Source organism: Zootoca vivipara, chromosome Z, assembly GCF_963506605.1.
Source record: "Zootoca vivipara chromosome Z, rZooViv1.1, whole genome shotgun sequence".
In the NCBI taxonomy this organism is placed as follows: domain Eukaryota; kingdom Metazoa; phylum Chordata; class Lepidosauria; order Squamata; family Lacertidae; genus Zootoca; species Zootoca vivipara.
This window is the reverse complement of record NC_083294.1, coordinates 30,057,634-30,634,349: the sequence shown is the minus strand read 5'-3', so window position 1 is coordinate 30,634,349 and position 576,716 is coordinate 30,057,634. Positions and strand designations below refer to the sequence as shown.

Genomic DNA, 576,716 nt, shown 5'->3' with positions numbered 1-576,716 from the left:
GCTTTAAACATAGGGTATGGATGTGACCTTTGGCTGCTTCCAGATTGTTGATATTCTGCAGGTGGGATTCAGTCACATGTGGGCAAATTTGGGCATCAAACTTGTTTCCCTTTACCATTATTATCACCATGCCAAACCCTGCAGCTTTTGGAGTCAGAAAAGTGATGGGAAGATGCATTGGAACATCGGTTGTTTGACTCAGCCTGCTGTAACCTCCCTGCACACACATCAAGGTGAATGCTCAATAAACAGGTCAGCTGGGGGAAAAAAACCTCAATTCCCAAACTGAAATGCTAGCTCCAGGAAGCCAGGCATCCCAATGGGGGGGAAGAAGAAACCCAACAGCAGCTTGAAATAATGTCCAAGGTGGTGGTCACTCATCCCCTCTGCCACACACCTAAGCGAAAGACCTCCCAGTCTCTGCAATGATATATGGGCAGTGAGGGGGGAATGGAGAACAATAGAGGTACCTTTGTTTGCAGAAGGGCTGGTGTCAGCAATGTTGGTAGCTGTCAAAACCTATGCCTCAGAGAAGGCACACTGCCTGTCTTAGGAGCCTCCTGGCCCTGCCATGGCTGGGCTGCCAGGAGTAATCTGAAGTGAGTCAGGAACCAAGAACATACAACATGGGAAGGCTCAGTACTGACCACATTGACTGGCTGTGGTTTGCAGCTGTTTCAGGCCGGGTCTCTCCCAGACCTAAGTAGAGATGTCAGGGATTGAACTTGGTTTTTTTTTTTTTGAATGCATAGTAGGTGCTCTTACTACTGGGCTACAGCTCTTCTATTTCACAGAACAAGCCAGAGAATGAACAAGGAGGCAGGGCCAAATATACAAGAACATGCCAGAGCTCAGAAAGACCATGCTATTCAAGCAAAGCTAATGTGGAACAGGAAGCCCTTTTATACTTTTTCCTGCTCAGGAAGATTGAATGGTCCACAGCTCACCACAGGGGGGCAGCTGCACACAGGTCCATGCAACTCTTGAACAGGATTTGAAAGGAGCAGGGACCTGGTGTCCAACCCCCTGCAGTGCATGGAATCTTGCCCCCTCCCCCCCACTGTCCCTGGGTAGGTTCGAACCAGCAACTTTCTGATCAACAGCCAGAGGCACTGGCCCATTGCACCACAGTACCTTAGGGCAATGTTGAGGAAGCTGTAGTTCTAGATTCCCTGAACGAAGCAGGGAAGTTGGACTAGATGGCATACACTAGCCTCCCCCAGCTCTGTGATTCTTTGTTGAAGAATATCATCACCTGGATTGCAATTGGGCAGTGGTTCTCTAAGGGTGTGGAGCACCACACTGGTGTGGCAGGTGTAGATTCAAGGACAATCAAAGAGACATTTAAACATTTCAGTGTAATACTGTGTGTGTGTGTGTGTGTGTGTGTGTGTGTGTGTGGAATGTGGATAGATATATTTTCAAAACGAGCAAGAGCACCAAGAATGTGGGGATGATTTGTGATCCTATGTATCTGCATTGCTTTATAGTTGCTGGATGTCCCATGATCCTGTTATAAGATAGTTGTGTTCTATGTTACATAACAAGAACTGCTAGGAGTTGTTTCCTTTTGTTTTCTGATCAGTGAAAAAATTGGTGTGCCTCAAGCAAATTTTTATTCTGAAAGTGTGGCCCAGATAAAAAAAAGTTTGAAAACCACTGCAATAGGGGGAGGGATGGGAATTTGTCAGACACAGAAAACCAGGCCTCCAAAATTCTTTTAAAATGCAGAAGCCAGGAGGTGGGAAGAAATCGTGTATTTGTGTGGCATAGCATTTGGATTTTCTGCCTCGGGCATCAACATTTCCTTGGCATCTCTGCAAACGTGCGCTCACAGAACTTAAAAAGCTGCCTTCTGAGTCAGGCCAGTGGTCTATTTAGCTCTGCATTGCTTACACCAGGGGTGAGGCCCCCGTTCTGTTGTTGGACTCCAGCTCTCATCAACCCTGACTATTGCCCAAAGTGCTGGGGCTGATGGGAGTTGGAGTCCAGCAACATCTGGAGGACCACAGGCTCACCACCCCCTGGGTTACACTGATTTCCAGGATGTCAGATATGGAGATGGAGAGAATTGAACCTGGGACATTTTGTATGCAAAGCACATGCTCCACCACTGAGCTACGATCCCTTCCCACCCAAACTGCAAGTTTTAATACAATGATTTCCATATACTGAAAAGCACTCATTGATTTTTTTACAGGTCTGTACAAATATTTCAAAAATAAGAACTCTAAAGAAGTTAAGACATGCACAGAGAGAGAGATCATAACTGAGTGTATTAATAAGTGGAACGGATGGTTCTAGGCTGGCAGACCTTTCTGCAGTTGCCTACATGCTTCTAAAAATGTATTTACTTGGGCTTCTCCATGGACTGAATTAATGTGGGCTTGGAGAGGAGAGGAATGCCTGTGATGCAGGACTTTCTTACGTCAAGAAATACTCCATATTCATTTTGCATTTTAAGAGCGTTCGTTAAAAATTGATTTTCTCCTTAGCCCATCCACAATTTACAATTTGCATTTCAAGCCATTTAAAATATTTAAATATATTATGAAATGGAGTTCAATTATTTATAAGATCATTAAAATGTGCATTAGAAATTATGTCAGGCCAGGCAAATGATCATGGTCCCTTCCAACGTCAAAAGCTTCTCCTCAAATTTAACTTGCACATTTACCTCTTTCACCTGGTTCCCAAATAGATGTGCATAAATGATTTCTAAGGACTCAGTGACTGAGGGCTTATCCACACTTAACTTTCCTCTGTGCTTTCCAGGCACAGTCTGCGCTTTAAAGCTCCATGTCTGAGTGTTCCCCCCCCTTTTTTTTTTTTTACTCTGGAGCTTTCCCCATGAAAACCTATTTCAAGCTGAAACAGAGCAAATATCAATCCTTGGAAAACCTGGTTTGTCATTCATAGTGCTTCAGCCTTAAAGAGAGGGTTTGGAGGAGTTGTGAGGTGATGGAGTTCAATATTCAACCACTCATTCACACATGCAAGATGCAGGAACTCATTAAACACACATGTGTGAACTGGCCAGTTTGCTGAGCTGGCAAGTACCGGTACCTATTGTGCTTCTGCAAATCTTGGGCAGTTGTCTTGGTTGCTTATCTATGTTGCTGGTTGAGAGCTACTTTGGAAATACATTAGTCCTTTTCTGAAGTTATTGCTCATAAGTCCAGTGTGGTCTGAGAGCATGTGATGCATCCACCTTACTCATAGCCCTTAGAAAGAAAACAATGCAGGCCTAGTGAGCACAGCAACTCTTTCCAGCAAGTCCAATGAGGCAGTTGCGAGGAATGAAGGTCTCCGCTCTCCTACAGCTCTCCAAGTCTCCTCCTTCTCTTCCGTGTCCTTTCCAAGCAACCTGATACTTCTCTGCCTTGTCTGTCTTTGCTCTGCCCTTTTCATACCTCTGTCTCTCCCTGCTCACTACACCCTGTTACCTCTTCAGCTTCTGACACCTCCTCCTCCCTCTGACCACTCATCATGTTCCCACCACCAACCCCCTGGCTCTTGGCAGTCTTCCTTTGGGGGCTCCCCTGCTGGTGCCTCTCACTCTGCATCCAGCTGGTCCACGACATAAACACATTTGCTTAGGATTTTTTTGGCAAGCAATTATGCCTTAATAGAATGCATTTGTGCACATTATTTTCATGAATATATGCATTTTATTAAAAAAAAAACATGTTTCACCTTAATGTATGCCTTTTTGTAAACACTGTTTGCTTGGACCACTGCATTCCAAAATGTGGGGGAGCATGAATTTTGAAGGATAGATGTGCTTCTGGTTCACATACTGTTTTGGAAACTGCAAACTTCACCTTTAAATTCATCTTTAGATGTGAACTGAATAGAATTTATCTGCCTTCCCTAACTCTGAGTAGGGAGGATACAACCCAAAGTAAATAAACATGTGCATGGAGATGCAATTCAGCCCCAACATGACGTATGCCTCAAAAATAAACCCAAAAAAGTTAGTTGTCTGCAGAACCTCTGACTAACCCTTAGGTCTACACCCAGCATGGAAATTTGGGCTACTAGCCTTTTAGCAGGTTAGCGGGAGCGGGGCGGCGGCACTTCTAATATGTTATATATTTGATGTTAGCCGCCCTGAGACCGACTTTGGCCGGGGAGGGCGGGATATAAATAAAAGTTTATTATTATTATTATTATTATTATTATTATTATTATTAAACTCCCCACCGGAGTAGAAATCATATATTGGAACAGATGGAAAGCTCTTCAATCTGAGCAGGCTGAAAGCAAAGAGTAAGGTTACCGTAACTTCCGTCATAGAGCTTCAGTATGCTGATGACAACATAGTATGCACACACTCTGAGGATGACCTCCAAACCATCCTAAATATCTTTGCAGAAGCTTACGAAAAGCTTGGCCTATCACTCAACATCCAAAAAACCAAAGTGCTTCACCAACAAGTACAAAATAACTCCTCTGCAGCGCCACAAATCCAACTCAATGGTGTAACGTTGGAAAATGTCAATCACTTCTCTACTTAGGCAGTTTCCTTTCCACAAGGGCCAACATTGATGCCGAAATCCAGCATCGCCTGAGCTCTGCGAGTGCAGCTTTCTCCCGATTGAAGTGCAGTGTTTGAGGACCGGGACATTTACAGGGAAACCAAAATGTTTTGTTTACAAAGCTATTGTACTACCAACCTTACTGTATGCTTGTGAAACATGGACGACTTATAAATGCCATCTCCAACTCCTCAAAAGATTCTATCAACTGTGTCTCCGAAAATTTTTACACATGACTTGGGAAGACAGGCAAACTAATATTGGTGTACTGGAAGAAGCAAAGATCACCAGTTTTGAAGCAATGATTCTTCAACATCAACTTTGTTGGATTGGTCATGTTGTGCGGATGCCTGATTATCATCTTCCTAAGCAACTACTCTATTCTGAACTTAAAAATGGAAAGTGTAATGCTGGTGGTCAACAAAAGTGGTTTAAAGACTGTCTCAAGGCAAATCTAAAAAAAAAAGTAATATAAACACTGACAACTGGGAAACACTGGCCTGCGAGTGCTCCAGTTGGAGAACAGCCTTTACCAAAGGTGTCATGGGCTTTGAAGACACTCGAACTCAGGACGCAAGGGAGAAACGTGCTAAGAGAAAGGCACATGTGGCAAATCCACACAGTGATCAACTCCCGCCCGGAAACTAATGTCCTCACTGTGGAAGGACATGTGGATCCAGAACTGGCTTCCACGGTCACTTATAGACTCATTGTTAAAACCATGTTTATGGAAGACAATCTTACTCGGCTACAAGTGATCGCCAAAGAAGAAGAAGATTCTACCAAGCAAAAAATGGCAGAGAGAGAGACAGAGTGATCTGTCTCCTCTTCCATTGGGGAATTCCTGGTCGCCCATGGCATAACACAAGGCTGGTCTGCACCTACTGCTGTATATGCTGAGGCTTCCATGTCACCTGAGACTCATCCCCAGCATCTCCAGGTAGGGATAGGAAAGACTCCTGCCTGAAACCCTGGACAGCTGCTGCCAATCAGTGTTGACAATACTGAGCTAGATGGTCTGACTCAGTAGAAGGCAGTTTCTTATACTGTATTCCTAATATTTGGCATTCTAGCCTTTTTCTTCCATCTCCTCTTGCTTAGTTTTGGATTTGGATTCTGTTAAATAAAGATACATTTCAAATAGTGGTTGTAGCAATGACCCAAATTTATCCAATAGCCTTACTGCAATGCATTAAACTGCACAGAACATATTTCCTCACTTTCAGAAGTTAAAATATAATCTCATCTATTTCTGATAGGCTTATTGCAAAGAAATTGAATTGGAACTCGTAAGTTTTCACCTACGCTGCAGTGATGAATAATAACAGACTTCACGGATTTCATTTTAAAGTCTTGCCTTGACATATATAGCAAAATGCTGATGGCTTCCTTTAGAATTTCCACTTGCCTTTGTGAATAAGGAAAGCTGTCCATTAATCAGAGGGTTTTTCCAAATTATTAGTCTGCCTCCCATTTCCATTGGCATGTTCTGGGTGGGAACAGCATGTAGTTTCACTCAGGGATATGCCTGAGCTATGTTAATCACATGATCCTTTTGAAAACTGTTGCTAGAGGCAGAGCCTTCATGGTGGTGGTGCCCTATTTCTAAGGTAGCCTCATTACAGCGGGGGCAGGGGGTGGGGCTTCCAGCCCTCACAATTAATTTAATGTGACCCTGTGAATACTGTCATGTGGGTTGCAAGGAGGGGGAAATGGAGAGAAAATGGGGATTAATGGGGTGGCAGAAAGAGAAAGAAAAGCAGCGTGAGAAAAGGGGGTGGCCCTTCCTATGTCTGACTCTGACTCCGCCCACCTTTGACTCTTCCTCTGCCCACCAGCAGTTGGCAGCCTCTACCTTGGATCCCGGACGCCTTGGTACTCGGATGTTTTGGCTCCTGAAAGCCACAAACCCAGAAGTGAGTGTTCCGGTTTGCGAACGTTCTTTGGAACCCAAACGTCTGATGGGGCTTCCATGGTTTCCAATTGGCTGCAGGAGCTTCCTGCAGCCCATCAGAAGCCACATTTTGGTTTCTGAACGTTTTGGAAGTCGAACGGACTTCCGGAACGGATTCTGTTCGACTTCCAAGGAAGACTGTAATGTGGGCCTTGGCTGAGAAAGATTCTCTTTATTTCAAATACAGTGGTACCTCGGTTTATGAACACAATTGGTTCCGGAAGTCTGTTCATAAACTGAAGCGTTCATAAACTGAAGCAAACTTTCCCATTGAAAGTAATGGAAAGTGGATTAATCCGTTCCAGGCGGGTCCGCGGAGTACTTAAACTGAAGCGTTCATGAACTGAAGCATGGGTGTAATTGGTTCCGGAAGTCTGTTCATAAACTGAAGCGTTCATAAACTGAAGCAAACTTTCCCATTGAAAGTAATGGAAAATGAATTAATCTGTTCCGGATGGGTCTGCGGCGTTCATAAACCGAAAATTCATAAACCGAGGTGTTCATAAACCGAGGTTCCACTGTACATCTCTTAAGGAGCCACGATGGGCTGCAGCTCCCATTCAAGTGACCGCTCAACAGCAAGCCCAGGTAATGTGCGAAGCAGTATTCATAATCTTGGATCACATACTGACACGAAATGTCCCGTTGGGATAGAGGGCAGGGAATTGTTTTGATCCTACTTTTGAAAAGCAGGAGCTCATCCAAAGCTGTGGAACTTAAAAAAAAAAAAAGCAAATCTATTATGTTTGTTATTCAATATATACTTACTTGAACATATAGATGTTCTGGGAAGGAGTAAGGCAGAGAAGAGTAAAGCAGCCTTTTAGTCTTTTCACCTTAACAGAATCGTCTCAGCACGTGCCCATCCTTCTGTCTGTTGCTCGTTGTCCCAGGGCTTAACAAAATTTAATCCTTTGTGTTTTGCTGATAAAGTTACAAGCAGAGACAACTGACACCTCCCCCTCTTCATGTTCAGTAGGTTACCAACATTTGTTAGGGGAAGGTAAGTCAATAGATTGACTGGGTCAATACCCTGTGTTGTCCAGCAGAACAAACATTTCGAAATGAACATATAGGGTGGCAGAAGAAACAAATAAAGTACGGTACATTTGCCAACCTGTGGCCCTCAAGGTGTCATTGGACACCAACTCTCACCAGCCCAAACTAGCGTGGCAAAGGGTGACGGTACTTGCCATTTTCTAACATGCTCTACTCATGCAGCAGAATCAAGGGGCAAAGCTTTTCTTGAATTGTATCACCACTGCCTGCTTCCATGTTGGATGGTGGGAATTTCTTGTTTTTTAAAAAATAAAATAAAAATGAATAAACAAGGGTAAGCTTAAGCTCTCACTCTGTTGAACTAATTGTCTATATGTCCCCCGGTCTTCATCAGGTGACTTGGGGTTCACAAGTGGGTCACAGCAGTGCTGCAGTGCTATTTTGTTTTCTGAAGAAAGGCATCTGTCTCCCACATTTTCCGTCTTTCCTACTTGAAAATTGAATACTGTTTCTCCTCCTCCTCCTCCTGGCCTGGAGGAGATTTAAGTAGACTTCATAGAAGTTTTCAGACTGGTGTTGACTCTTTATAGCAGAGGTGGAGAACCTCCAGACTGGAAGCCAAGTGTGGCCATCCAGATATCTCTTTCTGGCCCTTGAGACTCTTCCCAGGCAACTCCTCCATTACTCTGCTTGCCTTCCTTAAGTGTTTTTGCCTGGCTGGAATGTGCCTTTAAACAATAATATTGCCATTTGCTTCCTTGGACAGAGAACAGAGAAGGGTGTGTATATTTAAAACTAGCCTAACAGTACAAAAATAAATTTTTTAATAGTTCTGCTCACTTCTGTCTCTGGTCCCACTGATCATTGACATGTGGCCCCCAGAAGGGAATTTGGCCCTTAGTCTGTGAAACATTCCACAGCCCTGCATTGTAGGGAACTCTTAAATTAGGCATGTGGAATCTGTGATCCTCTGGATGTTGCTGGACTCCAGTTCTCCAGCTCTAATACCTGCAAAAACAAATCTCAGTTTCACATTACAAAATAGTTCATTTTCTAGGTGATAAGAGATTTCCACATCACAAGCACACAGTTATAAAAACCCTGTCTTCCATGGAAAGCCTGATTTTTCATGCTCGTGGATGTTTTGGCGTTTTGCTAGCTTCTGTTGTCACTTGTATGCTTTCAATCAGGTAGTTGAAAGGTGGGGGGAGTAGCAAGATAAGAATGAAAAGGAGGAAAATGTTCCATGCACCATTTCATGTGGCCTTCTCAAGCTATCCTGGGAGCTTGTTACAAATCAAAGAGTGTTCACAATATTGCTTATTGTTCCGAAGGAGAACCAGCATGGCTTCCACAAGAGTTACTCCTGCCTCACTAGCCTTTTAGAGTTCTTTGAGAGTGTCAACAAGCATACAGGTAGAGGTGATCAAGTTGACATTATGCACATTATGCACTTAACACTTTCAAAAAGATTTAAGTTGTTCACCGAAATAAGTCCAGCAGTCATGAAATAAGAGGACGGTCCTCTTATGGATCAGTGACTGGTTAAGAAACGTGAAGCAGTTAGGAATAAATGGACAGTCCTCCTAATAGAGAGATGTAGAGAGTGGAGTCCCCCGTCTCATAGTCATCTGGTTAGCTATTGTGAGAACGGGATGGAAGACTTAGATGAGCCATTGGTCTAATGCAGCAGGGCTCTACTTAAGTTCTTAACTGGTATTTTAGAATTAAGGGTTGTTGCTTTTAATTACAGTACTGTGTAATACTAATCTGCTTTCAACCACCCATAAATTTGCCACATTGTGGCTTGGATGTGGTCTGCCTTAACTCAGCCTTAACTTAGGGCAGCCAGTGATGTACAGTCATTATTTGTGAATGTGAGCAGAAGCAGAACGGTCCACTGCCTCCTAATTTTCTTTTCTAGATAATGGGATATTAAACTGGGCAATGGGCAGGCACTAGCTATAGAAATTCATCGGGTTGGAAGCAGCCTTGGAGGTAATCTGCCCCAGCCCTTTTCTTAATGCCTGATGTGCAGGATTCAACCCTTGGGGTAAGGACAGGGAGCACCAGGGAAAGATTTTCTCTCCTTCCTAGGACTTCTGCTTGATCAGCCAGTCAAAGAGTAGAGCTCTGAAAGGCTCTCAGTGCCAACTACTCACAATGGCGATGTTCTCCTTCTGCTCTCGGACGCAGTATCCCTCCAAATACCAGCTAATGGAAACTGCAAGAGGGGAGAGTGCTATTGCACTCAGATCTTGCTTGCGGGCTTCCCAGAGGCATCTGATTGGCTGCTATAATAACAGGATACCGTACCAGATGGGCCATTGGCCTGATCCAGCAGGCCTGCAATGAATGTTCATTCTTATGGAGGTGCCCTGTCTTGATTAGCTTTCCTTTTGTGTCTCTTGCCTCTATTTATATTTAAATATTGGGCAGGGGTGTATCCATTTAACGTGCACAAAGCACTTACAGTGCAACTCTGTGCCTGTTTACTCAGAAGACCGACATGCAAACTATACTCCATTCTTGCTGAGTGCTTTACAATATATTTGCTCAAGCAGGTATTTCCTGATCAGTAATGTAGAGAAGACATGGAACATTTTCATCTGCCCGAGCTGGAACAAAACATGTCTCTCCTGTATTGGTCTCTGCAGCCACAGCAGGCACTGAAACTCTCCAACGGTTTGACTTCAACCCCCCCCCCCCAGTGCACTCATCCATTGCCTTTCAAGACTGTTGGATGCCAACAATGCAGCCTGCGCACACTGCTGTCAGGTGAAATGGCATATGCATCACTATTTTATGGTATTATACTGATTCATTGTCTTTGTTCTTTTGCATAATGATTTGCTGTATACCAGTTCAGATTCCCCACCCCCACCCCAATAATAAGGACTGCTGCCCCTACTTGCCAGCGTTGCAATTCCCCTTTGTCCTTCCTTTGTACCTCTGAATAAATCCCCTCCTTTAAGCCTCACTCACCCCCTTGCCTATCCCACCACAGCCACCCCAAGCCCCTCCCCTCCTAAGTCCCTTAAAGGAGGGGGGGAGACACCTTATAGAGGAGCTTGCTAGTCGTCCCCCTTAAATCTTCCTGCATGCATGTTTAATAGAGGGTAGGTGCAGAGGGATTCTACATAGTGGCTGACTAAATTGCTATGGGAAGGGCCTCACCCGCCATTAAACTTTGTTGCAGGCCTGTTTATTTATTATTATTATTTTGGGGGGGGCACTTCACAACACCTCCTTATCTTGTTAAACAGTTCGCCTGGGCATAGCTGCCAAGTTTTCCCTTTTCTCACGAGGAAGCCTATTCAGCATAAGGGAATTTCCCTTTAAAAAAGGGATAACTTGGCAGCTATGCGCCTGGGCCTGCCTGCTGTTTCTCACGCTGTTGCTGGCACACAGCTTGATGGTGCCATATATTTTTATGCATGTAGGAAGAGAGAGCAGCATATAAATATTTTTAAATAAATAAATAAATAAATAAATAAAAACTCTCCAATGGGACTTGGTGCCCTAGCAAGAGTGTTTAGATTGGAAGCCAACAGAATGATCCTATAAATGTCTGCTCAGAAATCCATTGAGTAGAGAATTTCAGCCTTAGTTTAAGAACTGTACAAAATTTATGGCAACAACTGTCGATACTGGTCACTCTGGTTATCTCATATTCACTTTAGCCCATGGGCAGAAGTTGCAAACTATTTTGCCTTTTCCATTTCATGGTCTTTTGGCCCAATTGAAGGAGGTAATACTTTATTGGACCTGGTTAGCCGATGATGAGAATCAGTGTGCTGCAGTTGTTAGTATTGGACTTGTACCTGGGAGTCGGTGTTCAAACCCCCACTTGGCCAGGAAGCACACTGAGTGACTTTGGGGCAGTTGTAGGCTGCATAAATGCCATACAGTCGTACCTTGGAAGTCGAAGAAGTCCATTCGACTTCCAAAAATGTTTGGAAACCAAAGTACGGCTTCTGATTGGCTGCAGGAAGCTCCTGCAGCCAATTGGAAGCCACAGAAGCCCCGTCGTTCGCAAACTGGAACACTCACTTCCAAGTTTGCGGCGTTCAGGAGCCAAAACATCTGAGTACCAAGGTATTCGGGATCCAAGGTTATATTTAAACTACACGGCTTCACCCTGGGAACTAGTTAACCTTTCATAAAGCCACAATTCCCAGTCGACAGTTCCCAGGATTCTTAGGGGAAGTCATGTGCTTTAAATGTATGTCACAGCCAAAGTCTTTACCTCACAGGGCTGTTGTGAGAATAGAACGTAGAGAACTATGTAGGCCACCTTGAGCTGTTTGGAAGAAAGGTGGCACATCAATGCAAGAACAAACCCTTCCTGCTTCTTTGGACAGGACTCCCAATCTAGGAAAGGCTTATGCCACAATTAATCTGGCATAAGGCGGTGAATCTTGCTTGTCTCTAAAGGGTGCCACGAGACTGTGTAATTATGAAAGGGGGCCGCCTCCTTCGCCAGGTCTACTGACTATGTGACGTGAGTTTGATTTAGGATTTGGCATCGCCGCCTCCGCCGCGATGAAGGGCTCCTGGTCTGCTGATTCTCTTCCTCCTCCTCCTCCTCCTCCCTCCCTCTAGCGACGGCTGCCGTCCTCAGAGCCCCTCAGCCGGCTCCCCTGCTGCCATTGTCCGTCTGCCGGTGCGCGAGAGTTTTTTGTGCCCTAGGTGAGATCACCTTCTGCCCCCCCGCCAATCATATTTCAAACACAGATGTTTGAACACAGAATAAAAAGCATAGAGATTGAAATTGTTACCGGTAATTTATTTTTTAAAAAATGTGAAAACAAGTCATAAAACAATTTCTGATTTATTTTCTCAAACAGAACACAGTTTTAGCAGCATACATTCTAATTAATAGTAATAATGGCTTAAAATATAGGAATATGTAACTTGGAAATGTCTCCTGAGGGGAGGAAAAACTTCATTCAAATGTGTCCTGAATTGAAAGACAGTATGTCAGTTATGACTAATCATCATCATCATAGAATCATAGAATTGGAAGAGACCACAAGGGCCATCCAGTCCAACCCCCTGCCAAGCAGGAAACACCATCAAAGCATTCTTGACATATGCCTGTCAAGCCTCTGCTTAAAGACCTCCAAAGAAGACTTCACCACACTCCTCGGTAGCAAATTCCACTGCCGAACAGCTCTTACTGTCAGGAAGTACTTCCTAATGTTTAGGTGGAATCTTCTTTCTTGTAGTTTGAATCCATTGCTCCGTGTCCGCTTCTCTGGAGCAGCAGAAAACAACCTTTCACCCTCCTCTATATGACATCCTTTTATATATTTGAACATGGCTTTCATATCACCCCTTAACCTTCTCTTCTCCAGGCTAAACATACCCAGCTCCCTAAGCCGTTCCTCATAAGGCATCGTTTCCAGGCCTTTGACCATTTTGGTTGCCCTCTTCTGGACATGTTCCAGCTTGTCAGTATCCTTCTTGAACTGTGGTGCCCAGAACTGGACACAGTACTCCAGGTGAGGTCCGACCAGAGCAGAATACAGTGGTACTATTACTTCCCTAGATCTAGATGCTATACTCCTATTGATGCAGCTAATAAATTAATAATGGTGGCTAATAAATATAGTATATAAAATAGAAGCCTGTTTCCCCCTCTCATGAGATTAGCTTCCTTTAAATGTGCCCTAAATACACAGCATGTATGTGTCTGTTATAATTATTACTACAGATGCACACAACAACAGCTAATAAATAGGAATATATTAAATAGAAACCTATCTTCCCCCTCCTGAGGGGAGTAAAGCTTCCTTCAATCATGTATGGAACTGGGAGACAGCATGTATGTGTGTCTGCTGTGATTATTATTAGACACACACATTACTAATGATGTTAATATAGAAATATTTATACTTTGCTTTCCCCCAAGAGAAGCTTCCTTTAAATGCATCCTAAATAGGCAGGCAGTGTATATATAAAGAAAAGCTATTTTTTAAAAAAATCCTAAAATGCAATTATTTGTGAGGGGTGGCATTACATTCGTCGCATACTATGTACATATCTGTTGTTCTGAATAAAAATAGCGGGCACAAGGAAACCTGTGAAGGGGGTGGCTTTACATTCGCCACATACTTTATACATACCGTATATACGTGAGTATAAGCCGACCCGAATATAAACCGAGGCACCTAATTTTACCTCAAAAAACTGGGAAAACTTACTGACCTAAGTGCAGCTACTGGTACTGTCAGTGTCAACTTTGGGTATTTTCACACCTGAGGTTTTTCTTATTTTTAATTGTTTTATAGCCTTCAAAACAAGCTCCTCAATGTGAGAAACAAAAAAGTTAAGAACTACCGTACTTATATAAAAATAAATTACCGTAAAACAAAAATCATAAACAAATTTTTTTAGAGAAGTAAATCTATACATGCACTGGTAGTCGTTAAAGTACCACAAGACTGTGGCTTTCATGAACCATTTCATTAGCTGCATGGCAAGCTGTTATGAGATGAGAGGCAGATATTTGCTATTACAAATTCAGGTTGGAAAGACTAGCAATGCAAGATGTATGGTAAGTGTTATTTTGCAGGGCACAACTTCAATTCAAGATCCACATTTTTAAAGAAAGTTATCTGAGTGGGCTCTGAATTCCTGCATTGCAGGGGGTTGGACTAGATGTCTTCAGGGTCCCTTCCCAAGGGCGTACCCACCACGGGGCAAGTTAGGGCAGCTGCCCTACTCTAGAAGCAGGGCTGGTGGGCAGAGGCGGAGCACAGCCCGGCGGAGCGCGAGTTCGCCATTCCCGCCGCGCCGCGCTGCACCCTCCCTCCAGCTTCCCGGCGCGCCCTCAGGCAAGGCCAAGCGCGGCGGGGAACCAGGGAGCGCGGCGTGGTGGGCGGGAACGCTGAACTCGCGCTCCGCTGGGCTGGGCTCCGCCTCCGCCCACCAGCCCTGCTTCTAGGGAGGGGCACAGCCCGGCGGAGCACAAGTTCACTGTTCCCGCCCGCCGCGCTGCGCCCTCCCTCCAGCTCCCCGTCGCACCCTCTGGCAAGGCCAAGCGCGGCGGGGAACCAGAGAGCGCAGCGCGGCGGGCGGGAACGCTGAACTCGCGCTCCGCTGGGCTGGGCTCCGCCTCCGCCCACCAGCCCTGCTTCTAGGGAGGGGCACAGCCCGGCGGAGCGCGAGTTCGCCGTTCCCGCCCACTTTGTGGCCCCTCCCCTTCTGTGCCTTGGCCCCTCCCCTTGCCCCCCCCCTAGTTTTGATCCTGGGTACGCCCATGTCCCTTCCAACTCTATGATTCTTTAGTCGTGCCATCTATTGTGTCATTGACTGAACCTGGGACTTTCTGTGTACAAAGCATGTGTTCTACCACTGAGTTGTGAACCTCCCCCCTTTTATTTTTAAAATCCTGTTGCATTAATACTGTCACAGCTGTGTAAAGCAGCCTTTGTCAACCTGGTGCCCTCCAAGGGACTTTGAATCAGCACCAACCAGCAATAGATTTATTGTATTGAAGTATGTATTGAAGGGGGAGAGAGCTGATATTGCAGCTACAGAACAGAAGCAAGCAAAAGGGGGGGGGGTGAATGAAAGAACAGTGCTCAAGAATGTGAAGGGTAGGTTTATATTGTAGCAGAGCAGAAAGAAGAACTGATTCAAGCTCCAGTTCTGACATGCGAGGAAAGGGGGCAGGGGGACAAACAAACAAAGTCTCTCTCTCGCTCTCTCTCTCTCTCTGTGTGTGTGTGTCAAAGGGGGGCAGAGAGAAGAAGGATGCAATGAGGATGGGGGGGATAAAAGAAAAGGAGGACCAGTTTGAGAGGGAAACACCGTGAAGGGGGGGGGGAACTGAGGCAAAAACTGAAAACCCTAAAATGAATTTGGGGGGAGGAGTGTGGGGAAAGAGAGAGAGAGAAGTATGGGGAAAGAGGTGGAAAGAGAAAATAAAAGAGAAAAGTCACTACATTATCAGGTTTGGATTGGAAAACAGCCTTACATCCTGTGGAATACACTGGTAGATCTTGTTAAAGGAAACCACTTTTTATCATTCAAACAAAAGGTCAAAACATTTAATTGTTATTTCCTCCGTCCTGTCATCAAAAGGGGGCAGGAAAAAGGACCTTATACATTTTATGAATGAGTAACAGATGGGACTCTGAGACTGAGAAAACCCGTTTTCAGCTCCGGACCTCAAAGGCGCTATGCTAATCGGGGTTTACACTTTCAACTGATACTCTCAATTGGGAGAGATCAGATAAGACAATAGGTGTGCATTCCAAACCCACTGATGTTACAATGGACTGATCAACGAAAAGCAGCCAGCAAGGAGGCTTTACTTTAACAATTAATATAAAATTGAGATTTTAACCGATTCACAAAATTCCAGTGCCAGCTCCCCTCTGCTACACAGAACTCATAAATAAAGCGAACCAAGAGCACTCGACCACCCTCCTACCCTTCTTTCCTGGGGGGGAGAGACGAGCCCCCACCCCTTACACACCTCTCCCGCTCGTCTCTCCGAGCAGAAGAGGCGGCACCAGAAGCAGCAGCAGCAACACCATTTCGGCGGCTCCTCAGAAGCTGCCGTTTCTCGCAGCCGGGCCCGTCTCTCTCTTTCCCAGCAAGCGTGTCTCTTTAACCCCATCAGGGCTGGGCTGTCTGTGCCTCAGCCACCCAACTCTTCCAGCCTCGGCAAGTCCACCGTTTCGGAGCCGGCGAGTGGGAAGCCCCGATAGGGTTAAAGAGGCAAAAAGGAGCCGAGTCGCAGCAGCAGCCAGTGCGCGCTTGGAAGTGGACGGTCTGCGTCTCGCCTTCGCTCGGGGGGACGCTCCGGCCAAGAGGAGGGAACAGCGGGCAGGAGGAGGAGGAGTGCGCGGCTGTGGCTCCGGCTTCCTTCCTGCCCTCCCTTTCTCCTCCCCTCGGCCGGGCCAGCCTCGCCTCCCTCCCTCCCTCCTTCCCTCCCTCCCTATCTTCCAGCACACGCTCCCCGACCGGCAGCTCCGCGCTCTCCGCGCCGGCTCCTCCTCCTCCTCTCCGCGCTTCCAGCAAGATGACAGCCGGGCGGCAGCAGCGGCGGTGGCGCGGAGATTCCTCGCACCGGCTGGTAAGTAGAAAGGACGCCGCCGCCGAAGGAACGAGCCCTGGACGGGCGGGCGGTGGTTGCCGCCCCGAGGAGAGGGTTCGCGCAGCACGGCGCGAAGGAGGCGGCCTTTGCGCTCTGGCGATCGCCCCGAGAGAAGAGCGGAGGGCGTGCGGGGCAGTGTGGTGGGGAGTAGGCTGCGCGTCGCGGTCTGACGGGCCCTCTCCAGAGATGGGGGAGAGGTGTTGAACCTCTTGTGCAGGCAAGAAGGGGTTAACTGAGGGGGGCATAACCAAGAGGGAGGAAGTAGGTTTCCTCCAGGCGGGCGGGGAAAGGATCGGCTCCCACGGGTTGTGAGTAGCCTACTTGGATTTGGCTTGGGAGAAGCGGAGGGAAGGAAGGGGTTAACAACCGGTCTGCAGGAATGGCTAGTAGGGCGGCGCGGGGGGGGGGGTTGTCAGTTTCAGGTTGCACTGTTTGAAAGGTAGAGAAGTGCGTAATTTGGAGCGTGGATGTGCTGCTTTGTGATGTGTAAGGATGTGAGGGTGAAGTGGCCCTGCATACCTGCGCCCCTGCCTTTTGGCAGAGGGGCAACCCTCTCCCCGCCCCCCCGCCCCCGCTTCAGAATTTTCCTCAGTATTTTTTGGGAGTTGAGTTTTTTGCCAAAGAGCCGAGGTGGTGGTAAGGTGGCCCCTTCCTTTGCCACCACGCCAATCCCCTTTGGCACTGCAGACTTCGGAACACTTGTGCTTACGCACTTCTGACATGGTGGCAGGTGTGTCCCCAGCCATGGCCCTGCTGACCCTGAGCTCCCCTCTCCTGGCTGTGGTTCTACATCTGAATGCTTCTGGCTCTCTCCCAGCTGCATATCTGACTCCTGGGAGCTCGGCAATATTGTGGGTGGTTTGCCAGGGAGGGATTAATGGAGCTGCCAGCAGAGCCGAGCGGGAGGGCAGGTGCACCGCCAGGTAACACCAGTTGAAACAAGTTTTCTCTCCCAGGTGCTACCCTGAGACACTGAAGTTGGAAGGGGTGGTGGAGAAAAATAATTGCACGGCATCCACTGGTTGGTTTGCTTCATCTCTTGCCACCCTTAGCTAGCAGGCTTTCCCTGCAGAGGAAAGACAGCATCCGTGGGTTCTTTCTCTGCTTTTTCCATCCAGAGTAGAATATGTGGTTGCAGCATCCTTTCTCTGCCCTCCCCACTTCAGATCTAATCCTGTCCTCTTTCATTTGCAAGTTCCCAGTTGCGTCACTGAAGCAAGGTCCACGGGTGTCTAAGATTCTTGTTCTCCTGGTTTGGGTAGCAAACTGAACTTCAGCTTAACTAAATTCTGCAGTTTTCGGGCAATGTGAAATTTTCAGGCTGAAGTTTAGACAGCCGGTTCTGTTTTTGCTTTGGCACTGCATTTTCTGTCTGGACAGAGGAAAGCATGGTGGATGTGTGAGGCTGTCGTGGAGGACTTTGGAAGAATCAATTTCTGGGTCTGTGGCTTGATGACAATTGAGAAGATTTAAGCTGTTGCCTTCTAGGGATTTTGCTTGCACTAACGGTGCCAACGGCTTCGGCACATATCATGTTTTCTGTGGGCTTAAGACAAAAGCTTGATACGGTGCAGAATATTCAGGGTTTAACCTAAGAGCTGGAAATCTCCGAAGCTATCAGGTTTGCTTAGGCTTGAAACAAAATATTTACCTATGTGTTTCACTCCACATTTTATATTAGTATTTAGTGACAGACATCTCTGATATTGTTTGCAGCTCAGATGCTGTGGGCTGTTGGATTATTTAGATTCAGTAACCTTGGAGAAAGGTTTGCATGTTAGAGCTTCTTTCTGTCACTCAGTGGCCTTACCTGACCCCAGCAGGTAAGGAGAGGGAGTTTCAGTGACCTAAACAACAACAACAACAACCATGCCTCTTGCCTATGTATAATTTGTCATTGTCTTCCATGAACATATCTTTACATCAGCAACTTTGGAATTTGTAGTCTTCAGTGGATGGTGACTTAACTTGGACTTCACAGTCCAAAATAGCAGCTGCGGCTTGTAAGGAGCTGGATATGGTACAGATTTCTGCAAGCCTCAAACTGCTTTGCATTCCTCAAGAGTGCAGCATCCAGAGAGTTGCTGGTGCTGAGCATTTGAACTTTGGTCCAGGGCCTAACAAGAATCCTTTCATCATCATCATCATCTTAACTCCCCACCCACTGCAACATAGCTGATCCAAAAGCATTTTTTGAGTTGAGTCTTCACAAACTGCAGCATTTGCTAGGAGTCTTGTTGAAGCTCAAGGGTGATTTCACAATTATTTTGACTGATCGGAACCAGAATACAAACTGTGCTGTTGTGATGTACAAGTGATATAGGCTAGTGTGTGTCCAGTGCTTTGCTCTGTGGCTGCCTTTACATGGAGCCTTTGTGATGGCAGATGGAGTCTTAAAGTGGCATTGGGGAAGATGATGAACAACTTTAAAATGGTGTGTCTGTATGATTAGCCGCTGCCAACCTGGGTGTTCCAGATGTTTTGGACTGTAGCTCTCCACCAGCCCTTACCGTGGTGAATTGTAGACCAATGTATCTGGAGGACACCTGGTTGACAAAGGCTGTATTAGATTTACTGTTAGATTTTTCTTGTTGCCTTTTCTGATACCCGAACAGAACAGAGCTGGAGAAAGGTTGCCATTCTATCTGCTGCATATATTCCTAGGCATTCAAGGGGAGATTAGGAAGAAATCATTGTATGGAAATTAGCAAAGACCAGTGTACTTCCAGAGAATTATCTCTGTAACTCCGGCAGCAAGTAGAGTCACTCTTTTTCGTAGTGTATCTTGAGATGCTCCCTCTACTTTTCATGAAAGAGTCAGGTCTGTGGCAAAAGCAAGTCTCTCAGTAAGGGTTTCTGGGATAAGTTGTTTAGCAAACCTTTTTTAAAAATAAAAAAGTTGCTATTGATAAGTATTCTTAGGGACATAGGAAGCTGTCTTATACCAAGTCAGGTCATCGGTCTTTCCAGCTATTGTCTGAATTGACTGGCAGCAGCTGTATAGGTTTTCAGAATAGAGCTTTTTCCAGTCCTACCTGGACACACCAGAGATGGAACCAGGGACCTCCTAACTGCAAAGCAGGTCCTCTGCCACTGAGCTACAGCCTTTCATTTGCAACATCTCTCTTGGAACAATTCCCTTTGCCAAGTATGATGGAAACCCCCTTGCTTGGCTGACAGGGATGGGCGAGGTGACAGCTGGATGGGTCTTGTGTGCTGCTATTGCACGCCTGTGTCTTGGGATGGAGATGCGTGCTTTCTGAGCTCCTGTGGTTGACCCTTGGCTATTTAAAGACCTGGGACTGTCATGTCAACAGCAGATGGTGTAACACGCCTGTTCTGCCTTGGCAGTTATGTGCGCCCAGCTTGAGGCAGTTGATTTGCTCAATCAGGCAGGGTTGTAAAGAAATGCTTCTGGTCCCTAGCGGGGCTTTTGGTCAATTTTGATGGGGGAAGACTTGAATTATCCCAGGAAATAAAGTGGAACCTCATGCAGTACTGACAAGCCTGAGGCAAGATCTGCTGACAGTTCCCTCCAGGCTGTGGTTTTCAGGTCCTGGATTTTCCAGGAGAGACTAATGCTCTTGATTGTGAGTGCTTCTGGTTACACTTGAAAATAATAATAATGGTGTTTTCTGCTGATAGAATCTCACTATTTGCTGAACATCAAGCCCCAAATGAAGCTGTGGAGTGAATTCTGGTGGGAGTTCCCCAGAGCACTACTTTTTCTTTGGTGAAATATATTTAGATTTTCAGGCAAAGCCAAGCTTTTCTTCATTTTGGCTTCCCATAATGGCTCCACTCATGGTGCTAATGGCCTTGCATTTGTTGATCGGGGAATGGGGAACCTGTGGCCCTACAGCTGTTGTTGGACACCAGACCCTGCCACCATGGCTAGTAGTCTGGGATGGTGGGATTTGTAATCCCAAACTTGGGCCTCCAGCTGCTTGTAGACTACAATCCCCATCATCCCTGACGACTGGTCCTGCTAGCTAGGGATGATGGGAGTTGTAGTCCAAAAAACATGGAGACCCAAGTTTGGGAAACTGATCTAGATGACTACAGTTCCCCCATGCCTGCTGAAGATGAATCTGTATGGGAACCCAGAGCCATAATAGCAGCCTCTGGGGTAGGCTGGCTGTTTAAAACCTTCAAGCTTCTCCCCTTGATGCCTTCTTGGGTGTTAGATTCTGGGGATAGTCTTCTTATGGGGGCAGCAGAAGCAAAGAAGCCCACTAAGTTCAAGGTAGAATCGGATATGTTTCAGAATGATTTCAATGCAGATACTGCCTTTTTCTTTTCCTTCCCTGTCAGATTTTGGTTGGGGTCACCAAGGCTGGCAGAAGCTGTTGTGATGTAGTGGAGAGGAGGACTGAATTTGGACTGGAGGCACCTGGAATGAAATGCTCGCTCAGGATTGACGTGCTCACCTGTCAGTCACCTGGTTATGTCAGGTGCAAGGCACTGCTAAAATAGAGACATTTCCACCCCCTTCAGTTTAGCAGGGGTTTCCGTGCAAAACTCTTCCTGAATAAGTGGATTCTGATGCAAATTCTTTCCTGAGGTTAAACTTAAAGTTTTAACTGGAGATGCTCAGGATTACACCCGGGGCCTTCTGTATGCAAATCTTGTGCTCTACCACTGAGCTGTGGTAGCTTCTCAAAAGTCTTCTTGGAATTGCCTAGTTTAGTGTTGAATTATGGCAAAAAAAGGGCTCAGGCCATGCTCCCCAGCTGAGAAGATACTGTCTCCTATGCTGATTTTGAAGCCAGTAGACATTTGAGCCAGATGATCTTTCAAGCCCCTTGCAACTCCCTAAATGATAGAGAAGCTTGGGTGTGAACCACAGCCCTCCCCTCCCCAATTCCTTGATTTGTAAGCCTGGTTGCAGCATGAGTTAGTGTTTTGTTTTCTTAATTTTTTTCTCTCCCAGAGAGCACTCATACACTTCTGGCTTAATGAGGGCTCTGGCTTATTCTGTTTGAATGAACAGCTCCATTAAGTTGTGCTGATTAATGAGCAGAAAACCCAGTAGGGAAGGCAGAGGTTTGAGCTTCCCGTATGTGTCTTGTATGCACAGCACGAAAACATAGCTTGGGAACTTGAAGCCTGCAGATAGGTGGGTGGGAATAGATGCATGCCAATGTGGGGAAAGGAAATCTGGCACTGCAATCATCCATAGATGTCAGGGATAGGGTACACTCACCCAGATCTTTTGAAGGCCCTGTGATGGTTTCTGCCACAATCCTTTTGTGGCAGTAAGAAAAGATGTGGGAAAAAGCTGCCCCATGCTGAATTTCTGCACCTTCATTTCCTGGTGAGTGCACAGTGTACACATACCGTACTGCTGTGTGCTGGGAGAGGTGTTTGATGTGCAACTACTAGTCCTTTCTTAGTGTGACTTATAAGGGTGCACTGTGAGTTGTGCTTTGTGCAACAGTGAAGGCACGCAACTAGCTTGCTGCAGGCCGGAACCTCTGGGAGTCAGCATAGGTTAGCATTTTCTTTCTGGCTTCCAGGCTCACAGGTGCTTGTGAGAATAGGCTTTGTGGACAGTTGCACCCACACAGAAAGGCCAGCGTGGGTGCTACACACACCATCGCTCAGGCCTCTGCAATTGAACGTTGGCTTCTGTTTTTAAATGTGAGTGTTGCAGAGAAAGATTGCTTTATGACACAAGTTGCATCCCGGTGCCTGTCACAGATCTTCACTGGATCTGTGTGCAAAGACAATCAAACAGTAAGATTTTGCACCCAGAAAACGCAAATCCTCCAGTAAGAAAGATGACTCCTGAGCTCCATGTAAAGGTAAAGGGACCCCCGACCGTTAAGTCCAGTGGTCGATGACTCTGGGGTTGCAGTGCTCATCTCGCTTTACTGGCTGAGGGAGCTGGCGTTTGTCTGCAGACAGCTTCCGGGTCATGTGGCCAGCATGACAAAGCTGCTTCTGGCAAAACCAGAGCAGTTCACGGAAACGCCGTTTACCTTCCCGCCAGAGTGATACCTATTTATCTACTTGCACTGTGATGTGCTTTCGAACTGCTAGGTGGGCAGGAGCTGGGACCAAGCAACGGGAGCTCACCCCGTTGCGGGGATTTGAACCGCCGACCTTCTGATCGGTAAGCCCTAGGCTCTGTGTTTTAGACCACAGCGCCACCTGCATCCCGTGCTCCATGTAAACTATACAAATTGAGCAAATATGCATCATTCTGTATTTTGCACAATCCTGGCCATGCAAGAGCTCTGTGTGGCATTAGTGTTCCCTCCAAACTTATGGAGAATTTAGGATCAAACTATACATTGTGTGGAGCACCTGCTTACAACTGTCTACAGTGGTACCTCGGGTTAATAACTTACTGGTAATTCGTTCTGGGGGTCCGTTCTTAACCTGAAACTGTTCTTAACCTGAGATATCACTTTAGCTAATGGGGTCTCCCGCTGCCGCCATGCTGCTGGCATGTGATTTCTGTTCTCATCTTGAAGCAAAGTTCTTAACACGAGGTACTATTTCAGGGTTAGCAGAGTCTGTAAGCTGAAGCGTCTGTAGCCTGAAGCATCTATAACCTGAGGTACCACTGTTGTTGTTGTTTAGTCGTTTAGTCGTGTCTGACTCTTCGTGACCCCTGTATACCTTGCCTAAAAAGCTGCTGCCACATCCCACCACCACCCAGATTGGACTGTGGCACGGGGGAAGGAGTAAATAATGCTTTTCTTTCCATGCTGTTGAAAATTGCTTCCGATCTTGCTCTTTCCTGAACATTATGCACAGCTTGACCCTTGGTGAGCAATAAGCTCTGCAAATCTTTTTTCATATCAAGTTCCGGCAATCTGGTTCCGATTCTGTTCACACGGATCCTGTCCCTTTTGTATAGACTTGCATTGTCCTATAATGGCCGCTTACCCTGCTTGGGGGTGGGCAGCAGTTGTGACCTATCACAGGCTTCCCCTCCATTCCCAGGGGGTGAAATTCATCTTGGTGTGGCCAGCCATTGGACGGCTGGGTTGCCCACCAACGTCAATATTTGAACTGGCCAGTTGGGCAGGCTGGGAGGTAGAGCATAGATGGAAGACCAGAGTCAGGGAGTGTTCACGCTGGTCCACCTACGGGGAATGAACGCCGGCTGCACCAGCATCACTTAGTACAATTGGCCAAAGATCATAATTGTCCCTTAATGTTTCCTAGTATCTAGCAGATCTAAACCTGTTCTCCTGGCATCATTGTCTTGTCTGTGATTTGAGGCTTCTGAGTTCTGCCTGTCCTACTGGCCTTGCATGCAGAACAGGTATTATTTCTGACAATGCTAACATGGATCTTAATATCCTATCCAGCAACTTAATTATTTTCCATCCAAGAGCACGCCATTCATTTTTTACTGATGCCGAAGCTTAGATGGCTTCAAAATCTCCTGAATCCCCCTGTTACTTATTTTTATGTGCCTTTATTCTAATGCTTCATTGGTTTTAGGTTGCATTTTGGTCTTAATGATAGCAATCTTTTTTTTTTAATACGGTACACCGCTTAAGCGTATTAAGCAGTTTATAAATGCCTTATACTGTACATAGTTTAGTCTACACATAGCTTAGTTTAATTAAAAGCATTTATTAACATTTATGTATTTAATGACAGCAGCACGAATACTGTAATTCCCAAAGATGGAAAGGAGGAGAAGTCCCAACAAAGGAAGAATGGCTTTGAAAAATGTTGGAGTACGCGGAACTGGCACAATTATCAGCAAGGATTAGAGACCCAAATGATGAAAAATTCCCTGGGGACTAAGGGTCTTTTATTAAGCATTTCAAGTGTTGCTAAAGCAAGATTAAAACCTGAGCAGGACTTAAAATATGAGCGTTAATTTTTTAAGATAGGTTTAAATGGATGTATTGAATAGTGCAGGTGAAATACGCAGCATTCAAGGGTAAATATCATAGCTGCCAAGTACCCCATTTTCCCCGGGAAACCCCTGTTTTTTCATACCGTTTCCCGGTGGTCCCCTGTATCACTTCGTCTCCCGTTATTCTCCCTTATATTCTCCTGCCGGTGGCCATTCCCCCCCCCCCTGCTTTGCCCATCTATGGGCACAGAAAATGGCCGGTGCCAGCACCGGAAGTCGCATCTATGCATGTCTGGAAGCGCGTAGACGCGACTTCCGGTGTCGGTGGCCGCCATTTTTGGTGCCCATAGATGGGCAAAGCAACACCGGAAGTTGCGTCTACGCACTTCTGGACATGCGTAGACGCGACTTCCATTGCCGGCGCCAGCCATTTTTTGTGCCCATAGATGGGCAAAGCGACACCGCGTCTACGCAACTTCCGGTGTCATGCGGCTGCCGGTCCCGAATTCTGCAGTCCAGGACTTGGCAGGTATGCTAAATATGGAAAGCATGGAAGGGGAGGCCAGGAAGTCAATGGATAAAATAACTTACGGTTTATGCTAAAATGTGTGGAGCTTTTTCGTTTTTGTGAAAAATCAATAAATAAGATTTTTTTTAAAAAAATAATTAAAATAAAATAAAATAAATGAAAGGGAATCATAGACCAAGGATGAGTTTACCAGTAACAACAAGGCAAGATGGTTATTTGCCACCTGAATGGCCAGTTGCTGGGGGACCACAGAGGGAGAGGACTGTTGGCCTCATGTTCTTCTTGAGGGCCTCCCATCCAAAAACATTTTATTGCCTGCTGTGGGAAACAGGATATTTGACCAGAAGATGGTTTGGTTTGATTTGGCGGGGCTCTTACAATGCTGACTCCTCCCCTGGATGATGCAAAGATAGGCTGCAAGACTTTGCAACCTGAGGGCTGCTATCTTCTGTGGGGCAGCGGACTGCCCTGCTCAGCATCCTCCCAGTGTGGCTAGGAGAATATAAAGACTAAACCCACAGGCTTTTCTGAGTCGGCCATTTGGGTCTGTGGCCACTGGTAGTGGAGAGCTGTTTCTTAGCTTATCCTTGGAGCTTTGTAGGGTCTCTGTTGTCAGAACATAGGGAACTGCTTTGTGCATAGCCAGGTCAGTGGTCCATCTAGCTCAGTAAGGGTTAAGGGTAAAGGGACCCCTGACTGTTAAGTCCAGTCGCAGATGACTCTGGGGTTGCAGCGCTCATCTCGCTTTACTGGCTGAGGGAGCCAGCGTACAGCTTCCGGGTCATGTGGCCAGCATGACTAAGCCGCTTCTGGCGAACCAGAGCATGCGCACAGAAACACCATTTACCTTCCCACTGGAGCGGTACCTATTTATCTACTTGCACTTTGATGTGCTTTTGAACTGCTAGGGGTGCAGGAGCTGGCATCGAACAATGGGAGCTCACCCCGTCGTGGGGATTCGAACCATCGACCTTCTGATCAGTAAGCCCTAGGCTCTGTGGTTTAGACCACAGTGCCACCCGCGTCTACTGGAGTGCAAAACCCTTTTTCAGCTTCTGTGCAGCCTTCTGGGGGCCACCTGCCAGTGGTGAGATCAGAGTCAGAGGCAAAAGTGGCACAGCGAAAGACTTGAACTTTCAAGATAGCTGAAATAGTGACTCAACCCTTATATGCCCAATTTATCCCTGCACTCTGCAGGTGAGAGGACCTCCTATATATAACCATTCCTCATGGCGCCTGCCCTGAGGAAGTCCCTCTGCTTGAAGATTAGATAGGTACCATCTCTCCTGCCTTTCCTGCAACCTGCTGGTGGCCTTCCTCTTTCTCAACAAGCCTTTTAAGTGGAGATGTTCCCCAGTCTTCATCTGCATTGGAATTGTTTTAAAGATGCTTTGAAGTTGTTTCGTCACTTGTTTTTTTTCCCGCTAGCTTGGGCTGCTTTGGGATGGATTTAAGAAGTAAGTAAGTAAGTAAGTACCTGTAAATTAATTAATATTTTCAAGCTTTGTACAGTCAACTAGTTTCTGCATGCATTTGTGCACTCTCCTCTATCATCTGAGCAACCAAACAGCACCATCAGCATTCAAGGGCCAGATAGAAGAACTTGAGGGGCTGCATCCTGTGAGGTTCCCTTTTCTTTCTCTGCATGCTGACTGACAGTTGGCTTTCCAGGTTTCTGACTGAGGATATTCCTTGCCCAACCTGGAAATGCTGAGAGCTTCTGCAGATATTCTGCCTCTGAGCTGTGACTCTTCCCAATTACCGTAGCAGGTAGTTGCCCGTGCTCTGCAACAAAGCTTGCACCTGTTACTTAGAGCCAAACTGAGGCTTTCCAGGCAGCAACCCGAGGGGTGGCAATCTGTAGATGGTAAACAGAGATATGGGTGCCCTACCTCTCCTGCCCCCATGCATTTCTCTGGAGGACATTGAAAAGCTACCTGGGGCACTGAAGATAGATTCAGCTTGGCTTGTTATGAAGAACCCCCAAATAGTCATTCCAGAGATGGGAAAATCCCAACTGTTTAGTTGCTTCAGTATCACAAATCAGAATTGTTTGGTTGTTGTTTTTAGGATTCACTCTATTCTTTATGTGGTAGATCATAGAATCATAGAATAGAATCATAGAATCGTAGAGTTGGAAGAGACCACAAGGGCCATCCAGTCCAACCCCCTGCCAAGCAGGAAACACCATCAAAGCATTCTTGACATATGCCTGTCAAGCCTCTGCTTAAAGACCTCCAAAGAAGGAGACTCCACCACACTCCTTGGTAGCAAATTCCACTGCTGAACAGCTCTTACTTTCAGGAAATTCTTCCTAATGTTTAGGTGGAATCTTCTTTCTTGTAGTTTGAATCCATTGCTCCGTGTCCGCTTCTGTGGAGCAGCAGAAAACAACCTTTCTCCCTCCTCTATATGACATCCGTTTATATATTTGAACATGGCTATCATATCACCCCTTAACCTTCTCTTCTCCAGGCTAAACATACCCAGTTCCCTAAGCCGTTCCTCATAAGGCATCGTTTCCAGGCCTTTGACCATTTTGGTTGCCCTCCTCTGGACACGTTCCAGCTTGTCAGTATCCTTCTTGAACTGTGGTGCCCAGAACTGGACACAGTACTCCAGGCAAGGTCTGACCAGAGCAGCATACAGTGGTACTATTACTTCCCTTGATCTAGATGCTATACTCCTATTGATGCAGCCCAGAATTGCATTGGCTTTTTTAGCTGCTGCATCACACTGCTGACTCATGTCAAGTTTGTGGTCTACCAAGACTCCTAGATCCTTTTCACATGTACTGCTCTCAAGCCAGGTGTCACCCATCCTGTATTTGTGCCTTTCATTTTTTTTTTGCCCAAGTGTAGTACTTTACATTTCTCCCTGTTAAAATTCATCTTGTTTGCTTTGGCCCAGTTGTCTAATCTGTTAAGGTCATTTTGAAGTGTGATCCTGTCCCCTGGGGTACAGGATCATAGAACCATAGAATATGCAGTTGTCCCACATGGGGATGGAACCTGCAACCTTGGTGTTATCAGCCTAACTAACTGAGCTGTGTCATCCCATTTAACTGATTTTAGTGCTGTGTTGTTACATTGTTGTAACCTGTCCTGTGTTCTTAAGGTGAAGAGCAAGTAGGAAATCTTAACAAATAAATAGCCAATAAAGTTGGGTTTTTATTTTTTATTTCCCACCTGCCTACAGCCAAGGTCGTATTGGTATTGATATTGTAAAGGATTCTTTCTACTGAAAGATTCAGGCCCCGATTCTGTGTATTGCTGCGCGATTATTTATTTATTAACAATATTGTTTTATGCCACCTTATATGCATGACCAAAATATAAAGGCCTATTACAAAATCAAGCAACGAAATGGTTAACACACCAAACAGAAAGCTTTGGAAAATATAGAGAAAGCTGCATAAAAAAAGCATTTTCCAGAGGTGTTTTTAGAAGTAACTACTGTTGCAAGCAACTGCAACCTACTTTTTTTTTTACTATAAGAGAATGATTCGGTCAAGTCTAAATTAAGTGTGTGTCATGGGGGGGGGGGGGACGGGACCCTGCAGGCACCAGCTAAGGCCTCTATGGGCTCATATGTGCCTACAGGCACTACATTGGTGATCAAGATCATGGGTAAAACTGATCACAGATGTAGTGAAGCAGTAGAGGGATGCTCAAGGCAGTAACATTAATGAGTCATAGATTCGTGGAATTGTAGAGTTGGAAGGGACCCTGAGGGTAATCTTGTCCAACCCCCTGCAATGCAGGAATCTCAACTAAAGCATCCGTGACAGATGGCCATCCTTGATGGCTTGCCTTGATTTACAGAGCTCTCCCTGCAGACCTCAGGAAGGGTCGTAGATCAGTGGCTTTGCATGCAGAAGGTCCAGGTTCAATCCCTGGCACCTCTAGCTAAGGCTGGGGGAGACTTCTGCCCTGACACCCTGGAGAACTGCTGCTACTCAGTGCAGACAATACTGTGCTAGATGGGCCAGTGGTCTGACTCGGTGTGCAAGGCAGATGCCTGCGTTCCAGACCTGTTGCTCTGGACGGATGTTACATCTCTTTAGTAGGCATGTCTTTCCCCCTGGAAGTTCTTTTCTGTCCCCTCAGGCATCCTCAGCGATGCAGTCTTCACAGGAGATTGTCTGCACCTTATCTCCTTTCATTTCTGCAAAGGATTAAGCATACCTGTCTGCCTCTCATAGGCTTGTGAGCTGTTATAACGAACTGAAATCCATTTTTAATAGCAAAGTTAATCGCAGAGTCCACTCATTGATTCTCTATTTTGCAGCTGTATTAGCTAGGCTGTGCTGCTGCTAATGGTCTAGAAAATCGCCTTTTAATAAAGTCATGCAGAGGGTGTGTGTTTGGCGGGGTGCGGGGAGAGAGAGAGAGCTCTAACTGTAAAAGTACAAGCCAGGATGGCTAATATTGGAATGCTTTGGAATCAGCGGCATAAAAGGAGGCTGGCAACAGCCGTGCGTTGAAGCAAACAGAAGCCGTTCAAAGGCTGCTTTCTCACATGCAGGCTTATCACTGAATGACAGCAGTTTCCAGAGAGCTTTCTTTGATACCTTTTGCACTTGTAGCTTTTTATTTGCACTTTTGATGCAGAGAACAAGTTTGTACTACGTTGCCTAATTTGAGAGGATAGTGCTTTGTTTGCATCCTGATATTTGAGGAAGGAAGACAAATTAACTGAGGACTTTATCACGCTGTCTCTCTAGATTCAGGAAATATTGCATGTGATGATGATGGGGCTTCTGTGTTAAAATGCAGAGAGGTTCAAAACTTTGACTCTCAGGGTTGGGTGAATTGCCGTCTGTTATCCTCAAGCTATGTGTTGGTTTTCTGCGCAGGCCTTCCTTCCCTCTTTGTCCTATAACTACATTTCCCTGCTTCTGTTTAACGTGCTTTCGAAAGCTTTGCTGTAAATCTGGATCTCACACAAATAATCACATAACGGTTTCACCATGTGCACAAAGCAGAATTCAGCCCTCATCCATTCAAACCAAACTGCACAGCCATTTATAGGCAGCAAGAATTGTTTTTTTGCTTGCCCAGTGTGAGTGGAACAATGGTTATATTTTCGCAGTAAGAAGCTTGTGCTGATGAAAGCCAGCGTGGTGCTAAAAGCAAGAAAAGCCATTCTGGATTAAGCCAGTAAAGAGATACCACAAATACATATATTTGTGATAGGTTTTCGCTGTTTGTACAGTAATATTTCCCTGCGTAAACACTTCCCTGTATTTCACTAGGGATGTAAAACCCAACCATTTTATATAATCCCATTAGAACCAATTTAGTGCGGCTGGGGTTGCTTCTTGCACTTCACAGGTGAAATTCTGCTGAGGCTGGCAGGAAATGGTCACATTCCCTAGCTTTTAAACCTTATATTTGCTCCCATGGTGTGGAATGTAGCTACAGGATTGTGGTTAGCTAGCTAGGCTGCAGGACTTCAGATGGTAGCTGCATTTACACCTACGGGTACAACACACTTGCTGGCTTATCTTGCATAGGCTGCCAATCTCTCCCACTTTGTTCCTACCTTTATGCAAAGCGGATCAAGAAACTAATAAGTCTTTGCTCCAATTACTGTACGCCTTAACCAGGGTTGTGGTTTATCGTTCTCTAAGAAGACATGGTTGCTGGTCAACCAGAGGACATGGTTTATAGTTTATTTGTTTATTTGTTTATTTTTGTTACTTACTGCAGATAATGTTTCAGAGTAGACTCATGGGAAGGAAGGGAAGAGACTTTGTGGGCCATATGCAAAAATTGCCTCGGTGCTGTAGACTGTTTGACTATGGAGAAGGTCATTCAGGCGCTGATTCAAGTGTGGTACAGGTATCCGAAAATCAACAGTGAATGTTCGAAACTAGTAGACTCCATGCCAAACCGTGTTCAAATGCTGCTTAAAAATAGCGGAGGTCATATCCGTTACCAATGTACGTATATGTGAGTTTTGTACATGTATATGTGAGTTTTGTACAATAAACTACATTGTTTGTTTCAATTAATTTGCACAAGCGTGTAAATGGAATAAGGCAGTTCTTCAAGTAAGCTGTTGATGACTTTTATTGGCTTCCTGATCATGACTTCAGAGAGCAGCAAACCATGATCCTGGTTCAGATATAATTAATTAATATACCGTTTAATGCCAAAACAGCTTCTAAATGGCTTACAAAACATAAAAAAACAATTGCACAATGTTGTTCAAATATGGAATAATTACCGTAAATAATATACCAGTTCCATGGAACAATAAGCAACCCCATTAAACCATCTACAGTACAGTGTAAATATCCATGATTTTAAAATGCAATGAAACATTAAAACAGCACAGCAATTAAAACAGGAAACTTGGGTCAAGAGATCAAGGGAATGTCAGTGTAAACAGGCGCATCTTCAGAAACTGGTGGCATGCCAATGTAGATGGGGCACTTCATATTTCAATGGGCAGTTTATTCTGCAATACTGTTGTCACAGTACTGTCACAGTGCTTCTTGATTTGTTTATCCTGCTTGCAGAAGAGGAGCAAAGTAAGAGTGATCAAGAAGCCTGCATGGGTATGCTGTTTCTCCAGATAAATTATGGTAAGCTAGGCACTCTGGCTTATTGTGCGAATGCAGCAGCTTGTCACCACACTGAACTGTAATGGCTAGAACAACAGAAGGAATATTGCAGATGAAATCTGAACATTTTTGAGAACTGATTCAGTCCTATTATTTTCTGGATCTTTTAAATAATGTATCAGATGCTTAACCCTGAAAACTGGTTTTCTATTCTGCCAATAATATTTTGGTGACCAAGAGCAGATAATTAGACTGCTTTCACAGGCAACTGGAAAGGCTAATAATGGTCCTGAATATTTCTGCAATGGGTTATTCATGGGGCATACTTTACTGTCTGCGCTGCCCACGTTCCTCTTGCATACAGAAATAGATCTCCAGCTCTTTCACTACAAGTGATATGAGAGTTCTTCTCTCCTTGTTGTAGAGCTGTGGTGGGTTGACTTTAATCTCACAGTCTACTTTAAAAATAAATCCATGTGGTCTTCCAGTCTGCATTATTCACCGGGAGTGCATGTGCAGGATCAGTTAAGGGGTGACAAATCTGTTTTGCTGAAGAGCCTAAGAATTGCCTGGTTGGGTCATGGCCATGGTGAGGCTTGCTCAGCCTCTATCCTCAAGGGTTTCCAGTTCACCATAATGAGAACTGCTTCCTTTAGGGTGAACCGGAAGTAATTCTACTCTTTATGACAGAGCTTTCCAAACTTTTCATGTTGGTGACACACTTTTTGGACATGCATCATTTCACAACACAGTAATTCAGTTTTACTAGCAAACCGGAGGTTAAACTAACCCCTTCCCATTGCGTCACACCACTACACACTGCAGCCGACACACCAGCATGTCGCGACACAGTTCGGAAAGCCCTGCTTTATGGCATTGGGCATAATAAAAGTTATTGCTGGGAATGATGTGCTTATGACTCCCAAAGCTGTACTGCTTGAATGCTAGAAATATATGATCCTTGATGAAGATTTGGAGGTAGCCACGTCCTTATTTCAATCAAGACTGTTGCATCCTGCTGGAGAATCCTCAATACTGTCCTCTGGACATATTTGGGTGGTTTTTCTTGTGTTTTTGTTTACTATTAAGCTAGCAGATTAGAAAACCTGCGGTTCTCCAGATGTTGCTGGAGAACAGGCAAATCCACGTCATACATTTAAAGCAGTTTAAATGGGAACAGTAGTTTCATCCTCACTGAGCTGCAGTCTCCACCAATAAACTGTAGTTCCCAAGATTCTTTGGGAGGAAGTCATTAATGTGTTGAATCAGCTTTAAATGTCTGATGTGAGTGTCCCATACACCTCGCATCATTCCTGACAGCTGGCCATGCTCTCTGGGAAAGGGCCATAGGTTCTTCATCCTTTTTATAAAAGAGCCACAGATATTCAGGGGTGGGGAATATTTTCTTTTCTTTAGCCCAAACAGCTTATTCCCTTTTGGGGTCTTTGTGACAAAAATAGGTGGCGCCAGATGCAAAACTGGGCGGAGTAAGAGGTGCAACTCTTCATACTTTAGGCTGTATTCCAATTAAAGGTAAAGGGGCCCCTGACCATCAGGTCCAGTCGGGTCCGACTCTGGGGTTGTGGCGCTCATCTCGCTCTATAGGCCGAGGGAGCCGGCGTTTGTCCGCAGACAGCTTCTGGGTCAAGTGGCCAGCATGACAAAGCTGCTTCTGGTGAACCAGAGGAGCGCACAGAAACACCATTTACCTTCCCGCCGGCACGGTCCCTATTTATCTACTTGCACTTTGATGTGCTTTCGAACTGCTAGGTGGGCAGGAGCTCGGACCGAGCAACGGGAGCTCACGGGATTCGAACCGCTGACCTTCTGATCTGCAAGCCCTAGACTCTGTGGTTTAACCCACAGCGCCACCTGGGTCCCCGTATTCCAATTACGTACCCCCAAAATCAGAGGTTTCTGCATGCACTCAATCCACCACCTCTCTTCTTTCATCCAGACAAGCAAGAGGCATTATCCACAACTGTAGCCAGAGCTGTTGTAGAGGGTGCACCATTGAGGGGGGTAGGAAGCTTGGACTGAGACTGGTCATGACCTGGGAACAGTCCTGAGGGCCTGATGGAGGTTTGAGGTTCTCCTACCCATGATATTCAGTAACAAAATGAGTTTGTCAGCCATTACAGTGCAGAATTTCATGGCTGTGTATACTTTCTTTCTTTTTTCATGATTATTATAATGTTTGTCCTAATATGCAGTCTTAAATGCAGGAAGAGACCACAATTTGCCCTTTTCTCTGAGAAATACCAAAACTTTCCTTACATCTCGTTAAGTTCAGTGAGTCTGCTCTAAGTATGACGTAAGTCTGGCTCTTTCTTATGGACTTAAATTGAACTGCGTTTTCCACTCTGACTTCCAATGCAGAATACAGAGGGCTTTCAGTTACTACGGTATAGGGGCATCAGGTATACAGCAATGCCAGACTGCACCCTTAGAGAACCGTGGCCAATGGCAGCTTTCAATCTAAAATGAGAAATTCAGACTGAAACCCATTACAACAACCACAGCTGATTGAAAAAAAACTACGGTAATAAAAACACATCTATACTAATAAGAGACAGGTCTTACAGATTTTGCCCAAGTAAGAGAGGACGCAAGTACCCAAAACTCATTAAATTAAGGGCCCAAAGCCCTGGTAAAAGGCAATTTTAAATTATGTGTGGGTCTGCTCTGAGTAAAAATTAGTTGGATACAACCTGGGAATTCAAACAAATAAAAACAGGGTCTGATCTTGTGGACAAACTTTTACAAAACATTTGAAGCAAGTGAAGGTTGCTGCTTTAGCATATGATGAGAGGAAGGGGGTTCTATAGTACAGGGGCAATAGCAGAAAATGCCCATTTTTGGTTCACCACTCTACGATATTTTTTGGAGTTTGGTTTTGTGAGGGGAATTTCCACAAATGATTTAAGTGATCTCTGCAGGGTAAGGCCTCTGCAAGGGGCAGGTGATTTCATGTACAGTGGAGCCTCGACTTACGAATTTAATCTGTTCCGAAGGCACCTTCGTAGGCTGAAAAATTTGTAAGTCGAAAAGCGCCATTGGAAATGCGATTTCCCATAGGAATGCATTGGAAACAGAAAAATTCGTAAGTCGAAGCAACCTCATCTAAAAATTCGTAAATCGAAAAAACCCTATCTAAAACCGCCGTGGTTTTCGTTTGGATGTCGAGAAATTCGTAAGTGTGTGGCCATTTGCCCCATTCGTAAGTCGAAAAATTCGGTTGTCGAGTCGTTTGTAAGTCGAGGTACCGCTGTAACTTGGCTCCAAGTTGCATTCAGAACTTTGTATGCCAGCTGCCACACTTTGAACATGTGCCCCGGAAGTGGTAGCATGGTTCATGGCTGAGAAGGGCAGAGGAAGACCAAACTCTGAAGAAATCATTTCTATGCAGAAGATGAGCTGGAGGAATGTTAGGTGAACACAGACTGCTCTCTACACATCGCTTATGTTGGGCTTCCCAGAATGGGCCTGGAGTGACAGCAAGTGGCCCGTGTCGCTGTTGTAAGATGGAGATTAACACACTCTCTCGTATGCATGAGAGCATTTTGTTTATGCTCAGGCATCTGACAAGTACTTAAAGCTCCCACTTTAGAGTCTCTCAAATTCTTCTAAGGCAACACTCCCTGGATTAGGTTTGCTCACATTGTCTCGCTCCTAAACTTTATATGTAAACATTGAAAGCTCATTTAGTCGAAGGCTGTGAAGTGTCCCTCCCTTTTATTGGTTTGCCTGAGAGCTGGCTTATTTTGGTTCCCTTCTGTGAGAATCTGACAAACAGGCTAAATGCAAGCCTGGGTTTGCTTCCTCTGGAGCGGTGATGTTTGTGCCAGAACTTTAAAGGAAAAACCCTCAGTGGCTAGAAAGTGTGTGACACACTGCTCAGAAACTCTCCTTCTGCCTGTTGCTTCTAACATGCTGGGGCCTGCCCTGTACAAAAAAGGATAAGGGAACAAGCTGTGAGGAATTCCATTTGCCAAGCCAAGTTGGCTGCGGTGTGTCAGGGAGGGAGAGTCTGGCAAGCAGGTTTGGTTCTGCTGCTCACAAGGCCTGCTTGTTTTTCTTCAGGAAAATGTCTTCTGACTTCGTTTGGAGAGTTATACATTTCGATAATCTTACAGTCATTTTAACATTTCAAAACTTGACTTCCTTCCCCCTCTTTCTGCGTTTCCTTATTTTTTTTAAAAAATATTTCCCTGCATATCCAAATTAATTTGTTCATTAATTCATCTACTTTAAATATATACTCTTATGAAACTGCAGGTTACTACAATAATCCTGCCAGAGTTCTTATCTGTTTACAGTTTGTTTGTACATATTTAATAAACCTTTTCCATTCTTTTATAAAACATTTGTTATCTTGATTTCTTATTTTTCTGGTACGTTTCACCATTTCTGCATATTCCATATCCATTCTTCTTTTGCTGGGACTTCTTTTTAATAAATAAATGATATTGTTATTATTTTCTTTTTCCAGTTTTTTCTTCCTTGTGATTATTGTGTAGTCTTAGAAGCTAAGGGGATTGTCATGAATCGTCCCTGCACTTCAGGATTTACTACGCTTCCGGCATTGACCGATGAGTGACTTCCCTGCTTGGGGATAACATCTTTTTTTTGGGTCAGATCGAGGCCTTTGCATGTTGCCTGACTAGAAGTTCAGATTCTCAAACTTCCGTCTTAAACTTCATAACCTACCTCTGCTCCCGCGCTGGGTACTCGTGTCCTTGGTTGGGACAGCACAAGTTCAGGGGCAGAGTGAAGTGGAAGTACAGGATCTAGGATTTGTATTGGGGGGGGGAGGAGACAGGGTCTAGGGGAAGCAATTAATCAGTGGTGTCTCCCTCCCTGAGTGTGTCCACACATCCTCCTTGTGATTCTTGTGACTGTACATCTGCTTGCCTTTCCCTCTAGGCAAATCTGCACCACCTCGCAGAGGAACAAGTCAAGGTGTGTGCTAGGGATGATAGAAGGCATCACTTCTTCTTTTTTGTCCTGTATTCATTGTATGCAGCATCGCTTCCGTTCTGCTACAGTTCCTCTTTGTCTCATTGTCCACGGTAGTGAAATTACATAGTTTACGTAATTTCTGCGATCGATTACATCAATTAGGCAGATTACATTGCCGTCTTGTTATTCCACCCCATTAATTTCAGTGCAGAAGGAACACTATGAAAATTGGGGAGTGACATAATTATTATTATTTTACCCTGAAAGCAAAAACCATGAAGACTAATTATATTTGCTGGATTGATTTCTGTACCAGACGTGGAAGGAAGAAGCGAACATTGGCAGTTTCCACACCTGTTACTGTTTTCATTGTAATTCTGTAAATCCTTAGTGTGTGGAGATCGTTGCTCCTTTTTCTCGCAGCTCTCACTGCTTGCTCTAAGAGGGCAGGTAAATAGACCAGTGCTGTGCTAAAACCTGTCATCCAATTTCTCAAAAGCTTTCTTCCGCTGCGAAGGAGACATTTTTCTGCCTCATTCTCTCTGGGAAATTTTCAATTTTTCTTTAGCCTTCTGGTCAGTGCAGGGTTTTGAATGCGCTGTATTGTTGAAAGGTGACAGAGAGTGCTGTGTGTGCATGCACACTCTGGCTTTCTTTCCACTGAACATTTCTCTGGCACTCTGCAGCTTCCTCGGCTGCCCAGATCAGGTCCTGATCTGAAAAAAGCCCCATGGGAGGAGTTCCTGTCCACCCCTGGACTTTAATTGGAGTGTGAGACCGTTTGTAGAATGAAAGAAATGAGACTTGCTAACATCCCTTGGCTGCCTCAAAAGTATGGCAATCACAATAACCACATACCCCACACGAGAAATTCACCAAATTTCTCTCTCTGTGTGTGCGTTGATAATCTCCAAATGCATTTGCACCCCGACCCTCAATTCATTGAAGGAAGATGGTTGGGGAAAATGCAGGAGAATTTTTTTTTGACACAACACTAAAACAGATAGCAACTGCGAGGAGCACCAGCAGCGGGGCAGGGGGCTTCAGGATTTGGCATTGAGCCCCCTACTGGGTCATAGGTCTTGGCGGGCATCAAATGATGCTGACAAGGGGCTCTGATAAGCCATTGGTTGCTTGGATGGGTTCCACACAGATCATACAGGCTTGCCTTAATTATTTTTCAATTATTATTACTCATAATTATTCATAATGAAAAGTACTGATGAAATTTTCCAAAGATACAGTGAAATTAAAAGCTTTTTGAAATTCTTCTCCCCACCCAGTACTGGAGTGACCTTGTGCATTTTTGACAAACTACCAGTGCATAAAACTTGGAAATGGACATAGCATTCATCTCTCTCTCTCTCTCTCTCTCTCTCTCTCTCTCTCTCTCTCTCTCTCTCTCTCTCTCTCACACACACACACACACACACACACACACACTTGTGTATATTATTCCTCTCCCTTTCAGTTCTCATGCACACACCTTCACACATTTCTTTCATGCAAAATGAATCAAGAAAGCTCTTCAAAACAAGAACCCATTGACTATTTTTCCAGAAAAACAAATGATCTTGCTAAGAAATTCAGATTTTGAACTGTGTAGGCAGCTGAGCAGAAAACAGGAATTATAGGCTTGGAGAGGAAGAAGGGTCGATTTTTTTTTCCAGGCTGTGTTCTCTCCACAATTGATGGTAAAATCATTAATGGTGAGGTTACAGATTGGATGGCAACGCTAGTTGCCAAAGACATCACTTCCCCATGGATCAATGAAGTTATACACTGCTCTCTTGTAAGCATTATTGTAGAGATATATGGTGTCATTTTTTGAGAAAGAGTAACCATGGCCCCAATTGCATATTTTCTCCCTGTGTTTTGGGGGAGGGAGTTGTAGTGTGTGTGTGTGTGTGTGTGTGTGTGTGTGTGTATGTGAGCTCTCGTTGCTTGGTCCCAGCTCCTGCCAACCTAGCAGTTCGAAAGCACGTCAAAGTGCAAGTAGATAAATAGGGACCGCTACAGCGGGAAGGTAAACGGCGTTTTCATGTGCTGCTCTGGTTTGCCAGAAGTGGCTTTGTCATGCTGGCCACATGACCTGGAAGCTATAGACTGGCTCCCTCGGCCAATAATGCGAGATGAGCGCGCAACCCCAGAGTCGGTCACGACTGGACCTAATGGTCAGGGGTCCCGTTACCTTTACCTTTTAAAGGGGCCCCTGACCATCAGGTCCAGTTGTATCCGACTCTGGGACTCTCGCTCTATAGGCCGATGGAGCCAGCGTTTGTCCGCAGACAGCTTCCGGGTCATGTGGCCAGCATGACAAAGCTTCTGGCGAACCACAGCAGTGCACGGAAACACTCTTTACCTTCCCGCCAGAGCGGTCCCTATTTATATACTTGCACTTTGATGTGCTTTCGAACTGCTAGGTGGGCAGGAGCTGGGACCGAGCAACGGGAGCTCACCCCATTGCAGGGATTCGAACCGCCGACCTTCTGATCAGCAAGCCCTAGACTCTGTGGTTTAACCCACAGCGCCACCTGGGTCCCTATGTATATGTATATATAATTTATAAAATTTCTATACCTCCCTTCCTCCGAGGATCACAGGATGGATTACAATAAAAAAACACAAACATGCATACTAATAAAAAAATTCCTTCAGTAGCACCTTAAAGACCAACTAAGTTTATATTTTGGTATGAGCTTTCGTGTGCATGCACACTTATTCAGATACCATATCTGAAGAAGTGTGCATGCACACGAAAGCTCATACCAAAATATAAACTTAGTTGGTCTTTAAGGTGCTACTGAAGGAATTTTTTTATTTTGCTTCGACTCAGACCAACACGGCTACCTACATGCATACTAATGAAAAGAATGCCCCCATAGTTTAAAAGACCATAGGTTATTTAATTAGCCAGAGGCCTGGGAGAAAAGGAGTGTTTTTGCCTAACATATAAAGAGATGTAATGAAGGTGCCAGGTGAGTCTCCCTGGGGAGAGAATACCCCAAATGGGGAGCCACTGCCAAAAAGGCTCGTTCTCATGTTTGCCAACCACCATGGAGGGGGCACTTGAAGAAGGGCCTCAGATTATGGGCACAGGGTCTAGGTTGTTTCATATGGGGACGTATCCTTGAGGTATTGTGGTTCTGAACCATTAAAGCCTTTATATGTCAAAGCCAGCACTTTGAATAGGACCCAGAAACTAATTGGTAGCTAGTACAGTTGGGCCAGATTTGGTATAATACGCTCAAACCATCTTGCCCCAGTGAGCAACCTGGCTGCTGAATTATGCACCAGCTGAAGTTTCCAAACTGCCTTCAGATGCAGCTCCACGTATAACTCATTGCAGTAATCTAACCTACAGGTTACCAAAGCGTAGACCACAAATGTTAGGCTATACCTGTCCAAATAGAGACACAGCTTAGCAACCAGCCCAAGCTTGATAGAAGGCCACCTGAGCCTCAGGCTCCGTACCTGCTCCTTCAGAGGGAGTGTAACCCCATCAATACCAAAGTACTGTTTCTTCTGTGAGGTTTCTTCATTTTCCTTTATTGGGTTTGCAAAAGGTAGATTATTTTGTCATATTTTTATCCCCTCCTCCCCCCGAGAAGTTCATTTTTATATTTGTGTGGGCAGATTCAGAAGTGGTTACTTGCCTAAGCCCATCCAATAAAGAGTTGAGCGTGGATTTGAACCCATGTCTTCCTGGTTCAAGTGGAATGCTCTGTATCTCTGCTTAGCATAGACTTTTTAAAGCCTTTCCTACATATTTCCCCCTGAGACTCAGGATGGATGATAGTCAGTGTAAAATATAAAATCATAACATACAGAGATAAGAGAGAGAATCTCCTGTACTTTCCATCATAATGTGTGCTCTACTCTCGCTGTTCCTTGCAGAGAATAACCAGACTCTGACTTCAGTGACATCCAAAGCCAGATATTATCCACCAGGAAATGGGACTATGGGGAGAGCTATCACTGGGTAGATATAATTGAATTCTGTTTGACCAAGCTGCTGCTGTTCTCCATCCAAACTTAAATATGCAGGAAGCTGTCTTATACCAGATCAGTCTTTGTCTACCTAGGCTAATATTATTATTTACTAGCAGCAGCTTTTGGGAGTCTTGAGCAGAGACATCATCTGTTATCTCAGTGGTGCAGCAATAAAACTGCTAGCACACTGGCAAAGCTAAGTAGGGTCCGGTATGGTTTCAAGTTGGATGGGAAACCACATGTTGAGATTGCTGCATTGCAAGTTCAACTAGATGACCCTCAGGATCCCTTCCAACTCTACAGTTCTATGATTCATCCTGAAATTTATACACCACCCTGATGTTTTGTGAGAGGACAGTATATAGATACTTTTTTGATGTTGATGGAATTATGTGTGATGGGAGTAAGAGAAATGTTTTCCTCCTTCTCTCGTAATACTAGAACTTGTGAACATTCAATGAAGTTGAATGCTGGATGATTCATGAGAAAGAAAACAAGGTACTTCTCCACACAGTTAAACTCTGGAATTTGCTCCCACAAGATGTGGTGTTCACCACCAACTTGGATGGCTTTAAAAGAGATTTTGAAAAATTCTCAGAGGCCAGTAATCTCGATGGCTATGTTCTACCTCCACTGCTGAAAGTAGTATGCTTCTGAATGCCAGTTGCTAGAAACTGCATGAGGGGAGAGTGCTGTTGAGTACAGAACCACCTTGAGGGCTCCCCATAGGCATCTGATTGGTTACAGTGAAAATAGGATGCTGAACTACATGAGCCACTCACTGGTTCTATCCAGCAGGCTCCTGGGTTCTTATGTTCTTGGGAACCTTTTAAACTGGAGATGCTAGCATTTGAACCTGGGATCTGCTGCATGCATGGGGGCATACTTGCCCAGTTTTTGCTACTTACCTCTTATTTTCGCAGCATCAGCTGAAGGCAGCTTCGTTTCTTTGGTGGTGAACTGGAGTAACAAAATTCTCAGTCTCCATGCTGTGTGATGGGCAAGTTGAAATGTACACACCTCTCAACGCTATGACCTACACCAATAGACCAGGCCTGGGAAGCCTGTGGCCCTCCAGATATTGTTGGACTGCAACTCGCATCAGCCCCAGTCATCATGGCTACTACTTGTCAGGGATGATGGGAGTTGTTTGCCGGCCATGCAACTGACAGTGGGCTTGTCCACACTGGAGCAAAATGTGGATTTGTACCAGCCTATCTCCATATTACGGGACACGGGTGGCACCGTGGGTTAAACCACGGAGCCTAGGACTTGCTGATCAGAAGGTCAGCGGTTCGAATCCCTGCGACGGGGTGAGCTCCCATTGCTTGGTCCCAGCTCCTGCCAACCTAGCAGTTCAAAAGCACGTCAAAATGCAAGTAGATACAGTAAATAGGTACTGCTCCTGCAGGAAGGTAAACGGCGTTTCCGTGTGCTGCTCTAGTTCGTCAGAAGCGGCTTTGTCATGCTGGCCACATGACCTGGAAGCTGTATGCCAGCTCCCTCGGCCAATAAAGCGAGATGAGTGCCGCAACCCCAGAATCAGTCACGACTGGACCTAATGGTCAGGGGTCCCTTTACTCCTGTCTTCCACTGGCTCCCGCACTTTGGTCAAACTCATGTTAGTAGCTTCAAGAACACTGTCCAACCATCTCGTCCTCTGTCGTCCCCTTCTCCTTGTGCCCGCAATCTTTCCCAACATCAGAGTGTTTTCCAGGGAGTCTTCTCTTCCCATGAGGTGGCCAAAGTATTGGAGCCTCAGCTTCAGGATCTGTCCTTCCAGTGAGCACTCAGGGCTGATTTCTGAGGATATTGCAATGGAAAAAGCAGGAGATGGGGTAGGGTGGGGGTGGGACTCTGCTGCCCCCTCTCTCACCATCTGCCCTCTGGAGTTGTTTGGCAGCACGGCGGGTGTTTTTTCCGCTTCTTCTTTCCCATGCCATCATCATGACTGCCTGCAAATGATAATATTTTTATGATACTGCTTCTAATCCGTTTCTAGTTGCAGTGTCCTGACACACAGCTGGATGATTTACAGGCCTGTTTATAAGCCTCTCTCCCTTTTGGCAGAACGGTGTTTCGAGAAAGGCGATTTGTTTCTGCCGCTTTCCAATCCAGGAGACAAACGGGTGATGTAAAAGACAACGAGGAAAACAATGATAAAAGGTTGTGGTTCTTGGCCAGCTGGAAGCAACAAGATTCTCACAGCCGGGGCTAAGGAGTGCATACACCCAATAGGAGGACTTGCTTGCACTCTCCTTGATTCTGCAATTGCGTTGCTTCAGTGCAGGCATTTGGCAATGGGCCTAGGGCTTGGGGATAGATCATGTGTTACTGTACACGCATGACTGCTACCACATCGTATACCACCCCCTGACATTTACCCGATATCTCACGTGATGTGACATCATGTGTCCCAGTGTTTCCCACCTCCACTCTGCCAGATTTCTCTGTGTGTGAGTGAAGTGAGCAGAATGACATCATGTTACGCATCGTTTTTCAATTGTTTCGAGGGACTTGTGGGAAAAGATGTAGGTCTACAGTCGGCATGAGTTCTACATGTAGTTTAGTCCCACCCCCCTCTGAGTCTAGTCCTTAAGTTTGCAAAAGTAGCAAGGCCTAGTGAGTTACAGGTGTCAGAGGGTGGGTTAATGCCTGTCTTCAGAGGGGGTTATAGAATAGAATAGAATAGAATAGAATAGAATAGAATAGAATAGAATAGTAATTTATTCGCCAAGTACTTACATACTTGGAATTTGCTTTGGCTAATTTTACAATTATTCAACTAATACATATTCTATATTTAATGATCAATTGGTCATTTAATTCATGTGCTGCAGCTTAGTGAAGTGGAGCTGGTGGGAATATGAGAAAAGTTATCTTAGGTGCCAGGGTCCAGATAATAGAAGTCTGCCCTGAGAGTTTCATTTTGCCCTTTCACATATGGTATTTCACCTTTCTGTGTGAAGAAATGTTTGTTTGGGCAAGCATTGGGCACACCTGTTTGGATTGCCTTTAGTCCCCCTGCTCATAGAATCGTAGAGTTGGAAGGGATCCCAAGGGCCGTCTAGTCCAACCCCCTTGCAATACAGGAATCACAGCTAAAGCATCCATGACAGATGGCCATCCAACCTCTGCTTAGAAACCTCCAAGGAAGGAGAGGGCACCCCTTCTGAGGGAGACCGTTCCACTGTTGAACAGCTCTTGCTGTCAAAAAGTTTTTCCTGATGTTTTGTCAAAATCTCCTTTCTTATCATTTGAATCCATTGTTTTGGGTCCTGTAGAGCAGCAAAAGCAAGCTTGTTCCATCTTCCATGTGACATCCCTTCAGAGCATCGAAGTGGAAGATCATATAATCCAGGGGTTGGGGAGGTTTACCTCGCCTGGGCCAGTTCACTCCAGCGGAGATGTAATTTCCGGCACCTCCGGCACCGCGGAAACGATTCCCTGCGCTGCGCTGCACCGGTTTAGTGCAGTGTGCGGGGACTCGCTGAGCGGGCGGCTCAGTTTGTGGGTGGCTCGTGGGCAGCCCGTGGGCCACTTGTGGCCAACCTGTGATATAATCTCTCAGTCTTCTCTTCTTCAGGCTATACATCCCCAACTCCCTCAGCTGTTTCACATACCTGGCTTGGTTTCCAGACCCTTTATCATCTTGGTCACTCTACTCTGCAATATCCTTCTTTAAACTGTTGTGCCCAGAACTGGACACAGTTCTTCGGATGGGGTCTGACCCGGCAGTATAGGATGGGACCATTGTTTCCCTTTATCGAGTACTGTATATTCCTGCGTATAAGACTACTTTTTAACCCAGGAAAATCTTCTCAAGAGTCGGGGGTCGTCTTAGACACCGGGTCGTATTTCTTATACGGCGAGTATATCCCAAACTCTATATTTTAACTGGAAAAGTTGGGGCTCGTCTTATATGCCCAGTTGCCTTATACGCCGGAATATACGGCACTTCTGTTGATGTGGCCTAGAATTCCATTAGCAGTTGGGTGTGTTCTGTGAACTTTCTCTGCTGCTGTTTCGTTGTTGTTAGCATTTCATTTGTTTTGTTTTAAAAATATTGCACAATGGCTTGAGCGCTTCTGCTGAAGTGGAAAGCTAGGGTGTTTGGCAAACAAATAAGATTATTTCTTCAGACCACTTTATGGGGATAATGGATACAGCTCATGCGTGCTGAAAGCTGTTTGGTTAAAATAACTTCGATTGCACTTGTACAATTCAGCTTTCCTTGTTACAGGATCTGTGCGCAATTTTGAGTTTGTGTGGTTCCTTCTAAGTCATTGATGGCGAACCTATGACACGTGTGTCACCACTGACACGCATAGCCATTTTAGGTGACACGCGGCCACGTGCCGAGGTGAAACAGGTATAGGGCAAGTGAGAGCAACTTAAGGGCAGCACAGCTTCAGCCGCTGCCAGCGAGAATACTTGGCAGCTCTATGCCGCTTCTCTCTTTCCTCCCAGCACCGAGAAGGGCGGCGCGTGCCTTGGGCGTGTCAGCAACCTCGCCTAGCCAATCCCCCTCCACGTTTTTCAAGGCGGCGGCTGGATTGGTTGATGCGACCGCTTCGCATGGGCGCTGGGGATTGGCTGCCCAAGAGCAGGCTGCAGAAGGCGGCACCGTCAAGCGCTTCGTGGAGGGAGAGATCGGACTTTGGCGCGCGTGCCCCTGCTGCTGCTGGCTGCGCTGTGGGGCAGGGAAGTGCTCCCAGCTCAGGGGGTCCTGAGGCCGCCGCCACTCCCATCCTCGCCAGCAGTGCCGCCGCCACCATCCTCTGCCTCCACTGCACCCAGCGGTCACGACGCCACACCCGCCCTGGGCAGCAGTGGTTCCCCTGATGGCGAGGAGGCGCGGAGCAGCAATGCGAGTGGGGTGGGCAGCGTGGCCACCACCGTGCCCGCCCTGCCTGAGCGCAACCAGCTCATGACCCAGTGCGCCCTCTTGGTTCTGGTCCTGGCCAGTGCCGCGCTCATCGTCTCTATTTTGTCATAATTTACATTATCTGGCTTGTATTCCTTGTTAATGGACTAGCGTTGTTAGACTTAAGGGAAGGAGACGTGGGTTCAAGTGCCCACTCAGCTGCAAAGCTTTCCTTGCTGACCTTTAGGCAGCCCCTCTCTTTCAGTTTAGCCTACCTTACAGGGTCATTGTAAAGAGACACACACCCCGGTCTAATACTGTGGAGAGTCACTGGCACCCAGTATACACTATACTAGGCTAATTGAACCAATAGTCTGATTTGGTATTTAGTGATTGATTGGTTGATTCCATTTGTATCCCACCTCTTCCCCCTTTCATCCTGAGATATAGACACCAGGAATCACAAGACAGAGAAACCAGTAGGAGAACACTTCAATCTCCCAGGACATTCTATACAAGATCTCAAAGTAGCTGTCTTATTACAAAAGAATTTCAGAAATAGACTGGAAAGAGAAGTTGCTGAACTGCAACTTAAAACCATGGAGAGACCTGGTCTGAATAAAGACATTGGATTCTTATCTCATTATACATGATAAAGCTATCTTTAGCCATCTCACCCCCTGCTTTTTCCTGTAAGACCAATTACAGTCGTTAACAGTCATCAACAGGTTTACCACACCTATCAGTCAATTACCCATTCCCACCAGCCTCCTGAGTAATATCCCTCCCCACCCTCTCATTATATATAAGGGTCTGGTGACTTCTGTATCAGTGTGCATGCACATGAAAGCTCATACCAATGACAAACTTAATTGGTCTCTAAGGTGCTACTGGAAGGATTTTTTATTTATTTTGTTGGGCGGTCTTTATTACTGTTAGTTTGCCCTGAATGTTGCAATACAAAGATCTCTGAGTTAGCCCATGTCCTTAGGCCTCCCAAGAATGGAGTAACGGTCGGCACCTAGTTTTCGGGAGGGGCTCCCTTCTTGAGTGTGGCCAAGTTCCATAACTTGTTTCCAGGGACTACACCTACAGCATAAAGTCAGAACCCATTGGGTTCAATGGTAGGTGGGATTGCCGAAGTCATGTTTCTCAGAATACTGCCCCCTTTCCACTCCTTTTATTTTTTGCCACATGTGTAAAGTTGAATGCTTTATGTGCGTAAGTTTTGGGTTTACTCATATTTTGCTGTTGGCATCCATCTGTTTAGAGAGGCAATGGAGTGTGCCTCTGGGGGTGAAGTCAAACCAGTAACAATAATTTTCACAATAAAGTAATCTGTGGACAGGTCCTTTAACCACAGACATCAGTTCCTTCACTACTATTTACCCCCATGTTCTTTGGCAGAATTCAGAGTCTCCTGAATTGGTTATAATCATACCGTATTTGTAGCAGCTTTAGTTGCAGCAAATATACAGTAATAATAAATATAATTGAAATATGATAGCTGTATGTACTAAAGCAGGTGGTAGTGGATTTGTGGCTCTCCAGATGTTGTTGGCTTCCAACTCTTATTGGTCTCATCTGCCATGACAAAGGATGATGGGAGTTGTAGTCCTGCAGCATCTAGAAACCCACTGATTCCCCAGAGATCAGATGGCAAGCTGACCCAATGTTAGAGCACTGGTGGATCAGGCCAGTGGCACTTCTAATTCAGCACCCTGTTCTCCCAAGTAGTCAACCAGATGCCTATAGGAAGCCTGTAGTGTACAGGGAATCCAAGACAGGAATTTCCCATGAAGGTCGGGTTTGGCTCAGGGGCTGTCAGTTGCTGACCTCCAGTTTAGACTTGAGTAAAAGCTGCTGGTTTCTATTCAAGGGATCCTTCTGGGGATACCTCAGTAAAGTCTGTTGGGCAGGGAGTCCTCCTCCTGTGACCACTTGGCTTGCCCCTTAATGTCAACACCTAGCAATTTTTAGTGGGGCAGCTGTGCTCTCTGTTCCAGCAAAACCAGAAAATGTTCTTGTGGCATCTTAATGAGCCACTGTGGACAAGAGTCTGCTTTGTCAAATAGATGGTAGAATCCATAAGATTTCTGCAGTTAACAAGTTTCGTTCGCCTGGCTTTGGCAGTTGCAAGCATCTGAAGGTGGAAGGAGCCCATAATCTCCTTTCCTCATTCCCCATAAAACTTTCATGCACAGGTAACTGCTGTCAAGTACCATTCTGTTCCCTGTCTGTCTGAGAGCCGCCGATTGTGGATGTTGCTCCATTTTGACTTTTACAGCCTTTTCTTGAAATCCTAACAAATGTACCGTACTGTGAATCTTACCACCTCACGCCGTGCAAAAATAAAATAAAATAATGTGCTTTTTCGTGTGCGAGTGTGTGTTCTACGCTCCCACTGAACGTAGATGAGCATTGCTCTCTGGGTTTTCTAAGTGGCATGTCTTGTATCTGGAGTGGTGTGACCTACTTTTTTATTTTTTTAAAAAAGGTATTTGCTTCCTGGCAAGCGCTAATCCAATCAGACTAAGCAAACAGAACATTAAACATCACTGCTAAACATTAGCCGAAACATTTTATTGTTAGGAGCCCTGCCTCACAAGCATATTTGCCAAGTCAAAGAAGTGTTTGTTTTCATGCCATCAAGGGGAAGGTTTGATGTTGTCAGAACAAACAGCATAATCAACTTCCTTTTGGAACAAATTATAATTGGCTGCATCCGATCCTACTCAGAGTAGACCCATTTAAAATTAGTACACATGGCTTACTGAGGCCCACAAATTTCAGTGTGCATCTATTCTGAGTAGAAGTCAGTTGTGTACAACCATACAGTGGTATACCTCGGGTTTCAAACACTTTGGGTTACAAATGCTTCAGGTTACAGACTCTGCTAATCTGGAAGTAGTACCTCAGGTTAAGAACTTTACTTCAGGATGAGAACAGGAAATCGTGTGGTGGCGGCGCGGTGGCAGCGAGAGGCCCCATTAGCTAAAGTGGTACCTCGGGTTAAGAACAGTTTCAGGTTAAGAACGGACCTCCGGGACGAATTAAGTTCTTAACCAGAGGTACCTCTGTACTTGATCTTTACAGCATATATCCCAGTATATAATGCAGTATAATGTTTTCCTAAACAAATTATATGTTATCCTTTTGGAGCAAGAGGGGATGAAATGGATAAAAAGTTGGCCTGGCTGGTATTGTGAGCAAAAACGAGACTGATAAGCTTTCCAGTAATTGTGTGACCCCCTTGTGTGATGAGAGAGACTGTGTGTGACTGTGTGTGTTGGCAAATTGGGAATGTAAAAAACCTGCCTGGGGAACACTGAATGATCTGAGGACACCAGGTGCAGCAGCATTGCTAGGCTATGTGAGCCTGGATCTCATTATTTAAATGGCTTTATAATGGGGATGGGTTGGGTGTATTTCTAGGTCTGTGTCAGTTTCACATATGTTCAAAAAAAAAGTCTGTTCCATCTCATTTTCTGCATTGTTTTTAGTAACTCACACACACACACATACAGAGAGAGCATTTGAAGTGTGCGCATTCCCCCCAGTATACTTCCTAAAATACTCCCCTTAAAAAGTATGCATTTTTTAGTGCCAACAACTGTATTTCAAAATTCATAGAGATGAACACAGTCCATGGGATAACTGTGTTAATCTGGTAAGTGTGAATTAGGCTGGTTGGTTAAAAAAAGTGATCTGAGTGAACATCTCAGTAGTTTTGCATTTAAAGGGGAATAGAATAATTATGGTTGAATTATGGTGCTGGAGGAGGCTCTTGAGAGTCCCATGGACTGCAAGAAGATCAAACCTATCCATTCTTAAGGAAATCAGCCCTGAGTGCTCACTGGAAGGACAGCTCCTGAAGCTGAGGCTCCAATACTTTGGCCACTTGATGAGAAGAGAAGACTCCCTGAAAAAGAACCTGATGTTGGGAAAGATGGAGGGCACAAGGAGAAGGGGACGACAGAGGACGAGATGGTTGGACAGTGTTCTTGAAGCTACGGACATGAGTTTGACCAAACTGCGGGAGGCAGTGGAAGACAGGAGTGCCTGGCGTGCTCTGGTCCATGGGGTCACGAAGAGTCGGACACGACTAAACAACAACAAAAAGAATAATCCATGGAGGTGAGGTTTGTCAGTGGCTGTGATACCGACCTAAACGGAGTCTGGCCGTACTGAGGAAGAATACCAGTGAATATCAGATGCTGAGGATAAAAAACAAGGGAGGAGGAGGCTGGTTTACTTTACTTCATGCACTGCTTGTGGGTTTCTTAGAGCAGGGCTTCCAAAACTGTGGTCTGCAGCACTGGTGCACAAGTATCATTCAGGTGGTTTGCAATGTGCCAATGAAGAACAGTGGGAACAGCACTGTTAACGCCATGTACAATGCATTAACTATTCATATTGATTTTTAATTGTATTTTCTAGTGTGTCTTTTATCTCCTAATTTTATTGTATTATTTATTATGCATTTTATATTGTATCTAATGGGATTCAAATACAATCAAACACAATACTCCCCAAAAACAATAAAGCAATGAAAAGACAATTAAAAATCATATAGCACAACTGCTACAAGAGGGAGAAAAGTCATGATTTGGCCTGCATTTGAAATATGTCACTGCATGTTACCATAGCTATCAACTTCCGGATTGGAAAATAAGGGATCAGCAGCAGCACGGCACCAGAAATCGCTTCTGCGCATGCCCGGGCATGAGCAGAGGCGATTTTTGGCAGCACTCGGCAATCCTGGGGGATTTACGGTATATTTTTCAATTTGGGATAACAGCGGGAAACAGATTTAAAGATGGGGGTTTCCCGTGAAAAACGGAAGACTTGACAGCTATGCATGTTACAGGCTCAGAGTCCAGACAACAAGCCAAACCATTATTTCTTATGATTATGTACTAATTTTAGTTTCATTTTTTAAATGATGAGCTGTCTAGGGGATTTTCCGGTTCTGGAATAAAGTTCAAGCAGAATGAGTATAGCGGGTTGCATGTCTTGGGTGTAGCAACTCAGTACAGATTGAGAGGTGGTGTTGTGGCTGAGGTGTCAGGCTAGAACTGAGGAGACATGGGTTCAAATTCCCACTCAGCCATGAAGCTTGTTGGGTGAGCTTGGACTAATCACTTGTTCTCATCCTAACCTACTTTGCAGGTTTGTTGTGAAGATAACATTGGGGAGGGGAACTGTGTATATCTCCTTAATCCTTATTCTTATTAGAGGATTTGGGGGGGGGGTTAAAATAAAAATTATGGTACCAAAATCTGGATTCATTTATTTAATCAATCAAACAATCAATCAATCAATCAAAAACAAACAAAAACCAAAAACAAATGTGTAGTCTAAAAACAGTGTGCCGTCTAAAAACAGAGGAATATATCATTTAAAAGTACAACAGAATCTTGAAATGCAGTAAAGCAGTAATTTAAAATTCATTAACTGGTAAAAAAAATGTAGCTAGAGAACTCTTGTTTTGGCATATATATCTAGATACTTTTCCTTCATGGGAATGAAGTACGTTTCCGAGCACAATTCAAAGTGTTGGTGTTGACCTTTAAAGCCCTAAACGGCCTCGGTCCGGTATACCTGAAGGAGCGTCTCCACCCCCATCGTTCTGCCCGGACACTGAGGTCCAGCTCCGAGGGCCTTCTGGCGGTTCCCTCATTATGAGAAGCCAAGTTACAGGGAACCAGGCAGAGGGCCTTCTCGGTAGTGGCACCCACCCTGTGGAATGCCCTCCCACTAGAGGTCAAAGAGAACAATTACCAGACCTTTAGAAGGCATCTCAAGGCAGCCCTGTTTAGGGAAGCTTTTAATGTTTGATGATTTCTGTATTTTAGAATTTCTGTTTTTTTGGAAGCCGCCCAGAGTGGCTGGGGGAACCCGGCCAGATGGGCGGGGTATAAATAATAAATTATTATTATTATTATTATTATTATTATTATTATTATAACGAACCTAGAGTTTCACAATATATTTTAATGCCCCCCCTTTTGTTGTCCTACCCCCTTTGCAAGGGATGATTCTATTTTATTTTTATTTTAACTTAATAAAATGTATAGGCTGCTTTCAAAGTGGAATACAGTTATAATTAATGTGTGTTTTTAAAAAGAGCAAAATGATCAAGAAGGAAGGAAAAGGTGAGAACAATCAACAGTCAAGCCAAGTAAAAAGCTGGCTTTTTGTCAATGGGGTACCAAAATCAATCCAGACTGAAGGGCAATTTAAATAATGCAGTCTTTGCTAACTTTTGAAAGCATAGGCCGGGTGGGGGGGGGAGGGGAGATAAAGAACCTGCGACCCTCCAGGTGTTTCTAGACTCCAGCTCCTATCAGCCTTAGGATACCCCCTGCAGGTTTTCTGCAGTTAAAGTACCAGTAAGTTAAAGCAATGGACTTTACCTGTGGTCAGGAAAGTGATGGCGAAATGGCACCGGAAAGTGTGGGATGAATGAAGAACATTGCACAAGCAATTTGGAACGGATGTTCACTATTGTATAACCTCCCTGCAAACAAATCAGTACGAATGCTCAATAAAGCCCAGCCATAGTCTAACCTTTGTGTAAATTTAATGCAGGCAAATCGTGATGGATTAACAGATCTTCTAGCGGAGCTCTTAGCTGACATAGCCCATTGTCAGGGATGGTGGTACCGTAGTTAGAGCAGCATTTCCAGGGCTGTGAGTTTCCCAGTGCTGGGCTAGACAAGCAGATCTTTTTCTGCTGAGACTTATGATTGGAAAAAAATAAAGATTGACTGACTGAGTTACTGTCAGGTCTCTTGGGGTGGGGGTGGGGGAAGACTTCCTGAGCCTTTGTACCACAACTGCATAGGATTTGCCTCTTGCACTGACCAACTGAGACGGGGAGCAGAGCCTCCCTGGCATATCTCAAAGGGAGAGCAGGATCCTGCCTTCATAATATTGATGATTAGCATTTATATAGCACTTTACATTCATCAAAGCACTTTGCACCCATTATCTCAGGAGCCCTTGCAACAACCTTGTAAAATAGGTCAGTAATTCATATCCGTCTATTTCAGATGGGGGGGGGCGTGGATGATGGAGGCAGGGTGCTGAGGCTCGGTGAAGGTGGAATGCATAAGGCCATTTAGCGAGTTCACGGCAGAGGTAATTTGGTGCAGCAAAGGGGAAGTATTTTTTTTGCAGCTGGTAGACACAGGTAGGCATGATGATGTGTTTTTTTTGGGGGGGGATAATTCACCTATTCTGCAAAGGGATGCAAATGAGGAAAGAGGGAAAGGGAGCACACTTTTTAAAATAAAAAAAAATGTCTCTGATCAGCTGCTGATGCAGACTTCTGAAGAGTATGAGAGCTTATGACAGGTCCCTTGGGGACAGCTGAGACAAAGTGGAAAATCCGGAGTCAGCACACAGCCTTTGTAGCAGATGTGGTGTTGTCTGGCGATGTGCCCTGACATGCAGTCTCTGTTCTGTAACGGCAGCTATTGATAAACATTCATTATTTTGTGTGTATGTGTATCAGTAAAGGTATCGCTGAGCTGGTTCATTCGTTAGGGACAGACTACATATGAGAAAAACAAAAACACCCTGCCCTACTTTCCCATCAGAGAGGTTGGATTGCTGAGGTCATGGAAAAGGCCCCCCGGCAGCAAAAGGTTGGAAGCAAAATAGCCAGTGCGTGGGGAGTTGGGTTTGCAAGCTCTGTGAGTCAGAAATCAAGTAAGTTGGCTGTAGAAGTCCTCAGAATCGGGACAAGGTAACTGGTTGGGTAGCTTGCAGGTATCAAGATCCTGACATCTCTGATGAAAGGGGTCTCTGGTCTCAGATCTAGGAATGAGTTACTGCCTGAGCTTTTCAAAAACAGGTAAGTCACTGTCCATAATACTCAGTTAAATGGACCAGTGGTCTGATTCAATGTACAGCAATGACTTGCCTGCTGCTGGGTGGCTGCAGGCTATCAACATGGGTCGTACCTCAGTGGCAGAATGTGTCTCGGTGGAGGAGGTCCCGGGTCCCTATTATCTCCAGATTGGGTTGGGAATGCCCCCTGTTTGAAACTCTGGAGAGCCTCTGCCGGTCAGGGTGGATAATACTGAGCTAGATGAGCCAATGGTCTGAATCGGGATAGAACAGTCTCATCTAGAATCTGTGCACCCAGTAGGGGAGCCTTCCCAAAGTAATCCCACTTGAGTTAGACATGGGGGGCGGGGAATGTTGGTGCTTTTGTGACGATGTACATGGAATTCTGCTCATTGTCTCTCTGCTCCCCGAAATGTTCAGCTGCTGCTTTAAGAGGCTTTTTCCGACATGACTCTGTGCCGGGGCTATTGCCGGGGTTGATCTCTGGTGCGCAATGCGTCCTGCTGCCTTGTAAGCCTTGTTAATATTTTATCATTTTGATATACGGGGAATTAATTACTGTCAACAGAGCAGATTTTAATCTAATCAGCTATTCCATACACCGCATTGGGTTGCAGACATCAAAGCCAGCATCAAAGTGTTGGGAATGAAAGTGCTCTGTGAGCTTTCCAAGCAAGAAGCAGCTTAATGCGCGAGGGTGCCCTGCATGGATACTATCCTTGGGCGTGCCCTCCTCCTTCTGTATGTTCTTCCCCAGGTGGTGGATCTTTTGAGGCGTTACCAGTGCTAAAAGATACAATGGTGCCTGGAAGGGTTGGCAGTTTCCCAGGAAAAGAAATTGGCACAAGACATTAAATCAGTAAACAAGTACCAGTTTCAACATGACTTCATTTTTTTCTGAACTTGATTTTTAGCAGATTTAAAAACTTTTTTGCATGTATGCAACCATGCAAGAAGGAAACAAGCATGGCTGGGTCAAAGCCCTGGTGTTGGTTGTTTCAAAAAGTTGGGTGCAAGAAGATAGGCAATGCAGTAAATCCCAGCTGTTTCCACTGCCCACCCCTGAGACCTTCTGATAACACCAGCCGTTGACCATGCACATTGATCAATTTGGGGTTCTTGTCATAGGGACAGATGCCTTAGTTACAACTGGATTACTACAACATGGTTTATATGGGGCTGACTTTGAGGGGGAAATGTAGGGAGCATATTGTTGCACCCCACTTCAGTCGCCGAGATTCCAGGGGTTCCATCCAGGGTTTGGTTTCCTTGGAATGAGGGACATCCAAGACTGAGGTGTCTTTCTGATATAAGGTTTATTTATACATATATACAACCTGAGCCTACAATGGAGGGGCTCACGGCATTAATACCCCTAGAAGGTCTTGCTTCCCCCAGAGCCACAGCCTTGGATTCCAGCAGAAATCAAGCCTGGTTGTGCCTCACAGGATTCTTCCTGCAGCCAGCTTCTAGCTCTCTCACACATTTCAAATCTGACCCTTATCCTTCTCACTAATAGCAGGTGCCCCATGCTTAGAGGGCTATTAGCTCAACAAGGAGCTAACCTAGCTAATCCAACCATTGAATCCTTGCTGGATCCAGGAATTAAAAGGGACTCAGGCATACAGCCCAACCCCTTATCCCCACAACCCACAACACTAGGATTCTTGGGTTACGATAGCTAATACTGGCTGCCAGTCTGTTGGGCACAATTCTGAGTGCTGACTCACCATACTCATGCCTTCCCTCTGCACATGCCTTTTCAAAATGTGCAGGTAATAACAGCCACAACCCACACCTGCAGACATACACCTGGCAGTGTGGAGTTGAATATACTGATTTTGAGCAGAAATGAGTTGCTTAATTTCGGTGTATTTGTGGGCCAGTGCTTTCCCCCCTCTAAAAGGTGTGCATAAGAGTATCAAGGGACTTGCAGAGAAAATGAATTTAGATCACTGCTTGAGGTTTTGCTATGTTTTTATTATGTTGGAATCCGCCCAGAGACACTGGGAGTTGGATGGTGGGCAGCCCTCTAGGCTGTTCTGGGCTTCTCTTTTCTTCTCCTCCCCTCAGAGCCACTGAGTTTAGTGGAGCTTACAAGGATTGCAGCCATAGTACAGTAGTCTTAATCAATTGGTTAGTAAGCTATGCATGTACTGCTGCTTTTGGGGTGTGTGTGTGCGCGTATACTATATAATAACAGACTGACACAGCTACCTGCATTTTTGGACTCCCCTTTAGGGAGTGGATGCGAACTCTCCTTGGAGGTATCGGTAGGGTAGGGATGGACCAATCTGAATTTTGCTTCTCATTTTTTCTCATTCTTAAATTCAGTTCACCCCATTTCCACAGGTTTTTTTAAAAAAGAAATACCTCACAAAAATTTGTATGCATTTTCCACATGCATTCCTGCTAATATACACATTTTTGCAAGTAATTTTCCCTAATATGCATTCCTGGAAAAGGCTCTTTACAGTGGTCATTCCTTGCGTATGGAACTATCAATCTATTATAGTTTTAGGCGGTTAAATGTGTCCCTTTCAGTGGTAAGTTGGAGGAAGAAAGACCTGATTCCTACGACTCTTATTATTTGTAATTGTTATGTGACTTGTTCTGTGTGTTTAAAGGATTGTGCAATACAGTATTTTGTGGATTTTTTTAAAAACGTGTTTGCCTAGTAAACCACCCAGTGGCTTGTGCAGAGGTGTGTGGGTTTGTGCGTGCCCAGTTTGCACAAAATACTGTTTGATGCTTATCTTCTATAATACAATGCATTTTGTATCTTTTCACTAATATATCTGTACACATAAAAGGCATTTTGTATGTTATTTTTATTATTTACTATATTTGTTAGTGACTCCCCCCCGAATGACCCAGAGTGACTTACATTAAAACTAACTGAGAACAATCCATAGAAATCTAAAAACACAGCTAAATGTATAAAAGGCAAGACTTGCAGGTCCCATTTCAATGCCAAAAGTGCCAAAAAGCCCGGGCAAAGAGAAGAGTCTCTGGTGCCTAAAAACAGATAAAGATGGTGTCAGGAATCATGTGAAAAGTAGTTTCCCTCACATCCTTGAAATAAATTATGAGGGAGGGAAATCCTGTGGCTTCAGGGTTTGATGCTGTTCCATAGTCCCAGAGAAGGACCTGTAGGGAAGGTGGCAGGAATCTTTCTTGTTCATTCTTTTCTTTTCTTTTCTTTTTTAAGTCTCTTCCTAGTATCGGTGGAAGAAAGGCAGTCATATGGAGTACTTCTGACTGTACCTAGTTTACCTTGCTTAGCAACAGGGAACAGAGCAAAAAGGCCTGGTGGGATGAATTATTTGCGGCACTTACTTACTTTGGCAGCCAGTTTGTTTATTTGTGGTTTTCTGAGAAGATGGAGGAGGTGAGAATTTAATTAGCACTGGGCTCTTAAAAACAAAAGCCTCCTGTCCCAGTCAAATTGGGCTTTCCCATCAGTAAAGTGTGAAAAGCTGGAGCCAAGTGCAGTCACAACCAGCCTCAAAAAGGTACAGAGTGCCTGTTCATTTTTTTCGGTGGCCAGGTGTATGTGATTGCACATATATGTGCATCTTTGCAAGGAAGTGCATCAACCAGGCCTCTTTCATTAATGTATATATTTATATGCACCCTTTCTCTTTATACACTCTTTTTTGAGGGTGGGGGGTGTTGGAGAGCTGAGAAGTGTGGCTTTTGAAGGTTAGAGAAGAATAGAGAAGTGTGGCTTTTGAAGGTTAGCTGTCTTGGATCATTTATTGTTTTGGAAAATGCCAACCATTAAAATGAGAGTTGGATTTCTTCCCAACCCTTAATCCGAATCCACTTTTTGTCCATCCTATAGTAAAGAGTGATTTATTGACGTAAAATTGTGACATTTGAAACAGTCCTCATTCTTTTTATTTTTAACACATAAAATTCATTACGTATTTATTACAGATTATTTACATCTGTGGCCTATACCACCCCAAACATTCAGCCCTCTACGGTCTGTGCCTCTACTGGGATCTTTTGCATGAATGTCTTGTTGAAATGGGTGTTGGGTTGTTGTAGGATTCACTTTCTTGACTTCTATTATCTTAAAAACAAACATGCAAAGCAGTTATTTGCGATCATTATAGGTGCAAAGATGGGTTTAAAAACTGTGTGGTTAAATGTGCTTGTGGTGCAATTGGTTTCACTTTGGTTTGTGTTTGAAGGACTAGTCTCCTTTCATGTTTGCATACCGGAGGGAGAGATCCGTCTTGGCTGTGAACCAGAGCTAGATCAAACAGACAGGGCCTTTCCCCCTGTGCAGTTTGCTATGAGAGAAATGCAGAATGCTTGTTCTTCCAGGTAAGGGAAGTGAAATGTAACAGGTCTTCCAAGCAGAGCTTGTTTTTATGGGCTCGTTAACAGCTGAAAAAGATTTAAGTCTGTTCCTTGGTCGTATCACTTGAGAGTGCAAGTTTGGGACTCACATGATGCAGTGCTTCTCCATACAAAGATAAAATTTTAAAATCTCTGTGCATGAGGAAGTAGTGCAAGCATCCCCAAACTTCGGCCCTCCAGATGTTTTGGACTACAATTCCCATCATCCCTGACCACTGGTCCTGTTAGCTAGGGATCATGGGAGTTGTAGGCCAAAACATCTGGAGGGCCGAAGTTTTGGGGTGCCTGAAATAGTGTGTTGAGAAGGCCCAGGGTAGAATATTTTTTGGTATCATTTTTACGTGTGGGGATTTTGCTGCTGTTTTGTTTGGCCTGGGGAAGCAATCCATATATGAACTACCTGCCATCTATGAAGTGGTACAGTCCATAAACCACTTCACTGTCTGTGTCATAGATGTAAGTCTCACATTGGCCTTGGCCAACCTGGTGCCCTCCAGATGTTTCAGCCCCAGGCAGTTGGCTGTGGTTGATGGGAGCTGTAGTCCAAAACATCTAGAGGGGGCAGGTTGTCCAAGGCTGCGTTACGGCTTATGCCCCCTTCCTCCCACCAATAGAAGAAGATTTAAGTAAGCCTTTCCTCTCATTTTCCTTTCTTTTTTGAAGCTGCTTGAATAGGAAATTTGGAAATTATGGGGAAATGGCTGTAAGCTTGTTGGTTGAGCACGGCTTTGCATGCATGAGGCTTCAGGTTCAATCCCTGACATATCCAAGAAAGACTGGGGAAGACCTCATTTCTGAAACCCTGGGAAGCTGCTGCCAGCCTTATGGTCTTCCATCCACTCATAGCTGCCAAGTTTTCCCTTTTCTCACGAGGAAGCCTATTCAGCATAAGGGGATTTCCCTTAAAAAAGGGAGAACTTGGCAGCTACGCACCCACTGTCTTGTAATTGGAGCCACAAAAGGCAATTAGCCTGAAAAAAATTCTACTAGCCTGCTGAGACTGGCAGAGGAGGGACAGAGAGATCTGTCCCACTTGCAACAAACAGCCTGCTGTGTTTGTCATGGTTCCCTCTGAGCACCCTGATTCAGACAAGGAGTAGGAGGTACTTGAAGACAACAGCTTGGAATGGGAAGGAGGGGGAGGGGTTGAGACGGCACAGCAGAGACCTCTTAAGGAATCTCTCCCTCTATCCCTGGAAATGCATGGAAAGAAATCTTCAGTAATTTTTTTTTAAAGGGAGATGTGGGTAAGAGGGGGAAGGATCGTGAGGGTTCAGTGGTAGAACACACCCTTTGCAGTTCCACCACTGCAGTTCCAGTTTAAAACCCTGGCACCTTCAGGCTAGGCTGTGAGAGAGACCCCGGACTAAAATATCGGAGACCCATTGTCAGACAGTGTAGGCTGTACTGAACTAGGTCACTGAGCTTCAGTAGGTGGGTTGTGGACTCTATATTGTAGTGTTTCTCAGGCTTTGGTCCCTGGCTGATGTTGGACTACAACTCCCATCATCCCTAGCTAGCAGGACCAGTGGTCGGGGATGATGGGAGTTGTAGTCCAACAATAGCTGGAGACTCAGGTTTGAGAAACACTGTGGTTATAGTTGAATTCTAAGGTGGGTTGTTGCAGCAGCAGCATTTCCACCATACAAATATATGGTAAAAAACAAACCAGACTAGAAAGTTGTCCCCCAGTGCATGTTTGGGTTAAAGGGCGTGGCTGAAGACTGCTCAGCTCTATGGATTCATGGGAAGTAGAAGGCAGCTTCCTATGTTCCTGTATGGCCTTCCGTGCATATGTGACATGAGGAATGTCTACTTCCCAACAGTTACTTATTTTCTTGGTCGAGAAGAGTATCTGCACACGGCTGCAAAGTGGGACATGAGCATGGTGAGTCATTGACCCTCACCAGAGCAAGTGAATGAATCCCGGAAGCTTCCTGCACTGTTGGTTGTGCAATAGACCTGAAGGATGGGAAGTGGCTTCCGCAAAAACCAAAGCAGAGATGACAGGGTTATGAAACTAGTTGGAAGTGCAGGCTTCATCCCTGAGCCAGCTGGTTGCAGGTGTGGATCTGTCAAATTGGCACGCCTCTGCTTGGGAGTGCCCCAACACTGTACTTGTTGCAGTGTTGCCAAAGCTTAATGTTGCTGTTGGTGTATGTATGTATGTTCTGTATATGTGGGTTTGTGCAGCACTTTTTGTGATGGTGCTCTCAGTTATGGAGTACTGTGACCTTTTTTTACTGCCTGTGGCAGACATTTTGTGCTGGCACCCACGGCACATTTATCAAGATCCAAATACAGTACCTGGTCTATGTGTGTGTGTGTGTGTGTGTGTGTGTGTGTGTATGTGTGTTGTTGTTGTTGTTGTTGTTGTTGTTGTACCCCACCCATCTGGCCGGGTTTCCCCAGCCACTCTGGGTGGCTTCCAGTACATAAAAATTGTAAAACATTAGGCATTAAAAATTTCCTGATACAGATGTATTCTAAAAGCTCACTCAGCCACTTTGATCTGCAGAACAGTCACTGTTACAAGTACCACATAATGCTCATTCCCAGTGCTATTTTTCTAGAAAAAGAGGTGCTGGAACTCACCATGAACGGCTGCCTTGTTCAGGAGTGGCACCCACCTGGGAGGTGCCGGAATTGAGTTCCGGTGAGTTCCAGCTGGGGGGAAAAAGGGCTTGCTCACTCCACATTTGTAACAAGTTGATATTTTAGTGTGGTGGCACCCACACTTTGGAACTCCCTGCCTATTGACATCAGGCAGGTTACGTTCACTGTATTATTTTTGATGCCTGTTAAAAACATTTCTGTTTAGACAAGGCTACCCAGACGGGTAGAATGTCAACATGCATTGTAAACTTATAATTGATTTTAATTATTTTTGAATGCTTTGATTTTTTTGTAAACTGCTTTGAAGTTTTATTACAGTTAAGTGGTATATAAGTATTGGGAAATAAATTATCTCTCTTTCTCTCTCTCTATATATAAATAATTTATTTATTTCCCAATACTTACACACACACACACACACACACACACACAGTAGCCCTATAATGCATTTATGTTTTAAAATACATTGTAAATCATTTAGACACCTTTAGGCAGCAAGTGACTACCAAGTCAAATAGATAGTGTTCTGGGTTTGCAGGGGGGGCAAGGATTCTTTAAAATTCCTGAGTGCGAGGTTCTGCCCTTATTACCTGAAATTAGTAAATATGGGGTTTGAAATCAAGCCAGCTTCCTCGGGAGCTGGGCTTCTTTAGAGGGGAGATAGCAGAGTCATTATCTTGCCAAAAGGTGAGGCATTCAGCATCAGACAAGAAAGGGGGAGGCTGTCAGGATTACAGGGGGCAAGATGTCACCATAGTGAAAAAAAGGAAAGAAAGTGCTTTTTGCAAGAGGCTTTTGAAACGGAGGTTGCCAGGATGACAGAGGGGCTGCTGGAAGCGGAAGGGGAAGAGTTGTTTTCTGCAAAGGCTGCTGGGAAGAAGCAGCAGGAAGTTGGGCAGAACTCCATGGATGCTGACTGGGAGAGGCTGCCCTAAGAGGCTGGGGGCCGTGGCTGGCTGCTGTTTTGGACCCAAGCTGGTTGAAGCTACGAGAGGACCAGCAAGAGACACTCTTGAGGTGTGCCCCCTCCGTGGAAGGCTTTAGCTGTAAATGTGTGTGAACAAACCACATTTCTAAGACAAAGCAAACTCCACTGTGCCTTGATTTTGCAATGGAAACACAACCCTTGGTTAGCTTCTGGAATCCCTGGAATCTTGCTTCCATTTGACAGAGATTGGGGGTGGTGTGTAACAATAGCAACAACAAAACACAGTTTGCCAATTTGCACAGAATGTGTTGAATAATCTCTTTCCAAATCTCTCTCTTTATCCCCCCCCCCCCCCCCCGCGGTTCCATACTTCAAGAAAGATATCTGAGTAATTCTTGGGTGTTGTATTTGCAGAAATGGGAAATCATTCTCTTTTTTTGCTTCTATCCATATGGCTGGGGTTCTGTTTGAAAGCAAAAGTACCCCTGGTTGTCTGCTACCTCCTCTCGTATACCATCTTAAGTCTTTCAGCAAAAAAAGGTTATGTCTTGATAAACGGCAGCACACTTTCTCTCTCTCTCTCTCTCTCTCTCTCTCTCTCTCTCTCTCTCTCTCTCTCTCTCTCTCTCTCTCCCTCTCTCCTTCCCTCTAATGCCTTTTCAACATCTGATGAAGTGTTCCGGGGAACTCAAAAGCTTGCACTCTGTTTCGTAACATTATGATTGAGCTAATATGAATTAGAATTTTGTGGTTTTTTCTTGTAGGCCATCAATGGCCATCTCTAACTTACATAAATGTGTCATTTCGAAATATTCAGATCCTTTTAATTTGTGGAATATCCACATGGAAGTATTTAGCCACGCGCACTGATGTACAGTGAAGGTTAGGGACCATAGCTCAGAGGGGAATGAATTGCAACTCAGTAACTGAGCACATGCGTTTGTATGCAGAAGCTTCGACCCCTGGAATCTCTTTCCCAGCATACCCTCTTGAGTTTTAAGATCAGCAGAGAGGGCCCTCTTAAGAGTTGCACCACTCTCAGAAATTTGGGGGTGGCCCAGATGAGAGCATTCTCTGTTGCAGCCCCTAAGTTGTGAAATTCCCTCTCCCAGCTTCATGGTACAGTTTTTGTCATATGCTGAACATGCATTTTGTTACCCTGTTCTTCGACACTTGAAATAGATCTTTTATAGGGCATGTTCCAATTGTGATTTTAAGTTGTTTTAATTCTTTTTTTATGTTGCTCTAAGACAGGGACCCAGGTGGCGCTGTGGTTAAACCACTGAGCCTAGGGCTTGCTGATCAGAAGGTCGGCGGTTCGAATCCCTGTGACGGGGTGAGCTCCCGTTGCTTGGTCCCAGCTCCTGCCAACCTAGCAGTTCGAAAGCACGTCAAAATGCAAGTAGATAAATAGGAACCACTACAGCGGGAAGGTAAACGGTGTTTCCATGTGCTGCTCTGGTTTGCCAGAAGCGGCTTTGTCATGCTGGCCACATGACCTGGAAGCTATACGCCGGCTCCCTCGGCCAATAATGTGAGATGAGCGCGCAACCCCAGAGTCGGTCACGACTGGACCTAATGGTCAGGGGTCCCTTTACCTTTAACCAGTGAAGAGACCCCCTTCACCTCACAAAGGTATTACCGTATTTTATGGACCATAACACGCACCAGACCATACAACACACCTAGTTTTTAGAGGAGGAAAGCAAGGGGGGGGAAATTGCCCCTGGTTTTCCTCCTCTAAAAGGCTGGGAGGCGGCAGCAACAGCAGCAGCAGCAGCAGCATTTGGGCCGCTTCTCTCAACCCTCAGCTGCTGGCTGCCGCTGCTGGTTCTCCAGGGGCAAGCCCGTCTGCCCCCCACTCTTGGGAGAGCTGGCGGCAGCATCAGAGCCCCGAAAGGAGCGCACTGATGCTGCTGCCGACTCTCCAGGGGCAAGCCCGTCTGCCCCTCCTGCCACCGCCGCCCACTGCTTGCAAAAGCGGAGCGCGCAGGTGGCGATGGGGGAGAGAGGAACGAGCAGCTCTTCCTCCTCGGAAGCTGCTGCCAGCGCGCTCCACTTTTGCGAGCGGCGGGCAGCGGCTTCCGAGGAGGAAGAGCTGCATGTTCCTGTCCCCCATGCCGCTGCTAGCGCGCTCCGCTCGCAAAAGCTCCTACCCCACCGCCTTTGTCGAAAGCTGCTGCCTTCACTCCATAACACGCAGCGACTTTTTCCTTTCCGTTTTAGTGGGGAAGTGCGTGTTATGGTCCGAAAAATACGGTAACTGTTTAGATAGATATTTTATTGCATTCGGAGACCAGCATATAAAACACACTTAGGGGTACAATCCCAGAAGGAACACAAAAATTTAAAACATTGAACAACAGTAAATTTAAGATTTATAAATGCAATAAGCGTATAGACACTAAAAACTTTGAGATAAGCTACCGCAGAGACATATTAACTGTTAAACGATCATGAGATCTGTATCTGTGGGTGGAATAGGGGATCCCTAATATTCTCAGTACCCTTAACAAGCTATAGTTTCCAGGATCTTTTGTGGGGGAGGAAACTATGACTGCTTAAAGTATATGATCCTGCTTTAAATGTATAGTACAGATGTGAGTGCTCTCTCTCTCTCTCTCTCAGGGGTCATTGTGAGGCTAAAAATGCCATTCTGAGCTCCTTGGAGGGAGGGCGATAAATGAAAGTCTATAAATAATTCACTGTCCCCTCTTGCCCTTCTTTCTTTCCCAGGTGGCTAACCTGCCTCCTTCGTTTTTAGTGCTGAAGCCAGATTGTTTTAACTAAAGATGGAAACACTGGAGTCGGAACTGACTTGCCCAATTTGTTTGGAATTGTTTGAAGACCCCCTCCTTCTGCCGTGCGCTCATAGCCTCTGTTCCAGCTGTGCCCACCGCATCCTGGTCTCCAGCTGCTCCTCCGGAGAGCCTCTTGAGCCCATCACTGCCTTCCAGTGCCCCACCTGCCGCTATGTCATCTCCCTCAACCATCGGGGCCTGGAGGGCCTCAAGCGCAATGTGACCTTGCAGAACATCATCGACCGCTTCCAGAAGGCCTCCCTGAGTGGGCCGAATTCCCCCAGCGAGAACTGTCGTGAGCGGCCATACCGCCACAGCCCAACCATGTCGGCGGGCGACAGGATAGCCTGCCAGTTCTGTGAGCAGGACCCCCCGCGTGACGCTGTCAAGACCTGCATCACCTGCGAGGTGTCCTACTGCGACCGCTGCCTGCGGGCCACACACCCCAACAAGAAGCCGTTCACCAGCCACCGCTTGGTGGAGCCTGTGCCGGACGCCCACTTCCGTGGGCTGACTTGCCTTGAGCATGAGAACGAGAAAGTGAACATGTACTGTGTGGCTGATGACCAGCTCATCTGTGCCTTATGCAAACTGGTGGGGCGGCACCGGGATCACCAGGTGGCATCCCTGAGTGACCGGTTTGAGAAGCTCAAGGTAAGAAGGGGCGGGGTGGGATTTTGGGCACTGATTGAAGCAGCAGCAGCTGCTTGTGTTGTGTGGTTTGTGTCTGTTTTGCTCCTTCCTGTATGTTCATAAGTAAGGATTCATTGCAAATACCACACACCCCAAAGTGACATATGGAGAACGTGCTCTGAGCTGCTGTTTTACCGCAGTTGCATCCCTCACCCACTGTGTCATCTCTGAACTCACTTTTCAGTATCTTTTGCATCAAAACACTAGGAGGCTGTTGTAAACTGACTCAGGCTGTATATTCAACTAGCCCAGTAGTATCCATTGACTGGCAGTGGCTGGCTGACCAGGGTCTTGAGCAAAGATCGTTTCCATCATTTGCTACTGGGTGCTTCTAAAATACCGTAGGGATTCCCATAGTTCTGCCACAAAGCTATGGTTTCTTCCTATGAGCCACTCTCCCTCCACAACAGAAGAAGCACTCGAACTGGTTTTGTGGTGGAGCAATGAATACACACACAACTGTCCATTTTTCTTACCACACCAATCTGGTTGTGTGAATTGGCTTTGGTACTAACCGAGTAACTGGAGGCAAGGTTTCCCTGTGTGAAACGAAGCAGACTGTTTCAATAGGTGTTGGCTTCCATAATTAGGTGGCAGTGGCAGACGTTGCCTGAAGCTGCAGGGCCTGGATGGAGGCAGGCAGGCAAGTGGGATGGATGCATGGTTTGTCAGGGGCTTGTTTAACGGAGATGAATCTGTACTATTTGTGGGTGTGGGAATCTTGGTTAGCACTGCATGTTGGGTGTGTGAAAGGCCTTATTAAAGGTTTGAGATGGTATTCCCATAAGACTTCAGGGTTCTGAGCTTAGCCATCCCCCTTATGCTGATCTTCACACCCAGCCTTAAGCCCCTTTTTCTTTGTGAGATCAAACCTCAAAACACAAGAGTAAGCCTCCAGGCACTTAAAAGTCAGTGCGTGGTAGAGAATACAGGAGTGGGAAGCAGCAAAAATATTTGGGCTTTAGAAAGGGTAGAAGTGGGGCCTGCAACAAAATTCTGCAGCGGTGGAGTGCAGCTGTTCAGAGTTCCACCAGGCCAGCTATGCCTTTCTCTAGGATTTTGCATTTCACTCCCCTCTCCCCCTAGTTTTCTGGTGTTTTTTCTGCCCTCCAGCAGTTAGCCACCCATTTTGTGGGTGGTGAGGCTTGGATTGAGTTTTTTTTAAGTGTGTATGTGTGTGTTTGTACATCTGGAAACCTCAGTGTTCTCCACAGCCTGTAGCTACCCCCTTCTGTGTGTGGATAGATGACCAGCACTTAGGGATTTGAGTTCCCTATGAGTATACAGTGGTACCTCAGGTTAAGTACTTAATTGGTTCTGGAAGTCCGTACTTAACGTGAAGCGTACTTAACGTGAAGTGAACTTTCCCATTGAAAGTAATGGAAAGTGGATTAATCCGTTCCAGACAGGTCCGCGGAGTACTTAAATTGAAAGTAGTCAACCTGAAGTGTACTTAACCCGAGGTATGACTGTATAGCAGGTGTGAGTGTGAGGTATCTTTGGCCCTCTAGGTGTTGCTGCACTATAACTCCCATCATTCCTGGCCATTGGCCATGCTTGCTAGGGTTGATGGGGGTTGTAGTGCAGTAACACCTGAAGAGGTCACAGGTTCCTCACAATAGGTATATATGATGGTCTGCATGGGGAATGGTGGGTCAAGGTGAACCCAGTGTGAGAATGAGCCAGGGGGAGGGGTGGAGCTGTAAAGGGATGTAAGCAAATCCCCAGGGTTCCTTTGTTGTTGGTCTTTTTGTTTGAGGAATTCTCCACCCTGTCAGAACACTGGAATTTTAGTATTTTCAGAGCTGTTTATCCTGGTCCAGGATGAAGTGAGAGGAAGTGTCCCACTATGGAATACATAAGCTATGGAATAAGCTTTGATAGGGTGTTGTGGTGGTCACAGCCAAAGATAGATAGATAGATAGATAGATAAAATAGCAGTAGTAGATGTAGATGTAGATATATTTATACCCTGCCCGTCTGGCTGGGTTTCCCCAGACACTCTGGGCAGCTGTTCCCAACAGAATATTAAAATCACAACTAAATATCAAACATTAAAATTTTTCCTAAACAGTGCTGCCTTCAGATGTCTTCTAAAAGTTGGATAGTTGTTTATTTCCTTGACATTTGATGGGAGGGCATTCCACAGGGCGAGAGCCACTACCGAGAAGGCCCTGTGCCTGGTTCCCTGTAACCTCACTTCTTGCAGTGAGGGAACCGCCAGAAGGCTCTCGACGCTGGACCTGTGTCCGGGCTTAACGATGGGGGTGGAGACACTCCTTCAGGTATACTGGGCATTCTGTTGGTGTCTTTAAATCATGACATTAAAAGAAAGTTCAGAAAGAAGGGGTTCCCATGGGCATCTGGTGGGCCACTGTGAGAAGAGGATGATGGACTAGAAGAGTCATTGGACTGATCCAGTGGGACTCCTCGTGCTAATATCTCTTTATTATCAGATACTGAGGGGAAAGAACTGGAGATGGCAGTTGGCATCTTGGCTTTGATTGCAAGCTTTCCTTGGTCCATTGTATCTGTATCCTGGTTTGAATTGCCCACAAGTTCTTTGCTGGCCAGGACTTTGATGTTACCACCAGAAGTTCTTTGGCTGAGACTCCTGTTAGCCCCGGTCAGCTAGTTGGATGGCCAGGGATGTTGGGAGTTGTAGTCCTACAGCATCTGCAGGATCAGGGATCCCTTCCCTGCCTTATATCTTCAAGGTGAACATTCCCAGAGAGGCAGAGTAATTTTTTAGTTTTGGCGGGTGGGGGTAAATATTTTTTATTTCATTCCGTAATGTATATAAAACAGAGAGAACATTTATTTTCAAAAAGCAGATAAAAGTAAAGGATGAAAAACAAAACTATAAAGTAGGCACGTAGAATAAGTGCAGTAGTTGCATGTGGGTTAAAGTAACAAATTCCAAGTAATAAAGCAGTGAGAAGAAATGTTGTCTTCACATAAAGAATATTAGAGTTATCTGATTATCCTGTATAGAGAGGCAGAATTAACTAAGAAACTTCTGGTGCATGTTGCGAGAACATTATTTCTTCCTGGAGAGTATATACTGTATCTTCTGTTATGGGGTGAGTGTGGGTGAGAAAGGATTCTGTTCTCCCTTCACTCAAGCCAAGATTGTCAGTGCATATTGATGAACTACACTGAGCTTCTTGAGACAGAGGGATCAGACATCTCTGTGTGCTTCCTGGGCCCCTATTGGAATCTTTTCATGCTTGGCTTTTTACACACTTATGGAGGCTCTGCTGAATTGACAGGAATCAGAATGTCTGGTTCTTGACCCATATGAAAGGAGACATCTCTCTTTATCTCTTATGCATTGCACAGGGGGCTGGATCTTCAAAATAATGCTAGGTTTGGAAAAATCTGGCAGCACTCCCCAGCCATATCAGAGAAGGTGGTTTGATGGTCAGGTCTCTTGAGAAACCCAGGCTGTCCTATGACCTGAATTTTGTAAAAAATAGTAAGAAAGAACACATTGTGGAGACAGAGAGTCTACTCTGTAGGAGTCTTTGGAGCCAAACTGTCCTGGAAGAAGCATTTGGTTCAGACCAACTTTATATTAATATGCTGGAGTTGCACCATGAGACAACCTAGTATTATTTCAGCTCCTTGGGAATGTTTGCAAGTCAGATTTAAGCTACACAGCATAATAAGCATTTTAAGCCATCCGTGTCGAGGAAAGTTTATGCCTGATGCTTTCAAATTGTGAAGAGGCGGAGCTTTTCCAAACAGTTTCATGTTTTCAGGAAGCAGCTGGTTCACTGCTGACTGCATTAAAGGATCCTTGTAGATTCCTTTGGTTCAGTAATGTTTTTTGGTTTGCACCTGCTCATGGAGGGATCTACAATTCCCAGAGTTTAAGACACACCTCAGTTTAAAAGAGGAGTATTAAAACAACAGCATTATGAACAATAATTGGGAATGAGGCAGGCTCAAATGCACTTTTAAACAAAACAATGTGAACAGTCTTTCTGAAGGCTGGAAGGGAATGAACTAAACAAGGCTTTCTGGAGGAGGAGTTCAGAATCTTATGCAGTACCATGGAGAAGGCCTTGTTCCCTCAACTTCACTTTGGATGGTAGCAAGTCAGAGCCCAGAGTCTCCCAGAATATCTTAACAGGCAGGAAGAATCAAACAATCTTTGTGCAGGCAGGAAGTAGACCGTATGACGTAAGATGAGGCAGCTGCCTCAGATGGTGGAGGCCACAATGGGAGATGCACCTGACTCACATGGGATGATTCACTGGGAAGGTCTCCTTTGCAAGTTCTCCACAGAGATAGAGAACTGAACCGGAGAGACAGTAATTTGACCAAGGCAAGGACTGGTTTGGTGCACAATTGCATTATGCAAGCGTTTTTATTTTATTTTTTAATATAGAAAAGTCAAAATTGAAGTGAAACAGGTTTCTGGTTCTTAAGAAACTCATTGAGGCTTTGCAATCGTCTGGGCAGATGATGTTGAATTCTCACTATGCCGAGATGAAACTAAGCACAGTGCCCTGCATTGTGCTCTCTCTCTCCATCTCTCTCTCTCTCCATCTCTCTCTCTCTTTCCCTCTCTCCTTGCTGCTAACCAAAGCTAAATAAATTGTGCAAAATATGTGACCACAATTAAATTTCAGGGCTGCAGTGTTTTGACTGATCAGTCAGTAAATTGGCTTAAAAGCCTTTGCTCAGCTAACAATGTGGTGACAATCTAAATGAACTCATAATAACTATTTAGTACATGTACTTCCAAAGAACAGCAGGTGGCAAGTACAATCTTTACAGAGGCATCCCTCCTTTTTTCTCATACAGGAGAGAATGCTTCTTCTAAGATGATGCCCGCTGCGACGCACAGGTGCATGATCCAAAAGGATGGGCTTTGATCCAAAGCTACTGTTTGGACTTGCATGCAAGCGTAATCAATGAATCGATTCCTGGCACTCACACAGTTTAATCAGCTAAAATTTCTTCAGTTTGGTTGCAGCCCCATTAGGTTTGCATAATTTAGGCAGGTCTCAGAGTTCAGCTTTTCTAGGTGCAGATTTTTCATGAAATGCTGAGTGCATTTAATCACTGAGTACATTTAGTACTGCCCAAGATGATGGGAGTGAACCAATTGCTGGGCTAGGGCTTGATCCCAGGTCCCTCAGATGCAAGTCCAGTTCTCTATCTGTGATAGTTATCATTAAAAGTAATTAAAATCCTGCTGGATTGGTTTAACACTCACCCAGATAGCTCTTTGAGGGCAACAAACTTTGCAAGTACTTAACTTTTTTGGGGAGTACTGTATTTGTGTGCTTTCATTTCTTTTCCTTTCTCTTCTTGTTACCTTTCCCCCTTTTAATTTCCCCTGTCTGAAATACGTGAATAGCAACGAGCAATTTTAGGTTTATGATAAGTGCTTTCGAGATGTGCCAATCCATTAGGTAATATGGTATCCCCACTCCCATTTTCCACTCTTCAGCACGCAGTTGTGGCTTGTCCCAAACCGCTATGTTATCTTGCCAGATTCAAAGCAGGTTTTTGTGTCTGGGAACCTTTTGGGATACTCATGGGTATGTGAAGGGTTACCCAGTGCAAACCTTACCATGAGACACCAATTTGTGCAGTGTTCAGTGGGAATGTGCAACTGCACTTTGCACCTGCTCAGGGATGCTTTGCCTTTATCTGTTGGAAGCCATCCAGAATGGCTAGGGAAACCCAGTCAGATGGGTTGGGTACAAGTAAAAAATTATTATTATTATTACTACTACTACAATTATCTTTCCCTTGGAGGGAAAGGAATACTGTCCATGCTTGGAGGGGGATTCTTGGTTAGAGCTGCCAGACCTTGTTGTAAACGAGAGGGCAGCCCTAAAGTTGAGACAGCTTTTTATCATTAAGTGAAACAAATTGGTATCTTGCTCCTGAGATAAGAATTCTTCCTGGGTTTTATGATGCTAAAATACTGGTGGGAAAACAAGTTTCTTATTTGTCTTAGGAAAAAAACTTCATTGCACAGGAAAATATTGTCAGTAATAGACAACAACATTTGCCTAGGCAAGAAAATTCTTGAGTTACTGGATTTTCAAGCTCTAGAGAACCTACAGTTGGGTAGTGCATATTATTAGGAGGATTAATCAAAATGTCACAAACTTGTGGCATGCTTCTGAGTTTCTCAGAACCTTTCCTCAAACAGTATGTTCCATTCGGCCAGCAGTCTCCCATCTCACAACTGAGGCTGCATATGCACTACACATTTAAAACAATGTCGGGCCACTTTGAACAGTCATGGCTCCCCCTACAAAATCTTGTGAACTAGAGTTTATTAAGGATGCTGAGATTTTCAGGAGACACCTTTCCCCTCTTACAGAGCTACAGTTCCCAGAGTGCTTTAACAACCGGTGCTTCTTTGCAGGCAACTATGGGAATTGTAACTCTCTGAGGGGAATAGGGCCTTGTTGCCTAATAAACATTTTTGTACTTTTTAATTTATTGGTATGTTTCCTTTTCTCTCTCTGCCCCCCCCCCCCAGTGCTTTGTGCAACATCTCACCTAATGAAGAGTCCTGGAGAACATGGGAGTATGCCACAACTTTGTGATATTTTGGTTGGTCCTCCTAATGAATGTATTGCCCAATTTTGGATTCTGGAGTCTTTTTCTTTTGGCTCAACATGACTATATTTTGTTCATCCTTCTGCCCAAATGAAGTCGGGAAAGGCAGCCATGCTGGCTTGGGGCTGATGGAAGTTGGAGTCCAACAGCATCATGAAAGGAACAGCTTCCTCCCCCTCTGATCTAAGCAAACATAGGGCACATCCACATTTCTGGAAAACTGCTAGGACCTGTGCTTTCTAGGCATGGGGCAAGTAGACATGTGGATGAGCACATGGTTTCATCTCTTAAAATAGCAATACAAAATGCAGCAGCCAGATTACTGGCTGGGGTTCGCTTTTAGTCTCGTATAACTCCAGTTTTAAAATAAGTGCACTGATTGCCAGCTGGTTTCCAGGCCTAATTCAAGGTGCTCACATTAGTGTTTTAAAGCCCTAGAATGGGTCCAGGCCCCAAATACCTGAAATACCACTTCTTTCCCTCTTGGATGCTGAGATTGGCAGAGGGGAACTTCTTGATAGTTCCTCTAACCTCAGAAGCTTGCGGTAGTGGCAGACCAGGAGAGGACATTCTCTGTGGCAGACTCTAAGTTGTGGAACTCCCTTCGCACAGAGGTGTGTCTTCGTTATACAGGTTTTGGTGAATGCTGAAGGCACACCGCTTTACCCTGGCTTCTAACATACTGTATTCTTAGGAAACACTTTATTTCTGTGATTGTAAGTTGTTTTAAACTGTTTTTAAACTGGGAGTAAGCCTCATTGAATTCAGTGGGATTTAGTTCTGAGCAGACATGGTTGGGATTTTGCTGCAAGTTATCTTCTGGGACATAGGAGTACAGTTGCTTGGCTATTCTCTTTACCCCACCCCACCCCCCTGGCCCCAAATAAAGTTTTCCTATTGAAGCCTTGAGGTCTGGTTCACAAAGTATTTTGGGTTGTTTTCTGATTTATTATACCAGGATCAGGATGGTAGTAGGAGAGGATGCCTTGAACTTTATACTTTCAGGTAACATGGTACACTGTTTAGACAAGGAACCTATTCATGTGCTGAAGAGACACATCTCTACTCTGTCCTTTGACATGTGACAGAGACATATTTTAGGACCCACTCTAGTGGCGATTGCAATTTGTTTTAAACCAGCCAGGTGCCAATCGCTTTTTGCGACTGGATGGAGATACCCAGGAGCCGCTCTTGGCACCTGGCATCTCCACTTGCCTGGCTGCAGTGAGCTGGTCTGCCAGGCACAGTGGCAGTAAAAGACGTGTGTCTTTTTCTGCAGCACAACCCCCACCAGACACCTGATTTGCCCAGCAGTGTGGCACCAAAGGATACGTCTTTTTTCTTTTCTTTTTTGGCTGCCTCACTGCCGGTTGAATCAGGTTTTGGCAGGCTAGCAAAAGACGCCTTTCTTTGTGGCCACGCTACGCTGCAGACCCTTGGTTCACCTGGCAGCAGCAGCAACAAAAGTTTTAAAAACAGGTTTTCTTGCTGCTGCAAATCAGATGTTTGGCGGGGTAGAGTGTTAGCAAAAGATGCGTCTTTTGTGGCTATGCTAACATGCAGACCCCCTGATTCAGCCGGCAGAAATATATATATCTGTCCCTTTGCCCAGCGAATCAAGTATTTGGCAGGGTAGAGTGGTAGCAAAAGCTTCTTTTCCCTACTCTGCTACCCTGTGGACCACCTGATTCTCCAGGCAGCATCCCTCCCCCCCCGGTGGGCTGCCTGGTCTGGTAGCAGGGCAGGGGGAAAAGGGGGTGGGGAGAGGTACCTAGACATTTTGTTTGAGTGCCCACAACCTAGGTCCCAGGAGCCACATGGCTCCTAGCATTCCTATCCCAGTTTCTAACACTGTTTTAAACTGTTTTTAATGTTCTATATTATATTGCTGTAACCCATCCTGCTGTCTTCTGCTGAACAGTGGGCAATAAATGTAACAACCCCCCCCCTCCCGACTTCCCCTCATTACCCATTTCAAACAAGTTTCCAGTCACTACCAGTTTCAAATAATTTTTGTTCACCTTAAACTGGCAAAACACTCTGAAATATTCATGCTGGGTTTTACATTGACAGGCATGTCATTTCAATCATAAAAAGGACTTTATGTTATGGATTTTCTACTCAGATGCCAGGGGTGTGTGTGTGTGTGTGTGTGTGTGTGTGTGACAGAGAGAGAGAGAGAGAGAGAGAGAGAGAGCAAAGAACAAAACTCTCACTGGCTTTAGAGGGATTTGCTTTGTAAACTGGTTATACAAGTCTGGGTTGAGCTTCTTCTGCAAATTTACTTTGGTAGTATAAAATGGTGGGAGGAGGTTTGTTTCGGCAGAAGAGTTATGTGATGAATTGGGAGGATAAAACTGCAGGAGAGAATGGTCTGGATTAGAAGCCGCAATATGAGACAAGAAAAAAATGAGAGACATTGGATTCCATTTATCACTTAGATGAGTCAAAAATATAACATGAGCAATAATTCATATAAAACTTAATTGTTGCTGTCATGAAATATTATAAAAATAGCCATGCAGCTTGATGCCCTTCAGATGCTGCTGAATTCCCCTCACAGTTATCATTTCCAGAATAGTCGATCCCTCTTTCCACAGAGTACTGGGAATTGTAGCTGTCTGAGGGGAATTGGGGTTTCCCTTCCTAGTAGCTCTCAGCACCCTTAACAAACTACAGACCTCCAAGATTCTTTGAAGGAAGCCATGACTGTTTAAAGTGGTATGATAACTGCTATAAATGTATACTGCTGATGGGGCCTTAAAACAGGTATTTTTACTTGTCACTTCCCAGCTAAACAAGCTCTCAAGGTGGCATTATGTATATATATATCTCCTACCCAAAGAAAATTCGCATATTATAACAAGAATGGGGAACCCCTACTGATGCTGATGGACTTAACTCCCATCTGCCTCAGCTAGTGTGACTAATGGTGAGGAATGTTGAGAATTGCAATCAAACAGAGCATCTGATGGTCACACATGCGTTATTACAGGGTGGGGGGCACCTATGCATTATAACTTGTGTTAATTAACACAATAATACCTTTACTTACTGTTCACCAGCCCTGGGTGGAGTGGCTGGTGGGTGAATGTTCGAAGAGGCTCTGCTCTACCAGAAAGATGGTGGAACTGAGAGAAGGCACTTGCGATCTCTTCAGCATCCTCAGGAAGAATGGGTGATACTGTCCTGCCTCTCTTGGGAACTGGAATTCTGTGAAGGGTTTTTGGTCAAGGGTTCTCAGTTATTTCTCCCAAACTGAAATTCCCAAGATTCTTTGGGAACCCGACATAAGTTGTCATAGTATAGGTTTATGATGTGTGCCGTTCTTGAGCAAGTATAGTTGTCAGGACTGAGGATATTGAAAGTGAGGGTGACCTTGTGGTACTTTACTACGTTGGTCTTCAACTGATGGGTCGGGACCCATGACTAGGTCACTTCCTGATCCAAGGGCAAGTCACAACGGCAACACTGCCACCATGCAAATATATGGTGAGAAATTAAGAAACGGGTCCCCAAATGCATATCTGAGTTAAAGGTGCACCCTGGGTATGAAAAGGTCGAAGATGGTTATTGCTTTACAGGACAGCTGTCTCCAACGTGCAGCTGTTTTGTTTTACACACAAAAGGGCACACCAACACCATATATTTAAAGCACCTGACTTCCCCCAAAGAATTCTGGGAAGTGTAGTTTGTTAAAAGTTGTTGAGAGTTGTTAGGAGACCCCTATTCTTACAGAGCTACAGTTCTGAAAGTGGTTTAGGAACCAGTCTCTCTTCCCTTCAGACTCTGATAAATGTAGCTCTGTGAGGAGAATTGGGGCCTCCTTTCCTAACCATTCTTAGCAACCTTAACAAACTTCACTTTCCCAGAATTCTTTAGGGGAAGCTATACCTGTTAAAGTGACATAAAAGTGCTTTAAATCAATGTATGGTGTGCATGTGACCAAAATGAGGAGGTAGGTGGGTTGGTCCATTAGAAAAAAATTCAATATCCACATTAGGCCAACCAAAATGATACTAAATAATGTGCAAACTGATGAGCATGCTTTTGAGAACTTAAAAGTTTGCACAATGTTTTGCAATGCTTTCATCGGGCTATTAAAAGTATTGCCCTAATATGGATTTGGGAATCTTTTTTGTTTTTAACACTTACATCTCACCTTTTTGTGAAAAGCACACTCAAGCCACTTGTGGAATAAAAATATAAACCAGGAAATAAAATAAAGCTGCTGCACTAAAAAACAAAAAGAAAAAAAATGCACATATGCAGCAATAGCAGGATGATAACAAAAAATCCCCAACAAAATATTGCTATTGGCCCTAAATAAAAAAGAATGCCTGCCTAGATAAAACAAGCTTTAATAGCCAGCTAAAGAGTGGGCAGATTAATATCCTTTTCCAAGGGTCTGTGTAGCTCAGGGGTATTGACAGTACAGTCATGACTTATTCTTGGAGACTGTGTCTTGAGGGGGCAACACACACACACACACACAGAGAGAGAGAGAGAGAGAGAGAAAGAAAGAGAGAGAGAGAGCTTTGTCCTGCAGAGGGGATTTTTTTGTAACTTAGATCTTGCCAGCAGAGTCTCTTTTTGTAATCTAATTAGCAGCGTTTGCATTAACATGGGTTTTCTGCCTCTTTGTCCTTTGAGGAGGGAGCAGGCAAAACTGCCTGGGTAAACATCAGCTTAACAATGCAACTTGAATTTTTCCTTTGCTTCCTTTGAACATCTCAGCCTAAGGATGAATTCTATATGACTCAGCGGAGGTGTCTGTCAGCTCCTGCCCTCCGAGGGGATCGGTATGGCAACGTGATGTGTTAATTCATATTGATAACCAGCTGTATTTCTGATTTGGTAGAATTTTTTAAAAAGGTCACGATGAATCAAGTAGAATTATTGAAACTACTAAAAATATGCCCATGCAGTTCTGCGACAGAGCTCATCTAAGGCTCTATGAGTAAAAGTGTGTCTTGCATCACTTGTGAAAGCTGCCCGGATTTGAGCCAGATTCTGTGCATTCTCTGATTTCACAGTGGTAGTGCAGAAATTGGTACTGAGTGTAGAATTCATTGGGCTATATCCATTGTTAGTTCTTTTCGGACCAGACCCACTGAATTTAAAGGATATGACTAAGTTGGCATGATTGATGTGTATGGAATTGTGCATGGTGCTGAGAAAGTGGAGAGAGAAAGGTTTTTCTTCCTCTCAACAGTAGAACCCAGGGACATCTACTGAAACTGAATGTTGAAAGATTCAGGACAGACCAAAGAAAATACTTCTTAAAAATATGGAATTTGCTGCTACAAGAGGCAGTGATGGCCACTGATTTGGATGGCTTTTAAGAAAGGAAGAGGCAAATTTATGGATGTAAGAGTATCAATGATGGCAGTGGCATCGCCTGCATTGCCAGTGCGAGAGAGAGGAAGGGGGGAATAGGAAGAGAGAGTGCAAAAGAGTCTTAATCCATGCCTGGAAAAAGAAGTAAACAATCCAATACATTTGGGGAGGAGGTGCCAAACCATCATGCTAACTTCCTCCCGACTCTCAGTCTGTGTGTGTGTGTGTTTGTGTGTGTGTGTGGAGAGAGAGAAATGATGGCCAGTGCACAGCTGGTTGGTGGTGTTTTGGGAGATTATGGTTTCATTGGAGAAGTAGGGGGTCATAGGGGGCTGTGGGGCCCCCATCACAGAGCGCAGAAACATGGCCAAGGCATGCGGCACCAGGCCACATGGTGGGGAAGAGAGGAGAATGGCTGTCTTGAAGCCAAGGCAGGCGGGCAGGCAACTAACGCCCCCGTCTGAGCGAGTTGCTTGTGCTCTGGCGCTGGTGTGTCTCTGGAGTGCCTGCCCTCCTGCCCACAGGCCTGGCAGGTTACGCAGTGCACCATGCCAAGCTGGCTTCACCTTGCCTCTTGGCCAGCCGAGGGGTGGGGCACGTAAGGGTGTAACTTCGCTGGCCACAAGGGAGAGGGAGGCATCTCCACCACCCCAGCCCTGAAGGGTCAGCCTGGTCACACCTTGCCTCCCCGCAGCTCTGGAAGGTCAAAGGAGTTCAGCCATGGCGATATTGGCAGTTTTGTTTTAAAGTCCTCTTCTAAAGATGGCTTATGAAACTCAGAGGTGAGCCTGATTTCAGTTTTGAAAGCTTACAGGTTAAAACCCTCGACAAAGGTGGGGGGGGGTGTAGCATGAGAAAGGGTTGCTTCCAAAGGCACCAGCGGGGTGCCACCTGTTGTATTCAGAGCTGGCATGACGTTCCACAAAAGGAAGCAGCGGTGAGAGTTTCAAGTTCCCCAGCTGCTTTTTTGGCTTTTTCGCCAGCCTAGATTTTCCCCACCCCCACCCCTGCTGTGATTCCCCTGCATTTCTTTTATCTAGGTCAAGCTATTACTTTTACTCATAATCTACATTAATTTTTAATTTGATCTTTAGTCCTAATTCTTTAGCAACTCTGAACAGGAACCGGCTTTTCTTCCTTGCTACTGTGAGAGGGGTTGCTTTCAGTGCTAAGCTATTTGCTGAGCATGCAAAAAGAAAAGGAGGGGGGAAAAGGAGCCAGGCAAGGAAAGAAGAGAGACACATTGTTCTCCCCCCCCCCCACTCCCCTTAAAAAGACTAGCATGGACCAAATGAGAAGATGTGACCGGGCCAGTGTGGTGTAGTGCCTGCAATGTTAGTGCACTGGGAGATCAGTGTTTATATCCCCACTCAGTATTGACGCTCACTGAGTGCCTTGGGCCAGTCTCTCTCTCTCTCAGAGTGGGGAGTGGGAGAACCACCTTGGAGGGGGTGGGAAAGGTGAAATATAAGTGTAATAATATACAAACCATAGGACAAGGGAAGTTGCCTGGCAAGTGAGACCACTGGTCCATCTAGTTTTTCTCCTTGACTATCAACAGCTCAGTTATTTCTCCCTTTCCACTTTTCCTGACTCTCTTAATACTGGAAGAGAGTTGGGCAGAGGGGGAGATGTCTGGAGCGAACTAAAGGCCAAACAATGACTAACGGCAGTTTTTCAGTAGTCTTCAACGAAACTTGAATAGGAGAATTATTCCGCCTCATATGTCCCATGGCTCGTCTCAGGCTCTTCTCACTTCGAATGTTCTGCCTGAAGCAGCTTCCTCACATTGCCTTGTGGTTGGTCTGATTCAGGTGTGTGCCCATCTAGCGGAAAGCTGGAAATTCAGCAGCCTGTGCAGTCCCATGGTGCCAATCAGATTTGAAGGGAAAGTGCCTTCTGGGCTCCCGTTAATGGAGTAAATGGCAAGGGAACATTATTGGGCATGGTTTGTGCTACAAGATCCAGTGAGGACCAAGTGTCGAATGTCGCATCCTGTTTCAACTGTGGTGGTGGCAAATACTGAAATGCAGATACCTGGTTGTGTGCATTGCTGGTTGGCCACTGTGAGAACAGGATGCTGGACTGCATGGGCAGTGGGTGCATGACACATCTGCATGGAATATATTGGCGTTAATGGGATGTTGGGAAATAGGAAAGCTTCCCCCCTTTTCGAGTTAAATCTATGATAGCTCATTCACACATGCAGATCACCACTTGAGGAACATGTATGTATGAGCTAGTCCTGTCCTGGTGGAGACATAATGCTGGCAGTTAACAAATTAGAATACATGCCCTCTTTGCCAACCCATTTCCTTTTTGTGGGCTCTAACCATGATTCACTGTTATGTCTGCACTGATGGTAACCTGTGAAAAATTCTGACTAGATTTTGAAAAGCTGCTTCAGTCCTTGAATTCAAATTCTGGATAAAAGGGGAACCCGATTAATGTTACCGTGCTTAACACGAGTGTAAATGTATTAGGGAGCCATGTTCGTAGTTCTAAAGAAAGGAAAGGGGAATTCACACTAGAGGTGATGGAGAGAGTGTTCATTCCCGAGGTGGACTCCCCCGTCTACAAACCTTGGTTTGCAGGGAGCCAACTTTATATTGCACAGGAACCCATGAGAATTGCAGGTACTGTATAGGGAACTGTGAAACCACCAACTCTATGCACCATGAAAAGTGGAGTGGGAGAGCGAAAGAGAGTGATTGCATGCACAGCAATTATAGTACAATTCTGCAGCATGAGACTTCAGTGTGTCTTAAGCCTGAGCCTCTCTCCAGGCACTGCAATGATTTTGTGATTCTTTCATAGCTAGTGGGTTAATGTGGCAAAACGCCGCCTCCCAAAGTACATTCGAAAGCTGGCCTTTGAAGCTCTGACATTAAGCAACAAAAGCTGGAAAAGTTGTTGGCGAGGACACCCATCGGCTTTAATTTATTTAACATCGTGAGTCATATTCAAATTAGAATTTCGCTGGCCTAGATAGCTTGAAGGGGGCTTGGGATAGAAATAAATTTAGGACACGTCTTAATACGTCCCCAGCCTGTGAAAAATAAAGCTGTCACTGACTGTTGCTTGATTTTTAATTTCAGCCAATAGTTTGCAGGGCCTTAAGGCTTAGGAGCAGGTGGCGGGTGCTACCCTTGATGCCAGGGTCCCTTGCTTCCTTCGGACAAAGAGGCAGAGTTGCATTTCCACAATAGCAGTGGTCTTCAGAAATGCCAGGAAGGTCATCAATACGTGACCCATGTGAAGATGCTGCTTTGTCCAAAGGATGTGCGCAGAGCTAGGCTTGATGTCTGGGCCTGAAACCCAGCAGTTGCATATCATGAGATACAAGAAGGCAGCAATACCTGCTCTAACCTGTGCTTGTCATGATCAGCGCTATTTCTGTTCCACTGTAGTTTGGTTTCTGCCAAATACTATGTCTTGCTGTCCGCCATTTAGTGTGAGTTAGGTAAATCATGTAACTATTTACATAACTTACATTCCATGTAAAGGAAATGTCAAAACATGTAAACAAAAACAACCAGACAAACCAAACAAAAACAACTCTACTTCACTTTCAAATCAGAACCAGTAAAGGTGGTGAAGGTCCTGGAGGCGGTTGGAGGATGGATGGGGGCTAACAGATTGAGGTTGAATCCTGACAAGACAGAAGTACTGTTTGTGGGGGACAGGAGGCGGGCAGGTGTGGGGGACTCCCTGGTCCTGAATGGGGTAACTGTGCCCCTAAAGGACCAGGTGCGTAACCTGGGAGTCATTTTGGACTCACAGTTGTCCATGGAGGCGCAGGTCAATTCTGTGTCCAAGGCAGTTGTCTACCAGCTCCATCTGGTACGCAGGCTGAGACCCTACCTGCCTGCAGACTGTCTAGCAAGAGTGGTGCATGCTCAAGTTATGAATGCGGCAGCTAGACTGGTGACTGGGAGCGGCCGCCGAGAGCACATAACACCGGTCTTGAAAGACCTACATTGGCTCCCAGTACGTTTCCAAGCACAATTAAAAGTGTTGGTTCTGACCTTTAAAGCCCTAAACGGCCTCGGTCTAGTATACCTGAAGGAGCGTCTCCACCCCCATCTTTCTGCCTGGACACTGAGGTCCAGTGCTGAGGGCCTTCTGGTGGTTCCCTTGCTGTGAGAAGCCAAGTTATAGGGAACCAGGCAGAGGGCCTTCTCGGTAGTGGCACCCGCCCTGTGGAATGCCCTCTCACCAGATGTCAAAGAGAAAAACAACTACCAGACTTTTAGAAGACATCTGAAGGCAGCCCTGTTTAGGGAAGCTTTAAATGTTTAGTAGATTATTGAATTTTAATATCCTTCTGGAAGCCGCCCAGTGTGGCTGGGGAAACCCAGCCAGATGGGCGGGGTATAAATAATAAATTACTACTACTACTACTACTACTACTACTACCCTGTCATTACTTAAGTATCGTTTGGGGACTTTAAAACATCAACAACAATGTGAACAAAGACCTATCATACTCACTAGACTGATTTCTGTTCCAGATTACAGAAGAACATATGAACAGCAGCAATTTCCGCTTCCTTTTTCATTTCCACTGGAATTTTCTGACATCCCTATGCATAGTAGCTTTGAGTGACTTAAATTCCCACTTTAAGCATTCATTTTGAGTGTAGGCTGATAATCTACTTTCTTCTTCATTCTTACTCATTTTTATTGTAAGTATGCCAGTATGACAGCCACGCTGTAGTTTTATTTTCAGGGGTGTTGTGTGTGTGTTGCCCTCCTTTCTTGCAAAGGCAACTGAGGTCGTTGCCTCTTGCTTTGCTACAGGCTAGTGGTCTCTGTGTTTTTGTTTTTGCTTGCTTGCCCAGCTTGAACTTCTCACAAAGTTTTCAAAGTCAAAACACTGCCCCTGTAGTAGAAAAGAGCTGCGCCAAGCTGAATAGTGAGGTCAAAAGCTTTGAGGGAGAACAGCCAGCCATCCTGCTGGAGGGCACAAGCCTTGAGAAGCAGGAATAACTTGTTAGCTTGGAAGGGTGAATGGCAGATACCTTTTTGTCTCCAGGCCTTTTGTTCCTACTGGAGGCCTCAGGTGATTTCTGCTGCTATATGAGGACAAACCGGACCAATTGGACTGTAGGCTTTGGCACAGTTTGGGTGCACACAGATGGGGCAAAAACAATAATTATGATAAATATTTTCCCAGGGGCTGAGTCTTGGTTTCTTTTGCATCTGGAATGCCATTGACAGGTATTCAAACTGAAAAATTGAATAGTGTCTCTGTCAGTTCTCTCCCCCTACCCTTGCTTCAGGCAGGTTGCTTATTTTATTTTTAAAGTGCAATACATACATTCATTCAAATGAAAATATTCCTTGCCTTATTTAAAGCACATACCCATACAGTACATGCTTCTTTCAAAGTTGAGAAACTAGGGGAGGCAGCTTTGTGATGTCACAGGGAATCAGCCAATCAGTGCTGTGCACTTCCCACCAAGTTTCTCATCAATTTAACCCTTAAAAGAAAAAAGATATACAAAATCTAGTGAGTGGGCTTCTGCATTAGGATCTATGCTCAAATAATGTATATGTAGGCATGCCTTCAAGAACAAACCATGAGTGGGTTCAGTGGTCAAGAAGGCAGTTTCTCCATATGCCATGGAGAGAATTGAGGGGCAGGTGGGACTTGTCAACCTAGAAAGGTAGCCCATCTAGGAGAAGGAAAACTCTGATCCTAAACCTCTGCTGCCTTGCGGGATATCTTCAGAGAAGAAAAGGCTAAGGCATAAACCAGGTACCCCCAAACTTCGGCCCTCCAGATGTTTTGGACTTCAATTGCCATCTTCCCTGACCACTGGCCCCGTTAGCTAGGGATCATGGGAGTTGTAGGCCAAAACATCTGGAGGGCCGCAGTTTGGGGGTGCCTGGCATAAACCTTACACAAATCTGGAGTAGAGTTCCTAAGACGGTTGGATGGCACCTTGTATGGTTGGATGGCACCTTCAGGCAACTCCTGCAGCCAAGCTGGTGCCAAACATATTGCTCTGCTTTTGTTTGGGCCACATCAGCGAGGCTGAGAGAGTTGTCTTGTTGTCTGGGCAGCCCAGGAGTTCCATACACACTGCCCAGGCTAGCACCTTGGGAAGGTCACTTTGGTGCTCCAAATGCAGCTGTTTGACTTCCCTCTCGGAGGCACACTCCATTGTCTCTCAAAACACATGGATGCCAACAACAACTAAAAATCCAATACAGAAAAAGCTATCTCTATGTAACAATCATCAGAAACAGTTCTCATAAAGGAGAAGTAATTTTTTCCCCAAAAGTTATAACAGATCAATCAAAGCTGTACAAAAAAAGTCTATTGAAGCACAGGAAAACTCAACCCAGTATAAAATTCTTACAACCAGCAAGAATGAAGTGAAAAAGTCTTCCAGATAAGAGATAAGTTACAATACAAAAAAAGCCCAAACCCAGTTTGTGTGAAAAAGAGATGAAGCTTTAAGATACAGTCCAGTGAAGAAACTGATGCCCCCTGATTTGCAGGGATTTTTTCAGCCGGAACTCACAAGAACTCAGTTCTGGCACCACTCAGGTGAGCGCCATTGCCATTATAAGAGAACAAGTTTCCTGTTTAGGGAAGCTTTTAATCTTTAAGAAATTAGTGTATTCGAATATTTCTGTTGGAAGCCGCCCAGAGTGGCTGGGGAAACCCAGCCAGATGGGCGGGGTATAAATAATAAGTTGTTGTTGTTGTTGTTGTTGTTGTTGTTGTTGTTGTTGTTGTTGTTGTTGTTGTTGTTAGGGAGGCGTTCATGTTTGAGTTTCAGCACCTCTTTTTCTAAAAAAAAAACCCCACTGCATTTGTGTTATGTTTATCCCTCTCTTCACCCACAACCAAAATTTGATTGTGCATTGGTAAACAACATCCCAAGGGCCAGAAATCTGTAAAACGCATTTTCCATTGTTTTAGGGAATTGAAAAGTTCTTGAACCTTATCAGGAAACATCTGAGCCCATGATGTTCACTTAGAACTACTACCTGCTAGGCGTATCTTTTTCACACTGATGCATTGCCTTAGCTTGACAAAGGCACATTCTCAAATTCCATAGTTCAGAGATATATATATATATATATATTTCTGCTCTTAAGAAAGACATCCATACCTGCTTAGCCATAAGCCAGAGTTTCTTGACTGAAGTTTGTTTCCATTCTACACCATTTCTCTTTGGGGCTGTTATCACCTTTGCCACACACACCTAAATTTTTCCCAGGCATGGCCTGAGCAACATCAGGTCAGCATTTCTGAAAAAAGGGGCCTTAACCAGCACTGGAATAAACACAGGCCCAGAGCTTAGTCCACTGTGACCAGTAAAGGTCCCCAATTATCTTACTTGTGACTCTCAGTGCCTCAGACCTCAAGGCTGGGGAGGGATCATGCTGAAGGAGCCCTACACCAGTCACCAAACTTTCAGGTATAAATCCCAGAAATAGCAATAGGTTTAAATTTGTCTCCTAACCACACCTATGCTTACAACTCACAAACCTTCTAGTTGGCCTAAGGGCTCGACCACACTTTGCTTGTCCTGCACCTAGAAAGCATGTTTTTTGCTTGTCCCGTGCTTTCAAGGCACAGGCCCTGTTGCTTTCCCCCAGGGAAAACCCGCTCCTTACTGCTGAATTGGAGCAAACATCAATAGGGTTTCCCATGAGTTGACGTTTGCTCCAATTCAGCAGTAAGGAACGGGTTTTCCCAGGGGGGAAGCAGCGGTACCAGCTGAAGTGTGAATGGGCCCTAAATGTAGTGCAAGACCTGAAGCCAGAGTCCCACCAGAGTTGACCTTCCTGAGCCTGACACCTTCCAGATGTCTTAGAAAACAGCTCTCGTCATGCTTGCTGGGGCTGATGGAAGTTGGGAGTCTAAAACATTTAGAAGGCACTTTTAAGAACAGCCTTTGTAAATACAGTTACTGTACTAGCATTGAGAGAAGGTAGCCAATGCCATCTGTTTGGCTTCTTTTTTCTTCCCTGTCCAATTTCCCTTTTCTTGTAGAGACAGAACTTGTTCTGAATCGGAGTTTGCTTCCCTCATCTTCTCAGTCATCCTTCATAACCATGAGAACTTCTTCCCAAAGAATAAACATCAACATTTCTCAAGGGGGGGGGGCAGGGACTGTCTGAGGTTTAAAACAAAATTTCAGAAAAATGTATGAATGTCTGTTTATAAATGCCTTATCTGCTACAGAGAGTTTTCAGATAACAAATATGGCAGTGTCCTTTTAATCTGTATGTCTAACCTGAAGACTTGCTAAGCCTCAGGAGTTCAAAATAACAAAATAGATGAAAACTCCAGAAATTTCGGCTTGCAAACGTGGCAAACCTGGAAGTGTGTACTTCCAAGTTTTGCCGTGCGTGCATGCACAGAAGCGTTATGTGCACATGTGCAGAAGCGCTCTATCGTGCTGCGCATGTGCAGAAGTGGTGCACTAGTTACAGATTTTTTGGGGTGCGGATGGCACCCTGGAATGGATCGAGTCCGTAACTAAAGGTCCCACTGTATTTAACTTGAATTGCTTATGGCAAGGAAAACACTGTGGCAAAGAATGTACGGTAGTAACTCCTGAATATGGATTAAATATCAGTAGAAAGTGATGTCGTTAATTGCTAGCAGGTTATATACCAAGCTCCCCTGCCTCTCCTTTGTGACTAGCAGTCTCCAGAAGCTGTGTTGTGAGAAGTTTTGAGGGGTTTTGTTTGTTTTTTAGGCACCTAGTAATCGAATAATAAAACTGTAGGAATCTCAACCCCCGTGCAATACAGGAAGTCTTTATGACTTCGTCAAATATGAGCAGTGCCAGAAATTTTGAAGGAGTGGAGATAGACCAAGCACGCCAAGACATACGCAAAAGATACCCTTACAAGGAAACACTCTTCCTAACCTCTAATCCAGCATTTCTCAAACTTGGGTTGCCAGTTGTTTTTGGATTAACTCCCATCATACCTAGCTAGCAGTGCCAGTGGTCAGGGATGATGGGAGTTGTAGTCCAACAACAGCTGGGGCCTCAAGTTTGAGAAACACTGCTAATACTTTCCCTGTTGACTTTCTGCTGAAAATCTCCCCTAGGCTGCAGTTTACCCTTTCTCGGATTCTAAATGTACTGTACACTATGTCAGCCAAGCAGTTTGTCACCATTTCCCACTAAAAATTGCCGCTTTCTTAAGCTCCTTTTCATTTTAAAAAAATCATTGGGAATTCTAGATGTGTTTGTGTGTGACGTTTAGCTTCACCCTTTATAATGGATCCAGTATTTCTTGTGCCTCTAATGCATATATCAGGATGCATTTTCTGAAACTCAGACTTCATTTTAAAGCGATTGCCTTCTGCTTTCCGTCCTGAATTAGCATACTTTGCTTGACCACACGAACAGTGTATTGCACGTTCACGACAACTTGTGTCCATGATGCTTTCAGGGCGGTCACACATGATTCCTCTTTCAGGGCTGTTTGTGCTTGCAGAAGTTTGGAGGTGGGCGCCCTGCGTCATTTCCAATCAGTCCATACCCTTTAACTTCCTGCTAAAATCCTGTAACTTTTCATAACATTAGGGAAGCAACACAGAACAACTAATAAAGCAGAATAAATCCACCAGTAATACATTTTTATTGTGTCAAGAACATGATGCAATAAAACACCAATCTGGGGGGGGGGGGCAGGGGGCTGGTGTGTGCAGTTTCAAAAGTACTGCCCTTTAGAAAGACCTGAAAACCTATTTATTTCGAAAACCTAGATATCAGCATCATTTTCTGTAGTAACCAACTTGAAATATTTAGCACCCACGCCTGTACATTGCTGAAAATATATATCAAATTTGGAATTGCCTAACTCAGTTTTTCGGGATTCTGAGCAACCAGGAAGCTGGGTATATTTTCAGCCCTTACTTTCTGGCTAGGTACCAATAATGCCTTCCGCTGAGAAATGTTTGGGCAGCCGCTGGTGAATTTTTATAGGCTTTGACTGCAGCCAACTTGCTTTTTGTTATGCTGTTAATTTTCTATGGTGATAATAATGCTATTTCCTGTTATATTTTTCCAATCCCTTGTGGTGTTTGTGTAGTATAGTGTACCAACTTCTCCCTGATTGGGTATTATTGCGGGTCTGTTCCTATCCCACGCTTGCTCTGACGCTGGCGGCAGCTAAAGCCCTGCATCTCTGGGGAGGGGATTGTTTTGGGGTGGAATTTCAAGTCCTGATTTCCAGGTCAAGTTGGGGGCAAAGCCCCCTGGAGGGGTGTTGGCTGTGAGAGAAGACTGAGTCGATGCTTTCTTTTTTTGAACAGATGATGAGAGCAAGACCTCTCAGGAATGTGGGAGTCAGTAGTGAGGGTCAGGAGACAGGCAAAACAGCCAGGTTTTGGTTGGGTTAAATTTCCTGTTCTGGAAAATTTAGGGGAGGAAGTGAAGTGCAAGGGAGTTTTGATGCTAGCAGCTCCGTTTCCTAAGCAATTAGACTTCTGGCACAGTTTTTGCATCTTCTGATTACTGTGTCTTACTTATTGATTGATTGATTTTGGAAGTGCCTTGTGTGAAAATTGTCCCCCTTCCCTGACTCCTTCTATCTTTAAATCCATGTGGGTGGGGAACTTTTGACCCTCCAGATGCTTCTGAACCACCTCGGCCATCACCCCCAGACAACATAGGCAGTAGTCAAGCCTGCTGGGAGTTGCAGTCCAATAATATGCTTGAGAGCCAAACATTCCCCAACCCCAGCTTTTAATTCTTGGCAGACTTGAGGGAGATTAGGAAAACTCTCCTTGATGCTTTTTAGGAAGAGTGGGAACAGTAACCCAGGAGTAAAAAGAAGGTCCTCCTCTTCAGGTTTTATGGCAAAAAAGAGGATGTGGAGGAATATGCCATCTCTTGTACTATCTAGCCTAATGACCCAATGTGACTTTATTGCTGCTGTGATAACCTTCAGAACTCAATACTCTTGCATTGTTCATATCTTTCTAAGCCAGGTGAGTGGGAAGCACAGTTTTCCTCCATTTTATTACATGGTAATTTCACTTAGCTTGGCCTAGCCTATGGCCTTCCAGATGTTGCTAAACTAAAACATCCACCATCTCTCTGACTGTTGGCTATGCTGGGAGGGGCTGATGGGAGTTGTAGTTCAGAAATATATGGGGGGCCTCCCCAGGTTTAGAATGTGAGCTTTTCTTCTGAATTGTGAGATACAGAACTGCTTGGGAATAAATGTCCCTTGACTTTACAACCTGTGTGAAAAATGAAAGCTGTGGAGGTAGCCTGAAAACAACTTCTTTGCTGCTCCAATGCCACCCGTAGGTTTTGCTATCGTGGTGTGAAGGGTGCATGCATGCACATGCGCGTGCGTGCGTGCGTGCGTGCGTGTACGCATGTGCTCGAAGGGGGAAATGATACTGGAGTTTTTAGCATATTGGGGAAGAAAAGCTAGCTGAGGGCCTATTGGCTGGTGCCTACGGTGTCACATCGTGCTCTTCCCCCAAGTTCTGAAATAATTTTGCACTTGTTTCTAATGTTTACTGTTTGTTGTAATGCAGATTGTATACATATATGTATGTACAATGCATACGCTTCTTTCCGAAGTTATTTAGAAAAATCAACAAGACGGACCAGTTTGTCTGAAGTTCGAAGAGAAGGGGGCAAGAGTCAAGACTAGAGAGCTGATCCTGCATTGTATGTTTGTCAGATTGGTAACAGACGTCTGCTGAGCCCTAGAATAATAAATAGCAAAGCTGGGTTCACATTAAGGATGGATCAGTCTGTTTTCTGTTCCATGTCAGTTGTGTGTGAACTCAGTCATAAGTCTGTTCTGTTTTTGCTGATTCTCTTTTTTTATATATAAAAAAAGCTTGGTAGATTTGTGTGTGTCTCTCTCTCTGTGTGTATGCATATGTATGTGTGTGTGCTTTCCCTTAAAGTATGCTTAAAGTTTGCATTCAACCTTTCCCTAAAATACTGCTATCTTTGTAAGAAGCCGTTTTCTTTGTGCCTCATCAGAAGGATGTGTGGAGGCTGGCTACCAAAGAACAGGCGTAATCAGAGTTATCTCCCTGCCATATGTAAAAGAAGTTTTGCTGTCACCATCTTTATCAATTTGTAGGTGCTAGGCTAAGTTTTTTGTTTTTGTTTTTTACCCAGGCTTTTGGTAGGTTAAGTTACCTTCTGCTCCGGTGCCCAATTTTTTGAGAGGTTGGGAGGACTTGTCCTCGTTTTATTGTTGAAAGGTTTTGTATATAGAAGTTTTGTGTTGTACACTGCTTTCTTTTTGGATTTAATGTTTGCTTTGTATCTTATTATTAAGTAGCTTTGAGACCATTTTTGTTATGAATGCTAACAATAATAATACACACTTAATAAACTTTTCAAAGCATTTCCCCCTAAAAATCAGCATTTTTGTTAAAAAGAAAGAAAGAAAAGAAAACCACAAAACAGGCATTTTTGTGCACATAAACCACCCCCCTCTAAAATTAGGAAAACTGCATAATCTGATTTATGCGTTCAAATCCACACATTAAGTCGGGCTGGCAAATTAAATTGGTTTGCTTTCAAATGCAGACCAAACAAATTTCTTCTCCTACATCCCTAGTCCATATCTGCAAGGGTAAAAGAATCTGTAGTGACAGAAGAATGCAATGCAGGAAATTCGTTCTTGCTCTGCAGCAGGGCGGGGATTCCTAATCAGACCATGAGGGCACCAGGTGTTCCGGGCTGCCTTACCACCTTCAGCTTTTGATAAAGCATTTAATATTCCTGCCATAAATAGATGAGATTTAATATTCAAGATGCTTCTTCGCTGGCAATGATGAATATTCAGCATGCAAATTAGCATGCTGCAGTTCATTCTGCAATGGGTCGCAACTGGAGGCATTCCAAAAGCCACCACATTCCTGAGAATCTTCACCGAGGTACAGAGTTGCCCAGGACTGTTGTGCACTTGGAATGTGGAGGATCAGGAAGGGGGAAATCTCATCAATATGCAACCCCCACTTGTTAGTACAGCCTGGTTTTTCATGTTCAGGGCTTTGAATTGCTGGCAGGGGCTCTTATTGTGCCATTCCAGATTTGCAGGTGACATTGGGGGACTTGTCTAACAGTGACATGCATCTTTAAAAAGTGTAATTTGAATGTCATTTTGACAGATAAATTGACATGCTTTTAAAAGAATTTCTTGCACAGCACATGGGGAGGTAAAACCTCTGCTTCCCACTCCCCCCTCTCCCAATTTGGGTTTAGATATTGTAAATCCACAATTGATAAAGCTTCTGGAGACAGGATTGCATGAATTTGCACCTAGTACATTTTAATCCTCCCCCCAACCCCCCCCCTGTAACATATAGCTCAGGCCTCCTCACTTGAAATCATGACACACACGTAGTTCAGTTTGTTGCAATGATGTCAGGGAATGTGATGAAGAATCCTTGGAGATTACATTGGGAAAGGCGTGTTAAGACTAAATGTTCTTTTTGGCCCACTCCAGCAGTGAATTTGTGAAGGGTTCCCCCAAAGCTAGTATAGGACATGCATGCACACGTGCCAGAACCCATGGTGGCTGGTGTCAAAATTGGGCTATGGTTTGTGGGGGAGCAGGTTAAGATGATGCAGTGGTGAATCAAAGTAAGGGGTAGAGCCAGGTGAGTGGGAACCGAGCACTCAGTTTAGGCTAGGCTAGGCGTTTCCCCCTCTGCACTGAATAGGTACTGAATTTACTTAGCAAGGCTAGAAACGCTGTCATCAATGACTGCTCTCATAAATGCTCATTTTTCAACTAACGTTTTTACACCCACGGCTACTAGTCATGATGGCCACGTTCCACTTCCATTGTCAAAGGCAATGGATCAAAGACCCTGAATACCTAATGGGGAGAGTGCTGTTACATTCAGATCCTGCTTTTCGGCTTCCCACAGGCATCTCTTCTCAAAACTGGATGATAGGCTTGATGGGCCATGGGCCTGGTCCAGCAGAACTCTTCTTAGGTTCTTATCTTGCGAACATTTGAACAGAATTGTCGCAGCCTGTACCTCTTTCATTTCCAGGCCTTTTGGACTCACAATGTACATTCCCTCCACTTTCTATCTTTGTGTGTGTGTGAAAGAGGGAGAGAGAAAGAGAGAGAGAGAAGAAAGAAATAAAGGAAAGAGAAAGAGTGTGTGTGGAGACAGTCAGTTGAAACACCAGAGCTTCCACCTCCAATGAAGTGGGCTGTAGCCCACAAAAACTGATGCCGCAATAAATCTATTAAGCCTCTAAGGTGACACAATATTATTTTTATGAGTGTTAACTACATCCTGTGCTTCATTCTTCTTCTTTTTCCTTGGTGATATTTGGCCTTGTTTGTTCTGCTCCATTGATCTTGAGATATTGATCTGTATTACTTAGTAGACTTGCTTGTTTTGCTCTGTTTCGTATCTGTGATTGCCCAGAAGCTAAGAGCTGCATGAGGTTACTAGGAGATTTGATCTTGGAATGCATGAAAAAGGAAATAGATTCAAATACTGTTGATGGGCTCCTTCTACCAGGGCTGGGCATCCTTGAGTGTGATATGCACAGTAAGAGGGAAAAGGCTCATTGCTCCAGCACCTGCTTTGTATACAGTTGTTTGTTTGTTTTTTGTAGGGCTGAAACCTTGGAGAGCTACTTCTAATCAGTGTAAACGACACTGATCTCTCCCATAACTTTAGAACTTGGGGGCATCCAATTAAGCTGAAGGTTGGAAGATTCAGGGCAGAAGAAAGAAATTACTTCTTCAAGCAGTGAGCAGTCAAGCTGTGGGATTCGCTTACACAAGAAGTAGTGATGGCCACCAGCTGGGAAAGCTTCAAAAGAGGATTAGACAAATTCATGGAGGATGAAGATTTTGTTATACCTCCACCATCAGAGGCACCATTCCTCTGAGTGTCAGTTACTGGGAATCAGCAGTGTGGAAAGTGCTGTTGTGCTCAAGCTTGCTTTTGGGCTTCCCCATAGCATCTGATTGGCCACCATGAGAACATGATGCTAGATGAGCTGGGCCATTGGCCTGATCGAGAAGGCTCTTCTCATGGACAGTCTGATTTACTGTAAGACAGATTCCTAAGCTCCTATGGTAAAGCTTAATATTCAACATTGGTAAGAAGCTTTGCATGCTCAAAGCACTTCACATACATTGTCTAGTTGTAATTCTTGCAGAAGGTACAGGCAACCTATGATCCTACAGATGGTGTTAGACACCAACTCCCGTCACCCCCAGCCAGCATGAACAATGGATGATGGAAGTTGTGGTCCAACAAGAGCTGGTAAGCTTCAGATTCCCCACCCTGCCCTATAGCAACTCTATAAGGCAGAATAAAAAAATTCCTTCAGTAGCACCTTAAAGACCAACTAAGTTTATATTTTGGTATGAGCTTTCGTGTGCATGCACACTTCTTCAGATACACTAGAAACAGAAGTCTATAAGGCAGGTTAGTGTTATTATTTCCTTTACTACAGATGGTGGCAGAGGGTTGGGGAAGCCTAACACCACATAGTGAGCTTATGGCAGAGGCGAGATTTATATCGTGGAATTCCTGATTCACAGCTGAATCTCTAAGCCACTGTGCTATCAGTGTCAAAAGGTTGCTAAGAGAAGTTGCAAGTGCAAGGTCTGAGAAAAAGTCTCGAGAAAAGGATAAGAGGCAACTTGATTATGGTTCATAAGTACCTCTACAAGAAAGAGGAAACCAAACAGTAATAGGGTCATTAATCTATGAGAGAAACCAGCAGCTGGAACAATTTAAGGCTAGATAAAAATCTCATTCTTGAACCGCCAACCTTCAGATCGGCAAGCACTAGGCTCTGTGGTTTAGACCACAGCGCCACCCGCATCCCCCCTCCAGTATTGTTGCATAAGTGGCTACCCGACATTGTTAGAATGTGCAAGTCTAAGGAGTGGCAGATACAAGCAGGCCATTAGTCTGGAGATGTGCACTGCACAAAATCTCTGATTTCTGACTCTTTCCGCTGCACTGCACTGTCACATAACCTAAATGTACACGTACCGGTAGAATAGTTTTGTTAAAAGGTAAATTTCCACAAAGCAAGCATTTCACAAATAGTTTCCTACATGGAGACACCCTCAGCTAAAGTTACATTTGCAATGACATTTTATGTGTCTAATTTTTTTCTTGTGAATACCTCTGGTTTACAAAATAATTGTTCACATTCACTGGTCTCTGCCCACATTTTCAGACTTTTACACCAGGTGCATCTAAGATGGTTATTGGAGTCTCTGCGGTTAGGATGTGCATAGCTCCATCCAGCCTGGCAGACTGGAATTCCATGTGATTGAGCAGACCTTCAAAGGATCCCTCACCCTTCTTTTGCCAGAGTGATTTTTTTCCATGCTTGCCTCAGAGGAAATAAAGTTGCTTCCTCTGCAGCTAGCACAGAAATGCAGCAACCGACCTGGATGCAGTGCTCCATATCTCCTTTGCTAGTCCACCGATTTTTAATAGCTTGCTAAGAGGCTAGTAGCCTGCATTTCATAGCTGGCTGCTCCTCTGCAGCCAGTATGGAAGCAAAGGTTATGAGCCTCTTAGTAGGCTAGTAACTTTAGTTGGCTTTCTTACAAAGCTAGCTCCATCGATCATTCTTACAACACAGCCTGTAAATACTATTCTGTACAGTACAGATAACCTGGCATGGCTTACAACAGCTTCAAGCCCGGTTTATGGATGTTGGTTTCAAACATTCTTATTTCCCCTCTGACCCATATCATTGCTGGCAGGTAGGGCGGAATCTGTCAGTTGTACACAACAATTGAGAAAGGAGGTTTGAAAGAATGTTTGCAGAACAGCCATTAAACTGAGACAGGTGGTTTTGGGCTGAAGCCATATACAGTATATTTATGTTCTGGCACACTGCACTCTTTTCAGCCCATGGCTGATGTGGGGTTGGGCAGTGGTAGTGATGGGATAGGATAAGAATAGCAGATATGTATTTGGAAAGTGTTCCCTCTCCCCCCCCCCCTCTGTGTGCATGCATGTATGCATTGGGTGGTGGTCAAGGATTCTTCCATAATGGCAGAAGCACCAGATATGTGGAGTTTTTTTGCCTCCAGAGAGGATGACTGGGATAATTGGTTGTTCCATGCTGTGACTCTCCTTTCAAGTGGCGCAATTAGCAAGCGCCCTTGGGAGATGGTCTGTGCTCATGTGGAGAGTGGCATGGCTACAGAAGCCTTTCTGCAACTTGGTCAAGCTCTGTGGACATTAATTTATTGGTCTCTTGCTTACCTTCCTGGAATCTACAGGAGGGGAAGATAATTACTTGGGGGCAGGAGAGGGTAAAATCCAGACAAGGTCAGCTTAACGAAAGTATGAGTGTATGTATGTTTGTTAAAAATAATCTACCTGACTTGCCTATATACCAGCTTTAAAGGGGTGGGGGCTCACACTTCATCAGGGAGACTGCTGGGCAAGAGAGATGGTCTTTAAAGCAGCAGAATCCCTAATCTTTCTTGTAAACCCAGTGTAAGAAACACTCTACCATGTCTGTCCAACCATTTGATCGTGATCTACTGGTTGATCGCGTGGCGTCCCTGGTTGATCGTGGTTGATCATGTGGTCCTGATAGATCCCCCCCAAGAAGCTCAACAACTTTGGTGAAGCCTCCCCAAAAGAAGCTCAACAACTCTGATCAATCCTGCCCCAAAAAAGCTTAACACTGCCAGTTGTTGTTTCTTTATATAGTGGGAGTAGATTGCAGTCTCTTGGGAGCTGGACATGCCTGCTCTAGTCAAAGTGTTTTTCAGCCTTTAGTCCCTGGACATTGTTGAACTACTTCTATTGGCTAACCGTCTCAAGACAATGAGAGTTGTAGTCCAACACCTGGGGCCCCAAGGTTGATAAACATTGCTCTAGACCCTTCTTCTTCTTTGGCAATCACTCATAGATTGTCTTCTATGCACTAGACCAGTAGTTCCCAACCTTTTTTGGCCATGCCCCAGCTAAGCATCTTAAAATCCGGGTGCCCCCCCCCGTTACATATAATTCTTATTATTCAGAAAGTGAACTCCTGTTCACATGGAGGAAGCCTAAAAGGCCATTAACTTGGTCTAAACAAGCTTCCAAGTTGCCTCCCTTAAAAATCAAATTGCCCCCCTGTGGGAACCACGGCTCTAGACCTAGAATCACACTCAGCCAGACAGGGAATCTTGTGAGAAAGCGACCATTCCTATATCTTATAGGATTCCCCCCCCCTTGATGCTGTTGTAGAGGACTGCTTTTAAAGACCCGCTTTTTAGCTTTGCACATTAATTGGGCACCCTTAACTCAGTCTGCTTTGAGTTATGGCTATGACCAAGGTGCTGGCAGTATTTTAAAGCTTTTAGCCTTGATTAATATTATTTTCCATACTTCTTTTGAGATGTTAAAGGCTCACTCTTTCTCTTCTTGCCACTACTACTGCTTCTTCGCTTCCTGCAAGTTTAAAAAGAAAAGGAATGCTTTTATAGTAGAGAATTGTGTTACTGCTGCTACGGGGATATTTATTTATTTTAGTTAACAAGATTTATATACTGCTTGATTGGAACAAAACCTTGATAAGTGGTTTACAAGAAATATTAAAGTTATCACTAATTGCTTTACAAACAATTACAATCAGCATTAAATTGAAATAGATTAAAACATGTCAATATGTACGTGTCTGGATACGTTTCGCGGGGGGGGGGATGCTTTAATCAGGCGCTGAAAATAACACAATGGTGGCAGTTGCATGGTGTCAGTAGGCAAATTGTAGGTACTACCACACTGAAAGAATTATTTCTTACATGGGTGGAATGGGTCGTGTGTCACACCTGTAACAGAACCTGTTCCGCGGATCAAAGCTGTTGAGGTTTAACCTATGGGGTTAGGGGATCTTGCAAGTTCTCTTCTCCCAAGCTGTTGTTGTTGTTTAGTCGTTTAGTCGTGTCCGACTCTTCGTGACCCCATGGACCATAGCACGCCAGGCACTCCTGTCTTGCACTGCCTCCCGCAGTTTGGTCAAACTCATGTTCGTAGCTTCGAGAACACTGTCCAACCATCTCGTCCTCTGTCGTCCCCTTCTCCTTGTGCCCTCAATCTTTCCCAACATCAGGGTCTTTTCCAAGGATTCTTCTCTTCTCATGAGGTAGCCAAAGTATTGGAGCCTCAGCTTCACGACCTGTCCTTCCAGTGAGCACTCAGGGCTGATTTCCTTCAGAATGGATAGGTTTGATCTTCTTGCAGTCCATGGGACTCTCAAGAGTCTCCTCCAGCACCATAATTCAAAAGCATCAATTCTCCGGCGATCAGCCTTCTTTATGGTCCAGCTCTCACTTCCATGCATCACTACTGGGAAAACCATAGCTTTAACTATACGGACCTTTGTAGGCAAGGTGATGTCTCTGCTTTTTAAGATGCTGTCTAGGTTTGTCATTGCTTTTCTCCCAAGAAGCAGGCTGTTAAGGGCTCTATATTCTAATAGTGACACCTTGAACTTGGCCCTGTAGCAAATGGCAACAACCTGCACAGATCTTTGAGCTATTACATGCTGACAGGGTCTCACTCCTGCCAGCAAACACACTGCAGCATTCTGCACCAGATCAAACTCAAGGGAAGCTGCATGAAGAGTACACTGCAGTAATCCAATACTGAAGTCACCAGTGGCTGAACTATAATGGTCAAGCTCCCGCTGGTAAAAGGACACAGCTGGTAAAAGGTGCTTTTAGCCATTGGAGATACCTGGCCCTCCAGTGACAAAGCTGGATCTAGAAGCATCCCCCAGACTGCATACCTCCTCCTTCATGGGGAGTGAAACCCTGTCCAGAGTGGGCAGTTGACCAGCTTCTCAGACATGGGAATCACTCACCCACAGCATCTCCGTCTTTCCAGGATTCAAGCTCAACTTATTTTCCTCATCCGTCCCACCACTGTCTCCAGGCAGGGCCCACGTGGCCTCTCCTGATTCAGATGTTATGAAGAAACTAAGAGTTGAGTGTCAGCAGCATATTGATGGCAACCACCCCCAAAACTCCTAGTGACTGTTCCCAGTGACTTCATATAGATATTATATAGCATATGCTGCCCAGCGGCATCCCATAATGTAACCACTAAGGGACTGAAAAGCATTCTCCCAGTGCTTTCATCTGAACTTCATCCCATGGATAGGACTAGAACCTCTGTAACAACCGTGGCCCTAGTTCCCATGACATAGAGACGGCCCAGAAGGATAAAGTGGTCAAGGGTATTGAAACTCTCAGAGAGATCTAGAAGCAAAAGCAAGGTCTCACTTCCCTTGTCCTGCTCTCTGTAAAGGCAATCATGGGCAGCCTGAACAGAAGTTGGAAAGTATCTCAATAATCCATGTCATGCCGGGATGCTTGCAGCTGCTCTGCCGCTACCCTCTCCACCACCTTCCCCGCAAAAAGAGAGTGTTTGTGATTGGTTGGTAGTTATTCCAATCCAAGGGGTTCAGAGCCAGATTCACACTCCCCTGTCAAGTTTGTGTTGTTTTTTCCATTTACAACGGTCCACCTGTCTTTTATTTGAATGGCTTACAATAAATAATGCAATTTAAATGTTGCTGTAAATGAAACTCTGCATGATTTCCTGCTGATACTTGATGTATCTTCATTATTTGTCCTTTTCCCTGTGTTCCTTCCTTTAGGGATGCAGCTGCCAGCTCTTTTGCTGCTGATTGAGTGTTGTATGCAGCAATGTTTACCAGTAGCAGGGGTGAAGAACCTCAGGCCTAGGGGCCAAATGCAGCCCTCCATGCCTCTCTTTGTGGCCTTTGGGACTCTCCCCCACACCACAGCCCCTCCCACAGGCCACACCCTCCAGGAGTTCTTTGTCTGGCTGGAACGTGTCCTTGAGCAGCGATGATCACTTCTCCTTGCCTGGAAGGAGGGTGGTTGGTTGGATGGCTGGATGGATGTTCATGTGTGTAGAAACCTCTGACTTTTGCATATCTGTAAGGTGGTACACAGGTGGGGAACCTTTTTTTTTGCTCTAAGAGCCAAATCTGACCCCATCCCATGAGACAATCTTGTTAGTTGGGTGAGACAACCCACCAGTCCATCTTATGATGTCATGTGATTGACAGGTGGCTTTTGTCTTTCCCACCTGCCAAAATCCCTTTGGTAAGCCTCCTTGCATGCCTTGGCAAAAAGGCAATACATAAATGCAGTAAATAAATAAACATTGGTCCTCTAATTAACAGTTAGAACTTTTTTTTTTTAAAAAAAACACCTGTTCCCCCCCACTCACCCACTTAGAAATAATATTTCAGAAACACTGTGCTGCTTTACAAAAACTGTTAGTATGCAAACTAAATTCATTATTGGTTTAACCTTGGTCTGATGCCTTCATTTTCACCTGATTGCTTCACCACAGTCCTCAGGCTTGGCTGGGTCAGTAAGAAAGTTAGCAGAGGACAAATGCATTGTTTTAGTGAAGGCATCCAGGGAAGCTAAAGAGGGTTCTCTTGGTGGCGGCAGCAGCAAAAACCACAGGAGAGCTATGCTTCCTTCTCCATCTTACAGCTCATGCTGTAGCCTGTGAGCATAACAGCGGGTAATCTTAAAAGTTCGGCTAGTTGAAATTTGGGGCTGCCAGCTTCATGCAATTGGACGCAGCTATTTTTGTTTGGGCAGCTGCAAAGAAACATGAAATACACTTTTGATTCCCATATTGTACATTGTATTGATGATGTTTGTCACTGAGCATTGCTTGTTTTTGTGGTTGCTCTCTGGGGTTCCTTTGTATGTATTTCTTTTGCTTGCTGGCCAATCTGTTATTTTATTGTTTGGGTGCTCTGCTTTTATGCTTCGTCTGAGGCAAGCAAACAACTCAATATGAACTTTTGTATTTGTTCTTCCTGGGCTCTGCAATCTCTCAGCTGTGGAGAACCAACTAAGGAAGCTTATAATTAAATTTTAGGAAAGTTTCTATAAAGTTATATATCTGCTATATTTTCTCTACCTTAGTAGGACGAAATCTCACTCTAGTCTATCCCAGCTTTAGTAACTTGGGAAGCTTTGGTAGGTAATTATGATAACTGTTTAAATTTCAGAATGAGAAAGAAATAGGTGGTAATTTTTAACGTACACATTTCAGTGCTTTCAGTGCCGTTTTTGCTCATTGGTGCTATTTGTTTTACCGAATTTTATATATTAGGTGACTGGGGAAAAGCAAATTAAGTCTATGAGACTCAAAAGTTTGTACCGCTGGGAGATATTCGAAGGTCTCTCAGACCAAGTGGTAGAAGCTTTAAGGAAACCTTGACAGTGTAGCCCTGTCTAGGGAGCTATTTGAATTCAGCATGGCTATTGGCTCAGATTGGATTTTGAGAACTTCCATTGCAAGGCCAATCTTTTAACCACATGATTCATTTCCAATGAATATGCTCTCTTAGCTTGCAATCTCTCTTGCAATCTAGGTTTTGCACGGGAAGAGATCTTGAAGTTAGACAGCCATGGCATCTGAAGAATGCTTTGAACTGAAGACACAAAGGCAGGGTGAATGCCCAGAATTGACATTGCTGAACCCCAGAAATGAGACCTGAACCCCCAGCAGGGCCCCCACTGCTGACACCCACAACCCCGCAGGCAGTGATGTGGACTCTCCCCTCCTGCAGTTTCCAGCAACTGACATTCAGAAGCATACTGCCTCCAGCGGTTGAGAGAGAACATAGCCACCAATAGCCCTATCCATAGCTGTCAAGTTCTCCCTTTTTTAAAGGGAAATTCCCTTATGCTGAATAGGCGTCCTCGCGAGAAAAGGGAAAACTTGACAGCTATGCCTGTCCTCCATGAATTTGTCTAATCCTAAACCAGGCATGGCCAAACTTGACCCTCCAGCTTTTTTGGGACTACAGTTCCCATCATCCCTGACCGCTGGTTCTGTTAGCTAGGGATGATGGGAGTTGTAGTCCTAAAACAACTGGAGGGCCTACTCTGAGGGCAACTCATTTGGATACACTCCTAGTGGTTGGAGTGTTGGTCTAGAACCAGGGAGGCTTGGATTCAAATCCCTTGTCAGTCAAAATGCTCACAGCTTGATCTTAGACCAGTCACACAAACTTGGCAAACTGCCCTGTGATCTTTGGATGGATGGATGGATAGATGGATAGATGTCTCCCTCTAAAGAATTGTTGTGAGGATAAAAGGGGTGGGGGAGGAAAGAACTGCATGTACTGCCTTGACTTCCTTGGAATAAGGTTAGGCTATAAATAAACAAATCCTGTTTGGTGATTTCCTCTCTCAGGTCTGCCTATTTCACTCCCTTCTCAGATGCCTCCTCCACTTCCCTTTAGCTTTGTCAGTTCACTTTGCAAGTTCCACCTTTTTAATTTGCAGTTCCTGACCCTGTGTTTTGAGAGAGTCTGCCTTTAGTTTTCTGTAGCCAGTCTGAGCGCCAATGTTTTCCAATGTGTAGCTTCACTCCAGCTTTTTTTGTTCGGCATCCCACATTAGGCAAAAAGTGCATCCTTTGGGTTGGCTTGTTTGTTCTGTATGATCTGAGGGATGTTTAGCCCAAGGAGAATGTTGTTCTATTTAAGAGGGTTTGTGAGTTCCTTCCTTCTCTGGAGTTACGTTTTAATCCTCCAGTGCTCTTTTGTGGAGGGAATAATACTTTCGTCTGATTATGCAGGATCAAAATTATCCTGTCACTCACATTGATTCCCAACTTTGCCTCTCCTAATGTTATGACTTGCCTTTTTTGAATAGTTCATATTCTACATTACAAGAGTCCTCCTGATCGATGCAAATATTACCAGAGATGGACAGATGCCCAATTTCTTTGGATTTCCTGCCTGAGGACTTCTGTTTGCCTCTCACACACTCTCTGGGGCTGAGCAGCTCATCCTTCACCCCTGTTAACTAGATGACTTGCAATCTATTCTTTTAAAAAAAGCTCTAGTTAAAGCTCTCCTGGTTATTGTCTTGAGGAACTTTCAGTGTTACCAGTTTAGTATCTGTCTAGGTCTTCTTCCTCCTCCTCCTCCTCCTCCTCCTCCTCCTCCTCCTCCTCCTCCTCCTCCTCCTCTTCTTCTTCTTCTTCTTCTTCTTCTTCTTCTTCTTCTTCTTCTTCTTCTTCTTCTTCTTCTTCTTCTTCCTGGTTTGGCCAGCTCTGTATCGTGAGAAAGCCCATTTAAACATAATGGACATCAGTTGCTTCATGAACTAACAATTAGGCAAGTATTGCTGCAGGAATCTGATGAGACATAGAGGGTCTGCTGTCTACTGGGGGTGTATTTATATTGCATGCCTCTTACCTTCCATCTCTTAGTATATTTGTAAATAAACCAAACATTACAAGCAATTTTTAACATTTGCAATTTCTCTTTCACTTGCAAGGAACTTCTCATTCAGTACTCTTTGGAACCTCCTGCCGAGTTAATATTTGCCCCTTTGCTGTATTATTTTCTTACCTGCTGGGAGAAAAAATATTTAGGTAAAATACAGACAATTTTCATACGTATAGCTTTTTAAACAACAACAACCGTTTGCTTTTATCTATATTTTGATAAATTTTATGCATGCTTGTTTTCAAAGTTGACTTTATCTGTATTTTCTTCTGTAAATTTAATATTTTTAAGGTAAGCTGTTCAGAATATTTTTGTTTTGTTAAATGGTGTATAAATCTGATTAAATAAATATTACAGCAGTTTCATAAGTTGGCAGTGATCTCCTCTTCAAGAGGAGGCCAAACTTGCCCATGCTGTCCCTGGAATTTCTCATAGGCAAGGGTTGGGCTGGTGGATGCTTTACAAAAATTACATGGTGGTGGTACTGGGAATAAAATATCCAGGTATCCTCTTGCAGGATTCCTACCTTGGAATTTTTGGCATTATTTTTCTCACTTTTCCTTCTACCCCTTCCTCATGCCATCTTGAAATACACCGCCTTCAAGATTTCTCATCTCTCTCTTTTTGAAAAGTCTTATGCTATTCAAAGTTCCGTTATCCTTCAGCTGCATTCATTTTTAGAAACCAATCAGTTGTTCTATGGATTCTGAGCCAGCTGGGAAACGTAGGGTAAAAGTTCCCCAAAGACATGTGGAGCTTTGATCGGTGTTTGTGTGTTTGCATGCTGAGCAGTGGGGAAACAAGGGAGCCTGAGCGTGCGGGGTGCTTTGGCTCCCAACATCTAGCAGAGAACACCTGCCAAAGGAAATCACAGCACGGTGAAATTTAATCAAATATTTTTATTTTTCTCGCCTGCCTGTGATCTCTGCTCCAAAAGTAGGTAAATGAGAAGAATACATACATTTTTGTTAAGGCTTTAGTCTGCCAGCCAGTTGTGTTGCTGCTGTATAATCAATCTCGTTGTAGGCATATTACCTTTCAGCAAATGCAGAAAATCAGCCAAGTCTACCTTCTCATTCCCTGCCACGTGGCCACCGTGGACTACCTATCATTGCCATCTGCTCTGTTGCAGTTTTCATCAAAGCAGCTTTACTCTTGTGTAAAAAGGGGTCATGCCAAAAAAAGGTGAGCTACAGCAATAGTCTGGAAAAGCCCTAAGGACCTGGTTGCTCGAAATGTCACGCTGGTTCCTAAGGATGAGTACGCGCCCATCGCCTTGTTTTGGAAAGCATTTGGTTTTGCCAAACCTGCTCATTGAACCCTTTAACAAACGAACTTAGTTTTTGCAAAGTGGTGTTGGATTTGGCATGGGTATGGACTCTCTGAAACATAGGTAGGATTTTCATATCTCTTGCTTATTTGGAAAAGGTAACTCCTGGGTATACTCAGCAACATCAGATTCAGTTTCCTGTGCCTAATGAGTTCCCCCAGCCATGGTTTTCTTTGTGTTGGCAGTGTGGGAGCTTCTGCAACACGACACCTTTTCTCACCACTTGATTCTCCTGAGAAGAACTAGGCTATGTTGGGGAAGCCCATCTTTGGCTTCTGCCCTTGGTAGTCTTGGCTAGAGGGGCAATACTCCCATGGGAATGGTCTACAGCAGGCATCCCCAAATTTCGGCCCTCCAGATGTTTTGGACTACAATTCCCATCTTCCCCGACCACTGGACCATCTAGCTAGGGATCATGGGAATTGTAGGCCAAAACATCTGGAGGGCCGCAGTTTGGGGATGCCTGCTGTACAGTGTGGACTTCTCGCATGCGACGGGAGGCTTCTCACATTATCTGAAACAGCTGTGTAGCAGCCTGAAAATATACAAAGAGAACGTGTCCTAATGTAGTACAGTTATTGAGCATTTTAACCTTTGTGATGAGTTCTTAGTGTAGGCTGAGCCTTACTCAGTATTATGAAGGCTAAGAATGCTTGTGCCAATGAATTCTAAAATAGGTTTCTAGCCCTCCAGTGGAATAGTTACTCCTATGAAGTCCTTCTCGGGTAATGATATACATCTCAAGGCGATGTACACAGTATAACAAAAGCAACTAAAAACAGTTTAAAACAGCACACACAAAAACAGCAAACCAATTGGGAAAATAATAGAAGAAGAAGAGACCTATTCATTTCAGATGTTTTTGGACTCCCATCAGCCCCAGCTAGAGAGGTCAGTAGTCAGGGATGATGAGAATCGTAGTCCAACAATATCTGGATAGTTGCATAGGCTGTTTGTCTAAAACCCTTGATAGCAATGGTAGCATAATTTGTCCCATCTTTTCACTCTGTGCTAACGAATGACACAGTGTGTGTCCTTAAGGTTATACCCAAACAAACCTGCTTTGCCTGTTGACTTTCGACCTGCCTCTTGCTGTGTAGTTACAGATAGGTAGCCGTGTTGGTCTTGCTGTGTAGTCATTCTTCACTGTCTGGTAGGTGTTTGAAAAAGCAGCTTGCTGTTGTGGTTTAAAACATGTCCGTGTGGGCAACTTCAAAAAATGATTCCTTAAAGCCTTTAGTCTCAGAATTATTGGGACAGAAAATCGATACATCAAGTGCTCGGCTCGGCTCCTTTGTTTGGTGTGTTTTCCCCTCCCTTTCCCTCAGCCAGGTAAATAGAAAGATCAGCCCAAATTCCACTGACTTTAGTTCCAAAGTAGAAGTTGCAGAGAGGAGGGACACATGACAGCCGTTGAGGCTTTAAGACTGGTTATCGGCGCCCTGAGATGATGGAGGATGGAAATCCTCCATCATTTCAGTGCCATTTGAATCAAGGTGATATGCTTGGCAGTCTGAAAACCTCATGTGCAGAGCAGTGGTGTTTTTTCATTCACCTCTTTGAACCAGGGATGACAGGTCCCTCTTGGGACTGCTAGGGTTGGAAGCGAGCAGCCCCACATTAAGTGGAGCCAGAGTCAATGACGGGCAGAGCCAGTTCATTGTAGTTTTGCCCCCATCCTTCTCTCTCCTCAGTTCCACAAGAGCAAGGCTGAAGTTGATAAGCCAGTGACGCCCCTCAGCTGGTGGTATGTAAGAAGGCAGGCAAGTAGGGATTGGCCGAGGGCAGACGAAGGTTGGTGAGGCAGTGCCCCTATCTGCCCAAATGAACCAGCCTCCAGTGCTTTGAACTCTGCCAACCTGGTGTGGGTCCAGGTCAGATGAAATGCTGAATGGTGATGATTGGAGCACTACTCTGACTTCTTGTAAGTCAATGCTGGCAGTGTGCATTTCACAGTGATACAACACTTTGTTTTGTCAGGAGTGAAAAGTGCTCCTGTTCAGGATCCCAGCAAGCTAAGAGCAAGCTTGGTCTTCAATGGGTGTTTAGGATCCCCCCACCATCACTTTTAAAAAGTGTTGTTCTTGTACTTCTGCAAACCTTTGGTTTCCTATGAGACTACTGTTTTCTTTGTGGTGCAAGGTGTGCGTGTGGGTGAGCAAAGTGTTCCCATCATGCACAGAAGAATCGGTGGGCACTTTAGCTTCTGTTTCTTTTCTGTTTGCTACAGTGAGCCTGACTTGAGTGATTACTTAGGTGCAGAGAGCGTGTTTGTTGCATTCATATCTGTTGCTTCTCCCACATGCCTAGTAACAGTTGCCTGTGATGGGAACTGACAGCCCAGGGGCAACCGCTGCCCTCAAATGCACACATGCATCTCCCGGCACAGGCTATAGTCTGGAGGGCTAGTCTCACTCTACCAATGTGTTGCTCCTCTGATATTAGCACAGGGGGACGTTTGGCTGAGCAGGCAGGGCTGGTGAAAGCACTCTGCTGAAGAGAACTCCTCTGGGTGTGAACCTCGGGAGGCACAGAGGCCTGTTGCCTCTGGGATGGTAATATCAGTTTGCCAACACCTGTTGCACTTGCTATCTGGTGTGTTCTGGATGCTGGAATTAAGCAGGTCAGGTTGCAATTCCCTTGCTTGCATTGCTCAGCTGAAATTATTGCTAACATACGCACTTGAGCTTTCTTTGTCCACTACAGTGATCCTCTACTGCAGGTGTGCAGAACCTTTGTCCCACTAGATGCTGCTGAATTACAACTCTCATCAGCTCCAGAAAGCATGGTCAAGAGCATTTGGAGGGCCAAAAGTTTACCACACCTGTTCTAGCATTATGGCTCAGAGCAATGGTAAATGATGCACACAGTTACTGGGCATGTGCTAAGTTCCACCTGCACCAATCTTTTCAGTAACAACACCTGTTCTTCTTCCATTCAGGCAAGCCTTATCACAGCACTGTCACAGCTCAAGGAGACTGAAACACAAGGACACTGAAACTCAAGGACACAAAAGGCCTCAAGGAGGGCACAGAGCTGGGCAGTGAGGGGTGTGGCCTGGGGGATTGGATTCGGATAGTCTAGAGGGTTGCATATACTGTCTTTGGGCCGGAAGTTCCCTAATCTTGGTCCAGTTCCTTGCACATAGTGAGCTAGCATATCAGGAGGGAGGCTACATTGCTAGACCTTTCTCCTCAGCATCTTAGTTTTGCAAGTGCAGGATATATATATTTCCATTTGCTTGTTGTGAAATGAGACTATGTTTTACCTCCAGTGGAGGCAGCATGCCTGTGAATGACAATTGCTGGGAATCGCAAGTGGGGAGAGTGCTGTTGTGCTGAGGTCCATCTTTTGGGTTTCCTATAAGCCTCTGCATGGCCACTGGTAGGCCACTGGCATGATCCAGTAAGGTTCTTCTGGGGGAAGCAGTCAAGCATGCCATCTCTTCCCACTTGTGATTTGAAATGGTACAGTTTGGTAAGAGGCACACTGAGTAAATTTTCTTCATCATGTATTTCAGCTCTTAAAAGGGTACAGAGACATGGTGGGCTGTCTGTGGTTTGTGCATTGGCACTAGAAATGTGCATAAAATCAATGATTTCTCTGCTATGCTTGGTTCCTTCCTGGGAATAGCAAGGAGATTGTCCTCACAGAAGGATTGGCTGATTGGAGGTGAATCTCTGGGTTTCACTGGCCACCTTTTTGTTTTCATTCTATTTTGCCACCTTTTGGCAAGACTACAAGGATCTCTTCTTTCTCTTGGCATGGTGGTAGGAATGGAGCAGCCCTAGAAATTCAAGAGTGCAACAAAATGGGAACTGACTCTGGTGATGCCTATTTCTGTGAGCATGCTAGAAACAGCCCTTTGGATTTTACTTTGGGGAGCTGGCCCTTCTCTGCTCCGATTTTCTTTCTGTCCCCTTGCAACACTTTCCTCTGTCTTTCCATATCTTTCTGAGAAGTGTGGCTTTCCAAAGCATAGACTTGGTGAAGGCCCTGTGAATAGAAAACTGGAAATAGCAAACAGCTTCTCTCCAAGCACCTCTTTCCTCACCATCCAAATACAAGGAGTGGTTCCTTCAGGGGTTCACATTATAGCATGCACTGGTTAGCATCCGGCTTCTGTTTCTGCCATTTGAAGGCCAGAGCAGAAGCGTTAGATTTCACTGGGAAACACTAGATTCTACAAGCAGAATGACTTGGTTTTGCAATCAAAATAAACATGCTCACCAAGCAAATTAAAGTGCCTTAATTGATTTTTGTTTTTTTAATTGGAGTATGACCAGAGTGTCTGTGGTTTGATGAACTTTAAACAGATGATGTGTATGTAAAACGGGAGTTCTCCCAGTGCTCTCACTTAGCAGTTTTCCAGCTGTTGTTCATGTGCTTCAAGCTGCATCAGTATGCAAGCACTCAGTTCCCTTTGCTGTATTCCCAGCAACTGGAGCGGTTGAGGCCTTGTCTGAGGAATTCTGCTAACTCCTTGTCTCTCGAGGGTGAGTTACACATGCTAACTGTATCCTACATGACACATCTCCAGTCTGATTGTAATTAGAGCATATGAAGCTGCCTTGTGTTTAGCAGAGGCCGTTCCATCAGGCTGCAGAACGAATGGAGAAAAAAGAAGTAGGCTTGTTCCATTGGCTGTGCTGAGAGGCCAGCTGCTTTTGGCTCTCCTTCATCTGTCACCAAGTAGCAGCTATTCCATCAGGTTGCAGAGCAGAGGAAGGAAAAAGAACCAGGACTATTCCATCAGCTTTGCTGAAAGACTAGCTGCTTTCTACTCTCTCCCTCATCTGTCACTTAAGAGCATATTCTATCTGCCTTCCTTGAACAGTTTCCACCCCAGCTGGTTATTATAAGAATTGCAAGCCCAAGCTTGATTTTTTTCCTTCTCCTCTCACTTTGTGTTTTTTAGATCATGAAGCTGAATGCTGGGACAATATCGTTTTGGGTATAAGGCAGGCATAGGCAAACTCGGCTCTCCAGATGTTTTGGGACTACAATTCCCATCATCCCTGACCACTGGTCCTGTTAGCTAGGGATGATGGGAGTTATAGTCCCAAAACATCTGGAGGGCCGAGTTTGCCTATGCCTGGTGTAAGTCCTTCTGGGAGCCTTTGAGCTTAAAAAGTAGGGTTACAACACTTAAAAATTTAAAGTTTAACTAAATACATAAATTGTCCTGATCCAGATCATTCATCTGTCTAGACCAGGCACCCCCAAACTGTGGCCCTCCAGATGTTTTGGCCTACAACTCCCATGATCCCTAGCTAACAGGACCAGTGGTCGGGGAAGATGGGAATTGTAGTCCAAAACATCTGGAGGGCCGAAGTTTGGGGATGCCTGGTCCAGACTAGAATTGTAGAGTTGGAAGGGACCCAAGGGGTCATCTACTCCAACCCTCTGCAAAGTGACTTGCTTCATCTAGTCTGATGGTGAGTGGTCTTTTTAAGTTCTTTAACAGCCTTGTTATCTGAGATCTTTTTAAATGAAGATTGGATCCAGAACCATATGAAGAGACTTGCTGGGTACCCTTTGCATGGCAAACCATTGGCTTAGTACCTACCCCATGTAGCCTGCTTTGAATGAATGCCCCAGGCCTAATTGAACTTTTCTTTGCTGCTTGACCCGATTGCATGGAGAGTTTTGGGTGCTTGGGTGTTCGTGGGCACATCTGCCACTGATGTGGAAAATTGCCTGTGATTGGGATGACCCACATGCTGGTTGTTAACCAGCTGGGTATGGAAAGTCACCAGATAGAATCAGCTTTGTTCATAGATGAGGTCCCCTATGTCAGTGCTGCTTTGCTAAGGTGGAGAAATCAACTTTTCCCTATCTCAAGAGCAAGGCTTTTTTCAGCCAGAACTCACTGGAACTCAGTTTCGGCACCTCCCAGGTGGACACCATTGCCATTATAAGAGAACAAGGGAGGTCTTCATGCTGAGTTCCGGCACCTCTTTTTCTAGAAAAAGAGATAGGCTGAGATAATCCAACTGCTGTTCACTCATTCACACTCCTCTCAAGACGAACAAGGAGGGAAGGTCATTAGTGGTTTTTAGTACATGTGTCACATGCAAAATCTCCCAGGTTTAAACCCTGGTACTTCCAGGCTGAGAAAGACCTCTGTCTGAAATACCCAAGACTGTGGATTATTGAAGACAGTAGTACTGAGCTAGATGAACCGGGCAGCTTCCGACTTTCACTCACAGCTAATGTGGGTCAATCTTTTCATTTTAAGCAGCTGGAACCGCCTGTTCCCATTATAGCACATCAGAAACAGCCAAGCTGTGCTGCCTTCCCTTTGCCATTTCCATCATCTTTACAGCTATATTTGCATTTTATTTTCAAGAAGTCCTTTGCCGCGGTTTCATACATCAGGCTTGGCGCTTCTCTGCTGATAGGAGAGCCCTCTGTGAGGTGCTGCAGTCAAGCGCATCATTGGAATAAATTGACTCATAAATTATCGACGCAACCAGCATTCTTTCTTTCTTTCTTTCTTTCTTTCTTTCTTTCTTTCTTTCTTTCTTTCTTTCTTTCTTTCTTTCTTTCTTTCTTTCTTTCTTTCTTTCTTCCCTCCCTACCTTCTGTCTGCCAGACAAGCATCGGCAGAGCCAGGTGGCCAAAGCTGATGGAAGACTCCAAATGGGCATCTGGAAGGGTTAGTAAATTGACATGGATATTCTCCCTGCATGTAGAGAGAGCCAGGAGCCAAGAATCCTCCAATCAAGGGTTGAATTTGGACAGGGGATACCTGGGTTCAAAGCCATGAGATTTACTGGGTGACCTCTGTGATCCGGTTCACACGCCATGCTAAGCCAAGCCACAGCTTAGCACAAATGTGTATGCTCTGGGAGAGGAAATCAGAGCAGCTTTTTCTCTTCCCTGGTCATTCTGTTCCTCTGCTGTGCTAAAGCATTTTATGGCTTAGCATATTGGCCAATTCCAGGCTCATGGTTTAGTCCTTTCCTGCCTAACCATGAGCTTTAAGCAAAGTTTGCCCTATGGTTAAGAGCTCATCATTTGTCCTGGAATGATAAAGCCATGAGCCCAGGTTTTGACAGTTCCCTAAGCCAAACAATGGCTTAGCTCAAAGCTGCACAACAGCAGAATGACTGGGAAAGAGAAAAATCGCAGTGATTTCCTCTCCTGGAGCCTGCATACTGCCGTGTTCACACTATGACGTATGAACCAGGCCACTGTTTCTCAGCAGAGCCTACACCACTGTGAGGATAGTATGTGAGTTACATAAGGTCTTTTGAGGAAGGGGCTAAGACTATAATAAACAGGACCAGAGATTAACATTAATATGTTTTAAAGCAGGGGTGAGATACCTATAACCATCCAGATGTTGTTGAATTCCTGTTCTCATCAGCCCCAGCCAGCATTGACAACAGTCAGAGATGTCGTTCAACACATATGACTGGTTTGTTGAAGGACATCAGAACCATATAATCAACATACAACAATATTATATTCAGAAGCCAGATTTGACAAAGGAAAGTACTGTATATGGTGGTGTTCTGAAACCAAATTATTAACACACCAGCTAATTCGCCATGGTTGGCCAGAAACTGAGAATAAAGCTTGTTGAAGTGTATGGTACAGGCTGTTAAAACATGCATCTGTATAAGGTTTTCCTGTGGATACATATAAAGCAGTCATCTGTCTGTCTGTCAGTCTGTTTCTGATAGTGTAGGCAACCTTTCAGCTAATAGTTAACTGATTTGACAGGCAGCTTGGCTTGAGGTGTAATCAAGCAAAAAGATGGGCAATGTGTCTGTTCATGAGCACACTGAGGCACATTGCCTCCACTCAGAGCATGGCAGACTTCTCAACAGACTTGTGTCTCCTGCATTAAGCATTCTGAGCACCGCAAGTGATCTGCAGAATACAGGGGAATTAATTGATTGGCCCAAAATTCTTCTCACTGTATCCAAATTCAAGGATGTTAGTGGAAACGGTTCACTTGCTTGCTGGCAGCTCAGGGAGGAAAACGAGTTTTGTAAACGCAGTTTCTCCCCTCCTCCCCAAACACACTTTTCAACTTTGATCAAGAACATCAGGGAAGAGGCTGGAGAATGACTTATTTGAGCCTAGCAGTGGCCAAAGTGGATCCCCTCCAGCTTTTTTCTTTTATTTTAGTGTAGCAGAGGGGAAAAAACCCTTTCAAGAGTTTTTATCTGGAGCATACGTGGCAATACTAGGCGTTGTTGTTTAATTGGAAATCGATGTCAGTTGCAGAATTGGAAAGCAAGGAATTCCGGAAGAATGCTGGATCCATCTTATATGGTTAAATAAAAAAAAATATTTTTTGCATTTATATACCTCCATCAAAAGATCTCAGGGAAGTTCACAAGATAAAACAAGAGATAAAAGCACAAATAAATAGTTCAAACAGAAACAACAAAACAATATACCCCCCCCCAAAAAAACACATTTAAAAGGCTGTAGAATATTAATCAGCCCCAAATCACTCATGGTGCCTATTTTGGGATATATTTATTTTTTTGCAGTGGTAAGGTTCTTTTGTTCTTCTCTTTGTTTCAATTTGTTTAGTGGAGGTAGTAACTCTATGGATCTCTTTGCAGAGGTATAAACAGAAATACTGTAATATAATCTCTCTCTCTCTCTCTCTCTCTCTCTCTCTCTCTCTCTCTCTCTCTCTCTCTCTCTCTCTCACACACACACACACACACACACACACACACAAATGCCAACCATAGTGAGTGTGCCTGTCTGTTTATCTAAACAGGACAAACTTACTTGTGTAAACGGATTATTTAAAAATTCCAAAAGGAACCAAAGGGTTAACGCTGAATTTATGCTGGATCCGTGCTTGTGAGTTGCAGGCGCAGAATATAAACAGACCTGTGCATGAGGGAGATAGGAGCTCTTCAGCAGACATTGGACCATGCAGCACCTCTCCTTCCTTTCTTGCTCCGATCTTTTCTGTTTCTTTGTTCTTCCCTACTGTTGTTGTTACTGCTTTTTGTGTATTAGCAAGTGAAAATAAAAACACGTGGTTCCCCCCCCTCAAAAAAGGGGATCTGGCAGGGTTGAATTCTTGGACTAGAGGTTTGGCCGTCCTTGTTGTGGGTAGTCTGGAGAATGTTGTTTTTGGGACGGCAACAAAGGACTGCCTGTGCATTTCACAGCTAAGCAGGGAAGCGCAGTGCTCAAGGAAGAGAGCTATTTTAACTCTGCCTTCCCCATCCTGGTGCCTTCCAGATGTTTGGGACTACAGCGGCCATAAGATCCAGCCAGTATGGCCAGTGGTCAAGGGTGATGGGAGCTGTAGTCCAGCCACATCTGGAGGGCACCAGGTTAGAGGACACTGTTTCAACCTCAACATGTTCAATTTCCCTCATTTTCCAGCTGTTGGGCTTAGTTTTAGAGGGTGAAGGTGGATAATTTGCAGAGGATGCACTGCCCTGACAGTGCTATCATTTCCACTTTGCACAGAGTATTCAAGAAAGTAAATTTGCCCAAGTAAATTTTCACTTTCCATGCCCTCTTCCAGGTTACAGGTGGGGAATCACTGTAGATGCTGTGCCTGAGGGCTCCCTAAGTTTTGGAGCTAGCACAGAGCTCCCAAAAAATGAGGAAGGGCAGCAATTCAGTGATAGAGCTTGTGCTTCAATGCAGGTAGTCCCTTTGCTCAATCCCTGACATCTCCAGGGGGTACTGGGAACCCTGGAGAGCTGCTGCCAGTCAGTGTAGACAGTACTGAATTAGAAGGACCAATTGTCTGGCTCAGTAGAGGGCAGGGTTCTACGTTCTTATGTAAAACCAGCTCAGCAAACAGTTGTGCATTGCAAACTCACTTGCTTAGAAAGCATATACTCTTCTTTTCACTGCAAAGAGGCATTAGCTGATTACACCAGGCCATATTGGAAGTTTGAATTAGATTGTGCAAAAGAGGGGCTTCTTGCTTCTATACTAGAAAGTGAATTATGGGAACTGTAGTTTGTGGAGGGTGCTGAGAGTTATTAGAGACCCCTGTTTCTATCACAGAGCTACAATTCCCAGAGTGGCTTAACAATTCAACCCCTGTTCCTAGAGAACTCTGAGAGTTGTAGCTCTGTGAGGAAATAGCAGTCTTCTAACTTCTCAGCACCCTTAAACTACAGCTCCCAGGATTCTTCGGAGCAACTATGACTGCTTAAAGTGGTGTGATACTGCTTTAAGTTTGTAGTACAGATGGGGCCTCATTCATTTCTCCTTCTCTTCACCATCTCAAAAGTTAGGCTCAGAATCTCCAATTATGGACTATTCTTTTAGATTTGAATTCTGTTCTCCAAGCTGTGGGATTTGATGTGCTTGTGTGGGGGTGGGGGTGGTGGTGGTGGTGGTGTGTGTGTGTGTGTTGCATTACGTTTTCAGTGGTTCTTGGGTGGGAAAGATGTCTCTTTTTAACGAGGGATGGAGTCAATGAAAAGTCACAACCCTCTCTCTTTCTTAAGTTGCTTGTTCCTTTAAGCAGCTCTCGAGCAGCTTCCGCCTTCATAGATTCCTGGTTTTATTTTAATAAACAGCACTAAAGGGCAGCTCTGCAGGGTATACATATCTGGGAGGCCTTATACAACCATCATGAACATTTCAGCTGAGGAAGCTGCAGGAACTATTTTCCTACCTCCTTTAGAAGAAGACACAACCATAAAGCCAATTTGCATTTGTGGTGCAGATGTATCCCTAGTGCAAGAGGTGTACTGTATTCCATAGTGCTCTTACAAAAAAAAAGACCAAGTATTTCTCGAAGAAAGAAAGCTGACTTCTTGAACAAGGGACTTGCTTTGTAAAGCCTCACTAGGTTTTTATTCTTATTATTTCAACAAAAGACAGAGAATCGCAGGCCTGCTTGCCAATGTGCACATTAGTGTGCCGCCTGAGAAAACAAAACAAAAATCCCTGCTAGCAAAGATTAACTCCGAACAAATGAAGATTAGATTTTGTGTAGAGTAATTCTGTTGATCAATTTCCCTACTGAGAGGAAATCCACAGCAGCTTCTGCACTGAGAAACTGTACTGCTTAGTCGAGGAGAGTTACCTGGACTGGCTTCTTGCTGTCAGATTTCACTTTGCTGGTAGGGATGGTCAGTGTTGGTTTTCTCACTGTTTCTCATTTTCCCAGTCTTCAGTTCCATATTAAGCAATTTATTTAAAATCCCCATGGAAATTCATCAAATTTTTGTGCGCACATCTCTTCAACTGCATGCAATTTCATCTTAATACACATTTTTGTAAACCAGTTTTCTTTAATGTAATGCATATATGCATGCTATTTTCACAAATATATGTATTAATATGCACACTTAACCCCATTATATGTATTTTTGTATACTTAATTGGTTCAAGAACTGCACTGTAAAATTTGGAGAATTATGAATTTCAAAGGATGCCTTTGGTGTGGTTTGCATACTGTTTTAGAAGGTGCAAATTGGATTATGTTGCCTTTAAATGCCAACTGAATCAAATTTCTCATCCTTTCATATCTGCCAGTACATCCAATTAACCACAGCTTAGTGTGTCAAGCCAGATCTATAACCCATAGATTTAACTTTGCTTCTTTAGAATAAACCATAGTTAAGAGTAATCATATTTTGTCAGCTTTGGATGACATGACAAGTTGCAGGTAATCTGAGCTGGAACAGAAAGCTTCTGAACTTCTCTTTGCAGCTGCACTAGAAGAAGAAGGCAGCAGCATGAATGCCTCAGGTTCACTGCTCCTTGTTTTTATCATGCTAGCTAAACTATGGTTTAGAATGATGCCAGACATGGTCATGTCTCCCTGGTTGACAGCTCATCTTCTTAGACCAGGCATCCCCAAACTTCGGCCCTCCAGATGTTTTGGACTACAATTCCCATCTTCCCCGACCACTGGTCCTGTTAGCTAGGGATCATGGGAGTTGTAGGCCAAAACATCTGGAGGGCCGCAGTTTGGGGATGCCTGTCTTAGACCATTGTGCTACATTGCCTATTCTTGTTTTCTTTCTGAAGGAAGACAATCCAACCTGTTCTTTTTCTGCACTTAACGTGTTGTATTAATACAGTTTTGCTCTTGTTACAGGTAGGTAGCCATGTTGGTCTGGGTCGAAGTAAAATAAAAAAATTCATTCAGTAGCACCTTAAAGACCAACTAAGTTTTTATTTTGGTATGAGCTTTCGTGTGCATGCACACTTCTTCAGTTTTGCTCTTGTTTTTTTATTAGCATCTTGCTGTACCAGCCCACATAATATTGTTTTAACTTCTGGGATATTTAGGAAACGTCTCTTCCAAGAAGAGCTGGTGTCCCTTTCAGGGGATGAGGCCCATGGACTCCAGGGCTTGGCATCCTGGAAATCATTCTGGCACTCCTCTGGGCTATGCCTGGATGGTGGTGGGATGATGCAGTGGGAGCTGAACTTCCCTCCTCTGCTTGGCTCCTTCGCTGCATGCATCAGTGGGCCATTAAAGCAACATGGGTAATGGAAAGTGATGCTGCATGAATTAGAGGGCATCCTGCCTAATTGCTTTCCAGGAGACTTTGTCAAGATAAATGGTTGCAGGCCTGAGAGCTGTTGCCTAATAAACCATATTTGCCGCAGGCGTGCCCCTCACCCCCCTAGCAGGCTAGAAACTCATTTTCAGAGTTTCTCCCTGCATTATTTGAACATCATAAGGCCATTCCCACCTCAGGAGAGAAGGCTGTCCGGCTGTGTGAGGTCAACATCAAACTATACCTGCCACATTGAGATGTGAACAACTTCTTCTTTGTGGCCTCAGCTAGGAGGTTATTGTGCCATCACTCGTGGGGGTTGGTGGGGAGGAGCTGCAGGGCGTTATAGAACTTCTTTCTAGTGGTGGTGTACCTGGGGAGTAAATTAGGAGTGGGCAATGGCCTGCTTTCATGGGGATGGTAAGGAGGCAGGAAAGGGATTGCAGAAAGAGAGAGGAGAACGTGGGTGGTCTCATCTTCCTTGGATTTAGCACCACCCACTGCAGATGTTACCCCTTGATAGATTACCCCTGAGGGAATGTAGCTGTCAATAGAAGAAGGTATGTTCACCTCTGGACTAGATAGTTTTTGTTGCAGGGCACAATGCCTTAAAGGAGGAAGAAGGTGGCAGCAGCCTGGGTACAGACCTAGGTGACCAAGGGTCCCTGGTTTCAGGGAGTGCCAATGCCTTCTCTACACTTTGAATGGGTGTTTGCCAAGTGTGCTTCTGTAGCATATCTGCAAAGCAGGGTGGGGAGAGGCAAGGCTCTGCAGGAACGGCATGCAGCCTCGGGGCTCCTCTCCCTGCTCTTGATGCTCCTGTGCTGACAAGTCTCTTATGCAGCAGCAAAAGAACACTGTGAGCGTGCGCACGAGTGAGCAGGCACACTTGGTTTCATCCTAGGCTGGCGGCAAACCTGTCCACCTGCAGCCATCACTCCTGCAGTGCATGGGGATGGGAAGTGGCACTGGAGCTGGGCAGCCGTATTGCCCGGAAAGGTCTGGATTTCAAGGGTGGCTGCCCAGAAAATGACAAAACTGTGTTAAATTACACCAGCCAAGTTTGGCTGGCCTGTGCCTCCTGACTTCGCAAACTTTGCTGACTTTGCAGGGGGACAGTACATCCTTAGAGTTTGTTTCTGCCCGGTGCCTGATGCTAAAAGAGGGAAAGGAACAGTGGTCTCTTTCACACGTAATACTAAGCTAAACCATGACTTAGTGAGAACAAGCAAACCCATGGGTATTCAGAATGAAAATCATGACCACTTCCCTCTACTGCTGGACTGCACAGAGTTAAGCCATGGTTTGGCTTAGCATTACATGCAAACACGGGCTCCTGGTTTGTGCCCAGACACGACGAGGGATAAAGCAAGAAAAACCTGATTACAGTTCATTGTCTGTTGAGAGTGAGACAAACCACAAACTCAGCTTCATACCTAACCCATGAAAAGCACAGAAAAGCTTCCCTGCCTCTGGTATAAAGAAATCATATTTTTAAAAATTTGGCTGTGTATCAGGATAGAGATTTCAACAGAAGACTGTGCAAGAACAGCAAGACCAGATCTGATTGGTGCAGTCAGCACAACTGAATGTCTGCTGTTGCATTTAAGATGCCCAGATGCTCAGGGTTGAAGCATGCTGGGCTTTACCATTTGAAGATCTGCCAACAGCCTCCGTACCACCTACTACTGTAAGCAAGGGCCTTAAAAAGGTGCCACGAATCTGAACATAGCATCCTGCAACCCAGAAGGCCAGTTCATGCAACTTCATTTTGAGAAGCATAAATAATGCAAAAATAAGAGGATTTATTGAATCGGATTTGATCTAGTTGACATGTTGAAATTATTCTATTACTGAGGAAACTTTGTTTGGCATTAGCACGTATATGGACTTTATTACAGATCTGTAGTTGGAATCTCCTTAGAAGGAGATTCCAACTAAACATCAGGAGGAACTTTCTGACATTAAGAGTTGTTTGACAGTGGAATGGTGGTGGACTCTCCTTCCTTGGAGGTTTTAAAGCAGAGATTGGATGCTTATCTGCCATGTATGAACTAGTTGAGATTCCTGCATTGCCAAGGCTTGGACTTGATGACCCTCAGGGTCCCTTCCAACTCTACAATTCTATGATTCTATGAGGAGATGGCAGCGTAAGAGTTCTCATTGCTTCCTGTGGCCTCTTCACACATTACATTGTTTAAATATTCACCTGAAATGTGTAATGTGTGAATGCAGCAAGCAAATATATAATGCAAAAATGTAAGGGAGCGCCCCTCCTGATGCCCTTTTTATTGTACATCCGTCGTGATTTGTTGTCATGATGGTATTCGAGTGAGGATACGAAACCTCTTCCATTGCTGTTTGCACCTGAAAAAGGTCTGGTTCCAATCGGGGCATGTTGCGTCACTTCCTGCTGAAATCATTTTACATCACAAATATCCATGTTTATTTATTTTTTGTCCAGCATCTGTTGCTGTCCCTCCAGATTGAAATAATGCAATAACATTGGGGAGGCATCATACAACAGCTCACAAAGTGGAATGAGATGCATGGGATGCCCATCATTAATGCACTGCCCATTGCTAATCTGAATCTGCATGGTTACTTCATCAGTGACATGTTGCATAGTGTAGTGGTGGGAAAACAAAACAAAAAGCAACTCCAGTCTCTAGGGGGTCCTGTGAGTCACTGTCAAGAGCCCACTCCGTAGCAAGCCTAGGCTCCTTGTTGTGCAATATCTTAAACAACTTCATTGTGTGCAGACAAGGGATACTTGTCTGCACACAAATTAGGCTAATGTGGTGTTTTGCATCTGGGATGAACCAACAGTTCCCAGCACGTAGTAGGGTAGCCTTGCAGAGCCAAGAGCAGATTTGAAGCTGTGTTCCCAGGGGGGCTTCAATAGTTTAGGCATAATTGTTCCTCTTTGTCATAGTCTTATTTCTTGCAGGGCACTAATTAACTAACAGGAATCCATCTTCTTCTTAACTCATTCTTGGGGTTCTCCTGAGCCACTGTGTGTAGCAGGGAGGTTTTACTAAAAGGCACTCTTGTTTTTGGATTGGAGATCAGGCAGCAATAAACAACCTGGAAAGATCCAAATGAGGGTAGCAGAGTTGCCTCTGCAGCTAAAAGCCCCCATCTCCTTTTTTGCCAGGTCTAGCTGTGCACACCCCTCTTTAGTACAAATAAAGGAACATTCTAGTCTGAAACAAGCTGAGGAATGATTTACATTTTCCTCCTAACAAATGCAGTTTTGTTTGCTTATTGTTCATATTTCTATAAATTAAAGGGAGTGAGGGGGAGGACAACAGAAATTAAGTAGGGTACTGGAGCCCTGTCCCCTGATGACTTTTAGAAAGAAGCCTTACTTCTGAGATGCCTGCATTCATTTGACACCACCTTTGCCATCCTGCTCTTCTTAATTTTGGAATCCAGGATTCTCAGAGCGCCGAGTTTTGCCTTTTCATTACATAATGGTAGAGTATATAACAGTCCAAGCTGCAACCGTGTTTGGAGAGAACTGACCTTTTGTCTGCTTTCCATGGACTAGGGGCACCCAGTCTGAACTACTGCAGTGTGCTCTGCAATATGGGGCTGCCTTCAAAGATAGTTTGGAAACGTAACCTAGAACAAAATACAGCTGCCTGGCTGCTGGTTGGGGCTGGGCATTTGGAGCATAGTGCATTTACATTGTACTAGTAATTCTGGTTGCCAGTGCATGTGTGGGCTTGATTAAACTCCTGAATGGTTTGGAACCAGGGTACTTAAGAACTGCCTGCACTTATATCAGCCTGCCTGGACCCTCAGAGGCTCGGTCTAGGTTCCTGGGTGGCCACATGGAATAGAGCCTTCTTGGTAGTGGCCCTACAGTTGTGGAATTCAGTACCTTGTGTGGTCAGGCAAGCCCCAACCCTCAATACTTTTTAAATGGGCCTTGGAGACCATTTATTTGTCACAGCTAACTGTGAAGGGAGCTTTAGAAATTTTGTATGCTTAAGTCAGAGATCACCAACTCTTCCAAGTCCATGGACACATTTGGAAACCAGAGAAACTGTCATGATGCATGCCCTTCTGCAACCAAGAACACACCGCAGTTTGTTTTGTCAGCTACAATGAAAAGTCAGTTTCAGCTTGGGGAGGGGCCCGTTTTTAAAATTCTGAATTTAAATTACATTTAATTAGGCTTCTTTTGCTTTGGTCCTTTTTTTTTAAAGTGTCCGAGGAACATCTCTTGAAAAAGTGGGATATAAATTTGTTAAACAAAAAAAGGTGTCTCTGTTATTAGCTGCTATCATGAATCTTTCTGGCACTAGGTTAATACTTGCTTGCCCAGGCACTAAGGCATCAGCGAAGAACATAAATTGTGGAGTGGGTAAAAACAGGGTTGGGCTGTCTGATCTGCGGCATTTGCAAAACCCTGGTGATCAGCTGGTTGTTGGAGCTTGTCCCTGCGTGGCTTAATTTCAAACCACATTGGTGAAAACCTCTCCCCTGATGTCAATGTGATGCCAGGGGATTGGCAGGCAGGTGGCTCTGCCCACCTCTCATACTTGGCCCACTCTGTGTTTGGCAGCGGCAGCAGCAGGGGAGCTCCTGGCTCGTCAACTGGAGCCGATTTCACACCCCTACAATTGGGGTAACTTTTGTCTGCCTGCTTTTTAGCTTTAGCTGTTCATTTTCATTTCATTATTCCATCCATCGACCTCCTGGAATCTGTCTGGATGAAGGGTGGTTCAGAATTTTTTTAAATAAATAAACTGCAGTCACTACAGATAGCTGGTTTTGAGGTGAAGGATACAGTCACTCCTCTGCAAAAGCTGAGTTTGGTGCTTTTTCTCCTCTTCCCTCCTGATCCTTTTTTCCTTTTGTGTTGTCTATTTTAGATTGTAAGCCTGGTCGCTGCAGTTTTTATTGATTTATAAACTTGTCTATGTTCCTTTTTGGCAAGGCAAAAATGCTTTAAATAAGTAAATGAGAAAGAGCCCATCTCAGCCAACCATTTCCCCCCCTATATAAAGGCTGCTTATAGAAGTGAGGAGGAGGAGACCGCTTTGTGTTAACTTTCTCTACGCATTTGCTGATGTGCCCCCAGTCTGTGTGATTTTGTGTAGGGTGGCCACATATATATTGGGTGAATTTTGGGGAAGTAGGTTCTGTATGCAGTATACATCGCAGGGAGAATGTAGCCTGGAAGTGGGTGCCGAAATGCCCCCGCTGGATTTATCCAGCAATTCTAGGGAGCTAGCATTCTGTCTCAGCTCCACTGCACATCAGGCATAATTCCTTTTGCACATTAGCTAACTGCAGATCACATCAGGTCATTATCTACCTCATTACAGTTTCTGAGATTAGCAGAGTCTTGCAGGGCGGTGGGGTGGGGAGTCCCAGATAGGCCCAAGCTCTGTGGTTTTTCCTACGACTAGAATAAGTGATGATGTTGAGCTGCAGCAGCATGCGGGAGCCTGTATTGCCTGGAGGGCATCATCGCTGACACAGCCTGCGCTTGGCACAGTCAGTGCCTCTCTGGTGATCTCTGGTGCTCAAAGGAAAGCGTATGTCTCTATTCTTATGTAGCATGGAATGTCTCCACATAGAAGGGGAGGACTGAAGGTTAGAAGACTTTCCCCCTCCCTGCCCCCCCTTCCCTCCCCCTGGAAAACTGAGCCTGATGTTGCTATTTATATCTGCTTAATTAGCACTGCTAATAATCTGATCAAGGCGCCACAGTTGTAATTACACGTCTGCTTAGCATGTGCTCTCGCTCTCTGTGCTGTTTTAAAAACCGCCGTAATTTCGTTTGACATTATCCTTGCCACTATGCTTATTTGTTGCGTGCCCGGAAAGGACATGCTTGTCCTCCTAGATAGCTAGGCATTTAAGGGACACAGGAAGCTTATACCAAGTAAATCAGGTCATCTCTGGCCTGTCAATATTTTGCAGCATGGATTCAAGCACATATCAGGAAATGTACCGGTAGGTTTCTGCAATTAAACTGGATTAAAGCGCTCTGTTGTCCCTGTGCACAAATTCACATTTATTTATTTATTTATTTATTTATAGGGGGCTTTTTAGGGGTTAGAAAAGTGACGGGGAAGTTCACTGAACAGTGTGGAGTAGATGAAGGATTATAGTATGATAAATGTTTGTTGCTTGTAGCCATAGGCAGGTATGATGAAATACAGAAACACACACTCACTTGCCCAAACTAAAGATGCTTTGGATTGAATTTGGGGCCTCCTGTATGCATAGCATGTGCACTCAGATTGAACTGTGATTGCTGCCCATTTGAGCAAAGCCTCTCTCCTGATACAGATGCAAGAGGCCACCTAGCGGACAGGGGGACCCTCTCTGTGGACACTCTGAGCTTCTATTAAAACCCACCACTGTTCTTTCTGCCAGCGTGGGAAACATTGCTCAACTTCAGGCAAGTCAGCTCAGCACACCTGTTTCACTTGCAGCCTGGGGGGTGGGGGTGGCGCCCTACACCTCCACCTGTAGAATGTGCAGTCCCAATTGCAGCTGCTGTGTTTTCTTAAGATGCTGACATCTGCTGATGGGGGTACAGTTTGAGTATCTGCACCCCTGAAGGCACACTCTTCCATTGTCTCCTGAGACAGAGGGATGCCAACCACAGTAACAGCAGAGAAACGAGCAGAGACAGCAGTGATGGGCAGGAAGGAATTGAGGTTTGAAGGGTCGTTATAGGCACTTAAAAGCCTGGATGATGATGATGAAGAGTTTGGATTTGATATCCCGCTTTATCACTACCCAAAGGAGTCTCAAAGTGGCTAACATTCTCCTTTCCCTTCCTCCCCCACAACAAACCCTCTGTGAGGTGAGGGGGGCTGAGAGACTTCAGAGAAGTGTGACTAGCCCAAGTTCACCCAGCAGCTGCATGTGGAGGAGCGGAGATGCGAACCCGGTTCCCCAGATTACGAGTCTACCGCTCTTAACCACTACACCACACTGGCTCCAACCTACCCTCCTCCATGAATTTATCTAACCCCTGCCTTTAAAGTCTACCATCACCAAATCTTGTGGCTGTGAGTTCCATAAGTTGATGGTGCATTGTGAAAAGGAGGGCTTTCCTTTTGTGTGTCCTGAATCTCCTACAAATCAGATTCTTTTGATGACCTAGTTAGAGTGGGGAGAAAAAATCCACACTCTGGAAAGTGATGGTGGGAGGTGGACGGCCTCATGTTCACGATCAGGTGCTGAAGGTGGACCAGGAAAAACTGGTTCAAATGTGCTGGAGATTAATAACCTCAAAAGGGAGCTGTTGGCCTAGCAAAGATCTGGAGGAAACAGATTTATATAGCCACTGCTAATTCTGCTTCTGCCTAGTCTTCTGCTGTGTCATTGCATGGGTCTTCCTCCTCCTTCAGAGGATAGACCTGCCATCCCAAGTAGACCTGTGGCAACAAAGCTGTCTGGTTACTTCAGTAAATCTGGGTTTCAATAAGTTTTGGAGTGAATGGGTTGTAGCTCCGTGGAAGAGCATCTGCTTTGCATATAGAAGGTCCCAAGTTCAATCCCCGACATCTCCAGGTAGGTCATGAAATGTTCTGCAGGAAACCATGGACAGCCACTGCCAGTCAATGTAGACAATACCAAGCTAGGTTGGCAGGAGCTGGGACTGAGCAACAGGAGCTCACCCCGCCACAGGGATTCGAACCGCCGACCTTCTGATCAGCAAGCCCTAGGCTCAGTGGTTTAACCACAGCGCCACCTGGGTCCCTACTTACCCGTGATACTTGTACTCAAAAACCTATTAATAAACGTTTAAAAAAGAAAACAGTTTGCACAATAAGCTGCCTTATATGAATATTGGTCCATCTAGTTCATTGCTGTCTACACTGACTTGCTCACCAGACTCACCAGGGTTTCAAGCAGGAATGGGTTTTTACTTTTACTCTTTTCCCTGTGCCAATACCCCATTGCAAGCCCCGCAGTAATCTGCTATTAGCCAAATATGGACCATGCAACTGCTAATACCATGGCAAATAGCAGCTTGTGTGTGCATGGGGTAGTTTATTTCTGGGGAATTTGCGAAGAGGGAGGTCCACCCTTGATGCAATGCAGCCCCTCCCTGCAGCTGCTTTAAATAAGAGAGAAATAAGTATATTACAAGCCTCCATAGCTTGACCATTCTCTTGGCTTATGCAAACTCATTTTTCAGACGTTGCAGGGAATCCTGCTGGTTCTGAATTGCATGGGCACTATAACCTGTTTCCAGCTATGAAGCAGTCGTTTTTATTAGAAGAGGTGAGGCTGTGGCAGGCTTCTGTTCTTCCCCCCAGTCTGCAGTTAATGAGTAACATTAAGGAAGAGTAAGTCAGGAACTATCATGGTGCCATCAGTTGCTAATTAGTGTATGAAAGACTAATTCAATGTATGCCATGCTGAATCCAAGAAAGGTGAATTTTGGGGCACAGTCATAAGAGGAACCTTGGTTCCCCTGGCAAGGAAGCTTCCTTCAAAGCATCTGCAATCAGATCAGAGGCTGACCTTTTTTCTTTCTTTTTTTTGTCACTGTTCATTGACGCTCAACCCAATCTACTTAAAATGCATGAGTTTTACATCCCCTCCCCATGCTAAATTTGTGTATTTAATTCTGAGCGGCTTCCTATTGTTTATGAGAAGATTGTACTTTCTGAGTCATCTTCCAGGATTTTCTTTTCTTTTCTTCTTTCTTTTTTGGTTTTTGAAAAAGCACAGTGGGCACATCACATGTTGACAAGCAAATGTATAACATCAGAGCCCTTCATGAAATGCCTCTTCAGGGGGGGGGGGCTTTGATTCCTGCAGGCACTCATGGCTTTAGGAAAGGAGCACCATTTATTCAGCCGGCATGTTAGCTAACTGATACTGTTCACATCTGCCTGTCACAAGAGACAATGGAGTGTGCCTCTGGGGGTGAAGTCAAACCACTGCATTAGCAAGCCTGGGCAGTGTGCATGGAAGTCCTTACCTGCAAAGGTTTAGGATCAGAGTTTTCCTTCTCCTAGATGGGCTACCTTCCCAGGTTGATGAGCCCTGTCTGCCCCTCACTTCCCTCTATGGCATTTGCAGAAAGCACCTTCTTGATTGTTGGACCCACTATTGGTCTTGTCCACTCAAATCACCAGAGCCTGTCTTTGCATGGAGAAGTACCGGTAAGTCCCCATCACCTATCCCCACACCTAATGTCAGCTCCTGATGCCCCAGAGGATGTGAGCTGGATGGGGGCAGGGATAGTACAGTGGTACCTCGACTTACGAATAACTCTACTTACGAATAACTCTACTTACGGAGCTCCGTCCGCCATCTTGGATGCGGTTTAGATAGGATTTTTTCGACTTACGAATTTTTTAGATAGGGTTGCTTCGACTTAACGAATTTTTTCTCCCAATGCATTCCTATGGGATTTGACTTACACATTTTTTTTGACTTACGAATGTGCGTTCGGAACCCATTAAATTCATAAGTTGAGGTACCACTGTATGTGTAAGGGGTGAAGAACTCCTCCTTGACTCCTTGCTGTAGTGGAGTAGTAGTAGTAGTAGTAGTAGTAGTAGTAATAATAATAATTTATTATTTATACCCCACCCATCTGGCTGGGTTTCCAACAAGACATTAAAATATAATGATCTATTAAACATTAAAAGCTTCCCTAAACAGGGCCGCCTTCAGATGTCTCCTAAAAGTCTGGTAGTTGTTGTTCTCTTTCACATCTGGTAGGAGGGCATTCCATAGGGCGGGTGCCACTACTGAGAAGGCCCTCTGCCTAGTTCCCTGCAAATTGGCTTCTCACAGCAAGGGAATCGCCAGAAGGCCCTTGGCACTGGACCTCAATGTCCGGGCAGAATGATGGGGGTGGAGACCCTCCTTCAGGTATACTGGACCGAGGCTGTTTAGGGCTTTAAATGTCAGCACCAATACTTTTAATTGTGCTTGGAAAAGTACTGGGAACCAATGTAGGTCTTTCAAGACCGGTGTTATGTGGTCTCGGCGGCTGCCCCAGTCACTCAAAACTGCCCCCCCCCCTCCAAAAGCAAGCAAGCAAGCAAACAAGCAAACAAACAAACCCAGAACTACTTTTTGATTAAAGAAGAAGTTCCAATTCTGTTATTGGCTCAGTCTCTGTTCTGGAGTAGAGGCTGTTTGGTTCAGTTTATTAAAGGTGCAAGTCACAAGGCCATCATATTAAAATACCATAAAAAGAAAGAGATGCCAATTTATAAGCTGTAATGCATGAATTTTAAAAATCCAGTAAAACTAGAGAAGGCAGGGACAGTGCCAAAAATACCTAAGTAGTGACAGTCATGCTATAAAGCCATATTTAAAAACCAAACTGCAACACTAAAAATTGTCAGTTGACTGTCTAGCTAGCTCCAAATAGCCCAATCATTATTGATCTCCAGAATGTACCACCTTCCTTTACCACAAATGTCTCGCAAATTTCAAGAGTAGCAGCAGGAGCAAAATGAAATAAAATTTAAAATAACATAAAATTGATCCCCTGGACATCACTGCAGCTGGCATCTTGCCCATGACCACTGAAAAACTTTATACTTCTTGGGGCAGAATAATGTGTTACAGAGCACCTGATTGTAGTCTTTGCTTTGTAAGGCGAATGATGGGTGATGGATGAGGATTTGCAAGGGGGGGTGAGTGGGTCTGTCCACCCACCAATGCTCTCCTGCAAATCCCCATTTATTAGCCTTGCTAGCTTGCTGATTCACCCCTTCAAGTAATGTCCCTGCCCACAAGGTTGACTTTGAGTCTGGAAATAAGGCCAAATGAGAGAAAGGGGGCCACATTTTCAGGGGAGATTTGAATATGGGATTGGTTAATCATTTAAAGAGAAGTGATCTTGGCCACAGAAGGTTTGGGAAGGTAATGCTGTTGTACCTTAACAGTTACCTGTAAGCCCTCTTGCAAGCCTTGCACAACCTTGTTCTTTTAGCTTGTTTTTTATTGCGGCAAATGTGGTCTTAGGTTGTGCTTGCTGAGCTACCTTGTCAGATTTGTGTTTTGTAGAATCTGCCATGAATTCCACTATAGCTGTGAAATGGATTTGCATGTAACACAGACTCCCAAGTGTACTAATCAATGGGACTGTTTTTCCAAGTGAATCTTTCTTCCTGCTCAGAGTAGCTGCCGAATTGGTCTTCAGTTTACTTAGTAAAATTTCCAGGCTTCCCCTGGAGGAGGTGAACATCTTGAACTTGATGAGTTTCTGGCTGTAGAGGCTATTAATTTTCAAAGCAGCCTTTCTGTTCTAGATAGCATCCCTGGGTGTTTCCAGAGGTGGACAATTTATCAGTTTAGCAGGCACAGTTGAGCTTTAATCTGGAAGTGGAACAGCAACTTTTGCTTCTAGACTTTTGGAATCCAGATAACATTGCAGAGGTTGGACCAGATGACATGTAGTGTTCCTTCCAACTCTACAATTCTGTGATTCTATAATTCTATGATTCAACTGGTCATCTACATCTGGGGAGATTTTGCAGCTGTTCCATTGTGTTAAATCAAAAAAGTTTGATTTTCTGAGCTTGGGGGCATAGGGGAGGAAGGAAGCTGAATTGGGGGGGGAATAAGAGGCGGAGTGCTTTTTCACAGCTTCCTGTAATTGGCTTGTAAAAACTGAGTGAACTAAATATGGGTATGTCACAATAAATAGGCACGGTGGATGCAGCCTTGGTTTCTTTGTCACGTGCATGCAAATTCACATAGTCTTGACATCAACCCTTTAAATATTTCATTGACTTCACCTGCCAAGATGATTTTCACTTTCATTACCAAAACTTTTTCATCCTTGCCTGGTTCCTTCCAGCTGTCTTATTCGTATCTTTGATTCCATGCTCTCCAATTCATTGTGTGCATTTTAAACTACGCAAATGTGGTTTTGATCTCTTTTACAAAGTTTCGATTTTCTCCTCCTCCTGGTTTTGGAGTCTGCAAGCATTCTTCAGGCCTATCAACATTAAAAACAACACCCCACTGCAATGACCTTCAAGGCACCCACTACTAATTTTCCAGGATTTTTTTTAACAGAATCATTTCTCTACAGTTCCAACAGAGCAACTGCTATTTTTTTTTTTATAAAAAAATATACCGTAGAACTCTTATGGAGTTATTCTGTGACTTGCTGGTCTTTTTGCTCCAAGGCTAGCAGGACCTGCTTGATGTGTCAGGGAGAAAAGTATAGCTCCAAAGCCCTGGGAAAGTCTGGGACTTGCAAATGTCCTATTCATGAACAGGGCAAGCCAGGAATTGTGTGCTCAACTTTGCCCCATGTTGCTATGCCCATCACTCTACATAAGTTGGACTGCAAAGTCTGAAGCATGGAGCCTCCTCTGTCTGTGGAGGCACCCCACCTGATTTAGAACCCTACAAAATTGAGATCGGATATAATGTGGTTACAGGTAGGTAGCCGTGTTGGTCTGGATCGAAGTAAAATAAAAAAAATTCCTTCAGTAGCACCTTAAAGACAGAGAATCTCACCTAAGAGATCTACAGCAAACCTTTTTAGAACTAAAATATCCACCTGATGAAGTTAAACAACAGATCAACAGAGCCAGACAGATACCTAGAGAGAACCTGCTGCAAGACAGACCCAAAAAAGAAAATAACAGAACACCACTAGTCACCACATACAGCTCCCAAGCTAAAACAGTACAACGCATCATCAGAGATCTACAGCCTCTCCTGGACAATGACAGCTCCCTTTCTCAAGCTCCGGGAGGAAGACCTTTCATTGCCTACAGACAGCCACCCAATCTTAAACAACTCCTCACCCACAATAATACAACCACCAAACTTAACATGGACACTGGTACCAGAGCCTGCAATAAACCCAGATGCCAACTTTGCTGCCACATACACCCAGACAACACCATTACTGGCCCCAACAACATCCAACATACCATCTCAGGACTATTTAATTGCTCATCCTCTAACATTGTGTATGCCATCAAATGCCAACAGTGCCCTTCAGCTCTCTATATTGGACAAACAGGCCAAACCCTACGCCAAAGGATAAATGGACATAAATCTGACATCAGGAACCAGAAGACAGAAAAACCAGTAGGAGAACACTTCAATCTCCCAGGACATTCTATACAAGATCTCAAAGTAGCTGTCTTACTACAAAAGAATTTCAGAAATAGACTGGAAAGAGAAGTTGCTGAATTGCAACTTATCACCAAGCTCAAAACCATGGAGGGACCTGGTTTGAACAGAGATATCGGATTCTTATCTCATTATACATGATAAGCGATCTTCAGCCATCTCAACCCTTGCTTTTTCATGCAAAACCATTTGCAGTCGTTTGCGGTCATCAACAGCTATCAGTCAGTCAATCACCCATTTCCACCACCCTTCTGAGTGATCCCCCCTCCCCATCCCCACCCCTCCCCACCCCTTCTCTACATAAGTGCCTGGAAACTTCCATTTCACTGTATCTGAAGAAGTGTGCATGCACACGAAAGCTCATACCAAAATAAAAACTTAGTTGGATATAATGTGGGCAGCCTCCACCAACAGAGAGACTCTCTGCTTCAGGGTGTCAGCCAGTGCATTTGTTCTGTTAGCAGAAGGAGTTATGCTTGCACAACCCATACTCCCCCTTCCCATCCCTCTCTGCATATGCACCCTATGCCCTCCCCAGATCTACTCCAGAGGGAACCCCCAGAACAGATTTCAGGGGGTATGTGGGGGAAAACGCCTGCTGGAGAACAGGATAATGGGCCACTGGTTTGATCTGGCAGAGTTGTTTTTATGCGCTTATATTCAAATGGGATAGAACAGGGTCCCTAGAGGTGTGTTTGGAGTAGCCAAGCCAGGGGATTTATTTTCTAAGTAAATCTTGTAGCTGGCATCTCTTTTGGTCCTTCTGACAAAACTTGAGCACTTTCTCAAGTTCTCCAGAACCTCAGGAGATTTTGTGGTGGCAGCTGAATGTTCTGCTTATCGTTGCTCCACAGCCTATTGCTGAATTGGGTCTTGTTTTTCTCTCTCCTTATAATGATTTTTTTTAAAAAATAAATCCTGTGCATGCCCCCTCCCCAGCAAAAAGACACTCCAAAACATAAAGGAAAGAATAGCAACTGTTTGAGGAAGAAGGTTGGAGGTCCTTGCTATCCGAACTGCCACACTTTCGGTAATGAGATTCTGCTAAGCACCCCTTGGGCATCCCTATTCTTGAAGTGTCACCTAATAAACAAAAGTATGAACAGACTTTAAGAGGAACATAATTGGTCCCCTTGTGTTGCTGCCAGCCAACTCTCCCTCAAGCTGATTAATGAAGTGTTTCTTGCCCAGGACACACTGTTAACTGCCGAGGGTGTGTGGTTGGAAAGAACGCAAGGCTATAGCCCAGGTCTTCAGGCAAAAGTCCAGGGTAAACTCACAGCAGAAATGTTGCCTAAAGTGGGATTTAGCTTTCATTTTGTTGTTCAGTGTCCTGTACCTTTGTTTCTGGGTAGGCACTGCAGCTGCCTGGAATCTGGCTGTTGTTGTTAGCTTCATCGCTGTCTTTCGGCCAAGTTAATGTAAGCGGATCTCACAGTAGCCAAAAGGAGGAAACATGTGTTACTATTATTATGCAGCCAGGTTGTTGGTCTGCACATATTGCACCTGTGCTCTGGAAAATGTGCTGGCTGCAGATCAGCTACTGGGCCGTGTTCAAGGTCTTCTTGTTAACATATAAAACCCTTAACAACTTAGGACCAGGATACCCGAAAGACTGCTTGCACTTGCAGAAACCTGTAAGATCACTTAGGCCAGGGGTGTCAAACTCAAATTCATTGGGGGCCGCATCAGCAGTTTGGTCACCCTCAAAGGGCCGGTTGTATCTGTAGGACTATGTGTCCACTCTTTATTATCATAAATTATTGTCACTGCATTCAATTATTACTGTTTTTTGTAATAATGTAAGTAATAACTAGCTCTGAAAGAAGAAACATAGTCAGAATAATGGCAGGTAGATATTCAAATGTACAATTATTGTACAATTTATTGAAAAATGATTTTTGGTAACTGCACTGGGTGGTGGAGGCTCGCTAGGGTTTCATGCAGGACCTTTGCAGAGCTACTAGTACCTGGAGATGCTGGGATCCTTCTGCATGCAGGACAGATGTTCTGCCAGTGACCCACCAAAGTGACCCACCAAAGGGACTAGCTGAGGTTGACTCACTGAAGCTGCTCTCCTGGTTCCAGGGTTTAAGGGCCAGAAGTATAAAGCAGCATCCTATGTTTCTGAGGAGAGGGAGAGGGAGAGGGAGAGGGAGAGGGAGAGGGAGGGAGGAAGGGAGGAAGGGAGGAAGGAAGGAAGGAAGGAAGGAAGGAAGGAAGGAAGGAAGGAAGGAAAGAGGGAGTGGGAGGGAGAGAGGAAGGAAGGAAGGAAGGAAGGAAGGAAGGAAGGAAGGAAGGAAGGAAGGAAGGAAGGAAGGAAGGAAAGAAGGGAGAGAAAGAAGAGTAGGAAATAAGGAAGAGAATAAAGAAGGAAAGAAAAAGAAAGAGAGAAAGAAGGAAGGAAGTAGAGGGAAAGAAAGAATAAGAATGAGGGAGAGGAAGAAAGTTGGGAAGGACGGAAGGAAGAAAGGAAGAAAGGAAGGAAGGAAGGAAGGAAGGAAGGAAGAAAGAAAGAAAGAAAGAAAGAAAGAAAGAAAGAAAGAAAGAAAGAAAAGAGGGAGCAGGAGGGAGAGAGGAAGGAAAGAGGTGAGAGAAAGAAGAGTAGGAAAGATGGAATAAAGAAGGAAAGAAAAAGAAAGAGGGAGAGAAGACAGAGATAAAGAAGGAAGGAAGGAGAGGGAAAGAAAGAATAAGAACGAGAGAGAGGAAGAAAGGGAGGGGGGGTCGCCGCCTTGATTCAGCGCCAGAAAAGAGCGCGAAGTGACCCAGGGCCAAAAAGCATTTCCCCGGCCCCAGCTGTTTGTCGGCGCTTTGTTGGCGCGGCGCTTCAGCAGCAAGGTCCCACTGCTGGGTCCCGCTGGCTGGGGCGCTCGGCGGGCCACATGACGAGGTCTGGCGGGCCGGATTTGGCCCCCGGGCCTTGTGTTTGACACCCGTGACTTAGGCCATTGGGGGAAATGGTGGCCATAGCATTGCATCTTACAGAATATCATAGGGCAGTGACCTGGAATTGTACTATGGAATATCATCAGATCATTATCCATAGTTGGCCATGAGTCAAACCTTAACAAAAGATGGGGCTTCCAAAGAAATTTTAAGGACAGGATGCCATTTGTGGCTTTCTCCAGATCTGGCCTCTAAGGTGTAAATTTGCAGTTCAGCTTTGATAGGGAGAATATTTCTCTGCACAGAGCTTGACAGTGTTGTAGACCTGGCTGAACAACAACAAAAAAGGATGTGCTCTGAGTCTGAAGCGGCTTATTGCTTTAATGTGCTTGAGTACTGCCTTCATCTTCCAGAGTGCGGTCTTTGCAATCCTTGACATTATCCTCTTGGAACTGCCCGAAATCACAACAGGAGAAGCAGCCAGAGTCATGGTGTTTCCTGGAATGAATATGCATTTTCAGCTATTCTCATAGCAAAGTCTTTGTCTCAACAAATTAGTAGATGAAAGTGAGATGCAACTTGCTGACATGTTGTGTATGCGCATGGGAACTAGGGCATGGGGGCAGCATAAAGCAATCTGCTTTGTTTCAAAATCAGAGTCCCCTGTTTGGAAGCTGCCATCTACCAGATCAGACTATTTGTCCATCTAGGCCAGTTGTGTTTGCTCTGACTGTCAGTAGTTCGCCAGGATCTTGGACAGAGGTCTTTCCATTGCTTGCTACTTGGTCTCTTTACATGGAGATGCTGGAGATTGATCCTAGGACCTAAGGCATGCAAAGCATATGCTCTACTATTGACCTATGTTTCTCACCTTCTCCAGTGTTCATGACTGTGTATTCATTTCTGCACAAATGATTGAATCAAATAAGAGACTCTTTTGTGCTTAAGCCTTGGAGAACTGCCAGATTCTAGAGAGGTGATCAATCAACCATATTTCATGATGTGCAAAGATGGTCTAATATCTTTAACAGCTGATGTGCCAGCTCAGTAGCCCATTGATGAGATTGCTCATTGATGAAAGCATCCGCTCTGGCTCCAGAGTAGTTGCTGCTGCTGCTTACAGCTACTTTTCCCTCGCTTGTGCTTCCAGCCACAAGGATCCTTACTGAACCTTCTGCTATACAAAAGAAACCTGGAAGGGCCATTGATAACCCTGAATTCATTCTACAAGAATGGGAAGTACAGAAAGCAAGGCATCCTTATACAGGTGAAGCTCGGAAAATTAGAAGATTGTTGAAAAGTGCATTTATTTCAGTAATGCAACTTATTATTTTTAATTTTTCTTTTAATTTTTACAAATGCTTTCTTTTGGAAATTCCACAGTAATAAAACAAATAGTTACAATAATACAGAAATAAACAAAAATAAACATCACTATTACATTTCATTAATTGCATTCCATTTACAATTGACCCGCCTAACGACAAATAATTACAATTACAACAAATAAAGGCTTGACATATCTTCCTTTGCATGTCATGCATCTATCTCATATATTGGTTTCACCTTTTAAGTTGCATTACTGAAATAAATGCGCTTTTCGGTGATATTCTAATTTTCCGAGTTTCACCTGTATATATTGAATGCATGCAACCACATGGCCTTGGCACAGCAAATGCTTTGCATATATGAGGTTCAAGGCAAAAATTAGATATCACGTTTGAAATCCACGATCAGATCTCCTGTTTCTTTAAAACAGCTGTGGGCAGGTGGTAGGGAACAAGATTTGGACTGTACTGTTGTGGCTTTTTCCAAACACAAAACAAAGATGTTTCAAGATGTCAGAGCATCTTGACACTTCAGAATGAAATTTCGGCTTGTGAAAATTTTCATTATGAAATATGAAAGAAGTCCCAGTGCAGCCCAAGTACAGCTTCGCCAATTACAGGATAATAAAGATAAAGGGGCCCATGACCATCAGGTCTAGTCGTGTCCGACTCTGGGGTTGCGGCGCTTATCTCGCTCTATAGGCCGAGGGAGCCGGCGTTTGTCCACGGACAGCTTCCGGGTCATGTGGCCAGCATGACAAAGCTGCTTCTGGCGAACCAGAGCAGCGCACGGAAACGCCCTTTACCTTCCCGCCGGAGCGGTCCCTATTTATCTACTTGCACTTTGACATGCTTTTGAACTGCTGCGTGGGCAGGAGCTGGGACTGAGCAACGGGAGCTCACCCCGTCGCAGGGATTCGAACCGCCGACCTTCTGATCGGCAAGCCCTAGACTCTGTGGTTTAACCCACAGCGCCACCTTATTATCCCTTATTAACCCAGTAGATTGTTTCTGTCTGTTGGAGAGTTTCCTCTGCAAGTTCCAAAGATCTCCTGCAGTAACGCAGAGCAGGGCTTTATGTGTGACTGCCCCTGTTCTGTGGAATAGTATTGCTGTTGACATACGACAGGCGCCCACTCTCTGCACTTTCCGGAAACAGTTGAAAGCAGTTTCTTTCGACAGGCTTTCCCAGCTGGATAAATAGGTATTCACCATGAGTGTTTGATAGTGAGGCCTGGGGGGGGGGGCAGTAGTAGTGCATTAGCCATGGATTTATGTTGGACCATCCACACATCATTTTACTTTCTTAGTTGCTCTGTGATTCTTCTCCAATGTTACCCCATCATTGCCTTCTGGAAGGTCACTCCTGTACTATAGCAGGACAGAAGATAAACTGGAACATTTGTGGTATAAAAAGGGAACAGACATGAACTGACTGGAAACAGGCACATGTCCACACCTAAACCTTTGCAAGTGTAAATAAATTTTGAAAGCAGTGTCGTGTATAACTGCCCCGATACCATCGTGAGTGCAAACCATTGTGAATGCACAAAAAAGTGATGTCAGGAGGGACCCTTAATCTCTGACTGCATTTGGAGCTTTCCTCCAGTTTTGTAGTGTTTTGTTTTAATTCTGTATCCTGTAGGAGCCGGTCATGCAGAAAGGCAGCCAACTGTTGCTCAGTGTCGGGCTTTAACTGGAAAGGAAGCAAGATTATTGATGCCGTGGTTTATATCAGCATTTGGCTTTATTCCGAGTAACTGGGGAATCTGACTGTGGGGGGGGGGGATAAGCCTGCATCAAATTGACCCCTCAGTCTGTGAGACTTGGGTGGATCGATATGTCATTTTCTCTGCTGCTAATTTGGGTGGGTGGGTGGAGGGTGTGGGAGACTGCAAGGCACAACATTACAATGAAAAACGGGGCCAGGGTGGGCGGCAGGGGGGAGGAAAAGGGAAACTGTGCTCAGGAGAACTACTCAGTTTTGCTGCCACGTGAGGAGGAGATAAATCGGGTTTTGCACTTTGGGAACTGCTCCATCTGCCTTTCCCAACCCATCTGCTTTCATTGACACGGTTTGGGAGCTATGCAGTTAATTAGCCGGATGCCCCGATGGAATGCCCAAGAAGTTGCCACTTTGGAGGGTTGGGGTTGGAAAGGAGGGCTAACACTGCTCTGTTCTTCCTAGAGCAGCAGCAGCAGCAAATAAGGACAGTTGTTGACTTTATACCTGGCATTTACATAGCTCATTTCCAAATGCTACACATATGTTATCTCAATAATCCTTCCAACAATCTTGTAAAGTAGGCAGGAGATGAGGATCTATTTTATGAGTTATCCATTTCCAAGTACCTATAAGACGGCTTTTCACCATAGATGGTCACAGAGCAGGTCACACAGCAATCTAGAAAATAACCCATGAATCAGAAGAATATGATGTTGAAAGCAAACAAAAGCTGGCGGTAAAAACATAAATTCAATAAATAAGCACAGCTTATTAAAATGCATGTCGGGGTATTGGTGTTGCACTCAGACACTGGAGAACAGGAGGTTGGGCTAGGAGGGACCCCTGGCCTGATCAAGCCACTGGCTCGTAACGTTCTTATCAAGGGTGGGGAATATGTGACCCTCAAGATGTTGGACTGCAAGTGCTCGCCAGCCTCAGACAGTCTGGTCAGTGATCGGGGATGCTGGGAGTTGTAGTACAGCAATGTCTGAAGGGTCACGAGTTTCCTATTCCTGCTTTAGAGTCTGTTATCTCCCCACTTCCCCACCCAGACCCAGTATCAAGAAGGGCATGCATTTTCTGTCTTAAGCAGGATGAAGAATGGAACTGCTGGGTAGCTCTCTGGCAGAAATTGTATGGAAAGCACTAATGGGACAAAAATCCAATATGTGCTAATTAGTCAAAAGCTCAATGAGGCACCCTGTACAACATTGCCATTCTGTAGAACGCTTTGGCTTCTCACTCTTTGTCTCTCCTGTTTGCCCTGTTAAAATCAATTTCAATTCAAAGGCACTTCATTGACATGACAAGATACACAAGTGCCTCCAAAAATTATGGGGAAGTCTAATTCCTGCTTCATTCTGCATTCCAGTGAAGCTACATTGTACATATGGGTAAGCAGCCCTAAACGGAAAGCACCTTGACTGGCAAATGCTCCAGTGACATGAAGCACATACCGACAGCATCCCTTGCAATGCTTGTAAGAACATAGGAAGCTGCCTTATACTGCGCCAGACCATTAGTTCATCCAGCTCAGTTTTCTGCTCTGCACAGACCAGCAGCTCTCCGGGGTTTCAGGCTGGGAATCTCTTGCACCCATACCTGGAGGTGCTGGGGATTGAACCTGGGACCTTTTGCATGGGAAAAAAAGCATGTGCTGTTCCACCGAGCCACAGCCTTTGTCCTTCTACTTCACATGTGTACTGTAAACACAACTGCATTGGAGTGCAGATGGAGTTGCCTTTTCATTAAGAATTGTTTCCCATGTATAGTTGCTGCAGAAAACTTTGCCCTTGTTTGGTAGAGATTTTGGTTTCTCATTTTTCAGTTTGTCTTGTTGTTCAGCACTATTTCAGCATTTCTCTTAATACGCACATTTTTTTAGTTTCCCTAATGCATTTTTAATGTTATTTTCAGTAATATATGCATTTGTGTTGTATTGGGTTTGCAGGGGAGCAAGAATACCCGGAAATCCCTGGGTGCTGAGTTCTCTCCATAATTTCTGGAATTCGTAAAGGTGGTGTTTGATCAACAGATTTAGCAAGGCCTAAAAAATAAGTCAAGGCAGCTTCCCCAGGAGTTTGGCTTAGAGAGGTGTCATCAAAGAGCAAAGACAGGTGATGACAGAGTCACTACCCTGACAAAAGTTGAGACTTTCAGCATCAGACAATAGTAGTGTGTGGAGTTCCTCCCCCAGCTGCAGTGTTAGTTAGCAAAATCCAATAGTAGAGTTGGGAGGGGTCAGTTGCCAGGGTAACAGCGGGTGTGATGTCACCACAGGAAAAAATGTGCCCTTTTAAACAGAGATTTTTGAGCAAGGGTTTTTGGGAAGAAGGGGGGAGGGTCCAGAAATCTATTCAATGCTGTCTGGAAGAGGCTGAGTAGCGTAGGTGGCTTCCACTCTGGAACCAAGCCTGCTGAAGCTATGGGGGGAACAAGAGACACTCTTTGGGTGTAAAGTTCTCCACTCCGTCAGACGTAAATATGTATGAATAAACCATATTTCATAAAGACACAGCTGTATCTGCCATGCCTCATTCCAAAGAAACACAAACCCTGGTTAAGTGTCAAGACTGCTGGAATCTTGCTACCACTAGGTAGAGAGTGGGGTGGTTTGTAACAATCTTTACCCTAGGATATGCATTTTTGTACACGTTACTTGGCTGGAGAAGGTGCAAAATTCGGAGAAGGTGGCAGCAATTTGGTTCACATATTGTTTCAGGAAGTGCAAATATTGTTTCAGGAAGTGCAAATATTGTTTCAGGAAGTTCGCTTTTAATTGCAAAGTGAATTATTTTTCCCCTCCCTAATGTCAGGGAAATGGAGATAAACATTTGGCTTTAGTAGGAGGGTGGGGTATACCACTCTGGTTGGGATGTAGTCACTTTTTGAGCTGGCTGTCCTGGATCTGATTTCTTCTTGGGGTGTGTGTGTGTGTGTGTACTCTCTTTGCTTCCAGCATGTGCATTCAAGTGAGAAACAAACTAGGGAAAAGCTCTAAGTGGAGCAACTACTGGGGGAAAGAGCTTGTTACTGCCAAGCACTAAAGCAAAGCAATGAAAGGAGCTAGGTGTTGCTCAGGAAGCACCGAGCCCATAAGCCAGGCTTACATGTACTCTGTGATTGTACCACCCAAGTACAGAAAATGATAAGGGGAACCTAATTCAAAGTCCCGAGAAACTCACTTCTCATACTAATTTCTAGTCCCTAGGATTGAAGTGGTGTGAGCTGCTTCTGGCCACATGGTCTGAGAGCACATGTTAAAACTACCTTCGTGTAACTTAGCAGGCCTTGGTCTGGTCACTACCTGGATGAGAAACCACATAGGAACCCCCATGGATATTGTCTTGAAGTTCATGATGAAAGGTTGGAATATAGAGGCACTGTAAATGTCAGAAGCCAAATGGAGCCTGGGCAGGATTTTCAATGGACAGGAGGCAGAGAGCTATTTAAAATCCTGCAATAAAGAGGAAGAAGCAGAGTGGTGCAATGAGAGAGAACAAATCTATCCTTGGTTTGCTATGTCTTAATTCTACCCGTGGCAGAACTTGACCTGTATTGCGTTTGCACACAGCTTGGGTTTCCTCGGTGTAACTCCCCACCCCAGTGCCCCCCACCCCGGTTTATATGTTTAGAGCACAGAGTATAATGTGCACAGACTTGCCTCACAGCACACAAGGCATTTGGTCTCCCTCTTTTGTGCATTTAGCCTCTCCCAAAAGGGCTTTAGGAGAATGTACAAAAGCACTCTTCCCTTTCTTTAAATTACGAGGCAAGGATATTTTGGAGGCCTCTTCTTTCTGTTCCTGCAAAATTATTGGTCTTACTTACTGGAACATCCTCTGGCCATGTCTTTGCATTTATTAAAGCCATATTTTTCCTCCCAGACATTCTGCTGGAAAGGCTTGGCTGACAGTCCCCTCGGAGTCCTTCTCAGCTGTAGTCCTGGCACTTCTCTTTAACCTCCATTGCTTTAGACACTGGCAGTTTATTAATGTTGGTCCCTCCTGCCGGTCTCTCAACTTGGAAGTGTTCTATGTTGGCTACAACTCTCCTTTTCCAAACAGTCTGCTGTGATGTGCTAAATGTGTGCTTAACACCCAGCCGATGAGGTGCTCCTTTATTTATAAGTGACAAAGCTTGATGCAGGTTTTCATGGCATCCCTAAGTGTCTGTAGACTGTCAGGAATCACTTTTGGTGGGAAAAACCTATTCTGATTGCTGTGCCCTCAGAGCCCCTTCCTGCCCGTCAGCTGTTCAGTGGTCATCACCTGAGAAGGCGAAGGCCTTTGATGCTGTGCAAAGTGTTCAAATGTAGCTCCTTCCTCTGCAAGAAGATGTGATGTGAAAGTTCTTTTTAATTTTTTTTTAAAAAGAAAAGTCAATAGGGAAATGCCTCAGCAGAGACCTAGGTTCTTTGCAAATATGCAAAAATTGCCCATGCATTTTGCAATTCGATGCATGCAATTTTCAGGATACAATTGCATTTTGGAGTTTGCCTTCTTTTTGCCTCTTGCACAATTAATGCAAAAAAGGAGAGTTTTGTTTTTTTAAAGAAATAAACAAACCACATACTCTATAAAAAGCGTATGAAGAAAATGGAAGATGAAACTTGAGGGGAGATTATAATAATTAAACATGGACCTCTCTGTGCATCGGATATAATATATGTGTGTGATTGCTTGTGATTGTATGTGGGTGTGGAGTGGGACCTCCTGTAGATTAATGCAGCCTGATAATGGTTCCCCACCCCTGCTTTAGAGCATTCAAGGACAAAACACTTACAGAGGTGGTTCAGACATGAATGCCAAACCATGGTTATGTGAATTATTCTTTAAGGAACCCTAGGCTCACATGCTCTTGTAAGCCACAGTTCCCTGTCTCCCTTCCTGGTTTCTAAGAAAGCCAGAAAATGTAGTCTAATACAGCGGTACCTCTGTTTAAGAACAGCCCTGTTTACGAACTATTCGGTTTACGAACACTGCAAAACCGGAAGTAGTGTCCTGGTTAACGAACTGTACCTCGGCCTACAAACGGAATCCGAATGGTGGAAGGGCACCGGCAGTGGAAGGCCTCATTAGGGAAAGCGTGCCTTGGTTTAAGAACAGACTTCCGAAGCAGATTAAGTTCGTAAACCGAGGTACCACTATATTTCATTAAAACTGGCCAACTGATTCGATGCTTTCCCAGCATGCCAAAATTGGAATCTGCTATTTGTTTTGGGTTTATGTCTGAACCAGCCCATGGTGTCAGAAGGCAGGAAGTGAAGTAAAGCTGACAGGGCCTTCTCAGTGATGGCGCCCCAGCTTTAGAATCGCCATCCCATAGGGTTTCACTTGGTGTCATTGCTATGTTTTTGGCACCAGGCCAAGATAATTTTATTCACCCAAACTTTTCATGTAACCTATGTTTTTATAGTCTAGGCTTCTCTGTCTATTATTGCGTTCCCATTTTATTTCTTCCTTATGAGAAAGAACCGTTGTATGGTGTTTTGAAACGGTATTTTATTACTTTAATTTTCTTCGTGCCACCTAGAGAAAATACGTTATTGGATTGCTGTATTGTGAGCGGGCATATAAATATGGTATAATAAAATAAAATAAAAATAATTCTGACAGGAACCTGGATGTTCTACCAAACGTGCTTCAGACATAGGAGGGAAATGCAAGCGGAAGTTCACCAGCTGGTGTTAAGGGGGATCGGCATGTTCATAAGTGAAGAGGTGGTCTTTCAAGGTATCCTGGCCCCAAACTGTTCAGGGCTATAAAGTTGGAGCTTGGAAATAAATTGGTCGCCAGTCCAGTGGAGCTCTTTTCAATAATATTTAGGTGGCTCTTTATTTTTAAAAACCTGAGTACAGTCTCAAGGATTTGAATATATTTTCTTATCTCTTTGCCTTCCTCAGCATGCAGAGAAGTCTTTAGCGCTATCGCTCTTGAAAGCTCCAAACCCCCAAGGCAGACTCCCGCGCCCTGCCGCCCAAAATAATGAGATTTCAGAAACAGATATCAGTCTTCTTTTTACTTGCCTCTAGGTGTTACTGGAACAGTGCTTTTGAGTTTTTATATGCAATCAGGAGAACCTAGAGCCCTTTTTGAGAACTAAATGTTGATTCTCATTATTACAGTGTCTTTCCTTTTTTTGAGGAAGCACCTTGAAAGATGGCTGTGAGCATTAGAACGGCTTCGAGAATTCACATTGCAGCAAGCCTCTGGGGTGAAATGGGTCAAGTAGCATTGTCAGCTTTTAGAGTTCTGTTTATGAGGTGACTGTAGCCCTACACAGGCGTTACAATCCTAGTGCAAATAATCACAGTGGGGGTTACAGGTTGGTCTGAGTCGAAGCAAAATAAAAAAATTCCTTCAGTAGCACCTTAAAGACCAACTAAGTTTATATTTTGGTATGAGCTTTCGTGTGCATGCACACTTCTTCAGATACGAGGCATCACAGTGGGGATGTGAGTACTAGTTCTGCTCCCCCCTCCCCCCCCAATTGTTTCAAGTGCCTTCTATGAATTGGCGATAGTCTGCAGTGGGGAGTCTTCTGCCCCCATCACACCCTCTAGAATGTACAAAAATGGCCCGCACATATATGGCTGCACATTCTTTGAATGTGCACGAAACAGGAGTTGCCTGTACTGTACAACAAAAGCAACTGGAATGGGGGGGGTTAAAGTAAATAATGCACAATACATAAAATGTTTGCCCAGTGACATAAATAAGGACAAGTCCTGCCTGCTCCTCTAAAAGGTAAACACCACCAAAGAGGCAAAGAAAGCGTAGGGGAACAAAAAGAGCTTAGCCTGATGCCTGAAGACTGACAAGGATGGTGCCAGGTTCATCTCCTTCAGGAGAACAATTATGCATACAGGGGGGCACTACTGGAAAGGCCCCTTCTTATGTTGCCATGCTTCAAGCTTCCTTCATGTATGGCACATGGAGAAAGAGCCTCTGATGAAGACTGTAGAGGTCAGGCTGGTTCATATCATATGGGAAGACACAGTCCTCGAGGTATTACAATCCTGAGCTGTACAGGATTTCAAAGGTCAAAATTAGCACTTTGAATTGAACCAGATACTAATCAGTAGCGAGTGCCATCAGAACATAATTGGTGGAATATGTTCAGACCTTCTGGTCCCAGTCAACAATCTGGCCATATCTCACACTGAAATTATCTCAAATGCAGATGAGCTCTGTTCTATTTTACATCTGGTTCCCTAGATTTGTGATAGATGGTGACAGAATTCACACACCCCTCCTTGTGCTTGGGCAAGGAGAATTGTAGTATATGTGGAGCAATGAGACAAACTCCCAAAGAGAGATTTGTTGTTGTTTCTGATTTTGATGAGCCTCAAACAACTTGGAGGAATATGTTTTTCATTAAAACGGCTGTTAGCTTGCAGGGAATTGCTGTTCAGCATAAAACAGGCTGCTTTGCACTAAAGCATTCATGAAGAAAATCAGGTCCCTTGCAAATTTTTGTGTGCTTGCCTGGGTATGTTGCTTCTTGGAGAATGCTCCCCACGAATTTTGTTTCATTAGCTGTATTAGAACATTAAAGAATATCTGTCCCTGTTTCAAAGCTGAAACTTCTGAGCTGCCAAGCTGGCGATGAGAGAGATAATTAGCAAGTGAAATGTTCAGTGTTTTTAGTCAAATTATGCACTTAATAGCATTGAGCTGTAAGAAAACATGATTGCAAAGGACCATAACCAGCTGGCTTTAAAAAAAGGAAAGAAAGATCAATATTGGTTTGTTTAGAACAGCAGATTCGGCTCAGTGAAAACAGCAAACATTCTATGTACCCCTTTGATTGCGTGGGGCATGTTTAAATAAATACACTTGGTTAAACATTGTCAAAGAGTTGGCCAAGTCTTTAAATAATTCATATTAGAACAGGAACAAGGACCAGTGAGAATCCTGATAAATACATAAACGATGTATTGTCTTCTTTACCAACCTGTCCTAACTTGATGCCCTCCAGATGTTGAACTGCAGCTCCCATTATCTCTGACCATTCACTATACTGGCCTGACCTGATGAGTCCAAAACTTATGGAGGGGGCAACAGGATGGGGAAAGCTATTGTAGAGGGTTTCGGAGCCCAGTGTATTCATCTCTTCTCCCGCCCCACCTCTGAAGTTTGACACAACAGTTTGCCTAGTGACATGGAGACCTCACTTCTCTCTCCAGGGTGGTGACAGGTCATGACTCACACCTCCTGAATCTGGTGTAGACTTGACATTGGTATTTTGGGGCTGGCAGGATTTTGCTTGGAGTACCACAGTGTTCCCAAACCTACTAGCAGCATTTGAATTGGAGTGATGTCCCCCACCCAGTGGGCTACTTTCAATTGTTAGGTGTGCACATGCTGGAAGGGTCATAGGTTCATTGTGACTGGTGGGGTGGACGGCAGGGAGACTAGCAGTAGATGGAACCAGAGTTAATGGGAGGCAGTTTCACACTGCTCCCTGCATCATCATCATCATCATCATCATCATCTTTTATTATTTATATTCTGCCTATCTAATTGGGTTGCTCCAGCCACTCTGAGAGGCTTCCAACAAATTAAAACATTAAGCAAAGTAAAGCATCAAACATTATAAACTTCCCTAATCAGGGCTGCCTTCAATGTCTTCTTAAAAGTCAGATAGTTATTTATTTCCTTGACATATGATAGGAGGGCATTATCATATCACATTCCTTTCTGCAAACAGTCTGGGGGCGGGGAGAGAATGGTTTGTTGCACAAGAGCAGGGGTCAGCAAACCTTTTCAGCAGGGGGCCGGTCCACTGTCCCTCAGACCTTGTGGGGGGCCGGACTATATTTTTTTGGGGGGAAATATGAATGAATTCCCATGCCCCACAAATAACCCAGAGATGCATTTTAGATAAAAGGACACATTCTACTCATGTAAAAACATGCTGATTCCCAGACTGTCCGCAGGCCGGATTTAGAAGGCGATTGGGCCACATCAGGCCCCCGGGCCTTAGTCTGGGGACCCCTGCACAAGAGCACCACATCCACTTTAATTGTGCAACCTAAATTTGCTGGTATACGATTGAATACAGCAGGCATAGGCAAACTCAGCCCTCCAGATGTTTTGGGACTACAACTCCCATCATCCCTAGCTAACAGGACCAGTGGTCAGGGATGATGGGAGTTGTAGTCCCAAAACATCTGGAGAGCCGAGTTTGCCTATGCCTGGAATACAGCCTGCAAAACAGCAACTTTCTGGAGCAGTCCCAGATTAGTTTTTTTGTCTATCTCAGTCCTGTAAGCTCAGACTGACAGTGACTCTCCAGATCTTTTTCATTACCTTATTCTTTCATAATCAGATGTTATAAAACCCCAGGATTAAACCTGGGACCTTCTGTATGCATAGCATGTGCTCCGTCGCCAAGAATCCTAATTAAAGAGGCAGGAGAGCAGGCCTGTAGCTCTCCTACTTAATATAGCTGGAGATGCCAGGAATTGAAGCTACAGTCCACCTTGCTTTATGGAGTCTCCTTGCTAGGAGGCTGGGAGGCATGACTGAAGAGCCTCCATTCTATACAAACTTGAGTATATTAAAATAAAACTTGAGTATATTAAAATAAAAAACCTCCACAGGGAAATCCTCCTTTGCCTCTGGATGATGCAATATTAATGAGAGATCATTTTCATGACACATGGCACAACAGGTTGCGAGTGGTTTCTTATAAAATATATTTCCTCTCCCTCTCCCTCTCCCCCCTCTCTTGAGTGGAAAGTGTATTTTTTAAAAATGGAAATGTAATGTCACTTTAATTATTGATAGCTAGAAATACACGTCCACTGTTTGTCCGCAGATAGTTTAAATTGTTTCAAATGGGCTGTTCCCATGCTGGTCTGGGCTGCATTTTTGCTTCATTAATACTGCATAAAGGAGCACTCCACAGGAAAGATGGCAGCCGACCAGTGGTTCTCACAAAAGGCGCTAGAGAGAAGCGAGCCTGGAATCTGCCTTCCATCTCCAGAAGGTGGATGATCACCTGGACCTTTTATTGACAACAGATTGCTTTGTGCTTTTCCCCCAGGAGTTTATTATCATGCTTACAAGTTGGTTTCTCTTGATTTCTCATTTTCCCCAATCATAAATTCAGTTCTCCCCATTTCCACATCAGTTTGCAGATTTATTTTAAAATACCCCTCATGAAAATTTATCTGAATGTTACTATGAAATTCTCCTAATGCACACATTTTTGTATGACGTTTTCCCTAATACACATGTTTTTGCCAAGCAGCACCCCCCCCCCCAAATATAATGCATTTTTGTATAGCATGTTTGCTAATACATGCCTCTTTTGGTACACCAGACCATGGTATGTGTATGTTTGTGTATACCACTTGACTGTAGAACTGCATTAGAAAACCACAAAGTGCATATTTCATATGACAGCTATGTTTTCTTTTGTGTATTGTTTCAGGAAGTGCAAATTAGGTTGGTTTGCCTTTGAACGTGAACTGAATGTATATTCCCCCTCCCCCATCCTTACCTGAGACTGACTCTTTATTCTGATTAGTCACTCAGGACGGAAGGCTGGAACAAAACAGTGCAAGACTTACTTAGTGTTTTCTGCTTAAGCCACTTTGAGCCAGGAAGCGTATGAGTCACAAACATCTCATACCCCCAGGCTCCCTTTTTTTGTGGAGGTGCGTGTATGTGTGTGTCAGAGAAAGCGGGGGGGGGGGGAGAGAGAAAGTTGGAGTGTATGCCTTATGAAAGGATATGTGATACGTATCTTCAAATACATAAAGGGCTGTCGCATGGAAGATGAAGCAAGCTTGTTTACCCCTGCTCGGGGAGGGGGGGTAGGACCCAAACCAATGACTTCAAAATACAATAAAGGAGATTACAACTAAACCTCGGGAGGAACTTTCTGATGGTAAGAGCCGTTTGACAGTGGAATGGACTCCCTCAGAAGATGGTGGCCTCTCCTTCACTGGAGGAGAATCATATTATTCTATGATCCCCAGTGTGCCTGCGTGTAGTTATTAATTCTTTATTTGGTGCCATCAGTCAGCATGGTGCTTACAGCGTTCAGGAGGGCATGCTCCCTGTTCCCGAAGAGCTTTTAGTCTCAAATTCAATACAAGGGACATAACAGAGGAATGGAGGTGGAGGCAAGGGCAAACAATGAAGCTTGTTTCAGTTGCATGTGCTTAGACCAGGATGGACAACCTAAGGCCCATGGGCCACCTGCTCGGGGACCCCCACTGCCTGCTCGGCCGGCTCCTGTGTGCCGTGCTAAACCGGCGCGGAGCAGAGTGGGGACCACCTTCCGCGACGCTGGCCGGCTTCCCATTGGCTGCAGGAAGCTCCTGCAGCCAATGGGAAGCTGCACACACCTCCGCACCGGAAGGATCGCTGAAAATAGCGTTTCGCATGCATGTGCGCACACACACTGCGGCCCACTGCGGCATCTGCAGGACCGTGTACCGGCCCAAGCCACGAAAACTTTGCTGACCCCTGGCTTAGACTTAGTTACAGTCTGAGTTATAGTAAGGCATGAGATCTAAGAGGGCTGTGCCACAGGCTTCGGAGGAGGGATCTGTGGGGTAGTTCAAAGTATGTGGAGGAGAAAGGAAGAAAATGTCATTTGACAGAACAAGAGACCTTTGATGAATGGAAGGTGGTGAAGTTCAAGAGTGAAGATATAAAAGCAGGGAGGGATATATAAAAGCAGAGAAATAAGTGTGGTGAAAGCCATGTAGGGCCTTGAGTTGTTATAGAGACAAGGTTTGTGAGAAAGGCCAGGTAACGTGTAATCTGTCCTAAATTAATTTTTTTAGGGCTTTATGCTCTAGCTATAAAACCTTACATTTGGCCTGGTGGTGTGTAGGAAGCCAGTGCAATGCCCAGATTGTTGGTGGCAAGGGGAAAAATAGGTAAAAGGAGAATTCCTGGATGCCTAGATCCAAGTTTGGGGCAAGTACTTTTTGGTGATAGAGCACCAGCAGAGATTTAAAATAACAAAATATGCAGTAAAGTGAAGCATGGAAATATAGGTTGTTAGACTTATAAAATGGCCCAAAGTCCCCCTCTTCCCTTAGCACAGAAAAAAACTCCACACATTTAGTAAGTGAAAAATGATTTACTTATAAACTCCCCTGTGTGCATTTCCGTACAGCATTCAGAAAAAGCTTCATAGGCAATAAATCTTGGCTTAGTTACAATGTGGTGAAAGTTCCTAAATTATTGGTATAGGAACTCAATTGTGGCTTGTTAGAGCCATGTTGTCTGAGCTTGAAGCAACCAGCTCAAATCTGTTTACACAGACGCTTCTCAGGTAGAACTGAGGGCAGTGTTTTTTTCAGTGGGTACTCAATGGTATGCAGTACCAGCACCTCTTTTTTGTTGTTGTTGTTAAAAAGTGTGGCACTTGCTGTATCAACTTCACGGTGAGTACCGGCACCTATTTTTCTAGGGGGGGGGAAGCACTGAGTGAGGCATTGATTACCTTCCTCCCAAGGTGAGGGGGTGTGACCTAGTCAAGCCTTGAAAGGTATTAATCCCTTTGTGTGTTAATCAGACTTAAGCCTCTTGGTTATGTGAGACTGATTATCCCACAGACATTATGTACAAAAGGTGTGCTGCTGCATTCTGCAAACAAAACATAGTGCAATAATCCAGTCACATGCCTACCAATGCATGGGCCACTGTAGCTAAGCAAAGCTAGATAAAAAAGCAGGTTGTACCCAATTCTAAATCGTACTCAGAGTAGATCCATTGAAATTAATGGACATCATTAACTTAGGTCCATTCATTTCAATGGATCAACTCTAAGCAAAGCTTATTCAGGCTCACATTATCAAAAAAAAATGATTGCTTTTGTTTTTAAAACAACTTTATTTGGTCTTCATAAAACACAGGTACAACATAAGAAAATCTTGATTTGTATTTGCACCTGCTTGAATCTTAGCTTTCCAGTAATTAATGAAAAGTCACTAGTTTACAAAGAAAAAAATATTATAAATTTAGACGGGTGGGCAGGCTTGTTACTTGAAGAGCTACAAAGTGTGAATGCAAGAAAATGATGCACTACTTGTGTCAGAGCCTTAACAGCACTTCGTTAGAAAATACAGTCCTAGTAACATATTACATTAAAGTTGCTTTTTTTGAAGATATGATTCATCTCAGAAATAAAGAAGCTTCATAAATAATGAAACTGTTCCTTGAAATAAGGAACGAGGTTGGAAAGCCCAGATGTGGGGATCTGAGTAATTACACACACCCACTCACCAGCTAATTAGATTTAAGGATGGCAAAACCATATATTAGAATTGGGTTGGTGACAAGTTCCTACAAAACAGGTGGTGTGAGGCAAAATGTGTATGGGGAGGGTGCCTCTGCTTTTCACACCAAAATAGTCTCCCCCCCCTTTTTGAGAAAAATGTCTGTAGGGAAGCAGGGTTCAGCACCTCCTCCTGTCCATCCTTTCTTGCTTTAAATGGTTCCCTTGCATTCTCCATGTTGGTGTGACTTACATTCTACTGCACAGTTACATGTAGTTTATTTTGGGGGGAACCAGTGTACATTCAGTAAACTGGTTTCAAAAAGAGGGTGCAGGTAGCAAAGTGTTCACCTGTGTCAAATGCAAGCTCTAGAACATGAGTAGGCAAACTAAGGCCCAGGGGCCAGATCCCACCCAATCACCTTCTAATTTCTGGTCTGCAGACAGTCTGGGAATCAGTGTGTTTTTATATGAGTAGAATGTGTCCTTTTATTTAAAATGCATCTCTGAGTTCTTTGTGGGGCCTGCCTGGTGTTTTTACATGAGTAGAATGTATGCTTTTATTTAAAATGCATCTCTGGGTTATTTGTGGGGCATAGGAATTCATTGATTCCCCCCCCCAAAAAGTATAGCCTGGCCCCCCACAAGGTCTGAGGTACAGTGTACCAGCCTCCTGCTGAAAATGTTTGCTTGGGAACAAGCAAGCAAACAGACCAACTCCACCAAATGTTAACAGTATATGAAGTGGTGCCCAAAACCCAAACCGGAACATTTGTGGCAAGAAAAGTTGCAAGATTTCAGCAGGAAGTAGCAGTAGTAAATGCGCTGATAGGAATTAAGGCCATATGACCGCCCCAATTTTTTTGCAGACGCAAACAGTATCAAACATGCGTTCATGTCTAAGTACCTCAATACCATCATGAGCACAAATCATCACGAATGCACAACAAATGGAGGCCCCCTGTGAATATTTTATTTTATGGGTGTGCCCCTAAAAGTAGGCTGATATGTATTCATGTTTTCCATGGAAACATGAGTAAAGAATGGTCTGGCTAGGCAGGAAGACATCGGCAACAAGCCATATTGCTTGTTTGTACTTGAGTAAATGCACAGCTCCGTTTCCTTTGAATGACCACCACTTGCATGCGTCTGTTTTACCCCCTCGGTTGCTGGTCTGAATCTGTCCCAAAGCTGCTCCTTACTGGAGACACAACTCTATACTGAAAGTGGAAGGACATCAGGGAAGACAAGGCACCCAGAATGCACAGCTCTCATTGTCTCTACATGCCTGGCTTACTTGGACAGTGAGCTGCAATGTCATCTTCCTTTTGCTTCTTCCAGTGTTTAAATAACACTGAAATGTTTTTTTGTTATTCAAGTACAGTTTGTGTCATGGAGAGTTGGTTCCAGCCTTCCCTATCTTTTCTGACAGCAGTCATCTTATTGGTCCATGTTTTGGCTATTGGAGCCATCCTCAACTGGACATGCTTTATGTAAGAACCCTGCCTGATGAGGCCAAAGACCCATCTAAGTACTGCATCCTTGTTACCTTAGTGGCCAAATAGATGCCTTTGGGACACCCACAGACAAGACCTGAGTGCAGATGTGATTCCCAGCAGCTGGCATTCAGAAGCACACTTTGCCACACTTCAGCACCCCCATAGAAACTATACTTGGGGGTTCTTTGTACAGGCCAAATGCACACTCCCTTTCGCTGTTGTCAGAGGGCCTGATATGGCTACTCTAGAGTAACGACTCCAGCATGGTCTTTTAAGGCTTTTATTAAGTGCTGATTATTTACAGTGTTCAGAGCGGTAAAAATGCATCCTTAAGGTGAGGTGTCAGAACCTCCGAATGGCGATTGGCGCGTTTTCTTCCAGCACCAAAGCTTTGGCAGACCCAACCTCTTCCCCCTACGTTTGCGTCGCAATTCGGGAGTTGGGGGGATTGGCCTCCCCCCCGTGCGTCCAACTTCCTGTCCCACCTGAGGCATGGGCTCCACAACCTTGCCTGAGCCTCGGACACCACTTCCTGACTCTCCGCTGGAGGCAGAGCTCTCCTTACTCTCTCCAGCGCTTGGGGATGGGCTGGAACTTAAGATGGGAGGGACTTCCCTGTATCCCTTGTCCCTCACATCAACCCCCCTCCCAGGCTCCTCTCCCCCCCTCCCTAGGGGCTCTCTGCTTGCTGGGGACGAGTGAAACCCCAAGAAGTCTGTGGCATCCGAGCCTGTGGGTGTAAAAATTTTTCCCCAATCCTGCGATCTTTCCCCTTCCCCCTGAGAAGACGGGAATCCCAAGAAGTCAGTGGCGTCAGAGCTGGTGGGAGTAAAAATGTTCTGCCAGTCCTCTCCTGCCTCTGACGTAGTCGACCTCGGTGAAACCCACACCTCTTCTTCCGTATCCTCAAATTCCGCTTCCCATCTCCATGGAGAGCTGCTGCCTGCGATCCCTTCCTCCCGCCCCTCCCCCTCTCCCTCCCTTTCCATGTGCCAAGGCTTGGGCCTGTGGGGGAACAGGGCGTGGAACTCTTCCACTAAAAATTCCTCAGGTACTTCCGTGGCCGGTATCCACTCATTGTGGGACGGCGGAGTGTCCTCCCATGCTATCAGGTACTCCAGCCCTCTCACCCCTCTCCTTGAGTCTAAAATCTCAGTTGCCTCATTGAGCTGTCGGGCGTCTCCCGTCTCCCCCCCTCCCTCTGGAGGCTGATCGCTGTCCCTGAACCTGGTACTTTCTCTGTACGGCGACAGCAGCGATCTATGAAACACTGGGTGCACTCTCATGTCCTCAGGCAGTGCTAGCCTGAAGGCTACCGGGTTGACCTGTTGCGTGACCGTGAAGGGGCCCAGCCTCCTGGGTGCTAACTTCTTGCATCGCCCCCTGGTGGGAAGACCTTCCGAGGATAACCAAACCTTGTCCCCCACCCTGATGACCTCTCCCGGTCGCCTGTGGCGATCTGCCCCCTTCTTGTATGCTTCCTTGGCCCTCTCCAAGTGTTCTCTGAGCTGCTGGTGCACCGTCTCCAGGTCCTCTGCCCAATCCTCTGCCTGTCGGCCCTCTTCCTCCTCCTCCCCCTCCCTCTCCGGGAAAGATCTGAGGTCGCGCCCGTAGTTGGCCTTAAAGGGCGACACCCCTGTGGAGACGTGCACCGCATTGTTGTAGGCAAATTCTGCCAGTGGCAGGCGATCCACCCAGTCCGTTTGCCTCTGGCTGACGTAACATCTCAGGTACTGCTGCAGAATGGCGTTGACCCGCTCCGCCTGTCCATTGGTCTGCGGGTGCCGAGCCGTAGACAAACTGACCTCCACCTGCAGGAGGTTCATTAGCCGCCGCCAGAACCTGGAAACAAATTGGCGGCCACGATCCGAAATAACTCTTAAAGGCAATCCATGCAGTCTGAATACGTGGTCAACAAACAGTTTGGCCGTCTCTTCTGCCGAGACCGCCCTGGCACACGGTATAAAGTGGCACATTTTGGACATGAGGTCCACCACCACCAACACTGCGGTCTTGCCCCTGGACGACGGCAGGTCTGTGATGAAGTCCATGGACACTACTTCCCATGGCCTGTGCGGTGTGGCTAATGGCTCCAGCAAACCTGCTGGTGGCGCTCTGACCACCTTTGCTCGCTGGCAGGTGTCACATCCCCTTACATAATCCCGAACATCCTCCCGCACCCCTGGCCACCAGAAGTGTCTCATGACTAGGTGAGTGGTTTTGTCCCTTCCGAAATGACCCGCCGTTGGGTTGTCGTGCATCTGCTTGAGGACCTTACCTCTCAGCTGTTTGGTGGGCAGGTACAGGGCTCCCCTGTAAAAAAGCAAACCCCTCCTTTCCTCAAAGTCTTTAGCCTGCTCCCTCCCCCCTCGCAGCTCTCTGAAGATGCGGGAGGCGAACTCATCTGCTGCTGTCAGTGCTGTGAGTTCTGCCTCACTCACCACTGCTGCTCCGCAGGACCATGCTGATGGGGGGAAAATGTGCCTGGGCGCTGGTGGCAACTCCTGCTCCATGTACTCTGGTTTGCGGGAGAGGGCATCCGCCCTGACATTCTGCTCCCCCGGGATGTAGTGGATGGAGAAGTTGAAGTTCGAGAAGAACTCTGCCCACCGTATCTGTCGCTGGTTGAGCACCCTGGCCGTTCTCCAGAACTCCAGGTTCTTGTGGTCTGTGCACACCTGGATGGGGTGCTTGGCGCCCACCAGGAAGTGTCGCCAGTGCTGGAAAGCAGCGTGGATCGCAAGAAGTTCCCTATCAAACACCGTGTAGTTGCGTTCAGGCTGTGTCAGCTTCCTGGAGAAGAAGGCACAAGGTCTCCACTCTCTGTTGGCGTCCAGTTGCAACAGGATCGCTCCCAACGCCCGGTCTGAAGCGTCTGTCTCCACGCGTAGGGGCGCATCCTGCACCACATGGAACAGGTTCTGGTCGGACGCGAACACCCTCTTGAGGCTTTCGAACGCTGCTTGCGCCTCTGGCGTCCACCTGAACTTCTGCTTGCCTCTCAGGCAGTCCGTGATGGGAGCCGTAACCCGCGAGAAGTTCTTGATGAATTTCCTGTAGAAATTGGCGAATCCTAGGAGGCGTTGGGCATCTTTGCGCGTCCTGGGGCTGTGCCAGTCCAGGATGGCCTGCACCTTGTCCTTGTCCATCGCCAGTCCCTTGTCTGACAGTTTGTAGCCCAGGAAGTCCACTTCCCTGGTGTGAAACTTGCACTTCTCCAGCTTCACATACAGGTGGTTCTCCTTCAGGCGTTGCAATACCTCCCTGACATCCTTCACATGTTGCACTGGGTCAGCGGAATAGATAAGGATGTCATCCAGGAAGACTAAGCAGTTCTTGAAGGGAAGGGACCCCAGGACGTGGTGCATGAAGGCCTGGAAGCATGCTGAGCCCCCTTGCAACCCGAAGGGCATCACCAGATATTCAAAAGAGCCCAGAGGCGTGAACATCGTGGTTTTCCACTCATCGCCTTCCCGAATCCTGATCAAGTTGTACGCCCCCCTCAGGTCTAGCTTGGTGAAAATCTTGCCCCTGTGTGCCGCTGTCAGGAGATCGTCCACTCTGGGCATGGGGAAAGCCACTGGCTCTGTCACTGAATTGAGCCGTCTGAAATCCACCACAAGACGGCGCTGTTGCGTGTCTTTCTTGTCCACCCAGAAGACCGGGCTGCCCCCTGCTGCCTTGCTTTCTCTGATGAACCCCCGTTTGAGGTTCTTGTCTATGAACGCACGCAAATCCTCGAGTTCCTGATCTGACATGGCGTACAGCTTGGCTGGGGGTATCGTTGCCCCTGGCACCAGGTTGATCTGGCAGTCGAAAGACCTGTGTGGGGGTAGGTGGTCGGACTCCGCTTTGCTGAAGACCTCCTGCAGGTCCCAGTACTGCTTGGGTATCGCCTCACCCCCTTTGACATGCATGGTGGCCACCGTGGCTATTGGAGGCCCCTCCCCTGGTTGGTGCTGCATGCAATGTTCCAGACAAAAGTCCGACCCAAACGTGATGCATCTCTGGTGCCAACTTATGGAGGGGTCGTGGCGCGCCAGCCAGCTCATTCCCAAAACGATGGGGGGGTCTGAGATGGTTGTGACGTTGAAAGCCAGTGTCTCTGAGTGCCTTCCCACCGTCATTCTCATGGGGGGGGGGTTTGATGAGTGATGGCCCCTCCCAGCAACTCTCTGCCGTCAATAGTGGCTACGTGCAGGGGAAAATCCAGCTGCAGAAGCTGGATCTGGTGCTCTTCTACAAAGTTTCTCGAGAAGAAGTTGGCTGAGGCACCACTGTCAATTAAGGCGAGGACTGTCAGGGGATAGCCATTTGGGAGCGTTAGCGTGACTTCTAGAACCACTCCTGCTCTGGGAGGGGTGGGCTGGCTCTGCTCCTCTCTGTGCGGGTGGGCGGGCTGGGGCTGTTGTCTGCTGACTGTGCCTGGCTGCTGCCCCTTGTCTCCTGCAGCCAGGCTGTCTCGTTTCCCTGCTGTGGTGCTGCTTCAGTGGGGGAAGGTACAACCGTTCCCGCCTTTCCTTGCCACTCTCTGCGATGAGGGCAGTCTCTGACGCGATGCCGGGGGGAGTTGCAGAGAAAGCAATTCCCGCCTCTTCCCTCCTTGCGTCTTGGCGCCGCCGGGGTTTGAAAAGCCCACGCGCGCGCTCCACCGATCTCCATCGGTTCCGGCTCTGGGCTTGGTCTGGGCAGGTCTGGGGGCGGGCCCTGGGGTGGGGTTTGGTGATGTGGTCTGTCCTGGGAGCGTGGGAACCAAGGTTTTGCTGCGCGCGTCGCTTGTTTGTCATACCATCTGGATTCCTGTCTCACCCCCACCGCTAGCGCCGCTTTGCTTAACTCATCCATAGTCCGCGGTCTGGGACCTCTTGCCAGCTCATCCTTAACGTCTGCGTGCAAACCCAGGTAGAAGGCTGATTTCACTGGCTCACTTTGCACACACACACACACACACATTCATCCCCATCTGTTGATGCTGTTAGATTGATATAAAGGAAGTGCTGGATGGAACAGAAGACGAAGGACAGAATATGTAACACGCCGCTTCTCTAGACACACCACCCCTTGATGATTCTACTTTGGAGCTTTCATGTAGGCTGCTTTGGTCTTCCTCACCAGTCAGAGCTGAAATGACCCTGCTTTAGCCAGTCAGTCATTCTGCTCTTTCTTTTCTACCCATTCAAAATCATCTGTGATTGATTATTTAGGTTCTTGGGTGGTTCTGTATGTCTCATCTTCTCACACTGTTTTGTTTTATAGTTTATCAGCATGTTGCATCTACCCAGACCCAAATGCTTTGTTAGATTGACAATGTTTTCAGTAGTAACATCTCTTGAGCTAAAAGCAAAATAAATTTGGGGTGTGTGTCATCACCACCCCAACAACTGACTGGGCTGTCTGGGACTGATGGGTCGATGTTGCAGTTTAGCACTATCTACCTGGAGGGCTCCAAGATGGCTATCCCCGTTGTAATGAATATGAACAAGATGGCAGATCTATGTGATGCTGTCAGGCGTCAGGGAATCCGATCTCCCCACGATAGGCTGCCAGGAATAGATAGACAAAGAAAGTTCTTACCAAGGTCTTTTATTCAAAATTCACAGAGAGGCTTAGAAATGCAGCCTCTTGGAGTATAATGACAATGCTCTGAGTAATCACCACCACCTCTTCTCTCCTCAATTGTCAACAGCACCACCCACCTTACGGTGGCTACTTAGAGCCATTTGTCTCCAAGCCCTTTGCTCTCCTACTTTTATTGCTCGTCAGGTTCTGGAAGAAGGGGAGGGTCTGGAATGCTTTCTAGTGATAACATGTCAGCCAGCTGCTCCGGCTCTGTCTCCCCCTCCTCCTCTCCCATCTTTGCCCCTCATCTACCTCTGAGCTATGACCTCCTGCAAACCACTGTTGTATATCTATACTGTATTCCTCTTCTCTGGAAGGTTCAGGCTGCGGAGGCAGTCTCCACCATTCCTCCTCTGCCCAGTCCCTAACAGATGCTGGATTTCCTTCCATCTTTCTTCTTCTTTTCCACACATTAAATTAACTCTCTATGGAGATAGATGTGTGTACCTAAATGTATGAAAGGTTCAAAGTATCTTAACAGGGAGGAGCTTCTTTATGGAAGAAGATCAGAGCTGTAAAAGATGGGTGGAAAAACCTTACACATTTTCTTCTGATTGATGTGTTTGCGTTACAATTAATAATCTCAAAAATAAAAAAGGAGGAAGCTAGCTGGTTCATTGTAGTGTGAGGTTTCCTAGGTAATACTCTGCTTTATCAGATTTGTGATGTTGATTTGCGAAGGTTGATGGGTTATGGCTTTGTGGAAGAAAATAAAACAATTTAAAAAGGCGGAAACCAAAGGCTGTGTTGCCTTGGCGCAGAATTTATTTATTTTCTTTTTAGCGCACTGTGTATACATCCCTGACTGGAGATAACAGGAATGCAAAGACCACATTCTGGTAGCTGGGGGGCAAACAGGAATAAAATGCATAATCTGAATATTTACTGGTGCAACAAAGCATGAATGCTAAGCAATTTCTGCAGCAACAAATGGGAGGCAATTATATTTTATAGCACTAGAACCACACATAACCCCCTTTTTTAAACATAGGAATCACAGCCAGGTTTGCTAACAAACTCAAAAGTTCTTGTGTCTTAACTGGCTTCCAACCTTTTTGATGGTAACACAGGAGAAGGGAGGTGCCTAAAATCCATGAAATCTGTTTCTTTCCCCCATCCTCAAGTTTGATATGTTTCCCTTCTTTTACATATGTAAATGGAACATTTTCTGTGGAAAGAGTTAAAGAACTGGGGTGTGTGTGTTGATTTCCCACCCCCACCCCATGTCACTGTTTCCCTTCACACAAGTAAAACCAAACTCCTCATCCCCACCCACTCCAGAGTGATGATGAGAGGCAGGGGCCTACATGCCCCCACCCCTTTACACGTGGAATTTCTGCACCTAAAGAGGGCTTGGCTTGGGCTTTGTACATACTATGCACTCCCCCCTCCCAAGAATCCTGGGAACTGTAGTTTGTTAAAGATCCTGGAAATTGCAGCTCGAATAGGGCTAAACTACAGTTCCCAGGATTCAGGGGGGTGGGGCGGTATGCTTTTAACTGCACTTTCACTGTATGGTGTGTTTGCAGTCTTGGACTGAGATCAAAAACTAGATTCGCCTTTTATATCCCTTGGGTCCCTCTGATTCCTGTGGCTTCCTGACCCACAGGCATCAAAGCAGGGTTGACTCTAAATTTTGACTCTCAGTAAACTGCCCTCTCCTTTAACACAGAGCAATGGATTCAAACTACAAGAAAGAAGATTCCACCTAAACATTAGGAAGAACTTCCTGACAGTAAGAGCTGTTCGGCAGTGGAATTTGCTACCAAGGAGTGTGGTGGAGTCTCCTTCTTTGGAGGTCTTTAAGCAGAGGCTTGACAGGCATATGTCAAGAATGCTTTCATGGTGTTTCCTGCTCGGCAGGGGGTTGGACTGGATGGCCCTTGTGGTCTCTTCCAACTCTATGATTCTATGATTCTATGAATCCACTTCCTTCAATTAATTAGCTTGCACATCTTAACTTCTTCTTGGCTTTATTATCTCCCTGCCGACTTTCATAGATTCTTCACTGTCCTGCTAGATCAGGCCGGCATCCTGTTTCCAAAAGTAGCCAGCCAGATGCTTCTGGGAGCCTCCCAGGCAGGGCACGGAAACATATGTCAAGAATGCTTTCATGGTGTTTCCTGCTCGGCAGGGGGTTGGACTAGATTTCCCTTGTGGTCTCTTCCAACTCTATGATTCTATGATTCTAACTCTGTGTACATCGCGGCTCAGAAGTGGCAGGCAGCGGAAGGACCCTAATGGAGCAGACATGTCATAGCATCAAAGGGAATGTGGGAAAACTTAACTGGCAACTCCCAGACCCTCTTGAGGAGAAGCCTTGTCTGGGGCATTGTAGGAAATGAAAATGGTCGCTCCTTAACCCAGCTGCCCGGTATGTGGGGGTGGGGAAGAAGGTTGAAATGGGTACCCAATGCAGGTATCAGTGTTGGGCCTTGTAGGTTGTGGGGTACTCTTTCCTGTTTCTTGGCCAACTTGTGGGGGACCTGTGGCCCTCCTAATGTTGCTGAATTACAACTCCCTTCATTCCTGGTCATTGTCTATGCTTGGAATTGTAGGAAAGCAAGTTTTGGAGGGCCAAAGGTTCCGTTTCTGCTATTAGTTCTTTCGTGAAGTCTTTAAAAAAAAAGTCCAGACCACCTTTCTCCTTTGCCTGTCCATCCCTCTTTCCCTTAGTCTTACCAATTAAGCATACCTCAGATCCATTTATTATTACAGTATATTGTAGTTTTATGTCCTGTAATTTCAGAACATCTTTTGATCCAGGGAGAATCTGAAGTCTATAGGTCACAAGGGGGCTAAACAGGGTTGAAAAGAATATCTGCTGAGACTGACCATCAGAATAGACAGTCTGGGGCTACGTGGATCAGTCACCTTGACTACTTCTTTTTTGTAAGGAGTTCTTAAATTCTTCTCAAAGCTTTGTCTACTCTGTTTCCTTTCCTTGCTTCTGACATCCCTATCTCTCTGCTGTCCTCTTCCTGGACCATTTTTACATGGCTTCCTAGCACTCAGCCCACAGTTCATATGACATTGTGTTTTTGTTTCCCTCCTTTGCCAACTGACCCCTCACTTCCTTCCAGAACTGAAGTTGTTTAATGCTCTGCAACCTTTACTCTCAGGAGTTAGCAGATCCAATGAATATTCCATTACAGCAGCTTAGCCAATAGTGGGAGAAAGTGGAGCTTCTAGAAGACATTATATTTTTGTTGTATAAAACTGCCCACATTTCACTGCCCTGCACTTGAGTCGCCAGGGCCCATTGTTTCATTGATCTTGTTGCTTGTGGCTTATTGATGTTTATTCTTTGTTCTGTCCCCCCTCCCCCTTTGTCTCCCCTCTCCTTTCTGTGCCGCAGCAAACACTGGAGATGAACCTCACCAACCTCGTTAAACGCAACAGCGAACTAGAAAATCAGATGGCCAAACTGATACAGATCTGCCAGCAGGTGGAGGTATGTGTTGGTTGCAAATTCGCGATGGTGAGGGCATGTTGATGTGTCTTGTCTGTGTGTTGGGGATCAGGTGGGAGATCAGTTGCTGGTGGGGGATAAAACTACACTGTAGATCACTCACCAGACTTTCTGTGGTGTGATGCAAGAGTATGAAGCAGCACCCTTCCAAGCTGGTTCCACTACCATGGACAACTGTTGAACATATTCCAAGTAACCCAGGGTGTAAGGCCAGCACCTTTGCTGAAGCTTAGCAGGTCTGTTCAATGTCTGGATGGACCTGTTCCCCGCTTCAGGTTCCATTATGGAAGAGTAAGTAAATATATAAAATAAAACAACCCACATGCTACAAGTCCAGCTGCTGCGAATCAGCATGGTGTGTGTGTGTTCTCATCCAGGGATGATCCAAGGGCTTTCCTCTACTTGCAGGGAGAGCAGCAGCAAATGTAGAACAGGAAGAAAAGGTGAAAGTTTGCCTGCTCTACAGTTGTAGAGCTGCTGCTCCACAGTTGTAGAGCTGCTGCTCCACTCCTACCATTGCTGGCGGTCCCTATGTAAATATATTACGTTTATATCTCCTTAAACCACTGAGCCTAGGGCTTGCTGATCAGAAGGTCGGAGGTTCAAATCCCTGTGATGGGGTGAGCTCCCGTTGCTTGGTCCCAGCTCCTGCCAACCTAGCAGTTCGAAAGCACGTCAAAATGCAAGTAGATAAATAGGAACCACTACAGCTGGAAGGTAAACGGCGTTTCCTTGCACTGCTCTGGTTCGCCAGAAGCGACTTTGTCATACTGGCCACATGACCTGGAAGCTGTACGCCGGCTCCCTCGGCCAATAATGCGAGATGAGCGCGCAACCCCAGAGTCGGTCACGACTGGACCTAATGGTCAGGGGTCCCTTTACCTTTTTTTGCTCCAGGGAGCTCAAGGTAGAAGTTACGTTTCTCACAACAACCCTGCAGAGTACACTAGGGACCTTGGCATGCAAAGCATGAGTTGTGCTACCAACAGACGCGAGAAGCAGCACCTTCCCTTTTACATAGTGTGTAGGCTCAGATGGGAGTGGAAGTTGGTTAGACAGCAAGGCAAGAGGGAGGCAGTGGTATGTGAAGCAGGAAGGGAGGAAAGAGGAAGTTCTTACTCTTTATTAGATTTCTATCCCACCCTTCCTCCCAAAGGAGCCCAAGGCAGCAGACAGTAAAGCAGCAAAACAATGCAATTTAAAATAAAATGTGGACATGATAAGAACATCTTAATTTTTTTATTATTACAGTAAACTTGGAAATTGCACCGCTTTCACTTACACGATCTCAGGTTTATGGGGTGGGGGAACAAATACATAAATGGAGAGTGGGTACCATTGGCCTTGGGAAGGAGGTGTGAGGGCTCTGGAAGGCAGCCTCTGAAAGCCTTTATGTCTCAAAAGATGCCAATCAGGCACCTTTTGTTTGGTTTTCTAAGGGTGTCTTGTCTCCCTTACCACATGCCTTTTCTAGCTGCTCCCAGCCCCCTCATTACACCCTGTAAAAACCAGATGCCAACAGATTAATACTTCCCTGTAGCTATTAAGCGGCAAGAGCCATGACTTCATCAAAATGAACCCTCATCCAGTACATCTGAAGGCAAGAGAGCACTTTAATGCTGTACTGTTTCCAAAGGCATAACAATTAATAGTGAATTAGTTCGCTGCTTTGTTTACCAGGGCAGTACACTGGGAGAAGCCATAGCAATTAGTTTCTTCTTAATGGGCTATTGATTTTCAGTTACTAAATTAAGAAGCGGTTCCTTGAACAAGCTGCTGCTGCTGCTGCTGCTGCTGCTTCTTCTTCTTCTTCTTCTTCTTCTTCTTCTTCTTCTTCTTCTTCTTCTTCTTCTTCTTCTTCTTCTTCTTCTTCTTCTTCTTCTTCTTCTTCTTCTTCTTCTTCTTCTTCTTCTTCTTCTTCTTCTTCTTCTTCTTCTTCTTCTTCTTCTTCTTTATAATGGAAGTAGAGATACTGATCTATTGCAGTGGAATCCAATTTGATAACTGGTTATTTAGTTTACTTGACTTGGTTTCCTCTGGAGAAACCACCTTCCCCACCTCTGCATACACACCTACTGGTTATCTCCCTAACAAGGCCAGCCCAACCATTAAGCAGGGTGAGGCGGCTGCCTCAAGTGGCAGATACTTGGGTGTGGGATAGGTGGGAAGGAAGGTGCTAGAGAAAAAAGGGTGCTAGAGAAAAAAAGCAAGTAAGGTGACAAAATAGATGTTCATAAAAGCATACATAGCATCAAGAAAGTAGATAGAGAAATGTTTCTCTCTCCCATTAACACTAGAATTCTCCTTTCTTTCTTTCTATCTATATCTATCATCTACGGTATCTACTGTATATTCCTGCTTATAAGACTACTTTTTAACCCAGGAAAATCTTCTCAAAAGTTGGGGGTCGTCTTATACGCCCATTCGTCTTATACGCCGGAATATACAGGTATCTATATCTATCTATCAAATGAAGCTGGGCTGTGATCTTGCTTGTTGGCTTGTTCAGTGACTTTGGGTTGTGAAGCAGTTTATAAACCTGCAAACAAACAAACAAACGTAGCCTGCGGTCCAGTCAGCCACTGGTCAGTTTCCAGTAGGCTACCCAATGCGTGTTGGCTGCTGGGGCTGTGGTAAAAAATGCTCTTTGTCTGATCCTCCTTAGAAGGATGAAGAATCTGTTTCCCTCCAGATGTTACTGGACTCCAACTCCCATCATCCCTGACCATTGGGCCATGCTGCCTGGAGCTGATGGGAGTTGAGTCTGGAGGGCCCCACAGGTTCTATTCCAAGGGCATGTACACATGATCACTTTAACAGAGACCAATGATACCTTAACTGTCCAGAGCCTTCATTTTCACTTTGTAAATTTCAAAGAACAGTTGGCGGATAGTGGGCTGATGGACATGATTCCATATTTCTCTCTGCCCAGATCCTTCCTCAGAACACACCTTTCCCGAAAAGTCTTTGTCGTTACCTTCTTCCTTCTTCCCAACAGGAACTAAAACCACAATACATTCTAACCTAGTTTGATCCCATTCCTCCTTCTCCTTTGTTGTTGTTGTTTATTGTCAACATTTAAATTTTAAGGTCCTGCTGTTCCACTTCTAACCTACCCAATAACAGGGGTAGTAAGCATCCCTCTGGATGTTGTTGGACTACAGCTCCCGTTATCCCATATCATTGGCCATGCTGGCAGGGGTTGATGGGATTTGGAGTCCGAGCAGCAAAAACATTGTCTTCCCTTGCCCTATAAAGCTCAATGTGCAATGATAGCACTGTTAAAATAACACCTAAGGATTGTCACACAATTAAAGAAATCTTAAATCAGTTTGGTTGTAGGTATTTTGATGATTTACCTGCAGCAGGGCAAAACTGATAGTTCTGAAGATAGCATTCTTTTTAAACAATGCACATATTTGTTGCAGCCAAGATCCTATTAGCAGAGGCATTGCATGTTCTCTTTAGCACAGGACTGAACTCTCCTTAAAATGATACTTGTTCTACATGCAGCTTTATAAGTTTTATTAAGATTATATATATATAATATAAAGCTGCATGTAATGTATATATTAACCAGGATGCCTTTGTAGTTGGTTAAAAAAGCAAAAAGCTGTTAATTGGGAGTGAACCTCATTAAACATTGTTGGGCTTCTTTCTGGGTAAACATGTAAATAATGTAATCATTGCTGTCTATACTCTTTTTGCATTTACTTCTGACTTTGCTGTTTACAATTCCTCACTTATAGTGTGTACTATATCTGCAACTCAGGATAGCACTTCATGCATCTGATGAAATGGGCTGTAGTTCACAAAACCTTATGCCTCAATAAATGTGTTTGGCTGTGTACACATTCCTGCCTTAAAATGCAGTTAGGGAATTACTTTTCTGAATTTGGATTGAAGTTGGCTTGGGTGAACAGGCATCCAAATGCATCTGTATATTTCCCAAGAAACACCCAGGTAGAAGAGTCCCTTCAAGAAGTCCCATTCTTGAAGGGAAACACCCAGGCAATTGCAGGATGGATATGGATTGCAGCTCCCGTTGTTGTATGTACACTGCTTCCCAAATCAGTGCTGGGAGTGCACTGGGTGCAAAATAAATGGGAGTACCACAAGACTCTTTGATGTCAGTGCTATCTCTGCCACCACTACAGTTTTTACTGTCTTTGCCCACCACTGTCACTCCCTTGAGGAATGCTTTGTTCTTGTAAAGCAATGCTACTCCCCTCCTAGTAAAAATCTCCCAGTTTCTGCCACTCTGTCCTCTGGGAAAGGATTTAATATTTGCAGCAATTTCATTTTCAGACAACGCTCGTAGTGGAAGAGGTATAAGTCTCATTTCCCCTTCACCAACCCTCTCCACCTTCTCACCATAGAGTGGTCAAAATGTGTGTCCTGAGCCCCTTCGGCAGGCTGTAAAGCTAAATACAGTAAATGAAATAATTGTTAAGTGCCAGCCCAAAGCAGGAAGGAAGGACATGCAGTTTCAGATCTCACAAACGAATTTATTGGCCCCAAGAGGCTACTGACAGGAGGGCAGTTATGTTCCATTTAAGTGATGTGGTTTATAGAAATACAGTGGTGCCTCGCAAGACGAAAGTAATTCGTTCCGCAAGTCTTGTGGTGATTTCGTCTTGCGAAGCGTGGTCTGCTGCAGCAAACAAAAAACAACAACAACAGTCTTGCGAGTCACCAAAAACATCGCAAAATGCTTTCATCTTGCGAGTTTTTTGTTGTGCAAGGCATTCGTCTTGCGAAGTACCACTGTATAAGGAAATGCCTTATATTGAGCCAGCCTAGTTGCCTTTGGCCAGGGGACGCGGGTGGCGCTGTGGGTTAAACCACAGAGCCTAGGGCTTGCCGATCAGAAGGTCGCGGTTCGAATCCCCGTGACAGGGTGAGCTCCCGTTGCTCGGTCCCAGCTCCTGCCATCCTAGCAGTTCGAAAGCATGTCAAAGTGCAAGTAGATAAATAGGTACCACTCCTGCGGGGAGGTAAACAGCGTTTCCGTGTGCTGCTCTGGTTCGCCAGAAGCGGCTTTGTCATGCTGGCCACATGACCTGGAAGCTGTACGGCTCCCTTGGCCAATAACGCGAGATGAGCCTTGCAACCCCAGAGTCGGTCACGACTGGACCCAATGGTCAGGGGTCCCTTTACCTTTACCTTTAAAAGACTATGAGATAAATTCATGGAGGATAAGAATATTCTCCATGACAGCTGCAGCACCTGAGGGGTAAGCAAAATTGTGCCTTGCAAATGTTGTAGGCTACAACTCCCTTCAGTCCCAGCTAGCTAAGGCCAATGGTAAACATTTTGGGCCTCAGTTATTTGTTAAGCTGTCTGCACCTGTACGATCCTGTGCTCATCCCCTAGGTATGTAGAGTTGGTGGCCATGAGAAACAGGACATTTGGTGTCCTGGCCCCACAGTGTTGGAATTCCTTCCCTGTAGATTTGCAGTGAGTTGCTAGACTCCAGACATTTGGAAGGTCTCTTTCAGTTGGCTTACATTGAATAATTTTGTTTTCTCCCCTGGCTGGATTGCAGGTAGAATTGGTTATGGTATGTTTTACTGGCTAATGGGTTTTTAAATTTGGAATTGAATGGGTTTTATTATTTAGTATTTTTTGTAATTCTTACAAAAGGAGAGCAAGGAGAGAGGAAGACTTCAGAATCCAAGATAAAGGATCTGTAAGGTATAAGGATTAAGTCATAGGCTTAGGAATCCAGGAGCTGGAAACCAGGAGCCAAGAGTTGTGCTGGGGAGTCAAGAGTTGAGGGACCAATTCAGGAGTCAGAGCCAAGCCAGAGCCAAAGAGCACATCAAAACACCATCACATCTAGGAAGACCATTGTTTCTCAAGCAAAGTCCTATCCCAGACGGGAAGTCTTATTATAGCCCTTCCTGTCCAGAAAGGTTCAATAGCCAATCTGGGTGAAGGGGACAGATCCAGAGTCTGAAAATAATTCATTGCCTTAGCCTAGAAGATGCTTCAATCTGCGGTTCTGGGCATACTGGACAGGACAGTTGTTCACAGAGGTACAGTGGTTTCTTTAAAACAGCCTCCTCCAACTAGGTGTCAGTAGTGGCTGTTACGCAGAGGCAGGGAGGCAGCTGGTGTAACCAGAACCAAGGCAAGGCAACTAAACATTCAAGTTTCATCCCCATCCTCCTACACACTGCTAAGTCAACATTGGGACTATGGTGGAAGAAGCTAACAGGCAATGCCACCTCTTGGTCTGGTTGCAAGTAAGAAGCATGTGAGGACCAGCTGAGGGCAGACTGAGATTGGTGGGATGGTGCCCCATTCGTACTAATGGACCAATCCCCACTTCCAGTCCCCTCCAAATGTTGTGACCACAACTCCCCTCCAAATGTTGTGACCACAACTCCCATCAGCCCCAGACAACACTTTACTATATCCCAAAACACTTGGAGCAGAGGAAGTTGGCGGAAGGCTGTTTTAACACAAGGTATTGCTGTTGCACGCCACCCCCAATCTCTGCTGAGAGTCCAGGTGCTTACCCAAGACTGTGTTTTGTTAGAAAATCAAGGCACGGTGGTACAGCCTCTCCCAGCCAGCACACATTATGTTCTCGCTCCATTCGTCCTCTTCCCAAAAGCCCTTGCAAAACACAGCCCAAGCCCCATGCATAACAGCCACTCTTATTTTTCCTTCAGCCTATGTCATGCAAGATGGAATCCTAAACCCTTCTCTGCCCACTGTATCCCTGCAACTCACAGATTCTAGGGTCCTCCCTTGATGTGCTGGGCATCAAGATCATTGTATTTCTTAATGGCTTATGCCCAGGTGTTGCTCCAGCAGGAAAGGCCACCTTAGTCTGCATTTCTACATTGCTAAAGCCAACACCTGTCAGCTCACCTTAATTCTCAGAGCACTGATTAAGCCCCAGTGCCCAGGAGCCTAGAAGAGGTCAGGGTGCCCACAAACCCTTAAAAGTATGTTGCACCAGGCTAAGGAACATGGGCTCACCTCTGGCCTGGCAGCCGAGCAAGATTTCAACCCTGGCTACTGCCACCCAGATTTCAACATTCTTGCTACTAAAACTTGCTGGTTCCTTCCATCTGCGACTCCTTGTGTGTGTGTGTGTGTGCCTCCTACTCAGCTGCTTTCCAAGCCACCTGCGAGATTCATCTTCCTCCTGCTGAGGCATCATCTTCCAGTGGCTCTGAGTCCTGGCCCGTGAACTGCCATTGAAAGCGGTTGCCACACTTTGTGTTTCTGCTTACCCAGCAACTTGATCAAAAGTAAAGCAGATGAAAGGGATCCAAGCAGCCTTTTCCTCTCGTTAATCTTGCTGAGAGGGCAGCTTAGCCAAAGGGGAAACAGTTTCCCCTCTTAACTGCTTCTGGCTTTTAGCTGTGCTTCTGAAGCTGTTTTCATTCTGGTGACAGTGCTAGTAGCCCTTTGCTTTCCCGTGTCACTTGTGGCAGACAAAGAGAAGGGAAGGCTAGCAAGGTAGGATTGATTTGAGTTCAACTCTGGAATCAGCTTTTCAGCAACAAGGTTTGCCCTCCAGACCACAAAACACTGTAGCATCTATAGCAGGGGTGGGGAAACTTTTTCCCGTGCAGCCCCCTAGGGGCTGCATGCTAGTAATGGGTGGGGCCAGAGGCAAAAGTAGACAGAGCAAAGAACATACTTTTTCTCTTTGTGCAATAAGGTAGTTTTAACCCATTTTCACAGACCACTCTCTATCCTCCATCCAAGCAAGCAAGCAAGACCATTATCAGAGCTCAAAGACACATTCCAGCCAGGCAGAAACACTCAAAAGGGGTGCAAAACAGGACTGCTGAGGGGTGTGGCCTGTGGAGAATCCCAGGGGCCAGACAGAGAGGCCTGAGGGCCACCTTTGATTCCAGGAACTGAGACTCTCCATCCCTGGTCTAAACTGCAGGGATATGCAGCCTGAAGCCATCTGCCGAATTTCCTAGGATGCTAGGCCTAATTGCAAAAGCAGAGAGTATAGGAAGCTGCCATATAATAAGTCAGTCCATTGATCCATCTAGCTTAGCATTGCATACACAGACTAGTGGTGACTCTCCAGGGTTCTCTCCCAGTTCTACCTGGAAATGCCAGGTATTGAACCTCGCAGCTTGCAAAGGAGATGCTCTGCCACTGTGTTACTGTCCTTCCACACAGAGGTGATGGAGAGGCCCTTTCTGAGAAGATATAGGGCCCATGCTGCTCATCAAGCATCTCTTGAATATCTGGCTCTCCCTCAGCAAGTACTAGATAGCCAAAGCTCTCCTTAGTCCTTAACATGTCATACTTCTGTGCACGTACATTGTAAGAGAGCGCATGCATGCATGTTCCCCCGCTTCTTCCCATGCACCAGATGCTGCATGTTTCCTCAAGACCTATAAGGAGCACACCAAACAGGATTTGCTATTTTCTTTCAGTTGGGAAGTTTCAGAATCCCTCCCAACCCCGGGCTGCGTTTTTCCATTTCATTTAGAAGTTTTAAGCTCTGTCAATCACGCCTTCCAGCCTGTGCAGCCAAGGAAATGCACATTTTCCGTCTTAGTGAGCTTGTATCTTGCCAGTTGTCAGATGCAAAGGCCTGAAAGCCAGCAGAAAATGAGGCAGCAGGAAATATCTTCAAAGCTGGGGAGAAACCCCACTATCTGCTCCTGTGGTGGTTAAAACTAGGACATGAGAGACTTGGGTTCTAATCCACTAGATCAGCGTTTCTCAACCGCTGTTCCGCGGCACACTAGTGTGCCGCGAGACGCTGGCTGGTGTGCCGCGACGTGCGGCGACAAGAAGGGCGATTTGCATTGTCACGTGCCTGGTGGCCGCCAATATACCATGCTGCCCTGCCGGAAAGCAATATTTCTCCTCCTCTTTCCCAAAGCTCAGTGCAAACGAGCCTGGCGGCTGCCAATACGCAGCGCTGACCCGCCGGAAAGCAATATTTGGCAAGTGTTTCTTACAGTCATAATTATAATATAGGGCGGCACAGAGTTAAATTTTTTAACTTTTTTAATGGTGGTGTGCCTTGTGATTTTTTTCACGGAACAAGTGTGCCGTGGCCCAAAAAAGGTTGAGAAACACTGCACTAGATGGCCTTGGGTCGGTCAGATTCTGTCAGCCTAGCCTACCTCACAGAGTTGTTATCAGGGTAAAAAGAAGAGACCCGTATGTACCACACTGAGCCACTTGGAGGAAAGGTGCAATAACAGTTTAAAATAATTTAATTCTCTTCTTTCGCCTACTGCTTTTTACCCGACAACCACAACTGACTTTGGATTTAGGCTCCCTTTGCAGAGAAGGTGAAGCCTTAATGCCCAATCTGTTCCATTGCACAAAGCTATGCTATTATTTTTCTCCTGCCCCTTTTCTTGCTGCTTCCCCTCACCTGGTTTCCCTTTTTTGCTGCACCGTCTGTATTCCAGATTAGTATTGCCTTGGCATACAATTTTTTTGTCCACTGGTCAATTAAGCACAGCATATAATGAAAGGTCAATGTGGGTTTACTTCCTGATGCAAACAGAAGCTTCAAATGAGCAATTTTCATCAATACCACACTTAAGATTACTCCACCTCTCTGCCTGCTACAGTCCCGATAATTATCAGCATGTGAGTTCACACAGCGGGGGCATGTTAAATTCAAAGATGCTTTTATTGTCATGGCATCAGGTAGTATTTTTTATTTGTACTGTACGTTAAATCCTATTTGCCATTTTAAGGTTCATTCACTCCATTTGGACAGATCCTGTTGGAGCTCTTTACAATCCCACTTTACATTTACCAGCTTGAATAACTGGATGTCATCAGCAAACTTAGCCATGTTAATGCACACCTGCTGCCGGGGCGGATGGACTGTAGAGCATCTGCCTTATAAGCAGAAGGCTGTGGGTTCAATTCCCAGCATCTCAAGGCAGAGCTAGGAATGATCATTGCCTTCTGAAACCTTGCAGAATTGCAGCCCGTCAGTGTAGACACTACTGAGCTAATGGTCTCTCTTGGTTTAAGACAGCTTCCTGTTTTCCAGCAGCTAATTTGGCTCCAAATGTGATGTCAGGAGCCATCCATGCTTTACCCATGTAAGACTGTGGCTTCCTAGCTGCCACAGAAGCTAGAGCAGCAGCAGAGAACATGCAAAGCTGTTAATGGGCTGGGACAGGGAACTTCACATATTCAGATCTGAATGATCATTGTTGAGAAATTGGAAAAATAACCAGGAACATTAAGTCTGGGAAACGGGGTCAATTCAGTATAGTGGATGGAGTTTTGGACTTACTTCTGGGAGACCTGAGCAAACCATGAAGCTCACTGGGTGATCTCATGCCAGATGTTGTGTCTTGTATTTACCTACCCACAGGGCTGTTGGGAGGACAAAATGTAGGATAGAGACCAGGGATACCTCCTAAAAGGGATTGCTCCTAAAAATGTAATGAAGGAATGAAATTTTCAGCAGTCATGTAAGTGGGGTAGAAGAGGTTCAGACATGTTGCAGTACACCTGTGTAAGAGCCAGAACCCACAGTGTTCATTAAGAAAACCCTCTCTTCTCTCACATTTTGCAGAAATGACTACAAAACAACAACAACAAAAATAACCTCTTTTGTGTAACTGCCTTCTCATTTCCCCTCAGCACTCAACTTTTGACAAGAAGACCAATGAAAAGCTGGCTAAGAGGCAAACTAAACATTACATAGTAATGTGTCTAACAAAGCACAAATTGATTTTCAATGAAAAGCAGCCATGGGGGAGTGCAGTTTTGAGCAGATTGGCAGTGGGGGACAAGGGAGTGTTCCCAATGGCTCAAAATCTATTGCCCTGTGGGGGAAGATAGAAAGAACAGCCTAGAGAGTGGCCCTGTGTCTCACTTCTGCTGTTCGTACGGAAGGCCCCTGTAGAGGTCCATTTTATTGTGCATTCATGATATGTGGTGATGATGCTATTTGGGTCACACTATTTGTGCCTGCAAAAGTTATAGGGTAGTCACACTGCTTCATTTTCATTTAGTGCATATCCTGTAACTTTCTGTGACTTACCATACCACAAAAGTTCAGGGTGGTGGTGGTGCCCCACTTCTTCTTTTTTCTTCTTTTTTTTGCACTATTGCCCCTCCAGACACCAATAATATGGTAGCATTGGGGAAACCTTGAAGAACAAACTACCTGAAAAATCACACCTCCCTATACAAACCTTCCATGGTGCTAAGGTTCTTGGGCAAGCACCTTCTCTTAATCCCATCAACATCAGAATCACTGTTGGTGGTGACACAAGAGAGAGAGAGCCTTCTCTGTGGCTGCTCCCATATTGTGGAATTCCTTCCCAAGAGAGTTTAGATGGCCTCCCTCTTTGTTATCCTTTTGCCAGCAGGCTAAGACCTTCCTATTCAGACAGGCTTTTGAAAATGAAAGGTGCAGGTGATGCTGATCACTGGGTTGCTGTCAGGGCAAACTGTATTTTAATTTCTGGTTCTAAAATGTGTTCTGGTGTATTAATTATTGTTTTTATCTAGTTCATTTTTATTACTTTGCAATTTATAATGTCGTTTTTAAATGCTGTAAGCCGCCTTGAATCCCAGTTCCGGAGAAAGGAGGGATATATATATACATTAAATAAATAAACAAGCAAGCAAACTAAAACAGAAATAATCCACCACAAATGCACTATTATTGTGTCAAGAATTTGTCGCAGGATGCACCTACCAAAAAACGAGGGGCTCTTTGGTGGCCTCTGACTTTCCCAACTCTTGCCACAGGGCTACTCCAGAAGCACCTTGCCTCAAGGGGCAGAGAGAGCTCGGCTCTTTTCATTGTACCTCATCTTGCTGCTTTATTATACAGTTTTGATTGATGCTTTGAACATGTTTCTAAAAAAAAATTTTTTTTTATGTACACTAAAAATTGATATTAGGGTTGCCTGAGAAGCGGCTTATGAATACCTTAAATTTCATTTTTTTATTTGCCTAGCTAAATTTATATACCATTTTAGTCTTGTAAGACATCCTCAAAGTGGTTTACAAAAATGTTAAATAGAACATTTAAATTATTGATAAGAAACAGTTAAAATCAGGAATTCAAAAGATGATTAGAACCAACAGTAGTTAGAAAAAATGAAACACACGCAACTTCTGCATAGCTGGATAGACTTACTGTACTTAAATAAAGATGGATTTCAGCAGGTGCAGCAAAAAGTGCAGTTACTGCCACACTAAAAAACTGACTTCGTGTAAGCCAAATGAATGTTTTGTGGCACCTGTAACAGTGCCGAATAAACAAATAAAATTACTCTCACACATACTTCTGGAATATATACCACAGGGGTACCATTGCACAGCTTTGAGTGTGGAAAACAGCTAGAGAAAGAGTGAAGAATTCTCTCTCCCCCACCACTCCTCTGCTCAAAATAACCACCTCCTGAGCCTTATCTAGGGTGGTCATGAGTCCTGCTTTATTGAGGACAGTCCTCTGATTGAAGGGCAGTCTGCTCCAAATCTGGTTTAAAAATAAAGAGTCTTGAAGTTCTCGATCAACAGCACCTGGACAGCAAACTGAGCAAGCAAAACAGGTCACCTGGTCAAAATCTTCCCCAATATGGTGAGATATGTTGTATTTCTTTTTAAATTATAGTTCTTCTAAATTTGCATAAATACATTTAAAATAAATACATGCAAATATCATCCAAATGTACACACTCTTTTGTCCTATTGATATATTCCTCTTTTGTGGTGATGCGTCAGTGACAAGCCAATGCTTATGTAGGGTGTTTGTTTCCCTAGCTGTCTGTTTGCCCACCTATTCCAAAAAGTGGGAGGAGGAGATTTTATCCCATGTAGCACTAAGTAACTCATTCCATTGGCACAAGGATTTCTTGCCTTTTTTATTAATACGGTCATACCTCGGTTTAAGTACGCCTCGGTTTGAGTGTTTTCAGTTTTAAGTACTCCGCGGACCTGTCTGGAACGGATTAATCCACTTTCCATTACTTTCAATGGGAAAGTCCGCTTCAGGTTAAGTACGCTTCAGGTTAAGTACGGACTTCCAGAACCAATTACACTCATACTTCGGGTTAAGTACTCTTCAGGTTGAGTACTCCGCGGACCCATCTGCAACGGATCAATCCACTTTCCATTACTTTCAATGGGAAAGTTCGCTTCAGGTTAAGTACAGACTTCCGGAACCAATTGTGTTTGTAAACCGAGGTACCACTGTAGTTTTAAACAGAATTTTCCAAAAAGGAAAAAAAAATTGCAGTCAAACAATACAAACTGAATAAATCAAGACAATGTGTACTATGCATGCCAGTTAGGAGGAGAAGAGGGGAGTGGCTGGTGGCCCACCCCACCCCAGTACTCAGACATTCAAGCGAATAGCTTTGTATAAGAAGTCCATATATCCTCCCATTTTCTTGTGTTTACAGAAGGTCACCTCCTCATATGCTGCCAGCTGAGTCCTGTCCTCTGTCTGCTTCACAATCACAGCAGTAGGCTCTTTCTTGTTATCTTGAATGGTTAGATGTTAGACCATGAGTGCTCTTAGAAGCCAGTCCCTTAGAAGACAGGTTCCAAAGGACTGGTACGTAACTCAGTAGTGTAGTAACAACTGTAAGGACTTATGCCCAGTTACCTTCCCTCCACTCTTTCCAGGCACAACCTGCACTTTAAAGCTCCATGTCTGAGCAACCCCCCCTTTTTTTTTCTCTCTCCAGAGCTTTTGCCATGGAAACTCGCTCTTTAAATCTCAGTCAGTGCAAATGGCAATCCGCAGAAAACCCAAACTGACATTTGTTTCGATTGAGCGCTAAAGAACAGGTTTTTGCAGGGAGAGTTCCAGGGCAAAAAAGGAACAACACTCAGACACAGAGCTTTTAAGCATGGACATGTACCTGGAAGTAGCAGGGCAAAATGTAAGTGTGGATAAGCCCTAAATATCAAGGAGGTATCCAAATCCATATTTATGTTGCTGATGACCTCTAACCAAAAGACTGTGACTCTAGCAGAAGACCGAATCAACAAACAAAATCCTGTTCCATTCTTCCCATTTGGTTTGTTTTTTGGCTAGGTGAACACAGCCATGCATGAGGCCAAACTGATGGAGGAGTGCGACGAGCTAATGGAGATCATCCGTCAGCGCAAGCAAGTGATCGCTGTCAAGATCAAAGAGACAAAGGTAGGACCATGCTGCCTAATTTACTGTTGCCCCTCTGCACTCTGGCGTGACCTGTTACGTCACCCTTAATTCTGTGAACCATTTGCTTGTGTAATTAATTTCTTTATTTTTCAGTGGCTGTACATCTTTTGAAATTTTCCACTGAGATGGGAATATAAGGTTGTGTATTCATCATCCAGAATTGGCCCCCACAGTCATTTACGGACACATGATTAAGAATGTGTTCAGGGAAGACAATCTTACTCAGCCAAAGAAGAAGATACACCATACATGGCTTCCCCCAAAGAATCCTGGGGGTTATAGTTTACCAATAACAGAGCTATCATTTTATTTAAAAAAACCTACAGTTCCCAGGATTCTCTGTGTACATGTGCTATTAAGTATATGGTGTGTACACAGCATTTCAGACCCATATTTAGGGAACCAGATCTTTTCTATCAAACTTGCTTTTGATGGCCAGAGATAAGGGAGGGTTGAGGTAGCAAAGAATTAAGGAAAAAATGCATAATTTATCCAAGTTGCAGAATTCAGCTGGCATGGGGTGGGGGGCAGTGTTGGCACAGGATTTTTATGTTGTCTTTTAGCTGGAAATCCACACATCAACCTGGCCTTGGGTAAACGTAAAGGGACCCCTGACTGTTAAGTCCAGTCATGAACGACTCAGGGGTTGCGGCGCTCATCTCGCTTTACTGGCCAAGGGAGCTGGCGTTTGTCTGCAGACAGCTTCTGGGTCATGCGGTCAGCATGACAAAGCCGCTTCTGGCGAAACCAGAGCAGTACACGGAAACGCCGTTTACCTTCCCGCCGGAGTGGTATCTATTTACCTACTTGCACTTTGATGTGCTTTTGAACTGCTGCGTGGGCAGGAGCTGGGACCAAGCAACGGGAGCTCACCCCGTCATGGGGATTTGAACTGCCAGCCTTCTGATCAGCAAGCCCTAGGCTCAGTGAGATTGCTGATTGATCCTGAGTAGCATTTCATAGCAAAATAGCTCTGATATGCGAAGATGGTGCAAAGAAAGAAAGAGAGTGAGAGATCGGTTGGGGGATAATGTGCTTTGGCCTTGATTTGAATAGCAACTTGCTAAGTTAAGAAGCTGCCTTTTAGTGAGGAATCTGGACCTTGATTCTTAGAAGACTAAACTTTGCAATGTGCAACACTTAATCCTATGATGCTCCAGAAATGAGAAGACGAAAACTCTTGCTTCTGCCCCTTTCTTGCAGGGCCTTCCCTGCCCAGCAACCCAACTCTGAGGAGGAGGGAGAGCTGGGCACTTTGCCACTCACCTCCTTACCATGCCAGGTGTTTGCAGCCTCTCCTCTTTGGAAGCCCTCCTTTTCCCCTTCTTTCCTTCTGATCGCTTTCTTGATGAGTCTGGGCATAAACGAACCATCCATCAGCCCATTAAATCCCAGCAGGAGAGTCATTTCCTTGTGCAAACAACCATTTGAAGTTCTGGTCTGCCTGCTGCTAGCTGGAATGAGCGTCTCTCTCACTCCCTCTCCTCCTGCTTGGCATCGGCTTTGACATTTCCAGTAATGATGAATGAAGGTGAGCAGCGGAAGATTGGCAGGAGCAGAGCGTGGCAGCAAGGAGACGGGAAAGGCATTAATTGCACTTAGCTAGTTTGGGGTTTTTTCCTCCCTATCCCGTCATCCCAGTTAGGGGAGTTGCACCCCCCCCCCCAAAAAAAATCATTAGAACCCTATTGTAGTAGAGACAACATTCAGTAGTGGTTCCAGTGGTAATTGCTAATGCAAAGGTACCTTCAAGCTGGGATGGCTGCAGGATATAAAATAGGTCATATCCTAGGAAAGGAAAGCCTAAGCTCTTAAATACAGCCCTGCTCCCTGTAAATTCAATCTTCTCCTTATACCACATTAGACTATTTTGTCTATCCAGCCCAGGGTTGCCTACAATGACTGACAATAGCTGTCCAGCAGAGGTCCTCCCTATTACCTGCCTTCCGGTCCTTTTCTTCAAACTAGAGGTGCCAGGCATTGATATGGCAACTTCTTTCCTGCAAAGGAGTTGCTCTTCCAGGAAGAAAACCATCACTGCATGTGCTGTTGCTGAGCTGGAATGCATTGCTGTGGTGGTGGTGGAGGAGGATGTACAGTCCTGTGGCCGGCAAGCATTTTCTTGGGAGCCTGCCATTGTGCTGCTTCCTCCGTAACCCTCCAGGGGTGTTGCAGTACGCAGTTACGAATTCACAGCCCATTTGACACCAGCGTTCATTCCATCTCGGAGCTGGAACAAGACAGCTCTGACTTAACAGCCAGTGACTCTGCATGTATGAAATTCTTGCTAGTTGAGTTTGGCAGGGCTATTACTGGGCAGCAGTGTTACCCCAGGCCAAAGTAATGGCAGAAATATCAGTCATAAATCAAACTTGTCATCTGGTGTGAACACAGCTCGATCCCAGCGCACATCTGCTATCAGCAAAACCTGTGCCTGCTTCCATGCATCCTTCACTCTGAAAGAGAGGGATTCAGGCAGCGTGTGAGGCTTGCTTATTTATTTAGTCACATCTTAGAATTCACCGGCAGTATGGTCCCTGTTTTGAACTGGAAGTTGAATCTGTGGGATAAACCCATCCAGTAAAAACAAAGGGTTGGTCCCATTCATCATCATCAACATAGGCAAATCTATTTATTTAAAGAATTTATATCCCAGTTTTAACTACAACAGCTCTTAAGATATACTGGTCTGAGTCGTTCAGGATTTAGTACACTGCTACAAGAACCTTAAATGGAGCCCAGTAGCAGGTCTTTTAACAGAGGTGCCATGTCTTGGTGGTAGTTTATTCCTGGTTTGGATGTTTTGATGTTTGTGAGAAGAGAGAGTCAAACCACATGAGACCTTTGTTGTTGTTGTTTAGTCGTTTAGTCGTGTCCGACTTTTCGTGGCCCCATGGACCAGAACACGCCAGGCACTCCTGTCTTCCACTGCCTCCCGCAGTTTGGTCAAACTCGTGTTCGTAGCTTCGAGAACACTGTCCAACCATCTCGTCCTCTGTCGTCCCCTTCTCCTAGTGCCCTCAATCTTTCCCAACATCAGGGTCTTTTCCAGGGAGTCTTCTCTTCTCATGAGGTAGCCAAAGTATTGGAGCCTCAGCTTCACGATCTGTCCTTCCAGTGAGCACTCAGGGCTGATTTCCTTCAGAATGGAGAGGTTTGATCTTCTTGCAGTCCATGGGACTCTCAAGACCTTTACCAAACCTGAATGAGACCTTTACCAAACCTGAATTGTAATTTTGAAGTTTATCTATGTTGAACCCTTGACTTCAGGGCTATTTTGCCTAGAAGAAGTTCACAGCTTTGAGGTTTCCCCACTTAAATTCTACATCTCTGTCTTAGTTTATGTGTTGCCTGCACTATTTGGGTGTTAGTGATTTTAGTGTTTAATCAATTGTTTAATGTGCTCCTCCCCCCTTATATTTTTTATTCCTCTCCCTGTACTAAATGTTTCTTGACATTTCAGTGGTTGGTTTTCTAGCTCCCTGCCCCCCCCCACCCACTGGATTTATTGAGCCTCCAACCATGACTTGTGTGCCAACAGCTACCTCTGCATAAGCAATAGGCCCCAGCATAGCCAATAGTCAGGATGATGGGAATTGTATTCCTGCAGCATCTACAGGGCCACAAGTTCCCCCATCTCTGTTTTTAGAGCTAATCCAAAAGCAGCACTTGTTGGTTCTTTTTATCAGGGCCAAACAAGTCAGCAAGTTTTGAGTTCAGCAGCACTCTTTTTCAGGCTAGATATTAAACTGTCACAATGTGATGGTGGAATATTTGTGAATCCTAAAGTCCATTCACTGCTTTGTGACATAACTTATTCAGCCTAATAAATGTATTGTGCTACTGTTGCATTGGGGATTTCTTTCTCTGTAATTCAGGGGTGGGAAACCTTTTCTGTTCCGAGGGCTGTCTCCCCCCCCCCCGCCCCCATGACCATTGTCTGGAGCCAGCAGTAAAAGCAGGCAGGGCAACAGATGCGCTTCTTGCCTCTATATAGCAGACTACATTCCAGCCATGCAAAAGCCACGGGTTTCTATGCACACCCATACATACCTCTCAGACTTCCATCCAGGTAAGCATGAGGCATGATCAATGATCAAGGACACATTCCAGCCAGGCAAAAACACTCCTGGGGGGTCTAGAGTGAGGCTGTGTAAGGAGTGTGACCAGCAGAGAGCCCCAGGGGCTAGGTAGAGAGGCCTGGAGCACCACATTTGACCCTTGGGTCAGAGGTTCCCCACCCGCTGTAATAGGTAGACAGCATTTCTTGTTACAGGATGGGCCCCTTGAGGACTGGTGAGGAAGGATCGGATATAGCATGCTTTCTTGCCCTTTACTCTTCTGAAGTTGGAAATGTTGGTGGTTCATTCTTGCTTTTGCAAATCTTGGGTACCTGAATGTAAATTCCTGAACAGGAGAGTGCAAAAAAATAAAGTAGGAGAGAAAACTGGATCGGTGCAGCGGATGTGCATCCTTGGAATGGATTGCTGGTGATGAGGTTGGCATCAGGGTAGGGGTTAATTATACCCTTTCTTGATGGAAGTGACAGGCATCCAGAGAGATGGAGGGGGGAGGGGGAGGGAGGGGGAGATACTGCAGCATTTCTGCCCATCACCGGTGGGGCTCTGCCATCTTCCCTTCACTTGTCAGAGAAGGGCTTCAAACTGACAGGCTGCCCCAGGGCAGCTACTCCAGCTCTGATTTAGAAGCTGACAGAGAAGAGCACCGAGAGCTGCTGTCATTTGGGCTTGGTTGGGCTCTGCACAGCACACAGAAGTACCCAAATAATTCAGGGGAGGGAATCAGAACAAGCCATCTGTGTGGAGCAAGCAGTGCATCCCTTTTCAGCATTCAGACCGTCCAGCTGCTTCTGCAGTCTGAAAAATAGACAGCATTAGGTTGGATTTATTGAGAGAAGGGGACAAGATAAATAATTGAATGGGAAGGGGATATGCGTGTGTAAGAAAGGGAGGGTGTAGGGCAGTTCTTGTTCCTGCCCACCATTGATATGAGGACACTGGAAAAGTTTGCATAAGGAAATGCAGCCCATGGGCTGAAAAAGCTTCTCCGCCTGTTTTATATCCTGATTTTCCTTCAAGGAGCTGAAAGTGGCATACGCGATAGTAGTGACTGGCCCAAGGCCACCCAGGAATCTTCATGACCAAGGGGTGATTCTGAAGCTGTGTCTCCACTGTTCCAAGCCCAGCCCTCTAACCAATGTGCCACACTGGCTCTGCTGCATGAATGGGATAAGAGTTCTTTTGCGGCAGGAAGAGAATTCTCATGTTTGTCTCCCAGGGACATGACTGGGCAGCTCATGTCCAACCTTTGTCCCCTTTCTAGTAGCTACCTGCAAAAAACATGATGTGTCAGTACTTTAAAAAAACAAAACTTCAGTGTGCGTGCACCTGTAGCTATTTTCCAGCAGGTGTGTGTCCAGAACTTTTCTCTTTTTAAACCATATTTCCTTGAAATGGACTTCGTGTGCAGCTGCCTCTGGGCACATGTACATAATTAATTGAGCATAATGAATAATTAACACAGAAGACACAGCCTAAAAGGGAGAGACAAAACGACAGAGATCCAACTATGTTGCTTGAGTTCAAGGCAGCCAAGGAAGGATGAAACTTGAAGGTCAGTCAGTCTGAACAGGCTGGCTGGTGGAAGGCCAGACTAGGATGTGGCAGCATTCACACAATTAGCAGTCACTTGAACTGCTTTATTTTTTAATATAAATAGCAAGTGTGTGTGGGGGTTCTTAGGTGCATGAATAGTTCCGTGTCTTCTTTGGCCTTAAGGTCGGCATGAAATGGGCAAAGGAAACAAGTTTTATACAGCAACCATTTCAATTTGTTTCTTCTTGTTGATTTCCAGTGGTAGAGTAGCTGTGTCCTATACAATTTTGGTCCTGTTGACTTGCATTACCATTGAAGATGCTGGAGAGATGAACACTGAGCGAGCAGCAGGGGGCTGAGGTGGCCTATTCTGATTCCAAGCATATAGATGCAGATATCCTCAGAGCCTCTAAGAGCTGTTCTTTCCAGTAGGGCCTCCAAGGCCTAAATTCCTCACAAAGAAAGACCTTGCTTGGGGATGCCACAATGCTCCCCCTCTTTAGCAAAAAAAAAAGGGTTTTCTGGCTCCCCAAGGTAGTTCTTTTCATCTGCTTGTTCATTCTGCAACCTCCCTTGTGAGGTCACTTCTTTTCTCTCTCCCCACCCCATGGTTTTTACTTTTGATGTGCTTGCCAGTATTTCAGTGACATAACCCACTGCCTTTGAATATACCTGCCTGCTTCCCTGTGCACTAATGAGGCTTCAGTTGTTGCTTCAGCAAAACCTGTTGTTTTTCCCCGTCTGCCCATTTCTCCAAGGTGATGAAGCTAAGGAAGCTGGCCCAGCAGGTAGCCAATTGCCGGCAGTGCCTGGAGCGGTCGACTGTCCTCATCAACCAGGCTGACCACATCCTGAAGGAGAATGACCATGCACGGTTCCTGCAGACAGCTAAGAACGTGGCAGAGAGGTATGGCCTTTGACCGGGACAGCATGCCCACAAAATAATGCCCACATGCTCTACCAGTGAGCTTTGTCCCTCTTGTTGAACATAGAAATAGTCTTTACCTCAAGTCAGACCACTAATTTATCTAGCTCAGTACACAGTGCCTAGGGCAGGGATAACCAATGTATTTGGTCTGCAAATGTTATTGGAATACAGTTCCCATCAGCCCCAGCTGGCGAGGCTAGTATTGGGATCTTTGGATAAAGGGCAGTATATAAATCTAATAAATAAAATAAAAATCAAATATTGCCACAACTCTCATTAGTCTCAGCTGGCTTGGCCTATGACACTGGTCTTCCCCTGGTGGGTTAGGACCCACAAGTGGGTTGCGGCCTGATCCAAGGTGGGTCACAACAGGAGCACTAGCACCCTGCAGATATATGGCAAAGGATTAAGAAATGGGTCCCCAAGTGGACATTTCGGTTAAAAGTGGGTCTGAAAAGGTTGAAGATACTTAACCTGTGATCAGGCACCATGTTGGCTGCTCTTAGTCTAGAGTTTCAAGAAGGGGTCTTTCTCAGCACTACCTGAGTTGACCAAGGATCGAACTAGGGACCTTCTACATGAAAAATATGCACTCAAACTCTGAGCCTACAGCCCCTTTTTCTGTGGATGGAACCACCATAGATGGAGGGAGTGGAAGTGGCAGAATCTGGCAGGTATTTGCGAATCGGTTCAGGATTTAATGGTTGATTTAATGAGAATCCCATACTCCTGCTGTCTCCTCACCTTGACCCATTGCCTCAGAGAGAACGTCACAGGAATTAAAGCAACGCTCGAGATCCGTTAAAACGGAAAGCAGCTGTTTGGGTGACGGCGGCCTCGGTGTTTGTGTTTCATCTGCCTGCCCCAGGGCCTAAAGCTTTTCTTAGGGTTCAAAGCACAATGGTCTTGGGATGACAGCTGCAGGTGTTCTTTAGAGGGATTCAGAACCAGCATCAGCACGTGGCATCCTTGGGCAGATGCCAGGACTCACCGCTGGTTGCCTGCCCTGCCCCCCAATGGCCCAGAACTCAGCAGCATCAGGCAGCTACATCTAACCAACCTTTAAGTGTCCCACAAGACCCACCCAAGCCCAGTGACAGCAGAGGAGACCTACCTTGCCCAGGGGCCCTGGCGGATTTCATCTGTTTCCTAGAGAAATAAAGGACTGAATGTAAAGCAGGATGGGGAGGAAGCTGCATAGAGGGCAGGCACTAGTGTTAGTGATCTGTAGCAATAAGAGTTTTCTCCAGTGGCAGTAGCAGGCTCCTCTGGGCAGGTATGGCCCTTTGCACGAATGTCTGTACATGACCTTGAATCTTTGCAAGCACTTCAGTTTATTCTCAGTTCTTCTCCTTTCCCCCCCAGACTCTATCTCACAAGGGAAGGAGGAGTTTGGGGTTTTGTTGCTTTCAATTATTTACAGATTTAATGTGAACTTTCTTTAAGTACATGAGAGCGCCTCCAGCTCAGCCAAATTAACAGCTTGGAGTGGGAGCTGCTTTTGCAGCAGCGTCAAAACGCCAAAGAGATCAGAGAGAATGCAGAAGTGGGCCATCCCCCCATCAGGCCGGGGAAAGAGACCGCAAGCGCTAGTGCAAATATGCTAGGCTGATTACTGCCAAACAGGATCAGACTCTTCACTGTCATCCCATGAGCAAGCCACAGTAGTCGCTGGATACTATCTAAAAACAAAAAAAGGTGTAGTGGCTCAACACCTTCTGGGAGGCTGCTGGGAACAGGGAAACCCTGCCTTATACCCCTGGAACATAGGAGTGATTTTCAGTTATCCTATATTGTGAGAAGGTAAATGCTCTGAGTGTTCCTTTTCCTTCTAACTCCATATGTTCACAGATTTTGGGGTGGCTACTCTTGCTGTCCACTGGATTGGAGTTCTTCTTTGAAGCATGGGTTAGTTTGAGACATGGTTCGCTCTTGAATAAATCCCAGGCCCTGGATGTAAAATATGACCTCATCTGCACTATACTTTTAAAGCAGTATCAAACACTTTAAACAGTCATGGCTTCTTCCCCCACGAAAGAGTAAAAATAAATCTGGGAAATGTAGTCTGCTATGGAAGCAGGTAGGTAGCCGTGTTGGTCTGACGTAATCGAAACAAACAAATAAAAAAATTCCTTCCAGTAGCACCTTAGAGACCAACTAAATTCGTCATAGGTATGAGCTTTTGTGTGCATGCACACTTCTTCAGATACACTGAAGCAGACCTTTATGTATAGTCAGGGGGTGGGGAGGGGTATTACTCAGAAGGGTGGTGGGAATGGGTGATTGGCTGATAGGAGTGGTAAACAGGGTCTGGTGACTTCTGTTTCAGTGTATCTGAAGAAGTGTGCATGCACACGAAAGCTCATACCTATGACAAACTTAGTTGGTCTCTAAGGTGCTACTGGAAGGAATTTGTTTGTTTGTTTGTTTGTTTCTGCTATGGATGCTGAGAGTTGACAGGGGTCCCCTTGTTCCTCTCCCAGAGCTACAGTTCTCAAATAGTTAAACAATCAATCTCTCTTCCCAGGGAACTCTGGGAATTGTAGCTCTGGGATGGGGAATAGGGGGTCTCCTAGCAGTTTTCAGCACCCTTAACCAACAACAATTCCCAGGATACTTTGAAGGGAAGCCATGACTGTTTAAAATAGCACATGGAGCTTTAAATGTTCAGCACAGATGGAGCCTATGTGTGAAGCCCAGAGCACTGGTCCATCAAATCCAGCAATATCTATTCCAGCCTTCCCTAGCCTGGTACCCTCCAGAGGCTGTTGGACTCCAACTCCCGTCAGCTCAACCAGCATGACCAGTGCTCGGGAATGATGGGTATTGTAGTCCAAAATAAAAAACAACAACAGAGGATACCAAGTTGGAAAAAGTTATTCTACTCTAACTGGTGGTAGGTTCCTCTGCCTCCAGGCAGATGCTTTACCAGCACTTGGGGTCCTTTTTAACTGGCAATGCCAGGGGGATGAACCTAGGACATTCTGAACGCAAGGCAGGTGCCCCTCCCCCTGTATTCAATGGAGGAGGTAGGGTAAAAATATTAAAAGTGAAGTATTATAGGTTGAAGTTAAATGTGGGACCAGGATCTGAAAAGGTGATGGTTACTGATCTGGAGGATTTGAGCCTCCAAGGGCTTCTGATTTCTACCACCTCTCCAAGCAAATGGGATGCATATGGCTCATGTGGAGATCAAGGAAGGATTTGGGAATTGGGGAGGGGAGCTCATTACACAATCTTCCAGCTACCAGTCTCTTGCACGGGCAGTTGAGGCCCTGCATTTGAAGCCTGAGCGTCTCTCCTCCCCTCCTCTTCCTGATGGTGGTTATATCACTGCCAGGCTGTTTTCAGCTCTTTAATCAAAAATCAAAGTGCCGCCTGGGAGTTACAAACACCACCTAATGTATATTGATGCTCTCTTCTGTCTTTCAGGGTCGCCATGGCAACAGCATCCTCTCAAGTTTTGATACCCGATATCAATTTAAATGATGCCTTTGAAAACTTTGCTTTAGATTTTTCCAGAGAGAAGAAACTGCTGGAGGGGCTGGATTATCTAACAGGTTTGTGCCGATTCTGCAATCCCAGCTCACCCTCTGCACATCCCCTAACTTTTCCCCACTCCCAATTTGACCTGCTTTCTTTGTAAACCTCTGTCAGTGGAAATTGGGGGGGGGAGAGATGGCTTCCTTATCATTTGTTTCTTATGCTTTTTGGGTACCGTAATACCAATGTTACAGTTCAGTTGGCATTTCACAGGGGCTCTGATTCCACCAGTGCAGAACACAGTGTTATCTGACTCGTCTTCTGCTTGTTTTGAAATCCTGTGGAAGGGAGCAAGATTCCCTTCCACCAGATTCAAGCACAAATGGGGAGAGCAAGAGAGTCCCAGGGGCTGGCTAACAATGTCTTTTGACTCATCCTTAAGAGGAGACTCTGTTCTGCTTTCATGGTATCAGTAGTAGCAATAGGTTCCTGGTAAGCAAAGGAGGCTTGCTTACCTGTGGAGCAACTGATCTTCCCTGGTAGGCAAAAGCAGCTGCTGCCAGAGTAAGAAACATCAGCAGCTTCATAGCCACACACCTTTGCTATATTTGTTAGCCAAGAAATGGAGTAGGTGAGTGATGTTTCCTCCCAACAGCAGGTGCCACTTAAGTTCATTATCCAGGCCTGCAGGACCTGGTCCATGTATCCACTTGAGGTGATGGGTAGGCATGTGGTGTTTTTGAATGCTTCCCTACATATAATACTTCCTGCAAGTAGAAAATAAGCAAAGTCCACTTCTTGCTGTGCTGGGTTTTTACATAGGAGCATTTAAAAATGGGGCTTTCCTCACTTTCATCTTGAGATGGTAGAGTTGTTGTTGTTTAGTCGTTTAGTCGTGTCTGACTCTTCATGACCCCATGGACCATAGCACGCCAGGCACTCCTGCCTTGCACTGCCTCCCGCAGTTTGGTCAAATTCATGTTTGTAGCTTCGAGAACACTGTCCAACCATTTCATCCTCTGTCGTCCCCTTCTCCTAGTGCCCTCAATCTTTCCCAACATCAGGGTCTTTTCCTAGGATTCTTCTCTTCTCAAGTATTGGAGCCTCAGCTTCACGATCTGTCCTTCCAGTGAGCGCTCAGGGCCAACTAAAGGGGGACAAGAGGGTCATTTGTCCTAGGTTTCAAGCTCAAAGGGGTCCTCAAGTTTAGACACTTGTTAATCTGGGGGGGATTTAATAAGTTTGTAACTTGTTTTTATGCATATTGGGCTAAAATGTGTTCTCAGCTTAGAACTGTAAATATGAGCAAATGCTTTAAGCAAACATTTTAATTTGGTAAAAAACATAAATATTTTTTGTAAACTGATGTAGAATTTTTCGTATTAAAGAGCTAAAAATGTCTCTAAATTTTGATCTAAAAAGTCACTTCCAATGGCACAAGATTGTGAGGAGCATGTCTTCTCAGCCAGCTGATTATGTAAGCAAGCTGTTTTCTCTTTTTTTGGTGCCTTATTTTGTTTTCAAGTGCTGCCATTTTTAAAACAGCTTTTATTATGATCAGGGGCCTCCAAAACTATTAGTGGCCCCGAGTCTCTCTGGGCCTCTGAGGGGGCCTATGCTCAGTCTACCATATCATCTCATTCTGTAGGACATTGACCAAGGCCATAGCTCGCTGACAGAGCATCTGTTTGCATGCAGAATGTCGCACATTCAGTCAAAGATATCTCCTAGGGCTCATTGCCTGAAACACTGAAGAGCCACTGCCAGTCAGTGCAGCCTCTCCATGGCTCACTTAGAAGCATGCATCTTTTAGGAGAAATTCTACAGAAGTCCTTAGGCCTCTCAGTCTGTAAATTCAATTGCTTATTGCAGCAGGGCATGTAAAAATTGGCATAGTGCAGAGGAATGTGACTTGTTCCCAGGGTTCCAATTAAAAAATTCTGGGTTGTTTTTTTTAAATTCCTTTTATTAAAACACACACATTCACACACAGAGAGACATTCATACACAAGTTTTGACAGGACAGCTTGGCTTTAATTAGTTTATTAACCTGATTATGTCCAAATGTCTTGAGTCGGATTTCATTGTTTCAGCCTTAATATGTGATCTCTCTGTCTTTTGTGGACAGGAGGCCCTCCCAACCATCTGTCGCATTATGCAAGGGGCCACTGATTGATTCTGGTGAAATTTCCCAGTGGACTGAAGCTGCAGAGAGAGAGAAAATTAGGCAGTGTGTTAATATCTGGAGATAAATGCATACCTGGTAGTAGTAGTAGTAGATCCACCAAAGAGGGGTTGGGAAAGGAAGCAAGTGGCTAAGAGAGCTTGCATTGTCCAGGAAGAGCCAGAAAATAAAGCCTGCCTGATGACAGTAGGCAAGGAGTTACATTGTGTAGGTGCTGCCACGCTAAAATACTGATTGGAACAAGTATTATGTGGCACCTGTCACAATGCCCACCTCCACAGATCAAAGGGGTCAAGGTGGAATATATGGGATAAGGCGATCCAGCAAGTGATCTGGTCCCAAGCTATTAAGGACATATATATATATATATATATATATATATATATATATATATATATATGTAAAAGGGACATGTTTGTTGGTGTCCACTTTTCACCAAAACCGCTTGACCGATTGCGTTCAAATTTGGACACAAGGTCACATACAGATATGTGAGGGTTTGCTTACCATTTGCGTATATAGACACTTATGGCAGGAAAAGCAGGTAGAACCCACTGTTCCCGAACACAAAACTCAGACAGCTGGGGATGCTGGGAACACAGGAGAGGTTGCAAAACAGTGCCCTCTGGTACTGCAGCTAGGAAAGCTTCCCTCTCCACAGCATCTCGGCTCGCCTTTGCAGACTGGGCCAAGGGGTCGGGATAGGTCATGAGTCAGGACAGGGTGGGGCCAATCGCAGGGATGAGCCGGGGTGGGGGGAGGAGGGGGCGGGATAGGTCATGGGTCGGGACAGGGTGGGGGGAATCACAGGGATTACCCAGGGGTGGGGGGAGGAGGGGGCAGAATAGGTCATAGGTCGGGACAGAGTTGGGGGAGTCACAGGGATGAGCCACAGCAATGCGTGGCCAGGCCAGCTAGTATATATATATAGAGGGGGGTAAAGGACCCCATGGCGGTTAAGTCCAGTCAAAGGCGACTATGGAGTTGCGGCGCTCATCTCACTTTCAGGCCGAGAGAGCCGGCATTTGTCCACAGACAGATTTCCGGATCATGTGGCCAGCATGACTAAACCGCTTCCCGGGACATTGTGCCCTGTTTTTAACTAGTAGCACATACAGGATGCCATTAGGATTTCCCCCTTTGGTGTCTGAATGTCCTGTGTTATCCCTACATATCACAGGTAACAATGGCATAAGATAAGGTCTTTGGGGAAATGATATGTTTGGAAATCTGCCAGTTAAACAACTTTAAGCAAATTAGATGTCTAGCTTTAGAAGCTGAAGAGCCTGTCAATTAACTGATTAAAGGAGCATGTAATTACATAGAGCAGCATTGCTTAAATGAGTCTTTTTTATAATTGTGAATGAAAGTGACATCCTGTGAGAACTTAAAATTCCCAGCTACCTGCAGCCTTCTGAAGAATTGTTGAGAGGGCAGCCTCATTCTTCCCCCACCATCATGATGGTTCACCTCTCTGTTTTCCTCCCCACCTCTGTTTACTTCCTGTGGACGCTCCTTATATATATTTTTTAGTCCTTCATGTATTTTGTTAAATGTTTGTCCATCGTTTTATATTTTTTAAAAATGAAAAGTTATGTTAAAAGAGTTGCAGATCAGGAGGGGGAGGAGTTGCTATGGAATGGCTGCAAGCCAATCAGTGCTGTACCAAACTAGCTTCTGTTGCAGTCTGACAGAGCAAGTCTTCCCTGAACTCATTCTGCAAGAGTAAACTGCTCACCTGAATTTTGACTCATTGATTACAATTTCCACAGTGCTGGGCTGTTCAAATAAGATACTTGATCAAAGTGGATCACTTCTAACCTTTTTTCCATTTCTGGTGCTTTTTAGATTTTCTGGTGGATAACATGACTTCTTTAAGGCATTGCCAAATGACGTTTCTGAAGCTGCTAACTTTCTGCCTCTTATGTCAACCTTTGCCCCCACAGCACCCAACCCACCATCGGTTCGTGAAGAGCTTTGCACTGCCTCTCATGACACCATCACTGTCCACTGGATCTCAGATGATGAGTTCAGCGTCAGCTCGTATGAGCTCCAGTACACCATCTTCACTGGCCAGGCAAACTTCATCAGTAAGTAGCTGTTGGCTAGCCTCTACTTCCTGGACATGAAGTTCAACTCATTGTAGATGGACCTGCAGTATTTTCTCTTCTCTTTTATACTTTCACCTTTTCACACCTTTTGCAAATCCTCTGGATCCAGAGCAACCAAGGCTCTGGATCCAGTTCAGAAAACTGGGATAGGTCAGGACTGTTGTTGCTGAAGCAAACAGCTGTTGAAATGACAGAGGTCCAGTAAGAGATTCAGTAAGTGACTGGGGATTCCTAAGGAGGGAAAGAGTATATGGAGTATGTGTGACTCCATACAGTCACACATATACAGTATTCTGCAACATGCCATTGACTAATAGTAAATTAGGGATGGATTTATACTGGAATGTCCACATTTTTTCTTAAGTAACTTCTCAGTGTTGCCACATTATTGTAATCTTTAGGGATACTCTTGCACTGCAGTACAACAGAAACAACCCCGCCCCTCTCAAAACCCCAGGACATTTGTGGAATGAAGTGTGTCAGGATTTCAGCAGGAAACTATATGACATGCATCAGTTGGAAGTAATACTGTATGTGCACCACAAAAACGTTTGCAGGCTCAAACAGTATCGAACGTGGCATCATGTATAACTGACCCAATGCAACCATGAAAACAAATAATTATGAATGCACAATAAAAAGGACGTCCCAAGGGGTCTTAAGTAAGAAAGTGTTTCTCTCTCCCACCCCGAAGTAGTTCAAGTCCTGCTGCTCAGCCACACTTATCTTTGCTCTGCATTTCCTAGGCAAAGGTCCTGGCTTTCCAGGCCTGCGTTTGAGTAGTTAGAGCAGAAAAGCTGTGTTTTGCCACTGAATTGGAGCAATAGCAACCCACAGAAAAGCTGGTTTCCATTTGCTCTCATTCAGTGGTAAAACACAGGTTTTCCCAGAGAAAGTTCTGGGACCAAAACAACAGCAACAACAAACCACACCTCACTTAGATATGGACCTGGGAAACCCAGACCTGTGCCTAGAAATGCAGCATAAAAGGAAATGTGGGTGAACCTTTGGTGGTGGTGAAACACACCGAAAGGTTTGGAGTTCATAAACTCGGAGGAAGCCCTGGGTCAGGCTATAAGGGTGAGTGTTAGCAAGGCTACCAAGTAAATCTTTAGCCACAATGTCCCGATGACAGGATCTGCTTGAAAGTTATCTGCTCAACATGGTTGCCTACGGGAATCTTTACCATGGTTAAAATTGGCTTTGAGCCATGTCTCTCAGATATCAATTCTGAGCAAAGCCCGCAGAGCAACTGCATGACTAGAATAAATATCTGAAGCAAACCTAAAGTAAAAACTCAGGAGGTATTCTTTATTAAGCTGTCTATATATATTTTTTCTAAATACATTCTAAAGAAATATATGCTGTGTAAACCAGAGGAAATTCACCCAACAATATCGGCATGGTGAAAGTGAATTGAGGGGGGGGGTGCATGCAAAGTTTGACACGTGGAAAAGGGGTTTGTTGGAGGCTTGCTGTTTGATTTGGGCCTTCTGTACCATCACTGAGCTTCTGAAAACTTTGAGTGGTGCTGCAGTAAACACATTTCAGTTGGTACTTGGAGAAGCTGGCATCATTCAGTGGCTTCTGCACTCAACTCAAGACTCTCAGCACAGCAATTTGATTGTGAACCGGCCCCTTAGCAAGGCCAGAAAATTGCATGACTGTGATTACAGAGTGGAAAGAAGATGGTGTTGTTCGTAAGAATTTTAACTTAATATTGTAAAGGCAAATCCCTGAGTAGCTTGCTTTATTTCTGGTCTGTAATAGTTTGTCTCCAAGATAGCCCATCAAGAAAGTAATGGAGTTAAGCTGCCGGGCAGAGAAGTGTAATGGCCACAGGTTAACAGGATGTGATGGAGAGAGGGCAGGAATGCTTATTTCCCAAGACAGTTGTTGTTTATCGGTAATGAAACACATCCACAGAACAGCCAGCTTCAAACTCTATCATTGCATATCCCCTTCATCCCTCCCCTTCCTTGCCGGTCTCTCATCAGTTAAAAATCTTTTTAGTTAAGCAAACAAGCAAACTTTTCATTTGCTAGTTAAAAGTCAGTTTAGATAATGTGAAAAGACGTCATATTTTTCTTTGTTTGTTATACAAGAAAATCTTTAATAAAACTATTTTTTAAAAAAAGTCAGTTCAGATGTTCAGGAGGAACATAATATAGTGTCGCCCTCGTACGAATATATTGCTTTAGAATATAGGTAGAGTAAACCACATGGTTGAAGCCTCACCCCGATCAGCTACGTTCCTATATTCAGGGAGAGGTTCAACATGGAGAAGTGTTTGAACATGTGAATTCCTATCTGCATTCTGAAATGGCGCATTCTTGAAATGTCTGTACCGTTTTTCCTGAACACTTGTGTTCCATGGCTTGCTGGCTGAAACATTGACTAGGTATACATTGTGCACACACCAAAGAATCCCGCGATTCCCGACACCCTTTGCAAACTACAGTTTTTGGGATACCCTTTGGGGGTGGGGGTGGGAATGTGCTTTCATTGTATGGTGTGCATGTGGTCATTGTAGTGCAGACATAACATTGTGGAGCAGTACACCAGTTTAGTGCAAGGAAATAATGGTTACAATATTTGGGAACAGATCGTACTTGGGACTTGTGGGAATGAATAGAGCCTCTTCTATGCTTTCCTTGTCCTTTCTCTCTTTCCACCCAGCAGTGGGAAGATCACATAACTTCTGTTCTGTTGAGGATTGGCCGCTCCCAAGGCAACCTTAGCAGAGAGGGTGTGTTAGTGAGGGGAAGTGTGAATTTGGCAGAAGCTTCAATAAGGGTTCCAGGGAGCACAAATCCAGGCAGCCAAGGAAAAAAAGATTGAAGAAGAGGAGAGAGTCTGAAGTTCTGCTCTTCACTCTGCTTCTTGAAGGGTCGACAACCCAATTTAATTGTTGCATGCACAGTGGTGGGTGGTCCAGTTAATCACTCCATGTAATGAAACCTAGTCTCTGGAGACCAGCCATTCAGGGAGTTGTACTAGCAAGCATGCATCACAGCCCATTTAGAGGTGCGCTTACAGTCAGCTAATAATAATAGGATCGATTTACTTTTTCTCTCCAAATCACATCACAATTCTTATAGAAAATGTCTCTCTTGTCTAATTACTCCTGTGGAAACTTTGTTTGGCAGGGAAGGGATTAACAAGAGGTTGCAAGTGACACCTGCCAATGCCTCATCGCTTAACATTCTGTGTAGCCTGTGAGCAAGGAATTAGCACCTTATGGCTCCATGTATTGATCTCTGTACAGTCATACCTCGGCTTGCGAACGTGATCTGTGCGGGAGGCACGTTTGCACATGCACAGAACGCGATTCGGTGCTTCTGCGCATGTGCTGGACGTCAGTTTTTGTTTCTGCGCATGCACGAGCGCTGAAACCTGGAAGTAACCCGTTCCGGTACTGCATGGTGCGCAACCTGAAAACGCGCAACCCGCAGCATTCGCAACCCAAGGTATGACTGTATCCTATATTTGGGGAGGCAGAAAGGCAGGTATGCAAAAATTATGGCCAGTGGTTCCATTTACAGGACTGTTTCATCGGCTGACTTTGCTCTACTTCTGTAGCCCCAAATTTTGACCACAGTCACCTTCTACCTTGTCAGGCCAGGAAACCCATTTTCCTATCCTGAAGCTTGGGTCATATCCACATCATTGAAAGCACTCTCATACCTTTAACCATAATGGAGAATCCTGGGAATTGTAGTTTTTTTTTTTAAGGGTTCTGGCCACTGTAGCTTTTCTCAGCCTGGTACAGATATTGACCTGTAACTGACCCTTGGACATGGTGTCAGGGTTGATGGGAGTTGTAGTCCTAAACATCTGGAGGACACCAGGTTGAGGAAGACTGATGTAGAGCAGGGATGGGGAACTTGTGCCTCTCCAGAAGAAACAGAGCACTCCGTCTTTCTCTGCCACTCACCTGCGAGAAATTTCCCGTTGGGTCTCTTGAGCCCACAGCCTTGTAGAACAGGAATAGAGAACCTGTGAACTTCCAGATATTGTTGGATTACAACTCCCTTAGTGTGCATATCCTATGGCCAGGGATGGTGGGAAATGTAGTCAACAGCATCTGGAAACCCCCAGGTTTCAAATTCCTAGCCTAGAGCAAAATAAAAAAATAGTGGAACTATTGCATAACCCAACTTCACCCTCTGAGAAATCTCATGTCATATTGCAGCAGAACCCCAAGAGGACCTCAGCAGGGCTTGGTCAGAATTTTCAGAAAATATACACACAAACTCCATTGTTTCCCCAAGTTCTTTGTTTCCACTTAACGCCATGACTTGCCCTGCCAGTACTGTAGGAAAGGCAATGAATCTCTCCCCACCGCACCCCCTTTGTGAGCCACTAAGCTTACTCCAGGCACACTGGTGTGTACAATTATCAGTTTGTTAATTAGCTTGTCTAATTGACTTAAAAAAGCCGATCCCTTAACAGAATTCGACATCTGCCCCTTTATTTTGTTTTAATACTCGATCTTTGCAAGAGAGCCAGCAGCAAAGCTAGTTCAAACCCGATATATAACAAGGACTTCGGTGTCCTACCAGTTGGGTTAATCAATCTTTAAAAAACCTTGGAATGGCTGAAAAGGTGTTCCTGTTTAATCAAGTAGCAGATACTTTAAAAAAAGTTTTAAGCAAGTGCTTATAAAAACTGGAAGTACAATGGTACCTCTGTTTACAACCACAATTGGTTCCGGGGAGCCGGTCACTCCCCAAGCAGGTCGTAAATGGAGCACGTATTCTGCACGCATGCAAAGCGCCGATAGAGCACTTCTGTGCATGCGCAAGCTGCACAGATCGCTTCTGCACATCTGTGCGCTGCGGAACCCGGATGTAAGCACTTCCGGGTCCCCGGCGGTCGTAAACCAATCGATTGCAAACCGCAGCGATTGTAAACCAAGGTATGACTTTAGCTAGTGCAGTCTTTAGAGGCAGCCTCTCAGCTCTTGCAAGACAAGAGCAAATGCCTCCTCTAAAGCAACATGCACACCACCTGAAAACAAAGAAAACACTTCAGAAATATTGTTTCTATTAGCATGCAAAATTGTGCAATTTAATTGATAACTGATTTAATTGATATAACTGCTAACATTCCGATGATTGAGTTGCAGCTCCATTAACTTTTAATACCCATAGCATACATATAGATCACATTTCAAGCGCATCCCTCCTCAAAAAAACAATAAAACCATCCTAGGAACTGTAGTTTAAAACCTTGCAGAGCTACAGTTCCTAGGTGTGGGTAGACATTAGCAAACATCAAGCCTCTCTAGAAATACTTTCTTCTTTTATACAGAGCAATGCTGTGCTACACAAAAACAGCACTTTCCCATGTAGGCCTTTCTGCCACACAAGCACTGCTTCCCGGATAGGACATAACAGTTCTGGACCATGGCTACAGTGGGGAGTTTGCCAGTCTGCTTTGGAGCCCAGCATTGTGTTCTCTGGATACACAGCTTTGGACTACCTACCTTTGGGTTAAGGCTTGCCTCCTTGCCAAGGCTGAACTCTTCCAGCTTGTACACCCTCTCATTATTACCCCAGGGTATATTCGCAGCAACCTTTCAAACACCCTGCATGAGTGTTTATGCCTCCCTAACTTAAGGAATGGACGCAGGTGACACTGTGGTCTAAACCACAGAGCCTAGGGCTTGCCGATCAGTAGGTTGGTGGTTCGAATCCCCGCGACGGAGTGAGCTCCCGTTGCTCGGTCCCAGCTCCTGCCCACCTAGCAGTTCAAAAGCACGTCAAAGTGCAAGTAGATAAATAGTTACCACTCCGGTGGGAAGGTTAACGGCGTTTCCACGTGCTGCTCTGGTTTGCCATGCTGGCCACATGACCCGGAAGCTGTCTACAGACAAACGCTGGCTCCCTTAGCCTATAGAGCGAGATGAGCGCACAACCCCAGAGTTGTCCGCAACTGGACCTAATGGTTAGGGGTACCTTTACCTTTAACTTAAGGAATAAAAATACTTACGTACAGTTCCCGCAGCCATGTGTCTACCCCATATCCCTTTGCTTTGAGAAAGTATGAGCAGCAGCACTTCTACATAGGACGCTGCACTCATCCATTTGTGCCCAGGAGGACAGAGGGAGATACAGTGCAGCCCTCTGCATTATGTCTTCTGAGCCCCATTGAGGGCAGTGGGACTTAATCCTAGATAAATGGGAATGGAATTGAAGACTTACTCTCTTTTCAAGCTACCTACATCATTAGTATTTCAACCCTTGACGAGGAAATCAGTATTAAGCTACTATTGGATCTTTTGCTGCCTAACACTAAGATACTACTGATGCAGATGTTGCTTTTTTAAAAACAACAACAACAACAACAACAACAATAGGCTTTTAAAAATCGTATTGAAATTTCCATTTTGCAATTCAAAATCTTGCACATTTTTATGTCCTTTTTGTGTGTGTGTGTCTTAAAAACTCACCCAGATCTTGGATTCCTTTAGGTGCATACATTGCTTGATGGCTGTATCACCCTCTGGGTCTCACTGGGTTACATGATCCAGAGTTACAATGGGAAGGAAGAAGTTAGTATTGCTGAGTCTGCTGACCCAGGCAGTTAATAATACAGCTGTTATCTCCTGTTGCTGCACTTCTTCCAGGGCCCTTCAGTAAACATAGGTTGTAGGCAGAGCCAGATAATAAGCTAAAAAAGCCAATGCAATTCTGGGCTGCATCAATAGGAGAATAGCATCTAGAACAAGGGAAGTAATAGTACCACTGTATTCTGCTCTGGTCAGACCTCACCTGGAGTACTGTGTCCAGTTCTGGGCACCACAGTTCAAGAAGGATACTGACAAACTGGAACGTGTCCAGAGGAGGGCAACCAAAATGGTCAAAGGCCTGGAAACGATGCCTTATGAGGAACAGCTTAGGGAGCTGGGTATGTTTAGCCTGGAGAAGAGAAGGTTAAGGGGTGATATGATAGCCATGTTCAAATATATGAAAGGATGTCATATGGAGGAGGGAGAAAGATTGTTTTCTGCTGCTCCAGAGAAGCGGACACGGAGCAATGGATTCAAACTTCAAGAAAGAAGATTCCACCTAAACATTAGGAAGAACTTCCTGACAGTAAGAGCTGTTCGGCAGTGGAATTTGCTGCCAAGGAGTGTGGTAGAGTCTCCTTCTTTGGAGGTCTTTAAGCAGAGGCTTGACAGGCATATGTCAAGAATGCTTTGATGGTGTTTCCTGCTTGGCAGGGGGTTGGACTGGATGGCCCTTGTGGTCTCTTCCAACTCTATGATTCTATGATTCTATGAATCCACTTCCTTCAATTAATTAGCTTGCACATCTTAACTTATTCTTGGCTTTATTATCTCCCTGCCGACTTTCATAGATTCTTCACTGTCCTGCTAGATCAGGCCGGCATCCTGTTTCCAAAAGTAGCCAGCCAGATGCTTCTGGGAGCCTCCCAGGCAGGGCATGGAAACAACAGCCCTCCCTGAAATGTTTTTTGATCCATCTCCAGAACTCTTGCATGTTTTCTCCTCAAGCAAAAGTTACAACAACATGCTGCCAATGATGTGACCTCCAGCCCAGTTTGCCCACCAAGGGGCCCTCTTGGCTGGGCCAACTTGGCTTTAATGAGCTTAGTTCCCATGGCATAATGAAACGAGCCACTCTCCGCTGCTTCTTTTCTTCCACTCTCCCTCCTGCAGGCTCCTCTGAACCTGCCAGGCAAGAGATTAAATCAACTGAAAAGATGCACACTCCCAGCCTGTCTTGCACTTGCCTCCTCCATTACATTCTGTCTCTGTTACCAGATGTTAGACCACTCTCCGGATTAGGCAGATTTATGGGGGTGGGGGTGGGAGGTGCGGTAGGTTCCAGCAACAGGCAGTAGCTGTGATAGCTAACTAATGGATGCTGATAATGTAATTTGGTCCATGTTTTTAAGTGAACCAGCTTTAATCTACACTTCCCATACTGACAATACAGGCACTCTTCACATTTTGCAATGCAGGTATCAGGTATTTTAAACAACTAAACCAAAGTGTTCCAAAATGCATATCTTGCAGGCCAAATGTATCATCGAGGCAGAAATGTGTACAAAATGCACGTTTTGGGGGGAAACGTGTGCCATTTAAATGCTCGTTTTTGTGCAGGCTTAAAAGCAGGATGGGGATAGGTGGGAAACAGGATAGAAATAACTTAGCGGTTGAACACCTGCAAAGCTGACATGGTCTGGAAATTGGTTGATCTGTCCCTCTCTAACTAATTGGAACTTCTGTATCCTGAGGGAGGGTGCTTTGGAATTCCAGTTGCTGGGGGATGAGCACTGAGGGGCATCTGGTGCTTGCCTCCTTCCAAGAGCTACCTTGTCGCCCCTTGTGGGAGGCAGGATGCTAGTCTCAATGGGCCTTTTGCAGACCTTTTCTCATATTCTCTGTGCTCCCTCCTGCAGGCCTCTACAATTCTATGGACAGCTGGATGATTGTCCCCAACATCAAGCAGAATCACTACACAGTGCATGGGCTGCAGAGTGGCACGCGATATATCTTCCTCGTCAAGGCGATAAACCAGGCTGGCAGCCGGAACAGTGAACCCGCCAGGCTCAAGACAAACAGTACGTGTCTCCAGGCATGCCTTTCTTCCAAGCAGCAAATGAGGAGGGGAAGTCAGTGTGAATGGGTTGCATTCAAGGCTCCTTTGCAGATGTATGGTTTGCTCAGGGCTGTAGTCTTAGCTCAGGAAACCCCCCCCCCCCCCGGCAGTGTGTGTCACCTTTGGGGAAGCCTGTCCATCTTGGAAATTTTTACAAAGTGGCAAATTATTCAGAACTCATTCTGGATATTTGGCTGCTACTGAGGCTCAATGGACAGTGGGTCTCTGTGTGGGGGTGCTGGGCTCACTTAGTGTCTCGATTTAGGCTGCATTGGGCTCCTTCTGTTGGCAAGATTGTTGTGGCCCCAAACTGCTGGCTTGCTAGTTCTTTTATGGTAGACGAAAGCAAGGTGGGGACAAGGGCGAAGATACCCTGCTGGCTGCAAAAGGGGATGAGAAGGCAGTACATTATTGGGATGAAATGGCCAGAGTAACAGAGACACATGGTGACAACCAAGGGCCTGAAATACACTGGGCATGAGTAAATGGATGGTGAAAATAGTGCTGTTTCTCCATAAATTTCCACTTGGAACATTCTAGGTTCCAGATTCTGAGCCATTCAGTGGCAGTGTTGGCTTAGGCTAATAGGAGTTGTAGTCGAAAACATCCAGAGGTTTCCAAGTTGAGGAAGGCTGAGTTCAAGGGTCTCTGCATATAGCTAGATGGATGTAGTAATTGTGCCATTATTATGGCATTGACTTCCTCAAATTAGGGAAGTTCATGGGAGGAAAGTTTCCCATAGGGGTGTAGGAAGCTGCCTTACACTGAATTAGAACATTGACCCATATAGTTCAGTATTGACGTTCCCAGCCCTACCTGGAGATGTCAGGAATCGAACCTGGAACCTTCTACATGCAAAGCTCTACCACAGAGCTATGGCCCTTCCTCTTCTCCTTCCTTTCCAGGAATCCCCACACTCCCCATCTCACTTTACTCAATAGGGACCCCAGTTCCTCCACAGAGGCATTTGGGGTGTCACAGCTGGCTGCATAGGGGAAGAGGAGAAAGGAAGCTTTTCTTCTATGAATTTCTATAAGTTTACAAAGGATCCAAGTCACTAGACTTTTGACAGTAGTGTGAAGGTAGGCAATGCATGTAGGGAGAACAGAGGCGGGGATGGAAGGTGTCAAGTTGTACGGTGGTACCTCTACTTACAAATTTAATGTGTTCCAAACGCACATTTGTAAGTAGAAAAAAAATTGTAAGTCTAATCCCATAGGAATGCATTGGGAGAAAAAATTCGTAAGTAGAAAAAAATCCTATCTAAACCGCATCCAAGATGGCGGACGGAGCTCCATTCGTAAGTAGAAACATTCATAAGTAGAGTTATTCATAAGTAGAGGTACCACTGTATATAAGAAATCCTGGTGCGCCATGCTCTCTGTTATAATTTGGCGCAGCCTTGCACGGCCAGCAGAAGCTGAATTTTCTGTGGGATCCCACCCCCCGAAGCTCTGCCTCTCTCTGTTTTGCTTGATGTTTCAATCCTGCCCTACCTGCTGTACTTGACTGGGTGTTTTAAAATGATTTATTGCTTCCTACCACTCCCATCACTCCCTGAGGAGGCACATTGCGTGGATATAAAAACAAAATAAAACTTGCCCCGCATGTTGGAGAGAAATGGCTCAGCTTTGATGAAAAACCAAACCATAGACCTCACTCTCTTTTTATGATTTTAATCACTTGGATTTTTGTGTGGGCTCCAAAGAGGATTGAATTGTTAGCTTGACAGATAAGCTGAGTGCTAACAGACCACCTCCGTCGGAGGGGAGTAAACATGCGTCAATAAATTGCTGAGAATTAAGGATATGGGTAAGGTGGGGTGGCTAGGCCAGCCGCCTTTTCTGCCAGTCAGCTCAGAGATTAGGATGCAGCTAAGTGCTCTGCACAGAGAAACTCCATTTGCTAGATTAACTGAGCACCCAATCAAAGGCTTGGTTCATATTCTTTGCTGTGGATCTGTCAGCTTTTGGCTTCCTACGCTTGTCAAATAAGGAGCAAGAGATTTCAAGAACGTGCTGCTGAAATTCCAAGCCTAGCGATTATATTGCCAATTTGAAATAAAGAGTTTTGTTACAGAATCAGCACTCCTCACCCCCACCCCACCCTGCTGTCACGCCAAGAAGATTGCTTGGCCATTGAAACTGTGCTGGCATCTTCCAGCCCCCGAGGGGATGAGTAAAAGGGCATTCAAATGGAGAGATGCACAATCACTATTGTGGCTCTCTGATGTTACCCAGCCTCTTAATTAAAGTTGTTCCAAGGGGTCCTGCAGGACACATCTGCAAGAAAGAGTTCCACAATCCAGAAGGGTACTTTGCCAGGTGCCAGGATCTTGTGAAAGGTAGCTTGGCCATTTTCCTTTGGGATGATGTTCCTAGGTGGGCTGCAGATGCCTGCATTTGATTTTCTGTCGGGGTAACTGGATAGAAAGCAAAGAGTAGTTGTTCCATTGAGACCATTCTGAACTCAAGGAGCAAGATTTGCTCAACTGAGCCATTCATATCCAGCCCAAAGCTCGCCTGTGCCTTAATTTCAAGCACTCCTTCCCAGAAGGCAGGATTTGAATCATGCATGGGCAATTGGCAGGGCACTTTGAACTGTTCTCCTCATGCCACCTTGTGACTATTGCTGAACCACCACATCTTTCTTGTCATTGGTAATTGGGAGAGTGGGATACTACCATAATTATCATCATATTTAGAAGATATGTTTCCCCCTCCTTGAAATAAATCACTGCCATCCAATCCTGCCACATACCTCTTGTTTTTGTACTTGTGGCTTGCATTCATTTATGTGTTTAGTATTTTTCATCTTTTCCTAAAATATTGTCTTCCCTGCACTCCAGGGAAGAGTGCTCACAGGCACTCTTGCAATATCAAAAGTCTGTAAAAGCCATTGATAACAGGAAGAAAAAACACATAAAATAAACATTCAACAGCTTTAATGCTCAAAAGCCCCCCCCCCCCACCCTCAGTAGATGAGTCTGACAGCTCCCCACCCCCACAGAAAACCAACAGAGATATGCTCAGGTGGGCTTTGTCTGCACATCTGCTTCTGTTGAGCAATAGAAGAATTCTGTTACTGCCCCTCCAGAAAATGCACATGCACATACTCCTGTCATATAATTGTTCAGGAATTTGCAGAACTCAGCTACAACTGAAGTCAGTAACTCCACAAAGCTCAAGAACACCCTCGAGGGGGAGCTGGCATGCTGCAGTGCCAGCTGGGCTCAGAGACCTGCCTGTTATCATCAGCTGCATATTAACCAGGATAGGTTCTGAGGAACTCTGGAGAGGTGCAGCTGCAGATGGCCCAAACCGACAGGTGGGCGGGAGCCCCACCCTCCCCGTCGGAACAGCTCCGGTCTTGTCTGGTGGTGCTTTCCTCAGGTTGCATAGTCTTTCCCAATGTGATTGCAGTGGAGATGGTGGCTGCAATGAATCTTGTGAAGTGGGTGGAGAATTAGATCTGCCCAACAGCCCCACCCCCAATGACCAACGTCAGGTATGGAGCAGATAGAATTCTGATGGAAACAAGAGTTGGTATTTATGGTTGCTGCCTTCTGCCTCCAAACAATACATAATTGTGTCCTGTCCCGTCCCCCTCCCCCAAATTTTTTTGCATTGTGTTTCCTTTGCATTGAAATGAGTGTGGTGGAATAACATGATGGCAATGTAACTTAACAGAATTTCTATAATAAGTTGCATAGGTTAGGTAACTTTGCCACAGCAGGCAGCAAGATGAATAAAGTGGATTTTTATGGAGGACGAGCTGCAGAGGCATGGAAACTGCTGCATGCCATGAATACAGGACAGACCTGAGAATGATGCCATCTTACATCCTTAGGGGGCAGGTGGGCATAGTTTAGACTCGTGGGCTGGAGATTCCCTGCTGCTGTCATGAGAATTTCTTTTACTGGAGCTGACCAAAGTTCCAGCCAGTGTTGCATTCTGTCTCTTAATGGAAGGCTTTAAAAAGAGGGATAGAGAAATTCATGGAAGAATGTGGTCACCTGTCTACTAGACATGATGCCTACATTCTGCCTGCACTGTGGTAGGCAGTATGTCTCTGAAGGCCAGTTGCTGGTAATCACAAGTGAGGAGAACTGTGTTGATCTCGGGTCCTACTTGTAGACTTCCCATAGGTTGACCACTGCGGGAATAGGATGCTGGGCTTAGATGAGCCTTTGGCCTGATCCAGCCAAGCTGGTCTTATGAGTGAACTGGTAAGGGAATGTTCTGCAAGCGATGTGGTTCACCTGTTAGGAGCCTGGCTCTGAGTGCTGGAGAGTTTCAACTCCCAGTGGCTTGAGAGGAGGCAGGTACTTGGAAGTAGAAAGGGTGCTAGGCATACAGCAAAGGAACAACCTAGAAGCAGAGAGGCTGAGGAAGAGGGGTGGATTGTTAAGCCGCATTGAGAATTTTAACTCCATGAAGGGACTCTTTGCAGACTACATTTCCCAGGATTCTTTGGGGGAAGCCACAGCAGTTTAAAGTGGCATTATTCTGCTTTAAATGCAGATGGGGCCACTGTCTTAAGCAATGGAGTATCTCTCCCCTGCACAGGTTTGGAAAGTGTGCACTTTGATGGCTGAGAGCTGAGTCTTGCCACGGTCGCCTGGCAGAATCTACAAAAAAGCAAACAACCCCCCCCCTCATTTTCTGCCTTTGATTGGTTTCTGCAGCCTGAGCCTGCATGTGAGAAAAAGTCCCTTGAAGGCGAGACCTTCCATCGGTGGTGGAAAAATTAATGTGAAGCCGCGAAGGCGTGCTTTCCTGTAGGATGTAATAGCAGAGCGTCTGTTGTAGGGAGTGACTGTAGATGTGGGTGAGAACGACTAAATGATGCATTGATGGTCTCTGCCACTCTGTAAGACTATTACACCAGCACTTAAGGGGGCTGTGCTCTCCCTGCAATGTGCCTGAATAGCTCCCATTAATGCTAATAGAGAATAAAGCCCTTAAGGAATTCACTTAGATCTGACTTTCCTCTGCTTTGCTGGGTCTCCAGCTCCATTTCTGTCCCTTGCACAAATATCTCCCTGGCTGTCTGTTAGCAACCCCAGAGCTGTCTTTAAGATCTGCCTTTAAAAATGTGAGGAGGCTGTAGCTCAGTGGCAGAGCATCTGCTTTGCAATGCAAAAGGTCCCAGCTTCAATCCCCGGCATCTCCAGGTGGGGGGAGACTTCTGCCAGGAAGAAATAAAAGAAGCAATAGAAATACAATTGAAAATCAACATTAATGTTTAATACAATGGGCGTGTGCCATCTCCCTTCTTCAACTACAAATCAACAGACACATGTGGACCACCTGGATGAAGCTTAGACCACATGAAGGAGGAAGCAAGGACCACAGCTGGGGAATAAGACTAGACTTGATAGATATATTAGCCCTGTTGGATCTCTGGAATGGAGAAATGACCAGGGTGGTGGACATGATCGCTTCTGAGCATCCCCTCTCATGGAGCAAAACCAGCCTCCTGGTTCTCTAGGGAAGTGGTGGCAATGAATTGCGTGAGACAGCAACTAGAATGATGTTGGTGGAAAACTCAGAATGAGTCCAACTGAATGCAGGCTGGAGTCTCTTTGAAGACCTATTCTGCAGCAGTGTGGACTGTGAATAAACCTTTTCCCTCTATGCCTCCATTGCATCAGTGAGGAGCTGTCCAGCAGAGCCGTTTTCAGTGCTCAGGGATCTTTTACACTCTGGCCCACATAAGGAGAATTTAGACCACTCGAAGGCCTGCTGTGAACAATTTGCTCAGCACTTCTCTGACAAAATCACCCTTCTGACTTGGACACTATAGTTGATACAGGTTCAGCGGATGTAACTTTGGCCTCTGCTTGTCCAGTATTAATGATACATTCCAATTTGTACAGCCTGAGGATGTGGACAGGGTCCTTAGAAATGTGAGAACAAATGGAAACTTAATCCAAACAAGATGGGTGCTCTTGGTCAGCTGGAAGGCAGAGCAGGGAATAGGGATTAAGCCTAGGCTGGATGGGGTAACCCTCCCCCACAGGCTTGCAATTTGGGCATCCTCCAGGACTCAGCCCCGAGTACAGATAGGAGTCAGCCCTGAGTACGGATGCCTAGGTTTCTGTGGTGGCCAGGAATGCACCTGAACAGTTAAAGCTGATGTGCCAACTGCACTCGTTCCTTGAGATGCCTGATTTGGCCACATTGACACATATAATTGTAGAGTTGGAAGGGACCACGAGGATCATCTAGTCCAACCTGCTGCAGTGCAGGAATCTTTTGCCCAACATGGGGCTCGAACCCATGACCCTGAGATAAAGAGTGTCATGCTCTACTGACTTGAGGTATCCCAGCATACCTTAGTTACATCCCGTTGGTCTACTGTAACATGCTCTATGTGGAGCTGCCTTTGAAAAGTGCTCAGAAACGAGCCTTATATAGTCCTAAAGTGGGCACTTGCATTCCCTTCCTCAAAGCCAACCCAACAGGGACCATAGTTCTGACAGGAAGGAAGGAAGGAAGGAAGGAAGGAAGGAAGGAAGGAAGGAAGGAAGGAAGGAAGGAAGGAAGGAAGGAAGGAAGGAAGGAAGGAAGGAAGGAAGGAAGAAAGATGGAGTTTTAGAACTCCTTGACTTAGGAGGCTCATTGAACGCCTTCTCATCCAGACTCCATAAATACTGCTTTACCCATATTTATATTTGCCTTGCCCCCAGAGCATGTTTATGATTATTCGACCTTTAGTAAGCTATCTCTTAAATTGGTTATGTTGTATGTATGTATGTACGTATGTATGTATGTATGTATGTATGTATGTATGTTTAGAATATTTGTACCCCACTCTTCAGTCAAAAAGGCTCCCCCAGTAGCTTACAATCAATTAAAAGAAAACTTATCATTACAATTTTTACTATGATTGTAATCAGCTCTGGGTTCCTCCTTTGGGCTCTGAAAGTGGCAAATAAGCAAAGCAAGCAAGCTGCTTGGAGGGATGGGGGCCTCTGTACCTTTTTTAAGTTTCTCTTTGCCCTGTGTCACCTTCGTTCTCTTTCTGGTCCTCGTAGGCCAGCCCTTCAAACTGGACCCCAAAATGGCACACAAGAAGCTGAAGATCTCCAACGATGGGCTCCAAATGGAGAAGGATGAGAGCTCCCTGAAAAAAAGCCACACCCCTGAGAGGTTCAGCGGGACAGGATGCTATGGTGCCGCAGGCAACATTTTCATTGACAGCGGCTGCCATTACTGGGAGGTGACAGTCGGCTCCTCCACCTGGTAAGTGGCCCCGCTGTTGGTGCTGATCCGAACATAGAATAAGCAGGGGCATGGTGCCCGGGAGGAAGAAGGGGTGGGCCTGTCTCCCTTTCGTTTACTCGGAGAGCTGAGTCCCCAGGCTTATAGTCCAGGAATAGATTGCTGGTTTATTGTGCCCATCAGCAAGGAACCTGCTACTTCCCTATGGCCCTGCCAGCCAAGTCCCCTTTGCCACACCTGCACAGGGGCAGCAGAAGCTGTGGGGACCTGCTCTTGCTTGGAAAACGCATACCTCTAAGAATGCCATTTTCATCAAGTCTCTTTCGCTGAAGGGCTTCATTTAAAAGCACACATCGGCAGCGAGAGCAGCACAGGCTGTGTGTGTACTCTTCCAGGTACGTGAGCCTCGGCGCTGCTCACTCTGCACTGCAGGGAGGGAGGGCACGTATAATTGAGCCAGGGAACGGCTGCTGTGATTCAAAGCGAGCCTCGAGGCGTGTGTCACACAGAAATGCATTGATCAAAGGCACAGCAGGGAGGCAGGGGGTGGACTTGCATCTTCCAGCAGTTGCCACTGAAACATAGTCACACCCACCCACCCCAGTTTTCCAATTGAATTGCCCTCCTCTGAGCCAGCATCCATTCTTCTTTTGTCCCCACCCGCAACAAAAAGCGCTGGGTTCTACCTGGTTGGTCCGTGGCCAGAGAACCACTTCAAATTTTGTGCAAGCCCATTGTTTACACTTTGCTGTCTTAAGGGCTGGCTTCTCATTGCATGTCACTGAGCCTTAGCTGGGTGCTTAGTGGTAAGTTTGATCAATGGGCTTTGATTTGTAACCTGCCCACAAAGGCTTAGAATGGGAAAGGACTGCAGCTCAGCGGCAGAGCGTCTTCTTTCCATGGAGAAGTTCCCAGATTCACTTCCCGGTATCTCCAGGTAGGGCCAGGTGAGACGACAACAGTACAGTTGGATGAAAGCGAGCAGTTTGAGTTGCGCGATTGAGATGGTTCTCCATTTTTAAAAAGAGAGTGGAGATTTAGAATCTGGTCTTCCCTTGTTGAAGTCCAGCACCTGGGTTGCATGCACAGCATATATTTAAAGCACATAACTTCTCCCAAATAATCTTTGGAACTGTAGTTTGTTAAGGGTGCTGAGAATTATAGCTCTGTGAGGGGTAAACTGCAATCTCCAGAATTCTTCAGGGGAAATCATATGCTTTAAATGTATGGTGTAACTCACACAACACAAACCTAGATTACGAGTAGCAAGTATCAATTGTACAACAAGCATAACCGGCTGCTGTAATCAAACACGAATTTATAAACATATAATGCAGAATAACTTCAATCACTAATTTATAAACGTATAACGCAGAATAACTTAAAATAACACAACCATAAATGCCATATCACTCGTGATTCAATCCAACATCAGTTCAATGTATTCAGTCATATGCTGTAGTTCATATTGGGTATCCATATGACATATAAATTGGTTCAAAAGTACTTCCAAATGGGTGTGTAATACTTGAGATTTTTTTGTTGTTCACCGCTACCAGGAATATATATATAGTTTGGAATATACTGTGTCTGACGATGTCAGTTAGCGGTTATTCCACAGAATGGATTGTCCAAGCGCGGTGACAAGTATAGGTGGCAGCGGAGCATCCAGGTGAAGACGAGACGTATATATGAAGGTGGCAAGGGAGTATCCAAAAGCAAAAAGTATCCAAAAGCAAAAGACAAGGTTATGTGCCTTGTTATGTGCCTTGTTTTGCCAAAGTTGGCTTCTTCAGTGAGCGAATTGCTGCATGTTATGTTAAATGTATGGTGTGCAGACAGCCTTAGACTCTGCACCAGACTGATTGAATTAATTTAGACAGTAATACCCTGCTCACTTACCTGGAAGTAAACCAGGTAACTTGAATGGGCTTACTTCTGGGTAGACATGGTTAATTTTAAGATAGCACCACCAGCCCATGACTTCCAGTTCTTATTTCTTGTTTCAGCTAGTCTCTTGAATGCCACTGTTTGTTTGTTTTTCCTGCCTCTCCAGGTATGCAATTGGCATCGCCTATAAATCGGCCCCCAAGAATGAGTGGATTGGCAAGAACTCCTCCTCCTGGGTCTTCTCCCGCTGCAACAACAATTTTGTGGTGCGGCACAACAACAAGGAGATGCTGGTGGACGTTCACCCGCAGATGAAGCGCCTGGGCATCCTCCTGGACTATGACAACAATGTGCTGTCCTTCTATGACCCGGCCAACTCTCTCCACCTGCACACCTTCGAGATATCTTTCATCCTGCCGGTCTGCCCCACCTTCACGATTTGGAACAAATCTTTAATGGTCATATCGGGTCTGCCCGCTCCAGACTTCATAGACTACCCTGGGCAGCAAGAATGCAACTGCCGACCCCAAGAGTCCCCATACGTATCAGGGATGAAAACCTGCCATTGAGGAGTCAGAATGGCCCTTCCCTTCCAGCCCCATGCCTCAGGAACTTCTGTGCAACTAGGCTGGAAGGTGGGCTTCTGCTTCCTGTCGTGGTGAGCAGCACCTTGCCACACTGGGCTAGCTTATATCCTAAGGAAAACCCACCTCTGTGGCACACCCTCTTGGAGGAGTGTGGGTGGTGTTTCGTGGACTGGATTTTGTTTTTGTTTTTATTTGGTAGCACTACTGAATTTTCTCCGATGGGAGTTGGCATGCCTTGTTCATTTCTGGTGGGGAAAAGGGTGTCATGGCAGGGCTTTGGGTGGGTCGGTCCCTTCTTGGTTACCAGGAAGTTGAAAAGCAAGACACTTCCCCCCCCCTTTTTTTTTCTTTTTGCTTCTGTGTGGAAAGAGCGTTCTTGGAACACCTAGTAGTTCCCAGCCCGCCATTTTAAGAGGGTGCCAAACAGAATTGGAACCCAAGCTGTTACCTAGAAAAGACAAGACTGTCACACATATTTAGAATCACAGGTATCCGTCTTAGAGATGGGTCGTTTTGCCCACCTGCAGGTGTTGCCTCCATGCGTTTGGACTGTGTGGAGGAGGAAATGGGACCACAGCTGATATACCCACTCACAATACTATATACCTGAGCCTGGGAACTCAGCACATGGTCTGCAAAGGGGGAGCCTTCACGTGAATGGGCATAGGCCTTCTACGCCATTGGAGCTCTGATCACATGAGGACCTACACAAGTGTTGCTGTGTTGGCTCCTCTTCTCAGGCATTGCATTGAGCATGCATAGGGCAAGCAGCTCCCTGGGGTGCCCCATTTCAGGGCTGGAACCAACAAGCAAAGTCCTACATATAATCCTCCACACATCACCCAGTCATCTGAAAGAGCTCTGTACTGAGGATAAGAATCCTGTGGCTCTGCAGAAGTTGCTGGATGACAACTCACAACATCCCTCCCCATGGGCCATGCTGGCCGGGGCTGATGGGAGCTGGGATCCAACTACTTCTGCAAGGCCACAGTTTCCTCTTCACTGTGATAAAAGACATGGAGGCAACATCTGCGGAGGATTATTGTATAAACAGAATGCGTACATGCTGGAAAGTCTTGGCGAGTCGCAGCAATTCCATGCATGTTCACCCCGAGTTGGCTCTGGTGATCCCATGTGGCATTTTACTGGCAGATTTATTTTGTTCCCTGAGCAGAAGTGCCTTTCATGTAAGGGTTTTGTGAACGTATGAAACAGTCCATAGTATCACAAGGAATATGCTACGTTCAGAAAAGGGGTGGCACAGTCCACAAAGCCTGAAAGACCATGGCAACTGTGCCATATGTGGCTTCTGAGATGCAGTGGTGCCTCCCTTTGCTCCCTGGACAACAGGGACTATTTCAAGTCTCTGTCTGAGTTGGGTTTGGCAGGAGCTTCCTCACAGGGAAAGGGGATGGTTGTTTTAAAAAACCCAATCACATTTAAAACATAAGAAGGAAATTTTAGCGCACAATCTAGTCCAGCAGTTTACTTGTTAACATGGGATCCCAACTGGTAGAGGCCTAAAGCAACCATCCATTCTCTGTGTTTTTCGCTTTTGACTAATCTCTTGACTCAGGCCATTTAACCTGAGGTCTCTCCACAGAGAAAAACCTGTGGTGTTGTGGTTCCCTGGAAGAATGCAGGCTTGCTGCTTCTTTGTCCAGTGGCTCCTGCTTCTTTCAAGACCACATCCTGTGTGTAGCAAATGTCATCATTGGCTTTCAGTCTGCAAAGAGTATCCTTTGCAGGGAACAGAGGAGCTGAGAAGCCTTTAGAGCACAGCCAGGAGCCCCTCCTTGTTTCCAGAAACGTTGTGCCAGATGACACAGGAACCCAAAGAAGGGGCTTTGCGTGGGAATTCTAGGCAAAAGCACTGGATGGAGCAGAGTGAAAGGCATTCCCCCTTTGCCCAGCGTAAGTGGAGGGAAGATGGCACTGTTTGTGCTTTCTTTTTGGGAGTGGCTGGTGTTGGTTCTGTGGCCTGTAGCAGTAGAAGAAAGCTAACAAATCCTAGGAGTGGAGTGTATAGGCTCAACTCCTGTCAGTTTCAGACCCTGCGCCCAGCAAGTGAGTGGCATTCCTCTCTGTGAAATCGGTAACTGTAAGATGGTGGCAACAGCGCTTAGATGGCCTTAAAGTGGGCTTAGGTAAATTTAGTTTTTGTTGCCCCAAGGCTACTGGCAGGATCCCGAGGCACACTCTTGTGCTTGCTGCTGAATTTATCTGCCAGATTAACAAGGCATGGCTGCCTTCCAAGTCTTTCTTTGAATTTTTGAATTGTATTATTGATATGGGTCTCAGCTTTAAAAACAGAGGTGTGTTTTTTTGTTTTGTTTTTTGTTTTGCTTACGCCAGAAAGGAAACCTAGAGCATTGGTCTTCAGCTGGCGGGTTGAGATTCCCTTTTGTATCTGATCTAAGATGGGTCACAACAGCAGCACTACTACCATGAAAATAAATTACAGTATATATAGATATATATAGATTTTTATTTTTTAAATCCCCAAATGCATGTTTGGGTTAAGATGGGTCCTGGGTCTGGAAAAGTTGAAGACTACTTACCTAGGGAAGAAGTGAACCCAGAAAACACACACACACACACACCAAAAAAAGAAGAAAAGAATCCACATCCTCTTAATGATTTTGCATTTGGAAATCCAGGATCACCTTGATGCTAATATACAGCTCTCCTTTTATCTCCGTCAATTCCATGGTGCATGGTTTTGCATAGAATCCAATAATCGGGCTTGAATTTCTGAGTATCTCAGCTTTCTTTGAGAAAGGGGGATAAAAGGGTAACTAGCCACCAACTAGTAGTCACAGAAACATTTGAAAGCATGGGGGCGAAAAAAAATCTTACAGAGATTCCCACAATTTGAGAGGTAGAATACTGATTCTTGGCTTTCCTTTCTCTACCGTCTGTCCTCCAGTTGTGCTTCCGGACCACAACAGATCCTCATGTCTCCTTGCACTACCCACTTTCTGAGATCACCTCCCCACCCCGCCACACACACACACACACCAAAAAGAAATGAACACCTTCTGGAAATTCCCAGTGCTAGGATTGAGCTACTAAAGCTGGGACGTTATGCAAGATAAGGAAGCGCTCTGTTCAAACGTAATAATGCATTTGCATCAAGAAACAGCACAATCTAAAGTCAGAGTAAATTATGCAGAGTTTGCAGGGAGGGAGTTGGGTATCTTATCTGAACAGCAGCATACATGCTGGGGGGGGGGGGTATTCCACCCCTCTCCTTTTCATCCACCCCCTGAAAATTTTCTCTTTTTGAAGGGAAGAATTTGCTCTTTCCCTGCTTTGTACTGTGTGTTAAACACAATATAGCGTCCCTCCTTATCTCTTTCAGTTTGCTTTGGGCAGCTTTCCCCAGCCTGTTGCCCTCAATCTGTTTTGTACTACAACTCCCATCAGCACCAGCCAGCATGTCTTGAGGACACCAGGTTGGTGAAGGCTGGCATAGACATGCTGCATGGTCCTGCTGTGACATTCAACTCTTTCCTAGTTTTCCTCCCTTCTTTTGACTGTGCAGATGAGAGATGGCATGCTTATGAGCAGAAATAAGAACCAAGTCAGTCCCTTTGGATTTATGTTCAGTGTTGGCTGACCAGGGTGGGGCGTGTCCATGGCAGGCAGAGTCTGATGAAGGGTAAGGCCTTGCGTGGATTGTTGGTAACTGAAGCAAGAAAGGCCTCTTGTTTGATCCAAAAGACAAGTGCCCTTGGCACCCATTGTCTCCCAATTTAGGAGCTATGCAGAACTCTCTTCAGGATGCAGGCAACCTTTCCGCTTATTCAGCAGCATCTCTCACCCCATTTCCTCTGATTGGCTTGTTGAGTATTTTCCTGGTGTCTGGTCACCATCCCATGGCAGCTTCCCAGTTCCCCACCTCTATTCCCAGGGACAGAGAAACTAGCAGTCCAGATTCTGTTGGACAGCAGCAACCTCCCTCAGCTCCAGCCAGCATGCACATGGGTGAATGATGATGGCAGTTGTGGTCCAACAACATCTGGAGGGCCAAAGTTTCCCCATCCTTTATTTATACTGTCATATCATACAGGCACATGGCAGTCAGAAGACAAACAAGTGCCCCAAGACAACCCCAGGAAGCTAATCAGGAGTTGGGAATTTAAATGCTCTCCCGCGTTTAGGAATCAGGAAGTGGTCTTGGCAGGTGCTGCCTGAGCCAGCTAATTTCCAGGTGTGTGTCAGACATGGTGGGAGAAGTGAGTGTGGTGTTTGCCACCAGACCAAGGTGGAGGATTCAGGAGCGACCTCCAGCTCATCCATCCTTGGCTCCTAGGGGGAATGGATTAGTGACCATAGAATCATAGAATCATAGAGTTGGAAGAGACTACGAGGGCCATCCAGTCCAACCCGCTGCCAAGCAGGAAACACCATCAAAGCATTCTTGACATATGCCTGTCAAGCCTCTGCTTAAAGATCTCCAAAGAAGGAGACTCCACCACACTCCTTGGGAGCAAATTCCACCACACTAAGATAGGATTGCCATACACCCAGAATTTTGCAGGCAGACCTGGAATACTGCATTCAGAAGCTCAACAGCTTTGTCGGGGTGGGTGGGGAGCTCAACAGCAGATTTTCGCTTTTTGAAATATGGCAATCCTAACTAAGGCAGTACCACTTTGGAAGGTGAGTCCATGGACTAAATGCTCCTCCATACAAATTCCCTGGGTGTGCACACAAAAAATATATATGCCAGAACTTATTTGTCTCTCTAACATGCTTGTTTTGGTTTATTCTTTTGGTTTTGTTTCTTTTTTTTGTTGTTTTCTGTTTTGTTTTGTGGATTGCCTACCTGAGGCCCACAGTAGCGCAGCTCAGACAGCAGCCTGTCACTGCAGTGGGGAGAAGGAATTATCTGCTCAGTAAGATCAGATTAACAATAAAAGCATAATATGCTTCACCATTTATTTACTTTTTTTTTTTTTGAAAATATGATTAATCAGACCGACAGGTTTCCCGGGGGGGGGGGGGGAGGAGGAGGGTTTAGGGGAAGGGAGAGTCATTCTGAAGAAAGCCCCAGTCTGTCTTTTGCTTGGTTTTCGCAACCTGGATGAATGGTTCTTTGCACGGGGAGGGGGGGGGGGCGGATGCAGGACTCCAAACATTGGACTCCATCAACCTCAGCCAGCAGAGCCAATGTTCTGGGATGGTGTCAAGCAGCATTTGGAGAGCCACAGTCCCCTACCTAAACACTAGAGCTGCTTTAATGAGGGCTTAGGCTTACAAGAAAAGAGGCAGTGTAGGGGACTGCTGCTGTAGATAATGCATGCTCTGAAGTCAAGAGGCCACCAGTGATAGGGGTCCTGACATGACCTTTTGCGACCTGTCTGGACTGTTTTGCACTGCCAGTCTTCCCTCTGCCATCCAAGAGGCTCGATTCCAGATATCACAGGCACTTTTCTTTGGGACCCCATTTTTATCATTCTGTCCTCCTGCCTCCTTTGTCCATTGCAGCATCTCACAGCCCATGCAGCTGCTCTTGGGGTTTTGGCTGTGAATGCCTTTGAGCGCCTCCACAGGGGCCAAGAATCCAACCCAGGGCCTTGACTGATTCCAGCTCTCGGCAAGCGGGGGATGTTTTTCTGAAGCTGGCTGCTGTGGTTGCAGTGAGGGATGCTTTTTCATCAACTCTGAATTGCCTGTGCTAATGGCAGCAGGGTGATAATAGCTTCTCCTGGGAGCAGGAGATCAGAAAGAGCTGGAGCGCTTCCCTAGCACAGTGTTTTCTACATCTCTTAAAGAGTTTTTGAGGCTGGCTACTTTAATGAAAGCAGGAGAGCACACTGCAGCTGCAAGCAAATGACACCTCCCTTGTCATGTGTTGGGAAATCGTCTTTCTGTGTGCAAGCATCTTTGGGAAATAAACATCTGCTCAGAGCACTGGTGAGAAGGAACAGACTGGGCGTCTGAGAGCATCACAAGGCATTTGCACCCTGACTTCCTCCTTCCTTCTCCAGCCAAATGCAGTGAGAACAAATAAAAATAGTCACCTGGTGCTTCAAGTCTCTCTCTCTCTCTCTCTCTCTCTCTCTCTCTCTCTCTCTCTCTCTCTCTCTCTCTCTCTCTCTCTCTCTCTCTCTCTCTCTGCCTGGTCACAGCATACCAGCTCAACGTGTGGCTGGCTAAGGTTACAGTGAATGGGCGGGCTTGTTTTCTGATCACCCCAGCAGCACTGATGAGGACTACCAGAGAGGGCACATGGCCTCCATTGGGGCCTGAGCACAAGGACCATTTAGCATGACACTTGATCAGTTTTACACTGATTAAAGTGGTACTGGATAGAGCCAGCCCTCTGGCAGGCAGCGGAAGGGAAGAGGCAATGGGTGGTGATGCTTATGACTTTGGTCCAGCTAGTAGGAAATGTCTATTTCCTTTGCCTTTGTCTGCTAGGATCCAAGCTGCAGCTGTGTTTTGTACCAGCAAATATATGAGGGAAATGGAAAGGTACCTGCGTCTTCCTCCATCACTATTTTAGCAGTGTGCTCAGTGTGGGGAACTTCTCTAGCGACGCTTGGCTTTATAACTTCAGGCCAAATCTGCACCATGCATTTAAAGCATGTGGTTTCCCCTAAATAATCCTGGAAGCTCATGATTACCCCTCCTCACAGAGCTACAATTCTCAGCACCCTATAGCTCCCAGAATTCTTTGGGGGGAAAACCATGTTAAATGTGCTTTAAATGTGAATGCGACCTCAGTCCCTAGCAGCCAGCCTGCATGTTAATTGCTCCACACCTAACATGTAGCATCCTCTTGATGTGGAAACACCCAGTGGTGATTATGAGAGAGTCTGTGCCCATAACAGAAATCCCTGGGATTAGAGGGCCGTGTACTTTTGGTACTATTGCAGTCATAACATGGTGGCACTTCTGCATTCAACCCGTTTACTTCGGTGGGGTCAAAGAAGTGAAATAATTTGGAGCCCACTTAAGGAGCTTCTTTTCTCCCTGAAGACATCTGTTGGCTCTTCCCTGACCCCTGACCCTATGCTGCACTTGGCTATTTGTATCATATTAGCTGCACTGTAATCTAATTTTGGGGATGTGGTGAAATTTTGGTTACCGTGAAACCTGTCGGACTTTCTTTTCATATGTAACATAATCGGGGTTTTTTGCAGCTTCTTTGTTAATGTGTATATATAAAATATAAATATATATATATATATACATAAAAAATATAATATATATGTATATGTTCCAGGTGTGTCTTTGTGTGGAGCAGAACATTGGGCATTTGGGCTAAACTGTGTGGTTATAATTTGGGTGCAGAAATTTCATCCCCTGATGGCAAAAGCCATGCCCGAGATTAACCAGTGTTAAATGTGACTCTGTGTTCACACACACACACACACACACCCCTTCGCCAATTGGTTCTCAACACTTCCTGGGTTCTTTTGCCCACTCCATGTTGGTGGGATCAAAGAGGTAAATGGACAGCTCTGGGTTTAAAGCAGCTTCCTAAATATCCATAGCATCCTTCTGGTTCCAGACTCCCCACCCCCTGATCAGAGCAACCAACTTAGGAGTGTCTTCAAAGCACCAAATCCATCTTTTTCCTTCAAAGAGGTCTTCGTGAATCCTTAACTCTTAGTATAGGAGTATTGGGACTTTTCTCGTCATGGAGCTTTCCCTGGAGTACTGTGCAAATTTCCTTCTCCCTTCCCTCCTTCCCTCGATATTTCAACTACAGTGGTACCTCTACTTATGAATAACTCTACTTACGAATGGAGCTCTGTCCGCCATCTTGCATGCGGTTTAGATAGGATTTTTTCTACTTACGAATTTTTAGATAGGGTTGCTTCGACTTACGAATTTTTTCTCCCAATGCATTCCTATGGGATTCGACTTACAAATTTTTCCGACTTACAAATGTGCGTTCAGAACGCATTAAATTCGTAAGTAGAGGTACCACTGTATATGCTGCTGCTGTCCCCTCTCCAGCTTCCAAGGAGGAAGAGAGGGTCCCAGCCCAGCTACATCAAGCCTCTGCCAACCCCTAGCCACAATAAACATCTGATAGTATCCAAACGGGAGGAATGATTCAGAGGCCTCTCGTGTTGAAATCAACAACAGCTCTGGGTTTTTTTTCCTGCTGGCTCAATGTGACCTGTGGCAGCACAGCCTATTTTGAGCATGTCAAAAGGGGCTCCCATGTTTGGATTAATGCAGAGGAGCTGCTAAATACTTAAAGGGCACAATGCCCATGAGACAAATTCGCATGTACTATTTTATATGATAGATGTTTCTGGGGAAATAATAGGGTGAATGCCTGGGGCACTGCACTTCGCAGTATGTCCCAACTGCTCCATATGGCAGAGTAAAATACACACACATACACTTAAGTTTAAAAAGGGAGAAGGGGCAAGAGATTTAGGACCTGCTGGAAAAAGCTCCCTGAGCTGCCCTGTTTTGATGTAGACACATGTAGAATTCCTCTGCAGGAGAGGGCACCCACCTACTTCCCCGCTTTGTGCTGAGAAGCTCTACATTGGTACACACATGGAACTGCTCCTGACATGCTTTGGCTTGTAGAAGCACAGCAACCAAGGGTGAGGGTGCTGGGAGTAGCAGCTGGTGTGCAGGGGCGGCAGCACTTACATGACCTCCCATCACTGGAGCACTAGTCCTTTCTGTCAGAGGTGAGGTGGTAGGGATTTTGGCACAGTACTCCCTTTCACATGTTTGCACTATGCACTTCCCACCCCATCAATTCTCCCTCCTAGAACGGCGCAGTGATGCAGGTGATTGGACCTTTAAGTATGTGCCACTGCCCCTCCACACCAACCGCTACTGGGTGCAGGGCTAGCCCAAGCACACATCCTGCTCACATGCAGGGGTGTGGGGTTATCTGAATTCCCCTAGCATTGATACCTGAAGCTGTGTTCTCTGCCCACCTTAAGAGAGGCTTACAGAATTAGCTGGACTAGACCTATCTAGTCCAGCATCCCGTCTCACACAGTGACCAACCAGGTGCCCCAGGGAAGCCCATAGGTCAGGCTTCCTCAACCTCTGCCCTCCAGATGTTTTGAGACTACAATTCCCATCATCCCTGACCACTGGTCCTGCTAGCTAGGGATCATGGGAGTTGTGGGCCAAAAACATCTGGGGGGACGAGGTTGAGATAGCCTGCCATAGGTAAAAGTGTGAGGAGAGCTGCTGCACAAAATTAGCAACTCAGGGTTGCTCAAAGTGATCTCTTTCTGGGTGCTTTGGAACTTACAGGATGGGTGGCAGGGGCAGGGAAAGGATATGTCTCTCCTAAGAAATGTTTCTTTTAATGTGCTCTCCATAGCTGGATTGTTATTTCAGAAAAGCTCATATAAGAACAGAATGAGGGCATAGGAGTCGGTTTGGTGGTCTTTTTCGCAAAGCCCAGTGTACATTTTCACACATCAAGAGATGCATGCTCAAAAATCCCAACCACCAGTCTCATAGCCCTGTTCATGCACACATAGGAAGAGGAGAAGAGGGACTGGGTCTTGCCAGCAGAAGATGAGGCAGAAACAGCCTACATTCAGGCTTACCCGGAGACAGGAACAGGTGTAGGTTTGTTCCTATGGGAAGAGCTCTGGCTTTCCCTCTCTTCCCTCTTGTACTGACACATGTACAGCCTCAAGATCAAAAGATGTTACACACACACCATTTCATGTTCCAGGGGGTTATTTGCTATGATTGCTTTATTTCCATGCGCTGCTTATTTGCATCCATGTTTTTGTTTAGTGCTTTTTTTAAAGGGCTTTTCACAAGAGAGAGAGAGAGAGAGAGAGAGAGAGAGAGAGAGAGAGAGAGAGAGAGAGAGAGAGAGAGAGAGAGAGAGAGAAGGGAGGGAGGGAGGGAGGGAGGGAGGGAGGGAGGGAATAGCGTGCATGGGGTTTTGGTTACACTTTGACAACCTCTCGCAGAAGGAGGGGCATTTGGAACCATGACTGACAGAAGAGCCAGCCTATCAACAGGGTGCACAGCCCTAGCCAAAGGAAAAGAGTAGAAAGTTTCAGGACTGATGCAAGGGTTGGTCAGCTGTGCAAATCCATCTCGCTTGTAGCACAAAAACAGGTTCCACTTAAGCTTGATCCAGGGGAAAATATGATAGGTTTCATAGACATATTGCCTCCATCTCAGACTCACCACTGAAATGTACATTACTCCATGTATCCTTCCTTGATTTCCTGCTGGGATGAAGGTGACTAATGGGTGCCCAAAGATGGGTGGTGTCACTAAAAGCTTTTGGGCATTTCTGGCTCTGCAAGTGTCAAATCATACCTGGCCTCGCCACCCTCTGTAATAACAGCCACTGCACAAGAAAGTGGATGCATGATTTCACTTGTCTCTAATCCAAGAGAGGAATGGTGGGGAAATTTGTTTCACTTTGCATTTAAAGGCAAGCCTACCTGTTTCGCACTCTCTTAAACAATACAAGTATTGAAACACAGCCATCCTTCAAAATTTGTACCTCTCTGAATTTTGCTATGTTGTTCTCCAGCCTTGCAATGTGCACTTGCAAAATGCATTTACTAAGGTAAAATTTGCATTAAAATACCCATATTGGTGAAGGTAACATACAAAAGTGCATTATTTTAGGGGAAATGGCACTGGGGGGGAATGAGTATATCAGACAAAATTATGTACAAATGTGTATATTAGGACAAATCTGCATTAAAATACTGATGAATTTTCATGGCCTTTTTTTTTAAGCCTAAGGAGTAACTCTCCACTTTCACTATAAAATATCCTGTCAGGCTGTTCTGAGTAACAAGGAGACTTTTGCTTAATAAAGATTCTTGACCTGATTAACAGGTATCACAGGTATGCAGGTGTTTGGGGGTGCAGATGGTGCTGTTCCTGCCTGGGTCACATCCCTGCTCAGTCAAATATTCTTGGATGGCATTCCCAAACCATCCAAGGACTGTATGGGCTGTGGCTGCCATGCAAGCAATCAGTGAAAGGAACTTTGTCTTCCCTGGATGAGAAATTGACTGGCTGGCTGGCAGGGAAGGAGGGAGGGAGAAGTGGAGCGCCTGCTGTTTTGGGGAATGAGATGCTCTGATGCCACCTAAGCCTGGTTGAACATTAGTTTGTAAAATATTTATAAAGTTGGGAACATATGGTGCAAACCCACACAAAATATAAAACATTTTCTTCTTTATTCTTTGCTCAGGGCTTTCTCCCATGAAACATTAATGTCTGAGATGAGGCGAAGGATCAAATAGCAGCTGCTATTATTGGGATGAATCCACAGCATTTTCAAGGGCTGTTTGTAGGGCTGAGCTCAGAACAGCAGCAAATGAGGCTCCTGTGTTATGAAGAACCCAACTGCACATTTTGAATAGGGGTAGCAAGGTGATAGGGGTGACTTCAGACCCTTTCTCTGGTTGGGGGTGGGCAAAGAAGGATTAATATAGAAAAGGCCAGGTAACTTTGAGCCATCTCCAAACTTTCTTTCTAAAAATAAGAGGTGAACATAGGAATATAGGAAGCTGCCTTGTGAGACAGACCATTGGTTCAATGATCTCAGGAATGGATTATCTATACTGTCTGGCAATGGTTTTGCAGGGTTTCAGCTAGGGACAGCCCTATCAGGAAATGCTGGGGACTAAACTTGGTAAGTTCTGCATGCGAGACATTCTCTACCACTGAGCTGCAACCCTTCCCAAAGGCGGCAGAGGGATCTCTTCCCTTTGCCCATCTCTGCTTAAGCTTGAGGCCTGGAGGTTCTTCAGCAAAAGCGAAAAGCACTCTTAATAAGCTCTGGGGCACCCATTATTTCACGGGTTGCTGGCAAGAGGCCTGGCACTGACTACAAGGAAACTTTCAATTTTCACTCCTAAGATTATAAAACTGAGGTGTTTAAAGGAAAGTTGTCACCTCATGCCACTGCAGAGACCAGTGTCCTTGTTTGTATGTGCCACATAAGAATGTTCACACATTACATTTATTGAGTGTACAATTTGTGTAACTGCATACAAAAATAGTTATTCATATGTAGCATTCAACAAGTGTGCACAACAGTTGAACTATATACGTAAGTCCAAACTCTTTCACACAAATATTTGTACATGTGTAGAGACAGGTATTTATACACTGTGTTAAGTGTAATGTGTGAACAAGCCTATCATGTCAAGCTAAATAAAAATATGCTCTACTACTGAGCTACTGCTCCTCTTTTATTCCACAATGGAGCTCAAGGCAACATGCATGAAGTTTCTGTGGCTGGGTTTTCAGCATCTCCAGGCCCTGCAAAGTCAAAGTAGACAATACAGAGATAGAGGCAGCTATCCTGACTCAAGGCAGCTTCCTGCAATCTGTCTCTGCTCTAAGAGGGAGTGCTTGTTCTCATTCTTCTGACATTCTGAAGCAATGCATTTTTTGCAATTGGCTGCTGTTGCCTTGCAGAATAGGCCAAGCAAATCACAGTCCTCGAACAAAGCTATTGAGGGACATCAGAAAGCAGCCACCTTTTGTGTGCAAGTGGCAGCTTCTGTGTTTTGGACACAGGCCAAATGCTGGAGGACAGGCACAGCAAACAGCATGCTGCTCACTTAAGTGCCAGAGAACATGCTTTCCTTCTGAAAGGAAGGTCCAAGGCTCATTTGCTGGCATCTCTTCTGTAATGGATTTCAGGGACCACAACCAAGAACTGCATAGAACAATGACATCCCATCATTGTCTGTTTGGTCCTTAAGCTAGCTCCTAAGACTCCACCAGGAACTGCTCATACATTTTGAAGCCTATCTTCAGAAACTTAAATAAACAAACATCCTCAAGAGGTGACATGCAGCCCTACACCTCTGGCTCCTGTCTTAAACTGTCAGAATGGAAATCTCTAGTACAGGGGTCAGCAAGGTTTACCTTGCCTGGGCCTGTTCACTGCAGTGCACAACCGCGATTTCCGGCATCTGTGCGCAGACACAATTTCTGGTGTCTGTGCAGACGCAATTTTCAGCACCGTGAAAGCAAGTCCCCACGCCGTGCTGCGCCGGTTTAGCGCAGCACATGGCAACTCGCCGAGCAGTCAGCTCGGTTTGGGGGTTGCTTGGGGGCCGGTTAAACGACCCCCGTGGGCCGCTTGTGGTGCATGGGCCTTAGGTTGCCGACCCCTGCTCTAGTAACTCTTCTTACCTAGTACATACTCCTTACTTTCTCTCCCTGTTCAGTGGCGGGCCCAACAGAAATGTTGGAGTCCTCCGGTGACTCCATTTCCCCTTCACATATATACTATCTCAACAGTGCTTTTGACATGGGCTGAGCAGAGTTTCCTTGGTTTCATCTGCACACAGCATGGGTGCTTCCAGGCTGCCACTATTTCGGGGTGGGATTCCATCACTTGTCAGCAAGCTCACATTGTGCAATTAATGTTGCTTATGACAGCCTGGCACAACAGACCTGCTTCCCCCCAAAATGATAGGGAAATTCATTGGGGATGGCTGCATAACACTTGCTTTGATGCAACATCATGTAACCTCCCCAGAGACAAATAAGGATAAATAGCCAACATCATCTAATCTCCCTGCAAACACACACAAAAAGCACAATAAATAAGTCATCTGGAAGCACCCCATACCTGTTAACATAAGAATGTAAGAAGAGCACCTGCTGGATCAGGCCAAATGCCCATCTAGTCCAGCATCCTGTTCTCACATTAGCAGACCAAATGCCCCAAGGGGAAATCACAGCACTCTCCCCTTCTGTGATTTCCAGAAACTGGTATTCGGAAGCATTACTGTGTCCAACAATGGAGGCAGAACATAGCCACCATTGCTAGTTGCCATCAATAGGTTTCTCTTCCAGGAATTTGTTTAATTCGCTTGTGAAGCCTTCTAGGTTGGTGGCTATCACTCCCTCATGTGAGAGTGGGTTCCATAGTTTAACTTCTCACTGCATGAAGAAGTCCTTTCTTTCTTTTTGTCCTGAATCTTCCAGCATGCGACTTCGTTAGAAGTCCACAAGCTCTAGTGTTTTTTAGAGAAGGGGGGAGGGACTTTTCTCTATCCACTTTCTCTTTGCCATACGAATGTTTACACATTTCTACCCTGTCGCATCTTCCTCAATTTTCCCCTAAACTAAATACTGTAGACTGAGAAGCTGCAACCTTTCTTCACAGAGAAGTCACCCCCTCATTTGGGCTGACCTTTCCTGATCTTTCTGTTGGATGATCCATATAGCATTGAACATATGGCAGCTTTTTAATATAAAGCACAGCTCTGCAAGTGGAAAAACCCAGCCTCTTCTCTGTGTTGTGCCCATAATGGTTGTTAATTTGTCAAAACAAGTCCAGTTCCAAATCTGCCCACTGAACTTGGAGCGCACCTAGCTTGGAGGAGGAAGTGAAGAAGACTGTGTGGGTGATACAGTGAGGCTGATGTCAGATAAAAGCATCGCTCCTCTTCAATCCCTCCGCTGTCTTCCCTGTGGCTTCTTCACGTCCCCAGTTTTTAAATCTTCTCACACACTCTGACTGGCTTTCTGACAGATGCCCCCACTGGGCTTTTGCAATGGAATAGAAGGACTGGGCTGATGTTTGTTAGCAGCAGTTTTTGTCTGGGAAAAAAAAAACTTGCTGTGGCTTATTGCCCTGACAGGAGAAGGCTCTTTCTCCCAAACAGCCCCCCCATCTTTGATGGCAGCACCTTCAGGCTCAAGTGATAAACCCCATTGCTTGCTTCTGCAAATGTTCCAGCTGCAGTAAAAACAGGTTTGGAATTTGACCACCAAAAGGGTGGGGTGGGGTGAGAATAGATGATGGCAGGAAACAGCATTGCCCAGTTCTCCTAGAATAATAGGATTGAAGAATTTGAAAGGGGCATTGGAGGTCATCAAGTCCATGCAAGAATATGCAAATACAGCTCTCCTGTTGTATGGCTGTCCAACCTCTGCTTATACACCTCCAGTGAACTTGCACCTACCCAAAACAGAACCATAGAATTGTCGAGTTGGAAGGGACCCGGAGGAGGTTCATCTACCGTAGTCCACGGGTAGGCAACCTAAGGCCCAGGGGCCGGATCAGGCCCAATTGCCTTCTAAATCCAACCCACAGACGGTCTGGGAATCAGCGTGTTTTTACATGAGTAGAATGTGTGCTTTTATTTAAAATGCATCTCTGGGTTATTTGCGGGGCATAGGAATTCGTTCATTTTCTTTTTCTTCCAAAATAAACTCCAGCCCCCCACAACGTCTGAGGGACAGTGGACCACCCCCCTGCTGAAAAAGTTTGCTGACCCCTGATCTAGTCCAACCCCCTGCAGTGCAGGAATCTCAGCTAAAGCATCCATGGCAGATGGCCATCCAATCTCTGATTAAGAACCTCCAAGGAAGGAGGTTCCACAACCTCCCAAGGGAGTCTGTTCCACTGATGAACAACCCGGTCCCTTACCGTCAGAAAGTTATTCCCAACGTTTAGTCAGAATTCCTTCCTTGTATCTTGAAGGCATTGGCTTCAGTGTTAGTTTATTCCACTGTCAGAAAGCTTTCAGTGTTAGGAAATGTCTCCTCAACTTGACTTTCCCTGAAATTTTCAACCGGTGGTTCTTGTGGCATTGATCATAATGTGTTCCAAAAGCGACTGCTGCTTCCTAAAAACATAGGAGGTGTCCATTAGTAACCTTACCTGGCCTTAACTCATCGTTACATTACACCGCCTTCCAACTGGGTTGCTTTCAAGGACATTTCAGGATCCCTCCCCTTGTTCTTTAATTCACCCTTCTGGAGAAAGCCGCATTTCGACAGCCCTCCTTGATGTCTGAGCGCAGGAATCTTGATAGATCTAATCACCACCCCCAACCTAAGCTGCTGACCTAGCTTTCTGCAAGGAGGGGGTCCAGTGCTTCTCATTCACAGCTATTAGCCCTGCTGTCAGATAGGATTGTGCTCATGCAGGCCCACCCTAGCCATAGAGCAGGGCAGCCGAAAACAAAGGTAGTGATGGAATAGTAATTAAATTGCCATTAGATGGATAGCAGATTGTCTGGCAGCTGACAGTGAGTGAAAATGTTCCGTTCTGTCATGTTTTATCAGCATGGAAACCATTTGCAAGTTGCTCTAATTACAACCCTAATTGCCAATGTGATTAGGGGCCCTGCAGCTGTTCATTAAATGCATGTCACCCTCAGCCAGCGGGCTGTGAAGGGAGTATTTACTTAATGGAATTGAGCGCAAGGTGAGGGCAAGGAAGCCACGCCAAAGCAGTGAGTTGTTTAAGCTTCAGGATTCCAGTGTCAGGTTTGCCAGGAGAGCCTGCTGGCGGGGCTCAGAGTGCCTGGAAATGTTGTCGCTGTGCAATTCACACAACCTGGGGGCAGCACTATGGTGGAACTTGTGCAAGACGCTCTCAGGGTCTATCCACCTCCTTCTCTTCCCAGATGCACCCAGGAGCCCCTGTTCAGGATTCCACTCAGTCTGCTCAACCCCATTCCCCCTACATCTTAGTTTTCCTCCCCACTCCCACTGAGCACACTCAGTCCTTTATGAGCCGTTTTTGGTGTACCGGTATCACTTTGCCTGAAGTGTTAAAGCTTTCTTAAAGCTTTCTAGTACTTCTACAGACCTCGGTGTTCCCCAAAGCCTATTGATCCATGTGCTTTTTGGCTTTAAAAAAACCCCAACCAATGGCAGTTGTATCCTGGAAACTGGAAACAGAGGGAACAAGCCAGATCTGCAACAAAATGTTGCAGTTGTGGTATGCTTCTGCTAAGGATTCTCCATTCCATTTCCTCCTCCCTCCCTGTTCTTCACCATTTTACCATCACCAAAAGTCAGCATAAAGTTTCCACTGAGCAAGACCAGTCCCCACTGGTATGTTGCCCAACCCCCACATCCCCACAGTCTGTTTCTTACAGATTTCCTTTGTACTCTGACAAATCTTTGGGTTCTCCCCCAAACCTGCTTCTCTGTGGAATGTGCTATTTCAGCTACCTAAGGACTGGAACTCACATAATTCAGTTTCCTGTTGGTATACAGGGGGTGGTATTTCATGAGGATTCCACGACTAGCATTTCCTGTGCATTCCCCCCAAGCTGGGAGCAGAATCCAGCAGCACTTGCTCCCGGCCAGCAAGAATTTAAATGAAAAGATATACATGAGGGAGAGAAGCAATTCTAAAGAAAGGTAATTAAAGCTCAATGTTTGCCCGCCAGCAAACGAAGCAGGACTCTGCAATCAAGTGGCAGTTGCAAACATCTGATGTCCCACTAAGTTATTTTGCCCCATTTAGAACCATCTGTTCAAAAGTCTCAATGCCACGCTGTGCAGGGGGTTCCCCGGAAAGCACTCGCACTGTAATGGAGAGGTACAATCACTCTGCTACTGTAGACGGAGAGGGCAGCAATGTACACTTGCCCCAGGACTCAGGGGGCCAACCCATAACTAAAGCAGTTGGTTCATCATGGCCCACATCCCTTGTGCCCATGTGACCTCGTGGCTTGCCTCCCCCCCCAATCCCATTCAGGCCGCATTGGCCCTTCATCCTGCCCTTGGGGGCTTCTTTTGCTGGGTGAGTGGACTTCTTGGACAAAGCAATTTTTTAAAAAAAGAGCGCCAGAACTGCGCTCCAGGGCATTCCAGCAGTGGGGCAGGGGGGGGAGAGCCCTGGCCCTACAAATCCTGATGCTGCTGGCAGGGGTAGGCTGGAGAGGCAGCAGGGAATAAAAGAGCTGCTGGCAGTCTCATCATGGCCAAGCAAATGCACAGGCACAATGAAAGGGAAGCAGTTGCAACAATAAAATAGTGCAGTGAGAAACTCCCAAGGGGTGCCAGCTGGCTGTTGGGTGCTTGGGAATCTTCTGCACCCAAAACAAGGCAGGATTGACCTCCCCACATATTTGATAATGCATGGGGAGGTCAATTCAGCTTTCTGCAGGGTTTCAGTGTTCAAAGAAAAGTTCCCAACAGGAGATCTTTCTTGCCCGTTTGAACCAGGCACGGTTGCCTCCTGTGTGTGAAAATATGAGGAATGTTCATTCTGAGGAAAATCCTGCCCTTTGCCATTTTTATCGTAGGTAGGTAGGTGCTTGATTAACCAGGGGCACGTTTATCAATTATTAAGTTTTAACACTGATTAATCTGTTTCGACTGATTGACTAGCAGAGCAGAGTCACAATAATGTACTCAAAATCCCAAAATCTGTCACATAAATTATGTAGCAAAATGGATTTCCTTTGGATTTCCTGAGCCTAGGACCTGAATCCCAGGTTCAATGGACGAAAGGGGATTTTGGCTGAACATTAGGAAGACTTTCCGGATGGTAGGAGCTGTGGGACTGTGGAACAGACTGCCTCAAAAGGTTATGGATTCTTATTGGGGGTTTTTTAAGGGTTTTAATAAGAAAGTGCATGGCTGCCTATCAGGGATGTTGTAGGAGCAGGTTTTCTGCACCGGGAGAGGCTTGGCTGGATGACCTTTTAGGTCCTTCCAACTTCACTTATTCTCCATGGTTCCACTTTCAGGGGAACACTTTAAAATGTAGCTACATGTAGAGAGAAAAACTTTAAAATGGGGCTGACTGCTTTAGAAACAAAAGGTTCACGTGCTGGCTGTTTAATCTGGATTTATTAATTTGCTGTGCAGTTTTCATGCTAATGTTTGGATCCCTGGTTTTGTACATCAAACAGTTGTTTACAAGACATGAGCCATGAGGTGATTAAAGACTCTTGTAAATAAATCAAGACAGCGCTATTGTCTCAAGCCTTAAGCTGCTTCCACAGAGACACTTACAATCTGTTTTTAAATTTAACATGTCTATATTATGACATCACACTGATCCAGATTATGCACATCCCAATATTTCATGTTTATGTGCCCTTAGGAATGTCACATCCACCATTTTATAGGGTGAAAAGAAAAATGAAGATTAAAGTACATAAAAAGGAACGAGGACTATTGCAAGGAAGGCAGCTATTGAACGGACCGTTCTGAAGAGTAGTAAGAGAGGTAATTAAATGCTGCAGGGAGCCCCAATACACTCAACATGGAAGCAAGCATGAGAAGTTAATTAAGCCAAGTCAGGGAAAGGTGCTAATTACCCCCAATAACAAGCTGCAAACACACAGCTCTCTTAATTGGGAAAAGAATTACTCATAAGACAAAATGCATGACTCTGTTATTGCAGGACACTGAACTGTGTGCTAATGATGCTGGGCCCAGTATGGAAAGGAGAAGGTTAGATTTGTTCTGTTTTTCTTAAATGAGTGTTTGGGGAAGCGGGGTGGGGTGGGGTTGATGCCACACACAATGCTTAGATTCCTGAAGCACTGGTAACCATTTTACTAGATCGAAGATGGCTGCTGTCTGGGCATAGCTGCCAAGTTTTCCCTTTTCTCGCGAGGAAGCCTATTCAGCATAAGGAAAAATCCCTTTAAAAAAGGGATAACTTGGCAGCTATGTGTCTGGGGCAAGGAAGGGGAAACTGTCCTGAGGAGTTGACCTGGCACAAATGGTGTTGCCATCACTACATTTTACTGCGGTGGGGGAGTCCAGTGATCGCTCAGCTTACAATGAAACAAAATGTGGGTGGTTTTGTCGGAGGGGGTGTCACCTTTGTCACCAATGTTCGCAGTGGCAACACCAACCACTATCTACTGCGGAGCTTTCCAAACTGTGTTTTGCGACACATTAGTGTGTCAGCTGCAGTGTGTAGCTGCATCGTGCAAACACTCCCCACGCTCCTCCCGGGGCTGGAAAGGGGGTTTGTTTAACCTCCGATTTGCTAGTAAAACTGAATTACTGTGTCACAAAATGACGCATGTCTAAAAAGTGTCACCAATATGAAAAGTGTGGAAAGCGCTGATCTACACAGTGTGTGAAGGGGCTCCTTGTGTTTACTGATGCATGTGTGTACAACCTCACATCAGAGAACACTTACAGGTGGTGCATACCCTCCTAACATGTTGAATTCCAAAACTGGGACTCACATCTTTCTGTCCGTGCTCCTGCACGACTCACATGACCCATGTGAGATAATAGAGCCCAAAAGGCACACTTTGGGGGGGGGCATGCTCTCACATTGCCCAAAAACATTTGTTTTGGAGTGCTGCATTAGATTGCGGCTCCGAAAAGCACTTTTTTGGGGTGGGTGGGAAAGATCTCGGTGCAAAATCATGGTGTCCCAAATGGCTGCTTGCTCTCAAAGGATATCCTGCTTTTTCCAGGACACTTGCAGGCTATAGTGCTGGTATGAACATAGCTTTAAAATGCTAACCGAATGCTCAGACAGTGGGCAGCTATAGTCACAATGTGAATCGTATGTATTTGTGGTACTCCGAACCCTCAAATGTCTCAGAAACTTGGAAAGGAAGGTTGCTGGTTAGTGAGGCAAAACCAGGTTCCCCCAATCATGAGCTTATCTTGGCCAGGGGCTAGGAAACTGCCATTTAAATGGGGGGGGGTTAAACCCTGGTCTCCCAGACACTTAACACAGCACTCTAACCACTATGTCACACTGTTTTTTATACTGGATTATTAAAGCTGAAGGCAGCTTCCCAGTGTTGCAATGCCCAAATGATACAACCTGCTATCCGTAAACTTGTCCAAGTCTGGTGATCTCCAGAGGCTTTTTCCCTGGAAGGTCCATTCGCACAGGTGAAGCAAGTGGTGACTCGTTTTGAGCGTAATATTTTTTTCAGCTCTGATTTGTTCTCCTCAGAGAGGCTTGCATGGCACCAAATCTTATGTGGTGTAGCAATTAAGAGTGTTGAGCTGTGGCATGGGGAAACAATGCAAGTACAGTAATGGGCAGTGATGGGCAAGCTTTTGAGCTTGGTATGTCAAAATTCGCAAAAAAACAAACAAAAAAAACCTGAGCATAACTCGGGTGGTGTGTCACTTCAAGAAAAAAACCATAATTTTGCGATATTTATAGTTTAAATAACAAAAATGTATAATTGTAATATATAACTGTATTTAATAAACCAATTCTTTAACCTAACCAAACCAAAAAACCCTTATTTATCACAAAGTGCCCAGAGTTGTTGAGCTTTTTTGGGGGAGCTGTTGACCAAAGTTTTGGAGGGTTTTTTTGGGGGTGCAAAAGTTGCTTTGCCTTTGGGGGGGTGCCCCAAAGCTGCTGCACTTTTTTGGAGGGGGGGGAGAGAACAGGGGGGGAAATGACGAATAATACCTTCGCTGGAACTAACACGCAGCACCGACATAGTCTGCCAAAGTGCCAAAACAACCCAGCACAGAACGGGTTAAAAAATGAACGCTGTTACACCCAATCATCGTCTGCCAAAGCGCCAGAAAAAAGCAGCACAGAATGGGTTTAAAAACCAATCTCTGGCTACCAGAAACAACAACAACAACAACAACAACAACAACAACAACAACAACAACAACAAAAGGATCTGGGTTTTAACAGTGGAGACAAGGAGACAAGCGGGAGAACAAATGCGGGGGGAACAACAGCAATAGCGCAAATGGGCCAATGGGGCACGTGCCGGCAGTGAGGGCTCTGCGTGTCACATCTGACACGCATGTCATAGGTTCGCCACCACTGGTAATGGGCATCAACTGAGGACACGCTTACACTCCCCCACCCCCGGCAACACAAAAATGGAACTTGAAACACACAACGGAAAAGCAACCTCACTGTGTTTCAAGCCATATAATGTGCAGATAACCTAAAGACCGGGGAAACCCAAGCTCAAATTGCCACCAAGCTTTCTGAGTGACCAGTTACTCTCAACCTACTCTCCCTCAGAGGGTTGTTGTGAAGAAAAAACAGCAGGAAAAAAGAGCCATGCATGTCACCCTAATCTAACTGGAGACAAGATGAGGTAAACTCCAGAGCTGTTTAATGCTGTCAGATCATTTTACACGCAGGCAGGCAGGCACGCAAGCATACAAAACCATAAGGCAGACACTGCCGTTTTTCACCATTATTTTACTAGTGTTATATCCGTTTACTGTTTTAACAATGAGGTAGAGTAAGTCACCCTGGAAGTTTTCTTTTCGGGGTGTCAAGTATTTGAAACAAGCAAGCAAACAAAATCCTCCTGCGCGGTCAACGTGCCCTGAGGAGCCTCATCCGGGTTCCCATCTTGCCCTTGTGTGTTGCTCCCTATGGGGCGTCTTGCCTTCCCCAACTCCAACCCCCAAACAGCACACACACACACACACACACACACACACACACACACACACCAGAAAAGGTAGTCAGCTGTCCCTTGACTTTTTGGATGCTTGAACAGTCTCCCTCTCACTCTCTTGCACACCCTGCAAGCCACTTGCCCTCCAAAAATCTGCTGGGAAAAAGGAGGGAATCTTTAGTTAAAGGAGGAGGAGAAATGTGCTCCTGATTCCCCTTCACTGCCTTTGCTTGGTTGAGGCTAATGAGATAATTACTCACACATTGCCAGCTTGTCAGGCCCCAACAACGCCAAGTTCGCCAGTTATGAAAGCTGATGTCACACTATTTTAATTCTACCCCTCTTGCTTGGATGCCCTTACACACAAACACAAAACACACCAACTCCTTTTGTCATGCAGATGAGGCTATTTCTTTCCCACAATTGGGGCAGGGAAGCGGGGAGAGCATCTGAGGGAATAAATTAATGATCACTGGGTTGGGGCTAGTTATCGTTAATGTCTGGAGTTTTTCTCTGTGCCTTCCTTTCATGCTGGCCAGCTAACTGTGTGATTCAATTATAATATTCCCCCCATGAAAGGCGGCCTCCCCAGCTGACTTCCCACCCAGGATCAGAAAGGTTTGCTTCCGCGCCTGGGAATGCTGTGCCATTTTGTCATTTTCCTCACCTCCCCAATACACAGGTGAAGACAAAAGTCTTTGGTCCACATGAAGGAACTAGGGTTGCCAAGCCTCCAGGTCTGAAATGCATACCCTTCAACATTTCTGCAATGAAAATAGGGACATCCAATTCCATAAGGATAATTTTACTACCGTGTTTCTCCAAAAATAAGACACCGTCTTATATTTATTTTTCCTCCAAAAAAAACCCCTCACGGTGGCTTATTTTCAGGGGGTGTCTTATTTTTTAATTATATGTCTAGCCTAGCCCCTTCCTTGGTGCCCTCCAGAACTGCTCCTATCACTATGTCTTATTTTTGGCGTATGGCTTATATTGCGCAAATGCTTAGAAATTCCACTACGGCTTATTTTATGGGTATGTCTTATTTTAGGAGAAACAGGTTATTTATACCCCACACATCTTACTGGGTTTCGCCCAGCCACCGTATATAAAAACATAATAAAACATTAAACTTTTTTTGTAATAAAACTTCCCTATTAAAGTCTAAGAGTTCAAGAGAAGCAGAGAAGAGGGTGCTGGATACTGACCCCCCCCATGCCACTTCTGTTGGAAAAGGGACGTGGTTTAAGCAGCCTGGTCGCCCCACCCCTTCCATTGTGCCCTGCCCCTTTCCCTGCAAGGGTTCAGGTGAGTGCAAAACACCTTGGCCACAAACACCACTGCAAAACACCTTGGGGCACAGCAAGCTTGGGGGGGGGCTGGTGGAGGGTGCAATGCCAATGGGATGAAGGAGGAGGAGATAGCAGGCAGGGAAGCTGCTGGGCAGGTGGGGGGTGAGGGAGACCCCGCCCCCCAATGAAGGGAGGTGGGTGTGCACCTGAGGTCCCCCCCCCATTTCGAGTATTCTGAATATCAATGAAAATAGGGACGTCCTAAGCATAGCTGTCAACCCTCCCTTTTTTTGCAGGAAATTCCCTTATTCCAGCGCCGTTTCCCACCACTGCTATCCTGGATTGTTAGATATACCGTAGACTGTCCCCAGGACAGGTGAGGCTGCTGCTGATCCCTTATTTTCAAATCCGAAAGTTGACAGCTATGATCCTAAGGAAAAACGAGACATTCCGGGATCAAATCAGAAACAGGGACTGCTTCTCTAAATCAGGGACGTCCCTGGAAAATAGGGACAATTGGAGGTTCTGTAAATGAAGTCTTGAGGTCTGCTTGGCTACCTTCAGGTGGCAGGCGGAGGGCTTAAATCTCCAGGTAGGCAAGGGTGCCTTTAATAATGAAGATATAAGTAATTAAGAAAGCTGTATGGGTGCTGCTATGTCATCCAGAATATGGCTACTTATCATAATATCTCATGGTGGGCCACTATTGAACTCTGTAGGGTCCCAGCATAGCAAATGTTGTCTCACAAAGCTAGCACTTGACTGAATTAAAGTGAGGAGGGGCACCTTCTGCAACCCGCCCCTCTCCATTTGTTCAACTTCTCCTGCAACCCTACCCCCCCACACACACACAAAAAAATCTGAGTCAGGACCTAACTCAGAGCCAATCAAAATGTCACAAAATGCTAAGCAAGAAATCGAGTCCTCTACAAGACTTCATCAGAGCAAAGAGTAGAGGGAGGAGGCGGGGGAGGGAGAAAAAGCTGGCTTGATAACGAAGCTATGACGTCTGCCTTTAGCTGGCTTTAGAAAAGTCTGCATACACACTATACCTTTAAAGCACATTATTTCCCTCCAAAAAATCCTAGAAGGAAGAAAGAGCAAAGAGGCATGACGCACTGACGCAGCCTCTTTTCTCTGCCTTGACTCCAGCCCCCGGCAGCCTGTCCATTGTCCTTACCTGGCCGGGGGGCGTGCCGAAGGCCCACCTACGCAGGTGGGTAGCACCCACCCCAGGTAAGCCTCGCTCGGTGCCGCAAACCCCGCTCACCCAAGGGGACGGCGGAAATTATTTCCCTCCCAAAAAAAATCTGAGCACTGTTGTTTGTTAAGTGTTGTTAGGATTTGAAACTCTATGTAGGGAGAACTGCAGTGCCCAGGATTATTTGAGGGAAGAATCCATGTATTGCCCAGCTATGGATTTTTGCAGTGTCTTTTACCATCTTATGGTCCAACACAACTAACTTCTCCCCCCCCCCCAAGCTGCTCCCTGCTTCCCCTTCTTGTCCTTTATCTGAATTCTTCTTGTTTGCAGGAGGGGTTGTACTCTACAGTAATTGGTGTACTTATATGTTATAGTTACTGTTTGCTGCTAAATAGGTAAAGGTAAAGGGACCCCTGACCATTAGGTCCAGTCGTGACCAACTCTGGGGTTGCGGTGGCGGGGGGGTCATTACAGAAAGAAATTGGTGTGTGTGTGTTAAGGATTGGTGCTATTTTCCTGTTTTTGAGGGGAAGCTAAGACAGACGTCATAGGGTAAAGCAGCCGTCCCCAAACTAAGGCCCGGGGGCCAGACACAGCCCAATCACCTTCTAAATCCAGCCCGCGGACGGTCCGGGAATCCGCATGTTTTTACATGAGTAGAATGTGTCCTTTTATTTAAAATGCATCTCTGGGTTATTTGTGGGGCCTGCCTGGTGTTTTTATTTGAGTAGTTTTATATGAGTAGAATGTGTCCTTTTATTTAAAATGCATCTCTGGGTTATTTGTGGGGCATAGGAATTATTTCATATATATTTTTCAAAATATAGTTCGCCCCCCCCCAAAGGTCTGAGGGACAGTGGACCGGCCCCCTGCTGAAAATGTTTGCTGACCCCTGGGGTAAAGTCATGCTCCATAAACCCTCTCAGCAACCTTCTGTGGCTCACAAGGTTATATAATAACCTCAACCACCTGCCAGGGTGAAAACTCAAACTGTTCCTCAACCCATTGGAACTTGAAGGAAACCTCTGTTAACAATGACATGCAAACACATCTGTGAGATTTAACAAGACGCTAACAGATCAAGGGGAGATGATGGGCTGTCTGCCAGCATTAGCCTCACCAAGCGGATGCGAAAGTAATATTGTTTGGCAGGCTCTTCTCCAAATTGCTGTATGGAAAAGCTGTTGGAATTGTGTTTGTGGTGTCCTCTGTTGTGCAGGCCCCTCCGGAAGTTAAGGCCTTTGAGGGGACGACTGAGGTGGGCTGCATTGCCCACTTTTCCTTCTGGCAGCCTGACTAGAAAACCCCTGCCCCATGCCTGCCTAAACTATGTGAAGTTTCAGTTAATATTTTGACAGGTCAGCTTACTTGCAAGGGAAGAACAATGGGAATTTTATGGTGATATTCATATATCCTTTATATTAAAAGACTTGATATTTTCTCAACATTTCCTTACCTAATAATTTCGTTTTATAAGTTCTTTCATACAAACACTCCTGGAGGACTAGCTGAATCTAGCAGGAGGTTCAATGCTTATTTCTGTGTTACTTGCTCCCAGAAGAAACAAAAAAAGCATGCAAGCCCATTAACCCAGAAAATTGCGTGTATATATATATATATATATATATATATATATGCATTGTATTTTCACATGCTGAAATTTGGTACTGTATTCCAGCACGCAGTTCTTTCCCACAAATTAAAATTTAGTGTGATATGATGGCACAGTATATCAACTGAAAAGTCAAAGTTCCATCATTCAACAGGCATTACATTCTGGAAGGAAAGTTAGAATTTGGGATAGGAGCACTAGCAGTATATTCAGGGAAAGTATCACAATAATACTAGAATCATGGCGGGGGGGGGGGGAATGCCGATCCAAGTGGCAATTCCAGGACCGTCCGTGGGCCGGATCCAGAGGGCAATTGGGCCTGATCTGGCCCGTGGGCCTTAGTTTGCCGACCCATGCCACTACTCCTCTTCATCCAGCGCCGATCCCTGACATCTGGCTACCATGACACACTGGCAGCTGCTCTCCAAGGTCTCAGTCCTGCCTGGACATTTTGCATGCAAGGGAGGTGCTCTGCTACTGCACTACAACCCTTCCCTCATGTTTTGTCCTGAAAGTGGTGGGAGGTGGGGATTCAAACCAGCAACTCTAGAAGCATTCCAGTGTGTTTGTGCCTGCTTTAGCGGATGGCACCGCAGAATTCTCTGGAGGGGTGGGGGTTGAGTCTGCTTAATTGAACATGCTGTTTCTGGGTCCCAGGTTCTAGTTCCATCACTTAGACTTGAGAAAAATTAACTCCTTACTGTCACCTCCATAACATCCAGCAGCCTCTGAGCTGGCTTTGAGCAGCTATAAGCATCAGCAGGGAGGCGCAGCAAATCTACCGCAAATACAATTTTGTACCCAAGAGGAAGCTGCCAGGCACAGAACTGAAAACTAGGTCAGTTGAGTGTCCTCTGGCCTGTTGCTGCAAGGTTGGAGACCTGTATTTGATATCCTCCATTAACTTGAATCTTGGCCAATTTGCAACATGTTCATGTGAGGTTTTCCTTCCTGAAATGTCTAGGAACAAATTTGCCCTCTTTTCACTGAGCATCGACCAGCTGGAATCTATGGTTCAACTGCTGACTTTGGTGAAAGGAAAATTGGAAAGATTAACAAGCCACTATTTGCTGCTGTAAAACCTAATAGGGAGCAATGAATTTGCTTAGTCCCTGAACCAATTTCTGACAAAACTTTCAAAGAATAATTTTAATACACATGCATTACGATTTTTTTTAAAAAAATATTTATTTGATGCAAGTATAAAAACATAAAAAATGAAATCTTCCTTTGGAAGAGATAAACTGAAGTTTATCTTAACTATGGTTAATGAAAAGCAGAAAAGCTTTGCAAATTGTGATTTGAAATTGGCTTGTTTCTGCCAACCATCATTAAGATCAACCACATTTTGTCCAGCTTGTTTAAATTACATGGTAAGCTGAGGCGAATAAAAAGTGGAAGCAAAAGCTTCCGAACTTTGCGTAACGCTAAACTGTGGTATGTTTTAGGATAGGAATGTCAGAGATATTCATTAAGTTTACATTAGTGCACGAAGTTGTGGTTTTCCAGTTCCCTGAAGTCTGCCATGGAATGCTCTGACTTGCTCCACCATTTTCTAGGATGAATTATTATGTTTGGTTTCTGTTTTGTTTTGAACAAAGCAGCATGTGATCCTGCTAATGTCTCCATTGTTGCAACTTCCAACTGGCAGTGCATTCCAAGCACATATTTCTTGACAATGATGTCAGTGCAGTTGTCTTATAGCCCCTTCAATAGAAACCTAACCAATATGTTATCCTTTGATACAGCTCTGGTCACTAGTAGGGTCCTTTATTTCCTTTTCTTGCCTTCTTCCCCCCCCCAAATTTGTTCTATGCACCTGACTATACGAGTCCCCCATGAAGTCCTCAGACATACCGTAGTTCTTCTGGGCTGACTGGAAACGCAGCAGAATTATTGAGTGAGCAGTGACTTTACCTCTTTACCGTGCCGATAATAGGCCAATTTACAAAGCGGAAAACATCTGTTCCATTGATAATGGGATGTTTGCCCAGCTACATTACAGGTGCCTGACTGAAAATGTTGACTTTGCAGCTAATGGACATTTTTGCAAAGCATTTTGCATTTACATGTTGAGTTCCAGAGCTGGTTGTAGTGACCCAGAAATCCCCAGTCTTGATTAAACCTGCTGCCTCTTGTGTTGTCAGCAAGGGGATGAATTTTAATTCCCCCAGGGGTGCCATACCTTTAGAAGATGTTATGTGGGCTTCTTATTGAATTGAGGACACTGAGACAGGGGAAGGAGAAGCTGAGCATGCTTCATGGGGGCGGAAGGAATGAGCTTGTCGACAAAGAAATAGATAATTCTCTCGTGTAAGCATCTTGCAGTGAGAGTTGCTTTTGCACTATCGAAGGACGTCTGCAATGAGTGTATTTGTCAATCTCCTTATTTCTCTTGGAAGGAATATTGGCAGTTCTGTAGTGGAGGGGAAATGTGGGGGAGAGAACAACTTCAGGCCTTTATGATCTTCTTACTTCTTCTGCGTAATCACAAGGTTAACTGACAAAAACCACCTTGCTCTGGTAAATGAATAGCTTTCAAGTTTTACTATTATTTGTAAGATATTAGCATAGAGCATGGGTTGCCACGCCTTTTATGCCAGAGGACATATTTAGAATGGGTGCTGTGAGGGGCAAGGGATATCGCGAAGCCCCTCCCCTCCTGAGTTCCAGCCCAGCCCCGAGCGAGGCTGAAAAGAGGGAAAGCTCCAGCTCAAGTGGGGAAACAGGAAGTGGTGTCCAAGGCTCTGGCAAGGTAGAAGAGCCATCGTCCCAGGTGGGACAGGAAGGGGGAAGGAAGGGGGGCAGGCGAGTCCCCCCAACTCCGGAACTTCGCAGAAAGCGTCGGGGGAAGAGGATGGGTCTCCCCAAGTTGTTATGCTGGCGCAAGACGCGCCAAAAGCCACTTGGAGGTTCTGATTCAAGCTGAACAGATGTGTCTTTGTAAATAGCACTGCCATTAGCACTGTAAATTGTTGTTGTTTAGTCGTTTAGTCGTGTCCGACTCTTCGTGACCCCATGGACCATAGCACGCCAGGCACTCCTGTCTTGCACTGCCTCCCGCAGTTTGGTCAAACTCATGTTCGTAGCTTCGAGAACACTGTCCAACCATCTTGTCCTCTGTCGTCCCCTTCTCCTAGTGCCCTCAATCTTTCCCAACATCAGGGTCTTTTCCAAGGATTCTTCTCTTCTCATGAGGTGGCCAAAGTATTGGAGCCTCAGCTTCACGATCTGTCCTTCCAGGGAGCACTCAGGGCTGATTTCCTTAAGAATGGATAGGTTTGATCTTCTAGCAGTCCATGGGACTCTCAAGAGTCTCCTCCAGCACCATAATTCAAAAGCATCAATTCTTCGACGATCAGCCTTCTTTATGGTCCAGCTCTCACTTCCATACATCACTACTGGGAAAACCATAGCTTTAACTATACGGACCTTTGTCGGCAAAGTGATGTCTCTGCCTTTTAAGATGCTGTCTAGGTTTGTCATTGCTTTTCTCCCAAGAAGCAGGCGTCTTTTAATTTCGTGACTGCTGTCACCATCTGCAGTGATCAAGGAGCCCAAGAAAGTAAAATCTCTCACTGCCTCCATTTCTTCCCCTTCTATTTGCCAGGAGGTGATGGGACCAGTGGCCATGATCTTGGTTTTTTTGATGTTGAGCTTCAGACCATATTTTGCGCTCTCCTCTTTCACCCTCATTAAAAGGTTCTTTAATTCCTCCTCGCTTTCTGCCATCAAGGTTGTGTCATCTGCATATCTGAGGTTGTTGATATTTCTTCCGGCAATCTTAATTCCGGCTTGGGATTCATCTAGTCCAGCCTTTCGCATGATGAATTCTGCATATAAGTTAAATAAGCAGGGAGACAATATACAACCTTGTCGTACTCCTTTCCCAATTTTGAACCAATCAGTTGTTCCATATCCAGTTCTAACTGTAGCTTCTTGTCCCACATAGAGATTTCTCAGGAGACAGATGAGGTGATCAGGCACTCCCATTTCTTTAAGAACTTGCCATAGTTTGCTGTGGTCGACACAGTCAAAGGCTTTTGCATAGTCAATGAAGCAGAAGTAGACGTTTTTCTGGAACTTTCTAGCTTTCTCCATAATCCAGCGCATGTTTGCTATTTGGTCTCTGGTTCCTCTGCCCTTTCGAAATCCAGCTTGCACTTCTGGGAGTTCTCGGTCCACATACTGCCTAAGCCTGCCTTGTAGAATTTTAAGCATAACCTTGCTAGCGTGTGAAATGAGCGCAATTGTGCGGTAGTTAGAGCATTCTTTGGCACTGCCCTTCTTTGGAATTGGGATGTAGACTGATCTTTTCCAATCCTCTGGCCATTGCTGAGTTTTCAAAACTTGCTGGCATATTGGGTGTAGCACCTTAACAGCATCATCTTTTAAAATTTTAAATAGTTCAGCTGGAATATCATCACTTCCACTGGCCTTGTTATTAGCAATGCTTTCTAAGGCCCATTTGACTTCACTCTCCAAGATGTCTGGCTCAAGGTCAGCAACCACACTACCTGGGGTGTATGAGACCTCCATATCTTTCTGGTATAATTCCTCTGTGTATTTTTGCCACCTCTTCTTGATGTCTTCTGCTTCTGTTAGGTCCTTACCACTTTTGTCCTTGATTATGGTAATCTTTGTACGAAATGTTCCTTTCATATCTCCAATTTTCTTGAACAGATCTCTGGTTTTCCCCATTCTATTGTTTTCCTCTATTTCTTTGCATTGCTCATTTAAGAAGACCCTCTTGTCTCTCCTTGCTGTTTTTTGGAAATCTGCATTCAGTTTCCTGTATCTTTCCCTATCTCCCTTGCATTTTGCTTGCCTCCTCTCCTCCGCTATTTGTAAGGCCTCGTTGGATAGCCATTTTGCTTTCTTGCATTTCCTTTTCCTTGGGATGGTTTTCGTTGCTGCCTCCTGTATAATGTTACGAGCCTCCATCCATAGTTCTTCAGGCACTCTGTCCACCAAATCTAAATCCTTAAACCTGTTCCTCACTTCCACTGTGTATTCATAAGGGATTTGATTCAGATTGTATCTTACTGGCCCAGTGGTTTTTCCTACTTTCTTCAGTTTAAGCTGGAATTTTGCTATAAGAAGCTGATGATCTGAGTTACAGTCAGCTCCAGGTCTTGTTTTTGCTGACTGTATAGAGCTTCTCCATCTTTGGCTGCAGAGAATATAATCAATCTGATTTCGATGCTGCCCATTTGGTGATATCCATGTGTAGAGTCGTCTCTTGTGTTGTTGGAAGAGAGTGTTTGTGATGACCAGCTTGTTCTCTTGACAGAACTCTATTAGCCTTTGCCCTGCTTCATTTTGAACTCCAAGGCCAAACTTGCCAGTTGTTCCTTTTATCTCTTGATTCCCTACTTTAGCATTCCAATCCCCTGTAATGAGAAGAACATCCTTCTTTGGTGTCATTTCTAGAAGTTGTTGTAGGTCTTCATAGAATTGGTCAATTTCACTTTCTTCAGCACCGGTAGTTGGTGCATAAATACTCTGTAAATACTCAGCACCAATAAAAGACAAAATGCAGAGCTGTGTAGAGTCGTTACTCTGAAGTAGCCTTCTCCGGCCACCGTGACAGGTGCCATGCAGTGCTATTTTTCTAGAAAAAGCTGTGCCGGAACTCACCATGAACGCCTCCCTTGTTCTCTTACACTAGCAGTCTCCAGCATGTTTACAGCCAAAAAAGCCCTATGGCTATGTTTGTGTGTTCCCCTTATTTTGGATATTCCCCCCCCCCCATTATATATTTTGAGAAGAATTGTATATTTCTGCAGCCTTGTCCCACATCTTACGTGGGGAGGGTTAGCACTGATTAGCCAGCCTCATCCCCTCTTTGGTTTGCGAGGCTGAAGCAAGTACTTCCATGTCCTTTGAAGTTTTCTTCCGCTGTGTTTAAAAGAAGAAGCAAAAAAACTCATATTATCTGACAGCTGAGTTTCAGTCTGAAGGACAATCTTATCCAGCTTCTTTAGCCCTTTCTCAGTGGATTTAGCTTTGTAGATCCCTTATCATCTTCTTAGCATCCTTTTCAGTTTGTCAGCATCCTTCTTGAATTTGATGCTAAGGTGAGATCAGAGGAATTCAGGTACAGTTTTGGCTTTGGTGGGCATTCTTGAGTTCTTTCAGTCCCCATTCAAAAGGTTGCTGGGAAGGGTTTATGATCCAAACATCATACAGGACCCCATTCCTTCTTTCCATTTTGAAAACCGCTTCTCCCATCTTTCCTGGCTGTTATCTACTCCACCTTTGATCTCCTCTGTTTAGTTCTCCCTCTTTGTTCTCAAGGAGAAGGATGTAGGTGGGGTGTGGGGTGTGTGTGTGCTTTCCTTGCTAGCAAAGCAGTCACAAAACTGCAGTGTTAACAGAGCAGTTTTACAAACACAGAATATTGTTTGCACAATACCACAAGCACCACAAGTAGTGAGAAATTCCAGGAGTTGTCACTTGATGAAGTTAGGTTTCCTGTGGAAGGAGATCACTGGAGGTTTATTGTCTCTTTGTGATATTTGTGTATGTGCACAAATATACAGCTTAAGCTTTGATGGAGAGAGACACAGCTTGAAATTCCAACAGCCCACTGCTCCCACAGCAGGGGCCCTTCTAGACTTCTGTATTTCAATTGGTATATTCTGCAAAGTGTCACTGATGCAATAATAGTGCATCAGTGGTGGGTTTATTCTGGACTGTCCACATGTCGTTCTGCTTTATTAATTATTCTCCTATGTTTTTTGGCATTATTGCAGTTTGGAGAGGTACTTTTGCGCACCCCAGAACATTTGTGGCATAAAATGTTTCAGGATTTCAGCAGGAAGGTAGGGAATTTCTGCTGTATAACTTTCTTTCAGTGTCTCGTTTTTCCATTATTATTTTTTAAAAGTGTGAATTTTGGAAGGTTTATCATTAAATGGGAACTGAATCAAACTTTTCCTAACTCCCCACCAAGGATCTAATTAGCCCTGTCTACGTCTAGCCTCATTCTGCTCTACCTGCCAAATCTGGACCTGCTTTACCTGTTGGAAGTTCACCTGCCTGAATATGACTCTAATGCATCTGCTGCTAGGTCACTTAGTCAAGAGATGCTGAAAACGTAGCTCACTTTCCTAAAAGCTCAGAGCTAGCTGGGGCAGGAGAGGCCAACTAGGTTATACTACCTCGTCTTGTAGCCCTGTTGGAAGGTAACCATCCTTTTGTTCTTTAAGTGTGAGAGAGCAGGTTTAGATTTGGCCATTTGCCAAGGAAACCTGGGCTCAAATTCCTGCTCTGGCTTGAAGGCTGCTGGAAGGTCTTGAGCCAGCCATTATTTCTCAACCCGACCTACTTCTGCAGGATGGTGGGGTAGATTTATTACATTTAAATCCCACCTTTCTTCCATGGAACTCAAGGGTTTCCCAGGCAATCTCCCATCTGGACACCAACCAGATAAATTCAAGCCAGCCAGTTTAACACTCTCCACATCTAGTAATAAAGGCTGAATGAAGATCTTGGGGATTTTCAAGTATATACAGGAGATCTCAGAATTATGGAACAGCTGCAAGAGAATCCCAGAAGACCCCCAGGTCACACCTAGAAATGTCTGGCAGGAGCAAAATGCCCACCACACTCTTTAAAATTGTTTAATTCATTCACACCCTTCTTTCCTTCTACCAAGGAATTCATAATGGTGTTCATGGGTTTCCCATGTATTCTCCTACCCAGGCACTGAGCAGACCAAATCTGCTTAGCTTTGTCAAAGCAACTTGTATCGTATGTCTCCAAAGTGTACAGACCGTACTATGGGATGAAGTGGGTCAATGGCATGTATCTCTTCCTGTGTCCCTTGGCCAAATGGCAGGATACTAATGTGATAAATAGAGCAAATGCATTGTAAAATTGTTTATCTGAGGGTGGCTTAGAATTGGTCCAAGCCCAGCAGCAAAGTATGCCGAGCTTGAAAGGGCAATGCTCATAATTGGGGAAACAGTGCTCTTAGCTGCTGCAAGAAAGCTCAAAAATTGCATTTGTCAAGGGCTGGAAAAGCACTGAATAAACACACATTGGAGTTTATTAAAAAGCCAAGACTGTTCACTGCCGCTATCCACATGGTGACAAAAGCTGGGGGGGGGCACATTCTCCCTATGCCTAATGGAGATCAAGAGAGCTCAGGGCAGACAAAATGAAAGGAAGAATGGTCAAAATGTTGAAGCAGCACATACAGGAACCTGGCTGCGGAAATGTAATTACTTGTATGTGAAACTTATTTCTTTCAGTTTCTTTTTTTATATAAAATTGTATTGCTTTTTTATGTATAGATATAACAACAATACATCAACAAAAGGAATGAGAAATAGAACTCCCATTCCTGCCCACCTTCTTCAGCAACTGTTTGGACATTTCATGCTGTTTCTTCAGTCCACAGAGCAGCTCCATTAGTCCCACAAAATATCCAGTCATGTCAGGTCAACCCTGTATTGAAAGACTTATGGGTAGCTGGCAGCTTTCTGACACCAGCTTGTATTTTTATATAAACTAATAAAGCAAAACTGCATTTCGCCAAAACCAGCAGAACTGTCCTGATTTCGCAATGCTCGCTTCTTGCTTTCTGTTAAAGGTAAAGGTAAAGGTAAAGCGACCCCTGACCGTTAGGTCCAGTCGCGGACGACTCTGGGGTTGCGGCGCTCATCTTGCTTTATTGGGCGAGGGAGCCGGTGTACAGCTTCCAGATCATGTGGCCAGCATGACTAAGCCGCTTCTGGTGAACCAGAGCAGCACACGGAAACACCGTTTACCTTCCCGCTGGAGCGGTACCTGTTTATCTACTTGCACTTTGATATGCTTTCAAACTGCTAGGTTGGCAGGAGCCAGGACCGAGCAACGGGCGCTCACCCCGTTGCGGGGATTCAAACCGCCAACCTTCTGATCGGCAAGCCCTAGGCGCCGATCAGCGCCACCTGTGTTTTCCGTTACTCTATCATAATTCTAGGGAAGGTGGTGCCATCGCACAGTCATGTTTTGCCGTCACCATTCTTGCCATTACTAATAAGAAAAAGGGTTATTAAATCTGTCTTCACACACACCCTCCGACATTTCTCCGATGAAAATAGGGACGTCCCATTCCATAATGATAATTTTACTATTTATACCCCACACACCTTACTGGGTTGCCCCAGCCACTCTGGGCAGCTTCCAACATATATGTTGTTGTTGTTTAGTCGTTTCCGACTCTTCGTGACCCCATGGACCATAGCACACCAGGCACTCCTGTCTTGCACTGCCTCCCGCAGTTTGGTCAAACTCATGTTCGTAGCTTCGAGAACACTGTCTAACCATCTCGTCCTCTGTCGTCCACTTCTCCTAGTGCCCTCCATCTTTCCCAGCATCAGGGTCTTTTCCAGGGAGTCTTCTCTTCTCATGAGGTGGCCAAAGTATTGGAGCCTCAGCTTCAGGATCTGTCCTTCCAGTGAGGACTCAGGGCTGATTTCCTTAAGAATGGATAGGTTTGATCTTCTTGCAGTCCATGGGACTCTCAAGAGTCTCCTCCAGCACCATAATTCAAAAGCATAAATTCTTCGGCAATCAGCCTTCTTTATGGTCCAGCTCTCACTTCCATACATCACTACTGGGGGGGAAATAAAACGTTAAACATTTTAAAAAAACAACCCTTCCCTGTGTAGAGGATTGTCTTCAGATGGCTCAGGGGTTGGATAATTCCATACCCTCCAACATTTCTCCAATGAAAATAGGGATACTGTCCCTGGAAAATATGGAAACTTGGAGGGTCTTTCTCACTAACCTTCAGGTGAGGGAGGGGGCCATTCCAGCACAGAGCAGCTTTCTTTGTTATAGTAACAACCCATACTGTACATAGGCCATTAACTCACGAAGAAGCCAGTTCAACAATGGATAACTCCTTTAGGGTTTAACCCCTGTTGGGTCCCAGACCCCAAGAATTACAAAGGACTCAGGCATCATGTAGGCACCCCTCACCTCCCTCAAAAAACCCTCCTCACAATATAAATGCCCCAGATAACATTTCCAGATAAAAAGCACCCTTTGGAGGCTGCAAATTTTATTTTATTTGTTTATATGCAGATTGATCAAAAGAATATATCTCTCAGCAGTTCACTTACTGGTAAATCGTTTTAAAATGTTCATTTAGCAATAAAAATTGATATTAAAAATAGTAGACATATTATCAAAATATAGATATAAGTTGTGGCTGTTTTAAGGGCAAACGAGTAGAAATGGAGTGCATAATGTTTCTTATACACTTGTGGTCACTTATAAGAAAAGAAACATAACTTTATACTTTTACCAGTCTCTTAATTGCTGCTCAGTATCTGTAGCCGATAACCTTGGATCATACAGTTAATTTGAATTCCTATCATCTTCTGTTTAAATTCTTCATTGATTTCCTTAAAGGCACATTTCTAGTCTTTATTATTGTGCATTTTCTTGTTTCTTAAATAATATATTCAACTGATTTATCTAACAAAATTGAATATCTGGGTAGGCTCACCTAATCAAGAATTTTTTAAGCTGGTGGCATAGAGGAGTCATGGAGGGAGGATTAAGAGGTGATTAAGCATTTTTCTCCCTGTCACCTTTCTGCTCAAAATAAAACACAAGCTGCTCTCCTCAGATACAGGGCTAGGTAAAGGCTATTAGGTATCTAGTGCAATACTCAGGGGTGGGGGAAGGCAGCTGGAAGGCAGCTGGAAGCAGAAAACGGGTACTAGGGAAAGAGTTAAAACTGAAACTGAGCCAAATAGAATCATAGAATTGTAGAGCTAGAAGGGATCCCAAGAGTCATCTAGTCCAACCCCCTGTAATATGGGGGTGGGAGATCTCAGATAAAGTATCTGGGACCGATGGCCAGACAATCAGCTTTAGATAAAGGCAGCCATGCTTGCTCCTTCGTTCTCCTAGGATGGATCCAAAGTGACCTCTTATCTTGAGGTCTGAGAGAGAAGTGTGAGGAGGAGGAGGGGAGGGGAGTTGTAAGGAGGCTAAGAGGCTAAGAGTTGTAAGGAGGCTAAGAGGCACCAGTCTAACTTTAAAGATGCCTTTAAAGTCAGCAAAGAGGCCAAAGGTACAGGGATAGCCTGGGAATCTGGAGGTTCCTTGCTCTATCTCTTATAACCCCTCATGCAAACCCCTCTCCACAAGTTGTTTTAAATTGTTTTTAATATTGTTTTTAATGGTGGAACCCACCCCTGGACTTTAGGGTGAAGGGTATATAAAGAAGAAGAAGAAGAAGAAGAAGAAGAAGAAGAAGAAGAAGAAGAAGAAGAAGAAGAAGAAGAAGAAGAAGAAGAAGAAGAATTGTACCCAAACTTCCAACAGTTAAGCAACCGGTTAAGGAGGACAATTATTTTATGCTACCACTTCTTGCAATCCTGCTGAAAGGTAACAATCATTTAGTTTTTTAAGTGCAACGTAGATGTAGTTTTGGCAATGGACATAGGAAACTTGGGCTCAAATCCCTGCTCTGACTTGATGGTTGCTGGATGGTCTTGGGCCAGCCAACCTGCTTTCTTCATCCCCCCAAAAAAGAATAATTGCAGCCTTAGGGGGCTGATTTATATTTTAAACAAAATCTCTGGGCTTCTGCAATGCATTTTGCCTCACGTACGTGTGTGTGTGTGTGTGTGTGTGTGTGTGTGTGTGTGTTTAAGCATGAACAGAAACCCAGAGTTCTTATAAACAGGCAAGCAGTGAAAAGCTGTATTGGAAAAACAGGGCCATTTTTCACTTCTTGGCACTTCTCTTGTTCATAACCTTCTGAAAACAGTTTAATATAATTATCTGCTCCTGGAATCCCCTGAGAGTAGGGGGGCACCGTACTGTTTCGCTGCAATGCTCCACCATCTCCATATATTGATTTGATTAATTGCAGAGAGGGGGTAGGAGAACTAAAAAGCTAGAGTGCAAGAGAAAGTAAAAACAACAAACAACAACAACCATGAAACTGTCAGCTCACTTTTGCAAACAGGCACTGAGCTCCATATAAATGAACTACTGTACTGGCAGGCAAGAGTTAGTCTTCCAAGACCAGCAGTGGGGAAACCTTTTATCCTGTTGAGAGATGCATTCCCAGGTGTGCATACATGTGTGCAATTGGTGTTGGGGGGCGGGACAGATGCCCATATGCCAGTGGTGCGGAGGGCTAAAGTCAGAGACCAAGGTGGGGAGAGCCATCCCTCTCCCACCCCTCTTTCCCTCCATCCAGCAGGATGCCAGGTGAAAGACATGTGGCTTTTGCTAGACTGATTGCTTGAAAAGAACCAGTCAGACTGTAGGTTGCCCACCCATTCCCTAGACCAGGGATGGGGAACTTCAGGTATTGGGTGGTAGGGTAATTAATCCCTCTGTACCTCTCAGTCTGACCCTCAAGACTTTCCTCAGGTGACACACTCTCTCCCCAGGCCACACCCCTCAGTGGTCCCACTCCACAGCCTCCACCAGTTCTCTTGTCTGGGCAGGAATAAGTCTACCTGTTTGACCAAACAAGGAACAGTTCCTTGCAGTCCTGGTATGGCTTTAATTTCCTCACTGCAATGTGAACAGACCCTCCAAGTATCCCTATTTTCCAGGGACGTCCCTGATTTAGAGAAGCCGTCCCGGTTTCTGATTTGATCCTGGAAGGTCCCTCTTTTCCTTAGGGCATCCCTATTTTCACTGGGGAAACATTGGAGCTTGAGTGTATGTGAGGTGGCTAGAAGCAGGCAGAAGTCAGAGACACAAAGCCATGCATAGTTTCTGTTTGAATCCAAGGCTGTGGGTGTGGGAGAAGCAAGACCTTCTCTGGAGTGTTAATACTGTGAGCCCCTCCACTGTAGGCTCAGGCTGTATATATGTGTAAACAAACCATATATCATAAAGACACCACAGTCTCTGCTGTCTCTCATTCTGAGGAAATTGGAACCCCTGGAATCTCACACCACTCTAAGATTGGAGTGCCATGCAACAGAATGCGTTTCACACTTATCAGCTTTTGCACTTCCACAAAAATTGTGACTTCAACCATCGTCCTTGAAAACATCAACTTATTTAAATAAATAAAATAAAAAGTGCAGCCCTTGGAGACTATTTTTCATCTGGAAATGTTTAGGCATAGGAAAGCATGGTTTTCCCTTTTATTGATCTTTGCACTTCTGCAAAAACATTGCATGACTTCAATAATTGCCCGTGCAAGCACCAACTTGCTACTTTGGAAAGGTCATGGTGGTACAAGCCAGCAACAGCACCACACAGTGCCTTAAGTATGTTTGTAAGTATATTTGTTTACTTATAAGGGCGTGCTCTGCCCTAAGGACGTGCTCTACGGGGAGCTGGCTTCAGGCACCAGGTCCATTGCCAGGTGCTCTCTGCATTACAAAGATGTCTGCAAATGATAGACAGATAGGTTGTGCGTCCATGGAAGTGACTTAGAGAAGGAATAACAGCTGGGAAGAGCACAGAGAGAAGAAACGCTGTGCAGCAGCACAACCAGACAGACACCTTCATCTTCCACAAGACATGTCTCTCCTGTATCCCTCTTTACAGCCACAGCAGGCGCTGAAACCTTCCAACAGTTTGACTTCAGCCCCAAAGGTGTATTCCTCCATTGTCTCCCGAGACAGACAGATGCCAACAACCCGTAAAGGAGGAGGAAATCTTTTAGCCCATCTCACTGGGATGTCTAGCAGTATGCTACAGTTAGCTGAGAACCTACATTTCCCACGCACAAACATTGCAGATTTATTGCAAATTTCTTTTTCTTGTTTTAAAAAGTTCAATGTGCGTACTGCCTCAAGTTCCTTTGCAATCAATGGGGGGGGGGAGATACGTAAGCTCTAAGCTTGACAGTGCATCCCTATATATGTCTGCTCCATCAAAAGGAAGTCTTGTTAGTTCAATGGGGCTTGCTCCTAGGTGAGCAAATATAGGATTGCCATTTAAGAAGTGTTGGTTTCAGGGGGATTTTATTTGTTTATTTTTTTTTCAATGGCAAAGAGCAATATATTAACCAACATTTCATTACACACGTCAACATACACCAGAAAGGTGAACTATTTCCCCCAAGAAATCAGCCTTGAAATATGTATGCAAAGCAGCCCTAATTTGCATAAACATTGTGTCCATTTAAGCATTTCCCACACTTTCTCTTAAGAACACAGGCTAAACTTGGCAGGCTGTCATTATGAATAAACAGGCCTATGTTTAACCTGGATCCAACCCACAAATGCATGATAGAGTTTGTATAATGTCTGATTTAACAGATGCTTCTCCCATTTGCAGTCTTGCCAAAGTGCTTTCGCTGCTTAATCTGGCCAAAATAATCCATCTGGATACAGTTAAAGCATCTAAATCCTCTTCCCTGTGATCATCTTTGAGGGCTGGGAGATGTTCCCCCTCTTTGCAGAGACTTATTGGACAAATCACTTACTTCCCTTAAATCTGTCATTGATCAGACTGAGCCAATTTGGGTGCTTAAAGAACGACAAGACCAATTTCTCCTCCTGTGCCTGATCTCCAGAAACTGCTATCAGAAGATCCCTTCCTCTTGGTGTTGGAAAGTAACCCCCACTCCATGCTAGAGAGAATATTCAATGTTGACTGAGTAGTGGGTGCCAAGGTGGGGCAGAAAGTAGACTGCCCAACCATAGGTAGAGAGGCAGAACCCATCACAAACAGATCCATCCAACACTGGTCTTTCCCTATCGAGTCCTACAATGAGAGCACTGACACTGAAGAGGAGGAAACTGGCAGCCACCCCAACCCTTAAAAATAAGGAGGCCAGTGGGTGGGAGCTGGCTGAGGCTAGCTGAGTTGATGGGGCAGTACCCCATTGGTCCTAATGAACCAGCCACCATTGGCAATGCTTAATAATTAAAGGGTGGTTTAATCTTGCTCATATGGTGCAGCAAGAAAATTGCTGGCACATTTGCAAAGCTAAACAGGGTCCAGTATGGTTTCAAATTGGATGAGATACCATGGGTTGAGATTCCTGCATTGCAGGGGGTTGGACTAGATGACCCTTGGCATCCCTCCCAACTCCATGATTCTATGAACTCATATTCACATGCGTAAGATCCAATGGGTTTCAGCAAGAACACTGTATGTATGTAGTTTTAGTTAGTTATAACAAGTACAGTGGAATCTCTACTTACAAATTTAATCCGTTCCGAATGCACATTCGTAAGTAGAAACATTCGTAAGTTGAAACGAGGTTTCCCATAGGAATGCATTGGGAATGGATTAATTCGTTCCAGGGCCTAGAAAAAGGCACTTTAAAGGCCGGCGGTGGCGGTTGTGAGGGCCTGATCCGGCCCTATGGCCGGATCGGCAGCTGGGGGGGGGCGGCGGGAGGCCAGCGGCTAACCTGGAATCATCCAGATTTTGTGGACTAACTCCAGTTAGTCACAGCCAGCACAAATGTTGTTAGATATTAATCATTTCAGGTTAATAAATATCTTGTCCTTATCCTGGAACAAAACAAAACACCAATCTTTTCCTTTCCTTACTAGATCAGTTATGGGTTGGTTCCTCAAGTTCTTGATGATAAGACTCAGTTCCCTTTTCTGTACCGAATGGTCCCCAAAGAAGAAAGTCAATACTTGGGTATTATCAAGTTGCTCCTGCATTTCAGATAGACAAGGATTGGCCTCTTAGCTCCAGAGAATGATGACGCAGAAAGATTTATGAGTGGCTTGACACCTCCAATGATCAGCAATGGGATTTGCATTGCTCTATCAAAAAGAATTCCAGAAAAGAATCCGTATCAAATGTTCAGTTTGAATGAACCATTTGTCCTATGGAGACAACTGGGCGTATTTGTTTACTATGAAAATACTCGCATGGGGTGGGTTCCAATCATGGCGCTACAAGAAGCACTTGGGGGACAAATTGGGCCAAAAGTCTGGATCACAATAGGTTTAAAGGACATCAATGTGTTTTTATCTTATCCCCCTAATTTATTCCAGCACATCCACGGGTCTTTGTCCTTCATGATGAAGATGGGGGAAAGGACTAAGTGTGACTACTATAAGCCATCTTCCTATATTCTTCATCACTTCTGGCAGAAAGCATTTCATTGTTCATATTCGAAACATGTGATGTCTGTGAAATGTTGGAGAAGATGCACGCAGAACAAGAAACTGGAGACGCTGCCCCAGGAGGAGCTGGAGAGAGCCCTGTCTCAAGACAGCTACATCACTTACTTCAATGTCCAAGCTGTGGCACATGCCTTAAATGCTGCCTATTCAGCTACATCAAAGTGGATGTTGGTGGCTGGTGGAGGAGACAGGTTGGAACATCAAAGGCTACAGCCATGGCAGGTATTTTCTCTCCCTTTCTGCAAACGGCAGTACATTGCCCCAAATATGATATCAAATTTACAAATGAGACCCATTTCTGAGGCAAATCCAATTCGTGAGGCTCTTGGTAGAGGTAAATAATAATAATTGCTCATTATGCTTATATGAGAACTCTCTTCCCAGTGCAATGCTTCCTCCACCATGCCCAAGTAAATTTATATTTCAACATTTATATACAGCTATTTGTCAAAAGAGAACAAGATAGTTCTTAATACAGTAAAACAAGATAATAAAATACAGCTCAAATCAGTTTTGGAAACAAAACTACAGATAATATAATACAAAATACAAAAAGATCTAAATGCTAAATGTGTAAAGAACTTAACCGGGTAAAAAGATTTGTGATTTTATATGAAATGTGGTCTATAAATGGTTTTTTTAAAGTTAGTAAGTAAGTAAGTAAGTAAGTAAATAAATAAATAAATAAATAAATAAATAAATAAATAAATAGAATGCCTGAAAAAGGCATACAGTTTTAGTTGAGCTATCAGAGGCAGATTTGGGGCAATGTAACTGGTTTGCCCTGTGCTGGGCACTGAGCCAAGGAGTGTGCTACCGGTATAGGGCATCACAACTCTACTGCACATGCAGAATGGAAGGTGAGAAGTGAGGGGCACCAAATTTTGGGCTTGCACAGGGTGCTACTGAAATTGGGAAGCCCGAAGTCCACCCCTGGCCCCAATTCGTAACAGCTCAAAGTGAGCAATGCTGAGGTAGTCAGTATAGTTTTGTATTTCCTTAATGCTGCTACGGTATATCCTTTCCATTTCAGCTCCACCTTTTTTTAAGAGAAATCTTTCTGAATACTTCAATGGGCAGGCTATATTTGGATGAGAATGGAGAGCTGCCATGCAACTACAATATTGAGAACTGGATTATGTTTCCCAATAAGTCTTGTGTTAGAGGGAAAATTGGGACCATAGAGAGGGGAGCCTCCCCTGACCGAAACTTTATCATTAATGCAGAAGCCATTGTCTGGCCCCAACAGTTTAACAAGGTATGAGACTCCTTATGTCACATGACAAATATTAAAATCCAATTAGTACTTAGTACTTTATATGGACGCGGGAAGGGACACGGGTGGCGCTGTGGTCTAAACCACTGAGCCTAGGGCTTGCCAATCAGAAGGTCGGCGGTTCAAATCCCCACGACAGGTTGAGCTCCCGTTGCTCGGTCCCAGCTCCTGCCCACCTAGCAGTTCGAAAGTACGTCAAAGTGCAAGTAGATAAATAGGTACTGCTCCGGTGGGAAGGTAAACGGTGTTTCCGTGCGCTGCTCTGGTTTGCCAGAAGCGGCTTAGTCATGCTGGCCACATGACCCGGAAAAACTGTCTGCGGACAAACGTCAGCTCCCTCGGCCAGTAAAGCAAGATGAGCGCCGCAACCCCACAGTCATTCGCGACTGGACTTAACTGTCAGGGGTCCTTTACCTTTTACTTTATATGGAACTTCAACTAAAATCCTTTTCACAAATATTCCATTGAATTATGTGCTGTGCTGGGAACTGCTCTTCATAGTTTGTGATGCACCAGCATTTCTTAAGTTTATGTAGAAAACGTGTAAAGGTAAAGGGACCCCTGACCATTAGGTACAGTCGTGACCGACTCTGGGGTTGCGGCACTCATCTCGTGTTATTGGCCGAGAGAGCCAGCCTACAGCTTCCAGTGCTTTCAAACTGCTAGGTTGGCATGTTTATACTTGTCTTTAAATATTTTACGCTTTGAACTTAACTATATGGGCAAGGAATTTTCTTAACCATGCACTCTGAAAAAGGCTGACAACTGGAGAGCAAGCATACTCTGATGTTCTGCTGGAATATGCTGCTGGAGGTACAGGTAATCTGCTGACCACACTGGTTAAGGTGTGACATGCTATCAGGAACAGGTTGTGGACCCAGTATAACAGGTTATGGGCCCAGTAGCTCACAAGTATAATGTAGACTTTACTTGGGTTCTGACCTCTGATGCCAAAAATTGTGTAGGGGGTAGGACTTAGGAAATCATAGTTCAAATTCCTGCTCAGCCAAAACGAACCTCACTGGGTGACCTTGGGCTAATTACAGTATCTCTGCCTAGTATAGCACACAAGGTTGTTTTTAGGGGTGGATACAATACTTTTCTTTTTAGCTAATTGGTGGTGTTAATATTACTAGTAACAATAGTCACAGTATTAATACAGTGGTAGAAGAGAAGGGCTCTTTACCACAATGTAGTGGCACCCCATCTTCCCCTTCTTTCCCAGGACCCAGAACTCTTAGGAAAAAATGTAAATAATAATAACTCAGGAGACATTTTTTAAGTTAGCCTTGTCAGGTGATGGTCTATTTAATCACTGCTCTTTATCAGTGTGTTTCATTGCTGCATTTTGTTTTAGCTATTATTCTGCCATTGTTTTTGCGTATTCTATTTCTTTAGAAATGATAGGTATAAATGTTGAAACAAGCAAGCAGACACACCAAAGAGGTTTCCCTTCCATGCTATTTTGCATCAAAAGTGCTTCCCTGGAAAAAAGGCACATGGGCTCAGTGAGATACCCTTCAGTACTCCTTAGGCACAGATGCTCCTAACACTTCACCCTTGATGAACCTTCTTCTCTGCATGGTTAGCCTGTGCCTCTCTCCAGGAGTACCAAAAGCTGTCTGCCGGGATATACCAAGAAGGACAACCACAGTGCTGCTATACTTGTGCTCCATGTGCGGAAGGGGTGATCTCCACTGAGGAAGGTGAGTGAATCAAAGGATAGGAAATTCCTTAGGAGAATATAAATAGGGTGAAGAATCATTCAGGGAGACTTTCTGTGAAGATTCTAAAAACAGTTCTGAGCATTTATAAAGAATTTTGCCTCCTCTTCCCTAATAAACAGGTGCCATCTCCCCCATAAGAATCTTTGCGCCCCAAAAAAGTAATTGGTTTCTCTGTCTTGTTGTTCCTGATGTCAGATTTATGTCCATTTATCCTTTGGCACAGGATTAGGGCATAAATAAATGGACATAAATCTGACATCAGATGGTTGGTTTTCGGAACTGGGGCCATGATTAAGAGGGACGGCCGGGGGCATTCGTACTGTGCCGCTAGAGGTGAAATTCTTGGACTGGTGCAAGACGAACCAGAGTGAAAGCATTTGCCAAGAATATTTTCATTAATCAAGAACAAAGTTGGAGGTTCAAAGACGATCAGATACCGTCGTAGTTTCGACCATAAATGATGCCAACTAGCGATCCAGCGGTGTTATTCCCATGACACGCCGAGCAGCTTCCAGGAAACCAAAGTCTTTGGGTTCCAGGGGGACTATGGTTGCAAAGCTGAAACTTAAAGGAATTGATGGAAGGGCAGCCCCAGGAGTGGAGCCTGTGGCTCTGGTTCTTGTGCCGGTCCATGAATTTCACCTCTAGCAGCACAATACGAATGCCCCCGGCCTAGAAGTTGATTTCTCCCTTCCTTTTTTTAAAAAAAGTAATAATCCAATATGGTTAGGAATATAGCATTTTTACTCATTCTATAAAAGTAGGGAGACAGAAGCTGATGGTGTTAATCTGAATTAGTTGCCCTTACTTCTGCTTGTAACTAACAATAAGTTGGAATTAACTCAAGGCATGTTGCTATCTCCTCCAGAGGTTTATAAGCAATGAATTTTATTATTTCTGTGTATGAATGTTTGTTTGTGCATGTGCATTTATAGGTATACAATGGTACCTCTACTTACGAATTTAATGCGTTCCGAACGCACATTCGTAAGTCGAAAAAAATTGTAAGTCAAATTCCATAGGAATGCATTGGGAGAAAAAAATCGTAAGTCAAAGCAACCCTATCTAAAACTTCTAAGTAGAAAAAATCCTATCTAAACCGCATCCAAGATGGCAGACGGAGCTCCGTTCGTAAGTAGAAATATTCGTAAGCAGAGTTATTCGTAAGTACAGTGGTACCTCTGTTTATGAACACAATTGGTTCCGGAAGTCTGTTCATAAACTGAAGTGTTCATAAACTGAAGCAAACTTTCCCATTGAAAGTAATGGAAAGTGAATTAATCCGTTCCAGATGGGTCCGCGGCATTCGTAAACCGAAAATTCATAAACCGAGGTGTTCATAAACCGAGGTTCCATTGTAGAGGTACCACTGTACCTGATTATATTCCACCTTTCCACTGAAAGGTAACTACACGAACACACATTTAACAAAATGTATTACTCTGACCCCGACAATAATGCTTGAAGATAATGCTTTAATACACCTAGAAGTGACAAGGAAAAGGTGGGACACCCCTGGAACAAAGAAAGGAAATGCCTCATTACCAACTACAATCAGATTACCCAACTGCTTCAAAACAAAAGCGATGAATCTTGGCCCTCTTTCAATAGCTGCTTTGCAGGATCTGGCCCAGGGTCCCTGGAAGGGCACCATTCTTGTAGGAATTCCATGAAGTTGAGCAACAACGGTGCTCTAATTAAAGTGCTTTCCTCATTACAAGCATCTAAATATTTCTTTCCTCTTGATCTACGTATGCAAAATGAGTTGTGAAATCTGACCAAATCTTTCCCCACATTCCAAGCATATATATGGTTTATCCCATGTGAGTTCTTTTATGATAAGTAAGGCTAGATCCATGTGCAAATCTCTTTCCACACTCCAAACATTTATATGGTTTGTCCCGTGTGAATTATTTGATGTGAATTAAGGCTTGTGCTGCAAATGAAGCTCTTTCCACACTCAAAACATGCATACGGTTTGTCCCCTGTATGGATTCTGCAATGTCTAACAAGGTGTGTGTGGTTACTAAAGCTCTTTCCACATGTCACACATTTATATGGTTTTTTCCCTGTATGGATTCGCTTGTGCACAGTAAGGCTTGATCTTTGAGAAAAGCTCCTTCTGCACTGCAAACATTGATATGGCTTCTCCCCTGTGTGGATTCTCTTATGTTTTCTAAGGCTAGAATTGTGAGCAAAGCTCATTTCGCACTCCCAACATTTATATGGCTTCTCCCCTGTGTGGATTCTTCGATGAGATGTAAGGCTTGAGCGGTGACGGAAGGTCTTTCCACAGTCAAAACAGGTATACGGTTTCTCCCCTGTGTGAATTCTTAGATGTGCTGTAAGGCTTGATTTATAAGTGAAGCTCTCCCCACACTCAAAGCATTCATATGGCTTCTCACCAGTGTGAGTTTTCTTATGTGAACTAAGGTGTGAATTCTGGTTGAAGCTCTTTCCACATTCCAAGCATTTATATGGTTTCTCCCCTGTGTGGGCTCTATTATGTGAAGCAAAGCTACCATGGTGAGCAAAGCTCCTTCTGCACTGCAAACATTTATATGGCTTCTCCCCTGTGTGGATTCTTCGATGAGATGTAAGGTTACTATTCTGAGCAAAGCTCATTCCGCACTCCCAACATTTATATGGCTTCTCCCCTGCGTGGATTCTTTGATGAGATGTAAGGCTTGAGAGCTGACGGAAGGTCTTTCCACAGTCAAAACAGGTATACTGTTTCTCCCCTGTGTGAATTCGTTGATGCGATTTAAGGGTTGAGTGGCGATTGAAACCCTTTCCACATTCTAAGCATTTGTATGATTCCTGTCCTGTGTGAATTCTTTCATGTGATTTTAGGCCTGAACTGTCACTGAAGCTCTTTCCACACACCAAGCATTTACACAGTTTCTCCTGTTCACCACCTGCTAAAGTTAAGGGAATATGACAATTAAAAATGTAATGCAAATCATAATCCTAGTGAGACTTTCTGGAACTTCTAACAACTTCTAACAACAAGAACAACACCCTGCCCATCTGACTGGGATTCCGCAGTGTGGGAAAGAAGTGTGGGAAAGAAATAAGATGCTGTTAGAGGGTAAAACACCTTGGTGGATATCACCAGTAGAGGTAATAATGATTAAAAAGTTGAATATGGAGGGGAGGAGGGCCACTTATGAAGAAATGTTGATAAAATCTGATAGAGGTTGGAAACTAAAACCATTTGAAGAGATTCAGGAGGAATTGACAGGATGGTTACAATACCATCAGGTAAATGACATATTGACGAAAGATAAAAAATTAGGATTTGAAAGTAAAAAATCCAAATTTCAAACAGAATTGTTGGGAGGCAGTGTAAAGTTATTGTCAAAAATGTATAATTTGTTGCTTGAATGGTCTACAAAAGTTGAATTGACAAAAGAGGTCATGATAAGGTGGGCAAGAGATTTTGGGTATAATATTGAATATGAAGCGTGGTTGAAACTATGGAATGAAACATTGAAATTCACTGCATGCACTGCATTGAAAGAAAATGTTATGAAAATGATGTATAGATGGCACTTAACACCAGTTAAACTAGCAGAAATGTATAGAACAGGTAGCAAAAAGTGCTGGAAATGTCAAGTGAATGATGGTGAATTTTATCATGTGTGGTGGACATGCGAAAAGGTTAAAAAATATTGGGAACAAATATACAATGAGTTGAAAAAAATGTTTAGATACACTTTCCCCAAAAAACCAGAGGCTTTTTTATTGGGTATAATGGGTAGAGAAATAGCTAAAGAAGACCAGAGACTTTTAATGTATGCTACAACCGCAGCAAGAACTTTATTAGCCCAAAAATGGAAATTACAGGAGCTACCGACAGTCGAGGAGTGGAGGACGAAGATGATGGACTATGCAGAACTAGCTAAGCTGACCCACGGGATCCGTTACCAGGGGGGGGGGAGTTCCAAAAAGAGTGGTGTAAGTTTGTGGAATATATTGAGAAGAACTGTAGAAGTTTGAGGACACTTGCAGGACTAAAATAAATCCTGCGAATTGACTTTGAATAAGTAGGCTAAAGAAACTGCAGGACTAGAGCGTAAAAACAAATCTGAAAGACGGAGGGAGGGGAGTCTTTTCTTTTTTCTTTTTTTCTCTTTCTTTATTTTTGTTATCATTTTTTGTTAAATGTGAATGTAGGGGTTAGTGGATGTATTTGTTAAATGTTTGTTATTTGATGTGTTTATGTGTGGTTATGTGGAAAATTAATAAAAATTTCTTTGAAAAACAACAACGTTCCTTTCCTGGCTATATTTAATCTCTGCCAACTCAGACCTTTGGCCCTGCAGCCTTCCTTGTTTTCTTACAAGGGGAGCTTCCTCACTCCCAGCATCCCTCCATGTCCCCATCTCCATTCTCTGCAACTCACCAGATCTTTCCGAGGGTCCTGGGAGGAAACGTTCTAAGGTTCTGGGAGACAGCCTGACTAGGTCTACCGTCCATTTTCCTCCTAGGCTTTTCATCTGTGATCCTGTTTCCTCTTGGCCATGAAAGGTCTTTCCTTTGACTTCATGCTTGGTTCTTTCTGATGAGACCTGAGTACAATGACTGTCCTGTTCACCACCTGCTAAAGTTAAGGGAATATGACAATTAAAAATGTAATGCAAATCATAATCCTAGTGAGACTTTCTGGATCTTCTAACAACTTCTAACCACAAGAACAACACCCTGCCCATCTGACTGGGATTCCGCAGCTTACAGCATATATAAAACATTGTAAAACATCAAACATTAAAAACTTCCTGATACAGGGCTGCCTTCAGATGTCTTTCAAAAGTTACGTAGTTCTTTATCTCCTTGACATCTAAAGGGAGGGCATTCCACAGGGACAGTTCGATTACCGAGAAGTGACTTCGTTTCTTGCTGTGAGGAAACCAGCAGAAGACCCTCAGAGCTGGACCTCAGTGTCTGGGGTTCAGCGATGGGGGTGGAGATGCTCCTTCGGGTCTACAGGGCCGAGGCCATTTACCGCTTCAAAGGTCAGCACCAACACTTTGAATTGTGCTCAGAAACGTACTAGGAGCCAATGTATATCCTATAGGACCAGTGTTATATGGTCCTGGCAACTGCTCCCAGTCACCAGTTGAACTGCCGCATTCTGGATTAATTGTAGTTTCCGAGTCACCTCCAAAGGTAGCCCCAAGGAGAGCACAATGCAGTAGTCCAAGCAGGAAATAATCAGAGCATGTACCACAGTCTGTGTGCAGCAAGGGTCTCAGGCTGTGTACCAGATGGAGCTGGTAGACAGCAGCCCCCAAATCCTGACTCTCCCCATGTCACCATTAAAAACGTTCCTTGCCTGGCTATATTTAATCTCTGCCAACTCAGACCTTTGGCCCTGCAGCCTTCCTTGTTTTCTTACAAGGGGAGCTTCCTCACTCCCAGCATCCCTCCATGTCCCCATCTCCATTCTCTGCAACTCACCAGATCTTTCTGAGGGTCCTGGGAGGAAACGTTCTAAGGTTCTGGGAGACAGCCTGACTAGATCTACCGTCCATTTTCCTCCCTCCATTTGCTTTGATTGAAGAACTCAGATGCTGCAGGTTCCTGGGAGGGAGGAAGAAGCAAAGGGAGCCTGAGAGCTGGTGTCCAGCCTAGGTGTGGAGCTCCCACTTTCCTTGGTAAAAGAGGGGCGCCTTCCTCCTGAACACCACCATGCGAGGAAAGTGGAGTCATTCCTGAAAGAGGATCTTCCCACCACCATTAAAAACTTCCCTTATTTTTATTGTTTTTAATATTCGGTTGGAAGCCGCCCAGAGTGGCTGGGGAAACCCAGCCAGATGGGTGGGGTATAAATAATAAAATTTATTATTATTATTATTATTATTATTATTATTATTATATAATAAATTATATTATTATTATTATTATTATTATTGCCAGCTTAAAGCTGTGACAAAGCTGCCTCCCTGTTCCTTGTCGTCCTGCAAACCACCACCACCACCCCGCCTTTAGGGGAAGGGGCTGTAGTTTGAGGGCAGGGCATCTCCTCAGCAGACAGAAATCCCAAGATTCAGTCCCCAGGCAGGGCTGAGACTCCATGGCCAGAAATCCCCAGCAGAAATTGCCAGTCAGTGTCAACAATAGTAGCCCCGGTGGAGCAATGGTATGACTCTGTATAGGCAGCTGACTGTGCTTGAGACCCCCAGCACTTCTGCAGCAGTTGCTGGTGGTGAGAAACTAAGGCCATTTTAGGGCCAATGGTTTTCCTCTTCCCATCCTTAAAGTCTTCACTCCTTCATCTTTCCCAACACCTTGGTACCTTCCTAGGGCTGGTCTGCTATACAGAGAGACTGTGCCCTCCTTGGATGCCTTCCTCCTGAATCCCATACAGGGAAGGCATCAAAGAAGAAAAAATAACCCATGCCACTAGGGAGCCTTCTCCCTTTCAAAAAATCTCCCTCTTATTCCCACCTTCCAAAGAATCTCCCTCCCTCCCAGCTTTTCAAATTCAGGAGGGTGTGACAAGCCAAGGAGTCCTCTGTAATAATATGATTGCTGCCTTTAACCCTTGAAGAGCCAGTATCTCTCCCACCCCAACCCAAATTGTATGGTGCTAAGGATATTGCGGGTTCTGCCCATAGGGACCCAACTAAGCCCCCCCCCCCCCCCGCTCCTTGCCAGAGTCCCTTGGAGTAATCTGACCACACCCAAAAGCAACACGTGGCTAATAATGTATTACCAATAATTTGATCAAGCCATAATATTTACAAATCATAAACATCAACCTATGATACAGGCATAGTTATGCAAAAGTTCATAGGAAAGAAATAACAGGCGTAACCAATCGCTATCAGGGAACACCACAATGGAGGCAAGTTGCCTTTCAATAGTCAAAATCCAGCAATATTGCAGAGATAGGTGCTCCAAACGTAGGAATAATGTATTCAAAGTGCTATAGAACGCAGCAGCAAGCAGAACAGAACAGTTTTTCTAGGACAGGTGAACTGTTTCAAGGATAATAAAAAAATTCCTTCAGTAGCACCTTAAAGACCAACTAAGTTTATATTTTGGTATGAGCTTTCGTGTGCATGCACACTTCTTCAGATACAAGGATAATTCTTCATCAGCTGACAATGAAATTGAATACAGAACATTAAATTGTAAAACAGAAATTGAAATGACCAACTTGCATAACAAACATAAATAAACGAATGACAAATACATACCCAATAAATTGTCCTCTCAGGTAAAAATAAAGACTATGGATCAGTTCTCACTAGCAAGTGTAGTACACTGATACTGATAGCAGAACTCTATTGGAATTATAAAGGCTACCCACAGGTGTATCAAATCACAGGCAATTTCAGGAAATTTAAAGATACAGTATTCAAAATCTAGCATAACAAACTTGTAAAATTCTTACCATAAATAAAGCAGTTGAAATCTGATTCTGTATTCAAACCCCTCGGCTGTAGGAATTAAAAAAAATATCAGTCTAGTTTCTTGTTGATGTAATAACCTAATGTAATCTTTCCTTTCTCTGATTGACCCAAAGGACAGTGTACAGTAAGTTTGTATCTGATCGATGTTTTTTTACAAAGTGCGTGACTAAGGGTGCCTCCATGACTTGATTCCTCATGCGGGATCGATGTTCTCCTATACGGACACCGCCCGCCCGTGTGGTCGATCCAATGTAGAAGAAGAAGAGGAGTTTGGATTTGATATCCCGCTTTATCACTACCCGAAGGAGTCTCAAAGCAGCTAACATTCTCCTTTCCCTTCCTCCCCTACAACAAACACTATGTGAGGTGAGTGGGGCTGAGAGACTTCAGATAAGTGTGACTAGCCCAAGGTCACCCAGCAGCTGCATGTGGAGGAGCGGAGACGCGAACCCGGGTCACCAGATTACGAGTCTACCGTTCTTAACCACTACACCACACTGGCTCTCAGAGTAAATTGCAAAGGCATCTTAGGTATTCAAGGTCTTTGGTCTGACACGTGCTGAAGTGACGGATGGTGAACCTAAAGTTAGAGTGTTCATCATAGATCTCTTTCGTCTGTAAAGCATAGGATACACATCTACCACATTTATGATGACCCATCCGGTAGACCTAATGGGAGGACGTGTCAAAGAAAGGTCCGAGTGGACCAGCAAAATGGGTGGGGTATAAATATTATTATTATTATTATTATTATTATTATTATTATTATTATTATTATTACTGCTCCCTTTCCCTTATGGGATACCCAAGAACCTATATTTTTAGGTTCTCCTTTGGTAGGAGAAAATAAGAGAGGCAAACCAGAAAATATTGAGAAGCAAAGCAGCTAGTAAGCCTGATCTTTATTAAAGCTGTTGCAACTGGGTTGCACCCCACACACAGAGGAGGGAGGGGAGGGACCATAGCTGTCAAGTTTTCCCTTTTCTCGCGAGAAAGCCTATTCAGCATAATGGAATTTCCCTTTAAAAAAGGGAGAACTTGACAGCTATAGGAGGGACCCTGTGCAAAAGAGCTTTTAAACTCTCTGCCTTCCTTCCCTGCAAGTCAATTGTATATATTTTTACTTCTTCGGTGTTTCCCCCCCTGTACAATATCAGGACTGTGCAATTTTGCAGTTAAGCGATCGTGATGGAGCAGGGTGAGCTTGACACTACAGTAGTTTTCTTTCGCTTAAATGATATATTTGCACCTCCCGCTTCTTGCTGGCTTCTCTTCTCGCCTGTTACCTTTTTAACAACAACCCTGCGAGGTGGGTTAAGCTGTGACCAAAACTGCACATCCTTATAGGGTTTGTCTGTGCCCTGCCCCCACCCCTTTATCTTCTATGTAACCTTGCAAGGTGGGCATGGCTATGGGGTGGTTTTTCCAGCACTATAGTTTTGAAATTGCAGAAAACAGCCTTAGAACGTCTGGGATGGGGTGCTTATTTTTCTTTACCAGGGATGAGAAAGAATTCTTTTGCATTCTGCTGTAACATTTCAGGGCTATGAAATGCCCCACCTTAATATCAAGAGAGGCACTCTAACGCCAGCAATGTGCCCAATCCAGCCCTATGGCTGGATCGGCAGCTGGGGGGGGGCGGCGGGAGGCCGACGGCAATGTGCCCAATCCAGCCCTATGGCTGGATCGGCAGCTGGGGGGGGCTATGGGAGGCCGGCGGCAGCGGCGATGGGCCCGATCTTGCGTGGGTGGCTGTGAGGAAGCCCAGCCCCCTTCCTCCATAGGGTGGGAAGAAGCCAAGGAAGAGGGAGGGAGGAGACACCACCGCGGTTTGGGTGAGGGAGGGGGGAAATCGCAAAAAAGGGCGACCGGATCGGCAAGTCGGGAGGCTGTCGGGAGGCCGTCGGTGGCAGTGGCGAGGGCCCGATTCGGCCTTCGGATGTAAAAAAAAATCATAAGCGCGCGCCAGGTTTTTTTATTTGTAAGTCGAATTTTTCGTAAGTAGAGTTATTCGTAAGTCGAGGTACCACTGTACAAAATTCGTTTTGTGCAGCCAAACTACCAAAGTTATTGCTTTAAAAGTGTGTGCCTGGCAAGCTAATTGGTGGCAACTTAATCCATGCCCTATCATAACTGTGCTGCTCTGCTGTGCAAAGCAAAGCAAAGCAATGGTCATCTTGCTAGGCTTTGGCAGAGCTTGATAGCTGGAGATGCTTGCCTGATGGGCAGTGCTGGCCAATTTATCTTCCTAGAACCTGGAATGCAGATCATAGCCTACCTTTCAAGCTGCTGGGACTGAACTGTTCTTCTTGTTTATGTATACCCCAGACTAGGTAAAGGTAAAGGACCCCTGACAATTAAGTCCAGTCGTGAACGACTGGGTTTGTGGTACTCATCTCGCTTTACCGGCCGAGGGAGTCGACGTTTGTCCGCAGACAGTTTTTCTGGGTCATGTGGCCAGCATGACTAAGCCGCTTCTGGCGAACCAGAGAAGCACACGGAAATGCAGTTTACCTTCCTGCTGGAGTCATACCTATCTATCTACTTGCTTTCGAACTGCTAGGTTGGCAGGAGCTGGGACCGAGCAACGGGAGCTCACCCCGTCGTAGGGATTTGAACCACCGACCTTCCGATTGGCAAGCCCTAGGCTCAGTAGTTTAGACCACAGTGCCACCCGTGTCCCTACCCCAGAATTAGAGGCAACATTAAATGCATATTTGCATATAACATAATTTTCTAAATTAACTGGGATCGCAGCAGACCGGGGGGGGGGGGGGGGAGTTTAAACGTTGCTTCTGTTGGTTTGGTCCTGTTGCAAATTCCTCTCCAGAAACTCTCATTTGCATTAGGATGATCAACATGAAATAGCAGCTGTGGAGGTTCATCAGAACCACAGCAAAGGAGGCCAGGGTTAATTTTGTAGGTACTACATTCTTGGGTCCAGTAATAGTTAGAATTTAATTAGGGCTTGCGTGTTAATGTGTGTCAGACTACCAGGTGTCAGAACGTTAACTAGACCCATGTGTATTACTGTGTATTAAGTGGTGTGTTTGGACCCACTCCTAAGCCTCTGGAATTATCATGTGTGGAGGGCTTATGAAGCTGGACAAACTTCCTGAGCTGTTTATTAGACACCTCTTTAATCCTAGGGAATCAACATGAGTTAAGTGTTAACTGAGTCAGACTAATTTACCTTGAGGTAATAGCCTGCGATAAGGATCCATTAGAACCATAAAGGATTAAAGGAGTGGGGCCTCTCCCTATGTTAGAAAAGATTAGAGCTTAGGCTCAGCAAAATTAGAGTAAACTGCACATAATGTAACCTAGGAAGGCAAGCTACTGAGCAGGGATTCTTCTGTGTCTATGGGAGAAGCTAGAACCTCTTGGAATGTGAGTGCTGTGAGCCCCTGCATCGTAGGCTCATATATGTGTGAATAAACAATATATCATAAAGTCTCTGGTGTCCCTCATTGTCCAACAGGAAACGCAAACCCCAGACAAGCACCTGGAACTTTCTAGAATCTTTTTTCTTCTTCCAAATAATTTTTTATTATTATCATTTTTCTAATTCTTTAACCTCATACAACACATATTCAACAGCTATACAACAAGCGGCTTTGCTAAGCCCTGACTCCCCCCCCCCAAAAGGAGGTAAATTATTTCATTCCACTCACGCATTTCCTTAATTATACTTAATATCAAAGTTGTAAGGTTTATACCAATCCCGCTAATGTCTTCATATCTTTATAGTTGTCTTTAACATGTTCTACAAATTTACTCCACTTTTCGAAATCTCGTATCATCCTGGTCTCGGATTCTATAGGTCAGTTTGGCCATTTCCATATAATCTACCATTTTCGTCCGCCACTCCGTTATCAAAGGTAATTCTTGCGACTTCCACTTTTGGGCTATTAATGTTCTTGCTGCCACAGTGGCATACATAAACAACCTTTGGTCCTGCTTTAAAATTTCTTTACCCATCAGCCCCAACAAAAAGGCTTCATGTTTTTTAGGGAAAGTATATCTAAATATTTTTTTTTTAGTTCATTACAAATCAATTCCCAAAATATTTTAATCTTATCACACGTCGGAACTTCCCAGAATCTTGCACTGCTGTGGATATTGGGGTGGCATGTAACAATATAATACACACATTAAATGCAAGGAGACAATGCCTTATCTAGTTTGTAATCAAATAAATACATAAAATGTTTCCTGTGCTCATGTGGGAGAGGTACGTGGGTGTGGATGTGGATCTGCAGGACAAAACGAGAAGTGGGAGCTCCAAAATCCATTTGGTGAAGGATCCACTGCACAATATCTGGATATAAGAGCTGAGGTTATGTGTGCATTTTAAAAAACCCAAAAAGCAAAACCCCACCGATCAGCTTTCTTTTCATTTTGCTGTCCCCTTTCCTTCTTTCACCCCCTGCACTGCTGACACCGGCCTGGCTCTACTCCTCATCCATCTTTCTATGTTGCATTTCGTGGAAAAGGATCAAACCATGACAAGAGCATGGTTTAGACACCGCGGTAAAGGACTGATCTCCTTCCTGACAGCTAATGCCATCAGGGACTGTCAAACAGAGTCTTCTATGAAAAGTGCTTCTCCTTTTCTTTCTTTTTTAAGTCGTAAGGAAAGGAAAGTTCTTAAAAACGAATGTCTCCTGACATCCAGTTATTTTAATGCTTTGTCTGATTTGTCCTCCCGTTAAATATTCATTTAGCTATGTTTCTTACACAGTTGTCATTGTTACTCATATTCTGCATTAGGTTGAATATTATATTATGCATTTGTATTCTGCCGCGTTGCTGTGCCATGCCTCCCTCAAAAGGTTAAAAGCAGTTTTTGAAGGTGTGGTGATTTATTAGTCTTGACAGGGGTAAAAGGGTTAAACATCCCTTCCCCTTTTGCATAGCTGCCAAGTTTTCCCTTTTCTCACGAGGAAGCCTATTCAGCATAAGGGAATTTCCCTTAAAAAAGGGGATAACTTGGCAGCTATGCTTTTGTCACGGCTTGAACCCCTCTGGATGCTTTAAATAAATAAAAGGAGATTAAAAGGTCAGATCATCTCACATGTTATGCTTGATTTGACCCTAAGCCTGGAGACCAACGTCCTTTCAGATGGAGAAATGAACTAATGTAGAGTTGGGTATAGCGGCAGCAGTCTCTGTCACCAAACCTTGCACAGGTTCCATTGGTGGCCAGTGCCTAATGGTAGGCTGAGAGGAGAGGCTGACCAGTAGTAGGCAGAGGCAGAGCCAACAGCAAATGGGGTCGACTAATTCTCCTTTTGCCTACATCAGTGATGGGCAACCTTTTGAGCTTGGTGTGTCAAAATTAACCAAAAAACCAAGCATAACTTGGGTGGTGTGTCACTTCGAGAAAAAACCATAATTTTGTGATATTTATAGTTTAAATAACAAAAATGTATAATTGTAATATATAACGGTATTTAATAAACCAAAAACTAATTATTTAACCAAACCAAAAACCCCTTATTTATCACAAAGTGCCCAGAGTTGTTGAGCTTTTTGGGGGGAGCTGCTGACCAAAGTTTTGGAGGTTTTTTTTGGGGGGGTGCAAAAGTTGCTTTGCTTTTTTGGGGCCGGGTGCCCCAAAGCTGCTGTGCTTTTGCAGGGGGAAAGGGAACAGAAATAAATAACTAATAATTCCTTCGCTGGAACTAACACACAGCACTGACATAGTCTGCCAAAGCACCAAAAGAACCCAGCACAGAACGGGTTAAAAACCGAACGCTGTTACACCAAATCATCGTCTGCCAGACGAGGTCATGTTTTAAGCTGTCTCTGCACTGTAAATACTTTGCACAATAAAAGTCTTTAAAGACAAACTGGATTCAAGCGGAGTTACTCTAGAGTAGCCACGACAACCCTCTGACAGGTCCCTTGGAAGAAAGGCGGTATATGAATATAATAAATAAATAAAAGTTTATCCCAGCCCCAGAATATATGGCATCCCTGATGCTATGTGCGGCTAATCTGTGTGCAGGATCCTGGGTGCAAATGGTTTGAAAATGTAACTTTCAGGGGGTCTCTTATGTTTGTTTGGGGCCTGGCATACTTTTGGCGAAACCTATTTGCTTTGCATTCAGTGCTGTGCAGAGCTCATTAAACCTGCTAAACGATCAGCGCTGGGAAGATAATTAGCACCCAATAATGGAATAAGAATAGATTACAGAAACAATAACATTTTGCAGTTCATCTACCGGAAAAGAGAAAAAGGGGGAGGAAATGAAAATTGCAGTTTTTCTGTTAGGTAAGTTGAGAGCTTGTATAATCTCTCATTACTGAACATTAATGAGGATTGACGGAGTCCTATTCAATTCCAGAGATAACCATCAAATGCTTCTATATTGGGAGGACGGCTCTGCTCCCGCCCCTTCCCCCACCCCCAAGAAAGATCAGGCAGCATTAATAGTGACTGAAAAGAGAGAAGGGAGGAAGATAATACATTTCATTTCTCCAGTTGTCATTGTCGTCAGAGTTGCCTTATGCTTCGCCATCCTCCCTCCACCAGCGAAACAGAAAACGTTCTGGCAAAGGCATAGAACATACATTTCTTCAGGGTGAGCCAGCCAAGAGACATTACCAAGATTTATTTCCCCCTTCCTTTCATCTCAAGATAATCTGTCTGCAACAAGCTATCATGGAGAACACTCCATGATCCAGGGGTACAGACGTTTTAGCTGAGGGACCAAATGCACACCTCTAGGAGGGATCGGCAAATGTGTCATTTTGGATTTCTATCCCTTTCTTGCACCAGAAACCCCCACCCCACCCATAAAAAGGTGGGCTTTTTGCAATAAGGAAAATGGTAAGAGAAATGCCCTGGGAAATAGGGGATAGCAGCTGCCAGGTGCAGTGTTGTGTAACCTCTCTGCAAACAAATCATAATGAATGCTCAATGGACAGGTGATCTGGAAGCAGAGTGTGGTCATTTTACTGACTCCAGCACCTACCAGAAAGATGCCAGGAATTGAACGTGAGACCTTCTGCATGTAAAATACGTGCCATACCACTAAACTACTATGATGAGTTTAAGCAAACATATGAAAGTGTGCTATACTGAGCCAGATCACTTATGCCAATAGTGTCTACTCTGGATAGCAGGAATCTATTCCAGTCCTACCTGAAGACACTGAAGTAAAGCTAGGGTTGGAAGAATCTGTCAGTTTCAGTTTCTCTTAGTTTCTCCTTTTTCCAGTTCTGTTCTCCATATCAGTTTGCATATATGTTTTTTTAAAAGCCCTCATGAAAATTCATCAGCATTTAGTGACATTTTCCTACTATACAGTTTTATATAGAATTTTGACTACACGTGTTTTTTTTTTGCAAAGCAATCTTCTCTAATATAATACATTTTTATATATTGTTTTCAATATACCTGAAGGAGCGTCTCCACCTCAATCGTTCTGCCCGGACACTGAGGTCCAGCACTGAGGGCCTTCTGGCGGTTCCCTCATTGCGAGAAGCCAAGTTGCAGGGAACCAGGCAGAGGGCCTTCTCGGTAGTGGCGCCCGCCCTGTGGAACGCCCTCCCATCAGATGTCAAAGAGAAAAACAACTACCAGACTTTTAGAAGACATCTGAAGGCAGCCCTGTTTAGGGAGGCTTTTAATGTTTAATAGATCACTGTGTTTTATTTTTCTGTTGGAAGCCACCCAGAGTGGCTGGGGAAACCCAGCCAGATGGGTGGGGTATAAATAATAAATTATTATTATTATTATTATTATTATTATTATTATTATTATTCATGAATATATGCATTTATATGCACACTTTACTCTAGCACATGCATTATTATTTTTTTACACTTTCCTTGGCTGGAGAACTGCATTGCAAAATTCGAGGGGCAGGGAGCATTTTGAAAACTAGCTGCGTATTGGTTCAGTTATTGTTTCAGAAAATGCAGGTGCGTAAGCTCACCTTTAAATGCAAACTGAATCAAATTTCTTGCCCATCCCTACCCTGCAGGCATCTCTAATCTAAGAGTGGGGAAGTGGCAGTGCTCTATCTGATGAAAGGAATGGATTCTAACCTGCTTAGGAGTCAATATGTTTTGGGACCAAGTCACACTTTACATGGTTCAGGCTGTTTGATACATGTTGATATTTGTATGTCAGGAACCAGCCAGCAGTAAATCACATGGTGTAGGAGACGTATAACTCTTTATTAGGAAAAAAAACCAGGATGTGCTCAGCAAATCTTCCAAGTAGATCTTGCCTCCTATGAGGCAAAGTCCTCCCATTACTGCCTAAGTCTCTTCCTCTCCAGGGATTTCTCTGAGCAATCAGAAACTGTGCCTGCTCACCGCCAATCTCTCCTCCGCCCATTTCATGCCTCGTCTAGTTCTGGGAGATCGGGGGGGGGGGAGGGAGCTTGTTGTAGCAGGAGGGGGAAACACCTGTGACTCTTCACCAGCCTGACTTCTCTTGGCCTCTTGGCCTCCCTCCTCTGACTCTGGACTGCTCTCTGGCACAGGCTCTCCCTGCTCACTTAGCCCTGTTACTTCTTCAGCTTCTGACACCTCCTCTTCCCAATCTTCTCCTTCTGATCACACATGGTTGTCCCACCACCAGTCCCCATGCTCTGACCCTTCTTCCCTTGGGGTTCCCCAGCTGGATCCTCCCATCATTCCTCTGAGTTCAACCAGCTCATGACATCGTAGCAGTAAATCCTGTAAATAAAGTGTGACGCTCCAATGCATTCTATTGATGGAAGATAAGGCTATCAGCTATGCTCTGCCTCTATTTTCAGAGGCAGTGTGCTTTTGAATACCGGTTGCTGGAACTGAGAGTGTGCAGAGAGTGGCTGCTGTGCTCAGGTGCTGATTGAGGGCTCCCAACCAGAAGAGGCATCTAGTTAGCAACTGTGAGAACAGAGCATTGGGTTAGATCTAGAACCTCTGGCCTGATTTAGCAGGGCTGTTCTTATGATGACAAAGGAGAAGGGAATGCAGTTCTCAGTATGTGCTTAATTCGCCCACCAAAACAAAACAGGGCTTAATGAATATGTGTTATTTTGATGGGATCATGTTCTTACATTTCAACTGTTTTAAAACTGGATTTTCTTTTCTTTCTTTTTTTTTAACAAAACAAAAATTTCATGCATCAGATGTCGGTTCAAACCCTGAATGAAGTTCTGCCCAATTTTGCACTGTTTGCAAAAATTTCATTCGAAATCTCAAGAGCAGGAATGGTTGCCTATTAAATATTTGAAAAACATACCCAACACCGTCCAGAATACACATCTCAAGCTTCAAATCAATATAAAACACTTTGCATTTAAGTGCAATTCAAGATACATTGTGGCCAAAATAATTTGAATGTTTGATTCTCCCCACCTTAAAAAAATTTACAAAAATGTTTGAGCATTGCCATTTTTTCCCACAGAGTGGTTTTGTGCACTGCACTACAGGTCTGAATAAAACTCATAGGACATGCTTTTGTCACTGTTTTGAGGTATAAAACATGGCCGGAGGTTATAAATAGAATTATTATTATTACCATTGGGACCCAGGTGGCGCTGTGGGTTAAACCACAGAGTCTAGGGCTTGCTGATCAGAAGGTCGGCGGTTCGAATCCCTGCAATGGGGTGAGCTCCTGTTGCTTGGTCCCAGCTCCTGCCCACCTAGCAGTTCGAAAGCACATCAAAGTGCAAGTAGATAAATAGGGACCGCTACAGTGGGAAGGTAAACGGCGTTTCCGTGTGCTGCTCTGGTTCGCCAGAAGCGGCTTTGTCATGCTGGCCACATGACCCGGAAGCTGTCTGCGGACAAACGCTGGCTCCCTCGGCCTATAGAGCAAGATGAGCACTGCAACCCCAGAGTCGGACACGACTGGACCTGATGGTCAGGGGCCCCTTTACCTTTACCTATTATTACCATTAAGAGTGGTATAGCTGCTGTTCCCCCCCCCCAGGTTTTATTTCTGGTACGCTGTCTCATGACATCATATTTATTAATATAATAATCTGGAATAATGTGCTTTAAAAAAACCAGCTTTTTCTTCTAGCCTAGCACCAAAAAATCCAAATTTTGTAAAAGATCTGGAACGGATCCTCAGCACTTTCATTTGCGTGGCATGTATACAAACTCTGCCCTGGTTGGTTTTTTGTTTTGCTTTTGGATTGGTGGGTGTGTTTTGGGAACATCTGTTTCATGCCACTTCCCTCTCACTGGTGTGGGCTGTCAGTTTGCGAGCTCAGTTCAGAGGAGAGACGTGGCAGACAGAGGCGACGGTACTAGATCAAAGTACTGCTCACGATAGCAAGCATTATCTGCAGACAAAATTGCATCACAATAACCAGGTTTGCCATAGCTCGGACAAACACGCTGTTCCTCTTAGAGCAGTGGGCATTAAATACAAACAGGGAAAGATATGAAAAGGCTATCCTTGTGTGCATACTTAAAATGCTGACGTTTACTGGCTGGAGGAATACCTGGGTATCTGAGGGGTGTGCCTACAGCCGCATAACTTTTCTCAGTTCAGACACAAGCAACCAGTCGTGTAGGAGTCAAAACTCAACTCTCTAATAGCCGCTATGTGTGACCCACAGGTAAAGAGCTACAAATTCGCTCCATAAAATGTTGGCTCAAACGGCAACTAGATATGGTAAATCGGGGAAAGCCCTTAATATCTCTCCACAAAAACCTGTTTGTGAAATGCACAAGGTGATTTCGTGAATAGATGACCAGCACCACCTACTGGCCGGTACACCCTCTTGAGACCCATATAGTTGTGCCAATCTTCCAAAAAAAGGGTTACTCGGGGCTTTGTCTGTTTTTTGTCATTGCTGTTCAAAAGAGGTTTTGCTGGACAGTGATTGTGGGGGGCAGAAGCTGGCAGGGAGGAGGGTGGTCATGATCTCCCCAATCTCCCTGTTTGATTATTCCCCCTATACTGATTCCTGTATTGGATGGCATATGTCTGCAGTGGAGAGTCTGCTGTATTTATTGAGGTTCCCTGCATGAATTAGAACAGTGCACCAAAGAGGGCAGAACTAGTCAGCACATCCCTGTTCTTCCCCTTGCCATGGGAGAAGCAAGACCTGAAGAGGACATAATTTTAACTTCAAAGGCTAGTAAACCTTTGAAACTGAAATATAAGTTTTCTGAGGGAAAAAAAACCTGCAGCAAAATTATAACGTGAAAGTTTAGGGAAACTGATCAGTGGTGCAGTATAGGAAGATGCAGGGTTTTTTTCCCTTCTAATTGTGGCATAAGAAGTGCAATGCTCTGTGAGTCTCCACCTCCAGGCATTTCCTTGCTGATGTGATTAGATTCCTTTCATAACCAGTTATATGCATGGATGAGCTGGCTGCAGTTACTTCTGCATAGGCACTCAGTCTGATGCTACCCTTACAGATGGTGGAAAGAAGAACAAAGGAAGCTGCCTTGTACTGAGTCAGAGAAGATCAGTATTGTGTACACTGACTGGCAGCAGCTTCCCAAGGCTTCAGGTCCTACTAGAGATGTCAGGGATTGAACCAAGGACCTTCCGCATGCAAAGCAGGTGCTCTGCCAATAGTCAGGTGCCAATCATTTAGACTGGGGGTTGGTGACTGCAAGCCAACTTTGACAACCTGTCCTCTGTGCAGCATTTCACAAGCAACCGGCAACCGTTAAATGTTGGGTGCTTGGGAACTACAGTGCAGCCTGTGGACCAGAGGGATTAGCTGTGCAATGGGTTTCCTCAAGAGGAAATTTGGTTTTACGGCCGATCTAGCAGGCTTGAAGTCACTGCCCATCAACTGTTGATCAGTGGCTTGAACTCACCCCCCTCACCCCAACTTTCCGTTGCATCTCTGCCGTCACATATGATATCAGTTGTGGGGAAGGTGGGTCGTTGTTTGGAGGAAAGCACCTCACGAGCCAAATCGGGACCCATACCAGGCCAAATCTGGCCCATGGGCCAAAGGCTCCTCACCCCTGATTTAAGCTTTTAACAAATCAAAACCAGCTCTCTCACTGGTGCCTGTCTGGAAGCTGTTGAGAGGCTAATGCAAATGTTGGCCCATCAGCGTAATATGCTCCTGTGGTCTCGTTGCAGTTAGCAGCTAAGCTTCTGCATTGTGCATCAGCCGAAGCGTGTCAGCATTCCTCAAGGGGAGCCCCACGTGGCACACCATATAGTGCTCCAACCTCTAAATGCGCTCGTCGTGCTTAGAAAAGAAAAAAGCCTGTGGGACCCAGGTGCTCACTTGACTTGCATTCAATCACCATAAGCAGAACTGACACTGATTGATCACCATTGAGTGACACTTCTCTCCCTTCCACATGCTAATGAGAGAAAATCAAAGTAGTGCTCAAAGCAGGCTGCAGCAAAAGTTGGTGTTCCTGAATCCTGCCTACCTGGGCCCCAGGCACAGGAACAGTGATCACATTTCACTGAGGCTTGGTTGTCTGTCTTGCAATGACATTAGTCTCTGGAGGGTGGCTGTGCCTCACCACACAGGCTGCAGAACTGCATACACACACCTTCCCTATGGCAGTTCCAGATCTTTTGTGCCCTGCAGCTGAACCCTCCTCTTTACTCCTTGAGTTATTTCCCAAAAGTTCACATGATTTTTATCAAGCACACACAGACAAGGCCTGTCCATATTTCTGGACTCTGGTTTTATTCTCTCTTATCTTCTCTTTTCTAAACTGCTTCTGTTCACCAGAATTTGGAGTTCCCTCTAACACATTTCAAATGTGTGTGTTTTCCAACGTCATTTTCTTATAGTGCTGTGATTTTTCATCCTTCTTTACATTTTTTAAATCCCCCCCATTACTCCCCTTCCTCCCATCAACTCGTTTGTAGACATTGGTCGGAGGATTTATAAATCAGCAGCTTGTCTTGGGAAGCGTCTCCTCCTGATCCATGCACAAACCCATATTTTTACAACTTTCCATTTCTGTAGTGAACAGCTCCTTACATTCAGACAAGAAGATTTTAACAAGCTCCAGGTCCTTCTTTATCATAATGAATCAAAGTGGTAAGTCACTCACTTTGTCTCCATTGATTATCACATCCTCGTTTATATTTGGCAAGTTGTGAGACAGCTCAGAGATCTACTTCTTGCATCAGGTCATCCAGCAATTTGTCCTTTTCCAAAGATTCCTCAAAATGACCCATAAATGCAGGGTGCCTCCGTCCTGACTATCCGTATTTTGCATGAGGGATTCAAGTGCAATCACATTTACACACTTTAAATGCCATCTCAGCTTAATGCCTAAGAATGAGTGGGATCAGATAAAAAAAAATCCCACCACACTGGTGTGTTTTTGCAGATGCATTATGCAACACATTGATGCAATAACAGTGCATATCTCGGTAGAGCACGAGACTCTTGATCTCAGGGTTGTTGCAAAATAACCCTGCGGGGGGGAAAGCAAGGACCAATTGCAGTCATCAGCAGTCGTTAACAGCCATCTACAGGTTTACCACTCCCATCAGCCCATCACCCATTCCCACCCCCCACCACCACCCTCTGTATATACATAAGGGTCTGACTTCTGTTTCAAGTGTATCTGAAGAATTGTGCATGCACACGAAAGCTCATACCAAAATAAAAACTTAGTTGGTCTTTAAGGTGCTACTGAAGGAATTTTTTTATTTTGCTTCGACTCAGACCAACACGGCTACCTACCTGTAATCAGGGTTGTGGGTTAGCCCTACATTGGACAAAATATTCCTACATTGCAGAAGGCTGGACTAGATGACCCTAGTGGTCCCTTCCAAGTCTACAATTCTATGATTAGTGGTGGGTGGTGATCAGCAGGAAGCTATGGGATGTTCACCAGTTGGGAACAAAGGAGTATGTCCATCTCCAATACATTTGCAGGGCACAAACTGTATTGAAAGTGGGGTAGTGTAAAAACCACCCTGATATCACATATCATCATGGATGATGTGGAGAGGCCCAAAGTCTTGGGAGGAGGAGCTTATATTAGTGCCCACTCCCCATGTTTCCTTCTAAGGGACAAGATGGTGAATTTCTAAATAAGGGGGTGCAATTCATTATTTGAGTGCTCACTGGAAGGATATGTCCTGAAGCTGAGACTCCAATACTTTGGCCACCTCATGAGAAGAGAAGACTCCCTGGAAAAGACCCTGATGTTGGGAAAGATGGAGGGCACAAGGAGAAGGGGACGACAGAGGACGAGATGGTTGGACAGTGTTCTCGAAGCTACCAACATGAGTCTGACCAAGCTGCGGGAGGCAAGACAGGAGTGCCTGGCATGCTCTGGTCCATGGGGTCACGAAGAGTTGGACACGACTAAATGACTAAACAACAACAACAAATTCATTATTCTTCCACCTGTTGGAGGTCTGGGTTTTTGGAACCATCTACTGTATTTTTTCACTCCCAAAACACAGACTTAACTACCGGTAGTTGTAGCAAAGGAACAGAGGGTTCTTCTCTTCTTGAAGAGGATTCTTGAATGAGTCAGGACCAGCCATGGGCAGCATGTTGGGGTACCACCACTCAACTAACCTCCGGTCACATTGCTGCTACTTAGTATGAGGAAGCAGGGGGTTGCAAAAGCAGCAGCAGGAGAACAGGATTGGTTCTGCTGCTGTGTTCGCACCTTGCCACCGCCTTGCCACTTGCTCTCTACTTCCTGGTAAGCAACAGACACACAAATGACCAGGGGTCAGGGGAGTGGACCTCCAAGCTGTCCACTCCTGGCAGACCGCATTGTACCAACACTTGAGAACTGTAAATATCCTAGAAATTACAGACTAATCAGCCTAAGTGATAAATCACCCAAACACGATGCTAAGAATGTCCTTCAAATATTAGCAACCCTGTTGAACAGCAGGCTTGACTCCAGAAAAGCAAGATGATTGTTTTACAGTATTCCACTTTATAACTAATATGCGGCAAAAGGCAGCCCAGCTGCATTTATTGATTTAAGTGCAGTTTTGATTCTATAAATAGAAGTTGTCTCTAGGAGAAATTATTTTTTAAAAGCAAATATCGATTTGAGACTTCCTTTCTAAAATAAGGGTGCTTTGTGTAGAAACATGTTTGACAGTTCATACAGGCTGGAAATGTGTTCTTGCAGAGATTCCTGCATGTAAATGAGTTCAACAAGGCTGGATTTTAAATCCATTCTCTTTCCATTTTTATATGAAAAAAATATAGTTCTACATTCATATTTAAAAAATCCATATGCCCAAGATTCTGGATAGACTTGTAAATGTACTACTTTGTGTTGATCATATTATTTTATTCTCGACATCTTAAGACAGCATGAGAAAGTTATTGAGACATTTATTGCTTTCTGTACAAAAACGATTCTAGTTATTAACGGTGCTAAATCCAAAATAGTGGTCTTTGGTAAGAGAAAAAACTTTGCACAAATGGTAAATGCTCTAAAGAAAAAGAGCAGATGAAATCATACTGCTGTCTTGGTATATAGTTTTTCTGCAGAAACCAGTTGCTTGCATATTTAAGTTGCCTTAAATAGACTCCCAAAATTTAAGCTCATGGGATCAATTTGCCAATTTTAAATGCCTTTAGAGCAATGCTAATTTTGGGTGCAGAAATTCTGTGTATGTTTTTAGATGTATTACAATTTACCTCTGCTTATTTAACTAGAGCAGAGTTAAGTGTTAAAGAGATCTCTGGCCTACTGCATGTTAGCATGCTTAATTATTGGTGCAGAATAATTCAAATTATTCTTCATAAGATCTGCCTTGAGGAATAGATGGGTGATAGTTTTGGGTAAAATTCAAATTTACTACTGCAATATAAATTCTCAGCGCAGGCATTGAATTCACTTGGAAATGTATTATTTATTTATTTATTTATTTATTTAAAACACACACATGCACATATACTGCTTGTAAAAAAACCAAACTTTTTAGCTGTTTACAAAAATATAAAATAAGACATTAAAATGTGTATGTTTTTTAAAAAAAGAAAAGTAGGTATTTTAAAATATTCAAAAGATGAGTAAAATTAACAGTAGCTTAAAAAAGAAATAATATATATATATAACTTCTATAGGTCTGGATTGCCTTGCCTAAACATAAAATGTTTTAAGCAGGCACTGAAAAGCGTGCAGCGAATGTGTGCATCTAATTCAATGGGCAGGGAGTTCCAAAGTGTAAGTGCTGCCACTCAAAAAGATGTATTTATTACAAGCGTGGAATTAGCATTATGCGGCATCCATAACAGTGCAGTTCCACAGATTGAAGTGGTTCAATGGACATACACTGGGCAAGTTGATCCCACAAGTAAACCAGTCCCAAGCTGTTGAGAGCTTTTTATCCTACTAGCAACACCTTGCAGGTCCTTGCAGAGTGTGGGGCAGCCGGGTACACTTGCCCTGGGCCTCGAAATGCTGAAATCGAAGCTAGCATTATTAGTATTTTACTGCCACCTGTTTAGGATATTTCATACTTGACAATGAGTAATTTCGTTGTTCCCGCAAGGGGACAATGACAATAAAGGTATCTTATCTTATCTTATCTTATCTTATCTTATCTTATCTTATCTTATCTTATCTTATCTTATCTTATCATCTTATCTTATCTTATCTTATCTTATCTTATCTCAATGGTGGTGGATATGTGTGCATGTCCCATTGGTGAAATGTTGGTGGCATTCGCCTTTGTTCTGATAGGAAATGCTCAGAGGGACAGGACACAAAACGAAAGGTGGTGAGGAGGGTCTGTTGGGGGGTGGAGTGAAAAAAAATGTCCCTGTTTTCTTCTGAGGAATGTTGGAGGATATGGGACCTGTTCTTAGAAACACACCACAAAATGAAGTCTGGATGAGCCCCTGGATCAGGCATCCCCAAACTTCAGCCCTCCAGATGTTTTGGACTACAATTCCCATCATCCCTGACCACTGGTCCTGTTAGCTAGGGATCATGGGAGTTGTAGGCCAAAAATCTGGAGGGCCGCAGTTTGGGGATGCCTGGCCTAGATAGAGTCACCTTTCATTGTGAACTTAACTGAATTTCTTCCTAATGCCTAATATGTGAATAATGAAATAATAAGGGGGGGGCTTCTGCTTCAGCTCTCAGCTAGCCAGCCAGCCAGGCTGTTTGGGATACTTGCCTTAATAGTCATGGCCAGCAGACGGCAATCTAAAACTGCTCAATAAATTATAACCATCCACCTCTCATTTCATTTCACTTTGTGCACTGGAAGACTGCATTTTTGTCTCCTGAGTGTGCATTGTTCTAAAACTATCACGCTGGAAGTCAACTTGCAGGTAGCTGGAGGTGGAGGGAAAGGAAGGATCCAGCAGAAATAGCAGTGGAAGGACCTATCCAAATGATATACCGCCACCTCCCCCCATGCTGAGGTTAGGAAATGTGAATAGAAACAAGGCAACTGTTGTTTTTCAATTAGTATTTGTGTATCATCATGAATGTGCTTTACAGAGTATTAAGAGTTCAGGCCCCCCAAAGACACCCCTTTCTGAATGATAGCAGAAAGAAGAACAAAAGGGGACTTAGAATTCTGAGCACATACGAAGTGGTACCTTCTGGTGGTACTAACTGGTGGTACCTTCACAGAATTACCTCATAATGTGGCACCCGCATTTCCTCAGTAATGCTTTTACAGTAGCTGCACAGTCTCAAACTGAAGTCAACTACTATGGGCGGAATTCAATCCTACGCTCTTCTCATCATTTTGTCTGAGCAAGCGTTTCCATTCGCCAGATGGAACTATCCCCCTCTCCTTGCCCTACACTGGGCAGGGGGGCCAACTTGAATAAAATATTGGGGGCCCCACACAATCAATCACATGATGCAGTGCACACACAACATTTGAAGGACAATGCCCATCAATTTTGGGGGGTGGGGGTGGGACAGCCCCCTCAAATATTTTATGGGGAAAGCAAAGACCCCTTGGCCTCTAGAAGTTGGCTCCTATGCAAGTTCTGGAGGTTTTCTGAACAGCCCCCCCCCAGCCAATTTCAGAGCACCCAAGGGGGACACAGAAGGAGTGATGAAGATTAATTAGGTTAGAATGAGAAATAGTGGCTTTACCAGCTCAGTGCAGCAAATCCATTTTTTTAATGGACTTTTTGATGTCAGGAAAGCAATGGGGAAATGCACTGAAAAATGTGTGATGAATAAATGATTATTAGGAAGGTGCAGAAATACCACAAAAGCAAATCAGGATGGGTGTTAATTGATGCATTAGCATCAAATTGGGAGGGAAATCCTCAATAAAGTGTGGGCATAATCTAAGCCCTGCATAAGCTTTGTGCAAGCAGATCAGGATGGATGTTCACCTGTAGGAAACTTGTATACTGTATAGAGAAGTGATAATATAGGATAGAGCTGCAAAGCACCAAATGCTGGCATGGCCCTGCCCTAAAATACCATATATACTCGAGTATAAGCCTACTTTTTCAGCACCAAAAATGTGCTGAAAAAGCCGTCCTCGGCTTATATTCAAGTGAGGCAGTCGGCGGCAGACAAAGGCACAAAGGACCGGGGGTTCGGGGAAGTGCTGCGCTGTGACTCTCGAAACCCCCGTCCTATGCCTGCTCCGTGCGAGGCGGCGGGGAGGGAGAAGCGGCAAGGAAGGGATCCTTCCTCGCCACTTCTCCCCCCACCCCGCCACCGACAGCTGGGAAAGGCATAGGATGGTATTTACTTTTCTTTTTGAAATTTACCAATAGCTGCTGCATTTCCCACCCTCGGCTTATACTCGAGTCAATAAGTTTTCCCAGTTTTTTGAGGTAAAATTAGGTGCCTTGGCTTATATTCGGGTCGGCTTATACTCGAATATATACATAGTTATTTTTCTGAAGTGTAATAATGAATGAAGTTCATCTTATGACCCATCAGAAGTCTCATTATGTATGCTTTTGAGGTATATCAAGGATCTGGTGTTACCAGAATATGTGCAAATGTGTTTTGTTAACACCTGCTCAGATAACAATGTGCTACAACTGAGAAAGAGCACAACACACGCATACACGCCCAGTTAGGATAGGGCTGTGGGTGTAGGCTCACATGCCAAAATTAATTACTATAGTGGCTACTCGCAGATGTCTTATTGAGCTTGTTCACATGTTTGTGAGGAGCTCAGATGATGTTATCTATTGAACATTCATTCAGTGCATCTCCTCCATCACCTTCTTGTTGCCAAAAGTCCCAATTTGGGTGGGTGGGTTTGTTACATTAAGTGCTTTAAATAAACTTTAGTTGTGCCACTTTAATTTGCCGGTATGCGACTGAATCTCACTGGAAAATGCTGACTGTCTGGAAGTGCCCGCTGAATGAGGGGAGGTAGCAGGTTCTGGGGAGTTACAATGTTCCTCCTACCATAGAACTTGGTCTAAAAACAAAGGTGGTTTTCAACATTAGAGCATTTTCACTTCGGTGGTTCGAATCCCCGCGATGGGGTGAGCTCCTGTTGCTCGGTCCCTGCTTCTGCCAACCTAGCAGTTCGAAAGCACGTCAAAGTGCAAGTAGATAAATAGGTACCACTCTGGTGGGAAGGTAAACAGCGTTTCCGTGCGCTGCTCTGGTTTGCCAGAAGCGGCTTAGTCATGCTGGCCACATGACTCAGAAGCTGTACGCTGGCTCCCTTGGCCAGTAAAGCGAGTTGAGTGCCGCAACCCCAGAGTTGTCCGTGACTGGACCTAACGGTCAGGGGTCCCTTTACCTTTATAGTTGACATTAATATGTACCGAATTTTTCGCTCCATAAGACACACTTTTTTCCTCCTAAAAAGTAAGAGGAAATGTCTGTGCGTCTTATGGAGCGAACGTGTGGTCCCTGGAACTGAATTGCCTGGGGTGAAAGGCAGATCATGCTTTTTTAAAAAAAAAAAATTTTAGAAAGAGCTAAAGGCTAACACAAGCTGTGTGTGCACCTTGTTTTGTTTTCTTAATACAGTGGTACCGCTACTTACTAATTTAATGCATTCCAAATGCACATCCGCAAGTCGAAAAAAATTGTAAGTCGAATCCCATAGGAATGCATTGGGAGAAAAACCCTGTCTAAAAATTCATAAGTAGAAAAAATCCTATTTAAACTGCATCCAAGATGGCGGACGGAGCTCCGTTCGTAAGTAGAAACATTTGTAAGTAGAGTTATTTGTAAGTAGAGGTACCACTGTATGTAAAAACACTCTCCACCCAAGAAGTGTACTAAAGCACATAGTCAGGCAATTGTATACCAGTCGTTGTATATTTACTTGTACTGTTTTCTGGTTTTGTTGAACTCTAAGGGATCAAAAGGGCAGGGCAGGAGCTCTTAGAGATCCCTTTTTTGATCTCTAAGAGCTCCTGCCCTGCCCTTTCTAGCATGCTGGAAAAGAAAGGAGAACATTTGTAAATTCTCAGCACATGCCATACTTTTCAGATTGCGGCTCAACGCATCAGTTATAAGTGACATTTGATCCACTCACTGAAAGCCATGGAAACAAATGAGAGTAGTGTGTTCAAGATGATTTTCTCCAATTTATTGGATTATCCCTGCATCATGTAAAATCCGAATTGACAAAGCATCAAGATTGGTGTTGTCTGAGGGTAATGTCATGTGAACGACACAAGTTAAATGGGAGTGCAAATAGCTACAAACACACAATAAATTCCAGGGTGGACAAACTCTGAAAATCCTACTACTGTAGCTCTTTTTTCTTTTAGAGGGGGAAGAGATATAAGAACTTTAGGAGTTTGGAAATGCCATTACTGTAGTCTGCAATCAGACATATACTTCCTTGGGAATAATAGTTCATTGGTGGTGCCTACAGTTTCTAGGAAGGAGTCTTCAAGATGGTTTCTAACTTCTTTTCTGCAGTTGAGGGCAGGGACAGATCTTAAGGGGAAGTTAAGTTCCCACATCTTTCCCACCACAGCTTCCCAAGGCTGCCTTCAGCCAAAAGCTGAGGGTGCAACCCCACAGTTGCTTTCTGCACACACAGCTCAGTCTTGTCCATCTTTAGGTAAAGGTAAGGGACCCCTGACCATTAGGTCCAGTCGTGACTGACTCTGGGGTTGCAGCGCTCATCTCGCATTATTGGCCAAGGGAGCCGGCGTATAGCTTCCAGGTCATGTGGCCAGCATGACAAAGCCGCTTCTGGCAAACCAGAGCAGCACATGGAAACGCCGTTTACCTTCCCGCTGTAGCGGTTCCTATTTATCTACTTGCATTTTGACGTGCTTTCGAACTGCTAGGTTGGCAGGAGCTGGGACCAAGCAACGGGAGCTCACCCCTTCAACAGGGATTCGAACTGCCGACCTTCTGATCAGCAAGCCCTAGGCTCTGTGGTTTAACCACAGCGCCACCTGGGTTAATTCCAACTTGGGTGAATGGGATTTAGGCTGTGTCCACACTCACATTTACTGTACAATCACAGTGCTTCCAGTGCTGGGTTAAGGTTCACATGACGTTATTCAAAACACATTATGTATCCTGTATTTTGCTATAAAATATTACTGTTTGATGTTTTCCTTTCTAAAATGAGCTTAACACTAGCAGGCATCCTTAAGCTCTTCTTAATTCACCTGTAGCCAAGGTGTGACTTTGCATAGAGTAAAAGTATCCCTGCCCCATTAACACTATGTACACAAACAGAAACGAATCTGACACTAATGAAATCATAATCTGAAAGGCTAGCAAGTACTGAGTGGCGGACAACTTATCTGCACCCTAAGGTTTTAATTGTTAAAGTCTGAGAAAGTAAGGCAGCTTTGGAGAAGCAATTAGAAAGCCAAATTGGCTGGACTACGGGACTAAAGTTTGCCCAGCAACCTAGAGGCCTAGCAACAGGCTGTGATTGGATGAAAGTTCCCTGATAAGCAGCATGATACTGCAAGGTTGCTGTTGGGGAGTTTTGAGAGAGTCTGGAGATAGTTAGTGTGTGTTAGATGACAGAGCTGTGTATGGTAACTTGTAAATACTTTGCTTTTGGTTTTGCTCTGCTGTATATAATAAAAGCACCTGGAACTCAAGTTACTGTTCCTGAAGTTCTGTTCCTGAATCAGTGCACTGGGCTGCACAGTCTTGCAGGGTGTCTGCTGCTGGAGGATCGGTGTAAGATCCACCAATATTAATGTGAACACACAGACTTATATTCTCAGGTGAAGTGTAAATAGTTTGCAGTCAAACCTAGCTTATGTGTCTTTGAATCTGAAATGCACATTTTTTTTTGAAATGCAAGTACAGTAGTTAGCGAAGGGGTGCAGGACCAGGACCCGTATGTATGGGAGCCTAACACTTCTCTCCTGATGAAAATCACACCTCCCCCCCCTCTCTCAGGTTTGCCTTTGGCAAAATCGCAGGTGTTTTAACTAATGCACCCGGTGAAAACATGGGGGGAAGTATAACTATCTGTGGTGGAACACGTTTTCTTGTGGACGTTGCTCTTCACGCGGGGCAGAAAGCCAAATAGAGGAGAATTCCCCCACCCACCCATTAATGTACATTCGGTTTGGCATTCGTGTGTGAGGAACACGCGCCCAGTAAGGCTTCGCCGTCCTGACCCTTTCAAGGAGGACTTTTTTCTGAAGTGACATAGCATCGGATCCGGCTGGCTCTGAGCTCTGGCGAGGGGACGTTCGCGCTCTTAGGGTGGGCCTGAGAGAGCAACTCACGAACTGAGGCTGCAAAACAAAACTGATGATGTCAGTACAGCCTCTCGCTTCTTGCTAAGTCTGCTACCACCGACAGTTCCAAAATAAATCTGCTCGGGAAATAAGAGAGCCGCCCCTTCTAATCCCTTGGGGTTATACTAGCAGCTCCTCCTCGGGGTTCCCCGCCGAAGCGAGGCGTTCCCCAGGCTGGTCAGGCTCGAGAAGCAGCTCAGGAGAACTCGACTACTGCCTCAAAGTCCCGGGCAACCGGAGGAGGAACCGGAGCGCTCCTGGGAGTCCCCGTCGGACGAGCGGCCGTCACCTTCCTCCTGGTCTAGAAAAGCAGTAGCAGCCTGGCGGCGACCGACCTCCACTCAGCAGATCCGCTCCGAGGGACGCCCGGACAACGGCGGCTCCTCTCCGGAGGGCAACAAGGGCAACAAGATGCCCTTCTGGAAGCGCACGGTGGAACCTCGCCGGCTGCTCCCCTCCGCTGCCGTCGCCCCTCGCTTGGCTGCTCTGCCGCTGGCCCAGCTCCACGACGTGTGCGGCCTGGCGACGCTGGCGCTGCTCCGGCAGCTGGCCGATCTCTGCGGACACTCGGCGGCGTTGCTCGCGGACCTAGAGGGTCGCTTGCTGGAGCTCGCCCGCCGCGCCCACCGGCTTCGAAGCCGCCTCTGCAGAGTCCACGGGCTAATCCGCCCCGGGGCGTCTCGAGAGGCAGGTAAGAAAGAAAAGTCACCGCCCGCCCCGTCGAGGCAGGGCCACCGCGCTCTTTGGGAATAGCACGTGGGCCACTCCTAGAAGGGCGCGCGGATTGTTTCCAAGGCGGAGAGGGCGGGAGGGATGTGCTGTAAGGCAGCTACGGTACTTACACCCCACTAGAAGAGGAAAGGCGTCACCCAAATGCAATGAAGACTGCGAGCAGGTGACCTGGCTTGTGCCCGGCCGGTGTGCTCTCTGGGTAGCAGTCACTGTGAAGGGCAACTTCTATACTTCTCTCCCTCGCTAAGTTCTCTTATCTTAAAACCAGACTTGAGTCGGACCGTGGGCTCACCCACACTTTCCTTGTGCCCCTGCGTAGAAAGCAGGGGTCGCACAGGGGCTCAGTGTTTCAATCAGAGGACTTGTCCTCTCACAGCCATTTGAATGGAGGACTGGACATCCTGTGATGGAAAAAGAATAGGCCCTTTGCCCATGCTCAGAGGCATTTTAAAAGAAAAGAATTATCTCTTTTCCTAGCGCCACCCTGCCCCCCCCCAATGTTTGGAAATGCAAAGGCTGCAATCCACACTTATGGTGAGGAGGATTTCTTCCTGACTTGTAGCTGTAGTAGAGGAAAGTTGAGAGTGGGACTTGCTAACATGACAGTGGTGGTGGTTTTGCTGACCCTGCTTGCTTGCTGCAACTTTGCAGCCACGTTCCACCTTCATTGTCAAAGGCAGTAGTGCTTCTGTTTATTTACCTGCTTGCAGATGGGCTTCCAAGAGGCTTCTGGCTGTCCATCGTGATAACGGAAAGCTGGACTGGACAGGCATTTGGGCTGGTTCAGCAGAGCTCTTGTTATATTTTTAAAGATAGGTCAAGTAGCCAAAAGAAGATGATACGCACAAAAATTAAAATGGTTCGAAACAAGATGCACCTGTGGAGTGAAATGCTGGCGAAGCAGTGATTCTTTACATTCAAGTACTGACACATTTGGCACATTGAAAACACATGGCTTTCCCCAAAGAATACTGTTATGAGAACTATAGTTTACTTTTTCATGGAGCTACAAGTTTGCAGAACCCCTAACAAAGTATGGCGGCCAGAGGCCCAGGGCAGCAGGGTAATGATGTGTGAATAGAACAATAGTTTCTAAGTCAGGGGAAGTAATAGCCCACTTTATCTCGTATTTAGGCCTCAATAGCCCACTTTGGGACGTGGGTGGCGCTGTGGGTTAAATAAACCACAGAGCCAAGGGCTTGCCAATCAGAAGGTCGGCGGTTCCCTAGCAGTTCGAAAGCACGTCAAAGTGCAAGTAGATAAATAGGTACTGCTGTGGCGGGAAGGTAAACGGCGTTTCCATGTGTTGCTCTGGTTCGCCAGAAGCGGCTTAGTCATGCTGGCCACATGACCTGGAAGCTGTACGCCAGCTCCCTCAGCCAATAACACAAGATGAACGCCGCAACCCCAGAGTCGGTCATGACTGGACCTAATGGTCAGGGGTCCCTTTACCTTTAGCCCACTTTATCTGGTATTTAGGCCTCACCCAGTTCTGGGTGCCAAACTTTAAGATGATGAAAACAAATTGGAATAGGTTCGCAGTAGGCCAGTGAAGATGATCAGGTGTAGGGAATATAATAACGAAAGAAGAGCCCAGCTGGATCAGGCCAAAGGCACATCTAGTCCATCATCCTGTTCTTACTGTGGTCCAGCACATGCCTTCAAGAAACCCACAGGCAGGAAACTCTCCTGTGGGGAAGGGAGCTGAAGGAACTGGGTATGTCTGCCCACAGAAGGGAAAACTTGGATTGTTTACATATTGGACTTTTACTCTGGCTCCAATGCACTCCCGCTGTTAGCATTTGAATCCATGTACATGTTACACAGGGCTGATGTGTCCCGTTTCACCACTTGCGGCAAAATGGGAAGATCTTGCACAATTTCGGGTGAGATCTTGCCCCAAACGGACATGCTCTTGCCCCCCAAATCAGCACCGTAATAGCAGCAGGCTTCTCCCATGGGCGTTCTGGGTGGGTGGGGGGCTGCTGCTGCCTGAAGCAGTATCTTCACCCTGCCTAATGGCTGGGCCGGCTCTGATGTTACTCATGATATTAATAACAAAATATTAAATTTATAACCCACCCTTCCTCTGAAAGGAGCCCAGGGTGGCCAGTAATATGTAAAACATTTTAAGCTTAAAACAATTCAAGCACAGATGCAGACAGGGAAAGATCTCAGCTTCAAAGGCTCAGATTAAAGCTACCTTGTAGTTTCTGGAGAAATATTGTTGCATGATACTTTTCTTCTCAAACCAGCATCTTACCTGAAAGCCATTTCCCCTTCACAGCCATTGCACTTGTGTGGGTGGCATCATATGTCCAGGTGAAGGCTTTGTGACATGAGTTCGGGGGGGGGGGAGGGGTTGCAAGGCGAGACGTAATAGGCATTAGGTGACCACCTGTCTTTTCTCTGGTGTGTATAGCAGGGTGCAAAATGAGATGTGAAATGCAGTAGGGAGAAATGACCTTACTGTGTTTTAAACTACTAATGTGTTCATAGCCTTGTATTCCTATTCCCCAGAGGACAAAACTACATCTAATGAACTTAAGCTATGGAAAGGTAGATTCTGGTCGAACGTTAGGAAATATTTCAAGAGGAATTCGACAGTGGAACCAATTGCCTAAGTGTGTCCCTTGCCGAAGGTCTTCAGCCAGAATCTATTCTAGAGAGGCATCTGCTGGGGAAACTCTAGCAGAGGTTGGCAAGATGATCTATAAAATCCCTCCAACTGATTGTGTAATTTACAGATTGTTGTCTATTCCCCTTCCTCTTCTCCCCAATCTATTGTTGGTTTCTGGTATGTTTTCCACTGGGCTTTCTGACCAGAGGGGTTTGAAAAAGAATCATGGAGCCTGTGTTTCAGATTGCTCAGCAAAGGTGGGTTTTTTTTTTTAAGGGACCCTTTAAAAAGTATGCCTTCTTGGAGAACAGTTCCAGTGTAACTCTGCACGGTGTTTTCAACTGTTCTGACAGTGCCCAGCAAGCTCTCCTGCCGTTGCCATTTGCTTCTCCATCTGCTCTGGGCTGCCATTTCCCCCCCACATGTCAAGAGTGAGCCAAAAGCATCTTTTAGGGATGAGGTTTTATTCTGTAGAGTGTAGACCAAAAAGCATTTTCTTGTGACTTTGCATTATTTCAGTATTGAACAAACTACGCCAAGTGTACAGTGGTACCTTGGTTCTCAAACTTAATCCGTTCCGGAAGTCCGTTCCAAAACCAAAGCGTTCCAAAACCAAGGTGCGCTTTCCCATAGAAAGTAATGCAAAATGGATAATCCGTTCCAGACTTTTAAAAACAACCCCTAAAACAGCAATTTAACATGAATTTTACTATCTAACGAGACCATTGATCCATAAAATGAAAGCAATAAACAATGTACTGCAGTCACATGATCAATCTATTCAGTAGCTGAACTGGGTTCCACACAGTCACAAAAACAAAGAGCTGCAAAAACAAAAATGCAAAATAAATAACAAAAACAGACAGACCTCAGCATAACACTCAAACTGGAAGTGTGGCACTCAAATCGGAAGCCTAACACTCAGAATGGAGCAGGTTCGGCTTCCGAAAAAAGTTCGCAAACCGGAACACTTACTTCTGGGTTTGCAGTGTTTGGGTTCCAAGTTGTTTGAGTACCAAGGCGTTTGAGAACCAAGGTACCACTGTATTTTAAAATGTACTAGAGTGTGCAATAAGATTTCCCATCACTTACACCTCTAATGATGATGCTGTTATTTTGGTCATGATCAGTCTTCTTGCACCAATGTGTTTTTAATAACAGTTCCATAAAAATATCTAACCAGTGTATTGAGGGATTAAGTCAATGGAGTATCGCTGAAGTCATAAGAGTCACACATTGAATTGTTTAGCCATTTAACTAGGGTTGAAAGCAAACATTGAATAAAGAGTTGAATGGACCTACAAGGTCATGGACTATGGGTCTATTCCCTGTGGAGTTATTCTTTCTCAGCATTTATTCCACATCTGTAAATGGGGCAAAAGTGGTCTGCATACTTGTGAACTATGCCTTCTGCTCTGAAAAGCAGGTCCCCCGATTCCCTATTTTCACCCTTACGGAAACCCTGTGAAGCAAGCTAGGCTGAGAGATTCTGGCTTAAGATCGATTATCCAGTGAACTTCATGTTCGAACTCAGGCCTCTCTGGGCCTGGTCTGGAACTTTACTACCTTACACTATTTTGGCTCACCAGGAATGAAACTACGCCTGAAGAGAGATAAAAATATTTTTGATCAAAAATTCATAAAACTAAGCAAGTAATTCAAAACAATTTTGTGACATAACCCTGACCCCACATTTATACCACTTTAAAAATCATGGATTCCTCAACGAATCCTGGGAGTTTACCCCTCACAGAGTTACAATTAAACACTGCAGCTCTCAAATAGTATGAGCTGCTAAATGAAGCACACAAACATTCTGTAAGTGTTTCTTGTAGATGTAGCTGGAGGTAATTTTCATTCCCTGGGAGACAGCCATTTTTTAAACATGGTGGCAGCCAGTTTGAATTTCCAACATTCAAAAGCTTCTGAGGACATGGATTTCTGGGAATGCTAGATTTACTCCCATCTGGACGTCGCTACAGGTCTTCATATGCAAAATCAGCCAGGCACAGGAACAGTTTTTTCCCTTGTGCCATTAAATTGTTAAATTTGTAGATGTGTAGCTGAAGGGGAGGTCAATTAAGGGTGGGTTTCTTTGCTTATTTGTACTGTGAGTGGAACAGTGTGTGTATGTTTACATTGCAATGTAGCCGAAACAAATTCCAAGTATGTTGGAAAATGTACTTGGCCAATAATAATAAATTATTCTTATTCTTATTATAAAGGTGTGGGAAACCTTTGCCCATCCAGATGTTGGAGAAGCAATATGTAGCTGTTTCAGTTGCATATGCTTTGACTTAGACCAGGTGTAGGGAATATTTTGTCCTCCAGATTATTGCTAGACAGTTATGGTGCCCATCATTGGCTATGCTTGCTGGAGCTGATGGGACTTGCCGTTCAGCAGCATTTGGAGGGCCAAAGGTTCGCCACATCTTGCCTAATGGTAGGGCCGGCTCGGTTTGATTGAAACCTGGATGTTATAAACTATTTCTAGAAACAAGCAGTGATGTGTGATAGCTCAGGCCAGGCTGTGCATGTATAAGGCCAAATGTCTGCTCTTGTAATTGGATCCTCCCTTTTGCTCTTCTCGAATATAGGGGTGTAAGAGGTTTGGGTTGATTCATAGGTTTTCAGATTCAGGAAGTTATGAGTGGGAGCAGAAGTGAAATCTAAAGCAAGAACACCATTTAAAATTGGATCCAACATACAGGAAGGAACTGTTTTCACACAGGGCAGAGAGTGGATGAGTTTCCAGCTTTGGACTGCGGCTTTGGGAACAAACTGGAGGAGATTTTTAAATTGTTGGAGTCTGGGAATGAACTACAGGAAACGGGAAAGTGAATCCCTTATTCCCCTGAGCCTGCATACACAGTCCTCTGCAAAACTGTGAAGTCAGCCATGTGGAGACAGGAAGCTGGATTGGAGAGGATCCATCTGTAAAATGGGAACAATGTCAAACAATTTCACAGGGTAGTTAGAGAATAAAACCATACAAAGACTGCAAAGCATGTAGGACATGATCCAGCTTAAGTTCCAGCACTTTTAAGTCCTTTTCACTTTGGTTGGAAAACAAGCTATGTGCTAAAAACTCACCTACATAAATCAATGAGACTAGGCTATGTACATAACCCTACATTTAAAGCACATTATATCACCCAAAGAATCAGGTAGTTTGTTTTGGTTGCTGGGAACTATAGTTCTGTTAGGGGGTAAACTACCATTCCAATGATTATTTGGGGGAAGTCATATAGTTTAAATGTGCTTTAAATATACAGTGGTACCTCTGGTTATGAAATTAATTCGTTCTGGAGGTCCGTTCTTAACCAGAAACCATTCTTAACCTGACGTACCACTTTAGCTAATGGGGCCTCCTGCTGCTACCATGCCGCCGGCGTGTGATTTCTGTTCTCATCCTGAGGTAAAGTTCTTAACCCGAGTTACTACTTCCAGGTTAGCGGAGTCTGTAACCCGAAGTGTTTGTAACCCGAGGTACCACTGTATTGTGTGTATGCAGCCTCTAAAAGTATTTCATTTTGGTTCAGTCAACCCCACTGTTGAAACAGGTGTTTCTGGGACAGTGGACAATCTGGAAAGACCCAAGCCATGCCTCCCCCCAGTACATTCTGTATATGCTTAAAGGCACTCTTCTTCCTTATTGTTTTACATAATCTGAGCCTTGGAACTGCAAAGCAGATTAGGGGATAACCTCTGCTGAGCACTGGCTCAAAATTCTTTCTTTACATAATTTATATTTCTCTTTCAAGAAGATACGTACCTCCAATCACCTGGCAGCTGAAACAATAAAACTTGGGACACATGAAACAACCTATTCAGTTTAAAATAAAACAACATCAAACAAAACATCTGTAAGCCAACTTTATAAAAACACCTATCTTCCTTTTAGAAAAAGATGCATTTGTTTGCATGAGGAAAATTAACCAAAATGAGACTGCTGGATCTGTTTGGGAAGGGCATTCCAAATATGAGGAACTTTTGCTGTGGGCAAAGCCAGGCACAATGTCATATACTGTACCTATAAGACCAGGCATCCCCAAATTGCGGCCCTCCAGATATTTTGGCCTACAACTCCCATGATCCCTAGCTAACAGGACCAGTGGTCTGGGAAAATGGGAATTGTAGTCCAAGACATCTGGAGGGCCGAAGTTTGGGGATGCCTGTATAAGACCTATCTCCCATATTTTTAATTATTTTATTACACACTAGCTGGCCCGGCCATGCATTGCTGTGGCTCATCCCTGTGACTGTCCCCACCCTGTTCCAACCCATGACCTATTCTGCCCCCTCCTCTCCTCACCCCCAGTTCATCCCTGTGACTCCCCCTACCCTCTCCTGACCTATGACCTATTCTGCCTCCGCCCCATCCCCCGGGTCATCCCTGTGATTCCCCCCACTCTGTCCCGACCCATGACCTATTCTGCCCCTCCCCCCTCCCCGGCTCATCCCTGTGATTGGCCCCACCCTGTCCCAACCCATGACCTATCCCGCCCCCTCGGCCCAGTCTGCAAAGCCTAGCCAAGATGCTATGGAGAGGGAAGGTTTCCTAGCTGAAGTACCAGTGTAGCTGTTGCTAGAGGGCGCTGTTTTGCAACCTCTCCTGTGCTCCCAGCATCCCCGGGTGTCTGAGTTTTGTGTTTGGGAACAGTGGGTTTTACCTGCTTTACCTGCCATAGGTGTGTCATCTGCCTACGCAAAGTGCATACAAATACTCGCATATTGGCATGTGACATTGTCTCCAAATTTGAATGCAGTCGGTCCAGCGGTTTCGGAGAAAAGTCAGGACACACAAACATGCCCTTTTACATAGATTGTACATAGATTGTACAGAAGCTGGTCAGGAATGGATCACTTTGATTTTGATCAGAGCCAAGGGAGCGGCGGGTGTTTAAACTCCTGGCTGTTATCCTAATCTAATTTACCCTTCTGCAGCTCAGTGTTCAAACACCACATGCCTCTGAATACCATTCACCAGAGAACAACAGCTGTTTGCGATGATGTCCTGCTTCTGGGCTTCACATCAGCATCTGGTTGGCCACCATGGGAAACAAGATGCTGAAATAAAAAGGCCTTTGGTCTGAAATTGCAGGACCCTTCTTGTGTTCTTGCTTCTTTTCTTTTAGCTTTGCAAAAGATGGAATGATTTTTTTTCGAGTACAGTGAAATAAAATGTTTGGTGTCGGAATAAAATTAGCAATTCATAATGCATTGTGAGGCCATCCTGGGGGAGTAGCACTTTTAAAATATATGTTTTTAATTGGTTTTTCAAAAGGAACATGAGAACATAACCCCTATTTAACATACATTTACCCTCCCACCCTCCCTCAAAGCACAGAATCCTATGGGAAAGCGTTACTGCAAAGTTTCAAATGTGAGTCCACCGTATTTGATGTTCTGTTGAGTATGTGATGAAAGGATGCAACGCCTCTATAAAATCATCCTATCCTCTCTTTCTTGCTAAGGCTTTAACTTCCTTGGTCAGTTTTTCGGAATGTGCTGCAGTCCAAACTTTATGTTGCCATTGTGACATTTGCAAATGATCAAAAGTTTTGGGCGACAAGTTGTTGAACTTGCTACTAAAAGAAACATAGGAGCCAACTCCCAGGGGCTGTTGGGCTTTGGCCCCTGCAATAAAATATCTGAGCCCCCCCCCCAGTTGATGGCCATTGCCATTCAAATGGTATGCGTGCACTGTGTCATGTGATTGATTATGTGGGGTGGGGTATACCTAGGCCCCCACAATATTTTATTCAAGTTGGCACCCCTGAAAAGAAATCAGTATTTTGTATCTCAAACTGATGTTTACATTTTTAAATATTGTTAACAATACAGTAATGAAGTAGGGGGTACAGACTGGGGTGTGTGTGTGTCTTAACAACTCTGAGAACAGCTCCCAGGATTACTTGGGGGAAACCATGGCTCTTTTAAGTGGTGTCATATTCCCCTGCATGCAAAAAATAGGCACTAGCAGATTGAGTGGACAAGACCAGTAGTGGGTTCAATGGTCAAGAAGGCAGTTTCTACACATGGAATTGAGGGGCAGGTGAGGTTGGTCAACCTGGAAAGGCAGCCCATCTAGGAGAAAGGCAACTCTGATCCTAAACTTCTGTGGCTTTGCAGGATATCTTCAGAAGAAGAAAAGGCTAAGAAGGAAATCCTACACAAATCCGGAGCGGAGTCCCTAAGACAGTTGAATAGCACCTTGTACGAGAAGGGCATAACCTCCACACACACTGCCCAGCCTTGCGCCCCGGGGCGGTCACTTGCGGTGTTGCTAACAGAGAGGTTTGACTTCACCCCCGGAGGCACACTCCACTGTTTCTCAAGACAGATGGGTGCCAACAAAATACTACTTTAAATGTATAGTGCAGACAGGACTCAAGCGGGGCTCAGTTTGCACCAGTTGTAGAAAAGCTGCTTTGGCACAGAGGCTGATGCCTAACAGATTCTCACCCTAACCCTTGCCCTTGACATTCTGTGGAAAGGGGGGGGGGGTTCTGTGCTTGAATTGGAAACTAGGTACTGCTGGTCCTAGTCAGGAGGATGCCTTGTCCCTCCTGAAGGCGAGAACGAATACATTGTTACAGGATGCAGCTCTCCCGCTGCTTAAAAGGCCTTGGTGAAGGCAGGATGCTGCGGGGTGAAAAAAAAGGTGCTGACTTTGCTGATTATACTGACTCTTTATTTTCCTTCCCCTTGTAACTGTTTGAGTCAGAGTGGAACTTTTGGCTCTGCATCCTGGGTGAGTTCTGCATGCCGTGAGAGGGTGGTTGTTCTGGAGAGATTCGCCTGCTTTCCAACCTGCATGGCGGTGGGGGGGGGGAGGTTTGTACTGGGGGTGGGAAAGCAGTTTTAAAAAGCAGCAGCCTGACACTCTTGCTTGCAGCAGGCTGTGCCAGAATGTGGGGGAAGCAAATTTGAGAATCTCCCTAGCACTACTGGTCCCAGGATTTGAAGGCCCCCTGGCAGAGAGGTCATAAATGGACCCCTGAAACATGCAAGGAACAGAGGTGTGCAGCATACACAGAAAAGCCTTGGAGATCTTTGTGGTGCCCTGTTTGAATAGGGATCAAGGCTGTAGCTCAGTAGCAGAGCTCATGCTTTGTGTGTAGAAGACGCAAGTTCAGTCCTTGGCATCGCTGGTTTAAAAATGATCAGGTGATAGAATTTTCTCTGCCCGAGACCCTGGAATACTACTGCAGTCGTCATAGGCCAGGGTTCTTCAATCTTGGGTGCCCAGATGTTGTTGGTCTATAGATCCCACCTTCCACTGCCAGCTTGCCCAATGGTTAGCAATGGTGGGTGAGTCCAACAACATCTTGAGACCCAAGGCAGAAAACACTGTTGCAATCAGTACTGTACTGAGCTAGGTGGACTCAGAGTCTGCCGCTTCCTCTGTTCCTCTCAATTCTGCACTTATGGATTATGTTATATGTTTTTCCATAAAATGAAAAAACTATATTAAGCAAAGCTGCATGTACAACAGTATGTTAGGGGGAAATGCACTAATATGTTGATGACTTTTTTTTGTAAATAAAAACAAACCTATGCAGAAATGTGGAGGGCTGAATTTAAAACTGGGGTGGAAGAGGAATGTGAAACAGGGGGGAAAACAACCCCCACCTGAAATGAACATATTTGTCCATCCCTTCTACCATTCCAAGAACAGGCTCCCTTTTCTCTTTCAAGGCATAACTATTGCTATAGGGGTTCAAAGCTGGCTGGAGCCCTGAACAGGAGCACTCTTGTTTCGGGATGGTGATACACTGCAATATTTGGTTGCAGGTCTCTCCCCCCGCATGTCCCTAATTTATTGCACATCCCACCTACAGAAGAAGACTCCCACCGTCTTCAAAATTGCATTTTGGCTGAAAAAGCACTCCTTCTCCTCCTATTGCGCCCCCCTCCAAAAAGAACAGCTTCTTCTGCATGAGTCAATCTCCTTTGCTCCTAGCACTGGATTCAGAAGCCTGCTCCATGCCTTCTTTGAAATAAACTGTTTACTGGTGTTTAGTGGCAAAAAAACCAGCCGTTCAGTGCCCTCTGACTTTGCAGGCTTGAGGTCTGGAACAAACAAGAGGGAATAAAGGAGTCAGTTGCATTTTCCAAACATGGTCTATACTATGGGCGTGCAGCTTGAATTAAGTTACTTCCAAGCAGGATGTAGCTCGAGTTCAAGACAAATTTTCATGCTCATGCTAACAGCAAATGGATCAAAGCAGTCAGAATAATGCTTCGGATGTGTGCATTGTGGACTGAGGGCTTATCCACACTTAAATTTTGCTCTGCTCTTTCCAGACACAGGTGAAGTGCAACAAACGGCAATTCGGTATTTTTGGGGATTGCTGTTTGCTCTGATTCAGCTTTAAAGAGCAGGTTTTGGGGGGAAAGCTCCAGGGCAAAAGAAAAAAGCTTTAAAGTGTGGAGTGTGCCTGGAAATCATGGAGGAAAGGTAAGTGTAGATAAGCCCTAAGTGTCTTCCACAATAAGGTTCAAGACAAAGCAGCTCAGTTCAGCAAAGCTTCCTCTTAATTTGAGTACTAAACCACACTCTGTAGTTCTTCTTCATTCTAGGCAGCATCTCAGGTTCAACAAGCCTGACTGAGAGATCACAGTAGTGACTTGCAGGGGCTATGCAAAGCTCTTTGCCACACAGCTGAGGTCCTTCCGAAAACACTTTGATTTACAAAGTGCCATTAAGTGAAGCAAAAATGTTTTGTTCTGGATTTAGGCAATTCAGTTCTTGGTAACTTAGGCAAACTTTGCAGATATTGAGATGCTAGAGAAAAGCAAGAACTATCTCCTTCTGCCCGGGTTATCATTGCTGGCCCTGTTCCAGATGTGAGAAACAAAACCTCCATTAGCAGGGCCTATTCTGTGGTGGTACCCTGTTTCATAGTTTTAATCTGCTTCCTGCATTTTAACAATTTGGTAGGGGTTTTTTTGTTTTTGTTTTTGAGGTTTGGTATGTAAGCCGCCTTGAGGACCTGTGGCATAAGGGAGTGATTGTATTTAAAATAAATTATTGTAAAATATTCCGTTTGTTGAATGTGGAATGTTCTCCCCAGGGAGGGTCGGTTGGTTGCTTCCTTTAGGCACTTTTCATCTTCTTTGGCGATCACTTGTAGCTGAGTAAGATTGTCTTCCATGAACACAGTTCTAACACATAGCTGCCAAGTACCCCGTTTTCCCTAGGAAACCCCCATTTTTACTTACCTTTTCCCGGTGGTCCCCCGTATCACTTCGTCTCCCGTTTTTCTCCATTATTTTCTCCTGCCGGCGGCCATTTTTTTTCTTTCCGATTTGCCCTTCTATGGGCACCAAAAATGGCCACCATCGGCTTCAAAAGTCGCATCTACGCATGTCCGGAAGTGCATAGACGCGACTTCCGGTGTCGGCGGCGGCCATTTTTGGTGCCCATACATGGGCGGAGCGACACCGGAAGTTGCTTCGACGCACTTCCTGACATGCGTACAAGCGACTTTCGAAGCCGGCAGCGGCCATTTTTGGTGCCCATAGAAGGGCAAAGCGACACCGGAAGTTACGTTGACGCAACTTCCGGTGTCACATGGCTGCCGGTGCCGGATTCTGCAGTCCGTGACTTGGAAGGTAAGTTCTAACATTGAGTCCATAAGTGACTGTGGACGCCAATTCTGGATCCACATACCCTTTCACAGTGGAGACATAGGTTTCTGGGCAGGAGTTGATCACGGTGAGGGTTTGCCAAATGTGCCTTCCTTTTAGCAAGTTTCTCCCTTTCGTCCTGAGTTCGAGCTTCTCCAAAGCCCATGACACCTTCGGTAAAAGCTGTTCTCCAATTGGAGCGCTTGCAGCCAGTGTTTCCCAGTATTTGGTGTTTATACTACATTTTTACTTCTTTTTTTTGTGCCTTCCCTTGAAGCATTTCAAAAGGCACTGGAGGGCCTGAACTGGGGGAACACTTGAAGAAGGCTAAAGGCTGGAGATGTTTCCTTATGGGAGAACTTTTAGGAATTTGTTCTTTGCAGATTTTGATACAAATTGGATTGATTCCCATTTCCCAGACCAATGCAAACCACAGACTGTTTTATTCCCCAAATGCTCCTGTCAGAGGGCCTGGTATGGCTACTCTAGAGTAACGACTCCAGCATGGTCTTTTAAGGCTTTTATTAAGTGCTGATTATTTACAGTGTTCAGAGCAATAAAAATGCATCCTTAAGGTGAGGTGTCAGAACTCCCGAATGGCGATTGGCGCGTTTTCTTCCAGCACCACAACTTTGGCAGACCCAACCTCTTCCCCCTACGTTTGCGTCGCAATTCGGGAGTTGGGGGGATTGGCCTCCCCCCCGTGCGTCCAACTTCCTGTCCCACCTGAGGCATGGGCTCCACAACCCTGCCTGAGCCTCGGACACCACTTCCTGACTCTCCGCTGGAGGCAGAGCTCTCCTTACTCTCTCCAGCGCTTGGTGATGGGCTGGAACTTAAGATGGGAGGGACTTCCCTGTATCCCTTGTCCCTCACATCCACCCCCCTCCCAGGCTCCTCTCTCCTCCTCCCCAGTGGCTCTCTGCTTGCTGGGGACGAGTGAAATCCCAAGAAGTCTGTGGCATCCGAGCCTGTGGGTGTGAAAATTTCCCCCCAATCCTGCAATCTCTCTCCTTCCCCCTGAGAAGACGGAAATCCCAAGAAGTCAGTGGCATCAGAGCTGGTGGGAGTAAAAATGTTCTGCCAGTCCTCTCCTGCCTCTGACGTCGTTGACCTCGGTGAAACCCACACCTCTTCTTCCGTGTCCTCAAATTCCGCTTCCCATCTCCATGGGGAGCTGCTGCCTGCTATCCCTTCCTCCTGCTCCTCCCCCTCTCCCTCCCTTTCCATGTGCCAGGGCTTGGGCCTGTGGGGGAACAGGGCGTGGAATTCTTCCACTAAAAATTCCTCAGGTACTTCCGTGGCCGGTATCCACTCATTGTGGGATGGCGGAGTGTCCTCCCATGCTATCAGGTACTCCAGTCCTCTCACCCCTCTCCTTGAGTCTAAAATCTCAGTTGCCTCATTGAGCTGTCGGGCGTTTCCCGTCTCCCCCCCTCCCTCTGGAGGCTGATCGCTGTCCCTGAACCTGGTACTTTCCCTGTACGGCGACAGCAATGATCTATGAAACACTGGGTGCACTCTCATGTCCTCCGGCAGTGCTAGCCTGAAGGCTACCGGGTTGACCTGTTGCGTGACCGTGAAGGGGCCCAGCCTCCTGTGTGCTAACTTTCTGCATCGCCCCCTGGTGGGAAGACCTTCCGAGGATAACCAAACCTTGTCCCCCACCCTGATGACCTCTCCCGGCCGCCTGTGGCGATCTGCCCCCTTCTTATACGCTTCCTTGGCCCTCTCCAAGTGTTCTCTGAGCTGTTGGTGCACCGTCTCCAGGTCCTCTGCCCACTCCTCGGCCTGTGGGCCCTCTTCCTCCTCCTCCCCCTCCCTCTCCGGGAAAGATCTGAGGTCGCGCCCATAGTTGGCCTTAAAGGGCGACACCCCTGTGGAGACGTGCACCGCATTGTTGTAGGCAAATTCTGCCAGTGGCAGGCGATCCACCCAGTCCGTTTGCCTCTGGCTGACGTAACATCTCAGGTACTGCTGCAGAATGGCGTTGACCCGCTCCGCCTGTCCATTGGTCTGCGGGTGCCGAGCCGTCGACAAGCTGACCTCCACCTGCAGGAGGTTCATGAGCCGTCGCCAGAACCTGGAAACAAATTGGCGGCCACGATCCGAAATAACTCTTAAAGGCAATCCATGCAGTCGGAATACGTGGTCCACAAACAGTTTGGCCGTCTCTTCTGCCGAGACCGCCCTGGCACACGGTATAAAGTGGCACATTTTGGACATGAGGTCCACCACCACCAACACTGCGGTCTTGCCCCTGGACGACGGCAGGTCTGTGATGAAGTCCATGGACACTACTTCCCACGGCCTGTGCGGTGTGGCTAATGGCTCCAGCAAACCTGCTGGTGGCGCTCTGACCACCTTTGCTCGCTGGCAGGTGTCACATCCCCTGACATAATCCCGAACATCCTCCCGCACCCCTGGCCACCAGAAGTGTCTCATGACTAGGTGAGTGGTTTTGTCCCTTCCGAAATGACCCGCCGTTGGGTTGTCGTGCATCTGCTTGAGAACCTTACCTCTCAGCTGTTTGCTCGGGAGGTACAGGGCTACCCTGTAAAAAAGCAAACCCCTCTTCTCCTCAAAGTCTTTGGCCTGCTCCCTCCCCCCTCTCAGGTCTCTGAAGATGCGGGTGGCAAATTCATCCGCTGCCGTCAGTGCTGTGAGTTCTGCCTCGCTCACCACTGCTGCACCGCATGACCATGCAGATGGGGGGAAAACGTGCCTGGGTGCTGGTGGCAACTCCTCCTCCATGTACTCTGGCTTGCGGGAGAGGGCATCCGCCCTGACGTTCTGCTCCCCCGGGATGTAGTGGATGGAGAAGTTGAAGTTCGAGAAGAACTCTGCCCACCGTATCTGCCGCTGGTTGAGCACCCTGGCCGTTCTCCAGAACTCCAGGTTCTTGTGGTCTGTGCACACCTGGATGGGGTGCTTGGCGCCCACCAGGAAGTGTCGCCAGTGCTGGAACGCCGCGTGGATCGCGAGAAGTTCCCTATCAAACACTGTGTAGTTGCGTTCAGGCTGGGTCAGCTTCCTGGAGAAGAAGGCACAGGGTCTCCACTCTCTGTTGGCGTCCAGTTGCAACAGAATCGCTCCCACAACTTTATCAGAAGCATCTGTCTCCAGGCGTAGGGGCGCATCCTGCACCACGTGGAACAGGTGCTGGTCTGACGCGAACACCCTCTTGAGGCTTTCGAACGCTGCTTGTGCCTCTGGTGTCCACCTGAACTTCTGCTTGCCTCTCAGGCAGTCGGTGATGGGAGCCGTGACCCGAGAGAAGTTCTGGATGAACTTCCTGTAGAAGTTAGCGAAGCCTAGTAGTCGTTGGGCATCTTTGCGCGTCCTGGGGCTGTGCCAGTCCAGGATGGTCTGCACCTTGTCCTTGTCCATTGCCAGTCCCTTGTCTGACAGCTTGTAGCCCAAGAAGTCCACCTCCTTGGTGTGAAACTTGCACTTCTCCAGCTTCACATACAGGTGGTTGTCCTTCAGGCGCTGCAACACCTCCCTGACATCCTTCACATGCTGCACTGGGTCATTGGAATAGATAAGGATGTCATCCAGAAAGACCAGGCAGTTCTTGAAGAGGAGGGACCCCAGGACGTGGTGCATGAAGGCCTGGAAGCAGGCTGAGCCCCCTTGCAACCCGAAGGGCATCACCAGATATTCAAAAGAGCCCAGAGGCGTGAACATCGTGGTCTTCCATTCATCGCCTTCCCGGATCCTGATCAAGTTGTACGCCCCCCTCAGGTCTAGCTTGGTGAAAATCTTGCCCCTGCGTGCCGCTGTCAGGAGATCATCCACTCTGGGCATGGGGAAAGCCACTGGCTCTGTCACCGAATTCAGCCGTCTAAAATCCACCACCAGGCGGCGCTGTTGCGTGTCTTTCTTGTCCACCCAGAAGACCGGGCTGCCCCCTGCTGCCTTGCTTTCTCTGATGAACCCCCGCTTGAGGTTCTTGTCGATGAAAGCGCGCAGATCTTCCAGTTCCTGGTCTGACATGGCGTACAGCTTGGCTGGGGGTATAGTTGCCCCTGGCACCAGGTTGATCTGGCAGTCAAAAGGCCTGTGTGGGGGTAGGTGGTCGGACTCCGCTTCGCTGAAGACCTCCTGCAGGTCCCAGTACGGCTTGGGTATCGCCTCACCCCCTTTGACGTGCATGGTGGCCACCGTGGCTATCGGAGGCCCCTCCCCTGGTTGGTGCTGCATGCAATGTTCCAGACAAAAGTCCGACCCAAACGTGATGCATCTCTGGTGCCAACTTATGGAAGGGTCGTGGCGCGCCAGCCAGCTCATTCCCAAAACGATGGGGGGGTCTGAGATGGTCGTGACGTTGAAAGCCAGTGTCTCTGAGTGCCTTCCCACCGTCATTCTCATGGGGGGGGTTTGATGAGTGATGGCCCCTCCCAGCAACTCTCTGCCATCAATGGTGGCCACATGCAGGGGAAAATCCAGCTGCAGAAGTTGGATTTGGTGCTCTTCTGCAAAGTTTCTCGAGAAGAAGTTGGCAGATGCCCCACTGTCAATTAAGGCGAGGACTGACAGGGGGTAGCCATTTGGGAGCGTCAGCGTGACTTCTAGAACCACTCCTGCTCTGGGAGGGGTGGGCTGGCTCTGCTCCTCTCTGTGCGGGTGGGCGGGCTGGGGCTGTTCACTGCTGACTGTGCCTGGCTGCTGCCCCTTGTCTCCTGCAGCCAGGCTGTCTCGTTTCCCTGCTGTGGTGCTACGTCAGTGGGGGAAGGTACAACCGTTCCCGCCTTTCCTTGCCACTCCCTGCGATGAGGGCAGTCTCTGACGCGATGCCGGGGGGAGTTGCAGAGAAAGCAATTCCCTCCTCTTCCCTCCTTGCGTTTTGGCGCCGCCGGGGTTTGAAAAGCCCGCGCGCGCGCTCCCCCGATCTCCATCGGTTCCGGCTCTGGGCTTGGTCTGGGCGGGTCTGGGGGCGGTCCCTGGGGTGGGTTTTGGTGATGTGGTCTGTCCTGAGAGCGTGGGAACCAAGGTTTTGCTGCGCGCGTCGCTTGTTTGTCATACCATCTGGATTCCTGCCTCACCCCCACCGCTAGCGCCGCTTTGCTGAGCTGATCCATAGTCTGCGGTCTAGGACCTCTTGCCAGCTCATCCTTAACGTCTGCATGCAAACCTAGGTAGAAGGCTGATTTCACTGGCTCACTGTTCAGATCCCACCCCAGTTTGTGCACTAGCATGGTGAATTTCGCCCAGTAGTCTCTAACTGTCGATTTTCCTTGTGTTAGGTCATGAAGCTCCTGTTTAGTGGCCTCCATTTCACTGTCGCTAGCGTACATTAATTTTAAAGCTTCTAGAAATAAAGTTGCGTTCTTCATGCAAGGATTTTTTTGCGCGATGAGCGGTCTTACCCATTCCCGGGCGGCCCCCGTCAAATGCTCTATGATAAAGTAGACTCTGTGCGCGTCATCTGGGAATTCTGCTGCATGCAATTCCAGCGCATAATTTATCTCAGTCTCGAATCCGAGGTACTCCCTCGGGTCTCCGCTGAACTTGGTGACTAGGCTCTGTCCCCTTCTCACTTGGACTAGCTGCGGCTGGGGTGCCCCCCACCTCTAGCGGCTTTCTCCTCTTCCAACTTTTTCTGCAGGTCTAATACCATCACCCTTAGCTGTTTCTCAGTCTCCTCTTTTGTCCTCACCTGGTCCACCAGCTTGTTCAGCTCCTCCTGCGCCCCTCGCGCTTCCTCCTGAGCGGCATGCAATTGCTGCTGTGCGTGCGCTGTGAGGGTCTGTAGCTCCTGCTTCGCTGCTTCAGCCTCCAGCCTCCAATGCTCAGCCTCTTGAGCGCTCATCGCTGCACTCCAAAGTAGCCAAAAAAGATTCGGGAGTTGCTGTCAGAGGGCCTGGTATGGCTACTCTAGAGTAACGACTCCAGCATGGTCTTTTAAGGCTTTTATTAAGTGCTGACTATTTACAGTGTTCAGAGCAATAAAAATGCATCCTTAAGGTGAGGTGTCAGAACTCCCGAATGGCGATTGGCGCGTTTTCTTCCAGCACCACAACTTTGGCAGACCCAACCTCTTCCCCCTACGTTTGCGTCGCAATTCGGGAGTTGGGGGGATTGGCCTCCCCCCCGTGCGTCCAACTTCCTGTCCCACCTGAGGCATGGGCTCCACAACCCTGCCTGAGCCTCGGACACCACTTCCTGACTCTCCGCTGGAGGCAGAGCTCTCCTTACTCTCTCCAGCGCTTGGGGATGGGCTGGAACTTAAGATGGGAGGGACTTCCCTGTATCCCTTGTCCCTCACAGCTCCCATACAGTTCTTGAATAAATAAGGGTGCAATACAAACTCGTCTTATGTGTTGCGCTTGGGAGAGGGGGCTTGTATTGGGTGAAGGTAGCTTAAAAAGCAGAAGGGAGGAACCTCAGGCACAGGGACCAAAAGCAGCTATCTAGGCCTCTCTCTCTGACTCTTGGAATTGGCAGGCCACACCCCCTCCCCAGGCCACACCCCTTGAAGGCCCTACTAACTATTGGTACCTCCTTGAATGTTTTCACTTGGCTGAAATGTGACCTTGAACTCTGGTCACATTGAAGTTGGTAAGAGAGAGAGGTCTGTACAAAAGCAACAATTGCATTCGTTGCTCAGCTCACTTTTTCCTCTGGCCCTGCCCATTTTGAGCATGTGTACATATGGATGCTTATTTTAGAAATAACTACTGCAATTTTCAGTATGCTTCAAGTCTTGTGTGTCCCAATATCCCGTACTGAAGCATGTCGTGCTTATTTTTCTATTTGTAAGGCAGGGACAAAACGAATCTGCAATAAATGTACTACATGACTTGGTGCTGTGCTAGCAGCTCCGCCCAGAAACATGTTTTGTTATCCGTGGCTGGCTGTGGATTCAAACTGGAGGGAAAGCAAGATCTTTCCATCCAAGTGGAATTTGTGGGGGCCAGAGGCTCGTTCCCAAGCAGGCCAGGCTGAGCTGAGCAAGAAAATCACTTCCAGATTGCAGGCTCTGGTCCAATGGGCAGCCCAAGGGGTGTGGGTTTTGGCAGAGAGGAAGCGTGCCTTGGCGCTGAGACAGGAAATGCAGGACTCTGGCTCACCACGTGTGGCCTTGCTTCGCCCCGGAGGAGGGGTCTCCAATGGGTCATTTTGCTTTGGGCCTGAAAGGTCACACACCTGCACTGCACAGCCTCTGGCTCCTTTCTCTGTGCTGTGAAGCCCTCTGCTGAGAACAGCGTGGTAATCTGAGAGGGCCAAAGGATGTCACTGGAAATGCTGACGTTGTCTTCATTGTCAACTGGAATGTGACACAATTATCTCCACTGCTCTCATGCACATATGCCTATTTGCATGCAGCACAAATCAATGGAGTATCAGTTTCGTTTCGTTTTGTAATTTCAAGCCCTTATGGGAAGAAAAGATAAAAAACGATTTGCAATTGGAAATATGTGGGATAAGTTGGACTTTCTCTAGGCTCTGTTTCAGCCTTCCTCAGCCAGGTACCCTCCCAATTTTGGACTACACTTCTTTCAACCCTGACCATTGGGTGGAGCTGATGGGAGTTGTAGTCCAGCAACATATGAATGCCGCCATTTTCACTACAGTCGTACCTCAGGTTACGAACACCTCGGATTACGAACTCTGCAAACCTGGAAGTATTTTCGCTGCGCATGCGGTTTGTGCATGCGCAAAATGGCGCTTTGGTTTATGACCATTTCGGGTTACGAACTGCATCCTGGAACAGATTGTATTTGTAACCCAAGGTACCACTATATAATCTTTGGCGGAATTCACAGCCTGACTTAACTAGGACACTGGAATAGCTCTGTTGGTAGAGCGTGAGACTCTTGATCTCAGGGTTGTGGGTTTGAGCCCCATGTTGGGCAAAAGATTTCTGCATTGCAGGAGGTTGGGCTAGACTTCCCTGGCTTGCATCTTCCCGCCTGCTTTCTGCCTTCCCGCCTGTGTGGGTGTCTGGAAAGGAGTGTTTGCTCCTCCGACAGCTGCCTCCCCCACCAGCCCTCCTGTCTTGCCACCCCCACAGCGTAGCTTTCCTCCCAGTGAGTGAGCAAGCGAGTGTCGGGCTGCCTCTCTTCCCTGCTTCAGGCTGTAGCTGAATGGAGCAGAGATCTTGTGATGGTCTAGTCCCTTTTTGGCGTGTGATGAGGTGAGGATGAGCACCATGGAACAGAGGTAAATCTGCAGAGGAGGACTGCTCACCTGACTCTTTCGGTAGCTTGGGTGGATGCTCCACTGAGGTATGCTGAATTCTTTCTTCTACCTATGCCTCAGCAGTCTGGACTGACGGAATCATAGAATCATAGAATTGTAGAGTTGGAAGGAACCCTGAGGATCGTCTAGTGAGTCCCAACCCCCTCCAGTGCAGGAATATGCAGTTGTCCCATTCGAGAATCGAACCTGCAGCCTTGGCATTATCAGCACCACGATCCAACCAGCTGAGCTATGTTTGTTCCGATTCAGCAGTAAACTTTGGGGTTTCCAGGGAAAGCAGCCAGACGTACCTGGGATAGCTCAATTGGCAGAGCATGTGACTCTTAATCTCAGCCTTGTGGGTTCTAGCCCCACATTCAGCATAAGATTCCTGCACTGCAGGGGTCCCTTCCAACTCTACGATTCTATGATTCCACAGAGGCGGAATGCCTCTCAGACCTGTGAATTGACATTAAGGGACAAACGGAAGTGTGCATGGAACCTCCAGGGATTCAGACCCAGGTTCTCTCCCTGCCTTACCTGCCACACCAGACTCAGCAGGGGAGCGTGCTTATCACAGCCTGTCTCCTCAAATATTTACTCAGCAGCAGAACAGTTTCCTTGTAAAGCTGGCCACACTGGCAGGGGCGGACCTACATTTGGGGTGGTGGTGAAGTTTGCACTGTTATGGGGCCCCCTTCACAACCAGCAGCAAGGTTTGGGTAACCACTGTTATGTCCTGCAATGGGGCTGTTCCACAACAGACCACCACATTATTATTATTATTTTTAAATAGTAACTACTACAACTAAGATTTTGGTTGAAATTGTACTGGATTATTTCACATGCCCAAGTCACTGGCGTGAATAACAAATTCCCTATCCCTTATAGTTTTTGAGTTATGGGGGAGGGGGAAATTAGGGAAGTATTATATACATGCACTAGGCATTTTTTAAAGCAAATTTTTAAAGCAATGTGGGCTAAAGTCATTACTTGGGCCTCTCCAGGATTAGCGTCCCCAAAGCTTAAGCTTCATTAGTTTCATAGCAGATCTTCCCCTTGAAAACTGGCAAGCATTCGCTTTCTTTTCCTTTTTCCTTTGTGAAAGAAGGTGTAGCATTGGTGCCCATCGGGCAAACAACATGTGGCATGGTTATTAGATGCATGCATGCATGTACAGTACATGTATTATTTTATATGATGATAACTCAGATGCATAAATTGTGCACTCTAAAGTTGCGAATCAGACTATGTAATAAAATACTAACACTAATACTAGTAACAATAATGGTGTTGTTCGGATTTTGACTATAAATGAAGGAGGTGCTATTTTATTGGCAGCTGACTCCATCAGGAAAAAGATAAGAAAAAAGGGTCTTTGGTCTTTTCACCAGGGCTGGGAAAGGGATCTCTGTTGGACAGCTGCTGCCAGTCAGTGAAGACAATACTGAGTTAGATGGACCAGTGGCCGAATGCAGATCTGCAAATATGACCTCTGCAGAGCAGAGAATTTGGTTGTGTACTTCGATTAGTTTGCACAGCAGAGGGAATTTCAGGAGACAGCATCATGATATGGCACTCTACACTTGAGAAAATTCCCATTTGGACACAGACTGCTATCTCCTTTAGACACTAAGCCATTTGGATACAGCTGTGTTGCAGAAGAGTTGCCCATGTCATCATATTGTCCCTCTGTTGCAGATTGTTGCATCTGGCGTTCCTTCTTTCTTGCTTGAAGTTGTCTAAGGCTCCTGTTTACATGCTTCTGTTTACACCCATTGCACTCCCACCATCGGTTTGGAAAGTGGAGTGCACACATTAACCAAAATCCATACCTCTTGTTTCTTATGAAATACTGCATTTTTATGAGTTCCCCTAACAAACCAGCTTCAATCCGAATTGAGAAAAATGATGACCTTGCTGTCTTTTAGGTTGGTAATGTGCAAGCAGGCTAAGAGTCTACAAAGGTTAAAACGACAACTATACAGTCCCTGCCTTCAGGGTTAAACTGTAATAGTTGCAAGACAAGAGCAAAATGGGAGGGAGAGGGAAATAGGAACACAAGGAAATCCGGGAATGAGTTCTTCATAAAACACATTACTATCAGGAATCATGGGTGTCCACAGGGTGATGCGATGGGGGGGGGGATCCCCCTTGGATGAACCATAATCTCCAGATTCCCTGGTTTCTTTCTTTCTTTCCTTCTTTCTTTCTTTCCTTCCTTCCTTCCTTCCTTCCTTCCTTCCTTCCTTCCTTCCTTCCTTCCTTCCTTCCTTCTTTTTAAAGAAAGAGTACGTGTTTAGCATCTTTAGAACCTGAGCTACATTTAGGCAATAAGTTAGAGTCACTATTCTTTTCATTTGCTTGTGAGAAACCAGCCAGTCCACACACTTGCAGTGTTTTATACTGGGACGCAGGTGGTACTGTGGTCTAAACTGATCAGAAGGTTGGCGGTTCAAATCCCCACAATGGAGTGAGCTCCCGTTGCTCTCTCCCAGTTCCTGCCAACCTAGCAGTTCAAAAGCACACCAGTGCAAGTAGATAAATAGGTACCTCTGCGGCGGGAAGGTAAACGGCGTTTCCATGTGCTCTGGCTCTGTCACAGTGTTCTGCTGTGCCAAAAGCGGTTTAGTCATGCTGGCCACATGACCCAGAAAGCTGTCTGTGGACAAACACCAGCTCTCTGGAATCTTGTGCCCAACGTGGCACTTGAACCCTCAACTCTGACATCAAGAGTCTCATGCTCTACCAACTGAGCTATCCCAGCAGTCGATAAACGATGACGCTTAATGTTTCCATTCTCTGTTTAAAGTGAATCTGTATGTAAGCCAGGTGTGGGGAACATTTGGCCCAGATGCTGCTGAATTACAACCCCCATTAGCCCCAGCAAGCATGGCCAGTGGCCAGGGATGATGAGAATTGTGGCTCAGCAGCGATTTGGAAAGCCAGAGGTTCCCCACATCTGCTCTAAGGCTAAGCATGTGAAAAGGAAGCAGCTGCGCATTGCTCCCCCTCCAAACCAATGCACTCTCTTACTTTACCCTGTCTCCAGTGTCTCCTCTCCAGCTCTAAATTGCCCTGTTCAGATATTTAGATTGTGACCTCCTTGGGACAGGGACCTATTCTCTTCCACTCTGCATAGCATCACATAAACGGATGAAGAAAAGGGAAAATGGTTTCAGGCACACTTAGGACACTTTGAAAAGAAATTCCTTTTGTTTGCTGGGCAGGGAGTGATCTAGAAAGGCCGCAAAGCAACCGGTAGATACAGCAGGGAGAGGCCCCCAAATTCACTCCCCTGCACACACAAACTCCTTCAGCGCTGCTAATTGGAAGACTAAGCAAATCCCACCTTTTCCAAGTCTTTATACTGTCCTGATGATGCAAAAGAAAAGTGGCTTGGGAAGAGGAATGGCCGAGACCTGCCAAGGGAGATGAAAGAAGAAAGAATTATGGGGCAAAACGGCCTGCGCTTGTCTCGGGCAGGAACAGTCTGTGCTGGGAGCCAAAGGCTGCGCCAGAAGCATCTTGTAAATCCCACTTAATGGGTGGTCTCTCTTTCGTGCGTGTTTGTGTGTGTTTTTCTATCTTGCCAGCAATGGGCTCACGCCATCCATGGTGTCTATAAAAGGGTTACACACAACAGCTTTCAGCTCAGGGATTGCTTAAAGATGCAGAATGTTTTGGGGCTAGGATGTGGGGGAGGAGGGCTGGCTCCAGATTTGAGAAGGCCCTCTGGTGCCATGTGGGTTTACATCCCAGTAGCGGGTATTTATTTATTTACTTATTGCATTTCTATCCCATCTTTGGTCCAAGGAGCAAACAACATCGCATACAAGGTTCCCCACAACCACCACCACCACCACCACTCCAGTCAGGGCACCCCCCTCACAACAACCCAGTGAAGTAGGTTAGGACGAGAGACAGTGGATGTGTACACACCACACATTTAAAGCACATGGCCTCCCCCAAAAGAATCTGGGTAGTCTGTTAAGGGTGCTGGGATCTGTAGCTTTGTGAGAGGTGAACCATAGTTCCCATGATTATTTATTATTATTATTTTTTGGGGGGGGTCATGTGCTTCAAATGTATGGTGCGTATGCAAGCAGTGGCTGGCCCAGGGCTGCTTCATGAACTTCATAGCTGCTTGGAGATTTGAACCCTGGTTTTCTGCAATCTCCTGACATAGTGTTGCTATGGGGCATTGTTGGAAATTAAAATGAGGGCTCCCAGATACCCGGGGCCCAGGCAGCATTTACATTTCCCACAAAGCCTCTGATGTCACATTCTGGAGGTGTGGACATTGCCTAGCCAGGATTAGGAACTATGGGGGAAAAGAGACCACACAACCAATTTTGTGGTGGTGGTGTGGCTGTTAGGATAATTGGATTTTGTTGAATGTGTATCTTTCAGGGAGGGGTGGGGAACCTTAGGCCCAGGAACAAAATGTGGCTCTCCCAAACAACTCTCTCAAGGCCACATTTCTCACTGGCCCTGGAGGATAAGAGAGGGATGTGTGAATATGGGTGTGGAAAATAACCTACTATACAAAGGCAAAAATGGTATTCATTGCTCTACCTACTTTTGCCTCTGGCCCTGCCCATGACTGGAATGTGGCCCTCAGAAGGTCATTTACAAGGGAATGTGGCCCTTGGGCTGAAAGTGATGGCTTCCTGTCCCTGCTTTAAGGGCACCTCCCTTTCTGGTTTGAAGAAACCAAGCAGAAGTTTTAAGGAGGCTGGCCTTGTGGAGAATTGGGCCTTCAAAGAGGCCACAACACTCATGAATAGTATTTAATAAACACTATCAGTTCTAACAGCAAACTCAGTTGGTATGTGCTGACAAAATTGTAGCCAAAATGAGGCCACTGGGAAATTAAAAAGAGAGGAATGAGCATGGTTGGGCCATGTTTTGCCAAAGAACAAAAATATGGATGAGCAGTGAGGGACAAAACTTTTCAATGAAGACTGAGCATTCTCAGTTAGGGAAGAGGCAGAAAAACAGGAGAGGGCAAAGAAATGGAGTATCCGTTCAGAAGGCAAGGCTGGCTGGAACTTTAGCAAAAGTAATCCAGCTGCTTATTTTGTCTCCCCCCCTCTTCTTCCACCACCACCAAATTTGTTATATTTCATTCATTGATTGATTCATTAACCTTTATTTATATAGCACCATTAATGTACAAGGCTTTGTAGTAAAATTTTTTTAGAAATGATAATTACCTTAAAATCAGATATAAACAGAAACTTACAATGCCCATCCAAATATACGTGTTTGTGTGTGTGTGTGTGTGTGTGAACAAGTCCTCTGCAGCATACTTAAGGATGAGTGTAACAAAGGGCACTGACATATTTTCTAAGTGCCCTCCCAATTTAAAAACCAAACACCTGGGTAAATAAGAATGTTTTTTGCCTGGTGCCTAGAAACAGGCAACAATGGCACCAGGTTTGCTTCCCCGAAAAGGGCATTCCACAAAGGAGGAGCCACCACTGAAAAGTTGGCCTTTTCTTGTTATATTTAAAACTTATTGATGCATACAGAATTATAGAATACTGTAGTAGAGTTGGAAGGGAAGGGTCATCTAGTGCAACCCCATGCAATGCAGGGATCTTTTGCCCAACACGGGGCTCCAACCCACGGCCCTGAGTTTAAGAGCCTCATGCTCTACTGACTGCTCTATCTCAGCACTTCCCATTTTGCAACAGATAGAATCTCAGCAGGTGAAGCCTCGATTGCATTGCTCCCCCCACCCTTTTTCTTTTAAAAAAAACCCCCTTTTAGACTTCTGCCTTTCCTGGAGTGGCAGTGTTGTGTGATGAACCTGTGGAAAGGTAGCCTGCACCACATAGCTGTGTATCTTCTGTGTACCAGCAATTTATTAAGGTACTCATAACAATAAAACACGAGCAGAAATGAAAGAGAACACTTATGACTTAAGGTAAGGCATTAAACAAGTTTTTTTTGGGCGGAAAGAGGTAAACCGTGTGGTATAAAATAAACAGGAGGCTTCTTATAAATTATGGCCCTGTTGTCTCAGGCCTTTGGTTTTTGTGGAACTACAGTAATACCTCGGGTTACGAACACGATCCGAAAAGTTCGTAAGCCGAACGCGACCCGAAGCGCCATTTTGCGCATGCGCAAAGCGCGATTTTCGCACTTTGCGCATGCGCAGACTGCGCCTGCCGCTTCTGCGCACGCACGCGTGGCGAAAACACTTCCGGGTTTGCGCAGTTCGTAACCCGAATTGTTCGCAAACCAAGGTGTTCGTAACCCGAGGTACGACTGTATTGAAAATCCAATCTTTTGTTTTCAGTGAGGCAAGTAGGAAGAGATAATACAAAGGCAAGAAAAGTTACATTGACAGCAGGGACGGGGAGACCCTGGCCCTTCAAATGCTACTGTTTTGCAACACCCACCATCCCTGCTGGGGTGGGGCTGATGAATGTGGGGATCCAACAACATTTGGAGGGCAACTGGTTCCCCATACCTTATCTACAGAGCTCCAAAGGCAGCCCTTGCAAGCCAACTTTCCTAGGAGTTGCCCACCTGTTGCCTGGTTTTCAGGTAACACACACACACACACACACACACACACACACACACACACACACTGGTGGAATCCTCATAACCATTAATAAATGTGTTTAAGTGTCAGAGGTTTTCCTCTGTGCCCTTAAGCATTCACAGGCTCTGTTAGAATCATGCCCCTGCTTGGTACCTGGAGAGAAAAGGCAGCCCCACCGCAGGCGCTCTCTGGCAGGCTAGGCCTAGAGGCAGAACTGACAACAGACCCATTGAGCTCCATCACATCCGAGACCCAGGAAGACTTATTATCAGAGGCCTTTTCCCACCGCCACCTCACTCCCCTCCCCTTCCTGGCAACACTTCTCTAAAGTACCAAGCACACTGTGCCCGTTGGCAGCTCACCAGGCAGCCAGCGAAGGCTGTGTGCACACAAGTATACACAGGGCATTGGCTGCTGGCACAAAGTGTGGCTTCAGCGGAGGGTGCTGAAGCTGGCTGGGAGGCTCCCTTGCACTCTGCCCTGCTGAATGAGCCAAGTGTGCTTGCCCAGAGAATTGGCATTTTGTGTGTGCATTGCTTGCCTGTTCAAGTGAAAGAGAGCAGCGCACTAGACGCCTCTTATTCAGAGGCCCCCTCTCTCCGGGGTTCATCACGCAGCCAGGAGCAGACATTTCTCCTGAAGATGCACCCAGCCGGGAAGTCGGTGCAGGGCAAGAAAGGACTCCAAGGGAGGACGTAGTGGGCAGCACCAAGCAGTAGATCAGCTGCTGCTTCATATGCCGGTTCTGAAAGGAAGCAGTTACCCTTCAGGGATGCAAGCAGGTGAGAAGCACCTTGGCACACTCTGTGCTAAGGGTATGGCTCTTGTGAGGGGAGCAGCACTTTTTCTTCTGGACGACCCCTGTGCCTTTTTGCTTGTTTGCTTCACAGAATTATAGAATAGTAGAGTTGGAAGCCCTGTTTAGGGAAGCTTTTAATGTTTGATTTCTGTATTTTAATGTTTTGTTGGAAGCCGCCCAGAGTGGCTGGGGGAACCCAGCCAGATGGGCGGGGTATAAATAATAAATTATTATTATTATTATTATTATTATTATTATTATTATTATTGGAAGGGAAGGGTCATCCAGTGCAACCCCATGCAATGCAGGGATCTTTTGCCCAACATGGGGCTCCGACCCACGGCCCTGAGTTTAAGAGCCTCATGCTCTACTGACTGCGCTATCTCAGCACTTCCCATTTTGCAACAGATAGAAACTCAGCAGGTGAAGCCTCGATTGCATTGCTCCCCCCACCCTTTTTCTTAAAAAATAAAAAACCTTTTAGATTTCTGCCTTTCCACTATTAACTATTTTTGCTGTGAAGGTGAGAATTTTGGTGTGCATGTTAAAGGCAGAGAAAAGGGAGTGGAGAAGTTGGCAAGGTATGTCTATGGAAGAGTTTCTGTGTGGCAATACCCCCACCCCCTTACTGAGGGGTTATCCACATTTACTTTTTCTCCATGCTTTTTGGGCATGGTCTGTGCTTTAAAACTCCATGTCCGTCCTCTCTCTCTCTCTCTCTCTCTCCTCTGGAGTTTTCCCCGAGAAACCCCACTCCTTAGAGCTCAGTCAAAGCAAACAGCAATCTACTGAAAACTCGAATTACTCCAAGAGACCTGTGGCTGGAAAGAGCAGGCAAAATATAAATATGGATAAGCCATCAACGGTGCTACCCGATCTGTGCAGCTTTTACTTATTTCAATAAACGGCATTGAATGCCCACCTCATTCTGGTGATGCATGAATTGATCCTTTTTGGCAAATGTTGGAATAAAGCGCAAGACAATACGGAAAAAGCTTGATCGCAAATGCAAGGAGTGTGTGGAACGAGTCTTAACCTCCCAGGAATCGGCCTTAAGCCGTTGCTGCCACCTATAGGATGTCATGAGTATAGATAGCGAAGCCTGGGAGTGTAGAACGAGAATATGATTAGTTTAGTATGCGTTCACTTCCGCAACTTGTATTTAAAACATGTTCAACACACATTTAAAGTGCATGCTTCCCCTACAAAGAACCCGTGGAACTACAGATTCCCTCTCACAAAATCACAGCTCTTGGTACCCTTAGCAAAGCACACTTCTCATGATTGTTTGGTGTGGGGAAGAACCATGTGTGTTGAATGCTCTTTAAATGTATGGCTTATGTGCAGGTTTGTATGTTGCTGTTCATTCCCTGGAAAAGTCTGGCTGGTTCTGTCAATAAACCGAAGGCCAGGCCACCAGATGAAGGATCGATTTAGAAACAGTCCATGGAGATTTATTAATAGGGTTAAATCCAGGACTGTGTTTAATCCCACTTGAGACCTTCTCTCTATATCCCCACCCCACCCTGACTGGAACAGAAAGGGGACAATGGGGTGCTTTTGCACTGAGGCTCCTTTTAGCTGACTTCAGCTGCAGGCATGTGGCACTGTGACCCACCTCCCTGCTCAGGAAGATTCATAAAACAACCATTGCTGGCTCTGAATTACGCCTTACATTGAGGAAGAAAACTGGGTCTAAAGATAACTGAAACTACAAAGAGTTTGTTCTGGATCTTGCTGTTCTGTTCCTATTTTAAACCACTTGGAATTCTCTCTCTCTGTGTGTGTGTGTGTGTGTTTACAATCAAGTGGTATAGATATTTTATTAAATAACTAAATGATGAGATCAGTTCATAGAATAGCGGGAGAAAGTTCCGGAAAGGAGGAGTTGCTGGCCCCTTATGGGAAAGGCTGTAGCTCACTGGTAGAGCAGCTGCTTTGCATGCAGAAGGTCCAAGACTCAGTCCCAAGATGGGAATGTCCCCAGTCACCTGCTGACAGTGCAGTCAGTACTGAGCTAGATGGATCCACTGCTCTGACTCTGTTTAAGGCAGCTTCTTCTGTTATTTCTGTATCACTGTCAGCGCATGGGACACTTTACAGAGAACAAGGGGACGAGCCCCTGCCCTGAGTAGCTTACGACCTGAAATTTGAAACTGGGATGGGGGGAGAAGAGAGGGTGAATGCCCCCCATTTCATGGGGCCACCCCCCCTTAAAGCAGGAGAGATTTTCAGTAACTTTTACAGGGGGTGGGGCAGCTTGCTGAATGCTAATATTTTCAGGGCTGTCAGTTTTATACCATAGATCAGGCATGTCCAACCGGTCGATCACAATCTACCGGTTGATCGCGTGTCATCCCTGGTCGATCCTTGTCGATCGCGTGATCCAGATTGATTGCCCCCCCCCAAGCTCAATAACTGTGGTAAATTATCCCCCAAAGAAGCTCAATGGGTAGATCACTCCCTGTTATTTTATAGTGGGAGTAGATCGCAGTCTCTTGAGAGTTGGACATGCCTGCCATAGATGAGCCATGCTAAAACCACTTAGGGTCTGCTTCAAGCAGTGGCAGAGCAGCAGCCCAGCGGTGTAATTTGTGAAGCATAGAACTGTAGAGTTGGAAGAGACCCTGAGGGTCATATAATCTCACTTCCACATAATCTACTTTGTGCAAGCAAATCAGAACAGAAGCCACAATTTCAGGCCTGCCTGCGGATTATATTCAGCTGCCATTTGAAACTGCAGTTTGCCTTCAACCCCTGAAGGTGGCACTGTAGGAGAGCAGCTTTGTCCAGCTTCTAAAGGCCTTCTAGGCCCGTAACATCTGCATCTCACATATCCCAAGCCATGGACTGGAATGTGGAATTTGAGGCACTTAAGAAAGAAATGTTCCAAATCACCTTCCAAATGCACTCACTTTTTCAAGGGTGCAAGCAATCGTCTCTATTTTTTCCTGGTGCCTTTCCCATAATGTGCACATCAGGAGCTGGCCAGCAGCTAGATTGGCCCTTTGTGTATTTGTGATTTTTTTTTTTTTTGAGGAGGCAGTGGGGAAGAGATCTTGCTTCCCTAGGCTAACCCCACCACCACCACATTTTTCTTCATTGGTCCAGGTGCTTCAGGAGCTCCACCAATCTTTTCTTACCTCTCTCTTGCTGTCCCTCTTTCTTAACAAAAGAGCTCAAGGCAAGCCTGCTAGATCAGACCAATGGCCCATTCTCACAGTGGCCAACAGTGGCCAACCGTGGGAAGCCTGCAAGCTGGACATGAGCATAACAGCACTCTGCCTACCTGTGATTCCCATTAACTGGTATTCAGAGGTATAATACCTCTGACAGTGGAGGTTGACTATAGCCATCGTGGCTAGTAGCTGTGGATAGCCTTATTCTAGTTGATAGTCTTATTCTGAATTTGTCCTCTTCTAACGTCATCCAAGTTGGTGGCCAATATTGCTCCCTGTGGGAGAGAGTTCCATGGTTTAACTACGTACTTGAACTGGTTCTCCGAAAACGGATCAGCGAGGATGGATAACCCCAACTGGCAACTGGTGGACCAAGCATGTAGTACTTGGGAAGCCACCTATGGCTCTGCTGTGGCTGATTGCTAATCTCCAACACAGTGGTGGGGAACCTCAGAAAAGTTTAAGGAGCAGTGCTGGGCTGCTTGCAAAGGGTTTTCAGACAGTCCTATGCTATGGTTTGAAGTCCTGATAACCGGACACCCACTCACCTCTCAAATTTCATTCGCCAGGGTTGAGAAAATTAAGATCTTGCCCACTGGCCAGAAATAATTTTGTATCAAATTGTGGCTTAGGGTTATGTGTGAGCCCAGGCCAGCAATTTAACAATAGTTTGTTTACTATGGTTAAAGGTAAGCTCATTGATTAAGGGTTTTAGTTGGTTTATACACCTTTGTTAACATAGTGTTATGTGCAAACTCAGACCACCTCCTTTAACTATGGTTAAGGACAGGCATCCCCAAACTTCAGCCCTCCAGATGTTTTGGACTACAATTCCCATCTTCCCCGACCACTGGTCCTGTTAGCTAGGGATCATGGGAGTTGTAGGCCAAAACATCTGGAGGGCCACAGTTTGGGGAGGCCTGGTTAAGGAGCTGCCACTGCCAAAAGCTACAGAGCCACAAATGAATAGTGGCAAAAGATTCAAACTGCTGGCTTCGTTGCACTCACTGGTATTCTAAAAAACTCCTTCAGTAGCACCTTAAAGACCAACTAAGTTTATATTTTGGTATGAGCTTTCGTGTGCATGCACACTTCTTCAGATACCTGAAGAATCTGAAGAAGTGTGCATGCACACGAAAGCTCATACCAAAATATAAACTTAGTTGGTCTTTAAGGTGCTACTGAAGGAGTTTTTTTTATTTTGCTTCGACTCAGACCAACATGGCTACCTACCTGTAACTATCACTGGTATTCTGTTATGCAATAAAGCAAGGTGTATGTACTGGTAATCATTTGCCAGACACCTCAGCCATAACTGTGGTTTATTAACGATGGTTCACAACCATGGTTTACCATTATGGGCAAAAAAGTAACAGGTCATTTTTCAGATTGCAGCCTTCATCTTGTTTCACTGACATTTGAGTATGGCTAGATAGCTGGCCATTCTAAATCCCATGGATTTAGTGGTGAGTGGTGAACACTCATTCTAACGGGATCTTTTCAGCTCATCTAAACAACAAAGAAGTCTGTTGGCTTCAGGGTGTGGCTCACCTACTGCAGAAAGAAATTGCTCCTCTTTAGGTCACTGCTATTCAACTGCTTTGCAAATTCATTCACAATTGGGAGAAGGGGACCACACCCACTTTGGTAGGCTCTTATGCTCTTTTGAGTGGATCTTTTTCATCATGTTCTGTATGGGAACTTGACACACCTCTCTCTTGCATGGTTGTCTTGCGGAACAATCAAGATGATTGCTGATTTGAACACCCAAGAGGGTCTATAAGGAAGAAGTCTTTCACATAATTGGGCCCAGAAACAAAATGGCAATCAGTGCAGCTGTTATAAAATGGGTTATATGAGATCTAAACAGAACCCCAGCCAGTAATCTGGCTGCTGCATTTTGGACTGAATGAAGTTTCTGAGGCTTCTTCAAGCCTCAGGGATCCAGCTACAACATCCCTGACACCTCACCACCCAGCTTTTGCTTAAATAAATCCAGTAAAGGAGAAATTTGCTAGGATTTTTATAATCATTTTAAAAAATTGCATCTTGCCAGGAGCCCCTGGAATAAGAGTAAACCCACATCATTAAACAAACAGCAGGGAGGAGCTGCAAGTAACTCCAATTTTTGCTGTTTAAAATGCATGCTTGCGCATGTGCATTTGTTTGCATTCTTTAATGACATTCAATTTTTGCCCACAAACTTACCCCACTCTAGTAGCAGCCAGTGGTTGATAGGGAGGACCTATTGCTTCACCACTTTATCTCTTGCCTAAAGCCTTTAGCTCAGGGTGGGCTTATACAGCTTCAGATTCTTGCATGCAGTTAAGTGGTAAAGTTTCTGTAGTTTAAAGCAGATGACTTGTGACTCCGCCTTGGAGTATTCAGAGATGCTCTGGCCTATGTGGTAAGTGGGGAGGGCCCATTTACTCTTTGTTGCCTGGAGGACACAGGGTGGGTGAAGGTGGATTTCATATTGTGAAGATAAGGAAGTGATAATACATGAGATCTTTCCTGCTTTTTCTGACCAGGATCTAGTGGGGTGGAAAGGAAACTGAAGCCCAGCTGTTTTCAGTGTTTGCAGCTTTAACTACTTACAAAAGCTTTGCTATGCTTGAGAGGGAGTAAGAGCTTGAAGCAATACAATATTTAATTTCTCTGGCTTTTGCACTATTGCGTGCAGATCAGGATTTGCAGTATTCCTAACCGGCTGATGACTGGTGTGTAAAGAGGACATTAGGAAACTAAGGTATGTCCAGATTAGCACTTATTGTCTGGCCTCATTTCGCTTTTTTTGTTCCTTGCTGTTCTGCTGTTAAATACTCCTGTGTTTACTATTTGTGCATGTATCCTCCCTTGTGGAATTGTTTGCTTTGATTTTGCAAAACAGCTGTTGCTAAAACAATTTGACAGAAGAAATCAGTGAGGTTCAAGGTGAGTGAGTCCCAGGGCACAAATTCATTGTAGGATGAAGGGAGAGTGGCTGATAGACAAACTAGATTGAGCGACAGCTAGAGGTGGTGGTGGTGAATCTGATACAGTTTGAATTCAAAGGCAAATTTACCAAATGTGCACTTTCTGAAACATTCCAGGGTGGCATCCCAGGGACTGACCATAGATAGTGGAGTTTTGTTTTCTGGCTGTAGTTTGGTGTTAAAGCACCTGCCCCGCATGCAGGGTGCCCCAGGGTGAGTTCCTGACATCTCCAGGTAGAGCTGGGACTGCCCCCTGTCTGGAGAGTTGCTGCCAGTCAGTGTAGACAGTACTGGGCTAGATAGGCCAGTGGTCTGACTCAGTATAAGGCAGCTCCCTATGTGTTCCCATGAAGCTAGAAACATTTAGATGGATGGGTTTCACATTCCAGACCCTTTTGACAAAATCAGTGGTCTGGTTTGACTGGGATAGCTCAGGTGGTAGAGCATGAGACTTTTAACCTCAGGGTTGTGGGTTCGAGTCCAACATTGGGGAAAAGATCACTGCATTGCAGGGGGTTGGACTTCATGACCCTTGGGGCCCCTTCCAACTCTACAATTCTATGATTCAGCATAAGGTGGCTTACTGTTGTTTACTACCCTCACCTCTGTCTTCCATGCACATTATTGACACTGTAAATTCTCAGTTCCAGGAAAAGTGTTAAAAGCTTTCATGTGGGAATACAAAAATAAAATAAAATGCAACAGTAGGGTGCTAGGCAGCTAACAGGAGGAAACCTGTGTCTCTCCAGATATCGTTATAGTACAGTTCCCTTCATCCCTGGCCATTGGCCCATGCTTGCTGGAGCTGATGGAAGTTGGAGTCCAACAGCAGCTGAAAGTTCACAGACAGGGCCGTCTTAAGCCTATCCAGCGCCGTGGTTCAGAGATCCCTCCGGCACCCCGGCACCCCTTTCCCATCCGGAAAGCTGGAGCCAGCCATGCGCTGCCCGGTGGATGCGCGTGCCTGTGTTCTCATGCTTCGTTTTAGCAACTGCACCTCACACACCTCCTAGGCGCCGCTCCCCCTCGAAGCTGCCATGCCGTGCCTTCTGCTTCTTGCCTGCCGCAAGCAGGACTGGCAACGGCAACGCCGGACTCGCACTCCGCCGGGCAGGGCCAGGCGCAATGAGCTGCCGGAAGAGGCGGCCTGATGGGCGGGGACGCTGCCAGCTGTGGTCTGCCTCTGCCTCCTTGGCCAAAGCGGTTGCATGGTGCTGCTGTCCAGGGAGCCCTGGCTGCTGTGCCAACAGGAGGCTTGCAGCCGGCTTCCCCGCAACGGTGCCCGCAGCCCAAGAAGAGGCGGACGAGGGCGGCGTTCCCGGTGGGGCTTGACGGCGGCTCCTCCGGCAGCGAGGAGACGCTGTGGAGGAGCCAGGCTCAGGAGCCACCGAAGCTCTTTCCACAGCACACCCTGGCCTCGCCTCCACGTGGGCAGCGAGGGGCGCTTGCTCTGCCCCTGAGAGGGTGGCACCCTGACGCAACGCACCAGTCAGCCCAGTAGGAAAGACGGCTCTGTTCACAGTTCCCCATCCATTGTTTATGCAGCCCTCCCTAGGTCCTTGCATGACTATCAATAGAAAACTAAACAAAAGAGTTGATGTGCAATGAGTGCAGAACCCAGGCCTGTCACTCCAGGGAGCAACATCCCTTAACTTTGCAGCCAGTGCAACAGGCAGCATCCCATACCTCCACGATAGGTCAGAGCCTGAGCAAGGCTGAACGGCTTCTACTTCAGATGCTGATAATTGTGTCTGTGCCCTTTTGGCATGCACCTATAGAGGAAGAAGCTGTGATTTGGGGGGATTTGTAGAGGCAAATCAGCATTCTTCCCCAGGTTTACTTGGAGATGCCAGGGATTGAACACGGGGCATGTTTGCAGGCGAAACACATTACCTTCCACTTAGCTACAGTCCTTTTAACACAGGGAAAGAGGAACCTTCATCAGCCCGCATTGCCTCATGGCAATCTTCTGCCAGTGCAAAAAAGGCGGTTGCAGCACTGCCGGGGGTTTCATTTAGTTGGCTTACATACCAGCCATGCAAAAACCCATGCCAGGACAAGAATTACCATAGCTCTTAAGACACTTTTTGGCCAGGATACGGGGCAGCGCCAGTGAGAGCATCATCTGGGGAGGAAGACAGTGAAGACCTGTAGGGCGACATCCAGCCCTTAGTTCTTCATTGTTTTTCTAAAATATCTAATTATTTTTAAAAAGTTGTTCTGTGTGTGTGTGTGTGCACGTGTGTGTGTGTGCGCGCACCCGTCTGCACGTGCTGAGCTGTTATCTGGCTATCATCTCTGTCAGCTTTAAGCACCTGGAGTTTTTCCAGAGGCAACCTGGTCACAGAGCATTTGGGTGGTGGGTGGAGATGCTTCTGTTTTGCACTGCATATGGTCCTGACACCTCATTGGAAAAAGCTTTGCAGAAGGTTACAGACTGCAGCAAAGAATCTGCAAATCCTGAGACCATCCTTTGCAGAAAGATTTAAAGAGAGAGGTGAGTACTCCTGGAGGAGCTGATATGCGTGTCCCTGGGGTATGCATTGCTTGTGGGCTTTCCATAGGTAACTGGTTAGCCACTGTGGGAACAGAATACCAGGCCAAACAGGCTTTTGGTCTGATCCTGCAAAGCTAGTATTTGGCTTCTTGCGATCTCTTGAGATCCCCAGATCCCAACTGGGGGTATTTCCACAAGCTAACAAAAGGCAGGGGTGTGCCACTTAACAGAGGAGAGGCAAATCAGACTTCTGATTTTTTATTGTGCACGTCATGCAGAGAACTACTATTATTGGGTGAGTGATAAATTGAATGAATAAATGATACCTGGGTTTTGATTTGTTTGCAGGAGGTTAGCTGTGCCCCAGTTACACTCTTGTCATAATAAAATACTTAAATCCGCTTTTCAGACTTAACAGTATGGTAATATGGAGTTTCGTTATGTTTTTAGTATGTGTCTGATTGTTAACACGTCTGACCTCATCTTATTGATGCGGTATGCAGAAGTCACGCCAAGGAGCCGGGAACCTTTCAGTCTGTGCAGAGAAGTCAGATTGCGAGAGGAGTCCAGCTGGATCCAACTTGCCCAAAAACCTATGCCTGTGGGGAACCCACAAGCAGAGCATGAAGGCAATACAGTGGTACCTCTACTTACGAATTTAATGCGTTTTGAACGCACATTTGTAAGTCGAAAAAATTTGTAAGTCGAATCCCATAGGATTGCATTGGGAGAAAAAATTCGTATGTAGAAGCAACCCTATCTAAAAATTCGTAAGTAGAAAAAATCCTATCTAAACCGCATCCAAGTTGGCGGACGGAGCTCCATTCGTAAGTAGAAACATGCAGTCAGTCTCTCAGCTCCTTCACCGAGTCCAGACTTCCCTTAAAATACTTATTGCCACCTACTGACGGTAGCACTCTCCCTTTATGCTCCTTCTCAAGTAACCTTTGAGTTTACCCTGATCAGAATAAAGGTAAAGGGACCCCTGATCGTTAGGTCGAGTTGCGGACAACTCTGGGGTTGTGGCGCTCATCTCGCTTTATTGGCTGAGGAAGCCAGCGTACAGCTTCCGGGTAATGTGGCCAGCATGACTACGCCACTTCTGGCGAAACCAGAACAGCGCACAGAAACGCCGTTTACCTTCCCACTGAAGTGGTACGTATTCATCTACTTGCACTTTGATGTGCTTTTGAACTGCAGAATACAGAATTAAAAGGTAAAGGTAAAGGGACTCCTGACCATTAGGTCCAGTCGTGACCGACGTGGTTGAGGCACTCATCTCACGTTATTGGCCAAGGGAGACGGCATACAGCTTCCAGGTCATGTGGCCAGCATGACAAAGCCACTTCTGGCGAACCAGAGCAGCACACGGAAACGCCGTTTACCTTCCCGCCTGGAGCGGTACCTATTTATCTACTTGCACTTTGACGTGCTTTCGAACTGCTAGGTTGCCAGGAGCTGGGACTGAGCTACGGGAGCTCACCCCATCGTGGGGATTCGAACCGCCGACCGTCTGATCAGCAAGCCTTAGGCTCTGTGGTTTAACCCACAGCGCCAACTGCATCACAGAATACAGAATACAGACATCTTAAAACAACATTTGTCAATGGGGGCTGATGGGATTTGTAGTTTTAGATCCTACCTTAAAATGACTGACCCTTGTATGCATTTGCATTTCCCCTCTCATCTCCTCCTTCTCTCTTCCTGCTCCAGTCCTCATTTTCCAACCAGCACTCTTTACCTGTCACTCTGACTCCACCCAATGGTCCATCCCACTTCCTTGTTTGTCCATCATTATTCCATTCATTCTTCTTTCAAGCCATAGCTGTCAACCCTCCTTTTTTGCGGGGAAACTCCCTTATTCCAAGCCACAGCTGTCAACCTTACCTTTTTTTGACTGGAAATTCCCTTATTCCAGCGCCGTTTCCCCGCTGCTATCCTGGATTGTTAGATATACCGTAGACTGTCCCCGGGACAGGTGAGGCTGCTGCTGATCCCTTATTTTCAAATCCGAAAGTTGACAGCTATGTTCAAGCCTGTTATTGGCATTGTCTGTCTCAAGAGACAATGGAGGGTGTGGGGTGGGATGGGGGTGGAGGGTAGTGAAGACAAAGTGACCTCCCTGGGGTGTAAGCCTGGGCAGAGTGCAAAGAGGTCCTGGGCTGCCCAGATGATAGGACCCCTCCCTCCCCTCCCCTGCCTTGCTGATGTGGTCCAAAGGAAAGCAGAGCTATGCGTTTGACACCAGCTTGGCTGCAGGAGTTGCCTGAAGGAGGCTACAAGGTTCCATCCCACCTTTTTTTCTTTTTAGCAATTCCACTCCACTCAGGTTCTGCAAATTCAGGATGCAGCTACAGCAGCATTCCTGACATCCCATTGAAATATCTCCAGCGAAGAAGAGCCCATCACATGATATTTGTTGCTTTTGTTTTTGGGCAGCCCTTGACTGTTCTTCATCATTGGCCATGCACATGGGTGAACCAGCCCCATGTAACAGAGCTTCATGCCAGAACTCAACAGATAAAGTATGCATGCTTGCCCGGATTGGAACCCTTTTACAGCAATACATGATACTTCCACATGTCAATTTATTGTGGACTTTGTGCTACCGATGCACACAAGATTGTTTTGTGTGTTTTTTGCAGTGTTCCCATCAAATTACCACCCACACACTTAATCTAAGCCACTTTGAGTCCCCTCAAGGAAAAAGGCGAGGTATAAATAAATAATAATCTAGATTTTGCACTTCTGTGGGGGGCTTTTCTACTAATTCCCTCCACCCCCGAAGGGAATGAATTGGAATTAAATAAGAAAATGGCATTTAAACTTCAAAGAAATAATAAAACACTTGCAGATAAATCTCGAAATAAAATAAAATGGCATATGCATGCTATGGGCAAAATATGTGTGAATGGAGTGAGTCCACAAAAAACCTGCCCGGAAGTTACCATGTTGCCCTTGGAAGGTTGAATAGCATTGGGGAAAGTGCTATTGAGAATGTGCAGAGTGCCCCCCTGCCCCCCTGAACAACAACCAAACTGCACAAATCTGGGATCTGAAGTTTGTAGGTTTGCAATGTTAGAGAGGCCTAATACATGTCTTCTCTCACATTAGAAGTCTAATGCTGCCAACACCATCCCATAATCTTCCTGGCTCTGCATTCAAGGAGATTAAATAAATAAAAGGAAATAAAATTTGTGCCTCCTCTTGGGTGCATAAACGGATCCAAGGGTGTTCCTGTCTGCACTACTCATTCCCAATTGGCATTCTATGGCTGGGCAAATTACCAAGCAAATACCTCATCCAGTTTTATTAAAGGAGGGGAGGAGGAGAGCAGTCCCTCACTGGGGTTTCCTCCTCCTCTCTCTTCTAGCTCCTTTTAATGTCTGCCTGCCTGACTTTTGTAAATGCCTGGTCCCTGGAGTGGCATAGCCAATCTCCTTTATCTCCCTCCCCCCAATGTTCTGTGGTTAAAGAAAGCCCTGTGCCACTTGAATCCACTCAACTGACCTTGCTAACTCTTTTAGTTTTTTTTAACAGGCCTGGCCCCATGTTTTTCTGGCGGCATAACACGCAGAAATGTCCAATATGCAGTGCCCAGATTACTGGCTGGGGTTTAGATCTTGCATATAGCCCGTTTCAGAATAGCTGTATGTACTGTTTGTTTCTGGGCCCAATTCAGGGTGCTCATGTTGGCATTTAAAGCCCTAAAGGACTCCATCCCTAAATACCAGAAAGACTGCTTCCTTCCTAAACATTAGGAAGGAATTCCACCTAAACATTAGGAAGAACTTCCTGACAGTAAGAGCTGTTCGGCAGTGGAATTTGCTGCCAAGGAGTGTGGTGGAGTCTCCTTCTTTGGAGGTCTTTAAGCAGAGGCTTGACAGCCATCTGTCAGGAATGCTTTGATGGCGTTTCCTGCTTGGCAGGGGGTTGGACTGGATGGCCCTTGTGGTCTCTTCCAACTCTATGATTCTATGATTCCTCACAGACCCTCTGCAGTGCTAAGATAAGATAATCTTAGTAATTCCTCAACCTTCAGAAGGGAGTTTTTTTTGGGGGGGGGGAGGGCAGTTGTTGGCCCAGGAGAGGGCCTTTTCTGTGGCAGCCCCTATGTTGTAGGATTCCCTCTCCACACAGATGCATCCTTCATTGTACAGCTTCTGGCAAATGCCGAAGACACAGCTCTTCACCCTGGCTTCCGACAATTTATTACTTACAGTATTTATTTTATTTGTAAAATGTGTATAACACGCTTCATCCGAAGATCATGGGGCGGTTCGCAATATAAAAGTGCAAAATGGTAACACAACATACATAATCATCACACTGACCCACCTTATTTCTATTATTGTAAGTTGCTTTAAACTGTTTTTTAATATTGCATTTTAATTGTTGTAACCTTCCCTGGGCCTCAGGATGAAGAATGAGTAGATAAGGAAGAACAGGTGGTGGAGGAGGAGGAGGAACACAGGTCATTCCATCTCCATGCCATGACAACATCTGTTTTGTTCCTGCCTGTCAAAAACACACACACAGGAAGGGCCAGTGTGTTGTTTTTGAAGTTGTTAACCTCACAGATCCAACGTAGAGTCTCTAAGACAGTTGAATGGTGCCTTGTACATCTCCTTCCGGCAGCCAAGGCAGTGCCAAACCTATTGCTCTGCTTTCCTTTGGACTACACTAGAGAGGCCCAGCCCAGGACCTCCATGCACACTGCCCATGCTTGGGACCCGAGGACACTTTACTCCTACAGATGCCACAGCCTGATTTCACCCCTGGAGGTGCACTCCATTGCCTCTCGACAATAACTTTATTCACTGCTGGTGAAACCTAAGGAAAGTGATCCTCTCACACCTCTTCTCCAAGGACTTGCCCTGTGTTCATATTCAACTGCCACACCCCGAACCTTTCTCTCCCAGAGCTGGGTGGGAAAGGCTGCATGGGTGCTGGGAGCATGACAGAAAAACCCACTCCCCAGAAAATTTAGGGCCTGCGCCTTTAAGAAGGGCCTGGTCGCGAGAAACAACTGCAGGAGACTGCTTTGCCTGAAGCAAATCTGGCTTGAGTTAGGGAAGGCAGTGAAAAGGGGTGAGCTGCTGCAGCCCCCTCCCAAGCCCAGGCAGTGAGGTGGGGAACAGCCTGCTCCGGGTGGGCAGAGGGCCTGGGAACTGCCCAGGTTCCAGCGGGGGCTTGTGACTCATTTGGGAGATGGACAGCAGTTCCACCCCGCTTTGAGCTATGCTCATCTGAGGCTTCCCAGAGCGGCGGCGGCAGCAGCAGCAGCCAAGTATGTAAAACTGCCTGCATTCAGTGTTTGGGGCTCCCCCGTCCCCGTCCTTCTGTTTCGTGCTATGCTTTTGGGCTGTGATTGCCACTGTCTGTAGGGGAGCGCAGCAGCCGGAACTGCCCATGTGGGCACTGTGGCACGAGGGGCATGGGAGGGCCGGAGGGAGGGAAGGAAGGAAGGGCGGTGCTAGCAAGACGTGGCCTTCTGGAAAGGATTGCATGGGAGCCCGTGGGTGTCCTGCAGGAAGGGAGGAATTGCTTCCAGAAAAGTGTGACAAAGTCTGCGTGGTGCCTCCCAAATCTTCAGACAGGCAGGGGCTAGGTTTGTTTCCGTGAATGTGAATGATTGAGTAAAGAGAGGGAGACTGCACTCTGCATATGCTTAGAGACAAATCTTTTTTTTAATCATAACTTGAAATGTTTTGGCATTATAACCAGACCCCCCCCCCCGTCTTATATGGCATTTGTGCCCTCGGTTACTATAGCAGTGTTTCCTCAAAACTTTCCTTTAAAATCAAACTCCCCACCCCTACCCCGCGCGCGTTTCTCAACTTGTCCACCCAACCCCACTCTGCCAACCTGCTCCACCAGGGATTGGCTGGGAGTGTTGTTTGGTTGCATGCAACCTGGTGCACACACCCTCCGCCTGCTGTGAGAAAGACACCCAGGTGGGGGATAGCTCAGTGGCAGGGTCCCAGGTTCAATCCCTGGCATCTCCAGTTAGAGCTAGGAAAAATTTCCTGTCTCAAACCCTGGAGAGTCACTTCTCCTTGGAAAACAAGGGGCATTTAATAAGGGGTAGCTTCCTATGGTGACCCAGGTGGCGCTGTGGTTAAACCACTGAGCCTAGGGCTTGCTGATCAGGAGGTCGGCGGTTCGAATCCCTGTGACGGGGTGAGCTCCCGTTGCTTGGTCCCAGCTCCTGCCAACCTAGCAGTTTGAAAGCACGTCAAAATGCAAGTAGATAAATAGGAACCGCTACAGCAGGAAGGTAAACGGTGTTTCCGTGCGCTGCTCTGGTTTGCCAGAAGCGGCTTTGTCATGCTGGCCACATGACCTGGAAGCTATATGCCGGCTCCCTCGGCCAATAATGCGAGATGAGCGCGCAACCCCAGTCGGTCACGACTGGACCTAATGGTCAGGGGTCCCTTTATCTTTTACCTTAGCTTCCTATGACTTCCATTATAATTCAGACTCTCCTTCTCCTAAGAAGTTTCCTTTGCTTCGGGGGAGCCTTTCCGTACCCAGTGTTGGGATAGTGGAACAAGGGGGTGGAGCAAAAAGCACTTTCTGTGGCTGGATGCTATCCTTACAGTATTTGCAACCATGTGTCCCCTGAGATTATGAACCACTGCATTGGGGGGGTGGGGAAATGTAGTTATTATTATGTAAATTATATCACTTTTTACAAAAAGTGCCGAAGGCAGCTCCCATAAATTTAAAGCCAAATGATGGGCTAATAATAATAGAGGAGGAGGGAGGGGTGTTCACAATGCCACAGAATCCAGATAACTTCCCCTCAAATACACTCAGCCAGTTGCAGGTTAGTTAAATCAGGACAGAAAGGTATATTCCCTTCTAATGTTTATGGAAAGCAAACAGTTGGACTTGTGCCGATTACTTAGCAAGATTGCTTAATGCTGCTATTATCACTTCCAAGTGCTGTGATAAACGGTTGAAAAGAAAGTGTTTCCTCCAGCACCCTGTCCCATCCTCCAGAAAGCAATTTGAAAGTTATAGATCCCACCTTAACTTAATTGTGAGAACACAGTAGTTTAATTATATAGTTCCTATCCTATGCTGAAGACACACCTCTTTATTATGGCCTTTGACAATATATCGTTGTCATGTCTGCCTCAGGAGACAGTGGGAAATTGTGCCTTTTCGGGGTAAAGTCAGATATCTGGAGAGTTGTGACGACAATATGGGAGAGACATGTTTTGTTGCAGCTAGGGCAGATGAAGGCATCCGGCTTTACTGCTATAGGTGCACCATGGCATTTCTTGTCTCTTAGGTGGGCATCCTAAGTTGTTGAGCATTATGAAGAGTCCTTTTTCAGCTGACAAGGTCAAAGGACTTCATCAGGTCTCGCTCTTTCTCCTGAAGCTGGCGCAGTGAGGAAATCAAATTGACTATTGAGCTCTGAGCTCTAAAGCTGCATTGTGACTCGGGATGGACCCTGTCAGTGAGTGACTGAAATCTGTTGAGAACTGCAAGGTCAAAGGCCTTTGGCTGAGGGAAAGAGGGAAACCCAACTCTTCCAAGACAGGCAGAGTCTGGATGCTGTCAGTTCCTGTGCTGGAGACCATATTTTCCTCTAGTACAGTTCTTGATAGTACTCTGCCCATCGTCTCATTTGCTTTCTGCGGTCTGCGATGATCTCACTAGACAAGGTTTTCAGCAGTGCAGTTTTCCTGACTGTTGGTCCAAAGGCTGTCTTCATGCCTTTGCCACTGTCAGCAAAGAATTGAATGTTCTGACACAGCTGCCGCCAGAAGCCTTTGGCATGTCATCTGGTACAGTAATCTGCTGGGCATCACACCTTGCCTTTCTTAATGCAGCAGGCATCTTATTGCAGGGTGCATGCTCACAAGAGCCTCATACTTTGCTGTGATGCCACTTATTACCAAACTTTAAACCATGGAGAGTCCTGGTCTGAATAGAGACGTTGGATTCTTATCTCATTATACATGATAAAGCTATTTTTAGCCGCCTCACCACCTTGCTTTTTCCTGTAAGACCAATTGCAGTCTTAACAGTCATCAACAGGTTTATCACACCTATCAGCCAATCACACATTCCCACCACCCTTCTGAGTAATATCCCTCCCCACCCTCTCACTATATATAAGGGTCTGGTGCATGGACATGAAAGCTCATACCAATGACAAACTTAGTTGGTCTTTAAGGTGCTACTGGAAGGAATTTTTTTCTTTTGTTTCGGCTTTGCTGTGTTAACAGGGTCCATGTCCTTAATGCCAGCTTCAGACCAGTCGGGGAGCCTATATATACCAGGGCCCAGCTTATTCTTAATTTGTAATTTGTTTTCAGCTGTTTTTAATACTCCATTTTAAAATTGCTGTGATCTTATCCTGGGGCCTTATGGTGAAGAATGGGCAATAAATCAAATAAATAAAAATCCTAATAATTAATCTGGAGCAAGGCGTACAGTACATATATCTCCAGGGAAGTGCACTGTAAAAGAAAGGGTTAAAACCCACTCTTTGCTGAGCTTCACACACCCTGTGTTTGCATTTGCAAAGGGGTGTTTAAAGCAGATTAGCTCATCTGGTTTTCAAGCGATCTTGAAAATGCATTGAGTGGGGGATTCTAATGCAAATGTGGGCTGAGTGAAGGGTGGCACTCTTGCTGGATTATTTCCTCAAGAAGAAAAATGGGTGCAGCTAACTTTTTATTTTTCTTGATAGGTTCCTTTGCATGCCATACAAATATCCAATGGGAGCAGCATTTCCTGCTTTCGTGATGCAATAAAGTGGAAAACTGTGCCTGTTAGAACATCTGCTTGGTTCTTTAAGGCACAGGAAGCTGACCTTTCCTCTCCCCCCAAAAAGGGAGTGAGCAATCTTTGCAGGCAGTAATGCCTGCGAAGGCGCTACTTTTGGTGAAATATAGTGAAAGAGCTCTTACCAGCTGGTGATATAACACTTAGCTAAATTTTAGCTGTGGATGAGATGGGTCCCAGCAGTGAAGATGCTGTTGGCAATCATCTGTGCTGTGGCGTGTGGCCTGCCTGCCTTCTAAGCAAGGTTTGCATGCTGTGAGAGCTGAGAATAAAAGGCCATGTTTTAGTAGTATGCATGCAGAAGGGCGCTGTGTTCACTGTGCAGCACCTCCAGATAGGGCTGGGAATGAACTCTGCCTGAAACCCTGGAGAGCTGCTGCCAGTCAGTGTATACAGTACTGAGCTAGATGGACCAAGGGTCTGACGCAGTATAAGCCAACTTCCTATGTTCCCATCTAAAGATCTACGTCTTATATTTCAAATTAGCAAAACATCCTGGTTAAAAAAAAAAAGGTAATGGGGAAATCTGAATGTGCATGGAAGAGTGTGATTCCCCGCCCATATTATTGGCGGGTGGGTGAGGACAACCCTTTGCCCTTTTATGAAAACATTGGTTTGTGGAAAGCACATTTCGACATTTGAACTAATCAGACCTATCCTGTGCATGCTAAAGTGTACATTAAACAGGCAAGGAACGTGTTAATAAGTTCAAGTTGTAAAATATGTGGTTCTCTCTCTCTCTCTGCCCCCTTCCCATTTCCCCCCTCTTCTATGTCTCCAAAGCCATCTGTTTCCAGTCCTTCTCCTTTCTTCTCTTTGACTCCTCTGCTTCAACAAATAAACCCCTATTTGAACTAATGGTAAACATGTCCCCAAGTGCTGTCCTAAGGAAATGTTGAGTGGAGGATATAGGATGATGGGATTGGGGAGGAAGGGGGGGCATGTGTGTGTGTGTTAAAGATTTAGAGTGGTACCTCTACTTACAAATAACTCTACTTACAAATTTTTCTACTTACAAATGGAGCTCCGTCCGCCATCTTGGATGCGGTTTAGATAGGATTTTTTCTACTTACGAATTTTTTTCCCCAATGCATTCCTATGGGATTCGACTTACAATTTTTTTCGACTTACAAATGTGTGTTCGGAACACATTAAATTCGTAAGTAGAGGTACCACTGTATATGCTGCCTTTCGAAAGGGTCCCCTCCCCTAAGGCAGTATCATAAAAATATTGAAAAGTCAATACAGTTGTACCTTGGAAGTCGAACGGAATCTGTTCCAGAAGTTCGTTCGACTTCCAAAACGTTCAAAAGTCAAATGCTTCAGAAGCCACGGAAGCCCCATCGGTTGTTTAGGTTCCAAAAGAATGCTCGCAAACCGGAACATTCACTTCCGGGTTTGCAGCGTTTGGGAGCCAAAACACCCGAGTTCCAGGACGTTCGACCAACCAAGGTACGACTATCTAAAAAGTTTAAAACCGAAAGAAAAGCCATTTTAAAAATTCTTAACCCATACCAGTAGCAGAATTGTAGATTTAAAAACAGGGAGCAACAATAGTTTGCAAAATTAGCCCTTCATTTCAACCAGAGGTAGACTGAAATCAAAAAAGTTTTTAAGAAATCAAGGAAGGAGCCAGGCCTAGATATACCTCCATTGGGTGGGCAGGTTCCATAAATATATATGGGGTCAGCTTTGAAAAGGCCCTGCACATTTCAAAGGCCGTGGAATATTAATCAGCCAAAGGCCCGGTTGAAGAGGAACATTTTTGCCTGGTGTCTAAAGGTATGTAAGGAAGGTGCCAGGTTAACCTCCCTGAGCAGAGCATTCTACAAGTGGCTCTCCAGAATTTAAGATTGGGGTGGGGGGCCTTTCCTAGCCTGACCCGGAGATGACCAAGGACTAAACTGGCATGTTTGGCAGGCAAAGCTTATGCCCATAAAGCTTATAGCCTTTCCCCATTATCAGTTGCCAGACAGGCAGAAATTCAACAGGAGACGTCTTCCTCATCAAGCAGCACTGGCTTAATTTCTGTCAGCCATGTGCCAGTATGCACACAGCCAGAGCAGAAGCACAAGAGCAAACATGGCAACTTTAAGCCTTGTCTTTGAGGTCACGAGAACCCAACAGAATTCTGCCTCCAAGGACTTGAGGCTGGACGTGCAGAAGATTTTTTCTTCTTCCAAACACAGGACTAGGGTGTTACCTTTTGCACTTTGTGGATGCTACTTGACTTTCACACATCTCAGTTGCATGGGCATTATGGGGGCTCGAAGGCAGCCAGGTTCTGTAGCAGTTGTGTGCCACTTTACTTGGTGGGCTTGGCTTGCAGATTCTTGGCTGCTGTTGTCATTGGGGTGGTGAGTGTCACCTTGAGGGCTTGTGCTGCTGGCATGGCACTGCAGCCTGGGCAGGTGGTTGGGTTTCCATACACATGCCCATGGAAATGGGCTCCCTCAGCAGTCAATGAAGGAGCTTCTCTGCCAAGGGATGCTGAGTACTGATCCAATTTGTCTCTGTTTCCATAGCAACTTTCCAGTGCTTTATGGTACTCTGTCTTCTTAGCACAGATGATAGTGAGGAATTGGCTTCTGTAAGTGAGGCACAAAATAGCTTTGGGGTGTTCCCCCCCCCATATAGACTTCGGCTTTTCAGAAATGACTGGCATCAAAATTTCAGGTTAGGCACCTCCGAGCCTTCCTGTCAAAGGACCCTTTTCTGTCCTTATCTTTCTGTTCTTTAACAGCCGGTATGTGCTGGAGTCTACTCTCTGCCTCCCACATACAGGCAGCCTCTCTCTCCACCCTCCACATCCCAATTTCATAAATCCAAGAGAGAATTTGATGGGTTTTAGTGAATGGCAAAATGGGGAACTAACAGTGGTTTATAAAGCAAGGCTAAATGAATGCAGGTGGGTTTTCTAGGACTCTTTGTTTCCTTCTCATTCTGTAAACTCCTCCCTGCAGTTCGAGTCTCGGGGTCCTGAAAGCACCCTCCCACCCTTGATGCGAAAACCTTACTTAGGAACAGAATAAGTTGCTTTATAGGAGGTCAAGATTATTTGTCTGTCCAGCCCAGTATCATTGGTTGACTTGCAGCGGTTCTCAGGGGTCTCGAGCATAGGTCTTCATCTGATCCTTTCAACAGGAGATACTGAGGTTTGAGGCTAGCACCTTCTACATGCAAAACCATGCACTCTTGCCACCAAGCAATGGTCTGTTACATACACACTGTGTGCAGGACTGACATTTTGATTCAGCTCATTGCTGTCTTCTCTTGTAAAATGCCTCGGGGTGTTTCAATTTTTAAATGAAGAGTGTTCCAGAAATTATTTATAAGTAAATAATCCGCTTCTGGCCCAGAGGGAATGTCCAGCAGTCACTGATATAGCATCCTGCAGCACTGCTACACATTTTAAGCAGCATCGTACCATTTTAAACAGTCATGGCTTCCCCCGAAGAATCCTGGGAAACATAGCTTGCTAAGGGTGCTGAGAGTTGTTCAGAGACCCGTGTTCCCCTCACACAGCAAGCATTCCAAGAGTTCCCTTGGAAGAGGAATTGATGGATAAACCACTCTGAACAGGAAACCTACCATAAATAGTTGCCCCCAGTTCTCTTGCAGAAGTCCCTTCTGTTCCCACCCCTTGTTCTGTGGCTGGAGCAACTGCTTCACCTGCAAAAGGTTCCGGTTTCAGTCCCTGGCTTCCCCAGTTTAAAGGATGTCAGTACTGTAGAACAAAACACCTGCTCAGGATCCTGTAATGTTGCTGCCAAACAGAGTACTGTATGTAGATGTTATTGAGCTGGATGGACTCAGTATAAGGCAGCTGCTTATGAACATAGGAAGGTTGGATGCAAGCATAATCTGAAATGGCCTATAGCCTGGTTTCCATGGTTCAGCCCCAGTGGTGTTTTTGAGGGAGGGGCTGGGCAAGATGCCCTTTGCAGGTCCCCAAATGCGCCGATCTCCTTGCTGCTGTCTCTGTTGCCTTCTCACTGGCCCATAGTTATGACCTGAGGAAAAGGCAAATAGGGTCACCATGGTTCCATCTCCTCATTCATGTCACTGTGTCTTTTTATAAACAACAGGTGGACAGGCAATAACCACGAGGGAGGAGAAGGTGAAACAGAAACAGGGTGGGGTTTTTTTGGGGTGTGTGTGTGTGTGTTTCTGGTATGTGGGCCTGCCTCCAGTGCTGGCCTTGCCAGTCCTTATCTCTAGATAAAAGGATCTAATAGGGCTGGAAGACACCTCATTCCCTATAGAAGCTTCAACCTGATCCTAGATGGACCAATAGCATGGTTTTATATGTTCACGCTAGGGGTGCTGTGTAATATAGGATTGGCCTGTGTTTCAATGTAAAATGCAAAGTCCTGTATTGATAGTGTTTTGTCCTGTATTTCAGGTCTTCTCTCTCTCTCTCTTCTCTGTGTGCCAAGTTAGGGATCCTCTCCAGATGCATGTGTTTGAAAGGGTGTGTGAAAGGTCATGTATTTAAACTCTGAGTAGCGAAGCACAGACAGATTTACAAATTCGTGTGTGTATGTGTGCATTTGCACGTGCCTGTGTGATAAATTCCAGAGGGGCCATCCTGTTAGGCTGCAATAAATTGTAATGGATTGCTTTGAAGTCACTTCAGCGCCGGATAGAAAAGAAATCGCCCCCCAACTGCCCTGCCCAGAACAAAGGTGGGAGGCAGCCCTAGTTCATGCCTACTATAAATGGGTTCCTACAGGCAAAGAGGGAGATGGCAGAGGTAAAGGTAAAGGGACCCCTGACCATTAGGTCCAGTCGTGACCGACTCTGGGGTTGCGCACTCATCTTGCATTATTGGCTCTGGGGTTGCGCGCTCATCTTGCATTATTGGCCGAGGGAGCCGGCGTATAGCTTCCAGGTCATGTGGCCAGCATGACAAAGCCGCTTCTGGCAAACCAGAGCAGCACATGGAAACGCCGTTTACCTTCCCGCTATAGCGGTTCCTATTTATCTACTTGCATTTTGATGTGCTTTCGAACTGCTAGGTTAGCAGGAGCTGGGACCGAGCAACGGGAGCTCACCCCATCGCAGGGATTCGAACCGCCGACCTGATCAGCAAGCTCTAGGCTCAGTGGTTTAGTCCACAGTGCCACCTGGGTCCCCCAGGAGCTGGCAGAGATTCAGCCTTAAATCTCTGCTCATTTGAGAACCAGTAGTGCAGCTATCTTGGGAAGGAGTGAGAGGAGCTCTATCTATGGCCTCCGGTCAGAAATCGGTTCCCCACTCTGGTGTAATATAGTGGTAGCTTCTTGTTTTTTAATGTTCTTTTTCTCAGTGTAGGTGGAGTGGCACCACTTCATCTTCTCACTGGGCCTGTGAAGCACATCCAGGCTACAGTTTTTATGGTTACTTACCTAGGAACTGAGCTCCCCCCCCCCTCCGAACTCAGTGACACTTCTGATTAGACTTGTCATGTGTGGGATTGTACTGTTAGTTGCTAATTGATGGAGTTTGTGGAGAAACTAGGAGATGTGTGACCTTGGACCAGAAGCTTTTGGGCACTTGCAGCCTCGCTGAGCAGAGTACCATCAGCATCATCCCTGAGTTGCATCAGTGGCACGGATTTAGAGAAGGCTTCGGAGCAAGCAGGATATGCCCCACAGCTCGCAGCCATTCCTCCCTTCCCAACCTGCCCATGTTGCCTTGTCTTTTAGGGACTAAGCACAGAATCCAAAAAGGATTCTGGACATTTGTTCCAAGCTTTGGCTGAGCCAGCAGAGTCTTTTATTTTTATTTAGAAAAATAAACCTTTGTAGTCTTATTTCTGATTCCCCCCCCCCCAGGTTGATAACAGTTATTAGCACGGCACATTACTAAACACTGGAATTTGCTCCTACAAGAGGCAGCTGCTGGCCACCAGCAAGGATGGCTTTAAGAAAGGATTAGACAAATTTGTGTAGGATAAGGCTATCAGTGGCTACTAATCCTGATGGATATATTCTTCTTCCACAGTCAGAGGCAGAATGCTTCTGAAAGCCAGTTGCTGGGAATCACTAATGGGTAGAATGCTACTGCACTTGAGTACTGCTTTTAGGCTTCCTACAGGCATCTGGCTGGACCTGTTTGATATATCAATTGCTCAGTTTATGGGGGGCTGCAAAATGTGGGGTTTTCGCTGCAAAATTCTGCAAAACGGCTGCAAACGTTTGGCTCAGGTTTGGAGGGGACTCAAAATGTTGGGGTTTCATAGCTAATTACCCTCATCTGGTTGACAACTGTGAGAACCGGATGCTGGACTAGAAGGGCCACTGATCTTATCCAGCCATAGCTGCCAAGTCTCCTGTTTTTCGCGGAAAACCCCCGGATTTTAATCCATTTCCCGCTGTTATCCCGAATAGAAAAAAATCCTGGAAATCCCCCGGATTTCCTACCTGCCAGGGAGGCTCCATTTCGGGTGCCGCTCTGCCCATGTTTGTGCACCGGAAATCGGGCAGAGCGGCACTGGAAGCTGCTTCTATGCATGTCCAGACATGTGTTGAAGCGACTTCCGGTGCCGCTCCGCTGCTGAGCCCGCATTTTTCAGCGGGAGACTTGGCAGCTATGGATCCAGCTGGCCCTTCTTAGCTGCTCTAGACTGAGACATGTGAGCTGGGCTGCAGCATTTTGATCGACTAAAAAGCTACCTTAAGTAACTGGCACTTTTAATTTCAAAACATTATCCTTATTATTAATAGAAGTACTTACATAAACTGCAGATGGCAAGTACTGTTGTAGAAGCAGTGTTCCATCCTGTGTGTGTGAGAGAGAAGGTGATGGTGGCAAAATGCCTCTGCAAAGAAGATGCTTGCAGATGACAATCCCCATACATTGAAAACAAGCAGAACCATAATGAAAACAGTAGCCCTCCAGATGTTGTTTGGCTGCAAATGGAGTCCAGCAACATCTGGAGGGCTGCAGGTTCCCCACCTCTGATCTGAAAAACAACCCAAAATATGTTATGTGCTTTAGAACTATTGCTTCCCCCCCCCCACTCATATACAAACTCATTTAGGTTCACTGTGTCATCCTATACTTATTTAGAACATACTTATTCAGAAATGATTGCCAGTCCTATTTAGGATTGCAGCCTCTGTTGATGATCAGCTGACCAGCTAAAACTCATACAGTTTAATTGGCTGAGATCTCTTTGATCAGGCAACAGCTTTACATGTCAGATAAAAGGGCAGGTCTGGTAAGAGGAGGGTGATAGAAATAGGTTCAAAGTCTTAGCAGCGGTTTCTCCATGGCTGTAGTCCAAGGCAGTTCATGTGCATGCTCAGGTTTGTTCTTGTGGGGTGAGGGGTTGCATTTGTGTACAAGGTTTCTGCCTGCAGGTTTCTAGCGGCACATATTGCTTGTGTGCATCTGTGGCAATTTAGAGGCACACAAGTGCATATGGCTATTAATCTCTTTCTGTGGACATTTGCTGGGGGGGGGGAGAGACTGTACCCTCTCTCCCCCCCTCCCCTGCCTCACTGCTTCCCAATCCAACACAATCTGACACCCTGTGTATTGTGTTCACTGACCTGCCAAGTGTACATTTTGCAGGGCACCCTTGCCTCCAGCTAACACAAGCTGACACATTAGAGAAGTGTGCTATTTATCACCAGCTACATGCAAGTTGAGCTTCTCTTCTCCACCCCCATCCCCGCCACCCGCCTTTGCTCACAGAAGTGTTTCCCGGGTCCGAATGGAGTCCCCATGGGAGAGATGTCTAGGGACTCTCTGCACATGCTCTGGGGAGCCCTCCTCTCAATGATGATGACTTTCCAAGGCCCTTGTGTGCCTGCTGCAGAGAACAGTTTCCGAAGGCCACCGGGTGGTCCCCTCTCCCATTGAGGGTGCGCGTGGCTTTTTGCACACGCGTGGGTGTGCGGGTGCCTAGTCTCCTGTCAGACTGTCAGGCTTGCGAAAAGATCCGGAGGGAGGAGGCTTGGGAGAATATTTTATTTTCCCCCCCCCCTTTTCCTTTTTTGTGGTTCTTCCCCCTCCCCTCCTTTCTTTCACAGCCCGCCCGCGGGCGGGGGCAGGTGGCGGCGGCGCTGTTGCTGCGGCGCCTGCAGCTGATGCAAAGGCGGCGGCGGAGATTCGAAGCACCCAGAGAAGGGCATGAGCTGAACAGCCGCCGCCAGTCCCGGGCAGAATCGGCGCGCAGGAGCGGCGGCGGCGGCTGGCTGTGCTCGAGCCTCCCTCCCGCCGAGCTCCGGAGCCTGAGCGATGCTCTCCTGCGCCCCGGAGAATCCTGCAGCAGCAGCAACAACAGCGCACCGAGATGGGCAACTCCCCGCCGGTGATGCTCGGCAAAGCGCCCCGCAGCAAGCGACCCCCGCGCACCGCTGCCGTCTCCCCGTCCTCATCCTCTGCCCCCACCGCCGTCGCGCAACCGGCAACAGGTAGGGTTGAGACAGAGATTACGGATGATTTGAGCCTATCAGGTTTTTGCTTCTTCCTGGAACCTTTGCAGATGGATGGATGGCTTCAGAGCCCCCCCCCCATCACCCCCGCCACCTCCAGTAACTTGCTCTCCCCGTCACAGCTCAGCACCGCAAATAGCGTTTTGAGGCCAAAGCTACAGCCCTTCACAGGATAAGGAGCTCCTGGGAAGCGGGAGGGGGTTCACACTTGCACTTGGGCAGCACGGGCTCGGTTTTCGAAACACGTTGAGCTTGTGCACGTGCGGTGCCATCAAGGATGGGGCAGGCAGACTTTTGGGGAGGAAGGGTCAGGGCTCCACTCAGCTGAATGAGCCAGGAGGGCTCCCAAATGTAGAAAAGCTGGTTTAGCCACTGAAGTAAGTGAAGTAATAATGTGCATTACTCTCTTCCTCTCTCTAAAAAGGACTGATTATTTTTTTTAAGGAAATAAAGCCAAGAGCCTAAAATTAGATATTTGCACCTGTGCGTGCTTGTGAAAGAGGGAAATATGAAGTGGCAAGTTGCTAAAGAAAAAAACCACCATCCTCCCCTTGCAGGAGATTTTCCCCAAGAAGGCTACCTGTCAGGGTTGCAACATTTCTTGCACTGGCAGGGAGGGTTGGGCTTTATGACCTTTAAAGACCCTTCCGACTCTCTGATCTCCTTTCTCACCCAAACAGCTGTCTGAATCTCAGGTGGCAGGTGAGATGCTCCAGGCTGCAATTCTAGGCTTGCATACTAGGAAGCTCCTTGGATAGCTCAATTGGTAGAGCATCGTTGGGCAAAATATTCCTGCATTGAAGGGGGTTGGACTAGATGACCATTGGTGTCCCTTCCAGTTTCATAGTTCTGTGATTCTATATGGAAGCAGTGTTGCAGAGTGCCTTTATTGTATCTTAAAAGGCTAGCAGAGAAAACATCCAAAGGGTCTGTGTCCATGCAGGTCAGAAAAGGTGTGTTCAGAAGATCTCTATCTTTTCTATTTGCACCATGTTGTGTTTGTGTTTGGACTGGCATAGGTTCTTCAGGAGTTGGAAAGATGTGTCAGGTCCTTTCTCCACCCCCCACCCCTATTTCCCTTTTCTTCCTCACATATTTAAGGGCAAGTTTACACAGGTGCTCCCTGCTTCATGACCTATAGTTGAACATGTGAACTGGCTGCATTGAGGAGGGTGTGTGTGTGTGTGTGTGTGTGTGTGTGTGTGTGTGTGATTGATTGATGTTCTTATGTTTACTGATTCTTTGCCTGTGCTGACCAATCACTTTCACTCACACACACGCATGCCATCTTTCAATGTGCATGTACAAATGCCTCCCTGATGGTTGCCATCCTGCAACCTGGTATAGAATTTAGATCCTATTCGATTCAGAGTAAAACGTCTGTAGAATCCAGCTGAAGGGGCACAACTAATGAAGAGAGCATCCCAGGGCTGTGATCCTATACAGTACATACAAACATACTGGAGGGTAAGTCGTAATTGAACTCATTTGGACTTCTGAGTAGACATGCATAGGGTTGTGCTGTAGGGGTAGCAAAAACCCCTTGTGAGCTTCCCTGGGAGCAAGCTGCATTGGACATAGTAGGATTTACTTCTGAGAAAGTGCATGTGGCACAAATGCCCTTCTTCCCCCTTCTTTTCTCCTATGTACATAAGAGTCTGCTGTATCAGGCCAACCGTTCAGCTAGTCCAGCATCCTGTTCTCATAGCGGCCAACCAGAATTAGCAGCGGGTAGAACATAGCCAATATGGCTAGTAGCCTAACCTTATCTCACAGGGTTGTTGTAGGGATTAAATGAGGAGGTAGAGAACTATGCATGCCACCTTGAGCTCCTTGGAGGAAAAGGTACAACATAAATGCAATAAATAAACAAACCATGTTAGTTTTCTTGTCCTCCACTTTTGTTTCCTTCCTGCATTCACTGCCCCCTTTGCCCTGTCTTCTCTGGGTGGACCGCCAGTTGGCCACACCAAACTGTCCCCTTATCCTTAATCAATATAGCCCCAAAGTACTGGTATTTGTCTCTCCAGAGGAGGTAGCAGGTGACAGCATCTATGGCATGAACTAGCTGCTTATTTTGATGCATTAGATGCATGAAGGACACCCTAAATTGGCAGGTTTACACATACATACCACAACCTTACCCAACCAGGTATCTTCCAAATAAAAATAAAATAGAAAAATACATTCCAGTAGCACCTTAAAGGTAAAGGGACCCGTGACCATTCGGTCCAGTCGTGACCGACTCTGGGGTTGCAGCGCTCATCTCGCGTTATTGGTTGAGGGAGCCGGCATACAGCTTCCAGGTCATGTGGCCAGCATGACAAAGCCGCTTCTGGTGAACCAGAGCAGCACATGAAAACGCTGTTTACCTTCCCGCCTATTTATCTACTTGCACTTTGACGTGCTTTCGAACTGCTAGGTTGGCAGGAGCTGGTACCGAGCAACAGGAGCTCACCCCGTCGCAGGGATTCAAACCGCCGACCTTCTGATCGGCAAGGCCTAGGCTCTGTGGTTTAACCCACAACGCCACCCATGTCCCGTTTCTTGCTCATACCAATGACAAACTTAGTTGGTCTCTAAGGTACTACTGTAAGGATTTTTTCTATTTTGTTTTTATTTTGGTTTGAAGGCAGATCAACATGGCTACCTACCTGTAACAGGTAAACAGGTATCTTCCAGATGTTTTGGACTATAGCTCTCATAAGTAGTCCAAAACATCAGAAGGGGGTCTGAACTGGTAGCGATTGACCAGGAAAGAGATATTGGAATGGTAATGGATAGCTTTGAGGATGATGTCAACCCAGTATGTGGCAGCTGCAAAAAAAGAGAGATGAATTCTCTGTTAGGGGTAAGTAGGAGAGACGTTTGGAGGGGGGGGGAAACACACCTGCCAATAATGGAATTCTGCTATGAGAATCTATGGTGTAATTGCCCATGGAATATTGCGTTCAATTGTATTGTATCCTCAAAAAGGATATTGTAGAGCTGGCAAAGGTTCAGAAAAGGGCAACCAACATAAACAAAGGCATGGAGAAAAGGTTTCAACATTTGGGGCTTTTTTGTTTGGAAAAGAAGGTATGGAATGGACAGGTGGGATTTTCCTACCGTTATGTGTCGTGATGGTCATTAGCTTGGAGAATTTTTTAAGGGAGATGGGCTGATTTGTAAAGGGTAAGGCTGCCCATGGCTGTTACTTATGATATCTGTGCAGTTCCCCCAGTATCAGAGGCAGTATACCTCTGAATACCAGCAGCTGGGAAGCAGAAGTGGGGGATTGTGCTGTTTCTCTCATGTCTTGCTTTGAAGGCTTCCCATAGGCATCTGGTTGGTACCTGTGAAAACAGGTTTCTGGGTGAGATGGACCTTTGGTCTGATCCCACAGGGTTCTTTATAACGTTCGCATATTTATTTTATTTGCAGGTATAGATTACTTCTCCCCACCAAAGTGATCCAAAAAGCATTGTCCTTACATTCTGCCAGATGTTGTTAGATTCCAACTCCTCCCTCAGCCTCTTCGAGCATTGCCAAGTTTGCCACAATCGCTACCTCAGCGCAAGGGAGTATGACCTATTGCAGGCTGTGGGGCTCACTTCTGGGAAACAAATATGCACAAGATTGTTCTGTAAGGCTGCCATCTTTTTCATATATTCCTTAGAACTGGGTGGTCTGATGCATGCGGCCCTCAATGCATGCAGCCCTCGAGGCATTTTTTGGCTGCCCTCAGCAACATTTCACACACACACACACACACACACACACACACACACACACACAGCCTTTCCAAAGCTGGGTAAGCGCTTTGGGAAGGAGACATGAGGGCCCTGACAGGCTCCCTCCCAAAATCTAGTTAACACTTTCCCAGCTTACCTGGCTTTGGGAAGGCAGCAGGAGGGGAGGGGGGCGAGAGCAAATTTTGGCCTCACTCCCCACAACGCAACAAGGCAATGTGCAGCCCGCAGGTTCTGTGTTGAAACATTCTTGCAGCCCACTTGGTATGAAAAGTTGGACTACCCTGTGCTTAGAAGCAAGCTGCACGGGATCAAGCTGTAGGTCACTGAAATGGAAAAAACAGTTTGGCAGATTTGGTTAAGGAAGGCTGAACTATGGCAGCAGTCTGTGTCACGTGCGGGGAACCTTTGGCCATCCAGAAGTTACTGAACAACAACTTGCGTAATTCCTGGCCATTGGCCGTGCTTGCTGGGGCAGATGGGAGTTTTACTTCAGCAACTTCTGGAGAGCTTGAGGTTCCTCACTCCTGGTCTATGTGAATGAAGCAAGAGAGCACCACTTCCTTTCTTATCCTGTATTAGCAATGCACATACTGGGCACATCTGTGCTGTTTCACCCATACATTATATTTATATTTCTTGCTGCTGCTGCTGCTGCTGCTATATTTGGGGGAGGTGCTGCTGTTGCTCATTCTGGAGACTTTGCCTTGTGTCAGAGTAAATCAATTGTCCATCCTATGAAATCAGAAGCAAGCACCATTTGAGTTCACCGTGACTTACTCCCAGAAAGCTATGCAGAGCATTGCAGTCATTGATTGCATGGCTGATTGTGGATCTTCCCAACCAGCTGTGAACATGCTAACTGTTCCATCTCTCTTTACTAGCTCAGTACAGTATTCTGGGACTGTCAGCTGAACCTAATAAACTGGGCGTTACGCTATTATCCATGGGGGAGGTTGGTGGGGGTTGTGCTGCATCTAATGCTAGCTCTCCTTTGAGTAGACTCATTGAAATTAATGCATTCTGGTGTTGTTGTTGGCTTTGGCTTTGGCATTTCATTGCTCACATCCTTACATCTCCTCCTGAGCCTTCCCCATTCTGATACCCTTAAATGTTTTGGAATTACCAATGGGAGTTATGTATGTGTGTAAACTTGCCAATTTATTAGGCCAAATGAAGTTGAGTGTAGTTCATGAAGCTTATGCCAGAATAAATTGGCTAGTCTTTAAGGTGCCACAAGACTCTGATCTTTGTGGCACAAACTACATTTTGCAGCTCAAAGAATTCTAGGAATTGCCATTTGCCCAGGGTGCTAGGAGCTGTTGCTCTGTGAGGTAACTACTGTTCCCAGGTTTCCTTGGGGGGCGAGGGAAAGCAATGTATTAAATGTGTTTAAATGTGTAGTGGGATGAAAGGGATACCTCCAGATTAGATGCAATAAAGGACAGCAGTACAATATCTATTTAACGGTTGTACGGAGGAGGAGGGAATTTCAGTAATGCCTGCTTATCTTATCGTGTCAGGATGCTCTGCAAGTGCCTGTGAACCTTAACGCAAGATCTTCAGCCAACTGAAAAGCAAACTTCAGCTTTCAATCAGAAAAGCAAACAACCTTGCAGAGAAGTCTAGGGTTGTGCCCTAGGTTTGGACAAATATTGAATTCTGAAAGGGGAGGGTGCCTTAAAAGGATTGTGGGGTTCTCCAAGGTTAAGAGGGATTTGTACAAAGCATCCCAAGTTGAAGCAGAAAGCACCCCCTCGCCCGCCCCCATGTTTGGTGGCAGGGGCGTAGCCAGGATCAAAACTAGGGGGGGGCAAGCCATGGCCATTCAGGGGCGGGGCCAAGGCACAGAAGGGGAGGGGCCACAAAGTGGGCGGGGCTAAAGGGCCAACAGGCCTGATGACATCGTGGCGGTGGCAGCAGCGGCCACCTTGTGCTTCTGGGGCTGGTAGCGTTGGTGGCTACCCTGCTTGGCTGGAGAGGACGGGAGGGTCGGGCAGGCGAGAGGGGGTGGCAGGGCGGGCGAGGGCAAGGCAAGACATGGCCGCAGCCACGACGGCTCCGAGGCGTTGCTGCATATCAGCATAATATTTCAACCATGGTTCAAGCCCCACCTTAGGGAAAAAATCCCGCATTGCAGGGGGTTGGACTAGATGACCCTTGTGGTCCCTTCCGACTACAATTCTATGATTCTATTGATATATTACCATAGCATATGCATCATTCTGCTTTCTTGAATTGTCCTACTCCTAGGCATAGCATCTAACTCCTAGAGGCCTAGGTGCCCCCCCCAATTACTGGTAAATACCGTATTTGAAAGAGTCATCCCCCCATGTTGGTGGGCTTTCTATGTGGGGCTTATCTGCCCCCCCCCCCATATTTTATTAAGGATGGAAGATGGAGGGAAGGAAGGAAGAAATAGAGAGAGAGATAACTCATATTTGTGGGTGTCTCTGGATGACGGTGTGATGCTGGAACTCTGCAGCAAGAGGACAGGAGGGTCGGGCAGGCGAGAGGGGGTGGAAGGGCGGGCGAGGGCGGGGCAAGGCATGGCCGCAGCCACGACGGCTCCGAGGCGTTGCTGCATATCAGCATAATATTTCAACCATGGTTCAAGCCCCACCTTAGGAAAAAAAATCCTGCATTGCAGGGGGTTGGACTAGATGACCCTTGTGGTCCCTTCCGACTACAATTCTACGATTCTATTGATATATTACCATACCATATGCATCGTTCTGCTTTCTTGAATTGTCCTACTCCTAGGCATAGCAGCCAACTCCTAGAGGCCTAGGTGCCTCCCCCCCCCCCCAATTACTGGTAAATACCGTATTTGAAAGAGTCACCCCCCCATGTTGATGGGCTTTCTATGTGGGGCTTATCTGCCCCCCCGTATTTTATTAAGGATGGAAGAGGGAGGGAAGGAAGGAAGAAATAGAGAGAGGGATAACTCATATTTGTGGGTGCCTCTGGGTGACGCTGTGATGCTGGAACTCTGCATGTACATGAGCCTTGTAAGCAGCTTTCTCTCTGCTTGATTTACAGCAGGCACGTCCAACAGGTAGATTGTGATCTACCAGTAGATCACTGGATGTCTGTGGTAGATCACTGGTAGGTCACTGGCACCCCTAAAAAAAGCTCACCCAAAATTTTCCTCCTCCCTCAAAAAAGTTGAACTATGACCTGAAGCCCTAAACAAAAATGGGCCTCCCTCCTAAAAGAAGCTCAACAAGTTTGACCTAAACCCCCAAAAAACAGGGCTTCCCTTCCTTTTAAAAAAAACTCAACAGCTTTGACCTGAACCCCCCAAAAGGGGGTAGATCACCCCCAGTTTTAAACTCTGAGTAGATCAGAGTCTCTTGGGAGGTGGCCACCCCTGATTTACAATATACAGATGCAGGAGGAGGGGCAGACTGGAACACCAATGCTTTTTATAAACATCACTGTGTCTGTCAAAGCTACAGCCCCCCCCCTTTCTTATTCACTTCTTTTTAGCCTTGCAGAGCCACCTTATTCAAATTGAATCCTCTGAGTCTGCACCCTCATTAAATCGCCAATAGAACTCTTAATGCTCCTGAATGCTCATTAACAACTGCCACTTAAGAACAATAGGGTGAAATGGTCAGCTATCGAATCTTGCCTGGGGATATATGCTCCATTGTCTTAACTGCTTAACTACTGGTAGCCACTTTCCTTTATTTATTTGATGTGTTTTTGTTACTGCTGTGTCCCCCCCCCCCCAGCAAGCGGAGACTTAGCTGCTCTTGCTAAAGCAAAGCCCTTTCCACTTCAGTTTTTGGAGGGGAAAAGTGCTGGTTATGTTCTGTAAAATACATTAATTTTTTTGCTTCTGGGGGGGCAGCTGCCCCCTCCTGCCCCCCCTGCCTACGCCCATGTTTGGTGGACTCAGATATTTAAAAAAATACTGCCCTGTATTTGTTAAAAAGCGAAACTAATGTGTGGGGAAGGGGCGGGGGAGCTCTTGTGTGACTGACAGGTCTCGTTTGCAATCACAGGGAATGATTTTGCCAGGACTCTCCAATCCCTGTGCTCTGAGGGAGGGAAATGGATGGAAGTAAATATAGCCTTGATTCACGTGGTTTTCTTTGCTCTTTTGCAGAGTTTGTCTCTTAGGAGTAGGAAGAACGTTAGCAGAGTTCTGCTAGAGCATAGGCTTTTCTTAATTAATTTCCTTTGCTTACCAGCTTCCAATTCTCTGCTTCCAAATCCTCCCTGTTCTTTTGCTCCTTTTGAATCTGTTGTGCCTTTTTTCCTGAGTAGGATCATTCCAATTCCTCCCCACACCCATTAGAGTCCTCCTTTTTCACATTCTTCTTGCTGTTGTGGTGTTTGCCTGAGTTTGAGCCTTACCTGTGCTGTACATTTAAACTGCCACAGAGAATCCTGGGGATTGTAGTTTGTTAGTTTGTAGTTGTTAGGAGACACCCCACCACCACCACCTGGGAACTACGTTTCCCAGAGTTCCCTGGGAACAGTGATTGGCTGCTAAATCACTGGGAATTGTCACTTGTGTGAGAGGAATGATTCTCAGGACCCCTAACAAACTAGCTTCCAGAATTATTTGGGGGGAAGCTATGATCATTTTAAGAGGAATGATACTGCATTAAATGTACTGTGCAGAATGGGTTGTGTGTTAAGTGTTACTGATCGTTTCTTATTACTAGGCAGGTCAGTGTATCTCCTTCTCCCTTAGAGTTTGCTCTAAGTTTAAGGTAAAGGTAAAGGGACCCCTGACCATTAGGTCCAGTCGTGACCGACTCTGGGGTTGCGCGCTCATCTCGCATTATTGGCCGAGGGAGCCGGCGTATAGCTTCCAGGTCATGTAGCCAGCATGACAAAGCCGCTTCTGGCAAACCAGAGCAGCACATGGAAACACCGTTTACCTTCCCGCTATAGTGGTTCCTATTTATCTACTTGCATTTTGATGTGCTTTCGAACTGCTAGGTTGGCAGGAGATGGGACCGAGCAACGGGAGCTCACCCCGTCACAGAGATTCGAACCGCTGACCTTCTGATCAGCAAGCCCTAGGCTCAGTGGTTTAGCCCACAGTGCCACTGGGCAAGTTTAGTGTGTGCTATAGTCTTTTAGTGATTTCAGTTTATTTTATAATTAGTTCTACAAAAACCTTTAATTACTATTATTTATTTTTAAACAAGTTCAACGTGTGTGCATGTGGTCCATCTGTGATTATTATATCATGCCTCTGAAAAATGTCTCGGAGCTCTACTCCTCCCCACCTGCCTGCTTTACTGGTTATTCATGAAGCAGTGTTGATGATAACACAAACAGAATAGCACTGAAAAAGGGGGTGGGAGTTGTCTGTGCTCTAAGTGCTGTTGGACTCCAACTCCCATCGTCCCACAGCATCCTGGCATCTCCAGGTACCGCTGGGGGAGACTCCTGCCTGACACCCTAGAGAGCTGCTGCCAATACTAAGCAAAAAGGACTGGTCGTCTAAGTACAAGGCAGCTTGCTATGTTCCTGTACCTACCTGCCTTCCTCTTCCCAGTTTATTCAAGAGAAGCTGACAGGTGGTGCAGTTTTTTTTTAAAGCTCTCTTGAAAACTATTCCGTGCACTGAAAATAATGGCCTGTGGTTGCCATGGGGCCCAAGTGATTGCTTTCAACTCACTGTTCAGGGGGCAGAGGCAGCAACTGCAAAGTGAAAGAGGCAGGCTGATGGACAGAAAGGCCCAAGCTGCTTGGCTGCAGGAGGGAGGGAGGTTGCAGTGAAGGTGATAGGGATGGTTGGGATGAGAGAGAGCTTTGAAGCCCATGTTAGTCACAAGTCTTCCAAGGTACTTTTCTTGGCATGGAATGATTCTCTTCGGCAACTCAAGCTGGAAAAATACCAGGAGACTTTCAAATGTTTGGTGCTGATGCCTAAGAATTTTGATAATATCTCTATGTGTGCTCTGGGCAAGAGCCTAACATTATTATTATTTTTTGACACTGGCTCCTGGAAGCTGGGCTCTGGTGCCAGCCAAGGCCTTTTCATTCCTCACCCCTCCACCTCAAGGCCAAGCAAAAATGCCTCTTCCTCCAATCCTGGCAAATAGGGGAGAGCATTTCAGATGATTTGGAGAGAAGGATTATTTGCATGGTTCGAGGGGAAGAGTTCAGTGAGCCTTTTCTTTAGTAAAGTTGGGTTTGCCAGCACCCTGCAAGCCCTTGGAACGATGCGATGTTGTAACGTTGGGGTGTTTGCATGTTACATTTAGCGAGGGTTCAACATCCAAACCCATGTACATAAATACACTCGTATAGTTATTCACTTGTTACCCTCAATGTGTGCACAGTCCGCATACGCAATAGCTGAGCAACACGTGTACACTGTCTCACACAAACACCTGTGCCTTTGTAATGGCAGCTTATACCTGTGTTCAGTGTAACGTGTGAACAATTCTGTAGTGTCATTCCAGAAGCATTGGGGGTTAGGGAAGGAGAGAAAGTGATAATGGCCACCATTTAGTCATTCAGGTTGGTACATGTGGTTCTTCTGCTCCCCCCCCCAACCCATTTTAACCCAACAAGAACCCTGTCAGGTAGGTTAGGCTGAGAGATTGTGGCTTGCCCAAGGTCACTTGCTGAGTTTCATGGCTGAGTGGAGATTTAAACTCTGGTCTCCCAAGTCCTAGTCCTAGTCTCACACGCTGGTGTGGCAGGAGAGGATGGCAAACGTGGCAGGAAGATTCAAGGACAATCAGTGTTATATTTTGGGAATGGTTCATGTTCTTATGTAGCTGCATTGTTTTATACTTTCTGGACCTCCCATGATCATATTAGAAAGTAGTTTTTTTCTATGTTATAAATCAGGCACTGCTAGGAGTTGCTTTCCAATGTATTTCTTATCCACAAAAAATTCGGTGTGGCGTGAGCAAATTTTTATTCTGGAAGTGTGGCCCAGAGGGGAAAAATTGTGAACCACCACTATAACCCTTAAAAAACTACAATTCCCAGGATTTCTCCAGAGGAGGGGAGTCATGTGTTTTAAATTTATGGCATGAATATGACTTCAGTCTCCTTTTGTTTTGTTTTTTGACAGGCAACTAACTGTCATGGGTTTATTTATAAGGGTGTGATTAAATTTCCCAGAAACTAACCCCTGTTGCTGCTCCTCACCCAGTTTCAATTTCTCATCTGAAAACTGTCCAGTTCAGCCCTGGTTAGCAGTGCTGGGCATATTCTGCAATAGTTAAGTTCACCTTTTGCTACTGGGTGCACCTTTCAGCACCTAAAACATCTAATCTTTTACTCAATTTAAAACAAACAAATAAACATGTTTCTTGCCCTCATGGCTATAGACATGGGCTTGCAAGCGTGCAAGCGATTCCTGTTGAAATCTTGAGAGTCGAGGGTGGGAATAGCAGCAAGCAGGATTTCCAGTGGTCGGGAGATAGGGCTTTCACAGGAAAGGGAAATGGGGTGAGGGGTGGGGGAGAGAAGTTGATGGGTGGGGTGGGGGGATGAATGGGAGAATAGAGACAGCCACGGCTGTGTGTATGTTCAACGCTAGAGATTGTTGTCCTTCACTGTGCATCTGTAGCCTAGAGCACATACATCTTGTTATATCAAAACTCATCTCTGCAGTGGAAGGTTGGTAGTGGTGGTGGTGGGAACTCAGATAAAGAGCCCTGGGGGCCATGCATGGTTATCTATGCAGCTATGATGATTCTCCAGCCAGGCTCTTGCAGGAATAGTTAAATTTTATTGCAAGAAAGGAATCTGAGCAGTTGAGTAGAGCCATGGAGAATGGAGAATGTAGCCCAGCTCAGGCAGATCCATTCAGCTGAGTGTTAAGAGTCCCACAGCCAGAATCTAGCAAGGAAAATCCAGATTGTGCTAATTATTGCATTTATAGCTCAGCTTTTGTCCAAGACTGGCACACATAGGTTCTTCCCCTCCCCGTTTGTATCCTCACAACACCCCTTAGGGATTGGTTAGGCTGAGAGACAGGGAGCCACATGGCCAAGTGGGGATTTGAAGCCTGGTCTCTCAACTCCTAGTCCGCCACTCTAAAACCACTACACCACACTGGCTGTAAACATCCTGGCTCTGGTTCTTGCAAAAGCAGTAGGGTCTTGCTGCAGTTAGCTTGTAAGTTGTTTTGAGTTAGGAAAGATGGAAGCTGCCTTATTCCAAGATAGACCGTTGTCCACCTGGTCCAGGTATGGTTTACTCCTTGGCTGGGGAAACCCTGTGACCCTCCAGGTGCAATTGGACTACAAACCCCATCTTCCATTATTGGGAGTAAAGCAACACTGTTTTCAGTAAGCTAACGGAACCCGTTGGGAGACAGTAGACAAAAAGGTAATCTATTCTTCCCTTGCTGTAGTTCTCTCAGGCTTTAGTCCCTTCCTGCTTGCTTTTTCTTCAGTGTTAGTGTTGGACCTGGGTTGTGGTGGTTGTTTTTGTCGTTGTTGTTGTTAACTTTCACGCTACAGAAAAGCCACTTCTGGAAATCTAGAAGAATTTATGTGGAAGTTTAGTGCTTGTTCCCACGTTAATTTTTTTCAAGGGGGACAAGTGGAATCCATTTGCAACCCTGTTAACTTGGCAAATCCCAGGAGTTTTTCATTGTAGTTCCATGTGACAGAATTTAGAGCAGTATCCCAGGATACAGTTCTTTCCTGCTGTTCAGAATTTAGTGTGACGTGGTATATTGATCAAAAAGCCAGAGTACCATAATGCAACGAAGTACAGCAGTATAAAAGGAATGTTAAAAAACTGGGACAGAAGAGCTAGCATTGTAACTAGCAAACGTAGCACAGTAACCCACATATCTGAAAGCTGCCTAAGTTAGCAGATCTCCGGGGTCTTGGACAAAGGAAGGTATTTCCTGTTTCCCACTACCAGATCCCCTTAGGTCAGATCCACGCCATAAATTTAAAGCACCCCTTACCATCATGGAGCATCCATTTGGGTGCTGGGCACTGTAGCTCAGCGAGGTCTTAACAAACAACAGTTCCCAGAATTCTTTTGGAGGGAGCCATGGGTGTCGTAGTGGTGTAAGAGTACTTGAAATGGATGGTGTGGATGTGACCTTACCTGGAGATGCCAGGGCTTGAACATGGGACTTTCTGGATTCACACTTTCTACTCCACAGCAACTGATGCCCTTGAGCATGAAATTATAGTAAAAATGGAACCGCAACATTTCAGAAGCAATGCTTATTTTCTTTCATTTTAAAGCATGTACAGTGGTACCTTGCAAGATGAATTTAATTCGTTCTGCGAGTCAATTCGTTTTGCGAAAAATTCGTCTTGCAAATCGCGGTTTCCCATAGGAATGCATTGAAATTTCTTTTTTTGCCCATAGGAACGCATTAATTAAATTACAATGCATTCCTATGGGAAACCGTGATTCACAAGACAAATTTTTCGCAAAATGAATTTGTCTTGCGAGTCACCATCAGATCGCAAGACGCATTAGTCTTGCGAAAAATTCGTCTTGCAGGGCATTCGTCTTGCGAGGTACCACTGTATGTCCCACCCCTCAGCACTAGTGATCTCAGCAAAGGTATCAGCAGTTTAAAATGCACTGCAATATAAGTGAAGTACAATTAAGAATCTTGGCTATGTCGCTCCTTATACAGCATGCACATACACAGCCAATTCAGAAGGCCGGAGTGAAGAACGAAGTCTTCAGCTGGTGCTGAACCAGCAGCCTCAAGGCCCAGGCAGTACCATTTGGAGAGATGCATTCCTTCAGATATCCAGATCCGTAGCCATTTAGTGTTTTAAACTTGGAACTGAGACTCTGAACTGGGCCTGATGAGAACTGTTGTTATATGCTTTCCTGCAGACATGCCCATTAATACTTTGGCCTCTGCATTTTGCAATGTCCATGAGCAGTCCTCAAGGGCCACCCCACATGGAATGAATTGCCGTAATCCAACCGATAGGTAATTTGTGCACCAATCTTTATGGCCAGGCATTCTCTTCCCAGGAGTGGCTGTAGCTGGTGAAAAGGCCACTAAAGGCACTTTGTACCATTAAAGCCACCTGGTAGAGGAAAATCCAGGAGAACCCCTCAGGCTATGTACCTGATCCTTCAGGGGGCATGCAACCCTCTCTAGAACAAGCTCTCTCTCTCTGTTTCATCAACCCAGGAACTACCAATCTGCAGTATCGCTAACTTATCTAGGATTTATGTAGCTTCAGTGTTTTGGCCTTCCTCCATCTCATTATTGCCTCCAAACACAAACTTCACCAGGTGGCAAGGAGAAACAGAGCTGAATGTCATTTGCATATTGACATAGTTTTCTTCTATGTGTTGTAATTGTATATCTAGCCTGACTTAAAACAGACAAAAACTGAAGTTATGCACTGTTCTTGTTCAGGTTATCCAGTATTATCAGTTTCTTTTCTCTCTGGACTCTGTGTGAAATACAGAGAAGGTGCTGGAGGAGTGGCCATGCCTTTGGCCCTTCTCATCTCATTGTTCTATAGTGAGATGATGGCTTGACATGTCAGCCAGTCTATAACAGTCTATGTCTCTTTTTTTTTTGGACTACGACTCCCATCATGCCTAGCCAGCAGGACCGGTGGTCAGGGATGATGGGGACTGTAGTCCAAAAACAACTGGAGAATCCACATTTGGGAACCCTATAAAACTGATGCTTGCAAGAAGCAACAGGAGACGGCTTTATTGATTGTAGCTGCACTTGTCAATGCTCCTTGGCTGGCCACTTTTCAGTTGTAGACTTGCAGGATGAGCCCAAAGATCTAACAAGATGATTTAAAATATAGCATGAACTACGTCTTCCTTCAGTGCTGAAGAGCTCAGAATATCCTTCAGAACTGTCAGAAAGGAACCATATGTTACAGTGCATCTCTGTTTCTCCCTGTGATGCTGTTGATGATGGTAGCTAAAGTGGGTGCAGCAATGAACACGATTGTTTTTTTACTTTACCTAGTTGGCCAATTTCTACACACTCTCCTCTCTATCCTTCATCCAGGCAAGGAATAGGCATGATCAGAATTCAAGGAAACCTTTCAGGTAAAATTGCTCAAGGAGGAGGCAGAACAGTATCAGAGATGGGTGCGGCCTAGGGCCAGATAAAGAGGCCTGATGTGGCCCTCTAGGCCCCTGCTTTATAATCTGCAACCAGCAGCCCTCAAGCCAAATCTGCCTTCTAAAGAGATTCTCCTGGTTCATCAGCCTCCAGCCCTGAGGCGTGTTTGGAAGGAGTAGCAGCTGTGGAAAGGGGACTTGACAGTGCAGCCTCCTTTGCAAGAGGAAAGGGGAGCCAGGCCCACCACCAGGGGGAGGGAGAAGCCCTAAAGAGACTTTCCTTCTGATCTTAGAGCCATTTTCCTAAAGGTGTGTAAAGTCGAGTAAAGGAAGCATTTCGAAAACAAGGTCTCACTTGGCCTACAAGTCTGTGTGCAAACACAGGCTCATTCTCTCTTTTCCCAGGGCCTTGTCGATAGGAAGGAAGGAGGGACAGGCCTGTGACAATGGGCCAGCGGGAGTTGACTCAAACAGCCAATTCCTGGTGATTTCCTCTCCCTGCCGAGGGGGCTGGAGAAAGTGGGAAAAGGAAGTTCAGCCGAGGAGGACTCGAGGCAGGAGGATCGCTAGGAACAAAAGGGGCAACTTCCTAAACTATTTCCAGCACTGGCAGGACAATCTGCCTGAAGGAGCAGCCGCCTTGCAGATTTCACCTTGCTGCCGATTTCAGAACTGGACTAAGCTGAAAGACAGCAGGAGTGGGTGGGTGTCTGTCTGTTGCACAGACCAGGGTGCTGTGAAGGCATCCGCGTGTGGTGTGGGTGCCCCTGTGGGTGCTTTGACACCGCTGGTGCTGTGTGTGTGACCCCAGCGCTCATGGAGAGGGCAGGATCCTTGCTTATGTCCTTGCACAGAGCAGGTAAGGCACGCCGGTGGGTGGAAGGGGGTGTCAACGGAAAGGAGCTTTGATGTGCATGGAGCAAGGTGTTGAGTCTTGTTACCTCACTGAATGCAAGGATGACAGCACCTGCTGCCGAGGGTGTTGCTAGCTTTGCGCTGCAGTTGTTTTGAATATGCACCCAGTGGGGAGCTATAGGAACCCCTTTATTGTTGGCATCCTTCTGTCTTGAGAGACAATGGGGTGTGCCAATGGAGTCAAACCACTGCGAGAGCAGTATCGAAGTGACTTCTCCGGGGCACAATCCTGGGCAGTGTGTCTGGAGGTCCTGGGCTGCCCAGATGACAACTAGACCCTGCTCCCGGACTAGGTCACAGATGTGTGTTGGGCGAGAGGGGCTGGGTAAAATGGCAAGATACACAGCAATTTTCCAAGGCTTTGTTTTGGACACAACTGCAACACACAGCAGTGTATTAGGTACAAAGGAAGCTGCCTTCTACCCCATCAGGCCATTGGTCTATCTAGCTCAATAATGTCTACACTGACTGGCAGCAGCTCTCTGGAGTTTCAGACAAGGGTTTTTCCCAGCCCTGCTTTGAGATGGCAGGAATTGGACCTTAGACTTCCTTCATGTGAAACAGGTGCTTTAACATTTGAGCTATAGTACTTCTCTTTTATTAAGCACACATGCTAATTTATGGGTGCAGGTGCAAATTTAGGAAAAAATTACTGTAATTGAACTAGAAATATAATACATTTTCCGTGAGTGGGTAACCAATTGACCCATGTTCTTGCTCAGTCTGTAATCCAAGTGCAAGGTCACCGCTCTTCCTTATTATGGCTCATTATTTTTAGACTGAGCTTCGACTGGATAGCCCTTCAAATAGAGGACTGTCCTCTGCAAATAAGACACATGGCATGCTAATACTGTAGAGAGAGAAAACTAATGGGATGTTATCAGTATAAGTCTCTTATTTGGTGGGGGGGGGGCAAGAGATTTGTGTCTTCTCCAGGCACACACCTTTTTGCCTGCATATCTGGTACTCGTACATCAACAGTGTGACACAAATTCACAAGCTTGTCTGCTTTGTATCTTTTCTCATGCAACAGCAAAATGAGATCGACGAAGCTGCCTTTGTTTTTCTTTAAAAAACCAAAACTAAAAATTAAGTTGTTGTGTTATCTATCATGTATTGGGCAGGGACAGGAACGGTGGGTGGGAGCCGTTTGATAGGCTTGAATCCCTGACAACATCTCTGCTCTTTTTCTGCAAGAGGACAGAGTAAGATAGGCTGTTTGAAAGGTGAAATTATGGGTTTGCAAGGCTAATCAGTGCTGAAGGGGATTTCAGAATGGAGAGGTGGGTTTCCATGCTTTCCCGGTCAGTAGAAACTTTTTTTCAACAGGGTAGGGAACCTCAGGCTCAGGGGCAAAATGGTGCCCCCCATACCTCTTTCTGCCCTGCCCTCAGGATTCTCCCCAGCACATGCTTCAGGCTTCTTTTAAGTGCTTTTGCCTAACCTGCCTTGAACTAATGCCTCTGGCTTGTCTGGATGGAGGATGGAGAGGTATTGGGGCGGGGAGGGTTTAGAAACCTCTGACTTCTTGTGTTGCTGCAATGTACCCTACTAAACAAAGGTAATAGTCATCATCATTGTTATATCTACTTTGCCTCTGGCTCTGTCCGCTGCTCGCAAATGACCATATGCCCTCATGAAGCAATGCAACCCTCAAGCTAAAAAGGGTGCCCCCTCCCCCAGGATTGCATAGTTATTTCTGAAGACTCTTTCCAAGTATATAGGTTGAACAGGTTGGGTATGTGTGTAACCTGGCACATATGAAGCTGCCTTGTTTATTAAGTGACACCACTGGGACATCTTGCCTGGTGGCGTCTGCTGTGGCATCCACCTGAGTCTGCCATAGTGCGGAGAATTCTATGCGCATTCAAGTGAATGTAGCTAAAAGGCCCACACAAACTTTCATGCTCTACATGTGATAATCAGGGCTGCTGTGCACAGGAACCAACATACACTGAGATTTTTTGGGGGTGTGGGGGTATGTTTGTGTGTGCACCCCTACCCCTATCCCCACCTTTTAACTATTGCATGTTAAGGCAGCATGTTCAAATATGGATATAATGTGATGGACATGTGCATTGATTGTAGTACCATAGGCATCACCTTATAAGATGCATTCCCTCCTGTCATAATTTCTCTTTTAAGAGGACGCTTCCCAACTGCAGTTTTTATAAGAACTTTGATTTTACAATGTTTTCAAAAAATAAAACTAGTTTTAATCGAACATTTTTTAAAAAAACCAATCAGTTACATAAACAGGTTAGGTTAACAGCTTCGCATATTGTAAAATGGTAGAAGCATCTATTTCAATAAGTGCAGATTCCAAGAATAGCTGCGTTTTGGTTCTTGAATTGCTTCAGGTAGTGCGAATTCAGTAGATTCCCCTTTAAATGCATTTCTCCCACATTTCTTATGTGCAGAGGAAGAATGGAGTGCTCCACTTATCCTTCACCAGCTTGTCCTCTTGTCTGCATCATAAGGCTCAGCTATGACTATCTCTTGACACCACAGGACGGCATAATTTTTTTTAAAAGTTCCTGGAGACACCTTCAGCATTTTAAGAACCTTTGTGTGACTGAAGGCCTAGGATTTTGCAGCCCTGTAGTATCATTATGCATGATCTTTGCATGCATGAGACTTTCATCATGGTCAGAAGTACACTCATACCTCATGTTGCATCCACTGCGGGTTGCGTTTTTCCGGGTTGCAAACACAGTGGAACCGGAAGTGTTTACTTCCTGGTTTCGCTGCGCGCGCATGCGCAGAAACGTTCTGCAGGCTTTGCACATGCACAAAAGCGCTCTATCTCGCTTTTGCACATGCGCTCTATCACCACTCGGGTTGCGGACTTTTCAGGGTGCGAACAGCACCCCAGAATGGATTGGGCCCGCAACCCGAGGTACCACTGTACTCAAAAGAGAAAGGAGTCCAAGGTGGATGGGAGTTTCTTAAAGGTGAACCATTGAAAGTACAAATGCAGACAATTGCAACAAGAAAGAAAAGTGATAGGTATCTAAAGAAAGCAGTGTGTCTGCATAAGGGGCTTACAGATGAGCTGAGATTTAAGACGGGCATGGATAAGAAAAGGAAGAAAGGGAAAATCACAAAGGAGGAGTATACAAGAGTATTATTGTGGAGAAGTTGGTAAAATGTGGGCTGGACAATGTAACTGTTAGGTGAATTTGTAGCTGGTTGACTGACCGAACCCAAAGAGTGCTCACTAATTGTTCCTCATCATCCTGGAAAAAAGTGACAAGTGGGGTGCCGCAGTACTTCTGGTTATGAACTTAATTCATTTTGGAGGTCCGTTCTTAACCTGAAACTGTTCTTAACCGGAGGTACCACTTTAGCTAATGGGGCCTTCTGCGCTGCCGCAGCACCATTTCTGTTTTCATCCTGAGGTAAAGTTCTTAATGCGAGGTACTACTACTGGGTTAGCGGAGTCTGTAACCCGAAGTGTTTGTAACCCAAGGTACCAGTGTAAAAGAAAGTAGATTCCAACTAAACACCAGGAAGAACTTTCTGATGGTAATAACTGTTCAACAGTGGAATGGGGACTCTCCTTCCTTGGAGGTTTTTTTTTAGCAGAAGTTGGGTGACCATCTGTCATTGATGCTCTGTTTGATATTCCTGCATTACAGGGGGTTGGAACAGATGACCCTTGGGGTACCTTCCAACTTTACCATTCTGTGATTCCATGGCTACCATGCAAACTGCAAGGTTGTTACCTTGCAAAACCTACATTGCTTTTTCTTTTGCAATGCAAAATGCTAGTTTTCCACTTCTTTTCTGTGTAGAACAGATGTTATCATAAATAGCTCATCCCACAAGCAAACCTCCCTGAGGGCTGCCATCATATGTGTGTATAGGTTGAACTTTCCTTCTGAGTAAACATATTCTGCATTGTGCTGTAATTAGATTCCACTCTCACAAGGTTGGCAAAGGAGACATTCAGGGACCCATACTAGAACAGAAGGGGCACTGCCCAATCAACCTCATTTGCCCTGCTTTCCTACTTAAAATCACTCCAGGGCATAGTGCTGCATGTCAGCTTCATCATATGTGGTCTCAGTTTGCCCTTATAGAACTCATCAAGGAGGAGGAAGAGGACAAAACTAGAATTATTTGGTTCTGCCTGTCATTGGCTCTGGCTCCACCTACTTCTGGCTTTCCATTAGACCCCCAACCACTACTGCCTGTAGGACTGTTGCTATTCTGTCTGTCTGTCTGTCTTGATCCTCTGGGAACAGTGAACTAGAGCTCACGCTTGACATTCCTACATTATGGGGAGGGGGTCAGTAATCTTTTGCAAATATCAGGCACACCTTTTTTTTCTCCTGGCGCCTACCCTGATCTCTCCCTTGTAGGGATTCCCTGCCTGCTTGTCCCTGGCTGAAGTTCTTGGGAGTGCGGTTGTTGCTTCCTTCCTTCCAGCCAGCCAGCCTTGCATCACAGGGAGAAGGCAGCATTCCTGGTAATTCCAGCAACACAGATGAGGTCATTTGGGCAGGCAGCAGGCTTCGCCATGCCATTAAGTTGTCTTTCTATGTCTGATCTCACCTCTCAGACTGTATCATGGGCCTCTTTACTCCCACTCTGGCTTGCGAGTAATTTCCTTGAATTGTGCATGGAGGTCAACTGCAAAGGTATCTGGATCAAGGGAGAAGAGTTCCCGGGGGACAGGGGTGGTGTTGGAAGGAAGGAAGCAGCTGGCCTGGTGCCCAGTGAATCACCTGTAAGTCACCTTGGGTTGTTTTTGACCAAAGCAACAGGCAAAGGTAATAATCACAATCATGGCTAGGCTAAAGATGTGGCCAGCTTCATGCTCCAGCTCCACGTATGAACCTGTGCTATACCATTGGTCCATCGAGCTCAGTATTGTCTACACTGACTGGCAGTGGCTCTCCAGGGTTTATCAACCCTACCTGCAGATGCGGAGGATCAAACCCAGGGCTTCAGATGCTCTACCAGTGAAATAATGGGTCCTGCTAGGGCATATCACACCCCAGCCAATTCACCCTAACCTCTGGAAAAGTGCTGGCTCCTTAAGTGAATCTTTGCTGTTCCCTAAGAATTATTTTCTTTCTGCAGCCTTGCCATGTGATATATCTGGAGGTTTTTTTCTTCCCTCCCTGTTCTTGAGGTCTTGGAGTCATGCGATTCGGAGGGCGTCTCTGAATAAAGCAAGCTGGAAGCTGGAAGCTTGCTTGTTAGAGGGGAAAAAAGCTCTGAATGGCTTGCAAGCCTTGTGGCAGATGCCTGCATGCTAGAACAGTAGGGCAGGTGCTGGATACATTGTGATGGGAAAAAATAGAGGGAAATCAGTGCAATTCAGTTGCTATTCATCCCTATAATAAATAAGCCATGCAGATCAAAGGCTTTGGTTTTTCTTGGGGGTGGGGGTGGGGGTTGAGGGAGGGCTGAAGCGGTTCCTTTTTCATTAGCAATCTAGAAGGAAAGGCCTGGAGATCTCAGATCAGCCAGAAAAGGCGTTCTGAATAAACGTCCTAGATGCAGGCTCCGTGAGGACTGTTGCATTATTTTCCAGGTTATCTTGAATGAAAATTGCAGCCACCTATCCAGATTGCCAAAACTGATAAAAGGTTTCCAACTAGCTGGAAGCTCTCTGGGGAATGCTAGATGTTGCTATGGAATTAGAACTGCTGGCCTGTGTTGTTTGCTTTTGCAGCCCCACGGTATGCCTGCTCAATCAGCCCCCTTGCAAATAGATGGATTACAGATAGGAGACAGTGTAGAATGCTCTTCTTCAGGGTGCCAAGCAGCCATGTGTGCCCTTTCCGAGATATTCCATTTCCGTTCCCTGACTCAGGGGTCTCCAAACTAAGGCCCAGGAGCTGGATGCAGCCCAATCGCCTTCTAAATCCAGCCCACGGACGGTCCAGGAATCAGCATGTTTTTACATGAGTAGAATGTGTCCTTTTATTTAAAATGCATCTCTGGGTTATTTGTGGGGCATAGGAATTCGTTCATTTTTTTTTCCAAAATATAGTCCGGCCCCCCACAAGGTCTGAGGGACAGAGGACCGGCCCCCTGCTGAAAAAGTTTGCTGACCCCTGCCCTAACTAACCCCTTCCTGCAGCCAGTCAGCATTCTGAACCTATTCTCAATCCTCATTCTGTTATTCAGGGTTTCCCCCTTACACACACACACACACACACACACACACACACACACACACACACAGCATGGGTGCTGCTGTTTATATATTTATATATGTTTCTATATTTACAGCATGCCCTCGGAAAGAATACTGGGAAATTATAGTTTACCCGTATGAACTGTAGTTCTCAGCACCCTAAACAAACTACAGTTCCCAGGATTCTTTGGGCCTCTGTGAGAACAGGATGGACTAGATTCCTGATTCCTCGGGGCTCTTAACTGTAAGAAGAAAGTGGCCACATGCAGTGAGAGGAGCAGAGCTGAGAACATCTTGCCCGCTCCGCCCCCCCCCCCCCCCAAAACAAGCCTGGAACCAGCAGTAGACTAATGCCAGAAGGTCAAAGCATTCGAGAAAGAGCAGAGCTTGACACTGGTGGAGAAATATCCCAGGGGAAGTGTTGAGGGGGGCATATGGTGTGTCTGCAGCCTATGTAAGAACTGGCACTCGGATAACAAGTTCGTTATTGCTATATGCTTGCCTTTGCCAACCTGGTGTTTTGACTACAACTCCCACAAGCTGGCTGGGATGGATGGGATTTGTGTTCCGAACCATCCAGAGGACACTTGGTTAGTGATAATAAAGACACCACAAATCAAACAGAAAGTTTTAGAATGCTCAAAATGAAATGGTTCGCTTTGCTCAAAATGAAGCGGAGCCAGGAGGAGGCAGTATGATTTTTGTGCATGGTGGGAGAGGCATTATTTTGCGCAAGGGGCAGAAGGGACCTTTAACACAGCAGTTTTTAAAAGAGGTGCAGAGGAGCCTGGCAATTGTCTTGATTTTGAGCAGCACCCTCTTTCACAATCCGAAGGGAGAAATCAAGCCAGGCACACGGCGTTCATACCATGCTGAAGGCTCATGATGTCATTGGAGCATGTTGCCATTGGCTGAACAATGATCCTGAGGGCAGGAGGATGGGTTACTTAGCAACCTGCTTTCAGAGCAGCTTCACCCTGTTGTGGGTGTCACAGGAGGTCTGTTCTGCAGGGGCAGGCTGGCACAAGGGCAGGCTGGCACACGACAGCTGTGCTCTGCGCCCCTCCAGGTTGTGTGCCTGGGCACGGCACCATCCTGTCGTGTCCCTTTAGGTGCCTCGCTCTCAGCCGTCCCACTCGTCTGTCGGAGCTGTGGTTTGCCACCACAGCCAGCAGGTGGAACTTATGCGCCTCTCAGACAGGCTATTAGCAAGCTCTTTGGCTGCCTGCCCTGGCTGAGCTCTGGAGCAGCACATGGTGTGCTCAAATGATGCTGTGCATCTCCCACGCTCTGCGGGGCTGGACTGCAGACCTGTGAGGGCAGCACAGATATGCACAGAAGCGCACACTTCCTGCTAGTGAACTTGCAGTGCGTGTGTGCGTGTGCGTGCACTGTTCCACCCCGTACCTCTGTGGAAAGATCTTTATAGCCAGGTCCATTAAAAGGAAATGTTCTTTGGAAGGGATTCCCCCTCCCTTTGTTTTCCAGTTGCTACTTGTTCAGTCTATTCTGAGTGTGCTGATGTGGTGCCCCCCCCCCACTTTCACATGTCTTTTCTCCACCAGCATCAAATTCTGTTCTTTTTCAGGTGCTTTGACCTTCTGGCATTAGCCTAGTGCTGGGTTTTTTCTTTTTGGTGGGGAACCTTGGGCAAGTTGATCTCAGCTGGCTCCGTTTTACTGATTCTGGCCACTTTCTTCTGTCAATTAAGAACACAGGAGCCCTTCTGGATCAGATGAAATGGCCCACCTAGTCCAGCATCTTGTGGCCAACTAGATGCCCATGGGAAGCCTGAAAGCAGGACCTCAGCAGAACAGCTTAGAATCTTGGAATTGTAGACTTGGGAGGGACCACAAGGGTCATAGCTCACCTAGTCCAACTCCCTACAATGCAGGAATGTTTTGCCCAGCGTGGGGCTTGAACCCATGACCCAAAGGTTAAGAGTCTTCATGCTCTACCGACTGAGCTGTCCCTTGGTCTCATCCCTTGTGATTCCCAACTACTGGCTATTGCTGACTGCCAACCTAGCAGTTCGAAAGCAAGTCAAAGTGCAAGTAGATAAATAGGTACCACTCCGGCAGGAAGGTAAACAGTGTTTCCGTGTGCTGCTCGGGTTTTGCCAGAAGCGGCTTAGTCATGCTGGCCACATGACCCGGAAAAAACTGTCTCCAGACAAACACATGCTCCCTCGGCCTATAGAGCGAGATGAGCGCCGCAACCCCAGAGTCATCCGCGACTGGACCTAACAGTCAGGGGTCCCTTTACCTTTACCTAGTCCCTTGTCTCTCCTCCTGGGCCTGATTCACTTCAACTCTTAGAAGGCGCCGATGAGATGCGGAAAAGCGTTAATGCTCCATCTTCTTGCTCCTCCAACTGTTTGCTCACTCATGGAGGGCAGGAGAGCAAGCAAGTAGTGCCAGGAGGCAGGGTGTATATAGCTCAGTGGTAAGAGCATCTTCTTCTAAGGTCCCAGGTTCAATCCCTGGCATCTCCAGGAAGGGACCTTGTGGTTTTGCTTAGCTGGGAAGTGTCCTTGAGCTCCGCTTCTCACTGGTCTGGATGGAGCATAGAGCATGTCTATAAATGCAAAATTTATATTTGTCGTTCTAACCACTTTTAACTCTGGGGCTGAAAAAAGGTTCACCACCAGTGAGCTAGGTGGACTGTTTGCTTTACTTGTTATAAGGCCACTTCCTCTGTTTCTAAGGAGGAGGAGGGACAAAGTTAGAGGGCATAGAAATTGAAAGTGGGTAATAGGTGGCCTCATTTTACTATGCAGCAGAAAATCCAGGATGGCTCCAGGGCCAATCAGATGGGGCAAGGGGGTAGGATAGTCATTTGTCCTGGACCTCAAACTCAAAAGGAGACGAGCCTCAGATTCAGTTACTTGCTAATTTATTGGCATTTAACAAGTTTAGCAGCTTGTTTTTATGTGCATTGGACCAAAATAGTGGCATACACTTTCAGAACTGCAAATATAAGCAAATAAGGGAAAGTGATTTGGTAAAAGACATGGGGGTGGTGGTTGTTTTTGGTTGATGGATATAGATTTCCTCAAATGAAAGAATTAAGAATGTTCATTAATATTAACAATAAAAAAATATGGCACAAGAAGCAGTCCGTGATGAATGTGTACTCTTGGATCAGTTGGATTATATAAGCAAACTGTACATGTGTGTGTGATCTTCCTATCCCAGCCACCACCTGCGGGGGCTACCAAAGCATCACCTTGCCCTCAAGGAAGATCTAGTTTTGAATAGGTTTCTCCCCACACCTCTTGTAGCATCTATCGGCTGTTTTATTATATACTTTATGCTTTTTCTTTTAATAGTCCTATGTACGGTAAATTGCTTTGTGGGGTTTGCCAAGGACAAGTGGGCCACTCTCAGTGGGACCTCTCCCTTCCCCTACCTGTCTGCCTTCTTATTTAAAACCAGTCCTAGCCATGGTCTTGTAGGCGAGGGCAAGGGGGGCATGCCACCCTTTTCCTCAGCTGCTGCTGAGTGTTGACTCTGGAGGTGGTGGAAGACTCACTCTAAATCAGGCATCCCCAAACTTAGGCCCTCCAGATGTTTGGGACTACAATTACCATCTTCCCCAACCACTGGTCCTGTTAGCTAGGGATCATGGGAGTTGTAGGCCAAAACATCTGGAGGGCCGCAGTTTGGGGATGCCTGCTCTAAATAGTACAGAAGCCTGCAGGGCTTCTACTTTGGGCTGGCCCTAGAAGATGGCAAACTTGGGCATTTGCTAGGGGCCTCAGGTCCAGCAGAGGGCTCACCACCCCAAGGGTGCTACCATAGAATCATAGAGTTGGAAGAGACCCCAGGGGTCCTCTTGTCCAATCCCCTGTAATGCAGGAATCCTGCCCACAGTCAAACCAAGAATAGAATATCCAAGAAGATCAATGGCAGCATTGGGTAATTCTGTTGTATGTCCTGCCTTTTCCAGGTGAGTTCCTGGAGGAGGGTGGTCACTTACCCATCGCCAAAAAGAGAAGGCACAGCTTTGCATAAAATTTGCATGGATCGCACAAGCTGGAGCTGATGGGAGTTGTAGTCTAAAACATCTGGATGGCACCACATTGGCTATCCCTGCTCTAGGGCTAATTGCTGACAGCTTTCCTAGGCAGGCCTTGCTGTCGGGCTGCAATGGTTGCTCTAGCCAAAAAATGTCCTTATCAGAGCGCCATGCTTTGTGTGTGCCAGCCCTTCCTGGACGGAGGAAGTCCTGGGTCTTGTCATTCCTTGTATTGCCTTGAGCTCCATAACGGAAAAGAGAATGAGAGACGAATGTACTAAGTTAAACAAATTAAAACACCAAAAACAAGGCAGCTCAGCGCTTTCCTAGCAGAATGGGATTAAAGGTGGGCAGCTAGAGGTGCAAGATCAGCTAAAATCCTATAGACGATGAGTTTACTCCCTTCTGCTTAATGGGCAGAGTTTTCGTGTTTTTTAAACCGTTTTATAACAAGCAGAAATCAACAGGTGAATGATTTGTCATCCCTGCAGCTCTGTGCCAATAAAACTTTCACCCGGTGATTTCCGCTTGCTTTGTGTGCAACCAAAGTCCTAAAGAGGGGTGGGGGGGAGTGGTAATCTACCATAGCTCGCTTCTCCCCTTCTGTATTATCAGAATTGCCCCTTTCTCCCCACAGTTCCCATTTCACAAGCTATTTTTGTAACATTGCGGTTAGCTCATGTAGGGCATATGGTCTATCTGAGGGTGGGGTTCACTTCTACCAGCTGCAGCCCCAGCTGAAGAGCTTCTGGAAGGGAACTTGTAGCTGACAGACATGCAAGCTCTAGGGCACTGGGGTCTGTTCCCATCCTATCCTGCTGGACAGTAAGTACTTGTGGTCAGAAGAACAGGGACGGAAGACAGAGGAACTGCAGAGATCTGGACTCCTTCTGCACCAAGGTCCGTTCTGTGGCTGGGGGCAGGGGGTAGAGAATGTAGGAAGGTGTCATGTGCTAGACCAAACTAATCTGGCTGTCTAGCGAAGTGTTGTTCACTCTGACTGACAACAACACTCCGGCTTCTCGGGCAGAGGGTCTTCCTATTACCTGCAGCTTTGTCCACGTTTAACTGGAGACGCTTAAGGATAGGTTGGTTGATAGAGCATGAGACTCTTAATCTCAGGGTTGTTGGTTCGAGCCCCACATTGGACCAAAGAGTCCTGCGTTGCAGGGGATTGGACGAGATGGCCCTCATGTTCCCTTCCAACTCTACAATTTCTGTGATTCTATGAGCTCATCCTAGGGCCTTCTACATGGAAGCACTAATTGTCACCAGGTACCTCTTGAGAGCTGAAAACCCTACTTGATTTGTGAGATTTGCCAGTGCTTTTATTTCTCTTAGCTTGCTGCAAGGCAGGCGAGGAGGATTGCATTTCAATTGGAGCAGTGGCAGCTGGGGGAAAGTGTGTGTTTAATAATTCCCCCTGCGCTGCTTTTGTCATTGTTTCCTCACCTCCCAGTAAGCTGCTGTTAGCACCACAGGGGGTTGCCTGAATCCAGGCTTGATATAGACAACTGCTTTCTTTTGCCCTCCACACAGCAAAAGGCAATTCAGATCAGGACACAAGCACAAGAGGGAATACCGCCTCTCTCCCAGTCCCATGATCAAATTCAGAGCCCACGCTCGCCATGCAGCAGCTTCAAAATAAGCAACCCTCCTGCAAAAAAGCAGAAAGTGCAATCATAGATCTCCAACTCTATGTCCATTTTGGCTGAGATAGTAGGTGTCAGATGATGCTGAGGGTTTTGATGGGTGGATGAATGGGTTACTAATGCTATTTAATATTTGCCTATACAGTGGTACCTCGGTTTAAGTACACAATTGGTTCTCGAAGTCTGTACTTAACCTGAAGCGTACTTAACCTGAAGCGAACTTTCCCATTGAAAGTAATGGAAAGTGGATTAATTCGTTCCAGACGGTCCGTGGAGTACTTAACCTGAAGTGTATTTAACCTGAAGCGAACTTTCCCATTAAAAGTAATAGAAAGTGGATTGATTCGTTCCAGACAGGTCCACGGAGTACTCAACCTGAAGCATACTTAACCCGAAGTATGAGTATAATTGGTTCTGGAAGTCCATACTTAACCTGAAGTGAACTTTCCCATTGAAAGTACTGTAATGGAAAGTGGATTAATCCGTTCCAGATGGGTCCGCAGAGTACTTAAACTGAAAGTACTCAAACCGAAGCACACTTAAACCGAGGTATGACTGTATTTGGGAAGGGCCACAGCTCAGTAGGGGAGACCACCTGCTTTGCCTGCAGAAGGTCCTGGTTCAAGCCCCAGCATCTCCTGCTTCAGGTAGGAATTTCACCTCCCTCAAAACCCTAGAGAGCCTCCCACGAAGTATCCTGGGAATTGTAGTTTTTAAGGGTGCTGAGAATAACACTTGTATGATGACTTTTCTTAATGAACTACAGTTCCCAGGATTCTTTGGAGAAAACCTGACTGTTAAAGTGGTTTAAGGGTGCTTTAAATGTAAAGGTGTGGATGTGACCTGACTCTGGAAACAAGCCCAGGGATTCCTGACTGCTGGTAGGAATCACCTTTCCCACCACTGACTCGGTGCTGGTGTTTTGCTGGTCTTCTTCCAGCATGTAGCCCTTTCTCTGTTTCTCCACACATACCCAGCTTCCCCTCCTTTTCCCAGCCACACAACCCTGTCCATGGCAGAGGCTATTGGGAAATGTAGTCCTAAGATTCCAGAGCCCAGCAATTGAAGCATCCCATCTGCCACAGACGAGGAGCCGGTGGCCGTCCAGATGCAGATGTTGTTGGACTGCAGTTCCCACCATCCCTCCTCAGCCTAGCTGTGGCTGATGGGAGTTGTAGTCCAATAACATCTGGAGGGTCACATAGATCCCCCTGTTCCTGACTTGTGCAAATGGGCTTTTGATTTTTATTCTGACCTTTGGGTCCCTGCCTCCTGCCTCCTCCTGCCTGCAGCAGCTAGCTGAAATTCAAGACCAAAGGGGGAGAAATCCCACTTTCTTTCCTCTGGTAGTGGAATGACGAAGGGCTGGCTTATTCCTGGGCTAGCTTGAAGACTAGCTTTAAATCCCACACTAACTGATCTACTGAGCAGGTGTCCTCTTAAAGTGCATGCAAGGGGCAAATCCCAATGCCTCATTATTACCGAGTTCCAGAATGCCCCCAGCAATAATGCACAGATGTGATGGTCAAAGTTGATGCTTGCACAGCTGCCTCCGAAAACATTTGTACTGTCAGGTCTATAAGTCAATGTCTAGAGTTACAATTGCCTGCTTGGTACCTGCTTCCCCCTCTGTTGTTGTTGTTGTTGTTTTAAACAGGTGCGATTAAACAGCAGAAACATTCGCTTGCTCCCATTTGAGCAGTGATCCAGCCAAAGGGCTCTTCTACTGCCTCCCAAAAGAGGAGCAGCTTTCTTTCTCTGATGCATCCCAGCTGCTACTCAGATAGAGCCTCTGGTGCAATTCACGGAGGAAAAGTTTCAAGAGACCCTTTGGCTGCATCTTGGAGCAACTAAGGGGAGGTTCTGTCAAAGCATCTGTTGCTCTTGAAATGGAGGAGGTGGTTAAAGAGCCCCTTGGCTGTGTCTCCAGTCAAGTGGGAGTGAGTAATTGTGTGGAAGGCCGTGTTACTGGCCCCTTCAGCCTTCCATCCATCCAAAGTATGGCTATTACGTTGATAGGAATGTGGACTGGCGATTGTATACATGCAGGAAGCAAAGGACTGAGTTCCTTGGGAGCCAGGTGCTACGGTAGGAGCCAAGCCCCAGCAAAACTGCTGGGCAGGATAGATTGCATTATCAGGCCACTAGTTGCCTATTACTCTAGAGGTTGATGAGGGGATATCTACATGTGGGAGAGAGAGGATGCATGGATGGCTTTGATGGTGTTTCCTGCTTGGCAGGGGGTTGGACTGGATGGCCCTTGTGGTCTCTTCCAACTCTATGATTCTAATATGTGTGAATGAGAGAGAGAGAGAAAAAAAGTGGTGTCTCTTCCCACTATTCGTGTTGGCCCCTCTTACTGTCAGCATGCATACCCAAAGGTGGGTACCCATAGTCTATCTCAGGTGGGGAACCTCTTGCTTAGGGGCCAGATTTAGCCCACCAGGCCATTTCCCCTAAACCTTGCCTGCTTGTTGCATACCTCACATCATATGTGGCACTAGGTGTGCTGGGAGAGGTTGAGTTGGGGCTGGATCAGGTGCGTGCACAACTGATGTCTGCAAAAAAATAAAAATAGCAGGGTTGAACTCCCTGTGCATCAGCTGATGGGCAGGGGGTTCTGTCCTGCTTAGTCGCTTTCCTGCCTCCATCCCCGTGGGCCAACTCTGATAGGCAGCAGGACCATCCACCTGTCGCCAACTAACATCATTATGACATCCTGTCAGGAGTTAAAGATCTGGTCTGCTGGGCAAAAAAGGTTTCCCCACCCCTGCAGTCTTTCAAGACCACAAACACTTCAAGAATTGCGCAGATCCGATGAGTCATCCTGCCTCTCTTTTGTGTTAGCACCCAATGTTCTCAAGCCAAAGTTCTTGATGACATGGGGATAAAAGCCCTGTGAGTTTTCTGTGTGGTTTTCCCCCCTTCTCCCACTCTTCAAAAATTTGAAAATGGTCCCATATTTACTGGAGGTGGTTCTGAAATCTAGGTATGGGGCTTGCTTGTTATATGCCTGTGGCTAAACCGCTGGAGCAGGGGCCGGCTATACCATGAAGCAGAGTGAGGCAAGCTTCTTTAGGCAGCAAATGTTGAGGGGTCGGACATGGGCAAAGCTGGCCTATGCTGTAGCTCCTCAGCTAGCCTGCTGCCCCAAGGAAAAGTAGAGGCTGCTATCCAAGTAAGATTCAACAGCCAGGCTGGCTGGCTTTTGTACATGGAATGTGCTACCTCAGGCAGCAAAATGCCTTCAAATGGTCTTACCCAGTTGAGTTGTCTCCTCTTTTTCTTTATTTCTTCCCTGCAGGATCCAGGTATTTGAACCAGACCAGAAACCTCTGTAGTACAGCATCCTCTTCTCATAGTTGCTAACCAGGACATGAGCACTTTCCCTGCTTGAGATCCCTGAAACTGGTATTCAGAGGCATATTGCTTCCCCCTCCATTGTCAGTGGGTGCATGCCTTTGAATACCAGTTGCTTGGGAATCACATGTGAGGAGAGTCCAGGTTTTGCTTTGCAGGCTTCCCTTGAACGTCTCGTTGGCCACCATGAGAACTGAACACTGGACTAGGTGGGTCTTTGCAGGATTTTTTTTAAAATCATAGAATTGTAGAGTTGGGAAGGGATCATCTAGTCCAGCCTGCCTGCAATGCAGGAATATGCAGTTGCCCCATACAGGGATCGAACCTGCCACCTTGGCATTATCAGCACCACACTCCAATCACCTGAGCTATCCAGTGTTCTTACTGAAAGCAGGAGCAGCAGAGCTTCCTCTAGCATGTGGTTGCAGTGATGGGTACAGCTTCATATGTTGGATTTCTGCCTGTTGCATAGCTGTTCTGGAGGTTTTGCCATTAAGAAGCATACCGATGCTTCAAAACAGGTTGTGGTCCCTCTGCCTATTCAATAATCTCAATGGAGGCTGCATTCATCCACTTAGCCCTACAGACAATGCCCACCTCCCCCAAGTGCCCTTCTAGATTGGACTCTGTTGCTTTTGTCTCATTATTCTGAGATTCTTAGAACCTGGTGTGGACAAGACATTCTGTATCCATGGATACCGTAATGTTCTCTTCTTCTAGCAAGAACAGGAATATCCATCTTGAGTTGACAGATTTCATATAGTTGTTTGCCAAGGCACAGTGCATCTGCTGCAAGGTGCTCTGGGATATGCTGAGCAAACCTCCAGATGGTGTCTGTTAGCATAAGCAAGGGGCATGCCTGGGGAGAGGGGTGCTTGACCTTTCACTGGTTGCCCAGAAAACAGCTGTTTGAATTAAACAGTAACCTTAAAAGTTGCAAAGTGGCAGCTTAACCAATTTAGCAGGGTATTTCTACTTCTGACTAGCAGTGGCTCTCCAGGATTTCAGGCAGGAATATTCTCCACATGCCTGCCCAATCCTTTGTTAACTGTAGGTTCCGGAAATTGAAAAGCTGGACCTATTGCATGGAAAGCCTGCACAGAGCATGCACCCTCCCCCTGGGTTATAGGCCTTGCTGCACATTTTGAAAGAGTGTTGGTGGTGATGTGGCAAGCAATGCAGTGGGGAGATTCTTTTGCCATTTCTGATGGTGTTTTTTGGCACAATACCTGGTAAGTTTTGGGTGCCACATTGAAAACTCCTGCTGTCAATGATTCACAAAACATTAGGGTACAGCAGGGATGGGGAAATCAACCCCATTCTAGCGGGGTTGATGATGGGTGTTGTAGTCTACTAACTTCAAGAGGGCCGCAGGTTAGAGTTTCTGGCTTTGCAGCACAACCACTGATAGACTTTAACACCCCAGGTGAAAAATGTATGCATATTGCAGAATTTGGAACAGTCATAACACAGAGATTCAGTCCCCCACCCCTTTGTGTTTAATCCCTCAGGCTTTAAGTTCCGTGGGTGCATCTGTATTCTCTGAACTTTCATCTCCTGTTCAGGTTTGGGCTCTGTTTTGCACGAGGCTTGGGATCCTTTTGGACCCCTCCAGTATTGGGGTGGGGGGGTGGGGGTGGGCAGGCAAGAGTACTCAGTGACGAATCTTCTCCTGCTACCTCCCTCTGTTGGCATGGCAACAAGTCAAATTATTTTAAAGGGGGGAAGTCTTCCATTATGTCAGGTTGCTATGGCAACCTGAATTCAAACGGCAAGTGGGCGCAGGAGGCAGAACATTTCCTTCTGGACTGCAAGTTGGTGAAAACCCCGTTGTTCCAGTAGCCTTTCAGTGTGGGGGCAGGTAACCCTCCCCCCAGTACATTCCTGTATTGGAAACAAAGGGATGTGGAACCAGAGAGAATGGGTGATAATAATACTGTGCATATGGGTGCTGTAAGAGAAATTGGGGAGGCCACAGCCCAATTTATATAGCCTGCTCTAATGTCCGAATTTGGTGTGCAAGCCTTCGGAGGCAGCAAAGCCCTCCTGTGGAAGGAGGTTGGCAACCTTAGATCAAGTTCTTCCAGCCTTTGTGGGGGTTTTGTTTCCCTTTCTTTGGTTTCCAGACATTTTCACAGGAAATGTGGGGGTATTGCAGACATGACAGTGCTAGAGTAGGACAAGGGGGGTGGGCCTGTGGCCGCTCTCTTACATTGTCATAGAATTATAGAGCTTGAGAGATTTCGAAGGCCATAGCTCAGTTGGTAGAGCACGAGACTCCTATTAATCTCAGGGTTGTGGGTTCAAGCCCCACGTTGGGCAAAAAGAGTCCTGCATTGCAGAAGGTTGGACTTAATTATCTTTGCAGTCCCTTCCAACTCTCCCGTCTCTGACTCTATCATCACCCCTACTCAGTGCAGGAAATGCAAACCAAGAGCCCCCCCCCCAAAAAAGATGGCTGCCCAGCATTCTGCTTGAAGACCTCTGGCAAGGGAAGGCTCTAGGGAATTGGTCCCGCTATCTTAACTTCACCTGCTGCCAAGGAGTATTTCCTAAGGCTCAATCAACCACTACTTTCCGGTGACCTCAGCCCGTTAGATCCAGGCTCACTTACATTTAAAGCACATTGCTTCTCCCAAGGAATCTCGGAAACTGTAGATTGTGAAGGGTGGTGGGAATTGTAGCTCTGAGAGGGGTGAACTACAGTTCCCAGGATTCTCTGGTCAGGGAGCTGTATGCTTTAAATGTGGTTGTGAGCCTAGTCTTGCCCTCCAGGGCATCAGAGAATTGGTCTTTGCCCACTTGTATGTGACGGCATTTAATGAGTTTGAGGAGCATTATCATGCCCCCTCCTCAGTTATCTCTGCTGTAGGCTAAGCATACCCAACTCCTTCATAGGACTTGAATACTACATGACATTCATTTAAATTAAATGGCTTCCCGCAAAGAATCCTGGGAACTGTAGTTTGCCTCCAATTCCCAGCACCCTTAACAAACTACTGTATTCTTTTGGGAGGATGTGTTGTAATTTTCCATTCCACCTTAAGAGAAAATGTCACATGACTGGTGTCAGTTGGTGTCATTTTACCCTGTCTGAGTTAAATCAGTGAGTGTGCTTCTGGTAACTTCTATGGAGAAGTTAGTTCTCTCTCTTTTGCTTTAGGACATGAAGAGATTGTATGTGTTCATCTTTTGTCCAGCTGTTTGTTAAATAAATGCTTGATAAAACGTTCATGCCCAGCCTCTGTAGTGCCACTTCTGCTGTGATATGAAATCTGAAGGCGAGTCTAGCCTACTGAAGACTAGGCCCTTGATTTTTGCTGCTCCAGGGAAAGGAACTCGACCGACAGTTATCGGCCGGTGGTGAAAGAGCTAACTGGGGGCAAGTCACTTGCTCTGGTCTCCCTCAAAATATCACTAACAGGATGTGCTTTAAATACAAGGTGTGCAATTTAGTGAACAGGCAATCAGTTTACTGGATCATTCATCCTGATTTGCTTACACACTGTTTACAGGGAGTTTATGCCTACCCGCCATACACTTAGAGCACATGATCAAAGAAAACTAGGAACTGTACTTTACCCTGGCAAAGTTACAATTCCCAGCACCCTTTAAACTACAGTTCCCAGGATTCTGGGGGAGGAATGCATGTGCTTTTAATGTATAGGATGAATGCATCCTGTCTGTAGATACAGCAGAATGAGATGGTAGAGTGGACTACTGTATAATATTTCAGGCGGCAGTTGGAGAGGGCCATTTTCCAATGTTTCTCCATGTCAGAGAGCAAGAGAGAGCAATACCCCCTGCAATATTTTATTTCTTAACACATCAGAGATCATATCTCCCTGCTGTCCTAGTTTTCTGCTTGAGAGGAGCTTTTTGGTTGGTTGTGTGTATATACATACACACACACACACACAAGCATTTAAAACTCTGTTCCTTTTTAAAAAGTAAAAATAAGATTAAATGATGTGGTCCTCACTTGTCCCCTGAAGTAGTACAGTCCATTCTACCACCTCAGGCCTCTGCCATCTAATTTTGCTGTACATGAGTCACAAAACTACCTTGTGAACTGAGAAGCATCCTCTTTCAGCAGGACAAAATTCCAGGAAATAATAAAAAAGTATCAAAAATTAGGATGTAAATTCATGAAATAAAATAAATGAAATGATGGCACCCCACTCCTCTTGTCTGGATGGGAAGCAGGGTCAGCTCCACTATGTATGTGGTAGTTGCCTCCAGCAACTCATTAGGTGATTCATTAAAAAACTAGAAAATTCTCAATGACTTGAGTTTTATTTATAAAAACACAATAAAACTAGTTTTTTTTTAAGTGATCTGGTATGCACGGCCTTACATGCAACCTGTTACAACCGCAGGATGTACAGTAATTTGGTTGGTAAAGCTAACCAAGGTGGGAGAACCTGCTTTGATGGTGCACTTTGGTCCCACATCGCAACAGGTGGTCTACACCACCAGATTTGGGTGAGGACTTGGCAAGTATTGTGAAGGTGGCTGCGAATCAGGTTTTCCACTCCCAAGTGCCAAAATTTATTAGGCCATGGAACACAGTCTGCTTCAAAAACGACTCCAGCCTGGAGGGTAACCCTCCTCCACCAAGAGTCACTGCCCTCCTTGAATTTTGCAGGAAATTATTGGATGGATTTTGTGGAAATGTGCTGCTGTGGCACTCTCTTGGTGCGTGGAACAGTGTCAGGACATTAGTTGCTTATAAGTGTGAAGGGGTGTGTGAGAGAGAGAGCATTTGTTCCACTGTGATGCGAGACTTCAGGGCATGACAAGGCATTTTAAAGCTCCATCACTTCCTCCTCTTTCTTTTAACTACTGGCATATTCTCTGCAAATGGGCACAGGTGATGGGTTATTTTTGGCTAGAGGTTCTCTGACCAAAGGCCACAAAAATCCTACCAGCAGCATGGTAATGGAGCTGGGTCTCCCGAGAGCTGAACTTCTGAGCCCCTTTCCTGAAACTCCAGGGAGAGAGAGAAGAATCGCCCGGCTGTAGAGTCACTCCCCGCTCCCCCATTCTTGGGCCATATCTTCATGAAAAACAGGCAGGAAACTGTTAGCAAAAGGAAATCCTCTTTTTGCCTGCACAGTGGTTTCTCTGAAGGCAAACCGCTGAGGCTTTTGCTGCAAAGCCACTGGAGATAGGGGTGCAAGGAAAAAACAGAATGTTTTGCAATGATTATTTTATCCAGGCTGTTCTGGAATGGGTTGTGGCTCAGTGGTGGAGAGCATGTTCTGCATGCAGAAACTCCCTGGTTTAATCCTCAGCACCTCCAGGTTGGGTTTGGAAAAAGCCCTATCTCTGGTGAGCTGCTGCCAGTAGACCAGGCTGGCTTATTAATTTCAACCATACTTCCAGGGGTGGGGCCAGAGCCCCAAAGTGGGCATAGCAAGAAATAGGCCTCTTACATTCTACAGCAGGATACATTCCATGCCAAAGCCAGAAGTTCCAACACCCACACAAACCTCTCTCCATCCAGGCATGCAAGAAGGCATTATCACAGTATTTTAGCTAGACAAGAGCACTTGTAGAGGCCATGAATAGGGTTGCCATCAGTCCCTAGAAAAATGAGATAGCCCTGTTTTTGGACAAAAGTGTACCCAGACCCATTGGGACTTCAAACATGACACCTTTATTCCTGTATTTGAGTTTGGCCAGAACCAAAATGGCAGTTGTGTCGCTGTTGGTGCAGCTGGTGAGGAGCCCAGCCTGGTGTGAGCAACCATAGAGAGAAGGAGGACGGAGGGGCCTCCTCTCCACTTGCCCCCTCCTTCCTTCCCTCTCGCCCTCCCTCAGCCGTCACTTGACGGTCTATCATAGTGCAGGTCCACTGCCGCTTGGCCCCCTCTGACCTGACCATGGAGCCGAGGCAAAGAGAGGCGTAGCTTGAGGAGAGGGGTGTGGCCTGGGATATGAGTGTATGACTCGGGCAGAGTCCCAGTGGCCAAACAGACAGAACTGGGGGCTGCATCCTATGGTTCCCAACCTCTGTTGTGGATTATACTGGACAACACAGAGCAATTTGGCTCTGCAAGAAGTAGAATGATCACTTACGCACCGCCTAAAGGCGTGCATACACTTTGCATGTGGTAATTTATGTGTCTAGATGCAAAAATGGAAGTCCTTACTGTTATTCAAAAAGAATTGCAGTACATCTCATCATGTTGAGGAAGACTATAGGCACTTTACCGGGGTGTCTGATCCGATGCTAGCAGCTGAGCAGCTTCAAAGCTCCTTCCTCTGTCTTGTCTTGTCTTGTCTGTCTGTCTGTCTGTCTGTCTCTCTCTTTTACAGTTTTTTAAATCTTTAAACCAGACCAGAACCAGGCATGCCTTCAAATATAAGAGTGTTCTCTATCAAGTAGCTAACACAACACATTCTAACCCTAGCATAAACTTCCTATATTCTAGCTCAGCACTAGAAAACAATCAGGCTTAAATCAATTTAAAAAATATATTTGGATTGACTAATTGGTGCAATTTAACTCAGCAACATATTTTTTTTAAAATCTGGGTGCTTTTTATTCTTCATTACTAATATTTTTTAAGAGGTGGGGAATCTTTATGGCCCTGTGGGCCTTACCTGATCATACCCCTTGTGGGCCAAATTAGACAGGTGGGTGGGACTGTGCCCAGTGGTCAGTCACAGTGTCACATGGGTGCCAGGTGATTGGGTGCTGTGAAGTCCTGAAGTCATTTTGCAAACCCAGGGAGGAGGGTTGTACAACTGAGGTCTCTGCAGGGAATATGATCCAGTGCTTTTTGCCTCCAACAGATGATGGGCAGTAGAGCCAGAACCGAAGCCTGCTTTCCCTTGCCAAAACTTAATTGTGCACATTAAGGATCCTCATAGTTTGTTGGCAGCTGTGACTACCTGCCCACACACCTGACATAAGAAGGGTGGGTGTGGTTTGGGGAAACCAGACTCATGGGCCAAATTCAAACTCCTGGTGGGCCAAGTTTGCCTTGCAGACCAAATTTCCCTTCCCCCTCTGCTTTATTCAAAAGAACCTTTTGCAATTTGTCTTTCAAACAGATAAGATTGTAGGAAATGAAGCAGGGAGGAGCCTTCAGCAGTACAAACACATCTCAAATCAGCAGATAAAAATAGCCGCTTACAAAAACTGTAGATGGCAAACTCCATCTTAGGAGAGGTCCCCCCCCCCCAAGGGAAACAAGGCCTCTTCAATTAATCATTTTTACCCTGCTTTTTATATTGAAGTCTCAATTCTGGCTAAGAGAAGTGAATAAAACGCAACAGCACCTTATTTCTTCCTCTTAATTTTTGTTTTTTAAACAAGTTTTAAAACAATCGACATTGGCTAGCAAATATGCTTTCCAAAATACAAAACAGGCATTAAAACAAGAGGATGTCCTTCATAGAACACACTTGTGCATCACCTAAAAGATTTTTTAAAAAACACTCTTCCCAACAAAAACAAAACGCCAACAACTATTTTTAGTCATCACCAAACATAAAATTACATATCTGCAGGGTGACCAGATACAAAAGAGTTTCAGGGTTCCCACACATTTAATAGTTGTTCAGGAGCTCCACAGGTATTAAAGGTGGAGAGTCCCTGTCCTCTTTTTCAGCCTAACTGGCCAAGAGCACTTTAAAATTGGGTTCTGTCCGTAATGGAAAGTAATAATAAAAAAATGAGCATATTCAGAATTCCACCCTCCCATCACTTAACTAATAAAAGGAACGGCTCCTGAGAGCTTCCCTGTGAAATAGGCTAGCTCAGAACCAGAGATGAGCACCACATACTAAGTGAGGAGCTGCAAGCCCGTTACGGAAATTGGCCTTTGGACAGCTAATTACACCATCTGCTGGCTACTGTGGGTAAATGTGGGCAGGAAATGCCTTGCAAAGCATTCTGGCTGTGAAATTAAAAGCTTTGGCTGAAGTAGCAAGGGAGAGCTCACACACACACACCCCGCCCTGCAGATGTGATGCTATCTGGCCAGGAGAAAGTGTGTGCTCCTAACCACCTGCGGAGTAGCCTTATGACTTGGCCTCCAGCCCACCAGGTGTCATTTCACAGCAGAACGGCCATGGCTCAGTGTCAGAGTATCTGCTTTGCATGCAGAAGGTCCCAGGTTCAATCCCCGGCATTTCCAGGCTGGGAGAAGACCCCTGTCTGAAATCCTGGAGAACTACTGCCAGCCACTATTGACAACACTGGTGTGACTCAGTACTGTACAGTACTGCATTAGACATTATTCTGTGTTTCTGTCTCCATGTGTTATTTCCTTGCGTTCTGTATAATGAAGGGGGTTTACCTCCAGCAATTAGCTTCTGCCCTTATCGATGATGCTGGCAGCCCACAGGTTATGCCAGGGTGCCCTGGGAGGATTTGCCCATTGCATCCCTAAACAGGTCCCTTCTCTCCCCACCCCCCACGGGAGCTCTTCAGAGGAAAGCACAGTAACACACTCCTACCACCTTGAAATAGTGCAATTATTTCCAACTCATCCTGCCGTTTGCCTAGTGGTTCCTGGGCTCAGCAACAAAGAAACCCATCAACCTGGGAGAGTGTTGATGGGGAGGGAAGCATGCCTTTTGTGCCTGGAGAACAGGGAACAGACAGTTGGCATAAGGACATGTTGGTGCAGGAAGGACCATTCTGCTCTGTTCGCACATTATACAATGCTAACTAGGGATGTGGGAGAAATTTGATTCAGCTTGCATTTAAAGGCACACACAGCTTTTCTTAACAATGTGCAGGCTGAAGCTCAGCCATCTTTCGAAAGGAGCACTGCTCTGTGAATTTTGTGATGCAGTTAGTTCTCCAGCCAAGTAATGTGTTCAAAAATGCATACCATCGAAAGTGTGCATATAAATGCATCTATTAAGTGAAAAGCCAATGTGTCTGGCTGTTGTTCAGAATGTGGGTAGTTTGAGCCCACCTAGAGATGGCTGTGGGCAGATTTCCTGCATTGCAGGGGGTTGGACTAGATGACCACTAGAGCACCTTCTGACTCTGATTCTTTCATCACATTTGGGGAAATTGCTTTTTAAAAAATGTGTCCGTTAGGGAAAACTGTATCTATTAGGACAATGTTTCTCAACCTTGGGTCCCCAGCTGTTGTTGGGCTACAACTCCCTTCACCCCTAGCTAGCAGGACAGTGGTCAGGGATGATGGGAGTTGTAGTCCAATAACAGCTGGGGACCTAGCTCTCATATGAAGTCTCGGAAAGCCAGAGTGAGGCTTAACAGGCCCTGCGGGCAAGCTTCTTTTCTAACTTTCTCTCTGTTAATAATAGAAGCCAGGGATATCCAGTGAAACAAAAGGGTAGAAGATTCCAGATAGGCAGCAAAAGGGGAACTGATGGAACTCACTCCCACTTGATATATCACAAAGAAGTGGGACAACCTGATCTGAGGCTAGCTGTATTAAATCCGTTTATAGAATTTTACTGTTTAAGGAACTACTAATCCTTTTTCACGCCTGCAGCAGAAATATATTAACACAATATTGGAAAACAGCTACTAACAACTCTAGAGACATGATAGGAAGGACTGCGGAACATACCACTTATGGAGAAACTAAGGAGCCATCTTAGAGCACTCAGAAACACAAAAACCAAATAATTTTTTTGAAACTGTATGGTACACGTTCATTCAGTACACTGGAAAGGACTGTCCCCACAGCCCACTCTGGGGAAATCTGTTAAAACAGAGAATAGAAGACACCTAGCGGATAAAATCAACTCCATAAACTATTATACAATCCAGCTTGATGTTTTACTGTATCATTTGCATCTTATATGACCAGAGGTCAAAGAGAACAACAATTACCAGACCTTTAGAAGGCATCTTAAGGCAGCCCTCTTTAGGGAAGCTTTTAATGTTTGATGGATTTCTGTATTTTTATGTTTTGTTGGAAGCTGCCCAGAGTGGCTGGGGGAACCCAGCCAGATGGGTGGGGTACAAATATTATTATTATTATTATTATTATTATTATTATTATATGCAGAGCCGGCCCAACCATGAGGTAGGTGAGGCTGCTGCTTCAGGCCGAAGAAACACAAATGCACGCACCCAGACGGCATGCCTGTAGGTGCCCTGCATGTTCTGCCGCCTGTGGCAGCGGCAGCAGGAACAAAGCAGCACTTCCTGTTTCATCTCAAGCAGCGAAATATGGAATGTTTGGGGCAGGGGGTGATATATGGAGATTGATTGTTGTACGTATTTTCAGAAAGGGGAGGGAGGTTAGGTAAATGGGTGGTGGATGAGGCTTTCAAGAGCAGCTCGTCATGATGGCTATATACAACGGCCAGCATCGCAAATAGCAAGCATCTGAATACCACTTGCAACAGCTGGAGAGTTTGCTGGTAGGCTCCCCATGGCAGATCCGGATTGCTGCAGAAAGCAGGATATTGGAGCTGTGGTGGCTAAACAGGTTTGAAGCTGGTCTGAGCGTATAGCATGGATAGGCCTTAAGACCTCTTTGTGTTTCTAGAATCCCTGCCTGGGCCTGTGACTCACCCTCTGGCTATCTTTTCTCCCCAGCCACTTCTAACATAGACCTGGATGTCAAGAAACCCACTCCTCCCAAGCTGCTATGGCACCAGCCTGTGAATATCTTCTTGGCCCGTCCTGTTGGGGTGGAGGAGCTTCACCATGAAGCTGAACTCAATCTCCAGAGCTTGCTCCAAGGTACGTGGGGGTGAGAATCTGTGGAAGGGAGTAGGAAAGGTCCGCTTGTCTCTCTGACTTGGAGGTCTCAGCCCCAGGTAGTCAGTGTGTCTGGGCTTGGGAAGGAGCCAGCTGATAACCCTGCCAAGGACTCACAATGGGTGCAGAGAATGGGGATGTGCAACAATATCAACCTTTGTGGTTGACAAGGAGAGTGAAGCTTCTGGACTGACTATAAGCAGCGTCACCGAGAGAGGAACAGGTGGTCCTGTACTTCTTTGTTGGGCAAAGGGAAGCCTGTTTCTGAGCTTTCGTTTAGGAAAAGAAATCTTTATTGATTGCTTGCTACGCTTGCTACAAATAAATAAATAAAATGTCACAACTTGTGGAAAACCTACGGAGATTTAAAACATGAAAAGAACACATTTACTGAGAAATGCTAATACTACGATATTATAAAAGGGCGAATCCTGCTAAAAGAGGAACACCAAAAACAGGCTAAGTTATTGTACCCTAATGATTCCAGTTATGAACCAAACACCTAGGTAAACAGGAACATTTTCTGGCACCTAAATATTCACCTGGCACAGTATACCTCTGGATGCCAGTTGATGGGAATCACAAGCAGGGAGAGCGCTCTTGCACCCAGGCAGGGCCATCTTAAGCATATCTGGCGCCCTGGTGCGAACTATCCCTCCGGTGCCACCCCCCCAGCGCGGCTTTCAGTCTTGCCTTAGGGCCGGCCCTGCACCCAGGTCCTTCTTGCCATTGGCATCTCCCACTGGTTGGCCACCATGAGAAGAGGATGCTGGGCTAAATGGGCTAGCCTAAGAAAGCAGGCTCTTCCGATAATGATGGTGCCTGGTGGCCTTTCTGAAAAAAGCACTCTACAGTTGGGGAGTCCACACTGAAAAGTCCCATTCTTGTGTTGCTGGCTTCTGCACCTTCCTTAGAGGGAGCGCATGAAGCCTTGGACTTACAAATGCAAGGGCCACATACATCTCTAGCACTTGCAGAATGAATGCTTCGAAGCAAAAATGTTCAGACTGTTTGAAGCAATTTATCAATATGAGCCTGCTCCCCACCATTCAGCTTCTCTGTGTCTTTATTTCTTCTGCAAATTTATAAACATCTCCACAGCCCCAAGGCCATTGGAAGTGGCATACAAGAGAAAAACACAAATTCTAAAGATAATTGGAACTATTTCTACAAACTCTGAAAACAATAAAGCCATTCCTATAGATGTACAATTATTTATTTAAGCTGGCAGGTGCAGCTGTGAATGAAGAATGTTATGGTGAAATTTATAGTTACACACATATCAGGGAAGACCCCCCCCCCAAAAAAAACCAGCTTCAGAATGACCTAGGAAGTTGGTTATCCAGACACAGCTTCCTGCTTTTATCTTAATGCTGTTTTGGGGTCTTCTGTGGTAAATGTGTTACTCTGGATATTTTCCTTTAGGTTCAGGAGAACTAAACTGCCTGGTTCATTTTGAAGGGTTCTCTCTCTCTCTCTCTCTCTCTCTCTCTCTCTCTCTCTCTCGTATTTTCTAGTAGAGAATTGGTTGTCACACAGAGAAAACAACTGAGAAATAGAGAATTTTAATGAAGCTGTCACTGGGTGGCAGTGTGTCTACCCAAAAGTGAAAAAAGGAGGAGCAAAGACAGAAGTTTACACTCTTTCTAACACATTTGATTAAATACCAAAAACCAAACTAACTTCTTTTCTGAGTAGAGGAACATTTAAAAATCCCCATGCGAATAAAACTCATCCGTAGTACGGTATATTCATACTATGTTGGGAGGGAGAGAGATTATGACTGAGAAAGTGTAGGCTACACCATAAATCTCTGGGGTTTCTAACAGGCCACCTTTTGGAGATTAGAACTGAAAAACTGTGTAGAATTTTGTCATTCCACTCACCCACCCACCCACAAATAATGCTCACAAAATTGCACATTCACATGCTGGGTCTCTCCCCACTCCCCAAATCCAGCCGCCTCTGTAATTAGGAGCATTAAGAAAAATGCAAAATTGTTGGTATGACCAGACTGAGCTGATTTCTTTCTTTCCCTCCTTCCAGAGGAGTATGAGGAGCCTTACGCAGAAGCCAGGGCCAGTGGCCAGACCTTCCGCTATACCAGTTCTCATTCTGCAGACAGGCCCCTCGACTGCAGCCCCCGGCCCCCAGTACCCAGCAAACGCTTGGAGTTTGTGTTCATGGTGAGTCTGGCAAGCTTCCCATCATTGCATATTTCCCAATACAATTCCTGCCCGGTGCTTCGATCCAAAGTTCTACCAGCCCATGCCTTAAGGGGCCACAATCCTTTCTGGGACACCTTCCGAGGGCCAAGTACCAGTGGCAAGCAAGGTCACAGACCAAAGCGGACAGAGCAGTGGACGTATACTTTTAACATTTGTGTGCTGTAGTTTGGTTCCTACAGACATAGGTACATGCATATTCCTCTCTGTCCGAGGGCCAGGCAAGCAAAAGGCATTGTCAGAGTTCAAGGGTGCATTCCAGCCAGGCAAAAGCACTCTGGAAGGGTGCAAAACAGGGCCATGAAGGATGGAGGGGGGGTTGACTGGAGAGAGAGGTGTGCCCTGGGGAGGGTTCCTAGGGCCTGGAGCACTGCATTTGGCTCATGGAAGTTGCATACTCCTGACTTAAGTGGTGGCAAGTACTTGGAGGACAACCTCTGATCATCAACTGCAGGAATGCAGCAGGTCACCTGATACCAAAAAGCTGCCTGAAATCCCTTTCCTTCTGAATCCCTTCTTGTGAACAGTAGCCCTAGTGGAGTAGGGCGCTTGCGTTTGAATTCATTTATTCCCCCTCCTCCCCACTGCTTTCTGACAGCCTGCAAGCCAGCAAGTGAAGGAGAACGAGACAACCACGCTGGGGGTGAGGGCCCCAGAGCCTTCAATTAGCCTGCCCACTACGCCAGACAAGCACACCACCTGGAACCGAACTGGCCCTCTGCCCTCCCTTGATGAGAGGAGGTTGCACCAGCCCTGTTCAACCCAAGCCAACATTGTTCCCATCAACGTCTCTGGTAGGGTTGACTGTCTGTCTATCTGTCTGTCTGTCTCTCTCTCTGTGTGTGTAGTAGTAGTAGTAGTAGTAGTAGTAGTACTAGAGAAGAGGAGTTAAAGAGTCATCATATGACGCAGGATGGTTGGGGGGTTGCAGCAAATAAGGTTTTAGGTCACCATACTGGCCAGGGTGAAGCATGATGTGTCAGGTGCCCAGCAAGATTGAAAAGCACAGGAGATGAAGGAGGTTTCATTGGGACTCACGTGAATTGGAATTTGTAGTGTGTCCCATCAGGCTAGGTCTTCTCAGAGACATTTCCCCCTTTGCTATGCCACCCCCTTTTCTGCATTCAGCTCATGTTATTCAAGTCTCACCAGCATCTAGTGCATCCAAGGTTAACCAGTATGTCTGTCTCTTTGTCACTTTAGTTCTTAGGGTGCATGGTGCCCATGTACTGCCCATCTTGCTTCCAAGCTTTGGCAGGAAGACAGCTCAAGGATAACAGCAATTCATTGACTGCGCTCAGTCCTAACGCCAAACCATAATTTGGCGTTGATGTTTGAACATAGGCCAGGTTTGCAAACCACGGCTTGCAAGGGACTTCGAAAGCAGGATAATCCACCATGGTTTGAAGCTGGTTTGCAAACAAACTGGGGTTTGTCATTAATTTGTGGATTTAGGCATAACAGAAAACCACAGTTTGTGATAATTGCAGCTTGCTATTAATGCCAGAATTTGCAAACCACTGAAAAACCACATTTAGGCCATTGTTCAGTCACAAGAAGTTGATGAACCACAGAGACAAGAGTAAGCTTATGGAAACTGAGTGGTGAGGTCTCAACCATGGTTTGTCTTCTGGAAATCTGGAACATACAGTGTGAGGTTCTTAAGCTTCACATTACAAGCAATGGTTTGATGGGGTGCTGAAAGCCCTCTTCAGACATTACTGTTGGAGTAAAATGAACACAAAGTAAACCCACCTGCCCTGTTACATTCCTACTGTTACTGGCTTCTACCTTCCCCATGTTCCCAGTAGCATCAACTCAAAATCTCTTCCCTGCTCTAAAGCCATTTTTACACCACTTCCATTCCAGTTGGGATGGAGGGGTGATTGTTTCCTAAGTCCATGCCATGCTAGTTTTCCATGTGTTCATTCATAAGTCTGTCTTGTGCTCTTTGTGCATCAATATGTGGATTTACTTATTCTTTTTAACCGCATGAAATATTCACATTATTTTTTGAGAGTATATTATCCTAAAACATGCATTAACCTAAAACAACCAGTGGCTTTTACGTTGTGTAGAAGCTTAGATATATTATGGAAATTAACAGTTTGGGAAATTTTGGGATAACAGAATAAACTTCCTTCCATGTGAATGCAGCCCAAATCAGTTTGGTTCGCTTATAAACTCTGGCTGAAGGAAGTCATGCAGTACCCCAAGCCACCATTTGCCATATTCCCATAATGTTGAATTCACCATCTTTCCCACATCTCACATCACCCTCTGTGTTCTCCCATGGTCCACCTGGACGGCTGAGTGTCTTTCTTTTGGCTACAGGACAGCCATTCGCTCGGCACGCAAGTACTCGCCACTCCCTCTTCAACACAGAGACAGCCATGAATCCCAAGTCCTTGCTTCGCCGGAGACGGACGGTCATCGGCTTCCCCCACCTCGCCCTGCGGGACCCAGGTGACAAAAGCAATGCTGCCACTCTCTGCCACTACAGAGGAGGGGGAATGGCTTGATGGCTTAGGGTCCCTCCAGACTGGTGTTTTCCATGGATATATTCTGCAACATGTCATTGAAGCTATGCTAAAGTACTAGTGGTGGAATTATACTGAACCATACCATTCTTCTGTATTAGTTGTTTTCCAACATTGCCACATTATTACCAGCTGGAGGGGCAGTCTTGCAAAACAGCACAACAAAAGCAGTACGAAAGAAAAAAAAAGCTGAAACATTCGTGGTCTAAAATTCACAGGATTTCAGCAGCAAATGAGTGGACATGCACTAGTGGAAACAAAGCAGGATGTCCACCCTTAAAACTTTTGCAGCTGCAAACAGTATTGAAAGCAGCATGGTGTGTTACTGCCCCAACATCATCATGAGCATGAATCACGAACGCACAATAAAAAGGATGTCTGGAGGGACCCTTAGAAGCACTTGTAGAACCAAGACTTCCCTGACTCTGGCATATGTGAAGAACAGAATGTGAGAGGAGATGTTTGCCATGAGCTTCTTTATAGGAATTTCCTGTAGAGCTCCTCCAAAATACTGGGTTATAGCTACAGGGCAAAAGTAAATTTTTCATGTACACTCAAAATTTGTCAAATTTCAGAATTTGACTTTATGGACTGTTTTCAAGCTTCGTTTTTACAATTCTGGGAGCAATCTAGTATATTATTTGATGCTTTTCAAGTAGGTTTGAAGGTGGTTTTCATATGCAGATTTATAAACCAGTGTCTGCAATGCACACAGGGGCAAAACAAGTCACAGAACTACAGGATCAGAAGCATCTTAATTTGGCTAGAAAAATAAGAAGTTGCAGCTTAGTCGGATCTCAGTACCAACAAACAGGATCCATAATTGAAGGGAGGGGGACACACATCAGTATTCCATTTGTGATGATGTAGGTACATTTCTGAATGGGAATACTTTGTTTGAGAACACACACACACCCCAAAAAAGTATTTTGTTCTAGCCCCTTTTTCCTTAGGAACAGGCTCCCTAAGACTCTTCTCTGAATTGTGAATAAATGTATATTGGGATATCCTCCTCCACCCCCAAACACTACCATGCATCTATGTTAAGTAGGGAAGGCACATATTTAGGGGGTGGGGCAGAGAATAGCCGACATACTGTATGTAAGAATAGCCACATAAGAGCTTAACTTGCAGAACTTGCTCTTTAGGGCAGATCTGAAGATTTACAAGTTTAAAAATTTAAAAAAGAAAAGAAAAAACTTTTTACTATAGTGGTTCTCAAACTATGAAGTGGGGTGCCATTGGGTGAGGGGTGAACCCATGGATGTGTTTTTTCTTTTCTTTGCACAATCAGATAAAAGTAAATAATGACCCCACCTTTACCACACTGTCCAAGGCCAGCCGAGCTCTTCCCTCCCAGAAGCAGGAGGATGGCCAGGCATGGATTTCTTTGTGTTGATGGGGGCAGCTGCTCCCTGGCAGTGAAATGCGGTTTCTACTTTTGGGGTGGCAAACCTTATCCAGCACAAGGGCCACATTCTGTTCTGGGAATTTTCCAGGGGCCACATGCCAATAGTGGGCATTGTTGTTGTTTAGTCGTGTCCGACTCTTTGTGACCCCACGGACCAGAGCACACCAGGCACTCTTGTCTGGTGTGGGCATAGCTGGAGAGAAAAATGGGCATGGCGATGAATGTAAATTTCACTAGCCCTGGGGAGATGGGGGATGGCTATCCAGGGGTGTGTGGTCTGGCATCCACATAGAGAGGTAATGAGGGCTGCATTGAGCCCTTGGCCTGAAACTCTCAACCCCTGATCTAAGACCTTTCAGTGGCCCAATCAGGAGATCTTCCAGGCTGTGCTTAATTCCTGCCTTTTCCTGCCCTCCCCTGCAGGGAACAGCAACGGCCCCATTCTCAACCCTCCAGCGACCATTGCAGAGTCCGCCTCTTGCAATTTTGTCCCTGAGGTGGCCAATGGGAGGAGCTCCACCCACCAGGCCCGCTCCCCTCAGCCAAGGCCACAGCTGAGGAAGACCTTCAGTGACCTTGGGGGAGTTCTACAAGGACGGTATTGCCAGGGGCCCACTGGCCACACAGACAACCCTGGGGCAATGTATGCCAGCCCGTCGTGCAACGGCCCCAAGGAGGACTTGACCTTCTCCCCTGCCTGGAGCGCAGCATCTTTTGGTTACGTGAGCCCTTCCGCGAGCCAGGGTGAGCTGGTGATGGAAAGTGGGGCCCAGTCGTCTCCCCGCAGCCAGAGGGGAACCCCAGACTCTGACCGGCCTGCTTCATTCTTCATTAGCAAAGACAACGCAGTTGGGAGCAACGGGTCTGGGGCGTTCTGCGCTTCTCCTGAGTCCCCCGTAGTTGCTGATGGAGGCTTGAGGTGTGGGGCAGCGGAGGTCAAGGCTCGTTTGGTCCCCGCCACCCCGAGCGAAGAGGAGTGCCCCCAAGCGGAGAGGCAGCGGGTGATGTGCAAGTTCCGCGAGAGGTCTCTCTCTGTCCCCACGGACACAGCCTCATTATGCTCCATGGACATCGGGGGCAGCGAGACCTGTGCCCTGAGCTACCCCAGCGCCAGCTCCGAGGGCAGCACAAGCACAGACAACGTCTCACTGGCGGTGGAGCAGGAGGCTCAGGTGCGGTCACGGCGGCCGCGCACCAAGAGCATCTCTCTCAAGAAGGCCAAAAAGAAGCCCTGCCCGCCTACTCGCAGCGTCTCGTTGATCAAGGAGGGGCAGCTGAGCATCGCGGAAGCTGGTGGCGAGCCATTGCCGCAGGACCAGAGACCAAAAAGTCTGTGCTTGTTGCCCGACACGCAGGCCCAGAGCCAAGTCCCTGGGGACGCAACCAAAGAGCTGGAAAGCGTGCCGTACTCACAGCAGTGGTACATGCCAGAGTGGAGTCCTGGCGACCCCTATTGCTCTCTGTCTGGCTCCAGCACAGCCACTGGGACCACCGTGATCGAGCTCTCCAAGGCACGGGGTAGCTCTGAGTCCCTCCCCTCCCCTTCGGTCTCTAGGGCCACCACACCTTCCCAGCTCTCTGCTGAGGTCAACTTGAAAACCTCCTCCCCGGCGAGGCCGACAGGGGTGATGTCTCCCTCCAGCGGCTACTCCAGCCAGTCGGAAACTCCGACCCCGACCATCCCAACATCTGCCGTTCTGGGCCACACCCCACATCAGAGTGGGCGTGCGAGACCCCTTGTGCCCGAAAGGAAGTCCTCGCTGCCCCCAGTCTCGCCCATGGAACGGAGCCCCAAGTCACGGCTCTCCTTCGACCTGCCATTTGCTCCGCCGTCGCACCTGGACCTCTCAGGGCTGAAGATCTCGCTCAAGGCCAAGCCCAAAGTGAGCCGGCATCACTCCGACTCCACCTTTGGAGCCAAGCTGGGGCCGAAGCTCAGCCCCGTGCAGCCTGTCATGCCCATGGTGACGCAACTGGACCTGCGCTCCGTCCGCCTGCGGTCCATCAGCCGCTCTGAAACGGAGGACAACCTAGAGAGCCTTGAGCCTGTTGAGGAGCCCGGCAAGAAAGTCCGGCCCCCAGTGGCAGAGAAGCCGCCCCTTTCCAGGAGGCCCCCGATGCTCCTGCACAAGACCCCTCCAGTCCAGGAAGAGTCCCCTGTGGGCTCCCCAACCTCTCCACTGACGCCCCAGGGCTCGGTTGCTGTAGAGAACATTTACATAGTGGCTAGGAGGCCTGAGCACCCGTGGGATGCAGATGCCTGGAGCCCTATGGAGCCGCAACCCCCAGTGGCAGCCGTCTCTCCAGCACAAGGGCCCCCGGGAACGTTCTTCTCTGCCCGGCGGCTTTCCGAGGACAGCTTGGAGGAGGAGCTGAAGCCAAGGCTGCCATTGGAGAGAACACCTGGCGGGGAGAGCCACAGAACCAAAGTCCCTCCCCCTGTCCCCAAGAAGCCTAGTGTGCTTTACCTGCCACTGGTGAGCTCCCCACTCCACCCAGGGACCTGCGTCGGAGATCCAAGGTTGGCTGCCAGCCCTGTCATCATGCTGGACGAGGACTGTGCTTATTCCGAGCTGACTCCGTGCAAGGCACTGACCCCTGTGGCTAATGCAGTGAGCATCAGTCCGACAACTGCAGGGTTGTCTTGGGGAAACGTTTCAGGTAAGTGGCTCTGCCTTTCAAGAGACCTTCCTGGGTTCTCTTCTGCCCTAAGGTGGTTGAAACGGGAGTGTAGTCCAGCAGTAGAGCACCTGCTTTGAATGCTGGAGGTCCCAGGTTCAAACCCACTTAAAAGTACCAAGCATGTGATGGGGTAGATTGATGCCCCCAAGATGCTGGAGAGGTGCTGACACTTACAGTAGACGACCCTCGGATGGGCAGCTGCTTTGCACATTGTGTGTGGATTGGTGCAAACATTCTGTCTCCCAGAGAGTAGCTTGCACCAGCTTTGCTCCTCCTCTGCTCGTTTTGCAGCTGGGCTGCACTAAGCTAAGCCAATGTTTGGCTTCAAGTGCCATCCCAAACCTGGCTTGTGGTTAAGCTCCCTCCAGAGACTAACCACAGTCTGTAGCTTAGGTTTGTTCTTGGATACGCCTTGTGGTTAGTCTGGAGAGAGCTTAACTGCCCAGGCAAAACACTTAGCCAAACCTTAGCTTAGTCCAGTCCAGTGAAGCAGTCAAAAAGTCCAGGCGAGGAGTCTGCCCAATCATGCGTTCACACCAAGCCAATATTCGGCTTTGTGTGATGTGCAAACAAGGCCAGCATGAGGCAGCTACACACATGTTGGAACACAGGGAGATGCCTTATACCACATCTGACAAGCAGCGTCGCTAGCCTTCTGGCTGCCCGGGGCGGCAAACCCGAAGGCACCCCGTCGGGGGACAGGGTGTCCGTCGTGCGCATGCATGACGCATGCATCATGACACGCGGCACACACAGCATGACGGACAACGCACATGGCACACTACGGAGCGGGTTGCCGGGGGGTGGTGCTCCAGCACTGGATCTGAGGATCCCGATGCTAGAGCGGCGGCGGCAACACACTCCGTAGCTCGCTGACGCCCCTCTCCGCTCCATCTGAGCAGGAAGAAGCACAAAGCGAGGTCCGTAGCGTCAGTGGAGAAGCCCCTCACCGCTCCGCCTGAGTAGGAAGAAGCACAAAGCACGTGGCAAGCTGATCCATAGAGCGCTTTGTGATTCTTCCTACTCAGGCGGAGGCGGAGTGGCGAGGGGTGTCAGCAGCCACCGCTGACGCTGCTCTCTGGCCCGCCCTTTGCCTCCGCCCCACCAAGAAGAAGCAAGGGGCAAGGCCAGCAACATCGGGGCCTCCGCAATGGCGGTCGTGCCACTGCCACAGTAGTGGCAGCCGTTGGTGGAGGTGGCGAGGGGCGCCGTGCTGCCCCCCACAGAGTGGAGCCCGGGGCGCCCCATCCCCCGCTCCCCTATTGCAATGCCCCTGCATCTGACTACTTGACAGCTCAGGTTGGCAGCGACTCCTGGGGATTTTAGGCAGAGTTTTTTATTCCGTCACCTCCAAACTGATTCCTCTTTAGCGGTAGACGTTGAGGGTGAAACCTGGGACCTTTTGCATGGAAGGCATGTGTTCTGCCAATGCTCTGTAGCCCCTTTATGTGAAAGAAGTAATGTGTGATGATTGCATTCAGGATGTTGTTGGGGCTTGTGTTTTTTGCTCAGTGTACACAGGCTGGGAAAATGCAATTAGTCCTTGCTTTTGCATTATGTGCTGACTCCTTGTAGCCCTCCAGGTTTTGTTTGCCTCCTGCTCCCACCTGCCCCAGTCAGCAAGGCCAATCATAAAGGATGGTGGTAGTTGTAGTAGTCTAACAACATCTAGAGGGCCACAGTTTTCCCTTCCTTCTTGCATAGGATTTTTTTAAAAAAACACTATATGTCATGTGATTGTCACACATGACCATTTTTATTTGTGCTGCACCCTATAACATCCTCCCAGGATTGCTTTCACATGAGAACTTGGTAATGTATGAAGAAGCTCATAGGAAGAAGTTCTTCCCCATTCATCTTGATATGCATATTTGATTTGATTTAATGTTTCTATTCTGCTTTTCCAAAAAAAAAAATTGAACTCAGGGCAGCTCGCAATAACAACTGTAGCATGAAAAATTAACAAGAATTACAATCACTTTACTAATATCATATGTACTTTTAATAGTATATGTACTGGTTATTTCTTCAAATCATATCCTGCCTGCCCTCCAATGAATTCTTTCCCTCCCTGCTTTATCCTCATAGCAACCCTGTAAGGTAGGACCAGTCCAAAGTCGCTAAGTGAATGGGGATTAGAACCTGACCCTCCCCTATTCTAGTCCAACTTTCTAACTAGTGTTCTGGATTGGCTCTGATGTGATATGACATGATGTGCAGTGCCCAGTAGTCAAATATAAATATATATCTTTAATACTCTGTTGGATGCTTGGACAATCTTGCTTTATGCTATGGATTGAAATAGTTAGTGGAAGCTAACTATAAATTAAAAAATACACAAAACCCAGCAAAATAAATTAACCCAATCTTGAGCAACTTTTGATTGCACGGCAATCTAAAGTTACCAGCTGGATAGCAACCTGTCCCTCACACCCCCTGTGCACTATACATTTAAAGCAGGATCACACCACTTTAAATAGTCACAGCTTCTCCCAAAGAATCCCGGGAACTGTAATCTGTTAAGGGTGCTGAGAGATGTTTGAGCCCTATTTCCCTCTCAGAGCTAAGATTCCCCAGACTTCCCTGGGAAGAGGAACTGATGGTAAAACTACTCTGAGAATCTTCTCTCTGAGGGGTCTCCTACGGTAATAACTCTCAGCACCCTTAACAAACTACAATTCCCATGATTCTTTGGGGGATGCCATGACTATTTAAAAGAGGTTTGATAGTGCTTTGGATTTAAAGTGCAGGTGTGACCTCTCTCTCTTGATCTGTTGGTTTCTGTTCCTCTATATGCCCATTCTTCCTATTCTTCCCAACATCTTGCATGTTAGCTTTATTCACCCCCCCCCCATCTCTTTCTCCCTCTGATCTCTCTTTCAGCTCATTCTCCAACCATCATCAATCAGCTCAAACCTTCCCACCTCATTCTGTACCCTTTGCCCCTCATTCTGTACCCTTGTGGTACTTGGCATTTCTCGTGGACAGAGAAAGCCTGCTGTGGCTCCTACTTGGATCAAGCTCACAGCTCCACCTAACAGCAAAACCCATTAGCTTAGGGGGTGTTCACACGTTGCATTCATCCAGTGTACAATCTGTGTAAAAATAAATAAATAGCTGAACTGTACATTTGTACAGCTATTTACATAGAGTTCTACAGGTGTAGAGACCGCTTGTACCTGTGCTCAATGTGACTTGTCAACAAGCCTCATGTATTGCCCAGTGATTGTTACAGTCTGTTTTTCTGTGTACGCAAAACAGCTGTGCAAATAAAAAGTGTGTGCTCTTTCACACAATCCCCGGCACATGTGGAGAGACGTTTTCCCCTGTGTTCATTGTAACGTGCAAACAAACCTCCTGTGAACATCTGAAGATCCCCAGGAAGGGAAGGGAATGCCTGTGAATTCTGTGTTCACTTCAAAGTGGATGCAATAACAGGAGATCTCTGGTTAGGATCTCTCACTTGAAAATAATAACCAGCAGCTGCTTCAAAGTGCTGCTCTGGGAGAGGGTATCGTACCCACTTCTTCCCTAGCTTTTTCCCCAGACTAAGCCAATTTGGGGTTTCCCTCCTTGGGGTTGCTTATACTTCCTCCTTGTGCGTAGGTGTGGGTGTCATTTCGTCTGCTTAATAACCAGTAACAATAAGGGAATACAATAAAGGCATAATATTGTACTCAACGTATCTAACCTAAACTACATCAATAAAGATGCAGGAAAACATAGTTAATCATTATATGGTGAACCTGTGTCCCTCTAGGAGTTATTGGACTTCAGTTCCAATCATCCTTGACCATTGGTCATGCTGGCTGGGGCTGATGGAAGTTGACCTCCAACAGCATCTGTAGGGCTCCAGGTTCCCCATACCTGCTCTCCAGTTGGCTATTTCTGAAGTGCCTCTCTCCCACCCCCACCCAAACCCCACCCCTCAAGCTTCCCGCCAGCATCCCAGATCTCACTGGCAGGAGACCTATTTGGCCAAGACTCTTGCTTTCTTTTCTTCAGGGAGCTCAGTGGGCTTAAGGGCCGAAGAGAAAAGCTTTGTAAGTGACAAAACCGCCGAGTCGATAACCGAGGAGGACGACGATGTGTTTGTGACATCCCGAACCACAGAGGATTTGTTTACTGTCATCCACAGGTGGGGGCCCATCCAGGTGTTGCATTCTGGGAGTTGGTAGCTTCTCTGAGGGTGTGGGGTGGTTTGCTCACCCCACCACTCTAGCCCCACCATACGCCAGCCGTAACTTGGGGGGGGGACCCTTCCTGCTCTTTGAGAGCTTCATGCATACCCCACCTGAAAATCCTTCCTCACTTTATCCCCTGTTCATGTCCTCCAGATCTCTCAGGTCCAGAGATCTCATAATAGTTGCCAATCACCAGTTTGTGTCTATTCTCAAAGCCAAGCTCCTGTGCCAGTTAGGCATTTATTTTAACAGCCACGGCAGGCCAGCCACTACATTTCAGGTGGGCTATTTCAAACCCCACCTCCTGCACCACTTTCATGAGTGCTTGCTTGTTTTCATGCTGATCTCTGCAGCTTATCATAAGGACCAGAGGCTTGCATTTTCAAATCAAATGCTTGCACCATGTCTCAGATTCTATACTCCCATCACCCATTTCACCCAGGAATTCACCCAGTTAGAGCTTTGGGGCAGAGCTCTAGGGGTCCACTCAGCAGAATGAGGCAGAGGTGGGTCCCCCCACTGCATCAGGGCTGCCCTACCACATTTCGAAGTAAGCGAAGCTATATCTAAAGAGAGAGGGCTCTGTAACATAAGTAAGTCAAGAGTCCAAAATGACCTAACTGTATTGCTGCATCCTACTTAAAGCCAGTCCCTGTAAATAAGGCAGGTGGAACTTGCAGCCTGCCAGGCACTGCTGAACTACAGTTCCCATTGCCCCTGACCATTGGCTATGCTGACTGGGGCCCATGGGAGTGATAGTTCAATAACATCTAGAGGGCCACAGGTTCCCCCCACCAGTGCTGCAAAGGGCGCAGTGTTTTTGCCCGCTGATGAAAGAAAGCTCACATTCTGGTTCCATTCAAGATAACTAGAGTTTGGCATTCTATGTGCTTTCTTACTTCACTCACTTTTCACAGCACCCACAGGAGGTCATAATCCAATCATTATCCTCCTTGTGTTTTCCATGTGGTTCCTCTGAGTGATAGCTCAGTCAGTAGAGCATGAGACTCTTAATCTCAGAGTCATGGGTTCAAGCCCCACGTTGGGCAAAACATCCCTCCATCGCAGGGTGTTGGATTACATGACCCTCATGGTCCCTTCCAACGCTACAATTCTGTGATTCCTCAGACCACAGAAAACCTGCCTTTTTAGAAAGTTAAAGCACAGTAGTGCAGTCGGTACAGGTGTGGTAGGTTCTTAGCTCTATTCTTCCATCTTTTCCTGCAGATGTAGCTTTGATGAGCAATGTAAGGTATGAGGAGGTTAACCTAGGACATCTCCAGTATTACCAGTATCACCATACGACATATATATATATCATTTTCAAAAAATATTAACATATTCACACAGTGGTGTTTAAATGAAGAAGATTTATTTTTAAGGATTTTTAAAATGCTACATTCTAGCAACAAGTTTTTGGCGTAATGCACTTTCTAACTTTTTTAAAGCATTTGTTTCCACAAGTGTCGAAAGTAATTGGGAAACGGTGCTTATGGTAAATAAGCGTTTCAGCACTAATTAAATAACTGATTTTAAGTAGATGAGTGGCAGAAGAGTGATTTTTATTTTGTTTTGTTTTATTTTAAAAACTTTGCTTGAGTGAATCGTCACTTCGTCCCACCCATTAATGTGGATGGAATGTAGCAGCAACCACATGTCAAAAAAGCACCATACCCCTGCATTAAGAAAAGGCACCTGCAATTCTGCTTGCAGCTTACAACAGGAGAGCAACGGCTGGATAGTCCTCGGGCTGCCTTCTCAAACCTGGGCCCCAGCCAGTAATTATGGGAATTGTAGTCCAAAATATCTGGCATGCACCTGGTTGGGGAAGGCTGCTCTGGAAACACCCATGGCAAATTGAACCATCGCATACAAAGCTCCCATTGTTTCCTCTGGATGGGTCCCATTACACCATTTTAGACTGTTACGGCTGCGCCAGCTCTGCCTAACCTCAAGTGACTTTCTGATCTGTTTGTTTGTGTGTGTTTGCGTGTTTGCATTTGCAGGTCCAAACGGAAGTTGCTTGGTTGGAAGGAATCCGGCGAGGCCTTTGGCAACCGGCAGAATTCAAAGAGTAACGAGTGCGCTCCGACTGGCGTCACAAGAACCTCCAGCAGGAATGAAGATTTTAAGGCACTCCTTCAAAAGAAAGGTGGCAAGGGCGCTTCAGGCATCCGCACGTCTGCGGCTGAACTTCTGAAGACCACCAACCCCTTGGCTCGGCGAGTCATGACCGAGTTTGCTGTGGACGGGACAATTCAGGGCCCTAAGACCCAGCCATGAGTATGTCGAGAGAGAGAGAGCTTTGTCATTTCGCGCAATGCCCTAATCCGACCCTTGGGGAGATCTGCTTGACTAAGGGTCAGGGTGAGCCTACCACTCCATAAGGGGGTGAGGTTGTGTTGTTGTTTTTCATCTTCGTTGATTTGTTGGCAGTGGTGCCAGACTTTTTTCTGTTTCTTTTTTTTTTTTTTTTACTGGAGGGGGGACTCCTGACCCAAGAAAAAGTGTCTTAAATGTAGAGCACACACCCATCTCCAATGGAATCAGCCACACATCTTGGCCCTAAAGGGAGGAAACTTTTATATCTTTTTCCACACTGGAAGAAGGACCTGCGGCATGGGTGTTCCTAGACAGGGCTATCCTGCGTTGGTGTCAGACCTAGGCCTGGCACCTTCTCCGATTGCATGAGGAATGGGGTACCTCCTCTCTTTCTCTTCCTGATCCTCCTGCTTTACAAATTTGGCGGGTCGGGGAGTCCCTCTGTACTGATTTCTTCTCTGCAGTGAAGCTAGCTTGAAACTGTTCAGAGTTTCTTTGGCATGTGGTACTTTCAGTGCTTGTAGGATACAATATATGGCTGTTGTGGCTTCTTTTCTTTTTAATTCCACACACACACACACACACACACACACACACACACACACACACACCGCAGAACCTGACTCATTTTTAGTTTTGACTGCAAAACTCCTGAGGTAGTGGTGGAAAGGTGATCATTTAGGAGGCAGGTGTTCAAGCAGAGGAAGAACAAAGACCCCTATTTTTTGTTGACGATGCCTGACGGTCATATCAGGGCTCAGCCACACTTCTGTTCATCCTAGTCATGGGTCCGATAAGTTATTTTGCCCTTTCGCTTTCCCTGGGGAAACCTGCTGCTTATGGCTGAATTGGAACAATGCCAGTCAGGTTTCGTGTGGACTGAGATATGTTTCAATTCAGCAGTGAGCAGTGGGTTTTCCCAGGGGAAACGGTGGGACAAAATTAAAGCCTCTCAGACCCATGACTAGCAATCATGAGGCTTTTAATCTCAGGGTGGTGAGTTCAAGCCTCACGTTGAGTGAAAAAGCTCCCTGCATTGCAGGGGGTTGGACTAGATGACCCTCGTGTTCCCCTCCAACTCTACAATTCTGTGATTCTTAGGATGAGCCCTAGGACTCCAGTGTCCTTAACATATTCCTTGCTGCTCTTTTACTCAGGGTGGGCAAAATTCCCCAATCTGGCCTCATCACCCTTCAGCCTAATATTTCTATGCTGGCCCCTGAGAATTTTGAAATATTCGTTCAGCTCTTGGGAGGGCTAGCACCTAGAACATTTTGATACAGGATTGATTCCCCCACTGCTTAAATGCAAGTATTCAGCTTGGAATCTGAAAGATTTTCCTAGCCCTTCCATATCCTTGGAACTCCATTATCTGACCAGAAGCTCTCATTAAAGCTGTTGACCTGCTTCTCTTCACAGCTTTAAATGGAACAAAAGCAAATGGTCTTGTAGCTCCTGCTCAGGGTTCCTGAGCTAATTGTGTCTTTAGAGCCCAATCCTGCACACAATGGACTCTGGCCGGCTGGGACACCATGGGGCTCTTTGCAGACACCAGACTTAGACTAACGGGCTGGTTGTTTAGTGCAATCTTGAGCTGCAGGCCTATGCCTGAACTGTACTGGTGGGGTAATACTGTTTTAAGGATCAATGCAAAGAGTCGGGGCTGACTAATGGTTGCAGCAGCTATCTTGGTTGGATTCTTCACTTCCATCCTTGGTAGGATTCTTCTTTTTACATCATGAAGATGAAAAAAGTATTAAAGGCATCTTGCAGCACTGTACACACTTGCAGATGAATTGTGGCATAAGCTCTCATATACTAGAGCCTGCTGAAGTTGAGTGTAATTATTCTGATTAACTAGGTGTTTTCCTAAGCTGGGATACATGTGAGCAAAGGGAAGGGCATACTTTAAATGGTGGAGGCCAAATGGCCACACAATTTACAGTCCGTGGTCATTTTATGAAAAGGTTAAACCAATGGTGAACCTTCCAGAGGTTGTTGAAGCTCGGCTTCCATCAGCCCCCGCCACCACAGCCCATGTCTCAGGATGATAGGACAGGCTTAGGCAAACTCAACCCTCCAGGTGTTTTGGGACTACAACTCCCATCATCCCTGACCACTGGTGCTGTTAGCTAGGGATAATGGGAGTTGTAGGCCCAAAACATCTGGAGAGCGAGTTTGTCTATGCCTGTGATAGGAGCTGTTGTTTTGTAACACCTGGAGGACAGGTGACATGTGGAACCCTTGGCTCTCCAGATGTTGCCAAGCTACACTCAACTTCAGCAAGAAGGACAATAGCCAGGGATGATGGGAGCTTTAGTTCAGCAACATCTGGAGGGCTAGAGGTTCCCCACACCTGGTAAACAACGTAACCACATTGATCATCCACAAGATGACCCATAATAATAATAATAATAATAATAATAATAATAATAATAATAATCCCAAAATGCTTCAAATATCTGATGAAGTGAACTGTAGTTCCCAAAAGCATATGCCGCAATGAATCTGTTAGTCTTTAAAGTGTTGCTTTTGCTACAGCAGGTTTCCGCGATGGTATCCCCAAGTGCAGGCCTTTAATTTTCCCCCAGAGAAGTGAATTGTAACCATTCAAAGAAGTAAACCGATACCGGTATGTTTGCCATGTGGGCAAATGCTACCTTCCACTCTTAAGTCTGGGTGAACCAGCCCTTACCACAGTGCAGTATGTGTATAATGTTCACTGTAAGGTGTCTAAAGAAGCATTGAATGCACACACCGAAGGGCGTACTACAATATAAAAGCCCATTCTCTCTCCATGTTTCCTACCTGTCTCAATGAAAGGCATTTTGCTGATACTTAAAGTTTTGTCTGGGGCAGCATCTTTAATCTCTTCCCCCACCCCTCAACCCCAGTATACCATTTTTTTCCAGCCAATTAGCACTTTGCAACCTCTGGAATCCTCTGGTATGCTCACACAACTTAATGGCCTTGCAGTGAATGTCCATAGTCGGGGAGGGACACTGCATTTGAGTCCCTCTCTTGCCTCCCCACTGCCCTGCAGTTCCTCTCTCGAGGCAGGAAGTAGCATTCCCTGATTTTCACAATCTGGCTCCTGCTTTTTCCTCTCACACAGCTAGTGTGTGGGATCCTGCTGACTGGGCCAAGGAGCAAATAAAAGCAAGAAGAACTGATGGGTTTGGGGGCTGAAAAGACAATCATTAGAAATGCCCAGAGCTATTGCTACTCCTGAAAGATGCTATTTTACTCACTTTCTGTACTGCTCCCTGATGTGTGATGCCAGTAGGATCTGCCCAGCTACACCTGACCCATCTCCTCCTGAGTTTTAGGCTCCTGTTTTCCATGGGTCCTAGGGAGTATGGGAGGTGGGTCATTTAGAAAGAGATGACAAGGATCAGCAAAATACCCAACTCCTTCCCCAGTCACGTATGGCTCCTTCCAGAGATTATCTTAAACCTCGCCAATTTAACTTGGAAGTGAGCAAAAATCACAAGATCCTCTGTAGGAATCCAGGGTTTACCATGCACCTCCTAAGATCAATCTACCCATGTTCAATACAAAGTTTTTTTTCCTCAGGATGCTTTCACATGCTGCAAAACACCGAAAAAAGACCAGTGTTCAAATTATGGTAGATAGGAGTTTTGTTTTTTTTCTGAGGGGGGGGGGTAGTGAAATTCATGAGACTGATGCCCTAATCCTCCCCAATTTCAGCCAAAACATGTCCCACATTTGGAAAAGCAAGAGCTAAGGGAGAAATCATAAAAGTTAAGGTATTTGGGGGCCCTTTTCTTCACCCTTGTAGTTTGGGAACCGAACAGGGTGTCCCCACAGAATGTAGATATTAGCGCTTAACATTCTCTTTTACTAAATCCTATGGTGAAAATAGGAAGTGCAACTCATTCTTGCTTCCTGTTTCAGTGATTGTTAGAACATGGGAAAGGGCTACAGCAGTCACAGATAAACTTGGCAAAAGATAATTTCTTGTATTCAAAGGGGCTTGCTTGGAAAGACTAGGGGCATATCTACATTGCAAATTTTAGCTAGTTTGAAATGAATGTGGAACACAGACGCCTGCTCCAGGAACCCTGGGAGCTGGAGTTGTATGAGGTTGCAAATAATGTTGTTGTTTTTTTAAAATTAATCTCTATACCTATAGTTTCCAGGTTCATTGGTCTGGACCTATGACATTTAAATGGGCCTGAAACCGGTTACAACTAAGGGATGAAGGAGAAATTTGCTTCTGTTTGGATTGAAATGCATACCCATCTAATCCACACTTCCTGAAAAATATGCTAACTGAAAAGGTAGCCTTCAAAATCCGCACTCCTCCAAATTTTGTCGTGCAGTTCTCTGGCCAAATAATGTTTACAAAAAAAAAATGTGCCTACTATCATCATCATCATCATATAGTTCTTAATCGCCTTCTAAACAACCATCTCAAGGCAATTTTCACGCAAGATAATTTTTTGAAACACACGCACACAAAAACACACAAAACACATTTGAAACAAGACTAAAACCCTAGCAAAACAAACACTCGTGGTAAAGGCTCATTTATCCCGCTAGGAAAACTGTGTTCAATTTTAACTATAGTTACTTGAAGCAAGCTAACAGCCTAGGTTGTGAAGCTGGCTTGTTCAATTTATAGTTAGAATCAGCCACAGTTTACGTTTCAAACAATGCACTAAACTGAGACTAATCTAAAGTAGAAGCTTCTGGTCTTCTCACAAGGACATCAGAGCAGAAGAGTGTAAGGCCTGGCTCTTTCTTGAAATCCAAACCATGGTTTAGTGCAGAGGTGAGGAACCTCTTTATCTGGCATTCTGGCCTCTCAGTGAGCCACACTCTTTCCCCTGCCTTGCTATGTACTCCCCTGGAGAGCTTTATTTGGCTGGGATATATCTTTTAACTGTATTAAAATTACTTGCTTGTCTGGATGGGGGATGGAGAAATGCATGGGTGTCACAACATTTATCTTTTATGTAGTTGGAATGTCACATCCCTTGAAGTCTCCAGTTTTGCCTCTGGCCCTTCCCACCCCTGGTTTTTAGGTCCTGGGCAGGTTCCCCATGAGGGAATGCTCCCCTCAGGCTGGAACAGGTTCCCCATGCTTGTTTTAATCATACATCCAAACGCAGCTATATACTGTGTCTCAAAACTTGTTTTCCATGCAGTACCTGACTGCCTTGCTGGCAGGGACTAGAGAATCTCGTTCATCTGGTCACTGACCTGATTTTCTGATTACCAAAAGTGCCCTAAAGGAACAGGGTAGTAACGATAGCTGATAGCTAATGCAAGCCAATTGCAACTTCATAAAAAGTGAAAACAGGGTGTTTTTAAAATACTGCGCTTAGTTTTGTATGACTTCCAGGGTACCCTATTCAGTACAGTTGTAGGAAATGAAACATATCCTGCCCAGGATTAATAATCTAATGTTGGGTCGCAGCAGGATTTAGTTTTCTCTGTGTGCCTTCGTGTGAGGCTGTGTGTGTGATATATAGCATTAATGCTGGTCAAATCAAGTATAGTTGCCCGTATCAGCTGATCCTCAAATGACGGTTTCCTCTTGCAGAACTCTTGGTCTTTCAAATCATCGGGTGGAAGGGATATGCATTATTTGTTTGCTTTGCTATGGCACTGCCCTAGCCATCTTGGGAGTCCTGCTGTTTATCATTTAACAAATGCATTAATCTCTGTGTGTGTGCTGGGGAGTAGGAATGAAATGGTGTCATGGTAACATAAGTGGTCATATATTGCTTATACAAAGACATAGCCAGCATGAAATTGGCTAGAAAGTATTTGTACTCTCAAATCATTATGAAACTGAGGAGGATGACCTGTTCCCCAGCAGTTGGGCAGAAACTCAGGTGTTCAAGTGTTAAACTCCTAATGAGAAAATTGTACACAATGTGATTGGTCCTAAGAAATAATGACACTGAAAGCATTTTTTTTAAAAAAATAAAAACCTGCAGAAGTACATAATGCTGCCTGAGTCTGCACACAAAGGTTTGCAGGCACACTTAAATGAAATTTCTGAAAAAGAAACAGGGTTTTAGCTTAGCCTTATGTGCTAACTTTGTATATGCAGGGAAATTAGGTTTTGAAATTTAACACTGTGGAGCTTTGAAACATGCTATTCCACAACCAGCAGTCTGAAGCAGGGCAGTCGAGGAAAAACAGCAGTACATTTAAATTGTTCCCTTAAGCTGCAATCCTAAACACACTGCCCTGGAAATAAGTGCCATTCAGTTGAAGTGTGGCATTCATACACAAAGAAAGCCTTCCTTTTTATTGGTCCAACTTGCATCAAATACATTTGGTTTCTCGTACTGTACTCTCGAAGAGCTGGAAGAAAAGCATGCACACACTTGTGAGCCATTCTAGTCCTTGGTGAAGCATGCAATTCTTCATCACTCTAGACTCCCATTTCAAAACAACAGCCAGCAATTGTTGATGAGATCTGAATGCGTTATTTTCAGAGGAGTGAAATGGTAGGGCTCTTAGCAACGTTCTCCCCGCTCTTTCTGTATCTCTCCCTCTTATCTTTCTTTCTCTCTCTGCCTGTTTCTCCTTTCTTTTTTTGCAAGAGTCTAAATATATATATTGGATTTTGTGCTGCCCCCTAGGTGAGAAGGCAATTTGGGGCCCTCCTTCCAACAGTTTAGGAAGCCAAGCTTATAGACAGCTCCCTCCTGATGTTTGCTATTTGAGCCCATATTCATTATCTCAAGACTGGGCTTTAATCTGTGAGTTGATCCTCTTCTTATATAAAGAGAATCACTGTATATCAGCTATTCTGCAGATTTCTGGGTCCACATTATTCAGGAAGAGCCTGATGACACATGTCTACTGCTTGATGGTTGCAATATTAAATGATCATTTGAATGTATGAAGGACCTATCACAGGTATAAGCTTCCATTGGCTTAAAATACACTGGCCACATTCACACATAACAACAAGTCAGACTTTCTGTCTTCTTTTGTTTTATTGTGAACAAGTGGTATTGCTAGTCTGTACGGCCCAATTGCTTCTGATTCAATCCTTTACTGGGTCGAACAATATAGTAATGCAACAAGCCATGACTTCTGGTTAAATCTGAACCACGGGGGCCATGGTTTGTTGCTCCCTAACAAGAAGCCACAAACAGGAAGACAAAAATGAAGCATGGTTTAAGGTAGGTTAATACTTGTGGTTTGCTAGGGAGAAACAAAGTATAATCACTGGTTCAATATGACCAGAAGCTAAGGCTTTCTAGTTTGTTTATCCTCTTTGTGCCAGGGGTGAGTAATCAGGCTCACAATAAACCACAACAAGACAGAAAATCTGGCTTCTTGTCACGTGCAAAAACAGCCAGTGACACACACAAAAGCAGTTCATGCATTCAGTCGTGAAAGGCCAAGCAATAGACTCACGTGTGGACAACTGCTCATTCCATTTCTGGTATTTGCCCAGCCAACTCCTTTGACCAATAGCACCAAGGCCTACTGACCTGAATGCATTCATTCTCTAGCCTCTGTAAACAAAAAAAAGAGAACATGGAATAAGCTTCCATCTCAAGTGGGCTAATAACTGAATGTTTTCATTTGACGTGGAAGATTAATGAGTGACCTATAACTGAATCTACACCTGTGGTATCAAGAGATGTTTCAGGTTTCTTTGTGTTTGTTTGTTTTTAATGTATTCTGGCCAGTGACCTTCCTTTTCTGTGTTTGTAATGTGTTTCTGGGCATTTCCTTTGTACAGCCCAAAACCAAATCTCAGGCTTCTTCTGTTCCTCTGCAAAGTGTTTCTCTCCTTCCTGCGTGAAGCACTTCATCAACAGTCATCCTAAGAAGCAGCAAGGCTTCTTTCTATTAATACTCTTTTGTTTCCCAGGAGGTGTTACCTGCCCCTTCTGCTTGGATGAACCAGAATTTGCTTTAAAATGTGCTTGGCTCCAGTTGCTGCCACTGTTAGTTTGGCTTTAATTACATGTTCCTCCATCTGTTGCCATGGATTTGCACAGTTAGGTCTGTAATTAACTTCCCAGCTCAGACGTTCAAGAAAAATATATCATAAAAAATGTCCACGCTTCATTGATCGTGAGGGTTTTCTCTCCCCCCACCCCACTTTTTTGGGGTTCTGCTTTTGCTGTTGCTTTTCCAGTTAGGCTAGAAATATACAAAATTGTGATGGTGGTGGTTGAAGAGGAGGGACTGGCCTCTCCAGGGGTCCCATCAACCTGGCTAACTGTTCTCCATCCCCTCACCTGCAAGGTGGGTCAGCACCCAGGTAGCAGCACTGCAGATTAGTCCCCTTTCCAATTAGAAGGGGATTTGGTGAGGTTCTACCTTAGGAAATGAGGTTAAGGAAGATGGTAGGATGAAAAGCTATGAACAAGACAGTGTGTTTTCCTTACTAGAAAAAGGAAATTATATAAGGTGACTCAAGCTTCCTATCTGTGATCCACGATCACAGAGGACTTGTGCTAGTGCAAAGGGCAAGTTTTAATGTGCACCAGAGGGATCACATGCAACTCTTGCATTAGTGGTAATCTGTTATGCAGCAGATAGTACAGTATCTTGCTTGTCAAAGTTATGAGTAGCCTGCACGTGCAAAACCTTGCACAGCAAAGTTTTGCTGGCACAATGTACCACTAAGTGACTATTTTACATACAACCCAATAATTTTTTAAAGAGCACACAAGTGCTGTGTGGCTGCTTAATTTTACACAATTGATTCTGTTTCTTCTGTAGTCACAGGAAGGCCCCCTCCTTTTACGCAAGCGGGTTAGACTTTAGCTCCTGTCCTGGATTTTGGAGAATCTTACCAAGTCTCCATTCCTTCAACCCTCTCTTCTTTTTTCTTAAACAGAGTTTCCCCGGGCTCTCTGTTTCTGTATCCCAGACTTATTTGTTGCACTTGCTGGGTGTGATTTGTAGACTCCCTAAAGGGTCAAACCAGATATGCAGCAGTTTATTAAGCATGCACCTGCCATTTAGGCTGTCCAGTGGGGGCAGGAGTGAAACTTTCCCCCTCCCCTCCCCATTCTCTCCTGTTTCTGCCTCTGCCTCTGATTCTGATCTTCTCTCTGCCACAGACTCTCCCTGCTCAATAAGGCTTGTTACCCCTTCAGCTTCCGACACCACATCCTCTCAGGTTTCTCCCTCTTCTTCCTCTGACCACTCATTCCTACCACCACTCTCCAGGCTCTGAGCCTTCTTCCCTTGGGGGTTCCTCAGCTGGTCCCTCCCAGGACATTCCTCTGCATCCAACCAGTCCATGACAGATCGCCACTCCCTACCATTGATCCTGCTTACAAGTTTTGTCTGTTGCTCATGTCCTCCAAGTCCTGCCCAAGCATGGTTGGAGCTTGACTGGAACAAACACAAGCCAGAGACCCAAAAGTGCCCTCTGGGGGGCTCTGGCACCATCCTGTTATGTAGTTCTTTACTTCTCCTCCTACCCACAAGTGGTTCATTTCTATGGTCCACATGATTGGCACTTCCCTTTTCCAAATCTAACAGCCAGGCAAATAGAACTTGTGCCAGAGGGGAGAAATGCAGGAAAGGAGAAAGCTGAACTCTTTGTAGTGGTTTCAGAAATTTCTGCCTGCAGCCCTGAGGTCCCTGATGTGGTGCTTGTGAGTGCCATGGTACCCTCACATGCACACCTTGGTGTCCACTGATATCCTACCCCTCCCAGTTTATATATATATAGAGAGAGAGAGAGAATGAGAGAATTTTTTTGGTTCTGTGACAAGTTGTCTTTGGAAGAAGGGTGTTGCCTGCCTCCCCCCCCCCCCGGTGTTTTGTTTGTTTGGGGGATGTGTGTGTTTTGCCTGCTGATGGAGGGGCGTGTTGGGATCTGAGCATCACCAGATTTTCCGCTGTGAGGTGGGTATTTTATGGTGATCTCGGCAGTTTTCTTAGGTTTTCAAATGTGTCCCTGGGCCCAGAAAAGTGGGGCTGCCCTTTTCCTTCAAGTGAAACTCAGGAATGTGCTGAAGTACCAATGATTGTAAACCCTAACAACCTGGATTCTTTACATTCTTTTCAGAGCAGGTGTCCCAAGGCCAGGAGCAGATACAATATCCTATGCTTCCCCAGACAAGTCCTGGCGGCAGAATCATTTGCCTGCTGGGTGCCTTCTGTGGTTTTCATTCTCCAAAGTGGGCAATCGATAGAGTAGGGTGGGTGGAATTCTCCAATCTTGAATCTGCTTTGCTGTGGGGCCAGGGATGGATGTATATACCCAAATTCCTAAGTCTGGATCCTGTTAGATTTAGGGGTAGGGAGACTTCTAAAAGTTTTGGGTTTGCCATGTTAATACTTAACATTATGGGCTTAAAAATCAATCAGATAGACTCAGGTTGCAATCCAATGCATGCTTACCCAGGAAGAAGTCCTGTTGAACTCAATGGGACTTACTTCTGAGTAGACTTCTATAGAATTGCAGGTTTTGTTTTTAATGTTGAAATGCTGAATTTTCTTCCTTTTTTTTTCCAAAATGGAAAACCTGCCATTCAGATTCTTTAAAATAAAATAAGAGTGCAGTTTTCTTCCAGATTTAGGATTGATCCCCTTTTGCCATGAGTAGTTCTGGGTTATTCTTTCTTTTCACCTACCAGTGAATCCATTTGAATTTAACAGGGTAAAATAACTGCGTGGCTTCGCAGCCATCTTCCTATATAGATATATGTGTGTGTTCTTTCAATCACAGCTTTGACAGGGGATTATTATTATTATTATTATTATTATTATTATTATTATTATTATTATTATTACAAACTTTCTGGCAGCTTCTGACTGTCAAGGCACAGCCTTGACCAACCCTCCTCATAACCACTTCCTGCTGTAGTTGAAATCAGACCTTGTGTATGTGTGCTCCCATAAAACTCCCCCTTGAGCATGGTTCTAAGTATGGAAAGGCAGCATGCAAATAGGATGGTGGTGGTGGTGGTGGTATGACTATCAACAGCAGGAGTACCAAACAGCAAAAGCCAGTGTGGGATGTGGCATTGTTGGTAGGGAAGGAATTCACTGGGTCCACTTTTCAAAGCAGACCAGCCCAGTCCAATGGTCCTGTACTTGCTTGCAGATTGGAGCACAACCCCTGATCAGATTACAAAACTCTCTGGATTCGGTAATGCAGTTTTCAAGTACCAATTTATTATTATTTTTTAAAAAAATGTGTGCATGGAAGTATGTATTTTTTGTGGGAACGCACCGGGGGTGGGGGTGGGGCGGCATTAAAACACCACTGCACAAAACAAGACAGAACCGACCTATGATTGAGTGTCAGTGTAAGTGACACAGGACAGGGAGCCTACCCCTAACTGCTGCCAATTGCTGCAGAGACATGAATGTACCATTTTAGCTCATTACTGGGCCAACAGGATGAATGTTCTCCCAATGTAACAAACCCGTTGACCAGGACAAGTGTACTTTCTCATAGATGAATCATTGCCGATCGTAGGGGAGGGGTTGGTCTTGTGTCCTTGAGATATATAGATATATTTTTTTGAAAAATCCCCACAAAGGGCTTCAAACAAGCACTTTCACTTCTAATGAAGATTCATCCCATGAATGTATTTTGACCACACAACACACACCAGAGGTGCAAGGAGAAGCAGTCTGCTTTGCTTTTTTTTTGTTTTGTTTTTAATTGTCAAGCACCACCACATTACAGGGTGAATCTACAAAGATAAGTGCCGGGTGCTTTGTAGAAAAACTGTTGCCTGAATGTGTGGCCGGTAAGCAATGAAATGCCATTAAACCTTGTATAGTGTCACATAGGACTGCTCAGGAAAAGAAAAGAAAAACCATTGAAGAGGAGGTGAAATGGAGAAATTAGCAGTGGTAGCTGAACCTTTACTTGATTGCGTTATAATGTTGAGGCTGCCGGATTTCTGCTAGCAAGAGATTTGCACATTGGTTTTCATTCATAGAGCTGCCTCAGAACCTTGCCCTCCTCCCTTTTGATTTTCTGTAGAATAAAAAAATAAATCCATTTTTGGACTGCAGTTCTAAGCATAATTACTTGACAGCAAGTCCTGTTGAACTCAGTGGAGTTTGCCTCCCAGGTAAACGTGTTAGGGTTGCTCTCTAAAACGTGTTAGGGTTGCTCTCTAAAAGGAAAACAATCATTAATCCTGACACTACACCCATAAAATACATGCAAATCCTCATTTTGCTAGAGGATACCTGTGCTTGTCTTTTCTTTAACTGGGTTACAGTTTTTAAAAAACAAAATGCCTAGAGAGTAATTATTCTTTTTGCAAGCCTGCTTCTCTTAGGAATCCATTTTCCTTGCTCTACACCTAAGTGGATTTAGATAAACCTCCCCCCCCACCCCCACCCGAGGTATTTCTGTACAGCCTAGGTAACCTAAGTCTCCTACCTATACTTTAATCTAGCTATCTCTATATTTGCATTAGTCTGTCTTATTGTGAACCAGTCACACAAGAATGACGGAAACAGTTTATTGACTCCTTTTGTGCGTGTCAATGAAAAATTGATTTGGGGTGCTCACACCCTCTTTTGAACTCAGATTCTTGCCACTGTACAGTATATGGAGATGCATAGAGAGACTTTTTATATTTCTGAATGTTGTACTTTTTAACTCCTTGCAAGCTTGGTAATACACTATCTAAATGTCTAAAAAAAACAATAATGATTGTCTTGGAAGTCTGATGTTATTTCCTTGAACCTGTGGGTCGCAAAGGTGATGGGGAGGGCGAAGAGAAGCCCCAGAGGGTGAATTACACTGTGAGCAGAGAGTGTGGGGGAGTCATGCTGGAAGATTTCAGGCAAGTTAGATGTGTTAACCTTGAGGACACATCTCAGGTTTCCTTCTACAATGCCCTCCTGCACTCTGCTGTAATTGGGCTGCCACTAGTTTAAAGAAGCCATTGTATGAATGAGTTGATTAAGTGATTGATTGAGCAACTGAATTTACACAGATATGCCAGTGGGTACAGCAAAACTTCTGAAGAAAGCATACTTTTTCTTGCTTTTAAACTATGATGTGCTATGTCTTGCAACGGGCACACTTGAATGCAGAAGGCTGGCACTGGGTTTCCCCCATGCTAATTTCCAGCTTTAAAATTGCCTTCTCCCTCTCTCCCCAGCCTTCACTGCTTTTAGCCATATTGAAAAAGCATGACAAAAAATGTAGGAATGGGGGAGAAAATCGATACCGTTGAAAATGTAATCCAAACAGGCCTACACCGCAGTTTCTGATACAATATGCAAAGTCTGTGAATCATCACACCCCAGCAAACTGGTCCCTTCATTGTGAGTTGGTGAGGGAGGTTGCCCTTTTCTCCTTGAAAAGTACATAGAGCTGAAGGAGGAAGTTGGAAGAACAACCAGAAGGTCAGCTTCTGGTCCTGACTTTTCCTAGAAGAACCCTTCTAAAAGTAGGAGGGGGGGGGGAGAAATGGTAAGAGGAGGTGGCACCCAAAGTATTCACTCAAAAATCCAAACGTGCCCAAGGGCCTAAAAAAGTTGGATACCCCTAGATTAGTACAAGTGATAATGAGGTCCAAGTACGTAATATGCCTCTCTCTTTTTGGCAGTGACATTCCAGCCACTTTTAACATAACACAAATCCAAGAAGCCTGTGTGTGTAATTATGTTATCTTTTCACATATTGACTGTAAAAGCAAACACCTTTGTTGGAAGAAACAAAGATGTCCAAGATGTCCATCAGCAGAACCATTGTTGGAGACAAGGAATAGAAAGAGTGTGTGTGTGTGTGTGGTTTTTTAAAGGATCCTAGGCTTCAAAGCCTAAAGGAGTCAAGGAACAGAAAGAGGGTGTGTGTGTGTGTGGTTGTTTTTTTAAAGGATCCTAGGCTTCAAAGCTAAATTCTTAAGGAAATCAGCCCTGAGTGCTCACTGGAAGGACAGATCCTGAAGCTGAGGCTCCAGTATTTTGGCCACCTCATGAGAAGAGAAGAATCCTTGGAAAATACCCTGATGTTGGGAAAGATTGAGGGCTCTAGGAGAAGGGGATGACAGAGGACGAGGTGGTTGGACAGTGTTCTCGAAGCTACGAACATGAGTCTGACCAAACTGCGGGAGGCAGTGGAAGACAGGAGTGCCTGGCGTGCTATGGTCCATGGGGTCACGAAGAGTCGGACATGAGTAAACGACTAAATAACAACAACAACAAAGGCTTCAAAGACTGATGGAATTACTTTTTTTTCTATTTGCTTGCAGACGTTTGAATTTACATTTCATTTCCCCTCCTTTATTTCCAGTCACAGGGGTAGGAGGTGTCACTAAAGAACAGAGAGGGTGCAAATACATAGGGTGTTCACAAGCCCCATTGAAATGAAAAAGAGCTCCCTGAGGGAGCACCAGAGTGTTCCTGCAGAGGGCCTTCCCCCCCCCACCCAGAACTCACTGTAACTCAGTTCTGGCACCTCGCCATTGCCAAGAAGACTAAGAGAATGAGGGGTGTGTTCAGAGTTGGTTCCGGCACCTCCTTTTCTAGAAAAATAGCACTGTCCATATTTAAAACAAAAGGCTTTCCCCAAATATTGTTATAGTTTTAATTATTAAATAAAATACTACTTTGTTAAGGATTGGCTAGGGCTAAATTACAATTCACAGGATTCTTTGGAGAAATTCATGTGCCCCGAATGTATGGTGTGAATGTGATCCCAGTTTCCATTCAGTTGAAGATGTTGGGGATGATTAGCCTGGAGAAGAGCCAATTTAATACCCATTTTCAAATATCTGAAGAGATGTCACATAGATCAAATTTGGGGGTTTTATTGCTCCAAATTATAGGGCCCAAAGTCAGGTGACTGAAGTTGTTTTACAGCAGAACAGACTGCCTCAGCAGTTGTGGAACTCTTCCTCCTTCGACATTTTTTAGCAGAAGCTGAATGGCCACCTATGTACCTGGAACATGACCCAGCCCCCTTGAGCCCATTAAACCTCTGGACAGTAGGAGCCTAAGCTGTGCCAGCCCACCAACTGTGACCCTGCTGACTTTCCACCATGAAATGCCACAATGGGGTGGCAAACCAGGATTTTTCCTGCATCAGCAGAAGATTCGACCAGATAAGTCTGATTACAAAAGGCCTCTTCCAGTGAATAAACCAGTGAATTGTACTCACCTTAATTTGCAATTGATGTATTTACCAATAATGTACATTGAACTCATAAATAAATAAGTCACAACCTTTTTTTTTAGAACAGCAACAACATACTTCTATGGCCAAACTTTAAATTTTGTGCAAAATATTTTTATTTTCAGATTTACAGCTCTTGGCATTCAGGCCTGTTAAACACATCCAGAGAAGGAAGCAGGTGCTGCTGGATTTTGCTCATGAGCGTGTTTGGAAAATAAGGTTAAAAATGCAGTTGGAAGAGCAAATCAATCTGTTAAACACAGCAGCCTCTCCCTGTTTTCAAAACTCACATTACGTAGTTTTATGTCAAGTCAGCTTCCAGATGTTACATATACTGAGCTAGAGTATTTTTTTAAAAAAAACACAAAACAAGGACTAGGTTTCCACATCAGTGTTGCTCTGGATAGTGTTGCTGAAGGCCATTGAAACCAGGCAGTTCTTCCTCCTGTATCTAACTTGGTCTAGTTTGGCATTCAGAAAATGATAGCAATATGATAAGAGCAGAGTGATGCCCTTCTGTTGCTGCTGGACTACAATTCCCATCAACCCCCCCCAACAGGGGTGGTCATGAATGATGGGAGTTGTAGTGCAGCAGCAACTGGAAGGCATCACTTTGCTCCAACTCCCATCATCCCAGCCAGCATGGCCAATGGGAAGGGATGGTAGGAGTTATGGTACAACATCTGGAGGTCACCACAGGCTCCCTATCTCTGATTTAACTGCTCCACTTAAGTCCTATCTGCACTACGCATTGAAAGAATCCTGGAAACTGTAGTTAACAAGTGCTGAGAGTTGTTAGGAAACCCCCTATTCCCCTCACAGAGTTGCAACTCCCAAAGTTCTCTGGGGGAAAGGATTGATTGTTAAACCATTCTGTGAATTGTAGCTCTGGAAGGGAGAAGCCATGACAGTTTAAAGTGGTATAACACTGCTTTAAATAAAATAAAAAAATTCCTTCAGTAGCACCTTAAAGACCAACTAAGTTTTTATTTTGGTATGAGCTTTCGTGTGCAGTGTGCATGCACACGAAAGCTCATACCAAAATAAAAACTTAGTTGGTCTTTAAGGTGCTACTGAAGGAATTTTTTTATTTTACTTCGATCCAGACCAACACGGCTACTGCTTTAAATGTAGGTGCAAATGGGGACCTATTCATAATATACTCACTTATTTTACATTTCTAATCCCTTGCCCCCAAATACTTTGGAATGGGAAAAGGAGATAACAAAGCCAACTTCACAAAGCCCCAGTGATAAAAGGGTCTGGAAACCTTATGAATCTCCTTTATTGTAAGGAGTTGAGGGAGTTGGGTATGATCAGTCTAGAGAAGAGAAAACTGAAGGGTGATATCACAGCCATCTTCAAATATCTATAAGGCTGTGATGTGGAAGATGGAGGAGCAAGGTTGTTTTCTGCTTGCTCCAGAGGTTGGGACCCAAACCAACAGATTAAAGTTACAATAAAGGAGATTCCAACTAAACATTAGGAAGAACTTTCAGACAGTAAGAGCTGTTGGACAGTGGAATGGACTACCTCGGAAGATGGTGGACTCTTAATTCATTGGTTTTTAAACAGGTTGGATGGCCATCTGTCAGGGAACAGGGATTCTTTAGATGTGATTCCTGCATTGCAGGGGGTTGGACTAAATGACTTTTGGGGATCCTTTTCAACTCTGTGATTCTATGATCCTATAATTCTACGAAGCCATTGAGCTCAGTCCACCTCCGCTTACAACAGACAGCTCTGACCTTGTTCCCATTGGCAAGTTCTCTCTCATTTGGTAGCAGACTTAATTTTGTGGATGGCATATGGGCTGGACTCCTTGGGTATCCAGATCTCATCTCCCTCGTGGCCCATATGGTCTGCTGCTCCTTCCAGGGCCGCAGTGAGCTCTGGCCCGAATATATTGTTGGAGTTGCGGTAGGTGCAAGTGAGGCGGCGGAAGGAGGAGTCGGAGGAGCTGTCGTCGTGGTTCTCGTCATCCTGCTCATTCTGCAGCTTGGTGGTCTCCAGCTCTAAGCTTTCGCTCAACTCTGCAGCTTTGAAAGCCTCCTTTAAATCCTGGAGGAAGGCCACTTTGGGTGCAAAGAGGAGGAGGAGGAACACCAGGCCTCCCGAGACTCCGCACAGGAAATAAAAGCCCACCTTCTCAGGGACGCCTGCAAAGAAAAAGAAAAGTAAGACTCACAGGGGGAACGCCAACCCACATTCTCCTCCCTTGCAGAGATAGGGTGCTGAGAGGGAGGGGCCAATAGCAGAAATGGTGTGGTTTGGGGTGACTCAGCCTCCTGAACATGGCATCGGCTCCAGCCACCCTCTCCTCCTCATATACTTAAGTCTGCAGTTTAACTGGAGGAAAAGAGAGATGGATTGATAAACAGAGAGGACACTTCCAATTTATTGTGCACTCAATGTGACTCATACATGCAAGTTTACAGCGCCTGCATCAGGGATGAGGAGCCCTCCAGATGTTCTGGACTACATCTCCCATCAGACCTAGCAAGCATGACCCGTAGTCAAGAACGATGGGAGTTGCAGTCCAACAACCTATTAGAGGGCCAAAGGTGCACACAATGTTGTTGTCATCAAAATGCCACACCCAGTTTTTACTTACTGCAAAGCTGCAGAATTGGCAACTCTGGATTAAATGGGGGGGGGACACAACATGCAACCCCTGCCCATTCATTCCAGTGGGCTTTCCTTCTGCAACTCTAGGATAATATCTTTAAAGAGGGTGGGGGTTGCACTCACAGAAAAGGCATCCCAAAAGATCAAATATTATATGTGAGATCCATGATGGGTTCACCCTTTTCTTGTAGTTTTATTTTAAGGTTTCAGTTCTTACTGGACTGGGTGAAGTGCTGTTTCCTTTTTCTAAATCCCCCTCCCCATCGGAAAGCTGCTAGCAGTCTTGCTGTGGTGAGAAGATGGGGATCTCTATTGTCCCTGCATTTCTCCAGTGAGACTAACAGGTGCTTCAGATCTGGAAAAGGCTGGGTTAGGAGACGTAGGCAAAGCACCTTTCTCCTAGCACTGCTGAGCTGATAAAAATAGCCTAAAAGAGCTGCTTAACAGTTAAGGTGACCATCGATCCTGCTTTACAGAAAGCAGTCCTCTGTTTTCAGGACTGTTAGGAGGACAGAACACTATGGCAAGATGTGTTGCAATTCTATTTCAGCTATAACAGTCACTTCTACATCAGAATCTATAACACATAATTTAGTATGTGCATGCAAACCTTTAGCCCTCTCTTTTTTTGGGAGTGGCGCATTTCCTCTGTTCTGGCAGTAACTACGTGCCACCCCCAATTACTGCAAAGGTTGGGAGACCCATTCACAGCTTTGCCACCCGCATAATGTTCGCCATGGCCCTGATTAGCCTGGTTTCCCTCAGCATCCCAAATCTGCCCATCTCGCACACCCAGGGAAGTCAGACATACCCCAGAAAAGGGCAAAAGTTTCCAGAGAGCTAGTAAATATCATCAGATTTTCTTGGAGCCTGGAAAGCCTCGGCCCAGTGTACCAGCCACCTGCAGCAAACAAGGGGATAGCACGTTCTTACTGACAAGGGTTTCGGGAGAGAAGGGAAGCCTGCCTAACAGACGTTCAGCCTTAAACTGCATCTCCTTTATCATGTAATCTATGGGACTCACCATCACAAAGAGGAAGGGCCAGGGCTCAGTGGTGAAGCAACTGCTTTGCATGCAGAAGGTCCCAGGTTCATCCCTGGCACCTCCATGTGGGGCTGGGAGAGACCACTGATGGAAACCCTGGAGAGGTGCTGCCAGTCAGAATAAATAATGCTGGTCTAGATGGACCAATGGTCTGACTCGAGATAAGGCAACTTCCTAGGCTTTTAAGTTGTAGTGACAACAGATTTATTACCCATGTTTATTAACCATGAGAGCTCAGTAGAACTTCCATGTCCAGAGGCAGTGAACATGTAATAGCAGGTGGTTAGTAGGAGCTGTCACCCTTTTGGTGAGCTTTGGCCTCACCTCACTCTCACTTTCTCTGCTTCCTATTTACTTCTGCCGACCAAAAACGTTTCAAGGACCAGAAGGATGTTATTCTCACGTGTGTAGCCATTTCTATCCCACCCAACCCTGTTTTTAGCCACATAACAGCCTTTGAGGTAGATTAGCCTGAAAGTGCATGAAGAGACTAAGGTCCCTTGGGGGAGTTTCAGGGCTGAGTGTGGATTTGAAACTGGGTCTGGTCTCTCTGACCCCATTCCAACCGCTCTAACCAGTACACCACACTGCCCCTTGCTTTCACGTGAAGTCACAAGAATGAATCTCAGAGTCCTCTGCTCTGCTATGTGACAGGTGTGCATTCTGAGGATGAGGTGGTTAAGTTATGTGGCATCCAGATATTGAACCATCATCTACAGAAAGGTAGGGCTGGCTGTAATCTGGAGTCAGTCAGTGTTGATGATGATACCAAGAGAGATGGACCAAAGGCCTTATGCAAGGCTACTTCCTATGCAAGGCTGGCCTTCCCATTACACAAAGGGTGGTGGGCACTTCAGGCAGCAGGAGCAGAGGTGGCTTCCCCTGGCTGTTTCTCCTACGCCTCCCAACTGCTCCCCTCTGTTTGAGGACAGAGCTGTGTACACCACCCAACCTGTCTTGCCACAACTTTAAACTAGCCTGCTGCCACTGATGCAATGGAGGGCATTGCAACATCAGCAGTGTTGCAGTCAGATTTATCTGCCAACCCAGTTCACTTCTGCACATGAGATGAGAAATAGGCACTAGGTATCTTGTCCCGTTGAGTCAAGGGGCAGACTGTTCTGGGCTAGGCCCAATGCAGTGCTTCCTGTCCTCTGGTCCTCTCTTTCATGGCCAGCTGGCCTTCACTCTCCTTCCCTAAACAAAAGTTACACCTGATGATGCAAGGGCCCCCGCCCATCACCACTATTGCTTCTTTAATATACTTTAACTGGCTTCTAGGTGCTGCTTCTATCCATGGTTGCTCATCTCACAGTGTTAACATTCAGGATAGACTCACTGACACAGTTTCTGCTTGTCTCTTGCCCCTCACAAATGAGCATGGGCAATGAATTTCCCTCTGAACACGGGGAGATTTTGGTGAGCCCAAGTGGGATCTTGAGCAGTGAGGGAAAGTCGCAGGAGAACAAAGATGAGAAATGGAACTGATAACAACTGAGAAGAGTAGTGGGCATGGAATTGGGCGAAATGAACCAATTTATGCTGGAAATGTGAAGAGATTGAAGGGACACGTGGTGGGGTTTTAAGAAAGCCAAAGGGTATTGGGAGATGATATACTCAGAACTTTAAAAAAGATGGTAAGGTTCTCATTTCTCAAAAAATGGAGATGTTCTTATTGAGAATAGTAGAGGGTGAAATACCCAAGAAAGTACTTAGTTCCTTCCTCTATGCAACAGCAGCAGCCAGAATAATTTATGCCCAAAGGTGGAAGGACAAAAATAGTCCCACAAAAGGAAACTGGCAGAATAAGCGAATAGAATACTCGGAGTTAGCAATGTTGACTGCAAAGATAAGAAATCAGGATGAGTTGGATATAAAAGAGGAGTGGGAATACTTTAGCGAATATTTAAAGAAATATAACAAGCAGATAAACTTCCAAGTGGGGTTAGATATATGCCACACTTTTTTTTTCAAATTCTGATTGTGAAAAGTTAAAATGCGGCTTATATTTGGGACCTTACACCACCGGCAAAGAGGTATGGCTCCCCACCCCACCCCCCAGGAAGCACCCCAGGAGCCCAGCTGTCCACTGATCCAAAGCCTCCCCCAAGCTGTCAGATCGAAAGGGGAAAGGGGGGCTGCCGGCAAAGCGATGCAACTCCCCCTCCCCCCCCCAAGAGCAGCCTGGGAGCATGGAGCAGAGGCGTGCAGCCAATCCACCACAGCTTATATTCAGGTATTGTCCTGTCCCCCCTCCAATTTTAAAGGTGCAGCTTATATTTGGAGATGCAGCTCAACAAGGTTCAAATAAGACCCCTGGGGAACACAAGGCTTGTGTCCTTTCAATACAGTGAATACTACGGTAGGGGGAGAAGCCAATAAAGATGTTCTGGGTGCTATTAGGCCAAGCCAAGGCACTTATCTGATAGAAAGGAAAGGAACATGCTTTGTCCCTCGGGCTTTCCGTTCTGCACACAAAACAGGCTCAGAAAGCCCTTAGTTTGTTCAATAGGGAATCTAATTAACAACTGGGACCCGCAACAAAATGCTTTATTGAGCGTTGCAACCAATTACTCCCTCCAAACAGAACACTTAACCACCACTCATCTTCCATTTGTATTATTTGCACCTACTTCATGGCTACATTTTGGAATACCCATTGGGTTGTTTAGGAAAGGGGGGTTTAAAAGTTTTTTGGGGGGGGGGTTTAAAAGTTGCAAATCTCACGGTTCTGCTTATCATGCTGAAAGCACACTCTTTCTTCTTTGTGGCTCCAGTTAGGATACAGTCCTCTCAGCATTCACCACCTGAGACCATTATCTGCAGAAGGGATTGCCTGCCTGCCTTAGTTGGATTGTGGTGGTAGAGGATTCTACCAGCAGATTCTAAATGCAGAGCTTTACTTGTGATTTGGGTACAAGCAGGATACTTACCATGTGTGTAGTCTGAGATTAAGAAAGGGTCTTCTTGGGAGTTGCGGCCCACCTCTTCCAGCAGCTGCCTTGGCACTAAAAAGGGGAAGAGGAATCATTGTTTGTGATTGGGGGTGGGGGGTCATGGTGGAGGTTTTGCTGCCAAGTTTCATAGGACTGCTGCCCATTTTATAGTTGCTACTGCGTGCAACAGTGAATGCTTGCGCATGAAGTAGCACACTGGCGGTGTGTTTGTGAAACAGCCATATACACAAGGCACAAGGGGTGGTATTCAACCCTTTATCAAGAATAAACCTATTAAAATCAATGAACCTAACTTACTCATGTTCATTAATTTCATTGTTCATTAATTTAATTGAATACCGCCTTTAGAATTTAACTAGGCAGACTATGGCTTGATAAATAACATAAACATAAACATAACATAAACATAAACATAACATAACATAAACATAAACATAACATAAACATAAACATAACATAACATAAACATAAACATAACATAACATAAACATAAACATAAACATAACATGGCTGCAGTCAAGACAGACTAAATAAAGCAGATTATGACACACTGAACTTAAACTCATCAGATCAAAACTATTCTAAGGAGAAAGACAACACCATGTCTAACAAGAACAATCAAGCAACACTTAGATTCAAAAATACAAGCAACAGCAAGATTAAACTTAAAAGTTTTATCTTAATGAAAAGGAACTACCAGTATAAAGATTTGGGGGTTTGGGTAGACAAGGGACAGTTGGAATAGTACTGGTAAATAGAAACACACAAATAAAATAATTGCTTCCATCTAGAATTATTTAATGTCACTGCTTGTCAGAGAGAGAAACAGTAAAGTACAAGAAGCACATGAAAGAACATGTATTTACTTCAATAAAAGGTAAAAAGGTAAGGTAAAGGACCCCTGGACGGTTAAGTCCAGTCAAATGCGACTATGGGATTGCGGCTCTCATCTCGCTTTCAGGCCGAGGGAGCCGGCGTTTGTCCACAGACAGCTTTGCAGGTCATGTGGCCAGCATGACGAAACCACTTCTGGCGCAATGGAACACTGTGAGGGAAACCACAGCGCATGGAAATGCCATTTACCTTCCCACCGCAGCGATACCTATTTATCTACTTGCACTGGCGTGCTTTCAAACTGATAGGTTGGCAAGAACTGGGACAGAGCAATGGGAGCTCACCCCGTCGCGGGGATTCGAACCACTGACCTTCTGATCAATAAGCCCAAGAGCAGGCATCCCCAAACTTCGGCCCTCCAGATGTTTTGTACTACAATTCCCATCATCCCTGACCACTGGTCCTGTTAGCGAGGGATCATGGGAGTTGTAGGCCAAACATCTGGAGGGCTGCAGTTTGGGGATGCCTGCCCAAGAGGCTCCTGAATGCCAGTTGCTGGAAACCACAGGAGGAGAGAGTGTTGTTGCAGGCTTTCCATATGCATCTATGTGGCTGCTATGAAAATAAGATGCTGGAATAGATGGACCACTGACCTGATCCAGCAGGGCTGGTCTTAAGTTCTTATGCCAGTCATGATGGCTGTACACTACCTACTACAGCATCAGAGGATTTCTGAATTCCAGTCACTGGAAGACAATGGTGGGAGAGGTCTATTGTCCTTGTGTCCTGCTTGTGAGCTTCCTCAAGGTATCTGGGTTGGCCACTATGAGGAACAGGATGCTGGCCTAGAAGGGCCTTTGACCACAGGGATTTTTTGTGGCAGTGGCAATTCTTATAAGTAGGAGTGCCATCCATATCTTAACCTGCAGCTCTGTTAAGCAGCTAAGCGTTCTCCTGTCCTTCTGATTTCTACAGTGCCAGTTTTCCAATCAAGCACAATTTGATACTTTTTTTTTTCTTCAGGTAGCTTACCGCAAGTATAGGAGACTCTCAGCTGTTTCTTCACTCCAGGGAAGCAGGGGTCTCCGAAAGTGGCTTTATCAGCAACAATGGTGCAGTTCTCCTTCTTGTGACACCTCCGGGAAACTCTCCTCAAGGCATCAGGAGCCAGACACACTAAAGCATAGACACAGCACATTCAGTCCCAAAGAACGGTGGAGAAGTGCCACAACTGGCTTCAGTTCAACCACAAACTTAGGGCTAGGAAACAGCATAAGGCAAGTAGGTTAAATCCTGCCTTCCCCGACCCCCCACCCACTACAGGCCTGACAATCACCTGATATCACACCTCTGAAATTTCATTGTGACAAACAGCAGCATTCTGAAGGTTCTCTTCCATTGTGTAAATTTAAATGGCCTCCATCAGTATGAAGGTTATCTCTCATCACTTAGGCTCTATTACTGGTGGCTTCAGGTTTTGCAAGGATCTTGGGCAATGGCGCCCTTCTCCTCACTTCTGTTGCTGCTGCCTATTCACTGACCTCTTTGGCCTGAAGTCTACAGCATATCTACCTCCAAGCCACCTGTTTTAAGCAGGAACCACAGAAGTCAATCCCAGCTTCTGTTTGCATCCTGGAATGTCCCATTTTGTGGCCTGGCACTCACTCTGGCACAAGTCAGCAGGGTCAGTCCAGCGCTTTGGGATGGCCCAACTGATGAACGCCAGACTGCCAGACCAGAAGTCATGCCCCTTCAGGTGTTCCAATTCTGGGGGTGAAAATGTTGGAGGGTATGATACAACTGTCATGGGGAGGAGAGAGATGAGAGAAATTTGCTACTCCTTGCTCCCATAATTTTTCTTCTACCCAGAAAGGTGAACAGAGAGAAACAGCAAGGAGAAGAAGCTCCTGTAGGTGGCATTTGGCCCCAGATAGAAACCAACCCCTGGTGCCAGGTTCTCAGATGGGTAGTATAAATTATTCACCTTTGGCCAAGGTGGGGAACTCTTTCTGGTTAGCTTAGGTGCCCCAATCCCTGTGGGTCTTTTTGATTGGTGGATAGGGCTGCCCTTCTGTCAATCACCTTGCATCACAATGGCTTCAAGCGGAGCATCTTTGCCTGTGTGATTTGAAATCAACCCATGCGGGCAACGGCACAGGGCACTGCCGGTGCCACCTACCTACTGATGTGCTGTGTCTACAAACCCAACATTTGGCAGGGAGCAGCATATTTACCTATTGTATGCCACAACAGATGCAGGGCAGGTGGTGTGGCATGACTGAAGCAGTCCCTGGGCCAAATGGGGAGACCAGCCAGACCCGCCACAGATTTCTTGTGGCTGGTATTCAGTAACAAGTCTGGTACACCTGTTCAAGACCACATTTGTCTTTGAGTGATGCAAGCAGTATGAAAAACTCAGCAGGTGAGTGAGAGATTGGGTGCTAGGAGGAAAAGGGGCACTGCCTAAAATTGGAACTCTCACATGTTCAACAGCCACCACCTCTGATCTCTATGGAAGACCTGCCTTTCTCCAACAAGCTTCCAAGTGGAGATCTTTATCCCATTATGTGATGGATCAGTAAATGTTACTACATATCAAATTGCTTTTAATTGTTTGTATGTATGGGATTGTTGTTTATGGTCTTAAGTAAGGAATTGTTCCTAATTGTTTTAATTGCTGATGTTTGCTTGTTTTCATAGTTATAACCCTCATATATATATATATATATATATATATATATATATATATATATGACGCTATACAATGTGTAAGAATAAAATTTGCAAAAACTATCCATAAAAGACATCATTTTAGAAACAGCAAAAAGAAATCAAGAAATATTGAATGTTTACAAAGAAAATGGAAATTCATATTGCAAAGTCCTGATTAAGGAATATAGTTTTCAGAAGAATGGTTCTGGCTAAACATCTAGTGGCAGGAAGTTCTACAGGACAGAGGCTGCCATGCTAAAGGCTAAGTCCCCTGTGAAGGCCAACCTAACCTCTAAGCCATAGGGAGCCACAGGAAGTTCCCCATCACCATTAGACGATATCAGTGATTGGGGTTGGAGCATAAGAAATGAGGTAGTCCTTAAGGTACTTTGAAATTACTTTAAGATATTTTGAGGGGAGCATTTCAGAAATGGAATCTGGTAAAATAAAATTGATCTGCTGCTCTTAATCCTTTGGTGATTGCTCAAGCTCCAGAAGCTCTTAGCTTTGCCCTGGGAAATTCCAGGCCACCTCCATTTCCCTTCATACCTATGTCAGGTCCCGTCCTGTTCACCGATTCGCATTCTGGCTTTCCTCGCAAAGGCCTCCCATAGATGGCAGAGTAAATAGCTAGGATGGACTTGTTCCGGCACTGCAGTCTCAGTTTTTCGTTTTCACACACAGTCTTGAGGCGATGGTTGGCTGGGACACAGGGATGGACAAATCTGTCAATTTCAGTTTCTCTGAAATTTTTCGTTTTTTCCACTCACCCATTCTTCACATTTCCACATCCAGTGCTTTTTTTTTCTAAAAAAAATGTTTAGGGGTACTCTCATTTTGACTCAAGAAAATCACTATTTTATAGTTCAAATCGGGGGAAATAAATATGGTAAATGGACAAAAGTACAAAGATTCACAAAATGTTTAGGGGTAAGGATTCCCCCCCAGGAAAAAAAAGCACTGTCCACATCCATTTGTGATTCACCAGTATTTTGGTCTCCTAATATATGCATGACTGTGTGCAACTTTCCCTATTATAATGCATTTTTGCATGTTATTTTCACCAATTGATGCAGTTTTATGCACACATAGATACATTATTTTTCAGTTTATTCGTGCTTTTATCACAATATGTGCATTTTTGTACACATTGCTTGACTGCGGACTGCTTAAATAAGAAAAGCAAATGTGACTTCAGAATCATAACCTGCTGGCACCAATAAGCCCTGGCCTAGTTAATGCCTTGTTCAACTCACTCACCTGGTCTGCATTTGTAGGAGACCACCAAGTACTTGTGCGTACCTGGGCACGGATCAGGGCCGAACACATGGCTATGAACAGAGAAATGACACCATCGCTGGTCCTGACACTCATCCATCATTTTCTGTAGGAGAAAGAGAGGCTTTAAAGTAGTACCAGAGTTAAGTTCTTTGTTCGAAAGGTGATCACTCGTGCCTAGGAAAAAACTTTGCTGTCCTGGTACCCCCCAGATATTTTGGACTACAGCTCCCTTACAACTCCCATCAAATTCCAGTGCAACTCCCCATGCAAGTCAATACCAGGGACATCCGGTCCCATTTTGCCGCCTGAGGCAAAACAGGAAGGTGCCACCCTGCCATGGAAGCCTCCTGCTTGAAGTCACTCTCACTGGGGTTGTGCAGTGGTGCTGTCGTCATTGGATTCTGGTGAGCTCTCAAAATCACATGAGATTTTGACGAGGTCTCGTGAGATTTAATGGTGTGTACAAGATCTCGCCAGGAGCCGCCACCACTTCTCTGTCAATGGTAGAGGTGATGGGATGGGCTGAGCACCTGCCCCTTGCCTCATAGTTTTGGCCATAGCCCAAAAGCAGCTGCAGGGCTAGAGGTTAGCAAAGGACATGTGTGGGTAGAAGCATCCTCTCCCATGTCCCACTGACCTTCAGAGCACCCACATGGGAGATCCATTCCAATCTCCATAAGCAGTGTGATATTCTGGGGGGTTCCTGGTGCTTTACCCAGGGGGGGTCTGTGTTTCCCTTTGGATAATGAGGCACAGGGGAGACTGTGGTATCTTTCTGAAATATGGTTTATTTACACATATTTACAACCTGAGTCTACTGTGGAGGGAGTTCTGAGTGGGGTTACCATATTTTTAAAAAGTGAAAATCCGGACACCAAAGTTGTTGAGCTTTTTGAGCTGGGGGTGGGGGGGACGGACCACATCATAACACTGCTTGAAAATCCCCTTCCCCGGTTGGTTGCTTACTGGTGACTGGCTTGCCTCCTGGAGCCCCCGTTGACTCGACAACCGGAGCGAGAACAGCTGCCGCTGAGAGCTGCCTCGGCTACCTCTCCCCACACTACTTTCCTTCTTTTCTCTGCCCCTCAAACTCCCACCCTGCCCCCGACCCACTCCCTGCCTTCCTCTGTTCAATTTGCTCAATAGCATGGCCCAGTGGAGAGCAGGCACTGCCTTCCCCGGGTTCGGCCTCAGCATCTTGCTTGGGAGCCTCCTGTCCCAGACGCTGCCTCTGAAAGGCAAGTGCAAAAGTTGAGCTGAGGCCCCACATGCCTTGTCTCTCCCTCAGCCCAGCAAAGCCTGTCTCTCGCCTCAGCCACCACGCATACTGAGTGCTTTGGGCAAAATAAAAATAAAAAATCCTTCCAGTAGCACCTTAGAGACCAACTACGTTTGTCATAGGTATGAGCTTTCATGAAGAAGTGTGCATGCACATGAAAGCTCATACCTATGACAAACTTAGTTGGTCTCTAAGGTGCTACTGGAATGATTTTTATTTTGACTGCGTCAGACCAACACAGCTACTTACCTGTAACTAGTGCTTTGGGCAAATTTGCCTTCTTTTGGAGCTTATTTTCACCACTTTTGGAGCTTTATTTTTCAAAAAAAAAATGTGTCATTGCCATACATCCAAGTTTTCCCAGACCACTTTGCATGAACTGGAAATTCCCCCCAGATGCAATTTTCAAGGTCAAAATCCCGGATATGTCTGGGAAACCCTGGACGTATGACAGCCCTAGTTCTGAGCATCTCATCCCAAGCAGTGCCAACTTCTTCCAAAGGCAGCTGCATCCCTCCCCTGCTGCTTGCCTTTCCCCAAGAATGGTCACATCCCACCTGTTCTAACCTAGCTAACCTAAGCCCTGGTACACAGAGGGAGGCCCCACTCACCTGCATTCTCCCACCTGTTCTTTGATGCTTTGTTATGCTAATGGATCATTACCTCCAGGCTCTTACCTCCAAAGAAATTGGGTTGAACTCTATTACCTCTGAACCCATGCTGACATCACAGAATTAGTGGTTTCTGGTCTAGAACAGAAATCTGACTCAATTAGCCTTCACGCATGCTAATTAAATGATTAACAGGGACTATCACAACTAAAATACAAACGTGGATGTCTCTTAAATATACACATCTACTTAAATTCTAATGACGAAAGAACAGTTGCCAATTGCTAGTCTTCAGCCAAGCACTAGATGGAGTGATGTGCTTTTAGAAGGCCCTGCAGCTGCTCATGTTATCTCTCCTGACTAGATCAAAGCCTGTTCAACTCATGACGACCCAGCAGTCCAAACAGCCAGTGGTGCTGTCAGGGCAGAATTTGGGGGCAGAAATCCAGGGGCCCCATCGGAGGGAGGTCTGGCTTAGCTCATTTTGAAGTACGTGAAGGAATGCACATTGTCATTATGGAGTGTCCCCTTCCTTGTAAACCCATTAAGCCCAGAGCCTAAAATAAACTAACTGCACCACTGCAAATAGCTTGTTTCCCAAGGTATTGTGCCCCAAGAACTCCTTGATCATTGCACTTATAGACAGGCAGCAAAAACAACTGACTTATCGGATACTGCAGATTATACATTCAGCATAGCTGCCAAGTTATCCCTTTTTTTAAGGGATTTTCCCTTATGCTGAATAGGCTTCCTCGCGAGAAAAGGGAAAACTTGGCAGCTATGACATTCAGAGAGTCGTCTTCCCTGTAGGACCAGTACTATGAGCCTACCCATACAACCTCTCCTTAGGAATGTCTTTTAGTGAATCTGAAGAACATAAGAACAGCTCTGCTGGGTCTGGCCAGTGGCCCATGGAGTCCACATTCTGATATCACAGATGCCAGCCAGAAACCTATGGGAAGCTGGATGTGAATACAACAGCTCCCTCCTCACTTGTGATTCCCAGCAACAGGCATGTAGAGGCATTCTGCTTCTGACCGTGGAGGTAGGACTGGCTACAGGAGTGGCTATTGACCATTGGAACTGGTGGGGCAGGGAGACCAGCAGTAGGTAGAGCTAGAGTCAATGACAGGCAGAGGCATCCCCATGACTGCTTGTAAGTGAGATGGCAGGAGGTAAGGCTGGCTGAGGTTGGTTGGGCAGCACCTCATTTGTCCTCATCAGCCAGCTTCCATGACTGGTAGCCATTGGTAGCCTTATCCTCTTGCCCAGCACACTGAAATGCTTTGTTCTATCGTCTGCATTTTTGGCCTATTCTTGTTGACATCAGCTACTCCTGTAGCAACCACATTACAGCTGCTACTTGCGGCCGTTTCATGAAAGAAAGGAAAAAACCCACTTAGAAACCCCTTCTGCATGGGAAAGGAGAATACAGTGCTACCTCCATGCTGATTATCACATGAGTGAAAATCACACATGTTGTGTGCATGCAATGCTAAGGAGACATAGTGTGAGCTATGCAAAGAAGGAGTTTCCTGGTGATAGCAGTGAGTCAGATCCTGATGCAAGGTTCTGAATTACTAGAGCACAAGCCTGCTTCTCAGGCCTCCTCCCCACCCTTCCCATCAGACCCACTCTTTGCCAAATGAATTGTGCAAATGAGGAAATGCCTTGACTTTAATCTTGGATAAACATAGCTGGCTGGCTTGCTTACTGAGCAAACTTCATTAGTTCATCTTGGATGGGTTTTGTACTCTAAGCAGCCAGTATATTGTGAAGTAAGTAAGTGGATGAGTCCATCAGTTTTTATTTCTTTGATTTCTTATTTTTCCAACTGCAAGTTCGTTTCACTGAATTTCCATATCAGTCTGCAATTATTATTTATTTCAAAAAAAAAGTCCTCACAGATACTCATCTATATTTTAGTGGATAGGTGTCCTAATTTTTGTGAGCATTTTTAAAAATAAAAATTACATCCTACCATTCTTCCAAGGAGCATAGAGTTCACCCCCTCCCCCTTTTGTCTTCACAACAACCCTATGAAGATTAGGCTAGACTAAGAAACAGTGACTGGACCAAGGTCACCCAGTAAGCTTCATGAATGAGTGGGGATTTGAACCCAGGTTATGGTCCAACACTCTAACTGAAGCTCATTAGGTAACCTTGAGCCCTTTTGGCCAGGTCTATTCTGATTTTAGACGTGGAACATTCCCAGCCCTACCTAAAGAAGCTGGGGGCTGAATTTTCTACCTGCAAAGCAGATATTCTACCATTGAGCTGCAGCCACTTGATAAAAAGGGGGGGGGACTTGCACATTACAGTACGATTTTTAAAAATAGCATGTTAATTTCTGCTCAGGCAAGCAGTGCCCTAGTTCTCTGTTATTAATTCTATCAACACATTTTTTGTGCTGTTCTATGTAAATGTTTTAAGAGGGACCCAGGTGGCGCTGTGGGTTAAACCACAGAGTCTAGGGCTTGCTGATCAGAAGGATGGCGGTTCAAATCCCTGCAACGGGGTGAGCTCCCGTTGCTCAGCCCCAGCTCCTGCCCACCTAGCAGTTTGAATGCACATCAAAAAAGTGCAAGTAGATAAATAGGGACCGCTCTGGTGGGAAGGTAAATGGTGTTTCCATGTGCTGCTCTGGTTCGCCAGAAGCAGCTTTGTCATGCTGGCCACATGACCCGGAAGCTGTCTGCGGACAAACGCCGGCTCCCTCGGCCTATAGAGCGAGATGAGCGCCGCAACCCCAGAGTCGGACACGACTGGACCTGATGGTCAGGGGCGCCTTTACCTTTTTATGTAAATGTTAGGGGCTCTTACCTGGTGGGCTGTGGCAGACACACAATCGGTGCTTTCCAAGGAGAGGTCTTCTGTGGTTGGGCATAGGTTTTGACTGGGCACTCGGCGTCCATAGAATGCAGAAAGGATACTAATGGAAGTTCTGTGGGGGCAAATTATTGTCATCTGCTCCCTATCACAGGCGTGGGCAGTATGGTTTTTCAAAATCTTCTGTAAGTAACCTGAGGGGAAAACAAAGCAAATGGGTTTGGGTGTCTCTGGAAAGAAACTAATGCTAAATATAAGTCTGCCAATCTCCTATCATTTGTAAATATAGAAATAAGTGAAACCATCCACTTCTGGGCCAGAACTGGCTTAGAAGAGCTAATTCTTTAAAACTTGAGTGTCCACCGATCTTCACACTCCTCTATCTCTTGGTGCCACCATCAAGAAATGTGATGAGTTCAGGTTGGTTCTTGAGACATTCATGATGTAGGAACATCAATTAGAGGGGGCGCCAGGTGTGCATTCTCTGCACCTGCAAAAGCTTTGAGGTGGTTACACAGATTCATTTCCGATCAGTGCATATGCTGCAACTTCCTGCTGAAATCGCACAACTTTTTATACCACAAATGTTCTGGCTTATATTGGTCCCACTTTTGCTGTGCTATAGCCCTTCTAGACAGCAATAATATGGTAGCATTGGTGAAGCATCGCAGAAGAAACTAAAGCAGAATAAGCTCACTACTAATGCACTATTATTGTGCTCATAACATCTTGCCAATGTGATGGCCTCCAGATGGCACCGGACTACAGCTCCTATCATCCCTTACCATTGGCCATGCTGGCTGAGGCTGATGGGAGTTGGAGTCCAACTCCATCAGCAGCACCTGAAGTGCACCACATTGGCCATCCCGACTTAAAATGTTCAAGAACGTCAGCACAACCACGCTGGATTCAGTCACTCTGCAGTCTGTTCTGGCCCTGTAATGGAGCAACAGCTTTATTGAAAGGAACCACAGAAATAACTGCTGTTGCAGCTTGATTTGAAAACACTAAATCCAGCATCATCCATAACTGGAAAACAAGTAAGATGGGAGTGAGATTTCGTGTTAGATGTTTCAGCTGGGTTTGAGGGGGGCAGGGTTCTAATGCAGTTTTGTTTTGACATTGTGGGTAAGTGGTGCAGTAGAGCAAGCACTAAAAGAGGCAGAGCGCAGAGACTATGATTTCTCGTGGATGCTATTTGCCTACCCTCTGCATGCCAAATAAACAAGCTCTTCTAAAAGAGAAACCTACCAAATGAGTGGGGCAGACAAAGAAGTGGCTTGCAATAGCATGCATTTTTAGTTTGAAAAATGGCAAGATCCTTTCGTCATGACCACCCAAAACACCAAAGAATTGTGAGGAAGAGCTTGAATCAAACAGAAATTTCATCAGGTTGGATGTTAAGCAAAAGGGGAGGGGTGAGAAAATAGCTGGCTTGCTATTAGAATCATAAAATTGCATGGTTGGAAGGGACCCTTGCAGCCATACATGTCTGCATTGAGTTGATTTTAATTTTGTACAGTCTCAGAAGAGGTGTGTCTATGGGGATGTAACTATGATCACATTGGTAGTCATCTTAGCTATTTCCAGAAAGGCAGCTGCCTTGGTCTGTTGCAGCAGAAATAATGCATACTATAGCACCTTAAACTCTTTGTTGTACTTAGTAATTTTTGCTTTTTGCACGGAGTTCTTTCATTTAAGGCAGCCCTAGAGTGATTTCCTTTAAGGCAGCCCTAGAGTGATTTCCTTTAAGGCAGCCCTATAGTGTAGTCCTGGGAGTAATTTAAGTTCTAGATTCACTTAGAAACCCCAAATGTGACAAGGATGTAGTTATGGGGTATATAGGGATGAGGAAAGAATGCATTAAAATTAGGAAGATGTACATATCTACACAGTGCTTTCAAAGGCATTTGAAATTTTTTTGGAAATGAGCTGAATAATTCCCCTCCTAGATTTATGTCAATAATACTCCAAGGCTGCTCTTCAAATGAGGACCAGCAAAATGTCACCCAGTTTTCTTTTTAAAGTCTGGAAGAAAAACTTCCTGATGGTAGAGCAAAATATCTCAGAAGGTGGTGGGCTCTCCTGACAAGGAATCTGTAATTTCCTGCAATGGGGGTCTGGGCTGGATGACCCATAAATTCTCTTGGAACTCTGTGATTCAAGGAGTCATCAATCAATAGTCTAAGACAAGCATGTCCAACAGGTAGATTGTGATCCACCAGTAGGTCACTGGACGTTTGTGGTAGGTCACTGGTAGATCACTGGCTCCCCCAAAAGAAGCTCAACAACTTTGGTTCCCCCTAAAAAAGCTCAACATAGTTGCCCTGCACACACCCCATGGGATTTTCTTCCTCCCTAAAAAAAAGCTCAACAACTTTGACCTGAACCCTGAAAAGGGGGTAGATCACTGCCAGTTTTTAACTCCATGAGTAGATCGTAGTCTCTTGGGAGTTGGCCACCCCTGGTCTAAGAAAAAGGCTCTTTGAGTCAGCCTTTCCACTTTCCCCCTTGCTTTCTTCCCACCTCCGCCTCTCTGCATGGAACAGAGATATCTAAGATCTTGGGTGTACGGTTAGTGGAAGCTGCCTTCCTTCCACAGCCACTGCCTGTTAGGAGACAGAAGTCACAGCAGGACAGATGCTGGAGAAGAGCCTCCCTCCTCTCAGTTTTAGCTCATCTCACAGACTCACCTGAAAACTCGGGAGCTGCCTTCAGCAAAGCTGAAAAACAGAAGAAGCCCAGTACAATCCCAAACATCCGAAGCCAACTCATCAGCCAAGATCCGGGCATCGCATCATACACACGGTCCTGGTTTTCCTAATGTTGCCTGTCCGAGTGCTCCAGACTTAGTGGTCTCTCTCATCTGTTTCTGCTGCTGGAACTCAAATGCTCCTATTGTCCATTCACAATGAGCTGGTTCTTAGCACTGCCGGCAGTGCGGGTGTGTTTTCTAGTTAACCAAAAGAGGTCCAGTAAGTCCAATCAGGAACGCTGAGGCCCTAAGCCAGGGGTAGTCAATGTGGGGCCTGCCAAATGCTATTGGAATACATCAACTTGGTCAATAGCCGATAGCCCTAACAACGTCTGGAGGGCATTATTGCCCTGAGTTTAAGAGGCCCGAAAGAACGTGTATTATTCCAACAGAAAGGACAGTGAAAATAAAAACACTGCAGTAAACATTTATATCTGCATATATCCTGGGAGATAGGTGAGGATGCATCTTAAAATCTAGAAATCTAACTAAAACATGTCCTGCAATAAGTGTGTTTGCACGTGAGATGCTTTCAAAATTAAAGTACCATATATTAAAACCTTTAATGTACAGCAAACCAAGAGCAGTTACCTGGCTTAGGGACATTTTGATTATGGTTATTTCTTTACAGATTTATAAACACAATACGATGGTGTGCAGCTGATAAGGATATTTCTGTCACATCTGAATGATGATACCTGTTTTAGAGTCTGGTTTTCCTGTTTCCTTCCTTTGTTTAACCAGTTACAGTATGTAAAACTTGAAATTTAGGGGGTGGGGTGGATTTAGAGGCCCCTTGTGGTCTGAGGCCCTAGACCATGGGTAGGCAAACTAAGGCCCGGGGGCCGGATCTGGCCCAATCGCCTTCTAAATCTGGCCCGCGGACGGTCCGGGAATCAGCGTGTTTTTACATGACTAGAATGTGTGCTTTTATTTAAAATGCATTTCTGGGTTATTTGTGGGGCATAGGAATTCGTTCTTTTTTTCTTTTTTTCTTTCCAAAATATAGTCCTGACCCCCACAAGGTCTGAGGGACAGTGGACCTACCCCCTGCTGAAAAAGTTTGCTGACCCCTGAACCTAGAGTGTCACTAAGCTTGCAGATATATATATCCTCTTAGCTCCATTTTTAAATTGGCCATCATACACCTGGGTTACGATGCCTATCGATTTTGGTTTCTCTGAGTTTATTATTTTCCACATCGTAAGTTCAGTTCTACACATTTCAGATCAGATTTTGTGTGTGTGTGTGTGTACTTATTTTAAAAAATCCTGATGAGAATTTGTCAGCATTTTAGCGTGCTTTGCTCTTTTATACGCTTTGCTTTTTATGTGATTTTGTGTAATACACAAATTATTGCAAGCCATTTCTCCTAACAGTAGTGCTTTCCTTTTTTTTGGTTTATGGTGGTACTGCCAGTGGCAGCCATTTTGGGCTACCCAGAGCACTTTTATCAAGAAATAAGTACAGTGGAACCTCGGTTTATGAACACCTCGGTTTATGAATTTTCGGTTTATGAACACCGTGGACCCATCTGGAACGGATTAATTCATTTTCCATTACTTTCAATGGGAAAGTTCGCTTCGGTTTATGAACGCTTCAGTTTATGAACAGACTTCCGGAACCAATTACACCCATGCTTCAGTTTATGAACGCTTCAGTTTAAGTACTCCGCGGACCCGTCTGGAACGGATTAATCCACTTTCCATTACTTTCAATGGGAAAGTTCGCTTCAGTTTACGAACGCTTCAGTTTAAGTACTCTGGAACGGATTAATCCACTTTCCATTACTTTCAATGGAAAAGTTCGCTTCAGTTTATGAACGCTTCAGTTTATGAACAGACTTCCGGAACCAATTGTGTTCATAAACCGAGGTACCACTGTACCAGCAACTCATTTTTTAAAAATCTGTCTAATTGACTTTTAAATGCTATTTTAAGCAAAACATGCATTTTTATTCACACTTCTGCCCCTTTGTACTTTAAAGCAGCAGTTTTGCCAAGAGATCAGTAGCAGCCTAGGCAATCTCTTGGTAAAATCTAGGCCAAGGTGAGGTGAACAGAAAGCCAGGCAGCCGCTCCCTCCCCACAAAAGCAGGGGCTGTGGGATTCTTGAACCCCAAAGTCTGTGCTGAGTGAGGCTGGTGGGAGCCATAGTCCCAAACATCTGGAGGGCACTTGACTGGGGAAGGCTGGGTTAATCCCTCAGCAACACATCAATGTTTGGTTGAATTCCCCACAGCCAAAGAGATTGTCTCATGCTACAGAATACACTGGTTTTGAAAACTGAGGTCAGCAAGGACAAAAAGGCAAGACACAGAGGAGCACCAATGGAGCTCTTTAAGCAGCTGTGAAAGGCGGCTATTTATGGCAGAACACAACATACTGGACAAACATCAGCCGGTTTTGCCTCGTGGCTTGCTCCAAAGAAAGCCAGCATGGTTTTTCTCCAGTTTCTAGGCTTTGTTAAATTGTTTAGAGAGGAAAACTTCCTCCCTTCAAAATAAAGGGAAAGATTCGGTTGTGTTGAGTGATAGTTTTTTGTTTCGTTTTAGAGTTTTGTTTTCATTTTGTTTATTAAATGAAATAAAATATAAAGTGTAAACATATTGAGTTTAGTCATGGGATCTGCAATAAAATGTTGCAGTGTGGAATGAAGCCAGGATTCTTGCCAGTCAGTTATCTGATCTTCCAGAATATTCCTTTCTTCATTCCCATCCCTCCCATCCTGCACAGGTACTCAGCCGCTGGGGGGGGGGGCATAAAATGTTGCTGAGGGCCACCAAAAAAAGGCCTTGAGGGCCGCATGTGGGCCACACGCTGGAACACCCTGCTCTAGAAATAATGTGTGGGGTCGAAGGAACAGGATGTGGGGTTGCAGGGGATGTGGAAGTTGCAGGTGCTTTGGGGTTTGTGAGGTTCTGGATATGAGGGAGTAATAGTTGTGTTTTACCGGGGTTTGTGTTGCCACGTCGGGTTGTGTTTGAATGCATTAGAGTCTGTGGGGTTGCAGGTGTGTGTTGCAGTATGATATATTGTGGGGGAATTTTGTGAAGGGGCTGTTTTTTCCAGTTCTTTGTGTGTCTGAGCATCACCGGTGTGTGGAGAGGGTATTTCATGGTACCCATGACAGTATATTAGATTTCTAAATGTGCCCCTGGGCCCCCCAAAAGGGGAGTAGCTTAGTATACTGGAAGTGCTTGAGAGAAGGTATCACACACACACCCCAGAAAAAAACCCCAAATCTAGGAGCGATATATTAAATAAGTGACCTCCTAAACCACTACAGGAAAATCTCCGGCTTGTTTCCTGTAATAGAAACTCTGGTGGCTGTGGAGTTGCACTCAAAGAACAGAAGCTATTCTGGGATGTTTCTCAGAGAGTTAGGGCAACATCTGGCCTCCTTGATACACCAGAGGAGAAGGTGGTGTGCTGCTCTTTGATAGCACAACATTGCTGACTCACGGCTGGAACCTGGTAGGCCTCTGTGGAAATCCCCTCCACCCCATGGGGTCAGTCTGCACACCTCAAAGCTTCTGGCTTAGATAGTCTGGAGGAAGGAAGGAAAGTGACGGGGGTGAACTCATAGCCAAGCGACATACAGTCCTGGAGAGGGACTCATCTTCACGGCTACCGTACTGTCAGAACTCCCAACCGCTTCCCCGTGGACATTTGTTGAGAGACAACCAGAGCGAAATAACCACTGACCAGCAGCGTTTTGCAGGCAGAAGAAGAGACGATGGCAAGTCGACTCCGCAGCCCCCTGAAGGAACCAGAGATCGAGCTCTTTGTCAAGGTAAGGGTCAGACTAATGCACTGGTGTCGTCAGGGTGAAGTTTGGGGGCAGAAGCCTGTCAGCAAAATATGTTTAGTAATGGCACCTGTAACAAAAGCCCTGGGGTATTTTTGCATCAGCCTCAGATCAGCTGCTACTTTCCCTTCTTCCCGGAATGAATAGGAAGGTCCCCAAACACAGTCGGGCTGGCTTAGTTAAGTGAAGTAATCCTGTAAGATTTATAGGAGTCATTCAACTAAGATTTACTCGCAGAAGACCAGTTGAAGTTAATGGAGCAAATTTGGGCTCCCTTTGTACTATCCATTTAAAGCGGTTTCAGCATTCACAGCTTCTCCCAAAGAATCATGGGAGCTGTAGTTTGTTAAGGGCGCTGAGAGTGTTCGGAGACCTCTATCCCCATCATGGGGATACAATTCCTTGAGTGGTTTAACAATCATCCCTCTTCCAGGGAATCCTGAAAACTGTAGATTTGTGAGAGGAACGGTGGATCCCTTAACAACTCTCAGCAACCTAGTTGAGTGCCACCCACTTGGTCCAGAGTTTAAGATTAGCTTAACTGTGCCACTGCATTAATGTGCTATGTTACATGTGTTTGTGCACTTCTGTGTGCTTATAAATGACCTGTCTGACACACTGAAGTCTTGGTTGCATGCTTGGGTGTGACCAGTTCACAGACCCAAAAGTTTGGATTTGCACAACACTGAAGATTTAGTGTATTGATGTGTACACAGTGAGCCCACGGGAGCCAGGGACTGAGGACACACCATACATTTAAAGCCGATTTGCCTTCTAAAGAATCCTGGGAACTGTAGTTTGTTCGGGGTGCTGGGTTGTAGCTCTGTAAGGGATAAACTACAGTTCCCAGGATTCTTTGGTGTCTGTGCTTTAAATGTATGTTGCATGTACAACCAGACTGTGCCTCCATTACAGATTCGCACCACAGATTCCACATTGTTTGCTTGGCTTTCGGTGTTTTCAGAAACTTAGTTTGGGGACCAGTGTGGGGAGAGGCAGTGCTCCTCTCAGGAAGTTGTTGTGCCTGAAGTTCACCCTTTACTTATCAGCCCTGTCACAGAGATCGGTCCCATAGTAAATGTGAATGTTTTTTTTACAGGATACAGATAAGAACTGTGCAGCACCCAAAAAACCGCTGCAGTATTTATTTCGTTATTATTATTATTATTATTATTATTATTATTATTATTATTATTATTATTATTCTTTTAAGGCTATATCTTTCAGCCTCTCTTGCTAAGGCTTTGTGCACCTTTAAAGCACATTCGAAGTTCATTTCCCCCCTCACATACTTCTGGGCACTGTGGTTTGTGAAGGATTGCTGAGAATTGTAACTTAAAGATTGATAGAAGAGTTCTGTGTGAGAGACAGAATAGATTGGTTTTTCCTCAGGGTGTGAGGCTGAGAAAGATGGGAGCTGCCCCAGGTGGAAACTGGGAAGACATTGATCTCTGTTTGTGAATTGAAGTTAAGACAGAAGGTTGATAGACTATAAAATTTCTCGTTTATATGTTGTGTGTTGCTTTTTCCTTTTTCCTCCCTCTTTCCTTTTTTATTCTTTTGCTCTCTTTAGATATTACCTTTGTTTGGTTTTTTATTGCACTACGTATATGTGGGAAACCTTTTAATAACATTGATTGTTTAAAAAAGGAAAAAGAATTGTAACTGTGAGGGGTGAACTACAGGGCCCAGAATTCCTTGGGGGAAAGAAAGTGCTTCGAATACGCTTCAAAGTTATAGTGTGCACACAGCTTGAGTCTCTAAGGTGCATACACATGATACGTTAAAGCACACATCCCGCAAAGACCTCTGGGCACTGTTAGGGGTTTCTAAGAATTGTAATTCTGTGAGGGGTGAACTACAGAGCCAAGAGTTTGAAACAAGAATGTGTTTCAAATGTACTTTGAAGGTATAGCCTAAACTGCGGCTGTACTGGTAAGTGTGACTGGTAATGAAATGTTGCAGCAGAGGTAGGAACTGAATCACAGAATCATAGAATTTTAGATTTGGAAGGGACCTCAAGGGTCATCTAGTCCAACCCCCTACCCTAACCTAAAGCATCCATGACGAATAGCCATCAAATCTCTGCTTTAAAACCTCTAAGGAAGGAGAATCCACAACAATCGCAAGACTACAGGTTCCCCATCCCTACCTTGTAATGTATTGGTCTTGTTAAGGGTTCGTGCTGACCAGTCAGGTCGTCGTCTGCAACATTACAAGATGTAATTGCAGTTGTTGCTGGACTATAACTCTCATCAGGCAATTCACTTTGTTTTGAAAGCGAATCCATCAAATCTGAAACAAGACGTGAACCGAAACGCAGCTATTCTTTGAAACCAGACCATGTTTACAATAAAAAAAGATTTTTTAAAATGCATATATTAGAGGAAAGTGTACATACAATTAATATATTAGTGTAAAGAAAAATGCATTGTATTAGGGGAAATTGCTTGCGAAGATGTGTATTTAGTCAAAACTGCATATTAAAAAGTGTGTATTAGGAGAAATGCTGGCACATTATCACAATGAATTTTTTTTAATCGCAAATTTCTGCAAAATATGGAGAACTGAATTTAAGTTTTGAAAAATGAGAAACAGAGAACTGAAATTGACATGTTTTGCCAGAACTAAGCAGGTCTTGGTATAGCCAGTGCTTACAGAGGAGATTGCCTGAGAGCTAAAAGTGTGCCATGTTGAGTTCCATGAAAGATGGGATATTGAATACCGGTAGGTAAACTCAGATTTTCAGCATAGGGCTGCTCCTTATGCAGGGTCTGTGATCCGCCGAGCTCAGTATACAAGGGGTATGCAATTTCATTCCCCGTGAGGGCCAGTTGCAGGCAACAATGGTTGCTGGAGAGCAACCCATCAGTAAATAGATATAGTATTACTGGTCTACCTTGCAGGAGCGTTGTAAAAATTGTTGATGACATCACCTCTCTGAAGCACTACTGCTTCATTTATCTTAACAAATCATAAATAAGGTACCAGAGGTTGGGTTTCATGGGCCATTCTCTTAACAATGCCCTTGGTTGGTGGATCTCTGGGTTCTAGCAGAAAAACAAAGTACACCCCACAATACTAAAACCAGTGTAGGCCTGACATAAGTGGTGTTCAAACATCATATTTAATAAGTGTACATTTTGTGCACCTGTGAACACAGTGGTTGAGCTGTGTGCTCCTGTACATGTAATGGTCAAATACTTTCACACAAACACTTGTCCAAGTGTAGGGACAACCTGTCCCTCTGTTCAGTGTAACATGGGAACGAGCCTATATTGGGAAAGTGGGAAGTTGCCAGGTGACTGTTTCTTTTCATGTTCTGAAAATAAGTTTCTATACCTTAGTGTTGTACAGGAGAGTGATTTCAAACTAAATCAGGCTAACGTGATTGTGCGAAGTTATTTCCACATCAAATCTCAAGAGTTCAAAGAGGGTGTTGTCATGGGGAAAACACAGATTTGATCTCTGGAAAAGATGAATAGGCTCCTTAGCTTCACTAATGAAAAGAAACAGAAATAAAAGGATGGGGATTATTGTTATGGAAAACATTAGTGTATTATTTCCTCCACACCTTCCCTCTTGAGGCTTTCCCTGGCCAGTGTGCAGACTCCCTTCCTGTTGGACTACCATACCAAAACACTGTCATTCTCCTTCCAGGTTTCCCAACCAAGAGTTCTGTGTATTTTCCTTTATCTGGCTTCCCGAGGCCCTCACAGCCACAGGCCAAGAAGATAACGTTTTGCCACAATAGACTGGCAAAGAACACCAAGGGCTTTCAGTATTGCTTTCACCCCTGATACAGCTCCCACCTAAGGAAACGGAAGCAATGACCCGTTTCATTTGAAAGCAAGAGAAAGAAAATAAATAATGCCAGCTTCCAGCTAAGCAGCACCTCCCAGGGTTTGAGATGGGGTGGGCTTAGCCTGGTGATCTATTCATGAGAGCTACTCAGTGGTGACTGCTGCCTGGGGTGGGGGCCAAGGGGCATTGCAGCTGGTGGCAGGATAAGGGCAGATCCACACTATGCATTTAAAACACATCCAACACATGTCCAAAGCACATGGCTTCCCTCAAAGAATCCCAGAAACCGTTAAGGGCACTGCCCCTCACAGAGCTGCAATTCCCAGCACCCTTAACAAACAAAAGTTACCAGGATGATTTGGGAGAAGTCACATGTTTTAAATGTATGGTGTGGAGTCCTGCTCGATGTCAGGACTCAGGAATAACAACAAGCAAAGCTAATGACATAATTTGCTGCTGCAACAAAACAATTCCCAAAACCCATTTCAAAGTGGTATGAGATTTGGAGACTGGTAACTTGCTCAAGAGAGACGTGGGTGGTGCTGTGGTCTAAACCACAGAGCCTAGGGTTTGCTGATTGAAAGGTCAGCAGTTCAAATCCCCACAGCGGAGTGAGCTCCTGTTGCTCGGTCCCAGCTCCTGCCCACCTAGCAGTTCAAAAGAAGAGGAAGAAGAGTTTGGATTTGATATCCCGCTTTATCACTACCCGAAGGTATCTCAAAGTGGCTAACATTCTCCTTTCCCTTCCTCCCCACAACAAACACTCCATGAGGTGAGTGGGGCTGAGAGACTTTAAAGAAGTGTGACTAGCCCAAGTTCACCCAGCAGCTGCATGTGGAGGAGCAGAGATGCAAACCCGGTTCCCCAGATTACGAGTCTACTGCTCTTAACCACTACACCACACTGGCTCTCAAAGTGCAAGTAGATAAATACTGGTAGGTACCGCTCTGGCGGGAAGGTAAACGGCGTTTCTGTGCACTGCTCTGGTTCCCCAGAAGCGGCTTAGTCATGCTGGCCACATGACCCGGAAGCTTTCTGCGGATGAACGCTGGCTCCCTCGGCCGATAGAGCGAGATGAGCGTGCAACCCCAGAGTCGTCTATGACTGGACTTAACAGTCAGGGGTCCCTTTACCTTTACCTTTAACTTGCTCAAGAATCAGAGTCTAGGCTACAGTTCTATGCAAGTTTGCGTTGGAGTAAGCCTCAGCGGAACTTTCATCTGAGTAGCTGCATAGGAATGAGTACCATATCCCAGCAATGACTCCGTTTCTCAGGTGGCTGGAGAAAGAGAGCTAGGCTGTTACACTTTAGTTGTGTAGAGGAGGGCATTTCAGTAGCTGCAGCCTGCACAACAAGCTACAGCTTCTAAGAGTTCATTCTTCCATACATCCATTAAAATTGCAGGAGCCACCTGTCCTATTTGCATCTGGAACCCGTCTTTCTCTCCCTCACACACTCAATTCCTGCCTTAATCTGTCCCCTCACCCCAACATAGTAATATTATGCATTGTTTGCAGGAGAATTAGATAGTGGTTGCATATACAACATACATGTAAAGTACTTTTAAAGCACATTACTCTCCCCCCGCCCTGAATCCTTGGAACTGCAGCCTACTCCTCACAGAGCTATAGTTCACAGAACTCTTAGCAAACTATAGTTCTCAGGATTTTTTTGAGGAAGGTAAGGTGTTTTAAATGTACTTTAAATGTATTTATTAAATTTCTATACTGCCCTTCATCTGAGGATCACTGGGCAGCTTACAATATAAAAACACCAAAATACATACCATAATAACAAACCGGTTAGATGATGTTGCATCAAAACATGTGTAACAAATGTTATCCCATACTTTCCAGTGCATTTTCTCTGTCACTTTCTTTATTGCAAAAAGTCAATGTTGGGGGGGAAGTGTGTTTGTTGCAGAAGATCTCCCCATCAGCTATAACTATGCAACCTGTATTTGCTGGTATGTGAATGAATCCCACCCAGAAATACTGACATTGCACCCTTAATCACTGCCGCAGGTTGCCTTACTTAGAGTTTCCTCTGGAGCTAATGTAGTGGTAAAAACTACTGACATTTAAGTCTCACCTCTCCTGTGGCCAGCACCTCTCTCATCCCCTTCTCCAAAATACTGGGATACCAACACTAACCTCCTTTATGGCGTCGCTATGTAAAGTGAGGGACGCAGGTGGCGCTGTGGGTTAAACCACAGAGCCTAGGGCTTGCTGAACAGAAGGTTGGCGGTTCGAATCCCTGAGTCAGGGTGAGCTCCCGTTGCTCGGTCCCTGCTCCTGCCAACCTAGCAGTTCGAAAGCACACCAAAGTGCAGGTAGATAAATAGGTACCGCTCCAAGCGGGAAGGTAAACAGCGTTTCCATGCGCTGCTCTGGTTCGCCAGAAGCAGCTTTGTCATGCTGGCCACATTATCTGGAAGCTGTACGCCGGCTCCCTCGGCCAATAACGCGAGATGAGCGCCGCAACCTCAGAGTCGGTCAGGGGTCCCTTTACATTTATGTAAAGTGAGAGGAGGTGAACTCTCCATCTCTGGGGCTATCTGAGCAAAGGGGAAATAGTCACCTTCCAAGGATGCTGTAGTTGTATCTTGTACTTCAGATCCTGCATTAAACGGGGTGTGTAGATTTGATTACCTCTAAGCAGTGCTATTTTTCTGTGGAAAGAGGTGCCAGAACTCACCATAAACACCTCCCTTGTTCTCTTATAATGGCAATGCTGCCCACCTGAGAGGTGCCGGAACAGACAAGTTCCAGCTTGGGGGGGGGGGGAGAACCCTGCCTCTAAGGCCCCATTGAGCTCTAAAATTCTAAGTTCTGTGAACACCAAACACTAAATAAATAAAGCATTTTAACCACCATTTGTCACAAAGCAGCTGCCAGCATGATCTGAGACATCTCTGTTGCATGTGAACCGTATAATGCAGAAAGTTAGCCGTTTAGAACTGCCAGAATCTTTCCTTGTTGGGGTGTGGGTGTGTGGGTGTGCATGGTGAAGCTCCTTTCCTAGAGGGGTGGCCAATGAGTGCTTCCCATTCTGCCTCTAACTGCAGGCTGGCTTAGATGGTGTGAACATTGGGAACTGCCCCTTCTGCCAAAGCCTCTTCATGGTCTTGTGGCTCAAAGGCGTCCGGTTCAACGTGACAACAGTTGATATGACCAGGTAAGAGGATGGAGGTGGACCTCTGCATCCTTCATGCTTCACAAAAGATTAGAGCAGTGTTTCTCAACCAGTGTGCCTCCAGATGTTTTGGGACTACAACTCCCATCATCCCTAGCTAGCAAGACCAGTGGTCAGGAATGATGGGAGCTGTAGTCCCAAAACATCTGGAGGCACACTGGTTGAGAAACACTGGATTAGAGAAATTCCAAGACCTGTGGTTTGGCAGCATCTTTATTAGGAACTTTTTAAAATAAATAAACAAATCACATAATAGTGAACAAGCTTCCGAGTTCTCGAGAATTGTTAATCAGGCAGAACTGGTTAAACAAAGCAGAGAGGTGGGTGGCTGAGGAAAGAAAGGAAAAAAACAAGATTTTTGAATTGTAGCCATAGGGTCTGCATCTTTCTAGATGAAACTTCTTTTAAAGTCTGTGCATCCATCTACACACACACACACACACACACACCACATTCTGTCTGCCATAGAGGCAAACATCTATTCCAATCAGGCAAAAACACTCAAGGATGATGCAAAGCTGGTTCGGTAGGGGTGTCAACCTGGGAAGTGGTTGTGGCCTGAGGATAATCCCAAAGGCCAGATAGAGTGGCCTGCATAGCTGCCAAGTTTTCCCTTTTCTCACGAGGAAGCCTATTCAGCATAAGGGAATTTCCCTTTAAAAAAGGGAGAACTTGGCAGCACAGGTGGCCTGGAGGGTACATTTAGCTCCCAGGCCTGTGGTTCCCTGTAATATACTGTTAACCTTTGGGATGCAGGGCCATTTTTGCAGTGATAGCCACGTGGAGATAGATGCACAGTCTTTAAAAGTAGGTTAGAGGAGTGGCTGCTAGCCATGATATCTAAATGGAGCCTCCATGTTCAGAGGCAGCATACCTCCGATATAGGCAGAAGGAGACTCTTTTCCTTTTCCTTTCCTTCTTCTGTTGACCCCCATTGTTTAGGAAACCTGAAGAGCTAAAGGACCTGGCCCCTGGGACCAAGCCTCCGTTCATGGTGTTCAATAAGGAACTGAAAACAGACTTCCTGAAGATTGAAGACTTTCTGGAGCAGACTCTTTCACCACCCAAGTACCTCAATATTTAACATCTTGGGCTCCTTTCATTTCCTCCTAGCTACATATCCCTCTGAAAATGTTAGCCCCTTTGCCCTGATTTCAGATGTTATTTCGGTTGTGCAGAAAAAGTGCTTGATACATGCACAGAGGCACTCTCTTCTTCATGTGCAATGCCAGGTGCTGAGGCAGAATCCTGTTGCATTTTCCATGCACAATGTGGAGAAGCTGCCTTCTTCTAATCTATCACTCGTAAAAGCTGCATCCTGCCAATTCAAACTAAGCAGGGCAATTCAAGCTGTGGTCTTATCTATTGGGTTATTTAATCTGTTTGACTGTCCCTTTCACTCTGACCGAATGTGCAATGCTCGCCGAATGTGCAATGCTCCCTAAATGAGCCAGGAGGATAGGTTTTTCAACCACCACCTTTGGCAGGGCTTCAAGTGTCTTTAACAGCTGTGAAGCACATAGAAAGGCATTGAATAAAGTATCATGGTGCTGTTGCTGGGGGGAGAAAGCTGCACCTGTTGAGGTTTTACCTGTGCTGCCATGCTTAAAGGGACAGGAGCCTTGTTACCTGCAGATCAGGGGCTGTGGGATACTGGCAGTGAGGAACAGATAAAGAAAGGCTTATCACAGCTGCACCATGCATTTAAAACACTATTCTATGTGATAGCTATGTCTTTCGGAATGTGAAATGAACATACGCAACTAAGCAACGACCTCTTGCAGGGGGTGGAGTGGCCGTGATTTTGGCCTCCCGTTGAGAGACAGGGACAGCTTGTAAAACCCATCTGTTTCCCCACCAGCATCGGGGAGGAAGTGTATTGGCTGGAGAGATTAAAAAACAATAAAGGGAAGTTCTCTATCACTGCAGGGAAGAGAAGGGGGGGCGTTGAGGAGGAGAGAGAAAGACACAGAGAGCCCCAAAGAAAATGGAAGAGGCACAGAGAAGGTTGCAGATGGGAAGACTAAATGCACGCCCCAGTGTTCAATTGTAGGGATGCAACGGCAGGGGTGTTCAAGAATTTATTTCCACCCTCCCTTATGGGGTCTCTTTAAAGGACTGTGTGCATCCATAGCCAAGCCAAGGGAAACAAGAGAGCTAAGGATAGGAGCATAGCCAAGATGCGGTAAGAGTTGGCACATGCTCTCTCAATTCTCTGGGTACAGCTGCAGTAAACAGGAGGCACTTTAAAGGACTAATGCTCTGCAAAGAGTCTCCCTTGCAATCAGTCGCAAGCACAAGAGAAATGCAGATGCTTTGCTGGCTGGGGCTGATGGGAGCCGGAGTCCAATGACACCCAGGGGGCCACAAGTACTGTATCTCAGCTCTAACCACTAGGCTGCAATGGTTCTTGTTGGGGAGAAAGAAAGTGTATGCCATTCTGAATCTAGTCTTTCAGGTTTCACACAAGAGTATAGATTATGCCCAGAGAACTATGTTGTTTTCATGTTCCACATCCCTTTATTGGAAAAAGGGAAAGGAAAAGGAAAAAGCCCAAAAGACACTTTGGTGTCAAAATTTCCGCTTAAGACATTAAGGCATAACATGTATTTAAAGCATGTTTAAACCACGTGATACTCCCTAAAGGATCCTGGGCACTGTTGTTTTTTAAGGGTGATGGGAATTATAACTCAGTGAGGGACAAACTGCAGTTTCCAGGATTCTTTGGGGGAAACGCTGTGCTTTAAATACACGGTGTGTACACAGTCTAAAAGGTCAGTGCCTCGGCCAATAATGCGAGATGAGCGCGCAACCCCAGAGTCGGTCACGACTGGACCTAATGGTCAGGGGTCCCTTTACCTTTTTAAGGGCTCGAAGGAAATGCAAAGTATTACAGCAGCACCCTCTGCTGGTTGTAAGTTGCATTGCTGGTACCTACAAGCTTTTCTCTTCCTACAAACCAGCACCAGAAGGGCTGTTCGAAAGCACGTCAAAATGCAAGTAGTTAAATAGGAACCGCTACAGCGGGAAGGTAAACGGCGTTTCCATGTGCTGCTCTGGTTTTCCAGAAGCGGCTTTGTCATGCTGGCCACATGACCTGGAAGCTAGACGCTGGCTCCCTCGGCCAATAATGCGAGATGAGCGCGCAACCCCAGAGTCGGTCACGACTGGACCTAATGGTCAGGGGTCCCTTTACCTTTTAGAGGCTGAACGCTCAGCAAATTGCCAGCCCTGCCTGATCAAGTTTTGTTGCCTACTAGCAAAGCTTATTTTTAAAAGGTCAGCATCACAGGGCTCCCAGTAGTGGTCCTACACACTGCCAACCCCTAGAGTCCTCTGACCCTGGTGTTCACCCTCCTTGATTTTGCTGCCTGCTCGCCTGTCTTCTCTAAAGGAGCAAGCAGGAGGGCTGAGCAAAGAGGAGGGGGAGCAGCAGCAGCAGCATCCTTTTCAGTGGTGGTGCAAATTGGGCCCAAGGGGTACCTTGCTGGTTTCCTATGACCACTGCAAAAACAGGATGCAGGACTAGATGGGCCACTGGCCTGCCTGGTGCAGCAGCAGGGCTTTTTCTTATGTCATTTTGACAACACAAGCCAGCACACAGTGGCAAAATCAACAAGGAGGTGGATGGCCAGACAGTGGTGGCTGAAGTCCAGGACTTACCCTCCCTACAAAACTGAAGACAACACTTGCACTTAGATACAGGATTTCTCTGTACCATCTCAACAGTTGACTTGAAGCTTCAGGGTTTAGCTTACCTCTTAGAGTCTTCAGAATAAGGTGTAAAATATTAGTAGGGAGAAGCCAGAATCGGGGGGGGGGGGCAGGCTGTTTTCTGCTTAGCTTGAGAGATAAACACTGTTTACTCGACCACCAGGTATTTCCTATAACCTGCCAGGTGCCACCTCCTGTTTCTGCTGGGTACCACTAGCCTCCACCCCTACCCTACCAGACTCTGCCTCTTTTACCCTACTGAGGCTTCAGAGACCTTGTGTTGTGCTCAGTTGTATGCCATGTCTCTAGAATACCTTGCTTCCTGGGACCTGGGTGGTTATCCTTTCCCTCTCCCTGTCTGTCTGGCTCCCTGGGTTTTCACATTTTAAATCCCAGTTGGGTCATTATGGTGTCCAGAATTGTGTCTCTTGTTCTTTCAAGCTCTTATGAGATGGGGTTCGAGACAATAAGATAAGCAAGTGGCCAGTTCAATGGAAGCATGAGAGTTCTGAGTTATTTTCCTTCACATCTAAATTAACTCTGTACTTCTAATTAAGATACCCACAGCTCACCCCACAAAACCAAGATTCTATGGCTGTTGGCAGGAACATTTTTGCCAAGTTCTCTGCATACATCAAGAACCCCCACAAGGAAGCAAACAAAAGTAAGATTATTAAATTTATTTCCTTTGGGAAATATCTAGAATGAAATAAGCAAGGATAATAGATAGGAGTGGTGCTAATTGTATTACAGTCATACCTCGGGTTGAGTACGCTGTGGGTTGCATACTCGGCGGACCAGGAAGTGTTTATTTCTGGGTTCCGCCGCATGCGCAGAAGCGTTCTGCGCACTTTGTGCATGTGCAGAAGTGCTCTATCAGCGCTTCATGCACACACGCTATCACCACTCGTGTTGAGTACTTTTTGGGGTGCGAACAGCACCCCGGAATGGATTGGGTACTCAACCTGAGGTACCACTGTATCATATTCATAAGAGGGGACTCGATAATCCAGGAGTCGTGGCATTTATTTTAGGGGGGGCAGGCTTCATGTTAGGGCAGACAGAACCGAGTTATCTGTGACGCAATTGGTCAGTTAGTTAAGTATTTAAATTTATTTAATTGATTTGTACTTCCCAAAACAATACACGAACTAAAATACCGCTGTCCTTTGCCATGTGCACTTATCCAAATTTTGTGATGCCACTTTCCCAACCAACCAATTTTTACAAAAATGCACATATCAGGGCATAAAAACATATACATTAGTGAGAATCATATTCAAAAGTGCATTAAAAAAAAGTTTGTTCGTGAGTGAACACTGTAGGCAAAAAAATGTGTTTACAAGAATAAATTTGCGCTAAAATCCAGATTAATTTCCTCAAGGTTTTTTTATTTGGTTTTAATCACCAAATTGCCTGCACCACCTGCCCTGACACCTCCATTGATGGCAGAGAAGTGGCACCAGCCATCAGCACTGATTTGGGGTGATTTCAAGTGAGATCTCCCGTGCTCCGAGAGATCTTGTCTGATTTCGGCAATATCTTGCCTGAAATTGGCAAGGTGTCAGCTGAAATCAGTGCTGATGCAGGCACCAATTCCCTGCCGCTGACGGAGGTGATGAAAGGGTTGCCACCTGGGGGGCTTCCACCACCTGAGCCTCACCCCCATCTAATGGCTGGAGCAGCCCTGATGGTTAAGGAAAACTGGAAACAACAAGCATCCACATTCCCCTCCTGGCTGTGCCAGGGGTAGGCAGATGGAAAGGTGTTTGTGCAAGCCTACGGCTTTCCTAGGCTTGTTCATGCTATGCTGAGCTATGGTATAGCTTGGCAGCCAAATGTAGCCATTATCTTGCCCCCGTGCAAAGCCCTTAAAATATAACAGTGTTGACATATTTCAGGGCAGTCCATCAATTAATAGATAAAATTGGTTAGAAAGCAAAAGCGAAATGTTTAAATTGGACAAACGCTTAAATTTGTGGCTGGTTCTTACGATTCAGATATGGAAAAGGCTTTGTTGAGAGAATTCAAGCGCCTGGATGATTATTTAAGCACCCCACTTCCAGAGGAAATTGACCAAGATTGTGCAGAAGATGTGCTGGTCTCCAAGAGAAAGTTCCTAGATGGGAATTGGATGACATTAGCTGATTGCAACCTGCTCCCCAAACTCCACATAATCAAGGTGAGTACATTTCCCAGTACAGTATATGAAGTTGATGACATCTGTTCCAGAGATCAAGGCTCAGTTCTCCAAGCGGCTGCTTATAGGTAGGGATGCAAGAAGGCTTTTTTTATTTCATTTTTCTGTTGGAAGCCGCCCAGAGTGGCTGGGGAAACCCAGCCAGATGGGCGGGGTATAAATAAATTATTATTATTATTATTATTATTATTATTATTATTATTATTATTACCCATTATGCCCTGTGTTTATTATTATTATTATTGTATTTTATTTTAGTTATTAAATTTATATACCACCTTTTCTTCCAAGGAGCTCAGGGTGGTGCACTTGGTTCACTCATCTGCATTACATCCTCACAACAACTCCACCAGGTCAGTGGGGCTGGGAGACAGTGACTGGCCCACCCAGTGAGCTTCACAGCTAAGTGGGGATTTGAACCCTGGTCTCCACAGAGTCTAGGGTTTGCTGATCAGAAGGTCGGCGGTTCAAATCCCTGCAACGGGGTGAGCTCCCATTGCTCGGTCCCAGCTCCTGCCCACCTAGCAGTTCGAAAGCACATCAAAGTGCAAGTAGATAAATAGGGACCGATCTGGCAGGAAGGTAAACGGCATTTCCGTGCGCTGCTCTGGTTCGCCAGAAGCAGCTTTGTCATGCTGGCCACATGACCCAGAAGCTGTCTGCAGACAAACGCCAGCTCCCTCGGCCTATAGAGCGAGATGAGCGCCGCAACCCCAGAGTTGGACACAACTGGACCTGATGGTCAGGGGCCCTTATTCCTTTACTTTTACCTCCCAGGTCAGAGATCAACACTCTTATACTCTACATCTGTCACATACAGCACTGTTTCTGTTCCACTGCAGCTTGTCTTCCACCCAAGATGTTGCTTGATTGCAGCCATGACCACATGATCAGCATTTCCCAAATGCTGCCATGCAACAAACAAGGGCTGGGAAGGGCCTAAGCTCTTTGGCAGAGCATCTGCTTACCATGCAGAATGTCCCAGGTTCAGTCCCCAGCATCTCCAGGAAGGACTAGGAATGTCCTCCCTCTGAATCCCTGGAGTGCCACTGCCAGTTAGTGCAGGCAATATTGAACTAATTAAACCAGTGGTCTGACTCAGTTTAAAGCAGCTTCCTGTGTTCCGCTATGTAAGCTAAAGCACAGAGAGACTGTGGTCAACTTCTGTCAAGGTCACACTCTCTACCTTAACTACATATGGCATCAGCATGCAGCTGGCCAGGCCTGCACACTCCAGCAGGGCCCACCAGTGCTGATGGCTGCCCCAAGCCCGTCTCTGCAGTGGGTGCCATTTAAAATTTCCCAGAATGCCTTGGAGTGCCCAATGTTCTGCACTCTGGGCCACTGTAGGCAATTTAAAATGGCTGCCTCTTGGCACCAACCAGGAGCAGACAGCTGCTCATTTCCCACTGGAATGCCACCACCAAGGAAGCTAAGGTAGAGTGCTGGATAATCCTGCCCAGGGATCATGCCAAACCTGGCACCAGCTTTAATCACCAATTAATTGCCCCAACTTTTCTCTCTCCTGAGCAACACTTTGTGCTTTAATTAAGAGGAAATCAGTCTCCACTTATTATTTCTCTACATCCATCCCTTCCTTTCAGATCGCTGCAAAAAAGTACCGGAACTTTGAGATCCCCTTGGAGATGACAGCAGTTTGGCGCTATCTCCACAACGCCTATGCCCGTGAGGAGTTCACTGACACTTGCCCAGCTGATGAGGAGATTGAACGCACCTATGCCACTGTGGCCAAGAAGATGAGCTAAGAGCCATATTCCATTCACGTTGGCTCCTGGCATTTCCAACTCTCCTTCTCAAGAGGCTTTCATCAGCGGGTCCTTTTCACCATGCTGGCTTCAAGAGACACCCCTCACATTTGCTCTGGACACTCCACCACACTAGACCTCAAGGAGTTCTTCAAACTTTTTTTAGGGAAAAAGAAGTCTCTTCATTCTGTCTGTTCTGTCACACCTGAGTGCCTTCTTCCCATGATGAGTTGCGCAGAAGCACTATACGTTCCACTTTGTGGTGGCAGAAGTTAATAACAACTCATAACCTTTGGACATAGTTGGTATGTGGCAGTGGGGGGGGCTGGTGGCCATTGAGACTAATATGGCAGGTAGCTGAGAGGCCAACAGTAGGTGGAGCCAGAGCTGATGGGTGGGGGCTGGGAAACATACACCTGTAAAATGCCTGCTTGGGGCCGGTGAAGGCAATCATCACAAAATGCTGCCATTTTCTAACCACAACACTCCAGGTTCCCCTTTGGCTCCATCTCAGCTAACAAGATTGTGCCCTAACAGTGCTGGTTGCCCGCCCCAGTTAATAGCTAATGATACTGTATGAGGGTAGTAGCAATGTTTGCAATGTAGTCAAATATACAGGTATGTACCATGCACTGGGGGAAATAATTAAATATATCTCTGGCCCTCCTGTGGCACATTGGGTCAGTGCGTCTGGCTGTTAACCAGAAGGTTGATGGTTTGAGGCCACCCAGGGACAGCTGTGGTGGCATCCCTTCCACCTCTACAATTCTGTGATTCTAAAGGATAAATTTCAGACGAATAGCTGTGCTAGGTTTGTTGTAGCAAAACAAAAAACAAACACACACAGATGTCCTTATGGCACGTTAAAGATTTAAGGCATGCATTGTTGCCTAATAAATGCACCTTGGCCAGAGCCCACTTCATCACACATAGGAACATAGGAGGCTGCTTATTCTGAAAGTTGGGCCATTGATCCATCTTGCTCAGCATTGTCTGGGAATGGGTCTTCTATTTCAGGCAGGAGACGTTCCTAACCCTATCTCTTCCCATGAGTGACTCCGGGCAAGCCTTTTGAAAGTATTGGTACTAATGCAAGTGGGAGGCAGGCTACCATTTTCTCAGCTTTGGCCAGGAAGCTAGAGTTGGGCTGCAAGCCAAAGAAGGCAATATTATGCTAAATAGGTAACTAGTCTGGTCTGTGTCAGCTGACCATGGTCCCTTATGCCACAATAATGTGTATTAGTATTTCAGGTGCCACAAAGGCTGGTGTGCTTGTCTCTTAAGGAATCTTTTAGCCTTCTTCCATTGCACTAGAACAAGGAAACTTTCCACTTAAAAAAATAGATGTGCCAGTTTACTTTCTATTAAAAAAACATTTATTTTATATACAACTTTATAATAAACTTTATTTTATATACAACTTCCACAACTTGGCCTGGATATGTGTATGGAAAATCATTGCTGGAGACTGCTTGTGTATGATTGCTGCATGTCCCATGATGGAGGCAGGGCTGTCTTTAGCATATGCGGTGCTGGGCTGCAAAGATCCGCCCAGCGCCCCCATCTTGCTGCTGCTGCCACTGCCACCTCCCAAGAAGTAATAAATGCTACTTTCACGGAGGAAAGACGGGGGGTATGTGGCTGAGGGAGGGGGATCCTATATTCAGGCAGGGAAGACTGGGGTTGTGGGGTGGGGTGGGGAGATGCTGCCTTCATGCAGGAGAGCCTGGGGGCAAAGGGGAGGCTGACCTGCCAAGCACTCAGAGCGGCGCTGCACTGCTCCTCCCGGCACCACACGCAGGCAAAACAGGGCCGGCACCATTGCCATTGTCACACGCGCTCTGCTTTCGGGGGCAGCAGGGGCTTCTCAGAGTGGGATTGGGGCCTGAAGGGAGTGTGCAGGACAGGTAGCGGCCTCAGCAGACTGCTCCAGCAGCCCAGGAAGTCAGCCTAGGTCTTCACAGCCAATTGGCCAGCTGGGACTCCGGAGAGCTCCCACTGCTGCTGCTGCTGCCGCTAGCACCCTTGACCAAGCCCACCACGAGCCATAGCGCTGCTCTTCAGTGGGGAGGTGCCTGGGCGGTTTCAGCGGCAAGCGCCAGTCACCCACCTGGCACCCCCCCCCCCAGAATTTGGTGCCAGGGTGCCTTGCACCTCCATGTACCCCCGGGTAAAGATGGCCATGGATGGAAGACAGAATTACACAGGACTTTTATTAGTTTGTACCTAGAGCTTGCCGATCAGAAGGTCGGCGGTTCGAATCCCTGCGACGGGGTGAGCTCCCGTTGCTTGGTCCCAGCTCCTGCCAACCTAGCAGTTTGAAAGCACCTCAAAGTGGAAGTAGATAAATAGGTACCGCAACAGTGGGAAGGGAAACGGCGTTTCTGTGTGCTGCTCTGGTTTGCCAGAAGCGGCTTTGTCATGCTGGCCACATGACCTGGAAGCTGTACGCCAGCTTCCTCGGCCAATAACGCGAGATGAGCGCCGCAACCCCAGAGTCGGTCACGACTGGACCTAATGGTCAGGGGTCCCTTTACCTTTAACTTTACCCCTCCTAATTAGCAAAATGTCTAACTAATAGCAACAGCAAATGAGATGGCAACACTGTGCCTGGATGGTATCGCTTTATGATGAAAGTTGGAGCTGCATGCTTATATGTTTTCTTATGAAACCTTTTCCCTCCTCATCCTTTTTAAATCATGAGTCAGGGGGCAGGGATTGTGTTTATGCTTGTTCTCAATGTGCTGCTTTCAGTCTAGATTCATTCTAGATCCTGTTGTCCACAAGGGTGTGTGTGGTTACTTGATACACATTTGAAAACCCTTCTCTTGATTAGGTTATTCTTCCCTGCACGTGCCTGAGGTGAGAGGGGAGCCAACTTGAATAAAATATTGGGGGGGACCCAAGTAAGCTCTGCCCTGCATATTCAATCGCATGATGTGATGCACAGACACTATTTGAATGGCAATGCCCATCAACTTTGGGAGTTCCAAATATTTTATTGGGGGGGCCCTGAGTTGGCTCCTATGTCAAGTGAACTAAGAAGGAAGTCGTGATGGCAGCTTTGTTGTAAACCTACCCACAACATAAATGGGCAGTTGTGGATACGCTACCCATTGCTAGGACTGTTTTCAAAGGGGCACCATGATTGGGAATGCAGAATCAATGTGCAATGAGCTTTTATTTTCAGAAAGAAACCAGTTTCTTTCCAGGGGCATTCTACAAGTTCCCAGATGTATTCCAAATGCATGGGTCAGACTAGAAACAGAGATGACGAAAGTCAAATCTCATATCAGTCTAACATCAACACACGAAATATATGCACACAAAAGCTCATACCAATGACAAACTTAGTTGGTCTCTAAGGTGCTACTGGAAGGAATTTTTTTTATATTTTGTTTCAAATACGCCAGACCAACACGGCTACCTACCTGTAACTATCAATATACACGGCAAGTGGCTACCTTTGAAACTGCTCCCCCAAGGAATAGCCCCATTGATTCTGAGCGACCAGTTTCAGTCTGGGTGGCAGACAGCAGTTCTAAACACTCTCCAGAAACAGGGCCTAGCTCCCCAAACCCTCATAACTATGGGCCTGGGCCAAGCTAGATCCGTGGTTAGGCAAAGAATCATGGACAGAGAGAGACAACAGGACTATACAAGGGTTCCCGATTATAAACTCTTAGAAAATGGGAGATACGCAGCCGCTCCAGCAACATATCTCTATTTCCTCGCATCCAGAAATGCAAGAAGGGCTTTCACTCTCACTAGAAGCTCAGCCTTGCCCTCATCGGTTCTGGAAGGCTCCTATGGAAGAGTTGGCGTACGCACAGAGACTTTGCGCCTGCCCATTAGGGGAAATAGGAAGCCACAAACATATATATTTTTAGATGTCCTTTCTATGCTGACATTCGTAAAGAAACCATCAACCCTTTGCTGAAGAGGCTCGCCGTTCTTCCAGACAAGTCTAAACTTAATTCTCTCCTCTTAGGCAAAGATCACAAGACGACCTGACTGGTAGCCAGATTCTGTGCCCAGATTTGTAGGCACAGATCATCCTCTAGAATAAAACAGCTTACTAGGGAAAAGCTGAAGTCCCCTCTTGGGGCACCTTAGGATCAAATTTTATGGTAGCCCAAATCGCAGTCGTACGGATGTATGTATGTATTTCAATTTTAACTCATGAGCTATTGCTGCAATCTAGTCTAATTGTATATTTTATCTTTATGAATGCTGTCACTATTGTGTTATGCGAGCTGGTCTTTGACCGTAATAAATTATTATTATTATTATTATTATTATTATTATTATTATTATTATTTCCAGGGGCAAGAAAATATGCCATAGAACTAGATTGTTTGTGTGGGGGCTATGTAGAAAAAAACAAATATGGAGTCTTCACTGATGCTGAAATAAAATGTCATGTGTTTGCATCCAGAGACTCACATTATTTTGTTTGCAGGTTTGTATGTATGTGTGCATGCATGAGTAAGAGGGTTTTTGTCTTACCCCTTTCCCTCCCCTACATAAAATTCTTTATATTTTGACATTCGGTTCATTGGCTGTTAAAGCACAGTTCTGTGGAAATTCCCACTACAGTCTTCTCCATGTACTTAAGACGCCACAGTTGTTAGTAGGTTTTTTTCCAGATCCTTTTTGCCATGTTGCAGCATGATGGAAGTTCCACACAGTCAGTTCACTGCCTTGCAATTGTTTCTGTGAAGAATAATTCATACTGGCCTGCCCCACTGTGATAAATATAGTGGTCCAAATAACGCTTACCATTACCAGCGTCACCATTACAGCCCCTATAAATGACTGGTTTATTTGAGCATTCATCCTGATTTGCTTGTACAAAATTTATGCAGAGGTTAGATTACAGCCAGTTCTTTATTGAGCATTGCACAACCAAAATTAGCTGAAGGCATGACCATGGAAACAGACAGCAATGCAAACAAAAAGACAATAATCCCAGTAATAAATACAGAAATATTTTAATCAGTACAACAAGGAAAAACAACACAGGCTTGCTGTCATGGGGGTCAATGAAGTAGGTCATATTAATGCTGAAGGATGCAGGATGAGGGGATATGTTGTCCAAAATCATTATTGTTTGGGGTCTTGCTTTGGATAATCACCCCAGTCTAAACAGTTGTTGGGGGTGGGGAACAGGGCATGAGATCTTCACTCCCTTACACAGCAGGGCCTATAGCCTGGCATCATTAACCACAGTGATCAAATGGGACAGACTGTGACTTTACTTGCTCCCCAAGTGAGCAAGCATTCTATGGCAGACACCTTGCAGCACTCGGGGAACAAACCATCACTTGCAATTAGGAATGGATGAGTCTTATCAATTTCAGTTTCTCATTCACCCCACCCTCCAAATGTTCAGTTCAGTTCTCCATATTTCCACATTGTTTGTTTTCGTTTTTTTAACAGACCTCATGAAAACCCACCAGCATTTTAGTGAGAATTGATCCTAATACGCCCATTTGTGTATACACATTTTATATGAGGCAACTACCCCCTTTATTATGCCTATTTTATTTTCACTAATATATGCAAGAACAGACTCTTCCACAGCTACCCCACCCAGTTTAACGAAGGTGCAAGCTCTTTCCTTGAGCTCTCTCTTTTCCTTATCTGCTATGCCATGAACAAAGCCAGCAGCTGTATCAGAAGTGGTTTCTGTTCTCCACCATGGGGCTGTTGTGGTGATATGAAGGATTCTATCTGCAAGGCAAAGCAAATTCTTCTGCATAACCAAAATGGCATGGCATGATTCAAGGTTAACTGATGCATTGAAGCGCAGGTGTAAGCAAGGAGCCCACATTCCGGACAGACTGGGTTTGAAGACAGTCTCTGGGAGGCATTTGGGGAGACGGGCACACATGTGCAGAGAAGATCAGTCGGATCCTTGCCTTCAGTTGGTAACACAGTACTTCCAGAAACAAGCTGGCAAAGAAAAGGGAAAGGGAGGGCAGGAAGGAAGAAGTCACCACAATTAATGGCAGGAAACAATGCTCTAATTTTGGGATGCACTAAGTTGTCTACCAACTACAAATTGACCTAAAGAAGTGGGGAGGTGTGGCTAAGCCTGTGGTTAAAAATGAACAGCACAGGCCTAATACAGTACATAGCACCAGGAAAACACTTCACTAACTGCTCACTGGATGTGACAGTGTTCATATAAAAGTGTGTGGCGAGTTGTGGATTTGGGGATGGTTGGTATCACGGCCTCAGGGTGGGGAGAGGCTTTAAGCTTTTGTTAGTATGGGCAGAGCTGTCAGTTTCAGTTTCTCTCTGTTTCTCATTTTTCCAGACTCCACATTTCCATATCACTTGGTGTTTGTTTGTTTTTTTAAAAAGAAACTCCTCATGTAAATTTATCAGTATTTTAGTGCAAATTTCTTTTAATATTGTACACATTTTTGCATGCAGTTTTTGCCTTTCACACTTTCTGCAACGTGGTCTTCCATAATGGAATTGCATTATTATCCATTATTTTCACCAATCTACCCATTTGATGCACATTTTATCCCACCGTATGCATTTTTCTATACATTACTTGGCTGGGGAACTGCACAACAATATTCAGAGAGGTATGAATGTCTTCCCTATCCCTAGCCTTTGCCCCAGTCCAGATCCCACATACCCCTCAATCTGTTATTTGTTTGTTTGTTTGTTTAAAATCACTATTGTGTAAATAACATTCATCTTGTTTTCCCCTATGCATTTAGCTCAGGGGTGGCCCATGCGGTGTCCTTTAGATGTTACTGGGTTCTCATTTGTTTCAGAAAGAGCAAATTAGGGTAACCAATACAAATGCATGCCGAAATAGAAAAAGTAAAATGAAGCTACAATGGGGAGGAAAACTTGAAAGCAACTTATTACTTTTACTGTATTTTGTATGTGCTTATATCAATATTTTTTCGTATTTTTTTTTAAAAAACAATTTAAGAAATTTGTTGTTGTTATCAGTGCTTTTTTCTTTAAAAAATGTTTAGGGGTACTCTCATTTTCCTACTCATATTGAAATACTGCCCCTCAGTGAGGCCAAACTTAGATTCACAAAATGTTTAGGGGTATGCACCCGCCCCCAAGAATAAAGCACTGATTATTATTATTAAAAGAGCAAATTAGGTAGATTCACCTTTAAATTAAAACTGAACTGAAATTCTTCCAAAACCCTATTTGAGAATTCTGTGAGGCCCCTGCTCAGGGACCTTACACCTGCACATTATCCAGAATTCTACCACCTACATATTTTAGAAAGCAGCTCGAGTTCTCATTTCAACCACGTTACTGAGAACCAGAGGCATCTCACCTCTCTTGCTCGGCTTCTGAGGAGACTGGTCCGCTTTGACAAAGGCATGGCTGCGGAACTTGTCTGCTGCTGACAGCTTCCACAGAATGGCTTTTATATCCTCTACCTGAAAAATGAAGATGGAGAAATCAGTCCACTGGTAGTCCATGTCAGGCAGGGGCGTAGCGAGGCGCCGCGACACCTGGGGTGGCAAATTGCCATGCCCCTGGGGGGGCACGGCATCGCTACGTAATGACGTGTGCATCGCTACGTAGAGGGGGATCACAACCCCCCCGTGCGTGAATTCAAAACAGAGCCTGGACGCTCCATTTAGGCTCTGTTTAGAAGTCACTGGGGGCGCGATCCCCCTCTACCTAGCACGCATGTGCAGCGGGATGCTGCACATGCATGCTAGGTAGAGGGGGATCGCGCCCCCAGTGACTTCTAAACGGAGTGTCCAGGCTCAGGCGCTGATCGCAGGACAGGGGCACGACCCCGAGTGCCACCACCCCCCCCTCCAGCAGGCACCCACGCGGTGCCCAATCGCTCGGCCGGCGCGCCTGCAGCTTTTTTGGGGTCCCCCCCAAGGCTGCCGTGCAGAGGCAAGGAGCGGGGGCACTGCACCAAGTGACACCCCCTTCAGGGCGGTGCCCAGGGCGGACCACCCCCCACCCCCCGCTTGCTCCGCCCCTGGTGTCAGGTTTGCGTGTATTCATTCATAAGACTGTTCTGTCCCTGTGCCACATAATATTGCAATTTTCCCTTCAAATCTGCCTGGGAAGCTCATATCTACATATGTGTTTTAAACCCATTTTCTATCAAAATACACAATTCTACGTTTCATCCTCTGACATGCATTTTTATACTACCAATCAGATGTCAGGGATATAGAAAGGAGTGTCAGAAAAGGGAGGGACAGACCACATAAGAACTGTAGAAATAAAAACCAATCTCATTCTCTGGGTTAGGGATGGGCAAATCTGTCGATTTTGATTTCTTGATATTACTTGTTTCACCAATTATGATTTCAGTCCCCCACATTTTCACATCAGTTTGTGATTTTTTTTTAAATCCTCATGAAAATTAATCAACACGTTACTGACAAGTTCTGTTAATATACACATTTTATATGCGATTTTGCAAAGCATCCCCCCCCCATAGAATGTGGTTTTGTATGTTATTTTCACAATCTATGCATTTTAATGCACATTTTATCCTGGTTTGTGCATTTCTGTACACAATATTTGACCGGGGAAATGCATTGCAAAATTCAGAGGTGTGCTTATTGCAAAGGATGGTTGTGTTTTGGTACCCATGTCGTTTTGGAAACGGAACTCGCTAAATGCACTGAATGAATGCCATCCACGTGCTGATGCTCTATTAAAAACACGAAGGTTTGGGAGTTCCAGAGAAAAGACCTAGAGTGGATGAATATAGGCATTGGAGGCTGAAAAGGTAAATGGGTGATAGTACAGAGAACATCTAGCAGCATAGAAGCTGCTTTATACTGAGTTAGACCATTAGTCCATCTAGTTTAGTACTGTCTGTACTGACTGGCAGTGCATCTCCAAGGTTCCAAGACAGGAGCTTTTCCCAGCCCCGTGTGGAGGTGCTGGGGATTTAACCTGGGAACTTTTGCATGCAAAGTATCACATTTGCTGAGGGTAGAGATGCTATATGTATACAAGAGTGTCCTACATTAATCTGTGAAAAGTTGGGAGGGCATGCCTTTGACACTCACCAGGTTATCGGCACCGTCATCTTGCAGTGACTCCTTGCCTCCTGCAATGACAAAATACATCTGGAAATGGCCCCACGAACAGTCAGAAAGAAACTGAGCTTTTGCCACGCAGTTATTTTTCAAAGGGGGGAAAGGAAGAAAGGGGAGGCAGGCAATGCCAGTTGGTCATTTGGAAAGCAAAATGAAGAAAATGTCAAGCACATACTACTGTTGGAAGCAACTTTTTAAGGAGGAACTAATCTCAGTCCAAAACTGTGAATTGTAATGAGCATCATTTGCTGAGAAGACAGGTGTGGCCTTCATGAACACATCCTGGACATCACAAACAATGAAGGGGCAGGGCCTATCAGGTCTAACAGTTAATCCCCCAGGTAACTAGGATAAGCATTGGAATCTATAATTCTATGATGCACCCATTCTTTCTGAACAAATCCTAAGTGGATATGCATTCTGTGAGTTATTTATGGCTGCAGCTCGTATGCTAGTCGGCGAACAGCGGAAGGAATGGAATGTGACATTGTACCATCTGCAAAGAACTGAACAATGGAAGACAGTAATAAACGCTCACAGGTTTGGAACAACAACATATATGAAGGACTACACACGTGAAATGGGTTACTTATTTATAAGATGCAACGTAGGTGCTTTTCGTAAGTTGAAAAAAGAGACCAGCTAGAATAATGGTTTAACTGCAAGTGAAGCGTGTCAACAGGACTCTAAATAAGAAACCATGCGGCAATGTGAGGAAACGATGGTGGTCATGCATTTGGAACAGGAGCCAGAAACCTGATTTTAAGAAACTGTATTAAATTAAATTAAATTGGTTTGATTTGTAATAATTTGGAAAAATAATAAAAATAGCAAAAGATAACAAAGATAGCAAATAAAAAAGAAGTAAGGGAGCATCTTACTAGCCTAATTCCAGAATTCATTGATATGATGAAGAGCTAATGGGGAGGGGGGGTACAGTAAAAGAGGGGATTTTAAGGGGGCTTTCAGACCAGTTGATTATTTAGCATTCATGCAGATACATTTGTGCAGAGGTTATACGACGATGCCAGCTAGTAGATGTGATCCTGCCCTTCCATTACCATTATCTGTCACTTTTCTTATTGGACTCCCTGTGGTTAGAAAAGTGATGGGGTAATTGCACTAGAAAAGTGTGGGGTGATAACCAAATTTTGTGTGAATGAACAGCCCATCAGGAAGTGCCCCAAATCATGTACCCACACTAACCATTCCATTGTCTACTTTTCTGGACCTGATTAATTCCTTCTTCCAGGGCAGAGTGAGCTGCATTCAGATTCCGGGATGGACGAAGTCCAAAAGAAGCTGCATCATCAGGTATGAATCCAACAGCGTTATCCACCAAGTTAAAATCCGTAGGTACAAAATCTGGGCAGAACATAAAAAAAAAAGTGTGCTTGTAACTTTCCTACTATGGGAAGCAGGGCAGATGCACCAGAAGTTCCTTAATCTGGTGCTCTCCAGAAGGACTACAACTCCCCTCATCCCTGACCATTGGAGTACAACCATTGGACTTTTGGACTACAACTCCCATTGACCATGTAAAGAAGGACTGAAGAGAGTTACAGCCTGATGGAAGGCACCAGATTAGGGAAGGCCAAGATGGGCCTTGGTCTGATCTAGCAATGCTCTGCTTATGTTGACATGCATTTGTAGCCTAGCATGAAACCATCACAACAGCACTGACCAACTTCCACTCCAAATCATAATCAAGATTGTTCCTTACCTTGCATGGCCTCAATGTCTGGGTAAACAGGATAGGCTGCTACGCAGCAGATAGATGAAAGTGCTACCATGACATACGCCAGAATCTGGAACTCCATCTTCATTGTCCCCTTTTGCAGCTTGGCCAAACTGTGAGGATCTCGCAGCAGCCTGAGTGCTTGGACCCTCCTTTATACCCTCTCCACCCATCTATCTCTGCAGGATCAATATGTTATCATTTTGCAAAAGATTCTCATCATCCCAGTCATCCATCTATTGCAGTGACAGTTTGTCATCCTAATGCACCAGCATCCTTTTACGCTTTCATTCTATCGTCGCTTGAACAGGTAGCCCTTAACAAATGTTTAGACTAGATGAGACAGTTCATTACTGTTTGGTTTGGCTGGGAGAACCTGGGGTAGAAATGAAACGTTGTGACGTCAGCGACTCTCTGAAGTTAACAATGAGTTTGGCCTGGACTGAATGGAATGGACAGAAAAATAAATGCTACCTTTTTTCTTTCTTTTTTCCTTTTTTGGTATATGCAAAATGCAAACCAGCATTTCCGCTTCACAGGATGTTACTGTGTAAAGATTACCCACTTCCCCTGCCCTATGAAAAGCCCTGCAGAGGTGGATGCTTCTTGGTAGCAAATGCCACCTCCTTGATGATGGATTTCCTTTGCTTCCTGCCTTGTTTAGGGTTAGTTTTTAATGTTTGAAGTTTTATTCTGTTTTTAGTCTTCAGTTGGGAGCCTCCCAGAGTGGCTGCGGAAACCCAGCCAGATGGGCGGGGTATAAATATTATTATTATTATTATTATTATTATTATTATTATTATTATTATTAAGTAGCTTCTGCACACACTTACATACTTAATATCCTCCTGTCAGGCAAGCAAGACTCAGCATCATAGGAACATGTAAAGCTGCCTGATACAAGATAAAAAAATTCCTTCAGTAGCACCTTAAAGACCAACTAAGTTTATATTTTGGTATGAGCTTTCGTGTGCATGCACACTTCTTCAGATACACGTGTGCATGCACACGAAAGCTCATACCAAAATATAAACTTAGTTGGTCTTTAAGGTGCTACTGAAGGAATTTTTTTATTTTGCTTCGACTCAGACCAACACGGCTACCTACCTGCCTGATACAAGGTCAGATTAGTCTACTGCAGGCATCCCCAAACTGCGGCCCTCCAGATGTTTTGGCCTACAACTCCCATGATCCCTAGCTAACAGGGCCAGTGGTCAGGGATGATGGGAATTGTTGTCCAAAACATCTGGAGGGCCGAAGTTTGGGGATGCCTGGTCTACTGCATTCAATATTGTCAACCCTGGCTGGCAGTGGCTCCTCAGACCCCATGGCCTGAGGTGTCCCACCCCCATTATAAAAGTCCAAGAAATCGCTTCAAAGGAAGTCTACTAGAAGAGTCCCATTGCTATTCTGCTATGGGCAAGTTTCAGCTGTCCATTGCTCCAAGGTTTTAAAGGAGACACCCACCCTCCTGGAACAAATCAAGTTCTAGTTTCAAATAGTGTCCAGCCAGATCGCTGGGAAGCCCTCAACTGGAGGGACATGAAATCTGCAGCCCCTCCCAACTGTTTTGTCTCCAGCGTTGCTATTCACAGGTGCGCTATGCTTAACGGTTGTTGCGAGACCTACCCCCCCCCCAAGCTACCTGTAGCTTCCTCTATTAACCCTCAAATCAAAGTTCCTCCTTGCAAACTGGATCTTTCCCGTTCTTGCCAGCAGAACCATCTGTGCCTATTTCTGAGCTTTTTGGGGTGTGTGTGTGTTCTGTGGTCACTTTAATGAGTGTTAATGAGTAATCTTTTCCTTGTGCTGGATTAAGAAGTGAAGCCAGTATTGCCAGTAGGAGAGGCAAGAGCAGCCAGCCAAGGAAAGGAAAAAAGTTCCACTACTTTTCTAAACCACATGACTCCAGAATATATGCAAATAAGAAGAGCCTACTGGATCAGGTCAGTGGCAAATCCAGTCCAGCATCCTATTCTCACAGTGGCCAAATCAATTGCAAGCAGGACCAGAGCACAAGAGCACTCACCCCTCCTGGGGTTTCCAGCAATTGGTATTCAGAAGTATTTCTTCCTCAACGGCTAGTAGCCCTCAATAGCCCTCTCCTCCATGAATTTGTCTATTCTTCCTTAAAAGCCTTGTAGATTGATGGCCATCACTGCCTCCAGTTTGGATGAGTTCCACAGTTGAGCTGCCTGAAGGATAACTTTCTTTTATCTACCCTGAACTATGGTGTTTTGCAGGAGGGATTCAAGTGCATACCAGGAATTTAGATTGTGCCACTAAAAGTGGATGAAAGGCTTCTTGCTCCCTAGTGCAATAAATCCAGTCTTTTGAATAATTTATTTTATTTTATTATTTGCAGTCAGGAAAGTAACAGGCCAATGCATTGTGTGAAGGATGAATGAATGACTAACAGAAATATATGTACTGGTTACAGGTAGGTAGCCGTGTTGGTCTGGGTCGAAGTAAAATAAAAAAATTCCTTCAGTAGCACCTTAAAGACCAACTAAGTTTTTATTTTGGTATGAGCTTTCGTGTGCATGCACACTTCTTCAGATACAGATTCCAGGCACACTTTTTTTTATTACGCGACTGTATCTGAAGAAGTGTGCATGCACACGAAAGCTCATACCAAAATAAAAACTTAGTTGGTCTTTAAGGTGCTACTGAAGGAATTTTTTTATTAGAAATATATGTAAATACCCTGAAAGCATATCAGAATGGATGCTGGTTGTCATGCAACCACCCCGCAAACAAATCGGAGCAAATGCTCAACGGATGCAATCTAATCTCTGCACAAGTTTTATGCAAGCAAATCAGGATGGATGTGCAATAAACTAGTGATTGCTATGCTAGGAACAGACACCAAAGCTCCAACAGCATTCTTGCTTGTGGCTGCCTCTGCCATGTTCTGCTATTGTGTTTCTTGCTGGCTCCACAACTGAGCCATTATCATGTGGCTCTTCCAGCTGCTGGAAACTGGACAAACAGTTCTCATGCATCTTTCCAGAGGAGTCACATCAGCTGCTACAAAACTCGTTTTTCACCCCTAACCTTGACAGGTTCATTTCCCCTTCCGCAGCACATCCCATGAGAGGGAGGAGAGAAGACAGATGAATCAGAAAAGTCATCCATCTTGGCCTGGGGTGCCTGTCATTGCTTTAGGCAGCTTGTCCTAACTACATCTATTCCTGTCCTGTATTCAATTTGCTTCTATTTACTGGGTGTCTGTTGCCATCAGATGAAGAATTATTGATGTGATCCTACCACTCTGGCTGGCTCAAGGCAATAGGAGGGTATCAAAGGAGCCCCAAAAGGTTCATAAGCATAGCTTCTATTTATGATTATTTATATAGGACTCCCACTTCCAGGCACACTTTTTTTTATTACGCGTTCATGATTGTTTGTGCTCTTGATGGTATTGGGGTGGTTATATGTGATTCTGCTTTCAATACTGTTTGTGCCTGCAGAAACTTCGAGGTGGATATACTGCTTTGTTTTCGATCAGCCCATGTCCTGTAGCTTCCTGCTGAAACCCTTTAACTTTTTACACCGCAGATGTTCAAATTTATTTCTTTTCATGCTTTTGTTGCGCTTTAGAATAACGTGTGACTGGTCCAATATAAATCAACCACCAGTGCACTACTCTTGCATCAATGGCATGTTGCAGAAAATTACACCTGCAAATACACATGCGCACACACCAATTTGGACCACGGAAATTCAGTTAGGATTTTCATGCAAACCTACCTAATTCACACTTTCTGAAATGATATGTGAACCCAAACACAACCAACCTTCTAAAGTTGTACTTCTCTAATTTTTACAATGGAGTTCTGCAACCAAATAATGTGTAGATTGGGGTAAGTGTGCATTAAAAAAATCATAATTGGGGTTGCCATATTTCAAAAAGTGAAAATCTGGACACAACAGTTGTTGAGCTCCCCCCCCCCCAAGTTTTTGAACTATTTTAAAGGATTTTTTCACAAAATCTAGACTTCAGACGCCCAGGAACACTGATTCCAACTGCCATATTCCAACTATGTCAATGAAATATGGTAGCCGCGCCATGTATCCATGAGAATAACATAAAATGTATTACATGGGGGAGGGGAAATTGCTTGCAAAATTGTGTACTCAAGAAGAGAAATTTGCACTGAAATGCTGACATATTTCATGAGGACTTTAAAAAAAAAACCTGATGCAAAAATACTAAACTTAAGGCTGGGGAAATGAGCAACGGAGAGAAACTGCAATTTATGCATCCATCCATCCATCCCTACATGGAATGCCCTCCCTAAAAAGGTCAACCGAGAGACCTCCTTACATTTAAGATGCTGGGTAAACACAGTTGTGTTTTATTTATTTATTTATATTTATATTTTATTTATTTATTTATTAAATTTATACACTGCTTGACTGTAAAAACAACAACAACATAAAACATAAATCTCAAAGTGGTTTACAAAAATTTCAAGCAATTGAAATCAAGAAAAACATCACAACCCACCTTTAAAACATACACTAAAACAGATTAAAATCACCTCTGCTTTCTAAGATTCTGGGTAGGCTTGTCTAAAAAATGGATTATTTATTTTTAGCAGGCTCTGAAAAGACCACAGTAAAGGCTCCTGCTCGATATCAATAGGAAGGGAGTTCTAAAGTGCAGGTGCTGCCGTACTAAACAATCAAATTCTTTCCCAAACAAACTAAGGAAGATTCAAACAACACTAAATAGGTACACACAAACCCATGTTCAAAGCATGGAAAACAGAAACAGACAAACTATCCCCAACCTCATCCCCACTAATCCCCCTGGCTTACCACCCGCTATTCCACCATGCAGCACAAAACCTTCAGATAAAAACCTGGCAGACCAAAGGCTTATATCGCCTAATAGACTTTTATAAAAATAACCAGCCTATGACAACACAAGAAATACAGGACAAACTAGAAGACATTCAAATATCCTGGTTAGCACAACACCAACTACACGCCCTCTTAAACAATCCAGTAGTAAAATCAACAGCAACCAGGCCCCTAACAACCTTTGAAAACCTCCTCCTAACGACAAAGGGACACGGCAAAGGGATGGTATCTGCAATATATAAAATATTGCTCCAAAACCCCATAAACCCCCTAGACACAATCAAAAAACAATGGGAAGATGACATAAACTATGAAATTAACCCCACCCAATGGACCAAAATGTGGTCTAAACCCCCCTTTAAATCCATATCAGCAAAAAGGAAAGAACTCACTCTGAAAATCATCTACAGGTGGTACCTAACACCACGGAAACTAGCGATAATACACCCAGGAACCTCAGCAAAATGCTGGAGAGGATGCACCTCAACAGGCACATATTTCCACATGTGGTGGGAGTGCCCCAAAATCCAACTATTCTGGAAAACAACCATAAGAGAAATAGGTAAAATAACCCAACAAGCATTAGAACTCACCCCAGAATTGGCCTTGCTAAACATATTCCAGGACAATAACGCGCACCTACACCACAAAGAACTCATAACCCACTTACTCTCAGCAACCAGAAGCACCATAACCAGACACTGGAAAGACCTATCAGGAATAAACATGGACCATTGGTACCAAATAGTATGGGAAACAGCCCTACTAGAAAAATTAACCAATAAGTTGAAACTGACATGGGGACAAATAGAAGAAGATGGCTTCACCCCGGTATGGTTCCCCTTTATCACATACACAGCCCAACAAGACAACAACAAAAACCCACCAACAGCATATGAATCAATATGGTTAACCTGACCCACACACTCACTCCCCTGCTTACAAACAAAACAAAGACCACCACAGCTAACCACAAAGGAACAACCATATCCTAGGCCAACCCCAGCACCTCTCACCATCAAAGGAAAACAGGCGAACAACAGAGAACCTATGCAAGCGTCGCTGACAAGAAAAAGCCCACCCCATCCCACCCTCCCTCCCTCCACCTACTATCCTTCCCCTCCCCTCACCAATGTCTCAACAACCGAAACTGAGCTGTAAAAATGTTAAGAGAGACATTGCTCTTATCTTTGTAAACCAAGAAAACCCTTAATAAAAACAATTTTAAAAAAACAATCAAATTCTTACAAATGCAGAATGGGTATTATGTGGCAGCTTTAGTCGCGCCAATTCCACCGATCGAACTTCTTTGAGTGGTAAACTGATCCCAAGTTGTCAATGGCTTTATATGCTAATAGCAACACCCTGAACATGACCCAGTTGAAAATCAGTAACCTGCAGAGCACAGGTTTTATAATCTGACAGTACCTCCTGTTGTTCTGCCGCATTCTGCTCTAACGGCATCTTCCAGACCAAATGTGAGGAAAGACCGACATAAAGCTCATTGCAGTAATCCAGTCATGAAATAACCAGTTTCTCCAGCCCTTTAAGACCTGCTCTTGTAAATATTTTTTCTATCTATTACCATAGGCTGTTCCTGCTTCAGTTTGTGATTTTAATTTTCTGTACAGTATTCATATCTATGCTCCACTACTACTACTACTACTACTACTTTTAAATTAGACATTCATTTTCTCCCCTCTTCCGTTAGCTGCCCTGGGAACATCAATGCACATATGTTGAAGGTGTGGGAAATATAAAAATACGTAAATTAAGATATGTTCCAAGCATATATTTCCCTTCCATTGCTCTGGCTGTGTTGAAACCACATAAGGCCATGAGCCCCATCCAAGATAAACAAGCATCGTTTGCTTAAACAAAGCAGGCGCAGAGCAGCCAAAGAGTAGTGAATAACTACTCTGCTGAGTTGCAGCCTGAGAGAGTAAACAAGATTGGACTACCTGGGCAGATAATCTGAGCTGGAAAAAGGCAGCGCCCTCCTTATGGTACCATTACATACCCTCCAACATTTCTCTGATGGAAATAGGGATGTCGTATTCAACAACAACAACAACAACAACAACCTTATGTCCAGCTCATCTGATTGGGTTGCCCCAGCCACTCTAGGCAGCTTCCAACATAGACAAAAACATAAAAAAGTAAACATTCTAAATAAATTTCCCTATACTGTACTAGGCTGCCTTCATATGCCTTATAAAGGTTGTATAGTTACTTATCTCCTTGGGCTGGGGGTTGCATAACTCCATACCCTCTGATGAAAATAGGGACATCCTAAGAAAAAGCAGGACATTCTGGGATCAAATCAGAAACCGAAATGGCTTCTGTAAATCCAGGACTGTCCCTGGAAAACAGGGGCGTTGGGAGGGTCTGCCATTACGACACCTAAAAGGTGCTGCTGGCATAAAATCTCATGCCACACCTGGTAGCTCCTCAGACTCCCATCATGTTATGGGAGGGGGAAAATAATGGGAAGATGCTTTGCTGTTATCATTATACAGTGGTACCTCAGGTTACAAACACTTCGGGTTACAAGCACTTTGAGTTACAAACTCCACTAACCCAGAATTAGTACCTCGGGTTGCAAACTTTGCTCCAGGATGAGAACGGAAATCGCGCGCTAGCAGGAGGCCCCATTAGCAAAAGCATGCCTCAGGTTAAGAACAGTTTCAGGTTAAGAACCAACCGGAATGAATTAAGTTTGTAACCCTAGGTAACACTGTATGTTGAATCCCAAAGGATCAGTGATGAGTAGGGATGGGGAAGAAATTATTTGATCCAGTTTCTCATTTAAAGGCAAATTTACCAAATACGCACTTTTTAAAAGCAATAAAAGAACTGAAACCCAAGAGTCCTTCAAAACCCTCACTACTCTCAGTGTTGTAATGCTGTTGTCTGGCCAAGTAAAGCCTTTGTAAAGGCATTTGACTGAACTCTGGAAAAGGAATGATAGATGAGGTGGGCCTTGGCCCAGTCAAGAGGGGCTTAGTTTTCTTTCACTGAATACCAGTCACTGAGGAGTGTTGTGCAAGCGAGGCCTGAGCACACAACATTCTCCTCAGTGAGCGGCATAGTGCCTCTGATATTTGGAATAATGTAGCCAACCGGCATATATTTACAAAGGGTCTGCTTTAATAATATTAGTTTCAACAATATTTGCATATTGTTTAAATGTTTCAATAAGGTATGTTCATTGTTCTTACATGCAGGGCCCTTGAATAAGTGTGTTCAAAATGCATTGGGCAAATATTGTAGCCACTTTATGTCTGTGCATCCTTGAGATTTAATCCCCCACCCCTCCCATCATTATTGATGCCTTCCGGCCAAGGACGGCAGAGCACTTTAATCTACTTAAATTGCACAATTTGAATCCCTCCCACAAGAGACTTATAGTCTGGAGACACCTTCCTATGTACAACTATGGTAGCCTTGCTAGCTGCTTCTTTGCAACAGCAAACACCTTGCAGAACGGTGCAGAGACCTAATTAACACTCCGTTGTTGAGCTGTCAGCGCCTTCCATCAAGCCTCAACCAGGAAGAGTATTTGCTGTAAATGGAAAGCACGTGCCACCCAGAAAGAATCAATTTATAACCTTCCCCTAAGAAAATAAGATATTTTTATGAATGAATGAATAATGTGTTTTATGAATGATACTCATGTCAAAATCAAAATGTTATAGTGAGCGAAAAGGGGAATGGACGAACCACGTTTGTTCCACATTGGACCCCGGCAGCCACCAATGTAGTCAGGTAGTGAGGAAATCCTAAATGTACTGCTGATGGGCAACTGGCAGGTTTGGAGTTAGTACTTGCCAGAAGAAGGTGGAAACTGCCAAATGGAGGTTTTTTTGTGAATAAAAGGGGAGAGATTTGAGTCAGTGCAAGAAGAATAGGCTAAGAAAGAAGAGGAGACAGGGATGGTTGCAATATCTAAAGGAATGGTTAATGTGTCAGGAGTATGAATGGCAGAGTGAGACAGGCAATTCATAAAATATCAGTCTAGACAAGTTGGAAAGAATGTAATCCCTGCATGCTCCCAATTTCACAGAACAACCCCTTTTTATTACATGTTTCTGGGTGGTCTTTCTGTAAAGAGGATAGCACACTTTCTGAAGTTTTAAAAGTTGCTATCCTCTTTGTTTGGGGCTCTTCTTCTTCCTGTTAGAGGAGAGGGGAATTCTCTGTTGCAACCATTCAATAAGGATCAGGCTTAGCAGCCAGCCTTGCTTTACTTTTACTTGGTTGTTGTCTCCTTTTATTTTTCTGAGAGCAGACCTTGGGGAATTCTGAGCCCCTTGAGTGGGACTTCAGCTGTAAAAGCGAACCCCAGTTTCTATAACATTGATATGGGAGCTGGGAAGATGATGAATGCAAAAGACCCACTGACAGCAGCCACACAGTTTGGGAACACAAGAGCCACAAATCTATCAATGAATTTTCAAATACAGTACAATAATACCCAAAGCTCCCAGTTTGGAGCATCCTTGGAGCCTTGGTAGAATGTAAGGTTTAACACACATGAGGCACATGAGAAGGAGGAGTTCCACCATTACTCCTTCTTACAATTTTCTGGCTCACCTTTGTACACTCCAGTTACATGGCTACATTTGGATTAGGTAAATTCATGAGTCAGATTGCTGTCTCACCATCCTCAGGGCCTTCCCTACCTTCAGGCAGAGTGAGACAGACATTTGAGGCATCAGTTGCCAGGAATCACAGTGAGGTGGCGAGCTGGAGGAGGGTGTGCATGTCAGGAAGCAAAATATATTGGGATATAGTGGGAGGGGAGGGAAAGAGAGGCCAGTGACCCTTTAGAAGACCTGTCAGGACAGACCTCTCTCTTTCTTCCTCAGCTCCCACCTCCTCCTGAGGTGAGGCAGCAGCTGGGGTTTCTGCATTTCCCAGTTGCTTATTTGACACATCAAAAAACTATGGTTCACAGAAAAGGATGGGTTGGTGGAGTTCATAGCCAGGGAAACTCATTGCCTTTGTGTCTTTGGCTTCCAGGCTGGAGCTGTTACAAAGCTCCGCATCTTCTAAGAAACTGCTCTGATCCCAGCACACCTGTAACTCAGCGACCTGCTTGGCTGGGGCCTCTGGGTAGGCATCGCAGCCTTTCACTATATCAAAAAGTCCTGGACTGTACACAAGGCCTTGAGTGTCTAGATGAGCCTGCAACTTCAAAGAGCTGAGGGGAATATCAGCCCCAGATTAAGGCAGCCATCTCACTTGGCCACTTTTATAGCTAGTTCTGCATTCCCAAGAGACTGTCTCCAAGCCACCAAAATGAAATCCTCCAGGTGATGGTGATGGGTGTTCAGAAGTTTCCAAGACCTCCAGAGCACTTCTGTAGTCCTCATCACCTGAATAATCTTCCCTCACTGGGCCTCCTGACGAGAGGGAGTCTACAACAGCAACTGACAAGCAAGAGGGGTCCTCATTGCCCTTATCAAAACCATTTGGACAATAGTCACTTGATCCCTGAGCACCTAAACTGCCTGGAATCAGTTGGAACTGGGGGTTTTCCTGCTCTGTTGGAAGACCGTCTTCCAAGGGCAGCTGCACAGTAGTTGAGATGAAAACTACGGAATCAGCTTCCAAGTAAAGTGCAGGTATCAGAGCAGATGAATTCCTGTTCAGAAAAACCTGTGGACAAATGAACAGATCATTGCTCCTATGTAAACCAGGAAGAAATTCAATAGGGCAGTATGCTACCACATAAAATTTCATGGGCAGAAATAGGTCCATCAGAGGTCCTTCTCTAGGCACCCCTCTCTTCAAAGGCAAGGCAGATGGTGACTAGATAGAGAGGGGGAATACTCTCTTCAGATGCTCAGGCACCAGGTGAAGGCTCTCTTATTTGTCCGATCCTTCCCTTGAATCGCACACTGCTTGTTCTGTTTTTTTTCAATCTGCTGCTCCACAATATTAAGGCTCCCCCATTATTTTTTAAATAAATAATAAAAGCATCAGTGAAAAAGCTTCTATGCCAGCTTTCTTTTTGCTATGCTAGATGTCTTCTTGCAAGGGGATTACCCCACCCACCCACCCAGAGGGGAGCATTCAAGACTGCAATTTCTTCCACCTGCAGTCTGAAATGACGCAGTTCATCCTATTACTTCAGGATTCTTCTCCTCACTACCAACTCACTTTGCTGCAAATGTAGATTGAGACTTTCAAAGGTGGCAACTGGTTTAAAATTGTAGGGTATAAAAAACATTGATGTCCAAGGACGATACATGTAAGAATAATAGCCTGTTCCAACAGGCTTTGGGGGACTAACAGCTTCTACACACACACACACACACACACACACACACACACACACACACACACACCACTTCTTCTTCTTCTTCTTTGGTGATCACTCATAGCCGAATAAGATTGTCTTCCATAAACATGATTTTAACAATGGGTCTGTAAGTGACTGTGGAGGCCAATTCTGGGTCCACACATCCTTCTACAGTGGGGACACTGGTTTCCAGGCGGGAATCGGACACACACACACACACACACACACACACACACACACACGTTTAATTGTTTTTAATTGTTATTTTTTCTATGTTTTTAGCTGTTCTTATTTTTATCTGTAAACTGCCTTGGGTCCCTTTCAACAACAACAACAGCTGTATGTGTCCACAAGAGAGTTGGCTCAAAGCATACTTTCTATCAAAAAAGGGTGCAGATATGTTGATATTTTGCCAAGCTGAAGCAAACAATGGCTACTCACCAGGGATTTGGGTAGATCCGTTTCTGAGGTTCTCAATTGCATGTACTGCTTAAGGAAAGTCTTTCCAACCCCGCTCAACAGGATGAGTCCAAAAACAGAGGCCAACACTATAACAGAAAGGGTCCAGTAGTTACCTGAAATGGGGTAAGAAAAGTTGGGAGAAAAAAATAACCTTTCTTCAATTAACACCATTCTATTCTACAGTGGTACGTTGGTTTAAGAACAGTCCTGTTTATGAATGATTTGGTTTACAAACTCCGCAAAACCGGAAGTAGTGTCCCGGTTAGCACACTTTACCTCGGTCTACAAACAGAATCCAAACGGTGGAAGGACACCATTGGTGGGAGCCCTCATTAGGGAAAGCACGCCTCGGTTTAAGAAGAATTTTGGTTTAAGAACGGACTTCCAGAATGGATTATGCTAAGTTCGTAAACCAAGGTACCACTGTATCAGAATGAGGGCTTTTCCCAGGGAATAAGTACAGTGGTACCTCTGGTTACATACTTAATTTGTTCTAGAGGTCCGTTCTTAACCTGAAACTGTTCTTAACCTGAGGTACCACTTTAGCTAATGGGGCCTCCTGCTGCCGCCGTGCACCGCCGCGCAATTTCTGTTCTCATCCTGAGGTAAAGTTCTTAACCCGAGGTACTACTTCCAGGTTACTGGAGTCTGTAACCTGAAGTGTTTGTAACCCGAGGTACCACTGTAGGTCCATTGCAGTTTAACCTTTGCATAGCTAATCCTGACGGCATTGATATTGAAATCTTAATTTAGTCCATATTTGGAGGAGTGGTGAAGACAGCCATCCCATTTTTATGTTTTTCATATACAACTTACGCAGGGGTTATGTTCCAGAGGTTGCGCACAAAGCCAAAAACTTGTATAGTCAAGGTACATTGGTTTCAATAGCAGGTAGGATTGCCAAAGTAATTTTCTCCAGAACCCTGCCCCCTTCCCTCCCCTTTTAATTTCTTTTGCCAAGCACATAAAGCTGGATGTATGTCAGTTGTGAGTTTTCTGTATGTTCCTTCTCAAACCTTCCATACAAATACTTCCTCCTCCCCTTCTGCATTTTTGAGACCAAGAGAATGTTATTGATGTTATTTATTACACACACACATATCTCACCTTTCCTCCAAATAACTCAAGGTGATGTACCTGAGAGAGAATGGAATTGGTAGAAAAGAGATATGGGAGTGAACAGACTTAACGAAGAGCATCTCCCAGATCTTCACTCATAGAGTCTAGCAATAGATATAATTGATGAACTCCTCTACGGTTTAATAGCTGCCCATTAGCAACTTGCTCTGTGCTGAGTTTGCTGGTTCCCTGGAAACCTGAGATAGAGAATTAAGATCTATTGGGGTGTTAATGTTATGAGAGCCTCCACCCTATGCTCAGGTTGTATAAGTGTGTAAATAAAACCATGGACACTGGTACCAGAGCCTGCAATAAACCCAGATGCCAACTTTGCTGCCACATACACCCAGACAACACCATTACTGGCCCCAACAACATCCAACATACCATCTCAGGACTATTTAATTGCTCATCCTCTAACATTGTGTATGCCATCAAATGCCAACAGTGCCCTTCAGCTCTCTATATTGGACAAACAGGCCAAACCCTACGCCAAAGGATAAATGGACATAAATCTGACATCAGGAACCAGAAGACAGAAAAACCAGTAGGAGAACACTTCAATCTCCCAGGACATTCTATACAAGATCTCAAAGTAGCTGTCTTATTACAAAAGAATTTCAGAAATAGACTGGAAAGAGAAGTTGCTGAATTGCAACTTATCACCAAGCTCAAAACCATGGAGGGACCTGGTTTGAACAGAGATATCGGATTCTTATCTCATTATACATGATAAGCGATCTTCAGCCATCTCAACCCTTCCTTTTTCATGCAAAACCATTTGCAGTCGTTTGCGGTCATCAACAGCTATCAGTCAGTCAATCACCCATTTCCACCACCCTTCTGAGTGATCCCCCCTCCCCATCCCCACCCCTCCCCACCCCTTCTCTACATAAGTGCCTGGAAACTTCCATTTCACTGTATCTGAAGAAGTGTGCATGCACACGAAAGCTCATACCAAAATAAAAACTTAGTTGGTCTTTAAGGTGCTACTGAAGGAATTTTTTTTATTTTAAATAAAACCACATCTTCTAAAGACACCACAGTCTCTGCTGACCTTTATTCCTAGGAAACTGAACCCTGGGTAAGCACAGGCACCCCTGGGGTCTCTTGTACGTTGAGATATTTGGGTGGTGCGCAAAAACAGCAAAGATTAGGTAGATTACCCCAGTCCAAAGCGAGTGTGGGGTGAAGTCTCTTTGTCTCTTACCTGTTGAGCTAGCTGGTGTTTTAATACACCGCACAGCTTCCCTGGTTGGCTGGTCTGCAACTTCTGCTTTGACGCAATAATTGGTATTTGGCTTCACATTCTCAAAGGTGTGTTTTGTTATGTTTCTTCTTCTTTGTTTGCTATCCATCTTGGGAAAGAATATACATAGGGTGTCAAAGCAGTTCGATGCTCTTAGAAACAACAAAAGGCTAGCGTCGCTTTTAAGGTCAATTTTTAAACTTTAGTTAAGGCTATGGGCAAACAAGTTTTCTCCAACTTAGTGCTCTCCAGATGTTGGACTACAACTCCCATCAGCCCCAGCCAACATTGCCAGTTGTCAGGGATGGTGGGAGCAGTACTCCAATTGGATCTGGTGATCATTCATGTTGAAGAAGGTCAGTGAAAACCACAATTAGATATTTCTGGTGTGGCCTAATGGCTAAGAAACTGAGTTGTGGAGCAGGAAATCCCTGATTCAAATCTAGCCTCTACAAAAGGGAAAGAAAGAAAAGCCAGATGCTCTGTAGTCCTCTGCATCTCTTCTCAGAAGTAAGTTCCACTGAGATCCATCTGCACTATATATTTAAAGCAGTTCCATGCCACTTTAAACAGTCATGGCTTCTCCCAAAGTACCGTATCTTGGGAGTTTCAGTTTTCTAAGAGTTCTGGGAGTTGCTAGGACACTACCTATTCCTCTCACAGCTGCAATTCCCAGAGGCCCCTGCAAAGATGGATTAACTGTTAAACAATTCAGAATTGTGGTGCTTTCTGGGCCACATGCCAGTGCTGGGTGGGGCCAGGGCAAAAGTGGGTGGAGCAACAAATGCAACTTTCCCTTTTGCACAATTGGCTAGTTTCTACTATCTTCCATCTAGGCAAGCAAGAAATATTATCAATGTTAAGGGAAACATTCCAGCCAGGCAAAAACACTTTTTGCATGACAATGAGTAGGGTGGCCAGGGCAGAGTTTCAAGAGCCAAGGAAGGACGCCTTCAGCCTCTGGCCCTGAGGTTCTCCACCCCTGTGCGAACCCATTCAATACAATCTGTCTGGTTCAAGGAAATGGGCATCAAGGAAAGAAAGAGTTGTGAACAACTACTACTACTACTACTACTACTACAACTACAACTACAAACCCAACAGCTGTTCCGTTCATCTTCACACAACATTACGTTCTGGAAATCTCCCCCTTCACTACTGAGGATGATCAGGATCTTTAGACGGGATGTGAAACGAAATGAGTCCTCCAGTAGGATCTGGGGCATAGAGACGGATACAGTAATGCTACGATCTGCAGCAGCCAGAGAGAGAATGAGAGGGCCAATAACAGCTGTGAAGAGAGAGGAAAAGAAGGAGATACATTTGGCAGTTTCCTTTTCACCTTTCAGTGCCCCAGGCAGAAGTTGAACAGGCAACTTAGATCTCTCCATCATCAGCACTTTTAATCTCTACACTTTCTTCTGAATGTCAGGGCTAGACAACGTGCTACATTAAATCCATGTTTACATTACATGATGTTTTAAACCAGAGATGGACAGGACACCCCTTCAGATGGAGCCACCTTTCTTCTGCAAAGTAGTACATGCATGGTCACCTAACCCAGTTCAAGTCTTCGGCAGAAAAAGTTTCCTTACTGTCTTTGTATAGCTGCAGCGGTTTCGAATAGGCCCATTCAGACAACCTGCCTCCATCCTGGGCTCTCACCCTAGCTTGGTAAAAACTGAGCAAGTTTGGCAGATGAAGCTGGCAGCTTCGGTTTCCTCTGAGATTCCTTCTTTTGCAGGACGGCTCTTTGATCCAGTCAGGATAAGATCTGTTACTTAGAAGCAGAAGATGCAATAGTACCATGACACCTCCCGTTTTAGCATTTGTTTCACCCTACCCACAACCAGCCTGTCCATGAAGGGCAGCAGCACCCTGAGAGGAGGAAGAGCCACCACTCAGGTGGAGCTGCTGCCCCCAAAGCCTGCTCCTGCCCTTCGTGGCTGCAGTGCTACCTTCTGCTGGGTCTTTGCTGCCTCCTGCTCCTCAACTCTGGCAGCTGCCATAGCAGGCTCATGGATGGTTGCGGCAGGTGCCTCTGCCCACCCCTTCTTCTTCTTCTTCTTCTTGCTTGCCCTCTTTGGGGCAGCCCAGGTGTAAGTATACAGTGTTTCTCCCAAAATAAGACGGGCCTAAAAAATAAGCCATGGCATGATTTTTTTAAAGGCAAAAAAATATAAGACATCCCCAAAAAATAAGACGTGTTGGGATACCAGCACCCTACCGTGCTGGAGCAGGTCTGGATGGCGCTTCCGTAAGGAACAGGAAAAGGGAGATGCCTTTCCTGTCAGGGAGCCTGGGGGAAGCTGCAGCACACGCCGCGCAGAGCCTCAACCCAGCAGGACCCTGCGCGATCCGCAGCTCGCGCCGCGCCGAGCCCTGACCCAGCGGGACCGGCAAGGGCAGCAGCGCACGCTTTGCTGAGTCCCGACCCAGCGAGAGCCGGCAAAAGCAGCAGCGCGCGCGCCCTGCCGAGCCCTGCCGACTGAACTGAGCGGGAGCCGGCAAAAGCAGTAGCGCGCGCGCCCTGCCAAGCCCCGACAGAGCGGGAGCCGGCAAAGCCAGCGGCGCACGCACCCTGCCGACCCCTGAACTGCCAAGCCCTGAACTGCCAAGCCCTGCCGACTGAACTGAGCGGGAGCCGGCAAAAGCAGTAGCGCGCGCCCTGCCAAGCCCCGACAGAGCGGGAGCCGGCAAAGCCAGCGGCGCACGCGCCCTGCCGACCCCTGAACTGCCGAGCCCTGAACTGCCGAGCCCTGCCGACTGAACTGAGCGGGAGCCGGCAAAAGCAGTAGCGTGCGCGCCCTGCCAAGCCCCGACAGAGCGGGAGCCAGCAAAGCCAGCGGCGCGCGCGCCCTGCCGACCCCTGAACTGCCAAGCCCTGCCGACTGAACTGAGCGGGAGCCGGCAAAAGCAGTAGCGCGCGCGCCCTGCCAAGCCCCGACAGAGCGGGAGCCGGCAAAGCCAGCGGTGCACGCGCCCTGCCGACCCCTGAACTGCCGAGCCCTGAACTGCCGAGCCCTGCCGACTGAACTGAGCGGGAGCCGGCAAAAGCAGTAGCGCGCGCGCCCTGCCAAGCCCCGACAGAGCGGGAGCCGGCAAAGCCAGCGGCGCACGCGCCCTGCCGACCCCTGAACTGCCGAGCCCTGAACTGCCGAGCCCTGAACTGCCGAGCCCTGCCGACTGAACTGAGCGGGAGCCGGCAAAAGCAGTAGCGCGCGCGCCCTGCCAAGCCCCGACAGAGCGGGAGCCGGCAAAGCCAGCGGCGCACGCGCCCTGCCGACCCCTGAACTGCCGAGCCCTGCCGACTGAACTGAGCGGGAGCCGGCAAAAGCAGTAGCGCGCGTGCCCTGCCAAGCCCCGACAGAGCAGGAGCCGGCAAAGCCAGCGGCGCGCGCGCCCTGCCGACCCCTGAACTGCCAAGCCCTGCCGACTGAACTGAGCGGGAGCCGGCAAAAGCAGTAGCGCGCGCGCCCTGCCAAGCCCCGACAGAGGGGGAGCCGGCAAAGCCAGCAGCGCGCTGTGCCGAGCCCCGACAGAGCTTAATATTAAAAAAAAAGACATCCCCTGAAAATAAGCCGTGGTGTGTTTTTTTGGAGGAAAAATAAATATAAGACGTGTCTTATTTTAGGAGAAACACGGGTAGGTTTGCTGCTGACATCCATGAGTGTGCCAGCGGTGGGGTCGAGGAGCAGCAAGCAGCAAGCACCCAGCAACAGTGAGCACCCGGCAGTGCCGAGTGCTGGGCACCAGAAGGTGCTGAGGGCTAGGACACAGGGGTTGCCACCTGGGGTTTTGCTTCTAGCGGCAACATAGCCTGGGCCAGGGCCTACCCTGAAAGTTAGCCTCTTGTTCATGATTTCAGTTATGATCACAATGATACTGTTTTCAGGAAGACTGTAGCCAGGATAGAGCCTAGTTTACCCCCTGCTGATGTTGTTATTTATTGAACACGATCATTTCTTGTTATGCACAAAGGTATCCAAAAGGCTTACAACATATTTAAGACCATAAGCATAAACAACTAAAACACATTGGAGGAAAAACACATTTACATGAAAACATATGCTCTTCATTTTAAAAGAAAAAAATGGACAAGGAGCAGCAAGAAATAAGAGCAGCAGAAAACATTGGCAGCCCAGCTAAAAGCAAGCAACATCACTGTAGTCAAATCAAAAGCCTGAAAGGAAAAGTATGTTTTTACCCGAAGGCCTGTGAAAAGAGAGTGGCACAGATGGGGAAGCCACAACTGAAAAGGCCCTTTCCTTTGTCACCTTTGCACCCGCCCACCCGCCCCCAGAAAACACATCAAGGGAAACTGTACTTAACACCCATAGAGACCTTCCTTGAAATCTAAACAATAATTTTCGAGTGGTGATTTTGGTCAGTAGTGTGGCACTGAAAGTGGGGGTGGATAGACTGAAACTTACCCTCCCCATCATTCCACAGTCCTACAGCTGCTGCACAAATAACAAAAACCAGCAACATTGGTTGCACTCATGCAGTTAACTTCTTGGCAAGTTCGACCCTCAGTGTTGACAATGCTTGGCTAGGTCGACTGATTGTCTGGTTCAGTGCAAGTTATGGTTACCAGATTTTTTTCAATGAATCCGAGGACACATTTATTTTTGAAGCTGAGTAGCAACAGGGAGTCAGTAGTGGGGATGGTGAGGCAAAAGACCCTGGGCCTAAGCACACATGCATATTGTATAAAGGTGCAAAGCCCTTCTTTCGCACCCTGTGAAATATAAATGCGCAGAGTTTTGTTTTATAAAACTGGGCAATGGCACACCACCCACCCATGACTCCCAAGCCTTCCCCGATCTCCTTCCCCCTTCCCCCTTTGTTTTGACAGATCAGGGGAGGCTTGGGAGTGGCGGGCGGGCGGCCATTGCCCAGGAGGGGCCAGCCTGGTAGTGCAGTTGGCTCTAGTTGGCTTCAGAAGCTGCTCTCTGCTCGCTGCCATGGCGCAGAAAAAATGGCGGGTGCCACAGCAGCGAGCAGCTCCTGAAGCCAGCCAGAGCCAACTCCGCTAACAGGCTGGCTCTGGGCTGCTGAGGCTGCCGCTGCCACGTTTCCCGGGGACAGATTTGCAAATCTGGGTACTGTCCCCAGGAACCAGGGACTTCTGGTAACCCTAGTGTAAGTTCAAAAGAGGTGGTTCTTGGAAAAGAAAATGTCAGCATACCCATTACTTTTCTCCACCTCATACTGAGTGCTGTTGGTCGAGTCTGGAGACTGGTGCCATGTCAAGAAAATGTAGAAGTTCTCTGAAATTAGTGTCACATTTTGTGGAGGAAGCAGGATTCCTTAGAATGAATGAGAAGGGGAAGTGAACAAATTGAGAACTCTGGAAGAAAAGAGCTCTCCAAATATGCTACTTTCACCTGAAAAGGATAAATCCTGATGAATACTGTATACACTGGGAAAGGCTGGATTCAAGCTAGGCCCAGATGCAGAGTGAGAAGGTTGGGGTGGGTTTTGGCTTCTCTCCATTTCTCACACACACACCCCTCAGTATTTAGTTAAGTTCTCCACATTTCCATATCAGTTTGCATTTTGCCTCTTCTTTTAAAAGTCCTCATGAGCACACGAAAGCTCATACCTATGACAAACTTAGTTGGTCTCTAAAGTGCTACTGGAAGGATTTTTTTATTTTGTTTTGGCTGCGTCAGACCAACACGGCTACCTACCTGTTTTACTATGTTTTGGCATATTCTGGAAGCTGGCCAGAGTGACTGGTGGGGTACAAATTAATACTAATACTAATACTAATAATACTAATAATACTAATAATAATAATAATAATTGTTCCACACAGCCGATGGTTAAACTAACAGCCTTATTAAGCAAAGCTCTGTGCAGTTTCCTGCTAGAGCTCTAAAAATCCAGTTCTACGGGTTAGGTGGCTCTTAAAGCAACAGTGCAGATTTTTTTCTGTGTATCTGAATGTAACATTTCCTAAATGGATATGAATTCACCTGAAATAATGGGGTCTGAAAGGATAGGGGTTTGAGGAAACCAGTTTTGAATTGGGAGGCTTGGGAGATTGGAACAGAGGGAATCCTCAATTAGCTAAAAGTATCCTGATGCTTTCAACTTTTCTTTGCATTGACCTGATTCTCTAATTTCCTGACACATTTCACTTCTGACTGTGGCTGCCTCCGTACTACCAGTAAGTAGAACTGCTTTCTTTTCTGCTGCCCTCTTTCCTGGCCACCTCTAGCTCCACATTTACAGGTAGATTGCCTTTTCAGGAAGACATGCCCTAGCCTAAGGTTACCAGATTTTGTTCAATAAATCCAGGGACACCTTTCAACATCAATGGGTTTTGTATGGGGACTGATTTGTAAATCAGGGGACTGTCCCTCGGAAACGGGGATGTTTGGTAACCTTACCCCTAGTCCTTCCCTTCCCCTCTCCTTTGAGGAAATATCAGCTGATCATTTCAGTTGACAGCCATCAGCTTAAACCAATGATAGGGCAGGACACTTCCTTGACTTACCCAAGATCAACATTTGTGTTGCAATATTTAGAAATGCCTGCATATATAGCACAAATTCCTAATGCCTTGTAATTCTGGGTCTTGGTAATCAAGTTAAATTGATCGCTAAGACCTAGAATCCTGCACAAATCAAACAAGGTTTATGTGATCTATGTGAACCAATACGTTCTCATTAGCACCTCACCAATGTGTGGTCAGGTCAGGTCTTTCTAGGGCAGACATCCACGGTTCTCTCAGCAGAATAAGGACCCCAGAACCCGGTAGTTCTTGCTTATCACACTTTGATACAAGTAACAGACATTGTCATTTAAAATTAATTTGACACACACATACATTCCATGCCTCTCTCATAATTATCTTAAATCCAGAACATAAAATTACCTAATTGCATCACTTCATCTAGGCTAACCTTTTGCTTGTTGCCTGTTTTTGCTTGATGTTATCAACACAACATATTCCTGTGCTTGCATGCATGCATTTATTAGAAAACAGGATTTCCTTCTCAGCTTATACCCCCCACAAGCCCTGGAAGGACCTTTATCTACAAATAGATAAAAGGTCTTCAGGGCACAGTATACCTCGGTCCAGTATACCTGAAGGAGCGTCTCCACCTCCATCATTCTGCCTGGACACCGAGGGCCTTCTGGCGGTTCCCTCGTTGCGAGAAGCCAAGTTGCAGGGAACTAGGCAGAGGGCCTTCTCGGTGGTGGCGCCTGCGCTGTGGAACGCCCTCCCAACAGATGTCAAAGAGGAAAACAACTACCAGACTTTTAGAAGACATCTGAAGGCAGCCCTGTTCAGGGAGGCTTTTAATGTTTAATAGATTATTTTGTTTTATTTTTCTGTTGGAAGCCGCCCAGAGTGGCTGGGGAAACCCAGCCAGATGGGCGGGGTATAAATAAATTATTATTATTATTATTATTATTATTATTATTATTATTATTATTATTTCTTTGCCAAAAATGGGGGTGGGTGCAGCTGTGGCCATTCAGATATTGTTGGGCTACCACTCCCATCATCCTTCATGCTAGCTGTGGGGCTGGTGGGAGATGGAGTCCCACGACTTCCAGAGGAGTCCCAAGTTCCCCATCCCTGGTGTAGACACTAGGAGCAAAGAACAGCTAGTCAACTTTTCTTCACCAACTTAAGGAATCAAAGACTTACCAAGTTGGAAGGAGTGACCAATGAAGAGCAACAATGCAGCCCACAATGCAACGGCCATGGTTCTTGGCTGGAGGGCTCTGCTCTCCTTCCATCTGTCTCCTGGCCATGCATTTGAATCATATGAATCAGATAAATGTGGAAGGATGAATTCCTGAAGTTACCACACCTTAAGACTGAGTTCTCTCATTGCATACCAATTACTTAAGTGAAGGATTAGCGAGCAAATTCTTTTTGAACAGGGGGAGGAGGAGGAAGAGGGTGCGCAAGGAGAGTCCTTTTGTTTAAGTGCACATGATCTGTGAGCGGAATGCTGGTTGGGAGCCGGTATGCTGTGGATACGTAAACGTCATCACAAGCCACCTGATTCAAAGTAAAAAAAGCAAGCTTTATACCTGCCCCTTTTAATCCTAACAGTGTCAAACAGAGCTCCTTTTGCAAAAGCAGGCTAACAGGGTGATGGACTAGGGCTGGGTAGATCCAGGTTGAAATCCCCATTCACAATTACTTCCCTTGCCAACTTTTCACCTGTATGTGGTCATTCACATCTGCAAAAAGGGAAAGGGAGAGTGAGGGTGATGATTGGATGCCTGGTTTTTCACACGGGGGATGTGTCTTCCTGATGATCTGTGCCATTCACCCGCAAAGACAATGATTTTAAATGGTTCTGTTTCCCCTCTCGACTCCGAGTATATTTCACACCCCAAGCAAATAAAACTTATAAAGTAAAAGTGCCTGGGGGCAATGGCTATTTGATGGTGGGCAATCAAGAACAATAGCACCACTGTAAATAGCAAAAAGGAAATAAGAAAGAATTGGGGAAATAACCATATCCAATATACTAGTTACAAGTAGGTAGCCGTGCTGGTCTGACGTAGTCGAAACAAAAAATTTAAAAATTCCTTCTAGTACCGTGGCACCTTAGAGACCAACTAAGTAAGAAATGTGCAGGAACACGAAAGCTCATACCTATGACAAACTTAAAGACCAATTAAGTTTTTATTTTAGTGTGAGCTTTCGTGAACTTAAAGACCAACTAAGTTTTTATTTTGGTATGAGCTTTTTAGAACTAAAATATCCACCTGATGAAGTTAAACAACAGATCAACAGAGCCAGACTGATACCTAGAGAGAACCTGCTGCAAGACAGACCCAAAAAAGAAAATAACAGAACACCACTAGTCATCACATACAGCTCCCACGTTAAAACAGTACAACATCAGAGATCTACAGCCTCTCCTGGACAATGACAGCTCCCTTTCTCAAGCTCTGGAAGGAAGACCTTTCATTGCCTACAGACAGCCACCCAATCTTAAACAACTCCTCACCCACAATAATACAACCACCAGACTTAATATGGACACTGGTACCAGAGCCTGCAATAAACCCAGATGCCAACTTTGCTGCCACATACACCCAGACAACACCATTACTGGCCCCAACAACATCCAACATACCATCTCAGGACTATTTAATTGCTCATCTTCTACGAAAGCTCATACCAAAATAAAAACTTAGTTGGGCTTTAAGGTGCTACTGAAGGAATTTTTTTTATTTTGTTTCGACTCAGACCAACACGGCTACCTACCTGTAACTATGACAAACTTAGTTGGTCTCTAAGGTGCTACTGCAGGCATCCCCAAACTGCAGCCCTCCAGATGTTTTGGCCTACAACTGCCATGATCCCTAGCTAACAGGACCAGTGGTCGGCAAAGATGGGAATTGTAGCCCAAAACATCTGGAGGGCTGAAGTTTGTGGATGCCTGTGCTACTGGAAGGAATTTTTTAATTTTTTGTTTCATATCCAATATGTGAGATGCAATCACTGCCACTGTCAGGGAAATAAAAAACCATGACATTATTTTTGTAAATCACACCAGGCCGAGATCATTCAAATTTAATTAAACAAGAACCATTTTGGATAAAGTTTCAATAATGATGAACAGGTACAGATCAGGAAACCTCATCCCTACTCCTGTGTTAATTAAAAGTAATGAACATATTACTTGCATTATATGATAAAAGCCTGCTGTAATTAAAGGACTTCAATGACCAGCAAAACACAATGAGGGAGGGGGCCAACAGTTGTTCACAGGTCAGAGTGGTCCATAATTGGGCTGCAGCTGCTGATAAAGCCCCCCCCCCATCCTACCCATTGCATCCTACATCCTAGATCAGGGGTCAGCAACCTTTTTCAGCCGTGGGCCGGTCCACCGTCCCTTGGACCATGTGGTGGGACGGACTATATTGGGGGGGGATGAACGAATTCCTATGCCCCACAAATAACCCAGAGATGCATTTTAAATAAAAGGACACATTCTACTCATGTAAAAACATGCTGATTCTCAGACCGTCCGCGTGCCGGATGAGAAGGCAATTGGGCCGCATCCAGCCCACGGGCCTTAGGTTGCCTACTCCTGCCCTAGATAGTTCCTTTCTTTCTTACAGCTGTCAACAATGGATGGATCATTGTTCCATCAGTAGCTCAGTAGTAGCGGCACGTGACTTGCCGAAGGCCCCAAGTTCAATCAGAATGACCTCAGTCTGAAAATCCCAGAGAACTGCTGCCAGTCAGTGTGAGCAATACAGAGCTAGATGGCCTGACTCCATATGAGGCAGCTTCCTGTGTTGTTCTGCCACTCTTTCAGTTTTCACTCTTATTTTTATAGCATATGCATTTTCAGTTGTAAAGACAGACCAATGATCCAACTCAAAATAACTCCCTATTGCCTGCACCCTGCTCGCCATTCCCTCCATGTACATATGATATTCACATACAGGTGTTTAACGAATCATGTGTAAATATTGAAGGCATTAGGTAATATGATGCTCATTGTCTCTGTGGATTTACTCCAGCAATTACCATGAGTCAATGGATGTGTCTTTGTCATGTTACGGTTTCTGATGTGCACCATGTGTCCTCAGGATTGCCCTTGGTGTGTTGGCCGTAAGTTGCTTAGTTTTTCCACAAGTGCATTGGCAGCTGCCTTCCAAATTTGAGCCAAAACTTGTCTGATGGTCACCAAAACAAGGATTAATAGTTCTTTAAACAATTAGCCCTTTAAAACTTGAGTTTAACCATGCTAGTCTGGGATCACAGAGAACCACTTGACTTGTAATAAGACTTCATCCATTATTAAACTCCAAAAACCTTGAACCACCATGCAGTTCCACCACATGTGGTTGTAAGATCCCAAGCGCTGGGCAACCTCTCCAATATAGTGGGTTTGTTTGAGGGTTTTTTATTGCATATGAGAGCTTTGCAACGCCACCAAGATAGTATCTTTATGCGGTTTTCTTTCAACCTTACAGAAATGGACTTAGATGACTGTTTCCCCCAAAATTTATGCCAGTTAGTTGGCTCAGTATTACACTATAGGTTTGAGTGGTATGGTGGCTTCAAACATAGAGATGGATGCAAAGTATATTATTTGATGAACTGTCAGTCAGTTTCATCTCCAAGGCTTTATATCTCACCTTCAAAACTTTTACAGTCAAAATATTATTATGCATACAATCGTAAAATAAATAAATCACTAAATAATATATAGTTTTATGATTAGAAGTTTTGATAGGAAGGGCTAATTGAGCCAGGGGTACTGCAGGCAACTGCCTTACACCATCTCCAAAATATTGTGGGGGTTTTGTCTGCAACATCTCATTGATGCAGTAATAGTGAATTTATACTGGGCTGTGCAGACATCGTTCTGCTTTATTAGTTGCTCTGTGATAGCACCCCAATGCTACCACCGTTTTGCTAGCTGCAGAACTCTTGCACTGTAGCACAAGGAAAGTGAGACAAAAAAGTAGACCAGGGATATTTATCGTATGAAAAGTTACAGGCTTTCAGCAGGAAGCAATGTGGCATGCACCAATTTGCAAATGAAGCGTATGTCAACAGCAAAACACTGGCAGGTGCAAACAGTCTTGAAAGCATAATTGTGTATATGCAATTTTGAATGAGTAGGTAATTATCTGAAAGGGAATACTTCCTTCCACCCACCGATCCCAGTGGGGCAGTTCGGTGATGTGAGACTCTTAGAGGGTCTCCCCATTTTTTATGACAATACGTGTTCCTTCCAGTCCTGCTGTCCTTCGTTAATGTATCCCTTTTGCCCTGGACTATTTAACTTGTCATGCCTAACATTCAATCTGTTGATTGATTGCAAGAATTACAAATCTACCCTGTAATAACTCTGGGCAGTAGCAAATCTTAACCATCTTGACCATGTCAACAAAAAGGTGGCTAAAACGTGTACCAACCATTCCAGACCCTACAATTGGCAAGTGAGGTATTATTGGTGGTGGTGCCACTAAGGGCTGTTGGTTGGCATTGACCCATGACAGGGCCTTCTCAGTGCTGGCTCCAAGTTTGTGCAATGCCCACCCTGGTGAAGTGCATTGATCTCCCTCATTATTGAGTTTCAGGCATTTGATTGCTGGATATTGTTTTTACCATTGATGTTTGGCACCCTAAGCACCTTTGGGAGGAAGGGATGGATAACAAGGTATATTCCTACTGGGTATATTCCGTACTGCATCCAATCCAGCATTGTTAGAATCAGCTTTTTAAATAATGTCAATAATTAATTCCTTATCCTTGTGGCTGCAGTGCATCTCAGCATCTCACAAGCCAAAGCAGAGTTGAGTAAGATTGTCAGCTCTTCAAAGGATGAGGTTTCAGTTCCTTGCAGATCCTAGCTCCTTTCCATAGAAAAAGCAGAACAAAGAAAACTGATGTGAATCAGGAAGCCTCTCCTTCTTCTAGGAACCATGTGGCCTCAGGGATACCTTTCTTGGTTTCAGCCCTCCTACCCACTTGCAATTACAACATGTGGGTGGTGTGCCAAACGTCGCAGCCCTTTAAAAAGGGCTCATTCCATTGCCGCCGCACCCCCCCCCCAAGTTCAGGGGGCACCTTTCCTCCCTTTGTATTAGTAATAAATTATGAATGGCGTATTTTGGTACAACACTAGCTTATTTGGGATTTATTATTAAATTGTTTTGAATTGCTTTTGGTTGCATGGTAATAACGTTCTGATGATTAAGAAGGTGTGGGTTTGCTTGTTGTGAACATCACTTTATAGTAGTGTACAGAATACAGAAGACAGTTACACAAATAAAGTGACTGGCTGAAGTATTATACTGCATACTGAGGCTCTGCGCCCAACCTGGATCCATCCCTAATTAAACATTTGGGCAGAAGGTGGGATGCAGCAAGGAGACACTGCATCTCCTTCCCCACTGCTCTTGACCACACTGCAGAGAGGACTGAAACTTCCACTTTGCAGACTGGATGCTGCTTTCCTGTAGGGAATGTGCTAGTGAAGCAGACCCTTCCTGCCTCTCTTTCCTACCTACCTTCACCATGCAGCTAGGCTGCCTTTTGACAAATCCTGGCTGGCTCAAGGTGGGGCAACCTGATCCAGGGCAAGCTGGCCTGATTCAGTTCTGGTGCACAGCCCTGGCGGTACCTCATGCACATGAAGTTACGGATGAAAAGCACAACCTAACTACAGTTGTACCATGGAAGTCGAACGGAATCCGTTCCAGAAGTCCGTTCGACTTCCAAAATGTTCAGAAAACAAAGCGCGGCTTCTGATTGGCTGCAGGAAGCCCCACCAGACGTTCGGTTTCCAAAAAATAGTTCGCAAACCGGAACAGTCACTTCCATGTTTGCGGCGTTCGGGAGCCAAAACTTTCGAGAACTAAGCTGTTCGAAAACCAAGGTACAGCTATACTTATTTGTGTCATATACCATCAACACTGCGATCCAAGCACATTTTGGCTCCTTATTGACAATGGCTAACAGCGTTAGATTCGGTTCGAAGAGAAGGAGCATTCAAGGGAAGCAACAGAACCACAGACCTCAAGTACTAAATCATTATATTCTCTTTGGTGCAAATGACATACATTTCATTTTGTTTGGTCCATGGGAACTGGCCAACGGTGTACCCAGTCAAAAGGTGCTTGGAGTAACGTATGGGTTTATCAACATCATGAAAAACAGACATACAAAGCACGATTTAGAACCTCACATCCACAAGACATGTCCCCACAGGCTCAGAAGAGGAATGTGTGTGGGAAAACACTTGATCCATCATATGTTCCATCATGTTCATTTGAACAGTCCTAGATTTACTAAGGTGTGCCTTCCAAGAGACTAAAAAGCTATCCATGGCTTCTTCCACCATGAGCCATGGGCTGGGAACTCCCAAGTCCAAGTTAGGGAGGAGTCAACAACTCCTTCTCCAACACTGTTCTCAGTGTTCTGTGCAAATTGTGGGAAGCTGGGGACCCCAATTTCCCCAAATACATTTTCAAGTAGGGGAACTAGTCTCCAGCACAGATAAAAATTACAGGTGCCTTGGCCTGGCCTGGCCTTGAAAGCAGCAAAGAAAAACCACGTTAAGTAGGGGACCAGGAGCCCTATACTACGAACGCCACAGTCAAGGACAGAAAACCCTCTCCCACATCTCACAATATGATTGTCCTGTCAGAACCCTCACCCCCTCCCAAAAAAACCCCTGATTTCCCTGAGAAAGGAGAGAGCATCCTATTGCCTAAACTTCTCAAGTAATTTTGTAATGAGAAAGGAAGAAAGCTAAAGGCGCAGCTGGACTCTCTATCAGCTTTGGCCCTGTGGGAGGCAATTAAGTCCCCTTGGGGTGCAAGTGCGTGCGGGGGGGGGGCAGGCATCAGAACTCCTCCAATATCAGGTGCAGCTGCCTGCTGCTACAGGTGGGGCACTCTTCGTGTTTCTGCTATCACCAGGACTCAGGCAACACACGCTAGGATGTACCAGGCACAACCCATCCTCCAAACGCCTTCTCCAGGTATAGTGCCATGGCCAGAGTCAAGTGGTCATTGTAGGGTCCTGCCACCACCTGGATGCCCAAGGGGAGGCCTTCCTTGCTCAAGCCCAGTGGGCACTGGGTCACTGGTAAGCCCAGTATGTTGAAGATGGCTAAAAGGGGAACAGAGAGAGAAAGGAATTAAGGATTCAAAGCACTTCTTTGCAACAAACAAACAAGAATCCAAGACATTTTGATTCGCTGCTATCTAGAAACATTCCCTGAGAATTTGGAATTTATCATACTGGTTTTAAGTGCAAATCAAGGGGTTCTGCACTGGCTAATGAAACACAATATGTTACAGAGGTCCCTAATAAACAAAGTACAGTTAGCTACATACCCAGAGAATTCCTAGAATCAGGGGGTCAACATAAGCCCATGGAAAAGTTGTATCACTTTGCTTGGAGGTAGCAGGACTGTGGAATTGTATCGTACATACAGCACACAAATGGCTGCATCATACGCTATATCCTGTTCAGTGGGTGCACACATGCAAAGAAAACCAGATTCACCCAAATGGTGAAATACAATTGCTGCATGCTGCCTTTTTCTCCTGGCCTCCTGATTCCTCTCCTTTTCCTGTGTTGAATTTTTACACTGTAAGCTCCTTAAGGCACTGACCTGTCTACTTGTCTTGTACTCTGCAAAGCATGATGTACGCTAAAAGAAGTGCGTACACATGAGTAATACATGCATATGCAAAATAGGAACTCCTTACCTGTGTAGGCAAAATTGAAAGGCATTCCCAGAGGAGTGTGGTGCTTGGGAGCAACTACAGGGTGTGAAGGATATAAGAGGACACCATCACTTCCCAGTAGATCCACCATCTCAGTCTGCAGACTCTGTGCCATGCTTGCTAGCTTAGCATTCACTTTGGGACTGTATTTCACCACCTTCTCGGTTAATCCTAGTGCTAAAGAGCACAGAGATGCAGGTAAGTTAAAGACAAACAGCAGTCACTGCAAAAGGCTGTGCCATATATAACATGATATACTAGAACAGGGGTGATGTGGTGCCCTCCAGATATTGCTTCGACTACAACTCCCATCATCCCTTGGCACAGGCCACAGCCAAGAGCAGGTACACAAACGTTTGAAAACAACTCTTTTAGTTCCTGCCTTTCACTCCCAAACTTCCATGGTACAACTGGATGAGTTGAGGATCGCCAGTCTCTTTAGTCAATGTGGCACCCACCCTCCGTATGTTGTTGGACTCCAGCAGACATCAGCCTCCAACCTGCATGGCCAATGGTCAGGGATGATGGGACTGGCATTACACCAGCATCTGAAAGGCCCTATGTTGGCTATCCCAGTCCTAGATTGTAAGCATCACCATCTTCCTTCCAAATATATGATGCTACCTTCTGGTCCCAAGCATTATTATATACATTTCTTTGCCAGCGCTCCACATTTAGTTACCAGGAAATTGCCAGACAGCCTGGATAGAACTAGCACATCAAAGAAGTGCAGCTATCTTAGAATAAAACTCTTAAGTTTAGAGACAGGACATTACCAATGGCTGGGATGGTGTGTGAAGACATCCCTATCATCCACTTCAGCAGCTCCCATGACGGCCACACTGGCTTTCCGTGATCCCCAAGAAGATCTGTGAACGTTTCCGTTTCCTGTAATATGAATATGAAAGGAGAAGCAAGGAGGAAGAGAATTCCGTAACGTTTTCTGCTTCTAGCTTTTTAAACTACAGTGGTACGCCGACTTACGAATTTAATCCGTTCCAAATGCACATTCGTATGTAGAAAAATTTGTTAAGTCGAATCGCGGTTTCTCATTGGAATGCATTGGAAATGGATTAATTCGTTCCGGAGCCTAGAAAAAAGCCCCAAAGCCGTGGAAAAAACAGCCGCAGCGGTCTTGCACCACGGAGCAGGGAGCGCCGCGGCGGCGAGGGCAATGATCCGGCAAGAGGCCGGCAGGGCAGTGGAGGTGAAGAGGGTCTCCCTCACAGAAGCCGGCAAAGCGGCGGCGGCGAGGGCAACGATCCGGGCAGCGAGAGGATTGTTGCCCTCGACGCCACTCTGCCGGCTTTGCTGAGACCGCTTTAAAGCCGCGGAACAGCCGATCAGCGGCCGCATCTCAGTGCTCAGCTTTTCGCCCCCCGCCGCCGCGCTTCCTGCTTCTTCTAGGGAGCCTTTCATCCAGCCCTCTTCACCGCCGCTGCCCTGCCGGCCTCCTGCCGTGTCATTGCCCTCGCCACCGCTGCGCTCCCTGCCCCCTTCGGATGTCGGAGAAATTCATTAGCGTGCGGCCATTTTTTCCCTTCATAAGTAGAATATTTCGTAAGTAGAGTCATTCGTAAGTCGAGGTACCGCTGTAGTGTATTTTAAGCATCGGTTGCAGCCTGTACCAAACCTCCTCTCTCAATTTTACAAGGTACAATGACAAATAAATAAACCTTTCATAGTGAAGCAAGAGCTATGGAAGGAGGCATGGGCCCCCATCTGCACCAGATGTTTAAAAGACGTTGTCACTTTGAACAGTCATGGTACGGCATCTCCCAAAGAGTGTAGTTTGCTAAGGTTGCTGAGCATTGTTCGGAGACCCCTATTCTACTCCCAGAGCTACAGTTGCCAGACTGGTTTAACAATCAATTCCTTTTCTAGATGGAAAGAAGATAAAGTCCATACCAGAGAAGAATGGCAAACTAAGCTGTTGGATTATGCCGAAATGGCGAAACTGGCCAGAAAGCTCAGGGACCAAGAAGACCAAAACTTTAATAAGGAATGGGGAAAATTTACAATCTACCCGAGAGACCACCGTAAGCAGATGAAAACGTTAGCAGGATTACAATATGTTACCAGATTATTTTCAATGAATCCGGGGACAATTTTTTTTTTTAAGCTGAGTAGCAACAGGGTGTCAATAGTGGGGATGGTGAGGCAAAAGACCCTGGGCCCAAGCACACATGCATATTGTATAAAGGTGCAAAGTCCTTCTTTTGCACTCTGTGAAACATAAATGCACAGAGTTTTTTTAAAAACTGGGCAACGGCATGCCGCCCACCCGTGACTCCCAAGCCTTCCCCAATCTCCTTCCCCCTTCCCCCTTTGTTTTGACAGATATGGGGAGGCTCAGGAGTCGCAGGCGGGCGGCTGTTGCCCAGGAGGGACCAGCCTGGTAGTGCAGTTGGCTCTGGCTGGCTTCAGGAGCTGCTCTCTGCTCGCTGTCGTGGTACAGGAAAAATGGTGGGCACCACGGCAGCGAGCAGCTCCTGAAGCCAGCCAGAGCCAACTCCGCTACCAGGCTGGCTCTGGGCTGCTGAGGCTGCTGCTGCCACGTTTCCCGGGGACAGATATGCAAATCCAGGGACTGTCCCCAGGAACCAGGGGCATCTGGTAACCCTAGATTACAATAACACTTGTAACGTAGAAAGTATTATGGACAAAAATTGAGAGATATAAAATTTGGATGATTAAATAATATGCAGTTGAAAAGGTTGATAATAGGACCCATGGAGGGGAAGGTGGGAAGTACAGAGATTTGGAAGAATCTCTAAATATTGTTCTGTATTTTGTACTGTTACAATTTTATACTTGTAAAATCAAATAAAAAATTTTTATAAAAAAAACAAAGCAAAACAATCAATCCCTCTTCCCAGGGAATTCTGGTAATTGTAGCTCTGGGAGGGAAATGAGGATCTCCTAGCAAATCTCTTAACAAACTACAGTTCACAGGATTCTTTGAGGGAAACCATAACTGCTTAAGGTAGCATGATACTGCTTTAAATGTATAGTGCAGATTGGGGCCCATGGGAAGGACTAAGTACTTTTTAGAACCATGTGCTAGAGAACATTTTAAGTGCACGGAAACCTCCATGTGAAGATCAACATCCCTGAAAGACAATTTGTCCATCGCTGCTGTTCTTCCCCTGTTGCAGGTAGGCTTACGCCCTAGTTTGCACTTTACATACCTGCCCATCACTGTCCTTGGAAGACATCATGACAGACCAGATCTGGAAGGAATACTTCATTTTGTGAATATTCACAGGCTGTACTTGAACACCCAGGTCAGCCTCCAGGTGCTTTACCACCTTGAAAACATAAGAGAGAGAAAATAACAGCCATAGAGTAAACAGTTATTAAAGGAGGAATTGAAAGCCTGGGGGCCAAAGGGCATTCAAGAAAAATATAGGATTCTTCTCATTCCACACAGACACAGTACACCAAAACAATATTATCACCAGTACATCAGAGTAAGGAGGACTGGAAACACCTGGACATTCACAGGTGGATGTCTGAACTTCTGAGGAACTCCACTCTGCTTCAGGCTACATGATAGGAAGATAGTGTCTGCGGACTTTGCTATGCAACAACTTTTTTCAAGTATGTGCATACATCACTCAGTTGTAATCACAGGGTGAAGATGGTATGCATGTGTGAACTCTTTCTCACACACAGAGAGAAGGATAGAGAGTGGTTCTCCTTAATCTTTGGTACTTTTACTGCAACCACTAGTGAACGTAGGGGTTGCTCCCTACACTCCAGCTTCAAGACTTCCACAGCTCACCAGAACATTATGTAAACGTACCCTAAACTTAGCTATCAAAGCTCCACAGTAGCCCTTACATTTCCCATTTTGATTTGGCAATCCTACTTCCAAGATAATTGCACTGCTTTGGGGCTATTTTATGCTATCTTTGTATTCATAATCTTGCTGCACGTTGAACTGAGACTTTTTCCCCCTGTAAAAAATGCATTTAATTATTATTAATAATAAATATAATACAGCCAGTAGATATACAGCCAAGGTTTAAGGAAGGGATTGTTTCCTATCTGGAGATGCTGGGAATTGAACGGGGCAGGGGGCTTCTGCATGCAAAGGATATACAGCGGACGCTTGGGTTGCAAACATGATCTGTGCGGGAGTCACGTTCGCAACCCGCAGCGTTCACAACCCGCGTCTGCGCAGGTCACAATTCAGAGCTTCTGCGCATGCGCCAAAACCCGGAAGTAACCCATTCCGGTACTTCCGGGATCAGCGTGGAACGCAACCCGAAAATATGCAACCTGAAGTGGCTGTAACCCGAGGTATGACTGAACTCTACCACTGAGCTATGGACCTATGCATGATTCTGAAAAAAACAGTGCCCAGGTACGCTGGGGCACACGAAGGCATGCACAGGGAAATTTGCACAGACTGACTCAGCTGCCATTTACCAAATGCCTACCTAAACTCCCTGATAACTGTGATGGCCCTCAAGCTTTTAAGCTACCAGATGCAGTTTCCTCTTACATTCCGATGAGCCTGAAGAAGCTCTTTGTCCACTGGGGAAACAAAGACAGAACCTCCGTCATGCTCCATGGAGTAGAATTTCACATTCTTTAGAGATACTTTTTCATCCAGCTTCAACCTGAATAGGAAGGAATAAGATGGCCACAAGTCAGAAGCGAGGAGCATTTTGGTGCCGTCCTCAATTCAAGTCCACAGAGTGGACCAGCTCCTTGATGTACACCAAGTTCTTATACCTCGGTTTAAGTACGCTTCTGTTTGAGTACTTTCAGTTTAAGTACTCCGTGGACCTGTCTGGAACGGATTAATCCACTTTCCATTACTTTCAATGGGAAAGTTCACTTCAGGTTAAGTACAGACTTCCGGAACCAATTGTGTACTTAAACCGAGGTACCACTGTAATCAACTCTTGGTAAAAAAAATGTTACAGCAACAGAAGGCGCCAGACCAGTGGGGATACTGTCCTCCATTAGGCAGATCAAGGCAGAGGATGCTAGAGGGTACAGAGTAGCAGCAAAGTAATGGATAACAGAGTCAGGTGTGCTATGCAGCCAATACTGCACCCCCTAAGCAAGCCTGGTGCCCAGAAGCGCAGTGAGGGATGCTGTTACACAGCCAGTGTGGAAATAAGATTTAAGGGCCAGTTCAATCGGCTTTCCTACATGGTATTGTTTGGGGGGTGGGGTATTCTGACCTCTGCCTTAGTTAGCCCTGTCCCTCACTGTGCAGATCTCTACCATCAGGGGCAAAGACAGCTGGTGTCAATAATGACAGGCGCCAAACACATTTGCACCTCCTAGCAGGCTAGGATTCACTTTATGCACTGCAAAAGTATTAAGAACCACCTACTTTGTAATGCCTGACCCAGCCATGACCCTCAACAGGGGTTCCAGGTCCTCTGCAAAACGGCACATTGGGCCAGTGCACAGGAACTTTGTCCGAATGCCCACAGCATTAGGGAATTGGCCGTCATTGGGAACCACACCTAGACGAACACACCGAGTTTAGCTTTGCATGAATATGCTACCTCTCCCATACACAGAGACACAGAGCACTGCATTGAAGGCTAGTTTAGGTCCAAACCAGAACCCTAAACAGTTTTCTGACAGAAAGGACACTCCTACTGCCAGTTACTTTGAGACTGCAGAACTGAAGAAGGCACACTCGGGTCCACCTTCTGTTCCACACAGTGAACATTATGGCAACAGGGATAAAAGAATCCTGGCCCCATCCTCTGGCCAAAGAAGGAGCAGATGTTGCAAGTCTTGCTCTCTTCCCTCCTCCCATTGCTTTTGTATTAGTCTGTGAACCTACAGGCAGGGGCATTCCTGTCTTTTAATAGCCATGCAATGCTTTAAAAAAGTTTTCAACAGGATACCGTTGCCAGATTTGGACTTGCTGCCTCCACTACTGAGATGCCAATTTGTGTGGCCAAGACAGCCAGGCCTTCAGGAACAGTAGGTGACTCTCCTTCTGAACTGGATGCCCAAATTAAATTCCCAAAAGGCTTTTACCTTAAGGTCCAGTTGACCTTCCCACACCATGCATGAACCAAAGGAAATAAATCCTAATTCTTGAGAGGTAAGAGCATCAAGACAACCTACAACTGTTCTTTCTGTCCTTTCTTTTCGTTAACTTGGTGAAAAAGAAACAATGAGAAATGCGCATTTGGTACCAGTGGTGGGCTTGTGTCCAAAGATGCCATTGAAGAAAGCCGGCATACGGATGCTGCCCCCAATATCCGAGCCCACACCGATCACAGAACCAGCAGCTGCCAGAATGCAGCCTTCTCCTCCTGGAGGGGAAACAAGGGACAGATTGGCACTGGACCACAGACATATCTGAGTAACCCCGCACTTGCCACTCACAGAATCTGCTCTGGGAGACCGAAATACACATGGAGAAACAGAGAGGGCTAATCAGATTTTTATTCAGAGATTGTCTTGCTACTCGGTACTAATCTCTAATACTTGCAGATCCAATAAAATAGAAGCGTCACTGAGGTTCTACGCATACCTAACTTGCAAACTATTATAGGTGGCTTTCCAGTCCCCAATCCCTATACAACCCTACCTCTATGCTGTATCAAAGACAAAAATAAGCAACGTATTCCCAACTGCCCTCCATTCTTGCTGAGTTCTGGTCACTTGTTTAAACCCCCATCACATGAGCAGTTGAGATGAGTTGTGATCAGCCAGGACCAATTTAGTGCAGCATGTGCTCACAAACGAGGTAGTCCACTCACCTGAGCTGCCTCCTACGATGCGATCTAGGTCATATGGGTTGTTGGTCCGGCCATAGACCCGGTTGCTCGACTCAAACCACATGCACAGCTCGCTGCAGTTGGTCACACCGAGTGGGATGGTGCCAGCCTGCTTTACCCGTGACACTACTGAAGCATCAGATGTGGAGATCACGTTACGACGGCTAACCAGTCCAGAGGCATTGGGCAACCCTACCGCAACAAGGGAAACAAAAAGGGGGGAAAGAGTCAGAGGTTCCACAATAGCCTAGTGCAGGGGTTAGCAAACTTTTTCAGGAGGGGGCCGGTCCACTGTCCCCCAGACCTTGTGGTGGGCCAGACTATATTTTGGGGGAAAAATATGAACGAATTCCTATGCCCCACAAATAACCCAGAGATGCATTTTAAATAAAAGGACACATTCTACTCATGTAAAAACATGCTGATTCCCGGACCGTCCGCGGGCCAGGTTTAGAAGGCGATTCGGCCGCACCCGGCCCCCGAACCTTAGTTTGGGGACCTCTGGCCTAGTGCATTGCTAAACGGCAGCTATAAGGCAAGAGCCAAGGGAGTAGCTGCCTCCCAAGTATCTGGGAAATGATGCAATATGGTGGATACACACTATTTCAGCAATGTTTAATCAAGCAGGAATCTCTGGTTTTATTTGGTAGGCGTTTTTCATTTTCCGTAAACCATTTGCAGCCTGTAGTAGGTGAGATAAAGCTCATCTTTATCATCTTTCCAGCTGGGGAAAGCAAATGCTCCTTTTAGCAGTGGAAGGGAGAAAGGTAAGTAATGAACAATAAAAAATAAAAAATCTAATACAGTACAGTGGTACCTCTACTTACGAATAACTCTACTTACGAATGTTTCTACTTACGAATGGAACTCCGTCCGCCATCCTGGATGTGGTTTAGATAGGATTTTTTCTACTTATGAATTTTTAGATAGGGTTGCTTCGACTTGCGAATTTTTCCTACCAATGCATTCCTATGGGATTCGACTTACAATTCTTTTCGACTTATGAATGTGCGTTTGGAACGCATTAAATTCGTAAGTAGAGGTACCACTGTAATGGTTTTTGCTCACTCTGTGCTTTATAACCCACCTCCTCCTTTCCAGCCAGTTCCTTGATCTTTTAGCACTCTCTCTGTGCTCAAGTATACAAGCAAGTACACAGTCCTCAAACCAAGAAGTATCTTACTTGTTTTGTATATGTGAGAGGTATGGCTTAGCCAAGGAGGAATCGGTTTGCGGGGCGCAAACCACAAATAGTTAATCTCATCCTTGGAGACTCCAGTGGTACCTCCTTAAGAGTGCAAAAATCGGCTGTCTTTATTGGAGGAGGAGTATCTTGTTTAACAAGTTTGGGACTACACCCTCTAAGCTGCAGCAACACCAGAGAATTGCTGGTTGCAGACAAAAACCTGGCGCCCTCAGAGCAGCTGGATTTTAGCTTAGTCTGCAGAATTACATGAAGGAAAGATAACACAGCTTTTCCAAAACACAACAATTGGAAACATTCTTCTTCTTCCAAGAAGTTCAAGATAGCACATGTTCACCTCCTAATTCATCCTCACATTTACCCTGTGATGTAGGGTTAGGCTGAGAGAGCACCATGGGCCATCATGGCTGAGTGGGGGATTTGAACCTTTGTCTTCCAAGTCCATGAGTCACCCACTCTTAGAAGAACATCCTTGGGATTCAACTGATTCAAGCACCATTGTTTAGATACATTTGGCAGTCACTATTTTATAAGATCTCATCGACAAAGTTTTAAAAGAATGAAGGAATGCCGATTTAAGAAAGCAACAAACGAAATGTCTTAAGGGTTGCTCTGTTACCCATTATTGTAAAATATTCATACTGAATATTCATACTGTAAAATATTCATACTGAATATTCATACTGTAAAATATTCATACTGAAACAAATCTATGAAAAAGATAAATTAAATGAGGGAAGACTACAGACTGCAGTCAATAGGTGGGTGGAGGTTATACAAGAGAACACACCGTATAATGCAAAGGCTTCTTTGATGGTGATAGGGACCCCCAAGAAGGGGAACTTTTCCTTCAGTGACTCTTCATCATCTTGCCCCTCAGAGAGCAGCTGGTCGACTTGATGAGCTTCCTGGAGGGCATCCTCAAACCTGAGAGGGGTGGTTGGGTAAGAGCCAGAGGAAATAAGAGAAAACCCGTCAATCTCTAGAGCCTGGATCCTAACTGGTCTTCCTACAATGCTCATTTTGTCCCACACCTATTGTTCCTCCCAAGTTCCATCTGTAGAGCCACAGCCAGAGGTGAAGCTGGGGAAAGACTTCAGAGAGAGCCTAGAGGAAACAAGTCTAAATGTTGCTGGTTTTTTGCTTTGTGTGATCACCACAGCTTTGCAACTTTCTCTAGAAATATTTGCTTAACAGCAAAGAGGTTCTTAACCTCAGATAAACAAAACAGGGTTCTGTCTCCAGGTTTCCCCTCAGGTATGCAGCCCCTTGCTATTTCCTACCTGGGAAAGAGGACAAATGGTCAAATGGCATTTAAAAACCCTTAAAAGAAGAACATGATTATATACAACAGAGAGAGAGAATCTCCACCTTGCAGCCAGTTGTGGTCTACAGGGGATCTGACTCATTAGACCACCTCTCCAAACTACAGCCACCTGCCCACCAGCAAAGGATGACATTAGCTGATAGGCATGTTGGGGTCCAAATATTCCACTGGCAATGCAGATCCCTGCAGGAAGAACGTCTAAACCAGGGGTCCCCAGACTTACCGCGCAGCGGGCCGGTGCCTGCCGCGCCAACCGCGCGGCGGGCCGGAGGGCAGGGGAGTGCGCGCGCAACGGGCCGGAGGGCGGTGGAGTGCGCGCCCGTGCGCATGCGCACACGCACACGGTCGGGGAAAAAATCGCCGAAAATCGCTTGTGCGCATGCGTATGGGCCTCCCCCGACCCGGAAGTGCATCGGAAATGACCTCTTCTGGGTCGGGAGAGGCCCATACGCATGCGCACAAAGGATTTTCGGCGATTTTTTGCCGATTTTTAAGATCCTCGCCGCGCGCCGTAAGAGCGGGCGGCGGCAGCGGGCGGCGCCGCGGGCCGGATTGGGAGGCCGATTGGGCCGCATCCGGCCCGGGGGCCGTAGTTTGGGGGACCCCTGGTCTAAACCATCCACCCATTGGTTGGTGAATGGGAGGCTCATTATTGCCAGGTGCTCTTTTGTCCCACCCTGTGAGAGGGGCCACCTATCACATCACCTTTCTCCACCATGCCCCTGCTTGTGAGTTTTCCAGGGGCATTTGATCAGCCGCTGTTGGGAGACAGAGCACTAGGTGAGATGAAACTTTACCCCACCTGCCTGCCCCACTCATCCAGTAGGCCAGATTTCATGTTCTTAGTCTGAATACAGGATGCCCAAGGTCAGCGAAAGGTTCAGAAAGCACAAGTACTTCCGAGAATGAGCAGAGCTCCCTTTGTTTGGATTCGGAGAAGCTACAAACTAGTTACTTTTGCTATGATTGTGTAGCAAATCATAACTATGCGAGCGCTTGGAAGAATTCTTCAGGAACTGCATTGACACAAAGTAGGTCAACATGTGAGACAGCAGAGAATCTCTAGCGGAGCACCACATCTGCCTGCCCTTTTTCCTGTCAGAAGCAGAAAGTATAAATTCCATCACTCACCTGTCTTTTACAACCGAAAGTATAAATTCCATCACTCACCTGTCTTTTACGACCGCATTGATCAACGGGTTGACTTCTTTGATCCTCCCAATGTATGTTTCAATAACATCAATACATTTCACCTGCAAGGGACAAAAGGTGGTCATAAAATTGATGCAATCTGGCAAACATTCAGAGTAGCTAAGGATCGTATGTGCTGAATATTGTGTTTTCTTTCATTAGCAATTGGCACCGTGCCATGGATAGAATGCAGGGCTTGGACCAAGGAAACCAAGGTTCGAATATTCTATAATAATTTAATAGTGATGATGATTCGTTCTTTATATGCTGCTCAAGGCACTCTGGGCAGCTATGAACTTTAATGGATCAGACCAAAGGTCCAAATAACCCAGCTTCATAAAATGGTTTACAGATGGTTCTGTGAAGCTCACAAGCAAGGGAAAACGTCCATCGCACGTTCCCTGCTATTACTTGCCAGTAAAGTACTTGTCAGTGGCAAACGATCTCTGAGAAAGGAGGCTCTCCACATGGCCTTCAGTCAGTTGCTGTATTTTAGCCTCACTTCACTCACCTCACAATATTTGCATGTTTTCCCTCAAAGAATACTCAGAACTGCATTTTACCCACACTGAGCTACAACTCCCAGCACCCTTAACAAAATATAGTTTCCCACAGGTATTTAAAGCAGGCAATGTGCTCTAAATGTTAACTGAATATTAAAGGTATTGAGGTGGGACATAGAGTCTATAAATTAAGGGCATTTGCTGATGATGTGGTACTGACACTAGAACAACCTTTGGAGAGTGTTCCCAAAGCATTAGAAGAAATTAAAAGGTTTGGAGAAGTGGCAGGTTTCAAAATAAGCTCAGATAAAACCAAAATGTTGATCAAAAACATGGATGAGCAGTCAAAAAAAATTTTTAGAAAGGATGTCTGGTTTAAAAATAGGCAAAAAGGTTGTATTTGGGAATTTGGCTGACAGTAAGAAATCTTAACCTATTTGAAAATAATTACTGTATTTTTCCGTGTATAAGACTAGGTTTCCCCCATAAAAATAATGTCAAAAATTAGAGGGCCATCTCCTCCCATTTTCTTAAATCTGAGTCCCCCCCCCCAATAGGGGCATCTTATAGACGGAAAAATACGGTATATTAAACTGTGGAAAGAGGTTAAGAAAGAGTTGGAGATATGGGGGAGAATATGGGAAACCTCCAGATGTTGCCAGACTACAATTCCCACAAGGCATAGAAACCATGGTCAATGGCTGGGAATGATGGGAGTTGCAGTTCAGCAATATATGATGATGACACAAAGTTTCCCCACCCCTGAGAAAGATGCACAACAGAATGTAAGGACTCAAATGAGCCCATTTTCCCGTATAACCATGAAAGACAATTACTGTATGTTATTTGCCTGTGTCAAAAGTCTATGCCATGGTAACCCCTGCAGGTTTTGGATAAGTTATAATATGAACAGTTCTTGGAGACTTATTTGAAAATCTTCTAAATGAGAATGTACACATGATTTCTCCTAAGATTCCAAACCTCTTTACAATACACACCAAGCAAGTCACTGGAAAAAACCACATTCCTTTAAGGAAGGGAGGAGCAGGAGATGAGATTCTCATTACCGATCTCTTGCCCTGACACAAAGCAACTGAAGAACAATGTAATGTTTGTTTAGAAGCAAGTGTTGATGAAACAAATTTGAATTCACTCTTGCAAAAGGTATATTTAGAATTGGAGGAGAGGGCACATCAGCATCAACAGTGGTACAGTTGATAACCTTCTTAAATTTAGATTTTCAAAAGTAACTTGCTGAGAGTAAAAACTGCCTCCAGGTGACCAGGCTGGTTTGTCATTTTCCCACCCAGCCTAAAAATCGGTAATACAGGTGGATAAAGTAAGGCAGCCAGCATCATTGTGGACTAGTAACTCTCTATCCCTAATAATGATTTGCATTAATCTGCAAAACAAAAACTAAACAAAAAAACACCTAAAAACAGGATGTTTATAGGTTTCTCTTACTCTTCTCCAGATGCTTTTGGCTATTTCAGAATTGCTAGAATAATTCTATGATGTGCAGATACATCAACAACCCCAGTGAAAAGTATTCAAGTAGAACCAATCCAAATTTATTTCATCATGAACACCAGCAGGGCTCATTGCAGATTTATTTATATCTGCCACAGAAAAGTGGGCAGAAGGTAACATAGCTGCCAAGTTATCCCTTTTTTACAGGGATTTTCCCTTATGCTGAATAGGCTTCCTCGCGAGAAAAGCGAAAACTTGGCAGCTATGGAAGGTAAACAGCAAGAGCATGGCAGGCTTTGCATTTGCTGGGATTTCTTTAAAACATTTATTTAGTGGGTAAACTGAAGGCAGACAAGACCCTTATCAAATGAGTATAATGTTCAGCAAATGAACTTTAATGCTGCAGAGATAGTGGCTTACCAAACCGTCTACAGAAGTAGAAAAGTTTCAGATATTGCATTTTTAGGAGCTGGATTTCTCCCCCCACCCCCAGCTCTTGGTCTTTCCCACATGAATGCTACATGCGTGGTGTCAGTAGACCATTACCATGGATGGCTAACTGTGCTGAAGGAAGATTGAATGGGGCGACAAATGACATTTTTAAGGCTTCTGCAACCAGGAAAGCTCCAACCATCAGTGTGGAAGCACTGCCAGCAAAGAGCACCCCAATGCACCCATCCAAACAGTGAGCGGAACCAACCACTAGTGGCGTCCCCACCAGCAGAAATCTCTGAAACAGGGTGCTTCAGGGGTGGGGCTGAGCCAGCGCAGAATCCTATGGATCCTCTGCTGACCCTGCTCCTGTCACATAATGGCAACAGGTGCAATTCTGGTCACTTCACTGTGCTAGAAAGAACGCTAATGCAGCAGATGGGTATTTTTTTGCTCCCTCCACCTTTTGAGTGCCCAATATTACCTTCCCTTCACCATTCTGGTTGTAAAAGTGGTACTTTAATAGTAAAAGTACTATTAAAGAGTACTCCCTCTTTCCTTTAACTGAAGGGAACATCGCCCACATTCTTGCGAGAAATTTGTTTTTTCTTTGCAAGCAGGTGGAGCATCTAATAGAACTACGTGGACTTAATATTCTACCGGTACATGCAAAGATCCTGGGATTCATGTTAAGGGCTTATGTTGATTGATTTATTCTGGAAGGTTCACTCCTTGTGCCTAGGCCAAGAATCTCCCACTTCAGATCTAGATCCCATACCCCACAATCAAGCTGCAAAAAAATTAAAAAGAGAGCAGCAAGGCTGTGGGAGCCGACATGCCCCTGCTACCTTGGAACAGAGGACTTAGTATTCCACACTGGATTTTGTGACACACCTTCATAAGCAGATCCTCGGAGTCAAGCTAGGATATATGGAAGCCTAGGTGGTCTAGGAACATGGGGCATTCATGAAGGGCTAGGAATCCCCAAGCTTTGCCTTGGAGTAGACCCCCCTCCTAGCAAAACTACAGTGCCCAGCAGCCCTTGCGCGGCGCTCCCATCCCACATCTCTCTCTCTCTTTCTTTCTTTCTCTCTTTCTTTCTCTCTTTCTCTCTCTCTTTAACTCAGAGACGGGCTGGCCGGGGCCTTACCTCCCTGCGGCGGATCCGCCGCGCCAGCTCCACTGCGGACAGCAACAGCAGTGGCTGTTCCGGCGGCGGGACGGCGCGGGCTCTGCTGGGGCCAGGAGAAGAAGAAGCAGCAGCAGCAGGAGCCGCCGCCGCCGCCCTCAATGGGGAGCGGAGGGTAGAGGCGCGCGCGGCCAGGCTGAGCAGCGCGAGGAGGGCTCCCGAGAGGAAGCGCAGCACCAGCACGACGCAGCGCTCCGCGCGAGAGAGCGCCATGGCAAAAGAGGTCGGAGCTCCGGGGCAATGCTGCCGGATCAGAGCGGAAGGTGCGCGGCCACGCCCACTCGGGGGTGGGTGTGAGGGGCCCGCCGGCGCCAAGCTCCGCCCCCACCGCTCGCCCCTCCCCGTCGCCGAGATTTAAATCGTCAGAAGAGGCTAGGTAGTTTTTCCTCAGTCGGAGGAGGGAGAGTTAAGAAACAGAAACAAACAGCTCCTAAAGTACCCTTTTTAAATGAATGAATGAAAATAAAATAAAGTACAATACAATACTGTGATCTTCGGACGAAGGGTGGTATAGAGATTTTATCACTAGTAATAAGCACATTGAATTATTTATTTGCTGCATTTATATCCCACCCTCTGAGGTGGTGTAGCTCAGGGTCTCCCCCTTTCTCATTTTAATCACCACAACCACCTTGTGCAGCACCAGGTTAAAGGTAAAGGGACCCCTGACCATTAGGTCCAGTCGTGACTGACTCTGGGGTTGCGGCGCTCATCTCGCTTTATTGGCCGAGGGAGCCGGCATACAGCTTCCAGGTCATGTGGCCAGCATGACAAAGCCGCTTCTGGCGAACCAGAGCAGCACATGGAAACGCCGTTTACCTTCCCACTATTTCTCTACTTGCACTTTGATGTGCTTTCGAACTGCTAGGTTGGCAGAAGCTGGGACAGAGCAACGGGAGCTCACCCCGTCACAGGGATTCGAACCACCAACCTTCTGATCAGCAAGCAGTCCCTAATACAATTGAATGGTGCCTTGTATGGCTCCTTCCAGCAACTCCTGCAGCCCAACGGGTGCCAAGCGTATATCTCTGCTTTCCTTTGAACCATATCAGAGAGGCCAAGAGGAGAGTCTGTTCACCTGGACAGCCCAGGACTTCCATACCCAGGCTCACGCCTTGGAGAGGATATTTCAGTGCTGCAGATGCCGCAGTCTGACTTCACCCCTGGAAGCACACACTCGAGACAGATGTCAACAACCACCACCAAAGTTCCTTTGAAAAAGCAACTGTACCAAGAGGAATTACTGCATGTTAGGAAGCATCCTAAGTAAGATACAGTACTTGGTCCATCTCACGTCTACCTCAAAGTACCAGTGGGGATTTGGCCTGGTGCCTTCTGCGTGCAAGCAAGGCGGAGCTGTGCCACTGAGCTGCAATCAGAAGGGAGGACTTTGGACCTGTGTGTCTGCAAGAGAAAATTGCTTAATTAGTTTCCGCCGGGAAGGGTGGAATACAAATACAGTCATACCTCATGTTGTGTCCGCTTCAGGTTGCGTCTTTTCAGGTTGCGAACGCAAGTGTTTACCTCCGGGTTTTGCTACACGCACAGAAGTGTTCTGCACGCTTCACGCATGCGCATAAGTGCTCTATCGTGCTTCGTGCATGCGCAGAAGCACCGCTCTGGTCACAGACTTTTCGAGGTGCGAACAGCAAGCTGGAACGGATCGTGTCCACAACCAGAAGTACCACTGTAAAAGATTATCATCATCATCATCATCATCATCATTAATTTATGTTCATTGGTTGTGGTAATCTGCCATTAGTCATTTGGTATAAAAGGTAAAGGGACCCCTGACCATTAGGTCCAGTCGTGACCGACTCTGGGGTTGCGCGCTCATCTCGCATTATTGGCCGAGGGAGCTGGCTTATAGCTTCCAGGTCATGTGGCCAGCATGACAAAGCCGCTTCTGGCAAACCAGAGCAGCACATGGAAACGCCGTTTACCTTCCTGCTATAAGGTAAAGGTAAAGGGACCCCTGACCATTAGGTTCAGTCGTGACCGACTCTGGGGTTGCGCGCTCATCTTGCATTATTGGCCGAGGGAGCCGGCGTATAGCTTCCAGGTCATGTGGCCAGCATGACAAAGCCGCTTCTGGCAAACCAGAGCAGCACATGGAAACGCTGTTTACCTTCCCGCTGTAGCGGTCCCTATTTATCTACTTGCATTTTGACGTGCTTTCGAACTGCTAGGTTGGCAGGAGCTGGGACCAAGCAACGGGAGCTCACCCCGTCACAGGGATTCGAACCGCCGACCTTCTGATCAGCAAGCCCTAGGTTCAGTGGTTTAACCACAGCGCCACCTGGGTCCCATAAGGTAAAGGGACCCCTGACCATTAGGTCCAGTCGTGACCGACTCTGGGGTTGCGCGCTCATCTCGCATTATTGGCCGAGGGAGCTGGCGTATAGCTTCCAGGTCATGTGGCCAGCATGACACCTTCCCGCTATAGCGGTTCCTATTTATCTACTTGCATTTTGATGTGCATACATTAACTTTATTTCCCCACACATAAAAGTTGAGTAATCTTCACTTACCACTTGATTATGTCAACCCATTTTTCTTTCTTTTCATTTTTCCCAGTCTTATATCCAGTTCTCTACAATTTCTGTTACAGGTTACAATTTTTTTAAAGAAAAACTCCTGAAAACCCATTGGCATTTTAGTGCAGATTTCTCATAATGTACACATTTTTTGCAAGCAATTTCCCTAATATAATGCACTTTATATTGAGTTGAGTTGGCATCTGTCTGTTTTTGGAAGACAATGGAGGAGTGTGCCTTTAGGGGTGAGGTCAAGCTTGTTGGACAGTTGCAGCGCCCATTGTGGCTGGAGAGATTTATACAGGAGAGGCATGTTTTGTTGCAGCTGGGGCAGATAACGGCATCCAGTTGTACTGCTACAGATGCATCATGGTGTTTCTTCTCTCTGTGTTCCTCCCAGTGGTCATTTCTCCTCTGGTCACTGCTATGGAAACATAACTTGACTGCCTGCCTGACAAAGACCAATATCTTGGGTCAGGATGTTGCCAGCACTCCACTCACCAGGATTTTATATACCGTAATTACAAATATATGCCTAATACAGTATGTGCATTTTTGTACATTTTGTTTTTGCTGGAGAACTGCATCACAGAATTAGGCAAAGTGCAAATTTCAAACAATAGTAGTGTTTCAGTTCACGTATGGTTTGCAAAGTGTGGTAGATTCACTTTAAAATCCTAGTTGAATCAAATTACTTCCCTCCTTGGTGGAGACTATGGTACCTTCAGCATAGAAAGCCAAACCCAAACCAGAACAACGTACCTAACTGCTGTTGCAAATATTAATGTGTCAAAGGTTCTAGGCACATTGTTAAACACCTGTAAGCAGCTGCTGAATGCAATTTGCCACGGACAGTTTTCTAATATTTACGTAAAATAACCTAAAGGCAAAAATCTGTGAAACCCTATAGGGAGAAAATCAGCTGTTTTGAAAAACGTCTTTCAAGACAAAGTACCTCTGAGAATCTGCTCAGCACATTTCCCCAACCATGGAAAGCAGCTCTCAGATAAATTGACATAAGGACAGTGTCTCTTAGGTGCAAAGTTAACCTCATAGAAAACACATGCATAATAAAAAACATGTAAAATGTCATATTCCTACTATGCATGAATTTTTCTGCAGTATGCACACTGAGATGGACCAACATTGTCAGAGTCAGAGAACAGAGACAATGTTACTAAAAAGAAGAAGAAATGCAGTGTTTTCATTGGTATTGGTACAGAAGGTGCAAGAAAATACCAACCCACACATTCTTTGGGAGATATTGTGAAATATTTATTTATCAAAGTAATTATTACTTATTTTACCGAACTGTATCTTATTCATTCTCTCTCTCTCTCTCTCTCTCTCTCTCTCTCACACACACACACACACACACACACACCTTTGTTGATAACGATCCGTGAAATGACTCTTATCTTAGTACTGTGGGCTCCATTCCACATGTGCAGAACCCAGGGGTTTCTCTGAAAGGCCCCCCCCCCCTGTGCACAATCTTTCAATCTACTTAAGCAAGAAGTATAATCATAGAGGAAAGTTTCCAAACAGGCAAAATAACTTGAGAGTGCAGAGCAAGGCTGATGAGGGGCATGGCACAATGAGCATTCTGAGGACCAGAGTGGCCTGGGGGGCTTCATTTGGCCTACAGGGTAGAGGTTTCCTACCCGTGTTATAAAATAAGTGATAAGTGTAGTTGGTGCTAAGAGTTGTTTGGAGACCCCTATCACCCTCACCGATCTCTATTTCCCAGTCCCCTGGCAAGAGGGATTGATGGCTAAACCACTCAGAATTTTCACTTTGCAGGGAGAATAGGGGTCTCCTAACAACTCTTAGTAAACTACAATTCCCAGAATTCTTGAGCAGGGAGAAGCTATGACTGGTACAATACTGCGTTTAATGTTAGGTACAGATGTGACTAATGTGGTCAGCAGTGCAGAGCCTGACCATAGCCACACGATGGCACAATTTTCTTCCTGCACTTTATACTTACTATCAAGGTATGTTCTATGGCAGTCTGTGGCTGTGCTGACCCCATTTCAAAGGACAGCGATAAGAAACTTTGCTTGAAGGGGACGTACAGTATTTTGAAAGACAGTGCTGATATCAAAGGAAGCTTCTGAGTGACACAGAATATTTTTCAGGCAGAAGATAAGAAAAGCTAATTTGGTAGGCAGGTAGATTGATTGGTTATTGATAGATTTTCACATCCTAGTGCCTTGCAGATGCTTTACACTAACTACAACTCCCATCAGCCCCAGTTGGCACCAACCCATGGGAATCACAGTCCAAAACACCTAGAGGATACTCAGATAGGTAAGGTGGTGGGTGGCGCTGTGGGTTAAACCACAGAGTGTAGGGCTTGCTGATCAGAAGGTCAGCGGTTTGAATCCCCGTGACGGGGTGAGCTCCCGTTACTTGGTCCCAACTCCTGTCAACTTAGCAGTTCGAAAGCACGTCAAAGTACAAGTAGATAAATAGGGACCGCTACAGCGGGAAGGTAAACAGCGTTTCCGCGTGCTGCTCTGGTCATGCTGGCCACATGACCTGGAAGCTGTACGCCGGCTCCCTTGGCCAGTAAAGTGAGATGAGCATCGCAACCCCAGAGTCGGTCACAACTGGACCTAATGGTCAGGGATCCCTTTATCTTTTAACAGCTGCTCCATGTGCACCAAACACTAGGATAGTTGCTTAAAACCCTGTCACACTCAGATTTCATGATGGGGCAGGGGGAGGGAATTCATTTATCTGGCAGTAAGTAAATTAGGTCATAACTAATTTGTATTCTTATGTTTCCCAAGTGCTGAGATAATGAAGGAAGATACCTTGCCTTTATTTAGAAAAGCACTGGACTTTACCTTTAGTAGAGAGAAGTGTGACCTGCAACAAAATGTTGCAGTATGGAGTACTCCTGTTTAATATGCCAGCCATGGCCTCTTCTACATATTCAATTGTGTTCTTCCCTCCCTGGAGGAATCCCGTTTCCCCCTTCCAATAGTTAGCCAGTGTCCACTGGGGATGCGGACCTTTTACCTTTTCACCATGTTACCAGGCCAGGTTGAAGGTTCTTGTGTTAACAGAGAAAGCACTGAGGAACTTGAGTCAAGGATACCTTAAAGACCACCAGAGTCCTTATATCCCAGCTCGATCACTGAAATCATGGAGATGAGTGTTGTTAGTTGTTTCCCAGGTTACAGAGACCCAGCTTGCCTCAAAACCAGCAGTTGGGCATTGAGTGTTGCTGGGCTCGTACTGGAAGGCACTTTTCTAGTGGAGATTCAGTAGGCCCATCAGTTGCAACTTTCAGGCATCTCTTGGGGTTATTTTTATGCTGACAGCCCTTTGTAGTTGTTGACTTTAAATAGTAGTAGTAGTAGTAGTAGTAATAATAATTCTGGTCATTATATTCTTTGTATGACAGGGTGATAAAGAATTACCTTTATAAACAAAACAGCTGAAATGAAATCTGGTCTTTCTCCATTAGCTGTTGAAAAATAATCTCAGCTTCTACATTCAGGCTGTTTTGTTTGTTTTAACAGAGTAAGCCATATGGGGAAGTCAGTCTGGGTAGAGCATCTTCTTAGGACACAAACAGTCCCAGATTCAATCCCTAGCATTGCAGGGAACACATGTCTGAAATCCTAAGGTGCCATGTTAGTGTAGATGAGACACAGCCCACGCAGTGTCCTCTAGATGCCTTGGAATACAACTCCCATCATCCTTGAACAAATGACCACACTTGCTGGCGCTGATAGGAATTGTAGTCCAAAACATTTGGGGCCACCATGTTGCCTACCTCCGGTGTAGTCAAAGCAAGCTAGATGGGCCAATAGGAGCATTTCCTATGTCCCATTTGTGTGTGTGTGTTTTCTCAAAGAGGCAAAGAAGTTGAATGGTGCTGCCTTCCCAGTTTCTCATCCATTGTGCAAGGAACATGAGTTTCCTTACTGATTTCAATTAATCTGATGTGACTGTTTCCACCTACACTGATACCCTCCCCACCAACCCTGACCTTTTCAACTCCATTCTCTGCTGAGGAATGCTGAGCTGTTCAAAGCTTTCACATACATACAACACAAAAACATGCACCATGGCAATCTCATTTTAATAGGTTGGTTTATTCAACTCTGCAGCTATACAAACCCACACACTTTCTGCACAGAACAGGGGCCAAGATCACCACCAGCAAACCAGTCTCTGCGCCCTTCTGGTTCCCCAGGATCAAGTGGATTTACCACCGATACATTTACAGATCCAGTTAACTTCACCCTATGCTCTCCCACCTGTCACCTGCAGCTACGTGAAAGGGTGTGCTAAGCACCTCAAAATAAAGGCAGCAAAGTTCTACTTCAACACAGGGGGTTGTTCTCTTTAAATATAAAGACAACATTTCCTGCATAGAATAATAGAAACATGAGAAAGATCTCAAGCTAGTTATTCGATGGAGAAGTATGGCTCTTTTATAGTTTTTTATTCCTCTAATTCTTTGAAGGGTGTCCAACTCAAGATCTTTGCATCTTCATTTTTCAAGGCGTCTGCCAGCTTCTTGCCAAGATGAGGTGCACATCTGGAAGGGCCAAGTGTGCCAATCCACCACTCCTTTCCCCATTTCATCTCTCTCCTCCTGTCTACCAGTCTGGTCCCAGCAGTCTGCTAATCCAGTCCAGCTCCATCTGCCTGCCTCAGTAGTACGCATCTTCATACAAATCTGTGCGTAAGCAGTAAAGGATGGCAGCACCCAGCATGAAGACGGCAGAGCCCCAGCCTAAGCCGTAGCCCCAGTTGAACTCATGGTAACTGTTCAGCATGCTGCTGTCGATGAATTTGATGGGGTAGAGGATTAAGGCACAGACATGCAGAACCACTAGATCAATCCAACAAAGAAAAAAGAGTCTGTTAGAAATCCAAACAGAAAGAAGGAAAATAAACTTGTTCCATGGAGACTCATTTGCAACACCAGGGAGATCAGGAACAACTGATCTCCAAGTCTGCCACGTTCTTGCTTCTGTGTTAACCAACTGGTCACGACATTTATCTTAAGCCAAGGTCATACAGTCAAGCCTCGGTCCCCGAACGCCTGTTTTGGAACCTTTTGGCTCCCGAACGCCAAAAATGTTTTTCGGAAGCCGAACGTCTGACGAGCTTCCGGAATGGATTACGTTTGACAACCGAGGTTTGACTGTATCTGCACTATACATTTAAAGCATCATGAAGCTTCTTTAAAAGTCATTGCTTTCCCAAAGAATCCTGGGATTGGCCACCCATGGCTCCTTTTGTGAGGAGGAAGGGTGGAATATAAAATCAATAAATAATAATAAGCAATAAGCTTGTTAAAGGTGCTGACAACTTCCCCCCCCCCCAACAGAGCTACCAATCTCAGAGTTCCCTAGGAAGAGGGATTGATTGATTGCTAATCCACTCTGGGAAATGTAGCTTTGTGACAAAATAGGGGCTGTCTAATAATTCTTAGCACCCTTAACAAACTACAGTTCTCAGGATTCTTTTAGGGATGTCAAGGCTGTTTAAAGTGGCATGATAGGGCTTTAATGCCTGTTGCATATTTGGCCCAAGTTCATCTGGAGTAAAAATGGAAAGGACAGCCATCGGCAATTAGCTAGGTCTTACCTACTTATTGATGCTGCTTGGGTATCTGAAAGGGCATATTAGGCAAGCCCATCAAGAACTTGCAAGGTATTTTTTGAAAGAAGCAAAAAACAATTGCACAGAAATGGGGCAAATGGAAGGGGTTGTAAGCTATAGCGACTGTGCTTGAACATTGCAGCAAAGCATACTATATATGGCTCCCACTGCACTCCTGGCCCAGCAGCAAAAGCAGAGAGCCCTGATATTTAGCCGATTTCTGATTTTAACTTTTCTATACGGTTTTTATCGTGTGGTTTTATGTACAATTGTTGTAAACCACTCCGGTATTTATTTATTTTTATGAACAGCGGTATATAAATACATTTCAAATAAATAAATAAAAGCAGTATAGAAATGAACTAATGTTACAGAAGCAGAGGTTAAAGGGTACGTACCAGCAGCAAAAAGGAGGATGGCAACAACCCGGTAATAGCGCTTATAGATCCCCAGGCAGAAGGAAGTCAGAGACAAGAGGAATGACAGCAAAGTGATGGTGGCTGCCGTCAGGATCAACACCAAAGCAGCTATTTGCCAGTCTGTGGGAAGGGAGGGGGGGCAGGATAAGGAACAATTGTGAAAAAGACTCTCAAACCACTATCAACAGAGATGAGGGTCTTGTTTAGTCACCAAGAAACCTAGTGACATACACATATGCCGTTTTAGATCAGTTTATCAGCTCAAGGACCACTTTCTGAGGGCCACATGCCTGTGGTGGGTGGGGCCGGGGCAGAAGTGAGCAGAGAAATACAATAAATGTGAAATTTGCCTTTGTGTGGTAGGCTGCTTTCTACACACAATCACAAACCCCACGCTGTCCTCCATTCCACCAAGCAAAAGGCATGGCCAGTGTTCAAGGACACATCCCAGCTATGCAAAAACACCCAAGGAGCTTATAATAAAATTGTTTAAAAAAGGAGGGTGCAGAGCAGGGCTGGTGAGGTGTGTGGCCTGGGAAGAATCTTGAGGGCCAAGAGGGTAGGTGGGCTGCCATTGACCCCTGGCCCTGAAGTTCTCCATCTCTGTTTTAGAGCCCACAAAGCAAAAATTCCCAATGAAGAGGGATGGACGCTGGAAATTCTGGCTGTGTGAGAGGAATAGCGGTCTCCTATCAACTCTTGGTACCCTTAACAAATTAGTTCCCAGGATTCTTTGGACTATTTATGAAATTGAAATTGTATGAGATTGCTTTAAATGTATAGATGGGGCCTGTCTCAGCAAAAACAAACAAACAATACAGTGGCACCTTAAAGTCTAACTTACGCACCTTGCTAATTTTTAAGGCTCTATTGTTTCTGCAGAGCTGTAGCAATCAGTCCTTGAGAATCCACTTACTCAACCCAGTTGCTGAACACAGCTTCCCATCAGCCAATAAGCTGCACAGACTCTGGCTCTATCTTGTCTGGATATACAAATTTGGCTATTCATGTGTATAGACATTTACTCTATAGCTCCGCCAAGGCATCCTGCTCTTCCCCTCTGCATAGGTGCTTCTATTTTGGCTGATGAATCACAGGCACTCACAGCCTGAACATTTGAAACTGAGAGAACGAATGCTTATTCTAACAGAAATAAGAGTTGAACTTTCCAGCCAAGTTGCCTACTTGATGCATAAATCATTTATCCTGTGATACAAAGTGAGAAAGGCAGAGCCTACAGACTTGTCTAGTCATGGAGATATGAAGTTGTATTTCTCACCTCCAAACCTAATGCAGAGTATCCCCAAGAACCCCCACCCCATTATTTTGTATTTATTGAGGACATAGATCACTCAGGTCTCTGACCATCTGGGGTCCTCTATGACCGTCCCAGTATCAGCCATGAAAGCTTTAAAAAGGGGGAAACTAGGTTTGGAAAGACCTTCAGTGCTGGGGGTATAAGTAAGGCATCACCTCCTCTGCCTCTAAGATTCCCAGGGCTACCTGGCTGGCTGCTATTTGCAAACAAATGGCAGGACTAGACTGACTATCACATAAAAGATGGGGCAAGCTTGTTTTCTCCTGCTTCAGAGGGTAGGCCTCAAACCAATGGCTCTGAGTTACAAGAAAGGAGACTCCGACTAAACATCAGGAAGAACTTTCTGACAGAAAGAGCTGTCCAATACTGGAGCAATCTCCCTCCAAAAGTGGTGGGTTCTCCTTCCTTGGAGGTTTTTAAGCAGAGGTTGGATGGCCATCTGTTATGTTTGATCTAGCCAAGATTCATGCATCGCAGGGGGTTGGACAAGATTACCCTCAGGGTCCCTTCCAACTCTAAAAGTTCTATGAGCATGTACTGTGAACATCCAACAAGCATCCAACAAGACTCTTCTATGTTCTTATTTCCCTGAGCCTGAAAGGGCAGCATACTCTGGGCCTTTGGCTGCTGGGAGGTTGCCATGCCATGGCAGACAGAGCCATAGGTCAGTGGACCATCTACCTGAGTATTGTCTGGCAGCAGCTCTCCAGGGTTTGGGGCGGAGGGCCTTCCCAATATGTCAATGCTGCAGAACTGAACCTGGGCCTGAAACTCTGCCATCGAATTATGTGTCCCCCCCCAAAAAAAATGCTTTGTATGCAGAAGGTTGCGGGTTCAGTCCACAGCATCTCTAGGTAGAATTGGAAATTTCTGCTATTGAAACCCTGGAGAATCTCTGGCAGTCAGTGCAGACAATACTGAGTTCTACAGACCAGCAGATTGACTTGGTATAAGGGAGTTTCCTATATTCCTGCCTCCCTTGACAAGGGAAAGACCAAATTGGCCCTATCCTTCACAGCTAGAGGAGCAGTAGCTGTGGGATACTCGCTCCCTCTCTTCTCCTCCACTCTGATTCAACTACCAATTTTTCTGAAACTGCTGTGGTGATAGAGATAGCATACTCTGTCCCCATTCATCACCAGCGAGAGGAGTATATCTGTGTGTGAATATTGGTTTTTAAATATTATTAAGCCCCTTTGAAAATCTGTAAGCCCTTTTGAAAATCATTTGATTGCAAGGTGTGGAGGTATATATAAAACCAACCACACCTTGCAATATATATTTATATGATTTGTGGGGAGGTGAGCTTGCATAGCTAGCAGAGTGTGATGCTGTGCGTGTACGAATTAGGAAAAAATAAGGCATAGGCTTCAGCTTCCGGGGAATCCCACTTCAACAAACTAAGTAAGTAAAACAACCCCAAATTTCTAGCCCTTGTGACCAAAGCATGCAAACAAATATCTGCTGATTCTCACAGGCAGACTGAATAAGATCCAGAGGGCGTGTCTTCAGAACTCTGCACAGCTGCTTACAGCCCTCCCCAGTAAGAAATGCAAAATTATGCAAATTAAGGAACTTTGCCTATTTCTGCTTGTATATGCACACGTGATTTATAGAGACCACAGGAAAGGTCAGTGGCATCAAACAATACATGCAGCTGTCAGTCAGAATCAGTCACCTATACCAGGAGTATATTTAATTTTCCTCCTTATATAATGGCACATCTTCAGCGTAAGCAACAAGACAAGGGAGAGGCAGCATAAGGGGGAGTTGATAAAACAGCTTTCTAAGCAGACACATGGATAAAGCATATCCTGGGATGGGAATGATTCTGAACCAGGTTGGCACAGCAGAAAGAAGCTAGTGAAGCATCTAGAATCATGGGCCCTTTTACTATCTGCCTATTGTGACAACAAAGGACTGGTTCCCAGTTCCTATTAATCAGCAGTTAATTGTGACCACGTCAGATGCAGCAGCAAGACTTTAACTTTAGGGACATCTGTGGGACAAGGAGAAAGGGGCCTCCTCTTTGAAGGATGACCCGGCTAAATTCCCACAATGTTTCCGCCCAGCTCTTCTCCACAGCTTTTAAAATAATGGCTGCTTAGCCCAAGAGTGCAGTTCGGAAAACTGAGACTCTAGAGCAGCCTTCCCCAATCTGGATGCTTTGAACTACAGTTTCCATCACCCCTGACCACTGACCATGCTGGCTGGGACTGATGGGAGTTGTGGTCCCAGCAACCTATGGAACAGAGCCAGATTGAGACCTTTAGAGGCCCTCCAACATGTTGAGGCCCCAAACTGGGATGCCCTTTTTCCCAGCCGTACTCCCATGCAAGCCACATGACCTCATGAGATCACAGAGCCCCAAAGATGTGCTTTTCCAGGGCCATGATCTTGCATCCACACGAGCAGTGGCAGATTTACATATAAGCTAAACAAGCTATAGCTTAGGGCCCCTCTCCTTTCACCACCACCCACACCCCAATTTTGAACCAGACTTACTGATTATGCTCCAGTATGTGTTTCTACTAGGACTGCAGCTCTTAGGAACTGCCAGCCCAGAACTTAGAGAAACAAAAACAGAACCATACAGAGCAACTGAGTCACCACTGCTCAACATCCTGTTCCAGGCACAGCTGGGAGGACTCAGAGGTTCCGCCGCCAGCTGCAAGGCCTCCCCACATGCATCAGGCCATAACTGATCCAAGATCCACAGAAGAGCTCTCTGGATAAACAGAACAATTTTCACTATGCCAGAAGTGGTTTAGAGAACAGCGCGGCCTTTGCCTCCAAGGGAAAGGCAGCTACACTTTGGACGCCAGAGGGAGAGGGAGGAGCTTTCTCATCGGAAATGGGTGGAAATGCTAGATTTAAAAATAAAGTGAAATGTTTATTTGTTTTGCTGAAGGCCTGCTGTAGGGACAAGGAACCAAGCAGAGGGAATCATGATTTGATCTAGGCATTTGGGCTTCACCCCTCTGTGGAATTTGAATTCAAGTAGCTGGAGGGGAATTCTCAAATCTGAATCAGGGGCATTTGGCCTTCCAGATGTGCCTCAGCAACAACTCCCGGCGTCAGCCCCTGCAAGCATGGCCAAAGGCCAGAGATGACAGTTGTTTTCAGCAACATCTGGAGGGCTTCAGGTTCCCCAGACAAGTGATACATCCTTACTGAATACCTTCACTGTTCCAGCTCCACCAGCACCCTCAGCTGTCAGCCCTTGCTCTTTCTCAAGCTGCTTGTATTTTTGTCTCAGGAGGAGACTGGAAAGTCGGTTTCCCACTTCTAACTTGCAAAAGGGAAAAAGGCGGACTTTTTTTTATTATAGAAGCTTGAATTGAAGAATCTCTACACGGAACAAAAATGAACCTAACTGCTGCAAGTTTGGATGGGTGTGAAGGATTATGGGGGGTCTGCAGGATTCTTATTTTTCCGGAGGAGGGCAGGGTAGTTAAAAGGTACAAATAAACACATGCAACTAGAAGGTGGGAGCAAGCAGGTTTCTCACAGAACAAAAGAAAAGTGCCTGCACATTTTGCCTTGTATCACAGGTCCTACAAATGCTAGAAGCTCTTTTTGTTAAACTGAACGCTGTGGAATCTGGGGGTCACGCTTCATCCAGGGCAAGGGCAACTGGCCTCTCTGTCACCTCATCCACCCTTCCTTCACGGGCACTCACAATTTGAGTTCACCCAAACCCCTCTTCTATGAAGTCTCCCACTCCTCAAGCTGAGCAGGGGAGAGCAGAAGACAGTGAAGGACTCTAGACAGTAAGCAGGTGGTCAGCAGAAGAGCCTGACAATAAATCACAGGTTTGAGCTCCAGAGCGCAGCCTGGGTAGCAAATGCCAAACATCTGTTACTCTCCATGCAAAGACCAAAGAGCCTTCACACCCGAGACAAATGTCAAACTCTTCTCTCCTCCTACCCACCTACCCCCCCCCCATTTCCAATTTGCAAGCTTGAATTGCTGCAAAAAGAAAAGAAAAGGAGTTCCCCAGCTGCCTCCCTCAGCACCTGTTGCATTCCTGATTAATGTGTCTCTGGCTCTACTGCCAAAACAATAGACCCTGCAGGAGAGGAAAAGCAAATGCCAGCGCTTGTTCAATAGGTAATTGGCCCTGTTGTGCCATTAGGCAGTAACCCCCATGCTATAAACTAGGGAGAAGGTGGTAACAGCAAGCTACTTTAAGAGAATCTGGAAAAATTAAGAGGTTCACACTTAAACTTGAGGTATTCACTGCACCTTGAAACTTTACACTGAGGCAGCAAGCAGGTCTCACTTCCACCCCCTCCACCTGATGAAAAGGCCACAACCCTTTCTAGGAAATCTACTGCCGTACCAACCACCATTCATGCCTCCCTAACTGGAAGCTAGGCTACCTTCGTGTATGTACCCGGGGCTCCCCTTGAAGCTGGCTTGCAAATTTCTGAAGATTCATTAGCTGGCAGGCCAGCTCCCAATGGAGGTTGACTTGGATATGATACCAGAGCGCTCTTTATTGCAGCCTCCAATAACTCATGCTGTGTAGTGGAACCCAGGTTCAAATCTCTATTCCCTTGGTAACCTTAGGCCAGTCACACTATTTCTGCACAGCCTACCTTACAACGGTGATGAAGAAGAGAAAAAAGATGTGTGTGTGTGTGTGTGTGTGCAGGCTGCCCTTAAAAATAAACAGCTGTTCCAAGATACCTGCCTTTCAGCCCTCTGGGCTTTCCTGAAAATATTTTTTTAATAGAAAAACAGAAGTAAGACATTTGCAACAGAACAGGAGGCCATGCCCCAAAGAGCCAAGAATACAGTCCTAACAAGTTACTTTGCCAGCAGACAAAATCCCTGGAAACTGCTGCAATGGGAACTTCTTTACAGTCTTGGAAAACCAGATTTACTTACACCAGGCAAGTTCTCCTTTTAACCCAAACCCTTCTGCTGAGTGAGCCTATGTACTAACACATACACAGCCCCAAACCACAGCTTCATCTGAACTTAGGGCCTTTCCAGATTGGTGTTTTTGGGGGAGGGTGTATTCCATAACATGTCACTGGCACAGTAATACTACATTTAGTTCCACTTTATTAGTGATCTTGTGATGCTTCCTCACTGTTTCTGCACTATTGCCATCTGCAAGGGCAGCTTGCACCATAGCTGAAGGAGAGCAGGCCAACTACCTGTCCCCCTCCCCTCACCCCCCAAAAGAAGAAAAACCATTTATGGTATGCAAAATTACAGGATTTCAGCAGGAAGCTATGTGATGTGCACCGATGGGAAACAAAGCAGTATGTTCATCCCAAAACTTCTGCTAGCACAAACAGTACTGAAAGAAGAATTGCATATGACCACCCCTGATACCACCATGAGCATGTTGCCATTATGACTTACTTTACCGGTATGTCAAAATCAATGCTGCTTCAGAAATGGTCACTGCAATTATTTTATATATACAGTACTGTATTTTGGCTGCAATCCCATGTACCCGAGGGGTAAATCTTATGTGCTTACTTCTGAGTAGTCACATTTAGGATCACACTCTTTATGACAACCTTCATACAGCTGCTGGCCTTCTAAGTCTACACAACAACAAAAAAGTTTATTGTCCAATGCAGACATTTTGGCTTCAATACCAAGGACCCAGGTGGCGCTGTGGTTAAACCACTGAGCCTAGGGCTTGCTGATCAGAAGGTCGGCGGTTCGAATCCCTGTGACGGGGTGAGCTCCCGTTGCTTGGTCCCAGCTCCTGCCAACCTAGCAGTTCGAAAGCACATCAAAATGCAAGTAGATAAATAGGAACCGCTACAGCGGGAAGGTAAACGGCGTTTCCATGTGCTGCTCTGGTTTGCCAGAAGCGGCTTTGTCATGCTGGCCACATGACCTGGAAGCTGTACGCCGGCTCCCTCGGCCAATAATGCGAGATGAGCGCGCAACCCCAGAGTCGGTCACAACTGGACCTAATGGTCAGGGGTCCCTTTACCTTTACCTTTTACCAAGCTAGCTTCTCCCTCCCCCCTCTTTGATTTAACATCTGACCTGCTCAACAACTTTCTTTGCTGGTGGTCAACCCTAGACACAGCTCTGGTCTCCAACTGAAGAGAACACACCCACACCCAGCATCTGTCGATGGAGGAGATTGCCTCACACAGCCTAATGGTAGCACTAGCCTTGTATTTCCCTCTGACTCCACTGCTTATGTTTTATGCATGCATATGGAGTGTGGCAGGAGCAGATTGAAGTCTTAAAATACACACAAACAAACCCACACATATAGGCACGTAGGAATCTGCCTTACACCAACCCAGACCATTGGTCAATCTTGCTCAGTATTGTCCACACTGACTGGCAGCAGGCAGCTTTCCAGGCTTCCGGGCAAGACTCTCTTCCACCTCCACCTGAAGATTCCTAGGAATAAACTTGGGACGCTCTGCATTCAAGTTGGATGCTCTACCACTGTGCTGAAGACCTGATGCACCTGAAGCAGGTGCCTGAGATCACACTAACCCCCCCTCCAACCCCCTGGCATATGACCTCTTGCATGCTGCTGGAACACAATTCGCATTATCCTTGGCTATGCTGGCTGGGACTTGTAGTCCAACAGCATCAGGGAGCGGGGGGGGGGGCACATGTTCTCCATCTGTTCAATGCAGAAATCTGCCTTACACCAGGTCAGACCACTGGTCCACTCAGTTTAGCATCTCCTGCCCTAGTATTCTACAAGATAACACTTTATGCAGTTGATAAAAGTAGATTCTAGTTCTCAGGAGCTGATGCCATTAAACTCCCATTTGGTGGGATGACGCAGGATTTCGATTTTAACAAATGCCTAAAACAAATGCCTAAAAAATAAATACAGCAATACTTTGCCCACCCCCTGTCTTTTCTCCTTGCTCCCCGACTCTTTGTGCATGTTCCCAGCATTTCTAACTCTCCCCAGGGGGCCCTTACCAGTCTGGAGGGTGGAGCTGCACTCCCAAACATCATCCCGGCCTTGCATACAAGACACCCAGAGGGAGCGGGAGTAGCGTTCCGACGTGACCCAGGCAGGGCTCAGAAGAGCCGCCACGTCTAGGGCTAGAGCGATGAAGGCGCACAGCAGGGCTATCAGCTTGAAAGGCCGGAGCAGGAAGCCGTCCTCATCTGCGGTCGACATCCCCACGAACTTCTTTGGCACGGGTGAGAAACTGTCGGCAGACGCGAAGAGAGATGCAGTACAGGATTAGGAAGAAGGCGCCCGTCCGCTGGATGTCTGTCTGCGAGAGCGCACAGATATCTGCGGCAGCTATTGGCTCTGCAAAGCTTTGGGAAAGCAGAGGAGGAGGAATAGCCCACCCGGGGGCTCTCGGTCCTGGCTAGACTCTGCAAAGTTTGCAAAGCAGCGGCCCCGCGTGTCCCTCCCAGCCCCAGATCCCACCCCTTTGACCCCGCCCCAGGCACTGTCCGGGGTGGGGGAGCTCCCCGGATCCTAGACTCAGCCGGACTATCCTGGACGATGAAGCTAGGGCTGGTTGTCGCTCTGCACCAAACTGACTTTTTCCTTTTCTTTCTCGATCAAAGACACCTGCTCCGTTAACAGCTGCATGGCAGGCTGGAATCATAAGCAAGCTCTTCGCGCGCCCTGATTATCCGTTCAAGGAAGGCTACACCCGATGAATTTCTACCTGTCGTCACACGGGGCGGGGAGCGAGAGTGCGGAGAGTAGCAATCCAAACTGGAAGGCTGAAACTGCTCGCGCCCCCTTTTGAATAGTTTTCGAGCTCAGAACCCGTCTGTTTAGCAAAGGGTACCTTGACTTGAATATGCATTAGATCTGAACCGAAGAAGGATTGAGGTAACAGGAGATTTAATACTGGTCCAGTAAATAGCCCCCATGAATACGATGGGAGTAGAGGGAGAATAACAATAAACTTCATAATCATTATGACATTTATATCCTGCCTTTCCCACCAACAAGCTCAAGGCTGCTTAACCTGCTGTCTCCCCCAGCCCCGCATCCTGCTGCTAGAGGGAAAGGACAGATAATCATAGTATTGTAGAGCTGGAAGGGACTACCAAGGGTCATCTAGTCCAACCCCCTGCAATGCAAGGGTGGCAAGATGGTGGCCACTCTCCATTCTGCATACAGAAGCCAAATGAACTAGCAGTTGACTCTTTCTTAGGTGGTAGTGAGAGAGATGGATAACTTTGCTGCACCTGAGACAGCATGCCAAGTTAGGGAACTGGGAGCTTAGACTGAGCAGCCATGGGGCTAGCATGGTTGTCCTCAAAATCTGCTGCTTTAGGTATTTGCCTCCTTTTGCCCCATGGAAGAGCTGGTCCTTCTGCTCCCTTTATCTTTATCTTTTTCACAAGCTCCCTGTTTTTCTTTTATGTATTAAGGTTGCCCCTTTTAGGTAGCTCTCACAAGACAGCTATTGCAACATTTAGTTTTACAGTATGTGAACCCAAATAGTTTATTGTGATTATGTTCTGCTGCAACACACCTGTGCACTTCTCTTGCGTGTGTAGACATGGTACTTTGGTTAGAGCCACATTCCATGGCATTTAGAAGCCTATGTAGAATTGGGAGAGAACTCTCAGAACTGGAAATTTGACAATACTACAGTACTTGTAGAAGAGTTGTATTTCCTTAGAAACACTGGTGAATGCTCAGTGGACAATAGCAGTGGAATCTGCGGGGAGCGTTTTTGGTAGGGAGAAATGGGTCTGCTTGATCTGGGTCTGGGGTTCTAGGGGAACCCGGACTACTTAATTTACTTTCCACACTATTATCAGTCACTTTCTACATCGCCTAAGTTAATGCAGTTTTTAAAAGATTTGAATTTTTCAATTGTCCAGATGCTTTTTTTGAACTTCCCATTTAGGGGTCTGACTGCCCATTAAGAAAACAAAAAACTTGCCTGTTTTGTTTGGACCCTCCCCCCCTTAACCAACCCTATTTCACCCCCTTCTCAAATGTTTTTGCCTGGCTGAACAATGCCTCTTTCGTGCCTGGCTGGGGGACTGTGAGAGGTGTGTGAATCTGTGTAGAAATTAGCCTTCTGGTAAAGTTTACAATTATTGCTCTGCCCACTTTTGCTTCTGTCCATGCCCCTCACTGGCATGTGGTCCCTGAAAGGTTATTCAGAATAGAATGTGTGGCCCTTGGTCTGAGAAACACCTTCCACTCATGATCCAAAGGCACTCCCATCACCATGTTGATGTTGAGACCATTACATCCGGAATCTAACATTAATGAACTACACCACTGCTAAGTCACTGAAGAGAGACATCATCTGAAAAGCAATTTTCCAGTCTTCCATAATGTGTCCAGAATAATTTAATGTGCATGTTTGTTTGTTTGTTTTAAAAAAGTAAAGAAAGGGAGGGAGAGAGAAGGTATAATCTCAGTTGCAGTGTGCTGCATTATTATCATCATCCTCCCGCCTCCCCCAATTCATGTTCAGAAATGACAGGTGTGAGCTTTGCACACTGGGGTATGCACTGCTTTGTCTTGTTTTGTGTCTAGTAAACACCTCCTCACCCCTTACCCTCCTTCAACCTCCTCTTCAGGAGCTTATAAATAGCAGGGCCAGCTGCCAGGGAGCCGTGAACTCTGTGAACCTGCTGTAACATTACCCAGGAAAGCAACAGAGAAGAATGGAATGCAAGTTCCCCTCTGACTCCCTGCCAGGTTATGCCAACTGCATATGTGGGAAACCAATTCTTCCTATAGCTAAGCAAGTGGAATGACCTGGTTGAGATGGTGCAAGAGGATAACATAGCGCAGGCTGTCCCTTGTAGGGATATCAACTTTTACAAACTCATTCAGTTCAATGCACAAAAGGCAGGCTTGGTGGAATCATGGGGATTGGAGAAGTACTATATATATATGGATGGATATAATCAATTTTTTTTTTTCAAAAATGGGGGGGGGGAAGCTGTCAAAACGAGGGCTAAAATTGGTTGGTGGTCACAGAATGCTGACTGGTTGGGGGGGGGTGAGGTGCAAAACAGGTAGACAGGGAGAAACTGGAATGAAGCAGATAAACACCTGAATGGGTCAAGGCTGGCCCACCCATGAGGCAAACTGCCTCAGACAGCAGGATATGGAGGCAGCATATCCAGCCTCCAAGGAATGCATTGCCCATCAACTTTGGAGGGTTGGGCTGGCCCCCTCAAATATTTTATGGGGGGAAGCGACCTCAGCCCCTAGGCGTTGACTCCTATGTATCAATATCTGAGCTCAAGGTTCAGTTAGGTAGCCGTGTTGGTCTGACGCAGTCAAAATAAATTAAAAAATTGTCCAGTAGCACCTTAGAGACCAACTAAGTTTGTTCTGGGTATAAGCTTTCGTGAGCATGCACACTTCTTCAGATACACTGAAGTCACCAGACCCTTATATATAGTGGGAGGGGGGGGTTCTTAGAAGGGTAGTAGTAGATGGGTGATTGACTCAATGGGTATGGTAAACCTGTTGATGACTGTTAATGACTGCAATTAGTCCTACAGGAAAAAGCAAGGGACCGTGTGCAAATGACCAAAAAAGCTTTAGCATATTTAATGAGACAAGAATCCAATATCTCTATTCAGACCAGGTCTCTCCATAGTTTTCAGTTTAGTAATAAGTTGTAATTCAGCTACTTCTCTTTCAAGTCTATTTCTGAAATTGTTTTGTTATAAGACAGCTGCTTTGAGATCTTGTATTGAATGTCCTGGGAGATTGAAGTGTTCTCCAACTGGCTTCTCTGTCTTGTGATTCCTGATGTCAGATTTATGTCCATTTATGCTTTGGCATAGGGTTTGGCCTGTCTCAGGGCCAGCTCTATGGCCAGGCTGGGTGGCGCAGGGTGCCATGGCGCCGGCCCGCCGGGGGGGGGCACCACACAGCTGCGCCTGCCCGCCGGCCGGCTGCTCCGCCGCACAGCAGCGCCCTCGGCGACCACGCTGCACGCTGAGCCCACCAGCCCGCCCGTCGCACTGGAAAACGGGGCGGTGGCGGCGGAGGGATCCGCCGCACCACGGCGCCAAAGGTGCTTAAGATGGCCCTGGCCTGTCTATCCAATATAGAGAGCTGAAGGGCACTGCTAGCATTTGATGGCGTACACCTCAAGGTCTAAGTGATCAGATTTGGGAGTGGCCAATAACAAGTTAATGGACAAGTTAATGACGAGGTCATTTCTTGAACCATCTGCTGAGGCTTTCTCTAAATGCCTCACACTTGGGACCAAATTCTCCTGTCACTTCCAGCTGTGGTCATCTTTTTCCACCACCAACATTCAATCTTCTTTCCAATGGAAAGAATCTCTTCTCCAAGCATTGCATCCCGTCCTCTAAGCATCACATTACCCTAATTACAGAGGCACACATGGCAATCCCACGGCCCATTATATTTGCACCTGGATGGGAAATGGGCTATAGCCTTCTCCCACCGCAGGCCAACCTACACTTTTCATCTCCTTACTAAGACGTCCAACTGCTAGAAGCACCCTTTGCTGTTGAAAAGGGAAGCTCTCAAGACCATCATTGCATGTAGCCAACATGACCTGCCAGCAGCAGGATAATAGCGTGCAAGGAATGTTAAGAGGTCAAGCATGAGCATACCCTGCGCAAACTGAAAAAGTGCAGGAGGAAATTAAGATATGAACAGCCAAGCCAAGCAACACTCCAAATGAGGCTGGTTGTACTCTGGGTACTCTACCCATTTACCAGGGAAGCTGCACATTATTGCTTCCATTCCCCAATGCACTGAGTTTGAAATCAGTACAGTGGTTCCTCAGTTTAAGAACAGCCCTGTTTACGAACTCCACAAAACTGGAAGTAGTGTTCCAGTTTGCGAACTTTACCTCGGTCTAAGAACAGAATGTGAATGGTGGAAGGGCACCGGCAGTGGGAGGCCTCATTAGGGAAAGCGTGCCTCGGTTTAAGAACGGTTTCAGTTTAAGAACAGACTTCCGGAACGGATTAAGTTTGTAAACCGAGGTACCACTTGTATACTGAAAATCACAATCCTATTTAAAATCTGTTTGTACTGCACAATGCTAAAAAGGAGGGTTTCCAAATATGTGGCCAACACCTGCAGGATCAGTCCTACCATTAGGCAAAAGGAGGCAGCCACTTCAAGCAGCAAATGCTGTGCGGGGGAAGAAGCAAAATAGCCACCCCAGCCATTCCCTTCTTGGAAGGCAGCCCTGTAGGTATACTATCCAGCCTGTTTTTCCCTCCTAAAGCAGCATGTTGCCTCAGGTGTACCTTTATTGTTTGCACCTCCTCCTATCAATGCTGTATTGCCTTGTTGTACTAAAGGGATGTTGCAACTTACAACAGAGTCTCAAAATCCCACCCACCCCCATTCTCAACACCTGAAGTTTATGCTCCTGAGACAGCTTTGGACAGAGTGCTTTCTGCACTCTCTCCACATCCTGCAGCTGAGATGCAAACCTGGGAATAGGCTATTCTGCCCATTGACAAAAACCACACTGACTTAGTGCCTTCCAAGGGCTCTGGACCATCAAATTACATCATCTGCTGTGGTCCTCCCAATCTACCATGTGAAGGTGCATCCAGCATCACTTTTTGCAGGGCTTTAACATCATCCACAGGCCTCATACTAAGCGCAAGTGCCTTTGAAATATCCTGTATTTTATTTGATAAGCCTCTAATTTATTCCCTTAAATGCTTAATTGCATTTAAGTTAAACCTTGTGTCAATTGCTTCGGAATATCATTAGGAGAGCCCTCTAAAATTATGCCCATCATTTTCTGGGTCATTAGCAGACCGCCCCACAAAAATTAGGCCATTAACTGTCTGGGATTCCCAAACACCAAAAGGTGCTTTTAATCCTTTGTTCTTTGGCCCTGTGGTCCTTGATTGCATAACACACCCGATCCCACAGTTAGAAGACTTTCATGTTTTCAGACAGACATTTTTGCTCAGTATGTTGACAACTCGAGTGTGGGCTCCTGGGCTAACCCATCATCTTAAAGCAGGGATGCCACCACCCCATTTATCAAGTTGTTGATCCGTAAAAATGATCATTAGCTGAAGTTTCTCCAATCCCTGAAGAAGTTTCTTGACATCAAGACTGGGGGAAGAAACAGCTTTGCTGTGCCAAGCATAGACTTTGAAGACCAATTGCTGTGCCAAGGATAAACTCAGTTTTAGCACATGTTGGAACTGGGGGGAAAAGGGAGAGGGAAGCAGCAGCCCCTTCCAGGCCTGCATGCACTTCGGATGTTTCTAGATGATCACAGTGAGGATTAAAGGACAGCATTAGCAACGTTGTCAGAGACGCTGTTGTAAGAAACTGCAGCCACAGCTGTCCTTTCAAGACACTTCCCATCAGCTCTTCAAACCCCTGGCTCTTATCTTCAAGAAGCAGGTGGCCACAGATAAAAGTTAAAGTGATCACTTTAAGCTCTGATTCTGAAGGACTTTAAAGTTTAGTGCTCATAGGCAGAAACAGGTTAAAGACCAAACTAGAGGTGAGAATGTGATTGCAGAATGATGTCACACCACTCTTCAGATTATGGCATGAGGTGAAAAATCTGATAGGAAATAATTATGTGTGCCTACAACCAAGAACCAGATTCAATGGACCACATTCTCTTAGATTGGCCTTTACATAGCAAGCCTCACCAACTGATGCTGGGTAAAATGTTGGACCTCCAGCCCATAACTCCGAGAAGAAGCCAAATAAGGTTTCTATTGGCAGATCGGGACAAAGATACGACTGCTCTAGTAGCTTCCTTTTTAGCCACAATTTTACCCAAAATGGTTCCCAATGAACCATCCCTTCAGGAAATTGACTGGGTGTGGCAGAATATCTAAGGGCACATGACCACAGTGTGACCACCCTATAACCCAGGGGTTGGCAAGGTTTACCTTGCCTGGGCTGGTTCACTCCAGCGGAGATCCCTTTATGAGCCGGATTGCACCCGCATGTGAGCGTGTGCGCCCGCAATTTCTGGCACCTACATCTGCGCAGATGGGATTTCTGGCATGCTCAGACGCTGGAAATCCTGCCTGCGCAGACACCGGAAGTCTCGATTTCTGGCACCACGGAAGCGAGTCCCCACACTGCGCTGGTTTAGTGCAGCATGTGGGGACTCGCCGAGCGGGCAGCTCAGTTCAGGGGCAGCTCGTGGGCCAGTTAAACGACCCCCATGGGCTGCTTGTGGCCCATGGGCCTTAGGTTGCCGACCCCTGCTATAACCTTTGACAGCTTCACCCTTGTCCTTTTAATTATGCCTGTGTTTTGAAACGTTTTATATTGTGATGCCAATAAAGGTATTTGATTTGAAACAACAGAGACAAACACACTTGCAGATTCCCCTCATTTTCTCTCCAAGTTCAAATGTTTGAAAGTTCTTCCCTTTTAAAAAATCAACATTAGCTCAGCTGTGCCCTAGGGGCCATGTGGTGATAGAACAGAAGGTAAAGCCTTCCAAGATTATCTTTTCCAGCAATTTTTTTGAAATGCTTATGAAAAAAAGTCACTGTGAAGAGATGGCCAGAAACATTATAACACTAGAGATGGCCAGAAACATTATAACACTGTGCACTATTGTATCATCTACTTATTTATTTATATCCCACATTCCACCCCCAACAGGAATTTAAGGCAGCATACAGATAAAATAAGAACAGCGAAAAACAGGGGGGGAAAACTGATGTCTCACTATTAACTAGACAATAACCTTATGACTTTTTGATAAATCTTCTTTGGGTGAGACTGTGAGAACCACTTCATCAGCATAAAGAATTATCTTAGTATCTAAAGAGCCATATTATATCCCATTGATGTGTACATTTTCTCTTACTGCTATAGCCAAAGCTTCAATCACAATGGCAAAGAGCACGGGGAATAAAGGACATTCTTGACTAGCTCCTCTAGATAGATTGCATGTTTCTGACATTCCTCCATTTCCCATTCTGTACTGGAGCTCCAAAAGTTAAGTCCAACCGATGAGTTCTGCACCCATACTGAAATATTCTAACTCTTTAAATAATATTGGAATGCCTTTTCTATCTCATGGTATGGGAGAATATCTACTGGAAAGATGAGTACCCAGAATTTTATTTATACTCCTAAAAGTTGTCCCAGCTGAAATACTGTCAAAATGGCAGAGATTGATGGAGCATCTCAAATCGAACCAAAACCCACCTAAGGTAGCTGCCTAAGGTAGCTGTCCACAGTAAACAGCAAATGTTTCTGCTAAACAAATGTTTTGTGTGGTGAGCTTAACCGCTTGACTGAAGCTTCTGTGCTGCATCACGCACAGAATGTACCCAACAAGATAGGAGGGTTGGCTGTTTCTTAGGCCATGAGGTTTTTTTCTTCTTCTCCCTCCAAGGCAGCGAGTTCCTCCAGAAGTTTCTCTTTCTCCTGCTGCAGTTCCTGCACCTTCTCTTTGTTTTTCTTCAAGCGATCCTCCAGCCACTGCATAAGAGGACCACTGATGACAGACATCTGGCTGCAGAGCTTCTTAGTGAACACTGGCGAGGAAAGAAGTAATGCAGTAACTGGTGAGATACAACCCTCTATCTCTACAGAGTGTCAGTGTACCAGTAAGGGTTTCCTTGGCACTCAATTCACTTGAAGGCTGACCTAACAGCCTGATCCTATACGGCATTAGAAATTCCATAGGCCCTTCAAAATTTAACAGCTTAGAGATACCTAACTGTGAAGGCAAGACAGGCACCAAAAGCTCACAGAGCAAAGATAAACCCATTAAAAGAAAGAAGCAAGACTACTGACAAGTTTGCATTAAGATACTCAGGCTAGCATGCTGGCAAAAAAAAAAAGAGAGGCTTGCCTCCCAGGCATGGAAGGGGGTTAGTGAAACTGGGAGCGACGTAATAAGGATAATGCACTCCCTTCAGCAAACTGTTCACATCTAAACAGAAGAGGCTTACCTACACATTTCAAACTGTTGGTGTGGAGCAACTATCATTTAATGTCAAGCCTCTGGCAATCAGGGTCCAAAGTCTGATGACTGCAAATGTTTCAAGTACCAAAATGTGTGGCACCTGTACTTTTGACCTGGAAATCCTTACCTGCACCATTGTGGATCTTGGTTATGGGATCCAGATGAGTAAGGCTAAATGGAGGAAGAGAGTACACTGGTGTCAAGTCAGCACTCCCACAAAGCACAAAAGTCAGTATGTTTTCTATCAGGCTTCACAAAACAACTTCCTCCAAAAATAAATGAAGACTACAATCCAGGTAGTTCTTCCCTCCCGGTCAGTTCATGCCAATGTCCACTTCCTGGACCACAGGAGGTTCCTTGGCTACTGACAAGGGTCACCACATGGTCCACATTGGATTTTGAAATGCTCTCTGCTGGATCAGACCCTCTAGTCCCAGTAGCTTGATTCCCACAGTAGTCAAGCAGATGCTTCTGCAAAACCAACATTTTCATGATTTACTTAATTCAAACCCTCTTTCTTCTACCCCAGCAGACTGCCAGGCGAGGGACAAATTACTCCTGCAGATGATTATAATGATGATGATTAATTGAAATTATATACCACCCTATACCCAGAGGTCTCAGGGTGGTTCCCAGAAAAGCAAAATATTAAACCACAATATATATAATCAAAATAAGAACAGCAACCCAATAACCCCCCTTCAAAAAAAACCCACATTTTAAAAGGGAATAGGGTGTCAATCAAATCAATGAAAAGCCTGGCTAAAAAGTAACATTTAGCCTGGCACCTAAAGATGTATAATGAAGGCGCCAGGTGAACTTCCCTAGGGAGAGCATTCCACAAACGGGGAGCCACTGCAGAGAAGGCCTGTTCTTGTGTTGCCACCCTCTGGACCTCGAGGAGGCACACAAAGAAGGGCCTCAGAAGATGATCTTAGGGTCCAGGTAGAGCAGGCATCCCCACTCAGCCCTCCAGCTGTTTTGGGACTACAATTCCCACCATCCTTGACCACTGGTCCTGTTAGTCAGGGATGACGGGAGTTGTAGTCCCAAAACAGCTGGAGGGCCAAGTTTGGGGCAGTCCTTAAGGTACTGTGGTCCTGAGCCGTTTAAGGGTTTATAGGTTAAAACCAGCAATTTTGAATTAGACCCAGAAACTAATTGGTAGCCAGTGCAGTCGGACCAGGATCGGTGTAATGCACTCAAACCATCTTGCTCTGGTGAACAACCTGGCTGCTGAATTCTGTACTAGCTGAAGTTTTAGAACTGTCTTCAGAGGCAGCCCTACATATAACGCATTGCAGTAATCTAACCTTGAGGATACCAGAGCATAGACAACAGTAGTTAGGCTATCCCTGTCCAGATAGGGACGTAGGTGGGCCACCAGCAGAAGCTGATGGAAGGCATTCTGGGTCACTGAGGCCACCTGAGCCACAAGCAACAGCAAAAGATCTAGGAGTACCCCCAAACTATAAACCTGCTCCTTCAGAGGAAGTGTAATCTCCCACACTGAAGGTTCGAAGGGGCTGAAAAGCATTCCCCAAGCAACACCCTCTGGGAATGATCATCCAAGTAGGACTGGAACCACCGTAAAGCGGTGTCACCCACCCCTAGTTCAGAGAGTCGTCCAGAAGTATACCATGCTCGATGGTATTGAAAGCTTCTGAGAGGTCTTGCCCCCCTTCTCCCGCCATCTGTATCAGCTTTTGGACGCCTTTGGGTCCCCCCTCAATGAAATTAGGCCAAGAGCTGCATGGAACCCTTAGGCTGCAGGCTGCATACCTCTGTCATACAGTGGTACCTCTGTTTACAAACGCTTCTGGTTACGAACTCCGCTAACCTGAAGGTAGCTGCTCCTGGTTGTGAACTTTGCCCGAGGATGCGAACGGAAATCGTGCGCTAGAAGCATGCACACAGCGGGAGACCTCATTAGCAAAAGCGCACCTCAGGATAAGAACGGTTTCAGCTTAAGAATGGACCTCTGGAACGAATTAAGTTTGTAACCAGAGGTACCACTGTACTTGATGGCAAAGGAGAGCAAGTGATAAGGGTATCCAAGTAAAGCAAAGAAGGGAGCCTGGCTCTTACTTTACCTGTGGATTTTCCTGTAAGCATCTTGCTCCTCTTGACACAAGATCCTGGGGAGCTCCATCATTGACTCAAGACACGCTTTCCCCATGGTAGTGTGAGGAATTATATGAACAGGAATTTCAATCCTTTCATACCTACAAGGGGAAGAATATTTGTGTTACTGTTCCATTTTTGGAGACTTGACAGCATAATTCTATGCGTGCTTAGTTGGAAGTCATTTTTATTTATTAATTTGAAGTATTTGTTGGCTGTCTTTTAGGACCAAACCCTCACAAGGGCAGCTTCCACCACACATATTCACAATATAAAATCAATACAAGTTTAAAACCATAAAACTATATTAAAATGCAACAGAAAAAGGATAAGAACTTATAAAAATACAATATTCAGCCCAGTAAGAGAAGTAAACTCTAGAAGAGCACAATATACACAGCACATACACACTGTGTTAAGTGGGGCTTACTCTAGAGAGGTGTGCACACTATATCATCCATAGATGCCAGGTGAAAAACAGGAACTATAAAGATACAAGCAGCTGGGCGCAACAATGGAATGTCTAGGCACACTTTTTTATAACAAGAATACAAAGATGAAAGTGAACGAACTGCAGCTAAAATATTATGTTCATTTTTCACATGGTCTAATCCTTTCCCTGCCCACCCCCCTAATATTCTTAAGCGGGTCTCTTCTCCATTTTTCAGAGAGTAGCTGGAAGTGGGGAAGCAGAAAAAGCTTCTCCTTTCCTTCCACTCTGCAGTTTTAATCTGAAATATTAGGCACAGTACTGTGCCCAGAGCTCAGAAACTGCTCACGCTAATGAAATTCCCTGTCGCAAAATGCACCCAAAACAATGAGAATTTTGAACACTGGGCAGAAACATTAGCAATATTGGAACACTTATTCCCCTTCCCCCAGAATTGCCTAGAGATGAAGAATTGAGAAGTAAAACATAGCAGCACTGCTACAAATAAAAAGTAACCACTGAAGCTGAGGTTCAAAGAAAAGTGAGAAAGGCTGAGTCATTGAGTTTGCCAAACGCTCCTACTTAACAGAGCACTTACTCGGAGCTCTTTTGGGCTTGAATGGACTGGAAGCAGGTGAACAGAATCCGGCCAGTCTGGAATAAACAGCAGATTTATCTGAGTTAAAGAAAGAGATTATCATACAACAGGGTGTTTGATTATCCAAACCCCGAAAGAGCCACACATCTCTATGTAGTGACACCCTATTCAGGTGTTCAGGGAAGAAGGAAATATACACACTGGGTGGGATTCAACCAAGTTATTCCATGTAGCAGAACTTTCCCTTCTTCCCCACGATGCCCCTGTGCTCCCTAAATCTTTTCTGGATGATTGGGAGAAGCCCTATAACAGGTTTAGCACAATGAGCTGGTCTGGGGAGGGGGAGTCTTGTTGCAAGAGTGGACATAGTTGCACTGGCATACATCCCATTTCACACAAAGTTTCATTCCACCCACTGCTCTCCAGCCAGAGATTAAAGCTCACATTCCATTAAATGATAAACAATCCAATGGCACCTTGAAGACTGATTGCTGCAGAAGGAGCCTATTTAGGGAATATACTGCCAAGTGTGACGTTCATTGTCCCAATGAACATACCTGGGTTTTGTTTCTGTTTAATAGTAGTTGTAGGTGCACAATTAGAATTACTGTTGCTTTTGAGCAGGGTGATTAAACCCTCCCACACCCACACATGCAGTTGCAACAAAAACCATGCCCCCTTCCTTGAAGTTGTTGTTTACTATGGAAGATGACTATTGATGTCAATACCAGTGTGGGGTGTGTGTGTGTGTGTGTGTGTGTGTTCTTTTATTTCCTTCTCAGGTCATTCCTGGACAGCTTTGTGCATGTTGTCTTTGCATTTGTGTTCCCCTATTGTAACACCCACTGCTAAATTCTTCCAACATTGTTGGAGGAACATTATTCCTCCAATTACTGTTCACTAAACCACAGCACTAGCAATCCCCCTAATCCAGATTAAGTGGCTCAGAAACGGAACTTCAGACCATGCTTAGGTATTCCAAAGAAGACAGTCTGCCTTTCCCCAATGCACCCTCTTAGTATCTTCCCACATTTTATGCCTGTCCATTTTTAATGGGGCTCAGCAACATCTGCAGACCCAAGTATGGGGAAAGTTAGGGAGCCTGGATTTGCGGGTGTGCACTCTAAAACACAAAGGACCAAGCTGGGACCCTAATTACCTTCTCCAAGCTCATGCACTTGTTTCACTGAATTTATATGTGTGTAATCACTGAAACCAAAGTGACAAATCATAACATTAACAAATGAAAGGGAGAGACCTAGTCTACACCTCAACTCTAATTTTCTGTGCCTCGGGATTAAAACCACTCAGCTCACAAACAATGCTGAAATTGTAACCACAGCCAGAAGCGGCTTAGTCATGCTGGCCACATGACCCAGAAGCTGTACGCCGGCTCCCTCGGCCAATAACGCGAGATGAGCGCCGCAACCCCAGAGTTGGTCACGACTGGACCTAATAGTCAGGGGTCCCTTTACCTTTATGAGTTCACTACTTCAAGTATCTCCAATCCAGGGATCTTCAATGTTTTCAGACCCAAGACCCACTTTTAACCCAAACATGCATTTGGGGACCTATTTCTTAATCTCTAATCATATATTTGCATGGTAGTAATGCTCCTGTTGTGACCTACCTTGAATTAGGCCACAACCCACTAGTGAAGACAAGTGATCTAATCCAGGCTCCAGAAAGAACAGTGCATTCTTTTCAGAAAGGAACAGAGAGCAATACTGGCTACAACACAGGAATGGGTGTCATTTATTTACCTTTGTGTTTTTGTCATCATTGAAACAAGAGAAGATAAGCCCCACGAAGTCTTGGTCCATCATCTGATACATCGCTTGTGTGCAGAGGTCTGCAGGCATACAATTGGCAAAACAAATTACAAATTCTACATTCCCCGGCCTAACAGAACCCACTGGATCAAGCCAGACAAGGAAAGATCACAGATGTCATTTTTTTCAGGAACAGCAGAGAGCACTGGAGAAGAGATTTGTATGACATTTGAAAACAAAAGTTACCATACAATAATGTAAGCCTCTACAGTCAAATCTAAGATAGCCCTGAGAGTCCCTTATTTAATCATCTCCTGCTGCATCTTCTGGCTCTATTTATAGATTTCGATTTTGGGGCTCTTCTTCTCCCTGACTGGGGGGCAAACTGCTTTCTCCCCTTTTGCACAAACTGCACTTTCCCCTTTTTCTCCCTGCACACTCCTCTGTGAATAAAAACCGTATCTTCTCTTCTCTCAGTCTACCATTCCTCAGGGGCTCTCGCTTCATTATCACTTGGCACACAACAGCAAGCATTAGGTGGCCTTGAGGAGTAAAAGCAGGTAACTCAAACATAACAGTCTCCAAGGTGGACACTGGTAAATCAGGAATAGGTCACACCTAGCTGATATGGTTTGTAGGCCAAGCTAAAAATGCAACTTTGCTAAAAGCTAACTGTTGCCATAGATAGGATGTATGCAGATAGGAGCATGTTTTTATTAACCAATGAAATTGTACAAATGTACTGATCACGCTTCAAGCAGCCAATGCATAACATCTTGTGTTCAAGTACTGTAAAACTTTGTAGGGAAACCATATAAATACGAGCCTGATGCCTTTAGATTTTATTTTATTTTTTGGTGGGGGGACACACACACGAATTTTTTAATGCATTTCCTTCTTCCCAAGTCAGGTACAAAAAGGGCCATGGTGTGTGTTTTGCAAACAGAAAGTCTTTGGTTCAATCTTCAGCATCACCATGTTGGTCCCGGGGAGTCACTGCCAGTCAGTGTGGACAAATATTGAGCTAAGTGATCAGTGGTCTGACTTGGCATAAGACGGCTTCCTATGTTTCTATAATGGAACAAAAGAAGTGCAATCACCCCCAAAAGCCTATTGTAATCAGCAAAGATTCTTTGCCAGAAGCATTCAGCTCATACAGGTCCTGCTTGGTGGGAAAATGAAGGCTCCACCTGTCACAAGATCTTATCTTTGCATTATATTCTCTCTCTCTGTCTCTCTCATATACACACATACAAAATCTTTCAGGTATCTCACCCCCTTAAAAAGTGGTCCACCTCAAGTCAGCATATATTGGATGATGGACACATGTCTTACCCAGAAGAAAACTCTTACCTACGTGTGATGGCCAAACTGTTATGTGGGGATGAGAATGATACCAGCCGACAACTCTTGTAGGCTGCCCTGTTAACTTAGCCAATCTGTGTGTTAGTTAAGGTTTCTCCAAAAATTAAAAATAACTCCCAACTGCAAACCTAGTCATGCAATTAAAAATACACATGTTCTTACATTTGCCAATCTCAAACACGCGCACATACTATTATTATGAAATGCTCTTTCAGAACAGCAAAGGAAAGAAGCAGAGAACTATGGGCAGGACATTTCCCTTCTAGGCCATCACTTGCAAAGTGATTTAAGTCACTTTCCCAAAATCTCATGCCCTTTGAGGACTACCTGCCTTGAAAATACTCAAGTGATTACCCCATAATTTCTGTCAAAGGATATCTCTGCTTCTGTTGAAGCAGCTGAGAGCTGCTCTGGAGAAATCTCCACACGATCTTTTCTCTTATCTGACCGGTGTAGAATGATCACGGAGTGTATATGAACTATTCGGTTAGCACCAACCTGTGGATAAATGAAGAAAGACATATGAAACACAACATTGCACGTGCTTACTTGGGCATGCATCCCACTGTATTAAATGGAGCTCACTCCAGGTAGATGTGCATACAATGGCAGCAGCAACACATTAAGATTGTGATTCCAGGATATGCTTACCCTCACTGAAAAACCCTTCTTCATTTTTACATCTCGCACACATGCAAGATCATTTAAGCAGATATTAATTTATGAAAACTTGCTTTCAAACTGAGCAGACTCTGGGGTTGCGGTGCTCATCTCGCGTTATTGGCCGAGGGAGCCGGCGTATAGCTTCCAGGTCATGTGGCCAGCATGACAAAGCCGCTTCTGGCGAACCAGAGCAGCACATGGAAATGCCGTTTACCTTCCCGCTGTAGCGGTTCCTATTTATCTACTTGCACTTTGATGTGCTTTTGAACTGTCACAGGGATTCGAACCGCCGACCTTCTGATCAGCAAGCCCTAGGCTCAGTGGTTTAACCCACAGCGCCACCTGGGTCCTGAATATGGGTAGGCGTGTCTAAATAACAATGCTTTAGGAGACATGGAAAAGAGTACAGCAGTGGCGCCTGCTTAATCTCAATATGCAAGGAGTTCCAAAGTGCAGGAGCTGCCACACTACAGGGTTGCGATTTTACGAATGTGGAAGGGGTGTTTCATACCACCTGCAGCAGTGTTTTCTGTATGTTTTTAATGTAGATAAATTGATCTTAATTCTATTAATGCTTCATTATTATTATTTTTTAAAGATCCTCCTACGTTTTCAGCTCTTCTAATTTTTTTCTGCGAGCCGCCCTGAAGAGAAGAAGTGATAAACATTATGACCAACCGTCACTGTGCAAGTCAGTGGGGCCTACTCCCCCACTGAGATGTGAGGGTTATGGCTGCGGCCTGTAACGGATCCGCCCAGAAGGTAAGCACCCTGCACCCAGCGGGACTTCCAAGCCATCCCCTGGTCCCTCCCCGGCAGGATTCCCCGGCAGCAGCAGGACGCACTCCTTACCTCGCCAATGCAGAGGCCCATGACCTCCTCTTGCTCAGTGCTCAGCGCGTGGACCATGCAGACGAGGAAGGCGTCGGCCTCCAGGTGCGCCGCCTGCAACGCCATCGCCGCCCGCTTCGCTCTTCTTCGCCGCTCCTTGTCTCCCCTCTTAGAGGGGAGGCCGGGGATCACTCAGCCGGTAGCAGCACATGAGATTCTTTTTGTTTCTCACGGCTGTGGGTCCAAGACCAACGTTAGGCGTTGCAGGGGGGGTCGGACTAGATGGCACTCAGGGTCCCTTCCAACCTTACGAGTCTGGGGCGAAAGCGGTTAGGAAAGCAGTTCTGCGGTCCTGAGCATCGCTTCCGGCTAGGCCTCTGCTGAGAGGGAGGTAGTGTTTCCTGGACAACGCCGACTTCCTGTCCATTCGCAAAAGTGTCCGGCTAGCCCCGCGCAAGGAGCGTTCTTTGGTTCCGCTGGCGTCGCTGGCCCAGGTCGGTTCCGCCCGAAGGGGGGCGTCGGCGTCGGGCAGAGCTGCGCGCCTGAGGGGCTGAGGGGCTGAAGCGGGAGGGAGAGGGAGACCCGCCGAGTGCAGGGCGGAGAAGCTCCACTTTGGAGGCCAGGTAGCGCCCGGCTACTCCTCGAGCGGGACGGGGCAGTCTCGCCAGGGAGGCGGAGTGGGGTGCTAGATCTTTCTGCGTGCAAATCAGGGCAGTTGCCTCACCGCTAGAGTGAGGAAACTGTTGTCATGGAGACTCCCCCGGGATAGTGGAGGTGGGTGGAAAAGAGAAAGAGGAGGGGGGAAAACTTTGGGTGAGCTGGGATTAGGAAAGTGGCTAAGCTCCCTTTGCTGGCAGAAATTCAACAGGCGTAGCTCCGCTGCACTAGGTAAAGCTGGACCTGTAGAGCTTCTGCCTGTCTCGTACTGATGTTGCTCAGAGCTGCTTTCAGTGTGGGAGGGGGGAGAAGAAGGTGATGAACGTAGGAAGCAACTGACTGGCAACCTAGAAGGTGCAGACGAATATGTTCTCTTCTCAGCTGCTACACCTGCTAGATCAACCAGGCTACTTTCCTGTGGGTGGTTTTTTTTGGGGGGGGGCAGGCGAAAACTCGAGAGGTGTAGCTTCCAGGATAGTGCTGCAGTGACAAGTGAAGATTTGTCTGTTGGATTTCTGTCTGCTAAGGTGCAAAAGCTCTGCCGGTGGAAATCCAAGTGGGATATTACAAAGGGGCCCTTTCCCCAGAAGACCTCACTCTTGACATTGCATTGGGAATATGTCACTGATTTCTGTTGTTACTTGCGCATCTGGCCCTGAGTCCATCTGGCCTGAGTCCAGGAAGCTTAAACTCAACAAAGATACGCAAGTTCTTCTTCCTGGTCTTATACTGCTTAGAAAGAGGCCTTTCTAGTTGGGAGTTTCTTTGTTCCAGAAACTGCCTACTGTCTCCGTTACATTGAAACTCCTCAAAATCAGGAGCAAGGATGGGGGAGGGGAAGAAGTTTCTTCATTTTGCACATTTAAGTTGACCATGATTTTAGCAACTTGTAGGAAAGAGTAGTGAAAGGCAAGGCTTTCGTTCTTCATCTTGTACCTTTCATTAAGCAGTTGTTTTGATATGATTTGCAATAATCAACTGCTTTGTGGAAACTACAGTCTCCTTTGGTTGCTGATTTTCTGTGTAAAGGTAAAGGGGCCCCTGACCATCAGGTCCAGTCGTGTCCGACTCTGGGGTTGCGGCGCTCATCTCGCTCTATAGGCCGAGGGAGCCGACGCTTGTCCGCAGACAGCTTCCAGGTCATGTGGCCAGCATGACAAAGCTGCTTCTGGCGAACCAAAGCAGCGCATGGAAACGCCATTTACCTTCCCGTCGGAGCGGTCCCTATTTATCTACTTGCACTTTGATGTGCTTTCGAACTGCTAGGTGGGCAGGAGCTGGGACCGAGCAACGGGAGCTCACCCCGTTGCAGGGATTCGAACCACGACCTTCTGATCAGCAAGCCCTAGCCACCTGGGTAGTTCAGGTTTATTACCATCCTTCCGCCGTCACCAATTGCATTCCTGTTTGTCTTGTAAAAGGTACTTTCAGCGGTGTCTATTTTGCAATAGCTGTGCAAGGCCACACCTCTTTGCATGCTGGTAACCTGATAAGCAGTTGGCTGGAGGGTGATGAAGGAGAAACTCAATTGTCAAAAGCTCAGCTTTGGAACAGAGGCTTAAAAGAGAAGACATCATCACAGATCAGGTAGTCACTTCCTGACCCAGAGAGGTTGCTGTTGTTTTATCTTCTAGGCAGTAATGTCTCCTGCTGATCTTTTTTTTACTAAGTTTCTGTTTCCTCTGACAAGCAGGATTCGGCAGATAAGGGGAAATGCTGGGGAAATTAGTGGCTGTTTCCAGTTCTGGGGGTGGCTGCCTGTCTTTGTAACAGATATTATGATTGCTTGTAGGAGTGAAAGAGCACCATGAGGATCACAACACGGGTTGCGTACTCTGGTGGCACAGTTACAACATTGGTCACCCTCTCACAACACTTGCTGTGTACAAACAGACTTTCTACATGGACAGAAAACTTATTTGGAAGACCCCCCCAGGTGTAGGGGGAGGGAAAAACCCACCAGTCTTGGCCATGGTCTCCTCTCTGAGTCAAAGTGGAACATAGTCCCATGACAAGATAAGAGTACTTTGTTCTGTTAGGAAAGTTTGCTGCAGAAACGAAAACTTGGGCACTTATATCACTAAAGAAAACTGTAGGCTTTTGAGTAAGTGGGTCCCAGCTGACTCTGATAATATCTTGATCCCATGTCAACTTTTTGGAGGGGCGGGCTTCTGTCAATACAGTTTGCATGTTCCTTCCTGTTCGGAAGCCCTCTTACGCAACAACAGTGTGCGCTGACTCTTACTCTGTGCTTTGAGCCCCCTACAGTACATGGTATGCTTAGCAGTTTGATTCCAAGGATACCTGTGGAGTGCTGGAGGAATTCTACTGGTTGTGCCATTTCTGGAGTGGGGGTGGGGGTGGGGAAGCCTCCTGCCTCGATCCTATTCATGCATCTTTTGCAATGATGTGGCTGTGGATACAAATTTCTCAAGAGCTGGTGCCAAAGTAGTTAACCACATCACCACAACCTCCGTTTATACTCCCAGCATGTTAGCATGTGAACCTGACTTTGTCCTCCTTTCAGCTTGGAGCAGACGTAGCCAGCATGGGGTCCCCCAGATGCTAATTGGACTACTGCTTCCATCATCCCTGACCACTGGCCATGCTGGCTGGAGATGACAAGAAGTTGGAGTCCAACAATATATAAAAACATCTTGCTGGATCTGGCTGATGACTAGTAGCCGTTGATAGCTTTATCCCTCCATGAATTTGTCTAATCCTCTTTTAAAGTCACCCATGTTGGTGGCCATCATTGCATCTGGAGAACAATGCCATGTTGGTTACCCCTGGCTTAAGACATCATTGTTGTTAGGTGCTTAATTCGCTAGAAAGGAAGTGCTCCTGCTGTGCTTCAGGAAAACTACGTGCTTTTGTCCTCTTAATCTGCTGTCTTTCCTTTCACACCGTCTCTTGCCGCACTTCCCACACTATTGAGGAGTGATTCCCCACACACACATCGTGAGTTGTGATAAGCACCTGTGCATTCTCCAGCCTTCACAGTGTCCATCATGACCAAAATGTGAAAAAGATCTTCTGGGTGCTATTCTAATTTTTCTTCCTCTCCCACTCCATCCGTGTCACCCTTTTTATACAAAGCTTCGCCCCAATACAAGGGTTTTAGCTTGTCGTACCATGGATTCTGTGGTGAGTTGCCAAGTAGAATAGACTTTCCCTGCTGAAATAATGTTCATCTTCCTATGTCAGTGACCACTGCTTGACAACTCGATTGAAATAGGGAAAGGAGAACTTCTAGTACTCGGGGTTGGTGGGACTCAGCCAATTTGCTCCTCACAATTTCCATAGTTTTGCACTCCTAGCTTCTCCAGTACTTGCAGATTTTTGAGCAAGAGCAAAGGAGAGAACTGACAGGGGTTGCACTTCCTCTTAACTTCCAGGTTTAGTGGAGGAAACTCACCATGTTTGGGTGTTGTAGGGGGAGGTCCCCCCCGCCCCTTCCTAGAAGATGCCACAGATTGAAATGGAGAATTGAGTGAAAGAAGAAAACACAGGAACCAAAATGGAAAAAAGAGACTGGAAAGCAAATGGATAGATATGGTATCAGTTTAGTGGGCTAAGTCATCTGCAAACCATTATTCTGTCCACAGGCCACTAGTTGCTGACAGCTGTGCAGCGTGAATCCTCAGCACTCTATGGCCAACTTGGATGACAGCAGGTCCCATTAAATAGCTCCAAGTTCATAAAAAAATTCCTTCAGTAGCACCTGAAGTTCATGATTCTGTAGCACATTTCATCCAAAACGATTGCTGTGAGTCTTTCAAGCGGGCTGTATTTTTCCTAAATAATCTCCTGAAGCCCCAGGGTCATGCAGCACCTGGTTTGCATGCAAGAGGTCCCAGGTCCTTGGCATTTCTGGAGAGGACTCAGAAAAGCCTGTAACCATGGGGAGCCACTGGCATCTTGTGTTGCCTGGGTCTGATGACCGTCATAGTCCAAAACATCTTGGGGGGGGGGGGGCGTGCTTCATTTTGGCGAAGGCGGGTGCGTTCAAGATTTGATCCAGATAGACCAATGGTCTGACTTCAGATAGACCAACAAGGCAGCTTTCTGTTTTACTGTGGCAGCTGTGCATTCCCCGTCTTCTCTTAAAAGAATTAAAAAAAAAATGCTTCACATAGTTCAAGGAAGTTGCATTCCACCTGGCTGCCATGCCCAGTGCTGGTTCTTTTCAGGACTAACAGTTGATCCCATGTCTTTGTTCAGAGACAAAGGGGACCATGTATAGAATGGGAGCCAAGGTAGGGCCTTCCTAGGAAGAGAAACAGGGCATGGCAGAAGGAGAGGAAGGTGGTGATGCCCGAGCCCCACCAGTCCGCCTCTGGGTGCGGCGCATAGGTGTCTACTGTGATGAGAACCAGAAAACATGGCTGGTGGCATCAGAAGAGGTAAGCAGGAATACTTTCAGCACCCTTTTGCTTTGGTGTTTTGGTTTTAGCCTTTTAGCAACAGCTCATGTTCTCTCTCCTCTACCCCCCCTTTTTTGGTTGCTTCTTCCCCCAGGAGGCAGATACAGTGAAAGCCCGGATCAGGAGAGTCCGGGTCCCCCTGGGCCAGGCAGTGTGCCCCAGCCATCTTCCTGCATCCCAGCTGCCCCACATGTGGCAGCTTTCAGAGGGACAGCAGTACCGGGACAGTAACTCTCGCATCTGGAACATCGAACACCATTTAATGGTAAGGTTCCAGGCAGGGGGAAAAAAGACACAAGCTGCTTAGCTGTGACTCCAGCACTGATGAGCCAGCATCTTATTGGGATGCACTGAATGTTTTCTTTTGTCTCTTGCAGATCATGGGAGTGGAAGAGCTGCTGCTGAAACTCCTCCCAAGTGATTAAATCTGGTGAGCTCTGCTGTTTTCCCACTCTCAGTCTCCCCCGCCCCCTTCCTCCTTTCTCTTTACTTTTTGCAGTCACGGCGGTTCTTTTAATGCTGGTTTTTGTCTTTCAGGAGCTGTGTGACTCTAGGATGGTATCCCTGTTTTGTTTTTTTATGTGGTAACTCCCAGCACTAAAAAGCTGCTGCCTCTGTGGTGGAGCATGGCAGGCAGCTCTCTTGGCAGGACCACCCGAGAGATTAGGACAGGCAGTGAAGAAGAGTGACGCGACCAGTTGAAATAACAGGGGGAGTTCTAGGTAGGCAGGATGGAACACCTCCCCTCCTCCCCGCTGCCCTCCACTGGAAATATAGTCAGGGCACCAATTTCGGGGCATTGCTGGAGTCCACAACAAGGCACGGCGATTGCCATTGTGTTCTCTCCGTGTTTAGTTTCCTGGAAGCGGCTGGGAAGCCACTATAGGGGACAAGATGCTGAACCAGTTGCTGGGGTGCAGAAGCAGAAGAGGGCTATTGTTCTCATGTCCTGCTTATGAGCTTCCCGGAAGGCATATGGTTGACCGTGGTCACTGTGGGGCTTGGTAGGCCTCTTACTGTGGGGTGGGATGAACATTGTTCTGACCCAGCAAGGTGGCCTGTGCATTCTTGCTGAGTTAAATCGGTCTGAAAAGCTGCCTCGCTGTTCAGCAGTTCAGAATGTTGCAAATGTGGTTCGTTGCTCTACTAATCCAGGAGGGAGGAAGCCTGTGGCAGTCTTCAGCTTCCATCAGCTCCAGCCAGCATGGCCAGTGGTCAGGGATGATGGAAGTTGTAGCGCAGCAACATCTGTGGAGGGCCACAGGTTTCCCCCCCCCCCTTTGTACTAATCTGCTGCAGTGTTGCCAGAAGTTACATCACCCCCTTCATGCTATGCAAGACATTGACTCAGAGGGGAGAACCCTGTCTTAACAAGCATCGTCAGTGCTTACTTGGTGATCTCTCCCCCTGCCCCTCCGGTGGTTCTTCAGGGGGCCTTCTAGTCCAAGCTGCCGCTCATAGAGGGACCTTGGAAATATTCTAGTCCAACCTATTCTCGGTGCAGAATCCACAATGAAAAGGATGCATCTATAGTCCTGAGTGTCACTCTAGAAATGGCAGGGGTGGGTAGGGGGGAACCTGGACTTTACTAGACCAACAAAGCAATCATAGGTGTTTCTTGTCCCATCTTTGACAGAATTTTGGGGGATGTGGGAGGGCACAAGACATTGTATTTCACACTGGTTTGCTTGATTGGGCAGAGAGACATTTTCAGAGGGCTCTGGGACTGTAGCCATAGATGCGCTTGAAAGGGATCAGTCCTTGCTGTGCAAGAAAAATGAGCCTTGCCAGTGGGCAGGATTATTAGGAGATACCTTGCTAGCTCACTCCCTCAGTTCTTAACTACAGTTGTATTTTCCTTTTCTTTTAGTTCCACAGACATGGCTCAGAAAGACCCCTGCCAGAAGTATGCCTGTGAAATCCAGAAATGCTTGCAAGGTATGTTGCGTTGTTTGGGTTTGTTTCATTTAAAAAGAAAATCTATTTAAAATTATTATACCTGGGATAGGCCGGGAACTTGTGACCTTCCAGAATGTTGCTGAACTCCCAACTCCCATAATCTCTGACCATTGGGCCATGCTGCCGGGTCACAGCATCCAGCAAGCTGCAGGTTCCCCATCTCTGCCTTTTCTGGGTCTTCAAGCCGTTCAGTAAGATCATAGTTTGAAATTACAAAAATTAATTGGCAATAAGAAAATAAAATGGAACAAAACCAAGAGAAGTTAGGTAAAGGTAAAGGGACCCCTGACCGTTAGGTCCAGTCGTGGACGACTCTGGGGTTTCAGTGCTCATCTGGGCTTTACTAGCTGAGGGAGCTGGCCTACAGCTTCCGGGTCATGTGGCCAGCATGACTAAGCCGCTTCTGGCAAACCAGAGCAGCGCATGGAAACGCCGTTTACCTTCCCACCGGAGCGGTACCTATTTATCTACTTTGCACTTTGATGTGCTTTAGTTAGTGACTGTTAAAAACTCAAGTGAATGGGACAAGCCCAACATGGTACTCTTGGGGCACCACCAGAGAGAATGTTCTCTCTCTGATTGCTACCTACATTATCTCTGAAGGCAGCAGCATCTGGAGGGGACCTGGAACATTCATTATTGCTGTAAACTCTGGCTGGCAGCAGTTCTCCAAGGTCTCTGACAGGCAGAGGCATTTTTGCTAACTGGCGATGCCAGGGATTGAACCTGAGATCTTCTGTATGTGCTGTACAGTCCCTCCAAGTCATCTTCCAAGCCAACTGCTAAAGGCGAAGTGTTTTTGAAACAGAAACAATGAACATCCCTCTTATGTTTTTGTTCTGCAATGTGCTGGTTTTGAAGTAAGTGACCAGCGGACTCTGAAATAAATGATACTTTCAAGTTTAAGACTAGTCTCTGTTCACAAAGACCTGGACCCAGCCAGTCACTCTGAGCTTGTGGAGAAAGAAAATGTCTTTTTTTTTCAAACACACTTCCCATTGGGAACCTTTTGTAACAACCTTAGTGCTCTGTAGGTGGACAATTGTAGGAGAAGGTTCTGAAGTCCTAAGCTGTGCTTGCATGGGACAGTGATGCTCTGTGAACATTGAGAGGACAACGCTCTCCTATTGCTTTGCCCTTAACTTATCAAAAGACAATTGGTAGGACTGTTATAATGAATTTTAACCTTTCATTTGAATGACCATACAGTCCTACCAGTTGTGTCTTAGTAATCAAGAAGAAGACTAACCTGGAAAAGATGTTATAGGCTGCAGGGGTTTCCCATCATAAGGTAAAGGGACCCCTGACCATTAGGTCCAGTCGTGACCAACTCTGGGGTTGCGCGCTCATCTTGCATTATTGGCTGAGGGAGCCGGCGTATAGCTTCCAGGTCGTGTGGCCAGCATGACAAAGCCGCTTCTGGCAAACCAGAGCAGCACATGGAAATGCCATTTACCTTCCCGCTGTAGCGGTTCCTATTTATCTACTTGCATTTTGACATGCTTTCGAACTGCTAGGTTGGCAGGAGCTGGGACCAAGCAACGGGAGCTCACCCCGTCACAGGGATTCGAACCGCCGACCTTCTGATCAACAAGCTCTAGGCTCAGTGGTTTAACCACAGCGCCACCTGGGTTTCCCATCATACCATGTACTGAAACATGTTTTAACTTGTCCCCCTGCTCTTTTGTTTGTTATTGTTTTACATGAATACCCAACCTAAAAAAGAATTTGGGGGCTCTCAAAAGCTTGTTTTTTTCCTGGATGGTGACACTTCACTTGGTCCTCATAAAAAGTGTTGCTTTTGGATTCTTCCAAATTACTTAGGTGACAGATCAACCAGAATTATTGTATTGGAAATTGACCAAGGGCCATTGCAAAATGTCCTTTCTGTCTTGATACTGCCTTATTGTATCAGAGTGCTTCTTGTGAGGAGGAGGAGAATGACATCCTTCTGTCTCGAGAGACAGTGGAATGTGCCTCTGTGGGTTAAGTCAAACCGCTGTGTTAGCAAGCACTGGGGTGCAACCCTGGGCAGTGTGTATGGAGGTCCTGGGCTGCCCAGATAGCAGAACCCTGCTCTTGGCCTCACTTATATGGTCCAAAGGAAAGCAGAACAATATGTTTGGCACCATCCTGGCTGCAGGAGTTGCTGGAAGGAGGCACACAAGACGCTATCCAGCCATCTTAGGGACTCCTGAAGATATATTACAAAGCAGCAGAGGTTTAGGATCAAAGTTTTCCTTCTCCTAGGTCGGCTGCCTCCCTAGGTTGACAATCCCCATCTGCCCCTCACTTCTCTCTACACAGCATGGGCAGAAACCACTTTCTTGACCATGGGACCCACTATTGATCTCATCCACTCAATCCACTGGAGCCTGTCTCTGTATGCAGGGGAAAGTCCCTAACTCACTGAGGGCTTGAGACCCATTAGCTACCCTCACCTGGTTCAGCCGGCCAATACAACCAGTCCCAGGGCTGTGGCTGCTGTCACATGCTGACAGCTTCTAGGTGAGAGCTAGGTGCAGGGTAGGGACCAAAGGTGGACAAATTACTCCCATCAGAGGTACTAGCCCTCCCCTAATCCTTTTGTCATTCCACACGAAGGTGCTTTAGGTGGGAAATTGAATAGCAGAGACCTCACTTTTATATGTAAATGTGAAATGTGAGGAATGTCTTCAGTATCAGGTGGAGGGAGTGGCCTAAGGTGACCATACCCTCTTAAAATGTGGCTTTCTGTGCAGGAACCCTCATATGCCTGTTTTTCAGCTTGCTCACTATTTGCTCTGCTTCCTGTCCCCTGCATCCCCCCCCCCCCCGCAGCCAACAACTACTTGGAATCGAAATGTGAAGCCGTTCTCCAGGAGATGAGAAGATGTTGTGCCCGCTTTCCCAAGGGCAGATCCATCTCCTGCTCAGGGTTTGAGTTGCAGGAGAGAGAGAAGCAGGTATCATCTTCCCACGGATTTCAAGCCCACAAACCCTGAGGATGCACTAACCTTCGGGGAGTGGAAGACATTCCTGCAAACTACGTTGCTGCGCAATACCTCATCTGCACCGCTTGCGTTGACACGAGGTGCAAGGCAGCTCCTCTTTCGGACATTCTCAGAAGCCAGAAAACAATGGCCCGTCTGTTAAGGGTAGAGCTGCTAGTTGTTCTACTATCAAAACGTGTCAGTACTGTAGCCTTATTGTGGATTAGATTGGAGTAGAATTAACTTGATGTGTAAATGTTCAACGTCATCTACTTTTATTATCAGGAGTAGCAATATTTCACTGCAAAGTGAAGTCCAAGCAGCCTTTATGCTGGAATCTTAAGTTTTTTAAACAATCTTGTTAGACACAAAATAACATCCTTGAGATGCAGAAACTGTACTCCCGTGAAGTCAGCACTTCCCAGTCTTTCAGAAGTTGTCCTTTTCGTGCTCCTGCATTTTGCTGTGCAGTTGTATGAAGTGTTGGCAACTAAAGCTCCAGAGAACTTGGGCTTATCCTCTTTTTGGCTGGGCAATTGTTAGGTTACCTGTGTGCCTCTGTTTCCTCATCTGCAAAACAGGACATACCACTTCTTCTTTTTGGACTGTAGATTTAGTAGCACTCGAATCCAATTGCACAATGCTTAATTATGTGAATGCTGTTGTGGAAGCAGCTGATTTCAGGGATAGCTATAGAGTGGTGTGTTCTCCCCCTCCGCCTTTGCAAAGCAATAGTCACTTTCTGGAAAACCAGAGTGGTGGAAGAGGTATTTTTTAAATGCCCCACTCGGCAATTTGTGTGAGCAAAGCCTCATTTCAATTGGAATGTGGTTGTAGCACCTCTTTTCCCCCAGCTGAGACCCTCCTGAACACATCTCAGGATTTTGACTATCCTGTTACTATTCTGTGTTCAATCTAGTACCTCTCAGTGTTGAAGTAACTTCAAGACCACTACAATGTTCTGTGTGCATCATAAGCAGGCATAACCAAAACCAGTGGAACAATCTGTGTTGGAAATATTTAACTTTAATGCTGCAAAAATAAAATAAAATAAACTATCTGAACATACTTTCAGAACTGTAAGAATGATTTTTAAGACGTATGGCCTATAACATCTCTCGCTTGTCTTGCCTTTCCTAGGTTGCAATCCTATACAGTGGTACCTTGGGTTACAAACGCTTTGGGCTACAAACTCCGCTAACCCGGAAGTAGTACCTTGGGTTGCAAACTTTGCCCCAGGATGAGAATGGAAATCGCGCAGCGGCAACAGCGGGAGGCCCCATTAGTGAAAGCACGCCTCGGGTTAAGACTGGTTTCGGGTTAAGAACGGCCCTCCGGAACAAATTAAGCTCATAACCCGAGGTACCACTGTATACAATTGCTTTCCAAGCTACCCACCCACCCAGATAACTTGAAAATTGTTGAGGGTCTTGGTGGACTTAATGACTGTTCTGCCAGTTGTAGCAATTTTAATGCACTCTGTTATATGATTTTAAACTTTATTGCTTCTCTTTATTGCAAATTCAAATTGCCATAAAATATAAGAAATAAAAGAAGCAATTAAAGAAATTAATATAAATATTTAACGTAATGGATATGCCGTTTCCCATCTTCAGTACAAATCAACCTCAGACTGCCTGAATGAGGCTTGTAGACCAGTTTGGGAGCCCCTGCTAGATACACCTAACTGGTGAGTAGTAGGCAGGTGCTGCAAGGTAACACTGGTAACAATAGCCCTTCATGATTCACGAGTACGCATGTTGTCAAACTTACATTTTAACTAACTCAACCTGTATTGAGAAATTCTGTAGTGAGCAAGGATCAGAGGATTATTGTTGCCACAGTAGTCAACAGCCCAATCTCAGAATACGGAAATGCCTTGGTTCAGATTTCACCTGTACCATGCATGCAGCCACTACAGTAGTGATTACATGTGGTAAATACTGTACTGAAGATTGCTTGTGGGGGGGCTGTAGTTCACTGGTGAGATCTGCTTTGCATGCACAAGGCCCCAGATTAGATCCATGGCATTTCCTTAAAGGAAGCAAATGACAGACAGCTGCCTGAACCCTTGGAAAGACATTCTGTGCACGATAGACCATAATTCTGACTTGAGATAAAGTAGTTTTTCACAGGTACTGTTCAGCTCCGGGAGCTGGTTAATGTTAACCCAGAAACATACAGCACAATTCTAAGCCTGTCTGTTCAGAAGCAAGCCTCATTGCATTCAAATGACTTACTCCCAGACAAGGATTTGTGTAAGGATGTTATTGCTTTAGTTAAAAGTGGGAGGCGGCACAGTCTGCAAGCCACTTGTACAAAGTCACTAGTTTTCCGGTCACCTTAACTTGTTCTGAAGCCAAATTGGTGGGTGCAGGTGTCACAACTGGTGATAAGAGGAGAGGATCTCTTGTGGATCAGCACCTAGTTAAAGAACAGGAAGTAAGAACAAATGGGCAGTTCTCTCACTGGAGGGAGGTAGAGTTCTCTGACCCCGAGGATCTGGACTGGGATCTGCTTTTAAACTTGTTCAAAAACTATATAGTGGGGCAGCCAGTTTGGGTGAAGACACCAAGTTGTTCAGGGTCATTAAAGCAAAAGGACTGCGAAGAACACCAAACTAGCCTTAAAAACTGGGCAAATGGGCATTGAAATGCCATGTAATTCAATGCAAGCAGGTGTTAAGTGATGCATAGGGTGGGGGGATCCTAATTTCACATATAGGTTAACAGAATCTGAACTGTCAGTAACTGACCAGGAACAGGACCTTGGCATCATTGTGGATAGCTCAATTAAGTTGTAGGTGCAGTGTGCAGAATAAGGGCATTCCTCTCCAAGCTGTCCTCTCCAAGCATAACCTTGTGTACAAAGGTGTGTGTGTGTGTGTGTTTACAGGTAACTGCAGCATGCAATCCATGGAACTGCATGAGGTAATGCAGCCATTTGGCCCAAATAGTTATTGACTCCTGCCTTAAAGTCACACATCCCTTCAGCATTCACTTCAGTACAGTAGATACTAGGAAAAAACAAACATCAAATGACAAAATACAGCAAAACCAGTTTATTTTAAACTCTCACCTCAAACATTTAAATATATAAAAACATTTTAAAACTTTTAGCAGTTTTCTAGACTCAAGTGTGGGTAGCTGCTGGAGTTTTTGTGGGTGTGTTTCCAACCTGGAGGCCAGCACAATTATTTTAGCACCCTCTGGTGGCCACTTAACAGATTGGCTCTTCTAATCATCGCTCGAGAGGCAATGAAATCCTGATAAAGTCAAAAAATAAATGAGATTGGCAATAAAGCAGCTCCCAAATATACTGTTTATTCCTTAGATCTGTGGTGCTCCAGATATTGTTGAAATCTAACTCCCATCATTCCTCACCATTCACTGGTGGATGGGATTGATGGGAGCTGGGGTCATGGAATCACAGAGTTGTAAGGGGCCCCAAGGCTCATCTAGTCCAACCCCCTGCAGTGCAAGAATTTAAACTAAACCATCTATAACTGATGACCATCAAAAATCTGCTTCAAGACCTCCAATGAAAGAGAGCCCACCACCTTCTGAGGGAGTCCATTTCACTGTTGAACAGCTCTTACCACAAGAAAGCTCCTGATATTTAGTCGTAATCTACTTGCTCGTATCTTGAAACCATTGTTTCAGTCCTAGCTTCCAGATCAGAAGAAAACAAGCCCTTTAGGTATTTGAAGACAGCTATCAAATCTCTTCTCAGACCCTTTTCCAGGCAAAATATACCCAACTCTCAACTATTCCTGACAAGGCTTGGTTTCAAGACCCTTGATCATCTTGGTTGCCCTGCTCTACATTACAGCTTGTCAATATCCTTGTCCCCCTTCTTGGACAAAGTTTTTGAGTGGGTGGTCACAGACCAGATCCATTTTCTTGGAGGAAACTGATTTACTCGATCCATTTCAATCAGTGTTTAGGCCCACCTTTAGCACAGAAACCACTTTACTCACCCTGTATGATGACTTTTGTCAGGAGAGAGACAGGGAAAATATGTCTTTGTGAATTCTCCTTGACTTCTCAGTAGCTTTTTATACCATCAGTCATGGTATCCTTCTGGAGCAGCTGTCTGAGGTAAGGATGGGCAGCACTGCTTTGAAGTGGTTCTTGTCCTACTTGGATGGACGTTTCAGACTGTGATACTTGGGTGTGCTGTTCAGCCCCATGGAAACTTCAATATGCGTTCCACAGAGTTTGATTTCATCCTCCATGTTGTTTTAACATCTACATGAAACTGCTGAATGGGGTCGTATGGAGTTTTGGAGTACACTGTCAGCAATATGCCGCTCACACAAAACTCTACAGTACTACTCCTTTACATCTGCAAATGTGGCCGTGGATATGCTGGATCATTGTCTTGCCTCGGTAATGGACTGGATGAGAGCTAACAAAATGAAGCTAAATCCAGATAAGACTGAGGCACTGTTAGTGGGTGGTTCACTAGACCAGGATGGGAGGTTTCCTGCACTCTGAAGGAGCAGGGACGTAGCTGTGGAGGGTACTCCTGGACCCACTGCTGTTTCTTGAGGCTCAAGGGGCCTCTGGAAACTTCAGCTGCTGCCAAATTCAGCAGCCAGGTTGCTCACCTGAGCAAGACGGTTTGAGGATACAACACTAATCCTGGCCTGACTGCACTGGCTACCAATTTGTTTCCAGGCCCAATTCAAAGTCCTGGGTTTGACGTATAAAGCCTTAAACAGCTCAGGACCGCAATACCTCAAGGATCACCTCTCCCCATATGAACTGACCCAGACTCTGCAAGCATCATCTGAGGCCCTTCCTCATGTGGCCCCTTCTCAAGAGGTCTGGAGGGTGGCAACATGAGAACAGGCCTTCTCTGCAGTGGCTCCCCATCTGTGGAATGCACTCCCAGAGAGGCTTACCTGGCACCTTCGTTACATATCTTTAGGTGCTAGGTGAAAGCACCTTTGGCTGATTAAACAATTTACGGCCTTTTAAATGTGTTTGGGGGGAAAGGGATTGGGTTTTTTTTTGTTAATATGTTATATAGATTGTGTTTCCATTTTGTATTTTTATGCCACAAACCACCCTGCAATCTCTGAATGAAGGATGGTATATACCTTTAATAAATAAATAAATAAATTGCAGGGCAGTCTTCTGCAAGAATGAACTAACAAGAGTAGTATTTTTAAAAGCCAGGGCTGGAGAACCCCTTCAGAAGTTGCCAGACTCCAACTTCTATCAGTCACCCAGCGTAGTTGATGGAATGATGGGAGCTGCAGTGCAGCTCCATCTGGAGAGCCATGGGTTCCTATTCCTGCTCCGAACCATTAAAGCTTCTGCTATAATAAATCTGTTTGTTTATAAACGTAGCTCAGGATATCATTTTAATTTGTACATGTATATTGTAACAGACAGGTAGGGACTGCAGGAGGAAAAAAACACGTATTAAAAATTCAGCTTTAAGTGCTCCTGGAGCAGATATGAAAAGTGCAGGCTTCTGTCCAGAATGCAACTCATGCAGAGATAAATCAACTTCTGTCAATATAAGCCAACCATTACTTCTCCATCTTCAGTTTGTGGGGCAAGAGTCACATCTCTCATGCAGTACTCATGATCTAGAAAAGCTTTCCCCAATGTGGTACCATGCAGATATTTTGGACTACAACTCCCCTTGTTACTGCCTATGCTGGCTGGGGCTGCTAAGACCAAAATATCTGGAGGGCACCAGCAGACCCTCCCAGCTCTTCCTCCGTACATTTCGGGGAGCTGGAGGTCCATAAAAGACAGAGCAGGAGGCTCCAGCAGCAGCACAGCATTCCATCCCCATAATCCAGTAACTTTTGCTACCAATGGTGTGAGTCATGTAGAAAGCTTTCCAACTCCAGTCATTATTTTAGCATTCTACCGCCAAGAGCAAAGTTTAGTTGAACCATAATCAAGTGAGTGTTCAGAAAACATATTCTGGGAAGAGGGTTCACCCCACCCACTACAAGCTTTTCAGGTCTCCTTTAGCAGGAGAGGATGGCAGAAATCCCACGCAGCAGTCAGAGTTTCCACAGATCATTCCAGCTCTGTGGCTTCAGCAAGAGGTAAAAATAAGTTTGGGAGGTGTCAGGAAGACCTGTTTCTCTCTTCTGCTGGCATTGCTAGGAAGCAGTATTCAGAGCCTGTCCAGGGAAGAATAAGCCAAAACTAGATGTAGGTAATTTTGAGACATGCTCTGGCACACCCTCTCCTTATGCTGCTGAGCTTCTGTGCTCTCCTGATCCAAAGCACTTTGCCACCCAGGGAGTACAACACAATGAGAAGGTGCCTACAAGGGAGTTGGGTGCTCCCCTGCAGGGTACTATCATAACATTTTGTGCATGTTTTCCCACTGCAAAAGAATATGGGGATGATTATACAAAACCTGACATATCAGGCTGGGGTAGGAATCAGTCTCGCAGTAAACAGCCTTCAGCCTAATGCTACCTCTCAACCACTGACCAATCAATCAAATGAAAAAGGAGAGGAGGAAAAAGAGCTTGTGGCAGTGTTTCTGGAGGCCATAAGGTGCATACAAAGAGATGTCAGAATGTTCCAGCGGACAAGTTCAGCAATGGAGAAAATGAACGATTACTGAGTAGGAGATGGCGGTGGCAGCAGCAGCAGCAGCAGCAGCACAGGAGCCAGATCAGAGGAGGCTCCTAAGAAGCCATGCCAAGCAGAAACCCTCCAACAAATCCTCCAGTCAGGAGAACATTCTTCTTCAGAAAGGAGATCACCTGAAACAGAGAAACAGCAAATCTTATATTGCTCCCTATTTGATTTTCACAAGCTAAATGTTGCGTCCTGGACAAGCATTGTGGTTGCTCAAGTGCCGACAAAATGACACCCCCCACATTTGCAATTATAAGGCAGCAGCGATCATAAGAGACCCAACCCTGTGGGCCACTGGTTGTGCAGGCCTACTCAGACCAGAGTCTTCAGAAGTGAGAACTCTCTCTGGATTCTGCCTAGAAGCTATAAACTGTACTTGAAATCTGAAATCTGCTGCTGACAAACTGGCTCTCCCTTCAGTGTACCAACATTGTCTGCTCTCACACACCCCTCTCAATTTAATGCAAGGATGGGGAACCTGTGGACCTCTATCCTGGCTTAGAGCTGTGTTGAACCAAAGGCTAACCATTTCAGAAGCTTTGCTAACGCCATACTGGTAGTCAAGACAATCCCATAATTAATTGGTAGCTGCTGTAACAATGAGCTCATATATACAGTGGTCCCTCGACTTACGAACTTAATCCGTTCCAAATGCACATTCGTAGGTCGAAAAGTTCAGAAGTCGAAACGCGACTTCCCATAGGAAAAAAATATTCGGAAAAATTCGTAAGTCAAAAAAACCGCATGTAAAAATTCGTAAGTCGGAAAAACCACATTTAAAGCCACCAATGGTTTCCGTTCGGATGTAGAAAAATTCGTAACTGTGCGGCCATTTGTCCTGTTCGTAAGTCAAAACCTACGGATGTCGAGTAATTCGTAAGTTGAGGGACCACTGTATGTTTATATTCACTTGCTTTGATATATGTTAATTGGCTTGCTTTGATGTGATCCTTATCTGTGGTCTTGGAGTGCTGGGCTCTGAGCCTAGAAAGGAGAACTATCTGTAAGGTATTTGCCACCTATGCTCTCATCTAGCCAGGTGAAATGATATGTGCTGCTTTGCTGTATAAAGAATGTATAAACATTTGCTTGAGTGTGGATAAGTTATCTCTTTGCTTTGGAGTTTGTCCCACATCTGCAAAGGCTAGGAGAACTGTCAGGCTGATTTGCTGTAAGTCTTCCCCTTCTTTAGTAAAGCACCAGAACTTACAACTCTGGCATTTTAGGCAACCTTCTTCAGTACACCTGGACCCAACCAGTCCCAGGAGCCCTCCTTTGGGTCAGTAGTCCAGGACAGGAGTGATGGGAGTTGGGTGTCTAACAACATCTGCAGGTCTCCCATATCATATGTAATAATTTCTGCCCATCTCTTTACTGCACAGTTATCACATCAAACATTTTTTCCTACTCAAGGCTTTGCTGCTAGCCTCCTGTATCTCTCCAACTTGCTCACCAGCCTCACCTCATCCATTTGGCTCTTCACTTCTGGTGTCAGCTGATTGGTGCTGCTCCTACGAAACTTCAGCTGTTCTTTGGCTTTGCTCACATCCCGTTCAACCATCTGCCAGTCCACTTTGATGTAGCCTGTATGGTTTGCAAGCTGGAGTAGAGAAAATGTTTCCTGAAGCAAAACACTACATGTCTCGCTGGACAAGTATTTCTGGATAGCATTGCCCACTTCTTGTACCCCATCCACATTGCTACATAGCAGCTCAAAGCAGTAGCCCCAGGAGAACTGCCCTTCCAATGGGTTGCAGCTATAGAGAAAAGCAGTGAACAAAATAGCATTTGGAGTCAAGGACAGCAGGAACCTAGCCTTCTTTAGTGCAGGTGTGTGGAACCGTTGACCCTCTAGATGTTGCTGAACTACAACTCCCATCAACCTCAGGAAGCACAGTCAATGGCCAGTTATGATACAATCTGTAGTTGAGCAGCATATTGAATGCCAAAAGTTTGACACGCCTGCTTTAATGCACTGGCCTTCAACTGGTGAATTGGGAGTCACTACTGGATCACAGCTTGATCTAAGGTAGATCACAACAGCAGCACTTACCACTATATAAGTATATGCATATGGTGTTTTGTTTTTGTTTTTTAAACCCAGTCAGTCAAGAAATGTGAACCTCAATGCATGAACAAGTTACAGATGTATCCCAGGTCTGAAAAAGTTAAAAATCACTGCTTAATGTGTACAGAATACAATTGGCTGTCCAGCAGGAAGACTGGTAATCTAACACAAAGAATCTCTGTTGCCCACACAAACCCTGGAATGGATGTTTTAAGAAAAGTCTGGATGAATCAAAAAAATATAACCAATGCCAGCACTCAGTAAGACTGAGCAATTTTAGGGGAGTCAATGGATGACTGAAGAGCCCACTGAGCCAGTGCATTCCCCAATACACTCTAGCAGTTGCTCTTCTATCACATGGAAGATCTGCATGGAAGCTGGAATAGAAAGCACAGAAGCAAGTAAGGTTCAAACGAAGATCATTTTGTGTGTGAGCACCAAGCTTAAAATAGAGGAGCTGTTCCACTGATGCTGATGTTTAAAATTAGCAGTGGATTGGCTTTGGTGCAAGTGATCATGTGTTGCTGTTGATGCTATCAGAATCTTCTCCAGTGGCAACCAAAACCCTATATTGCACAAAACAATGTTTTAGAAAAGAAAAGAAAAATCAGAGATCCTTTGATCCAGCTGGGAGACAAAAAGGCTTGCTATCATCTTTTCTTTTTATATTAATACTAGCTGGCCAGGCCACACGTTGCTGTGGCTCATCCCTGTGAACCCCCCCCCCCCATCCTGATCCATGACCTATCCCGTCCCCTCCTGCCCCCAACCCACACCCAAGCACGTCCCCACCTCCATTTGGCCTAGTCCATAAAGGCGAGCCTCCATTTGGCCTAGTAGCTGTAGTACCAGTGTAGCCTCTGCTAGAAGGCCAAGGTTTTCTAGCTGTAGTACCAGTGTAGCCGCCACTAGAGGGCACTCTGTTGCAACCTCTTCTGCTTTCTATTTCCCAGCTTCCCCGGATGTCCACTGGAGGGAGCACTTTTTTGTACAGAAATCCAGGTTTCTACCTGTGCTAGGTGTGTCATCTGGTCAATGTAAGTAGATGGTTACACCCCCACATGTGACTCTGATGTTGTGGGCAAAGTTGAGGGCGATTGGGCAAGTGGTTGTGGAGAAAGGTGTGGAATAACAAACATGCACCTTCTACATATATATATATATATATATATATATATATATATATATATATATGTAGATTAACAGAGGCCCTATATCTTTAGCACAGGAGTGGGGAACCGTTGACCTTCCAGATGCTGCTGAACTACAACTCCCATCAGACCTAGCAAGCTTGGCCAGTGGTAGGAATTGTAGTTCAGTAATATCTGCAGGGCCGAAATTTCCTCACACCTGCTTTAACAGATCTATGATAGGCAGATATCAAGAGATGATGCATCACCCCACAACACACTGGGTTGTATCTAGGTTTTAGGCAGAGTAGACCCATTGAAAAGAATGGGCTCAAGTTAGCTATGCCCATTATTTTTAATGAGTCTACTCTGAGTAGGACTTATATTGTATACAATCCACTATGTCTCTAGGCAGAAAACTTCACTTGTAGGATTTCAGCCAGATATTTCATTCATTCCAAAGACTTCAGGCCAGCATACATGGTTCTCCCACCTCCCTGTTTATTCTCACAACAATCCTGCAAGATGGGTTCACCTGAGAATGACTGGTCACCTAGTGAGCTTCATGGCTGAGCTGAGATTTGAACCCTAGCCTACCTGGTCCCAGTTCAACACCCTAGCTACTTTATTGTGCAGGCACTCCATTAAGTGCAACAACCTGTCTGTAGGCTGCTAAAATGCCCAGAGTCTCTATAAGAACAGCAACACACATTATTTGCAAGGCATGGCTTACCACCAGACTCAGCAATATGCAGCTGCAGCAACTGATAACTAGATGCTGCCACTGCCAGGAATATTTTAAAGCTCTACCAGGGAATGATGAAGAAACTATAGCTGAGCCAAAATGCTGCAAATGATATTTATCCATTTCCCCCCTCTTCCCCCACAAGCAAAAGACTCTCACAGTGCAGAAATTTCTCCATTTTTTGTAGTGGATACTGTTCACCACCATCACCATCAGAACAAATTTGGAGTCCTGCTAAGTATGCAAAATGGTGCCTAAGCTGCCCAACACAAATAGTTGTTGCTGCCACTTTCAGGGATTGCCAGCTAAACACACAGAGAAAAATACATTAGCAGATAAGAAAGCCACTGCTAATGGTGGGCTCTATCCTGGAGAATATGGTGAAATCCACCACCATCACTCAAAAGTTATCTGCCCACAAACAGGGTGGAAAATATCAAGAGGCCATTTGGCACAGCTATAAAAGGAACTACCAAAGTGTTCCAACTTGAATCTCTTGCACAGGCAAGCCAGTGAACAAGAGGCCCCAACTAGGGCTGGGTTGTGGATGCTGCCTAGACATCCCATTAAACCACTCATGTGAAAAAGATGAGTCACAGCTGCATGCACTTTTCTGCAGTTAAGGCAGCCAAGATACCCCACTCTACTGGTCAACTACTCCCAAGCCCAAGGTAGGCAACCACCAACCTGAAGCAGGAAGAAGCCACCTCCCACAGCAGTCGCCGCCAGTTTCCCAACCTTCTGGAAGATGAAGCCAGTGCACCTGCAAATCAAAAATGGAGCTAATTCAGGAAAATTACACCAACCACAGAATAACTGACAAGGCAGCTCCATCTGCAATAAGTAAAAACGGCAATCTGTAGCACAGAGACTGTGTTACTACAAGAGTTGGGTGAATTTGCTGTCCCCTGCCATCTACCACAAATACAACCAATGCACAGCACTGCCTCACCATCCAGTGGCACCTCCGAGTGCTAGCTGGGTTGCTACGTTGTACTTCTCTGCACTGGACCCTGAGTTGGGTGCAAAGAGCTTGCGCCACCATGGCTGGTTCTTTGTGTACTTGGTCAGATCCAGCACGTCATCACTGCTTCGCCCTACTGCAAAATCAAAGAAAAGGACATGAGCAAGGAAGAAGATAAAGCCTACTGCTGAACTTCTATCATATTTGAGCAAGGCCCAATTGCTACCCAATTGTTGCCTAATGTAGACAGAGAAGCAGAAGGAAGCTTTCACCTGGTATTTAAGCAATACAAGTAGGGATGGGGAACAAGGGTCCTCCAGGTGCTGCTGGACACCAACACCCATCAACCCCAGCCAGGACAGACAGCGACTAGAGTTTATAGCAGCTGGAGTCCTACAACATCTGGAAAGCTATAGGTTCCTCACCCCTGCAAGGCAGCAACCCTAAATAACACAGTGAAACACTAGCAGAACCTTAAACTTGAAATATTTTTGTATTTGCGGGCAGTGGGGGGTAAATTGCTGGGTTTTTTTAAATAAGACATAACACAGAAATCCTCCCTCTATCCACACAGTCAACAAGAGGAATTATAGCACATTCAATCTTTAAAACACCAGGTTTATCTTTTACTGATACAGTGGGATGTCTCTGCTTCGCATTATGATTTATCCAGTAAGCATAAAGATGCCACCTGAAGCTGCCTTATTCTGGGCCAGTCCACTATTCTGTCTAGCCAAGTATTTTCCACTCTTAGCAACAGAAACTTTCTAAGACTTCAGACAAAGGCCTTTCCAAAAGCCATTATCCAAGTTCTTTTTCAGTACAGATGCTGCGGATTAAACATGGGGCCTTCTGCGTGGAAAAGTCTATGCTTTAGCAATGTGCAATGGTTTGCACCCTTGTCAAATGATGTCTGTTTGAAGATCCTCAAGGGAAGAGCCGTACCTCAGTACGGTAGTAGCAGAGCATCTACTATGCAGGCAGAAAGTCCCAGGTTCAATCCTTGGCATCTCAAGGTAGGGCTGGGAAAATTCTCCCTGCCTGAAATCCTGGACAGCCACTGCCAATCAGTAAGGGTAGCATTGAGCTGGATGGACAAACAGGCAGTATCAGGCAATTTCCTATGTTCCCATCTTAAGGAGGCTCAATCTATAAGAACCACAACACACATGATATGAAAGGCATGGCATGGTACCAGGCTCAGCAAACACGCAGCTGACAGGTAACTGATAAACAGCTTTCCATCTGGTTGTCTGAAGCACACAGCATACCCTCCAACATTTCTCCAATGAAAATAGGGATGTCCAACCTATTCCATTACTGTATTATTATTATTATACAATTTATACCCCACCCATCTGACTGGGTTGCCCCAGTCACTCGGGGTGGCTTCCAACATATATAAAAACATAAAGCATCAAACATTAAAAAAAAAACTTCCCTATACTGTACAGGGCTGCCTTCAGATGACCCGGGGGTCAGATCACTGACCATACCCTCTGATGAAATAGAGATGTCCAAAGGAAAAGCGGGACATTTCGGAATCAAATCAGAAACTGAGACGGATTCTGTAAATCCTGGAGTGTCCCTGGAAAATAGGGACACTTGGGGAATCTGATTAGTAGTAGGAATCACTTCCAGGAGGGAAATTTGTGAGGAGTCTTTCAAATGCTTCGGGGTTTCCACTCCACAGCCCTTGCCCCTTCAGGCTGTTAATGGGTCACAACAGATTAACATACGTAAAAGGTTAGTAAAACAACCCACAGGTACGTGGAGAACCTTGCCCAGCCATTAATACTCAAGGTCACTCAGTGAGCCAATCACTCCATCTGCCCTACCCTGCGGGGTTGTTGTGGTGATGGTGATAACATGGGCGGGAGGGGCTTATCCCGAGATCACTGGAACAATGGCGGGACACCAAGTGGCTTGTTAATAATAGCAACTCACTAGGGCGGTAGAGATGGAGGTTTCCCCGGGGAGGAGATAACTAACGGGCAGGTTCTCTTTCCTCTCTCCCCCACCCCAGCGGAGTGACGTCACTCCAACGGTTTCCGCGCGGCGAACGTTAGTGCCTCTCACCCGGCATGATGTCGACGGCCTTGCGCTGTTGCTGCTGCGCCCGCTTCTTGCGCTTGGCCTCCTGCTCAAGGCGGAGGAGGGAGGAGCAGGAGTGGGCGTTGCCGATGCGTGTCTGCGACGGAGACACGCCCAGCTCCAGCCCCAGCTCCTCCTCCATCTCCTCCAAGGGGTTAGGAGGCCCCGCCCCCGGCCTTCGCCACCTCGCGCATGCGCGTTCGCAGAGGAGAGGCGTGGGTCAAGCCGCACCGCGATGTGTTCCTCCTCCCTTCCCCTCCTCCTCCTCCACCACCATCACCACTAACCGCGGCGCCGCTGAGGAGGCGGAGCCTGATTGTTTTATCACCTAGGTAACCACCGGAGGTTAGAGGCGGGAACGTCTCATACAGTTACCGCCCCCTCCGACTTTCCTCCCCCTCGTTATTGGTGTAGGCTCCGGTTCATCATGTTGAGGGGCGGAGCAAAGGGCTTATCGTGTTTCTGAGTGGTGCGGCCTCCTGTTACTAGAGCGCGGACGTTATTATGCGCGCTCTCGTGGATCAGGCTGCTAGTACTGTACACTTAATAGTCTGGCCGAGAGAGGACCTGTGAGTATGTACAGACTTTCTACCACCCCAAAAGAGCTACAGTGCCCATAAACATGTGCAGAGAGAGTTTAAGAACAGTGATAATGTATGTGGGCCTTTAAACAATTGTAAACGCTTAATATCAGTGAGGTAAAATAAAAAAATTCCCTCAGTAGCACCTTAAAGACCAACTAAGTTTTTATTTTGGTATGAGGTACTTTTTAAGATCCTAGAATGGCGCACAATTAGTTACACAGCTGCTCTTCAGTGACAGGTAGTTTCTGAGCATGTGGAGAGGTTTGTTTGTTTTTTAAAACCTTACGGGTGTAATGCACCTGAACATACCAGAGTTTGTTTTTTAACCCCCTTTTTAAGAACGCAGTCTCTGAAAATGAGCAGAGTTATCACTTTCCTAAAGGAACCAGTCTCTTGTTAAGAAGGTGAACCCCACCTAGACCTAAGTTTGTGATCCTATACACACATATTATGGGAATATGCCTCACTGAACTTGGTATGACTTTCTTCTGAGTAGACCTGTATAGGATTGTGTTATGAAAGTAATGAATCCTAAATGAATTGCCATGTTACCCTGTAACCTTCAAGGCTAGCAGTTTTTTTAATTGTGTCTTTTGTGTTGAAAATATTGCCATTTTTACAATTTTATGCAAGGAGGTTGTCCACAACAGCAGTATATGAGTAGTTTAAATAAATACCAGAAAAAGAAGGAAGGCCAATTTATTTAAGAATGATATGCTTTTTGTGTTTTTCTGACATGTGCTCAGCAAAATATCTAAGCATTGCACACAGGATTTAAATGTTGCTCTTAAAAAAAGAAAAGAAAACAGCCCCCCCCCCGGAAACAACAGCCAGAATTCTAGCAGACTGGCAAATCTAATTAATACACTGATTTCTGGAGAGGGCTCAGCTAGTTCAAGGGACACAATACCTTTTATATTGGAACAATTGAGTTTCACCCAAGAGTTTCTCCAACAAGCTAGCTCTTAGAAACAGCACTCCCCCCTCCCCGCAATATCCAGCTATGCTAGGCTCACCAACAGTCATGGGAACTTGGCTTGTGGGAGAGCTCCCATGTTAGAGCTGTACAGTATACGCTTAGGCTATGGTACAGTAGTTGCAATTCCAATCATCACTGGTAGGAGGTGTTAGCAGCTGCAGAACCTGATGCCACAGGAAACCCAGTAATCAGATGTAGCTGTTGTTATCATCAGACAGATCCTACACCAACTACTGAGCATCCTGTTTACACTGGATATAGAGTGGTTTTCCTAATCTCCTCGAGAAGAAAAAGGATCAGGCTAGAGAGGTCAGTTTCCTGTTAGACACAGCATAATGAGAAATAGGCCACATATTGCAAATAAATAAATAAATAAATAAATAAGTAAATAAATAAGAGAAAGGGTCACATCCTCTAAATATTAATCAATCTGCCAGAGTGCAACAGAATATACAATCTCAATTAGAACCCTTCAGCTGAAAAGAAGATTGCACATAATTCCTCTGTCCTCAGCCCTGCTTGGTATGATGGGTGCTTCACAGCTCGGAGAAAAAGTATTAGTGTACCTGCTTGCCCAAGTGCTCACCACTGCAGATCCTCTTGAGTGACTGAGGTTGTGCCTTCCTTCCTGCTGCAACAAGAAACACAAGACAGATAAACGTCTGTGATGATGATCAGACGATATGCCAGCCTGCATGGAGTTTCCTCTGCCGGGGAGAGGAAGAGGCCAGCAGCCTGGTTCTTAAAATATGCACCCGGTCACAGTTCATGGGACCGTTTTTACTACTCTCCTTTACAAATCAAGACTAGAGCACTCCACCACAGCAGCATGAACTGATGCTCAAGAATAACACACACAGTTTGTCCTTAGTTTCAGGCTGTGAGCTAGAGGAGGGAGTAATATAAACATGTTACCAGCTATGCTCCATTCCAAGAAGTCGAAATAGGAAAAAGAGAAAATAATATATATGTATATGGAGTCATCCTTGGAGGGTGTCCTTTTCTTGCCCAGTGCTTCAGCTTGCTTCCTCAGGTTGTATAGATAAGAGTAATCATAGGTCAGAGATAAGAAGCCTATGCTATAGTTGTAGCCTGAGGGCCCCTTCGTGGCCTTCCCACCTTGGCAGCTTTCTGGTCTCTGTGATGAGGATGCTGCTGGTGGTCCTGCTATTAGTAGCTTTGCCAAGGGTTAGTGAATTCCCCTTTCTTGGTTGGGCGATTTCTGACTCTCTTACTCACCCCAGTAGGGACAGTCCCTACTCTACAGCTACTGACAGAGCATTTGAAACTGAAATTTGTAGAAGAAAGAGAAACCACCTGGGTTTATTTCTCTCTTTTTCTCCCTTTCTCTTACACCTGTCATTTTCTGGAACTAAAGCATGTTTTGTTCAATTACTGGCTTTGTGTACACTCCCATTTACTCTGAATCTGGTGCATTTCCATTTGGGAAACGGTGTACATGTACCTTACACTAGCCACAACCCATTATTTCTTATGAAATACTTCTTTTTGATGCACTCTCCCCCAAATGAACTTCAATCGGAATTGAGCAAAAAGAATGATCTAGCTGCAATTTAAGCTGGTGATGTTTACATAGCCTCTGTGCTTCCTGAGGATCTTCATTGCTCTGTGGATTAAATGCTGCTTAAGGACCTTTTACATCAAAAGGAGTCCATAGAATTGTTTGCAAAAATGACTGCACCACCAGGTCAGATGGCTCAAACCATTGGCCCTCCCTGGACACTGAGGAAGTATGGGAGAATGCATTCATTCATTCATATAATCTACAGCCTGCTCTTTGCTCCAGTAGCAGTCCCAGAACTTGGACCATAAAAATATCAAATGCAATACATACGATAAAAATAAAATTGTATCAATTCTTAACAACTAGGAAAGCAACACACACACACAAATCAGCTCAGGCACTTATGTTCAGCAGACACTTGGTCAAAAAGACATGCTTTTAGACAGCTCCAAAAATTCATACAAGTCAACACAAGTCATATCTCAGAAAGGATTTCCATAGTTATGCTGCCACCATGCTCAGTTCAACACACAATGCGGCCACTGCAATATTTTCAGATGGGGTGTATGTTCTCAGCAGCAGACTCATTGCTATATTTTGCACTAATTGCCGCTTCTAGGCCAGCTTTAAAGGCAGCCCCACACAGAGTGTGTTACACAAATCCAAACTTAAGGTTACCAATATACGAGACACTGTAGTCAGGCTTTCCCTGTTCAGGAACACCTGTAGGTGGCAAACCACCCAAAGCTGGCAGCAGGTGCTCCTTAACCACTTGAGGCCACTTGAACTTCCAGTGACAGGGCTGGATCTACCGGTATAAGCACCCCGCCAAATTATGCACTTGCAGCTTCAGAGGGAATGCCATATAATCTAGAGCAATAGGTAGAATGTCTAATTCCCTGATTTGGGAGCCTCTCAGCCAGGGCCAACCCACCCATGAGGTGACCGCCTCTGGTGGCAGGATCCACCAGGACTGCAAATCCTGATGTCAATCTTTCTCTCTCTCCCCCCTCCCCTGCCCCTGTTCCTGATGTAGATCTTCCCTGAGATCTTCTTCCCTGAAGGGGAGGGAAGCATCATTTTGGAGTTCTCCTCAGGTGCCAAAATGCCTTGGGCCAACGCTGCTCTCAGTTACAGGGACTCCACTTATTGCTCCTCATCCAACCCTCCACTACATCGAAGCAAGGGTGCTCCTCAGCCTCTCTGACTCAGGTGATACGGAGAATTGTAGCTCAGTGAAGGCTAAGCTACAGTTCCCAGGATTCTTTGTGGTGTGTATGTGTGAATGTGCATGAAATGTGCTTTAAACGAATGGGGTGTACGCAGCCTCAGGAAGTTCCTTCTACAGAGTCTAATGTTATATTCTGCAGTTTGATTTTACTCTACCTTTCTAGAGCCACACACCCTTCCATTAAACAATTTCCTTCTTCACTTAAACTTGATGGGTTACTGCAGATAATGAAAGCCAACCAACCTAAAACCAAAACAAGGACAAAAACTTGAACAGAATGAGATTTCCCCCAGTCTGCGTTTTGATATGGCTGTTAGGAAATTCCATGTTTTATTCATCCTTTTTGGTGGGGTTTTTTCTGCCTCATTCAGGACAATAATGTGTTATCCCCATCATAGGCCCCATTCCCTGAGTGATGAATGACAATTGCTACCAAGGCCATTTCCCCCAGATAACCAGAAGGAAAGTGTAGGTGGCTTGTGAGATGTGAACTTTCTGACTCACTTCTGACTTACTCAGATGGGAGAGTCCCCTAGAAAGAGAATTGGGGCTCATTTTCAGGAGCCCTGTAAGATTAGCTCATTGCCTTGAGCAATTTCCCCCATGCTTTCCAAGTACCCTTCACCCATGTACAAATAGAGTTATGGGAAAGCCATTGCCTCCCTCTCAGCCACCAATCTCTGTCAGGTTTGGCAGGTGACTTCTAAATTTCCTTGCTTTTTGCAAAGGAAACCCTCACAGCTCAAATGCATACCCTCTAACAGGCACCCCCAAACTTCAGCCCTCCAGATGTTTTGGACTACAATTCCCATCTTCCCCAACCACTGGTCCTGTTAGCTAGGGATCATGGGAGTTGTAGGCCAAAACATCTGGAGGGCCGCAGTTTGGGGGTGCCTGCTCTAAAATTTCACAAATGGATTTTTTAAAAAATAGACTGCAACACCTTATGCCAGCTCCAGGCTGAAAGAAGCCCTTTCCATAGTGCCAAGCAGTGAGATTTCCCAGAAAGCTCCAGTGGCAGTACTCAGCCAGGTCAAGCACTGGCCAAGGGCCTGGGCAGCTGCTCAGAAGGGCCCCTCATTATGCCAACCTTGTTTGTTACCACCCCCCTGGCCCAGTAGGGAAACTCCAAAGTGGTTTTACCCAGCAATAGTTGAATCACTCCTTCAAGAGCTTTGAACAGCACCAGGTACTGTAGCTGTCATTTTAAATTTCCCACAATGCTCTGAAGCACTACCATGGTGGGTTCTCTAGGCATTTTGGGAAATTTAATATGGTAGGCTTGTAGTTGCCCATAGCGCAGGCGCCAAGACAGGTGTTGGTGCCAATCAACTCTCCCAGGTGCACAAGGATGGGTGCGGATGCCTGCCTGTGACTCATTCATTTCAAATTTAAAGAATCAGTGTCTGGGGCAACCACCACTCAGGAGTTAGTCATTGCTATAGTCTTCTCTGTCTTATGTTATAGTCATATCAGTTTCCTCTGCCATGTGCTGACTTCTAAATAAGAACGACTTTTCCTTTCTCTAAAAATGTATCAGCCATCAATGGATGCAGCTATATTTATTACAGGATTGTTGAAGCAACATGATGTAACGACTAGCATCCTCCCTGTGAGAAAAAGCTACAGCATTTGGGGCTTTTGAATTTGGGGTGAGGGAGGCGACTCGGGAGAAGAGAGGAATTGCTGCGGTTTATTAAATTATTCATGGTGTGGGGAAAGTGGTTATAGAGAGAAGTTCTTTCCCCTCTCTCAAAAATACTTGAGCTTATCCAATAAATCTGACTAGCAGAAGATTTAGGGAAGATATATTTATTTATGTAGTCCAGGGGTAGGGAACCTTTTTGACATAGTGGGCAAGATTGAAAAGCACCTTAAAACGGGGGGGGGGGGTCTTAAACTGGGGCAGGCAGTACAATACTGTATCTGAAATGAACCATAAATAGGTCTTTCATCCCCCCCACTGACCTTGCCCTGTGTTTCTCCTTTGCTTGAGAAGCCAAGACCCTAGCCATCATTTTCCTGCCTGTTATGCTTCATAGTACTCCAAAAATACTTTGAGACAAGCAACTCTGTTTTTTAAAACAGTCATTTTAATATAAAAATATATAAAGAGGATTTGCATAAAACATTTTAATGAATCATCTCGTATCAGCCCTTTCTTGGGCTGGAGGAAGAAGACTTGTTTTGACCATGAACAAAAGTTAGTAGACATTTCTGGGGGAAATTCCTCCATTCTCATCTCTCTTTGTTAGAAAACTGACTCAGAAAAAACCTGTTAATTCCAGACTCACCACAGATGTTTTCTATGGGGGAAGCTATGTGCTATACATGCACTTTAAATTCATGGTGTGGATGTGACAAACTTGTTTAGGGTGCTAGAAATTGCAGCTCTGTGAGGAGTAAACTACGGTTCCCAGAATTCTTTGTGGGAAGTCATGTGCTTTAGGTGTACAGTGTGGATAAAGTTCAAAGTGAAGGGGATGACATTCACTGCAATTAGTAATGGCTTTTAAAAACACAAATAGGTTTTGAATGCAAGTGAGGTGGGGATCTGGACTGGGACCCTGAGGAGATTAGGAAGCTTTAACCCTGCTGAGCTTTTGAACTGGATCAACAGTATAATAATCCCATAAGTCAGGGTAAGACTAGACGAATAAAAAAAGTTCTTGAGATGGTGACAGAAGCTTCATATGGATGTGACTGCCCATGCCACTGCTGTAGTGGAGAACCTGTGGGCCTCCAGATGTTGTTGGATTCCAGCTCCCAACAGCCCCAGCCAGCAAAAGTCAATGGTCAGAGATTATGGGAGTTGTAGTCCAGTAGCATATGGGATGCCACAGGTTCCCCACCCCTGCACTAGGGGGAAAGAGTTCCAATTGTTTTAAAGGTAAGGCCTCCCCCAACCCCAGCCCTAATTATGCTACTGAGATGTAGAAAACGTGTGTGTGAAGAAACCAGGAGTGGTTTTTTGTGCGACACTGAGCTCAGTTATTATGCTGAAAATGAATACCAGGCCTGAGCATTTGCACCATGTTCCTTGGTTCTAAGAGAAGGTTGCCCACTCTTTTATCTTTTGCACCTGGCTATGGCTTTCAAAGAGGTTCAGTGTGGACTTTGTTACCACTTGGGTGTCTTTTGTGACGCAGATGAACAAACAACATATGAAGCCACTTATCCCAGAGAAGCATGACTTACTTGGCAACACCTATGACTGGTGACTTCATTTGACTCATTGGTCCAAATCAGGCTACCTTCAATCAAGCCAGTTTAACAAGGTAATGTTCCTCCTTTTTCTTTTATAATGTTATGTCCCCCGCTTTGCTTGGTACTATCCTCAGTTTTCAAGGAAACCATTTTGGTGGCTGTTCTTGATTGTTCTTCTTTTATATGTTTCATGTTATTGTATTATGATCTGCACGTGATGTTGTCCTTTTAAAGTTTTTATAATTAAAGTTAAAGAGAGAGGTTCGGTAACATACTTGCAAGTTGCAGCAGTCAGCCAGATTGTTCAATGGAGGACACAATAAATTTCATAGACAGACAGACTCTGGCAATGGCAGATCAGGTTCCTTTGAGAGAGTGTCTTCACCCCCAATCATACTTGACCATTAGCCAGGCTGCCACAGCTTGCCCCTCAAACTGGGTCATGTGGAACTTTCAGAACACATTGACTTTGAGAAATGTTCTTATGATTTTGTTTGTTTCTAAAAGGAATAAGATAAAATTGTGGGGGACAGACCTGTCCATGGCTATTAGCTAGCACATACTAAATGGAACTACTGTCTGTCATAATAGTATGCTTCTGGATATCAGATGCAAGGAGAAAAAACAAGAAGGATGGCTGGTTCATCCTTGCAGACTTACAGGGGCCGGCTGCTGTTGGAGAAAGATGCATTAGATGAGACTTGGCCTTGTCTAGCAGAGCCAATTCTTAACCTAATCCTGGATCTGGTGTCCCTACAGCGAATAAGAGGTTAAACTTTGCTCAACCTTTTTTCCCCCTTTGGCTTTTCCCCTCTCCATCCTGTTGCTCTCCACCCAGTGTTGCTCACTCACACATCCCAGCACACTGAAAGTCTGTGTGCGTGATTCCCTATCCGGTAGCATATTGAAAACTTGTTAGAGCTTCGCCCAAACCTGTAGTTGCTGCGTGGCCTGCCTTCACTTCCCTCATTGAGGATGGCGCTTGCTAAATAGGCCAGGCAACCATCACCTACCTCCTCCTAGATTTCTCTTTGAATCGGAGCTGCCTTTGCCTCTGGAGTCTCTTCGACACACACTGGACCATGCAGAGGCTGCCCTTGTGCAGCGGCATCATCATCCTGTGGTGCCTCTTTGAGCAGAGCATTGGCATCACCAGAAGATATTACATCGGAGCAGTGGAGACAGACTGGGACTATGTGCCTGGCAGCCAGAAGGGGTAAAGATAGTCCATTTGTCATCCGTAGTTGCTTCCCTGTTTCTGTATGTTTATATGTTGTGGTGATGTTGGCTGTGTATGCACCATACCTTCAAAGCACATTCAACACCCACCCACCCACCCTCCACACACACACACACACACACACACACACACACACACACACACACACACACACAAGAATCCTGGGAACTGACCTTTCCCAGAACTACAATTCCCAGTGCCCTTAAACTACAGTTCCCAGGATTCTGTACATGCTTTGAATGTATTTTAAAGGCATGGTGCTTATCTAGCGATTGCAAAGGGATTTTAGACTCTGGGCTTAGTGACCTTACTGTGCAGTGCAGAGCTTTCCACATTTTGTGTGTTGGTGACACACTTTTTAGACATGCGTCATTTTGTGACACAATAATTCAGTTTTACTAGCAAACCGGAGGTTAAACTAACCCCTTTCCATCCCTGGGAGGAGCACTGGGAGCATTTGCGTGACACCATTACACACTGCAGCTGACACACAAGCATGTCGCGACACACAGTTTGGAAAGTTCTGGTGTAGGTGCTCTTTAGATGGCAATGTCTTTCTCCTTCATTTCAAAATGTGAGAAGCCATCCCTGCTGCATGGAGGCTGTATGTGCTTTTGTTCATTCAGCTGCATGGGACCCTGGACCTCTGCCCCAGAGCTCAGCTCGGATGGCACCAGCCGGGTAGATGTGCAGGGTCTCTGTCTGTATCTAAGTTTGCCAGCTCAGATTTCCTATGATTTTGCTAGTAGCATTTTGCTGGCCTGACAAGTGTAGCCTCATTCTGGCAGGTAGTCCCTGGCATCACTCATTAAAACAGTCAAGCGGAACCTGTGGCCTTCCAGGTGTTGCTGGATTCCAGTTCCCACCATTGCAGTCTGTCAGGTATTGATTTTTAGCCTTGGGTTGCCATATTTCTTAAGTGGCTTGGCCTGAACCTTTAAGAGCAGCTTAACACACATAATGTTAGCAGGTGGAGTTCTCCCCCCATTATTTTCCCCTATGCAATGAAAGGTTGCATGCAATGTCTGTTTGTCAGGCTGCTGTTCAAAGTACAGGAGTGGTGCCAGCAATTTTTTTGGCAATCCTGTAGTAGTCTGTGAATCCTGTAAGGTAGTTCAAGCAGTACCTTTGAGGACTAATGGTATATGCAAGACTGGCTGGGGGGCGGAAATGGGAGAGAGCATGGGGGGGTGGTTTCTAGCTCTCACAGGTGTGGAGATAAGCAGGGAAGCGTGAGAGCAACATTGGGCAAAGCTGGGGGAGAAAAAAAGTAGACACTCTGGTGCTCACAGTTAGCAGTAGAAGAAATGACAGAAAAGAAGCAAACATATACAAATTTGATTGTTGTTGTTGTTGTTTAGTCATTTAGTCGTGTCCGACTCTTCGTGACCCCATGGACCATAGCACGCCAGACACTCCTGTCTTGCACTGCCTCCCGCAGTTTGGTCAAACTCATGTTCGTAGCTTCGAGAACACTGTCCAACCATCTCGTCCTCTGTCGTCCCCTTCTCCTAGTGCCCTCAATCTTTCCCAACATCAGGGTCTTTTCCAGGGAGTATTCTCTTCTCATGAGGTGGCCAAAGTATTGGAGCCTCAGCTTCACGATCTGTCCTTCCAGTGAGCACTCAGGGCTGATTTCCTTAAGAATGGATAGGTTTGATCTTCTTGCAGTCCATGGGACTCTCAAGAGTCTCCTCCAGCACCATAATTCAAAAGCATCAATTCTCCGGCGATCAGCCTTCTTTATGGTCCAGCTCTCACTTCCATGCATCACTACTGGGTAAACCATAGTTTTAACTATACGGACCTTTGTAGGCAAGGTGATGTCTCTGCTTTTTAAGATGCTGTCTAGGTATGTCATTGCTTTTCTCCCAAGAAGCAGGTGTCTTTTAATTTCGTGACTGCTTCCATTTCTTCCCCTTCTATTTGCCAGGAGGTGATGGGACCAGTGGCCATGATCTTGGTTTTTTTGATGTTGAGCTTCAGACCATATTTTGCGCTCTCATCTTTCACCCTCATTAAAAGGTTCTTTAATTCCTCCTCACTTTCTGCCATCAAGGTTGTGTCATCTGCATACCTGAGGTTGTTGATACTTCTTCCGGCAATCTTAATTCTGGCTTGGGATTCATCTAGTCCAGCCTTTCGCATGATGAATTCTGCATATAAGTTAAATAAGCAGGGAGACAATATACAACCTTGTCGTACTCCTTTCCCAATTTTGAACCAATCAGTTGTTCCATATCCAGTTCTAACTGTAGCTTCTTGTCCCACATAGAGATTTCTCAGGAGACAGATGAGGTGATCAGGCACTCCCATTTCTTTAAGAACTTGCCATAGTTTGCTGTGGTCGACACAGTCAAAGGCTTTTGCATAGTCAATGAATATAGACGTTTTTCTGGAACTCTCTAGCTTTCTCCATAATCCAGTGCATGTTTGCTATTTGGTCTCTGGTTCCTCTGCCCCTTCGAAATCCAGCTTGCACTTCTGGGAGTTCTCGGTCCACATACTGCCTAAGCCTGCCTTGTGGAATTTTAAGCATAACCTTGCTAGCGTGTGAAATGAGCGCAATTGTGCGGTAGTTGGAGCATTCTTTGGCACTGCCCTTCTTTGGAATTGGGATGTAGACTGATCTTCTCCAATCCTCTGGCCATTGCTGAGTTTTCCAAACTTGCTGGCATATTGGGTGTAGCACCTTAACAGCATCATCTTTTAAAATTAGATTATATTTGCATAATTTATGGGATTATCGTCCGATTAAAGAAATGCATCCTACACATGTCTACTCAGAAGAGTTCAGTGGAACTACTCAGTGTCTTCAGTGGGACTTTCTTGCAGGTAAGCGAGTGAGTATAACTTCACTTACCTAGAAATAGGCCTCATGTGCAGCCAGGCGTGCCAACTTGAATAAAATATTTTTTTGGGGGGGGGGAGGTAAGCCCCACCCCACATCATCAACCACATGATGTGGTACACAAGCACCATTTGAATGGCAATGCTCATCAACTTTGGAGGGACCCAGCTGCCTCAAATACTTTATTTGGGGGGATGAAGCCTGAAGACCCCTTGGCCCCCTAGGAGTTGGATCCTGTGTGCATGGTACAGTAGCTCCTTGTCCTTATGAGAAGAGGGAGCGGAATAAACTGCTTTGTCATTGAGCTTGAAAGTTCCAGCTCTTACTTCCTAGGCAAGGAGGGCCAGGCTGTGATTGGAAACTTCAATACAATGGCAGGGTCTGTTTATTTTGGCATCTCAAGAGAAACTTTACAGACCAAATGTGCCTAATGACTCTGAGTGTTCCAGGCAAAGAATTTGTTGTGTTATCTCTCTGCTGTAGCTAAGAGTCCCCACCCAAAAATCTAGGGCTGACCCCGGGAAGCAGAAAAACTCCCATTAACGGCTTTGGGATTTTTTTCCTCCCTTGATCCAAGCATCTCTTTGGTGTTTGATTCTGAGACCTCTCATCACCTTCCCTTCTGCTTTGCCTTTTGTGTTTGGGGTGCTGATGGCAGCACAGCTGAACCAAGATCATTTGTAGATTTTAAAGTATGGCAGTTTCCCCTGAAGGGGTGGATTCTCAGTTTGGTTAGAGCTGCTTTGGTGACAGCAGAATGGTTTGTATCATGCAAAATTAGACTTTATATCCACAGTTCCACCTGCTTGTTTTCCTAGTTGCTCCTAAATTCCGGATTTCATTGGCTAACCTGAGTCACCCCAAAGGAATATGATCAGGGAGCTTTCTGGTCTGCCAAATCCATTCTCCACAGGTCAACACTTCTTGTCCTCTAATGGATGCTCAGTATGAGCCTCCAAACATTGCAGATAACACTGGTGATAAGACAGTAATAACAGGGTTTCATTATCTGTTTCCCTTATAGTGCGACTCTTTTTTTCCTTACATAAACATGTCAGCTCTGTGGGAAAGCATATGCCAATAATGATCCGTTTCCATCAACAGAGAAACTTTAAAAATTTAAAAAAGTAATTGGACAAAGTTACTTGCATAGATGTTGTCTTTGGCTTCAAAGACAACAAGCACAGCAGCAACCAGTAAGGAAGGAGGGAAAGTCTGATTAAGTTTGCATCTAAGGGTGAATACTGTATGCTTAATTCACACTTTCTAAAACAATATGCATTTTTTTGAATAAAATTATGTACTGTTGGTACAGTGTTGCCTTGGTTCTCAAACTTAATCTGTTCTGGAAGTCCATTCCAAAACCAAAGCGTTCCAAAACCAACCCACGCTTTCCCATAGAAAGTACAGTGGTACCTTGACTTACGAATGACTCGACTTACGAATGTTTCTACTTATGAATGGAGCTCCGTCCGCCATATTGGATGCTGTTTAGATAGGATTTTTTCTACTTATGAATTTTTAGATAGGGTTGCTTTGACTTACAAATTTTTTCTCCCAATGCATTCCTATGGGATTCGACTTACAATTTTTTTCGACTTACAAATGTGCGTTCGGAACACATTAAATTCGTAAGTAGAGGTACCACTGTAATGCAAAATGGATTAATCTGTTCCAGACTTTTAAAAACAGCAATTTAACATGGATTTTACTATCTAATGAGACCATTGAGCCATAAAATGAAAGCAATAATCAATGTACTATATACTATAAAATAAATAAGACAGTATTGTAGATGACAATTTTTTTAAAAAAAAATTCTTACCTGCATTGATGATAGTCATTGTTTAGATTGGGGGGGGGGGCTTTTATCTATTTCTGCAGTCACATAATCAGTGGCTGAACTGGGTTTCACACAGTCACAAAAACAAATTAACCGAAAAAGCCCCAAGAACAAAAATGCAAAATAAAAAAACAAAAACAACCGCACCAAACTTAATCCATTCCGGAAGTCCGTTTGTCTTCCGAAATGTTTGAAAACCAAGGTGCAACTTCTTATTGGTGGAGGCACCCCGGAAACAATAGCCAACAGTTGCATCAGACGTTAAGCTTCTGAAAAATGTTCGAAAACTGGAACACTTTTCAGCATTTGGGAATCAAGGTATTTGAGAACCAAGGTACCACTGCAACTCCTGAGAAGCTATTTAAAATGCACAAAAATATCCAAAATACTTGTTGGAAATGTAAAGAACATGAAGGGACATTTTTACCATGCTTAGTGGACATGTAAAAAAGAAGATGAAAAATGGATACAAATATATATTGATATGGAGAATTTTGAAGGTGAACTTTCAGCTGAAACCAGAATTCTTCTTGCTGGGATATACTTATAGGATATACAGTTAGAAAAAGACTATGAAATTTTGTTCCAATATATTATTACTGCAGCAGCAATACTTTCATAAGCACGAAGATAGAAAAACTCACTGTTGCCAACAATGGAGGAATGGTTATTAAAATTATTAGACTTAGCTGAGATAGTGGAATTGATGTGTTTAATCAGAGAACAGTCATTGTTAACATTTACAAAAGATTGAAAAGCTCTCTTAGACATTTTGTGTGAAAAAGAAAAAGAAATAATGACATTTGGCTTTGAAAGCTGAAGATAATGTTGGTTTATACGGTAGAAAGTAGTTGTGCTGTGTGCTATATTGGAGTGGATGACTTGAAAAGTGTTTTAAATAGCTGACAGATGAAGAATAAGAAGTTCTTTAGTTTCTTCTTTCTCTCTTAATTCTTTCTTTCTTTCTTTCTTTCTTTCTTTCTTTCTTTCTTTCTATCTCTCTCTCTCTCCTCCCTTCTTTTTCTCTGGGTTTAATTTTAGTTGGGATAAAAATGATATTTGTATCTCTTTATAAAATCTTATATTTATTTAAACAAAAACAAAACAATATGCAATCCAAACAGATTTTGAAATGCAATTTCCTTACCTAGTAATGTGCACACAAACACATATGAGGGTAAAGTATGCATATATATTAGTAGGAAATGACATGCAAAAATGTATTAGGAATTTTTTTTTTTACAGAAAAGTATATATTAGGCAAAATTGCATACAATACTGTGTGCTTGGAGAAATCCACACTAAAATGAAATATACTGGGTATGCTCATGAGGCTTAAAAAAAATCAAACTGATGTGGAAATGTGGAGCACTGAATTTAAGATTGGAAAAATAAAAAGCCCTCTTAACTACTGGCTAATTATGGCTTTTTTGAGAAGAAAACTCTGGTACCTGGAGACTTAGGGAAGTTAAATAGGAAAAAATAATGTATTTTACAGAACGATGTTGGTAAAAAGATGTGTCAGGAGATAGAATACTTTCAGAAAACAGTAAACTATAAATATGGTAAATTCACTTGATGTTACAGGTTCCTAAAGAAGGTGGTAAATGCACAGTTTATTTTCAGTTACTTCACTTCAGTTCATTAAACTTAATTGCATAGTTGTTACAGCTTAATACTTTGGTTCTTAAACAAGGTGGTACTTTCTGCCAGTTTCCCAGCCTTCTATTAACAAGGTTCTCCTACCGTAGTAGTATTACAGAGCCAGGGGATCACCACATTCCTCCAACTAGTTTGGGATTATTTTCTTTCCAGAAGATCACTTAGAATCATAGAATCGTAGAGTTGGAAGAGACCACAAGGGCCATCCAGTCCAACCCCCTGCCGACCAGGAAACACCATCAAAGCATTCTTGACATATGCCTGTCAAGCCTCTGCTTAAAGACCTCCAAAGAAGGAGACTCCACCACATTCATTGGTAGCAAATTCCACTGCCGAACAGCTCTTACTGTCAGGAAGTTCTTCCTAATGTTTAGGTGGAATCTTCTTTCTTGTAGTTTGAATCCATTGCTCCGTGTCCTCTTCTCTGGAGCAGCAGAAAACAACCTTTCTCCCTCCTCTATATGACATCCTTTTATATATTTGAACATGGCTATCCTATCACCCCTTAACCTTCTCTTCTCCAGGCTAAACATACCCAGCTCCCTAAGCCGTTCCTCATAAGGCATCATTTCCAGGCCTTTGACCATTTTCATTGCCCTCTTCTGGACATGTTTCAGCTTGTCAGTATCCTTCTTGAACTGTGGTACCCAGAACTGGACACAGTACTCCAGGTGAGGTCTGACCAGAGCAGAATACAGTGGTACTATTACTTCCCTTGATCTAGATGTTATACTCCTATTGATGCAGCCCAGAATTGCATTGGCTTTTTTAGCTGCTGCATCACACTGCTGACTCATGTCAAGTTTGTGGTCTACCAAGACTCCTAGATCCTTTTCACATGTACTGCTCTCAAGCCAGGTGTCACCCATCCTGTATTTGTGCCTTTCATTTTTTTTGCCCAAGTGTAGTACTTAAATTTCTCCTTGTTAAAATTCATCTTGTTTGCTTTGGCCCAGTTGTCTAATCTGTTAAGGTCATTTTGAAGTGTGATCCTGTCCTCTGGGGTATTAGCCACCCCTCCCAGTTTGGTGTCATCTGCAAACTTGCTCAGGATGCCCTCAAGCCCATCATCCAAGTCATTGATAAAGATGTTGAATAAGATTGGGCCCAAGACAGAACCCTGTGGCACCCCACTAGTCACTACTCTCCAGGATGAGAAGGAGCCATTGATGAGCACCCTTTGGGTTCAGTGAGTCAGTTACAAATCCACTGAATGGTAGCATTGTCTAGCCTGCATTTTACCAGCTTCTTTACAAGAATATCATGGGGCACCTTGTCAAAGGCCTTGCTGAAATCAAGATAGGCTACATCCACAGCGTTCCCTTCATCTACCAGGCTTGTAATTCTGTCAAAAAATGAGATCAGATTAGTCTGACATGACTTATTTTTCAGAAACCCATGCTGACTTTTAGTGATCACAGCGTTCCTTTCTAGGTGCTCACAGACCGTTTGCTTAATGATCTGCTCTAGAATCTTTCCTGGTATTGATGCCAGGCTGACTGGGCGGTAATTGTTTGGATCCTCTCTTTTCCCCTTTTTGAAAATAGGGACAACATTTGCCCTCCTCCAGTCTGCTGGAACTTCGCCTGTTCTCCAGGAATTTTCAAAGATTATTGCCAGTGGTTCTGAAACCACCTCTGCCAGTTCTTTTAATACTCTTGGATGTAGTTCATCTGGCCCTGGAGACTTGAATACATCTAAACTAGCCAAGTATTCTTGTACTACCTCCTTACTTATTCTGGGCTGTGTTTCCCCTGCTGAATGATTGGCTCCATATTCTTCAGGTCGGGCATTGTTTTCTTTTTTGGAGAAGACTGAGGCAAAGAAGGCGTTGAGGAGTTCTGCCCTTTCTCTATCCCCTGTTCGCATTTCACCATCTTCTGCTCTAAGTGACCCCACTGTTTCCTTGTTCTTCCTTTTGCTACGGACATACCCATAAAAGCCCTTTTTGTTGCTTTTAACCTCTCTAGCAAGCCTGAGTTCATTCCCTTCTGGCTGAAGTGAGACCCAAGTACGGTTTTCTTTTGTCTGTATACTTTTACAAAGACAGTTACAGGTAGGTAGCCGTGTTGGTCTGAGCCGAAGCAAAATAAAAAAATTCCTTCAGTAGCACCTTAAAGACCAACTAAGTTTTTATTTTGGTATGAGCTTTCGTGTGCATGCACACTTCTTCAGATACACTGAAATAGAAGAGCCAGACCCTTATGTATATTTATAGGGTGGTGGGGGTGGGTGGGAATGGGTGATGGGCTGATAGGAGTGGTAAACCTGTTGATGGCTGTTAACGACTGCTGATGACTGCAATAGGTCCTGCGGGGGGGGGGGGGAAGCAAGGGCTGAGGCGCTAAAGAAAGCTTGATCATGCATAATGAGATAAGAATCCTATGTCTTTGTTCATCCCAGGTGGCTCCATGGTTTTAAGCTTGGTAATGAGTTCCAATTCAGCAACTTCCCTTCCCAGTCTGTTTCTGAAATTTTTCTGTAATAAAACAGCTGCTTTGAGATCTTGTATAGAATGTCCTGGGAGACTGAAGTCTTCTCCTACTGGTTTCTCTGTCTTGTGGTTCCTGATGTCAGATTTATGTCCATTTATCCTTTGGCGTAGGGTTTGGCCTGTTTGTCCAATATAGAGAGCTGAAGGGCACTGCTGGCATTTAATGACATACACAATGTTAGAAGATGAGCAATTTAATAGGCCTGAGATGGCATGTTTGATGTTGTTGGGTCAAGTGATGGTGTTGTCTGGGTGTATGTGGCAGCAAACATCTCTCCAAGATGTCTGGCTCAAGGTCAGCAACCACACTACCTGGGGTGTACGAGACCTCCATATCTTTCTGGTATAATTCCTCTGTGTATTCTTGCCACCTCTTCTTGATGTCTTCTGCTTCTGTTAGGTCCTTACAACTTTTGTCCTTTATTATGGTAATCTTTGTACGAAATGTTCCTTTCATATCTCCAATTTTCTTGAACAGATCTCTGGTTTTCCCCATTCTATTGTTTTCCTCTATTTCTTTGCATTGCTCATTTAAGAAGACCCTCTCATCTCTCCTTGCTATTTTTTGGAAATCTGCATTTAGTTTCCTGTATCTTTCCCTATCTCCCTTGCATTTTGCTTGCCTCCTCTCCTCCGCTATTTGTAAGGCCTCGTTGGACAGCCATTTTGCTTTCTTGCATTTCCTTTTCCTTGGGATGGTTTTCGTTGCTGCCTCCTGTATAATGTTACCAGCCTCCATCCATAGTTCTTCAGGCACTCTGTCCACCAAATCTAAATCCTTAAACCTGTTCCTCACTTCCACTGTGTATTCATAAGGGATTTGATTCAGATTGTATCTTACTGGCCCAGTGGTTTTTCCTACTTTCTTCAGTTTAAGCTGGAATTTTGCTATAAGAAGCTGATGATCTGAGTTACAGTCAGCTCCAGGTCTTGTTTTTGCTGATTGTATAGAGCTTCTCCATCTTTGGCTGCAGAGAATATAATCAATCTGATTTCGATGCTGCCCATTTGGTGATATCCATGTGTAGAGTCATCTCTTGTGTTGTTGGAAAAGAGTGTTTGTGATGACCAGCTTGTTCTCTTGACAGAACTCTATTAGCCTTTGCCCTGCTTTATTTTGAACTCCAAGGCCAAACTTGCCAGTTGTTCCTTTTCTCTTGATTCCCTACTTTAGCATTCCAATCCCCTGTAATGAGAAGAACATCCTTCTTTGGTGTCATTTCTAGAAGGTGTTGTAAGTCTTCATAGAATTGGTCAATTTCACTTTCTTCAGCACCGGTAGTTGGTGCATAAACTTGGATTACTGTGATGTTAAAAGGTCTGCCTTGGATTCGTATCGAGATCATTCTGTCATTTTTGAGATTGCATTCCATTACAGCTTTTGCCACTCTTTTGTTGACAATGAGGGCCACTCCATTTCTTCCACGGGATTCGTGCCCACAGTAGTAGATATGATACCGGTAGTCATCCGAACTGAATTCGCCCATTCCCTTCCATTTTAGTTCACTGATGCCCAGGATGTCAATATTTATTCTTGCCATCTCATTTTTTACACATCCAGCTTACCATTATTCATGGTTCTTACATTCCAGGTTCCTATGCAATATTTTTCTTTACAGCATTGGACTTTCCTTTCGCTTCCAGGCATATCCGCAACTGAGCGACCTTTCGGCTTTGGCCCAGCCGCTTCATCAGCTCTGAATCTACTTGTACTTGTCCTCTGCTCTTCCTCAGTAGCATGTTGGACGCCTTCCGACCTGAGGGGCTCATCTTCCAGTGTCATAACTTTTATATGCCTGTTGTCTTTGTCCATGGAGTTTTCTTGGCAGGGATACTGGAGTGGCTTGCCAGTTCCTTCTCCAGGTGGATCATGTTTAGTCAAAACTCTCCACTATGACCTGTCCATCTTGGGTGCCCCTGCATGGCATAGCTCATAGCTTCTCTGAGTTATTCAAGCCCCTTCGCCACGACAAGGCATTGATCCATGAAGGGATGTTTGTGGCAGCAAAGTTGGCATCTGGGTTTATTGCAGGCTCTGGTACCAGTGTCCATGTTAAGTCTGGTGGTTGTATTATTGTGGGTGAGGAGTTGTTTAAGATTGGATGGCTGTCTGTAGGCAATGAAAGGTCTTCCTCCCAGAGCTTGTGAAAGGGAGCTGTCATTGTCCAGGAGAGGCTGTAGATCTCTGATGATGCGTTGTACTGTTTTAACGTGGGAGCTGTATGTGATGACTAGTGGTGTTCTGGACAATGACAGCTCAGCGCATTGGCGCACTGTATCACCAAACTCTAGCTGAGTTTTTCACCACATGTCCCACCCTTCAAGATCATTGCAGAAGGGGAGGTTATCTCAAGCCTCTCCTGAGCAATGGGTGAGCATGCAAGTACCAGACCACTTTGCACATTTTCAAAATTGCAGTTATTTCAAAATCACACATTGCAATATCAGTTTCCATTTTTAACACCAGCAATTCAAGGCAAATCTCTGTGTTCTTGTCAACTCTTGCCAGAGCTAATGTGCAAAATCAATAGGATCCATTTGGGGGCGCCAAATTGGTCTCACAGAGGACTCCATTTTGTGAAAGATTACAGTGTGTGTCCATTTTGTCTGGCTTTAGGAGGGTGGAGCGAGGACTCTGGGATGATCAGAGCCCTAGCACCGCCTTCCCCAAGCCGGAAGCCTAGTAAGTGCTTTCCCATCTTTGGGAAAGAGGGAAGGGGTCCAGGACCATACTAGAGCCCTGCTTCTTCCTTTCCAGACAAGATCTGTAACTGTGAAGATCCATTTGTGGGTGACAAATAATTGGCCTCAAAAGTCCATCCATATTATCCGTCTTGTGCAGGAATGAATAAATGGAGAATGAGTTTCCTTCACTCTGCATTTATTTATTTACTTCCCTGTGCCGCAAAGCTGCTGCTTATCCGATGGAAACAAAGACCGGTTATTTACTTCTGAATTAAAAATAATAATAAACATTGCCCAGTTATTTAAGCCTTATTCCTCCCTTCTCCCCTTCTGCGTTCCTGTGTACGCATTTGTGTGTCTGTGTCTTCCATGTATCTAATAGGGAACATTCTCTTTCATTTAATATCTATGCTGCTAATTACTTCTACAGCTTGAATTTTAGAGAAAGTGTGCTAATTAAAAAAAAATAGATCTGTACTATAAAATAACAGTGGTAACAATATGTTGCATGTAAGTAAATATTATTAGTTTAGGGATCTCTAAATAGTAGCAGTTGTCCAGACATTACCCCGGCCGCCCCTTACGTAGTTATATCCTTATTTCAGGCATCGTGCTACATCGTGGTGTTTAGCCAGTGACATATCACGATGTTGAGGTGGCCTAAAATTGAGAAGATCCACTTGGGGGCGCCCAATATTGGCACAGGGCGCCATTTTGTGAAAGATTTCAAAGTGCCGTCCATTTTGTCAGGCTTCAGAAAAGGTGCCCTGGGATGATGCCAGAGTTTGGCACCGCCTTCCACAAGCCGGAAGCCTAGTAAGTGCTTGCCCAACTTTGGGAAAGAGGGGAGGGTTCTAGGACCTTGCGAGAGCCCTGCAGTTTCTTTCCCAGAGCCAGAGCTGTGCTGCCAGTTTTCCTGCACAGTTTACCAAGATAGCACAACATTGTGTGGGCTTGAAAGATTACCATCCTTTGGGAGGGCAGCGCTAGGGCTCTGGGATACTACCACCCTCGCATAGCCGAAATATAGACTCTCATTATTTACTTCTGAGTTAAAAATAATAACAATACCGGTAAACCTTGCCCAGTGATTTAAGCCTTGTTCCTCCCTTCTCTCTCTCTCTCTCTCTCTCTCTCTCTCTCTCTCTCTCTCTCTGTGTGTGTGTGTGTGTGTGTATGCGCTTGTGTGTCCTTGTCTCCCTGGTATCTAATAGGGAACATTAACCTTTCCTTTGATATCTATGCTATGAATTACTTGTACAGCTTTAATTTTAGAGAAAGTGTGCTGATCTAAAAATATTTGTACTATGA

At 45.5% G+C, this 576,716-nt stretch overlaps 13 protein-coding genes, 1 long non-coding RNA gene and 1 other non-coding gene across 21 annotated transcripts in view; 7 read left to right on the top strand and 8 right to left on the bottom strand.

Annotated features, from left to right (window-relative positions):
- The first annotated feature begins 16,406 nt into the window (after positions 1-16,406).
- Positions 16,407-206,893, top strand: MID2 (midline 2). The gene is made up of 10 exons (XM_035113295.2): positions 16,407-16,588; positions 63,880-64,598; positions 157,469-157,564; positions 171,627-171,734; positions 178,129-178,277; positions 181,731-181,858; positions 185,913-186,056; positions 194,514-194,675; positions 201,756-201,963; positions 203,999-206,893. Exons 2-10 carry the CDS (start codon positions 63,936-63,938, stop codon positions 204,399-204,401), a joined length of 2,061 nt encoding a protein of 686 aa, XP_034969186.2. The 5' UTR covers positions 16,407-16,588; positions 63,880-63,935; the 3' UTR covers positions 204,402-206,893.
- Positions 206,894-251,617: 44,724 nt separating this feature from the next.
- Positions 251,618-254,212, bottom strand: LOC132591537 (zinc finger protein 665-like). Its single transcript, XM_060270574.1, has 2 exons — positions 254,206-254,212; positions 251,618-252,648 (listed from the first exon to the last, which is right to left on the bottom strand). Exons 1-2 carry the CDS (start codon positions 254,210-254,212, stop codon positions 251,618-251,620), a joined length of 1,038 nt encoding a protein of 345 aa, XP_060126557.1.
- A 25,605-nt stretch (positions 254,213-279,817) lies between these two features.
- NHSL2 (NHS like 2) lies at positions 279,818-404,080 on the top strand. Of its 3 annotated transcripts, none has more exons than XM_060270377.1 (8): positions 279,818-280,449; positions 375,607-375,753; positions 377,818-377,957; positions 378,595-378,790; positions 380,331-380,462; positions 382,371-384,608; positions 388,635-388,767; positions 390,820-404,080. In XM_060270377.1, the coding sequence occupies exons 1-8, from the start codon at positions 280,170-280,172 to the stop codon at positions 391,094-391,096; spliced, it is 3,543 nt and encodes a 1,180-aa protein (XP_060126360.1). In that variant the 5' UTR covers positions 279,818-280,169; the 3' UTR covers positions 391,097-404,080. The 3 variants fall into 3 exon arrangements, with proteins under 3 accessions (XP_060126360.1, XP_060126361.1, XP_034969188.1); XM_060270378.1 differs by lacking the exon at positions 279,818-280,449 and adding an exon at positions 326,722-334,167; XM_035113297.2 differs by lacking the exon at positions 279,818-280,449 and adding an exon at positions 345,371-349,812.
- TRNAR-CCU (transfer RNA arginine (anticodon CCU)) lies at positions 367,307-367,379 on the top strand. The gene is given in 2 exon segments: positions 367,307-367,340; positions 367,344-367,379. It is a non-coding gene; the product is annotated as a tRNA-Arg (tRNA).
- Positions 404,081-407,310: 3,230 nt separating the features above from the next.
- LOC118084565 (protein eva-1 homolog C) lies at positions 407,311-425,344 on the bottom strand. 2 transcript variants are annotated; one of them, XM_035114204.2, is made up of 8 exons: positions 425,135-425,344; positions 422,436-422,635; positions 417,702-417,825; positions 416,991-417,143; positions 414,762-414,905; positions 412,872-412,946; positions 409,705-409,794; positions 407,311-408,424 (listed from the first exon to the last, which is right to left on the bottom strand). In XM_035114204.2, exons 1-8 carry the CDS (start codon positions 425,232-425,234, stop codon positions 408,039-408,041), a joined length of 1,272 nt encoding a protein of 423 aa, XP_034970095.1. In that variant the 5' UTR covers positions 425,235-425,344; the 3' UTR covers positions 407,311-408,038. The 2 variants fall into 2 exon arrangements, with proteins under 2 accessions (XP_034970095.1, XP_034970096.1); XM_035114205.2 differs by lacking the exon at positions 409,705-409,794.
- Positions 425,345-428,557: 3,213 nt separating this feature from the next.
- Positions 428,558-445,334, top strand: CLIC2 (chloride intracellular channel 2). Its single transcript, XM_035113304.2, has 6 exons — positions 428,558-428,991; positions 435,879-435,988; positions 436,949-437,074; positions 440,278-440,384; positions 441,721-441,902; positions 443,525-445,334. Exons 1-6 carry the CDS (start codon positions 428,935-428,937, stop codon positions 443,684-443,686), a joined length of 744 nt encoding a protein of 247 aa, XP_034969195.1. The 5' UTR covers positions 428,558-428,934; the 3' UTR covers positions 443,687-445,334.
- Positions 445,335-448,571: 3,237 nt separating this feature from the next.
- Positions 448,572-457,014, bottom strand: LOC132591489 (uncharacterized). Its single transcript, XR_009556994.1, has 5 exons — positions 455,612-457,014; positions 453,973-455,394; positions 452,737-452,777; positions 451,017-451,122; positions 448,572-449,644 (listed from the first exon to the last, which is right to left on the bottom strand). It is a non-coding gene; the product is annotated as an uncharacterized LOC132591489 (long non-coding RNA).
- Positions 457,015-457,173: 159 nt separating this feature from the next.
- Positions 457,174-481,600, bottom strand: LOC118084271 (interferon lambda receptor 1-like). 3 transcript variants are annotated; one of them, XM_060270124.1, is made up of 7 exons: positions 476,189-481,600; positions 473,708-473,828; positions 470,112-470,296; positions 469,614-469,807; positions 468,478-468,625; positions 466,128-466,261; positions 457,174-465,040 (listed from the first exon to the last, which is right to left on the bottom strand). In XM_060270124.1, exons 1-7 carry the CDS (start codon positions 476,244-476,246, stop codon positions 464,606-464,608), a joined length of 1,275 nt encoding a protein of 424 aa, XP_060126107.1. In that variant the 5' UTR covers positions 476,247-481,600; the 3' UTR covers positions 457,174-464,605. The 3 variants fall into 3 exon arrangements, with proteins under 3 accessions (XP_060126107.1, XP_060126108.1, XP_060126109.1); XM_060270125.1 differs by having other exon boundaries at positions 466,128-466,234; XM_060270126.1 differs by lacking the exons at positions 457,174-465,040; positions 466,128-466,261 and adding an exon at positions 466,295-467,464.
- A 195-nt stretch (positions 481,601-481,795) lies between these two features.
- On the bottom strand, positions 481,796-498,139 carry FAAH2 (fatty acid amide hydrolase 2). Its single transcript, XM_035113305.2, has 11 exons — positions 497,825-498,139; positions 494,249-494,331; positions 492,542-492,678; positions 490,530-490,739; positions 489,960-490,079; positions 489,134-489,269; positions 488,288-488,405; positions 486,966-487,085; positions 484,551-484,662; positions 483,757-483,951; positions 481,796-483,151 (listed from the first exon to the last, which is right to left on the bottom strand). The coding sequence occupies exons 1-11, from the start codon at positions 498,074-498,076 to the stop codon at positions 482,976-482,978; spliced, it is 1,659 nt and encodes a 552-aa protein (XP_034969196.2). The 5' UTR covers positions 498,077-498,139; the 3' UTR covers positions 481,796-482,975.
- A 6,357-nt stretch (positions 498,140-504,496) lies between these two features.
- On the bottom strand, positions 504,497-515,153 carry LOC118084062 (transmembrane protein 47). The gene is made up of 3 exons (XM_035113306.2): positions 514,714-515,153; positions 506,436-506,576; positions 504,497-505,261 (listed from the first exon to the last, which is right to left on the bottom strand). The coding sequence occupies exons 1-3, from the start codon at positions 514,916-514,918 to the stop codon at positions 505,080-505,082; spliced, it is 528 nt and encodes a 175-aa protein (XP_034969197.1). The 5' UTR covers positions 514,919-515,153; the 3' UTR covers positions 504,497-505,079.
- Positions 515,154-522,310: 7,157 nt separating this feature from the next.
- Positions 522,311-531,924, bottom strand: BRCC3 (BRCA1/BRCA2-containing complex subunit 3). The gene is made up of 8 exons (XM_035113307.2): positions 531,481-531,924; positions 530,344-530,463; positions 529,954-530,041; positions 528,592-528,680; positions 526,829-526,884; positions 525,770-525,901; positions 523,804-523,847; positions 522,311-523,242 (listed from the first exon to the last, which is right to left on the bottom strand). The coding sequence occupies exons 1-8, from the start codon at positions 531,583-531,585 to the stop codon at positions 523,064-523,066; spliced, it is 813 nt and encodes a 270-aa protein (XP_034969198.1). The 5' UTR covers positions 531,586-531,924; the 3' UTR covers positions 522,311-523,063.
- Positions 531,925-533,269: 1,345 nt separating this feature from the next.
- CMC4 (C-X9-C motif containing 4) lies at positions 533,270-544,469 on the top strand. Its single transcript, XM_035113308.2, has 3 exons — positions 533,270-533,703; positions 538,414-538,481; positions 541,323-544,469. Exons 1-3 carry the CDS (start codon positions 533,270-533,272, stop codon positions 541,484-541,486), a joined length of 666 nt encoding a protein of 221 aa, XP_034969199.2. The 3' UTR covers positions 541,487-544,469.
- On the top strand, positions 533,576-538,481 carry MTCP1 (mature T cell proliferation 1). 2 transcript variants are annotated; one of them, XM_035113312.2, is made up of 5 exons: positions 533,576-533,703; positions 536,341-536,522; positions 536,638-536,808; positions 536,921-536,973; positions 538,414-538,481. In XM_035113312.2, the coding sequence occupies exons 2-4, from the start codon at positions 536,406-536,408 to the stop codon at positions 536,966-536,968; spliced, it is 336 nt and encodes a 111-aa protein (XP_034969203.1). In that variant the 5' UTR covers positions 533,576-533,703; positions 536,341-536,405; the 3' UTR covers positions 536,969-536,973; positions 538,414-538,481. The 2 variants fall into 2 exon arrangements, with proteins under 2 accessions (XP_034969203.1, XP_034969204.1); XM_035113313.2 differs by lacking the exon at positions 538,414-538,481 and adding an exon at positions 537,081-537,217.
- A 51-nt stretch (positions 544,470-544,520) lies between the features above and the next one.
- On the bottom strand, positions 544,521-555,246 carry FUNDC2 (FUN14 domain containing 2). Its single transcript, XM_035113649.2, has 5 exons — positions 555,090-555,246; positions 552,999-553,146; positions 552,734-552,809; positions 549,566-549,703; positions 544,521-548,228 (listed from the first exon to the last, which is right to left on the bottom strand). Exons 1-5 carry the CDS (start codon positions 555,244-555,246, stop codon positions 548,151-548,153), a joined length of 597 nt encoding a protein of 198 aa, XP_034969540.1. The 3' UTR covers positions 544,521-548,150.
- A 7,525-nt stretch (positions 555,247-562,771) lies between these two features.
- The window catches only part of F8 (coagulation factor VIII), a 67,699-nt gene continuing 53,754 nt past the window's right edge, over positions 562,772-576,716 (top strand). Inside the window, exon 1 of the mRNA XM_060270573.1 lies at positions 562,772-563,846. Within this exon, the coding sequence (XP_060126556.1) occupies positions 563,713-563,846 (134 nt within the window). The 5' untranslated portion in view covers positions 562,772-563,712. The remainder of the gene's footprint in view (positions 563,847-576,716) is intronic.

Coding starts and splice junctions, on each gene's coding strand:
- MID2 (XM_035113295.2), top strand. CDS start 63,936: ATGGAAACACTGGAGTCGGAACTGACTTGCCCAATTTGTTTGGAATTG. Junction 157,565..171,626: donor AGATCTGCCAGCAGGTGGAG/GTATGTGTTGGT, acceptor TTTTTTGGCTAG/GTGAACACAGCCATGCATGA. Junction 201,964..203,998: donor ACAGTCGGCTCCTCCACCTG/GTAAGTGGCCCC, acceptor CTGCCTCTCCAG/GTATGCAATTGGCATCGCCT.
- NHSL2 (XM_060270377.1), top strand. CDS start 280,170: ATGCCCTTCTGGAAGCGCACGGTGGAACCTCGCCGGCTGCTCCCCTCC. Junction 280,450..375,606: donor CGGGGCGTCTCGAGAGGCAG/GTAAGAAAGAAA, acceptor TTTTCTCCCCAG/CCACTTCTAACATAGACCTG. Junction 384,609..388,634: donor GTCTTGGGGAAACGTTTCAG/GTAAGTGGCTCT, acceptor TCTTTTCTTCAG/GGAGCTCAGTGGGCTTAAGG.
- LOC118084565 (XM_035114204.2), bottom strand. CDS start 425,234: ATGCCCGGATCTTGGCTGATGAGTTGGCTTCGGATGTTTGGGATTGTA. Junction 422,636..425,134: donor GGCAGCTCCCGAGTTTTCAG/GTGAGTCTGTGA, acceptor TTTTCCCCTCAG/GTTACTTACAGAAGATTTTG. Junction 409,795..412,871: donor AATCTCAGACTACACACATG/GTAAGTATCCTG, acceptor TGTTTGCTGCAG/GTGGCTGGTACACTGGGCCG.
- CLIC2 (XM_035113304.2), top strand. CDS start 428,935: ATGGCAAGTCGACTCCGCAGCCCCCTGAAGGAACCAGAGATCGAGCTC. Junction 435,989..436,948: donor ACAACAGTTGATATGACCAG/GTAAGAGGATGG, acceptor CCCATTGTTTAG/GAAACCTGAAGAGCTAAAGG. Junction 440,385..441,720: donor CCACAAGGAAGCAAACAAAA/GTAAGATTATTA, acceptor CTTACGATTCAG/ATATGGAAAAGGCTTTGTTG.
- LOC118084271 (XM_060270124.1), bottom strand. CDS start 476,246: ATGGCCGTTGCATTGTGGGCTGCATTGTTGCTCTTCATTGGTCACTCC. Junction 466,262..468,477: donor AACACCAGCTAGCTCAACAG/GTAAGAGACAAA, acceptor ACCCCATTTCAG/GTAACTACTGGACCCTTTCT. Junction 465,041..466,127: donor CGGATCTACCCAAATCCCTG/GTGAGTAGCCAT, acceptor ATTTGTCCACAG/GTTTTTCTGAACAGGAATTC.
- FAAH2 (XM_035113305.2), bottom strand. CDS start 498,076: ATGGCGCTCTCTCGCGCGGAGCGCTGCGTCGTGCTGGTGCTGCGCTTC. Junction 490,080..490,529: donor CATCGTAGGAGGCAGCTCAG/GTGAGTGGACTA, acceptor TTTCCCCTCCAG/GAGGAGAAGGCTGCATTCTG. Junction 484,663..486,965: donor CCAAGGACAGTGATGGGCAG/GTATGTAAAGTG, acceptor TTCATATTACAG/GAAACGGAAACGTTCACAGA.
- LOC118084062 (XM_035113306.2), bottom strand. CDS start 514,918: ATGTCGACCGCAGATGAGGACGGCTTCCTGCTCCGGCCTTTCAAGCTG. Junction 506,577..514,713: donor CAGCTCCACCCTCCAGACTG/GTAAGGGCCCCC, acceptor CCCTTCCCACAG/ACTGGCAAATAGCTGCTTTG. Junction 505,262..506,435: donor CATCCTCCTTTTTGCTGCTG/GTACGTACCCTT, acceptor GGATTGATCTAG/TGGTTCTGCATGTCTGTGCC.
- BRCC3 (XM_035113307.2), bottom strand. CDS start 531,585: ATGGCGTTGCAGGCGGCGCACCTGGAGGCCGACGCCTTCCTCGTCTGC. Junction 530,464..531,480: donor TGGGCCTCTGCATTGGCGAG/GTAAGGAGTGCG, acceptor ATTTATCCACAG/GTTGGTGCTAACCGAATAGT. Junction 526,885..528,591: donor ATGATGACAAAAACACAAAG/GTAAATAAATGA, acceptor TGTTTATTCCAG/ACTGGCCGGATTCTGTTCAC.
- CMC4 (XM_035113308.2), top strand. CDS start 533,270: ATGACAAAGCTGCTTCTGGCGAACCAAAGCAGCGCATGGAAACGCCAT. Junction 533,704..538,413: donor AAGACATCATCACAGATCAG/GTAGTCACTTCC, acceptor CTTTTCTTTTAG/TTCCACAGACATGGCTCAGA. Junction 538,482..541,322: donor AATCCAGAAATGCTTGCAAG/GTATGTTGCGTT, acceptor CCCCCCCCGCAG/CCAACAACTACTTGGAATCG.
- MTCP1 (XM_035113312.2), top strand. CDS start 536,406: ATGGCAGAAGGAGAGGAAGGTGGTGATGCCCGAGCCCCACCAGTCCGC. Junction 536,523..536,637: donor GGCTGGTGGCATCAGAAGAG/GTAAGCAGGAAT, acceptor TTCTTCCCCCAG/GAGGCAGATACAGTGAAAGC. Junction 536,809..536,920: donor ACATCGAACACCATTTAATG/GTAAGGTTCCAG, acceptor TGTCTCTTGCAG/ATCATGGGAGTGGAAGAGCT.
- FUNDC2 (XM_035113649.2), bottom strand. CDS start 555,246: ATGGAGGAGGAGCTGGGGCTGGAGCTGGGCGTGTCTCCGTCGCAGACA. Junction 553,147..555,089: donor GGCCGTCGACATCATGCCGG/GTGAGAGGCACT, acceptor TTGATTTTGCAG/TAGGGCGAAGCAGTGATGAC. Junction 548,229..549,565: donor TGAAGAGCCAAATGGATGAG/GTGAGGCTGGTG, acceptor TCTCTGTTTCAG/GTGATCTCCTTTCTGAAGAA.